This window comes from Scyliorhinus torazame, chromosome 2, assembly GCF_047496885.1.
Source record: "Scyliorhinus torazame isolate Kashiwa2021f chromosome 2, sScyTor2.1, whole genome shotgun sequence".
Taxonomy (NCBI): Eukaryota; Metazoa; Chordata; class Chondrichthyes; order Carcharhiniformes; family Scyliorhinidae; genus Scyliorhinus; species Scyliorhinus torazame.
The window spans coordinates 97,067,448-97,602,568 of record NC_092708.1 but is presented as its reverse complement, the minus strand read 5'-3'; the positions used below and the strand labels follow the sequence as shown (position 1 = coordinate 97,602,568).

At 47.8% G+C, this 535,121-nt stretch overlaps 1 protein-coding gene and 1 long non-coding RNA gene across 10 annotated transcripts; one reads left to right on the top strand and one right to left on the bottom strand.

The window, feature by feature from the left end:
- Positions 1–72,955: 72,955 nt before the first annotated feature.
- Positions 72,956–506,404, bottom strand: LOC140389850 (RNA-binding motif, single-stranded-interacting protein 1-like). Of its 9 annotated transcripts, none has more exons than XM_072474452.1 (15): positions 506,233–506,404; positions 354,588–354,745; positions 272,180–272,238; positions 243,662–243,753; positions 158,997–159,154; positions 135,257–135,336; positions 117,386–117,492; positions 103,939–103,982; positions 103,675–103,768; positions 100,745–100,795; positions 91,458–91,568; positions 86,728–86,808; positions 83,543–83,644; positions 78,321–78,408; positions 72,956–75,535 (listed from the first exon to the last, which is right to left on the bottom strand). In XM_072474452.1, exons 1-14 carry the CDS (start codon positions 506,302–506,304, stop codon positions 78,328–78,330), a joined length of 1,290 nt encoding a protein of 429 aa, XP_072330553.1. In that variant the 5' UTR covers positions 506,305–506,404; the 3' UTR covers positions 72,956–75,535; positions 78,321–78,327. The 9 variants fall into 9 exon arrangements, with proteins under 9 accessions (XP_072330553.1, XP_072330528.1, XP_072330536.1 ...); XM_072474427.1 differs by having other exon boundaries at positions 117,377–117,492; positions 506,233–506,403; XM_072474435.1 differs by lacking the exon at positions 506,233–506,404 and adding an exon at positions 444,800–445,011 and having other exon boundaries at positions 117,377–117,492.
- Positions 402,515–418,525, top strand: LOC140389889 (uncharacterized). The gene is made up of 3 exons (XR_011934504.1): positions 402,515–402,586; positions 414,631–414,899; positions 418,196–418,525. It is a non-coding gene; the product is annotated as an uncharacterized lncRNA (long non-coding RNA).
- Positions 506,405–535,121: the final 28,717 nt, after the last annotated feature.

The following is a 535,121-nucleotide window of genomic DNA, read 5'->3' as shown; positions in this document are numbered from 1 at the left end:
GGAAAACCTCGTCAAGGTGGTGGAACCGTTCAAATCTGGGATCGAGCGAGTTCAGCAGAGGCTGGAGTCCCAGGGCCAGGCTATCCAGAAAGTGGAGGAGGTGGTGGGGGAGCACAAGGAGCAAATGGCCTCGTTGGCTGAGGTGGGAGTGATGTGAGAGAGCCAGAAAAGTCTGAGGGAGAAGGTGGAGGGTTTGGAGAATCATTCCGGAAGGCAAAACCTAAGGATTGTCAGGATGCCTGAAGGCTAGAATGTGCGAAGTCCACGGTGTATGTGGCAAGGATGCTGGAGAAATTTATGGGGGGGGAGGGTCCTTCGATAGGCCTCAGGAGGTGGACCAACACGCAGCGCACTGAGCAAAAGGCCGCAGGCAGGCGGGCCGCCGAGGACGATGGTGGTGCAGTTGCACCATTTTCTGGGCAAGGAGAAGATCCTTCGATGGGCGAGGCAAACCAGGAAATGTACCTGAGATGGGAGCGAGCTGTGGGTGTACCAGGACCTGGGTGCGGAACTGACGAAGAGGAGAGCCGGGTTTAACAGGATTAAGGCGGCCCTCTTTGATAAGGGGATGATTGTTGTATTTGACCCGGCCCGTCTGTGGGTAACTTTCCAGAAGCGAGAGCTTTGTTTCAACACGCCAAAGGAGGCAATGGAATTTATGAGGGCAAATGGATTGGGAGGATGTGAGGGCATTGAACTTTGGAGGAGTTCTTTGTGTGTTTTTTTAAAGTGTTTGGTGGTGGGTTTTGTGGGGCATGTTCTCACGGGCGGAGCAACAATGCTGAGTGTGTTTTTTGTTATCCTTTAGGGATTAGTGGTTGGGTTGGGCGGGAGGGAGGGGAACTGGAGGGAGGAAGGATGGTTGGAGGCCTTGGGTGGGGACCATCATTCTAGCTGGGTGGGCTATTAACGGGAGTGAAGTGGGTTGCCAAGGGGAAGGCGTGGAGTGGGGGATGGAGTTGGTTTTTTGAACACAAGCGACCATTTAACCAGCCCATTCAACCCCTCATGTTTCACGTGAACGGCAAAGTCGGGGAGGGGGGGTACTCCTCGCCCCCTTCCGCTACCGATCAGCCATATTCCTTTCTGGGCCAGCCCCCGGTCCGCGTCACGCAATCCTCCAGACCCGCCCTCTGAGGTCCACTGTCATCAATCTCTTCCCAACTGCGCTACACCAATCACACCCATGTCAGCAACCCTTTCCCCGCGCGCATCTGAGGATTTTGAATGCGGACGGTGTTGGCAGGTGTTTCATTCGGGGCTGGATATGAAGATGAGGGGGTTGGTGTGGTTAATAAATGGGTTGAGTTCGAGGCAGGGAGTATTTCGGCCAATGCGGGGGGTGGTGGAGATATGTGATGGTTAGTGGGAAGTTGGAGGGAATACCGGTGGTTCTGGTAAACGTCTTTGCCCCGAATTGGGATAATGTGGATTTTCGGAGGCGGGTGTATCAAAATGGTTTGGGCCTTTTGAGGCTGACAACATGGGTGGGTGGTCCGATGACTCCGTGATGTTTGCTGTATGGAAATTGGTTCCTCTGTCGCAGAATCTCGGGCTAATTTAAAATGCATAGTTAATTTAACACATTGCTTTCAGAGAAAGAAAGTATGGAATATTTTTATCCTCACCAATTAATATAATTTCAAAAATGAAATAAATGTTTCTCACCTTGTTAGGTTTGGTTTGTATTATCCTGCATTATTCATTTTAAAATGTTGCAGACTTGGCGGCACAGTGGCGCAGTTGTTAGCACTGCTGCTTCACGGCGCCAAGGACCCGGGTTCGATCCCGGTCCCGGGTCACTGTCCGTGTGGACTTTTCACATTCACCCCATGTCTTTGTGGGTCTCGCCCGCACAATCCAAAAAGATGTGCAGGGTGGGTGAATTGGCCATACTAAATTGCCCCTTAATTGGGAAAAAAATATAATTTCTGTACTCTAAATTTAAAAAAACATATTGTAGACTCCATGCACAGTGAGTCAAAATATATTTATAATGTTAATGGCAAAAAGCAACAAGAGAGGGTGCACATGGTGCAACTCACAATATATGTTTTACTTATTGAAAAGAGATACATCCTATTATTTGCCACAATTGAGTTTAGTGTCCATCTGGTGCATTATTTTTGAAGATATATTATTTTAAGGGCTTTATGAATTTTGTACAGAAAAAAGTAATATTCCAAGTGGCACTTAACTGACAGCAAGAGCCTTCACAGAATCAGGTGTCGATGTTTAGTAATAGCACTTCATACACCCAGTAGGACGTTGAACTGATTCATTTGTGTTACGCAGAGTCAGCAGTTTGGTAGCAAATCTCTGTAATACTGCTGATTCAACACCAAGATACGTCAAATCATTGTCAAATACCTATCCTTGTTCAAGCCATGAGAGATTCAAGGTCAGGTCACAAGTAATTGAAATGATCTCACGCAGCTTGACTTATCCACATTGTCCACTCTCTTCTTAGACAGCTATGTGGGTAAGATATCTTATTTAGTTAACTATCAATTATAATAGCTGGACCACCAGCTTGCATCTGAGTGCCTGACTCTGTTGTGTGGGATCGTTTTAAGGTCCGATCACACCGTTGTTGTAGCCCCATTCCCCCTAGCAAGGCCGTGTGTCTGGAAAAAGGGACTGGATCAGAGGGGAACTGCAAGACTAACATCCAGCCTCAGGGCCTTCTGATTGCTATTGGAAAACAAGTTGGAAAATTGGAGGAAGTCAGGAAAGAATGGTTCCACTTATCTTTTTCGGCATCCACCCTGGTGACAGTTTCTTTGTGCACCCCTCAAAGTAGACTCCAGACACTTAAGTCCAGAGAGTTTGGACGGGATTTACAAGCTGTTCATGCTGGTGGGAAATTTCAGTCCCACACCGGTGCACGGATTTCCTGGAGACGAGGAGTGCAGTCAAAGGGAAATCCGGTTGACAACGATGGGGGACCGGCGGGCCACTTCCGTCTCCGAAAAACATGCGGCGGGGTGATCGGTAAATCCCACCACAATCTCTAGACTTGGCTATTACAGTGCACTCTTGGCCAGCCTCCCATCTTTCACCATCATTAAACTTAAGGTCATCCAAAACTCTGCTGTCCATATCCTAACTTGGTCTCAGTTCCAATAACCCTGGGCCGGATTCTCCATGGGGTTGGTGGGCCTGAAGAAGGGGCAGTCGCCGGGGCGGAGGTCGGCATCAGGCAAGGAAGTGAGACCCTGCCGGGTTGGGGTTCCCTCTGACACGTTTGTGAGCCTCCCCTCGACACCCCCACACCCCCACCCCCACCCCCCACACCCACCACCACCCTACCATCATCCCCACTCCCTCGCTCCAACACCACCATCCCCATACCCCCTCTCCACCACCAGCACTCCACCCACTCACACCCCCCCCCTTGCGCCCCGCAATCATGCATCTTGTGTTGTGTCTTGCAGGAGCTGCTGGTGATGAGGCAGGCCCTTCTTGTGTCCCCCGCCTCCGACCCCAACCACAACCCCAGGTGCCTGACAGCCACTACGATGACACGGACACAGATGGGAGCCCTCGACTCGCATCCCGTGATACCCCAGAGCTTGAGTCTGGGGACGTCACCGACCTCCCAGCATAGCTGTCTCCATCTCTCTCCGCCATCCCAGAGACATTCGCCTCAGTTGGGCACTTTAGTGAAAAGGCTCCTGGGGCACTACCTGCTGTGCACCACACACATGCTGTAGAACATCAGGTGGAGGTAGGAACCCCCCAGGGGGTGTACAGTCGTAGGGCAGGCCGACCCCAGGGACTCGCTGCCGTCCAGATGGATTTCGGTCTTCTGGAACGGACAGTCCCATCAATTGTGGAGTCGCAGTCACAGAACCAGGGACTTCATGAGGGGTTGTCGGCGAGCATCCAGCACCTATAGATGCAGTTGGAGGAGTCCATCTGTGTGCAGGAGCAGGAGGTGGAGCTGACCATGCATGCCACCCAGGCCAACGCCGCACGGGTGACATCCACAGTGGAGACCTTGGGGGTGAAGGTCTCAGCCATGGGTCAAGATATCCAAGGCCTGGGGCAATCTTTGCAGGCAGTGGCCGAGGTCCAGAAAAGGGCGGCTCTATCACAAGCAGGTATGTACCAGAGCCACCTGGACATTGCAGTGACGCTCCGGCGCAGGGCCCAGTCACAGCGGGCCATGGCTCAGAGCATTGGCGGCATTATCCCGGCGCAGGCCGTCTTACCACAGTCCCAGAGGGAGGTGACCCAGTCCCAGAAGGAGATGGCGCAGTCACTGGCTAATGTGTCCCAGACCCAGAGGTGGTGGCACAGTCACAGGGTGATGTGGCGCATTCCCAGGCAGAAGTGGTCCACTCCCTGTGTTCCATGGCTGCGAGCATGCAGACTTTGGTCGAGACGAGAGTGGGCCTCCAGGACAGCAACACCAGATGGCGGGGGAACTTCAGGGGATAGCTCCGCTTGCATCCCCGTCCCTTGGAGTAGCCTGGAGGCCATCGGGCACCCCAAGGGAAGAGGATGTGATGGGGTGACTCCCACAGGGAAGGTGCTGGAACACCGCAGTGCCTCAGTCTGCCCCTTCCTGCCCCTGGGGCATCACATGAGTACCGGGCAGAACAGGGTGGCGCCACGCCACCTGGGCACCCTAGCATCAGCTGGGCCTATCCAGGCCTGATCGCCCCAGAAGATGGCCATCAAAGTGGACCCAGGTCACAGGGTGGGAATGCAGCAGGCTGCCTCCACTCCTGATATACCACCTGGGATCCACCTAGGCGTAGTGTTAGGGCCCGTAAGGCCAGAAAGGTAGACACCAGTAGGTTGGCATGGGTGCAGGGCATAGTGTAGCATTAGGGCTAGGGCACAAACCTGTATATATTTGTTTACATTAAACACCTGTGCACAACGTTACAACCTGACTCGGCTAAGCTCTATCAAAAGGGATGGGCTGGCCACAGAGGGAGCCACAGGAGGAGGAGGAAGCGAGGACATTGTGAGTGGGCTTGGCCCAGGGACCACAGCTAAGCAGGCGCTCGCCACTCCAGTGCCCCAATCCCCCCACACAACCACCATTGTCCCCACCCCGTCACCCCAGGGATTCGGTGGGACCCTGTGATGGAATGGTCAGCTCGCGTGCAGGAATCACCCAGGTGACAGTGGAAAGTCAGACGTTGTTGAATGATGCGGAGCACCAGAGCTCATCCCAGAGCGGGTTATCAACCTCCATTAAATGGGCCAGACCTGCCGTTACTGCCAACCCAGGGCCCTCACTCCATAGCGAGGCAGGTAGGAATCATGGGAGGGGGTTGCAGGGAGGGGGGTGTTGGTGCAGGGAGGGTGTTCATGGGAGGGGGCGGCCGGGGGGTGGGATGGGATGTCCGTGCCCCTGGCCAGTCCCCCTAGTCGGTGAACCTGGAAGTGACCAGAGTGACCTATACGCGTCGGCCCTGGTGCATACGTTGTGCCTCCCGTGTCTGCCTGGGCCCCATGCCCTGCGCTCCTTGCCCTCCCCCGCATTCTCCTTGTCAGGCGAGGACTGGTATTCATCCTCCTCCTCCAGCACATCACCCCTCTTCTGCATGGTGTTGTGGAGGATGCAGCAGGCCACCACAATGTGAGACCCTCCTAGCGCCATACTGGAGGGCCCCTCCTGTGCGATCCAGGCACCTGAACGGTATCTTGAGTCTGCTGAAGCACCGCTCGATCACGCTCCGGTTGCTGTATGGCCGTCGTTGTAGCGGGTCTCCGCGTCGGTCAGTGGCCTCTGGATAGATGTCATCAGCCAAGACTGCAGCAGATAACCACCGTCACCCAGGAGCCAGCCCCCAGCCCGTGTGGGGGGCCACCTCAAAGAGGCCAGGAACCGCCGAGTGTGCCAGGATGAAGGCATCGTGCACACTGCTTGGGTATCGGGCACAGACAAGCATGAGGCGCATCTCATGGTCATGCACCAGCTGCACGTTCATCGAGTGGAACCCCTTTCAGTTTGTGAAGACTGGCCTGTCATCTGAGGTATTCATCGGGCAACATGCATCATGTCGATCACCCACTAGACCCAGGGCATCTCGGTGGGCTCGGTCTACATTGAAATGGATGTATTGTAGGGTGGCATGTGGCGCAGTGGTTAGCACTGGGACTACGGCGCTGAGGACCAGCGTTCCAATACCAGCCCTGGGTCACTGTCCGTATAGAGTTTGCACATTCTCCCCGTGTCTGCGTGGTTTTCACCCCCATAACCCAAAGATGCGCAGGTTCGGTAGATTGGCCACGCTAAATTGCCCCTTAATTGGAAAAAAAAAAATTGGGCACTCTAGGTTTATTAAAAAAAAGAAATGGATATATTGTGCCAACTGGGCATATAGGGCCACCGTGACAGCGCAGATGCACCTGTGCACCGCGCTCTGTGAGATTCCAGACAGGTTCCCACTCGGCGCCTGGAAGGACCCCATGCCATGGTTCAGGGCGACCATCACCTTGACGACCACCAGGAGCTCCATCATTTCCACACGGTTCCAGGTGCGTCATGATCTGGCAGATATTTTGGTGTTTATTGAACGTGATAATAATACCCTTGGAAGGGCAGAATGTGGAGGTGGCGGTCGCTATGGACGTGGAGAAGGCCTTTGATCCGGTAGAATGGGAATACCTGTGGGAAGTACTGGGACGTTTTGGGTTCGGGCAGGGGTTTGTGGATTGGGTCCAGTTGCTTTATAGGGCGGCGGTAGCGAGTGTAAGGACGAATTGGGTGATTTGGGGGTATTTCGGACTACATCGTGAGACAAGGCAGGGATGCCTACCCTCCCCGTTGCTTTTTGTCTTGCCGATAGAACCACTGGCAATGGCACTTAGAGTGTCAGGGACTTGGAAAGGGATAGTGGCGGGGGGTTGGGGGGGGGGGGGTGGTTAGACGCGGGGTTTTGGGAATGGCAGTGGGCAGAGGGGCACCTATTTGTGGGGGCCAGCTTTTCGAGTCTAGAGGAATTGGAAGAGGACTTATCTGGTGGAGCAAATGTTATCATCCATCATTCCATCACATAAATACCAGGCAATGACCACCTCACAAGTGAGAATCTATCCATTTCCTCCTAAATTCAATGGCATTACCATTGCTGAATCCTCAACTATCAACATCTTGGAGGGGGTTACCATTGACCGGAAACTGAGTTGGAAATACCATGGAAAAACTGTGGCGACAAGAGCAGGTCAGAGACTGGGAATTCTGTGCCGCATAACTTACCTTCTGATTCCCCAAAGCCTGTCCACCATCTCCAAGGCACAAGTCAAGGGTATGATGGAATACTTGTCTACTTTACTGGAATCCAATCCACCACCTTAAACATTCATTCCCTCCACCACTGATGAACAGCAGTGTGCACCATCTGCAAGATGCACTCCAGCAATCCACCAAGGCTGCGACGACAGCGACTTCCAAACCCACAACCCCCATTACTTAGAAGACTCCATCCTCCCCAGAGACCTCAAAAATGAAGTGACGCTCCCAGAGACCTCTTAAATAAAAGGACCCCCCCCCCAGAGCCCCTCTAAATAAAGAGACCCCCCACGACCCCTCCCAGAAAAGAGACCCCAGTCTGAATGCCCCTTAGACCAGAGACCCCTGACTGGAAGACCCTGGGAAAATATGTGGGAGGGCTGAAATGCGATGCGAGGGGGGGGGGGGCTGAATGTGGGAGGTGGGCGGGGGGGGGGGGGGGTTGGCCAGCCACAGGACCTCACTATTGGGCCGCCCGTTCAAAACGGCAGCCCGATAGGGGGAATCCCTCGTAATTCTCACCATGCATAAATTTGTATGCCGAGGAATTGGGAATGGCTTCCTGATTTGCACTCCCAGTGGGAGCACAAATCAGTTGCAATTCTGCACCGGTGGAGAATCCCTCTTGATGTCTAAATTGGGGACGGCGCCTGTTTTTGGATGCTCCGTCCCCTCCAAAACGGCATCATCGGTGAGTACGCTACACGCCGTTGGGATGGTCTCAGGACGTCACCTGAAGGCCCTCCCCCGATGGGCAGGGTTTCAGATGGTGTGGGACACGCATGCTCTGAGTTTTCATCAACCCGCGTGGCAGCTGCGGACAGTGCCCAGCGCCGCCAGTCGGGAAGGGCCATTCCTCTGGCCAGGGGGGCTTCGTCGGGGGCTGGAGTGACTGGTGGGGGATGGTCCGGGGTGGCGCGAGGGGTTACAGTGGGGTACTATCAGGCAGGCCTGGTCCGTGCGTGGCCAGCACCATATTGTATGGCACGACTGCTGCAAGTTGTCACCGGCGCATGCGGGGCCAAGGACCTGGCAATTCTCTAGCCGCTTGTGTCGGGAACGGCAGGAGTTTTACATGGCGGAGCATCCGTGTGAGGGCGGCGCCAACTTTTTCATCGTAAAACTAGACACATGCTCCGGTTTTAGCCTCAAAATCGGAGAATCCAGCCCATAGTCTCCCAAACGTAGAATCTCACCCATTGCTTGACCATGAGCCTATCTGGTCCCATATCAACTGATATTCTCAACAGTTCTCCCTATTCAGGTACTGTCACTCTCTCCTTTAAATCTTCATAGCCCCTTTCTAAAAAAATAAGCAACCCTTAATCCTACCATCTTTGCAAACTATTGTCCTATCTCCATGATTCCTTTTCCCACTCAAATATTTGAGTTTCTGATAATTTTTCAAATTTGTGCCATGCAATTCCATGGAAATCCGTATTCGAATCCATCCAATCAGGTGCCCTGCCACAGTACCGAAACGGCTAATATCAAAATCACAAATTATATCTGTTATGTATTTGCATTAATTCTTATTAGCTCTCGTGAAGCTCTGTCGTATTAATGTATTCACCGTAAGTGACGTTGTAAGTCCTCCCGGGGGAAACAGAGAAAGAAGAACAGCCAAGTTAGAGATGACACACTGTAAATAAAACTCTGTTGATTTAAAGCTCCGTGTTCCCTATTATTACACCTACACAACGCAACATAAAAGCTGGCAACGAGGGCTAGGCTGGCTAGCCTTTCCAGGAAGAAATAATTTACTGAGAAAAGTTGGAAAAGATAAAAGTTAGAGAGGAAAACGTTTCACCTGGCTTGGCACGTGCTATGGAGAAGGTGAGTAATGAGAATCTGCCTGCAGAACAGATTATACAGCTATCTGTGATAAATAAGAGGCTGAAGCTTAAGTTGCTGCCTTGTGGATTTGGATTGGATTTGTTTATTGTCACGTGTACCGAGGTACAGTGAAACGTATTTTTCTGCGAGCAGCTCAACAGATCATTAAGTACATGAAATGAAAAGGAAATAAAGGAAAATATATAATAGGGCAACACAAGGTACACAACGTAACTACATAAGCACCGACATCGGATGAAGCATACAGGGGTGTTGTGTTAATGAGGTCAGTTCATAAGAAGGTAGTTTAGGAGTCTGGTAACAGTGGGGAAGAAGCTGTTTTTGAATCTGTTCGTGCGTGTTCTCAGACTTTTGTATCTCCTGCCCGATGGAAGAAGTTGGAAGAGTGAGTCAGCCGGGTGGGAGGGGTCTTTGATTATGCTGCCCGCTTTCCCCAGGCAGGGGGAGGTGTAGATGGAGTCAATGGATGGGAGGCAGGTTTGTGTGATGGACTGGGCTGTGTTCACGACTCTCTGAAGTTTCTTGCGCTCCTGGGCCGAGCAGTTGCCATACCAGACTGTGATGCAGCCCGATAGGATGCTTTCTATGGTGCATCTGTAAATGTTGGTAAGAGTTAATGTGGTCATGCCGAATTTCCTTAGTTTCCTGAGAAAGTATAGGCGCTGTTGTGCTTTCTTGAGGAAGTATAGGCGCTGTTGTGCTTACTTGAGGAAGTATAGGTGCTGTTGTGCTTTCTTGAGGAAGTATAGGCGCTATTGTGCTTTCTTGGTGCTATTGTGCTTTCTGTAGGCACTGTTGTGCTTTCTTGAGGCGCTGTTGCGGTTTCTTGAGGCGCTGTTGTGCTTTCTTGAGGCGCTGTTTTGCTTTCTTGAGGCGCTGTTGTGCTTTCTTGAGGTGCTGTTGTGCTTTCTTGAGGCGCTGTTTTGCTTTCTTGAGGCGCTGTTGTGCTTTCTTGAGGTGCTGTTGTGCTTTCTTGAGGCGCTGTTGTGCTTTCTTGAGGCGCTGTTGTGCTTTCTTGAGGCGCTGTTGTGCTTTTTTGTGTGTGAGGGTCCCAGGGCTGCAATGTGAGCATACGGGAAACCTCGATCAGTAGAAGAATGGTGGGTGTTTTTGGTGTAGTGGGACCTTTTGATGAAAATGTGGAGTGATGATGTTCCTATACTGAGGGTTTTAACTATTTTGCACAAATAAAATAGATATTTTGCCGACCACTTTCCTGATCGTGATTTGGGGGGGGGGGGGGGGGGGGGGGGGGGGAACGTATAATCTCCACCGTAGTTTAGTGCAAGCAGATTGTGGCTATTTTGCAATCACGTTTTTCACCAAAATCCTTGCCGATTGCAGAGCGCTTTAGGTTCCAGAACAGAAACCAAGAAGGGGAGCCAAACACACAATTCATGGTTGTGCTTAAAAGACTTGCAGAATATTGTGGGTTCAGAGATGTGGTGAATGACACTATTCAGGACAGATTGGTTTACGCAGCGAAGCAATATAAAAACATTTTCGAACTGAGACTAATGTTACTCTGCAGGAGATTATGGAAATCTATTGCTTCACACGCCAGGGTCCCAGGTTCGATTCCCGCTTGGGCCACTGTCTGTGCGGAGTCTGCACGTTCTCCCTATGTCTGCATGGGTTTCCTCCGGGTGCTCCGGTTTCCTCCCACAAGTCCCGAAAGATGTGCTGTTAGGTGAATTGGACATTCTGAATTCTCCCTCTGTGTACCCGAACAGGCGCTGGAATCTGGCAACTCGGGGCTTTTTACAGTAACTTCATTGCAGTGTGAATGTAAGCCTACTTGAGACAATAATAAAGATTATTATTATGTAGAATGCGACCGATTCCAACGTTGGTGGGTAAAACATGACTGGAGAAGATTTGACAGAACTGGGCCAAAGTCAAAATGATGACGAATGGAGATTCTGGCCTCTCGAAGATTTAAAAGAGGAACACTCTTGTGAATTAGGGAGCATGAAAGATATTAAAGTTAGGTTGAAATTAAAAGGAAGCCAAGCAAATTGCTTGAAGGCAAAGTCTGTACCATATGCTACTGGGCCAAAGGTGGAGGCTGATTTAGAGAAAATTGTGAACTCTGTTGTCTTGGGACCTGATAGCATCAGTGAATGGGCCAGAGCGATAGTTCCAGTCATCAAGAAAGATGGATCCATGCAGCTCAGAAATAGGGAAAGTTATCGACGGGGATGGGAACTTAGTTGGGGACTCCGCAGGGGACCCTGCGGGGCCGGAGGGGATGCAGCACTTCCTGGAGGGGCTGACTTTCCCGAAGCTGGACAGGGAGCTGGTAGAAGGGCTGGGGGCCCCAATCGGGTTGGAAGAGATAGTGGAGGGCTTGAAGGCCATGCAGTCGGGTAAGGCCCCGGGACCGGACGGGTACCCAGCGGAGTTCTATAAAAAGTTCTCCGGGATATTGGAACCGGTGCTGATGAAGGTGTTTAACGAGGCAAGGGACCATTACTTAACCTCTTGTGCCAAAGCAAGAACTGGAAGTGGTTGGATCAGTATAACAATGCTCTTGTGCAAGCCAAAGAAGGGTAACTTAAATCAGAAGTTCTCACCCACATTGATCTTACGTTACCCTTACAGTTAGCTTGTGATGCAGCTCCTCATGGTGTAGGAGCGACGGTCTCTCACATCATGTCATTGGGTGAAGAAAGAGCCATTGCTTTTGCTTCTTGAACCTTGAGCAAAGCTGAAAGTAACCATGCCCAGATTGAAAGTGAAGCATTAGGGATCATTCTTGGAGTAAAGAAATTCCATCAATTCCTTTATGGGAGAAATTTCACATTGTTGACGGACCATCGTCCATTAACTACCATTTTGGGGGATTCCGTCACTTGTCGTAAGTAGAATGCAAAGATGGGCATTGCTTTTGTCTGCACATACTTATACCATTAAGTACCGACAGTCAAGTCTATATGGTAATGCGGGTGGACTTTCAGGAGTCCCACTGCCGGGTAGGTCATCAGGCTGCTCAAATGAGAATCTCTTCTACTTTGAACAAGTAGACAACACACCAGTCACATCTAAACAAGTGACGAAACACACTTGGAGTGATCAACACTCTCAGAAGTGATGGATGTGTTATCACGAGGGATGATTTCACAATAAACACCTAACCTGAAATCCTACAAGTCCAGGAGATTGGTGTTGTCAGTAAAGTCGGTATGTCTTCTATGGGTGCTCAGAGTGATTACTCTGCCACCATTGAAGAAATAGAGGTAGAGAAGCGACATGAGAACCATTGTGGAGTAGTACGCATGGAAAGAGCGGGAAGTTATTTCCGGTGGCCTGGATCGGATGCGAAAATTGAAGTCAAAGCTAGAACATGTTTTTTATTTTTTAAATCTAAATTTAAAGTACCCAATTCTTTTTTTTTCTCAATTAAGGGGCAATTCAGCATGGCCAATCCACCTACCCTGCACATCTTTGGGTTCTGGAGGGCGCGATCCATGCAGACACGGGAAGAATTGGTTCCTCACAGAACCAATTCAAGGGGCTAGCACCGGCGCCATGTGGAACACAATCGATTCCAATGAGAAATTATGTTGGATTCGTCAGGTCCAAGATTGACACTCAGGAGGCGAAACAGCTGCAGCTTCATATACTCACTTTGTTCCCCACACACACCCATTATCCCCACAATGCATCACATGCTGGCACCCATACCGGCTGCCATGACTGGGTGCCCTGGCCACTGAACAAAGAAAAGTACAGCACAAGAACAGGCCCTTCGACGCTCCAGGCCTGCGCTGACCATGCTACCCGTCTAAACTAAAATCTTCTACACTTCCGGGGTCCATATCCCTCTATTCCCATCCTATTCATGTATTTGTCAAGATGCCCCTTAAACGTCACTATCGTCCCTGCTTCCACCACCCCCTCCGGCAGCGAGTTCCAGGCACCCACTACCCTCTGTGTAAAAAACTTGCCTCGTACATCTCCTCACGGACAGTGACCCGGGTCCGGGATCGAACCAGAGTCCTCAGCGCAGTGAGGCAGCAGTGCTAACCATTGAGCCACCATGCCGTCCCAGAATATGTAAGAAACATGCCACTCTTGGCACCACTGTATCCATGGGAATGACCTGAAGAGGCTTGGCAACGCATGAATGTAGGTTTGGCAGGACCCTTTGAAGGATGGATGTTCTTGGTAATGGTCAATGCTCACATCAAGTGGCCAGAGGTCACTGTGGTGAAACCTACCTCATTTGAGAAGACTATTGGGAAGCTAGGCAAAGTATTTAGTTGTTTCGGATTCCCTGAAGGAGAGTTAAGTGACAATGAACCTCCATGTGTCTCACAAGAATTTGAAAGTTTCTTACAAGGGAATGGTATTCAACATATTAAGTCCACACCGTACAACCCTGCTATGAATGGACTCGCAAAACATTTCATCCAACCTATGAAACATTCCTTGAGAGCAACCAGGGAACAAGGTTCGATGATCAAACGTCTTAACAAGTTCCAACTAGTGTATAGGAATACCACACATTCCATGAACAGGATCTCTCCTGCATTACTAATGATGTAATGTGCCTGTGTGGGTCTCACCCCCACAATCCAAAGATGTGCAGGGTAGGTGGATTGGCCACGCTAAAATTGCCCCTTAATAGAAAAAAAAGTGAATTGGGTACTTTAATATTATTGTAAAAAGCTAATGATGAAAAGACAACTACGTTCTACATTTGATCTGTTAAAACCTGCGAAAACTCAAGAGAACATGCAACAGACAGTACAAATAGAATGGCGGGAAAGCAAGGCAAAGCATAATGTTTTTCATCAAAGACAAGCAGCCGGATTCTCTGTTTCTGAGACTAACGTTGATGCTCGGGCATAATTAGTGGAGTTCTACGAGGGAAAAACTGGCGCCGCACCTGGACCAATTCAATGACTGTTAAGGGGCTAGCACCGGCACCATGTGGAACACAATCGAGTCCAAAGAGAAATGATGTTGGATTCGTCCGGTCCAGGATTGATACTCAGGAGGCGAAACAGCTGCAGCTCCATATACTCACTTTGTTCCCCACACACAACTCAGCCAACAAGATGGCAGCAAGACGTGCAGCACAAGCTTTATCGACGTGAAACTGGAGATGCTGCTGATCGCTGAGGAGAGGCGGGTGACCCTGCACCCCAGGGTGGGGAGGAGGCCTCCAGCCGCTGCCCTTTGCCAGGCCTGGGTGCAGGTGGCAGAGGCAGCCAGCGCTGTGGGCAACACCATCCGGACCGGCCAGCAGTGCCAAAAAAAACTGTATGACCTCCTCAGGGCAGCTGGGGTGAGTAGCCAGCACTGTGCCCCAAGCACCAACCCCCGGCCCACATACCCATTACCCCCACAATGCACCACATGCTTGCACCCATACCGGCTGCCATGACTGGGTGCCCTGGCCACTGAACAAAGAACAAAGAAAAGTACAGCACAAGAACAGGCCCTTCGACCCTCCAGGCCTGCGCTGACCATGCTGCCCGTCTAAACTAAAATCTTCTACACTTCCGGGGTCGGTATCCCTCTATTCCCATCCTATTCATGTATTTGTCAAGATGCCCCTTAAACGTCACTATCGTCCTTGCTTCCACCACCTCCTCCGGTAGCGAGTTCCAGGCACCCACTACCCTCTGTGTAAAAATCTTGCCTCGTACATCTCCTCTAAACCTTGCCCCTCGCACCTTAAACCTATGCCCCCTAGTAATTGACCTCTCTACCCTGGGAAAAAGTCTCTGACTATCCACTCTGTCTATGCCCCTCATAATTTTGTAGACCTCTATCAGGTCGCCCCTCAACCTCCGTCATTCGAGTGAGAACAAACAGAGCTGGTGAACCACCAGCCTATCCACCCTCTTGGCTGCATGCATCGGAGTGACTAACACTGTGCGTTTTCTTTCCCCACCCCCCCCTCAACCCCCAGAGAAGACAACGCACAACCGCCGAGGGTGGGAGAAAACTGGAGTGGACCGCTGGACCTGCGCCTCCTCACCGCTGCAGAATAGAGGGTACTGGACGTGGTCAGAGGGCCGGAGAAAAGGGCAAGCTTGTGTGATGCGTTGGGCTGTGTTCACCACACTCTGCAGTTTCTTGATTTCTTGGACCGAGCAGTTGCCATACCAAGCTGTGATGCAGCCGGATAGGATGCTCTCTATGACACATCTGTAGAGGTTTGTGAGATTCGATGCAGACATGACGAATTTCTTTAGCATCCGTAGGAAGTAACAAAGCTTTGGGCTTTCTTGACTGTTCCATCAACGTGAGTCGACCAGGACAGACTATTGGTGATGGTGACCCCCAGGAACTTAAAGCTATCGACCATCTCCACTTCGGAGCCATTGATGTAGGCAGTGGTGTGTGTCGTGCTACACTTCCTGAAGTCGATGATCAGTTCCTTGATTTTACTGACATTTATAGAGAGGTTGTTTTCGGTACACCGTGCAACCAAGTGATCTATCTCCCTTCGGTAGTCTGATTCATCGTTGTTTGTGATACGACCCACCACAGTCGTATCATCTGCAAACTTATATATCGGATTGGAGTTAAATCTTGCCATAGGGAGTACAGTAGAAGGCCGAGCACACATCCTTTTGGGGCGCTGGTGTTGAGGACTATTGTGGAGGAGGGCTGTTACCTACCCTGACAGATTGTGATCTGTTGGTGAGGAAGTCAAGGATCCAGCTGCACAGGGAGGGGTTAAGTCCAAGGTTGCAGAGTTTGGTTATTAGTCTTATCGGGATAATGGTGTTGAAGGCGGAGCTGTAGTCTATGAACAGTAGTCTGACGTAGGTGTCCTTGTTGTCGAGATGTTCGAGTGTTGATTGTAGAGCCAGGGAGATAGCATCTGTTGTGGATCGGTTGCCACGGTAGGCACATGCAATGGATCGAGACCATCTGGGAGGCTGGCGTTGATTTGTCTCATGAACAAATAAAGAACAAAGAAATGTACAGCACAGGAACAGGCCATCGGCCCTCCAAGCCCGTGCCGACCATGCTGCCCGACTAAACTACAATCTTCTACACTTCCTGTGTCCGTATCCCTCTATTCCCATCCTATTCATGTATTTGTCAAGATGCCCCTTAAATGTCACTATCGTCTCTCCTTCCACCACCTCCTCCGGTAGCGAGTTCCAGGCACCCACTACCCTCTGCGTAAAAAACTTGCCTCGTACATCTACTCTAAACCTTGCCCCTCTCACCTTAAACCTATGCCCCCGAGTAATTGACCCCTCTACCCTGGGGAAAAGCCTCTGACTATCCACTATCAGCCTACTGAGGTAGTATGGGTTGAAGTCAGAAATAGGAAAGGAGCAGTCACCTTGTTAGGAGTTTTCTATAGGCCCCCCAATAGTAGCAGAGATGTGGAGGAACAGATTGGGAAACAGATTTTGGAAAGGTGCAGAAGTCATAGGGTAGTAGTCATGGGCGACGTTAACTTCCCAAATATTGAGTGGAAACTCTTTAGATCAAATAGTTTGGATGGGGTGGTGTTTGTGCAGTGTGTCCAGGAAGCTTTTCTAACGCAGTATGTAGATTGTCCGACCAGAGGAGGGGCAATATTGGATTTAGTACTGGGTAATGAGCCAGGGCAAGTGATAGATTTGTTAGTGGGGGAGCATTTTGGAGATAGTGACCACAATTCTGTGACTTTCACTTTAGTAATGGAGAGGGATAGGTACGTGCAACAGGGCAAGGTTTACAATTGGGGGAAGGGTAAATACGATGTTGTCAGACAAGAATTGAAGTGCATAAGTTGGGAATATAGGCTGGCAGGGAAGGACACAAGTGAAATGTGGAACTTGTTCAAGGAACAGGTGCTACGTGTCCTTGATATGTATGTCCCTGTCAGGCAGGGAAGAGATGGTCGAGTGAGGGAACCATGGTTGACAAGAGAGGTTGAATGTCTTGTTAAGAGGAAAAAGGTGACTTATGTAAGGCTGAGGAAACAAGGTTCAGACAGGGCATTGGAGGGATACAAGATAGCCAGGAGGGAACTGAAGAAAGGGATTAGGAGAGCTAAGAGAGGGCATGAATAATCTTTGGCGGGTAGGATCAAGGAAAACCCCAAGGCCTTTCACACATATGTGAGAAATATGAGAATGACTAGAGCGAGGGTAGGTCCGATCAAGGACAGTAGCGGGAGATTGTGTATTGAGTCTGAAGAGATAGGAGAGGTCTTGAACGAGTACTTTTCTTCTGTATTTACAAATGAGAGGGGCGATATTGGTGGAGAGGACAGTGTGAAACAGATTGGTAAGCTCGAGGAAATACTTGTTAGGAAGGAAGATGTGTTGGGCATTTTGAAAAACTTGAGGATAGACAAGTCCCCCGGGCCTGACGGGATATATCCAAGGATTCTATGGGAAGCAAGAGATGAAATTGCAGAGCCGTTGGCAATGATCTTTTCGTCCTCACTGTCAACAGAGGTGGTACCAGGGGATTGGAGAGTGGCGAATGTCGTGCCCCTGTTCAAAAAAGGGACTAGGGATAACCCTGGGAATTACAGGCCAGTTAGTCTTACTTCGGTGGTAGGCAAAGTAATGGAAAGGGTACTGAAGGATAGGATTTCTGAGCATCTGGAAAGACACTGCTTGATTAGGGATAGTCAGCACGGATTTGTGAGGGGTAGGTCTTGCCTTACAAATCTTATTGAATTCTTTGAGGAGGTGACCAAGCATGTGGATGAAGGTAAAGCAGTGGATGTAGTGTACATGGATTTTAGTAAGGCAGTTGATAAAGTTCCCCATGGTAGGCTTATGCAGAAAGTAAGGAGGCATGGGATAGTGGGAAATTTGGCCAGTTGGATAACGAACTGGCTAGCCGATAGAAGTCAGAGAGTGGTGGTGGATGGCAAATATTCAGCCTGGATCCCAGTTACCAGTGGCGTACCGCAGGGATCAGTTCTGGGTCCTCTGCTGTTTGTGATTTTCATTAATGACTTGGATGAGGGAGTTGAAGGGTGGGTCAGTAAATTTGCAGATGATACGAAGATTGTTGGAGTTGTGGATAGTAAGGAGGGCTGTTGTCAGCTCCAAAGAGACATAGATAGGATGCAGAGCTGGGCTGAGAAGTGGCAGATGGAGTTTAACCCTGAAAAGTGTGAGGTTGTCTATTTTGGAAGGACAAATATGAATGCGGAATACAGGGTTAACGGTAGGGTTCTTGGCAATGTGGAGGAGCAGAAAGATCTTGGGGTCTATGTTCATACATCTTTGAAAGTTGCCACTCAAGTGGATAGAGCTGTGAAGAAGGCCTATGGTGTGTTCGCGTTCATTAACAGAGGGATTGAATTTAAGAGCCGTGAGGTGATGATGCAGCTGTACAAAACTTTGGGAAGGCCACATTTGGAGTACTGGTACAGTTCTGGTCGCCTCATTTTAGGAAGGATGTGGAAGCTTTGGAAAAGGTGCAAAGAAGATTTACCAGGATGTTGCCTGGATTGGAGAGTAGGTCTTATGAGGAAAGGTTGAGGGTGCTAGGCCTTTTCTCATTAGAACGGAGAAGGATGAGGGGCGACTTGATAGAGGTTTATAAGATGATCAGGGGAATAGATAGAGTAGACAGTCAGAGACTTTTTCCCCGGGTGGAACAAACCATTACAAGGGGACATAAATTTAAGGTGAAAGGTGGAAGATATAGGAGGGATATCAGAGGTAGGTTCTTTACCCAGAGAGTAGTGGGGGCATGGAATGCACTGCCTGTGGAAGTAGTTGAGTCGGAAACATTAGGGACCTTCAAGCAGCTATTGGATAGGTACATGGATTACGGTTAAATGATATAGTGTAGATTTATTTGTTCTCAAGGGCAGCACGGTAGCATTGTGGATAGCACAATTGCTTCACAGCTCCAGGGTCCCAGGTTCCATTCCGGCTTGGGTCACTGTCTGTGCGGAGTCTGCACGTCCTCCCCGTGTCTGCGTGGGTTTCCTCCGGGTGCTCCGGTTTCCTCCCACAATCCAAAGATGTGCGGGTTAGGTGAATTGGCCAATGATAAATTGCCCTTAATGTCCAAATTGCCCTTGGTGTTGGGTGGAGGTGTTGAGTTTGGGTGGGGTGCTCTTTCCGGGGGCCGGTGCAGACTCGGGGGGCCGAATGGCCTCCTTCTGCACTGTAAATTCAATGATAATCTATGATTAATCTAGGACAAAGGTTCGGCACAACATCGTGGGCCGAAGGGCCTGTTCTGTGCTGTATTTTCTATGTTCTATGTATGTTCTATGAGTGTGAGGGCACCTTGTAGGACAGCCTACTCAGCGAGTGACCCATCACCATCCACCCTTTTTCCCCCCTCCACCACCCCCCAAGGATATACCGGCCCATGAAATGGGATGGTCAGCACACATGCAGAGACGATCTGTGCGGACAGTGGAATACAAGACCGAAGGCAGGAGTCAGACTCAGTCAAACGGTAAGCAGCACCAGAGCTCAACTCACAGCGAGTCGTCATCATCCTCTGCACCGTGGACAAGACCCACTGAGTTCGCCAACCCAGGGCCAGGCCCCTGTGGTGATGCTGGTAGGAACGTTGGAGGGGGATGGGGGAGCTGTGGTGTGGGGGATGGGGTATGGGGAGGTTGGACAGGGGAGGTTGTGGGTGGCTATGGAGGGATATGGAGAGGTGGGACAGAGAGGATGAGCTGCCGGTGGCCAGGCCTCCTAGCCAGTGAACCTGGAGTGATGAGATTATCCCACGTGCAGTGGCCCTGGCACACACGCTGGGTGGCCTCCTATGTCTGCATTGGTTCGCAGTCCCTTTTCTTCCTAGCCATCAGCCACCTCGTCCAATGAGGCTTGCGTTTCTCCTCCTCCTCCAGCATGTCTGTCCTCTGTTGTGTGCTATGTTGTGTAGAACGCAGTAGGCCACCACAATGTGAGAGACCTTCCTAGGGTTATTTTGGAGAGCCCCACCAGAGCATTCCAGGCATCTGAATCTCATCTTGAGGATGATGATGCACCGCTCAATGACACACCAGGTTGAAGCTATGGGTATAATGTATGCCTGTGATGTTGTCTGTATCCTGTTTAAGTGCAGATGGGTACTATATCCATGAAGGGAATACGTTGATGATTTTTTCCCTGATTCATCCGGTCTTATTTGTTCCCATTCTTGCGGTGACTACTGTTTTACGCTGTACCTGTTGTACATTGATACCTATGACTCGCTTTCCTCATCTTTTGTTTGTTTATGGCGATTTTTGTAAAAATTGAAAATTTCAATAAAAATACTTCTAAAAAAAAATTGAAATTCAATAAAAATAATAATTTGAGGTTACAACATAAAAATGATGATAAATGAGATTCTGTAATGAAAACCCAACTGGTTTATTAATGCTCTTTTAAGAAGGAACTGTCTTAGTTTGGCCCGTGTCTGACTCCAGTCCATACTTTCTGGTTGGCGCGCAATGCCCTTAGGGTAACCGGCGATGGACAATAAATAGTACCGCAACAGTAACACTTACATACCAAGAACAAGTTAAAAAGAAAACTTTCCACTTTGGAAAACTTCCTTTTGTCCCTCTCCCCCCCCTCCCCCCGCCCCCCCCCCCCACCCCCACCCCACACCTCCCTGTCACTTTACTATTAACATGATCATATTTCCATTAGTCCCATGTGCCAATAGGCTTTCAGTAAGCCTTTCATCTGGAACCTTGTCAAAAGCTTTTTGAACATACTCAGAAATATTATCTATGTATCAAGCCAACTTTATACTATTCAGTTAATTAACTACTTTGCAAACTCTCTGAATTACCTGCACTCTCAAACGTATTTGAGAAATACAGGCACAGGCTTCAATTTTTAGGGGGAGGCAGTGGTGTAGTGCTATTGTCGCTGGACTAGTAATCCAGAGGTCCAGAGTAATGCTCTGGGAACCAGGGTTCGAATCCTGCCACGGCAGATGGTGAAATTTGAATTCAGTAAAAATCTGGAATTAAAAGTCAAAGTGACCATGAAACCATTGCCGATTGTTGTAAAAACCCAACTGGTTTACTAATGTCCTTTAGGGAAGGAAATCTGTCATCCTTACCTGGTCTGGCCTACCTGTGACCCACAGCAATGTGGTTGACTCTTAAATGCCCTCAGGGATGGGCAATAAATGCTGGCCCACCCAGTGATGCCCACATCCCAGGAATAAAACAAACAATTATGAAAATGCATGCGAAGATACAAATCAGTAGGAGTAGGGTGCTCAGTCCTTCGAGCCTGCTCTGTCATTCAATAAGATCTAATTTGACCTCAACCAAACATTCCTGTCAACCCCCGATAAACTTTCACCCCCTTCCTTATCGAGAATCTATCGACTTCTGCCTTAAAGATATTCAAAGACTCTGCCTCAACCAGCTTGTGAGAAAGAGAATTCCAAATTCTCACAACCTCAGAGAAAAAAAATCCTCATCTCTGTCTTAAAAGGGCGAACCCCTATTTTTAAACAGTGGCCCTGAGCTTTAGATTCTCCCATGAGAGGAAACATCCTCACACATCCACCCTCTGGATCTTACATGTTTCAGTCAAGTTACTTTGGTTGCTGTTCAGTTGAAACTGAGAAAATCATCTCACGCGGGTTGAATAATATACATTATAATAGAAAATGGGTATTCTGGGGTTTTTTTGCTCGGTTACTTTGAGTTTTCACTTATTTATGATTTACTGTCCTTATTCATTCTCTCTAATGGAAGAAAATAGGTTGGAGTGAATCTGTCACTGTGTAAATTTTACACGGCTGATTTGAAAGACAAGGCTCAATGGTTGAAACATTTTTCTCATTCCACATTTTTACCTTTCAGGGAGGATAATGTGTGGTGCGTCAGTACCTAGCTAAATGCACGCTCCCCCACGGCTCAGCTTCCCTGATGTGTTTTATGTGCAGTGTTATTTAGCCCTTGAAAAGGCATGGCGATCAGACCACATAAAATATTACCATAGATACATCCTGAAAAATACTTTGTTTGTAGTCGAGGAATTTCCAACTTGGAAACTAGGTAGGTACTTCACCACCATACTTCAAGCTTCCTAAAGGAGCAAATCAAAAGTTACATTTACCTACCTTGCAAGTTCTTCATAGGGATCCTTCACACTGCTATGTGGGTGGAAACTATATACTGAGCATGCTCTTAAAGATGTTTGCTCTATGACATCATGCAAGTTGGCAAAACAGGTAGCCTTTTAACTCCTGCTTTGTAAAATCCTAGGTGTTACATTACTAGTTTAATTTTGAACTCAAACTAATCTGAACTAACTTCACATCAAAATTGCTGACAAAACCCAATCCTAATAAGACCCAAAGAAATGGCCAAGATAATGTGTGAAAACACCTAGGGCGGGATTCTCAGTTGGCTGATGCCGAAATCGCAAAACGCGAAAATCGCAGTGGGCGCTGATTTGTCGCCAAATCGCTATTCTCCGTCACCTCGACAGCGGCATCAATGCGGTCCGGAACAGACGCATAGTGGACACCATTTGCATATCGTTAGCGGGCCTGACCCGGTACTCTCCGCGGCCTCTGCAATGTTCTACCTCCGATGGGCCGAGTTCCCGGCAGTGCCGTTCACATGTGCTTTTAAAAATCGTGAAACCAGCGTCATGGCTGCTGAGGGAGAGGGGGTACGTAAAGTGTTGAACATCACCAATATTTGCTGACATTTGTGCTGCTGGCCGGGGGGCTTCTCAAGGGCCAGGGCGAGTAGCGGGGGTGGGGTTGGGGTGGATGGACACTGAACACCATTGCCGCAGCCGGAAAGGCAGCCATGCAGCTGCGCACACTGCTTGCAGTCCACTGTGAACTGAGGGCCACGGGTCGTATAGATGTCCCCCCAGGTCATTCCACCAGGTGCCCTCTGGCCGCAGCCGACCCATCAGCTGGATGGGCACTCTCCAGCACAATCAGTGCCATCTTATTAGTTGGATTGAGTGTTTATGGGGATTGTAATGTGTATATGTGGCTGCAGCTTGTCAGCCTCCCGAGTGTCCCGGCGAATCCCGCACCGTCTTTCATTGGAATCGATTGCGTTCCACGTGGCACCAGTGCTAGCCCCTCTACAGTTGCTGAATCGATCCAGGTTCGACAGCAGTTTTGCTGTTGGGAGGCAGGCGGTCCAGCGTCTGTGGGCCCGACATGCCATACCCATAATGGGGGCAGATCCAGCTGCTGCCTGTCTGTCCCACTGAACACCCCTATGACAGAGCTCTGTCCGTGGTAAGTGGCGAAGGCCACTTTAACTCCCACTGACCCGATTCTCGAAACGTGAGCACTTCACAGCTCCCAAGTGGATTCCCATGGGTAGGCGTGGCATGAGGCTGGCAGCTGTTACTGCCTAGCATTCCAATTAGGCTGTGAGGCTCGGACACTTTGTCTGGACTTCGGAGGCAGCAACAGCAAAGAGGCAGCAGCTAACATTCAAACAGCCAAGAACTGGGCCACGGCACGAGAGACATCCCTGTGACCAGAGGGTGTGTGTGTGTGTGGACCGGAGAGTGAACCACCGCCTGGTCCAGGTAAGGTATCCAGTGGGTGTCTGGGGTACAGGGTCTGGGGTCCGGTGCCCAGGGGTCGTAGCTGCAGCTGGGGTGCATGTGAAGGGCATGTGGATGGCACCATGAGGGACAGCAGGGGATGTGCACGTGGGGTAGGCCTGGAGGACCCGTGAGTCCAGGGTGAAAGCCATAGCTGATTGTCAGTCTCTCACACTGTCCAATTCCTTAAAGATATCACATTATGGATGATATTGTGGACTCCGTTGAAGCTGCCCTTGTGGTGCCGTTGGCAGGCTCGGCAGCCTGATGCCAGAGAAGACGACAGCAGCAGCATCACCAGAGGCCTGTGATGGCGGCCCATGTGCAGGATCCCGCTCCACACCCTGAGGACTTGGCCGCCCACCAGGCCACAGAGGGACCCAAAGGGGCAGGCAATTGGTTGAGGAATTAATGTTGTCCATGGGAGCAAGAGAATTTCCCACCCATTTAATAACATTAAAAAGATGTTTAACATTTATTTGAACGGACATAAACTCAACTAAAAGCCTTACCTGAAAAAAAATTCATCTCCAGTTACACAGCGTGCACTTTGAGTGCCAACCTGCATCATGCACCATTGTCTTGTAAGTGCAGAAATACAGTCCTGTCAGAATTAGAAATTGGGTATTCTGACAAATAAAAATAACGATCAAATTAATTGTTAGTTTCTAAGTAGCAATTACATTAAAATTAATATTTCCACTTCTATATCCATTTAGATTATTTAAATGTGCACCAGAAATGTCACAATAGCATACAAGGCCACAGACCGGTGCTGGAAAATGGGATTAGAACAGACCATGAAACCATTGTCGATTGTTGTAAAAACCCATCTGGTTCACTAATGTCCTTTAAGGAAGTATGGTGGAGGCAGGTTCATCCTTACCTGGTCTAGCCTACATGTGACTCCAGACCCACAACAATGTGATTGACCCTTAAAATGACCTCTGACATGCCCTTGTAAACTACTCAGTTCAAAGGCAATTAGGGATGGGCAATAAATGCTGCCCTTGCCAGTGACGTCCACATCCCCTGAACGAGAAAGTAACAGTAAGACTCTCATGTAGGAGAAAAGAAAATCAGCTGATTATGGTAAGCATTTAAAAAGGGGTGGCGTGGTTAGCACTGCTGCCTCACAGCACCGAGGACCCAGGTTCGATCCCGACCCTGGGTCACTGTCTGTGTGGAGTATGCACATTCTCCCTGTGTCTGCATGGGTCTCACCCCCACAACCCAAAGATGTGCAGGGTAGGTGGATTGGCGTTGCCAAATTGTCCCTTAATTGGAAAACATTTTTTTTAAATTAAAAAAGCTAGGAAAGCAAATGTGGGAGAAGGGAATAGAGAGATGTGTTGACAGAGTGAGTGAGTGAGACAAAATAAGCAGAGTGCAGCGAGGCTCATGTGGGGCATAATGGCCTATATAGGTTTGGCCAAGGTAATTCGAGGTAATTTTATGCAGGAGCTCCATCCTTAAATAGTGTTTCTACCACCTGTTGCAGATTGAGTTCCCTCATAAAAATTCAGAATGCACCCAGCTACAATTAATTCAGATTTACTGCATATCCAAATGATGGTGAGGTGAGGTCATCAATTTTCGCTACTTTAAGTATTCCTGCTGTCATGGATATCAATGCATATTACTAAGCTTTCTCTAGTATAGTGCAAACTCAAGATTTTTTTCTTAAACACAATGTCATTTTTTCCCTTTGTTCAAGTCACTGATTTGTGCCAGAGTATCATTCCATAGGCTAGTACACCCTCTGGTATCTTGATCAAATGATCATTTCTGATCGGTGAGTCAAGACTGTGACACTATACAGGACAAAACAGTTGCTTGTTTGCTCCCCCTTCCACAAACATTCAAACCCTCCACCACCGAGAACAGTGGCAGCAATCTACAAGGTGCTCCAGTAACTCACCAAGGTTCCTTAGACAACACCTTCCAGCCCACGACCACTACCATCTAGAAGGGCAAAAGGAGCAGATACCTGGGAACCCCACCACCTGGAGGTTCCCCTTCAAGTCACTCACCACCCTCACTTGGAAATATATTGCTGTTCCTTCACTGTCACTGGGGCAACATCCTGGAACTCCCTCCCTAACAGCACCTGACGATACCTATACCTCAAGGACTGCAATGGTTCAGGATGGCAACTCATCACCACCTTCTGAAGGGCAAATAGGGATGGGCAATAAAGGCTGGCCTAACTAGCGACGCCCACATCCCGTAAATTTAAAATATATATATGTTGTGAACCAACCAGGGATAAAGCTATTTTAGATCTAGTATTGTGAAATCAGGCATGATTAATTAGTAAGGTCAAAGCAAATGATCCACTGGATAATAGTGATCATAATACAATTGAATTACGTAATAAGTTTGAAAGTGACATCCTTCAGTCATAAACAAAATTTTTGCATTTAATCATAGCCAGTTACATAGCCATGAGGGAAAGTTGGCTAAAATTGACTGGGTAATAGACTAAAAGCTTTGGAGATAAATAAATAATGGCGAACATTTAAACAAACAATTCACAATGTTCAATAAAAGTACATTCCATTAAGAAAACAAAAAGTTGGCAAACAATATGCATCCATGGCTTACGAAGGAGTTTAAGGAAGGATTAGATCAAAACAGAATCACAGAATCAATGTGGTGCAGGAGGTGGCCACCTGGCCCACTGTGTATGCACTGGCTCTCCAAACAAGCATCATGACTCAGTGCCATTCTCCTGCTTTTTCCTTGTACATTGCTTCTATTCAAATAACCATTTAATCCCCTCTTGAATGCTTCGATTGAATCTGCCTCCACCATACTTCCAGGCAGAGCATTTTGGACACGAAAAACTCGCTAAGTGAAAAAGATTTTTCTCACATCACATTTGCTTCTATTGTAAATCACTTTACGTCTATGCGCTCCCGTTCTTGATCCTTTTGTGAGCGGGGCAGTTTCTTCCTACCTACTCTGTCCAGCTCCCTCATGATTTTGGAAATTTCTATGCAATTCTTTCTCTAAGGAGAACAATCCCAATCTCTCCAATCCATCCTCATAACTGAAGTTTTTCATCTCTGGATCCAGTCTTGTAAACCTCTTCTATGGCGGAAGCGGCGGAGGCATTTGTGAAGGCAGAAGAACTGGGGCAGAAGTGAGAAATGGGTCTGAGGATTGGTCTTGAACTGAGGGTAGGGAGGGGGGCGGTGGATGATTACATATAGTTTTATTTTTTAATTTCCTGTTTCATGTTTTTTATTCTATGTTGTTATATGTGTTAAATGGGGTGAAGTTACTTATTTGGGTCAAGTAGGAGTTGGAATTTTTTGTCATGGCGGTTTTCTGGGGTTTGTGTGTTTACTCTGGGTTCGTTTGTTTGAAGGGAATTATTTGTTTTCCTGGGACCTGGTAGGGTGGAGGAGATTGGAGGGCAGTGGGGTCTGGGTAGAGGCTTCCACACTAGCAAGCTCAAGCTAGATATTGAACGGGAGTTGGTGGGGGGGAGGGGCTGCGGTCATTGGAACCTGGTCGAACAGGTTTCGATGGGCCTAGGAGGTGTGAAATATGTAGGGAGGGGATCGATACTGGGAGAGATGTTTTCGCGAGGAAGTGGACGGGGGGTTATTCTGGGAGTGGGGCGGGGTTCGCTGGCAACAAAGGGACGGGGCACGCCAGGCCTGGTGGGCAGGGCCCGGAGTTATGATGATTTTGGATAGGAGGGGCAGGGGGGTTGAGAGACCCCTGGTCAGAATAGTTATGTGGAACATGAGGGGTTTGGGGAGGGGGGCAGTGAAGAGGTCAAGGCTGTCTGCGCACATAAAAAGCTTAAAGGCCAATGTTGTTCTGCTATAAGAGACTCACCTGAAGATGAAAGAACAGGTGAGGCTCAGGGAGGGTTGGATAAGCCAAGTATTTCACCCAGTGTTCGACAGTAGGGCTCGGGGGGGTAGGTAGCGGTTTTGGTGGGTGAGAGAGTAAGGTTCATAATCGAGAAGGTGGTGGTGGAGGCTTCAGGGATGTAGTTACTCCGCAGAATAAAGATAGATGGGTGACGGTGAGAGGGGCTGGGAGGAAGCAGCCAGTAGAGGGATCCCCTGTGGTCGCTCCCCTTAGTAACAAGTATACCGCTTTGGATACTGTTGGGGGTGATGACTTATCAGGGGTAAGTCATGGGGTACAGGTCTCTGGCACAGAGTCTGTCCCTGTTGCTCAGAAGGAGAGGGGGAAGAGGAGTAGAGCATTAGTCATTGGAGACTCCATAGTTAGGGGGATAGATAGGAGATTCTGTGGGAACGAGAGAGACTCGCGGTTGGTGTGTTGCCTCCCAGGTGCCAGGGTGCGTGATGTCTCGGATCATGTTTTCGGGATCCATAAGGCGGAGGGGGAGCAGCCCCAAGTCGTGGTCCACATAGGTACCAACGACATAGGTAGGAAAAGGGATAGGGATGTAAGGCAGGAATTCAGGGAGCTAGGGTGGAAACTTAGATCTAGGACAAACAGAGTTATTATCTCTGGGTTGTTACCCGTGCCACATGCTAGCGAGACGAGGAATAGGGAGAGAGAGGAGTTGAACACGTGGCTACAGGGATAGTGCAGGAGGGAGGTTTCAGATTTCTGGATAATTGGGGCTCATTCTAGGGTCGGTGGGACCTCTACAAACGGGATGGTCTACACCTGGACCAGAGGTGTACCAATATCCTGGGTGGGAAATTTGCTAAAGCTCTTCGGGAGGGTTTAAACTAGTTCAGCAGCGGCTTGGGAACCTGAATTGTAGCTCCAGTATACAGGAGGTTGAGAGTAGTGAGGTCATGAGTAAGGTTTCAAAGTTGCAGGAGTGTACCGGCAGGCAGGAAGGTGGTTTAAAGTGTGTCTTCTTCAATGCCAGGAGCATCTGGAATAAGGTGGGTGAACTTGCGGCATGTGTTGGTACCTGGGACTTCGATGTTGTGGCCATTTCGGAGACATGGATAGAGCAGGGACAGGAATGGTTGTTGCAGGTGCTGGGATTTAGATATTTCCGTAAGCTCAGGGAAGGTGGTAAAAGAGGGGGAGGGGTGGCATTGTTAGTCAAGGACAGTATTACGGTGGCAGAAAATACGTTTGATGAGGACTCGTCTACTGAGGTAGTATGGGCTGAGGTTAGAAACAGGAAAGGAGAGGTCACCCTGTTAGGAGTTTTCTGTAGGCCTCCGAAAAGTTCCAGAGATGTAGAGGAAAGGATCGCAAAGATGATTCTGGATAGGAGCGAAAGCAACAGGGTAGTTGTTATGGGGGACTTTAACTTTCCAAATATTGACTGGAAACGCTATAGTTTGAGTACTTTAGATGGGTCCATTTTTGTCCAATGTGTGCAGGAGGGTTTCCTGACACAGTATGTAGATAGGCCAACGAGAGGCGAGGCCATATTGGATTTGGTACTGGGTAATGAACCAGGACAGGTGTTAGATTTGGAGGTAGGTGAGCACTTTGGTGATAGTGACCACAATTCGATTACGTTTACTTTAGTGATGGAAAGGGATAGGTATATACCGCAGGGCACGAGTTATATCTGGGGGAAAGGCAATTATGATGCGATGAGGCAAGACTTAGGATGCATCGGATGGAGAGGAAAACTGCAGGGGATGGGCACAATGGAAATGTGGAGCTTGTTCAAGGAACAGCTACTGCGTGTCCTTGATAAGTATGTACCTGTCAGGCAGGGAAGAAGTGGTCGAGCAAGGGAACCGTGGTTTACTAAAGCAGTCGAAACACTTGTCAAGAGGAAGAAGGAGGCTTATGTAAAGATGAGACATGAAGGTTCAGTTAGGGCGCTCGAGAGTTACAAGTTAGCTAGGAAGGACCTAAAGAGAGAGCTAAGAAGAGCCAGGAGGGGACACGAGAAGGCTTTGGCAGGTGGGATCTAGGATAACCCTACAGCTTTCCACAGATATGTCAGGAATAAAAGAATGACTAGGGTAAGAGTAGGGCCAGTCAAGGACAGTAGTGGGAAGTTGCGCTTGGAGTCTGAGGAGATAGGAAAGGTGCTAAATGAATATTTTTCGTCGGTATTCACACAGGAAAAAGACAATGTTGTCAAGGAGAATACTGAGATTCAGGCTACTGGACTAGAAGGGCTTGAAGTTCATAAGGAGGAGGTGTTAGCAATTCTGGAAAGTGTGAAAATAGATAAATCCCCCGGGCCGGATGGGATTTATCCTAGGATTCTCTGGGAAGCTTGGGAGGAGATTGCTGAGCCTTTGGCTTTGATCTTTAAATCATCTTTGTCTACAGGAACAGTGCCAGAAGACTGGAGGATAGCAAATGTTGTCCGCTTGTTCAAGAAGGGGAGTAGAGACAACCATGGGTAACTATAGACCAGTGAGCCTTAATTCCGTTGTGGGCAAAATCTTGGAAAGGTTTATAAGAGATAGGATGTATAATCACCTGGAAAGGAATAATTTGATTAGAGATAGTCAACACGGTTTTGTGAAGGGTAGGTTGTGCCTCACAAACCTTATTGAGTTCTTTGAGAAGGTGACCAAACAGATGAATGACGGTAAAGCAGTTGGTGTGATGTATATGGATTTCAGTAAACTGATAAGGTTCCCCACGGTAGGCTACTGCAGAAAATACAGAGGCATGGGTTTCAGGGTGACTTAGCAGTTTGGATCAGAAATTGGCTAGCTGGAAGAAGACAAAGGGTGGTGGTTGATGGGAAATGTTCAGACTGGAGTCCAGTTACTAGTGGTGTACCACAAGGATCTGTTTTGGGGCCACTGCTGTTTGTCATTTTTAGAAATGACCTGGAGGAGGGCGTAGAAGGATGGGTGAGTAAATTTGAAGATGACACTAAGTCGGTGGAGTTGTGGATGGATGTTACAAGTTACAGTGGGACATAGATAAGCTGCAGCGCTGGGCTGAGAGGTGGCAAATGGAGTTTAATGCAGAAGAGTGTGAGGTGATTCATTTTGGAAGGAATAACAGGAAGACAGAGTACTGGGTTAATGGTATGATTCTTGGCAGTGTGGATGAGCAGAGAGATCTCGGTGTACATAGATCCCTGAAATTTGCCACCCAGGTTGAGAGGGCTGTTAAGAAGGCATACAGTGTGTTAGCTTTTATTGGTAGAGGGATTGAGTTTCGGAGCCATGTGGTCATGTTGCAGCTGTACAAAACTCTGGTGCGGCCGCATTTGGAGTATTGCGTGCAATTCTGGTCGCCCCATTATAGGAAGGATGTGGATGCATTGGAAAGGGTGCAGAGGAGATTTACCAGAATGTTGCCTGGTATGGAGGGAAGATCTTATGAGGAAAGGCTGAGGGACTTGAGGCTGTTTTCGTTCGAGAGAAGAAGGTTAGAGGTGACTTAATTGAGGCATTCAAGATGATCAGAGGATTGGATAGGGTGGACAGTGAGGGCCTTCTTCCTCGGATGGTGATGTCTAGCAGGAGGGGACATAGCTTTAAATTGAGGGGAGATAGATATAAGACAGATGTCAGAGGTAGGCTCTTTACTCAGAGAGTAGTAAGGGTGTGGAATGCCCTGCCTGCAACAGTAGTGAACTTGCCAACATTTAAAAAAAAAAATGTTTATTCAGAATTTTTTGACAAAATTTTCAACCATACAAACAATGCCCCCCCCCCCCCCCAACCCCCCATAGCACAAAAGGAAGAAAGCTTGCATAGCACGACATGAACATTGCAAGTCAATATGATACAGAACTTTGTACATTGGATTCCACCCGTACATATCAGTTTTCCGGATCGTTCATGTGATTTCTTGCTCAAATGCCCCCCAGAAACCCCCCCCTTCCCCCTCCCTCCCTCCTCCCCCCCAAGAAAGATATCCCCTCCTTCCCCCCCCCCCCCCGTCCTCCCCCCCCCCCTGGGTTGCTGCTGCTGCTGTCCGACCTTCATCTAACGCTCCGCGAGGTAGTCTAGGAACGGTTGCCACCGCCTGTAGAACCCCTGCGCAGGTCCGCTCAAGGCAAACTTTATCCTCTCCAACTTAATGAACCCTGCCATATCATTTATCCAGGCCTCCATGCTGGGGGGCTTCGCCTCCTTCCACATTAACAAGATCCTTCGGCGGGCTACTAGGGATGCAAAGGCCAGAATGCCGGCCTCTTTCGCCTCCTGCACTCCCGGCTCGCCCGCTACTCCAAATAGTGCTCGCCCCCAGCTTGGCTTGACCCGGACTTTCACCACCTTAGATATAGTTCTCGCAACTCCCCTCCAGTGCCGGGCATGACCAAAACATATGGACATGGTTCGCCGGGCTTCCTGAGCACCTCCCACACCTGTCCTCCACCCCAAAAAACCTACTCAGCCTCGCCTCCGTCATGCGCGCTCTGTGAACTACCTTAAACTGAGCCTGGCACACGAGGAAGAGGAATTAACCCTACTTAGGGCATCAGCCCACAGCCCCTCCTCAATCTCCTCCCCCAGCTCCTCTTCCCATTTACCCTTCAGCTCCTCTACCAAAGCTTCCCCCTCTTCTTTCATCTCCTGGTATATCGCCGACACCTTGGCCTCTCCGACCCATACGCCCGAAATCACCCTGTCTTGAATCCCCTGTGCCGGGAGCAGCGGGAATTCCCTCACCTGCCGCCTCACAAATGCCCTTACTTGCATGTACCTGAAAGCGTTTCCCGGGGGTAGCCCAAACTTCTCCTCCAGTGCCCCTAAGTTCGCAAACGTCCCATCAATGAACAGGTCCCCCATTGTTTTAATCCCTGCCCTATGCCAGCTCTGAAATCCCCCGTCCAATCTTCCAGGGACAAACCGATGGCTGTCTCTGATCGGGGACAAACCGAGGCTCCCATCGCACCCCTGTGCCGTCTCCACTGCCCCCAGATCTTTAGCATTGCTGCCACCATCGGGCTCGTGGTGTACCTTGTCGGCGAGAGCGGCAGCGGTGCCGTCACCAGCGCCCCCAGGCTCGTTCCTTTGCAGGACGCCATCTCCAACCTCTTCCATGCCGCCCCCTCTCCCTCCATCACCCACTTACGGATCATCGCCACATTGGATGCCCAGTAGTAGCCACCCAGGTTCGGCAAGCCAGCCCTCCTCTATCTCTACTACGCTCCAGAAACCCCCTCCTTACCCTCGGGGTCTTATTCGCCCACACAAAACCCATAATGCTCCTGCCTACCCTCTTGAAAAAGGCCTTGGTGATCACAATTGGAAGGCATTGAAATACAAAAAGAAACCTCGGAAGGACCACCATTTTAATCGACTGTACCTTGCCCGTTTGCGAGAGTGGCAACATGTCCCACCGTTTAAAGTCCTCCTCCATCTGCTCCACGAGCCTCGTCAAGTTAAGTTTGTGCAGGGCCCCCCAGCTCCTAGCTACCTGGATCCCCAAGAATCGAAAGCTCCTATCCGCCCTCCTCAGCGGTAGGTTGTCTATCCCTCTTCCCTTATCCCCCGGATGCACCACAAAGAGCTCGCTCTTCCCTGCATTGAGCTTATAGCCCGAGAAGTCCCCAAACTCCCTTAGGATCTGCATGGCCTCCACCACCCCCTCCACTGGGTCCGCCACATACAGCAACAGGTTGTCTGCATACAGCGACACTGGATGCTCCTCTCCCCCTCGGACCACCCCTCTCCATTTCCCAGACTCCCTTAATACCATGGCCAAAGGTTCAATTGCTAGTACAAACAACAAGGGGGAGAGGGGGCATCCCTGCGTCGTCCCTCGATACAGCCGAAAATAGTCCGACCTTCGCCGATTCGTAACCACACTCACCACCGGGGCTCTATATAGGAGTTTAACCCAACTGATAAACCCCTCCCCAAATCCAAATCTCCGCAACACTTCCCAGAGATACTCACACTCTACTCGGTCAAAGGCCTTCTCTGCGTCCATAGCTGCCACTATCTCCGCCTCTCCCTCCACCGATGGCATCATAATCACATTTAGGAGCCTTCGTACATTGGTATTTAGCTGCCTACCCTTTACGAATCCCGTCTGGTCCTCGTGAATCACCCCCAGGGCACAGTCCTCAATCCTCATAGCCAAGATTTTTGCCAGCAACCTAGCATCTACGTTGAGGAGCGAGATTGGTCTATACGACCCGCATTGCAGTGAGTCCTTATCTCGCTTCCGGATCAAAGAGATCGTCACCTCCGACATTGTCGGGGGCAGGGTCCCCCCCTCGCTTGCTTCATTGAAGGTCCTTAACAGTAACGGGGCTAACAGGTCTACATACTTCCTATAGAACTCCACCGGGAACCCAGCCGGCCACGGGGCCTTCCCTGCCTGCATGCTCCCCAGTCCTTTAACCAGCTCCTCCACCCCAATTGGCACCCCCAAACCAGCCACCTCCTGCTCCTCCACCCTCGGGAACCTCAGTTGGCATCGTCGCATCCCCTCTTTTCCCCCTGGGGGCTGGGACCTATACAGCTCCTCGTAAAAGGCCTTGAATGCCTCATTCACTTTCACCGCACCCAGCACCGTAGTTCCCCTGCCATCCTTGACTCCACCTATTTCCCTCGCTGCCATCCTCTTACGGAGCTGATGTGCCAGCATCCGACTCGCCTTCTCCTCATATTCATACATCGCCCCCTGTGCCTTCCTCCACTGTGCCTCTGCCTTCCCTGTGGTCAACAGGTGGACTCGCCAACACTAAGGGCATTCAAATGGTCATTGGATAGACATATGGACGATAAGGGAAAAGTGTAGATGGGCTTTAGAGTGGTTTCACAGGTCGACGCAACATCAAGGGCCGAAGGTCCTGTACTGCGCTGTAATGTTCTATGTTCTATGGACCAGGGGGGTAGATATGTAATAGTAACAGGGGACTGGAGGGGAAGTTGGTGGCCTTGGCAAGTGTGTATGGCCCTAACTGGGATGATGCAGGATTTGTGAGGAAGGTGCTTGGGGCCTTTCCGGACATGGATTCGCACGAGCTAACAGTGGGAGGGGACTGAAACCTGGGACAAAAGAACAAGGAACAAAGAACAATACAGTACAGGAACAGGCCCTTCGGCCCTCCAAGCCTGTACCGGTCATGATACCACCCTTGGCCAAAATCCTCAGCACTTCCGAGTGCCATATCCCTCTGTACCCATCCTAGCTGTGTATTTGTCAAGATGCCTTTTGAACGCCGTTAATGTATCAGCTGCCACAACCTGCCCTGGCGGCCAGACACTCACCACCCTCTGTGTAAAAAAGCTGCCTCGCACATCTCCTCTAAACTTTGCCCCATTTGCACATCTCCTCTAAACTTTGCCCCACGAACCTTAAACCTATGCCCCCTGGTGACTTACACCCCTCCTCCCGAACCCTGGGAAAGAGTGCCTGCCTATCCACTCTATCCATGCCCCTCATAATCTTGTAGTACTCTATCAGGACACGCCTCAACCTCCTTCGTTCTAATGAAAACATTCCGAGTCTATTCAGCTTCTCCGCATAGCTAACACCCTCCATACCAGGCAGCATCCTGGTGAACTTCCTCTCCACCCTCTCCAAAGCCTCCACATCATTCTGGTAGTGTGTAATTGTGCTCAATATTCCAAGTGCGGCCGTACCAAAGTTCTGTACAACTGCAGCATGACTTGCCAGTTTTTATACTCGATTCCCCATCCAATGAAGGCAAATATTCCGTATGCTTTCTTCCGGCCCTTTGGACAGAAGGAGGGAGCTTCAGCTACTTTCAACTGGTTGTCCATGGGGAAGGCGGTATGCCAACCGAGGTGGGCGAGGGGAGCGATTTATGAATATGGGGAGAAGGTAGGCCAATTTCGGAGAGAGGCAGCAGGGAGAGAAATTGTCCAGGTGCGGGACCAGGCGGGGAAATTGGTAGTGGCTCCGGACCAGATTAATAAGGTGTTTGAGGAGTTTTATAAAAAATTGTATAGGTCGCAGGGAGGATCAGTGGATAAGGGGTTCCTGGACGGATTGGAGTATCTGTGGCTGGAGGAAGAAGATAGCGCCAGACTGGAGTGGTTGTGGGGGAACAAGAAGTGAAGGAGGCAATTGGGAAGGTGGCAGGGCCAGAGAGTTACCAGTGGAATATTACAAGAAATTTAAAGACAAATTGACGCTGCTGATGTTGGGGATGTTTGAAGCGGGAATAGGGAAGGGAGTGCTACCACAAACATTAGCGCAGGCATTGAGCTCCCTGCTATTAAAGAAAGATAAGAACCCAATGGAGCATGGGTCTATTGGCCTATATCGCTACTGAATATAGACGCCAAGATACTTGCAAAAGTATTGGGGGGTTGCCTCCCAAAGGTGATAGGGGAGATCCAGACAGGGTTTGTGAAAGCAAGGCAGCTATTTTCGAATATCAGGAGCTTACTAAACGTAATCCTGATGCCGGCTGAGTGAAAGGAGACGAAGGTAGCGGTTGCGCTAGATGCGGAAAAGGGTAGAATGGGGGCACTTGATGGTGGTTCCAGAGAGGTTTGGGATCGGGCCGAGATTTATGGAATTCGTACGGCTATGACATCAGGAGCCGATGGCGAATGTCTGCACGAATAACATGAGTTTGGGGTACTTTGCTCTGCACAAGGGGACCAGGCAGGGGTGTTCTATTTCCCCTCTGCGATTTGCATGAGCAATGGAGCCACTGTCCATCGCTATAATGACTTCGGGACTGTGGAGGGTGTCTTGTGAGAGTGCCTTTAAGAAATGGGTGTTTACTACTGCAGTGATGTCAGAGAGTGGGTGGAGCTGGGCTGTCTGTCAGCTTTTTACTTTTGTTTTTGAGCAGGCTGCAGGGTGTGTTTTAGTTTTGTTTTCAGTGTTGGAGCTGAAGCCAGACCAAGCAGGTGTACTGCTGTTCTCTCTGCCATCAAAAGACTATCTCTTGATCATTTGGTGAATTCAGAATTATAAATGTTTTCAGTAGTGACTTTAACCTAATGTGCTTCTGATAAAGATTTTGTTTTTAAGTCGTATGGATGTTAAAAAGGAAAGCTGAAAGGTTTACTTACTGTTGTAGTCTTTAGGGGTTGTATTTGAATTGATGGTTGCTAAAATGTTCACTGTATGCCTTAAAAAGGTTAACTTGAGTTCATAGAATAAACATTGATTTGTTTTAAAAAATACTTTTCCATTTCTGCTGTACCACACCTGTAGAGTGGGCTGTGTGCTCCCCATACCACAATCTATTAAAAGTTGTGGGTCAGATGAACTCCATGATACACTTTGGGGTTCTCTAATCCCTGGCCATTAACAAATTGGGGGCTCGAGGGGGATAAAAGTCTGTCTATTGGATTGGCTTAGTGAACTGAAAGACAGTGAGGGGTGAGCACATTGTGGTTGCTTTTCAGGTGTGGTATTTTGATTTAAGTGGGGAGTGTGTTGTGGACAATGGCTCTTTCAGAGGCTCAGAAGTTTTTGGGGGTGGAGACGGTCACACACAGTACCTTACGGACAGAGGCTAAAAACAGACTTTTAGATTTGGCAAAAACATTGCAGTTAACATTACCTGACAAAATGCGAAAAGGTGAGGTAATTATGGCGGTGGCTAAGCATTTTAAGTTGCCTGAGATACCGTTTGACTCATTGGAAATGGCAAAAATTCAATTACAACTTAAACGAATGGAACATGAGAAAGAATTAAAGCAGCTTGAAGACGAAAGAGAGGAAAAAGAAAGAGAGAGAGAGCAGAAAGAGAAAGAGATTGAGCAGAAAGAGAAAGAGAAAGAGAGAGAGAGGAAAAAGAAAAGGAGAGAGAAGAAAAGAGAAAAGAAAGAATAGCCCTAGCAGAACAAAAAGAAAGGGAAAGGGAGATACAGATCAGGGAAAAAGATAAAGAGAGAGAGTTTGAACTTCAGAAAATGTCCACGAAACATGACAGTCAGTAAAAATTGGCAGACGTAAAAGGAACCGTACAGTTGGATGATAGTGATGAGGATAGTGATAAAAAGTGTCAGAGTCGAAGGCTTGGTGGGAATCTATTTAAATATGTCCAAGCATTGCCAAGGTTTGATGAGAAGGAGGTTGAAGCCTTTTTCATTTCATTTGAGAAGGTAGCTAAACAAATGGAATGGCCACAGGACATGTGGGTATTACTGATTCAAACAAAGCTGGTACATAGGGCTAGTGAAGTGTTTGCATCACTACCGGAGGATGTATCTGGGACGTATGAGGAGGTGAAAAAATCCATCTTCGGTGCATATGAACTAGTGCCAGAAGCCTCCAAAGGTTTAGAAATTTAAGGAAAGAATTTGGTCAAACATACATGGAGTTTGAAAGGATCAAACAGAGTAATTGTGATAGGTGGATAAGGGCTTTGAAAATAGACCAAACGTATGAAGCTCTTAGAGAAAGTATGCTTTTGGAGGAGTTTAAAAATTCAATTCCTGATGTAGTGAGAACTCATGTGGAAGAGCAGAGGGTTAAAACTGCGAGATTAGCAGCAGAAATGGCAGATGATTATGAATTAGTTCATAAATCAAAGCTTGGTTTCTGACATCAGTTTCAGCCTGTGAGGGACAGAAACTGGGGACGTGAGAAATACTCAAATGGTAAAGGCAAAGGTGATCTGATGGGAGATAATAAGGAGAGTGTACCTCAGATTAAAAAAGAAATCCAGGAGGGTGGAAAAGACATGAAAAGTTTCAAATGTTTTCACTGTAATAAATTAGGCCATGTAAAGTCACAGTGTTGGTGCTTGAAGAAAAGCACTGGGAAGGCTGATGTGGTAAAACAGGATAAGACAGTGGGGTTTGTTAAAGTGTAAAAGAAAAGCCCAAGTGAAGCGCAGGATGTGCAAAAGATTGTACAGCCTGATCAAGAGGTGATTGATAAGAAGGTGCCAGATCTCTTTAAAGAATTTACTTGTGTGGGTAAAGTTTACTCATGTGTATCAGGAGGAGCAGGTAAAGAAGTCACAATTTTAAGAGATACGGGAGCGAGTCAATCTTTAATGGTAAGAGATGAGGAGTTATCTAGTTTAGGAAGAATGTTGCCAGAAAAGGTGGTAATATGTGGAATTCACAGTGAGTGGAGTAGTGTTCCGTTATATGAGGTAAGGTTGGAAAGTCCAGTGAAGAGTGGTGAAGCGGTAGTAGGAGTAATAGAGAAACAATCTTGTCCAGGAATACAGTTTATCTTGGGTAATTATATAGCTGCATAGCAGGTGGGAGTGATGCCTACTGTGGTTGATGAGCCAACGGAAAATCAGACAAATGAAGTGTTGAAGGACGAATATGCCTGGGGCAGCACGGTAGCATTGTAGATAGCACAATTGCTTCACAGATCCAGGGTCCCAGGTTCGATTCCGGCTTGGGTCACTGTCTGTGCGGAGTCTGCACATGAAAAAAAAAATCCTCCCCGTGAATGCGTGGGTTTCCTCCGGGTGCTCCGGTTTCCTCCCACAGTCCAAAGGTGTGCAGGTTAGGTGGATTGGCCATGATAAATTGCCCTTAGCGTCCAAAATTTCCCTTAGTGTTGGGTGGGGTTTCTGGGTTATGGGGATAGGGTGGAGGTGTTGACCTTCGGTAGGGTGCTCTTTCCAAGAGCCGGTGCAGACTCGATGGGCTGAATGGCCTCCTTCTGCACTGTAAATTCTATGATAATCTATGATAATCCTGGGATTTTTCCGGATTGTGTAGTAACAAGGTCGCAAAGTCACAGGTTAAGACAAGAGGAGAAATCAAACAGTGAAGATGAAGTTGAAGTGCAATTATCAGAAACGATTTTTGATCAGATGGTTGAAAAAGAACAAGAGCAGGTGGAGGATGAGATGGATATTTTTAGTTCAGGAAAATTGGCGGAGTTACAACAGAAAGATGTAGAAATAAAACGGATGTATCAGAAAGCATACACGGAGGAGGAATCTGCGTGTATACCAGAGTGTTATTACCGTAAAAGTGATGTCTTGATGAGAAAATGGAGACCTTTACATATGCAGGTGGATGAAAAGTGGGCAGAAGTTGATCAAGTAGTATTGCCAGTAGGGTATAGAAAGGAGGAGTTGCGAGTTGCAAATGAGGTACCAGTGGGATGTCATTTGGGAATAAGGAAAACCCAAGCTAAAATACAAAAACATTTTTATTGGCCTGGAGTACATAAAGATGTAGCTAAATTTTGTCCATCATGTCACGCATGTCAAGTGATAGGGAAACCTCAAGCAGTGATACAACCAGCGCCCTTAATACCCATTCCAGCATTTGAGGAACCTTTAACAAGAATCCTAACTGATTGCGTAGGACCGCTTCCGAAAACAAAAAGTGGGAATCAATATCTTTTGACTATAATGGATGTGTCTACTAGGTTTCCAGAGGCCATTCCAATATGTAATATTACAGCTAAAAAAGATTGTGGAGGAGTTACTTAAATTATTTACTAGATATGGACTACCCACAGAAATACAGTCGGATCAAATTTTACCTCAAGGTTATTCAAAGAAGTTATGGATAGCTTAGGAATAAAACAATTTAAATCAACTGCGTACCATCCAGTATGCTTAAAAATGGCACGATTGAAGTGGGTTGCAGCCAATCGAGCTTACCCATAGTGAAGGTGCCTAAACCAGACAGTACCCAACGGTTGTGTGTGGACTATAAAAAGGTTAATGCAGTTACAAGAACTGACTGTTATCCTATCCCACGTTTGGAGGATTGCATTGAGAAAGTGGGACAATCAGCTTTTATTTCTAAATTGGATTTACTTAAAGGTTACTGGCAGGTACCTTTATCCGAAAGGGCGAAGGAGATTTCAGCTTTTGTGACTCCAGATGGTATATACTAATTCAAAGTTGACGATCTGGTAATTTTCAGCCAGACATGGACAGAACATTTGAAACATCTGATGGAATTATTCGATCGACTTCAGGAGGCGGGTTTGGTGATAAACCTTGCCAAAAGTGAATTTAGAAGGGCCCATGCCACTTTCCTTGAGGAGTTTCCGATACCCTCAAGACGAAGGGAAATAATGCGATTTCTTGGCATGTGTGGATTTGATCGAACATTTGTGCAAATGTTTTATAGCGTGATTGCTCCACAGATGGACTTGCTGAAGAAACGTTGAAGATTTCAATGGACAGCGGACTTTCAACAGGCATTTGACTGCCTGAAAGCTGTGATAACCAATGCTCCTGTGTTGGAGATTGAAGGAAAGTATCTGACTTTAAAGAGAAATGCCGAGGCATAGAGAAATGGACAGAATGTGCAAGGATCTTCTTGTTCAAAGAGGCTGTCAATCGAGAAGGATTCCAGTTGGAGAAAGAACAAGAAATGGACTATATTATTGTACCTGTTTGCGTGTGTTGTTTTTTTTTAAACAAAAAAGTATATTTACTGTGTACATTTCTTAAAGGATAGTGAAAAGGTGAAAAATGAAACCATCTTGAAGTTGATGGTTTATTTATTTTTTCTTGGGGGAGGTGTCATATGAGAGTACCTTTAAGAAATGGGTGTTTATAAATGGGTGTGTATATAAATATCTGTAGTGAGAGTACCTTTAAGAAATGGGTGTTTACTACTGCAGTGATGTCAGAGAGTGGGTGGAGCTGGGCTGTCTGTCAGCTTTTTACTTTTGTTTTTGAGCAGGCTACAGGGTGTATTTTAGTTTCATTTTCAGTGTTGGAGCTGAAGCCAGACCAAGCAGGTGTACTGCTGTTCTCTCTGCCATTAAAAGACTATCTCTTGATCATTTGGTGAATTCAGAATTATAAATGTTTTCAGTAGTGACTTTAATCTAATGTGCTTCTGATAAAGGTTTCGTTTTTTAAGTCGTATGGATGTTAAAAAGGAAAGATGAAAGGTTTACTTACTGTTGTAGTCTTTAGGGGTTGTATTTGAATTGATGGTTGCTAAAATGTTCACTGTATGCTTTAAAAAGGCTAACTTGAGTTCATAGAATAAACATTCTATGTTTTAAAAAATACTTTTCCATTTCTGCTATACCACACCTGTAGAGTGGGCCGTGTGCTGCCCATACCACAATCTATTGAAAGTTGTGGATCAGATGAACTCCATGATACATTTTGGGGTTCTCTAAATCCTGGCCCATAATAAAGGGAATAGTAGGGGGGAGGGGTGTGTGGCATACAGTATCTTTGTATGCGGACGACTTATTGTTATATATATCAGAGCCGATTACACCGGTGGGGCTGATGGGGAACATAATGGAACTTCTGCAAAGATTTGGGTCTTTTTCAGGATATAAATTGAACATGGAAAAGAGTGAATGTTTTGTGGTGTCCCGGATGGGAATGGGCGGTCTGCCATTGTGCAGGGCAGCAACCCACTTCAGGTATTTGGGGGTGCAGGTGGTGTGGAATTGGGAGGGCTCCATCGGTACAATTTTACTAGTTTGAACGGGGAGGGTGAAAGCGGATTTGGCAAGGTGGGACAGCCTCCCTCTGTCACTGGCAGGTTGGGTACAGGTGACTAAAATGAATGTGCTGCCGCAAATTTTGTTTTTATGTCAGTGCCTGCCCGTCTTTTTGCAGAAGGCATTCTTTAGGGAAGTGGACAAGTCACTCGCCTCGTTTATTTGGGGGGGGGGGGCGGGGAGGTAGCAAGGGTCAGGAAGGTGGTCCTGCAGAGAGGGTGGCAGGCAGGGAGTTGGACCTACGAATTTATTATATTACTATTGAGCAGCGAATGCAAAAATGGTGAGGAGTTGGGCTGGAAGGGGGGAGTCCCAGTGGGTTAGGACGGAGGAGGGTCTGTGTAGGGGGTCGGGGTTGAGGCACTTGCAATGGCACCACTCCCGATGGTCCCAGGCGTGTACTCTGGGAGTCCGCTGGCGGTGGCAACACTGAAGATTTGGAGGCAGTTGAGGCAGCACTTTAAGCTGGGGGCTGGGTCAGGGGAGGTGCAGATCAGGGGGAATCACAGGTTTGAGCTGGGGAGGCTGGATGGGAGGTTTCGGAGATGGGAGGAGAAGGGGATCAGGAGACCTGCTTCTGGGGGGACGTTTTGCGAGGTTGGAAGAGTTGGGGGAGAAATATGGCCTGGGGCAAGGGGAAGGGTTTAAGTACCTGCAGCTCGGAGACTTTGTGGGAACGAGGTTCAGAGCTTCCCGATAGTGCCGACCCCCTCGTTGTTGGAAGAGGTATTGACAGCAGGCGGAATGGAGAAGTGGGTGGCGTCGGCGATTTATGGGAAGATTCTGAATGAGGATGGTGTGTCTATGGAAGGGATTAAAGCCAAGTGGGAGGAAGAGTTGGGGGAGATTATGGAAGAAGGCCTGTGGTGTGAGGAACTCCAGAGGGTGAACGCCTCAACCTTATGCGCAAGGTGGGGGCTGATACAGCTGAGGGTTGTGTATAGGGCGCATCTCAAGAGGGCGAGGATGAGCCGATTCTTTGAGGGAGTGGAGGACATACGTGAGCATTATAGGAGCCCTGCAAACCATGTACATATGTTTTGGTCCTGTCTGACGCAGGAGTGGTATTAGAGGGAGGTTTTTAGTATCATCTCAGGGGTAGTACATGTGAACTTGGAACCAGGTCCCCTAGAGGCCATTTTTGGGGTGTTTACCGGCCCGAGCTGCAAGTGGGTGTGGGGTCAGATGTTTTAGCCTTCGTCTCACTGATTGCCACTTCTTTGTTCCTTCAGCACAGGGACACTGATGGTGTTTACAATGCAATGCCACTATCAACATCACCAACTCACCAACCAAACAAGAAAGCCACTCGACCATAATAATTAATGAACTTTGGACTCATGCATATGATTTGGACTTATTGTTTAATGATCACTGTTATCATAACTTGTACAGAGTATCACTCATCTACCTAGTTTGTTCAATTTTCTTTAACACTGTACAGAAAATATGTAACACGAAAAAAGGGGGATGTGGTGATATACATCACTGTAAGTACACAAAGGGTTAATGTACATACACTACACCTAGCTAGGCACTAGAGGGAGCACCAGAGACATGACACACAGACAGTCAACCAATAGGTCAGTAAGATAGGACACGACCAATGGGCAGTCACGATACACACAGAGGTGACACTACCACAGGAGGGCATTACACCAACCCATATAAAAGGACACATCACACATGCTCAGTCTCTTTCCAGTGGAGACACGGAGTGAGTACAGACACAGGGTTGATTGAGCATCACTCCCACCACGTGGATTGTAGCAAACTGGTTAGTCAGTCTGAGTAGCTATAGAAGGATTAACAGTAGCGTTGAATCCAAGTAGGAGAATTGTTAATAGTTTAATAAACGTGTTAAAGCTATCTCCAAGTCATAACCTTCCTTTGTCAGAGTGCACATCAAGGAAGCAGCTTATGCTATGACAAGAGCATAACAAAACATGTGGAGTTGCACATTCTCCCCCTGTTTGCGTGCATTTCGCCCCCCACAATCCAAAAGATGTGCAGGGTAGGTGGATTGGCCACGCTAAATTGCCCCTTAATTGGAAAAACATGAATTGGGTACTGCAAGTTTATTTTTAAAAAATAACGCAATGTTTGCCGAATACCTAACTCTAATTTAGGGCAGCATGGTAGCACAGTGGTTAGCACGGTTGTTTCACAGCCCCAGGGTCCCATGTTCGATTCCCGGCTTGGGTCACTGTCTGTGCGGAGTCTGCACGTTCTCCCTGTGTTTGCGTGGGTTTCCTTCGGGTGCTCCGGTTTCCTCCCACAGTCCAAAGATGTGCAGGTTAGGTGGATTGGCCGTGCTAGATTACCCTTAGTGTCCAAAAAAGGTTAGGTGGGATTACGGGGATAGGGTGGAGGTGTGGGGATAGGGTGGATGTGTGGGCTTAGGTAGGGTGCTCTTTCCAAGGCCGGTGCAGACTGGATGGGCTGACTGGCCTCCTTCTGCACTGTAAATTCAATGATTCTGTGATGAAAGCCTGGCTGCCCCCCCACTCCCCTCCTAACTCACTTGGGGAAAAACATTATATTCCACCCACTGTGTGCAGATTGGTCTCTGAGTAAATTGGGTCTATATTCTCTGGAGTTAAAAACTAGGTGCTCTCATTGGACCATACAAGATTGGGTGAATACATAGTTTGTATCCCATGTGTAGGGAATCTAGAGCACAGGGGCAGTGTCTCAGAAAAGGGACTGAGATGAGGAGGCATTTTTTCACTCAGAGGGCTTTGAATCTTGTGAATTCTCTACCCCACAGGGTTGAGCGGCTACATTGTTGAGTATATCTAAGCCTGTGATACAGATGTTAGGGCCGGGATTCTCCGAAATCCAGGCCAAGTGTTGATGCCGGCATAAACACCAGAGTGGTGCATGCCAGCGTCAACGGGCCTCCTGGCCCAGCGATTAAACGGCCCTCAGGGGGCCAGCACAGTGCCTGAGTGCTGCGCGCTGCTCCGCCGCCGATATGCAGCCCTGCACTGGTGCCGTGGGTCCGCGCATGCACGCGACGGCCGTCTCTGTGCTGGTGCATGCACGTGGTGGCCGTTTCCGCGCTGTCACCGTGCAACGTGGCGCCTTACAGCAGGCCCGCGCGGTAGGAGGTGGGCCCCCTCCAGATCGCGAGCATCCGCCGATCGGTTGCCCCTGATCGTGGGCCTGGACTCTGTGGAGGCCCCCCCTGGGGTCTGATCCCCCTCCCTTCCACCAGGACGGCCACCGCGGCCGCGGGTCCGAGCTCCCACCGGGTGGTACCAGGTTGTAACCATGCCGGCGAATCTCAGCAGAACTCAGCAGGAATTCGGCCGGTCGACCACAGAGAATCACTGCCGGGGCCTCTTTCAGCTTCCCCGACCGGCACCGCGTTGACCGTGCGGGCACGATTGGCGCCAATTCTCCAATCACCGGAGAATCGCGTCCTGGTGTCAGAGCAGCGTGGTGGGAATTTCCCGCGTCACCGCCGATTCTCCGACCCGGTGCGTGCTTGAAGAATCCCGGCCACGGTCTTTCAGCGAGTCAAGGGATCGGGGAAGCAGGTGGGAAATCAGAGTTGAAACCGAAGATCATCCATGATCATGTTGAATGGCAGATACAACAGGTCTATTACTATTCCTATTGCCTTTGTCATTAAGACCCGACTGTGCAAGGGGAAGTATCATAGCTTAGTTCCATCGCCGGGCAGCACGGTGGTTAGCACAATTGCTTCACAGCTCCAGGGTCCCAGGTTCGATTCCCAGCTTGGGTCACTGTCTGTGCGGAGTCTGCACATTCTCCCCGTGTGTGCGTGGGTTTCCTCCGGGTGCTCTGGTTTCCTCCCACAGTCCAAAGATGTGCAGGTTAGGTGGATTGGCCTAGATAAATTGCCCTTAGTGTCCAAAAAGGTTACTGGGTTACAGGGATAGGGAGGAGTTGTGGGCTTAAGTGGGGTGCTCTTTCCAAGGTCCGGTGCAGACTCGATGGGCCGAATGGCCTTCTTCTGCACTGTAAATTCTACGATTCTATTCTATGATTCAATCAACATGGACAGATATGCATACCTTTCACCAGAGCTCATACAATAGCGATTAGGATTGGAAAGTCTGGTTTCTCCCTCTGCTGGGCCAAATGTTATCATCTGAGCCATTGACTTGTCTGAGTTTAGATAATTCTGCACAAACAGGAGTTAGCATGGTTTGGTGCTGCTCTAAATGTTTACTTTAACAATAAGCTATCCAGGCGGATCTAAGGCTGGGATTCTCCGACCCAGCGCCAGGTCGGGGAATCCCTGGGGGGGAGGCGCGAATCCCGCTCCGTCGCCCCGATTCCGGCTGCCCTATTCTCCGGCACCGTTTTTCGGGGCTGGGGGGATTCCCGCTACGCCGGTCAGGGGCCGTTGACAGTGGCTCCCTCTGGCGATTCTCCGGGCCCTGATGGGCCGAGTGGCCGTAAAGTTTTGGCCAGTCCCGCCGGTGTGAATTATTCACCTCATGCACGGCGGGTAAGTATGCGGGGGGCATCCTGGGGGGAGCGGGGGGGGGGCAGCGGATCTGGCCCTGAGGGGGCCCCCACGGTGGCCTAGCCCGTGATCGGGGCCTACCAATCTGTGGGCGGGTTGGTTCCGTGGGGGGCCTTCTTTCCTCTGCGTCGGGCCACTGTAGGGCTCCGCCATATTACCCAGAGGCTGGCGCGGAGAAGGGAACCCCCGCGAATGCGCGGAAATACGGAGCCAGTCTGCGCATGCGCGGAAATACGCCGGTCGTTCCGCGCATGCGTGAACTCGCGCCGGCCCTTCGGCGCCGGCTGGAGCGGTGCCAACCATTCCGCCGTCAACCTAGCCCCCAAAAAATTGAAGAATGCCTCACTTTCGGGGGCTGTTGACGCCGGAGTGGTTGGTGCCAGTTTTCCCGCCGGCGTGGGGACATCGCCCCATTTTCGGAGACTCCCACTTTAAGTGTTCGCAAGAGATACAGACCCAATTATTTTCAATGTACCTTCTTCATAGTTTAAGAACTTTTATTGGTTGCAAAAGAGGGCAGAAAACATTTCTGCTGGAATTTCTGACCCTTCCTCATCCCTGTCACAATGAGGATTTTTCAGGAGCAGCTGTGGAATTCTCTGAGGACATACCATTGTAATGGAGGAGCTGGAGAGGATTGAGGAAGTCAGTGATACATTTAAGGAGGAGGCACCCTGACCACATATTGTCCCCGAATAGATATAGAGGCAATATGCATTCCATGAGACCTTTTGTGCGGAGATGTGCAAGTTGCATTTTGGAAAGTCAAATCAAGGTAGGACTTTCACGGTGAATGGTAGGACCTTAGAGAGTATCGTGGAACAGAAGGACCTTGGAATTCAGGTGCACAGTTCTCTACAGGTGGAGTCACAGGTACATAGGGCAGTGAAGAAAGTTTTTGGCATGCTGGCCTTCATCAATCAGGGCATTGAGTATAGAAGTTGGGAAGTTATGTTGCAGTTGTACAGGACATTGGAGAGGCCGCACCAGGAGTATTGTGTTCAGTTTTGCTCAGCTTACTATAAGAAAGATGTTATTCAACTGGAGAGAGTGCAGAAGAGATATAAAAAGATGTTGCCAGGACTCAAGGGACTGAGTTATAGGGAGAGATTGAACAGGCTAGGACTTATTTCTTTGGAGCTTAGGAGATTGAGGGGTGATCATATGGAGGTGTATAAGATCATGAGAGGCATGGATAGGGTGAATGTACTCACCAAGGTTGGGCAATCGAGAACTAGAGGGCATAGGTTTAAGTTAAGAGGGGAAAGAATGGGAACCGGAGGAGCAACTTTTTTTCTTACACAGAGGGTGGTACGTATGTGGAATGAGCTGCCAGAGGAAGTGGTTGGGACGGGGACATTGACAACATTTAAAAGGCATTTGGACAGAAACTTGGATAGAACAAAGAATACAGCACAGGACCAGGCTCTTCAGCCCTCCAAACCTCTTGATAGGAAAGGTTTAGGGGGATATGGGCCAAATACAGGCAAATGGAGTTAGCTTATTTAGGTTTTTTGGTTGGCATGGACCAGTTTGGGCTGAAGGGCCAGTCTCTATGCTGTAGATTCTATCATCTATGTGCATTGAAGAATGCATTTCATTAAAGAGGCAAGAAGGGAGTTCTGCATTTACCATTGGTGAATTTCAAGTCGTGCAAATTTGCCCATAGTGTTCTGTTTATGGCTATGAAGAGAGTGACTATTTGTGGCACAAGATTATTTCAGGTAACCATGAATATCAGTGAAGCTACTGTCAGGGCATTCATTGGTCAAGTGACTGACACACTTTATGGACGAGCTAAAAATCACAGCAAGGCAGCACTGAAGTAGGGCTAACAATATTAGTCAATCCACTCCCTGAAAATAGATCATGTGACAATATGATGAACATCTTATATGTTAATGCCAAACATGCTGCATGGCGTTAAAATGCAGTCTTCTTCATAATTTAATACTCTAATCTCTCAAGTGAAGGAAATCATGTTGGATGGCTTCTTGGTGACAAATTTCATCTGCTGCTCCCATGGGCAATTCCTGAACAGATACAGAGAACAGCCACAATGAGGCACTTGCCATGACACGAAAGGCTGGTTGATGACTACCCCTTTATTTGAATATGATATCCACTCAGGATCATGGGTTTCTGCCAGGGGTCTTCATGTGAATGAACAGGCCAATTCTCAACCCATAAACCTTTGGGGAAGGATGTCCCATGAAATGTTGGGATCTGGAGTGCAGGATTTTATTCCACTTATTTCACTGCACTCCTGCGCCTCATCATTGAGACGTTGTGCGGGATTAACCGACCCCCCTCCGGGTCGGAGAATTGTCGGGGGCTGGCGTGAATCCCGGCTCTGCCGGTTGCTGAATTCTCCGGCACCGGATATTCGGCGGGTGCGGGAATCGCGCCGCGCTGGTCGGCGAGCCCCCCTGGCGATTCTCTGGCCCGCGCTGGGCCGAAGTCCCGCTGCTGGAATGCCTGTCCCGCCGGCGAGGATCAAGCCACCTCTCTTCCCGGCGGGACTAGGCGGTGCGGGCGGGCTCCGGGGTCCTGGGGGGTGGCACGGGGCGATCTGGCCCCGGGGGGTGCCCCCACGGTGGCCGGGCCCGCGATCAGGGCCCACCGCTCCGCGGGCGGGCCTGTGCCGTGGGGGCACTCTTTTCCCTCCGTCTCGGCCACAGACTTCACCGACGCGGAAGAGACACCTCCCCCCTGCGCATGCACGGGGATGATGTCAGCAGCCGCTGACGCTCCCGTGCATGCGCAGACTTCCGCCGCCCGGCGAAGTCATTTTGGCCCCGGCTGGCGTGGCGCCAAAGGCCTTTCCCGCCAGCTGGCGGCGCGCCAACCACTCCGCCGCGGGGCTAGCCCCTCAAGGTGAGGGCTTGGCCCCTAAAAGTGCGGAGAAATCCGCACCTTTGGAGCCTCCCGATGCCGGAGTGGTTCCCGCCACTCCATCCCACCGGGACCCCCCGCCCCGCTGGGTAGGGGAGAATCCCGCCCATTGTGACTCAAAGAGTGATGCATCTTGATTGACAAGTTGTCATTTTGAATAATTGGTAGCAAGCACCTCCAGTCATTAATATCAATGCTGCTACACCTCAAGGAGAGTTTTGGAAGGCTTTCTTGTCCTTTCTGGACCATTGGCCATTTGGCAGATGAGAAATTATGACCTAGAAGGAGAAATGCTTTTTTGATACCCAGACTTTGGGCACGATTCTCCGGAAAGATTTCTAAGTGTGGTAGCGAGCAGGAATTGCCGCTAGCGTCCCGGCGCTCGGCCCAGCGAGGCCGGCAACACTATTTAATGTTAATTGGTCTACTTAATGAGGCCTCACGGGCTTCTCACCGCAATAGAAGGCTCGCCAGCTGATTGGCCGGGACCATGCTCGGCAGCCCCCTACTAACAAGGCTGAGTAGCACTTAAGCTGCACTTGCTCAGCCGACCCCAGCCAGCTCGCAACAATGGCACCGTGAAGACCAGCCCCAAGATTCGGGATGTCCTGTTCCCCCGAGGAGGGATGTCCTGTTCCCCCGAGGGTCAGCCATAGTGCAGCCAGTGCTGCCTGGGACGAGGTGGCGGCAGCTGTGAGTGCCGGGAGTGTGATCGGGACTGGCCTCCAGTGCAGGAAGAAGGTCAATTACCTAAACTGGGCAGCATGAGTGAGTAGACACCATAGCAACCCGCCCCCCCCCCCCCCCCCCCCCCCCTCCCACGGTAGTGTCTACCACCTCCCCTTCAACCCTCCCAACCCTTCCTCCACCCCCTCCCCCTTCAATCCCCCAAACCTTCATTCTCCCCAACCCCTCCATCACCCCCCATCATCACTGTGAACCACGCATGTGGCTAATGATGCCCTCTCTGTGTCTTCTCAGGAAAAGCTCTCCTACAACCGTCGGGAGAGGGCCCAGGCAGCCAGTGGTATGCCGGACATAGGAATCCTCACCACCTTTCGGGAGCATGCCCTGGAGGTGACTGGTGTGGCCGAGGACAGAGTGGTCACCAATGCGGAAGCTGGCGGACGCCGCAGAGGTGGGGAAGCACCGGCTCCACCTGGAGGACTGTCAGACGCGAGTTGTTATTGCCTTACTGACTGACCCACCCCTCCTACTGACCACATGTCCATTCTCCCACAGGTCCTCCAGCCGACGACGCCGGCTCATCCCGGGCGGCACCCTACCCAGCCTCCCAGGAGACCATCTTGGAGGAGAGCTCCGAGGATGCCATCTTAATAGTCCGGACACAGTTGCCATCCCCACCTCCCACCAGCGCAGATACACACACCTTGGTGGGAAATGTTAGTGATCAGGCTTCTGGGGCACAATCTGGTGAGCACCACACTGCTGATGATGCACATCAGGTGGTGCCAGGGACCCCCAGGCGCGACAGCAGTCGGAGGGCTGCTGGATCCAAGGATCCAGTTGGGTCCCAAATTGATGCTGAGCCTGTGAATAGGGTTACCCGGAGCTGATGGAGATGTTAGGGAGCACCCAGGACATTCAGAGGGAGATATCAGTGACACTCAGGAAGTCTATAGCCACTTGGAGGACTCCCAGAGGCTAAGGGCGTGGAGATGATGCCGGCAAAAATGTGGCACCGAAGGCAACACTGCCAGGGTGGCGGCCGCAGTGGAGAGCCTGTTGCACGACGCAGGACCGTTAGTGAAGGTGTCCAAGGCATCGCGCAGTTAGTGATGGAAATGGCTGAGAGTCTTGACAGAATGTCCGCCTCACTGGGGGATGTGACCCAGTACCAGGCCGACCTTGATGAGGTCCTGCGGGACATGTCCCGCTCTCAGATTGTCATGGCTCAGGCATTGCGGAGCTTGTCCCAGTCACAGGTGGGCATTGCCGAGGCGCTGCAGAGCATGTCCCAGTTTTTGAGGACCATTGCCGAGGGCGTCGACATGATGGTGCGGACCATGTCGCACTGACCAGGCTGGCAGAGCCAGATGATGCAGGGTCAGCCGGGACTCAAACCAGCTGTCCCTCCTTCCCAAGGTGAACCCCAGGGTCCTCTGGGCACCGAGCGGGAGGAGAATGTTCCAACCTGGACCCGTCCCATGGAGTGGCGATGGTGGTCACAAGCTCCCCCGAGTTTAACCTCTCTGATGAGGCCGTGTCTTGATGCCAGCACACGGGATAGGGCGGCACGGCTGTGTATGTGCCACTGACAAGTGAACTGGGGCCCTCCAGCCTTGGAGCCTCCAGAGGACACCCGCCAGGGACATCGAAGGCCACGGAATGTGGTAAGCAGCTGGCTGCCTCCATCTCTGATGTGCATCCTGGTGACACCTTGATGTAGCGGTAGAGCTAGGAAGGCAAAGCACATCGAGCATCACTGAGGGCACCGGGGGATGGGGGGGGGGGGGGGGGGGGAGGGGCCAGCACCATAGGGAGGGTGGGGAATTGTCAACACCATAAACATCTCTGTGCACAACCAGTATGATGCCTCTTGTCACTTTCTTCTGCAATGTGGGCTGACCTGCGAACGCTTTGCCCATCTCTCCAGGCACCTCCCCCTCCCTGTGGCACCCAGCTACCCTCCGGCTGTGGACATGTTGCGGGAGCTGTGTCCATTCCCTGGGTATTTGGATGTTGCATGTGTGGTGTTGCCTCCCGCAGTGTTCAAGCACAGTATCCAGACAGCAAGGTGTGATTGGGATGCTAGACAATGACTCCCACATGCTACATGGCCCACCCACCCACGGGAATCCACTTGTCTTGTGTGAAATGCTCACTTAACCACGATTGCCAATTCCATATTAGCGATAGCTTTCAGCCACGTGGCCAGAGACATCTGCAGTCGGTGGGGGTTATGGGTGGTTAGTGGGGCTTGCCACATTAGGGCGAGATCCCGATTTTGTGTACGGGAGTGGGCTGGATGTATCGTTTTTGGCCTCCCCCGCTGTTCACCGGCATTGTTTCGCTTGAGCGAGAACATAACGAGGCCGGAGAATCAAGTCCTCAGTGTTCAGTCTATCAAAATTGATTTTGCAGCAGTTTTGCCTGAATGTTTGTGGGTCTAGCTTCAGGACGGACATTAGCATTTACGCAATGGTCTTCCCATTGAATCCAAAGGTTGTGGCAGAGCACCAATACTGAAATTTCTCTTGTGCTTCAATCTGTTGCTGATACTTGGTCCAGGTCTCACTGTAGGATAGAGGTGTGGTGACGGCAACTGTTCTGTATACCAAGGACTTTTGCTGACTTGCGGAGCTCTTTGTTGTCAAATACTCGCTGCCGTAGTGTGTAGAAATATAGTGTTGGATCTCCTCATCAATGGTGTTCTTTTGAGAGAGGTGGTTGCTCAGTTATTGGAACTGCTCAACATAGTCCAGAGTCTTTCCTTCATATTTGGGAAATTGAATATTTGGCTGACAAAGAGTGTGTTGATATGAGTTTTGTTTTGGTAACATTCACGGACAGTCCGAGTTTCTGGTGTGCAGAATTAAAGAGATTGAGATTGGCTTGCAAATCTGGTGCAGAGTGGGCAATGATACTGCAATCCTCCACAACCTGTATGTCCATGGTAGTCAGTTTAATTTTGGCATGGAGGTGACTGAGGTTAAAGAGATTTCCATCTAGGTGATATTTAATACTAACAGCAGACAATTAATCTTTGATATGTACATAACCACTGTAAGGTAGATAATGCATTGTGTAGGGACTATGACACAGTCTTGCTTGACCCTAGTCTGGATTTTAAAGGCATTGGCTTCAGATATCCCACTCAAAACAACTGCAGTCAAATCTTGATGAAGAAATTGCAGGATTGTGATGAAATTTTTTGGACATCCAAATCTCCGCAGCACACTCCATAGAACCTCATGCTTTGCTGAATGGGATGTTTTGGTCAGGTTGATGAATGCAATGTAGGGGTCCTTGCATTGTTCTCAACATTTTTCTTAAATTTGTCTGGCAGCAAAGACCATGTCAGAGGTCCCTCTGGAAGGTCTAAAGGTACACTGAGCCTCTGGGAGGATTTCCTCACACACAGGATTAACCGATTTAGGAGAAAGCATGCCAGAAATTCCCCTTCTCCAGACTAGAGGGGGGAAAGTTTCCAAAGAATGATTCACTGACTCTCTCTTCTTAAAGATAGTTACAATTGTCGGGGTGGGGGGGGGGGGGGGGGGAGGTGGAAAGAGTGGTTCCCCTCAAATGAGTACATGGTGTCTTGATGTGCCCACCAGTTTTGAAGACGTCAGCTAACATACCATACATTGGAGTCACTTGTTCGCTTCTTACAGCTTTCTCATCAATGGGGGTTGACCCATGGATTCTACAATAGGGTACTGAATATCAATTGTCACCGTGGATTCACATTTGGGTTCTTCCAGTGTTAATGATGGCATTGTCATCATTAAGAAGAGAGACACCATCCTATAAGTGAAGGGGTTTTGTCTGTTTGACCTTCATTTATAAATGACCCTGGTGGCTTCAAAAGAGCGTTGATGTCATGATCAACATATTGTTGGGTCTCTTAGGCTTTCTCTTTCCACCATACATTCTTCAACTTCCAGATGTCTTCTTCAGCAGTACCTCTAGCCCAGCATCACCCTTGAGCTTTGGAATGCTGCCTTCATGATTTTTGACTTTGGGTTGTTCTGCCAGGCAATGAAGGCTGCTCATTTTTGTTGCAGGTCACATATTTCAGCAGCATTTTAATTAAATCTGTTCTGGTGATGATGACGCTTGAACCTGTAGCCACCTGAGTTGGCCAAGTACCGGTTTAAAATGGAGAACAGCAAAGGCTGCAGGGAAATTCAGCCAACACAGGCAGAAACCAGCAGGTGCAAGTTACTGTGTACCAAACTCTGCAAAAGCCCAGACAGCATCGATACAAGCAGCCATCTGCATAATAATGTAGCAGCCATCTACATACTGATGAGCGATCCCCGGGAACAATCGCAACATTTGGGACAAACAAAGCTAAGCCAGACTCCCCGGCGCCAGCAGGAGCCAACACAAAAGAGGTTAACGAACACCTCAAGACCACCCATCGATCAGGGAACCGCTCTAGTATTGGAGAAATCAAACCAAGCGTTTGGAACGAAGTCCAATCACCTGGAACCAGGTACAGGGTCCGCCCCGAAAGGCGGGAAGCCCCTGGGGACTATAAAGTTAAGCCCCCAAGTTCAAATCGTTCTTCTTGACAGGGTCACTCAGCAACACGAACCAACCCTTGAGAGTGAACTGTCCAAGCTGCCGCATCACTGAAGTAAGTCTCAAGTCGACGCTCGCTACGAGATAGGTGCTCCTAGCTACCAATCCGTACCAACATCAAATCCCGCAGTTTCAGAACCCGAACGAAAGGCCATTTGTTCCCGTGACCTGGTGGGCCAGTCCGAAGTTAAGTATAGGCCTGTTAGTTGTAGAAGTAGCTTAGACGTAGAATTTGTGCATGAGTAGCGATTACTGTGTATAATAAATGTGCTTTGATTTGAATCTTACTAACTGGTGTGTTGAGTTATTGATCATTACTTGAACTTGAACCTCGTGGCGGTATCATAAAGATACCTGGCGACTCGAGAGCAAAGGTTATAAAACAGAGCCAATTTAACCAATCAAAAGTTAGCAACAAACCCAATAGTCTGGACACAGGACTCTAGTACTGCTGACGTTATTGATCCCATTGTTGTGGAATTGATTCGGATGTATGAAGGTTTTCCAGATTGGTGGTGAGCTGCATTTGGAATTCCTCTCTGGTCAGGCTGCTTTAAGGCTGAAACATTGATCATCTTCCGCTTAGACATTTGGACGCTGCGATGTCTTGGTGCTAGATCAATTTTCATCACGAATCTTGTGGCAGAAGAGGGCATTTGCTATAATGAGCCCATTCTGAGCGCACATGATCAGCAGGACATCACTATTTGCATTTATTTTTCCCAACCCGAACATCTGGCTGTACTCCACACATCAGAATCATGACCATGCATTGAAGTCCCCCAGGAGGATGATCTTTTTTTCTTTTGGTTTGGCAGTGAGGACTTCATCAAGGTTATGATAGAACTTGTTCCTTCATAGCTTCATCAGAGTTAATGCTGATGACAGTGGCATATTGGTTATGGCTGAGATGCAGGTAAAGTATCATGAGTCCTTCATTTGTACAACTGGTAAGTCCTGGAAGCGCATCCCATACCTATTCCAGATGGCAAAGCCAATGCGTTAGACACAAAGGTCGCTGTCAGCCTTTCCTTTTCAGTAGATGGTGTATTCCCCTACTTGTTCCTTCAGCTGGGGAGGGGCAGTATTCATTAAATTATTTCACAAGGTGTGGGTTTCACTGGCTAGGCCAGCATTTGTTACCCCCTCCCTAATTGCCCTTGACAGGGTGGTGACGATCTGTCTTCTTGAACCGCGGAAGTTCATGTGTTGTAGGCACACTAAGTGTTGTCAGAGTCAAAATCCTGGAATTTCCTCCCTAACAGCACTATGGATGCACTGGCACAGCACTTTACCTGCCGAGACAGTTTGTAAGAATTCTGCAGTATGCACTATCCTCTATCATGCAGTTATAGCCTACTGTGCTCTGAGCATCTTCACCACACAGAGAAACCAGGATTTGTACATTCCAGAGAAGTGGCCGTATGTACATTGGAGGCAAATGTAGAGAGGAGGGCATCATAATGACCATCACGCACAAGACTTCTCAGTGAATGCTGCAAGAGCGTTAAAGTTTTCTCTTTGGTTTAACAAAAGTCTTAACTTCTGTATTAATGAAATTAAATGAAATGAAAATCGCTTATTGTCACAAGTAGGCTTGAATGAAGTTACTGTGAAAAGCCCCTAGTCGCCACATTCCGGCGCCTGTTCGGGGAGGCTGTAACGGGAATTGAACCGTGCTGCTGGCCTGCCTTGGTCTGCTTTCAAAGCCAGCGATTTAGCCCTGTGCTGTTACCTTCGAATAAAGGATCAATTCTTCAATGGCGTATCTATCCTAGAACATGACATCAGAAGGGCAGCACGGTGGTTAGCACTGCTGTCTCACAGCGCCGACGTCCCAGGTTCGATCCCGGCCCTGGGTCACTATCCGTGTAGAGTTTGCACATTCTCCCCGTGTTTGCGTGGGTTTCACCCCCACAGCCCAAAGATGTGCAGGGTAGGTGGATTTCCCTTTAATTGGAAAAAATTAATTGGGTACTCTGAATTTAAAAAAAGAACATGACATCAGATATATTTTTTCCGATCTTGACAATGCCAATCATCAGCATAGGGCAGTAGAGCGGAGCTGCTGATTGGTGCTGCAAGGGAAATTTGCATACCTCCGTCGTGGTCACCCTAAATTGCAGGTGAACCAGAGCTAAAGACCCTAGCTGTTCGAGTGAAGACAAGCATTCAGCAGAGGGCAGTAGAGCGGAGCTGCTGATTGGTGTTGCAAGGGAAATTTGCATACCTCCGTCGTGGTCACCCTAATTTGAAGGTAGTTTGTGGAGGAGCTGTTGTCAAGTGACACTTAAACCCGAAACACTTCTTCAGTGTTTCCCGCCCTACCCCCTCCTCTAACCAAAAAAAAAAACAACTGCTGTGAAGATCAAGAGGAAGGTCAGTGACTGGTAAGTAGTGTTTCTGTTTTCTTTTCATTGGTATATTGATATATTTTTTTCTTCATTGTTTATTTATTTATTTAATTTTTGGGGGTAAATTGTAATTGTTGAAGTTAACCGAAGGTTTAAGACATGGCAAGAGATCTCAGACCCGTGTCATGCTCCTCGTGTGCGATGTGGGAGCTCAGGGACACGTCTACTGTCCCTGGCTCCTTCACGTGCAAGAAGTGTGTCCAGTTGCAGCTCCTGTTAGACCGTTTGATGGCTCTGGAGCTGCGGATGGACTCACTTTGGAGCATCCGCGATGCTGAGGACGTCGTGGATAGCACGTTTAGCGAGTTGGTCACGCCGCAGGTGAAAGGTACTGAGGGAGATAGAAAATGGGTGACCAAAAGACAGAACAAGAGTAGGAAGGCAGTGCAGGTGTCCTCTGCGGTCATCTCCCTGCAAAACAGATATACCACTTTGGATACTGTTGAGGGAGATGGCTCACCAGGGGAAGGCAGCAGCAGCCAGGATCATGGCACCATGACTGGCTCTGCTGCACAGCTGGGCAGGAAGAAGAATGGTAGGGCTATAGTGATAGGGGACTCAATTGTATGGGGAATAGACAGGCGGTTCTGCGGACGCAATCGGGACTCCAACAATATAGGTAAAAAACGGGACGAGGTCCTACAAGCTGAATTTAGGGAGTTAGGAGTTAAACTAAAAAGTAGGACCTCAAAGGTAGTAATCTCAGGATTGCTACCAGTGCCACGAGCTAGTCAGAGTAGGAATGTCAGGATAGATAGGATGAATGCGTGGCTTGAGAGATGGTGCAAGAGGGAGGGATTCAAATTCCTGGGACATTGGAACCGATTCTGGGGGAGGTGGGACCAGTACAAACTGGACGGTCTGCACCTGGGCAGGACTGGAACCGATGTCCTAGGGGGGGTATTTGCTAGAGCTGTTGGGGAGAGTTTAAACTAATGTGGCAGGGGGATGGGAACCGATGCAGGAAGTTGGAATGTAGTAAAACAGGGACAGAAACAAAAGGCAGTAAGGGGGAAAGTGTAAGGCAGAGAAGCCATAGTCAAAAATCAAAAAGGGCGACAGTACAAGGTACAGTGACTGAGGGGAGCTCAGTGAATAGGACCAGGAATACTAAAAGGAATAAAACGGGAAGTGAAAACATTAATGGTAAGCGATGCGGCAGGTTGTTACATGAAGATATCGGTTCAACGACAAGGAAAATTAGGAGAAAGGTTAAGAGGAAATATAACTTAGGAGAGGTTACTGATCGAGGTGTTAAGATTCAGAACAGAGGTAAAAAAGCCAACATAAGTGTACTTTACCTGAATGCTCGTAGTATTCGGAATAAGGTAATTGAGTTGATGGCGCAAATCATCGTGGATGACTATGATTTAGTGGCCATTACTGAAACATGGTTAAAGGATAGTCACGACTGGGAGTTAAATATCCGAGGGTATCAAACTATTCGGAAGGACAGAGTGGATGGTAAGGGAGGTGGTGTAGCTCTGTTATTTAAGGATGACATCCGGGCAACAGTAAGGGATGACATCGGTGCTATGGAGGATAAGGTTGAATCCATTTGGGTGGAAATCAGGAATAGTAAGGCAAAAAAGTCACTGATAGGAGTAGTCTATAGGCCACCAAATAGTAACATTATGGTGGGGCAGGCAATAAACAAAGAAATAAGTGATGCATGTAGAAATGGTACAGCAGTTATCATGGGGGATTTTAATCTACATGTCGATTGGTTTAACCAGGTCGGTCAAGGCCTGGTTAAACCTTGAGGAGGAGTTTATAGAATGTATCCGCGATAGTTTCCTAGAACAGTATGTAATGGAACCTACGAGGGAACAAGCGGTCCTAGATCTGGTCCTGTGTAATGAGACAGGATTGATTCAGGATCTCATAGTTAGGGATCCTCTCGGAAGGAGCGATCACAATATGGTGGAATTTAAAATACAGATGGAGGGTGAGAAGGTAAAATCAAGCACTAGTGTTTTGTGCTTAAACAGAGATTACAATGGGATGAGAGAAGAACTAGCTAAGGTAGACTGGGAGCAAAGACTTTATGGTGAAACAGTTGAGGACCAGTGGAGAACCTTCCAAGTGATTTTTCACAGTGCTCAGCAAAGGTTTATACCAACAAAAAGGAAGGACGGTTAAAAAGAGGGAAAATCAACCGTGGATATCGAAGGAAATAAGGGAGAGTATCAAACTGGAGGAAAAAACATACAAAGTAGCAAAGATCAGTGGGAGACTAGAGGACTGGGAAATCTTTAGGGGGCAACAGAAAGCTACTAAAAAAGCTACAAAGAAGATTATGAGAGTAAACTTGCTCAGAATATAAAAACAGATAGTAAAAGTTTCTACAAATATATAAAACAAAAAAGAGTGGCTAAGGTAAATAATGGTTCTTTAGAGGATGAGAAGGGAGATTTAATAATGGGAGATGAGGAAATGGCTGAGGAACTGAACAGGTTTTTTGGGTCGGTCTTCACAGTGGAAGACACAAATAACATGCCAGTGACTGATGGAAATGAGGCTATGACAGGTGAGGACCTTGAGAGGATTGTTATCACCAAGGAGGTAGTGATGGGCAAGCTAATGGGGCTAAAGGTAGACAAGTCTCCTGGACCTGATGGAATGCATCCCAGAGTACTAAAAGAGATGGCTAGGGAAATTGCAAATGCACTCGTGATAATTTACCAAAATTCACTGGACTCTGGGGTGGTCCCGGCGGATTGGAAATTAGCAAACGTGACACCACTGTTTAAAAAAGGAGGTAGGCAGAAAGCGGGTAATTGTAGGCCAGTGAGCTTAACTTCGGTAGTAGGGAAGATGAAATGAAATGAAAATCGCTTATTGTCACAAGTAGGCTTCAAATGAAGTTACTGTGAAAAGCCCCTAGTCGCCACCTTCTGGCGCCTGTTCGGGGAGGCTGGTACGGGAATTGAACGGTGCTGCTGGCCTGCCTTGGTCTGCTTTAAAAGCTAGTGATTTAGCCCAGTGTGCTAAACCAGCCTCTTGCTGGAATCTATCATCAAGGAAGAAATAGCGAGGCATCTGGATGGAAATTGTCCCATTGGGCAGACGCAGCATGGGTTCAAAAAGGGCAGATCGTGCCTAACTAATTTAGTGGAATTTTTTGAGGACATTAACAGTGCGGTAGATAATGGGGAGCCAATGGATGTGGTATATCTGGATTTCCAGAAAGCCTTTGACAAGGTGCCACATAAAAGGTTACTGCATAAGATAAAGATGCATGGCGTTAAGGGGAAAGTAGTAGCATGGATAGAGGATTGGTTAATTAATAGAAAGCAAAGAGTAGGGATTAATGGGGATTAATGGGGATTAATCAGCAGCTAGTGGTGTCCCTCAGGGATCAGTGTTGGGCCCACAACTGTTCACAATTTACATAGATGATTTGGAGTTGGGGCCCAAGGGCAATGTATCCAAGTTTGCAGACGACACTAAGATAAGTGGTAAAGCAAAAAGTGCAGAGGATACTGGAAGTCTGCAGAGGGATTTGGATAGGCTAAGTGAATGGGCTAGGGTCTGGCAGATGGAATACAATGTTGACAAATGTGAGATTATCCATTTTGGTAGGAATAACAGCAAAAGGGATTATCATTTAAATGATAAAATATTAAAACATGCTGCTGTGCAGAGAGACCTGGGTGTGCTAGTGCATGAGTCGCAAAAAGTTGGTTTACAGGTGCAACAGGTGATTAAGAAGGCAAATGGAATTTTGTCCTTCATTGCTAGAGGGATGGAGTTTAAGACTAGGGAGGTTATGCTGCAATTGTATAAGGTGTTAGTGAGGCCACATCTGGAGTATTGTGTTCAGTTTTGGTCTCCTTACTTGAGAAAGGACGTACTGGCACTGGAGGGTGTGCAGAGGAGGTTCACTAGGTTAATCCCAGAGCTAAAGGGGTTGGATTACGAGGAGAGGCTGAGTAGACTGGGACTGTACTCGTTGGAATTTAGAAGGATGAGGGGGGATCTTATAGAAACATATAAGATTATGAAGGGAACAGATAGGATAGATGCGGGCAGGTTGTTTCCACTGGCGGGTGAAAGCAGAACTAGGGGGCATAGCGTCAAATTAAGGGGAAGTAGATTTAGGACTGAGTTTAGGAGGAACTTCTTCACCCAAAGGCTTGTGAATCTATGGAATTCCTTGCCCAGTGAAGCAGTAGAGGCTCCTTCATTAAATATTTTTAAGATAAAGATAGATCGTTTTTTGAAGAATAAAGGGATTAAGGGTTATGGTGTTCGGGCCGGACAGTGGAGCTGTGTCCACAAAAGATCAGCCATGATCTCATTGATTGGTGGAGCAGGCTTGAGGGGCCAGGTGGCCTACTCCTGCTCCTAGTTCTTATGTTATCACCACCTGAATAAGTCACTACAAATTAGGAGCATCCTTTCTTGTATGAGTTGACCGCTATAAATCACAAATCACGACGGAAATGCATACATTCCATTTTAATATAACCAAGTCCAAAATGAACGGATGCAAACTTGCTCTTTCCTGGCCCCACACTTTCCTTCTGTGATAGGGGTTGACATTTGGGGGGGGGGGGGGCAGTAGCACAAGACAGATAGCAGAGAATTTGCAGCCCATTTTACATGACACATGACTTACTGGTACCTGACTGCTTCTCAGCTGGGGGCTTGGTTTAGATTCCGGTGCAGTTATCTAATGTTCTATTAATCATTTGGTGCACAATTTTGTACACTGGCTTTAGAACCCACATGCAGGTTTTTCCCCGCGATTCACCCAAGTGGCAACAATGGCCCCGTCGAGTTCTGTGCGGCGCAGGCCGGAGAATCACCCGGGTCACCCAAAATGGCGATTCTCCGCTACACCCGCTATTCTCCGGCCCGGATGGGCCGAGCAACCTGCCCAAAACGACGGCTTCCCGCCGGCGCCATCCACATCTGGTCGCTGGCAGCGGGAACAGCGTGGGAATGATGGGGGTGGGGGGTGGGGCGGCCTGTGGGGGGGGGCGAGGGGGGTTCTTTCACCGGGGTAGGACTCAAAAGGGGTCTGGCCCGCGATCGGTGCCCACCGATCGGCGGGCCGGCCTCTCTGAAGGAGGACCTCCTTTCCTCCGCGCCCCGCAAGATCCATCTGACATCTTCTTGTGGGGCGGCCTCGGGGAGGACGGCAACCACGCATGGCGGATTGGCACCGGCCAACCTGCACATGCGCGGGTGACGCCAGTTACGCGGCGGATGACGCGGCGCTGCTTTTATGCGGTGCCAATGCCCGGCGCGCGCTGGCGACGCTGCTTTCGCGACACGCCCCCCGAGTTTCTCGTGGCCCCGAGTTTCTCGCGGCCCCAATCCTAGCCCATTTTCGGGCCCTGAATCGGTCGAGATCGGGGTCGTTTCGCGCCGTCGTGAACCTCGACGGCGTTCACGACGGCGTGGGTACTTAGTTGCGGGAGTAGAGAATCGCGCCCCGTGACTTTGTCATCATTATCCTCACTATCCAAAAGTAATTCCGTCTTTCATCGCCCTCCTCCTCTGCTCCTATTGTTATGGTGGATCTGGAGGACAAGCTAAAAATATGGGTTAATTAATACCCCACTCAGAATAGGAGACAAAAAAGGGGGTAAAATGTCGTGACATTGAGGCCAGTGTTGATATAACAGTTTAGTCACTGACCTGGTGTTGAGCCTATGCCCTCGACTTTTTCATCTCCCACAACCAGAGCCTAGTGACTTCCTGTGATTTGCAGTCTGTTCTCGGGTGTGAGCATTTCAGGCTGGGACTGCCTCCTCAGGTGGCCTGTCTCATGTGGGCTTTGTGCAGCAGTTTGTTCTGCAACAAAATTCAGAGAATATGATGAAGGTTAGCAATTGAGAAAACATATGCTGGGTGGCACAGGACACAAGTGCACGTAATGGTGGTATCAGTTTTGCCATCAGAGAGATTGTTGAACGGACATCGCGCAACAATCACCAGGCAGGAATGTTCCCTTCCAGTCGGAGAACACTTCAGCAGTCAAGGGCATTCAGCCTCTGATCTCCGGGTAAGCGTTCTCCAAGGCGGCCTTCAGGACCCGCGACAACGCAGAATCGCCGAGCAGAAACTTATAGCCAAGTTCCGCACACATGAGTGCGGCCTCAACCGTGACCTGGGATTCATGTCACATTACATTCATCCCCCACCATCTGGCCTGCGAAATCCTACCAACTGTCCTGGCTTGAGACAATTCACACCTCTTTAACCTGGGGTTACCCCATCTCTGGATCTGTAAAGATTTAATCACCTGCTAATGCTTGCATTCCAAGCATTGTTTGGCATCTTTGAATTTGTCTATATATGTGTTTCTGGAACAGACCTCTTCATTCTCCTGAGGAAGGAGCAGCGCTCCGAAAGCTAGTGACATCGAAACAAACCTGTTGGACTTTAACCTGGTGTTGTAAGACTTCGTATTGTAAAAGAGTGGAAGGGATCTCAGGATTGGCCACGGAGGTAATTGTTGTTCACAGGGCTGTGAAGCTATACTGCATATTCGGAAGTTCATGACCTCCATAACTTGAATGCATTGTGAAAGGTTACTTGTGAGTTCTTAGTGCTAAACAGTGAAGAGTGTGATGGACCCAGGGAGCCAAAGAAAGAAGGGAAAGTGGCCTGTGTGTTATCTGGTGTCCGGCTCAGAGGCAGTTGTTTTCTGGGGGAGTCCCGACATTTTACCCCCTTTTCTGTCTCCTATTCTGGCTTAGCACAGTGGGTTAAACAGCTGGCTTGTAATGCATAACAAGACCAGCAGCGCGGGTTCAATTCCCGTACCAGCCTCCCTGAACAGGCGCCGGAATTTGGCGACTAGGGGTTTTTCACAGTAACTTCACTGAAGCCTACTTGTGACAATAAGTGATTATTATGATTATCTGCTGCCCTTGCTTGAACTGGTGTAGGCTAAGGGTTTGAGAGGTGTTGTTGAAGAAACCATGGTGGGCTAATGAATACTTTCTGAGCGTAGCACACACTGTAGCTACAATAAACCATGGGCAGCATGGTGGCATAGTGGTTGGTACTGCTGCCTCTCAGTGCCAGGGACTCGGGTTCAATTCCAGTCTTGGGTGACTGTGTGTGGAGTTTGCACTTTCTCCCAGTGTCTGCGTGGGTTTGCTCCGGGTGTTCCAGTTTCCTCACAGTCCAAAGATGTGCCGGTTGGTGGGGTTACAGCGATGAGGAGGGGAAGTGGGCTGAGATAGGGTGCTCTTTCAGTGGGTCGGTGCAGACTTGGTGGGCTGAATGGCCTTTCTGCACTGTAGGAATTCTTGGTTCTAAAAGATGGATGTTTAAACCAACCGGCTTGTTACCAATCAAGCAGAGTTTGCCCTGGATGATGTCAAATTTCTTGAGTCAAGTTGCAGCTGTTAGCCATACACCTAAGTGGAGAGTATTCCCTCACACTTCACTTTTCCTTGAGTAGCATAGAGTCTTTGGGAAATGAGAAGGTGAGCCACTCACTGCCTTGGTGAATGTCAAGAGGAAGTGATCATGTGGGCTCTTATTGGAGATGGTCATTGCGGAGTGTAATGTTCCTTGCCGCTTATCAACGTGGGCAAGTGCGAGGTCTTGCACTTTGTAAAAAATAGAGGCATGGACTATTTTCTAAACGGTGACAAAATTCATAATGCTGAAGTGCAAAGGGACTTGGGAGTCCTAGTCCAGGATTCTCTAAAGGTAAACTTGCTGGTAGAGTCCGTAATTAAGAAAGCAAATGCAATGTTGTCATTTATCTCAAAAGGCTTGGAATATAAAAGCAGGGATGTACTTCTGAAGCTTTATAAAGCATTAGTTAGGCCCCATTTAGAATACTGTGAGCAATTTTGGCCCCACACCTCAGGAAGGACATACTGGCACTGGAGCGGGTCCAGCGGAGATTCACACGGATGATCTCAGGAATGGTAGGCCTAACATACGATGAACGTCTGAGGATCCTGGGATTATATTCATTGGAGTTTAGGACGGTGAGGGGAGATCTAATAGAAACTATTAAGATAATGAATGGCTTAGATAGGGTGGACGTAGGGAAGTTGTTTCCATTAGCGGGGGAGACTACGACCCGGGGGCACAGCCTTAGAATAAAAGGGAGTCTCTTTAGAACAGAGATGAGGAGAAATTTCTTCAGCCAGAGAGTGGTGGGTCTGTGGAATTCATTGCCACAGAGGGCGGTGGAGGCCGGGACGTTGAGTGTCTTTAAGACAGAAATTGATAAATTCTTGATTTCTCGAGGAATTAAGGGCTATGGAGAGAGAGCGGGTAAATGGAGTTGAAATCAGCCATGATTGAATGGTGGAGTGGACTCGATGGGCCGAATGGCCTTACTTCCGCTCCTATGTCTTATGGTCTTACCAACTCAAATTTGGATGTGTCCAAGTCTTGGTAAATGGGGAGGTATTGTGAAGTGCGGAATACTCTATAATCATCAGTGAATAACCTTACTTGGGGAGCGTGATTTAACATCCGTTTTGGGTGCGAATAGTGGGGTGTTTCTTAGTGCCTGTAGGACTGAGAATGACCCTGCTATCAAACGAGACTCTTTTTTTGGCCTTGGAGAGGAAAGCTCTGCCGCTCCGATCTTTCTTCACCCTCGGACTCTGGACTCTCCCCTCCCAATACCCCGACTTACACCTTAGGGGGGGTTGATGTATCACCCCTCACCCTACCTCTTAAAAGCAGGCACCCCCGGGCCCGATCCCTGGCATGTGCAACCTGGCACCAGCCATCACACCTGGTCCACGTTTGTATGAAGCAGTGCTAAATGGCGCCATAGCGAGGTCTCCCAGGCATTTTCTCCAGGCCTCAAAGGCGACATATTTACATTAGCCTAATGGCTCACTGAAATATGTAAACGTGGATCTTTCCCACTATATTTAACAACCTTGTCGCGTCACCGACGCGGCGAGGTCGTTCGATCACATCCCTGACCTTATGATAGAGGCAAATCATCAGTGGTTCAAGAAGGCACTCACCAGCACCTTTTTGAGGACAACTAGGGTTGGGTAATAATTGCTGGCCCAGCCAACGATGCCCAAATCCCATAATGCTTTAAAAAAATTGAAGATAGTTGAGCTTATGATGATACACCGAGGAGCATCTACAGTTATGTCCTGGGGCTGAAGTGATAGGCCAAATATGATGGCAGCCACTTTCAAAGCCCCCCCCCCTGTCGTGTTGGTTGCCCTGATACACAAATGAGCCAACATGGCTGTCGATGGTACAACTTGATTTTATTATGTTAACTAACAGATGCAACTAACTATAGACTTGGGTACTTTCGCTACCAGCTAACCTATGGACCTAGCCCTATCACTAATGTTGGTGAGGCACTCAGCACATGGTCTATGTCTGAGTGTCACGCTGCAAGCTCTGTGTCCCGAGCTGTCTCCTACCAGATTGAGCGGGAACTCTCGTGTTCCCCCTTTTATAGTGCGTGTGCTCTTACTAGTGATTGGCTGCGATGTGTGTGTGTGCTGGTTGGTCCAAATGCCTGTCCATCAGTGTGTGTGTGATTGCACCATGATATGCTGATCTGGATATCATGACATCCCCCCTTTTCACAAGAAATATGTGCCTGCATGATAATAAATAAGATTGTGTACTGGGTGCAACTAAATATGTGTGTGTGAGATTAACTAGAAAATGTACAGGAGGCTAACTATATACAGAGGAAGATGTCAGGTGCAACACAAGAACAAAAGTGTACCAAGAACGGAACAAATGCAAACTCTCGAACAGAGAACGATAATAGAAACATGTCAACAGTACAGTAAACCCGTTCAGTAAGTCCAATGGAACAAAAGAAATCAAAACCGGCTCATAAGTTCAGTCTCTCAGGTGCGCGGCGAATTCGGGCTGACCGCCTCAAGGAGCCACCGGCTGAGGAATGGGCCTATCGACGGGCGAGAGAGGAAAATGCATCGTGGCAGGAAGCTCAACAAAGTCGACATCAGGGACAACAGGAGGGCATGGCACCGGTGCAGAGTGTCGTAACGAGCGCGGAGTCAAACGAAGGGCCCGCCGATTGCAGCGGCGAATAGAGCCATCAGGCATGCGAACAACGAATGATCGGGGAGACTCCTGGCGGAGAACCTCAGCCGTTGCTGACCAGCCACCGTCCGGAAGGTGTATGCGGACATTGTCGCCAGGCGCCAGGGCAGGAAGATCAGTCGCCCAAGCATCATGTGCCACCTTCTGCTGATCGCGCTGTTGCTGCATCTTTCGCAAGGCCGGGGCATGATCGAGGTCAGGAACATGAATGGATGGAACAGTTGTCCTGATGGTGCGACCCATCAATAGCTCAGCCGGCGACAGGTCCGTGGACAGTGGGGCTGAGCGATAAGCCAGCAAATCTAGACAGAAGTCAGACCCAGCATCAGCAGCCTTGCAGAGAAACTTTTAACAATATGGATGCCCTTCTCCGCCTTGCCATTCGATTGAGGATACAACGGACTGGACGTCACATGCATGAAGTTGTAGGCAGCAGCAAAGGAAGACTATTCCTGACTCGCAAAGCAAGGTCCGTTGTCAGACATGATGGTGAGCGGAATGCCAAGGTCTCCTTGCATGCCCGGATGACAGCAGATGATGAGGTGTCGTGCAGGCGTATGACCTCCGGGTAACTAGAGAAATAGTCAATGAGAGTAACGTAGTCCCTGCCGAGCGCGTGAAAGAGGTCGACACCAACCTTCGACCGGGGGGAAGTGACCATCTTGTGGGGCTGAAGGGTCTCACGGGGTTGCGTCGGCTGAAACCTCTGGCAGGTGGGCAGATGAGCACCATGTTGGTGATGTCGTCGCTGATACCTGGCCAGTACACAGCCTCTCGGGCCCTCCGTCTGCACTTCTCGACGCCGAGGTGGCCTTCGTGCAGTTGTTCGAGGACAAGCTGGTGCATACTGTGTGGGATCACAATACGATCCAATTTTAAGAGGATGCCATCAACGACGGCCAGGTCGCCCCGGACATTGTAGAATTGTGGGCACTGCCCCTTTCGCCACCCTTCTGTCATGTGGCGCATCACACGTTGTAGCAGGGGGTCAGCCACAGTCACACGACGAGTGTGGGAAAGACGTGTATCAGTGGCCGGCAGATTGGCCGATGTGAAGGCTACCTGTGCCTCGACCTGGCGCACGAACCCCTCGGGGTTGGACGGTGTGTTGACCGCCCTAGACAGAGCATCTGCGATGATAAGCTCCTTCCCCGGGGTGTAGTCAAGCTGAAAGTCGTACCTCCGGAGCTTGAGCAGAATGCGCTGGAGGCGAGGGGTCATGTCGTTTAGATCCTTCTGAATAATGCCGACCAGGGGGTGATGGTTGGTCTCTACAGTGAACTGTGGGAGACCATAGACATAGTCATGAAAATTGTCAATGCCCGTCAACAATCCTAGGCATTCCTTCTCGATCTGCGCATAGCGCTGTTCTGTGGGGGTCATGGCCCGCGAGGCATAGGCGACTGGAGCCCATGATGAGGTGTCGTCCCATTGCAGGAGGACCGCACCAATACCCGATTGGCTGGCATCCGTGGAGATCTTTGTCTCCCGTGTGGTGTCGAAAAACGCCAATACCGGGGCGGTGGTGAGCTTGACCTTGAGCTCCTCCCATTCACTCTGGTGTGCAGGCAGCCACTGGAACTCTGTGGTCTTCTTGACCAGGTGGCGAAGAGCAGTCGTGTGTGAGGCAAGGTTGGGAATGAACTTCCCCAGGAAGTTGACCATCCCGAGAAAGCGTAGCACTACCTTCTTGTCTGACGGCCGCTGCATAGCCGTGATGGCTGCCGCCTTGTCGGCATCCGGCCGGACACCCGACCGAGAGATGTGGTCCCCCAAAAACCTCAGTTCAGTCTGGCCAAAAGAGCATTTAGCTCGGTTAAGACGCAGGCCCTGATCTCGGATATGTGCAAAGACGCGCTGGAGACGACTGATGTGCTCCTGTGGTGTTGTTGACCAGATGATAATATCGTCTACGTAGATGCGTACCCCTTCGATTCCCTCCATCATCTGTTCCATGATGCGATGGAACACTTTGGAAGCAGAAATGATGCCGAATGGCATTCTGTTATAGCAGAACCTGCCAAATGGAGTGTTGAAAGTGCAGAGCTTCCGGCTGGACGGATCCAGTTGAATCTGCCAAAAACCCTTTGAGGCATCAAGCTTGGTGAATATTTTTGCCCGAGCCATTTCGCTCGTGATCTCTTCCCACTTAGGTTTAGGGTAGTGCTCCCTCATGATGTTGGAATTCAAGTCTTTCGGGTCAATGCAGATCCGGAGCTCGCCAGATGGCTTTTTCACACACACCATGGAGCTGACCGATGGCGTTGGTTCCGTGACCCGGGAAAGCACTCCTTGGTCCTGCAGCTGTTGCTTGAGGCGGTCCTTGAGGGGTGCTGGGACCCTACGAGGGGCGTGAATGACTGGGGTGACATCCGGTTTGAGCCGTATTTTGTACGTGTAGGGCAGCGTGCCCATGCCCTCGAAAACCCCCTGGTTGTGCGCAAGGATCGAGTGGAGCTGCGCCCTAAAGTCTACATCTGGAAAGTCAGATGTGCCGTCAGGAGATCTGGGGCTGTTTAGCACAGGGCTAAATCGCTGGCTTTGTAAGCAGATCAAGGCAGGCCAGCAGCACGGTTCGATTCCCGTATCAGCCTCCCCGAACAGGCGCCAGAATGTGGCGACTAGGGGCTTTTCACAGTAACTTCATTTGAAGCCTACTTGTGACAAGAAGCGATTTTCATTTCATTTCATTTCATTCAAGTGTGGACTCGCCGAACGAGCTGGAGAATCTTGCACGCCTGTGCGCCTAACATAGAGTCCTTCGAGGATCCTACGATCTCAAATGACAGCTTGGCCGTGCGCGAGTTGTGGGTGACTTCCAGCTGGCAGGACCCCGTGGCCGGGATGACGTTCCCATTGTAATCCACCAATAGACAGTGGGAAGGTAGAATGGGTGGTTTGACCTTTAATGCCTGGAAAGCTGACCATGCGAGCAGATTGGCGGAAGCACCAGTGTCCAGGCGAAATGTGACTTGGGATCGGTTGACCGTCAGGGTGGCACACCACTCATCGTCCGGATCAATGGTGTGGATTGGCAGCTGTTGGTGGTGCCTACTTGGGGACAGCCTGTTCTTATGGATGACCGCAACGCGGAAGGGCTCGCTGTCATCGGTGTCGCCGGTCTGCAAGGTGTCTGGAGGTGAGCCAGTGAATGTAGGCTGAATGGCCCGCACAGTCCTGCGAGACTGGCGGAATTGTTGCGAGTTGGCAGGTTGAGGTGCTCGACAACAGGCAGCATAGTGGCCCAACCTGCCACAGCGTAGGTACTGTTGGGTTCTCGCAGGACATTGCCGCTTTAAATGTGCAGATCCACAGTTGCTGCACGTCGTGACATCATTACGTTCATAACGTTCGTTGTGCCACCGTGCATGCGCGGTGCGGTCCTGCGTAGTGCGCGCCTGCGCATGGCGTTCCTCTGCCTCAGCGTCCCCTCTTTTGGCGCGGACAAGCGCAGGAGGCCTTGGAAAGCGCGCGAAATGGCCGCCCTCGTCCGGGCCGCGGGCCGGGAGGTACTCGATCGACTGGACCTGCTCCGCCTCGGGGGCCCCGTGCCGTGTCGTTTCGGCCGCCTGGATATGGGAGCACCGGCTGGTCGCGTTTTCATGGAGGACACCGGTCTCTATTGCAGTCGCTAGCGTGAGTTGTTTCACTTTAAGGAGCTGCTGGCGTAGGGTGTCTGACACAACCCCAAAAACTATCTGACCCCTTATCATGGAGTCGGACGTGGCACCGTAGCCGCAGGATTGCACAAGGATGCGGAGGTGTGTTAGGTATGATTGAAAAAGTTTGTCCTTACCCTGCAGGCGCTGCTGAAATAGGTACCGTTCGAAGCTCTCATTTACTTCCACACTGAAGTGTTCATCGAACTTGAGCAGCACTGTTTTGTATTTTTTCTGTCCTCGCCTTCCGCGAATGCCAGGGAGTTAAAGATGTGGATGGCGTGTTGCCCTGCCATAGAGAGAAGGGCTATCTTCCTGGTGTCCGATGCATTCTGCCTGTCTGTGGCCTCGAGGAATATCTGGAAGCACTGTTTGAAAAACTTCCAGTTTACACCTAGATTGTCAGCAATTCGGAGCGGCTGCAGCGGGCTGATGCTTTCCATGGATCAGGATGGTGGATGGCTGAAATGGTGCAGGTAGGTCTCACAGTCGCTGGTCTGCGTCCACTCATGGTATCATGTCATGTTGGGTGTCCTGATACACAAATGAGCCAGCAAGGCTGTAGCTGGTACAACTTGATTTTATTATGTTAACTAACAGATCCAACTAACTATATACTTGGGTACGTTCGCTACCAACTAACCTATGGACCTAGCCCTATCACTAATGTTGGTGAGGCACTCAGCACATGGTCTATGTCTGAGTGTCACGCTGCAAGCTCTGTGTCCCGGGCTGTCTCCTACCAGAATGAGCGGGAACTCTCGTGTTCCCCCTTTTATAGTGCGTGTGCTCTTACTAGTGATTGGCTGCGATGTTGTGTGTGCTGATTGGTCCAAATGCCTGTCCATCAGTGTGTGTGTGATTGCACCATGATATGTTGATCTGGATTTCATGACACCCCCAACCTCCAATAACTGCAATTTTACTTGGGTTCTTTGGTGCCACATCCAGTCCAAATATTGCCTTGATAAGGGCAGTCACTCACCTCTCCCCTGAGTAAATCAGATTGTTTTACATTCAGACCAAGAGGTCTGGAGGAGTGGTCCCAGTGTTACGGTAATTCAATGGCCCACTGAATTTGTAGCCGTGCTTTCAAAGAACCAGTTAGTCTTACTAAATATTATTTTTCTCCTTCAAGTATTTATCCAACACTCTATGGAAGACTCCTATTGACTCTGTATGCACCACCCTGTCAGGCGGTACGTTCCAAACATTGTTGCATGAAAACGTTTTCCTCATGCTGCCTTTCGTTTTTTTTCCAATCACCTTAAACCTTCACCCTCTGGTTATCAACCCTTCAGTCATTGAAAATAATTTCACTTTATTCACTGCATCTAAACCTTTCATGATCTTGACATATTTATCAAATCTTACCTTCGCTTTCTCTGTTCCAAGGAGGGAAAAACCTCACCTCTCCAGTCTGTTCATATAACTGTAATTCCATGTTCCTGGAATTAGTCTAGTAAATCAGGCCAGGATGTCATGGATAGCAGTGGCCTAGTTCAAGGGATAGAAAGTGGGAGCAACTCCACATCAGCAATTTCTAGGAGGCCAAAGTGGACTTTACGTCCATTAAACAATTAACAGTCAGCCTAAGGGGCTCCCATTCCTTTAAGGGGCAAGATCACATCCCTAAGAGTTGTTGGCCAATTGGAGGGCAACCAGCTCTCCAGTCCCTTGGGGGTGGTGACCATTACTGGACTGTACGTGGCTGGACACCGTCTGCAGCCAAAATAGGAGAGACAGGTGAGGGCTGGAAGGGTGGGTGGTGCTGCTGTACAGGTGGCTCTTGGGCAGGGGACTCTCCATGTGCCTTAGAGTGCCTAATTAGGAGGGCTCCCCATCTTTCTGAACCTGCAAGAATCCTGCAGTATATATCCTGCAGTGATCACCCCACATGACTAGTAAAATGTCAGTGAAGGCAGAAAGAGGCTCTAAATGGCCCTCAATTAGCTTCTAAGTGGGAGGGCCATCTGCCAAAATGCCAGTGGCAGTGGGAATGCAACAGGCACATCACTACTTGCTCTCCCACTCAGTCTTTTTTCCCCATCCGAGCCTACTTGTAAAATCCTGGCCTCTTTTTTGCACGCTTTCTAAAGCCTTTGCATAGTTCCTGAAGCGTGCTGGCCAGAATTGGACACAATACTCCAGCAGATTTTTTGGATGGGATATAACACAGTCAGTAAAAGATTCTGTAGAGCACTACTTTGATCAAAAACCCATGAGAATAGTCATGAAAAGTAATTAGATCAATACAACTGTAAGAGGAAGTATTTTCATTTGGTTGTTTTTTATTTAAAAGTTTTCCAAAAAAAAATCAACAGAAATACTAAGGTACCAAATCTAAATTAATTTACATTTCAAAAATGTTTTCTTGGCTTAAACAACACATCTTCAGAAACAAAACTACAGAATGAGTTATTTGGAATCGGACAAATAAGTTACCACTGGCAAGTCTGTGGCACGAGTAAAACAAAAATAAAAAATTAATTCTCTTGATCATATAGACATCTCTATGAAAATCTTTTTCAAACAATCTGTACAAAAGGTCTTTTTTCATAAATTAAGTTTCTTTATAATTTAATGGCTGTCTACAATGTCATGTTTTAGGTAACTGATCTTTTTTTTTATGTACAGCAGATTTTTTTCCCAAATCTTATCCAGATATGGCACATATCAGATATTAACAGGAGCCAATTCCACATAGTTATATAGACCTCCAGATTTCAGTCTTGAACAATACGTAACAATCCAATATTTGTCTGTAGCTCTGATTCCAGCAATCATCCAAGGACATGATAATGCTGCAATTTGCCTGGACTTTTTGACACAGCAAGAATATTCTAGGGAGCACTGATCAAGTAATACCACAACTATTTTGCTTTTTACAAGATAATATGTGTTGAGAATCTAACAAACACTATTTCATAAAAAAAAAAATCTCTTCAGCAGCAAATATTTTGAAACTATGAAATTTACTGATGATAAGAACTGAATACATTGACATATTACAATAATTCTGAAAAATAGCTAAACACATGAAAAAAATAACTTGTTTAGCCCTAGCTCCTGAGCTAGAGTAATTTGGTCTAGCGAGGCAGGCAGGCCCAGCAACCTGACCCAGTAAAAACAGAAAACACAACCCTGAGGTAGATAATTGATCAAACAGCTGACCAGACAAATGCACAGTCTCTTGGAAGACAATCTATTTTATTTATTTTTAAATACAAAGTCATGAGTAAATGAGGTGAGCCCTACTGGCTTGATGTGAAATAAAACTGTTTCTATCAGGTAAGGCGCCAAATAGTTATCAGTGATTTCATAGCTTCAAAATCATTCTTATTACTCCAGAACATGTAGTGAAGATGATGGTAATTATATAAAGTGTGGCACTGCTTAGATCAAAACCTTCCTTCATGCTTCTTTGTGTCCCTACATTTAAAAAAAATTAAACGCAAATGCACATAAAAAGGCACATCTAATCGCAAACTGGTCCGGCACAAAGTAAAGTAAAAGTGTACAGAAGAATTTCTTGGCTGGAGAGAGAACATTTTTTTTCCATTTGACTAGTTGCTAGCTCATAATTCTTTGGTAATATTAACTTTCAAAAGTGCCAAGTCTTTTTTGATATACCTAATGAAGAGCTAGTACCCATTCAAAATTATGCCACTCTCTCAGTTTATTTTCAATGAACAAAACTGATTAGCTTTCATTTTTTTTTCTCTCTAAAAGCAACTCATTTATTTGCTACCTTGTGAGCATTCATAAATCTTCTAAGCTTTAGCAACTCTTATAACCTGCTAAAGCAGAAAAAAAACATTCTGTTATGACAGGCGCACCCACACTTACCCCTTTTATCTACTCTAAGACTACAACATCAAGTTATTTTGAAAAAAGCCAAAAGATTTTTTTCATTTTCACGATATAGCAGAATTCCTATCGGATGAAGTTACAACCCAACCACCATAAAAACACTTCATTCTGTTAAAATTTCATCAAACGCGGAAAATGTGTTTCGCCCAACACATGCTTTTTCCTCCTAAAATTTCTACCTCAATTATTAATTAGCTAAGAACAATGAAAAGTATAAAAAAAATCTACAATACATTAAAAAGGTGTGATCCACAACCAGTCAAATTAGGACTATCAACTCTATAAAAGTCTATTTATGCTGATTTACAAGGCATTACTGAGCCATTTTGCATGGCCAAAGCACTATATCTTATAGAGGTTTTTAAAATGCTTCAGCTACTGAAACAGGAGGTTTAAGGCAAATTGTAGCTTGAGGAAAAAAATCTATACCACAGCACTTTACCTGTAATAAAGTAGGCATCTAACAAAAGAACTCTAACAATTCAACACTTCACAACAACACTCACACAGCAAGCGTAGTATAGCAGTGGAAGATACCTGGTCTACTTTGAAATTTCACAAAAATTCCTGGTATATAATACAGAAGAAGCAATATAAGTCATAACAGAAGTCTTTAGTCTATGAAGACTAATCTGCCATGCAAATTGAATAATAAATTTCACTCTCTCAATCTAGGCATACAGAAAGTTTATGTTACTGTTTAGACAAATTCTTAAAAATAAGCTTTCTTTCCTTAATAAAATAAACTTATTTCCCCAAAGTTTATTTACCCTTTGATGAATGTAAGCATTTATATGTACTTCACAGAACTTATACCAAAATAGTCTGTTTCAGTTCATTTTATTACAAATATTTTTTCAGAACCTGTGCAAAAGGTTGACAATGTTAAAGCATATTAGATTAGAATCCATGATTGTTTCAGTCCTTGAATGTCCTCCGCTAAGTGGGGCAGGGCCATCATTGCACATCTGAAATACAAAACAAAGACAACAAACTTTTACAAAAGGAAATCTTTTTGAAGCAGATGAGAATCACAAAAGATATTTCTTATTTCCTAAATTATCCATTTGCCCGAGTGAACAAAAAAATACAGACTTATTCTGAGGGAAGAATGAAGCATTTGCATTTTATATCACGCCTTTTGCATCCGTGCATATCTCCGCTTTGTAGTCAATTATTTATTTCTGTAATGTAGGCAAACTCATTAATCAATTTGTACACAGCAAGACCGCCACAAATATTAATGAGATAAACAACCTCCAACAATGCAGCACTTCAGCAACAGTGCTTAGTGATAGTGTTGGTGTGTAGATCGTGTGAACATCACTTGTGTGGATTTTCACCTGGGAAGGAACATTTAAAAATGAAGGCATGTATCTTGTCCTGTAGGAACGTCACTTGTGAGAAAAAGGTAGATGGTGCACAAGAAACCTGAAGGAAAAGGAGAAATATCACATCCTGATAACAGAAATGTAACCATTTGTGAGGTACACCACTTAATAGCCAAATAGGCCATGTCTGAAAAATGTCTAGATTATAAAATGGTCTAACATTATCATAGAATCCCTACAGTGCAGAAGGAGGCCATTCAGCCCATTGAGTCTGCACTGAAAGAGCACCCTATCTATTCCCACATCCCCACCCTAACCCGTAACCCACCTAAACTTTTGGCCACTAAGGGACAATTTAGTGTGGCCAATCCACCTAACTTTGGACTGTGGGAGGAAACTGGAGCACCCGGAGGAAACCCACGCAGACACAAAATGAATGTGCAAGCTCCACACCAATCAAATCGGGTCCTTAGCACTATGAAACAGCAGTGCTAACTACTGTGCCGCGTCACCCACACAAACATAAACATCTCATTTTTAGCTGAATGTCAAATTGTAGGAATTCTAGTTTTTATACTCGATGCCCTGTCCAATGAAGGAAAGCATTCCGTATGCTTTCTTGACTACCTTGTCCACTTGTGTTGCCATCTTCAAAGATCTGTGGACCTGCATGCCCAGATCTCTCTGACTTTCTATATTCCTAAGAGTTTTGCCCTACCAAAATGCATTACCTCACATTTGTCTGGATTAAACTCCATTTCTCTGCCCAAGTCTCCAACCTATCTATGTCTTGCTATATCCTCTGACAATCCTCAACAGTATCTGCCACTCCACCAACCTTGGTGTCATCTGCGAACTTACTAATGAGTCCGCGAACTTACTAATAAGGAGAAGACTGGAAGGCTGGTGAGGCAGAGGTTGGTGGACACCAACCTGGAGATGGACCACCAGTACTCAATTGTGGTGACACCAGAGTTAGAGTCCACGTTAAGCCTGGAGGAAGTCATGAAATGTATTTGTTTAATGCAGTTGGGTTAAGTTCCAGGCTTGTGCGCATTCCCTGTTGAATTCTATCAGAAATTTGCTGGTCAGCTGAGTCCATTGTTGTTTGATATGTTTAATGAGGTTTAATGGTGAGACAGCACCTGGAATCTTGTGTTTTAGCCTCCTTACTTGAGGAAAGATACAGTGGCATCGTAGGCAGTTCAGAGGACGTTCGGCAGATTGATTCCAGGGATGAAAGCTTTTATGTATGAGGAGTGATTGAAGTTTGGGCTTCTCCTCACTAGAGTTTATAATGAGAGGCGGTCTGCTCAAGGTGTATGAAATGCTAAAAGGGATTGACAAAGTAAACGTAGAACAAATGTTTCCCTTTGTATGGCAATCTAGAATGGGATGTTACCGATATAGGTTGAGTGACAGTACTGATATGAGGAGGAACTATTTCTCGCGGAGAGAAGTGAATTTGTGGAACTCGCTGCCCCATAGTGCGACAGAGTCTGAATCAATACATGGTTTCAAAAAGGAGATAGATATATTTCTGATTTTTAAAAATGTGTTAAAGGGATATGGGGAACAGGAAGGGATGTGGATTTGAGACCAGGAAGAGATCGGCCATTGAATGTTGGGGCAGGCTCGAAGGGCTGAATTGCTTACTTCTGCTCCTAATTCCTATTCTATGTGCCGGTCACATGGGCAGGGACATTGATTTCCTTGATTCTGAAGAAGGATAACAGAGACCCATCTCATTGCTGAATTCCGATGCTAAGCTGTTGGCGAAGGTGCTCCTGGAGCCTTGCCTTTCGGGGGTGATTTCAGGGGAACAGACTGGTTTTGTCAAACATCAGCAACTGTCGGCCAACAAACGTCGACTACTGAATATCGTCCTGTCCCCTCTCGTCATGCCTGGGTGGAGGTCTCCTGTTCTGCCCAGTGCCTCAGCCTGGTTAAGTGGTCTAATGGAGTTTTTATACTTAGAGATGGTCAAGTACACTATGGGGGGATTGGTCGAAGGGTTCTACTTGAAATGGCAGCCATTCATTTCCTATTTCAAGGAGCCAGTCACCGTCAGTTGTTAGAAGGGGGACATTTTGGTTCAGGTTTGAGTTCTTTTTGGGGGGTTGAGGGGGTGGCCGGGAGATTGGTTAATTTTGGAGTTGTTTTTGTATGTGTTATGGTTTTACTTTGTTACAATGAAAATATTTTTGATAGTGTATTTGAATGATGATCTGGGCGTTCCTGGGCAGGAACCTCATTATGTCACAGGCGAGGAGAGTGGAAAACTGAGAAATGGGATCTCGCCGGCAAGAATCCCATTCCCCTACTCGTGAGATTTGGGCCCGTGTCACTATTTACACTGATGGTTAAGGAGGGCTTCAAAGGGATAAATAAATCATCAACATATACAACAATTATCAGCTACCTCAGAATTACTTGCTTTGCTGATAGGAGTAGGGAGAGTGTTCAGTTGATGTCTCCACGGAAACTTGCTGCTGCTGACCACTGGGCTCCTGTGATGATGAAATGCAGTCAATAAGGCACATGCTGAAATCATTAGATTCTTACTGTAATTAAATCATATAACACAAATTCACTTGTACCTTCTCACTATTATCCAATTTTTAAAAACAGATTACTCGCTAACATTATCAAGATTAACCGCATCAATCACAAAATGATAATTTTACTGCTGAGTATAGTTTTCCAATCATTGTATTCGATAAAACATGTTTAATTGTTTATGCCACTTCCATCAGCTAGTAAGTTGAGGTATCAATATAATAAACATATTAATAGTTTAGTAAGCATTATATAACATGCACTTTACATTAAAATAATTATCCATGCACATATTTAACCTAAATACAGATTTACTATTTCCGTATAAGAAGTCCGATGATTGCATATTCAATGCTAGACTGAGCTGTGCGTGCATGCATATTTCACTTATGCAATAGAAAGTGGTGATAACAGTTTATTTGGATTACAAACATATTATCCTCTGAGAATATCTTGACTGACTTCAAGTGCGTGTGGAAAAATTTTCTTTTGAAATTATTTTAATTCAGTTTTTAACATTTTATACATAAAACAAAACAATGCAAAACAACAAGAACAACCCCCCCAGCGACCTACTTATATGAGATGATCTCACCCCTTAACATCGCCTTCAGTGCCTCCCAAATCACAGACGGCGAGACCTCTCCATTATTATTAAATCCCACAGAATCGTCAATCACCGTAGTCATCCTCACATAAAAACTCGGATCTGCAAGCAGTCCCACATCCGACCTCCACGCTGGTCTCTATCCCGGCCACTTCTCCAGTACCACATCCACCAAATGCGGAACATGATCCAAAATGAAATGACAGTCGCCGAGTATTCAGCTTTCTTCACCCCCGATAACAATCACCTCCCCATAATAAAGAAGTTAATCCCGAGTATACAGTATGCACTGGCAAAAAAAAGAATACTCTCTGTCCCCTGGGTGTAAGAATCGCCATGGGTCCGGTTTAGCACACTGGGCTAAATCGCTGGCTTTTAAACCAGACCAAGGCAGGCCAGCAGCACGGTTCAATTCCCGTATCAGCCTCCCCGAACAGGCGCCGGAATGTGGCGACTAGGGGCTTTTTACAGTAACTTCATTGAAGCCTACTTGTGACAATAAGCAATTTTCATTTTCATTTCATTTCCCCATATCCTTCATAAACGCTGCCAACACCCTCACCCTCGCTAGCTCCCCCCCTCCCCGAAGTGGTCAATGAACGTGGCTGAGATCGATCCATCTTCAGATGCAACACTGCATTTAAATCCCCACCTAAAATTAACTGATGTGTGTCCAGACTTGGTATGGACGGCCACCATTATCTTCACAAACCTTACATAATCCCAATTTGGGCCATGCACGCTAACCAACACCGCCAAACTCCTCTCCAAAGCACCAGTTACTATGATGTATCTGCCCCCCTGCTCTCCCACCACCTTCTCCATCTGAAACCTAACTCTCCTACCCACTGGTACCGCTACCCCATGGGCCCAGCTATCAAAGCCCGAGTGGAACACCTGATTCGCCCAACCATTCTAAAGTCTACCGTGGTTCTTCACCCTCAAATGGGTCTCACGCAACAGCACCACATCAGCTCTCAAGCTCTTCAAATGCGAAAAGACTATCGCCCACTTCACCGGTCCAACCAATCCCCGCACGTTCCACGTTACCATTTGAACTGGGGGTCTCTTACCCCCCTCTTCCTATCAGCCATGAATGGGACAAAGCCCTTACCCCATGCCACTGTCAGCTATCCCTTCCCCCACTCCCCCCTTTCCTGGAAAACCCCCAACCACTTCCTCTCGAAGCCATTCCTCTCTGCATACTCTCCATCCCCTGACCTTTCCCATCTCCTAGGCCCATCGAAACCTGTCCACTCAGGCTCGGCCGGCCGTGGCCCCTCCCCCCACCTCGCTCCCATTCACCAGCCCACGTAAGTGAGCTGGCAAGGTGGCACCCGCCAGAGCCCCCTCCCCCCACATACCTAGTACAAAAACCACAAGAAACCCGCCCCCTCCACACCCAGCACTTTAAACCAAGCAAAGATGATAAACCCCAAATAACCCCTAATAATGGGGAAAAGAAACCTCAACACATTATCCCACTGTCCCAAAACCATCACCTCCCAAGCGCAACATAAGAAAATAAAGTCAAAAGTTAGTTCAGTCCATATCCTTCAGCCCTCATGAATACCTCTGCCTCCTCCGCCGTCTCAAAGTAATAGTCCTTGGAGTCATCTTCGCTGGGTGGACTACCCCGAACTGCACATTACTCTGATAAAGTGCTGCCTTTGCCCTGTCAAATGCCGCCCGCCGTCTTGGCAGCTCCAACATGACACCCTGGTATATTCGATTACCATTGCCTTCCCACCTGTCCTCCCGATTCTGCTTATCCCATCGCAAGACCTTCTCCTTCATCTGATAGCTGTGAAAACAGATTATCACAGGTCTAGGTGGATCATTCCCCTTGGCCTTGGCCGGAGTGACCAATGAGCCTTACCCAGCTCCAAGGGGGCGGTGTTCTCCTCCTCCCCCAACAACTTGGCGGACACCTCCGAAAAGAATTCCATCGGCCTCCGGCCCTCCAGCCCCTCAGACAGTCCCACAATCTGAAGATTCTGCCACCATGACCTGTTCTCCAGACCCTCCACTTTGACTCTCAGCCCTTTTGAACTCTCCTCCAACTTCCGCAGCTCCTCTCCCATCGAGACAAGCTGGTCGCTGTGCCATGACAATGCCTTCTACACTCCCCTCAGCACCTCACCTCTGCCGTCGACGTCGTTCCAAAAGCCTCCTTTAATCGGGGCTAATGTATCATCCAGCATCTGTTTGAGCGTTTCCATCATCTCCTTCTCAGCCGTTTAAAATGCTTGCCAAACTGCCACTTAAACTCCACTGCAATCACCTCAGCCAGCGTGTCCACCGTAATGGGTGCAGCCCCATCCAGCGAGCTTGCCCCCGCCATTTTTCATCCCACAGAACTCCGAACCTAACCCAAGCTCTCAGATGGACTAGCGCTCGTTCCTTTTAATCCTGTGATATTCTGTTGGGTCTTCAACGTCTTCCAATTACCCCCAAAAACTGGGTGAAGAGGGCCAAAAAAGGAAGGAGCCACTCAATGTGCAACCTCCACCTACATGTAACTACTGCAAGTCGTATGTGGAAAAGTTAACTGGTTATTTTGAGATATTGAAAGATCTGAACATTGAGGACCCAGATTTGAAAAAATAACAAGCATTTTGTTTCAAGTGGCGCGATTTAACGGAACAATTTCTAAGTGTCATTTTGGCGTGATTGGCGGGGTGGATTGTCTGTGCAGAGTCTGCATGGGTTTTCTCCGAGTGCTCCGGTTTCCTCCCACAAGTCCTGAAAAATGTGCTTGTTAGGTGATTTAAACATTCTGAATTCTCCCTCTGTGTACCCGAACAGGCTCCGGAATGTGGCAATCAGTGGCTTTTCACAGTCGCACACCAAGGTGTGCATCTCTGCGCTGGTGGAAGATGAGGGTGATAACTGTGATGCCTCGATTATAGCCTCCTCTGAGGTCTCCTCCAAGGTGGTTTCCTCGGAGCTCTCCTACAAGGTGGTCTCTTGGATGGCGGGGGGGGGGGGGGGGGGGGGGGGGGGATAACTCCGGGCGTTCCGGCCCAACAGATGGAGATCCTGGGAGAGAATGGACATGTGTTCAGTGAGAGGGAAGGATTATTTTGTCTGACATGAACAACTCACTTGAGATAGGTCATCTGGATGAAGGGACAGTGGATCCTCACCTTTGCGGTGCAGGCCAACATCTCTTGTCAGTGATTGCTCTCTCCTCGGACAATGTCTCGATTTCCAGGGCCCGTTCCGCATAGTGGGACTCGGATCTCAAGTATTCTGCCCCTCCACCCCCAAACACATCTTTGCCCTTTCCCGCTTATTATGGGCTACCTTCTCCTGCGGGTACAAATAGAGGGCTTTGTGAGCCGTGTGCTTGATGGATAGAGGGGTCTATAGCAGGTAGCGTGTGGGTACCACAACTGGACATGAAGGGGTGGTGCTGGTGGGTGCAAGGGGGTGCTGAGGACCAAGCACGAAAATTGAATCTGGGTAGAGTGCGAGGTGTCAGCCAGTGGATCGGATGTTTGAGGGGTAGCAGGTGGAACTGATGCCAGGAGACAGGTGGTATGTTACCTTTGCAGCTCGGTGGAGGTCATTGGTCTTCTTCCAACACTGGACAGTGGACCTCCTGATCATGTTGCCTGGACTGACAGCCGCTGCCGCTGCCCCCCAGGTGGTATTGGTGGCCCTGCTGCTCGCCCTCCGACCCCCTGGGGGAACAGGATGCCCTGTCTCCAATTCACAGCGTCGAGAAGCCTGGCCAGGTCGGCATCACCAAAGCAAGGAGCAAGTCTGCGCGCTGCCATGCTTGTGTTTTGACTGGGAGTGAGTGGTAAGAGAGCGTTTAAAAGCAGCTCCCCCTTGTTAGTGGCGAGACGCTGAGGTGCGAGTCTGGTAAATCAGACAACGGGACACCCAGTGAAGGTGAGATGCTTGTGGCAGCCGATTAGAGGAGTCCCAAAGTCTACTGGCGCAGGAGATGATGCTGACAATGCGTGCCCATCGCGGCCAACACTGCTATGTCGGCAACTGCAGTGGAAAGCCTGCAGCACGAGATCAGCTCGAGTGGTGTTGTCCACGGCATGGCTCAGTCTGTGATGACCATGGCTGAGGGCCTCGACATCATGTCCCAGTCGCTGAGGGACATGTCCCATACATAGGTACCCCCTATTCCCCAAGAGCCAACCAGTCATCCTGAGGTGGTCCTTGAAGACGCCAGGGATCTCCATGTGCCCCAGGATGTAGCTGTCACGCATGCTCCCTGGGAAGCATGCACACATGTCAATGATACAGAGGCGGTGGTCGCACACAATCTGAACATTCAGGGAGTGAATGTGTTAATGATGGCAGAAATACTACAGCCCGGGCATCTTGCCGTTCCAGCTCAAAGTTCATAAAGTCTGATGCCCAGGCATAAATGGCATCCGTGATCTCACGGACGCACTTGTGGGCTGTAGCTTGGGAAATCGGCCCCCTGCACATAGGGTGCCACCTCTAACCTGTGTCGTCACTGCTGCCTTCTCCGGCATCTGGCCGCCTGGCTGCCACCAGCACCGCGAGGGCACCCTCCGCGGGACCGACACCACCATCCATTTTGGTATCTGTAAGGAAGTGGAGATGGAGCGAGACCGACAATCAGTTAGGGCTTCCACCCCAGGACCCCCACCCCAGGACACTCAGTCCCCCAAGCCTCCCCACCCTTACGCATCCTGCCTTCTCTCAGAGTGTCATCCAGCGTGTCAGTTGTGCTGGAGAACCTTGATCTACACACTCACCCCCGGCCACATCAGGAGTACCTAGATCCCAGACCCCTGCCGGGAATATTAGGGAGATCACTGAGGTGCCCTTCTGTGATCCATGCACTCATCCTTTGGTCGTGAGGATATCTCCAGTGCTGAAGCCCAGCTCTTGAGTGTTTGATTGCTTGCTGCTGCCTCTATGGTGCTGATGCTTCTAGAATTCAGGCACACTTTTCAGGCTTCAAAGTTTGATTGAAAAGCGATGCAATAATCATCCTGAGGCATTGTACGTGTACCCATGATAATCCACTTGATATTTTGTTTATTAAACGGTCAACGGTAACAAAGATTTGAAAATCAACTACGTAACATTCCACATATCACACTAACCATTAAACAACAAGGATTCGTCACCGTTCCATATTGGTACCAATACAAAGCTATATCAGCTAATTTTCACAAAAAAAAAATCAAAACACACGGTATTACCCCTCTCAGTTTCCTCATGAGAAATGAAAGATAAGCCTGAGGGTGTTTTATCATGTCCAGAAATGATCTGTCCATCAATGTGTACTTGTTTCATTCTCCATCCAAGTACTGCAGCTGTGCAGGCCCTCCACAATGGTCCATTCTCACAGAACCAAATCCTGGCATCCACATATTCCACCGGTGCAAAGGTGCAGGATGTCACCATCCTTGAGTTCCAGTGTGCTTGACCCGTGGAGACGTGCCAGTTACATGCAGCACTCACCACACCAGGAACTACAGCATCAGCAATCTGCAAAAGTATTTCTTCAACGGTGTCATCAGGTAGCTTATTTGGACCAATGTCACGCACCAGGTCCCACAGCGTCTTCTTGCTTCAAACCAGATTGCCTTCTGGACTCGTATGTCACTCTGAGCCCAGTGTTTCAGGACCAGAAAAATTAGAAAAATGTATCTTTCTTTCTGGCTACAGAAAAGGAAGGGAACAGCAACAGCAGCCTCCAGGCATCTGCAACCACCAGCAGGAGCAAGCAGCAAACACAACCTGCAGCTGCAAAGTGCTCTCACAACTAACAAGGCCATTTCCTTATTAGCAATAGCCTTCAGCTGTGAAGCTAGAGACAGTTCACAGTCAAAGAGAGTTAAAGTGACCGTCAGCCTATAACCAAGAACAGGGCTCTGTCCTGGAAGTGTTTGGTAGGACAGGCAGGCATCAGCTATAGTTGCCCCTGTTATAGGTTTCCACAATATTTAAAGATGGCTTGAAGGCCTCACGGATAAAAAGCCCCTCGCCAACACCCCCCCCCCCCCCCAACCCTCCCCCAGGGGCGATCCTGACCTGGAATACATCAGCCCCCCGACCAAGCCAAACACCCCGCCCCCGCCCCCTCCCGCGCCCCCACACCACCCCAGAAGATCCAGTGCCCTTGAGCTGAATGCCTGAAAATGGAAGTAGCTACACACCTCTTCGGTTCCCCTGATCATCCACTGCGCCAGCTCACGTTTTTAAGGAGTACGAACAATGTGCACGTGATTTCTCGCTGGGAAGCCAGTTAATTCCTGGGAAGCCATTACACCTGACTTCAATCTCTAGTGAGATTGAAATTAATGAATGATCTGCTCGCCATATTTGGGCGAGATCCAGAATATGCCATCGGGCCGGTTAGATGACAAACTGGGATGGCAATTTTCGGAGATAGGAGGAGAAAGGAATTAGGACACTAGAAGAATTGTTTCTTGGGGGTCAGTTTGCAGGATTAAAGGAGGTGGGAGTGAAGTATGGGCTGGAACAGGGGGAGATATTTAAATACGTGCAGGATCGAGACTTTGCCAGAAATGAGATGCAGAGCTTCCCAGTAGAGCCGGCATCCACATTGCTGGAGGAGGTGCTGACGACAGGGGGACTGGAGAAGGGGGTAGTATCGGCGGTGTACGGAGCTATTTTGGAAGAGGAGAAGGCACCACTGGGAAGGAATCAAGGAAGAGTTGGGAGAGGGTATGGAGGAGGGGTTCTGGTGTGAGGTGCTCCGGAGGGTGAACGCCTCCACCTCATGTGAGGTTGGGGCTGATACAGCTGAAGGTGGTATGTAGAGCACACCTTACGAGGGTGAGCCGGCTCTTTGAGGGGATTGAAGGTGTGTGTGAATGTTGCAAGGGGGGGACCACCACACCACGTTCATATGTTTTAGTCCTGTCCAAAGCTGGAGGATTACTGGAAGGAGGTTTTTAGGCTAATCTCTAAAGTGCACATGAAACTGGACCCGAGCCCTCAGGAGGCCATATTCGGGGTGACGGACAAGCCGTGGTTGGAAACGTGTGCGGAGGCAGATGTTGTGGCTGCCTTCACCTCGTTGATCGCCCAAAGGCGGATCCTGTTAGGTTGGAGATCAACCTCTCCACCCTGTGCCTTGGCGTGGCGGGAGGACCTGCTGGAATTCTTGATTCTTGAAAAGGTCAAATTTGAACTGAGGGTAGGATGGAGGGGTTCTACAATTCATGGGTGTTATTCATTATGCACTTTCGAGAATTGGATTACATCGAACATTGAGGGGGATGGGTGCTGAGAGTGTTGGGGGGAGGGGGACTGTATGTGTTAATGGTGACTATGGATGATTCCTGATTCCTATTTGTCATTTGTTTCTGTTAACATGCGGACTAATGTTTGGGGGTTTGATGGGAGGATGGGATCTTTCTTATTGATATTGGGATTGACATTGCATTCGTTGCTGATTGTGGTTTATTGTTGAGTGTAAATATGGGAGAAAATGTGAAAAAGGAGAATAAAAATATTTAAAAAAAAATAGATGGCAAACTGATTTGCGCCTGGCGTGAATCTCGATTTTGGTCTTTCTCGCTATTTAACCGGTGTGCCCAGATCCGCGCAGGGCGCAATGTAATCGCTTAATTTTGCCAAATAAGTGCTTATTTGATGGACGTGTGATGTGCACACAAACACTCACCTCCACTGGAACAGCAGCTGTTGACACATGTGTGTACTGGGGGATATATGTTCCCTGCATAGCTGTAGCAGCAGGCATGTACTTTAAAAATAAAACAGAAAAAAACAATATGAACAGTCTTTGATGCCGATAACCTTGCTGTTATACGGATCATGAAGATGTGAATACACTAATAAATTAAGACTTGTGTGGTACACTCTAACTTTCATTCTAAGTTAAATTTAACAGTTTAGTGTATTGAAATAATTTAATTCTGTACCCATTCCAACAGTCACAATATTTTACAACTGACATATCATTTGTTTGCAAACCACTTCATAAAACTTCCAAAATGTCTTGCCTATTGAAAATATACACAAATATTTTTGTTCTGTAATATATTCGGCATACATTATTTAACTCCAATTGTTCAAAGTTAGCAATTACAACCAGGAAAGCTAATAAAAACAAATCTTGGATCTGCCACTTTCTCTGAATAACTGCATGATGTGCGAAAAAAAGAGAAGGTCCAGTAAGATTTTTAAAAAGCTGATAGGAAGGGAATGAATTAGGGTACAGCAGGTAGGGTGCTAAACAAATGCGAAACTAGATGGTACAGCGGCCAAGAGACAGAGAGCAGGAAATAACTTGCCAAAATAAGGTGTCTTATGGCAGCACTGGCACGATTACAAATAAAATCAAGTGACTGGAAGCACAAATAAATGAGAGAAACAACAGGAGAATAAATCGTTGTACTAAATGCATTTTAGTTATGTTTCCTGAGCAGCACGTCCTGAAGCCTAGAAAGGAACAGATGAGGCAGGATTCTCCTTTCACGCCCGCCTGGCGACCGCAATTCCTGCCCGAGGTCAATGGACCTTTACGTGGTTTGCGTCCCCCACATGGCGATCTTGCGGCTGGCAGGGTGGACAAATCCAACGCTCTATTTAATTATGACTGTGAACCAAAAACCGTCACCATCCCAGTAGTACGGGAAATAGTGAAAACAATGGTATGATCAAGTTTACCATCCAACTTAAAAGATCATAATTCAAGGATTAGATTTAAATCAGCTAATATTGGGGAAAGAATTGACTGGAATTGAATTAGAGAAATTGGTTAGGAAATCTACAGACCAACAGGGAATTCACAGATCACAAGTAGATTACAAAACAATATTTGCAGCTCAAGGGCAAGAGAGGTTTTTCTGAATTTGTTTGACTCATTCAAGGGATGTGGGCATTGCTGGCTAGGCGAGCATTTATTGTCCATCCCTAATTGCCCTTGTGATGATTGAACGATTGTGAGAGATGTTTGAACTATCCTTAAACCATAAGGAGCTACATATTTATTTTGGGTGATGTTGCAATGGCAGCTCATTCCTTTCACAAAGAAATCAATTGAAAGTGGAAATGGGTCAGTCAATGCGTTAGCACTGATTTTGCACTAATGTTGAGGACAAATGCACACCCTTAGAATGTAAAGATCAAAGTGTAGGAATAATATTGAGAGAATTACAGCAAGAAGGAAGGTAAGAGAATAAGAAAGACTGGATAAAATAGGCAGACAGTTTAAAGGGTAATAGCCAAGGTTTTTTTGAGCACATCAAGTAACAGAGGGGTAAATAAGAAGATGATGGTGGCATTAAAACAGATTTAATTATGGTATAAAGATAGTGAAGGTGAAAACTCAAGTGGAATAGATAAACTAAATACCTTGCTTTGCACTTTACAGTTAAAAGTACTCACTCACAAAATTAAAGGGAAAACTGAAGATTAATGTAAATGGCAAAATTGCAATGAGTAGGTGAGGAAGAATGAAGATAAATAACCAACCCAGTTCACAGAATTGCTACATTGAAGAAGGAAGCCATATGAGCCCATTGTGTATGCACCAGATCTCTGAATTAACAATTCACATGGTGTCATTTCCCTACCTTCTCCCCATAACCCTGCACATCCTTCTTAATCAGGTAGAAGTCTAATTCACTCCTTAAAGCCTTGATCGAAGCTGCACTCAGAACCAATACTCCAGCTGAGGCTAAACTAGTGGGCGGAATATTCCCAATTTTGCACAGAATGCTGGCTGAGGCGAGAACCCGGTGTGCAGCTCAGCTAGCGTTTCTCACCAGATAATGTTGCATCCTGTATAAATCCAACCTGCAGACATGGCCCATGCCGCCATTCTGGTGGGGCCAGAACAAAATGGCAGGAGTCACTCAGGGTAGGTGTCCTAGGCCCAAACATCTTCAGCTGCTTTGTCAATTACCTTCCCTCCTTCCTAATGTCAAAAGTGGGGATGTTTTCTGCTGACTGCACAATGTGCACAATTTGCAACTCCTCCAATCCGGAAGCTGTACTTGTCCATATGCCTCAAGGTCTGGACAACACTCAAGCTTGTGCTACCAATTAGCAAGTGATATTCACACCACACTGGTTGCAGGCAATGTTCAACTCCAACAAGATAGAACGTAATGATCCCAGACCTACCACAACAGTGGCTAGGATAATGGACAGAAACCCCAATATTTTACTTTAATTTTGTAAGACTGAGGGAAGGATACCTCACTCCAGGAGTGATTTCATGAATGGGCATATGCCATTTTAAAACAAATTATTACTAACACAATATTAAAATATCTTTAACATCACATGAAAAAATAGCTTACTTACCTCTTAAGCAATGCTACTCAATACAATCAATACAATACTATTCTATCTTTATTCCCACTCAAAAAACAAGAAAAAAAGAACCATCTCAGCTCTCAATCCACCGTTAAATACCACTGGTACTCAGAAATGCTTGCTCTACAGTATGTTCTTTGAGAAAAAATATAGATCTCTTGACACTGCTTTAAAGAAAAGCTCTGACCCCTGACAGACCCATGCAGAAACAACATTCCATTAGCCTAAGCATTTTACAATGCTTTAATTGCACCCCTGGCTTCCAAAGGTTTTGTCTTTCAAACTAGGAATCTTTTAAAACATGAATACAGCAGTCACACACACACTAACTCAAGCTTTTAATCTTTACTGCGCTAAATGCCTAAAATACAATACAGCTGAAATTCCTACATTCACCACACACCTTAACATTCAATGGCATTAAAATTGCTCAATCCCCCACTATCAACATCCTGCGAGTTATCGTCGACTTGAAACTGACGTGGATTAGCTGTATAAATACTGTAGCTACAAGAGTAGGTCAGAGGTTAGGAATCCTATAGTAAGTAACTCATCTCCTGACTCCCCATAGCCTGTTTCAGGAGTGTTATCCACTTACTTGGATGAGTTCAGCTTCAACAAAACGCAACACCATAGAGGACACAGCAGCTCACTTGATTGGCATCCCCATTCACCAACCTAGACATTCACTCCCTCCACCACTAAAATACAGTGGCAGCAGTTCGTCCCATCTACAAGATTCACTGCAGCAACTCACAAAGGCTTTTTCGACAACACCTTCCAAACCCACAACTCTAAAATCTAGACGATCAAGGTCAGCAAACACATGGGAAAACCACCACCTGGAAGTTCCTCTACAAGCCATTAACCATCATGACTTAGAAATATATCAATGTTTCTCCGCTGTCACTGGGTCAAAATTCTGGAACACCCTCTTTAACGGCACGGTGGGTGTACCTACACCACACGGACTGCCGTGCATCTAGTCCCAGCTCGCTACCACCTTCTCAAGAGTAATTAGGAATGAACAACAAATGCTGGCCGAGCCAGCGATGCCCACAGCCCAAGGAAGAAAATTTAACTATAAGTGGGTGGATAAATTGAATTGTATTTCTGAAATAGGAGAAGGTTAAGGAATAGTCCAATTGGGAAGTTTCAAATAAGAAAGGAATTGGTAAAATAACATAGGGAACAATTCTTCTTTCCAATAAGGGAATTTAAAATTCAGATTTAACAGCATTCAAAGGGAATTCAGGAAAAAAGCTTCAGTCATTGCGATTCCTGGCTGCAGGAGAATCGCAGTGCCCCTTAAGGGCAAAGAGAGGGAAACATTTTAAACGTCCCTGGGATGTTTACTTAGGGAGTTAGGACATTTAAGGAATTGGAGAAAGAACAAAGATCTTGGATTGAAAAGATAAAGAGCTGTTATGGTTAATAAAATGGTGGGACAGGGCAGCATGGTGGCGCAGTAGTTAGCACTGCTGTCTCACGGCGCTGAGGACCGAGGTTCGATCCCAGCTCTGTGTCTGTGTGGAGTTTGCACATTCTCCCCGTGTTTTAAGATAAAGATAGATAGTTTTTTGAAGAATAAAGGGATTAAAGGTTATGGTGTTTGGGCCGGAAAGTGGAGCTGAGTCCACAAAAGATCAGCCATGATCTCATTGAATGGCGGAGCAGGCTCGAGGGGCCAGATGGCCTACTCCTGCTCCTAGTTTTTATGTTCTTATGTTTGCGTGGGTTTTGCCCCACAACCCAAAAATGTGCAGTGCAGGTGAATTGGCCACGATAAATTACCCCTTAATTGGAAAAAAAGAATTGGGTACTCTAAATTTATTTAAAAATAAATTAATTCAATTAAATGGGGAAACAGGTTTGATGAAGTCAATATCCTACTGCTGTTTCTATGACTTGCATTTCTGGGTCAAATAAATATTGCAGGCCTGGAATGACTCCACTTTGCAGCTTTGAATTGCAAGTTACTTCGTCACAATGTTTCTTCCAAGATGAGCTTCCTTCAGGGAGGTAAAGGTTAATAACTTGAAATGACCCTGCTCTGGAACACCATACCGTTCCTGTGTTGCTTAATGAGAGGTGACTCATTTGCTGTGTCAGTGGGCTGATCATTGATGTAGGCTGCATTGGCATAGGATGATCCATAGATGGCGACATTACTGCTCCCTAAATAAAAAAAAGCAATGCATTTAGGAAAACAGGTTTTGGTTTGGTCGTCACAGCAATTATTTAAATAAATATTATAAGTATGACAGAGCGACTAAACCACTGGTCATGTATTCTGTGCTGACTAGTAGAGATAATTGGCTCCAAACTTCCGAGTAGAGGAGCTTAAGTTAGGCTCTCATCCTAAACTCGAACTCCTGTAAACAGAGTTCTAGGCCATCCTACATACAGTAACTTTACATGGTGTCACACTAGCATGACAATGAAGTATGTCCGCCAATCATTTCTCCCTACCCGAAATAAGCAGAGAAAGCATAATAAAAATTGTTCACAATTTTGGCAGCAATTTAACAAAAATTACATGGAGCAACACAATCAGGTTGTGCTGATGAAATTAGTTATCATAGAATTTACAGTACAGAAGGAGGCCATTTGGCCCATCGAGTCTGCACCGGCCTTACAAAGAGCACCATACTGAAGCCCACGTATCTACCCTATCCCCATAACCTAGTAACACAACTTAACATTCTTTTGGACACTAAGGGCAATTTAGCATGGCCAATCCACCTAACCCGCACATCTTTGAAGTGAGGGTGGAAACCGGAGCACCCAGAGGAAACCCACGCACACACGGGGAGGATGTGCAGACGCCGCACAGACAGTGACCCAGCCGAGAATCGAACCTGGGACCCTGGAGCTGTGAAGCAACTGTGCTCACCACTATGCTACCGTGCTGCCCATTTGATAAACTGCCAAGTTTATCATTTGATCCCCTTTTACCATTATTGCTTTTGCTGACTTTTTGTGCTCATAGCCTGGCCTGATTATCATAGAATCCCTACAGTGCAGAAGGAGGCCATTCGGTCCATCAAGTCTGCACCGGTCCTTGGACAGAGCACCCTACTTTAGCCCACGCCTCCACCCTATCCCCATAACCCAGTAACCCCACCTAACCATTTGGACACTAAGGAGCAATTTAGCACAGCTAATCCACCTAACCTGCATATCTTTGGACTGTGGGAGGAAACCGGAGCACCCGGAGGAACCCACACAGACAAGAAGGGAAATTGTAAACTCCACAACTACCCGAGGCCGGAATTGAACGCGAGTCCTTGGAGCTGAGGAAGCAGTGCTAACCACTACGCCACCCAATCTCAAACTTTAATCTCAAACCGCCACGTTATCTCTCAAACGCTGTCTTAAAACAGTGCATTTGTGACATCCCACGTTAGCCATTTGCACATCAGATGTGAAGACAATTTGTGACCTTCTGTGACATCTCAGGTTTGCAATTGTGGGGGAGCGGATGGACATGAGGTTTCAGGGGTGACGACAGGCAGCATTCGAGCAGTTTGGGGACCTGTATGTGGGGGGGGATGGGGGGAGGGGGCATCGTTGCAAGTTTAGAGGACTGGAGGAGAATATGAGCTGCCCATTGGAATGGGTTCAGATACTTACAGGTTCCAGACTTTGTGAGGAAGCAGGTGCCGTTCTTTCCCGGTTTGCCACCCTTGGGATTCAGGATAAGGTGCTATCGAGGGATGGAATGGGTGAGGGTAGTAAGGTGTCCTAGGTTTACCAGAAGCTAATGGACTGGGAGGGAGCCCCAATATGGGAAGTCAAATGGAAATTGGAGGAGGAATTGGGAGGGGAAATGAAGGCCAGGATGTGGGAGGAGGACCGGAGGAGGGTGAATGCGTACTCGTCATGTGTGAGGCTCAGCCTTATCCAGTTCAAGGCAGTTCATAGGGCGCACATGACAGTGGTTAGGACAAGCAGGTTTTTTTGAGGGGGTAGAGTTTAGGTGTGGGCGGTGCGCAGGGAAGCCCAGAAAATCTCCTTATTATATACAGATTACAAAATCTGTTTTGGTAGCTGTTTCAAGTTTCGTTTTGAGATTTGGCCAGCTCGGCATTTACGATCAGCAGTGCTTTAACAATGCGATTCTCGATTGACAGCACTTGCTGAACAATCACATTGCTGAACAATGTGCCAACAATTACACTAACAATCAATTTAATATAATCAGTTGGGCTTGCAATGTGGCGCACTTACACTTGCTAGAAGCTACATATATTCATATTCAGGGGCCTCCCCTCCACAGACCAAAGGAACATGCCCAGGCACTGTGCCTTTTTTTTGAATTAAACAAAAGTTTGGGGGACAATAGTTCTCTGGTGCATTTTTCATGGCAACTCCTCAACCAGAGTTGACTTGCCCACCCAATCAATACCCTGCTCTCATGCAGTATAAATTGCTGCTCCGTTTGAAATTTAGCATACTTGCATCTGTTGAGTGCAAGATGAAAAGCTTCAAGAGCATTTTCTTTTCTCAGCAATACTCAAGTTCTGTACAATAAAGGAAATTTATTTTTATAAAGCCAGTGTGCACCATAGGTTAAATTTATCTTCCCCAGTATAAATGCTGATATTAAATAATTTCTAGGCTACAGCTTTCTAAAATGCTGAATTCACAGAAATAAAAATTCATTAGGTCACTACCTGCCTGATTATACAATTCTCTCTACAGTATAAACTCATTTTACTACAGGTGCCGGAATGTGGCGACTAGGGGCATTTCACAGTAACTTCATTGAAGCCTATTTGTGACAATAAGTGATTATTATTATAGTAGAATTTATTTAAAAATTGTTCATCCTGAAAAGCAAACAACGCTGAACGGAAGCTGGTTTAGCGAGCAAGTTCATAACAATCAGAACAGTTTGCTGGCTGATTTCATTCCATAGGGAAAGAGAAAGTGTTGCTTCGCAAAGAACTACTTTTAACATGTTTGCATGCATCTGTTCAAGGCTTATGATAAACGTTTGGCTGATCCTCAATTCAGGTATCTCTCCATCAGACTCCATGCCAATTTTTGTTTTGCTTGTCCATCACTTACGTAGCCCCAGTGCAGTTAAGTGCTTTATGAATTAGTACACAACGTGTAGAGCAAACAGAATTCTGGGAGAATACTTAGACTGCTGAAAGCGCAGCCATCGATGGAAGGGCAAAAGAAATTGTGGATGCAAACAGGTCAATTGGAGGGACACAGAGTTCTTGTAGAGTTGCAGGGCCGGAAGAGATTAGATTGCAGAGTTGCGAGGCAATGGTAAGGATGAGAATATAGAATTTGAGGTGTTGTTGGGCCAGGAGCCAATGTTGGTCAGTGAGCACAGGGGTGACAAGAGAACCATCACTTGCTGTCAGTCAAGATATGAGCATGAGCCTCAGATGAGTTCAAGTTTACAGAGGGTGGGAGACAGGAGGTGAGCCAGGAATAGTCAAGACTAAAGATGACAATGGTACGGATGACTGTTTAAGCAGCTGATGGACTGAGGCAGTGCAGAGACAGACAATATTATGAAGCTTGAAGCAGACCAGCAGCGTAAAATATTTAAGAATAAAACGCAAATTGTACAACTAAAACATAGCTGTCAGACATGAAGGCTTTACAACAAATGTTTGATTAGGTTAGATTTGTTTGTCTAATTTTAGGTTAGACCAAAAATTAAATTCAAGAAATAGGGGCGGCACGGTGGCGCAGTAGTTAGCACTGCTGCCTCACGGCGCTGAGGACCCGGGGTCGGGCCTGAACTGTCTGTGTGGAGTTTGCGCATTCTCCCCGTGTCTGTGTGGGTCTCACTCCCACAACCCAAAGATGTGCAGAGTAGGTGGATTGGCCACGCTAAATTGCCCCTTAATTGGAAAAAAATAATTGGGTACTCTAAATTTTAAAAATAAATTCAAGAAAGAGACACAGGACAAAAATTAAATTATGCAATACTGAAGAATTACATAGAATTTACAGTGCAGAAGGAGGCCATTCGGCCCATCAAGTCTGCACCGGCTCTTGTAACACCACCCAGCACTAAGGGCAATTTTGGACACTAAGAGCAATTTAGCATGGCCAATCCACCTAACCTGCACATCTTTGGACTGTGGGAGGAAACCGGAGCACCCGGAGGAAACCTATGCAGACACAGGGAGAACGTGCAGACTCCGCACAGACAGTGACCCAGCGGGGAATCGAACCTGGGACCCTGGAGCTGTGAAGCAATTGTGCTAACCACCATGCTACCGTGCTGCCCTAGAAGTACCAAGTTGTTAGGAATAGAGATAATTTTAAATAGATTGTATTTGTATATATGGATAATCAGAATAAGTTATATTTTAAGTTTAGTTTGTAATTTTTAATGTGGCAAAGTCTCGGCCTAGTTTCATTTTAGATTGGAGGCAGCAAGTCTGGATCTATTTGCAAACCTGCATTTTTAATGAGCGTTTATGACCCTTGAAATAGTTCAGGGAATCATAGAATTTACAGTGCAGAAGGAAGCCATTTGGCCCATCGAGTCTGCACTGACCCTTGGAAAGAGCCCTTACTTAAGCTCACGCTTCCACCCTATCCCTGTAACCCAGTACCCCGACCTAACCTTTTGGACACTAAGGGGCAATTTAGCATGGTCAATCCACCTAACCTGTACGTACATCTTTGGACTGTGGGAGGAAACGGAGTATCCGAAGGAAACCCACGCAGACTCGGGGAGAAAGTGCAAACTCCACGCAGACAGTCACCTGAGGAAGTTGTAAGGAATTTGTTAAATCCTTGTCTGTCTCGTGTTTTTTTTTTGCCCTGCAACGTTGCAGATTTTGCTTTAAACTGGAGATTTTGGCCAAACTGAAAACACCCTTGGTCCAATGTACTGCCCCAGGCCTCTCCTTTGATGCTCTGTGGCATAGCCCGTAACGTGAATTCGATGGACTTCACTTGCAAAGAATCACCTCCATTGCAGTCGCGGGGCTAAGCAGATCCTTGATGCGGATTTGTGCATTTTATTCTGGGAATGCCCTGTTGGGTGACTGTTGTGTGTTTTGGTTTTAGTTTTGGTTTTGGGACAGAGTCAGAAGAAGGCTTTAAGTTCTCCCGCCCTGAAAGGATGGAATTCTTTCGGAAACCATACTTTGGGGGGGGCGGGGGGTGCTGTGTTTTATCCTCAGCTGAGCTGGTAGGCAATCTCTTTGAGACTGTTTCTCCAAGTTAGAGTTTTGGTTGGAACTGCAGAGCTCAGGAGGATCCTCTTGAATCTCTCGCCTGGAAGGGGTGAAATTCTCCCTCAAATCCTAGCTGGGACTCCCTTCAGGTAAACAGAGCAGTTAGTGAGCTTTCAAAGTCTGAAGGTAGAGCTGGGGAAGGATACTCTCCAGATTCCTTTCCCATTAGTTACCAGACCACTTGAAGGCCTTATGAAAACCGCTGCTCTGATAGTCTGTTTACCTGAGTCATGCTTTTTGTGAGTCTGCTAAGCTGACCACTCAGAAACTGAGTCGACCTGAAGTATATCTTCCGAAGGTAAGGCTCAGCTCAACACAGGTTGAAGAGTCTCCCTTTAGGGGATCCCACAGCCTGAGAATTCGGCCTGAGTGGCTCAGCTTGAAGATCCAAACCAATCGACGGTTCAACACCTCACATTCTGAAGAGGTCATTGCCTACAAAGACCTCAACCCCAGCAGCGAAGTTCCTCAAATATCTCACGCCCAGTTTAATCCCCATTCCCCCTGTGTGTCTGTCTTGTGGGTATGTGGATGGAGGGTGGGATGGGGTTTGGGGAATAGTTAGATTAGCAGACCATTGTCCCATTCTTACCATTATATATTCATCTTTTTTTTTCAAGCCACCTAACCTGCACATCTTTGGATTGTGGGGCCGAAACCCACGCAAACACGGGGAGAATGTTCAAACTCCACACGAACAGTGACCCAGAGCCGGGGTCGAATCTGGGACCTCGGCGCCGTGAGACTGCAGTGCTAACCTCTGCATCATCGTGCTGCTCATATATTCATCATTTCCCTTGTTGTAAATAAGGCTTTTTAATGTTTTACTTACAAATATGGTGCCTGTAACTCATTGGAGCAGTCATAGATCTCAGGAAAATACTCAAATTATTGGTAATTCACTTACGTTGGGACTCCAGGGTCTGTGGGGCTGAAATTGACTGCACACTTGCCCAGGGTGTCATAAGGTCAGAAAAATGTGGAGTAACAAAATTGTGCCGTTCCCTAGTAACAGTGGTTCAGAGATGGGAACCCAGAGACAGAACAGCAGTTTTTAGTTCAGTTAGTGATCATGCTCCAAGGTGAAAGGAGCAGTTTAAATCTCTCTAACTGGACACACAAGCAGATTGCTGAGGAAAGTAGGTCTAAGAATCTTAGACGAGTTGCTCTAAAGTTAAAATGACAGAAGATGTCGAGCAAGTTCTGGATCTCAAGGGAGGCACCAAGCTCTCAGTAGTCTATTAGGAGAGAGAACTGCAGGAAAGTTCCAGGAAGACCTTTAAGTCAAGTTAAAGGACAAGTAGTGGAATCTGGAAAAGGTCCTGTTCAGTGAAGTCAAGAGTGAGGGGCAGAAGAAGGCTCCAACTGTAAATACAGGAAGTTGCTGGAAGCAAACTTTGAACAAAGTGGGTTCATGATAAGCCAAAAGATCAGAGGAGGTAATCAGCAGTTGGCAACTCCTTACTATGGGCCTGTGAAGTAGTGGTGTTCCGTTGGTACGGCTGAACATCTGAGAGTATGTGTGGAAGGTGAAGCTTGAATCCATGTGGCGATTCAGCGGAGAGGAACATTGAAAGGAGAGATCAAACTCCTGCAGGTGGACCCTCAAGGAAGGCATCCGAGAGAAACCACTGTTTGGGAGAACATTCCAAAGCTAGTACTTTTGAGTGTTCAGATTGGAAACCCTTGTGTGAAAAGTAGATTCCAGTGAGACCAGTTGCCTCACAGTGTGACAAGGGCCTGTGGGGAGTTAATGAGAGATCCTTCACATCTGTTTGGCGTGGCATCTGTCACTTGGCTTCAGAATGTGGCGTGTCTGACTACAAGTCACCTATTTGTTTAGCAGACTGTGTACTTACTGTGGACATTAGAGTATAAGGTAGATTTTGTAACTTGTGATATTTTTATGAATCTGCATGTGACTGTAAAGATATAGTTGTGATGAAGGAGTAGCATAATATAGTTAAAGCAAGTACAGATCTACCAGGCCTAGTTCCACCCCAGGATCTGTCTTGCACAGTAGTAGAACCAGCTGGGATCATAATATAAGAAAGAAGTGAATAAAAAGTGAGATTGGAAGAATTGAGAGAGACTATTTCAGCCAAAGAATCAGTTTGAAACCAAAAGCTTTAATAAGCACGTCCGTCAAAAATAAAATAAAATAATTGTTGAGGAATGTATAGGATAAACAAATGGCAAAAAAGAATTAATACCAATGTTTTTCATGCATCGTAAAAGTAGGAATAAGATGAGGAATATGGGTAGATTTGAGATATATCAGATGAATAAGTGCTTTGAAATAGGTAGTAGTAAATTTTGGAAACAAGGCGAAAATGCAAACTATAAAACTCTAATGAAGTGGAAAAAAGAAGATTTAATTGCAAATAAATATAGATATGCAAAAGTAGGATTGCAGGTGGAAAAATCAATAAAAAATGTAAATTAAATTCTGGGTTTTATACCGAGAGGCAAGGAAGTGATGGTGGATGTGTTAAGACATTGATTAAATTAATATGTGTATTGTGTGCAATTTTGGGCACCTCAAAGTAAAACAAAAATGTGAATTCATGAGGAAGATACCACAGAGAGTTGCTGGTTAGGGTGAAAAATCTGAAAGTATAGGACTGTGTTTAATAATTATAATAATCGCTTATTGTCACAAGTAGGCTTCAATGAAGTTACTGTGAAAAGCTGCTAATCGCCACATTCCGGTGCCTGTTCGGGGAGGCCGGTACAGGAATTGAACCCACGCTTCTGCCTAGTTCAGCATCACAAGCCAGCTGTTTAGCCCACTGTGCTAAACCAGCCCCAATAAGAATACTGGTGAAAAGATCTAATTGAAATATTCTAAGTTTCAAAAAGGTTTGAGAGGATAATTACTGAAAAGGTAATGAGACAATGTAAATTCAGGATTAGTACTCAAGTGTGAGTAAACATTTTTGCGTAGTTTAAAAAGCTATTTTAGTAAGCAAGTGCCGATCATGGCATGAGAGAATTAAGAGGAACACCGGTTGCACCATTTCTGCTTAACCATCTGCGAGACATGCTACTGTCATGAGTCACAGATATGCCATGGACAAAAATAGTTTGCTATTGTTTACTGCAGCATCTTTGTGGTAAGGAATTAAATGAGAAAATTCCAGAAGATACAAGCTTCGCATGTCCAGCCTTTCCTCAGCCATTCCTGCCGACTACAGGAATCACTCAAGTGAACCTCCTTCCAACTGCTTCCAATGCATTTATATCCTTCCTTAAATAAGAACAATACTGCACACAGTACTCCAAATGTGGTCTCACAAATGCTTTGTATACCTGAAGCATAACCTCCCTACTCATGTATTCAATTCCCTTTGCAATAAGCGATAACATTCTATTAGCTCTGCTAATTATTTGCTGTACCTGTATATAATATAATAATCTTTATTGACACAAGTAGGCTTACATTAACACTGCATTGAAGTTACTGCGAAAAGCCCCTAGTCGCCACATTCCGGCGCCTGTTCGGGGACACAGAGGGAGAATTCAGAATGTCCAAATTACCTAACAGCATGTCTTTCAGGACTTGTGGGAGGAAACTGGAGCACCCGGAGGAAACCCACGCAACACATGGAGAACGTGCAGACTCCGCACAGGCAGTGACTCAAGCCGGGAATTGAACTTGGGACCCTGGAGCTGTGAAGCAACAGTGCTATCCACTGTGCCTCCCAATCCCCTGGCATGGGATTTTCACTCCTCGATTGATTGATTGATCCCCGGTTTCTTACCCAAACAACCAAAGGTAACAATTGGGAATTACATTTGTTTGTGTCCATTGTTGTGTCTGGCCTTGGGAAGGTCAGCTTTTCAACCAATTTGCATTGAACGGGTATTGCCTTTTGGCAAAGCTGACCTGAACAGATCTTTCTCCTGCCACCATGAAGGAATTGCAAAGTTGCAAATGTGGCATTTCAGTAACTGTTCATGAACAAGGTTCATTTGTGCGCAGTGGCATGGTTAAAGGCACACTTGGGGAAAAAAGGAGGAAAGTTTCCCGAATACGCTGAAACAAATGTGAATTAAATAGATGGTTTATCAATCTAATTTATTATTCCCTATCAGGCGAGATGAAACTATGTACAAAAGACTTACAGCATGCTGCATAAGATAAGGTTGATGTGGCATCCAGGAAGTACTCTGCACCTGCAACACAATTATAAGAGTTCATCAAATTACATCAAGCAAAAAGGCAAACACAGACTTCAGTTCTTGACAAGCAACACTGCTACGTTATATGGCGGTTAGGGCCCATCATTAAAAGGATGCGGTTACAACAGTGGCAAAACCTTAACTCTAACCCACATTTCAATACATGCACCCACCTAATCAATAATATTCTAGAATTACTTAGTAACGAATCGTGAATAGGTTAACAAATTAGAACAAGTGAACATATGAATTAGGAGCAGGAGTAGGCGATTTGGCCCCTTGAGCCTGCTCCATCATTCAAGAAGATCATAACTGATCTGATTGTGGCCCCTACTTCATGTTCTGCCTGCCTCCGATTACCTTTGACTCCCTTGATATTTGGCAAACTATCTACCTTGGCCTTAAAAATGTTCAATGACATTTCCTCCACCACTCTCTGGGAGGAGAGTTCCAAAGACTCACTGCCCTCAGAGAAATAATTTCTTCTCATCTCCATCTTAAATGGGAGACTCCTTATTTGTAAGATATGGCTCCTAGTTCTAGTCTTCCCCACAAGGGAAAACATATTTTCAGCAGCATCCTGTCAAGTCCCCTGACTATCTTATATGTTTTAATAAGATCACCTCGCATTTTTTTAAATTCCAATGGATACAGGCCCAACCTGTCTACCTTTCTTCACAAAGATAACCCAGTTAATTGGTATGTGATTCATGTACAAGGCACCCAGATCCCTCTGTACTTCAAGGAGTATGGCAATCTCATCATTTAAGTAATATACTGCTTTACGATTCTTCCAACCGAGTTGACAAGTTCGCGTTTTCTCTCACAGACTCCTTATGTCCTCTTCACAAATTACCTTCATACCTATCTTTGTGTCAGCAAACGTGGCAACCATACATCTGGTCTCATTATCAAAATGACAGATGAACTTCCTTACTTAGCTACGACTGGTGCATCTTTCACTTAGAATCCTTCTTTCTCACCGGAATATATCCAAATATTCTGAAATATCTCCTCAAATATCTGCCACTGCAACTCTACTGGCCTACCCCTTTAGTTTCCCAGTTCATTTTAGTTAGCCCTATCTTCATAATTGCGCAAAACATGAGTCTTCGATCCACTTCTCTCTCCCTCAAACTGAATGTCAAATTCAATCATATTATGAACACTAGTGCTACATAAGGGGTCATTAATTAATCCTGTCTCATTGCTCATTACCAGGTATAGTATTGCCTGGTCCCTGGTTGGTTCAAGAACGTGCTGCTCTGAGAAACTGGTTCGAAAACAGTTACTGAACTCATCTCTCATCATCCAGGCTACCTTTGCCAATCTGACTTGTTTAATTTATATTTATATTAAAATCACCCATGATTATCGCCAAATCTTTTCCACAAGCCCCCGTTATTTCTTCCTGTATATCCTATCCTACAGTATGGTTAATGTTAAGGGGCCTCGAAACCACACCCACAAGTGACTTCTTACCTTAACTACTTCTCATCTCTGCCCAAACTGATCCTACTTCTTGATCTCTAGAACTAAAGTAATCTCTCTCTTTGGATCAATATCATCCTTAATTAACAGAGCTACCCCTCCACCTTCTCCTCACATCTCCTCCTTCCGGAATGTCATGCACACTTCAATATTCAGGTCCCCGCCTTTGTCATTCTGCAGACATATCTCAGTAATGGTCATCAGATCATATTTATTTCAATTTGTGTTAACCATTAATCTGTTTTGTTACAAACCCCATGTGTATTCAGACACAGAGCCTTTAGTTCTGACTTTTTACTATTTTTGTAAGTTTTGCAGGGTAACTAAGGATTGGCAATAAATGTTGACCTAGGCAGCAATCCCGTAAAATAAATCCCTTACCTTCTGGTGCACTCTTAGGTTTGTACGCTATGTCCTTTCCTTCATGTTCTGATCATCATTTCCCTTATTCCTAACTTGTCCTCGAGTTGTCTTCTCTATTTATCACATTTCCCCCAACTATCTACACTATCCCTCATCCCCACTATTTAGTTTAAAGCCCTCTCGACCACCTTAGTTATACCACTCACCAGAACATTCGTCCCAGCTTGGTTCACATGAAATGTGAGCAACCTGAATGTTTCTTTCTCCAGAGATGCTGCTTCACTGGTGTATTTGTAGCACTTTCTAGTTTTAGACTGAACTTTCAGCACCTGCAAAATGTTGCTCTGTGGTCGGATTCATCAATCTGTTTATCTTTAACAGCAAATTCCTCAAACTCACAGGAACAATTTTGTGTGTTTTTTATATTTGTTAGGTTTTTCCCTTTGCCTCATTGTCTGAAAGTGTTGATTCATTGCTGCTGTATGGTTCCCTGGTGCTTGACGTCTTCTGGCCTTTCACCAAAGTAGGCATAATTCATGTGTGAACTTTGACAGCATATATGAACACACTATTCGATGACATTGAGTGTAATCTCATCCACATCCAAAGTCCGCACATGGCACTTCCAACAGTGGCCATTGGATTGTGTCATGAGCTGGGCGTTTAACTCAGGGGTTTGGGAGTCAACTGCATTGGCTATACTGCTGGTTAGATTAGGATCAGCTAATTCAGATGGGGGACTGGACCCAGGATCTTCCTAGTTTAGCTAGTGATTGGATAAACTCACTGAGCTATCAAGAGAGTCAACATTATTTTTACAAATAATGAAAAGTAGTTCTGAAGCAGCTATTCAAATAATGATTGTTACTCATTTAACAATGCTGCAAAACATGCCACACAAAAATGTTCTTTTAAAATAGATAATGTTTTACTCTTTGCAACTTACACTTCTGTCTTGCAGATTAATAATCAACGTTCTCTGAAAATAATTGAAATTAATATGAACTTTGAATACCAACCTGATACGTAGAAACAGGAGATGCAATGTATGGTGCAAGAGATGTCTGAGCAATCATTCTATTTGTTGCAATATTGTATGGCGTTGAATAAAATCTAAAAAGAAACAGCAAACGGCAGAGATCAGTCACTCTTGATATTTAATACAACAGGAATATACAATAGAACCTTCTGAAAATGAATTTTGCATTCAGAACAATAGAAAGTTAATAGTACGTTGTTTAAAATAGCATTTCTGCATAAACAAAATCAATTTTGTTTCTTACCCATTTTGCATAGCGCTGGGATCATATGTGAGGGTCATACCCGCCTGGAAAAATAATCAGCATCACCTTTAGTTCTATGCTTAATAGCATCTGATACTGAGTTTATATGACAAGATTCAGCTATTACAAATTGCGTGATAAATCATAGAATCCCTACAGGGCAGAAGGAGGCCATTTGGCCCATGGAGTCTGCCCGGACCCTCTGACAGAACACTTCACCTGAGTGCACTTCCCCGCCCTATCCCAAAAACCCCTTAATCTAATATGCACATCCCTGGACACCAAGGGGCAATTTACCATGGTCAATTCACCTAATCTGCACATCTTTGGACTGCAGGAGGAAACCGGAGCATCCGGATGAAACCCACGCAGACATGGGGAGAAAGTGCAAACTCCACAAACAGTCACCCAAGGCTGGAATTGAATCCAGGTCCCTGGAGCTGTGAAGCAGCAGTGCAAATCACTGTGCTACCATGAAAATAACTATTAAATCAGCATGACTTCAAACTATTATTTAAAAGTTTTTAACCTTTACGATGCTCTTGGCACCATACAGGGAACAAAGGGTTAATTTTGAACATTAGTCCAAATATTTAAAAATGACCATCCCTGTAAATCTGCTAAACAACCAATTTTTTAATGTCCATTCTTAAGAAAATGAAGGCAGATTTAAGGGATTTTTGTTTGTAATGTCGACATTAGAAATACGGTATAGTTTTAAGTGGGTTTAATTTAATGTTTCTGTGCCTTGATGGGTAAAATCTATAGTTAGATTCATGCTGGACAAAGGTGTTTTGTATGTGTGGTGGTTGGTTCAGTTCCAAATGGGGTTCATCAAATCCATAGGATCCCAACAGTGCAGGAGGAGGCTATTCAGCCCATTGAGTCTTCACCGACCCTCTGAAAGAGCACTCTACCTAGTCCTACCCCCATCCCTTACCTCGTAACCCCGCTCAATGATCGTGACCAACCACCGAAACAGCACACATTTAGGCACTAATGGGCAATTAAACATGAGCAATCCACATAACCTGCACATCTTACATTCTATTGCATTCCTCCTGCATTCTTTTGTGCTTAGAGAGGGTTACGGCATGAAGAATAAATAGAACTAGCAGGGGTTGCTTAGCAACTGGAGGCTCTTTTAAGGATAAAAAAAGCATTTAAGTTTTAGCTTCAGCTGAATTTGATTGTTGTTGGAGATAGGTAGTGAGAGGTAAGGCAGCTCGCACTGTTCTGCTAGAAACAGTTAGTTTTACAAGGCTAAAGACCTTTGTCCAGCAAGAATCTAACTACAGATTTTATCCTCTCTTAGCCTTGTTAGAAGAAAAGCCATACTATGGAGTAATGATTAAGAAAACAAATGCCAGATACGTAAAGGGCCGGATTATTCCACCCCGCCCATCGATAGATTGCCATAGGTGGGACGCGGATCATGTAAAGGCCCATTGACCTCGGTAGGGAAATTATGGTTGCCAGGCGGGCAAAGCCGGAAAATCCCGCCCAAAGTCCAGGTAGTTAAGGAAACTTGAGAAATGAAGAGAAGACTCCAAGGGGTCTGGAGTTGATGGAACAGAAGAAACTGGGAACAAGAACAGATTATGTTTCTGTAAAGTTAGAGTTGAAAAGGCATTGGATCGTGAGAGGCCAGAAATATATCCGCAATCGTGCAAAGGTCTGTGGAAACCACTACAGCTTGAAAGACATTATTAGAAATAATTGCAGAAATCGGTGTTTGGATCTCGGAGTTTGCGAGACAAAGGAAACGTGAAGTGAGAGGTGTAAAACCAGAAAGAAATTGGCGGCACGCGGCACAGTGTCAGCACTGCTGCCTACGGCGCTGCGGACTCGGGTTCGAATCCAGAGCAGGTTGAGAAAGCAGTTAGTCAGGTGTATAGCATCCTAAGCTTTACAAACCGAGTAACAGAGCACAAAAGCAAGGAATTTATGGCGGACCTTTACGAAACATTGCTTTGGCTTCAACTGGAATATTGGGCACGATCTACCAGTCACGTTACTCCTGAAAGGCAGAACAGCACAACGCGGCCGGTAGATGCCAGGAGATCCCTCTTCCGGGATCTACCCGGCTCGCTACTCCTCACGAGATCGAGCAAGCGCCGTTCAGTGCTGGTATCCACAAACAGGGACCAGGCGGAATGGCACTCGTGGGGGTCTCCCAGGGGATTGAAGGCCCCCAGTGATTGCCCTCTGGACAGGGTGGCACACTAGCACCAACTGGGCACCTTGGCACTGCCAACTTGGCAGTGCCAAGGTGCCAAACTGGCTTTTAACCAGCAACGGGGATTGGGCTCAGGGGTGCCCTGCCTGGGTGCATGTGCCGAGGACCCCTTTATAGGTGAGTTAGGCCTTTGGGGGATTCAGGGGTCATAGGCATAGAATTTAGAGTGCAGAAGGAAGCCATTCAGCCCAAGTCTGCACCGGCACTTGGAAAGAGCACCCGACTTAAGCCCATGCCTCTACCCTATCCCCGTAACCCAGTAACCCCACCAACCTTTTGCACACTAAGGCGCAAGTCCACCTAACCTGCACTTCTTTGGACAGTGGGAGGAAACCCACGCAGATACGGGGAGGAAGTGCAAACTCCACACACATAGTCACCCGAGGCCGAAATTGAACCGGGGTCCCTGGAGCTCTGAGGCAGCAGTGCTAACCACTGTGCCACCATGCCGCCCAACAAGTCACATCAGGTGGTTGAGAGATCGGGCCGTCAGTTTTAAATGACGTCCCGATTTCCTGCTACACTGAGGAGTTCCGGTGAGTGGAGATCCCCACTACAGAAACCGGGACTCAGTGCGGCCTCATCGGGCAGTTACCCACTGAGGCCTCATATCTACCCGAATGGGAATAGGATCTCGTTCAATAGCTTGGGGTTCCTCGGCTCTCCGAGCACCGGGAATCCCCCAGCTGAACGCGTTCATTATGGGACGCTGTTCCCATTCGGGAAGATAGCGCCCATTGTGTCCAATACTGAACACCACATTTTAGGAAATATGTAAATGCATTATAAAGGGTACAGAAAAATTTTATGGGAATGATTCCAGGGATGACAGACTTCAGTTTTATAGTAACGATTGGAGAAACTGGTATCTTTGGAAAGAAAATGTTGAGAGGTTTCCAAGCATGAAGAGTTGACAGAGCAGATGGGGAATACCAGAGGAAAGTGAACAAAGAACAAAGAAAAGTACAGCGCAGGAACAGGCCCTTCGGTCCTCCAAGCCCATGCCGACCATGCTGCCCGACTAAACTACAATCTTCTACACTTCCTGGGTCGGTATCCCTCTATTCCCATCCTATTCATGTATTTGTCAAGATGCCCCTTAAATGTCACTATCGTCCCTGCTTCCACCACCTCCTCCGGCAGCAAGTTCCAGGTACCTACTACTCTCTGTTTAAAAAACTTGCCTCGTAAAAAAGCATGCCGTATGCCTTCTTGACTACCTTCTCCATCTATGTTGCCCCTTTCAGTGACCTGTGGACCTGTACACCTAGATCTCTCTGACTTTCAATACTCTTGAGGGTTCTACCATTCCCTGTATATTTCCTACCTGCATTAGACCTTCCAAAATGCATTACCTCACATTTGTCCGGATTAAACTCCATCTGCCATCTCTCCGCCCAAGTCTCCAAACAATCTAAATCCTGCTGTATCCTCTGACAGTCCTCATCGGTATCTGCAATTCTACCAACCTTTGTGTTGTCTGCAAACTTCCTAATCAGACCAGTTACATTTTCCTCCACATCATTTATATACACAACAAACAGCAAAGGTCCCAGCACTGATCCCTGTGGAACACCACTAATCAGAGCCCTCCAATTAGAAAAGCATCCTTCCATTGCTACTCTCTGCCTTCTATGACCAAGCCAGTTCTGTATTCACCTTGCCAGCTCACCCCTGATCCCGTGTGACGTCACCTTTTGTACTAGTCTACCATGAGGGCCCTTGTCAAAGGCCTTACTGAAGTCCATATAGACTTCATCCACTGCCCTACCTGCATCAATCATGTTTGTGACCTCTTCGAGAAACTCTATCAAGTTAGTGAGACACAACCTCCCCTTCACAAAACCATGCTGCCTCTCACTAATACGTCCATTTGCTTCCAAATGGGAGTAGATCCTGTCTCGAAGAATTCTCTCCAGTAATTTCCCTACCACTGACATAAGGCTCACTGGCCTGTTGTTCCCTGGATTATCCTTGCTACCCTTCTTAAACAAAGGAACAACATTGGCTATTCTCCAGTCCTCCAGGATATCACCTGAAGACAGTGAGGATCCAAAGATTTCTGTCAATGCCTCAGCAATTTCCTCTCTAGCCTCCTTCAGTATTCTGGGGTAGATATTTTGCACTAGTTTTCTTTCATAATTTACCTTAGCTCTTTTTATTACTTTTTTAGTATCTCTGTGGTTTCTTCACTGGGATATATTTTAGATGTGAGGAATTGAGTCTCTCCTTAAACAACTGACACTGCTCATCAGCTGTCCTACCTTTTAGCCTTCCTTCCCACTCTACTTGGACCAAATCTGTCCTCATGCCTGTGCAATTTCATAGAAACATAGAAAATAGGAGGAGGCCATTCGGCCCTTCGAGCCTGCTCCACCATGTATTATGATCATGGCTGATCATTAAGTTCAATACCCTGATCTCGCCTTCCCCCCACATCCCTTGATCTCTTTAGCCCCAAGAGCTATATCTAATTCCTTCTTGAAATTAAACAGTATTTTAGCTTCAATTACTTGCAGTGGTAGCGAAGTCCACAGATTCACCACTCTCTGGGTAAAGAAATTTCTCCTCACCTCAGTCCTAAAAGTTTACTCTCTATCCTCTAACTAAGACCCCTAGTTCAGGACTCCCCCACCATCGAAGAACAAAGAAAAGTACAGCACAGGAACAGGCCCTTCGGCCCTCCAAACCTGCGCTGATCATGCTGCCCGTCTAAACTAAAAGCTTCTGCACTTCCGGTGACCGTATCCCTCTATTCCCATTCTATTCATGTATTTGTCAAGATGCCCTTAAAAGTCACTATCGTCCCTTCTTCCACCACCTCTTCCGGCAGCGAGTTCCAGGTACCTACTACCCTCTGTGTAAAACACTTGCCTCGTACATCTACTCTAAACCTTGCCCCTCGCACCTTAAACCTATGCCCCCTAGTAATTGACCCCTCTACCCTGGGAAAAGGTTTCTGACTATCCACCCTGTCTATGCCCCTCATAATTTTGTAGACCTCTATCAGGTCGCTCCTCAACCTCCGTCATTCCAGTGAGAACAAACTGAGTTTATTCAACCTCTCCTCATAGCTAATGCCCTCCATACCAGGCAATATCTGGGAAATCTCTTCTGCACCCTCTCTAAAGCCTCTACATCCTTCTGGTAGTGCGGCGACCAGAATTGAACACTAAATTCCAAGTGTGGCCTAATTAAGGTTCTATACAGCTGCAACATGACTTGCCAATTTTTATACTCAATGCCCCGACCAATGAAGGCAAGCATGCCGTATGCCTTCTTGACTACCTGCTCCACCTGTGTTGACCCTTTCAGTGACCTGCGGACCTGTACACCCAGATCTCTCTGACTTTCAATACTCTTGAGGGTTCTACCATTCACTGTATATTCCCTACCTGCATTAGACCTTCCATCGTGAACATTCTTTGTGAATCTTTCCTTTGTTTAATTCCAGAATGCAAGTATGGGACTCCACTTTATCAGCCCCAAACTGAAGTTTGAATTCTATTATATTATGGTCAGTACTCCCTAGAAGATCCTTAACTATGAGGTAATTAATTATTCCCCCTTCATTACACAATACCAGTCCAGAGTAGCCTGCTCCCTGGTTAGTTCCCAACATACTGTTCCAAGAAACAATCTCAATGATTGCCTCCAGGCTACCCATGCCAATTTAATTTTTACAGTCTATGTGCAGATTAAAATCACCCATGATCATTGCTGTACCTTTCTTACAAACGCCCAGTATTTCCTGGTTTAGACTGTGCCCCACTGCAGAACCACTGTTTGGGGACCTACAGATTACTCCTACCAAAGACTTTTTCCCTTTGCTATTTCTTATTTCTACCCAGACTGATTCTCCATCTTGATCACCAGTGCTTATATCATTCCTCATTACAGCACTGATCCCTTTCCTCAAGAGCAAAACTACTCCACCTCCTTTTCCTTTCAGTCTATCTTTCCAAAGTACTGCATACCCTTGGACATTCAACTCCCAGACCTGGTCTCCCTGTAACCATGTTCCAGTAATCGCCACCAAATCATACCCTTCTGTTTCTATTTGCATTGTTAACTCACTATGTCTGTTCTGAATGCTTCAAGTATTTAGATACAAAGCTTTTAAATTTGTTCCACAGTTAAATTTCCCTACTCTTCTATAATTCCTTGGTGCAAAAAGACATTCACCTGTTCTGTCCCTCCCCTTTATTTTCTGGTAACCATCTGCCACATCGCTAACCTGTGCTCTTACCTCCTCCTTTAATTTGGGTTTTCTAATTTTCCGGACAACTGAACCTTCCCCCCTCCATTCTGTTCCAAGCCCTATCTACAGCCCTAGTTACATGATTTGTTCGGTCTCTGGTCCCAGCAGGACTCAGATGAAGACCATCCCATCGGAACAGCTCCCTCCTTCCCCAGTACTGGTGCCAATGACCCATGAATTTGACAAGCAGAGCTTGTGTCCATGTGAAAAAAACAACAGCATTGCATTTCTTGGACAGGACAGTGTTGAATAAAATACGGAGCCAGTTATCTCAGTTGACTAGAATGTGGATCAGATTAATGCCAATACATGCAGTTCAGTCCTTGGGACTTTGCCATGGTTTGGCAAATAATCGCCAAGGACCTGCCTTTGAGTAGAGAACACAAGGAGAAGATTACTATCTAGGTGGTGTTGTTTATTAGTGGGTTATTCTCACTTGGACTTTACTGATGAGAAACTCCACTAAGAGGGGAAAAATTACAAATAAATCGTATTTGAATGATATACACACATCTTCAACTCTACAATTAAACTATCAATATTAATTCCAAAGGCAGGCTTTAAGCTGATGGAAAGGATAAAAACAATTTGCTTTTATATGATGCCTTTAACGTAATGAAATATCCCAAGGTGCTTCACACAGGTTCACAAAGCAATATCAGGGCAGCGGACATAAAGTTTGCTCAAACAGCCAGTTTTAAGAAGATCTCATAGAGGTAGGGAAGAAGAGAGGTTTAGGAAAGGAATTCCAGAGCTTCGGGCCTACGCAGCTGAAGGCAAGACTACCAATGGCAAAGTAATTAAAATTGGGATGCTCCAAAGAGCAGAATTAGAAGAATGCAAATATTTTGGAGGGTTGTCGGAGATTGCAGAGTTAGGGAGGGGCGAGGCCATGGAGGGATTTGAAAACAGAGAAAAATTTTAAGATCAAGGCATTGCTTAAGCAGGAACCAATCTAGATTAGTGAACATAGGAGTCATAGACAAACAGGAATTGGTGCAAATTAGGACATGGATAGCAGTGTTTTGGAACCCTCAAGTTTATCGAGGGTAATGCACATGTCCAAAGTTAGGAAAACTTGGTTAAGGGTTTCAGCATCAGATGAGCTGAGGCAGGAACAGAGCCGGGTGATTGATGGAGATGGAAATAAGATCATCTTATTGATAAATGGTCACAAGCTCATCTCGGGGTCAAATGGAACAGTAATGTTGTGAACAGCCAGGTTCAACCTCAGAAGGTTGCCAGGGAGAGTCCGACAATTCAAATTCTCTTCTTAACAGCACTGACAGTTAAACCCAAAACACTTCTGCAGTGTTTCCCTCCCTACCTCCTCCTCTAACCAAAAAAAAAGACAATCACTGTAAGGATCTCAGCCAAGTAAAGATCAAGAGGGAGACTCGAGGGCAGGTAGAAGTAGAGAGAAGTTGAACCGTGACGTCACAGCCTGCAGTGAAAGAGCGCGAGGAGAGCGGCGGGGACTCAGTGAAAGAGCATGAGGAGAGCAGCGGAGACTCAGTGAAAGAGCGTGAGGAGAGCGGCGGGGACTGAGTGAAAGAGCACGAGGAGAGCAGCGGAGACTCAGTGAAAGAGCGCGAGGAGAGCGGCGGGGACACAGGATAAAAGAGCGCGAGGAGAGCAGTGGGGACTCAGGATAAAAGAGCGCAAGGAGAGCTGCGGGGACACAGGATAAAAGAGCGCGAGGAGAGTGGCGGGGACACAGGATAAAAGAGCGCGAGGAGCTCTCCTGGGCAGCACGGTAGCAATGTGGATAGCACAATTGCTTTACAGCTCCAGGGTCCCAGGTTCGATTCCGGCTTGGGTCACTGTCTGTGCGGAGTCTGCACATCCTCCCCGTGTGTGCGTGGGTTTTCTCCGGGTGCTCCGGTTTCCTCCCACAGTCCAAAGATGTGCGGGTTAGGTGGATTGGCCATGCTAAATTTCCCTTAGTGTCCAAAATTGCCCTTAGTGTTGGGTGGGGTTGCTGGGTTATGGCGATAGGGTGGAGGTGTTGACCTTGGGTAGGGTGCTCTTTCCAGGAGCCGGTGCAGACTCGATGGGCTGAATGGCCTCCTTCTGCACTGTAAATTCTATGATTCTATGAGGAGAGCGGCGGGGACACAGGATAAAAGAGCGCGAGGAGAGCGGCAGGGACACAGCTGTCGGAGAAACGGCCTTCAGATTTTCAGCGGGAGCAGTGGCCAGGGGTCTGTCGGGAAGATAAGTTTTCCTCTTTAACTCTTCGTGTGTTGGTAAGTATTGTGATTGGTAAGTAAAATCTTTATTCCTTTCACTTATTCATTATTTGATATTACATTTGTAATCAGTTAAGGTAAAGTGTAAAAATGGCATGAGATCCCAGACCCGTGTTATGCTCCTCATGCTCAATGTGGGAGTTCAGGGACGCGGCCGATGCCCCGACTCCTTCATGTGCGGGAAGTGTGTCCAGCTGCAGCTCCTGTTAGACTGCATGATGGCTCTGGAGCTGCGGATGGACTCACTTTGGAGCATCCGCGATGTTGAGGAGGTCGTGGATAGCACGTTCAGTGAGTTGGTCACACCGCAGATTAGGATTGGTGAGGGAGACAGGGAATGGGTGACCAAAAGACAGAGAAAGAGCACGAAGGCAGTGCATGTGTCCACTGCGGTCATCTCTCTCCAAAACAGGTATACCGTTTTGGATACTGTTGGGGGAGATGACTCATCAGGGGAAGGCAATAGTAGCCCGTCTCATGGCACCGTGGCTGGCTCTGCTGCACAGAAGGGCGGGAAAAAGACTGGAAGGACTATAGTCATAGGGGATTCAATCGTAAGAGGAGTAGACAGGCGTTTCTGTGGTTGAAAACGAGACTCCCGAATGGTATGTTGCCTCCTGAGTGCACGGGTCAGGGATGTCTCAGATCGGCTGCAGGACATACTGAAGGGGGAGGGTGAACAGCCAGTTGTCGTGGTGCATATAGGCACCAACGATATAGGTAAAAAACAGGATGAGATCCTACAATCAGAATTCAGGGAGTTAGGAGATAAATTAAAAAATAGGACCTCAAAGGTAGTAATCTCAAGATTGCTACCAGTGCCACGAGACAGTCAGAGTAGAAAGTCAAGAATAGTCAGAATGAATACGTGGCTTGAGAGATGGTTCAGGAGGGAGGGGTTCAGATTTTTAAGACATTGGAACCGGTTCTGGGGGCGGTGGGACCATTACAAAACAGATGGTCTACACCAGGGCAGGACTGGAACCAATGTCCTCGGGGGTGCTTTTGCTAACACTATTGGGGAGGTTTTAAACTAATGTGGCAGGGGGATGGGAATCAGATTAGGAAGTTAGAGGTCAGTAAAGAGGCAGCAACTAAAGCCAGTAAGGTACTAGATAATAAACTCAATGTGACTAAGGGGAAGAATAGATAGGAAAGAGATGATGAACGCAAAAGGACAGGTGGTCTGAGATGCATTTGTTTCAATGCGTGAAGTGTAGCAGGTAAGGCAGATGAATCTAGGGCTTGGATTAATACCTGGGAATATGATGTTATTGGTATTACTGAGACTTGGTTGAGGGAAGGGCAAGACTGGCAACTAAATATCCCAGGGTACAGATGCTTCAGGAGGGATAGAGAGAGAGGCAAAAGGGGTGGTAGAGTTGGATTGCTGGTCAGAGATTATTTCACAGCTGTGATTAAGGAGGGCACGATGGAGGATTCGAGCACTGAGGCAATATGGGTAGAGCTAAGAAATAGGAAGGGTGCAGTAACATTGTTGGGACTTTACTACAGGCCTCCCAAAAGCGAGCGTGAAGTAGAGGTACAAATATGTACACAGATTATAGAAAAATGTAGGAGCAATAGGGTGGTCGTATTGGGAGATTTTAACTTCCCCAACATTGAATGGGACTCATGTAGTCTTGGGTGCGTAGATGGAGCAGAATTTGTAAGGAGCATCCAGGAGAGTTTTTTAGAGCAGTATGTAAATAGTCCAACTCGGGAAGGGGCCATACTGGACCTGGCATTGGGGAATGATCCCGGCCAGGTGATTGAAGTTTCAGTCGGTGATTACTTTGGGAATAGTGATCACAATTCCGTAAGTTTTAGAATACTCATGGACAAAGACGAGAGTGGTCCTAAAGGAAGAGTGCTAAATTGGGGGAAGGCCAAGTGTAACAAAATTCGGCAGGAGCTAGGGAATGTGGATTGGGAGCAGCTCTTTCAGGATAAATCCACATCTGAAATGTGGGAGTCTTTTAAGGAAAGGTTGATTAGACTGCAGGACAGACATGTCCCTGTGAAAATGAGGGATAGAAATGGCAAGATTAGGGAACCATGGATGACGGGTGGAATTGTGAGACGAGCAAAGATGAAAAAGGAAGCATACATAAGATCTAGGCGACTTAAAACTGATGAAGCTTTGGAGGAATATCGGGAAAGTAGGACAAATCTCAAACGCGCAATAAAGAGGCTAAAAGGGGTCATGAAATATCTTTGGCTAACAGGGTAAAGGAAAATCCCAAAGCCTTTTATTCGTATATAAGGAGCAAGAGGGTAACTAGAGAAAGGATTGGCCCACTCAAAGACAAACGAGGGAATTTATGCGCGGAGTCAGAGGAATTGGGTGAGATTCTTAATGAGCATTTTGCATCGGTATTCACCAAGGAGAGGGACATGACGGATGTTGAGGGTAGGGATGGATGTTTAAATACTCTAGGTCAAGTCGGCATAAGGAACGGGGAAGTTTTGGGTATTCTAAAAGGCATTAAGGTGGACAAGTCCCCAGGTCCGGAAGGGATCTATCCCAGGTTACTGAGGGAAGCGAGGGACGAAATAGCTGGGGCATTAACAGATATCTTTGCAGCATCCTTGAGCACGGGTGAGGTCCCGGAAGACTGGAGAATTGCTAATGTTGCCCCTTTGTTTAAGAAGGGTAGCAGGGATAATCCAGGGAATTATAGACCTGTGAGCTTGACGTCAGTGGTAGGCAAACTGTTGGAGAAGATACTGAGGGATAGGATCTATTCACATTTGGAAGAAAATAGACTTATCAGTGATAGGCAACATGGTTTTGTGCAGGGAAGGTCATGTCTTACAAACCTAATAGAATTTTTTTGGAGGAAGTGACAAAATTAATTGATGAGGGAAAGGCAGTAGATGTCATATACATGGACTTCAGTAAGGCGTTTGATAAAGTTTCCCATGGCAGGTTGATGGAAAAATGAAGTTGTTTGGGGTTCAGGGTGTACTAGCTAGATGGATAAAGAACTGGCTGGGCAACAGGAGACAGAGAGTACTGGTGGAAGGGAGTGTCTCAAAATGGAGAAAGGTGACTAGTGGTGTTCCACAGGGATCCGTGCTCAGACCACTGTTGTTTGTGATATACATAAATGATCTGGACGAAGGTATAGGTGGTCTGATTAGCAAGTTTGCAGATGATACTGAGATTGGTGGAGTTGCAGATAGCGAGGAGGACGGTCAGAGAATACAGCAAAATATAGATAGGTTGGAGAGTTGGGCAGAGAAATGGCAGATGGAGTTCAATCCAGGCAAATGTGAGGTGAAGCATTTTGGAAGATCTAATTCAAGAGCGGACTACACGGTCAATGGAAGAGTCCTGGGGAAAATTGATGTACAGAGAGTTCAGGTCCATTGTACCCTAAAGGTGGCAACGTGGGTCGATAGAGTGGTCAAGAAGGCATACAGCATGCTTGCCTTCATCGGACGGGGTATTGAGTACAAGAGTTGGCAGGTCATGTTACTGTTGTATAGGACTTTGGTTAGGCCACATTTGGAATACTGCGTGCAGTTCTGGTCGCCACATTACCAGAAGGATGTGGATGCTTTAGAGAGGGTGCAGAGGAGGTTCACCAGGATGTTGCCTGGTATGGAGGGTGCTAGCTATGAAGAAAGGTTGAGTAGATTAGGATTGTTTTCGTTGGAAAGACGGAGGTTGAGGGGGACCTGATTCAGGTCTACAAAATTATGAGCGGTATGGACAGGGTGGATAGCAACAAGCTTTTTCCAAGAGTGGGGGTGTCAATTACAAGGGGTCACGATTTCAAGATGAGAGGGGGAAAGTTTAAGGGAGATGTGTGTGGAAAGTTTTTTACGCAGAGGGTGGTGGGTGCCTGGAACGCTTTGCCAGCGGAGGTGGTAGAGGCGGGCACGATAGCATCATTTAAGATGCATCTAGACAGATATATGAATGGGCGGGGAACAGAGGGAAGTGGATCCTTGGAAAATAGAAGACAGGTTTAGATAAAGGATCTGGATCGGCGCAGGCAGGGAGGGCCAAATGGCCTGTTCCTGTGCTGTAATTTTCTTTGTTCTTTGTTCTGTAGGTACACTGCATGGATTTCAGCATGTCAAGGTAGTTCAAGGCTCACGACCATCTTCTCAAAGCCAATTCGGGATGAGTAATAAAAACGCTGGCCTAGCCATTGATGCTTATATCCCATGAAAGAATAGCAAAACAAATTAGAGAGTGTGGAGAAGTTAAGAGAGGTGGTGGAGCTGGGCATCATTAGCATACATTTAGAATCTGGCGTGTTTTTAGATGATGTCACTGAATGTCAGCATTTGGATGAGAAATAGGAAGGGTGAAGGATAGGTTCTTGTGGGATACCAGAGATAACTGTGTAAAAATGGGAAGATAAGCCACTGCAGGCGTTTCGTTGACTATGAATAGCTTAGAATATAATTTTTGAGTGTAGGCCCAACCATAATAATAATAATTGCTTCTTGTCACAAGAAGGCTTCAATGAAGTTACTGTGAAAAACCAGCTCATGATGGCGAAGAGGAGTGCAGGATGATAGTGTGATCAATCATTTTGGAGGCAAAAATACATTCAGGGACTTGTGAGGAAAGGAATGTTAGAGATGAGATGGTTGTTTACAAGGATGGAGGGGACAGTACACTAAGATGGAGGAGGAGTCAAATTTTGGTTGGTTGAGACTTACAAGTCTCACCTCGCCCTCTCGATGCCACGCTCGACCATTCTGCACATATTTGTTCTGATTTTGTCGCTTTTTCTGACCACCATCTGCAAACTTGCATAGCAAAGGTTCTAGGGGAGCTGTAGAGAGAGAAAATTTGTTTTAAAAATTAACATTAGAGAATGTACAAAACATGACACCGCATTTCAAATTAGCAGTGGAATAATGTAGTACATCACTACTAAATTTCCTGTGCCATGCATCATGTGAATGACAAAATCCTGGGGAATGGGTGGATTTATAAATCACTTGAATTTTCATTGCTTATCTCCTCACTACTTGTGCTTAGTCATGTTACATCCGTGTAATAGGCAAATTCAAAGTCAGATGGTTGTTATTTTCTGAGTTAAACACAGGGCTGAGCTTTTCTTTGGCTGCAGAGGTGGAACCGGAGGGAAGCCTTAATTTTGAGTCCCTGAACAGCATGTTGGCTTTCCAACGCAACCCTGCCTCCCAATGATTTTGGAAGAGGCAGTGGATCCTGTATACCGACAACCCACTCAAATGTGTGTGGTATTATCAGGTATTGCAGCACCCGAGAGGCTGAAGTTCCATTGGTCAAACCTGGGGGTTTACCATTGGCTGTATAGAATGTAGCTCCGCCCAGAAAGGCGGGGTATAAGAGTCGGTGCCGCCCCAGCAGCCCTCATTCTGTACCTGAGCTGCTGGGGAACAGTTCTAGTCTATTAAAGCCTTCAGTTATGCGTTAACCTCGTCTTTGAAGTAATTGATCGTGCATCAATTTAATAGACTACACTTAAGTTGAAAGGATAGATCTCCGAATCAAGCCGGAGTGTCTGCAACTCAGTCCCCACGCGGCGAACTCAGCGGCGATTTTCGAACACTGGCTGGCGTGTTTCAAAGGCTACCTTGAGACGGCTGGAGGCACGCCCACGGGGGAGCAGAATCTGCATTTCCTGCACTCAAGGGTAAGCCCTGGGATCTACACCTTCATCGAGGGGGCGGAAGACTTTGATGCAGCAAGCGAACTTTTAAAAGGACATTATATCCACCCAGTAAACCAGGTCTAGGCACGTCACCTGCTTGCAACGAGACGACAAAGCCCTGGGGGATCGTTGGAGGAGTTCTACCGCGCACTACTGGTGCTGGGCAGAAGCTGTGGCTGCCCGCAAGTTTCGGCGAGCGACCACACAGAACTCCTAATCCGGGATGCCTTCGTAACAGGTATGAGCTCCTCAGAGATCCGCCAGCGACTATTAGAGAAAGACACCCTGAGACTGAGGGAGGCACGGGCCCTGGCAGGGTCCATGGACGTTGCCCCCAGAAACGCACAATCCATTTTGTCCATCTCCGACCACCATGTGCGACCCATGGGAGACGCCATCTTGGATGGGGACCCAGGACCCCAGCCCGGCCGACTATACACTGCCCAATCAAAATTCACAGCTACTGCATCTGGCCTCGGTGACTCTGGACCAAACTCGACATCGAACACTCTCAACAGCAACGACGACGGTCTTCATCAACGGCCACGAGACGTCCTGCCTGATCGACTCTGGGAGCACGGAGAGCTTTATACACCCCGACACGGTAAGGCGCTGTTCACTTTTTACCCACCCTGTAAATCAAAGAATCTCCCTGGCCTCCGGTTCCCACTCAGTGGAGATAAAGGGGTTCTGCCCAGCAAACCTCACAGTCCAAGGAAGGAAATTCACCAATTTCCGCCTTTATGTCCTTCCGCACCTCTGCGTGGCTACACTCCTGGGGTTGGACTTCCAGTGTAACCTGCAAAGTCTGACCTTCAAATTCGGCGGCCCTATACCCCCCCTTACTGTCTGCGGCCTCGCGACCCTTAAGGTCGACCCGCCTTCCCTGTTTGCGAACCTCACCCCGGATTGCAAACCCATCGCCACCAGGAGCAGACGGTACAGTGCCCAGGACCGGACCTTCATTAGGTCGGAGGTCCAAAGGCTACTAAGGGAAGGGGTCATTGAAGCTAGCAACAGTCCCTGGAGAGCCTAAGTAGTGGTGGTAAAGACCGGGGAGAAACATAGCATGGTCATTGACTACAGTCAGACCATCAACAGGCTTATGCAGCTGGACGTGGACCCTCTCCCCCGCATATCCGACCTGGTAAACAGGATTGCGCATTATAAGGTCTTCTCCACGGTGGGTCTCAAGTCCGTCTACCACCAGCTACCCCTCCGCACTAGTGACCGCAAATACACTGCCTTCGAGGCAGATGGGTGGCTCTATCATTTTTTAAGGTCTCCCTTCGGTGTCACTAACGGGGTAACAGTCTTCCAACACGAGATGGACCGAATGGTTGACTGGTACGGCTTGCGCGCAACGTTTCCGTATCTCGATAACGCCACCATCTGCGGCCATGACCAGCAGGACCATGACACCAACCTCCGAAAATTCCTCCAGACCGCTAAAATCCTTAACTTAACGTACAATAAGGATAAATGTGTTTTTAGCACCGACCGTCTAGCCATTCTCGGCTGCGTAGTGCGAAATGGAGTTATAGGCCCCGACCCTGAACGCATGCCCCCCTCATGGAGTTCCCCCTCCCTCACTGCCCCAAGGCCCTGAAGCGCTGCCTCGGGTTTTTTAGTTACTACGCCCAGTGTAACTACACCATGTAACTACGCAGACAAAGCCCGTCCCTTAATCCAGTCCACAACATACCCCCTGTCGGTGGAGGCCCGCCAGGCCTTCAGCCGCATCAAAGCAGACATTGCAAAGGTCACGATGCACGCCATCGACGAGTCCCTCCCCTTCCAGGTCGAGAGCGATGCTTCCGACGTAGCTCTGGCGGCCACCCTCAACCAAGCGGGCAGACCTGTGGCCTTCTTCTCCCGTACCCTCCATGCTTCCGAAATCCACCACTCCTCAGTCGAAAAGGAGGCCCAAGCCATAGTAGAAGCTGTGCGACATTGGAGGCATTACCTGGCCGGCAGGAGATTCACTCTCCTCACTGACCAACGGTCGGTGGGGTTCATGTTCGATAATGCACAGCGGGGCAAGATAAAAAATGACAAGATCTTGCGATGGAGGATAGAACTCTCCATCTACAACTACGAGATTTTGTATCATCCCGGGAAGCTAAACGAGCCCCCTGACGCCCTGTGTCACGGCACATGTGCCACCGCACAAGTGGACCGCCTCCAAGCCTTCCACGAGGACCTCTGCCACCCGGGGGTCACTCGCTTTTTCCACTTTGTTAAGACCCGCAACCAGCCCTACCCCATCGAGGAGGTCAGGACAGCCACCAGGGACTGCCAAATCTGCGCAGAGTGCAAACGCACTTCTACCGGCCAGAGAGGGCGCACCTGATAAAGGCTTCCCGTCCCTTTGAACGCCTCAGCATGGACTTCAAAGGCCCCCTCCCCTCCACCGACCGTAACACTTATTTCCTGAACGGGATTGACGAATACTCCCGGTTCCCCTTCGCCATCTCCTGCCCCGACATGACCGCCACCACCGTCATCAAGGCCCTCCATAGCATCTTTGCACTGTTCGGTTTCCCCGCTTACATACATAGTGATAGGGGGTCCTCCTTTATGAGCGACGAACTGCATCAATTCCTGCTCAGCAAGGGCATCGCCTCAAGCAGGACGACCAGTTACAACCCCCGGGGAAACAGGCAGGTAGAGAGGGAGAACGGAACGGTCTGGAAGACCGTTCTACTGGCCCTACGGTCCAGGAACCTCCCAGTCTCCCGCTGGCAAGAAGTCCTCCAGTAGGCCCTCCGCTCCATCCGGTCATTGCTCTGTATGACCACCAATCAGACACCTCATGAACGTCTCCTTGTCTTCCCCAGGAAGTTCTCCTCCGGGACCGCGCTCCCGATCTGGCTAGCGACACCCGGATCCATCCTGGTCTGAAAAGACGTGCGGGCGCACAAGTCACATCCGTTGGTCGAGAGGGTCCATCTGCTGCACGCTAACCCCCAGTACGCCTACGTGGCGTTCCCTGACGGCCGACAAGATACGGTCTCCCTCTGGGACCTGGTGCCCGCCGGAACCCCACGTGCACCCCAATCCCCCCCACCCCCCCCGCAGCACCTCACAGGAGGGTCAGTCCTCCCACCGCTCCTGCCTGTGCCCTCCCACCCACCGACGCCCCCTACAGGCGCCTCCCTCCCAGGTCAACCGCTCTCCCCACCAGCGCCACCTACGGGTGACGAAGCTGCCATGGAGGCCGAAGCCACGCTCCCGGAGTCGCAGACGCCTGGACCCCCACCGGAATCACCACCGAGGCCCAGACAATCCCAGAGGGCGACCAGGGCACCCGACCGACTGATTGCTTCATCTTAATCGATCTGTAACTGTAAATAATAAACACTGACTGTATATATCTGCCATGACTATAAATATCCTCTAAACACTGTAAGGAGGTATCACGGTACCTCCATATCTGATCACACCATGTTGAATACAGTTGTAGCCGCTGGCCACCACCCTCGTCGGACTCTTTTTTAACAGGGGGTGAATGTGGTATTATCAGGTATTGCAGCACCCGAGAGGCTGAAGTTCCATTGGTCAAACCTGGGGGTTTACCATTGGCTGTATAGTATGTAGCTCCGCCCAGATAGGCGGGGTATAAGAGTCGGTGCCGTCCCAGCAGCCCTCATTCTGTACCTGAGCTGCTGGGGAACAGTTCTAGTCTATTAAAGCCTTCAGTTATGCTTTAACCTCGTCTTTGCAGTAATTGATCGTGCATCAATGTGGTACTTACCTGAAAAGGAGAGGTACTCTGATTCTGTGAAACTCTGATAACTCAGGAAGGGTGAATGTAAAAATTAAGAAGTGAGTAGAGTTTGCATCACACAAATTCTCACTCCTTGTTTCGATGGGTCCTTGATCGGCTTGCTGGAAGATGTTCAAAACAAAGCAAAAATGTTTTAGTTTTCACCTTTGTGGCTACAAGACAAGCAGCAGTGCTGTGCCATCCACTAAAGACATCAAAACCTCTCCTGGCACATTCGAGCACTTCGGCCAGCATTCTTCCCCAAGCTCAAGACCCAAATCTGCTGACGGACTCCGACTGTTTGAGTAGCAGGAAGTACAGCTGTTTGGTGCCCACAGGTCAATGGTGACATTTAATTGAGGCTAAATGACAAATTTGGGCTTTGGCGTGGCATAGATCAGCACATGGAGTAGGTACCCTGCTGACTCTGCACTCATTTCGGGCCTAACTTGAGTTTCTCCCACATTCATATTGTATGTCTTTCACGTTTTAAGGGACAATACAAATATTTACTGAACCAAATTTCTATTTTGAATTGGTTTAAGCCTGTGCCCTTAGTCGACTTGCAATAAGTTACCAATACCCAACATAATCTTTTAGATCCTTCCTAATTGTCTGACCCATTAATTTTTATCCAATTTCCTACACTAGGACACTGTGACGTTCAAATGTTGGAGGAATTCACCCTTTTATGATGAGGAACACATGAATGCTGACTAACCTGTGTGGAATAACATGCCACAAGATTAATCGGAACTGACTATTTTCCTTTATGGCCTCAGGAAAATGCTAATGCAGCCGGTCAACTTTCATGCCAAATTCCAAGCATTCAGTAGGTGAAGTCGTACTGTGGAAACCATTCAGGGTATAGGCAAAAAGAAGGCTGCAAACTGATCAGATTCCTGTGAGCTGTCCATGCTGCATGGTTATCATTGAGCACCCCACAACTCTCAGGCAGATAACTAGAATATTTGCTCACATCTTCTGCCACTTGTCAGAAGAAACCTATCATCGTTACCTTTCTTTGGCCAGTTATAATTCTCTATTCACTGATTTTAAAAGCAGAATAAATCATTTGGCTTCACTTTTTAAAATTTTAATAGTATTATGTAAACTCATACCATGTTGAAGCACAGAATCAAACAATTCGGCCCATCACCTGCGTTTCAAATCACTCCAATATGGACTGGGGGAAATGGTGTTAAAGGCAAGGAGGGCAAAGAATTTCTGAAATGCGTCGAGGGAACTTTCTTACACAGTATGTTTCTAACCCAATGAGGAAGGAAGCAATGAAGGATATAGTTCTGGGGACTGAAGGATATAGTTCTGGGCACTGAAGGATATAGTTCTGGGCACTGAAGGAGGACACGTGGAATGTGCATGGTTGTAAGGGTTTGCTCAGTAGGCTTCATAAAAAGGCTCACAGGCTTGTCAGGTTGTAAGGTGTTTATTGGTAAAAAGCAAGTATAAACAGATGTACAAAGTATAGCCCAAACTAGGAACTAATTCCATGCTGACTCCTACTCCGGTCTCTCCATACAACTCTATCTCCTGTCTACCGTTATGTGTCTCTTTACATCTGAGTTTTTCAAAGTCAAGGTCGTGGCCCACGGATGGATTTTGGGAGGGTTGCAGAGCGATTGGTCCCGCCATTCCCACGGAGGTCCCGATCGCAGGAGAAGTGCCCAACAGCCCCTACCGGCTTTTACATTGAGAATTGTAGCCGGTGCCGCCTTTTAAATGGAGATACTGCGTGGAGTCTTCTGGCCAGAAGCAGCAGCAGAGAGGATGTAGAATTGACATGAAGTGCTGTCCAGATATGTGCTTTTGGCGACAAAGCAGCTGCTGGCAATCAAGGCGTGAACTATGACGATTAAAGGCTGTCTTAACAGTAAGAGATGGCCAGAGACTCAAATAGGCAGTTTACCTATTGGACAGGATCTCACAACAGAATCTTCTGGAGAGAGCTGCACAGGAGAGTCAGGACAGAGCAGTGGCAGGGCTCCAGAGCCTCTGATTAATGGCCCTGAAAAAATAATTTAACTTGGAACAAAGAAGTATAAAGATTATTTCTTGAAGTATGGTTTTGCCAATTGTGATGATGCCAGCAAGGGGGCAAAGCCCATGTATGTTATATGCAAGTAAGTATTGGCAAGTGAGAGAAGTTTCAGAATCTGATAGAGAAGTGGTTTGTGAAAAATTATTTTACAGGTTGAGACAGCAGAGTAAGTTATTAACTTAGAGCGGACCAACAATGTGGATCATATAGACCAATTTCCCTGCTAAATGTAGATGTCAAACAATTGGCTAAGATCTTGGCCTCAAGGATTGAGGATTGTGTGCCAGGGGTAATAGGGGAAGACAGACGGGATTCATGAAGGGGAAGCATCTGGCAGCCAACATCAGGAGGTTACGTAATGTAATCATGATGCCTCCAGAGGGATGAGAGGTAGAGGTGATGGTTGCCATGGATGCAGAGAAGGCCTGTGATTGAATGGAGTGGGAATACCTATGGGAGGTCCTGGGGCAGCTTGGGTTTGGGCAGGGATTTGTGGACTGGGTCCAGTTGTTGTATCAGGCACCGGTGGCGAGTGTGCGGACAAACTGGGTGAGTTCAGATTATTTTAGGTTGCACCGGGGGACAAGGCAGGGGTGCCCACTTTCCCCATTGCTGTTTGCCCTGGCTATACAGCCGTTGGCAATGGCGCTGGGATCGTCGATGGGAAAGTGCGGGGCGGAGGGGGGGGGGGGGGGTGGAGCACTTTACGTGGATGATTTGCTTCTATACATTTCAGACCCGCTGAGGGGATTCGAGGGATTCTGGGGATATTAGAGGAATTCGGTCGGTTTTCAGGGTATAAATTGAATATGATTAAGAGTGAGGTCTTTGCGATTCAGGCGAGGGAGCAGGAGAAGTGATTGGGGGAGATGCCATTCAAGGTGGTAGGGGGGAGCTTTCGGTATTTGGGTATCCCAGTGGCACGGGAATGGGAGCAGCTGCACAAGCTGAATTTGGGTTGGCTGGGAGAACAAATGAGGGGGATTTTCAGAGGTGGGATCTGTTCCCGCTGTCATTGGCGGGGCAGGACAGTGAAAATGATGGTACTCCCGAGGTTTTTGTTCGTCTTTAAGAGCCTTCCAACTTTTATCCCCAAGGCGATTTTTAAAAAAGTAAACGTGGTGATCTCGAGATTTGTTTCGGCGGGTAAAACCCCGCCATGAAGAAGGTAGAGCTGGAGGCGGGGGGCTGGCTCTTCAGAATTTTATAAATTATTATTGGGCGGCGAATATAGCGATGGTTATGAAGCGGTAGTGGTGGAGGGGTCGGTTTAGTAGCGGGTTGAGGCGGCCTCATGTAAAGACACGAGTCTGGGGGCACTGTTAACGGCACCTCTGCCGTTCTCGTCGGCCTGATACTCCACAAGCCCGGTAGTAGTGGCAGCCCTGAGGGTGTGGGGACAGTGGTGACAGCACATGGGGCTGGAGGGGGTGTCGGTATGGGCACCGATATGTAGTAACCAGCGGTTCACTCCGGGTGGCAGCTGGCGGGGATCGAGAGATTTGGTGATCTCTTTATTGATGAGGGCTTCTCGACTTGGAGGAGGAGTTTGAGTTGCCAGGTGGGAATGTGTTTCGGTATCTCCAGGTGAGGGACATTGTGCGGAGGCAGGTTTCGACCTTCCCGCACCTGCCGCCCCAGGGGCTACAGGATAAGGTAGTGTCGAGAGTAGGAGTAGGGAAGGTAAGGTTTCAGAGATCTATAAGGAATTGACGGAGTGGGAGGGAGCCCCGATAAGGGAGGTGAATTGAAAGTGGGAAGAAAAGCTGGGTGGGGAGTTGAAGGCCGGGTTATGGGAGGAGGCCCTGAGGCGAGTCAATGCATCCTCGTCATGTGCCAGGCTCAGCCTGATTCAATTTAAGATGGTCCACAGGGTGCACATGACGGTGGCCCGGATGAGCAGGTTCTTCGAGGGGGTGGAGGATAGGTTTGGGCATTGTGGCTGTCAGCATTCTGGTGTAGCATCTCACAGGAGTATCCAGTGCTGAGTAAAACATGCATTTAGTTGTTATTGCCCTTCACGACGACCTACATGTATGACGTTTAATTTCCATTTACATAATGATGAAGACGGCACAAAGGAACTGGTTGATGTCAGCGCTTGATATGCCCTCTGCTCCTCTGAACTGGATTCAAGTGAGATCATGAGGACAAAGCAGGCTCCTCTTTCGCATTAAAAGGTAAATGGATTCGGTTGAGGGACAGAGAGGAGGTCGGTGGCGGAGGCTGCCGGGGGTGGGCCGGGGAGGCGTGGCGCATGGGCTGGAGGCGGCCCCAAGAAAGGGGATGGCTGATCGGCGGGGGGGGGGGGGGGGGGGGGGGGGGGGGGGGGCACTTTGCCCCCCAACTAGGCTGATCACCTGGAATGTTCAAAGGTTAAATGGGCCGGTTAAGAGGTAAGAGGGCGCCTGTCTTCGCGCATCGGAGGGGACTGAAGGCGGACGTGGTAATGCTGCAGGAGACGCACCTGAGAGTAGTGGACCAGGTTAGATTGAGGAAAGGCTGGGTCAGTCAGGTCTTCCACTCGGGGCTGGACACAAAGATTAGAGGGGTTGCGATCTTGATTAATAAGCGGGTGATATTTGAGGTGGGTAGAATGGTTTCGGATGTGGGGGATCGATATATTATGGTTAGTGGTAAGCTGGAGGGGATGAAGGTAGTGCTGGTTAATGTAAATGTGCCAAATTAGGATGACGTGGAATTTATAAAGAGGATGTTGGGGAAGATACCGGACCTGGACTCTCACAAGCTGGTCATGGGAGGGGACTTTAATACAGTGATTGATCCCGGCCTGGATCGGTCATGCTCTAAAACGGGCAAGGGTCCAGCAATGGCAAAGGAACTGAAAGGGTTCATAGAGCAGATTGGGGGGGGGGGGGGGGCGGGGGTGCATGAGGTAGATCCTCGGATCGATTTCTTTGTTTTGGGTAGGGCCTTGCTGGCAGGGGTGGTGGACACGGGGTACTCGGCGATCACAATCTCGGACCATGCTCCACACTGGGTTGACCTGCAGGTTAGGAAAGAAAGCAATCAGCACCCGCAATGGAGGTTAGATGTAGGGCTATTGGTGGACGAAGCGGTGTGTGAGAGGCTGAGGAAATGCATATAAAAATTACCTGCAGGTTAATGATACGGGGGAGGTCTCAGCAGCGGTGGTCTGGGAAGAGCTGAAGGCAGTGGTGAGAGGAGAGCTGATCTTGATCCGAGCTCACAGGGACAGGACGGACGGACAGGGCAGAGATGGACCGGCTTTAAAAGAGATTCTACAAGTCGACAGGAGGTACGCAGAGACTCCAGAGATAGGGCTTTTAAGTTAACCACAGGTAGGGTGTGGAACAGCTCAGAAAGGCGAGGGGGGCAATCTACGAGCATGGTGAGAAGGCCAGCAGGATGCTTGCATAGCAGCTCAGAAAGAGGGAGGCAGCTAGAGAAATAGGGAAAGTTATTGACGGGGATGGGAACTTAGTTGGGGACTCGGCAGGGGTGAGCAAGGCGTTCAGGGATTTCTACAGCAGGTTGTAAAGGTCGGAACCCCTTGCGGGGCCGGAGGGGATGAGGCACTTCCTGGAGGGGCTGACTTGCCCGAAGGTGGATGGGGAGCTGGTAGAGGACTGGGGGCCCCGATCGGGTTGGAAGAGATAGTGGAGGGCTTGAGGGCCATGCAGTCGGGAAAGGCCCCGGGATCGGATGGAGTTCTACAAAAAGTTCTCCGGGATATTGGGACTGGTGCTGATGAAGGTGTTAATGAGGCAAAGGAAAGAGGGGTTCTGCCCCAGACGATGTCACGGGCCACGATTTCACTTATTCTGAAACGGGACAAGAACCTGGAGCTATGTGGCTGATTTCCTTGTTGAACGTAGACACCAAACTGTTGGCCAAAATTTTGGCCTCCAGGATTGAGGATTGTGTACCGAACGTCATTGCGGAGGATCAGATGGTGTTCGTTAAGGGCAGGCAGCTGGTGGCCAATGTAAGAAGGCTGTTAAACGTGATCATAATGCCCCTGGAAAGTAGGGAGTGGAGGTAGTGGTCGCGATGGATGCGGAAAAAGCTTTTGATTGGGTTGAGTGGGATTATTTATGGGAGGTTCAGGGACGGTTCGGATTTGGGAGGGGCTTTATTGACTGGGTCAGGTTGCTGAACCAGGCTCCTGTGGCAAGTGTATGGACAAACAGGAGGACTTCGAACTATTTTAGACTGCACCGGGGGACGAGACAGGGATGCCCCTCTCCCCACTGCTGTTTGCGCTGGCTATAGAGCTGCTGGCAATTGCTCTGAGGGCCACAAGGGGCTGGTCCGGGGGTGGGGGGGGGGGGGGTGGGGGGCACAGAGTCTCGCTGTTTGCGGCCGACCTGCATCTGTATGTTTCAGATCCAATTGAGGGGATGGAAGAAATCATGGGAACTTTCGGGGAATTTGGCCGGTTTTCGGGGTATAAGCTTAATATGGGGAAGAGCGAGATGTTTGCGGTCCAGGCGGGGGGTCAGGAGAGGCGACTGGGGGAACTGCCGTTTAGATTGGTAGGGGACAGTTTCAGGTACCTAGGTATCCAAGCGGCACGGGATTGGGACCGGCTACATAAATTGAACTTGGCCCAGTTGGTGGATCAGATGAAGGAGGATTTCCGGAGATGGGATGCGCTCCCGTTGACTCGAGCTGGCAGAGTCCAAACGGTGAAAATGACGTTCCTCCCGAGGTTCCTGTTTGTATTTCAATGTCTCCCCATCTTCATTCTGCGGTCCTTTTTTAAGCGGGTCAATAAAGTTATAGCGGGCTTCGTATGGGGGGCCAAGTCCCCGCGAGTGAGGAAGGTAATGCTGGAGCGGAGTCCGTGAGAGGGAGGGCTGGCGCTGCCAAACTTTAGCAATTATTACTGGGCGGCTACCATAGCCATGATTAGGAAGTGGCTGGTGGGAGGGGGAATCGGCATGGGTGCGTATGGAGGCAGCTTCTTGCAAGGGCACAAGTTTGGGGGCGCTAACTGCGCCTCTACCGTTCACGCCGGCGCGGTACTCCACCAGCCCCGTGGTGGTGGCGGCCTTGAGAGTCTGGGGCCAGTGGAGGCGGCATGTGGGAGCAGTGGGAGGATCGGCCTGATCCCCAATCTGTGATAATCACCGGTTTGCCCCGGGTAGGATGGACGGGGGGTTCCGAATATGGCGGAGAGCGGGGATTGAGAGGATGAGAGACTATTTTTGTAGAGGGGAGCTTTCTGAATATGAGGGCGCTGGAGGAGAAGTTTGCATTGGCGGGGGGAAACGAATTTCGATATCTACCTCAATAAAATGTTTATTAAAAAAAAAGGTAAACGGACATTGCATGTGTCGCGACGGTCAACATCACACTATGTGTGGCACTGATCTCCAGTCCATAAGAAGCAGGACAAATCCAACGTGGCCAATTATCACCCCACCAATCTACCCTAACTCATGAACAAAATGATGGAAACTGTGGTTTACACTGTTCTCAAACAGCATTTACTTAACAATAACCTGCCCAAAGACTTGGGTTCTACCAGGACCATTCAGATCCAGATCTCATTGGAGCCTTGGTCCTAACATGGACAAAGGAATTGAACTCTTGAGGTGAGGCATGAGTGACAGCTTTAACATCAAAACAGCATGTGACCAAATGTGACATTAAGGAGCCCTAGCAAAACTGAAGTCGATGGGAATCAGGGAAGAATTTTCAACTGGTTGCAGTCATACCTAGCAAAAAGGAAGATGGTTGTGGTTGTTGACGGTCAATCATCTCAGTCCCGGGGCTTGGTTGTAGGACTTCCTCAGGCACAACTATCTTCAGCTGTTTTATCTCCCCTCCATCACAAGGTCAGAAAGTGGGATATTTGCAGATAATTACACATGTTCAGCACCATTTTCAATTCCTCAGACACTGAAGCAGTATGTGTCCATATGCAGCAAGACTTTTACAATATTCAGGCTTGGCTTGATAAGTATTAAGTAACATTTGTGCCACACAAGTACTGGGCAATGACCATTTCCAAGAAGAGAGAATCTAACCATCTCTCCCTGACATTCAGTTATTCTGTTCATGTTTGGAGCAAAGCTGTATTGACTACAACTCCGCCCTCAACAACATAATCCCAGCCAAGCTCATATCAAAACTCCAAAACCCAGGACTTAGCTCCTCCCTCTGCAACTAGATCCTCAACTTCCTGACCCATAAACCACAATCAGTAAGGATAAACAACACCTCCTCCACGATAGTCCTCAATAACGGTGCCCCGCAAGGCTGTGTACTTAGCTCCTACTATACTCCTATACACACACGACTGTGGTAAATTCTATCTCCAACTACATCTACAAGTTTGCTGATGACACGACCACAATGGGTCGGATCTCGAACAGCGATGAATCAGAGCACAGGAGGGAGATAGAGAACCTAGTGGAATGGTGTAACGACAACAATCTCTCCCTCAACATCAGCTAAACTAAGGAGCTGGTCATTGACTTCAGAAAGTGAAGTATCATACACACCCCTGCCTGCATCAATGGTGCTGAGGTGGAGATGGTTGTGGGCTTCAAATTCCCAGACGTGCATGTCACCAACAATCTATCCTTGTCCACCCACGTCGACGTTACAACCAAGAAAGCACAATAGCACCTATACTTCCTCAGGAAACTGAGGAAATCCGGCATGCTCACATCGACTCTTACCAATTCCCCTGTCCGTCAGGTGAACCAGTCTCTCATCTACTTATTAGTATGCACTTCCCGCTGCCTTGTGAAAGCGGACAGCATAATCAAAGACCCCTCTCACCGGGTTATTCTCTCTTCCGACCTCTTCCATCGGGCAAGTCTGAGAGCACGCAGACAGATTCAAAAACAGCTTCTTCCCCACTGTTACCAGACTCCTGAATGACCGTCTTATGGACGGAACTGATATCTCCACGCATCTTCTCTACTACACTCCGTATGCTTCACCCAATTTCTGTGTCTATGTATTTACATTGTGTATCTATCGTATGTCCTATGTTATTTTATGTATGGAACGATCTGTCTGGACGGTACACAGAACAATACTTTTCACTGTACCTCGGAACAGGTGACAATAAACCCAAATCCAAATCTAAATCCAAGCTGTAATGTGGTGGGGAGCAGAGAAGCCCTATGAGAGTCAGTGAGTAGGTTATGGCTGAGTAAGTGCCGCTTCATAGTACTGCCAACCACACTTTCCATCACCTTGTTGATGTTTAAGGCTAGACTGATGGTGTGGTAATTGGCTGAGTTGGACTTGTTCTGCTTTTTGTGGACAGAAAATACCTGCGCAAGCAACTCACCTCCTGACTCCCCAAAGTTCATCCACCATCTAGAGTCAGAAGTGTGATTGGATACTCCCCAATTGCCTGGATGAATGCAGCTCCAACAACACTCTCATTCAACTCCATCCAGGTCAAAGGTGGCCTCTTGTCTGTCACCCCATCCAACACCTTGAATATTCACTTCCTCCCTCATTGTCATACAGTGGCAACAGTCTGCACCAAGATGTACTCAGCAACTAGCCAAGGCTCCTTCAACAGCACCTTCCAAATTTGAAATTTCTGCCATCTAGAAGAATAAGAGCAGCAGGTGCATAGGGACACCACCATATACAGTGTTATGACACTCTGGAGAGGGGAGAGGACAGTAACCCTTCTTCAGGTCTGCCAGCAGTCAAACTGAAACCAAAACTCAACCCTTAAAGCTCAGAAACATTCCAGTGGGTTGAGATCCAATCACCACCTGTTACCAGATAGCCTATTGGGCCAATTCATTGGCCACCAGCCAAATCAATCAAATCGAGTCATCATTGATGCCAGCTAATCTCCATCATTGCCTTCCAGAAACTTCTGTTTGAATTAAAGACACAGGTTGCTTACAGGCTGCTTTGCCTTAAAGTCACAGGTCCGTTAAACATCCATGGATCAAAAATGTAACAGCAAAAATACAAGAGGATATAGGGAATAAACAGAATACAAAGGACCCTTACAACAGGAAACAATAATGTGTCTGGCCCAGCACGATCATTTGACTCAACCTGGTGCCCCTAGATGCAGAACTAGGGAGCAGAGGATAAGGCCATGAAAACATGGTAAAACGGTGCACATCTTTCCACATGGCATTTACTCACAGTAACCACGAGAATTTAGGATAACATCTTTGCACCAGGTTCAGCCTGCACCAGAACACATCTCTCTCACCTCCAGCAACACCAGAGGCATCAATAACACACTGTAACATCCTCCCCTCCAATATCCAAGGGGCTGGTTTAGCACAGGGCTAAATAGCTGGCTTTTAAAGCAGACCAAGGCAAGCCAACAGCGTGTGTTCAATTCCCGTACCAGCCTCCCCAAACAGGCGCCGGAATGTGGTGACTAGGGGCTTTTCACAGTAACTTCATTGAAGCCTTGAAGCCTACTTGTGACAATAAGTGAATATTATAATATCCTTTCTGCCAGGGTCCACATAGCGGCACATTCAGTCTACACGCAGTGTTTTCAGAATTATTTCAGAGCCTGGAGTGGAATTGGTTGAGCAGATTCTTTGTATAGCAACTGTTGGGACTTCACTCAATCATTTATGTTTTGTTATGGACCATTACCACAAGGAAATCTAAACAAGTCTGCCAATTCTGCAATAGCTGATTTCCCCCATATATTCATATTTTCACAATGCATGAGCCTGCCTACACAGGTGTTCTCTCCTCAGGCTTGTTCAGGCAACAGACTAAGCTATTATTCCAATAGACCAGCAGTAGCGAAGGCAGCAGATTAACTAACCTGTTTTTTGTGGTAGTTAAGGTGAATACAACATTACAGCCTCAAGCGGTAAGAGCTTCCTTCTTGAAAGTGAATCCGCGGAAAGCGACGGGCCCCGATGGAGTCATGGGCGAGCACTCAGAGTCTGCGCTTAGCAGCTGGCGAGTGTATTCGCAGATATCTTCAACACCTCACTTCTCCGCTCTGAGGTCCCCACCTCCTTAAAGAAGACCACCATAATACCAGTACCAAAAAAGAACAAGGTAGCGTGCCTCAGTGACTACTGACCTGTGGCCCTGACGTCTGTTATCATGAAATGCTTTGAGCGACTAGTCATGAGGCGGACCACTGCCAATCTCCCAAAAGGTCTCGATCCACTGCAGTTTGCCTATCACCGCAACCAATCCACAGCAGATGCCATCTCCCTGGCCCTACAATCAACACTTGAACACCTCGACTGCTGTTCATCGACTTCAACACCATTATCCTGACAAGACTAATAACCAAAACCAAACTCTGCAATCTTGGACTTGACCCCTCCCTGTGCAGCTGAATCCTTGATTTCCTCACCAACAGACCGCAATCTGTCAGGACAGGAAACAGCATTTCCTCCACAATAGGCCTCAACACCGGGGCCCCGCAAGGATGTGTCCTCAATCCTCTACTGTACTCCCTATACACACACAACTATGTGGCAAGATTTAATTCCAACTCAATCTATAAGTTTGCAGATGATACAACTGTGGTGGGGCATATCTCAAACAATGATGAATCAGACTACAGAAGGGAGATAAATCACTTGGTTGCACGGTGTACCGAAAACAACCTCTCTCTAATGTCAAAGACCAAGGAACTGATCATCGACTTCAGGAGGTGTCGCATGACACATACTCCCGTCTGCATCAATGGCTCCGAAGTAGAGATGGTCGATAGCTTTAAGTTCCTGGGGGTCACCATCACCAACAGTCTGTCCTGGTCCACTCACGTTGATGCAACAGTCAGGAAAGCCCAACAACGTCTCTATTTCCTACGGAAGCTAAAGAAATTTGGCATGCCTGCATCGACTCTCACAAACCTCTACAGATGTGCGATAGAGAGCATCCTATCTGGCTGCATCACAGCTTGGTATGCCAACTGCTCGGTCCAAGATCGCAAGAAACTGCAGAGTGTGGTGAACTCAGCCCAACGCATCACACAAGCTTGCCACCCCCCTCCCGCTGCCTCAGGAAGGCAGACAGCATTATCAGAGACCCCTACCACCCAGGGATTGCCTTCTTCCATACCCTTCCATCAGGCAGAAGGTACAGAAGTGTGAAGACCAGCACATCCAGACATAGGAACAGCTTCTTCCCCACAGCTACAAGACTCCTCAACGACTCCCCCTCGGACTGATCTGTTCCCTGTAAGAACACTATTCACGACGTCCTATGCTGCTCTTGCTCATGTATTTGCTTTGTTTGGCCCCTTGTTCCGCACTGTAGCCAATCACAGTTTGTCGATGTACCATTTGTCAATGTTCTCTGTTGATTATTCTTTTGTCTACTATGTACGTACTGTGTACGTTCCCTTGGCCGCAGAAAAATGCTTTTCACTGTACTTCGGTACATGTGACAATAAATCAAATCAAAGCAAATCAAACACCTAGGCTGGAACAGCAAAAGAATAAGCACAATTTTCTGCTTCTTTGAGAAGCAAAGAAATTTGAGAAATTTATGTGATACATTCTACATTCTCAGGACCTCCCAAATGCTTTAATACTAATGGATTACTTGCGAAGTGCAGTCGCTGTTGTAATATCGGCAAATGTGACACCAATTTTACACGGTAAAGTCTACAAATAAATCACTAGTTTTTGTACTTCTGTTTGAGGGGTGCATATTGAGCAAGATATTGAGAGATGTCCATGAAAATATCACCATTTTACATCCACTTCAACAAGCTGACCGAGCTTGATTTTACAGCTCATCATAAAAATATACAATTTCTTCAGCAATACATGAAAGTGTCAATCTAGATTATGCCATCAAGATGTGGAGCATGACTGAAACCTATGAAATTCTGATTTAATTGCATCCCACAGGAAGATTGGACCGCTTCTTCATAAAATTTACTTCCTCCAGGTTGTGCAATACAATCCTTCTCCATTTTGTACTTAAATCATTGAAACACGACAATCAACAATTCCAGTGTGCATCAGCTTTTCTCAGAAACAATCACATTTCATGCATTTTTCCATTGTTGCGATCAGCAAAGCAATCGGTTCCAACAAACCACATCCTCAGTCGGTAAAGGAAAGGTCATCAAAACTTACCAGGGACACCAGGCGGGGTCTTAATAAATTTGCCATTAAAATGTGTTATAACTGCTTCACACTTCTCTGTCGATTCCATCCTAGTAAAGGGGGAAAATAAATGATTATTGAAGAGGACAGGTCCGTGTGCTTGCAAAATGATCTGAAAACACATTAAGTATCATCTTTTAGTCTAAGGAAAACTAGTAAGTGGATTTAAATTTTAAAATTTTATTTTTCCAATTTCATCTGCACTTAATAATTTACCTACCAAATATTATTATTTTCCTGATGTGCAGATTGTGCCTGGTCAAAAGCTTTTCCTTGATGGTGTTACAGTGCAGCCTAGAATCCAGGTGGGCTCTTTCCTTACCCACAGGTGGTTTGTATTATTAAGTGTCCCCACAACACTAAGAAATGCTGGAGGTTATCTACTGAATGCCTGAATTTGAGTTGTTGCCGAGGTTTTGCTACAAAACTTCACAGTAGCACAGTGGTAGCATGGCAGTACAGTGGTTAGCACTGTTGCTTCACAGCACCAGGGTCCCAGGTTCAATTCCCGACTTGGGTCACTGTCTGTGCGGAGTCTGCACATTCTCTCCCGTGTCTGCATGGGTTTCCTCCGGGTGCTCCGGTTTCCTCCCACAAGTCCCGAAAGACGTGCTGTTAAGTAATTTAGACATTCTAAATTCTCCCTCAGTGGACTCGAAAAGGCTCCGGAATGTGGCGACTCGGGGCTTTTCACAGCAACTTCTTTGCAGTGTTAATGTAAGCCTACTTGTGACAATGATGATTGTTACAAAAAAATACTTCTCATAATCAAAACGATTTTCGAAAATTTACCATTCTACTCAAACACAAGGGAAAAAATGAAAATGTGTGTCATAGATTATCATAGAATTTACAGTGCAGAAGGAGGCCATTCGGCCCATCGGGTCTGCACCAGCTCTTGGAAAGAGCACCCTTCCCAAGGTCAACATCTCCACCCTATCCCCATAACCCAGTAGCCTCACCCAACACTAAGGGCAATTTTGGGCACTAAGGGCAATTTATCATGGCCAATCCACCTAACCTGCACATCTTTGGACTGTGGGAGGAAACCGGAGCACCCGGAGGAAACCCACGCACACACGGGGAGGATGTGCAGACTCCGCACAGACAGTGACCCAAGCCGGAATCGAACCTGGGACCCGGGAGCTGTGAAGCAATTGTGCTATCCACAATGCTACCGTGCTGCCCAATGGTCACTTCAATGATTAATGGCGTGAAGCAGGTCATTGAATTTCTTTGTTCCATCTTTTTATCAAGTTTTGCTCATCCTGTTGACTAAAACTGCGAGAAATATTTCTATGGTTTTCATTTAAGAAATTAACTTACAAAGAAATAATTGTTAAAAATGTTAAAAACACTTCAAAGATATTTCAATTAAAAAATCAGAAGAATAGAAATCATAGAGTCCCCCTACAGCTAATATAATTAGCTGTACATATAATAAAAAGCCAATATAATTTTTGCAAAGCAGAACTGAAACTTGCCAATGAATGTTTGTTATCCTTAGATAACATGCTTAGATATTCATTATCTCCACTTTTTATCCCGGGCTGCTGTCAATCAGAGTCCCCTGACACACCAACACCAAAAATGCACCAATTTCATAAATTCAAATTCTTAAGCACTGTTCAAAAAAATGGTCTATCAATTCAACTAAATTTAATTTCTCATTGAACAATTTATATACCAACAGATTTAAAATTTCTTAATTCCATGCTATGGTTGCGAGAAATTCCAAAACGTATGTTTCCCAAGTATAGAAAAATCTGAAACAATATATGACTGATATGTTTAAAATAGCAACAATGAAAGCTTGCAAAACACCAGAACATCAATCCGAATGTATCTATTTAACTATATCACATGAATGAATAGAATAGTCTTTCTGCTGCTAGCTGATTCCAGGTATGAGATGAACCACAGGATTGCAGTTTGTCTCTAAGATGTGAGCAATGTCGGAGGCACCACCAGTACATTGCTAACTTGCAGCATTTTGAAGATGCCTTATTTTAGATTTTTCAAACATCATCTGAGTGACCTTGCATCTCGCTCTCTCCGTAAACACGAATTTGTTGCAAACTAATTTCTCATCCAATCGTCCATGCTGACCTACAGTGCTTCTCTGATCCTCAACACACAGGTGTCAATTTTAACCCTATCTACCCTGTGAAAAGAGGGCATTAGCAATTGAAAACACAATTATGTGCCTGCCTTGAGATTGATCCATTGCTGCGGCCTCTGTTAATAACCTGAGGGTTCTGCAGATCGATGGGGCGGTGATTTTGTACCCACATTTAATGTGAGTGCAAATGGCAACATGGGTGCAAAATCTCGCAAGAATCGAAATATTAGATTCTTGCCGGTGACATCTCATTTTCCAATTCCGCCCACCCCCATCCCTTGCTGGCAGCATAATACATTTAAATACACTAGAAAGTGTTATCCCGCCATATTTCCCCCACATAAAAAAATCCCACCTCGCTGACCTGACATCAAGATTTACAACAGGTATTTGAAAACATGAAGCAGTTGATGAGAACCTGCTGGGGACACAAAGGTAAGTATGGCACCCCAGGTGGAAAGGGACATGCCCAGGCAGTGCCATTGCCACCCTGACAGTAGTTCGGGGGGGGGGGGGGGGGGGGGGGGGAGGGAGGAGAGAGAGAGAGAGAGAGAGAGAGAGAGAGAGAGAGAGAGAGAGAGAGAGAGAAAGAGTGCCACATCCATGCAGGAAGTTGGGGGGAAGGGGGCGTAATTTTTTTCAGCGCAAATAGGAGCACCCTTTAAAAAAATCCCCTTCCTGCCTAGAGAGCAGCATGTGGCCAAGGACAGCTTCCTAGCCCCTTGTTCCATAGAATCATAGCACCTACAGTGCAGAAGGAGGCCATTCAGCCCATCGAGTCTGCACCGGCCCTTACAAAGAGCACCCCACTAATGCCCACGTATTTATCCTATGCCCGTAACCCCCACTTAACCTTTTTGGACACTAAGAGCAATTTAGCATGGCCAATCCACCTAACCCGCACATCTTTGGACTTAGACAGTGACACAGCTGGGAATCGAACCTGGGATCCTGGAGCTGTGAGGAAAATGTGCTAACCACTATGTTACCGTGATGCCCACTGCTACCGTGTGCTGTTTGTATCTGTACTGTGGCCCTCTCCTCAATGTTCTGGCCAGGAGCGGGGCAGTGTCACATAAAGAAGGCTCAGGAGTTAACTTATTTTGAATTTAAAATTTATGAGGTCAGATGACTAAAAGATTGGCAAAGAGGTAGGTTTTAAGAAGCATCTTAGAGGAGGAAAACGAGGTAGAGAGAGACAGAGAGCTGTGCGGAGGGTATCTAGTGCTTGGGGCCCAGGCAACCAAAAGCACAGCTAGCAATGGTGGAGCAATTAAAATTGATGATCGCAAGAGGCCAGAATTAGAAGACTGCAGATATTTCAGAGGGTTGTAGGGTTGGTGGAGCATACAGACATAGGGAGGAGAGGGGTCATGGAGGGTATAATAGCCCACACGGGACCTATAGGGTGGGCATGATTATCTTTCCCGTGGTCCTTGCAGAATAAGGAGCAGAATTCTCTGAAAATGGAGCTATGTCCCCACGCCCGCGAGAAAACGGGCGCAAGTCACTCTGGACATTTTTCCAGAAAGTCCAGAGTGATTCTCCGTTTTGAAGGGGGCTTGCAGGGCCCCAGAGTAGTCAATTTAGCTCCGGCTGCTGATGTGGGGCCCTGCTCTTCTGGCCGCGGGTCCGTGTGGCGGTGGCCCTGCGCAACATGGCGGACCCACACAGCAAGCCGGCCCCAACAATATAGGCCACCCCCAGATCGCCCGTGCCCGCTGATTGGTGGTCCCCGATCGCGAGCCTGGCCATCCTGGAGGCCGCCCCCCGCCCCCCACCAGGGCGGCCTCTTTCAATGGCCCCAACCGGAGCTGTGTCACCCGCAACTGGCAACGATTCTCCGGTCCGCAGAGAATTGCGGGAAGGCGTCGGACCCGATTGCGAGTCTGACGCCTCATTCTCCGCCCCCGCGCCGAGCGCCATTTCGGTGTGGTGGCTCGGAGAATCCCGCCCATGGTCTCTCCCACCAGGGGCAGGGGATCTCTATTAACCTTTGTACAAAAGGTTGGTGTAAATGCTTAGGCAAACGACCACTTGGAAGTGATGACTTCAGATAAATTTTTATTTATTCTCCTTACTATTTTACACCTCCTACTCCCCGAAGGGTGTCCCACGCTGGCCAACACCCGGGCTGGGGTACTTATGTCCCAGCAGTCCTAGGAAAAGGGAGGGTAGCCCCGCCCCCCTCATCTGGGTAAATGGTACTCAGGTGAGGCCACAGGAACTCTGAGATTGCAGCTCCCTGGGCCTCCTGTAGGGTTATAACAGTGAGCCAGTATGTCACCAACCAGAACAGGAATCGGGTAGGATCTAATGGCAGTGTATATATTGTGTTGTAAATAAAACTACATTTCTATATTTTACTTGGTGTGGACTCATCATGTACTTATTAAAGAGGGATTTGAAAATAAGAAAGAGAATTTAAAAATCAAACATTTCTTAATTCGGAGCCAAAGCAGGTCAGTGAACTTGCTGCAAGTTAAAAGACGGGCAGCAGCGCTTTCAATAACCTCAAAGTGTACAGAGGTTAGAATGTGGGCAACTAGAGTCTAGTTGAGTCTAGAGGCAACAAAGACATTTGTGAGGGTTTCAGCAGCAGAAGAGCTGAGGCAAGGGCAAAGTTGGGAAATGTTACGAAGGTGGAAATAGCCAGTCTTATTGGTAACACCTAGATAGGGCCAGAAGCTCAACTTGGCATCAAACGTGATACCAAGAGGGCGATTTTCCGATACTGTTCACCACAGACGCAAATCCCATTATGGCCACTAACTCCCGTGAGAGACCCATAATGGAATTTGCACAGGGAGATCTCACTTTGAGATCTTCCCCACCCCCTGCCGAGGATGTACTCAGATTCACACCAGAGACAGCATGAACCTCAATATCAAGCATTTGCATGGATTTTAATATTCAGGGAAGCGGGGCCTCCAAGGGCCCGATGCCAGTGAAGATGGGGGCGGGTGGTCTTTAACTTGAATTTGCCCTTGAAAAATGGCACCCCGATCTCTGAATCCTGGCTCTGCAGACGGGTTTAGGCCACACACACCCTCCCCCAGCTGCCTGCGTGATCCTCGCCAGCACTATGAAAATGCACAGCGCCGTTTGATCTGGCTAGAAAAGGCAGCGATGAAACCAGCAAGTTTCACATTGCTTTCCTCGCCTGTTCCAGCACTCCGCAATGTTTAGAAAATTACGCCCCAAGGTTGTGAACAGACTGAGTTAATTTCAGACTGTTGCCAGAAAGAGGGATGGAGTGGGTAGCTAGGGAACAGGGTTTGGTGCAGGTGCCAAAAACAATGGATTCAGTCTTCCTAATATTTACTTGAAAGAAATTTCTACTCATCCAATATTGGTTGCAGCAAAATAGTCTGATAATTTAGCAACAGTGAAATAGTCAAAAGAGGTGGTGAAGTAAAGCAGGGTGTCATTGGCATTTATGTGAAAGCTAATTCTGCTTTTGGATAATATTGGTTGATATTTTCTGGTATTATGTCCTGATAAACCTCTGGAGCACTCACTTAAAATTGAAATACCTTTACTGCAGCTTCCCACACTGATCTAGATCATAAATAGATGATTTAATATGGTGTCACTGGAGGGGGTTAAGGCCAAGTGGGAGGAGGAGTTAGGGGTGGCATTGGAGGAGGGGTTGTGGTGTAAGGTGTTGTGGAGGGTAGACGCCTCAACCTCGTGTGAGAGGCTGGGCATACTACAGTTAAAGGTGGAGCACAAAGCACACCCGATGAGGTCGACGATGAGCCTGTTGTTTGAGGGGGTGGAGGACACTTGTGAGGGGTGTTGGAGAGGTCCGGCCAACCATGTACATATGTTCTGGCCCTGCTCGAAGTTTGAGGAATTTTGGGGTTCCTTTTTCAGCACCATGTTGGCGATTTTGCACGTGGATCTGGAGCCTAATTCCCTGGGGGCCATATTTGGGATGTCGGACTTGCCGGAACTGCAGACAGTAGCAGGGGCAGATGTTTTAGCCTTCGCCTCGCTGATAGGTGGGTCCTGTTGGGGTGGAGGTCAGCCTCTCCACCCTGTGCCTCTGTTTGGCTTGCGGACCTGATGGAGTTCCTGTATTTGGAAAAGGTTAAGTTTACCTTGAGGGGGACGATGGAGGGGTTCCACCCCTCTGTTTATTGTTCACTTTCGAGAGTTGGTTACCGTAAGCTACTGGGGGGGGGGGGGGGGAGAGATAGGCATGAGGGGGCTATTCTTTGAGTTATTGGGGTGTTGATTGGTAGAGTGGGCGTGGGTTTCAGTGTTCTTGTTGTTTTGTTTTATGGATAAAATGTTAAAATATTAAAAACCAAATACAAATATTTTCAAAACAAAAAGTAGATGATCTAGCTGAAGCTTGGAAATCATTCCTGAGTTTTATCACGAATATTCTTCATTTTACAAGTTGGTTTAGCAAATTCCCCTTTGGTTCAGCTAGTTAAAGCAGGAACACATTTGGGTCAAACTCATCAGGAAGATGTCAGAGTTTATCATCACTTCCTGTGTTGTTAGCATGACAACCAGGTAGGGTGCTCTTTCCCCGCTGCCTGGGGAAATGGGCAGTATAATCAAAGATCCCTCCCACCCGGCTTACTCACTCTTCCAACTTCTTCCATCGGGCAGGAGATACAGAAGTCTGAGAACACGCACGAACAGACTCAAAAACAGCTTCTTCCCCACTGTTACCAGACTCCTAAATGACCCTCTTATGGACTGATTTCATTAACACTACACCCTGTATGCTTCATCCGATGCCAGTGCTTATGTATATGTTGTGTTGCCCTATTATGTATTTTCTTTTATTCCCTTTTCTTCTCATGTACTTAATGATCTGTTGAGCTGCTCGCAGAAAAATACTTTTCACTGTACCTCGGTACACGTGACAATAAACAAATCCAATCCAATCCAATCCAATCCAATCCAATCCAATCCAATCCAAGGCACCATCTGGGGTGCTACTAACTGGAATTGGTGCAAACATCACTCAAGGTAACAATAGAATAATGTTTTATGTGATGCATTTGCTGGTTGACTAGCTTGCTAACACTCACTATCCATAGAACCCCGACAGTGCGGAAGGAGGCCATTCGGCCCATTGAATCTGCACCGACCTTCTGAAAGAGCACCCTACCTAGGCCCACTCCCCCCCGCTCTCTCACCTAACCTGCAGATCTTTGTACTATTGAGGTTCACACATGAAAAGTAGTCACTTAGGTGAGGTACAAGCCGGTAAGTATCAGTGGAACAGCACCCAAGCAAGGAGTTAACACCTTCTGAAAGAAGTGGAAAATGCTCTTGTTGAGTTTTTCAATTAAAGATCAACAGCAAATAATATATTTTGCTCCTAAATTTCCAATAACGAAGTAATTATGCCAAGTCTTTTGCTAAACATGATGAAATGTGATGATATTCTTTAACCTCTGCTTTGTAACACAATCTAAATACATACTTTGGTTCTGCTTGTATGGAAACATTTTGATAAACCTTAATTTTTTTCAAGAATACAGTATAATGATATAAAAGATACATAAATGTGTGATGTTATCCTTCACACATGGCGATTCAAGGCAAACAGGTTTGCTAAACATATTTTCAAGTCTATGGATGGGATTTTCTTTTTTTCTCTTCCGAGTGCTGGCTCATAGAACATAGAACATTACAGCGCAGTACAGGCCCTTCAGCCCTCGATGTTGCGCCGACCTGTGAAACCACTCTAAAGCCTATCTACACTATTCCCTTATCGTCCATATGCTAATCCAATGACCATTTGAATGCCCTTAGTGTTGGCAAGTCCACTACTGTTGCAGGCAGGGCATTCCACGCCCTTACTACTCTCTGAGTAAAGAATCTACCTCTGACATCTGTCCTATATCTATCTCCCCTCAATTTAAAGCTATGTCCCCTCGTGCCAGACATCACCATCCGAGGAAAAAGGCTCTCACTGTCCACCCAATCCTCTGATCATCTTGTATGCCTCAATTAAGTCACCTCTTAACCTTCTTCTCTCTAACGAAAACAGCCTCAAGTCCCTCAGCCTTTCCTCATAAGATCTTCCCTCCATACCAGGAAACATTCTGGTAAATCTCCTCTGCACCCTTTCCAATGCTTCCACATCCTTCCTATAATGGGGCGACCAGAATTGCACGCAATACTCCAAATGCGGCCGCACCAGAGTTTTGTACAGCTGCAACATGACCTCATGGCTCCGAAACTCAATCCCTCTACCAATAAAAGCTAACACACCGTACGCCTTCTTAACAACCCTCTCAACCTGGGTGGCAACTTTCAGGGATCTATGTACATGGACACCGAGATCTCTCTGCTCATCCACACTGTCAAGAATCTTACCATTAGCCCAGTACTCTGTCTTCCTGTTATTCCTTCCAAAATGAATCACCTCCACTTTTCTGCATTAAACTCCATTTGCCACCTCTCAGCCCAGTGCTGCAGCTTATCTAAGTCCCTCTGTAACTTGTAACATCCTTCCGCACTGTCCACAACTCCACCGACTTTAGTGTCATCTGCAAATTTATTCACCCATCCTTCTACGCCCTCTTCCAGGTCATTTATAAAAATGACAAACAGCAGTGGCCCCAAAACAGATCCTTGTGGTACACCACTAGTAACTGGACTCCAGTTTGAACATTTCCCATCAACCACCACCCTTTGTCTTCTTCCAGCTAGCCAATTTCTGATCCAAACTGCTAAATCACGCTGAATCCCATGCCTCCGTATTTTCTGCAGTAGCCTACCGTGGGATACCTTATCAAACGTTTTACTGAAATCCATATACACCACATCAACTGCTTTACCCTCATCCACCTGTTTGGCCACATTCTCAAAGAACTCAATAAGGTTTGTGAGGCACGACCTACTCTTCACAAAACCTCGTTGACTATCTCTAATCAAATTATTCCTTTCCAGATGATTATACATCCTATCTCTTATAAACCTTTCCAAGATTTTGCCCACAACAGAAGTAAGGCTCACTGGTCTATAGTTACCGGGGTTGTCTCTACTCCCCTTCTTGAACAAGGGGACAACATTTGCTATCCTCCAGTCTTCTGGCACTATTCCTGTAGACAAAGATGACTTAAAGATCAAAGCCAAAGGCTCAGCAATCTCCTCCCTAGCTTCCCAGCGAATCCTAGGATAAATCCCATCTGGCCCAGGGGACTTATCTATTTTCACACCTTCCAGAATTGCTAACACCTCCTCCTTATGAACCTCAAGCCCTTCTAGTCCAGTAGCCTGAATCTCAGTATTCTCCTCGACAACATTGTCTTTTTTCTGTGTGAAGACTGACGAAGAATATTCATTTAGCACCTCTCCTATCTCCTCGGGCGCCACGCACAACTTCCCACTGCTGTCCTTGACTGGCCCTACTCTTACCTAGTCATTCTTTTATTCCTGACGTATCTACAGAAAGCTTTAGGGTTATCCTTGATCCTACCTGCCAACGATTTCTCATGCCCCCTCTTGGCTCTTCTTAGCTCTCTCTTTCGGTCCTTCCTAGCTAACTTGTAACTCTCGAGCGCCCTAACTGAACCATCATGTCTCATCTTTACATAAGCCTCCTTCTTCCTCTTGACAAGTGTTTCGACTGCTTTAATAAACCACGGTTCCCTTGGCGACCACTTCCTCCCTGCCTGACAGGTACATACTTATCAAGGACATGCAGTAGCTGTTCCTTCAACAAGCTCCACATTTCCATTGTGCCCATCCCCTGCAGTTTTCCTCTCCATCCGATGCATCCCAAGTCTTGCCTCATCGCATCATAATTGCCTTTCCCCCAGATATAACTCTTGCCCTGCAGTATATACCTATCCCTTTCCATCACTAAAGTAAACGTAATCGAATTGTGGTCACTATCACCAAAGTGCTCACCTACCTCCAAATCTAACACCTGTCCTGGTTCATTACCCAGTACCAAATTCAATATGGCCTCGCCTCGCCTCTCAATGGCCTATCTATAGTGTCAGGAACCCCCCCCGCACACATTGGACAAAAACAGACCCATCTAATGTACTCGAACTATAGCGTTTCCAGTCAATATTTTGGAAAGTTAAAGTCCCCCATAACAACTACCCTGTTGCTTTCGCTCCCATCCAGAATCATCTTTGCAATCAGGTGAGAAAAGTGACATGACGCTTGCCGGCAACATAGCTGGCTTTCCTCGGCATATTGTGCAGCATTTGGATGAAAAATAATCTGGACACGTTGTCATGCCATCAGGCTGGTGGGGCAGGGCCAGATAAAGCCAGCAACATCGGGAATGCCCATGCATGTCCCTGTACTTACCCTCAGCAGATTCCTTTCACCAGGTTGTCATTTGCGGGGGGAGATTTCTGTGGGGGGGGGGGGGGGGGGGGATAATAGAGCGGGGAATCCCTTTAGTGATATTATAATTTATTTAAATGCATTTTCCGATGTCTCTGGGTGGGATCCTCGTTATGTCACTGGCGGGGCGGGTGGGTTCTGGAAGCAAGATCCCGGTTAGATTCTCGGTTTATTTACTTCTGTACCATTTTGCACCCACGTCAGTATTTGCACCTGTGGTAAACTTGGGTGCAAAGTCCCTGCCTATGAGTTTTGATGGGTGTAAAAATCAGGGTGACCAACATGGAGGCGGATGGGGGAGTGCTGACAAGACTGGAGAAAGGGAGGGGTCACAAGAATGGAGGAATGAAGGAGCGTAGGGAGGTGCTGACAAGACTAAAGCAGTGAGTGTGTGGTTTCTGACAAGACCAGAAGGGCAATGTGGGAGTGGGGTTCTTAATGACACCAGAGGAGCAGCCTGCATGGACGCCACTCCCCTTTGGTCCTGTTGCACTCCCTTCCTCAGAACTTCTTGGACCCCCTATCCCCTACAGGATGCCTGAGGTCCCTGCTCACCCTCCATGCCTGACCCTGTCCCCCCAAGGTCTATGCCAGACCTGACCCCTCCCCAGACCTAGGTATGCGAGTGCTGCCGCCGTTGGAATCAACTTCAGACCACCCACCCCGCCTGGGTCAGGCCCGAGTGCTGCTGCCACTGATGCGTGTGCCACTGCATATATCCCAAGCACCCACTTGGTGAAGCAGTCCAACTCTCAGAACAGTGTACTGGCCAGTGCTGCTGCCCCCTTGTGGCTGAGCATCTGCACATGCTGCCTGGAGGGATCCGGGACAAATAGCATCCCAGAAAGATGTGCTCAGGACGGGAAGCCAAATTCAGGGACACTCCCAGAAGTCCAGGGCAGTTGGTTACCCTGATTGTGCTGGAATACAGCTAATTCTTTAGGTAGATGTGTAAATTTGAACAGGGTTCTTACAATAAAATGAAAATACTTGCAATAAATTCGTCATTTGACATTTTCGTGACGTATTACCTAAGAAACTAAATCCCCACTCAGCCACTCTATTGATGTCAAAAATGGATCTTTGCTTTCAATGCAAAATATTGAACAAAGGCAACATTTCAACAGAAAGTTATTTTGGGGGAATCAATAGAGAACTGGCATGGTTCTGACACAACAGGGACGGGATTCTCTGACCCCTCGCCAGGTTGGAGAATCGCAGGGGGACGGTGTGAATTCTGCCCCCGCCAGCTGCCGAATTCTCCGGCACTGGAGATTTGGCGGGGGCCGGAATCGCTCCGCGCCGGTCGGCGGGCTCCCCCGGCGATTCTCCGGCCCGCGGTGGGCCGAAGTCCCGCCCGTTCTATGCAGGTCCGCCGGCGTATATTGGAGTTGTTCCCTTACCGGCGGGACCTGGTGGCGGGGGCGGGCTCCAGGGTCCTCGGGGGGGGCGGGGGGCGATCTGGCCCCGTGGGGTGCCTCCATGGTGGCCTGGCCTGCGATCGGGGTCCACCAATCCGCGGGCGGGCCTGTGCCGTGGGGGCACTCTATTCCTACGCGCCGGCCGTATAAGCCTCCGCGATGGCCGACGCGTAGGTGAACCCTCCTGTGCATGCGCGGGGATGACGGCAGCAGCCGCTGACGCTCCTGCATATGCACAGACCCGCGCCAGCCGGCGGAGTCCCTTCGGCCCCGGCTGGCGGGGCGCCAAAGGCCTTCCACTCCAGCCGTCGGGGCGCCAACCACTCTGGGGCGGGCCTAGCCCCTGAAGGTGCGGAGGATTCCGCACCTTTGGGGCGGCCAGACGCCGGAGTGGTTCACGCCACTCCGTCCCGCCAGGACCCCCCGCCCTGCCGGGTATGGGAGAATCCTGCCCCAGGTCTGAGGATTGGCAGCAGTTTAGAATTCAGCAAAGGAGGGCCAATTCAGAGAGTAAGCTTATGGGAAACATAAAACTGACTATAAAAACTTTCTGTCGGTATGTGAAGAGAGAAAGATTGGTGAAGACACATGCTGGTGCCTCAATCAGAAACAGGAAAATTTATCATGGGGAACAAAGAAATGGCTGTCCAACTAAATACCTACTTTGGTTCGTCTTCACAAAGGAGGACACAAATAAGACCAGAAATCTTGGGGAACACAAGTGTTTAGTGAGAGGGAAGTGTAGGATATCAGTATTAGTAGAGAAATGGCGTTGGGAAAATTGATGGAATTGAAGGCCGATAAATCCAGTGGGCCTGAGAATCTACATCCCAGAGTACTTAAAGAAGTGGCCTGAGAAATAAGGGATACATTGGTGGTCATCTTCCAGGATTCTGTAGACTCTGGAACAGTTCCCACAGACTGGAGAGTAGCTAATTTAACTTCACAATTTATAAAGGGAGCTAGAGAGAAAAGGGAATGATAGACCTGTAAGCTTGACAATCCATTTCAAGGATTTTATAGCACTTGGGAAACAGTCGCAGAATCAGACAGGCAGCATGGATTTAAAATAGGGATATTATACTTGACAAATGTACTGGAATTCTTCAAGGAGTTGAAACAATTTTATCCTGTCCACTCTATCTCTTCCCCTCAATCTCTTCCCCTCAATTAAGTCACCCCTTGGCCTTCTTTGTTCCAAGGAAAATAACCCCAACCTATCCTCGTCACTACACTTTTCTATAATAATAATTATTGCTTATTGTCACAAGTAGGCTTCAATGAAGTTACTGTGAAAAGCCCCTAGTCGCCACATTCCGGCACCTGTTTGGGGAGGCCGGTACGGGAATTGAACCCGCGCTGCTGGCCTTGTTCTGCATTACAAGCCAGCTGTTTAGCCCACTGTGCTAAACCAGCCCCTGGCAAAATTCTTGGAAACTTCCTCTGCACCTTGTCCAGAGCAATTACATCCTTCCTGTAATGTATTGACCAGAACTGCACACAATACTCCAGTTGTGGCTTCACCAGTGTCTTATACAGTTCCAACATTATATCCTTACTTTTGTATTCTATTCCTCTACCAAAGAAGGAGAGCATTCCATATACAAAGAACAAAGAACAAAGAAATGTACGGAACAGGCCCTTCGGCCCTCCAAGCCCGTGCCGACCATGCTGCCCGACTAAACTACAATCTTCTACACTTCCTGGGTCCGTATCCCTCTATTCCCATCCTATTCATGTATTTGTCAAGATGCCCCTTAAATACTTTCTTAACAAGCTTGTCTACTTGAACTGCTGTTTTAGGGGCCTGTGTGCTTGTACGCCAAGATCTCTCACCTCATCTACCTCTCTTAGTGTATTCCCATTAATTGTGTACTATGACTGTTTGGCCTCCCTAAATGCATGACCTCACGCGTCTCGGTATTAAATCCATCTGCCACTTTATCGCCCACTCCACCAATCCAACTTTATCATTCTAGGTTAGGTGGATTGGCCATGATAAATTGTCCTTCGTGTCCAAAATTGCCCTTAGTGTTGGGTGGGGTTACTGGGTTATGAGGATCGGGTGGAGGTGTTGACCTTGGGTAGGGTGCTCTTTCCAGGAGCCGGTGCAGTCTCGATGGGCCGAATGGCCTCCTTCTGCACTGTAAATTCTATGTTAATCTATGTATGTTCTGGAGATATATAGTGAATAGCTGGGGTTGCAGCACCGATCCCTGCAGTATCCCACTAGTTACTGCTTGCCATTTGGAAAAAGACCCGTTTATTCCTATTCTTTGTTTCCTGCCTGCCAACCAGTTTTCTATCCATTTCAATAAACTACCCCTAATCTCATGCGCTTTAATTTTATACGCTAATCTCTTATGTAGGACTTTGTCAAAAGCCTTCTGAAAGTACAAATAAACCATGTCCACTGGCTCCCCTTCATCAACCTGAATCAGACAGACACGTATTCAATAAGGCAATGAAAGCTTGCATTGCTGAACCACTCTTTGGAGATATACACCCAAAATTATATTCGGTTGAACACTGCATTCTTGACGAAGAGATTAGAGGGAAGGACATAAAACATTTACAATCACCAGGGAAATTGTACTGAGAAAACCTTTAGAACCAAATAGACTAAGGGTGGCACGGTGGCGCAGTGGTTAGCACTGCTGCCACACAGCGGCGAGGACCCGAGTTCGATCCCGGCCCCGGGTCACTGTTTGTGTGGAATTTGCACATTCTCCCCGTGTCTGCGTGGGTTTCACTCCCACAACCCAAAATATGTGCAGGTTAGGTGGATTGGCCACGCTAAGTTGCCCTTTAATTGGAAAAGAAAATAATTGGGTACTCTAAATTAATTTTAAAAAAGAACTAAATAAAAGTCATAGAGTCTTATAGCACAGAAAGAGGCCCTTCAGTCCATCACGTCCGAGCTGGCCATCAAGCACCTATTCTAATTGCATTTTCCTGCACAATGGTCCATAGCCTTGCATGCAATGGCATTTTGAAATGCTCACCTAAATACTTCTTAAAAGTTGTGATGATTCGAGCAGTGTGTCCTTATATGCAGACGATTTGTTACTATGTATCACGGACCCACTCTCCATGTGGGGGAGATAATGAGTTGCTCTGGAACTTTTGCTTCTTTTCAGGATACAAACTGAATCTGGGCAAGAATGAACCCCCCCGGGGAGGGGAGCTGGTCAGGGGAGGCTGCCGTTTCGTCCGGCCAGGACTAGCTTTCGGTATCTGGAAATCTGAATGGCCCGTGGCTGGGCCACGTTCCATAAACTTAACTTGTCTAGTCTGGTGAAGGCCGATTTGAAAAGGTGGGATGCCCTCCCTTTGACCTCAGCAGGAAGGGCACAGGTGGTGAGGATAAATATTCTCCTGAGGGTTTTGTTTTTTGTTCCAGTGTCTATCAGTCTTTCTCCCTGATGCACGATCAATTACTGCTAAGACGAGGTTAAAGCATAGCTGAAGGCTTTCATAGACTAGAACTGTTCCCCAGCAGCTCAGGTACAGAATGAGGGCTGCTGGGACGGCACCCACTATTATACCCCGCCTATCTGGGCGGAGCTACATACTATGAAACCAATGGTAAACCCCCAGGTTTGACCAATGGAACTTCAGCCTTTCGAGTGTTGCAAAACCTGATAGTACCACATTCACCCCCTGTTAAAAAAAGAGTCCGGCGGGAGTGGTGTCCAGCGGCTACAACTGTATTCAACATGGTGTGATCAGATATGGAGGTACCGTGATACCTCCTTACAGTGTTTAGAGGATATTTACAGTCATGGCAGATATATACAGTCAGTGTTTATTATTTACAGTTACAGATCGATTAAGATGAAGCAATCAGTCGGTCGGGTGCCCTGGTCGCCCTCTGGGATCGTCTGGGCCTCGGTGGAGATTCCGGTGGGGGTCCAGGCGTCTGCGACTCCGGGAGTGTGGCTTCGGCCTCCATGGCAGCTTCGTCACCCCTAGGCGGCGCTGGGGGGGGGGGGGGAGAGCGGTTGACCTGGGAGGGAGGCGCCTGTAGGGGGCGTCGGTGGGTGGGAGGGCCCAGGCAGGAGCGGTGGGAGGACTGACCCTCCTGTGAGGTGCTGCGGAGGGGGGGGGGGGGGTGATTGGGGTGCACGTGTGGTTCCGGCGGGCACCAGGTCCCGGAGGGAGACCGTATCTTGTCGGCCGTCAGGGAACGCCACGTAGGCGTATTGGGGGTTAGCGTGCAGCAGATATGTGTGATCAGATATGGAGGTACCGTGATACCTCCTTACAGTGTTTAGAGGATATCTACAGTCATGTCAGATATATACAATCAGTGTTTATTATTTACAGTTACAGATCGGTTAAGATGAAGCAATCAGTCGGTCGGGTGCCCTGGTCGTTCTCTGGGATTGTCTGAGCCTCGGTGGTGATTCTGGTGGGGGTCCAGGCATGTGCGACTCCGGGAGCATGACTTCGGCCTCCATGGCAGCTTCGTCAGGGCCTTGGGGCAGTGAGGGAGGGGGAACTCCATGAGGGGGCCCCTGCATTCAGGGTCGGGGCCTATAACTCCATTTCGCACTATGTAGGCGAGAATGGCTAGACGGTTGGTGCTAAATAGCATTTATCTTTATTGTACGTTAAAAAATAGATTTTAGCGGTCTGGAGGAATTTTCGGAGGTTGGTGTTGTGGTCCTGCTGGTCATGGCCGCAGATGGTGACGTTATCGAGATACGGAAACGTTGCGTGCAAGCCGTACCGGTCAACCATTCGGTCCATCTCGCGTTGGAAGACCGAGACCCCGTTAGTGACACCGAAGGGAACCCTTAAAAAATGATAGAGCCGCCCATCTGCCTCAAAGGCAGTGTATTTGCGGTCGCTCGTGCGAAGGGGTAGCTAGTGGTAGGCGGACTTGAAATCCACCGTGCAGAAGACCTTATAACGCACAATCATGTTTACCAGGTCGGATATGCTGGGGAGAGGGTACGTGTCCAGCTGCGTAAACCTGTTGATGGTCTGACTGTATTCAATGACCATGCTATGTTTCTCCCCGGTCTTTACCACCACTACTTAGGCTCTCCAGGGACTGTTGCTAGCTTCAATGACCCCTTCCCTTAGTAGCCTTTGGACCTCTGGCCTAATGAAGGTCCGGTCCTGGGCACTGTGCCATCTGCTCCTGGTGGCGACGAGTTTGCAGTCCGGGTGATGTTCGCAAGCAGGGAAGGCGGGTCGACCTTAAGGGTCCCGAGGCCGCAGACAGTAATGGGGGGGTATAGGGCCGCCGAATTTGAAGGTCAGACTTTGCAGGTTACACTGGAAGTCCAACCCCAGGAGTGTAGCCACACAGAGGTGCGGAAGGACATAAAGGCGGAAATTGGTGAATTTCCTTCCTTGGACTGTGAGGTTTGCTAGACAGAACCCCTTTATCTCCACTGAGTGGGAACCGGAGGCCAGGGAGATTCTTTGATTTACAGGCTGGGTAAAAAGTGAACAGCGCTTCACCGTGTCGGGGTGTATAAAGCTCTCCGTGCTCCCAGAGTCGATCAGGCAGGACGTCTCGTGGCCGTTGATGAGGCTGTTTAGCACAGGGCTAAATCGCTGGCTTTGAAAGCAGACCAAGGCAGGCCAGCAGCACGGTTCAATTCCCGTAACAGCCTCCCCGAACAGGCGCCGGAACGTAGCGACTAGGGGCTTTTCACAGTAACTTCATTTGAAGCCTACTTGTGACAATAAGTGATTTTCATTTCATTTCATTTCAAGACCATCGTCGTTGCTGTTGAGAGTGTTCGATGTCGAGTTTTGTCCAGAGTCACAGAGGCCAGACGCAGTAGCTGTGAATTTTGATCGGGCAGTATATAGTCGGCCGGGCTGGGGTTCTGGGGCCCTATCCAAGATGGCGTCTCCCATGGTTCGCACATGGTGGTCGGAGATGGACAAAATGACGGCGCCTATCCGTCCAGCGTGGTGTCCGCACGTGGCCCAAGGATACGGGGGTGGCGGTGACTGCTGGCCGCCTGGGGCCCGAGGGAAAGTTCACTGTGGCAGCACAGAGTCGCCGCTGGAGACCGCGGCCACCGCTCGTGCCTGGCAGACCCCCCAAAAATGGCCCTTCTTGCCGCACCCTTTGCAGGTCGATGTGCGGGCTGGGCAGCGCTTGCGGGGGTGCTTTTCTTGCCTGCAGAAGAAACAGCGGGGCCCATCGGAGTTGACGGGCCGTCTTACAGCGCAGGCCTGCGGGGACAGGGGGAAGGTCTGTGGGGCTGCCGCTGCGGGATTCCATGCTGCCCAGGGGGCCGCCGCGCGGTCGGGCACGTAGGATTGTGCGTTCCTGGAGGCAACGTCCATGGACCCTGCCAGGGCCCGTGCCTCCCTCAGTCCAGGGTGTCTTTCTCTAATAGTCGCTGGCAGATCTCTGAGGAGCTCATACCTGTTACGAAGGCATCCCGGATTAGGAGTTCTGTGTGGTCGCTCGCCGAAACTTGCGGGCAGCCACAGCTTCTGCCCAGCACCAGTAGCGCACGGTAGAACTCCTCCAACGATTCCCCGGGGCTTTGTTGTCTCGTTGCAAGCAGGTGACGTGCATAGACCTGGTTTACTGAGCGGAAATAATGTCCTTTTAAAAGTTTGATGGCTGCATCAAAGTCTTCTGCCTCCTCGCTGAGGGTGTAGATCCCAGGGCTTGCCCTTGAGTGCAGGAGATGCAGTTTCTGCTCCACCGTGGGTGTGCCGCCAGCCGTCTCAAGGTAGCCTTTGAAACACGCCAGCCAGTGTTTGAAAATCGCCGCTAAGTTCGCCGCCTGGGGACTGAGTTGCAGACACTCCGGCTTGATTTGGCGTTCCATCTTCTCTGCTCAAGTGTAGTCTATTAAATTGATGCACGATCAATTACTGCAAAGACGAGGTTAACGCATAACTGAAGGCTTTAATAGACTAGAACTGTTCCCCAGCAGCTCAGGTACAGAATGAGGGCTGCTGGGACAGCACCGACTCTTATACCCCGCCTATCAGTGCGGAGCTACATATTATACAGCCAATGGTAAACCCCCACGTTTGATCAATGGAACTTCAGCCTCTCGGTTGCTGCAATACCTGATAATACCACACTCCCCAAGTCTTTTTTTTGCAGGGTTAATAAATTGATATACTTTTGTTTGGGCTGTTAAGACCCCTCAGTTTGTAGGACATTTTTGCAAAGGAATAGGTAGCCGGGAGGGGGTTGGCACTACCCAATCTGTTGTTCGACATCTGGGTGGCAAATATCGATAAGGTGCATGGGTGGATCGAGAACATGGACTTTGTATGAGGATGGATGGAGGAGGTTTCTAGCATAGAGTCAAGTCTGACGGCCCGGGTTACTGCACCACTCCCGTTTCGGATTCTCTTTGAGCCCGGGGGTGATAGCCACTTTGCTGGGCTCTTTAACATTCCTGGCTCCAATTTGCAGGAAGCACGAGCGGGATTCTCTATTGATGATGGTGAAATCATAATTCACGATCGGACGGAGAATAGGTTCTGACGCTAAAATCGCAGTGGATGTCGATTTGACGCCAAATCGCTATTCTCCGTCACCTCGACAACAGCGACAATGCGCACCGGAATGCACGTCCAGTAAACACCGATTGCATATCATTAGCGTGCCTGACCCGGTATTTTCCGGGGCCTCCATGATGCTCCGCCTCTAGGGGCCGAGTTCCCAGGCACGGGCTCACTTGTGCTTTTAAAAATTATGAAACCGGCAGCATGGCTGCTGAGGGAGACAGAGAGGGTATGGAAAGTGTCCAACGTTGCCATAGTTTGCTGACAGTTGTGCTGCTGGCCAGGGGCTTCTGCCAGGGTCGGGGGGGGGGGGCAGCAGGACAGGGCTCTGGGATCGGGGTGGACGGACACTATTGCTGCAGCCGGAAAGGCAGCCATGCAGTTGCGCACACCGCTGATGGCCCACTGTGATCTTCGGGCCACGGGTTATATAAGTGTCCCTCCGGGCCAGCCCCCCTAGATGCCCTCTGGCCCCAGCTGACCCATCAGCTGTATGGACACGCTCCAGCACAACCAGTTCCATCTTGTTGGCTGGGATAAGTGTGTGTGGGGATTGTAATGTGTATATGCGGCTGCAGCTTGTCGGCCTCCCGAGTGTCAATCATGGGCCCGGCGAATCCCGTACCATTTTTCATTAGAATCGATTGTGTTCAATGTGACACCAGTGCTAGCCTCTCCACAATTGCTGAATTGATCCAGGTTCAGCACCAGTTTTGCTATCGTGAATGTCCACGAATTCTGTGTCGGCGTCAACACTTAAGTCTCAGAAATGATTCCCGCCTCATAGATTTGTGCCGTCTGGCTTAAATTCATTGTTTAGGATATGGGAGCAGGAGTTGGAGAGGTTTAGGAACATGATTCTGGAGGGTAGGTTCGCCGGGCTGGATGAGTTGTTAGAGAAGTTCCAGCTCCCGAGAGGGAATGTATTCAGGTACTTTTAGGTGCACAATTTTTTACGCAAGGAACTTCCTTCATTTCCCTTGGTACGTGTGTGGACAGGGTTCTGACTTTGGCTGAGTTAGGGGAGGGGAGGATTTCAGAGGTCTGTGGGCAGATGTTGGCAATGGAGCTGGCATCATAGATTTCATAGAATTTACAGTGCAGAAGGAGGCCAATCGGCCCATCGAGTCCACATCAGCCCATGAACGAGCACCCTCCCTAAGCGCACACATCCAACCCGTAACCTAGCAACCCCTAACTTTTGGACACTACGGGGGAATTTAGTGTGACCAATCCACCTAACCCGCACATCTTTGGATTGTGGGAGGAAACCGGAGCACCCAGAGGAAACCCACGCAGACATAGGGAGAACGTGCAGACATTGCACAGACAGTGACCCAAGTGGGAATCGAACCTGGATCCCTGGCAAGGAGAAGCAACAGTGCTAACCACTGTGCTACCATGCCGCCGCATCGTTGGAGGAGGTAAAGAGGAAGTGGGAGGGTGAGCGAGGTGTGGTCTTTTGAGGGGGGAGTATGGAGTGAGGCTCTTCACAGGGTCAACTTCATAATAATAATCTTATAATAATCTTTATTAGTGTCACAAGTAGACTTACATTAATACTGCAATGATCTTACGGTGAAAATCCCCTAGTTGTCACGTTATGGAACCTGTTCGGGTACACAGAGTGAGAATTCAGAATGTCCAATTCACCGAACAAGCATGTCTTTCGGGATTCTGTGGGACTCACCTGCTCATGTGCGAGGTTAAGCCTGATCCAGTTCAAGGTGGTGTACAGGGCGCACCTGACCAGGATCTATATGAGTGGGTTCTTCTCAGGAGGTGGAGGATAGGTGTGACCGGTGCTCCATGATGTCAGCGAATCACACGCACATGTTTTGGTCTTGCCCCAAGCTCATTGGTTTCTGGGTCTCCTGTTTTACATAATATCAGGGATTTTGGACGTTCAGCTGGAGCTGTGCCCATTGGTGGCCATTTTTAGAGTATTGGACTCGTCAGTGCTGCAGACAGGGACGAGGGCAGATGTCCTAGCCTTCGCCTCACTAATTGCCTTGAGGAAAATTCTGCTTAGGCGGAGGTTCCCGGTGGAGCCTAAGGCCTCGGCGTGGTTGGGGGACCTGATGGAATTTCTGCACCTGGAGAGGAATTTCTGCACTTGGAGAAGATCAAGTACACCATGAGGGGCTTAACCAGCTTTTTATACAGCTCCATGATAACCTCCCTGCTCTTGTATTCAATTCCTCCGTAATAAAGGCAAAAATCCCATAGGCCTTCTGAACCACCTATCAAGGACACGGTAGCACAGTGTTTAGCGCAGTTGCTTCACAGCTCCAGGGTCCCAGGTTTGATTCCTGGTTGGGTCACGGTCTGTGCAAAGTCTGCACATTCTCCCCGTGTGTGCGTGGGTTTCCTCCGGGTGCTCCAGTTTCCTCCCACAGTCCAAAGATGTGCAGGTTTTGTGGATTGGCCATGCTAAATTGCCCTTAGTGTCCAAAAAGGTTGGGTGGGGGTATGGGGATAGAGTGGGGTGTGTGGCTTAGGTAAGGTGCTCTTTCCAAGGGCCGGGGCAGACCCGATGGGCCAAATGGCCTCCTTGTGCACTGTAAATTCTATGATTTTATGATCTACCTGTCCTGCTGTCTTCAGTAATCTGTGAACCGAATACCCAAATTCTCTTTGATCCTCTGTGCTACCTAGGGTCTGACCATTCATTGTATATTTCCTTGCTTTTTTAGTTCTCCCAAAATGCATTACCTCACACTTTTTGTGGTTAAATTCCATTTGCCACTCTTCTGCCCATCTAACCAGCCCATCTATATTGTCCTGGAATCTAAGATCTTGCCCCTCACTATTTACCACGCCACCAATTTTTGTGTCATCTGTGAACTTACTATCATACCTCTGACATTCACATCCAGGTCATTCATGCACACTACAAACAACAAGGGACCCAGCACCGATCCCTGCAGGACACCACTGAACACAGGTTTCCAGTCACGAAAACAACCTTCACACTCTGCCTCCCACCCCAAGCCAGTTTTGGATCAAGTTTGCCACATTGCCCTGGATCCTATGGGCTCTTACCATCTTCATCAGCCTCCCATGTGGGACCTTACCAAAAGCCTTCTTAAAGTCCATGTAGACTATATCAACCGCACTACCCTCATTTACATCCCCCCTCCCCCCACAAGAAGCCCCAGCTCGATTGTGTGCAAAAATGCCACCCTGGCAGTGCCACCTGGGCACCTTGGCAGTGCCAGGCTGGCACCCGGGTTACATTGTCAGGGGGCCAGGCTGGCACTGCCAGGGTACGCAGTTTGCACTAGCAGTGCCAGGCTACCACCCTGCCCAAAGGGCATGCATATAGGGGCCTCTAATCCCTTGGAGAACCCCCACGACTGCTGTTCAGTCTGGTCACCGTTTGAGGGGACCAGTGCTTAACTGCGCTCGCCCGAGGTCTCCAGAGCGGCAGGTTGACACTGCCAAAGTGCCAAGCTATCATTTTCTGTATGCTGGCGATCGGGCTCGGGGTGCCCTGGGCGGGTGTTGGGTAGGGAAGGGGGTGTGGGGACCCTCCCATAGTGCATTTGGGGGGTTTGGGGTCATGTCGGGGGCCTCGGAGATTGGGACGCCATTTAAAAATGCGTTCTGATCTCTTGCTATACTGAGCAGTTCGGACGAGCAGAGGTCCTTGGTGTAGAAAATGGGGCTATGTGTGGCCTTGGCCGCGCGTTCCCCGCTGAGGCCCCTTATTTAACACGAGTGGTATTTTATAGCCGTGTATTTCTCGGCCTTGTGAGCGAAGTGAAACACGTGGCTAAACCTGCTCACAATGGGTCTTTTGTTCCCATTTAGTTGAATCGTACCCAAAGTGCTAACACAAAGTCTGATTCAGTTAGACCAGAAGAGGGGAATACAGGAAATGGTGAAATTGGGTATAAAGCAGGTTAGAATACTGAATTACAACACTGTCCTTCCAGTTTGGTGCTGCAAGTTCACATTCAGTCCAAACAGTTAGGTTGAAGAACATTTTCTGTCTGCCTACATTTCAATAATAACATTGCAAAAAATAACAGAATTGCTTTGTGATGTCTTTGACATTTTCATAAAGTTCATGTCCTTGCTTCCATTGTCTCTTATATAAGGTAAGTACTTACGTAGACAAAGCAGTGGTCTGAAGACTGGAGGTAGAATACTTCCTTAAGTATTCAGAAATCTTTTACATTGAGTAAAACAAGTTTTAGGTGTATTCTGGGGTTGTTAAATCTAGTATGGCTAACATCTGTATTGAGATGAAAATGTTAATAGTCAATGAAGCATTTAAAATTCAAGTAACTTCATACAATACCTTGCAAAGCCAACACCACGACTTGTGCCATTAGCATCTCTGAGTATTCGTGTGGAGATTACTTGGCCATATGGCTTCAACATATTCTCCAGTTCTTGTTCATCCACTGATGGTGGCAGATTGGAGATATACAAGTTTGTGGGGTCCTGTTCTTGTTGCTGAAATAACAGATAATACAATGAGTAGTCAGTTTTGAAACAGTGACACACATTCACAAATTATCAAAACTCAAGGTTTAGAGACTCTGTGATTGGTCCTTGCTTGGTCAATTAACTTTTCAGTGTGACCTGTACATGCTAATATTGCCTTAAAATGCATATGTTCAAATTTTGTTTAGAAAACACCTAGCTCAAATGATCTGGTTGTCCAATCACTTAAACACTTAACTCGGGTGGGAGGAAGGTTTATTTAATTGGGTATATTTAATTTTTAATTAAAGTATTTCCAGATATAGTGAATATTATGAATTCCCAATGGGCCTCTCAATATATTTTATGAAGTAAATCTAATTAATGCAATATGTAACAGGGAGATGGTGGGGTAGTGGTCAACTCACTGGATGAGTAATCCAGAGGCCCAGGCTAATGTTCTGGGGACAATGAATTAAATCCCACCATGTCAGCTAGCAGGATTAAAATTCAATTAATAAATCTGGATTGAAGAACTCATCTAATGGGAACCACAAAACCACTGTCAATTGTTGTCATAACTCACCTGATCACTAATGTCCTTCAGGGAAGGAAAAATGCTGTCTTTACCTGGTCTGACCTACATGTGACTCTAGATGTACAGCAATGTGATTGACTCTTAAATGCCCTATGAAATGGCTTATCAAAGTCACTCATTTGGATCAAACCACTACAAAGTCTAAAAGGAAAGAAACGAAACAGATCACCTAGGCAGCAGAAATGACAACGGAGCACCCTGCCCTGTCGATTCTACAAAATCTTCTTACGAACATCGGTGGCTTGTGTCAGAATTGGGAGAGCTGTCCCACAGACAGCCTAGCAACAGCCTGACAATCATATCAAATTATACCTTGCAAACAATGTCCCAGACACCACTGTGATCATCCTTGGGTATATCCCATCCCACTGGCGGAACAAACTCACCAGAGATGGTGACAGTGTTACATAGTTGGGAGTGAGCTACACTGGTAGTCCTCAACATCGACTTGAACCACATGCTTCATGACATCAGGTCAAACATGGGCAAGAAAACTTCCTGCTGGTTCCAACATACCGCCTCCCCTCAGCTGATCAATCAGTAATCCTCCTCCATGTGGAACACCATTTGGAGGAAGCACTGAGGATGGCACGGGCACTCTGGGTGAAGAATGTACTCTGGGTGAAGAATTCAATGTCCATCAGCAAGAGTGGCTCGGTGGCATCACTACTGACCGGATAGCTGGCAAAGTCCTGAAGGACGTAGTTGCTAGATTGGATCTATGACAGGTGATAAAGCAACCAACAAGAGGAAAAAAAAACAATTGACCTGTCCCTCACAATCTACCTGTCGCAGATGCCATGATAGTATCGGTAAGAGTGACCATAGCATGGTCTTCTGGAGATAAAGTTCCATCTTCACATTGAGGATACCCTGCATTGTTTCATTTGGTACTATCAATTTGCTAAATGGGATAGATGTAACAGACAATTAAATAACTAACAGGAGGAGAAGGTTCCACAAATATCCCCATCGTCAATGATGGGAGAGCCCAGCACATCAGTGGAAAAAACAAGGCTGAAGTATTTGCAGCCATCTTAATCCAGAAGTGCTGAGTGGATGATCCAACTAAGCCTCCTCATGAGGTCCCCAATATTACAAATGCCAGTTCTTCAGCCAATTCGATACATTCCATGTGATGATCAGTTTAGGTTCTGCCAAGGCCACTCAGCTCTTGATCTCATTCCAGCCTTGACCAAACATGAACAAGAGAGCTGAACTCCAGAGGTGATGTGAGAATGACTTCTCTTGACATCAAGGCAACACTTCACAGAGTGTGGCGTCAAAGAGCCCTGAAAGGCAAAACTGAGGTCAAGTCAAATAAGAGGAAAAGCTCTCCCCTGTTTGGAGTCATACTTAGCACAAAAGAAAATGGATGTGGTTATTGGAAATCAATCATCTCAGCCCCAGGACACTGATGCAGTGGGGATGTTCTGTTCAGCACTATTTGCGACTCCAAAAATGCTGAAACAGTCCATGTCCATATGCAGCAAGTCCTGGACAATATTCAACCTTGGGCTGGTAAGTAGCAATTAACATTCATTCCACAGAAGAGCTAAGCAATGACCATCTCCAACAAGAGAGAATCTAATCATCTCCCTCTGACATTCAATGGCATTACCATCATTGAATCTCCACCATCAACTTCCCGCAGTTACCATTGACCAGAAACAGAACTTGGCCAGCCATATATGTACTATGGCTACAAGAGCAGGTCAGAGATTGGGAATTTGGCAGCAAGTAACTCACATTTTGACCCCAAAGTCTGTCCATCATCTACAAGGCACAAGTCAGAATGGAATATTCTCTACTTGCCTGGAATAGTGTAGCTCCAATAATTCTCAAGGAGCTCAATACCATCCAGGACAAAGAAACTGCTTGATTGGCACTCAATGCACCACAATTAACATTCACACCTTCCAGCACCAATGCACAGTAATTACCAGCACCATTAGGACTGATCTAGCATGTAGTTCAGTGATGCAGAAGACAAACAGGTGGTGGCATTAGCGCAGACGGATGGTCGGAGAGGACCACAGCCAGTTCTGGGACTTTCAGTGCAATTCTATGCCCACCAGACAATTAGTTGCTTACTATCATGGTTCCCATCTCTTGAAAGATCAAGCTCTTGCCTCCAAGAGCTGTCAGCTAACTGGAAGGCCGCCAGCTGTTCAGCCTCACCGTAAGCAGAGTTGTTGCAGAGTGTGTCTGTTTCAGTGGAGGAACCCTTGCCGCAAGGGGCGGACCTTCCTGAACTGTAGGCTGACCAATCAGGAGCCCCTATGACATTGAAGTTTTACTATTGACACAGTTGTCGAATCATAGAATCTAACATCGCAGAAGGAAGCTATTTGGCTAGTTATGTTGGGTCTCTTGAGAGAGCTGTCTATATTTGTTCTATCTCCATCTTTTCCCCATAACCTTAAAAATGAGCCCTCATCAAATGCATAGGATTAAACAGGATGTAGCGCACAGAAACAAGCCTATTCATGCTAGTTCTAATGATTCACTCAAGCATCCTCCCAATTTTCTTAATCAAAATCTATCATTGCAGCCCTCTATATCCCGTTCTCCTTCAGATGCTGGTCCAGCTTCCCCTTAGATGCATCGAAAATATTTGCTTTAATCACTCTCTGTGGCAGTGAGTTCACATTCTCACCACTTGGGCCAAGAAGGTTTCTTCAGAATTCCCTTTTGGATTTCTTGGTGACTATTTTATATTGATGGCCCCTGTCCAGGTACATTTTTATGCAGAAAGGAAAAATAAATCAGCTCACAGCAGAAGTGTGGACAGCAAATTCACAATTGTATACATTTTGTGTCATTGTCCAATGTTGTGCTTCAGTGGGTGTCAAAACCGTGAAAGAACACATCAAAAATTGCTCAGGGATTTATTTTAAAAATTATGTTTGACCACTAATTTTCATGGTTAGATAATCATGCTCAGACTTCCGGTGGCGGCTATGAAGGAGGAGTAAGTCGCACATTTGGTGGCTCCCGCTCTGGTCGGACTTTTGGACCTTTTCCCCCGATCTTTTAACGGACTTGAATTGTAGAACCAATGTCAGTGGCAATTCTCTACTGAATTCCCACTTTGGTGCATGGAGAAAAGAACTAGAAGTGTTTGTAAAGGCAGAAATAAGAAGACAGAGAAGACTTGGGCTGTAGTTGCAACAGGGGACAGCATGGCGGAGGGGCGAACCTCTGGCTTGTCAACCCAGCAGTCTATGGAGCAGCTGATGCAAGTCATCCAGGAGGGCTTTGCTACACAGAAACGGGACTGCTTGGACCCGATAAAAGCGTTGATTGAGCGGCTGGAGCTCAGGTTGGACACGCAGGATCGGGCGATCCAGAAGGTGGAGAAGGCGCTGGCTGAACAGGAGGAGCATCAGACTGTGGTGGAGCTGGAGGTGGGGATGCTGAGGGACCAGCAAAAGAAGCTTCTGGAGAAGGTGGAGGACCTAGAGAATAGGTCCCCCTGGTAGAACCCAAGAATTGTCGGGCTCCCGGAGCGGTCCGAAGGAACGGACGCTGGGGCATACATCGCAGGCATGTTTGAGAAGCTGCTGGGGGATGGGGCATTCTCCCGGTCCTCGGAGGTGGATAGGGCTCACAGAAGAAGCAGCGAATGAGAGATCCCCCGAGGGCTATGGTGGTGAGATTCCACAGGTTCTCGGATAAGGAGCGTATTCTGCAGTGGGCCAAGCAGACACGGAGCTGTAAGTGGGACAATAGCATCCTGCGGGTTTACCAAGACCTGAGCGTGGAGATGGCCAGGGGGAGGGCAGGCTTCAATCAGATCAGGGCGATCCTTTTCAAGAAAAAGTTGAAGTTTGGACTGTTATACCCAGCCCGTCTCTGGGTCACGCATGAGGATCAGCACTTTTACTTTGAGTCACCTGAGGACACGTTGGACTTTGCAAGAAAGAAAGGGCTGACGAAGGACTGAGAACATTTGAACTTGGCTGCAACGTTCGGGTTTCTGTTTTCTCTGTTTTGTCTCTCTGTTTTTGTAAAATGTTTTTGGTTTTGCTTGGAACCAGCAGTAGAGCTGAGTGAGTTTAGGTTTTCATTTGCACTGTTGGGGGATGGAGGTGTGCTAGTTTTGTTCTTGGTGTTTTTCGGTTGGGCAATTGTGTGGGATTGTTTGATGTTGTAGATTGTTTGCATGAGCGGGGGGGGGGGGGGCAATAGGTGGGAGACTATCTGGCGCTGGTGATGGGGGCCACCAAGCTAGCTGGGTGAGCTAGCTCTTGGAAGCGCAGTGGGGGGTGTGCATATGTTTGGTTTAAGAAAGGGATTGGGTTACAGGGTGTTGTTGTTAAGGAGGGGAAGTGAATGTTCTGCTGGCGAGGGAGGGACTGGGGCTGAGGGACATAGAGGCGGTCGGGTGCTGTCTGGGGATGGACCGGTGAAGGCGCGGATCACGGGCTGGTGGCGGGACCAAAAAAGGGGGTGACTGATCGTCGGGGGGGGGGGGGGGGGGGCGGGGGGAGGGGGCAATGAACCCCCCAACTAGGCTGATCACCTGGAATGTTTGAGGGTTAAATGGGCCGGACAAAACGGCACGTGTGTTCGCGCACCTTAGGGGATTGAAGGCGGATGTGGTGATGTTGCAGGGGACGCACCTTAAGGTAATGGACCAAGTTAGACTGAGGAAAGGCTGGGTCAGCCAGGTGTTTCATTCGTGACTAGGTTCAAAGACTAGAGGGGTCGCGATCCTGATCAATAAGCGGGTGGTGTTTGAGGCGGGTAGAATAGTCTCGGACGTGGGAGGTCGGTACATTATGGTCAGTGGGAAGCTAGAGGGGGTGCAGTTAGTATTAGTGAATGTATATGCGCCAAATTGGGATGATGTGGAGTTTATAAAGAGGATGCTGGGGAGATACCGGACCTGGACTCGCACAGGTTGGTCATGGAAGGGGACTTCAACACAGTTATTGACCCTGGCTTAGACTGGTCAAGCTCGAAAACGGGCAGGGTGCCAGCAATGGCAAGGGAACTAAGAGGGTTCATGGAGCTGATGGGGGGAGGTGGGGGGGGGGGGGAGGGGGGGATCCATGGAGGTTTGGGCAGCCGAGAATGAAGGAGTTCTCCTTCTATTCACACGTGCATAAATTGTACTCCCGGATTGATTTCTTTATTTTGAGCAGGGTCTTTCTGGCAGGGGTGGTGGATATGGGGTACTCGGCGATTACAATCTCAGACCATGCTCCGCACTGGGTTGGCCTGTGGGTTAGTAAAGACAGTAATCAGCGCCTGCACTGGAGGTTGGATGTGGGACTTTTGGCGGATGAAGGGGCGTGCGAGCGGCTGAGGAAATGCATTCAGAACTACCTTCAGATCAATGACACGGGGGAAACTTCTGCAGCGGTGGTGTGGGAAGTACTGAGGGCAGTGGTCAGGGTGGAGGTGATCTCGATCCGGGCTCATAGGGAGAGGGTTGACAGGGCAGAGACGGACAGACTGGTAAAGGAGTTACTACAGATCGATAGGAGGTATGCGGAGACCCCAGAGGCAGGGCTCCTGAGAGAACGGTGGAGGTTACAGGCAGAGTTTAGCTTGCTGACCACAGGGCGGTGGAGCAGCTGAGAAAGGCAAGGGGGGCGATTTATGAACATGGGGAGAAGGCCAGCAGAATGCTTGCACAGCAGTTCAGGAAGAGGGAGGCAGCTAGGGAGATAGGGAAAGTAAAGGACGGTGAGGGGAACCTGGTTGGTGATTCGGTAGGGGTGAATAAGGCGTTTAGAGATTTTTACAGCAGGCTGTACAGGTAGGAACCCCCTATGGAGCCGGAGGGGATGAGGCGCTTCTTGGAGGGGCTGAATTTCCCAACGGTGGACAGAGAGCGGGTAGAAAGGCTGGGGGCCCCAATTGGGCTGGAAGAGATAGTGAAAGGCTTGAAGGCCATGCAGGCGGGTAAGGCCCCAGGTCCGGACGGGTACCCAGTGGAGTTCTATAAAAAGTTCTCGGGGATACTGGGGCCAGTGTTGTTGAGGATGTTCAATGTGACAAGGGATATAGGGGTGCTGCCCCCGACGATGTCACAGGCAATGATTTCACTGATTCTTAAGCGGGACAAGAACCCGGAGCTGTGCAGGTCCTACAGACCGATCTCCCTGCTGAATGTGGATGCCAAGTTGCTGGCCAAAATCTTGTTCTCCAGGATTGAGGACTGTGTTCCGGACATTATTGGGGAGGACCAGACGGGGTTTGTTTAGGGTAGGCAGTTGGTGGCCAATGTAAGAAGGCTGTTAAATGTGATCATGATGCCCCCGGAAGGTAGGGAGCTGGAGGTAGTGATCGCAATGGATGCAGAAAAGGCTTTTGATCGGGTAGAATGGGACTATCTGTGGAAGGACTGGGACGGTTCAGATTCGGTACTGGGTCAGGTTACTGTATCAGGCTCCTGTGGCAAGTGTGCGGACGAGCAGGACAACTTCGGACTACTTTAGACTGCACCGGGGGACGAGACAGGGATGTCCCCTCTCCCCACTATTGATTGCGCTGGCAATAGAGCAGTTCGCAATCGCTCTGAGAGCTTCAAGGGGCTGGAGGGGACTGGTCTGGGGGGGTGGTGGAGCACAGGGTTTCGCTCTATGCGGATGATCTGCTTCGGTACGTTTCGGACCCAGTAGAGGGGATGGAGGAAATCATGAAGATTTTAGGGGAATTCGGCCGGTTTTCGGGGTATAAGCTAAACATGGGCAAGGGTGAGATGTTTGTGGTTCAGGCGAGGGGACAGGAGGGACGACTGGGGGAGCTGCCATTGAGGTCAGTAGGGAGTAGGTTTAGGTACCTGGGCATCCAAGTGGCGCGGGAATGGGACCGGCTGCATAAATTGAATCTGGCCCGGCCAGTGGACCAAATGAAGGACGATTTCCGAAGATGGGACGCACTCTCATTGTCGATGGCCGGGAGGGTACAAACAGCTGGCGCTGCCAAATTTTAGCAATTGTTACTGGGCGGCTAACATAGCCATGATCAGGAAGTGGGTGGTGGGGGAGGGGTCGGCGTGGGTGCGTATGGAGGCGGCTTCTTGGAAGGGCACCAGTCTGGGGCGTTGGTAACTGCGCCTCTGCCGCTCCCGCCGGCACGGTACTCCACCAGCCCCGTGGTGGTGGCGGCCCTGAGAGTTTGGGGCCAGTGGAGGCGGCATGTGGGAGCATCGGTCTGGGTCCCAATTTGTGGTAACCGCCGGTTTGCCCCGGGGAGTATGGATGGGGGGGTTCCGTATGGCGGAGAGCGGGGATTGAGAGGATGGGGGATGTGTTCATAGAGGGGAGCTTTCCGAGTATGAGGGCGCTGGAGGAAAAGTTTTGGCTGGCGAGATGAAACAAATTCAGATACTTGCAGGTGCGGGACTTCCTTCGTAAACAGGTGGCAACCTTCCCGCTCCTACCGCTAAGGGGGATTCAGGACAGGGTAATTTCCAGAGGGTGGGGGGTGGGGTTGTCTCAGACATCTATAAGGAGCTTATGGGGTCGGTGGAGACACAGACCGAGGAGCTGAAGAGTAAGTGGGAGGAGGAGCTGGGAGGTGAGATAGAGAATGGTTTATGGGCAGACGCGTTGAGTAGAGTCAATGCGTCTGCAACATGTACCAGGCTCAGCCTGATACAATTTAAGGTTGTGCACCAGGCTCGCATGACAGTGGCCCGGATGAGCAGATTCTTTGGGGTGGAGGACAGGTGCGCAAAATGTGCGGGAGGACCGGCGAACCATGTCCACATGTTTTGGACATGTCCAAAGCTTCGGGGATTCTGGCAGGGGTTTGTGGACGTCATGTCCAAGGTTTTAAAAACAAGGGTGGCGCTGAGTCCAGGGGTGGCGATTTTCAGGGTGTCAGAAGACCCGGGAATCCAGGGGGAGAAAGATGCAGATGTTCTGGCCTTTGCTTCCCTGGCTGCCCGGAGACGGATACTATTGGCAAGGAGGGACCCAAAGCTCCCGAAGTCGGAGACCTGGCTATCGGACATGGCTAGCTTTCTCTGTATGGAGAAAATTAAGTTCGCCTTGAGAGGTTCACTGTTGGGGTTCGCCCGGAGGTGGCAACCGTTCGTCGACTGCCTTGCGGAAAATTAATCGTGGGGGGGGGGGGGGGAGTAGTTTAGGTTATAGTAGAAGGACAATAAGGGTGGGACCTGTACGAAAGGTAAACGGTTTTTGCACTATGTTTATGGTTTCATGTATCTTGTCTATTTTGTTGTTGTTTCTATACCAAAATTACCTCAATAAAATGTTTATTAAAAAAAAAAGATAATCATACTCAGCAGCAGTGGAATTAAGTAAGTACTCTTTGCCAGGTAAGGCTCTGTGCCAGAATTAAAAGGACAGGAAATCGCCCTTTTGGTCAATCCAAATTCCAGTAATGGAATCAGGCCTTCAAACTTACAAAGGATCGGTTACTTCTGTTAGTATTGGCAAGAACAGGACAAACTGAAGACAACAGAAATCAAATACAGTTTGCATAACCCTTTAATTATAAAAATGCGATAAAATTCGACACAAAACCTCCTGGTTAGTTTGAAGTGATGGCAATTCAGGATAAAACATCAGGATTTGAAGAAATTGCTAAAGAAGCAATCAGTAACTAATTGTTAATTGAGTTGTGTTAGATCAGTAACCGGTTCCAGGCTCCCACCTGCCTACTGTTACCTTCTGAGCAGAGCTTCAGCATATTGAATGCATTGTTAGTCTTTCAACTTTACTCTGCTTTGGGTCCTGGACCGAAATCTATCCTTTTCTGGGCAAATTCCATTTCTCCACTCTCTTCTATGCTATACCATGTCCTCAAACTTCATCTTTTAAAAAAAAATTATTTTATTAGGGTATTTGTAGTTTTTATAATAATAACGATAACAGCAACACAAACATGGTACATAAAACATTTCCATCCCTATCCCGTTCTTTGCACCCCCCAATCAATGAAACAATAACCTAACACCCCCCCCACCCCCCCCACCTCTAGATTTCTGCGTCTGCTGACATTTAATTTTCTCTGAGAAAGTCGTCGAATGGCTGTGACCTCTCAGGGCGAACTTTATTTTCTCGAGACTGAGAAACCCAGCCATGTCACTAACCCGGGTCTCTAATTTCAGGGCTTTGAATCCCTCCACATTAACAGTGTCCGTCTCCAGGCTACCAGGGAGGCAAAGGGCAGCACGGTAGCATTGTGGATAGCACAATTGCTTCACAGCTCCAGGGTCCCAGGTTCGATTCCCGGCTTGGGTCACTGTCTGTGCGGAGTCTGCACGTTCTCCCCGTGTCTGCGTGGGTTTCCTCCGGGTGCTCCGGTTTCCTCCCACAGTACAAAGATGTGCGGGTTAGGTGGATTGGCTATGATAAATTGCCCTTAGTGTCCAAAATTGCCCTTAGTGTTGGGTGGGGTTACTGGGTTATGGGGATAGGGTGGAGGTGTTGACCTTGGGTAGGGTGCTCTTTCCAAGAGCCGGTGCAGACTCGATGGGCCGAATGACCTCCTTCTGCACTGTAAATTTTATGATTCTATGAAAGGCCAAAACGCCGGCCTCTCTCGCCACCTGGATTTCGGGCTCTTCCGACACGCCAAAGATCGTCACCTCTGGACTCGGCACCACCCGTGTTTTAAGTATCGCGGGCACAGCCTTAGCAAAATCCCACCAAAACCCTCAAAGCTTCGGGAATGCCCAAAATATATGGATATGATTTGCTGGACCTCCCGCGTACCTTGCACACCTGTCCTCTACCCCAAGGAACTTGCTCATCCGGGCCACTGTAATGTGTGCCCGGTGGACTACCTTAAATTGTATCAGGCTAAGCCTGGCACATGATGAGGATATGTTAACCCTGCTTAAGGCTTCTGCCTACAGACCCGCCTCTATCTCTCCCCCGAGATCATCTTCCCACTTGCCCTTTAGTTCCTCTATCTGAGTTTCCTTCGACTCCATAAGCTCTTTGTAGATATCTGATACCTTCCCCTCTCCCACCCATGTTCTGGAAACTAGCCTGTCCTGTGTCCCCCGTTGTGGCAGGAGCGGGAAGGTCAGAACCTGCCTTTTCAGAAAATCCCATACCTGCAGATATCTAAACCCATTCCCTGCTGGCAGTTCAAATTTCTCCTCCAAAGCCATCAAGCTAGGGAAGCTCCCGTCTATAAATAGTTCTCCCATTCTCTCAATTCCTACTCTCTGCCATCTCCAGAACCCCCCATCCAGCCTTCCCGGAAAAAACGATGGTTGTTGTAAATCGGGGCCCCAACTGAAGTTCCCTTCACTCTCCTATATTTCCTCCACTGCCTCCAGACTCTCAGAGCTGCCACTACCACCGAGCTTGTGGAGTACCCGGCCGGCGAGAAGGGGAGAGGTGCCGTCAGTGCCCTCAGACTTGTGTTCTTACACGATGCCGCCTCTACTCGCTCCCACACCAACCCCACTCCCCCCACCCCCCCGCCCACCCCACTACCCACTTCCTAATCATGGCTATATTAGCCGCCCAGTAGTAGTTACAAAAGTTCGGCAGCGCCAACCCACCCTCCGCCCAACAACAGTCCAACAACACTTTCTTCACTCGCGCCCACACGAAGACCAAAATCACTTTATTCACCTGTTTAAAAAAGGCCCTCAAGATAAAGATGGGGAAACACTGAAAGACAAGTAGAAACCTGGGGAGGACCGTCATTTTCATTGTCTGTACCCTCCCCGCATGTCCCATCTCCTAAAGTCCTCCTTCATTTGTTCTACAAGCCGGGACAAGTTTAACTTGTGCAATGTCTCCCATTCCCGTGCCAGCTGGATTCCCAGAGAGCGAAAGCTCCTTCCTACCATTCTAAACAGCAGCTTTCCCAGTCTCCTCTCCTGCCCCCTCGCCTGGATCGCGAACATCTCGCTTTTCCCCATATTCAATTTATACGCCGAGAACCTGCCAACTTCCCCTAAGATCCGCATAATCTCCTCCATCCCCTCTAACGGGTCCGAAATGTATAGGAGCAGGTCATCCGCATAAAGCAAAACCCGATGCTCCACCCCCACCCCAGACCAGCCCTTTCCAGTTGCTGGAAGCTGTTAACGCCATAGCCAATGGCTCAATGGCCAGAGCAAACAACAGTGGGGAGAGGGGACACCCTTGCCTTGTCCCTTGGTACAGTTTAAAATAGCCCGATATCCGCTGATTCGTATGCACATTTGCAACTGGTGCCTGATACAGCAACCGCACCCAATCAATGAATCCCTGACCAAACCTGAACTTTCCTATCACCTCCCACAAACAATTCCACTCCACCCGATCAAAGGCCTTCTCCGCATCCTTTTCCCCATACTCATACACCACTCCGCTTGCCTTCCTCAGTTGTTCCACCGCCTTCCCTGTTGATATCAGCCCAAACTCCACCTGTAACCTCCGCTGCTCCTTCAGTAGCCCTGTGGCTGGGGCTTCTGAATATCTCCTATCCACCTGGAGTACCTCCCCAACCAACCTATCCCTCTCTGCTCGTTCCACCTTTTCTCTATGGGCCCGTATCAAAATAACTCCCCTCTGACCACTGCTTTCAGAGCTTCCCACACCATTGCTGCTGAGACTTCCCTCGTATCATTTATTTCCAAATAGTTCTGGATGGACTTGCTCACCCGCCCACAACCCCCCTCATCTGCTAATAGTCCCACATCCAGCTTCCATGACAAGCGCTGCCCTCTCTCCATACTAACCCGTAGATCCATCCAATGTGGGGCATGATCCGACACTGCGATTGCCGAGAACTCGGTATCCACCATCCCAGGCAGTAGAGCCCTGCTCAGAATAAAAAAGTCGATCCGAGAATATACTTTGTGGACATGGGAGAAAAAAGAAAACTCCTTCACTCTTGACCGTCCGAACCTCCATGGGTCTACTCCCCCCATCTGCTCCATAAACCCCTTTAGTTCCTTTGCTATGGCTGGCACCCTCCCCGTCCTGGATTTTAACCGGTCCAATCCTGGATCAATGATTGTATTGAAATCTCCCCCATGAACAGATTATGTGACTCTAGGTCCGGGATCTTACCTAACACCCAGCTCATAAATTCTGCATCATCCCAGTTTGGAGCATATACATTCACGGAGCATATACATTCACGAGTACCACCCGCATCCCCTCCAGCTTCCCACTCACCATAATGTACCTGCCCCCCCCTGCATCTGCCACGATTCTCCCTGCCTCAAATGCCACCCGTTTGTTAATCAGGATCGCGACCCTCCTGGTCTTAACAGTTCAGCCCTGAATGGAATACCTGGCTGACCCACCCCTTCCTCAATCTGGTCTGGTCTATAACCTTTAGGTGTGTCTCTTTTAACATTGCCACGTCCGCCTTCAAGCCCCTCAGATGAGCGAAAATGCGAGTCTTCTTAACCCTCATTTAACCCTCTGATGTTCCAAGTAATCAGCCTAGTCGGGGGGCTTCCCGCCCACCCCTGCCGCCAGCTCGCGTCTCTCGCCTCCTCGGGCCTCCGCCGTCCTCGACCTTCCTTTTGTCCCATAGCAACAGTTCCTCCCCTGTCAGCAGAGCAGCTCTCCTCCACCCCTCCCCGCCCCCTAGTAAGAGCACCAGAAACCCAACCCCCGATATCAAACTTATCACCTGCTCACACCCCACTGCGCTTCCATGAGCTAGCTAACCTAGCTAGCCTGGCAGCTCCCGCTGATGGCACCAGACATCCTATCTCCCCATTGTTCTCCCCCCCCCCCCCCCCCGGCGCTTGGACAAACATATTCAAAGCATCACAGTCCCCAGTAAACAAACAGTAGAAAAAAATCCCTCCATCCAACTTCCAATGGAACAGAGTTAACTTACATTTCTGAGCAGCTGCTCAAACATCTTATCACATTGAAAACCAAAGAAAAAAGGAAGTGGCTAACAACAATAATACCTTGTTACAGACAGCACTGCATATTCAAAACAACATAGAAGTGATTTTGACCAAATCGCCACCGCAATGCCCTCCCCCAGGGTTCAGTGACCTTAATCTCCTGCTAGCCTTTTGTCCTTAATAAAGTTCATAACTTCGTCCGGTGATTCAAAATAAAGTTCCTGGCCCTCAAATGTGACCCAAAGATGCGCTGGATACAACATTTCAAACTTCACCCCCTTCTTGAAGAGGGACGATTTTGCCCTATTAAATCCAGCTCGCCTTCCGGCCGGTTCCACACCCAGGTCCTGGTAGATGTGCAACTCACAGTTCTCCCACACGCAGCTCCATACCTGCTTGGCTCTCCGCAAAATCTGTTCCTTGTCCAGTAACCGGTGCATTCGCACCACCATTTCCCTCGGCGGTTCATTCGCTCGCGGCCTCCTCGCAAGAGCTCTATGCATTCTGTCCACTTCCAAGAGCCACGTAAACGCCCCATCTCCCATCAACTTTTCCAGCATACTTGCCACATATGCCCTTGGGTCCCAACCTCACTGCCCTCAGGGAGGCCAACGATCCTCAGGTTCTGTCTCCTGGACCTGTTCTCCAAATTCTCCTGCAACCTTTTCAGGTGGTCCTTCATCAGCCCCATCTCGACCTCCAAAGCGATTAAATGGTCCTCCTGCTCGGACAACTTTCCCCCCACCTTCTGAATCGCCCACCCATGGGTTTCTAGACCCTGTTCCACTCGATTGACCAATGCTTATCGGGTCCAGCGTATCTTTCTTTAGCTTGGCGAAGTTCTCCTAAAACAACTTCTCCAGCTGAATTGTCGACCACTGTGCCACCGCACCAGGATCCTGCGACTCTGCCATGCTTTCCTGTGCTGCCGACTTGCACGCGTCTTCCTTGCTTGACTATGTCTCCTTCCACGGCCACTTCTAGTCCACTGCTCCATCCACTGGTGGGGGATTTCTCCTCACTGTCTCACTCTCCACCGATTTATCCAGTAAAATTCCGAAAAAAACGGGAGAAAAGATCCAAAACTTTCATCACAAGCGGGAGCTACCAAATGTGCAACCTCCTACTCCATGGCCGCCACCGGAAGTCGTCCTCAACCTTCATCTTTCTACTGAAACTGTTTCCCCGCTGGACTGCCTCTATGCCTCTGCAGCCTTAGTTCTCTGCTCCACTACCGAGAGTTTTTCATTCCACATTAATTTAGCTTTGATCTGCTTCGGTTATGTTTGATCCTTTTTCCTTGCAGCCCATCAATCTCTGCTTTGTTTCTTTCAGCTTATCCATAGGCCATTGCTAAAGTTATCCTTTAGCATTCCTCAGGCAACCTTTCCTGGAATGTGTTGAATCAGCTCCTCAAGCTTTTACCGATGCTCCCAATCCTTTGTGTGCCTCATCTCCCGACAAATATTCCTCGGACCAGCTCCCTCATCTACACCAATCCCGTGGGTTTGCTTTTCATGCGCCCTGCCTCTTAGTGTACATCCAGGATACCAGCAGAGGAACAAAGAACATGTTCTTCCACCCACCTGTCCTGCTCCAAAACTCTTGAGCTGTGATTTCAACCATTTTTGCAATTCTTTCATGAGATGTGTACATTACTGGCATGGCTAGCATTTGTTGCCCACCCCTAGTTGCCTTTGGCGTACCAGACCATTTCAGAGTCAAACACATTGCTGTGGATCGAGAGTCACATGTAGGTTAAGGATGGCAAATTTTCTTCCCCAAAGGACAGCAGTGATCCGGATTTTTTTATTTGAGACCATCAACGATAGTTTCATGGCCACCATGAAACATTACCCTTTTGGCTGGCTTTTAATTCCAGAGTTACTATTAATTGAATTTAAATTTTACTAACTGCTGCCTATCCTGGGCCTCTGGATTACTAGTCCAGCGACTTTACCACTATGCCACTGTCTCCCGTTACAATTTGCAGCAATTAAAAAGCACAGGCCCCATTTCCTAATGTTCCAAGCTTTTAAATAATAAACAGATAATGAGAACCCTTAAGTTTATCTGCTTCTAGACTCTTGCGTATCTCTACCTTTGTTCTATATGGACCTGCAACTTCAGCCATTTGCTGAAACGTTAGCATCTACTTTTGTCATAGTATTTTTTTTGTGAAGCATCGTGCAAGATTGATCTATGTTAAAGGTGCTTGATAACTGGAACTTGCTTTTGCTGCTGAGAAAAATGCTGAGTTGGGCGCCTTGGGGATTGATGCTGGGAGTTCTCATGAGACTAAAGTTGGAATTAGTTATGCTTAATCTGCATTCTGGTTTGCAGAAAATGTGAACCACATTAGATTTGACTAGACGCCACCTTCAGTACTGCATCCAATTCATGCCACTGAGACACAAACAAGACATTCAAGTGCTGAAGGTAATGCAGAGAACCACGCGCCTGGTCCCGGGTGTCAGAAGGTTGTTACGAGACTCGAACAACTTCAGAGTTTCTGTCTGGAAAGTTGGTGACACAGAGGTGACCTTATATAGTAACAAGTATGGAAAAGATAGATCTAAAACATTAATTCAGATAGAAAGTAAGGCAAGGTGACACCAGTAAAGGGACATTTTTCACCGAGATCAGCCTATGAAATGAACTTCTGGATACAGTAGTGAATGCAAAAGACAGTGCAATCATTAAGAAACATTTGGATGCCATGATTTTGGGATTATAGGGTCTTTCTGAATAATGGAGCAAATTATCATGGAAAGGTCTTTTTCATCCTTATCCATTCAATTAAATAATTTAGTTCAATATTCTAACACAGGAGTGTCTAATTCACTGATCAATTTCATAGCATCCGAGTACACTGCAAAGATATTAAAGGATTAAAAAAAATAAATCAAAACCTGTCCAAAGTTTTACAGCATTTAACACTTATTCATTGTTATGAACACACTTTTTCCAATGACTGCTTTCTTGAAATACTAGGATAGACATCTGTCTTAAATGTATAGATCAGGGAGGCAACCAACCTGCTTTGCTTTTATCAAATTCATTAGCAAATTAGCTACTACAACTTGTGTGGTCCACTGTCTCTTTAACATATTTGCACATTTTAATACTGTAACAGACTTAGAATCTTCTAAAATACATCGCTAGAATTATTTTTCTCACAATATACGTTAAGTTAGTGAAGAATAAATACTGCTGGGTTCAATGGATTACTTTCCAATCTCACTGTAAATAGTGACATCTTTACAAGTATAACGTGCCACAGCCCACACACTCACATTACTTCTGTTCTTGCTCGCACTTTCAACAGTCAGCAGAATTTGAGAATATGGAAATATGCCCTGTGAGGCCCACAGATTTTCATGAAGCACATTATATTCCAGATTCAAAAGGGAAAGAAATTGCATTAGGGGTAAAATTGTACACAAAAAGCTACATAGCTGAATGTTTAATGTATCTTCCACCAGAAAGGTTTTGGGTGAAAAATCTCAGAGTCGAGCGATATCAATTAAGTTCCTTGTTTTAAAAATTTGATATTTGCTGGGGTTGAGAGTTAAATTGTAATGAATCTTTATGAAAAAGTATGTAACCCTTCAAGCTACAATGATTTGTGTGTTCCCCGCATATCCGATTCTTTTTAGGTTTTCACGGCATATGCTGCACTACTGATGTAAGCTCTGAAATACACTATCAAATTTATTTGAAAGTTTGGCTTTATTATCCACTAATCTGATAACATCTAAAATGTTATTCCTATTTTGATCTTTGTTCTTCCCGGTTCTTTTTCATTTTATTTTTTTCATTTATTCCATTTCTCACATATTTGGTAAATTAGAAAAGTAAATTTACTTGACTGTTCTCTTTTGTCTTTCAGGTTCAACCACTCATTTTGTGGGGATAAGAACATAAAATATACAGTGCAGAAGGAGGCCATTTGGTGCATCGAGTCTACACCGACCCACATAAGCCCTTACTTCCACCCTATCCCCGTAACCCAATAACCCCTCCTAACCTTTTTGGACACTAAGAGCAATTTAGCATGGCCAATCCACCTAACCTGCATGTCTTTGGACTGTGGGAGGAAACCGGAGCATCCGGAGGAAACCCACACAGACATGGGGAGAACGTGCAGACTCTGCACAGTGATCCAGCGCGGAATCGAACCTGGGACCCTGGCTCTGTGAAGCCACAGTGTTACTGTGTTACTGTGCTACCGTGCTGCCCTTTAATGTACTTGCTGCTTAGCCTTAACCTTGCTTGCAGGTTAAGTACTGGCTTGATGTGGAGATGCCGGCGTTGGACTGGGGTGAGCACAGTAAGAAGTCTTACAATACCAGGTTAAAGTCCAACAGGTTTGTTTCAAATCACTAACTTTCGGAGCATTGCTCCTTCCTCAGGTGAATTAAGAGGTATGTTCCAGAAACATATATATAGACAAAGTCAAAGATGCAAGACAATGCTTTGAATGTGAGCATTTTCAGGTAATTAAGTCTTTACAGATCCAGAGATAGGGGTGACCCCAGGTTAAAGGGGTGTGAATTGTCTCAAGCCAGGACAGTTGGTAGGATTTCGCAGGCCCAGGCCAGATGGTGAGGGATGAATGTAATGCAACATGAATCCAAGGTCCCGGTTGAGGCCGTACTCATGTGCCCGGAAGATTAAAAATATTCTCATTGCCTGAAAAGTACTCTAAAACTTAATGGATTTGATTTGCCTTGTCAAAGAGAAAAAAACAGGAATTTCTGATGTGTTTTGACGTGTCAAAACAAAAATTCAGTAATTTCCATCAAACCGCAGCCTTCCACTAACTTCGTACAATTCATTCAGTAATGGACTGATTTCCTCTGGAAAGGTATGCTGGCTCTCCAAATACTCATCAATTATGTAGAATATTACTCTGATAGCTAGACTATACATTCTAAACTGCTTGCAGACCTTGAGATTATACTTTCATGGTGTTAGTATGTCTGGGTTCATCATATTATGCACAGCATTTGATAATGTCAAACCATTTGTACACTTTTAACCTTCGATCACCCCACTTAGCAAATATTAGTCAAGCTCTTTTTAAAAAAAGATTGACCAGCATAATATTAATTGCTTTGCCCAAGTGATCCAACAACAATTTGCCTTTTTATTATTCTTTTAGCGTAGAACATGTCCCAAAGTACTTCATGAAAGAGACAAAAGGAATGAATTAATGCACATATCCAGTTTTTCCAGGGGAAGAGAGTCTCTTTCAATTTCAAATCTTGACCGACGTTGGTGAAATTTATCTTGATATGTACTAGTTCAATTCTCAAAGTGCAGGCTAAATAACTTATTTATATTTCTGAAATCCATGCATCGGATTTTAAAGATGTGGGAAACATATCCGTCTTATTTTCTCTGAAACAACCCCAGTTATGAATGTCTCTTCATAACTAAGTCCTGGAATCATTGTTCATCTTGAAAACTTTTGCAATTCTTTTGTGCTTTTGGATGTGCTGCATGAAACTTTCCAAATTCTACACAGTAATCCATAAATGTATAAACATTTTGGTGTAAAAGGCAGGGAAGGTAGCACAGTGGTTAGCACTGTTGCTTCACAACGACACGGTCCCAGGTTCAATTCCCAGTTTGGGTCACTGTCTGTGCGGGGTCTGCACATTCTCCCTCAGTGTACCCGAACAGGAGTGTGGCGACTAGAGGATTTTCACAGTAACTTCATTGCACTTTAATGTAAGCCTATTTGTGACCATAATAAAGATTATTAAAATAAAACTACAAACTACCTGTACGGTACTCTGGATTTGGGGAAACATAGAAAATAAGAACAGGAGGAGGCCATTCAAACCTTTGCGCCTTTTCCGCCATTATTATGATCATGGCTGATCAGCCAACTCAGTAACTTATTCCAACTTTCCATATCCTTTGATCCCTTTAGCCCCAAGAGCTATGTCTAACTCCTTCTTGAAAACATACAATGTTTTGGCCTGAACTATGGCAGAGAATTCCACAGACTTACCACTCTGGATGAAGAAATGTCTTCTCACCTCAGTCCTAAATGATTTACCCATATCCATAGACTGTGACCCCTGGTTCTGGACTCCCCCCACCATTAGGAATATCCTTCCTGGATCAGCCCTGTCTAGTCCTGTTAGAATTTTACAGGTTTCAGTGAGATCCCACCTCATTTTTCTGAACTCCAGTGGATATAATGCTAACCAACTCAATCTCTCATATGTCAGTCTCACCATCCCATGAATCAGTCTGGTAAACCTTTGCTGCACTCCCTCTGTAACTCGGATAAAGGGACCGAAACATAACTGCAGCAACACATCCGTGCTCCTGTACACAAATCCTCTTGCTATCAAGGTCAACATACTATTTGTCTTCTTCACTGCTTGCTGGACCTGCATGCTTACATTCCACGATTGGTGTACAAGGACACTCGGGTTTCGTTGCACATTCCCCTCTCTCAATCTATAGCCATTCAGGTAATAATCTAGTTTCTTGTTTTCACTACCAAAGTAGATAACCTCTCATTTATCCAAATTACACCGCAACTGCCATGCATTTACCAACTCACTCAACTTGTCCAAATCACACTGAATCCTCCTCAATGCATCAAAGTGTTTTTAAAATGTGTTCATTAGACGTGGGCACCGCAGGCTGTGCCAGCATTTATTGCCCATCCCTAATTGCCTGTGAGGGGGAAGTGAAGATTCGACCACATTGCTATAGGTCTGGAGTCACATGTAGACCAGACCAGGTAAGGACAGCAGATTACCTTCCCCAAAGGACATTAGTGAACCAGATGGGTTTTTAAGACAATCAACAATGGTTTCATGGTCATCATTAGACTAATTCCAGATTTTTATTGAATTCAAATTTCACCATCTGCAGTGGCAGGATTTGAACCTGGACCCCCAGAACACTACTCTGGGTCTTTGGTTTACTGAACAAGTGACAATACCACTATGCCACTGCCTCCCCTTGAAGTAAACAGAAGCACACCAGTACAGCTGGTGTTTTTACCACAGCAATATGCTTAGGAGAACTAACAATTTCTAATGTCTACAAACTACCACTTGTACAATGGCTTGATCCACCGTTCCCTCCTAGTCAATACCCACCCATCCATCTCAGAGACTTGAATAGTAACCACACAATATGGAGCTATGAAAATGTCAACTATAATGGAGAATCAATTGTTCTCCACTAGAGAATACATTCCTCTTTTCTAATGTCAAAGATCAAGATACTTGCAATTCATCAAGCTGCAGAGAGACTGTAATCCAGACCTCAAGATAACCAAGGATACCCAATTATTGCATCCAGAACAGTTCTTGAAGATGTCTCCGAATGGCCTTCTTCTGCACCAAAAAATTCTATCTTTCTATTCCCCCAGGAATCAACATTGCTCTCAATCATCAGTACTGGCATTGAACTTCCTGTCATCACATCAACACTAGAACCAGAATGGAATTTCAGAAAAGCAGATTGGAAAAGCTTCCACAAGTCAACTTGTACCATCGTCCAGGTGAATTCAACCAACCACTGATGCCTTCAACTGATGAAGAGAATCAATAAGGTGGCCACAAAATGCTGTATGCTTCTGGGGGCTAGAAAGGCATGTTTTTCCCATTGAATAGAAAAAAGATGAGCTTCTCTGCCAGAAGTTTTGCCTTAACAAAAATCCAGCCACTCCAATGCTGGCATCCTTGAACTGAGAGGTCATGTACATTAATGCACGGAGCCTGGTAAAGAAGATAGGTGCAAACAGCGAAATGGAAATATGATGTTGTGATGTTAATGGAGACCTGCCTCCAAAAATGACAGGGCTAAGCACTACGTATTAGGGAAGGAAATATAGGAGGACTGATGTCAGTATTAAGGAGAATATTACAGTCCTGGAGAGAGGGGATGTCTTGGAAGGGCTAAGAACAGAATCTATTTGATTAGAGTTAAGAAACAATAACGGTACCATTACATTACTGGATGTATTCCAAAGACCACCAACTTGTGGGAAATATACTGAGGAGAAAATCTGCTGGGAAATTACATAGTGGTACAAAAACTATAATTATCCTAACATAGACTGTGGTAATTAATAGTGAAGAGCGGCAGAGAGGGGAAAGAGTTTCTGACCAGTGTTCCAACAGAATGCTCCCGATCAGTATGTTTCTAACTCCATAAGGAGGCATTTCTGGATCTGGTTCTGGGAATTAGGTGGGTCAAGTGGATTGATTGCAAGTAGAAGAACAGCTATGAAGGTTTAGGTTAGCTATGGTTAAGGACAAGGAGCAACCTAGAGCAAAAACACTTGGTTGGAGTAGTTCAGTGGGATGAGACCCTATCTGTCCCAGGTAAATTGGACTGGAAATATTCAGTAGGTCAGGCATAGTTTTGGAGAGGGTACAGAGGCAATGTTTCAAGGTTGACGACCTTTCCTTAGAACTGGTCAAAATTAGAAAAGGAAGCAAATGGAAGAAGGGAGGGTGGAAAAGGAGCAAAGGGAAGGTCATGAAAAAATAATTGGTGGTTCAGATCCAAATGGAGTGGCAATTGGACAAGGAATGATACTAAAGATGTGTCCAGAGGAGGTGTGATTGGTAGAATAATAAACAGCTGCCATCCAAAAGCAGAAACAGGAAAAAAACCAAGACCGAAATGTGCAAAAGGGAACAAAATGGTCTGAAATTATTGGACTCCACTGCTAAGTCTGGAAGGCTTCAATGTGCCTAATCAAAAGGTGAGGTGCTGATCCTCGAGCTTGCATGATCTTCAGCATAATAGTGCATAGGGGCGGCACGGTGGCGCAGTTGTTAGCACTGCTTCCTCACGGCGTCGAGGACCCGGGTTCGATCCCGGCCCCGGGTCATTGTCCGTGTGGAGTTTGCACATTCTTCTAGTGTCTGCGTGGGTCTCATCCCCATAACCCTTAGATGTGCTGGTGAGGTGGATTGGTCACACTAAATTGCCCCTTAATTGGAAAAATTACAAAAAAGAATAGTGCAGTCGGCTGAGAACAGAAAGTCAGTTTGAGAGCAAGGTGGAGAATTAAAAGGACAGGCACTGCAAGATTAGTGTCATGCTTGTGGTCTCCCCAATGTAGAGTAGACTACATTGAGAACAGCAAATATAATATATTCATTAAAAAGAAGTATATGGAAATTACTATTTCACCTGGTAGGATTGTTTAGCATCTTGGATGGTGAAGATAGAGGAGGTACAAGGGCATGTGTTGCATTGTTGCACTTTCATGAGGAGGCGGCCTTGTGGTGTAGTAGTAGCGCCCCGAGCGCTGGACCAGGAACTCTGCGTTTGAGTTCAATGCCAGACCTTGCTGGCCACTGAAGGAGCATTCAATGTTGTTCAACGGACTGATAATCAGCTTGGAAATCTTTCCACCCCTTCCCCCACTATTCCCAAAAGGGAAAATAAAAAGTAGTGGGGTGCGAAGATACACGAACAACAAATTGCATGAGGAGGTGCTGTGGGAACAGAACAGGACCTTTGTGGCTGATTAAGGAATGGACCAGATGTTGCAGACAGAACAGTCCTTTTGGAATGCTGAAATGAAGGGGACTTGAAGATGTGCTTGGTGGGTGCATCACGTTGGTAGTGGTGGACATGACAGAAGATGATCTGTTGAATAAGGAGCTTGGTAGGTTGGAAGATGAAATGATGACAGACCCGATGGTGGTTCTGCGAGAGAGAAGAAGAGGCAAGAGAAGAACTGCATGAAATAGTTAGGATACAGTTGGTCATAAGCCCCATCAACCATGGTGGGGTAGGAAGGAATCCTTGGTTGAGGGAAAAGAAAGATTCAGAAGCGTTTGTGACAGTGTGGCGCTCATCACAAGTACACAACTTGGCCTGACCCCCAACCTCTCTGGCTTGTTCCCCTCCTTTGAGTATCCCATAGTGTTCCACCTCTCTTTCAAAATCTTTGTTCTATCCTAGCCTCCCAGTTACAAAAAAAATTATCATGGAGATTTCTTCACTGTTTCCTTCCCCAGCCTCTTCCCTGAAACCTCTCGGGTGGGATTCTCCGAAATGGAGGCAGAGTGTTCGCGCCGTCGTGAACGCCATTGAGGTTCACGACGGCCCCTATCCCGACCGATTCAGGGCCCGATAATGGGCTAGGAGCGGCGCTGTGTCACTTACGCCTGCGCGTAAAGGCGGCGCCGCATACATGACGCGGCCGGCGCCGCATAACTGGTGTCACGTGCATGCGCGGGTTGGCCGGCGCCAACCCACGCATGCGTAGTTGCCGTCCTCTCCGAGTCTGCCCCGCAAGAAGATGTCAGACGGATCTTGCGGGGCTGCGGAAGAAAGGAAGTCCTCCTTCAGAGAGGAAGGCCCGACGATCGGTGTGCACCAATCGCGGGCCAGACCCCATTTGAGGCTCCCCCTGGTGCAGGATCCCCCCTCCCTCCCCCCCCCAGCAGGCCGCCCCCCCAGCGTTCCCGCGCTGTTCCCGCCGGCAGTGACCAGGCGTGGACGGCGCCGGGGGGAACCCGCCGTTTTGGGCTAGCCGCTCGGCCCACCCGGGCCTGAGAATAGTAGGGGTGCCGGAGAATCGCCATTTTGGGTGTCTCGGGCAATTCTCCAGCCTGCGCAGCGCGGAACTCGACGGGGCCGTTCTCGCCGCTTGGGAGAATCGCGGGAGGGCGTCGGACCGGCGTCGCGGGAAAATTTGGCGACCCAGGCGATTCTCCCAACCGGCGTGGGAGCGGAGAATCGCGCCCCTCATCTTTGGAGAGTTCATCTCAACTCATCATGTTCTCTTCCCTTTGGAATTCACTGCCCTCTTCTACTCCCTAAATCTCTCCATCCATGTGAACTCCCCAACTCACATTCCTGGTACCCCCTTGATCTTGCCAAGTCACATGGCCTCCCTATTCTCATAATTTCAATCACAGAGAAGGCCATCTACGATCACTTCCCTGTATCACTCATCACCACATTCCCCTTCCATGCCCCAGTCTTACCTCCTTCTTTCTCCTGCCCTGAAAAAAGTTACCCCCCAATTCATGAGGAACTGCACTTTCAAAATCTCAACTATCTAAACACTAAGATGAGACAATCTAACCAGCTGCCTCTGCCTCATTCCTCCTGCCCACGCGCCTACCTGGCAAAACTTCCTTCAATGCCTCTTTCTTGCCTGACCCCTCATTCCTTCTCTGAGGGCATCTTGTCCATGAGTCCCAACTCCTGTTTCCTCAATCCTATTCCCATTAAAGTGATCATCCACTTTCCCCTCCTGGCTCCCATGTTAGCCGATATTTGTAAACAGTTCTGTCTTTCAATTTTTCAGCCATCAGTCCTTGCCTCAAGAAAACAACCCTTGACCTTGCTCTGTCTTTGCAAACTACAATCAAATCTCCAACCTCCTCTTTCTCCTCCAAGTCCTTGAACAGGTTGTCGCCTCACAAATCCATTACCATCTTTCTTCAAACTCCAAGTTTGAATCCCTCCTATCAGGTTTTCTCCCCACCACAGTAAAGTGCAGATGTTTTGTTGAAGTGATGGCTCCTTCAAATTGTTTTTCGCACTGCATACATGCTGTCATTTAAAGGAACAGACTTGTTTGTGGCCTGCACAGGTTAGAGGAAATGATTAGCACCATTCTTGGGAATTGGGGGCATGATGCTGGTCCTGTTCTTTCTGTTTCAGACGCGAGATGCAATAGATCATCTGTGATTCATAATTAAATACAGAAAGACCGCAGCAATGCAAGTTCAAAAGTCAGCATTGTGTGTGCTAAAACACCAGATTTTGAAACCTAATAACTTAATTACAGGACACTAGAATACATTCATATGTTATGAGCATGCATAGTGCACAACAATGTCATCAAACACATGAAATTGCCACCTTGGTTGCAACAGATTTTAGCACGAGATGGCAATCAAAATACAAAAACATTGGCAGTAGGGACTGTGTTGAATAAGGTCAGCTGGCTTCCGGAGACCTGTCTGCTCAAATGGTGGAGATTTCAACTGGATTGTGCTGAGCCCCAATGTTCCTCACAGTATGAAGCTACAATCAGTCGAAGGGCTGCTGCTGGGTCCTAGTGTCCAACGCATTCAAACACCAACTAGACTGGCTTTGGGGAGTTTGTTCTGACGAGGCCGAATGCTCTGTATCACTGTTATGACAGACACAGTGTACTGTGCCACTGTTGCATCTAAAACAGGACAACGTGGCTGCATCCATGGGATACATCAAAATGTTAGGAATAAATGAGCAAGCTCGAGAGCCATTCAATTCATACATTGAAAGAACGGACAGGTTTTTCCAGAGTTAATTGAACTCAAAGGTAAAAATGTGAAAGTCTGGACTCCGAATATGGCAATTCTTGAGCACAAGAAAACAGTTTTGTTAACAGAGATTGACCTAGAAGTATATGGCGTGTTAACAGACATTCTTACTCCCAGCAAGACATAGAAACATGGAAAATAGGTGCAGGAATAGGCCGTTCGGCCCTTCGAGCCTGCACCAATGTTCAATATGATCAATGCTGATCATGCAAATTCAGTATCCCACTCCTGCTTTCTCTCCATACCCCTTGATTCCTTTAGCCACAAGGGCCATGTCCAGCTTCCTCTTGAATATATCTAACGAGCTGACCCCAACAGCTTTCCATGGTAGAGAATTCCATAAGTTCACAGTTCTCTGAGAGAAGAAGTTCTTTGTCAGCTCAGTCCTGAATTGCTTACCTCTTATTCTTAGACTGTGACCCCTAGTTCTGTACATCCCCAACATCGGGAACATTCTTTCCCCATCTAGCCTGTCCAGTTCCATCAGGATTTTATATGTGTCTATGAGATCCCCTCTCATTCTTCTAAACCCCAGTGAGTACAAACCCAGTCAATCCAGTCTTTCTTCATATGTCAGTCTTGCCATCCTGGTAATTAGTCTGGTGAACCTTTGCTGGACATCCTCATAGCAAGATGTCCTTCCTCAAACTAGGAGACCAAAACTGCACACACTGTCAAGGTGTGACCTCACCTGTATAACTGCAGCAAGACATCCCTACTCCTGTACTCAAATCCTCTCGCTATGAAGGACAGCATGCCATTAGCTTTCCTCATTGCCTGTTGCACCTGCATGCCAACCAGGTCTCGTTACAGTTCCCCTTTTCCTCAGCTGCCACCATTCAGATAATAATTTGCCTTCCTGTTTTTGCCACCAAAGTGGATAACCTCACATTTACCCACATTATATTGCATTTGCCAAGACTTTTCCCACTCAGCCAGCCTGTCCAAGTCACACCTCAGACTCTTTGCATCGTCCTCACAGCACACACTGCCACCCAACTTAGTGCCGTCTGCAAAAAATATGTTACTCAAAATAATGATCACCAAATTGGAGGACCATTTCAATCCTCTGTCAATAGAGACAGCGGAAAGTGACAAATTTGGAACCAGAAAAATAGCAAAACAGTTTTTGGGTACATTGTGGCATTTAAGAATTCATTATTCATTACTTTGCAACTTTGATACATAAACAGTCAAAACTTTTCCGGCTGTTCCTCCCGGTGGGATCTTCCGCTCCCGCCCCCGACGATGATGACCCTCCCGTCATAGGTTCCCTAGCGGCAGAGGGTGTGAACAACGGAAGAACCCATCGACAGCGGTGAGACTGGGGGTTGGGGGCTGTGCGGAAAATCTCACCCCAAGAGGCAGATGTAGTGTTTGGATTGGTGGACGAATTAATCCCACTAAAATTACTAAGCATGCAAAATGTTACATTTGAGATGGGTGAAAAATTATTTTTACTCTGGAGATTGCATCAAAGGATGCTTGTGAATTTCTTCCCATTTAAGTGACTAATCTTGGGCGACATTCTCCCGAAACGGCGCGATATCCGCCGACTAGCGCCTAAAACGGTGCCAATCAGACGGGCATCGCGCGACCCCAAAGGTGCGGGATGATCCGCATCTTTGGGGGCTGATCCCCAACACTGAGGGGCTAGGCCGACGCCGGAGGAATTTCCACCCCGCCAGCTGGCGGAAACGGCCTTTGTTGCCCCGCCAGCTGGCGCGGAAATGACATCTCGGGGCGGCGCATGCGCGGGAGCGTCAGTGGCCGCTGACAGTTTCCCACGCATGCGCAGTGGAGGGAGTCTCATCCGCCTCCGCCATGTTGGAGACCGTGGCGGAGGCGGAAGGGAAAGAGTGCCCCCACGGCACTCTTTCCCTTCCGCCGGTGGGCGGATCGGTGGGCCCTGATCGTGGGCCAGGCCATCGTGGGGGCACCCCCCGGGGTCAGATCGCCCCGCGCCCCCACCCAGGACCTCGGAGCCCGCCCACGCCGCCTTGTCCCGCCGTTCAAAAGGTGGTTTAATCCACGCCGGCGGGACAGGCAATTTATCGGCGGGACTTCGGCCCATCCGGGCCGGAGAATCCAGCGGGGGGGGGGGCCCGCCAACCGGCGCAGCCTGATTCCCGCCCCCGCCGAATATCCGGTGCCGGAGACTTCGGCAACCGGCGGGGGCGGGATTCACGGCGGCCAACGGCCATTCTCTGACCCGGCGGGGGGTCAGAGAATGACGCACATTGTTTCTACCAACAAGGCTCCTATTTTGCCCAAAGTGGGGAAACCCGGTCAGAAGAGGCTGGTAATCACAACTTGTTACTGCTGAAATGGTAACTACACGGCACAGGCATGTTCGTGCAGAAACGACAAATGTTATAATTGCAAAAAGATAATCCATACTGCAACTGCTTACTGAGTAAAGGCTAGAGCAGGACAGAGAACTCATTCCAGGAAACTCATTCCAGTGGGAATGGAAAGCAGTGATGTCACAAGGAGAGAGGTCACAATCTTGTGAAGATTGTTCCATTATGTTTGAAGACCCAAAGTCACCATAAACTCTTCTACAACAATGGTTATGATCGATTTGCCTATTCCAAGAGTACATGGTGACTTTTGAGAAAAATTGCAACTAGATTTAATGAAGAGACGGTGCAAGACTTAACCAACATGAAAGCTATTGATGAAAAGATAATTAACCAGGTATGTACATTGAAAACACAGACTGTTAATAAACGTGCTCAGTTTTATGAACCATGAGGAGGTCAGGAAGGCTTTATAAACCAGTTGTAAATTTGTTTCGAGGTGCAGTATTTAGAGGTGCAAATTTAAAAACGGCAGTTGTAACTCAGCCCAAAAGGCACTTCCGGTTATGAAAATTATATTCACCTCACTGAGGGCATAGGTCTGGAACTTCAAATCCCGCTGGACCTTGGCATTTTCATGCATACAGGGAGAGGACAGCACATGTACAGTTGAGCAGTTTAAGTTCTTTAGGCTGAGAACTGGCCCAGTGCACCTACTCAAATATGAAAAATGGTGCGAAAGCCTATGTCAGGTAGCTGGGAGCAGAGCATCATGAAAGAGGGAGAAGTCCCAAAAGGAAGAGTCCCAAGTACAGGACAGAGACAGAGCATAATGACAGGTTTCAATTAAGCAGGGAAACGACTGCAGCTAGCAGACTTCGAAGTAAGGAGGACTTCAGAAAAGCACTGGCGATCGAAGAGGGCTCAGAACCAAGAAGGCAGCTGAAGATTGGTGATTCCATGCTGCAGGCCATTGGGGCAAAGGTACCCCATTACAGCAGCAGTGTTCTGCTTGGTGTGGCTGAAGAGCTTAAGTTGTGCTTGTGAGTTGGTATTGAGTGCATACCCATGAATCCAGAGGATGAATCTCCTCTTGGGAGAGGAGATTGAAACCCTGCAAGGTGGGTTGTTCTTGATGCCGTCTGAGTTGGAGTGACATCTGGAGAAAATTCTCAAGTTAGAGCTTTGAAGGCGAAGATGGGAATCCCACATGAGAGAGAGTTTTAGTGGGAATGACAGTTTTACTGACATCTGGGTGGCGTGAGAAATCCAAGGATTTTGTCTTGATCACATTTGTCCTTTATTGTGCAGTATGTTGTGTTCACCCACAGTTTGTCTGTTAATTCACATATACCTCATTTTAATCTTGAATGTTAGAATACAAGATGATATTGTAAATTATTATCTTTCTGAATTTGGAATGTTAATTTTTGTTATTTCAAAACCTGTGGAATCTTGTGTCTTTATTCTCTTAGTAAGTCCCTTGAATCTCAAACTTTGGGGGGGTGCAGCAGACTCAAGTTAAAGTCCGCTGAATCACGCGTTTAACAGGGTGATTCCCGGCACTCGCTATTCAACGGCACTTTCCTGTCCTCAGCGAGGAACACCCCGTCGAGGCCACTCTAAATAATTTCCTGCGCTGGCGAGCTCAGTGCAAGAAGACTACTCTCAGATCAGGGCGCCATTTTTAAAGGCAGTCTCAATCTTTCAAACCCACTATGGCTTCATGACCATCCCACGTCACCCAACTTACCTCTTCCGGGGTCCTCAAGCCCCCCCCTCTCCACCTCACCCCACCTGCAATGGGCAAGGGCCCCATGGGCCTAACCCCTGGTGTGGATAACCTGGCACATGGGCACCTTGGCACTGCCAGCATCCTGGTGCTGCCACCCTGCGCTATCCCCAACTACTCGCGGGTCTCCAATTGTCTGGGAGATCCACGCCTCCCCCAAGGTGCCATCATGACTTTGTGAACCAGTACCGACTAGCACCCGGTTGAGGGCTCGCTGGCGAGGCCGGTGAATCCCAGACCCTGGGTGAACTGGGCGAGCACATATTTAAATGAGCCATTAAATATGCATGCCTGGATCTCACCAGCGAGAGTGAGATCCGGATCACAACGCAAATTTCCATTGAATCTTGCATCAGGAATCTTGATGTAGGCCTCTCGTGAGATTCAATGGCCTTGCTCGATATCAAGTCAGGGACGACTAGGCCGCTGAATGTTTTTTTTACAAACCTATTGGTCCCTAACCGGATCTTACGAAAAACTTAGGGATCTGGCCTAGGGTTATAACATTATTTATAAGGATTTGTCTGTTTTTCCACTGTTCGGGCTATCAAAGAAAAAACTTTATATTGCTAAACAGGGGTGTCTTGCAGAGAGTATGATATATTCGTATGTTCTCGGCAAGCAGTAACATCATTAAGTACTTGGACTGGTCACATTGGCATCGGTCTTTCTTTGTTAATGCCTCTCAATGTGCTATCATGGCATCCGACTGATGCCTTTTACTGTTGAGACGCATGTTGCTGATTACATTTAGACTCCATATCAATTAATGTGCTCAACTAAAACCTGTTACACTTGAAGCATTTTCGAGTTCTGACAGAAGGCCACAGACCTGAAAAGTTGATTCTGTTTTTCTCTCCACAGATGCTGCATGACTGGGTGCGCATTTCCAGCATTTTTGGTTTATATTTTAGATTTACAGCATCCATAGTGTTTTGACTTATTAATGATTACCAAAACTGACATTGTAATAGAAATGATGTCATAAAGCACAGCTGTAAAAGCTATGGTTGGGATATTTCCTGGTGTCAGTGTTTTGCGGTACTCATTCAATTTACAGGCATACCATCTGCATTCTGCCAATAAATCTTTCATGTGAGCTCCATTCCCAAAATCTTTTTGTTCAGGATTTCCATCCCACTCCCTTCCTCCAATATACTTACCGTCATTTTAAAAGACTGCATCAGTTGTAACAATTTAAAGAAAAAACAAAGAGCATTTTTAAAGCAGATTTTACATCCTCAGGAAGTACGTTACAGCCAAGAAATTACTTTTGAAATATAATCACTCAAGATCCTATAAACAGCAATGATATACATCTGTTTATTGGTTGAGGATTAACTGCTGGTCAGAAGAGAATAATCAGGGCGGCCTTTAGGTACATACACTGACTGCAGATATGAATTAAATTCTGCCACTTTGCTTCAGCTGTGTAGCCAGCGGCCACTGTCATGGTGAGAGGTGGGCACTGCCAAGGGGCAGAGGGCTGAAAGGAGGTGGGGCCATGAAGGGAGCATTGGGCGACCCCATAGGGGGATGTCATTCATCCGGGTTGGGGGGGGGGGGGCGGGGGCTGCCTGATGCCGGCTAGAATATGGGGTGGTATCTTTGCCAGGAAGAAGGTGGCGGGGTTTGAAGGGAGACCCTATGGGAGGACCCGAAGACAGCAATCCTTGAGAGGGGGGGGGGTTTGTTGCCAGTGAGGATGGTGGGCTCCCACTTTGAGATTATGGCGCCTCTGATCTCTGTGAAGTGGGGCTTCCCAAGCTTGCCGGCGTTTTCAGGTCCCATGCTTTTGGCGGAGTTCACGCCTGGCTCCACAAAATGACTATGTGCGGGTGGATTGTGATGGGAATCGTGCCCGAACAGCTGACGTGATTCACACCGGTTATCCCGCCTGAGATGACACTTGGGGCGTAATCTAACTGAAGGGGAACAGAATCCCATAATGAGTGCATGTGGCCGGGTGTTTCCCTGCGCTCGCAGCACTGAGAAACACCCACATTATCTACCAGGACTCTAATTCCATTCGGGGCCTCAGCGCGGAACACCCCACCGAGGCCACATAGTCCCATTTTCTGCACTGAGGAGCTCCACTTGCCGGAGCTCCTCAGTGTAGGAGGATGTTGGGACGCCATTTTTCAATGACGTCCCCATCTCTCGACCTCCCGAACTCTTCCAAAGCCCCAACCCATCTATAATGGGGTCCTCGGGATCCCCGCACCCATGCAGGGCACCCCCCGGGACCAATCCTCGTCACAGGAAAAATGTCAACTTGGCTACTTGGCACTGCCAGCCTGACACCGCCACCTGGGCACCTTGGCAGTTCCAGGCTGGCACCAACATTGCCAGGTTGCTACCCTACACAGAAGGAAAACGGCTGGGGGCCTCGGATCCTTTGGGAGTTCCCCATGAGTGCCATTCCGACTGGTCCCTGTTTGTGGACGCTTGCATAGAACAGCATTCGTTCTAGGTCTCCGAGGCGAAGGAGTTAGATCCCAAAGCAGCAGATAGATCATGGGAGTTGAAGGGACATAGGGAACAGGTGGGGCGGTGAATCAGAGACCAGGAAGAGATCAGCCATGATCTGATTGAATGGCAGAGCAGGCTCGAAGGGCTGAATTGCCTACTTCTGCTCCTAATTCCTATGTTCCTATTAGAGTGAGACTAGCTGTCCCACTCTAATATGCAGATAAGCAGAAAAGAGGGATCTCCCGGCATCTCTCGGCCGTGTCGCCTTTCGGGCACAACTGTTTCTCATCACATAATTATGAACACAATCTTCTCAAAGATGTCGATTTGGTAAGTTTGTATGTGATAAAACAGATAAACTACTTTTGTAAAAGTAGGAAACCTGTCTGATTTAAAAAGATTTAAAATTCCCCATTGTGGCACTGATTTAAGGCAAATATTTCAAATTATGTAAGTATAAGAACATAAGAACTAGGAGCAGGAGTAGGCCATCTGGTCCTTCGAGCCTGCTCCGCCATTCAATGAGATCATGGCTGATCTTTTGTGGACTCAGCTCCACCTTCCTGCCCGAACACCATAACCCTTTCTCCTTTATTCTTCAAAAAACTATCTCTCTTTATCTTGACAACCTTTAATGAAGGAGCCTCAACGACTTCACTGGACAGGGAATTCCATAGATTCACAACCATTTGGGTGAAGAAGCTCCTCCTAAACGCAGTCCTAAATCTACTTCCCCTTATTTTGAGGCTATGCCCCTTGATTCTGCTTTCACCCGCCAGTGGAAACAACCTGCCTGCATCTATCCTATCTATTCCCTTCATAATTTTATATGTTTCTATAAGATCTCCCCCGCATCCTTCTAAATTCAAATGAGTACAGTCCCAGTCTACTCAACCTCTCCTTGTAATCCAACCCCTTCAGCTCTGGGATTAACCTAGTGAATCTCTTCTGCACACCCTCCAGCGCCAGTACGTCCTTTCTCAGGGAAGGAGACCAAAGCTGAACAGAATACTTCAGGCGTGGCCTCACTAACACCTTATACAGTTGCAGCATAACCTCCCTAGTCTTAAACTCCATCCCTCGAGCAATGAAGGACAAAACTCCATTCACCTTCTTAATCACCTGTTGTACCTGTAAACCAACTTTTTGCGACTCATGCACTAGCACACCCAGGTCCCTCTGCACAGCAGCATGTTTTAATATTTTATCATTTAAATAATAATCCCTTTTGCTGTTATTCCTACCAGAATGGACAATCTCACATTTGTCAACATTGTATTCCATCTGCCAGTCCCTAGCCCAGTCACTTAAACTATCCAAATCCCTCTGCAGACTTCCAGTATTCTCTGCACTTTTTACTTTACCACTCATCTTAGTATCGTCTACAAAGTTGGACACATTGCACTTGGTCCCCAATTCCAAATCACCTATGTCAGTTGTGAACAATTGTGGGCCCAACACTGATCCCTGAGGGACACCACTAGCTACTGATTGCCAACCAGAGAAACACCCATTAATCCCTACTCTTTGCTTTCTACTAATTAACCAATCTTCTATCCATGCTACTACTTTACCCTTAACGCCATGCATCTTTATCTTATGCAGCAACCTTTGGTGTGGCACCTTGTCAAAAGGTTTCTGGAAATCCAGATATACCACATCCATTGGCTCCCAGTTGTCTACCGCACCGGTAATGTCCTCAAAAAATTCCACTAAATTAGTTATGCATGGCCTGCCCTTTATGAATTCATGCTGCGTCTGTACAATGTGACAATTTCCATCCAGATGCCTCGCTATTTCTTCCTTAATGACAGATTCCAGCATCTTCCCCACTACCGGAGTTAAGCTAACTGGCCAAAAATTACCCGCTTTCTGCCTACCTCCTTTATTTCAGTGGTGTCACGTTTGCTAATTTCCAATCCGCCGGGACCACCCCAGAGTCTAGTGAATTTTGGTGAATTATCACTAGTGCATTTGCAATTTCCCTAGCCATCTCTTTTAGCACTCTGGGATGCATTCCATCAGGGCCAGGAGACTTGTCTACCTTTAGCCCCATTAGCTTGCCCATCACTACTTCCTGAGTGATAACAATCGTCTCACGGTCCTCACCTGCCATAGCCTCATTTCCATCAGTCACTGGCATGTTATTTGTGTCTTCCACTGTGAAGACCAACCCAAAAAACTTGTTCAGTTCCTCAGTCATTTCCTCATCTCCCTTTATTAAATCTCCCTTCTCATCCTCTAAAGAACCAATATTTACCTTAGCCATTTTTTGTGTTTTATATATTTGTGGAAACTTTTACAATCTGTTTTTATATTCTGAGCAAATTTACTCTCATAATCTATCTTACTCTTCTTTATAGCTTTTTAAGTAGCTTTCTGTTGCCCCCTAAAGATTTTCCAATCCTCTAGTCTCCCATATTACAGTTTTATTTTTTGGACAGTCAATTTCAGACAAGTCTGGAAGCCCAACTAAATGCTTAAAATTTTCTAAACTAAACAACTGAGAAATCAATAAAAATATATTTTCTCTGTAATATGGTTAACGCACATAAGAACATACGAAATAGGAGCAGGAGGAGGCAACTCGGCCTCAGGTATAGAAATCTCTTGATGGGAGAGTACATTTCGGGCAGCACGGTAGCACAAGTGGATAACACTGTGGCTTCACAGTGCCAGCGTCCCAGGTTCAATTCCCCGCTGGGTCACTGTCTGTGCAGAGTCTGCACATTCTCCCCATGTCTGCGTGGGTTTCCTCTGGGTGCTCTGGTTTCCTCCCACAGTCAAAAGATGTGCAGGTTAGGTGGATTGGCTCTGCTAAATTGCCCTTAGTGTCCAAAAAGGTTGGGAGGGGTTACGGGGATAGGGTGGAAGTGAGGGCTTAAGTGGGTTGGTGCAGACTCGATGGGCCGAATGGCCTCCGTCTGCACTGTATGTTCTATTTCCTTTTAAATTTTCTCCAGGAGGCTACTACAGTCCTAATAAAGTCAATTCCAAGTTGTCAGTAAAATAATTGTAAACACTCCCATCAGTATTTCTCGAAAATTATGCAAAGGTACAGCCGGGGTTTAGGTAGCTGTGCGTTAAGAGCAAAACAAAAAGTACAAATGACTGACTTATAATTTACTACCTTTGGTCAGAGGCTACTATTTATCATTCATATGGAAAGGTGATAGGAGCAATTTGGGGCAAAGTGTGACAAGGAATGTACATTTGAGAATGCAAGCAGGAAACAGGGAAACACTTACTTTAGAGTGATCATAATAAGATTTAATTCAATGTTAGTTTTGAAAAGGTGAAATTTGATAGTTGTAAAAATCTAGACATGGGTAAGGCTACCTTAAATGGTCTGAAGCAGAGGCTGCCGACAGCAAATTGGTGAAACCACAGGTGAAAGAAGAATTTAGCTCAAGCCAGGACCAGTATATGTACCTCCGAGGTGAAAGAACGCTACTCACCAAACAAAGCATCCATGGTTGACAAAAGTGGTGCGAGATAAGGCAAAACTAAACAAAAGAGCATATAAAGTTCAAAGAGTAATGTGAATGGAGGGGACTGGGAGTGATATTTTAAAAAATAAATTTAGAGTACCCAATTCATCTTTTCCAATTAAGGGGCGATTGAGCGTGACGAATCCACCTACCCTGCACATCTTTTGGGTTGTGGGGCGAAACCCACACAAACACGGGGAGAATGTGCAAACCCCACACGGACAGTGACCCAGAGCCGGGATTGAACCTGGGACCTCAATGCTGTGAGGCAGCAGGGCTAACCTACTGCGCCACCGTGCTCCCCCTGGACTGGGAGTGATATAACGAACAGCAAAGGAAGAAAGAAAGTACGTAAGATGAGCTGTAAAAAGTGAACACAAAAAGGAACTTTTGACAGATTTCAAGGTTAATATAATTTTCTTTATAACTATGTTAGAAGAAAAAATGTAAAATAGAAGAAAAAGGGTTATATAGATCCCTTAAAAACAGATAAGGCAATGTTACAAATTTAAATTTAAAAATTGCAGACTTGCTGAATAGTTACTTTCTCAGTCTCCACTGTATAGAGGGAGGGGGTAATAAACCTAAAATTATTCATGAATCTTGCCTCTCTAATCTTTCCTCTACAGTTGTAGGAATCAGGTAAGGTGGAATAGATATCCAAACAAATCGATATGGTGAAGATTTGTGCTAAAGTATGTCAAGGTGCCATAAAAGGAGATGTTACATCAGATGACCAAACCTGTTTAATGAGGTAAGTTTTGAAATGGCTTAAAGGATGAAAGCGAGGTAGAGAGGTAAAGATCTGCAAGGAGGGAATTTGAGAGTGAAGGCCTGGCAACTGAGGGTGGGGCAATTAGGAATACACAGGACCTGAATTAGAGGAACACAGATATTTCTGAGGATTATGGGGTTGGAGGAGATTTCAGAGATAGGGAGGGGCAAGCCATGGAGGGATTTGAAAACAATGATGAGAATTTGAAGATGAAGACATTGCTCGACCGAGAGCCAATGAAGTTCAGCAACAACAACAATGACAGGGGAATGGGACTTGTTGTTAGTTAAGACCTGGGCAACAGAGTTTTGGATGACCTCAAGTTTACGGTGGGTGGAATGTGGGAGGCCAGTCAGGTGTGCATCCGAATAGTCGAGCCTTGAAGTAATGAAGGCATGGATGAGGATTTCAGCAGTAGATGAGTTGAGACGGGGTCAAAGTTGAGCAATGTTACAGAGGTGGAAATAGGCAGTTTTAGAGATGGCATGAATATAAGGTCAGAAACTCATCTCAAAACCCAAAATAACACCAAGGTTGTTAACAGACTGGCTTAATCTCAGAATGGTGCCTGGGAAAGGGGTGAAGCCAATTGTTATTAAAATGAGTTTGTAGTGGGATGGACCAGAAACAATGGGCAGGTTTCTCCGGTCCGCCAGATGCTATTTCCAATGCTGTGTACCCCTGCCCGCAGCGGGATTCTCCATTCCCGCAGCCGGACAATGCGGTCTCCTATTGTGGCCACCTCGCGCTGTTGGGAAACCCGCGAGCATGGGTGTGCTGTCGGCGGACCGGAGGAATCCGCCGACGGAGAATTCTGCTGAATGGCTTCACTCTTGCAAATATTTAATTGGAGAAAATTTCTACTGGATGTCAGATAAGCAGTCTGACAATTTAGTAATAGTGGAGTTGTCAAGCGAGGTGGTATAGAGGTAGAGCTAGGTGTCATCAATGTACATGCGAAAACGAATGCTGTGCCTTTGGATGATATCATCAAGGGGCAGCACATAGATGAGAAATAGGAGGGGGCGAAGGGCAAATCATTGGGGTCACCAGAGGCAACGATGCGGGAACAGGAAGAAAGGCGATTACAAGTGATCTCTGGCTAGATTACACAGAATGGAACCACGCATTAGTAGTACTACTCAACAGGATGACTGGAGGTGAATGATATGGTCAAAGGTCAATACGTCCCATGTATTCCATGCAGTTGCCTATTAAATTTGCCAGAGACCCAAGCCCAGTAATTAGCAGCTAAGTACTAATTTAGCAGCATAATATTGTTAGTAACTTCTCTAGCCTGAAAATTGAACAGTTGAAAGAAGGAACTTCATTTATTCAGGTTGTGAATGGTTTGTGGAGATTTTAACATTATCAATGATTTAAAATTATTCATTTTACTTTTCCTTTCTCTTTTTCCCCTTTCTTAATCATACCATTCTTTCCCTTCTTATTTCTCCTGTACCTGATTTCACATTGATTTCTCCCACCCTAATCTGCATTTCATCTCAGTTCTTTTTTTCGTATAAGAATCCTGAAATCTCATTGGGTAAAAAGATGCACTGTTTGCATCATTGTTCACTGAAGTTCTTCCAATCTTAGATCATACCATACATGAAAAATATAGGACATATGATTGATACACAATGTAAATACAGCACGGTAGCATGGTGGATAGCACAATTGCTTCACAGCTCCAGAGTCCCAGGTTCGATTCCAGCTTGGGTCACTGTCTGTGCGGAGTCTGCACGTTCTCCCCGTGTGTGCGTGGGTTTCCTCCGGGTGCTCCGGTTTCCTCCCACAGTCCAAAGATGTGCAGGTTAGGTGGATTGGCCATGATAAATTGCCCATAGTGTCCTAAATTGCCCATAGTGTCCAAAATTGCCCTTAGTGTTGGGTGGGGTTACTGAGTTATGGGGATAGGGTGGAGGTGTTGACCTTGGGTAGGGTGCTCTTTCCAAGAGCCGGTGCAGACTTGATGGGCCGAATGGCCTCCTTCTGCACTGTAAATTCTATGATAGTCATAGACATAAACATCGGGTGAAGCATACAAAGTATAGTGCTACTCAATAGAGAAGATGTGTGGAGAGATCAGTTCAGTCCATAAGCGAGTCAATGAGGAGTCTGGTAGCAGTGGGGAAGAAGCTGTTTTTGAATCTGTTAGTGCGTGTTCTCAGACTTTTGTATCTTCTGCCTAATGGAAGAGGTTGGTAGAGAGAATACCCCAGATGGGAGGGGTCTTTGATTATGCTACCCACTTTCCTGAAGCAGCGGGAGGTATAGACAGAATCAATGGATGGGAGCCAGGTTTGTGTGATGGACTGGGCTATGTTTGCGACTCTCTGTAGTTTCTTACAGTTTTGGGCCGAGCAGTTTGCATACCAGGCTGTGATGCAGCAAGATAGGATGCTTTCTATGGTGCATCTGTGAAAGTTGGTTAGAGTTAATGTGGACATGCTGAATTTTCTAGTTTTCTGATGAAGTATAGGCATTATTGTGCTTTCTTGGTCGTAGCGTCGACGTGGGTAGACCAGAACAGATTGTTGGTGATGTGTACACCTAGGAAATTGTAGCTCTCAACCATCTCCAGCTTGACACCATTGATGCAGACAGGAGTGTGTACGATACTTTGTTTCCTGAAGTCGATGACCAGCTCCTTAGTTTTGTTGACATTGAGGGAGAGATTGTGGTCGTTACACCATGCCACAAAGTTCTCTATTTCCCTCCTGTACTCTGACTCATCGTTACTTGAGATCCAACCCACTACGGTAATATCATCAGCAAACCTGTAAATGGAGTTGGAGCCGAAATTTGTCACACAGTTGTGTGAGTATAGGGAGTATAGTAGGGAGCGGAGTACGCAGCCTTGTGGGACACTGGTACTGAGGACGATCGTGGAAGAGGTGTTATTGTTTGTCCTTACTGATTGTGGTCTATTGGTCAGGAAGTCTAGCATTCAGGTGCGGAGGGAGGAGCCAAGTCCTAGGTTTTGGAGTTTGGATATGAACGTTCTGGGATTATGGTGTTGGAGGCGGAACTGAAGTTAATGAATTGGAGTCTGACGTAGGAGTCATTGTTGTCGAGATGCTCCAGGGATGGGTGTAAGGCCAGGGAGATAGCATCTGCGGTGGACCAGTTGCGGCAGTATGAGAATTGCAGTGAATCAAAGCATTCTGGGAATATGGAGTTGATGTGTCTCATGACCAACCTCTCTAAGTACTTCATAATGATGGATGTCAAGGCCACCGAATGGTGGTCCTTGAGGCACGTTGCCCGGTTCTTCTTTGTTCTCTTGACTTTAAAGGGCCGTCTTGACAAATACATGAATAGGTCGGCAATAGAGGGATATGGTCCCCGGAAGGGTAGGGGGTTTAGTTCAGATGGGCAGCATGGTCAGTGCAGGCTTGGAGGGCTTAAGGGCCTGTTCCTATGCTGTAATTTTCTCTGTTCTTTGGCACCAGTATGATCATGGGGCTGGTTTAGCACAGTGGGCTAAATAGCTGGCTTGTAATGTAGAACAAGTCTAGCAGCACGGGTACCGGCCTTCCCGAACAGGCGCCGGAATGTGGCGACCAGGGGCTTTTCACAGTAACTTCATTGAAGCCTACTTGTGACAATAAGTGATTATTATTATGGTCTTATTGAAACAGGTGGGAAACTCAGAATAGAGTAGGGAGAGGTTGAAGATGTCTGCGAACACACCCGCCAGTTGGTCCACGCAGGATCTGAGTGCACGACCAGGGACTCTGTCAGGTCCCGTCGCTTTCCATGGGTTCAGTTTCAAGAAGGCCAATCTGACTTCTGATGCTGTGATGTAGGTATAGGTGGGTCTGAGGCTGTTGGGGCAGTTGACAACCGTTTGTTGGTTTCCTGCTCAAAAGGAGGATGCATCTGTTTCGATATTTATTGCCAGCTTCCTCTTATTTTCTCCCTTGTTATCATTCTTGACCATTCTTTTCTCATTTTAAAATCATCCCAATCGTCAGGCTTGCCACTCTTTTAGGAAACATTGTTAGCTTTTAATCTAATATTACTCTGTATTTATAAAATGACACTGTTACTTCGACAACAGCGGAATCCATTCCATTTATTTGTGCATTTAGTTTGTTCTTTGCAATGCTAACAAATGTAATCGCTTAACATTTGAGGTTTAATGATCTTTGGTCAAATTCTTGCATTGTCCATTCTCTTTCCATTTGTGTTTCTCGGATTTTCTGCTTTTACTTTTAAGTTCTAAGATTTTAATTTTTATGATTTTAAGTTCTGAAAATAGACATACAACAGTTATTGTGTTATTATATATAAGTTGTGCATCTGTGCTGAAGCCATGAATGATAATGCAAATATATGCCATAGTGCACTGTAGATATGGAGAAAATACTTTAGATCTTCTCCATTGTGATACATTATTTTCAATAAAGACAAAATGTAACACAAACCAGTTTAGAAATTGCATACTAAATGCATTTATTTTAAACCATAGACTGAGTTATCTTCCAACTCAAAACATTATCTGAGCTATGATATTCAAAGTAAACTGGTAAGCTAATGCCAGATGTTCGTCACACTGTACAGCCGTCTCTGACTTTGCATGCAGTCACCCATTGAAAACATGTCTTTTCACGATTGTACATGTACAGATTTGACACAGAACCTTTGTACAGGGCCTCAGCAAGGCAAACACCACCCGACATGTAAAGCCCTGCATTTCTTTTCGATGTAATCTGCAGAAAGGAAGTGAAGTAATTGTTAAGTCAGGCATAATCTTTAGAAGCCTGTGTAACTGCTCTGTTCTCTTTGGTTGAGATCTCCAAGTTGCAAAGTTCACATCTTGTGAAAGTTTTCTACTTCCTTTAAGCACTCTAGCTTGCAAAGCAGAAATCCTCTGGTATCTATGGTAACCTCCAATTATTTACTTTCAGTACTCGACACAGGAATGTAAACTGCCAATTTGTAAGACATGTCATATAAAATTAGATGAAGTAACAAATACCTTAATCCACAAAAAAAAAAGTTGCGACAGATAAACAGTTTCTGCTGCACTACTCAGTAAGAGTTATGATTCATTACAGTTTGAAACATGTCCTTAGCTAATATTAGCATTATGTTATCACTGCAAACTGATTATTTGTCCTTTGGCTCCAATACTGGAAGATTAGCAGCTAGAAGTCTGTCTTCCTCAAATTAACCATCACACAAGGCAATGACCTTCAAACCCATCTAAACTGAAAAATTGAATGCGGATCTGGAGAATTTGTTATGGCCAATCTGAGTTGGGTTTGGAAAATAAGTGCTGAAGACTGAACGTGTACCCATTCTGTGGTGTTCAATTCAACTCAACTGCAGAAAATTCAAACAAAACTGTGTTTTGACAATTTGTAAAAATATATTAAAAATGAATAAATAAACCAATACACAAATATTTACAATATGTTAAAAAAAATGTTACTTCCTTTCAACTTTTTCCGCATTTATAATGGAAACTACCTATGTAAACTGTACCATCTTCGGTCCGATTTATAATAGGATTGGCCTATGTAAATTTGTCAGTTGTAATTAAGCTCTTCTGCATGTAAAGGCACTGCAATGCCACCACTGGAGGGAGAGTATCAAGACAATAAAACGTGTTTATATTCTAAATGTGGACATAGGCTTTCATAATCAAAATATAAAAAGGACAGAATGCATAGCCACAAAATAATGCACAAAATGCCACTTCATGCTCTAATCCAATTATTCTCGAAGCCCAATTGGTCTGAAAATACACTTGAGTCGCGAATTTGAATTCTTCGTCGAGAACCCAGTCACTGGTTGATTTCTGGCTCCCAACACTGCATGGTTTGTTTTTAAAGGACCAAACCAATTAATGGAAGGGAGCAGGCTCGGCAGCCAATCAGAGATGGCGGGTTCAGAATCGGAATTGTGGCAGGAAATCAGACAGACGTCAGCTGCGCCAACCTGTGCCTAGCCACCTCCGATCTCGGCCCCAGCACATTACAAAACCTTAGACTTGGTCTTAATTCCCTATGCACACTGACAAGAGAGGTCGACCATAATATATTGAGAAACATGTTGGTGCCATGGCCATTTTATACGCATATGCAAATAGGGAGCAGTCACCTATTTCAGGTTCACTTATCAAAATTAATTAACTACTTATCACAACATACATGGTTTATACTACAGAGGGGCCAGAACACAATTGTCACATCCCCGTGATAAGCATTCCTTTTAAACCAACTCTGTCTATCTCGTAATAAATTAACAAATGACAATTTTTATTCAGCCAGAAAACTCCTTTTAAGTCACGGGGGTGATTCTCCGAAATGGCGGACAAGTGTTTGCGCCGTCGTGAACGCCGTCGCGTTTCACGGCAGTGTGAACAGGGCCCACAGGGGGCCAGCACGCCGATGGAATGGTTCACGCCATTCCAGCCTCCGTACGTGGCACCAAATGGGCGCCGCGCCAACCCGTGCATGCACAGTTGGGCCAGCTGAATCCTGCACATGCACAGTTGGGCCGCGCCCTCCTGCGCATGCGCGGGGAACGTCTTACGCACGCCGGCCCCGACCCAACATGCGGTCGGTGTTCAGGCGACGGCCGCGCCGGAAAGTAGGCCCTGGGGTGGAGAAGCTGGCCTGCCGATAGGTGGGCCCTGATCGCGGGCCAGACACCATCGGAGGCCCCCCCTGGTGAGGGAGCCCCCCCCCCACTGGCAGCCCCCCGAGCATTCCCGCAGAGTTCTCGCCGGCAGCGACCAGGGGTCAACGGCACTGGCGGGACTCTGTCGTGTCGGAGCGGCTGCTCGGCCCATCCGCCGATTCCAGTGACCCGTAGCCAACACCGCGTCAAACGCGCCAGCGCAAATGGCGCCGATTCTCCGCACCTCGGAGAATCGCGCACCGCCGTCGGGGCGCGGTTGCTCTGATTCTCCGGCCTGGCGCGGGGCTCGGAGAATCGCCCCCTTTGTTCCTGTTCATTTACAATAATATCAAAAGTGTTGCTGCCACTCCAGATACAGATAAAGAACTGACACCATTATTTATTACTGATGAAACATGAAATGTTAACATTTCCGAAATGTGCATAATATATAACTCAAAATACTTGTCAATGTTAATAAAGTGAAAGGGGCATGGAGCTCGATTCTCTGTCGGTGGGATCCTCTGTTTTGCCAGCAGCACAATCACACCCATGTATTTTTTTTTAAACAACATTTCATCCCTCAATTTTAAGCAGGAGCATCATGGGATTTGTGTGGGCGAATAAGACCCCGAGGGTGAAGTAAGTGTTTCTGGAATGCAGCAGGGACAGGAGGCTGGCGCTGCCGAATTTGTGTGGCTATTATTGTGCAGCCTATGTGGCGATGATATGTAAGTGGGTAATGGAGGGAGAGGGGGCGGCGTGGAAGAGGCTAGAGATGGCGTCCTGCGTGGGCACGAGCCTGAGGGCGCTGGTGACGGCACCGCTGCCGCTCTCGCCAACAAGGTACACCACGTGTCCGGTGGTGGTGGTGACGCTGAAGATCTGGGGGCAGTGGAGGCGACACAGGGGCGAGGTGGGAGCCTCGGTTTGCTCCCCGATTCGGGAGAGCCATCGGTTCGTCCCGGGAAGGATGGACGGGGGGTTTCGGAGCTGGCATCGGGCAGGGATTAGATGAATGGGGGACCTGTTCATCGATGGGACGTTTACGAGCCTAGGGGCGCTGGAGAAGTTTGGGCTACCCCCAGGAAATGCTTTCAGGTACATGCAAGTGAGGCGGCAGGTGAGGGAATTCCCACTGCTTCCGGCACGTGGGATTCGGGACAGGGTGATTTCGGGTGTATGGGTTGGAGAAGGCAAGGTTTCGGCGATTTACCAGGAGCTTAAGAGGAGGAGGCCTCCGTGGAGGAGTTAAAGGGCAAGTGGGAGGAGGAGCTTGGGGAGGAGATAGATGAGGGTCTGTGGGCTGATGCCCCGAGTAGGGTTCACTCTTCCTCCTCTTGCGCCAGGCTCAGCCTAATACAGTTCAAAGTTACTCACAGAGCGCATATGACAGGGGCGAGTTTGAGTAGGTTCTTTGGGGTGGAGGACAGATGTGGGAGGTGCTCGGCGAGCCCGGCAAATCACGTCCATATGTTCTGGTCGTGCCCGGCGCTCGATGGGTTTTGGAGGGGTTTTGAGAGGACTATGTCCAAGGTGGTGAACGCCTGGGTCAAGCCGAGCTGGGGGGTAGCATTATTTGGGGTATCGGACGAGCCGGGAGTGCAGGAGGCGAAAGAGGCCGGTATTCTGGCCTTTGCGTCCCTAGTAGCCCGGCGGAGGATTTTGCTACTGTGGAAAGATGCGAAGCCCCCTCGTGTGGAAGCTTGGATCAATGACATGGCAGGGATCATCAAGCTGGAGAAGATAAAGTTTGCCTTACGAGGGTCTGTACAGGGGTTCTTCAGGCGGTGGCAACCGTTCCTAGACTATCTCGCGGAGCGTTAGGAGGAGGTCAGCAGCAGCAGCTGCCCAGGAGCAGGGTGGGGGGGTTCTTTTGGGGTGGCGTTTGGTTGAAGGTGGGAGGTTTCCCCTGTTTGTGTTTTTAAATATTATATGGGGGGTTATTGTCTATGGGGGAAATCCAATGTATAATTTCTGATTGTTGTGTTCTTGTTTCTTTCTTCTTGTTGGGGGGGTGGGGGGGGGGGGGTTGTTGTTGAAAATTTGTTGAAAAATTTGAGTAAATATATTTTTAAAAAATAAAAATGTTTTCGTGTTCTTAAATTGTACTTCATTTTGGTTACTCTCCTGTTGATAATGGTACCAGAGAACAAAGAAATTTGACAGGCATGAAAACTGAGCCTAGAATAAACACGGTTTGATAAGAGACAACCAAGCTGCGGAAGACAGGGAAAATAAATCAAAAAGAGTCAGAGACAATCTCTTGCAAGAGCTAAGAGAAAATGGTTCAGAGTAAATGAGCAGTTAGAAAGACAACAAATAAGGTAGTTAAATGGTTCATTCATACAACAAGGTTGTTAGTGAAAAGCAGTTTCGGTTTCACCTCAACATTAAGCTTGCGGCTTTAACACTGGCTGTCAGCGCCCAAACTGACTCTTAAGTGAAGTGGAATGGGACTACAATTCAAGATTCAAGCTCTAATTGCAGTGTTGGTTCCAAGGAAATCCTATTATGGTATGAATATGCCTTGCAGAAGTGAAGAATGACAAGAATAGATGGAAGAAAAACAAGGAACAAAGGCTGGCATTCTCCGACCCCGCGCCGGGTCAGAGAATCCCCCGGGTGGGGGGGGGGGGGGGGGGGGGGGGGGGGGGGGGGGGGGGGGCGGCGCGAATCTCGCCCCGACGCCGGCTGCCCCATTCTTCGGCGCCGTTTTTCGGGAACGCCGGTCGGGGGCCGATTCTCCGGGCCCCGATGGGCCGAGTGGCTGTCCAGTTTTGGCCAGTCCAGCTGGCGTGAATTACTCACCTCACGCACAGTGGGACCTGGCAGGTAAGTGTGCGGGGGCGGTCCTGGGGGGGGGGCTGCGGGGGGGATCCGACCCCAGGGGGGCCCCCACGGTGGCCTGGCCCGCGATCGGGGCCTACAGATCCTGTGGGCGGGCTGTTTCCATGGGTGCCTTCTTTCCTCCGCGCCGGGCCCCTGTAGGGCTCCACCATATTGCCCGGGGGCCGGCGCGAAGAGAACCCTCGCGCATGCGCGGAAATACGCCGGCCGGACAGCGCATGCGCGAGATTACACAGGGCGTTCCACACATGCGTGAACTCGCGCCGGCCCTTCGGCGCCGTCTGGAGCAGCGGGGACGACTCCACCGGCAACCTAGCGCCCTAGAAAGGTGAATTCCTCATCTTGGGGGTCTTTGACGCTGGAGTCGTTGGTGCTTGTTTTCCCGCCGGCGTGGGGACATAGCTCCATTGTCAAAGAATCCCGCCCAAAATCTTTTCAACAACCGAAACACCATCTCCCTTGGATATCTCCTTTAAGACAGTGAAGTTCCCATAAGCATCTGGCAAGGAACAGGTCTGATAGTTAAAGAGGTAAAACCAGTGCCGCTCACTGACTTTCAATCAATGACTTGATTCTCAAAATGATGTTCTTCTCACACCTTGGGATTTTCCAAGTTTAAATGGCTAAGTATTATACTCTGGCCTGCATTCAGTAATGAAACTGCTAGAGAACAGGGGCGAGATTCTCCGACCCCCCGCCGGGTCGGAGAATCGCCGGGGGCTGGCGTGAATCCCGCCCCCGCCGGTTGCCGAATTCTCCACCACCGGATATTCAGCGGGGGCGGGAATCGCGCCGCGCCGGTTGGGTGCCCCCCCCCCCCGCGATTCTCCGGCCCGGATGGGCCGAAGTCCCGCCGCTCAAATGCCTGTCCCACCGACGTGGATTAAACCACCTCTCTTACCGGCGGGACAAGGCGGCGTGGGCGGGCTCCGGGGTCCTGGGGGGGGCGCGGGGCGATCTGGCCCCGGGGGGTGCCCCCACAGTGGCCTGGCCCGCGATCGGGTCCCACCGATCCGCGGGCGGGCCTGTGCTGTGGGGGCACTCTTTTCCTTCTGCCTTCGCCACGGTCTCCACCATGGCGGAGGTGGAAGAGACTCCCTCCACTGCGCATGCGCGGGAATGCCGTCAGTGGCCGCTGACGCTCCCACACATGCACCGCCCGGAGATGTCATTTCCGCGCCAGCTGGCGGGGCACCAAAGGCCTTTTCCGCCAGCTGGCGGGGCGGAAATTCGCCCGGCGCGGGCCTAGCCCCTTAAGGTTGGGGCTCGGCCCCCAAAGATGCAGAGCATTCCGCACCTTTGGGGCGGCGCGATGCCCGACTGATTTGCGCCATTTTGGGCGCCAGTCGGCGGACATCGCGCCGATACCGGAGAATTTCGCCCCAGATTTTAGGTTATTGATCTAGCACACCTTTTGACAATCTTGATGCATCATTATTCATTAGAATTGCTTTATGCTGAATCCTAGGTGTGGTATAAGGGTGATGAATGTAGGAATATCAGATTTTTATATAATGTGTATTTGGTGTAGTAAGAATTAAAAGCCTTGGTTAGTGTGTGTATTGCAGTTGCTGTAGTGTTTTAAAAAAGCAAGACAGTTAAGCCTTTCTAGAGCCAGAGGTGTAATTAAAGCTCATAAAAATTTGTGCTCATGGAGTTTATGTATATTAAGAGGGTTCTCTGCAGCGTAGTTAATTCGAGACATTGGGCGCGATTCCCCGGTCTGCCAGTCGCGTGATCTTTGGCGCCGAGATTCTACCTTCGTGCCAAATGTCAATGGGATTTCCCATTGTAACCCCACCACCGCAAAACCCACTGCCGGGCGTGCGCTGCCGACGGTAAAATTGAATCGCAATGACTGGAGGATTCTGGCCATTGTGTTCAGTTTGAGAAGATCGTGTAGTCCATGGGAGGAGCCAAGGGTTGAAACAGTCAGGTGTTAAGGTTTTTCAGTATTTTTAAGCTTCTGGCTGGAAGGTGAGCTGAGAAAGTTTCTGAAGATGGTAGCACAGTGGTTAGCACTGTTGCTTCACAGCGCCAGCGCCCCAGGTTCGATTCCCTGCTTGGGTCACTGTCTGTGCAGAGTTTGCATGTTCTCCGTGTCTGCGTGGGTTTCCTCCGGGTGCTCCGGTTTCCTCCCACAAGTCTTGTTCGGTGAATTGGACATTCTGAATTCTCCCTCAGTGTACCCGAACAGGTGCCGGAATGTGGCGACAAGGGAGTTTTCACAACTTAATTGCAGTGTTAATGTAAGCCTACTTGTGACAATATTAAAGATTATCATAGATTATTATTATAAGAAATACAGCCAGAGTTTCTACATTATTCTTACAGGGTGGCAGTTAAGGGTTGTTGTGTCACTGTATTGATTAGCATTGCTTAAGGGACAATTATCATCTATTTTCTTGTGTATTGTTAAGGATTTTGTGGCACTATGTTCGTGAAGTTTGTTTTAATATACCATATGCTTATTTTGTGTGAAATCACACTTGGAGCGAGGTATCCCTTCCTCACAGTCTTACAAAATTTAAATTTAAATTAAATTAAATCCTAGCCACTGTTGGGATCTGGGGCGACATTCTCCGACCTCCCGCCGGGTCGGAGAATCGCCGGGGGCTGGCGTGAATCCCGCCCCCGCCGGTTGCCGAAGTCTCCACCACCGGATATTCGGCGGGGGCGGGAATCGCGCCGCGCCGGTTGGCGGGCCCCCCCCGCTCGATTCTCCGGCCCAGATGGGCTGAAGTCCCGCCGATAAATTGCCTGTCCCGCCGGCGTAAATTAAATCACCTACCTTACCGGCGGGACAAGGCAGCGTGGGCGGGCTCCGGGGTCCTGGGGAGGGCGCGGGGCGATCTGACCCCGGGGGGTGCCCCCACGGTGGCCTGGCCCGCGATCGGGGCCCACCGGTCCATGGGCGGGCCTGTGCCGTGGGGGCACTCTTTCCCTTCCGCCTCCGCCACATTCTCCACCATAGCAAAGGTGGAAGAGACTCCCTCCACTGCGCATGCGTGGGAAACTGTCAGCGGCCGCTGACGCTCCCGCGCATGCGCCGCCCGGAGATGTCATTTCCGCTCCAGCTGGCGGGGCAACAAAGGCCATTTCCGCCAGCTGGTGGGGCGGAAATTCCTCCGGCGCCGACCTAGCCCCTCAATGTTGGGGCTCGGCCCCCAAAGATGCGGAGCATTCCGCACCTTTGGAGCGGCGCGATGCCCATCTGTTTGGCGCAGTTTTGGGCGCCAGTCAGCGGACATCGCGCCGTTTCCGGAGAATTTCGTCCCTGGTCCAGCATCATAATAGTAAGTAGACTGTTCTTCTGCATTTGCCTTTGTCTAAAAAATCATGAATCCCCAAACTGTTGCTGCCAGTTTAACCAGTACGCAAGAGAAAAGGACTGGTATCACAATGTCCGTGAAAAGTGGATGCGTTGAGTGCCCAATTGCAAATACATTACAATCTTATGATTAGTGAATGTACTGTTTCTGATTAGTATGTTTCCTGAACCCCACCAAAAGCATTTATTAAGTCTTAACCTCGTTCATAAGAAATCCACCGTATTTAGCTATAAGGTGCAACATACTTAAATACTTGGAATCAGTAAGCAACTTTAAATAGCATATTAAAGGAATGAATAACCAAGTAGCAAAAGTGCCCAGTATCCAGTAACCTGTACAATATATAAACTTAATTATTGATTAAAATGAACCACTGTTGTATTAAAATCTGTGAATACAGTCCACACCACTTTCACTGTCCCAATTTATCCCAGGCAGTCAGCTATCAGGCAATGTCACCACCATTTTGGCACCACCTCAGGCATCAAGTACAAAGATGCCACTTAAACTGCATCAAGCAGGTCGGCTATTTTGAGCAGTTCAAGCAGCTGGCCCGGATCATCTTCCATTCACTGCAATTTGCTCTGCAGCACTGTTTTTATACAGTGGTAAAAAGCAACCTGGCTGAGTATCTTCTTCAGTGAACTTGAGACTTCCAGATCAACTGTACACAACAGGTTTATTTCCTTCCTTGAATTACTCCTCAATTAAATGGCATCCACAAAGGTGGCAGCAGCAGTTTAGGCACGTTGCCAGTGGCTTTTGTGATGAATGTTTTCGTGGAAGTATTGTTGACTCACCTTTCCGGGAATATTGGGCGTGATTCTCCACTCCCACGCCGGTTGGGAGAATCGCCTGGGCCGCCAAAATTTCCGGGGATGCCGGTCCGACGCCCTCCCGCGATTCTCCCAAGCGGCGGGAATGGCCCTGTTGGGTTTCGCGGGCCGCAGGCCGGAGATACCGAAAATGGCGATGCTCCGGCACCCCCGCTATTCTGAGGCCCGGATGGGCCGAGCGGCCAGGCCAAAACGGCGGGTTCCCCCCGGCGCCGTCCACACCTGGTCAGTGCAGTCGTGGCCGGTGCGTGAACGCTGGGGGGGGGGGGCGGCCTGTGGGGGGGGGGGGGGGGGCGAGGGGGGGATCCTGCACTGGGCTTTCCCTGGAATGTGGGGTGGCCCGCGATCGGTGCCCACCGATCGTCGGGCCATCCTCTCTGAAGGAGGACCTCCTTCCTTCCGCGGCCCCGCAAGATCCGTCCCCCATCTTCATGCGGGGCAGACTTAGAGAGGACGGCAACCACGCATGCGCACCCGCGCAGGCGCGGATGACGCCCGTTATACGGCGCCGGCCGCGTCATCTATGCGGCGCCGCTTTTACGCGGGCGACAAGGCCTGGCGCGTGTAGATGACGCGGCCCCGATCCTGGCCCATTGTCAGGGCCTGAATCGGTTGGGACCGGGGCCGTTGCGCGCTGTCGCGAACTTCGACGGCGTTCACGACGGCGCGGCCACTTCGGCGTGGGAGTGGAGAATCCCGCCCTTAATCTTTGAATCTCTCCATATTTTCACCCCGGAACAGTACTGAATCGGTTCCTCTCAAAGGCACAAATTACATTCTATGTGACTATGACAATATCCCTCCTTGTGAACTATCCCTCCTTGTCTGTCTCAAGCTGTCTGCAGCTTTAGAGATGGCTAACCACACGCACCATCCTCCTCCCATGCTTCTCCACTGTCGTCCTGCTAATGTGGTACAGTACTTATCGGATTCTAGTCTCACCTATCTGATCGTGGCCAGATAGTGGCCTACAATGACTCCTCTACCCGCTCCTCAACCATGACCACTGCTGTCCACCGAGGAGCTATCCTTGGCCTCCTCCTATTTTTCATCGATCCTTCATTGACATCATCCAAAAACAAAGTGTCAAGTTCCAAATGTGCACTGACGACATCATTCCCACCTTGCTCAACCCCTGCACTGTCACTTAATTGTCAAACAGTTTCTCTGACATCCAGTACTGGTAAGAAATTTCTGCCCACTCAATACAAACTTTGTTCCCAAGTTACCAACTCCATTCCTCTCTTGGCTAGGAAGGCTGAAATAGACTTTATAATCTTGGTGTCATATTTGACTCTATGGTGAAGTTCTAACCATGCCATCACTAAAACTAGTTATTTCCAGCACAGTTACATCATCTTACATCACCCCAGTTCATCTCTGGGTTGGGGACCACAATATCCATCACCAACAGTGGCTCAGTAGCATTAATAGTGACCAAGCCCAGAAGGACACATACAAACATACGACATACGAATAGAAGTAGGCCATTCAGCCCATGAGCCTGTTCCACCATCCAATAAGATTACGGCTTATTTATTTTTGTTTCAAATTCTACATTCCCATCTACCTCCAATAATCTTTGATTCCCTTGTCTAACAATCTGCCAGACTGGACCTCAAGCACGTGGTGAAAACCAACATGAGGGGAAACCCTACTTGACTTCACCATCTGTCCATGACGGTATCTGTAGGAGCCCATGCAGTGTTAAAACCCTGTCTTCACACTGAGGATAACCTCCACCGCATCGAGTAGCACCACCATTGTGCTTAAATGGGATAGATTCAAAAAAGGTCTCACAGTCAAACAGGTTATCCATGAGACGCTGTGAGCTATCAGCAGCAGCAAAATTGTACTCAACCACAATCTCCAAAATCATGCCTAAACAGACTCCTCATTCGACCATTACCATGAAACAAAGAGGTGAACCTGGTACAATGAGGAGTGCAGGATAACATGTGAGCAGCAACACCAGAAACCTATCAGTGACATACCAACCTGGTGGCGCTACAATTCAGTACAACATGGGGTAGCATGGTAGCGCAGTGGTTAGCACTGCTGCCTCACGGCGTCGAGGTCCCAGGTTCAATCCCGGCTCTGGGTCACTGTCCATGTGGAGTTTGCACATTCTCCCTGTGTTTGCATGGGTTTCACCCCCAGAACCCAAAGATGTGCAGGGTAGGTGGATTGACCAGGCTAAATTGCCGCTTAATTGGAAAAAATGAATTGGGTACTTTAAATTAATTGAAAAAAAACGAGAGAAAAAAACACAGTACAACATGCATGTTAAATAGCAGAAGCAACATGCAATTAAGTCTTTACAGATCCAGACTTAATTACCTGCAAATGCTTGCATTCAAAGCATTGTCTTGCATCTTTGACTTTGCCCATATATATGTTTCTGGAACATACCTCTTCATTCACCTGAGGAAGGAGCAGCGCTCCAAAAGCTAGTGTTTGAAGCAAACCTGTTGGACTTTAACCTGGTGTTGTAAGACTTCCTACTGTGCTCACCCCCGTCCAACACCGGCATCTCCACATCATGACAATTAAATAAGTAAACAAAAGAGAAGGCTCCACAAACAAAAATTCTACGGAGATGGGGGAGCCAAGCAGATCAGTGCAAAAGACTAGGCTGAGCATTTATACCCATTTTCAGCCAGAAATGCTGAGTGGATGATCTGTATTGGCATCCTCCAAGGATCCCCAGCCTTCAGTCAATTCATCGACTGCACATGATATCAAGAAACAGCTGAATACACTGGATACAGAATTTACAGCCTCTGACCTGCTCTTGTAAACACAGTATTTACATAGCTGGTTTAGTCCAGTTTCTGGTCACTGGCAAGCCCTCCAGCATGTTGATCGTGGGGAACCCAGCGGTGGCAATACCATTGAATGTCAGGAACGATGGTTGGATTCTCTCTTGTTGGAGATCATCATTGCCTGCCACTTCTGTGAAGTTACTAGTCAGTTATCAGCTTAAGCCTGCATGTTGGTCAGATCTTGTTGCATATGGACACAGACTGTTTCAGTATCTGAGAAGTCATAAATGGTGCTGAACATTGCACAATCATTAGCAAACATCACCACTTATGATGGAGAGGTCATTGATGAAGCAGTTGAAAGTTATTGTGTTTAGGACACTACCCTTAGGAACTCCTGCAGTGATGTCCTGGGAATTAAATGATTGACCTCTGACAACCATAACCATCTTACCTTGTGCCAGGTATGATTCAAATCAGGGGAGAGTTTTCTACCTTATTCCCACAGAATCTAGTTTTGCTAGGGCTCTTTGATGCCATACTTGGTCAAATGTCACCTGAATGTCAATGGCAATTACTCTCACCTCACTACTTTTGTCCAAGTTTGGAACAAGGCTGCAATGAAGTCAGGAGCTGAGCAGCCCTGGCTGAGTAGTTTATTATTAAATAAGTGCCCATTGATAGTACCGTCCACAATCCCTTCCAACGCTTTCCTGATATGGAGAGATTATTTCTCCCTCAAATGCTCCTTAAAACTTACCTCTTTGACCAAATGTTTGGTCATCTGCCATGACCATAATATCTCTTTTTTGTGAACAATAAATGTGTAAAACACTTCAGGATGTTTTGTGACATTAAAGGTGCTGTATAGATATATGTCGTTGTTGAGTCATAGCTGCTTACGTGTACCATGGTACTCTCTGTTAGTCCATTGTACTAGACAATATTCTTTACACTTCCAATAATTAATTAATAGTAACGGCACTAACATTTTTTTTGGAGCTCACCTACCATAACATCAGTTAAACGTTTGGGTGGCACGGTGGCACAGTGGTTAGCACTGCTGCCTCACAACTCCAGGATCCCAGGTTCAATTTCCAGCCTCGGGTGACTGTCTGGAATTTGCACTTGCTCCCTGTGTCTGCGTGGATTTCATCCAGGTGCTCAGGTTTCCTCCCATTGTCCAAAGAAGTGCAGTTTAGGTGGATTTGCTACGCTAAATTGTCCTTAGTGTCCAAAAGGTTAGGTTGGATTACTGGGTTACGGGGATAGGGTGGGGGGGTGGGCTTAAGTAGGGTGCTCTTTCCGATCGATTGGCTGAATGGCCTCCTTCTGCACTGTAAATTCTAAGATTCTATGAAATGCAAGTCATTTTTAAAAAAAGAGAGACCAGGGGCGAGATTCTCCTACCCGCCGGGGGCTGGCGTGAATCCCGCCCCCGCCAGTTGCCGAAGTCTCCGGCACCAGATATTCGGCGGGGGCGGGAATCGCGTCGTGCCGGTTGGCGGGCCCCCCCGCGCGATTCTCCAGCCCGGATGGGCCGAAGTCCCGCCGCTAAAATGCCTGTCCCGCCGGCGTAAATTAAACCACCTACCTTACCGGCGGGACAAAGCGGCGCGGGCGGGCTCCGGGGTCCTGGGGGGGGTGCCCCCACGGTGGCCTGGCCCGCGATCGGGGCCCACCGATCCGCGGGCGGGCCTGTGCCGTGGGGGCACTCTTTCCCTTCCGCCTCCGCCACGGTCTCCACCATGGCGGAGGCAGAAGAGACTCCCTCCACTGCGCATGCGCGGGAATGCTGTCAGCGGCCGCTGACGCTCCCGCGCATGCGCCGCCCGGAGATGTCATTTCCGCGCCAGCTGGCGGGGCACCAAAGGCCTTTTCCGCCAGCTGGCGGGGCGGAAATTCGTCCGGCGCCGACCTAGCCCCTCAAGGTTGGGGCTCGGCCCCCAAAGCTGCGGAGCATTCCGCACCTTTGGGGCGGCGCGATGCCCGTCTGATTTGCGCCGTTTTGGGCGGCAGTCGGCGGACATCGCGTTGTTTCCGGAGAATTTCGCCTCTGGACATGCAAGTCCACAGATCTCTGAAAAGGGCACCACAAATGGACATGGCAGTCAAGAAAGCATATGGAATGCTTGCCTTCATTGGACTGGGCATCAAGTATGCATTAGCTATGTGGGGAAGCTGAATAGACTCGGACTCTTTTCATAAGAAAATGGATGTTGAGGGGTGGCCTGATAGAGGTCTACACGATTATGAGGGGCATGGATAGAGTGGATGGGCAGGCACTCTTTCCCAGGGTGGAGGGGTCAGTCACCAGGGGGCATAGGTTTAAGATCCATGGTACAAAGTTTAGAGGAGATGTGCGAGACAGCTTCTTTTACACAGAGGGGGGTGAGTGCCTGGAATGTGTTGCCAGGGGAGGTTGTGGAAGCAGATACATTAACGACGTTCAAAATACATGGACTAGGATGTGTATAGAGGGATACAGCAATAGGAAGTGCTGAGGGCTTTGGCCAAGGGTGGTATCATGACCAGTACAGGTTTGGAGGGCCGAAGGGCCTGTTCCCGTGCTGTATTATTGTACTGGTCATCACAGATAGCAGAGACATTAGCGCAAACAATGCTGTTATGCAGTTAAATTGAGAAATATTCTTACATATTTTAGATTATTCATTTTGAGTTGAACACCAACTGAAATAATCAGACCTGAAAGCAAAGAAACTACTTAACCTTGTTCACCTCTCAAAACGATCACTTTTATGTAATGAAGCAATGAGACAGGAGTATATTAACACAAATTGCTTTGGTGAGCTGCCACATTTAGGGGGTGATTCTCCGATATTGGGCCCAAGAGTTCGCGCCGTCATGAACGCCGTCGCATTTCACGACGGCTCGAACTGGGCCCAGTTACGAACGATTCTGGCCCCCATGGGGGGCCAGCACGGCGCTGGAGCGGTTCACGCCGCTCCAGCCTCCTCTCGCGGCCCCAAATGGGTGCCGTGCCAACCCGCACATGCGCAGTTGGGCCAGCTCAATCCTGCGCATGCGCAGTTGGACCGCGCCATCCTGCGCATGCGCGGGGGATTTCTTTAGTGTGCTGGCCCCGACTCAAGATGGAGTCGGTGTTCAGGGGCTGGCCGCGCCAGATCGGTGGGCCCCGATCGTGGGCCAGATCCCATCGGAGGTGTCCCCCCACAGGTGAAGGAGCCGCCTCCCCCCCCGCCACAGGCAGCCCCCCCCCCCCGACCGTTCCCGCAGAGTTCCTGCTGGCAGCGACCAGAGGTGAACGGCGCCGGCGGGACTCTATCGTATCGGCGCGGCCGCTCGGCCCATCCGGGCCGGAGAATCGGCAGCCCCGCCAATTCCAGCGGCCGGCGCCACGCCAAACGCACCGGCGCAAATGGCGCCGATTCTCCGCACCTCGGAGAATCGGCGCCGGCGCCGGCGTCGGGGCGTCATGGCGCGGTTGCGCCGATTCTCCGGCCCGGCGCGGTGCTTGGAGAATCACCCCCTCAAGAGATACTTGCATCAAATAATTGGAGCTATAGTAGTACTATGAAGCTCAACAATGTTTCAACAATAAGTTCGTCACTTACACAGAGACGAACCCTGCTACATCAGTGGATTTGGTATTTATCAGCTCAATACCTTCAAAAGGAAATGTTTTAAAAGTGAGAGAATCAGTCATATTGCAAGTGGAGATCTTCTAATCTAACTTCAGTGTTGGCTCCAGAAAATTTAGCAATGTACTAAAATTGCACTTTTGTGTCACTTGTTGGACTAATATATGCTATTGGCAAATTGCTTGTTGGTACTCCTTTATGATGCAAGTCACTTTAGCTTTTCAGGAGGAATTATGTGAGTTTTCTACATGAAATGAAATGAAAATGAAATGAAAATCGCTTGTCACAAGTAGGCTTCAAATGAAGTTACTGTGAAAAGCCCCTAGTCGCCACATTCCGCCGCCTGTTCGGGGAGGCTGTTACATGAGAAGGCACTGCATGAGAAATCCTCCATAGAGTCTAAAAACTCAAGTGACTTTGCAACCTTGAATAAAGCATCAACATGTGAATTATATCAAAGTCCTGACCATTTCAACTCTTGAAAACTTGAGGCAAAATAGCAGTGGGAAGGACAACTTTTTTTTGTCATGTAACAAGAAGTTATGAAAATGTGCAAAAGGAGATAACGTGAAAAACTTGATTCCAGCTTTGATGTTCCATACACTTTTCAACAGGGCTGGAGGTCAAAACTTATCAGCTTGATGTAATTAGCTCTGTAAGTACTTGACTAATGAAATTTATTTTGCGACTTTCTTTGCGAAAATTTATTTTGCGATCTTTTCAAGATCAGTTCACATTTACAAGAGTTACAAAATCTTTTAACATTTTAAAAACTGCTGCCAATAGCATTACAAAAAGTAAAAATATTACATCAAACGTACATGCTATTATGATCCTAGCATTCCTCTCCACCCACACTGAAAAGTCAGGACAAAACCAGCCTAAGATCCTGGTGGCTGTCCCACACAATTTAGCATTCAGAGTGATAATTGCTTTAAGGCGACACTTCTGTCCCTTTCTTGGGAAGAGATTCCAATTTACCGAGCAGCCCACCAATCTGACTGGCCAGTAGCTCTGTAATCCCAGCAGCATCAAATGGTTGCTATGACCACTGCTAGGACACCTGCTCTAGAGGGAGCGCAGCGAAGGTTTACCAGACTGACTCCTGGGATGGCGAGACTGACTTATGTGGAGAGATTGAATCGGTTAGGATTGTATTCGCTGGAGTTCAGAAGAATGAGGGGGGATCTCATAGAAACCTGTAAAATTCTGACGGGATTAGACAGGGTAGATGCAGGAAGGATGTTCCCGATGGTGGGTGTGTCCAGAACCAGGGGTCATAGTCCGAGGATACGGGGTAGACCATTTAAAACAGAGATGAGGCAAAATTTCTTTATCCAGAGAGTGGTCAGCCTGTGGAATTCGTTACCACTGGAAGTAGTTGAGGCCAAAATATTGCATGTCCTCAAGAAGCAGTTAGACATTGCACTTCGGTTGAAGGGGATCAAAGGATATTGCAGGAAAATGGAATTAAGCTATTGAGCTGGATGATCAGCCATGATCACAATGACTAGTGGAGCAGGCTCGATGGTCAAAATGGTCTTCTCCTGCTCCTATTGTCTACGTGTCTATGGTTACAGCCTGTCCACTCATGTTAGAGAGACAGAATAAGGGCAGGTCCTGGGGGGGGGGGGGGGGGGGTGTCTTAGTTCGGGGGAGGGGTTGGGGGTCCGAGTTCAAGTGGCCATGTGCGAAGTGCCTTCAATGGTCCTACGATGGCTCAAAGAAGGTTCACAACCTGGCCCGACAGCAGTCCACTCAGTTAAACCTGCCAAGTAGCCACCTAGCATGTGCCTCAGCCTGCTGCATGTGGAATACCAGTGATGGAGAGATGAGGACCAAGGATGGGCAAACCTCCCTGCCCCCTGTAAAATTTCAGACATGTGGGGATGGAAGTCAGGCTGCCTGCTGGGTTTTACTCACCCCCTGCCTACAAAGCCCGGTAGCACAAGTGGATAGCACTGTGGCTTCACAGCGCCTGGGTCCAGATTTGATTCGCCACTGGGTCACTATCTGTGCGGAGTCTGCACGTTCTCCCTGTGTCCGCGTGGGTTTCCTCCGGGTGCTCCGGTTTCCTCCCACAGTCCAAAGACGTGCAGGTTAGGTGGATTGGCCATGATAAATTGCCCTTAGTGACCAAAAAGGTTAGGAGGGGTTATTGGGTTACGGGGATAGGGTGGAAGTGAGAGCTTAACTGGGTCAGTGCAGACTCGATGGGCCGAACGGCCTCCTTCTGCTCTGTATGCTCTATCCTCAGGTGAGGTCAATATAAAATCCAGGCAATGGAAACAGACTGTTCAACCCAGGCAGTCAGTGTTGTTTTTTATCCTTCACAAGTACAGTAGTCTTACCCCTCTTCTCACAGAAATACTGTAAGAAATACTATGAGAGCAGGGCAGAGGCCAAAATTCTGTGCTGAGTAACTCCCCATACTCCGACTCCTCTAAGCCTGTGCACCATTTACAAGCCAAAAATCAGAATGTGTGACTGAATACTCTCCACTTGCCTGGATAGGTAGAGCTCCAACAGTCAAGAAGATCGACACCATCCAGAATTGAACAAGTGCACTTGATCAGCACACCATCCACCACCCTAAACATTCACTCCCTTCACCAGAGCCCAGTGACAGCATTCTGTCCCATAGCCAAGATAAGGATGTAGCCATTCATCAAGGTTCTTTTTACAGCACCGTCCAAATCCTCTTCCACCTAGAAGAACAATGGCAGCAAATGCTGGGAACACCACCATCTGCACGTTCCCCTCCAGGTCAGACACCATCCTGACTAGGTAATACACGGTCATCCCTTCATTGTCATTGAGTCAAAATCCTGCACTCAGTTCCTAACATGGAATGTAGCAGAATGTGGTTCATCACCACCTTCTCTGGGGCACTGAGGGATGAGCAACAAACGGTGGCCTAGATAGTGACGCCCTCATCCCGTAACAAACAAAAATCAATTTAATTTCTTCTAACCCATTTGTAAAAATATCTGTGGTAGTGCATTCCAGAGCCTTGGTGATTAAATGATCAATATTAGTCACTTATTACACCCTGTGATTAATTTGAAATGAATTAGTATGTTATTTCTTGACATATGACATATGATTATCTCGCAGCTTTTAACATGATAAATTGTTCCAAGGCTCGTCTCAGGAGCTTTACGAAGCAAAATGTGGCAATGGAATGCACAGCCACCAATCTGAAGCCAGAGTTAGTGGAAGGCAGGCATCTCAGGCTGTAATTCACAAATAAGCCTGTTTTATTCCACAGGATTTTGGTGTTAACCAGTTCAAAATCTTTCACCCACCATAAACCCACATTTCCTTCTCCATATGAAAGTTGAAATACAAGAAGCACTCTGCAATACTGCAGACCAACAAAAAGACTGGTGGCATAGCAAATAATGGGAGCATACATTTAAAAAGAGAAGTGAGTGGGAAAAACTGTGGTAAATGGATTTCAACACAACCAAGTGTCTGGATAGCTTTGAGAATAAGGCGGTAAAGACAGGAGAGAGCAAGGATCAGCAAGTAGAATCAGTTTGGGCCGAACTAAGAAACAGCAAGGGTCACAAAGCAATAGTGGAAGGTATTTATAGGCACCCTCAGCGTAGGGCAGAGCATAAATTAGGAAATTAGAGGAGTGTGTTGTTAGGAAAATCAAGGTAGTTTTAAGGGATTTATAATTGTATTGGTAAACATTAGAAACCATGGGCAGGATTCTCCGACCCCCCACCGGGTCGGAGATCGCCGGGGGCTGGCGTGAATCCCGCCCCCGCTGTGTCCCAAAGTCTCCTTCACCAGAGATTCGGTGGGGGCAGGAATCGCGCCACGCCGGTCGGCGGGCCCACCCCCACCGATTCTCCGGCCCGCGATGGGCCGAAGTCCTGCTGCTGGAATACCTGTCCCGCCAGTGTGGATTAAAGCACCTTTTGAACGGCGGGACAAGGCAGCGCGGGCGGGCTCCGGGGTCCTGGGGGGGGGGGGGGGCGCAGGACGATCTGGCCCCGGGGGCTGCCCCCACGGTGGCCTGGCCCGCGATCGGGGCCCACCGATCCGCAGCCCTGCCTGTGCCGTGGGGGCACTCTATTTCTTCCGCCTTCGCCATGGTCTTCACTATGGCAGAGGCGGAAGAGACCCCCTCCCTTGTGCATGTGCGGGGACGACATCAGCAGTCGCTGACGCTCCCGCGCATGCACGGACCCACGTCGCCCGGCGAAGACCTTTCGGCCCCCGGCTGGCGTGGCGCCAAAGGCCTTTCCCGCCAGCCGGTGGAGCGGAAACCGCTCTGGCGCGGGCCTAGCCCCTCAAGGTGAGGGCTTGGCCCCTAAAGGTGCGGAGACTTCCGCACCTTTGGGCGGCCTGACGCCGGAGTGGTTCCCGCCACTCCATCACGCCGGGACCCCCTGCCCCGCCAGGTAGGGGAGAATCCCGCCCAAGGTATAGTTTTAAGTCAGAAGGGTAAAACCTATAGTTAGATTCATGCTGGACAAAAGCATTTGTATTTATGGGGGTTGGTTTCAATTCCAACTGTGATTCTATTGTGCTTAAATGGGGCCACAGCATGGTTGCTTAGAACCTTGCAAGGTAGAGAAGGTTTTAAGTTTTAATTTAGTTCTTTTGATTGCAGCTGGAGATAGGTAGTGAGAGAGAAGGCAGCTCTGCTAGGAGCAGTTGGTTTTCAAAAGCTAGAGAGAGGACATCTCTCTTAGCCTTGCTAGAAGAAAATCCATACACAAATAATAGTTAAAAAAACAAATGGCGGAAAGCTAAAGTCCAGCTATTTAAGGCAACTAGCAAAATGAAGAGAAGTTTCCAAGAAGTCTGGAGTTAACGGAACAGAGGAAACTGGGAACCGAAACAGATTACTATTCTGTAAAGTCACAGAGAGTTGAAAAGGAAATTAGAGGAGTGTGTCACTCATGAGACAGAGAGTCTCATGAGAGGTCAGAGACAGATCTGCAATAGCACTAAGGCTTGTGAGAAAATACAACACTTTGGGAGACAATATTTGAAATAATTGTGGAAATCAGTGGCTGGATCTCAGAGTTTGTGTAAAGTATTTAAGACAAAGGAAACCTGAATGGAGAGGTGTAAAACCTGAAAGTGAACCTTGATGGAAGCAGCGGAGTAAAAGCATAGTTTAAAGTAAGATTTTAAAATTTGTCCTTTGAAAGAGGAATTTGCAATCACTTGTCAGGAAGTCAGAGTTCAGTGAGACAAGGTGGCTCATAGTATGAGAATCCTCTGGGAGGATTTTGAGGAGAAATCCATAGACATTCACTTGGGTTCAGAGAGGAATGTGTCTTACTAAAGTCATCTTGTGTGCTTAAAAAGGAATTGGAATGAGACCATTGTAGATTAAGATGTACTTTGTAATCTGTGTTAACCTTAAAATCTGTGTGAAATTGTTAAACCAAGAGGGGGCAGTAAAGGATTATTGTGTAATAATCCAACTTTCATGTTTAATAAATGTTATTCCCTTGTTGCTAAAACTAAAGTAGCAAATATAACCCACCCAACAAGAAAGAAGGAATGGAGAAAACAGTAATAGGCTCGTTGGCCCATCAGTCATAGGAAAAATGCTTGAATATATTACAAGGGAAGTGGTAATAGGGCACTTGAAAAATCATATAATGACTGAGAAAAGCTGACAAGAATTTAGAAAGGGCAATCATGTTGGACAATTTTGGTAGAGTTTTTTGAGGATGGATGTGGGCGAAATCGGTGGATGCAGTAATTTGGATTTTGGAAAGGCAATTGATAAGGTGTGAATGAATACATTGGACCATAACTTTCAGATGGAGTGATAATTGAGTTGGATAGCCACTCCACACAAAACAGCTTGTCTTGAAAACCAGGTGAACCTTTTGGGGGCAGTAGTTGGGTCAGGCCTTGGGAGGTGGGTCTAGGGGCTGGTCAGGGGTTGGAGAGTGGATATCAGGAGCAAGGGGGAGGGAATGGATTGAGCTGGGCTTTGGGGAGTGGATGGTTAGAGAGGTCAGGCCTAGGGGATTGAGTCGGGCCTGTGTGGAGGGGCGTCGGGCTGGGTCAGGTCTTGGGTCAAGTTGGGCCAGGCCTCTGGGATGCACTTGGGGTTTGGTCAAGTTGGGCTGGGCCGGATCTTGAGGCAATAGTCGGGGGTCTCGTGGGGCATAGAATGGTCCCAGTGTAGGTCTGTACAATAGTTACCCAGAAGCAAACGCGGGAGAGAATTAATCTGCGATTATTTTCTAACTCACTGACCTGTCTTACAGCATTTTCAACAATTGCTCCAGGGGGACCACAGAGGGGCTTTGTGGGCTGGGCAAGCCTGTTGTAACTGTTTCTGGGTAACTATTGATATAGCATAGTCGCAACCATTGAGGTTTTGCGATTTAAATCACAATGTTCAGATGGTTCCAGTGTTGGGCAATTATCCATGGGAAATTTGCACCCCTGCACCCCCCCCAACAAAGAATATGGCACTCTGGAGCTATAAATTGCAGTCCTTTGTATCAGTATTTACTGGAAACGAGACAAAATATTGTGAAAGGCAGAGGTGGTGGAGCTAATGGATGAGGTGAAAATTGATGAGCATGATTTAATGGAACGGCTGGCCTTGTTTAGGTTGTATAAGTCAGCTGATCTGGATGGCATGCATCCCAGCTTGCTAAAGGAAATGGGGGTGGAAATAACAGAAGAGTTTGCAATAATTTTCTAATTTTGTCTGGATACGGCAGAGGTGCCAAAGGATTGGAGTGTGGCAAATGTGACACCCTTGTTCACCCATTCCTTGTAACTTCAGGCTGGACAGTTTAACATCTGTGCTGCGTAAGGTTTTAGAAACAGTTACCGGAGAAAACAGTCACTTGGAGAGGTTTAAGGTAATTAATGAAAGCCAATATGGATTTCTTAAAAGCATATTGTGCTCGACTAAACTAATTCAATTTCTTGATGAAATAACAGAGAAGATGATAATGAGAATGCCAAACATGCTGCCTGTACTAAAGTACCACGTAAAAGGGTTGTTAATAAAATTGAGGCTCATGGAATAGGAGAGTCAACTTTAATAGAAATGAGTTAAGGACAAAATACAGCAAGTCAAGTGTATGCAGCAACAAAAGAACCTGAGGGTGCATGTGCATTGATCTTTGAATAGGACATACTGAAAGAGTAGTTAGAAAGCATATAGGATCTTGTGCTTCGGTAATAGAGGAATTGAGTACAAGAGCATGGAATTATGATGAGCATTTCTACAGCTCTGGTTAGGTTACAACTGGAGTAGAGTATTGCATTCAGCTCTAGTCATGACACTTCGGGAAGGATGTCAGGATCCTTGCGAGGTTGTATATGAGATTAATCTAAATAGTTCCAGGGGTGAGGGCACTGGGTTAGGATGGCAAAACTGGGATTGTTTTCCTTGGAGCAAAGGAGATTGAGGTGAGCTTGATATAGGCGTACAAGATCATTGCAGGTTTAGAGGTGGCAGACAAAGAAAAACTATTCCCATGAATCAATGATATAAGAACTAAGAATGCAGATTTAAGATTTTGGCAAGGGATACAGGGGGAATGTGAGGAGGAACTTTATTTTCATAGAGAGTGATAATGACCTGGAACTCATTGCCTACAAGTGGTGGAAGTGCAGGCAATCAATAATTTGAAAAGGAAACTGATGGCACTTGAGGGAGTTAAACTTGCAGGGCTGCATGGAAGGGGGTGGAGGGGGGGAGGGGTATGAATGACAGGACTGATCCAATCACCTCCTCCTCTGCTGTAATGGATTCAGGACTCAATTTTAAGAGATTATTTGCACAAAATTAGGACTCGAGATTGGAATAGTCGTTTGGTACAGAATTTGTCAAAGCTTTTCGGTTTACAATCACCAGGGCAATCACAAGAATACCAATGTCAAGGGAAACAACAACGTTCGACTGTATGAGAAGAGGGTGCTGATTGGTTGAAAAGTGGGCTCTGGAGAAGCCATGGAGAATGCAACAGTTGACAGTGATGATAGTTAACTGCCAAGCACTGTTTGAAATTTAAACCAGGCAGCTTGACTCTAATTGGTCAAGGCATTGCTCTGTCAAATGCACCAGCAAATGGCTATCATTTTGTGCAGCTGAAACAGGTTTTTAAAAAAAATATTCATTCAATATTCAGAATGACATGGTGGCACAGTGGTTAGCACCACTGCTTCACAGCACCAAGGACCTGGGTTCAATTCCAGCCATGGGTGATTGTCTATGTGGAGTTTGCACGTTTTCTCAGTGTCAATGTGAGTTTCCTCCTGGTGCTCTGGTTTCCTTCCACAGTTCAAAGATGTGCAGGTTAGGTGGATTGGTCATGCTAAAAAATTGCCCTTCGTGCCCAAAGGGTAAGGTGCGGTTGGGGGGGTGGTCCTAGGTAGGGTGTATTTAAGAGGGTTGGTGCAAACTTGATGGGCCGAATGGCCTTCTTCCACACTGTAGGGATTCTATGACCTCCTATGAACATTTATGGGTGGCACAATGGTTAGTACTGCTGCCTCACAGTGCCAAGGATCTGGGTTCAATTATGACCTTGGGTGACTGTGTGGAGTTTGCACGTTCTCCCCATGTCTGCGCCGTTTCTTTTGGCAACTAAGGTTTCCTCCAACAGTCCAAAAATGTGTGGGTTAGGTGGATCCAAAGGTGAGGTGGGGTTATGAGATTTGGGCAAGGGCATGGGCCTACGTAGGAAGCTCTTTTGGAAGATCGGTGCAGATGTGATGGGCCAAATGGCCTCCTTCTCCACTATAGGGATTCTATAATTTAAGGAATGCGGGTGTCACTGGCTAGGCCAGCATTTATTGCCCGTCCCTAATTTCTCTTGAGAAGGTAGTGGTGAGCTGCCTTCTTGAACTGCTGCTGTCAGTGTAGTGCTGATGCACCAACAATGCTGTTAGTGAGAGTTCTGGGGTTTTGACCCAGCGACAGTGGCAATATATTTCCTGGTCAGGATGCTGAGTGACTTGGAGGTAAACATCCAAGTGATGGTGTTCCAATATGTCCTTCTAACTGTTAGCAGTTGTGGGTTTGGAAGTTACTGCTGAAGGAACCTTGACAAGTACCTATTGTACATCTTGTAGATTGAAGTACACACTGCTGCAATTGTTCATTGGTGAAGGATGGTGTAAATGCTTGTGGATGGGGTTTCAATCAAGCGGGTTACTTTGCTCTGGATTGTGTTGAGATTCTTGAGTGTTGTTGGAGCTGTACTGACCTAGGCAAATGGAGAGAATTCCATCACACTCCTGACTTGTGCCTTGTAGATTGTGCACAGGCTTTGTGTAGTCAGAAGGTGAATGACTCACTGCAGGATTTTTAGCCTCTGACCTGCTCTTGTAGCCACAGTATTTATATGGCTGGTCAATGCTAATCCCCAGGATGTTGATTGTGGGGGATTCAGCGATGGTAATTCCATTGATTGTCAAGGACAATGGTCAGATTCTCTTTTGTTGTTGCTTATCATTGCACGGCACCGATGTGACGTGAATGTTACTTGCCTCTAGTTAGCCCAAGCCTGGATATTGTCCAGGTTTTGCTGCAATTGGACATGAACTGTTTCCTTATCTGAGGAGTCGTGAATGGTGCAGTCATTAGCCATCATCCTCACCTCTGACCTTATAATGGAATGACGGTCATTAATTAAGCATATGAACATGGTTATGTCTAGAACACGATGTTGAGGAACTCCTGCAGTGGTGTCCTGGAACTGTGATGATTGACCTCCAACCACTACAACCATATCCCTTTTGTGGCAGGTATGACGCCAATCGGCGGAGGGTTTCTATTGCCCGATTCTCATTGACTCCAGTTTTGCTAGGGCCCCTTGAGCCATACTCGGTCAAATGCTGCCTTGTTGTCAAGGGCAGTCACTCTAAGCTCACCTTTGGAATCCCGCTCTTTCTTCCATGCTTGAACCAGGGCTGTATTGAGGGCAGGGGCTGAGTAATCCTGATGGGACACAAACTGAACGCAGTGAACAAGTTTTTGCTGAGCAAGTGCCACTTGATAGCACTGTTGCTGACCCATTCCATCACTTTGCTGATGATTGAGGGTAGTATCCAGTGCCTTCAGCCATTTCTTGGTACCACGTGGAGTGAATCGAATTGGCCGAATACTGGCATCTGGTGACGTTTACGTTAATGATGGAAAGGGATAAGTATACACCGCAGGGCAAGAGTTATAGCTGGGGGAAGGGCAATTATGATGCCATTAGATGTGACTTGGGGGGGATAAGGTGGAGAAGTAGGCTGCAAGTGTTGGGCACACTGGATAAGTGGGGCTTGTTCAAGGATCAGCTACTGCGTGTTCTTGATAAGTATGTACCGGTCAGACAGGGAGGAAGGCGTCGAGCGAGGGAACCGTGGTTTACCAGGGAAGTGGAATCTCTTGTTAAGAGGAAGAAGAAGGCCTATGTGAAGATGAAGTGTGAAGTTTCGGTTGGGGCGATGGATAGTTACAAGGTAGCGAGGAAGGATCTAAAGAGAGAGCTAAGACGAGCAAGGAGGGGACATGAGAAGTATTTGGCAGGAAGGATCAAGGAAAACCCAAAAGCTTTCTATAGGTATGTCAGGAATAAGCGAATGACTAGGGAAAGAGTAGGACCAGTCAAGGACAGGGATGGGAAATTGTGTGTGGAGTCTGAAGAGATAGGCGAGATACTAAATGAATATTTTTCGTCAGTATTCACTCAGGAAAAAGATAATGTTGTGGAGGAGAATGCTGAGCCCCAGGCTAATAGAATAGATGGCATTGAGGTATGTAGGGAAGAGGTGTTGGCAATTCTGGACAGGCTGAAAATAGATAAGTCCCCGGGACCTGATGGGATTTATCCTAGGATTCTATGGGAGGCCAGGGAAGAGATTGCTGGACCTTTGGCTTTGATTTTTATGTCATCATTGGCTACAGGAATAGTGCCAGAGGACTGGAGGACAGCAAATGTGGTCCCTTTGTTCAAAAAGGGGAGCAGAGACAACCCCGGCAACTATAGACCGGTGAGCCTCACGTCTGTAGTGGGTAAAGTCTTGGAGGGGATTATAAGGGACAAGATTTATAATCATCTAGATAGGAATAATATGATCAGGGATAGTCAGCATGGCTTTGTGAAGGGTAGGTCATGCCTCACAAACCTTATTGAGTTCTTTGAGAAGGTGACTGAACAGGTTGATGTGGTGTATATGGATTTCAGCAAAGCGTTTGATAAGGTTCCCCACGGTAGGCTATTGCAAAAAATACGGAGGCTGGGGATTGAGAGTGATTTAGAGATGTGGATCAGAAATTGGCTAGCTGAAAGAAGACAGAGGGTGGTGGTTGATGGGAAATGTTCAGAATGGAGTACAGTCACAAGTGGAGTACCACAAGGATCTGTTCTGGGGCCGTTGCTGTTTGTCATTTTTATCAATGACCTAGAGGAAGGCGCAGAAGGGTGGGTGAGTAAATTTGCAGACGATACTAAAGTCGGTGGTGTTGTCGATAGTGTGGAAGGATGTAGCAGGTAACAGAGGGATATAGATAAGCTGCAGAGCTGGGCTGAGAGGTGGCAAATGGAGTTTAATGTAGAGAAGTGTGAGGTGATTCACTTTGGAAGGAATAACAGGAATGCGGAATATTTGGCTAATGGTAAAGTTCTTGAAAGTGTGGCTGAGCAGAGGGATCTAGGTGTCCATGTACATAGATCCCTGAAAGTTGCCACCCAGGTTGATAGGGTTGTGAAGAAGGCCTATGGAGTGTTGGCCTTTATTGGTAGAGGGATTGAGTTCCGGAGTCGGGAGGTCATGTTGCAGCTGTACAGAACTCTGGTCCGGCCGCATTTGGAGTATTGCGTACAGTTCTGCTCACCGCATTATAGGAAGGACGTGGAGGCTTTGGAGCGGGTGCAGAGGAGATTTACCAGGATGTTGCCTGGTATGGAGGGAAAATCTTATGAGGAAAGGCTGACGGACTTGAGGTTGTTTTCGTTGGAGAGAAGGAGGTTAAGAGGAGACTTAATAGAGGCATACAAAATGATCAGGGGGTTGGATAGGGTGGACAGTGAGAGCCTTCTCCCGCGGATGGATATGGCTGGCACGAGGGGACATAACTTTAAACTGAGGGGTAATAGTTATAGGACAGAGGTCAGAGGTAGGTTCTTTACGCAAAGAGTAGTGAGGCCGTGGAATGCCCTACCTGCTACAGTAGTGAACTCGCCAACATTGAAGGCATTTAAAAGTTTATTGGATAAACATATGGATGATAATGGCATAGTGTAGGTTAGATGGCTTTTGTTTCGGTGCAACATCGTGGGCCGAAGGGCCTGTACTGCGCTGTATTGTTCTATGTTCTATGTTCTATGGTGATACTCGGGACCTCCAGAGCATACCAAGAAGAATCATCCACGTGACACTTCAGGTTGGAGATTGTTGTGAATGCTTTAGCCTTATCTTTTGCACTGATGTGCTATGTGATGTTCTCTGTTTTCTTTGTCTGGATGTTTTGAATGCGTAGTGTTGAACAAAGAACATCAAGATAAGTACATTAACAAAGCTGACTTATTAACACTCCTTAAATAAGATATGAACGTATTCATAAGTATAAGGTTGCGAAAATAAACTATGCCATAACTCTGCAGGACTACACAACTACTCTATCTCACACCTATACACCTTCTCCTTGCATCAATGGTTGTCATTTGATATATATGTGACTGCTCTTGATCACCATCTGGCGGTAAGAAATATTTACATTAAATGTTAACCCTTTATCTCCCATACAATATACTTATGGGGCGGGATTCTCCGACCCCCCGCCGGGTCGGAGAATCGCCAGGAGGGGCAGCGTGAATCCCGCCCCCGTCGAATTCTCTGGCACCGAAAATTTGGCGGGGGCGGGAATCGCGCCGCGCCGGTCGGCGCCACCCCCCCCCCCCGACGATTCTCCAGCCCGCGATGGGCTGAAGTCCTGCTGCTGTCATGCCAGTCCTGCTGGCGTGAATCAAACCACCTACCATACTGGCGGGACTGGCGGGCTCCAGGGTCCTTGGGGAGGGGGGGCGGGGGGGGGGGCGGGGCGATCGGGGCCCACCGATCCACGGGCGGGCCTGTGCCATGGGCACTCTTTTCCTTCCGCTTGGCCATAGCCTCCACGATGGCCGATGCGGAAGTGACACCGCCTCCTGCACATGCGCGGGAATGACATCAGCAGCCGCTGACGCTCCCGCGCATGCGTGGGCTTCCGCCGGCTGGCGCAGTCCCTTCGGCCCCGGCTGGCGTGGTGCCAAAGGCCTTTCCCGCCAGCCAGAAGCGCGGCAACCACTCCGGCGCGGGCCTAGCCCCTCAAGGTGAGGGCTTGGCCCCTAAAGATGCGGAGAAATCCGCACCTTTGGGGCGGCCCGACACCGGAGTGGTTCCTGCCACTCCATCCCGCTGGGACCCCCCGCCCCGCCGGGCAAGGGAGAATCCTGGCCATGGTTACACTGGACTCCTCCATCATTGAGGATAGGGACATCTCTGGAGCCTTCTCCTCCAGTGAATTGTTTAATTGTCCACTACCATTCACGGCTGGATGTGGCAAGACTGCAGAGCTTAGATCGGATCCGTTGGTTATGGAATTATTTAGCTCTGTCTATTAGCTGCTGCTAATGCAGTCTGGCATGCAGGTAGTCCTGTGTTGTACCTTATATTTAGATATGCCTTGTGTTGCTCCTAGCATGCTCTCCTGCGCTTTTCATTAAACCAAGGTTGATCCCTTGGCTTGGTGGTAATGGTAGAGTGGGGAATATACAGGGCCAGGAGGTTACAGATTGTAGTTTCATTCAGCCGCTGCCGATGGCCCACGGCACCTCATGTTCTTGAATTGCTAGATCTGTTCAAATCTATCCCATTTAACAGGGTAACAGTACCACACAACACAATGGAGGGTATCCTCAATGTGAAGACGGGATTTTGTCTCCACAAGGACTGTGGTGGTCATCCTACCGATACTGTCATGTTCAGATGCACCTGCAGGCAAGTTGGTGAGGATGAGATCAAGTATGTTTTTCCCTATTTTTTGATTCCCTCATCACCTGCCCCAGATCGAGTCTAGCAGTTATGTTCTTTAGGATCAGGCAGCTCGGTCTATTGTGGTGAGACCGAATCACTCTTGGTAAATGTGGTAATTTAACCAAAAAGTTAAGCGAAACGCCTAAATACAAATATACACAAATAACAACAACTAATGACATCATAACACTTACTGATGATATCAGCAACGGGTTTAAATCTTTGTTAATATATAAAAAATAACAAAGTTTAAAATACAGTATGGACTCAAAAACTGGAACAGCAGGGCGGCACGGTGGTTAGCACTATCACCTCACGGCGCCAAGAACCCGGGTTCGATCCCGGCCCCGGGTCACTGTTCTCCCTGTATCTGCATGGGTGCTGCAATGCACATTCTCCCTGTATCTGCATGGGTATCACCCCCACAGATGTCCAGGGTAGGTGGATTGGCCACGCTAAATTGCCCCTCAATTGGAAAAGTTTTTAAAAACGGAAACAGCTGGCTAAACATCAAAATAACAGCAATTGAATAGAATTAGAACAAATCGCAGTTAAATACGAATATACACAAATAACAACAACTGATGACATCATAGCACTTACTAATGATATCAACAATAGATTTTTTTAAAGGTGCATAATAATAACACTCTATAATAGTAAGGGATATTGAAGATCCCGACTCAGTGTACATTTTGCGCCCTTGCCACCCTCAGTGCTTCCTCCAAGTAATAACCTTTATTATTGTCACAAGTTGGCTGTGAAAATGAAGTTACTGTGAAAAGATCCTAGTCGCCACAGACTGGCGCCTGTTCGGTACACTGAGGGAGAATTCTGAATGTCTAATTCACCTAACAAACACATTTTCCGGGACTTGTGGGGGGAAACTGGAGCGCCCGGAGGAAACCCACGCAGACACGGGGAGAACGTGCAGACTCCGCACAGACAGTGACTCAAGCTGGGTATCGAATCTGGGACCCTGGTGCTGTAAAGCAACAGTGTTAACCACTGTGCTACCATGCTGCAAAGTGGTGTTCAACATGGAGGAGTGCTGATTCATCAGTTATGGGGAGATGGTATATGGTGATCAGCAGGAAGCTTTGTGGCTCGGTGGCCCATGTTGAGGAACGGGCACCTCCCACCGTACTGAATATTGTTGTGCTGCCACTTCTGCTGGGTCTGTCCTGCTTGTGGACAGGACATACCCAGGGATGGTGATGTCTTGAGGTATGACCCCAATGAGTATAATTATGTCAGGCTGTTGGTTGGCTAAAGGGTATATATGTTGTTTCTGTGTGTAGCGAGGACCAGATGTGTGCAGTCCTACCCAGATAGACAACAGTGGAGAGACATTGGAGGAGGAAGGGGAAGTCAATAATGTTTAAAATTGCAGACCAGTCAGACGGACAAAGAAGAATAGTTTACCTTGTCACAGGATGTCATTATGACTTTGATAAGAGCAGTTTTGCTACTCTATTGCGGAAACCAGATTGAAGGGATTCAAAAATAGAGCTCCTGGAAAGATAGGCCTGGATTTGAGAGTTGACAACACGTTCAAGGACATTGGAGAGGAAAGGGTATTCAAGGATAGGATAGTAAAGTACAGTGAGGGAAAGGGTAAATTTTTCAGGAGAGGGGTGATGACATTTTTAAAAAGAGGAAGTGATTGATTACCTGAAGCGAGGGAACCGTTAACAATATTGGCTAACGCAGGGACCAAGAAGGGAAGTTGGGGGTGGCCAACCGTTTCATGGAAATTGGGTCAATGGAGCACGAGGTGGCTTCATGGTCAATATGAGCTTAGGGAGGACATATGGAAGGGATCATTTGACTGAGGTTTTAAGTTTTCCATTAGAGCAAAAAGTAAATGGGCATAAGCTTAAAATTATTGTCACACCATCCAGGAGAGAATTTAGGAAACAATTATTAATGCAACAGGTAGTAGAATTGCAACTCATTCCCACAAAGTAATCTATGCTATTTCAATTAATAATTTAAAATCAGAGATCAATAGGTTTATTTCCAAGCCAACAGTACTGTGGGATATGGAGTCAAGGCAGGTGGATAGTTAGAATATAGATCAGCCATAATTGCATTGAAAGGCAAAGCATGCTCGATGGGCTGAACAGCCTACTCATGTTCCTATGTACTATGAAAATGTTTCTAGTCTTTTTGAAACTATTCAGTTGGCTACAGGAAATACAGAATGCTGTAGGTGAAAACTCAATACCTTAAAAGAATATACGTGTAATATACTTTCAATATCAGATTGAAAAAGGCTCGATCCCTTTGCTTAACCCTTACAAATTCAGAAATGTGGGGCTGGATTCTCTGCACCCCGACGCCAAAATCACGGCTGGCATGGGAGCAGAGAATCCATTTTCCCGCACGGAATCGGGACCGGCACTGTTTCCCGATTCTGCGAGCCCCGAAAAGTGGCATACTCAGAGAGTACGCTGCGCCGCCCAAGACCTACATAGGGTCATTGCTGGAGGCCTGCTCCGGCCCTGACCTGCCAAAGTCCCGACAGCGTGGATCTAATGTGGTCCAGCCGGTTGGGGTATTCCCGTGACGGCTGGGGACTAGTCGGGGCAGGCCGGTCGGAGGGCAGGGGGTACATATACGCGGCAGGGGAATGTTTGTGCGGGCGGTCAGGGTCGGGCGCATGGCCAATCGGGGGGTTTATTTTCAGAGTCCAGCTCCGCGGTCCGAGTCCTCCATGGAACATGGCGTGGCCACTGGAGACCGCCACCTTGCAATCCGACCCAGAAGTGCGGGGGCCCATATCTGCAGCAAAAGCTGTTAGATTTACGCCGGGTCCCTGCTAGCCCCTGAAGGGCTGGGAAAATGTGGCCCTTTCATGCCAATTTTTGTGGCGTGAAAGTCCACAGTTTTGACGCCAGCATGGGGACATAGTCCCAGTAATGGAGAATCCAGCCCGTGGTCTTTACAAATTCCATTTTATCTGTTCATTCAGAAATCCATTAAATAAAAACTTTTCTGGACATTCTATTTAATTCAAGAAAACAATTAAGGAACAAAAGCAAGCTAATATTTTTTAATCCCAATTTTAGGAACTGGGATGTATAGTGCTAATTATTTTACAAAAGCTAAATACTCCTGAAAAATATATGTCAGCCAACCTTCTTTCAAACTTTTTAAAACTTTATTTTCTTCTATTATCTTTCTAGTGTGGCTGGATCAAATACTATTCTCCAGCTGAGGAATTAGAACAGTGACCTTCCCACATATTTGTCAATGTCGCCATTGAATACAGCTGCTACAATGTCTGTCGCAGCATACAGATGACTAGCTTTTTCCTTTTCCTTCTGTCAAAACACAACCCGTTTCCTTTCAGCATTCGCACCCAAGGGCTTGGCCAAGATCAGAAGTTCACAGAGCAGATGTTTATATAATACAGGGTCCAAATATATATATTAAAATAATCCAAGAACCAGAGCATGGAATGCAACACCCAATCATTCTGGGATCTTGTATGATAATAAGAGAGAGAAAAAACAATCTTTTGCAAAGTTAACATCCAAACTTTAATGTTCATTTCATTCCACAGAGAATACCAACAGTGAAGCTCATCATACCACTTCTCCTACCCTTGATACAATTTTCCAACTTGGAAATCTATGCTTTCAACATTAAAAATTAAACAGAATTAACGAGCACTTGTTGAAACAAACAGAACATAAATTACACTCAAAAGGATATGTGACTAATTGTTGGTAGTCAAGAACAGCTGGAAAGTATATCTGTAGCCCCAACAACTCCTAAAAATATTACCCATGCCTTGTAAATAATTGTCCCCAGTTACAGCTAGTTATCATTGTTAAATATTCTTTATAAGACCATAAGACATGGGAGCAGAATTAGGACATTCAGCCCATCACGTTTGCTCCGCCATTCAATCATGGCTGATATGTTTTTCATCCTCATTTTTCTGTCTTCTTCCCAACCCCTGATCTCCTCATCATAGAATCATAAAATCCCTACAATGCAGTAGGAGGCTATTCGGCCCATCGAGTCTGTACTGACCCTCTCAAAGACCACCCAACCTAGGCCCAATCGCCACTCTGTTCCTGTAATCCCACCCAACCTTTTGGGCACTAAGGGGTAATTTAGCATGGCCAATCCACCTAACCTGCACACCTTTGGACTGTGGGAGGAAACCGGAGCACCCGGAGGAAACCCACGCAGACACAGGGAGAACGTGCAAACTCAACACAAGCAGTCTTCCAAGGCCGGTATTGAACCCGGGTCCCTGGTGAGGCAACAGTGCTAACTGCTCTGCCGCCATGCTGTCCCGTAGCAATGAATTTAAAAGCCGAAAATGTTTTTGGCGCCTTAGAATGTTCATCTACATTAAAGAAGCTATTGTTGTGGCACTGTTGATTATCCATCTTTTCAAATTTCTGATCAAATTCTATTATCAAATGATTTGAGTGGAATAAATTCCACTCGTAATTCAAAGCTTTAATTTAATTCTGTTCGAATGACCTGTAGAATTGGAATAATCACGATGAGCATTTCAGTCAAGTAACTGGACAATTTATTTTACACGTTGGCCCCCTTGTAGAAGGACGCATTTATGCGCAACCAGCAGACCAACAAATATATATCAAAACAGTAAAGTACAAGCAATATGGTCCCTTCAATTGATTGCGCTGCTCTCCAACTCTGCTAGCTAAACATCCAACCATATTTTGAAGGACACGGAATGTCATGAATGTATTACAAATCATACCAAACACTTATCATACTTACATTAAAATTTGCTAATAGTTGTTTAAAATTACTTTTCACTGATTTAAACCTATATCATTTGGTCAACTCAAGTTGATCAAGGAGAACCAGCATAGATTTGTGTAGGGAAAGTCATGTTTAACAGCCTAGTTGAATTTTCTGAAGATGTTACCAAGGGGTTAGATAGCAAAGTGTCTATGGATGTTATTCAAATGGATTTCTATAGACACTCAATAAGATTCCACATTGGAGACTATTAGCAATAACAAAAGTGCGCAGATTAGGAGGCAACCTATAGACAAAAGTAGGAAATTGGTTAGGAGATAGGAGACAGAGAAAAGTGATAATAGGTCGGTACTCCAATTGTCAGCATCATTGATGGGTGTGCCCCAGGATTCTAGATTTATCAATGAGTTAGATAAAGGACAGTAAGAAGTCTTACAACACCAGGTTAAAGTGCAACAGGTTTGTTTCAAACACTAGCTTTCGGAGCACTGCTCCTTCCTCAGGTGAATAAAGAGGTATTTTCCAGAAACATATATATATAGACAAATTCAAAGATGCCAGACAATGCTTGGAATGCGAGCATTAGCAGGAATGATTAAATCTTTACAGATCCAGAGATGGGGTAACCTCAGGTTAATGAGGTATGAATTGTGTCAAGCCAGGACAGTTGGTAGGATTTCGCAGGCCAGATGGTGGGGGATGAATGTAATGCAACATGAATCCCAGGTCCCTCATGTGTGCGGAACTTGGCTATAAGTTTCTGTTCGGCGATTCTGCGTTGTCGCGCGTCCTGAAGGCCGCCTTGGAGAATGCTTACCCGGAGATCAGAGGCTGAATGCCCTTGACTGCTGAAGTGTTCCCCGACTGGAAGGGAACATTCCCGCCTGGTGATTGTCGCGCGATGTCCGTTCATTCATTGTCGCAGCGTCATGGTTACCCCATCTCTGGATCTATAAAGATTTAATCACCTTCTAATACTCGCATTCCAAGCATTGTCTGGCATCTTTGAATTTGTCTATATATATGTTTCTGAAACATACCTCTTCATTCACCTGAGAAAGGAGCAGCGCTCCGAAAGCTAGTGATTCGAAACAAACCTGTTGGACTTTAACCTGGTGTTGTAAGACTTCTTACTGTGCTCACCCCAGTCCAACATCTCCACATCTTAGATAAAGGAATAGCGGGTCACACCAATTTGGGGAGCATACGATGGAATGTAGATGGGGAATAGAAAGTTGCAAAGAGACAATGATAGATTAAGCACGGTAGCATTGTGGATAGCACAATTGCTTCACAGCTCCAGGGTCCCAGGTTTGATTCCGGCTTGGGTCACTGTCTGTGCGGAGTCTGCACATCCTCCCAGTGTGTGCGTGGGTTTCCTCCGGGTGTTCCGGTTTCCTCCCACAGTCCAAAGATGTGCAGGTTAGGTGGATTGGCCATGATAAATTGCCCTTAGTGTCCAAAATTGCCCTTAGTGTTGGGTGGGGTTACTGGGTTATGGGGATAGGGTGGAGGTGTTGACCTTGGGTGGGGTGCTCTTTCCAAGAGCCGTTGCAGACTCGATGGGCCGAATGGCCTCCTTCTGCACTGTAAATTCTATGAAGTCAGTGAGAAAAACTGGATTTCATAGAATAATATAATGATAACAGCACCGAAGGAGACATTTGCCTCGAACAACTCCCTGGCCTAGTTCCCTGTAGCCTGGCAAATTTTCTTCTCTTCAGGTAATTGCCCAATTCTCTTTTGGTGGCTTCAATTGAATTTGCCTCCACCACACTCTCAGACAATTCAGTTTAGAACCAAACTACTCAGTGCATAAAATGGTTTTTCCTTATGTCGCCGTTCCTTCTTTTGGCAGTCACCATAAAGTGGTGCCTTCTGGTTCCGGATCCTTGCCTCCAGGGAACAGTTCCTACCCATCCAGTCTGTCCAGGCCCATCATGATTTTGCATACATCTATCAAATATCCTCTTAATCAGGGGCAGCACGGGGGTGCAGTGGTTACCACTGCTGCCTCACAGAGTCGAGGTCCCAGGTTCCATCACGGCTCGGGGTCACTGTCCATGTGGAGTATGCACATTCTCCCCGTGTTTGCGTGGGTTTCGCCCCCACAGCCCAAAAGATATGCACAGTAGGTGGATTGGTCACAATAAATTGCCCCTTTAAAAAAATATATATTTTTATTCTCCTCCTTTTTCACATTTTCTCCCAAGTTTACACCCGCCAACCATAAACAATAATCAGTAACAAATATGTCAACTCCTATATCAATAACAACGATCCCATCCTCCCACCAAACCCCAAACATTAGCCCGCATGTTCACATAAACAAATGACAAAAAAGAATCGGGAATCACCCATAGTCACCATTAACACACACAGTCCCTCTCCCCCCCCCAACCCTTCCAATCCCCCCCCAACTAATGCTCGATGTTATCCAGTTCTTGAAATTGCATAATGAATAATGCCCATGAATTGTAGAACCCCTCCATCCTTCCCCTCAAACTTGACCTTGTCAAGAGTCATGAATTCCACCAGGTCCCCCCGCCACGCCAGGGCACAGGGTGGAGTGGTTGCTCTCCAACCCATCAGGATCCGCCTTCGGGCGATCAACGAGGCGGAGGCTACAACATCTGCCTCCGCACCCATTTCCAACCCCGGCTGGTTGAACACCCCGAATATGGCCTCCCGAGGGTCAGGTTCCAGTTTCACATGCACCACTTTAGAGATTACCGTAAAAACCTCCTTCCAGTAATCCTGCAGCTTTGGACAGGAGCAAAACATATGAATGTGATTTGCGAGGCTCCCCCCCAGCAATGTTCACACACGTCTTCTACTCCTTCAAAGAATCAGCTCATCCTCGCCCTCATGAGGTGTGCTCTCTGTAGCACCTTCAGCTATATCAGCCTCAACCTCGCGCACAAGGTGGAGGCGTTCACTTTCCGGAGCAGCTCACACCTGAACCCCTCCCCCATATCCACTCCCAACTCCTCTTCCCACTTTGCGTTGATCCCTTCCAATGGTGCCTTCTCCTCTTCCAAAATAGCTCCGTAAACCGCCGACACTACCACCTTCTCCAGTCCCCCTATCATCAGCATCTCCTCCAGCAATGTGGAGGCCGGCTCCACCGGGAAGCTCTGTATCTCCTTTCTGGCAAAATCTCAAACCTACATGTATCTAAACATTTCCCCCTGCTCCAGCCCATACTTCGCTTCTAGCTTCTTCAATCCTGCAAACCGACCCCCAAATCTTTTAGTGTCTTACTTCCCTTCTCCTCCCATTTCCAAAAATTTACATCCCACTTCCCTGGCTCAAATCTGTGGTTCCCCCGAATCGGCATTTCCCTTGATCCTGCCCAACCCGAAGTGTTGGCAAAGCTACCTCCAAGTTCTCAATGAAACTGCTATTACTGGACTCCATGAATATTTTCCCGGGGCCATCGGGAATGGCGCTGTTGCTCGCGCCTTCAATCCCGACCCCCTGCACAAACTCTCCTCCATTCTGACCCACTGGGAATCAATCCCTCTGACCCAGCTCCGCACCTTCTCCACATCCGCCACCCCGTAATAATAGATAAATTGCCCCTTAAGTGGAAAAAATTAATTGTGTACTTTAAATTATATTTAAAAAATTATACTCTTCATCTTCTCCAACGAGAACAGGCCCAGCTTTGCCAATCTATCCATGTAACTGAAGCTCCTTTTCCCTGGAACCATGCTCATTAATCTTTTCTGCACCCTTTCTAATGCCTTCACACCTCTTCTGAAGTGTGGTGCCCAGAACGGGACACAATACTCCAGTGAGGTTTATCATAACTTCTTTGCTTTTGTACTCTTATGCCCCAATTTCTAAAGTCCATAATCCCACATGCTTTCTAAGCCTGCCCTGCCACCTTCAATGATTTGTGCACCTAACCCCCCCCCCCCCCCCCCCCCCCCCCCACTCCCAGGCTGCTCTGCTCCTGAACCTGCTTTAGAATTGTAACCTTTGTTTTATATTGCCCATCCTCATTCTTCCTACCAAAATGTATTACTTCACACTCCTCTTTTTTAAATTTCATCTGCCTCCTGTCCATCCATTTTCCTGTGATTGTCCTGTTGATCAGTATCACGGTCCTCCTCACAATTCACAATACTTCCAAGTTTTGTATTCTGTGCAAATGTTAAAATCGGGCCGTGTAAACCCAAGTCAAGGCCATTATTTACATCATGAAAAGCCTCCAGACAAAAAATGCCTTCAGTCCATAAAACAACTGTTTACCATTACTCTCAGTTTCCTATTACTCAGCCAATGTTGTATCTATGTTACCCATGTTCTTTTTGTTCCAAGAGCTCTAATTACATTTGCTGACTATCAAATGCCTTTTAAAACTTTCTTCTCAAGAGATTCCCTCATCCAGATTATGGGGCAGGATTCTCCGACCCCCGCCGGGTCGGAGAATTGCCGGGAGGGGGGGAGCAGCGTGAATACCGCCCCCGCCGGCCGCCGAATTCTCCGGCGCCAGAGATTCGGCGGGAGGGGAATCCCGCGGCAGTCGGCGGGCCCCTCCCTGGCGATTCTCCGGCCCGGGATGGGCCGAAGTCCCGCTGCTGTCATGCCAGTCCCGCTAGTGGGAATTAAACCACCTCTCTTACCGGCGGGACTGACGGCGCGGGCGGGCTCCGGGGTCCTGGGGGGGGGGCGCGGGGTGATCAGGCCCCAGGGGGTGCCCCCACAGTGGCCTGGTCCACGATTGGGGCCCACCGTTCTGCGGGCGGGCCTGTGCCGTGGGGGCACTCTTTTCTTTCCGCGTCGGCCATAGACTCCGCGATAGCTGATGCGGAAGTGACCCCCCCTGCGCATGCACGGGGATGACGTCAGCAGCAGCTGACGCTCCCGCGGATGTCCGCCGGCCGGCAAAGTCCCTTCGGCCCTGGCTGGCGTGGCGCCAAAGGCCTTTCCCGCTGGCCAGCGGTGCACCATCCACTCCGGCGCGGGCCTAGCCCCTCAAGGTGAGGGCTTGGCCCCTAAAGGTGCGGAGAAATCCGCACCTTTGGGGCGGCCCGACGCCAGAGTGGTTCCTGTCACTCCATCCCGCCGGGACACCCCGCCCCGCCGGGTAGAGGAGAATCCCGGCCATGGTTCATGGCATCTCTTCAGGTGCTGGAAAGCATGATTTCTTTAAACATTGGCCTGACTCCATGAAAATTGTGGACAACCAGGACATGTCTTTCCCCGCAATGGAGCCGGCCAGGATAGAAGTACAAAGTGCAGGCTCGTGCCCTGCTCAATCCCGCACCCTCAACCTGTACTGGTGAAAACTGGGGATGCTGGGAATGCGGTCGGGAATCCTGGGATTAAGTCCCAGTCACCATTTTGAAACCTCCATGCATTCTTTCTGACTCCATGAAAATCCAGCCCTACACGTTGAGAGAAGACTTTTGAATTATCTTATGAAATTTGCTGGTCTCGTTTCAGCCACTCTCTTTGCTTCTCTTTTTTGTTTTTTATACACTTCCCCTCTGAACCTTCTACATTTAGCCTGGTTCTCGATTGTGTTATCCATGTGACATGTATCATACATACTTTTTTTTTTGCTTCACCTTAGTCTCTATTTTCATCATTCAGGGGGTTCTGGATTGTTTGCCATCTCCTTTCCCCAACATGGGAATGTACTGAGACTGTACCCGAAATATCTCTTTTAATGCAACCTGTTATTCTGTTCCAGTTTTGGCTCTCAATCTTGGATTCAAATTCAACTGGGCCAGATTGTCTGACCCCATTGAAGATTGACTTCTCATAAAGTCTCATGGCATCAGATCAAACATGAGCAAGACAACCTCCTGCTGATTACCATGCACCATTGACATGCATAACAGCTCCAACCCCTCATATACTGTATGTAATCCTTCACATTTCTCCCTCTCTTTAGCTCTGAAGAAAAGTAATACTTACTCAAAACATGCTGCCTGACCTGCAGAGCTTTTCCAGCATTTTTGCTTTTATTCCTTCTAGTCTTGTTAGTTTTAGATTGCAGATATCAAACTTCTATTTTTATTTCCAGGTCCTTAACATTTTGGAGTCATTCTTGTAGCTCTGCATTTCCCAATGCATACAATACAGAGTTCACACATATATTAAAAGGACAGGATTTTTATCTGAGATTTCAAATGTTGCCTTGCAAAAACATTTGTTTTATTCTATACTTGGCTTTAAAAATATATTTTCCCTTCACATTTAGGCTAATATATTAAATTCTTAAGGCTAGCCGATGGGGGACATTTTCAGCCCACGCTAGCCGTCAGCGAGAACAGCAACACGGGCAAAAAATCCCAAGAGAATCGGAAAACGCAAATTCTCGCCAACGGGATCATGATTTCCAATTTTCCATGCCCCCTGGCTGGTGGCGTAACGAGCCACATAAAATTCAAGTGCATGAAAAGATTTACTTTTTATTAAAAAAATAAGAAGCTATTTTTTTTCCAACTTGTTGGAATTTAAAATTACTTCAAATAGCAAACTGATATGGAAGGTTCAGAAACAGATGCATACACAAACACAAAATAGTTGCAATTTGAATAATGCAAAAATGTTGATAGAACAAAGAACAGTACAGCACAGGAACAGGCCCTTCGGCCCTCCAAGTCTGCGCCGATCTTGTGTCCTATCTAGACGAACCACCTGTATCCTTCTATACCCTGTCTGTCCATGTGTCCATCTAGATAAGTCTTAAAGGTCGCTATCGTATCTGCTTCAACCACCTCACTTGGCAGTGCATTCCCCACCACCATCCTCTGTGTAAAACACTTGCCCGGCACATCTCCACTTAACCTATCCCCCTTCACCTTAAACTTGTCGCCCCTTGTAATTGTCATTTCCGCCCTGAGAAAAAGCCTCCAACTGTTCACCCTATCTATACTCCTTATAATTTCATAAACTTTTATCAGGTTGCCCCTCAGCCTCCATCTTTCTAGGGAAAACAATTCCAGTTTATTCAATCTCTCCTCATAGCTGATACCCTCCATACCAGGCAACATCCTGGTAAAACTTTTCTGTACCCTCTCCAAAGCCTCCACGTCCTACTGGTAGTGTGGTGACCAGAATTGGACACAGTATTCCAAATGTGGCCTAACCAACGTTCTACATAACTGTAACATAATTTGCAAACTTTTATATTCGATGCCTTGTCCGATGAAGGCAAGCATGCCATATGTTTTCTTTACCACCATTTCCACCTCTGCTGCCACTTTTAAGAATCTGTGGACATGCATGCCCAGATCTCTCCGTGTGTCTATGCTCCTGATGGTTCTGCCATTTATTTTAAAGCTCCCACCTGAATTGGATCTACCAAAATGCATCACCTCGCATTTGTCCGGGTTAAATTCCATCTACCATTTCTTCGCCCAATTTTAAAGCCTATCTATATCCTGTTGTATTCTCTGACAATCTTCATCACTATCCGCAACTCCTGCAATCTTAGTATTGTCCGCAAACTTGCTAATCAGACCAGCTACGTTTTCTTCCAAGACATTTATACATATATTACAAACAGCAGAGGTCCGAGTACCATTCCTGCGGAACACCACTAGTTACAGACCTCCATTCAGAAAAACACCCTTCCACTGCTACCCTCTGTTCATCCCTGACCCTGTGTGGTTTAATCTTTTGCACCAGCCTGCCATAAGGGACCTTGTCAAATGCTTTACTAAAGTCCATGAGGACAACATCCATAGCCCTTCCCTTGTCATCTCCTCAAAAAACTCAATTAAATTAGTGAGACATGACCTCCCTTGTACTAAAACATGCTGTCTGTCGCTAATAAGACCATCCACTTCCAAATGTGCATAGGTCCTATCTTGGAGAATCTTTTCCAACAATTTCACTGTCACTGATGCCAAGTTCACTGGCCTATAATTACCCGGGTTATCCTTGCTACCCTTCTTAAATAATGGGACAATAGTGGCTATTCTCAAATCCTCTGGGATCTCACCTGTAGCCAATGAGGAAACAAAGATTTCTGTTAGTGATTTAATCTCTTGTCTCCCCCATAATCTGGGATAGATGCTATCTGGCTCTAGGGAGTTGTCTACCTTAATACTTTTTAACACACATAACACTTCCTCCCTCGTAATTATGACTTGTTCTAAAGTGTTTACATATCCCTCTAAGACACCATTAATCAACATATCCGTTTCCTTTGTGAATAACGATGCAAAATACTCATTAAGGATCTCACTACTTCCTTTGGTTCTCTGCATATTTTCCCTCCTTTTTCCTTGAGTGGACCAACTCTTTCTCTAGCTACCCTCTTGTTCCTAATATACATATAAAATGCCTTGGGATTCTCCTTAATTCTGTCTGCCAAGGACATTTCATGACCCCTTTTTTCCCTTCTAACTCCCTGCTTGAGCTCTTCTATTTTCCCTGTATTCTTCAAGTGCTTCATCTGTTTTTAGTTGCCTCGACCTCATGTATGCATCCTTTTTCTTTTTGATTATACTCGCAATTTCCCTGGTCATCCACGGTTCCTGAATCCTGTCTTTCCTTTACATCTGCACATGCCTGTCCTGCACTCCCATCAACTGCTCCTTAAAAGACTCCCACATGCCAAATGTGGATTTACCCTCAAACAGCCTCTCCCAAACAACAGCCTTCAAATCCTGCCTAATCTGGTTGTAGTTAGCCTTCCCCCAATATAGCACCTTAACCCGAGGACAACATTTGTCCTTTTCCATGAGTATCCGAAAGCTTACGGAATTGTGGTCACTGTTCACCGCATGTTCCCCCACTGCAACTTTGATGACCTGGCCGGGCTCGTTCACTAGTACTCGGTTCAATATAACCCCCTCTGTAGTCGGGCTACCAAATATTGTTCCAAAAAACCTTTCTGGACACACTTAACAAATTCCTCACCATCCGGACCCCTAGCCTTAAGGGATTTCCAGTCAATATGAGGAAAATTAAAGTCTCCCACTACAACATCCCTGTTAATTCTACATCTATGCAAAATATCTGTTCTTCGCCCTCCCGTAGGGTTATGAAAATAAAAGTATCAGCATTTTAATAATTGAAGTGCTTTGCATCTTGAAAAGAAACGTGTTCAAATAATTTTAATTACTATACTTATGTTAATTCCTAAGTCTTTACCTTTGCCATCTGTGCCTGGACACCATTGCCCTTTAAGGCAGCCACTGCCTTCTGAGCAGCAGCTGGACTGTCGAAATCCACAAAGCCATAACCTGAAATGCAACATCAGAGAGCATAATTACTGCAGGTACTTAACCAAAGCCTCATGAGTTCATTAAAAATAGATGAAACACCTGCATTATTGTCTCTTCAACATTTGTTTAATATATGTACCTATTACTGTGTACAGTGATCTCCAGGAGGCACATTAAAAAAATTACGTTTTAATAGGAAAGGAAATGGAAATGGTATCATAACATTGTTGAATAGATTTGTGATATGTTCAGTGTTGTGTTGCAATACTTGTAATCTCCTATTATTCCAGTATTGAAGATAACATGGGGAAAACAGCAAAAATGCTTGGGACGTGCAGACGAGCATACATTTATCCCTATTTTGAAAGATATCTCAAATATCAAGATTATGCTCTTTAAGATCCTTACTAGGTGCAGCTTGTCAAATAATCCAGATGCTAACAAATACACTCTGCTAAACTTACTGTACTATCTTAGAATTCATATATACTACCGCTTTTCCTGTTTTGAAGAAATCTCATGGAAATGCTGCACTGCATAATTAAATGAGCCCCAATGATTTGAAGCATATGATTGTCTATAATACAACTGATGTCACACTTTCATCATTAAGCTCAGCAAAATGCTAATTTAGTTTCTCTAAATAGGCAGTGAAGTCAGGCATTTAGAAGCTGCGTGTGTGTGTGTGTGTGGGGGGGGGGGGGGGAAGAGAGAGAGGGGGAGGGGGGGAGGGGCGGGTGGCAGTGGAACATCTCCTACGGGCAGGGAAACTGCATGACGGGGCAGAGAGCCAATTTCAACTATACTAATTTTTGGGACCAGGAAAAGCCTCTGATTAGAAGGACCATCAACATCAAAATTGTGCAAACAGGAGATCTTGAAATAAACTAGACTCAAATAAACTGGCAAGTTGCTGGTAATGCTGTCCGCCTCTGATCACTCCTGGATAAATGCATTTCAGAGTGGATGAATGCTGGGAATTTTCAATAACATTCGGATTTTCAAATATGGTGTTACCAGTTGGACGTGCCACCTGATGAGTTAGCAGGCTTCTTTTTCACTCTTAAAAGCTGAAAATTCCATGGCGATCCCAATAAGAAAGTCCCGCGAGGTTTTGAAGCAGTGAGTGGAATCATAGTGGTGTCAACACCCAGGCAAATGGGAGAAATGAATTTGAAAAGTAACATCATATATAATTTAGGGGCAGGGAGCAGCAGAGCCAGAGAAAAATAAATTCCCGAGTGCTCAATTATTTATTCACACTTTAATAATTAAGTATATGGTATGTTAAACAGCTACTTTAGAGGCAGAGAAAAAAACTGAACTATCAGCTATAATTAAGCAAGAATTAAACAAAACATGCAGATGTGATAAGCTAAATATGCAAAAATGAGTAAAAGGAGAATGGCACTAAGGGAGCTGCTTATTTGGAGAGCTGGAATAGATACGATGGGCCGAACAGTCTCCTTTTGCACTGTATCAGTTTTGTGCAACAGATAAATAAACAGATCAATAAATACACAAAAGTAAATAATGACAGCAGCTTATACTATTGTCATGTGAGAGTGTGTTGTGGACAATGGCTCTTTCAGAGACTCTGAAGTTTTTGGGGGTGGAGACGGTCACACGCAGTACCATACGGACAGAGACTAAAAGCAGACTGTTAGATTTGGCAAAAACATTGCAGTTAACTTTACCTGGCAAAATGCGAAAAGATGAGCTAATTATGGCGGTGGCTAAGCATTTAAAGTTGCCTGAGATACAGTTTGACTAATTGGAAATGGCAAAAATTCAGTTGCAAATTAAACAAATGGAACATGAGAAAGAATTAAAGCAGCTTGAATACGAAAGAGATAGAGAGGAAAAAGAAAGAGAAAGGGAGATACAGATCTGGGAAAAAGATAAAGAGAGAGAGTTTGAGCTTCAGAAAATGGCCATGAAACATGACAAGTCAGTTAAAATTGGCAGGCATAAAGGGAAACATACCGTTGGATGATAGTGATGAGGATAGTGAGAAAGAATGTCATAGTCGAAGGCTTGGTGGGGATCTATTTAAATATGTCCAAGCATTGCCAAGGTTTGATGAGAAGGAGGTAGAAGCCTTTTTCATTTCATTTGAGAAGGTGGCTAAACAAATGAAATGGCCACAGGACATGTGGGTATTACTGAGTAAAACAAAGCTGGTAGGTAGGGCTAGTGAAGTGTTTGCATCACTACCGGAGGAGGTATCTGGGATGTATGAGGTGAAAAAATCCATCTTAGGTGCATATGAACTAGTTCCTGAAGCTTACAGACAAAGGTTTAGCAATTTAAGGAAAGAATTTGGTCAAACATATATGGAGTTTGAAAGGCTCAAACAGAGTAATTTTGATAGGTGGATAAGTGCTTTGAAAATAGACCAAACCTATGAAGCTCTCAGAGAAATTATACTTTTGGAGGAGTTTAAAAATTCAATTCCTGATGTAGTGAGAACTCATGTGGAAGAGCAGAGGGTTAAAACTGCGTGATTAGCAGCAGAAATGGCAGATGATTATGAATTAGTTCATAAATCAAAGCTTGGTTTCCGACATCAGTTTCAGCCTGTGACGGATAGAAACTGGGGACATGAGAAATACTCAAGTGGTAAAGGTGATCTGATGGGAGATAATAAGGAGAGTGTACCTCAGATTAAAAAAGAAATCTGATGGTGGAAAAGAAATGAAAAACTTCAAATGTTTTCATTGTAATAAACTAGGCCATGTAAAGTCACAGTGTTGGTGGTTGAAGAAAAGCATGGGGAAGACTAATATGGTAAAACAGGATAAGACAGTGGGGTTTGTTAAAGTGGTGAAGGAAAGCTCAAGTGAAGCGAAGGAGGTGCAAAAGATTGTACAGCCTGATCAAGAGGTGCTTGACAAGAAGGTGCCAGATGTCTTTAAAGAATTTACTTGTGTGGGTAAAGTTTACTCATGTGTATCAGGAGGAGCAGGTAAAGAAGTCACAATTTTAAGAGATACGGGAGCTAGTCAATCTTTAATGGTAAGAGATGAGGAGTTATGTAGTTTGGGAAGAATATTGCCAGAAAAGGTGGTAATATGTGGAATTCAGGGTGAGAGGAGTAGTGTTCCATTATATAAGGTAAGGTTGGAAAGTCCAGTGAAGAATGGTGAAGTGGTAGTAGGAGTAATAGAGAAGCTATCTTGTCCAAGAATACAGTTTATCTTGGGTAATGATATAGCTGGATCACAAGTGGGAGTGATGCCTACTGTGGTTGATAAGCCAGTGGAAAATCAGACAACTGAAATGTTGAAGGATGAATATCCTGGGATTTTTCCGGATTGTGTAGCAACAAGATCGCAAGGTCACAGATTAAGACAAGAGGAGAAATCAAAGAGTGAAGATGAAGCTGAAGTGCAATTATCAGAAACGATTTTTGATCAGATGGTTGAAAAAGAACAAGAACAGGTGGAGGATGAGGCGGATATTTGTAGTTCCGGTAAATTGGCAGAGTTACAACAGTAAGATACAGAAGTAAAACGGATGTATCAGAAAGCATACACGGAAGAGGAATCTGAGTGTATACCAGAGTGTTATTACCGTAAAAGTGATGTCTTGATGAGAAAATGGAGACCTTTCCATATGCAGCCGGATGAAAAGTGGGCAGAAGTTCATCAAGTAGTATTGCCGGTATGGTACAGAAAGGAGGTGTGCGAGTTGCACATGAGGTACCAGTGAGAGGTCATTTGGGGATAAGGAAAACTCAAGCTAAAATCCAGAAACATTTTTATTGGCCTGGACTACATAAAGATGTAGTTAGATATTGTCAATCATGTCACACATGTCAAGTGATAGGGAAACCTCAAGCAGTGATAAAACCAGCGCCCTTAATATCTATTCCAGCATTTGAGGAACCTTTTACAAGGGTCCTAATTGATTGCATAGGACCGCTTCCTAAAACAAAAAGTGGGAATCAATATCTTTTGACGATAATGGATGTGTCTACTAGGTTTCCAGAGGCCATTCCAGTACGTAATATTACAGCTAAAAAGACTGTGGAGGAGTTACTTAAATTCTTTACTAGATATGGACTACCCACAGAAATACAATCGGATCAAGGATCAAATTTTACCTCAAGGTTATTCAAAGAAGTTATGGATAGCTTAGGAGTAAAATAATTTAAATCAACTGCGTACCATCCAGAATCGCAGGGAGCATTAGGAAGGTGGCATCAGACATTAAAGACAATGTTGAGTGCTTATTGTCAAGATTATCCAGAGGATTGGGATAAAGGAATTCCATTCGTACTGTTTGCAATTAGGGATGCATCTAATGAGTCAACCAAATTTAGTCCTTTTGAACTAATTTTTGGTCATGAGGTAAGAGGACCACTTAAATTGATTAAGGAAAAATTGGTGAGTGAGAAATCGGAAATTACATTATTGGATTACGTGTCAAATTTTAGGGAACAATTAAATAGAGCAGGTGAATTGGCTAGACAACATTGCAAAGTTGCACAAAATGTGATGAAACGGGTAGCGGACAAGAAATCCAAAGTTTGTAGTTTTGCCATTGGAGATAAAGTTTTTGTGTTGTTACCAGTGGTAGTTGAACCTTTAAAAGCTAGGTTTTGAGGACCTTATCAGATTGAAAGGAAATTAAGTGAGGTGAATTACGTGGTAAAAACACCAGATGGAAGGAAGACACACCGAGTGTGTCATGTGAATATGCTTAAAAGATACTCTGAAAGGGAAGGAGAGGAAAAGGAGGATGTTTTAATGATTCTAACTCAAAGTGACGAACCAAATCCAGATGACTGTGAATTTGACATACCTCAAATTAAATTGGAAAATGAGGTTGTTCTTAAAAATTGGGATAAATTGTTGAGTTACCTTCCAGAGGAAAAACGGACTGATCTGAAAGAGTTATTGATATCACATGGGCATATTTGTGGAGATAAATTGGGAAGTACTAAAATGGCTATACATGATGTAGATGTGGGAAATGCTATTCCAATCAAACAACATCCATACAGACTTAACCCTTTAAAACTGGCACAAGTTAACAAAGAGATTGAAAGTATGCTTAAAAATGGCATAATTGAAGTGGGTTGCAGCCAATGGAGCTCACCCATAGTGATGGTACCTAAACCAGACAGTACCCAATGGTTGTGTGTGGACTATAGAAAGGTTAATGCAGTTACAAGAACGGACTCTTATCCTATCCCACGTTTGGAGGATTGCATTGAGAAAGTGGGACAATCAGCTTTTATTTCCAACTGGATTTACTTAAAGGTTACTGGCAGGTACCTTTATCCGAAAGGGCAAAGGAGATTTCAGCTTTTGTGACTCCAGATGGTATATACCAATTCAAAGTTATGCCATTTGGCATGAAAAATGCCCCAGCCACATTTCAATGGTTAACGAACAAAGTCGTTTCAGGAGTACCCAATTGTGCGGGATACATCGACGACCTGGTAATTTTCAGCCAGACCTGGACAGAACATTCAAAATATCTATTTTTTTTTTAAATTTAGAGTGCCCAATTAATTTTTTCCAATTAAGGGGCAATTTAGCATGGCCAATCCACCTACTCTGCACATCTTTGGGTTGTGGGGGCGAAACCCACGCAAACATGGGGAGAATGTGCAAACTCCACACGGACAGTGACCCAGAGCCGGGATCGAACCTGGGACCTCGGCGCCGTGAGGCCGCAGGGCTAACCCACTGCGCCACCGTGCTGCCGTACATTTAAAATATCTGATGGAGTTATTCAATCGACTTCAGGAGGAGGGTTTGGTGATAAACCTAGCCAAAAGTGAATTTGGAAAAGCCCAAGTCACTTTCCATTGGCCATACAAATGGACAGGATCGAATGGTCACACGGGATGTGAAGACAACAGTTATTGAGGTGTTTCCGATACCCTCAAGATGAAGGGAAATGATGCGATTTCTTGGCATGAGTGGAGTTGATCGAACATTTGTGCAAACGTTTTGTAGCGTGGTTGTTCCACTGGCAGACTTGCTCAAGAAGCGTAACAAATTCCAGTGGACAGCGGAGTTTCAACAGGCATTTGACGGCCTGAAAGCTGTGACAACCAATGCTCCTGTGTTGGAGAATTACAAGGTGATCAGATTGAACTAAAGTATCTGACTTTAAAGAGAAATGCCGAAGCGTAGAGAAATGGACGGATCATGCAGAGACCTTCTTGTTCAAAGAGACTGTCAATCGAGAAGGATTTCAGTTGGAGGAAGAAGAACAAAAATGGACTATATTATTGTACCTGTTTGCGTGTGTTGTTTTGAAAAACAATTAAGTATATTTACTTAATTGCATTTCTTAAAGGATGGTTGTAAGGTGAAAAATGAAACCATCTTGAAGTTGATGGTTTGGTTTTTGTTCTTGGGGGGGAGGTGTCATGTGAGAGTACCTTTAAGAAATGGGTGTTTATAAATGGGTATGTATGTAAATATCTAAAGTGAGAGTACCTTTAAGAAATGGGTGTTTATTACTGCAGTGATGTCAGAGATGTAGGTGGAGCTGGGCTGTCTGTCAGCTTTTTACTTTCGTTTTAGGCTGTTTGCTACAGGATGTGTTTTAGTTTCGTTTTCAGAGCTGGATAGCTGCAGTCACAGCCAGAAGGTGTATGAATCGCTCTCTGTAATCTAAAGACTGTAAATCGATCCTAGTTATTTAAAACTAATAACAGTAGTGACTTTAACCTGATGTGCTTCTGGTAAAAGGTGTTTTAAGTCTTATGGATGTTAAAAGGAAAGCTTAAAGGTTTACTTAGTGTTGTATTCTTTGGGGGTTGTATTTGAATTAATGGTTGCTAAGATGTTCACTGTATGTTTTAAAAAGGTTAACTTGAGTTCATAGAATAAACATTGTTTTAATTTAAAAGTACTGTAAAGCTCTGTTTGTACCACACCTGTAGAGTGGGCCATGTGCTCCTCATACCACAATCTAGTAAAAGTTGTGGGTCAGATGAACTCCATTATACACTTTGGGGTTCTCTAAACCCTGGCCCATAACACTATACAATGGAATTTGTCACAGCAGGCTCCATCAGCTTCATTGTGGTGTTGATGGAGCGAACCACTTGGTCCATCTTGGACAGAGTCATCTGAATGCAGGAATTTCAGATATATTGTATTATATGTATTTGGTGCAGCAAGTGTTAAAAGTTAGTGTGAGTATGACTGCTGCTGTCATGTTTTAAAAGAACCATAGTTTGAAAGATTTGGGGACACAGAAATGCAATTAAAACATTGTAAAAGCTTGGGCTAATGGACTTTTGTTTTGGGTTAAGAGGATTCCCTGTGGAGTAATTCATTAGCGACCTTTGTGTTCAGTAGTCAGACGATGTAACTAATGGGAAAAGCTAGAGGACCAGAGAAGCAGAGATTATTTAGTAGGTTCCTGGAGATCAAACCATGTTGACAGTTTCTGAAAACATCAGCAAGAGATCCTGCATTGTTCAGACAGGATTGAGGTGTATCTCTTAAAACAGTCTCAAAAAACATTGGAATGTCACGGTCTGCTAACTGTATTTAAAAGTGGACAATGGCCTGAAATGGGATTTAATTGAGTGGGAGTAAAGATAGCAGTTAAGGGTTATTGTGTCACTGTATTGATTAGCATTGTATAAGGGGTAATTGTAAGCTATTTTCTTGTGTTGTGTTAAAGATATTTTAATACTGTGCTAGTGATAACGCTCATTTTAATATACCATATCCCTATTTTGCGTGAAGTCACTCCTGGAGGGAGATATCCTTTCCTCACAATCCTACAAGTCCCAAAAGACGTGCTTGTTAGGTGAATTGGACATTCTGAATTCTCCCTCAGTGTACCCGAACAGGTGCCGGAATGTGGCGACTAGGGAATTTTTGAATTTTTACAGTAACTTCATTGCAGTGTTAATGTAAACCTACTTGTGGCACTAATAAAGATTATATTAGTGTCAGTCCTACAAAATTAAAATAACATATTGGTGTTTCTGCCCAGTATCCGAGCCACTGTTGGAGTCTGGTCTGGGGTTGTAATGCACCTCGAAAGTCGTGGCATGTTAGAGCTGCTCTCTTTCATTGAGGAGATAGGTGCTGTTTGGTAGCATTGTCAACAACCCCTTCCATCACTTTGCTGATGATCGAGAGTACACTGATCGCATGGTAATTGGCCAGGTAGGATTTGTCCTTTTTGTGCACAGGGCAAACCGGACTATTTTTTTCAGTTTGCTGGTTGGATGCAGGTCTTGCAGCTGTGCTGGAACAGCTTGGCTAGGGATCCAGCTAGCTCTGGAGCATGTTTTCAGTACTATTGCTGACATGTTGTCAGGTTCCATAGCCTTCATCATCCAGTATTCAGCCGTTCCTAATTTCACAGGGATTGAATTGAATTGGCTGAAGACTGGCATCTAAGCTGCTGGGGACCTCAGGAGGAAGCCAAATTGATCACTTCGTACTTCTGGCTAAAAATGGCTGCAAATGCTTCAGCCTTGTTTTCGCACTGTTGTGCTGTGCTCCCCCATTGAGGATTGGGATATTTGTGGGGCCTCCTCTTCCATTAGATTGGAAGACAGCAAATGTAACTCCTTTATTCAAAAAGAGAGGGCGACAGAAAGCAGGAAATTATAGGCCAATTAGCCTCACATCTATCACAGGGAAAATGTTGGAAGCCATTATTAAGGATGTTATCGCAGGCCACTCAGAAAAATTCAAGGCAATCAGGCAGAGTCAACATGGTTTTATGAAAGGGCAATCATGTTAAACCAATTTATTGGAGTTCTTTGAAGGAGTCATGTATGACTGATGCAGCATGTGCTGTGGATAAAGGGAAACCGGTGGATGTACTGTACTTAGATTTCCAGAAGGCAGTTGATAAAGATTATTGTGCATAATAAAAGAGAATGGTCTAGGGGGTCACATTTTGGCATGGATTGATGACTGGCTAGCTAACAGGAAACAGAGTTGGCATAAATGGGTCTTTTTTTCAGTTGGCAGGATGTGATGACTTGGATGAAGTGACTGAAGGTATGGTTGCTGCATTTGCTGATGACACAAAGATAGGTAGGAAAGTAAATTGTGAAGAGGATGTAAGGAGGCTACAAAAGGAAATAGATAGTATAAGGAGAGGGCAAACATCCGGCAAATTAAGTATAATGTGAGCAAATGTGAAATTGTCCATTTTGGCAGTAGAATAAAAAAGCTTCTAAATTGTGAGAGATTGCAGAGCTCTGAGGTGCAGAGGGACCTGGGTGGAGGTCCTAGCGCATGAATCACAAAAATCTGGTATATAGGTGCAGCAAGTAATTAGGAAAGCCAATAGAATGTTACCATTTATTGTGAGGGAAACTGATTACAGAAGGAAGGAGGTTATGTTTGATTTATCGAGGGCATTGGTAAGACCACATCTGGAATTCTGTGTACAGTATTGGTCTCCTTATTTAAGGAAAAATGTAAATGCATTAGGAGCAGTTCAGAGAAGGTTCACTCCACTAATTCCCGGAATGGGCGGGTTGTCTTATGAGGAAAGGTTGGAGAGAAAGGTTTGTATCCAGTAGCGTTTAGAAGAGTAAGAGGCGACCTGACTGAAACCTTTAATATCCTGAGGAGTACTAACAGGGTGGATGTGGAAGGATGGTTTTTCTGGTCAGAGAATCTAGAACTAGGGGTCACTGTTTAAAATAACGGGTTGCTCATTTAAGACAGATGAGGAGAAATTCTCTCTCTCTCAGGGGGTCTGGAGTCTCTGAAATTCTCTTCCTCAAAATGCAGTGGAAGCAAAGTCTTCAAATATTTTTAAAGCAGAGCTAGATATATTCTTGATTAACAAGAGGGTGAAAAGCTATTGGTAGGCAGGAATGTGTGGTTGAAGTTAAAAGCAGATTAGTCATGATCTTATTCAACAGTGCAGCAGGTTCTCGAGACCGAGTGATCTATTCCTGCTGGTTGTTTAATTATTCATCACCATTCACAATTCGATGTGGCAGGAATGCAGAGATTAGATCGAATTCATTGATTAGCCTAATCTTTCGCTTGCCCCTTCCACTGCCTGACATCCAAGGAGTCCTGTGTTATAGCTTCACCAGGTTGTCAGCTCATTTTTAGGTATGCCTGGTGATACTGTTGGCTGTCCTCCTGCTCGTCATTGAACCAGAACTGATTCCCCGGCTTAATGGTAATGGTAGAGTTGGGGATATGCTAGGCCTAGACGTTACAGATTATAGTTGGAGTATAATTCAGCTGCTGCTGATGACACACAGCACCCACGGATGCCCAGTTTTGAGTTACTAAGTCATTTCACACGTTGATAGTGCCACACAGCATGGTGCGAGGAGTATCCTCAATGTTAAGACAGGAAGTCTCGACAAGGTGGTCATGCCTGCCGATGCTCTAATGGACAGATACATCTGAGGCAGGTGGACTGGTCAGGACAGAGTCAAGTAGGCTTTCCCTTCCTGTTGGTTCCCTCAACACCTGCCACAGAGTCTTCCACATTAATGTGACCGCAACCAAGCCACTCTTGGTAATTGGTACTGAAGACCACCCCCACTCCCTCACCACCTTCAGTGCTTTCTCCAATAATTCATCAGCAGGCAGTTGATGGTAATCAACAGGAGGTCTCCTTGCCCATGTTTTGGCTTATTGCATGAGACTTCATGGGAACGATGAGGACTCCTAGGGCAATTCCATGCCGACTGTACACCATAATGCCACCACCTCTGTTTGTTCTGTACTGGTGGTGGGACAGAACTACCTAGGGATTGTGTCGGTGGGTCTGGGCCATTGGCTGGAATTCTCCGGTCATTGCGATTCACTTTTCCCGCAGGAAGCACATCCCCATTCACAGGTTTCGCGGTGGGGTGGTTACAATGGGATATCCCATTGACAAGCGGCAGGAAAATAGAATCCCGCTGCCAGCAAATAGCATGGGGCCGAGAAATATGCAGCTGGGTGATTGGAGAATCCAGCCCGTTGTCTGTATTGTATGATTCAGTGAGTATGATGGTGTCAGGCTGTTGCTCGACGACTCTGTGGGACAGCTCTCCCATCTACCCCCAGATCAGATGCTATTCAGGAAGACTTTGCATTTCCAGTGCCTGGTTTGATGCTGGGTTGTTCTCTAGTTTTAATCATTATTGACTTTTCTGTAGCGGTTTGATACAACCGAGTGGCTTGATAGAACATTTCAGAGGGCAGTTAAAGTCAACCACATTGCTCTATGCCTGGAGTCACATGCAGGATGGCAGATTTCCTCCCCTAAAGCACATTAGTGAACCGGATTGGTTTTTATGACAATGGTTTCATGGTCACCAATACTGAGACTAGTTGTTCATCCAAATTTATTAACTGAATACAAATTCCATCAGCTGCATATGAACCTACGTTCCCAGAGCATAAACCTGGCCCCCTGGATTAGTAGTCTAATGATATTACCACCGCCTTCCTCCATCAAGCTGAGTTGATGCTTCCGAAGTTCAGATCAAGCGGTGATGCCTTTTTTGGAACACTGCACACCTCTTGCATAAAAGTAAGTTCTAGCTGGTGAAAGGAAAACAGGAAACAAGGGTAAACCTTCAGTTTAAGGGCAAGCAGAGAGAAATAAATAAGTATTAAAAGCATTTATGCCTGCATAATGTGTGGAATGAGGCAAAAATCAGAAGAGACACAGAGGATTAGGATAGCTTCCTGCTGTGCAACATTTTCTAGAGCTCTCGCTGATCTGTGCAATGACGATATGCAGTCTTTTTCCAAGGAGCAGGTGGGAAGAGGTAATCAGGGGCTGCTTCCTCTTCTGGTGACAGCCTGGTGTTGTGCAAAACCCTCTCTTGCAGCAAAGAGTGTGTCTGTGGGAGATTTGTGAGGTGTTTGGAAACTATGGCTACCTGGATGAACAACTGACATAGTAGAATTGTGAGTAATCTGCAAAATGAATTTTAATGGTGTGTTGCAGTGAGTGATAGAATGTGAAAGGTAGTGGAGGAGGGAGTTCTTGGGAGTGCTGTTGATGTCGGTAATTAACAATGTTCTAAATAGTGCAGCTGTGATAGACTGACAAGTGACCCGACTGAACTTTGAATAAGAAACTCATTTAATTATAATGCTAACTGTTTTATAGGTAGTTTGTCATTTATGAGGTGGGAAATCAAGAAGAACAGCTGAAGGGAATAGGGTGTAAGTGTTTGGAGTAAATTGGAGCAAGAGAGGAATGTTTGGAGCACCAACAGTACCAAGGTGCTGAAATAATGGAAGCATTTCACGCTCAAAACACATTAAAAGGCTGCATGGAAAATGAATGCCAGTGCCACTTCCAGGAACAAGATGAATAGCGGTGTCTAGATTTTCAATCCAGAGAAGAGATCTCAGTGAGGTGATTACGAAGGTATACAATATTGTTAAATGAATGAAAGAGGTGTAGCCACCTGGGTTGGCCACTTCCCGACTTAAAATGGAGAACCGCAAAGACTGATGGGAAATTCAGCCAACACAGGCAAAGACTAGCAAGTACAGAAATCATGGGCGGAGAATGGCCGTTGGCCGCCGTGAATCCCGCCCCCGCCGAAGTCTCCGCTCCCGGAGATTGGGCGGGGGCGGGAATCCAGCCGCGCCGGTTGGCGGGACCCCCCGCTGGATTCTCCGGCCCGGATGGGCCAAAGTCCCGCCCAGGAATTGCCTGTCCCGCCGACGTAAATCAAACCTGGTATTTACCGGCGGGACCAGGCGGCGTGGGCGGGCTCCGGGGTCCTGGGGGGGGGGCGCGGGGCGATCTGACCCCGGGGGGTGCCCCCACGGTGGCCTGGCCCGCGAACGGGGCCCACCGATCCGCGGGGGGGCCTGTGCCGTGGGGGCACTCTTTCCCTTCCGCCTCCGCCACGGTCTCCACCATGGCGGAGGCGGAAGAGACTCTCCCCACTGCGCATGCGCGGGAAACTTTCAGCGGCCGCTGACGCTCCCGCGCATGCGCGGGGAAACTGACAGCGGCCGCTGACGCTCCCGCGCATGCGCCGCATTTCCGCGCCAGCTGGCGGGGCAACAAACGCCATTTCCGCCAGCTGGCGGGGCGGAAATCCCTCCGCCGTCGGCCTAGCCCCTCAATGTTGGGGCTAGGCCGCCAAAGATGCGGAGACTTCCGCACCTTTTTGCCGGCGCGATGCTCGTCTGATTTGCGCCGGCTTTGGCGCCAGTCGGCGGGCATCCCGCCGTTGGGGGAGAATTTCGCCCCATGTGTATTGAAACTTGCAAAAACCAGACAGCACTGAAACCAGCAGCCATCTGCATAGTAATGAGCAATTCCAAGGCACAATTGCAACAGTTAAGGTGAATAAAGCCAAGCCAGACTCCTCGGCGCCAGCAGGAGCCAAGACAAAGGAAGGCCAACGGACATTTAGGGACTGCCCAGCGATAAGGGAACAACTCCAGTATTGGAGAAATCGATCGAAATGATCGGAACGCAGTCCAATCATTTGGAACCAGGTACGGGGTCCGCCCCGAAGGGCGGCAAGCCCCTGGGGACTATGAAGTAAAGCCCCCAAGTTCAAATCATTCTTCTTTGGCAGGGTCACTCAGCAACTTGAATCAACCCGTGAGAGTGACCTGTCTAAGCTGCCGCATCAACCAAGTACGTCTCCAGTCAACGCTCGCTACGAGATAGGTGCTCCTAGCTACAAGTCCATTCCAGCTTTTGAATCCTGCAGACTCAGGACCTGAACGAAAGGCCATTTGTTCCCCTGACCTGGTGGGCCAATTCCGAAGCTAAGTATAGGCCTTTTAGTGATAGGAATAGTCTAGAAAGTCGAGTTTATGCATGAGTAGTGATTTACTGTGTATAATAAATGTATTTTGATTTGAATCTTATTAATTGGTGTGTTGAGGTATTGATCATTACTTGAACTTGAACCTCGTGGCGGTATCATCAAGATACCTGGCGACTCTAGAGCAAAGGTTAAACAAACAGAGAAAATTAGGAATTAAGAGCCAACCAAAAGTTAGCAACAGAGGTGTGCAGTAGCTGGCCCCTTTAAGGAGTGTACATCGGGAGGGTCATGTGACCCCCCATCACCCAATGGGAATTGAAAGCTGGGATCTTGGTGCAGAGTACGGGCTTTTACAATCAGAATAAATCCTAGAGTTAGTAGTTGTGTAAATACCATTTGTAAATAAACCATTATAATGTGTTATACATACTGACTGGTGGTCACCAATCCTTCCTTTACTACAAGGTGAATCCAGAATACTATTTTAAATTAATTTGCAAAAGTAGAACAAGGGGATTTGGTTCATACTGGCAATAAAAAGTACATTTAGGACCAATGCCAAGAAATTATTCACACAAAAAATGATTAAAATGTGAGATGGAAATCCAGACAATGGAGGCAATAGGGACTGGGCACTCCAATGGGAGATTTTTGAAATGGGGTAAGTCACCTCTCTCATCACTAATTATTCTGTGATCAATTCAACCATCATCATGAGTAGATATCCTCATCTCACCGTGGTCAATTAACTAGTGGAAAGTAGAGTTCCCCAGGCGTCAGTGTTAGGATCTTTGCTCTTCCTGATTATATTTTAATAACTTTGATCTTGGTATACAGGTCATATTTTCAAAATTTGTGCATGTCACAAAATTTGGAAGCAGGAAGCATCATTAAAAATTAGGAGGATAGTGTAGAACTACAAAAGAACATAGAAATGTTGGTGGAATGGGCAGACAATGGTAGATGAAATTTAATGGAGAAGTGTGGAGTGATTCATTTTGGCAGTAAGAACACAGAAAGACAACGTATAACAAAGAGTGCAATTCTAAATAGGTACCGGAGCAGAGGGACCTGGTATATATATATATATATATGTATAAGTCACTGAAGGTCATACAATAGGTTGAGAAAGCCGTTAATAAAGTATACAGCATTCTTGGCTTCATTAATAAGGTTATAGAGTACAAAAGCAAGGAGGTTAAGTTAAACGTATAGAGAACATTGGTTTGGCCTTAACGGTAGTACTTTGTCCAGTTCTGGGAGCCACATTTCATAAAGATGTGAAGCCATTCGAGAGCATGCGAAAGGATTCACAGAAATGGTTTCCGAGATGAGGAACTTCAGTTACGTAGACAGATTATAGAGGCGGGAGCTATTCTCCTTGGAGAAGAGAAGGTTGAAAGAAGATTTGATAGATGTATTCAAACTCAAGAGGGGCCTGGACAGAGTAGATCAGGAAAAACATTCCCATTGGTGGAAAGTTGAGAAGAGGACACAGATTAAGGTCATTGGCAAAAGCAGCAATGGCTACAAGTGGGAAAACCTTTTCATGCAGTGCGTGGGTAGGATCTGGAATGTATTGCCCAAAAGTCTTGCAGTGGCAGGTTTCAATCAAGGTTTTTTAGAGCATTTGATTATTATATGAAAAGGGAGAATGTGCAGGGCATCAGCGAAGAAGCCAGGGCGTGCATTGGGTGAGTTGCTCCTTCGGAGAGCCAGGACAGTTACTGGCTGAATGGCCTCCTTCTGTGTTTAACCATTCTGTTATAGTGTGAATCTTCACTCACAAAAGTTTTATCAGTCAGGATATTAATCTACATAAACACAAAAACCTTAATTTTTAATGCTGAATTATTCACAATTGACATTCTATGTGGATATGAAGATGAATTTAAGAGTCCTGCTGGCTGCCATGTCCAGTTTTTCTTCAATGAATGATGGACAATGAGTGCAGATAGTTTCCTTCCATCACCACTTGGAATCACAAATATGAATGTCAGGTGACATTGGGACCATACCTGACTGCAATAGCCTCATGAATGATTGGTCTGCTTGTACTCACTATTCAGGTTCACATAAGAATAATCATCATCGGCAAGGTATCAGAAAAGGACGTTGCTGCCTGAAAAACTGTATTGCTCGGAGCCATTACTATTTGTGGTGATTGGTGTGGGGTCAAAGGGTATCGGCAGTTGTAGAGAAAACGTGAGAAGTCATCAATGGGTCAAGTAGTCGGCAATCCATAAAATGGAAATAAAATAGTGCTGCTGTTACAATTGGCTCCCTAACTTCAATGCTGACCACTTAAAATGAAATACAATGTAACATGCATTCATTGCATATCTGTTACCAAGGGGCTTGGCTTCAATGAGTAAACAACTATATTGGCAGAAATGACATGTACATATTTTACTATGTTGTGTTGCCTCTGAACTGATACAGCAGACTGCCACCTTCAGAAGATTTTGTTCCTTGACAGTATAGTCAAAAGCAGAACTACATTTCATTTTTAGTGGAATTATCAGCAATTTCTGAAGACTGCTGGCCAGATTAGAACTGGAACTTTATGGAAATAAATATGGAAATTAGAACTTTATAACCAAATAAAATTGCTAAAAATTCCCTATGATACCAATTTTCAACTTTTCATGCACAAGAACATCCATTGATATAGGTACATGAAAGTCAAATATTTAGACTAGATGTGTGTTTTAAGTACAAAGTTTTTAAACTGTATTAATATAGAAGTACTTGAAAGTGATAAACACTTGCACTTCATTTCCCTTGATGGAGATTTCTTCTACAAAAAATTATAAGAAAATCACAATTTAAATTAAAGCAATGAGCCCATCATCCGAAGGATACTTGGGAGATGTGTAAATTTCATGCACATAGAAACAGTTTGAGTTGTTATTGGGAGTGTAGTGAGAAAAAATGCAATAGAAATAATGCTGATGGACATTTTATTGACAGCTTCAAGTGGATAAAAATAAATCATGTCATATCTCTCCAGGTTAATGCAATCTATAATTGTTCCAGCTTTTAAAATATGTAAATTAAACTACAAACGAGTAGGTACAGTTTGTGACTTGTGTATCATTTTTGAATTCCATTTTCAGATTTGACTTGGATTATTTTTATTCATCCATCTTTTCCGTACATATTTTATTACAAAAGACCACAGCTCAACTCAATTATATCCTATATTAGATTTTGCTAGTTTGAAATGTTTAGGTCACCTCGAATAATCAGCGGAAATTTGAATGATTCAAAACATTTAATCAAACAGTACTTAAGGACTATTCTTATTACAACTGAGAACTAATTTGGAGAATTTGTAAACCATTCAGAATCAGACTGCAGGCAAATAGTGTTCTGACAGCACGTCTGTCTCCTAAAGCAAGGACAAAGAGCTGTATTATAATTACATTACCATTTCAACCGGTGTGCTCAAGTGCAAGCTAAAATTGTGTGTTAGCTTGAGAATAATCAATGTAGCAATCTTGGCATTGCGCTGAACATGGGTCATCTGTTAGTTCTGATGGATAGATATTAAGAGTATCTGTTCCTAAGATGGAACTGTCCACAGAGCAGTTTCCTATATTTATTACGATCTCAGACCAGAGCCCCAACAGTGGCTTGGATACTGGACAAGACCCCTAATATATTATGAGACTGAGGGAAGGATACCTCGCCCCATGATTTCACAAAGAAATTGGGATATGATATTTTAAAACAAACTTTATTATTAACACATTATTACAAATTCTTTAACATCACACCAGAAAATAGCTTAAAGAATGCTACTCAATACAATACCGTTAACTACTATCTTTATTTCCACTCAAACAAGACAAACCATCTCAGCTCTCAATTCACTGTTCAAATATCATTAGCACACAGGAATATCTGCTTTACAGATATGTTCTTTGAGAAAGAGGGATCTTGTACCACTGCTTTCCAGAAAAGCTCTGCATCCTGTCAGAACCATGCAGTAACTTTGGCTGTATTTCTTCAGAAGCTGTTTCAGCTAGTTTGTTCACCTTTCTAACCACACTGCTCTTCTGCCTGCAGACACATCTTTTAACTAACTACAGAGAACAAACTGCTTGTCTTCTGGTCACAGCTTCATCTCGAACTCCACTGACCTGCTTTCTGCAAAATGCTTGATGCCTTAGCTCCACCCACCAACGACATCATCTTACCAACTGAAATCTAATTAAATCCACAGGGAATCCCTTTAATCCAAACAAAACTGCATTAGCTCAAGCTTTTTATGATGGACCCCGGCTCCTAAAACATTTGTCTTTCAAACTTTTAAACCATGACTGCAGCAGTCACACACACTAACCCAGGCTTTACTGCACCAAATACCTATAATACAATAGATCTGTAATTTCTACATTCATCACATATTTCCAAGACAGAAATCTAAGAAATAATAAATACTGAATGGTAGCACAGTGGTTAGCACTGTTGTTTCACAGCACCAGGGTCCCAGGTTCGATTCCCGACGTGGGTCACAGTGTGTGCGGAGTCTGCACATCCTCCCAATGTCTGCTTGGGTTTCCTCCGGGCGCTCCAGTTTCCTCCCACAAGTCCCGAAACATGGGTTTGTTAGGTGAATTGGACATTCTGAATTCTCCCTCAGTGTACCCGAACAGGTGCCGTAGTGTGGCGACTAGGAAGTTTTCACAGTAACTTCATTGCAGTGTTAATGTCAGCCTACGTGTGACACTAATAAAGATTATTATTATTAAAGTGATAGCTTAACAATTACTCTGTTTAAGTATTTGCATTACAATATCTAGTTACTGTTTTTGTATATGTGATCAATAAAAATCACAATAATAATAATTATCTTTTATTGTCACAAGTATGAAGTTACTGTGACTTCATACAGTACCTGAAGTCGCCACATTCCGGCGCCTGTTCAGGTAAGCCGGTACGGGAATTGAACCCGCACTCCTGGCCTTGTTCTGCATTACAAACCAGATATCAAGCCCTATGAGCTAAACAGGTCCATCAATGAAATATATACACAATAACTTTATCAGATCTCATCATCCCACCTGAAAATGATATGTACCAATTAAATATTTAACTCTCCTTACCTCAGGCTATATTCTGAATTGCATACACAGCAACACAAAGAAAGATATATATTTTTTAATAATCTTTATTGGCACAAATAGGCTTACATTAACACTGCAATGAAGTTACTGTGAAAAGCCCCTAATCGCCACATTCCGGTGCCTGTTCGGGTACACAGAGGGAGTTCAGAATGGCAAAATTACCTAACAGCACGTCTTTCGGGACGAAACTGGAGCACCTGGAGGAAACCCACGCAGACATGGGGAGAACGTGCAGACTCTGCACAGTGACCCAAGCCGGGAATTGAACCTTGGACCCTGGCACTGTGAAGCCATTGTGCTAACCACTATGCCACCGTGCTGCCTTTTTGGATATTCGATGAGATGGCGGCTAATATTGAAAAATATAATATTAAATTAAAACAAAAAAAAAAATGGGATACACTTTATGAAGCAATGCTCCTGTTGCAGAGCTCCATGTACCAGGGAACGTTTAGTGGGAATTAAAGCACCCCACATAATTTTACAGATATTATATTTGGAGAATTAGGGCATGCTGTGCCTAAATTCCTGGTTGATTCCTTTCACATGTAATTTATCTAGGGCGTGCTAATTGTTGAAAGCTATCCCATATTATTTTAAAAAGTTTCAAATATCACACAATGAACGAACTGTGAGTTTACATTTCCTTCAAAAGCTTCTGTACACCATTGAAGAGCTGTACGTGGCAGCACATAAGAGAGACAAGGTGCATAGAAAATTAGGAGGGTCACATGGCAACACAACAAGGAACATTTTTTTTACATCTGCATTTCCATGAGTGTCAATAGTTAAGCCAACTCTGGGAAAATAAGATACTTTGCCCTCGCTGTGTCTCATGTGGTAACATTTTATTTTTGTGACATATTTGGCACACTGTATTTTAAATTATTTTCTGTAGAAGAGATTAGTTTCCAGCTGGATGACCTCAAGTGACCTCGTTTTGTTGACATCAGTGAAACTTTTCCCAGGCGAATTCATGTACTCTCCAGTAACTAAGTAACCTTCAGCAAATTCAAGAGTTTTAATATTTTTAAAAAACAAATGTGTAATGAACTTTGAATTTTTAACCAAGCAGAGCAAATTCACACAGGCCTTAGCTAAAGAAAAAGATTCCTGAATGGGTTGGAAGCTGACTTTAGTGCCGGTCAGCAGACATTTTCCTAAGAATACTGGCAGTGAGTTTAAAAGTTTTTTCAGAAAATGGCTGCATCTGAGTTCTACAAATGCTGTTTTGAATGTACCAAACAGAAATAAAACTCCTTCACACAGGTCTTCCTGAGGATTTTGTGAAGCACTTTGAAAATACTCAACAGTACCTTTGTTGACACCATAGAATAATAACAAAAGGTTCTTCAACCCATCGTGCCTGTGCCAGCTTTTTGAAAGGGCCAACCAATTAGTACTACTTTCCTGCTGCTTCCACATAACCCTGCATTTATTCATTTCCCCTGGAAAGTTATTATTGAAACTGCTTCCACCAGCCTTCCTGACTGTGCATTCCACATCATAGCAATTTGCTGTATGAATAAATTCTAATGTTGACTTTGGTGCTTTGGCCAATCAACTCAAATTTGTCCCCTCTGGTTACTGAGCATTCTGCAACTGGGAGTTGCAGAATGATCAGTAACCAGAGGGGACAAAAATCTTTCAATATTTTGAACACCTTTATCAATTCTCCCCTTACCCTTCTCTGCTAAGGGGGGCAACACCAGGTTTCTCCAGTCTCTTCAGGAGTCATTTACCCATCCGTTTCATCCATTCTAGTAAATCTCTACTGAGCCCTCCAAAAAGCCTCGACATATTCCTGAAGTGGTGTGCTCTGAAATGGTAACGATATTCCAGCTGGGGCCCAACTAATGTTTTAGAAAGGTTTAGAGTAATTTTTTGTACTCTGTGCACAGGCGGATTTACAATTTTGGGGGCCCCGTGCTCTCCCTCTTTGCAGGGCCCTTGCATCAAGGGATTAAGGGTTATGGTGTTCGGACCGGAAAGTGGAGCTGAGTCCACAAAAGATCAGTCATGATCTAATTGAATGGCGGAGCAGGCTCGAGGGGCCGGATGGCCTACTCCTGCTCCTAGTTCTTATGTTCTTATTGTTCTTATCACATCCCTGGGGGTTGAGTCACCCCTGTAACTGTCCCCTCGACAACCGAGGCTTGGTGAGCTAGTTGTGGCTGGTTGTCTGGTCTCTCACCCTCGCTGGTCTGGATGCTGTCCAGCTCACTCACTCTCAGCCCTGGCCTTTGGGTCTGGTGGAGTCACCCCACTGGCTGCTGCTCCCCGAAAATTTTTGCCGGGTCTTTACACCTTCCAACTGCTCATCTCCTGGCTCTCGCTGTGGTGGCCAAGCCTCAGCGACCTCGGGTATGCACCTGGCTGGCTGCTGGCTTTATCTGGTCTGCCCGCTGTTCTTTGTTTGGTTTGTCCACCCTCCTGAACCCTGGCCTGGAGGTCGAGAGTCTCCCCGCTGCTCCCCTCGATGTTGGCCAGCGCCTCCTCCTCATCTCGCTGAAGGCTTCACAGGCTTGCATCATGATATTAGGTTGGCGACCTCACTTTCGCCTCAGGCTGCACCCTGGGTTAGAAGTCAGAAACCTGGCTGCTGCTTCACTCAATGAAAGCTCAGAAACTTCACACCAATTCTGGAGATCCATGTGAACTGCTCAAAGTCTCCACCACCTCTCAACATCTGGTAAACGGTTTTGCTTCTCTAAAGGGGAGTCCACCAATCAGAGCCCAATGTTGTTCTATATTTCCTGCTGATAGGCTCAAAGGCAAATTCAGAGCTACCAAGCTGATTGTTGCTCCCAAGCCATAGTCACCTCTCAGTATGCACCCCTTAAAGGTAGTCATACAGATTAATAAGGTTGCAAAGAAAACAAAGTCCTGGGACTCACTTCCAAAGGGATAGAATTGAAAAGCACATAAAGTTTAGGAAAAAACAGCAATGAGGAGAGAGTGCAGAGCACAGAGTAGGAACAGCTCTGCAGGGAGATTGTTGCAGGAGTAGTCTAGCACAAACACCCCAGCGTTTTCAGAATTGTGATAAAGTTTCATACCGCTGGTGTTAGGTTGACTGGGCTGTAATTACCCGATTTTTCTCTCCTGCCTTTTATGAACAAGGGTGTACACCATATGCAATCCTCCAGTCCTCGAGCACCACTCTAACATCCAGTAACGTTTAGAAGATTGTGGCCAAAGCCTGCATAATTTACACCTTTACTTCACTCAGCAACCTGAGACGCATCTCCCATCTGGACCGGGTGACCTCTCCACTTTGGAGGCTCTGACATTGGCAGAATTCTCTTCCAGTCAGCCTGGATTTCTTTGATAAAGGAAATAATGTTGTCTAATCCAATGATTTCTGGGGGGGGGAGGGAATCACCTTGCTTATTAGGACTGTATGCACAGATTTCAGGAGGGGAATTTTGTGTACATTAGAAACAGCAGTTATGCTGAGTAAGGATATCATATAACTAATTTTCAAGATATGGACTTCAGGAAATGTAGATATTTTGAAAATTAATTTTAAAAAGCAGTCAAAATGCTGCCCGAGGTGGCTGTCAAGGGTCAGGTAACATTTTGTGATTTCCATTAGACAAAGCATTAACTCCTGTCTGAACTTGGTTCTGGAAAGTTCTTAAAATGAAAACAAATGTGGGTGGAATGCCCTCCCTTGAATAGATATTCAGAATGCAAAACCGTTTGTGGATTTACACCACCTATTGACTGGGTATTTATTTACTCAAAACCAGGTCCAACTTTCCAAGTTCGCAGTTAACAGAGTCTATAAATCATTAACACAAGAGGGACCATTCCTCACAGCCAGGAGAACTGAACTCTGCTAAACAATCAGTCAACTCGGGCAGTTGTTTTCATCTGTAAACATTTGCCTCTACTGAAACTCAGCCATCAACTCATCTGGAAATCTAGTAACTTCCAACTTCCATTCATCTCCAAAGATCCATGAGAGAGAACCCATCCAGGTCTGCACGTTGTGCACTTAAAAAAAAACTTAATTTTGTCCATGCTTTGTTTCCAGTATACTGTTAATATTCTATGATGTGGAGATGCCGGCGTTGGATTGGGGTGAGCACAGTACGAAGTCTTACAACACCAGGTTAAAGTCCAACAGGTTTGTTTCGATGTCACTAGCTTTCGGAGCGCTGCTCCTTCCTCAGGTGAATGAAGAGGTATGTTCCAGAAACATATTGTAGCGCACAAAGACTCCGTGAGATGAATAGAGTGAAGTCGATGAGGCTTTATTAAGCATGTCTGTTCCCCCGCAGCTCGATAGTAAACTGGCCTGCGGGGGAAGACTCCGGCTTCTTATACTCCGCCTTCAGGGCGGAGCTAGAGGTCAACGGCCAACCAGGACCCGGGATCTGACAGCCAATGACATTAGGGCTTCCAGTCCCACATGACCCCCAATACATACTACCACACATATATATATATATATATAGACAAATTCAAAGATGCCAAACAATGCTTGGAATGCGACCATTAGCAGGTGATTAAATCCTTACAGATCCAGAGATGGGGTAACCCCAGGTTAAAGAGATGTGAATTGTGTCAAGCCAGGACAGTTGGTAGGATTTTGCAGGCCAGATGGTGGGGGATGAATGTAATGCGACATGAATCCCAGGTCCCGGTTGAGGCCGCACTCATGTGTGCGGAACTTGGCTATAAGTTTCTGCTCGGCGATTCTGCGTTGTCGCGGGTCCTGAAGGCCGCCTTGGAGAACGCTTACCCGGAGATCAGAGGCTGAATGCCCTTGACTGCTGAAGTGTTCCCCGACTGGAAGGGAACATTCCTGCCTGGTGATTGTTGCGCGATGTCCGTTCATTCGTTGTCGCAGCGTCTGCATGGTCTCGCCAATGTACCACGCTTCGGGACATCCTTTCCTGCAACGTATGAGGTAGACAACGTTGGCCGAGTCGTACGAGTATGTACCGCGTACCTGGTGGGTGGTGTTCTCACGTGTAATAGTGGTATCCATGTCGATGATCTGGCACGTCTTGCAGAGATTGCCATGGCAGGGTTGTGTGGTGTCGTGGTCACTGTTCTGAAGACTGGGTAGTTTGCTGCAAACAATGGTTCGTTTGAGGTTGCGCGGTTGTTTGAAGGCAAGTAGTGGGGGTGTGGGGATGACCTTGGCAAGATGTTCATCGTCATCAATGACGTGTTGAAGGCTGTGAAGAAGATGACGTAGTTTCTCCGCTCCGGGGAAGTACTGGACGACGAAGGGTATTCTGTCGATTGTGTCCCATGTTTGTCTTCTGAGGAGGTCGGTCCGGTTTTTCGCTGTGGCGCGTTGGAACTGTCTATCGATGAGTCGAGTGCCATATCCCGTTCGTACAAGGGCATCTTTCAACGTCTGTAGATGTCTGTTACGCTCCTCCTCGTCTGAGCAGATCCTGTGTATACGGAGAGCTTGTCCATAGGGGATGGCTTCTTTAATGTGTTTAGGGTGGAAGCTGGAGAAGTCGAGCATCGTGAGGTTATCCGTGGGTTTGCGGTAAAGCGAAGTGCTGAGGTGACCGTCCTTGATGGAGACGAGTGTGTCCAAGAATGCAACAGATTTTGGAGAGTAGTCCATGGTGAGTCTGATGGTTGGATGGAACTTATTAATGTCATTGTGTAGTCGTTTCAGTGATTCTTCGCCGTGGGTCCAAAGGAAAAAAATGTCATCGATGTATCTGGTGTATCGGATTGTAAAGCATTTGCAATTCACCTCCAGCGGGAGAACAAAGCCTCTCAAACAGAGAATCCCGCCCCATATACTTGGTCCCTTCATTCAAGCTATTGATATTGACTGTAAATAGCCACGGATCCAGAACTGATCATCGTGACACTCCACTAGTTGAAGCTTGCCAACCTGAAAACAACCCAATCATCCCTACTCTCTGCTTCATGTCATTTAAACAATCCTCTATCCATGCAAATATATTACCTTCAACACTTAGTTTTAATAACCTTTGATGTGGCACCTTGTCAAATGACTTTTGGAAATCCAAGTACACCCTACAGGCTCTGTTTAGAAACATTATTTGTTACTTCCTCAAAGGACTCTAATAAATAAGTCAAAACACTATTTCCCTGGGGAAAGCACGGTGGCGCAGTGGTTAGCACGGCTGCCTCATGGTGCCGAGGTCCCAGTTTCAATCCCAGCCCTGGGTTACTGTCGTGTGTACTTTGCACCATTCTCCCCATATTTGCATGGGTTTCGCCCCCACAACCCAAACATGTGCAGTGTAGGTGGATTGGCCACACTAAATTGCCCTTTAATTGGAAAAATGAATTGGGTACACTAAATTTTTAAAAACCCACTATTTCCCTTTCACAAAACTATGTTGCCTATGCCTCATTGCATTAAGATTTTCCAAGTACCCTGCTTCACTTCCTTAACAACAGATTCCAGCATTTTCCCAATAACAGACATTCGGCTAAGTGACGTGTAGTTTATGTCTTTCTGTCCCCTCCTTTCTTGATTAAAGGTGTACTTTCCAATCTGACGGGACCCTTACAGAATCGAATGAACTTTCGAAAATTACAACCAATGCATCTAGTATCTCAGCAGCCAGACCCCACGATGTAGGCCATCAGGTCCTATGGACATCTGGGGCGAATTTCTCCGGAAACGGCGCGATGTCCACCGACTGGCGCCCAAAACAGCGCAAATCAGACGGGCATCGCGCCGCCCCAAAGGTGCGGAATGCTCCGCACCTTTGGGAGCCGAGCCCCAACATTGAGGAGCTAGGCCGGGGCCGGACGAATTTCCGCCCCGCCAGCTGGCGGAAAAGGCCTTTGGTGCCCCGCCAGCTGGCGCGGAAATGACATCTCTGGGCGGCGCATGCGCGGGAGCGTCAGCGGCCGCTGACAGCATTCCCGCGCATGCGCAGCGGAGGGAGTCTCTTCCGCCTCCGCCATGGTGGAGACCGTGGCGGAGGCGGAAAGGAAAGAGTGCCCCCACGGCACAGGCCCGCCTGCGGATCGGTGGGCCCCGATCGCGGGCCAGGCCACCATGGGGGCACCCCCCGGGGCCAGATCGCTCCGCGACCCCCCCAGGATCCCAGAGCCCGCCCACGCCACCTTGTCCCGCCGGTAAGGTAGGTGATTTAATTTTCGCCGGCGGGACAGGCATTTTAGCGGCGGGACTTCGGCCCATCCGGGCCGGAGAATCGAGCTGTGGGGCCCGCCAACCGGCGAGGCGCGATTCCCACCCCCGCCGAATATCCGGTGCCGGAGACTTCGGCAACCGGCGGGGGCGGGATTCACGCCAGCCTCCGGCGATTCTCCGACCCGGCGGGGGGTCGGAGAATTTCGCCCCAGGTCCTATGGACTAGTCAACCTTTAATTCGTATCGATTTTTGTATCTGAAGCCCATCATTCCTGGAACCATTCTCGTAAATATTTTCTGCACGCTCTCCAATGCCTTCTCATCCTTCCTAAGGCATGGTGCCGAGAATTGGACACAGTCCTCCAGTTAAGTAGAACCAGTATAAATTCACCATAATCTCCTTGCTTTTGTACTTTATGCCTCTCTTTATGCAGTCCAGGATGAAACCAGACCATAAGGCATAGGAGCAGAAGTAGGCTCTTCATCCCATCAATTCTGCTCTGCCATTCAAGATCATGACTGATCTGATATGATAATCCTCACAACCTTATCCCCACAACCCTTGATTCCCTTACAATTTAAAAATGTCTATATAATTCAGTTGAAGATCCTATATGCCTCATTACTTTCTAAACTTGGTCGACCATCTTCAATGATTTGTGTACACGTACCTGCACATCACCCAACTCTCACCACAGAGGTCCCTTATTGTCACCACCCCATTTAGGATTGTATCCTTTATTTTATCATGTCTTCCAGAATGCATCACCCCTCTGTCCATGCAATCAGAAAATGGCATAGCATAGAAGGTGGTCATTTGGCTCATTGTGTCCATGCTGCACTCTGCAGGAACATCTCATCCCACTACCCCGCCTTTTCCCAGTAGCCCTGCAATTATTTGCTTTTCCAAATCTCTTTTGAATGCTTCGATTGAATCTGTCTCCCCCAACTTCTCAGGCAGTGCATTCTAGATCCGAACCACTCGCTGCATAAAAAGAGCTTTTCATCACGTTGTCATGTGCTTTTTCCAAAAACCTTAGGTTGGCTTACTCTAGTTCTCAATCCTTACGTCAATGGGAAGTTTCTCCCTATCTTTTCTGTCCAGGTTGCTTATGATTTTGAACACTTCCATAAAATCTCTTCTCAACGTTCACTGACAGCATCCTGTGAAGTAAAGGTGCCTCATACATGGCTCCCTAGTAAAGTCAAGTGCTCCCTTATGGAGATATAACCACTTGCAGTGCCCACCTTCTCTTCTCTCTTAGATAGTCCTGCTTTCTTCTTTGCCGCTGTATAGTGCCCTCCAGACCCCAAGGCAGCACCATGACACCATCCATACCTGCAGTGAAATTGTCAGGCAGCCCACAGTGTAACACTATCAAAACAATCTTTTCAGAAACTGTGAAATGTCCTCGGTCATACACACACACCAAATGAATCCCAGAATCTAAACGACAAATTGACATAACAAACCAGCAACTAAGTTGTAGGTTCCGCATGATGCCTTTAAATAATATGGGGCGGGATTTCCCGATCACCCCGCCGCATGTTTTTCAGTGGCGCAGGCAGCCCGTCAGCGGGAACTACCGGTCCTGCCGTTACCAACTGCTCATTGTCTGCACCCCTCGTCGCCGGGAAACCCGTGCGCCGGTGTGGGACTGGAATTTCCCACCACCATGAACAGCCGGTAAATCCCGGCCAAGGGGTCTGCCAAGTTGGTTAGTTTTAGGTACTGCTGGGTAGGTGCAACAAATTAAGAGTCAAGTGCTGGGGAATATCAAAATCTAGAACATTCAGGTGCCCAATTTAAATCAATTATTCATTTTTATGCCTTGCACAGAAGGCCACCAAAGTAGACTAATCCAGGTGGTTTGCTTCTGACTGGAAAAGCATGCATGCGTCCTGCCTACCATATTGGATGCTTGTGAGACTGTTAACACTCATAAAGGAGGTGCTATGCAAATTAAATGTCTTTGCGAGTCTTTTGGTAAAATTACATATTTCCCTACGGGGTTGATACCATTGTTTCCAGCCCCTGGACAGTCTACAAGGAGCAAACGTTTCTGCAACTTTAAAGATACACCGTGTAAACAATTTCTAATGGGCATGTTCCACAGAATCCTTACTGCCAATATAATGTCCTCCAAGATGATTGATGGATAATTATTTTATAACCTACTTCTCCAGATAAAACATATTTTAGTTTGCAGCTGTTTAAAACTGTTATAACCACTGAAAGGGTGTAAACAAAATGAAAATAACCAATACATGAGAGGCAGAAATGTAATATTTGTAGCTGAACACTTCAAATTGAGTAATATAAAATCAAAAAACAAAGGCTACAATATCATAAATTAACGTATGTTGAGATACATTTTTTTGAACAGGTAGAAAGGGGTTAGCACAATTCGACACTGTCTCCAAGAGGTTAATGCAGCTATAACAAAAATATACCTTTGCATTTATTAGTTGTCTTGTCCAGAATGGCCTTTGTCGATACTATTTTGCCATACCTATAAGAAAAAAGAAAATTAAGCACCTTAAAAGGATTGACTGATGCATATCACATAAAATCCCTTGAAGAGGCTGTAAATCTGCCAAGAGGTCATGATTTATTTCTCACTGTTGTAGATAAACACCACTTTTAACTATTCTGCAGTATTTAGATCTGAAATACCACCAGTACTCGTAGTAAGAAGACTAATACAATTGAGTAGCTAAATGGGGCATAATTATTTGTGCCCATCCTTTCCCTACCACCACCCTTCACCAACACCATCATACAATATTTGAATGTACTCGTGGTGTACTACTTTGCTGCAACTGCAGAAAAAGATGCAAGTTGTGTCACAATAAGAAACATGTTGGTAATCAGCATCACCATTAATTTCACCAGCCTCTGCAGCAGAGACAATCTATGTTTATACAACAAACTACATTTATACAATGCCCTTAATATGATAAAACACATCAAGATACTACACCCAGCAATGTATTCAGACAAGAATAGACACCAAGCTCATGCAGGAGCAAAGAAAGGCAATTTGATAAAAGGTGGAAGTCAGTGATCTCTGTTATGAAGAGAATAAGGTGTTGAATACTCAACTCGGGGTCAACTAGGATGCTGAAGTTGAAAATAGCTTAGTTTAACCAAAGAGGTGGCTGGGGAGAGGCATAGAATCAGTGGTAAGGGAATGGAATTTGTGTTGGGGGCAAAAACTAATGATTTGTCTTCCCAATGTTTAATTGGAGGAAATAGATATCAGGATGAGATGGTGGCATACTGGTAATATCACTGGGATAATAATCCAGAGGTCCAGCTAATGCTCTGGGGACTTGGGCTCACATCACACCACAGCATTTGATGGAATTTAAATTCAATGAAGAAATCGGGAATATAAAGCTAGTCTCAGGAAAGGCGACAATGACAACCATAACTGATGGTTGTAAAAACCCATCTGGTTTACTAATGGAAGGAAATTTGCCATCCTTACATGGTCTGGCCTACATGTGACTCCAGACCCACAACAATGCAGTTGACTCTTAACTGCCAGGGATGGGCAACAAAACAACCCCTACATCCCATGGAAGAATAAAGAAAAAGGCAGAGCACAGAGTTAGTTGAAGCAGGATGTCGGCAGATGGACATCTTTTGATTATGTTGCAAACAGTAGTGTATTGATGAGGATTAACGGTAAAGTCACCATAGTCCCAGACCATAGACCATAGATGATCTTTGGGGGGGGGGGGGTAGAATGGTGTCAAATACTGTGTCAGAAGGAGAAGAGATAGTTTACCACAATCACACTGGAGTCATGTGAGCTGTTGCAGTGCTGTGGCAGGTATCGGATTGAAGAGAGTCAAACACAGAGCTCGATGGGCCGAATGGCCTCCTTCTGCACTGTATGTTCTATGTAATCTAAGCTGTGAGAAAAATGAGCATGGATTTGGAGGCAAAAATATTCTCAAGGACTTGAGAGGAAAATGACAGTTGGAAAAGTGGTGGTAATTTGAAAGGAGAATGTGGTCAAGGATGGGTTTTCTGAGGAGGGAGATGATGACAGCAGATCAGAAAAGTAGAGAAACAGTACCTATAGAGAATAATAATGTCAGACAGCATGGGCGCCATGAAGAGAAGTCAGCAGTTGAAAAACAACCATGCTGACAGAAAACATAACTCAAGAGGGAAACTCCCAGTTTGAACTTATTGCAAAGCAAAATTAATAGAGGCAAAATAAGCCACAAATAAAATAGTAATAACTGGATAAGCTCAGAGATCTTGGAGGATTGTAAGGCACAAGGAGTACAGAAACAGGAAGGGGTGAGGTCACGGAGGGACTTGAATACAAGGACGAAAATTTTAAAACTCAAAATGTGGTTGGACTGGGAGTCAATGAATGCAAGGCTGATGGCTGTTCAGAACTTGGGTGTTTGTTCAGATTTGAGTAGCAGAGGTTTGGATGAGCACAAGTTTAGGGTGGGTGCAAGGTGGCAGACTAACCAGTGTAAGAGCCCTTCCTGTTTATTTCCTTTGCTCCCGTTTCTTTTACGGTATTTTATTATTTTGGTCTGTGGACCCATAATCGGAATGTACCTTCAAGCAGAAGGTTCAAGGTTGAAGCATCCTGATTGTCGGGACACTTGTGTTCCCAGGTTTTTTATTTAGCCAGACTCCTTGGCACTGAGTGGATCTTGGGAACCAGGTTTGGAGGGAGTTGAATCGATTGCTTGGCCAGGGACAGTGTTCTGCCTGACAACAGTCCATGATTAGTTCCTGTGTGATGCTTTCTGAGAGAACTGGACAGAAGCATTTAGACCTTGGAAGTGAAAGGAATGCTCTCTCTCCAGCTTGCTGAAGCAAAAGAACTGCTTTATTATTCTAAAAGCAGTGAGTACGCAGTATATCGTTTGCTGTTTGATGATGCTGAGTCTGCAGAGAAGATAAGACACCTTGTCAGAGAAAACCTTCTCAAGCCTAGAAGGAAGAAGTATCAAAATGAAAGAGGCAGAGAGACAGACAGAGAGACAGACATACAGAGAGACAGACATACAGAGAGACAGACAGACAGAGAGACAGACAGACAGAGAGACAGAGAGACAGACAGACAGAGAGACAGACAGAGAGATAGGCAGACAGAGAGACAGACAGAAAGAGAGACAGACAGACAGAGATGCAGACAGAGAGACAGACAGAGAGACAGACAGATAGAAGGAAGTTAGGAAGGAGGACTTGTAGAGGGGTATTAGATAGTAAGTTACATTTTCTGTCCATTTAATCCCTATGTTGTTCTTAATACTGTACAAAGGTTACTTGTGTCAAAATTACAAACATGGGGCGAGATTCTCCGACCCCCCGCCGGGTCGGAGAATCGCCGGGGGCTGGCGTGAATCCCGCCCCCGCCGGTTGCCGAATTCTCCACCACCGGATATTCGGCGGGGGCGGGAATCGCACCGCGCCGGTTGGCGGGCCCCTCCCCGCGATTCTCCGGCCCGGATGGGCCGAAGTACCGCCGCTAAAATGCCTGTCCCGCCGGCGTAAATTAAACCACCTACCTTACTGGCGGGACAAGGCGGCACGGGTGGGCTCCGGGGTCCTGGGGGGGGCGCGGGGCGATCTGGCCCCGGGGAGTGCTCCCACGGTGGCCTGGCCCGTGATCGGGGCCCACCAATCCGCGGGTGGGCCTGTGCCATGGGGGCACTCTTTCCCTTCCGCCTTCGCCACGGTCTCCACCATGGCGGAGGCGGAAGAGACTCCCTCCACTGCGCATGCGCGGGAATGCCGTCAGCGGCCGCTGACGCTCCCGCACATGCGCCGCCCGGAGATGTCATTTCCGCGCCAGCTGGCGGGGCACCAAAGGCCTTTTCCGCCACCTGGCGGGGCGGAAATTCGTCCGGCGCAGGCCTAGCCCCTTATGGTTGGAGCTCGGCTCCCAAAGATGCGGAGCATTCCGCACCTTTGGGGCGGCGCAATGCCCGACTGATTTGCGCCATTTTGGGCGCCAGTCGGCGGACATCGCGCCGATACCGGAGAATTTCGCCCATGGTGACTGCAATTTATTGGGCTCAACCAAGGACCTTGGATATTTTAAATAAAATCTCATTTCACTACTGATCAAGTGAGGCTGGAATTGACTGTGTACTAGCCCAGGGTGTCATGACACCAGAAAAGTATTGGAATATGTCAAATCTAGTGGTAACAAAGGCATGGATGAGGGTTCCAGCAACAGATAAGCTAAGACGGGCATACTCAACTTTCCTTGTTACTTTGAACTGATTTACTGACCCTAAAATGAATTGTTTCAGATACAATGGGGGCGATGTTGAGCCTGCACAAGACATCTGTGGAATTGGCGGTACGAGCAGGAAATCCCACAAGAATCAGGTAGTGCGAGAGAGATTGGGTTTCCAGATTTACTCCGTCCCTTGCCAGCAAAGTAATGAAGGGAGTGAATCTCATTTTAATATTTTGCATCAATTTCCATGTTATTAGTGGGCCCCTCCCCACAAGATTCCCCCCTCACTAAATATTCACATCTCGCTGACATGATGGAATGCTAGGGGGTGAAATGCTGGCGAGGATTGTCGGAAGTGAGGGGAGAACCCCAGATACCTCTGTGATGGGGGCTGGGGGCTGTTAGGCTGCAGTGATGATTGGGGTGCCCTTTCAAGGTGGAGCCTTAATCTCTGCAGAGCAGTTGCTGGCTCTAGGAGGCTTCGCCCTGCTAGAGTGACAGTGTAAACCACGCCTACTCATTTCTTATCTCTGTAAGAGGCTCACTAACTGGCAGCAAGCTGGTCTGTGCAACTGGAGAGTTACATGCCAGTTTCCAATCTGAGTCTGACACATTGCCAAATCTTGAGATTCCGCCCATAGTCTTATTATCAAAGAACAAAGAACAGTATAGCACAGGTACAGTCCCTTCGGCCCTCCAAGCCTGTGCCAATCATATGATGCCCGTCTAAACTAAAACTTTCTGCACTTTTGGGGTCCATCACCCTCCATTCTCTTCTTATTCATGTATTTGTCAAGAAGGCTCTTAAATGTCACTCTCACACTTGCTTCCACCAAATCCCCCAGCAGCACGTTACAGGCACCCACCATCCTCTGTGTAAAAACGTCCTCGCACATCTCCTCTAAAACTTGCCCCTCACACCTTAAACCTATGTCCCGTAGTAATTCACTTTCCACCCCTGGAACAAGCTTCTGACTGTCCACTTTGTCCATGCCACTCATAATAGGGCAGCACAGTAGCAGAGTGGTTAGCACTATGGCTTCACAGCACCAGGGTCCCAGGTTCGATTCCCGGCTTGGGTCATTGTCTGTGCGGAGTCTGCATGTTCTCCCCGTGTCTCCGTGGGTTTCCTCTGAGTGCTCCGGTTTCCTCCCACAAGTCCCGAAAGACGTGCTATTAGGTAATTTGGACATTCTGATTTCTCCCTCTGTGTACCCAAACAGGCGCCGGACTGTGGCGACTAGGGGATTTTCACAGTAAATTTAGTGCAGTGTTAATGTAAGCCTACTTGTGCAATAAAGATTATTAATTTAAAATTTTTTTGTAAACTTCTATCAGGTCTCCCCTCAACCTCCATTGTTCCAGTGAAAACAAATGAGTTTCTCCTCATAACTAATACCCTCAGATCAGGCAACATCCAGATAAATCTCTTCTGTACCCATCCAAAGCCTCCACATCTTTCTGGTAGAAGTTCAGCCACTTTGAATTCTATGTAGTCTTTTATCAGCACAGTGACATGGAGCTCTGTTCAAAACAAGTGAGAACCTACAATGTTTGACAACTTATTTATAATGACTTAAAGGGTCCCTGGTTACAGATGATAATTGAAGGTATATCAAAGATGCAGTAAACCCCTCTGGTGCAAAGGGCCATGTGGTGAAAAAAGGAAAGCAATAGTCAAAGAGAGGCTTGCATTTATTTATACAGCATTTTTCACAACCTCAGAATATCTCAAAGCACCTTACAGTCAATTGAATATTTCTGAAACTAATTTACTGTAATCATGTAATAAATGTGGCAGCCAATTTATGCACTGCAAGCTCTCACAAACACAATGTGATAATGACCAGGTTAACCGCTTTAGTGATACTGACAGGGATAAATATTGGCTAGGCCACTAGGGAAAAGGTCTCTGAAATTGTGCCACATGATCTTTTACGTCCATGAGAGAGCACAGGACTCGGTTTAATGACTCATTGAAAAATGGCATATACGACAGTGTTGCACTCCCTCAAAAACTGCATGGAGCCTAGATTTTTGTGCTCAAGCCTTTTAAGAGTCAAATGAGCCCACAACCTTCTGACTTATGAGATGAGGTGACTAACTAAGTCATAACTGACACTCAAGTGGCTGCTTGGCAACATATTCAAAAAAGCCTTGCAATTAATTCTCTTCAAAATAACTGACTGTTGGTCAAAGAAGCTGGACTATGTTCTGCAGATCTTCCAGCTGTCGCATAATGTTTTGAGATGACAGCTACAAACTTTATATTATTTAATTGAAATTTCAAATCAGAACTAAGGAATAAAGGAAAACATACTTACAACTATTTTAGAATGTGCAGCATGATGGAACTGAGCATCCATCATAATCAAGATGCAGAATATTAGCAGTGTGGGATACTGCCCCATTTCATGCATGCAATGTCCTTTCGCTGGATATCTCAATTTGAATAAGACAGTGAAACTCTTCCCCAACAGCATTTCTTACTGTTATGTAACATTTTGTATTCCATCTGTTATGTAGCAATTTAGGGTCAATAACCCTCCATTTTTGATGGGAGTCTATGGAGATGGACGATGTATCCATGAATACAACAATTGGCAACCTGGGAGAAATGGTCGCTGTACGCAGAGCTGGTGCATTTGCAACACCCTGACCATCATGGCTTGCAACCAAACCCAATGGTTTGTGCCTTGCTGGCTTCCCAGCTATTTGAACCCAATACTCCACTGCCAGATGCGAAGATGATGGCGTCAGGGCTAATGAAAATCACCTGGAAACTCCACAAGACTTGACAGAGCAATTTGGCGAGATAGAAAAACACAGGGCAGGGAAGTAGTGAGGGAGAGGGAAGAGTTTAGAGTAAGAGAGTAACAAATTAAAGAAGCGAGTGGCAGACACAAACAGGAAGGGAGGGAAACAAACTGGGAAAGGAGTGATAGCAAAAGAAACACAAACAGGGCTTGTGAGAGGAAGACAAACTGCAGGAGGGAAAGATCACTTGGGTACTTCACAAGTTCTCAGCCCAACGAGGGCAGTGATAGCTTGCAACACCAACTGGGGGAGGGAGATGGAGCGCATACAATGCCAACTGGGGAGAGAGGATGGAGAGCGTTCGCAACACCAACTGGGGAATGGGAAAAGAGTGCACAACACTGACTGGGAGAGGTAGAGTGTGTGTGAAATACAAACGGGGGAAGGGCGAGTTCAAGATGGCCTATGCTTTATACTGTCGTCTGTCTTATTTACAGGAGTTATGCCAATTTGGTGCTTCTTCTGAAGAACCTCACCTCCCAAAGTGAAGCTTCCACTGTGGAATGTGGGAGTCAGTGAAATGGACTATGTTTTCTATTTTGCTACATCTTCAAAAAAAGTCATACAATTGCACAAAAACTTCAGTCAGAAGTTGTTCATATCAATTATGTTTTTGTTGCATCAATGGCATTTACTTTGGTGTTTTTCATTGCATTTCATACTGCAGAAATATCACACAATTCATTTGTAATTCAACTTAAATCATTCCATTCTTTCATAATTGGAGTATTGTTGAAAAAAAGAAACAGGACACTCATCATGACAGATGCATGATTGCCAAATTTCAAAGAGACAATTTCTACTGCGTGGAATAAGGGTTGCTGACTCGTTAGCAAGTTGGCACTGTAAAGGAGAACTGACGTATGGAATATAGGGATCATGTAATACTTGACTTGAAACTAAAGGCTGCTAAAACTTAAGAGCATGTCCTTGTATCACATGAAGCAGAGCCATATTAAAAGATGTAATGAAGATGAGACAAGACCAGGGGAAGAAACAGAAAGTCTTATGAAAAGATACAAGAGGAGACATGATCAGGGGTAGCGGCAGAGAGTCAAGTGAATACAAGGCAGCTGGTCAATTGAACTTCTTGCCACAGTATAAACTGAGTGCTTAAACATTGTACTGGCAGAGTTCCCACATTCACTTGAGAGGGTAATGCTTCTTTTTGCATATACTCGAATAAAGATCATTTGTTTGAACAAGAAATCTGACTGTTAAAGCGTTCTTGGGTTCTGAGACAAGCCTTTCATATGGCGATGAGGATGGGATATGCCACATTGGGACCACAGCAGTGAGGAGACTGATCAAGGGGGTAAGTACATTTTATTTTATCACCCATAGTTAGGAAAGGTCTACCTAGCAGTCACGGGACTAGTAATTTAAGTGGGTATCAAAGACATAGTGCCGAGTGATTACAGCACGTGTCAGATAGAAAATCACAGAGTCAGGACCGTGCTGGTCAGAGCCACACAGGATGGACTCTCATAGAAGGTCAGAACCACGCATGATTTAAAAGGTATCCCCAGGTGAGAAACGCTCAGGCAGACTATACATAGGCAATATGGTAAATAGTAAGGACGGGATGGTTCCTTTCGAGCAGATAAACAGAAGAACTTGATCAGTAAAATATAAAATGATGGGTAGGACCTGGACCCAAACCCAGAAGTCCAGAAGGCATGGTGGAAGAGACAAAAGGATAGGGAGGACAAAGCAATTATATTCAAAGTCAATTCTTATTTGGGACTCTGCTGGCGAGTCCAGAACCAAAACTAGACCAGGGGAAGAATCTGTGACAAAAACAAACTCCGGCAAGGAGTTTTAATTTGTGACTTTATGATTTGGATTAAAGGGGGAGCGTACTTCATTTTGAAATGTTTGCATTAAGGATTTGATGTTTTTGGCTCCTGCCACAATTCCAAAAGAACAGAGGGAATTTATTTTTAATTTCAAATGTTGCTAATCGGAACTTGGACACAAACATTTTGTCTGAAATAACAGGTGATCTAAACTTTAAAAAAAAGAAATTGACAAGCTTGGAAACACCCAATAATTAATAAAATATCCTGCAAGCCACGAGGCTAAGGGAAATTAACTAGATTTAAAGATTCATGTTACTGGGCAAGGGTGACTTATAGTGACTTTAACTTGGTGTTGTAAAACTTCTTACTGGACTTATAATGCGACAGTTAAGACACTTTGGCAGAACTTTGGACGGAGCTCTAGTCATATTTAAGTTCCATGCTTTCGTACCACAATCACAATGTACACACGGATAGTAGGTATGCATTTGGAGAAAAGGGTAGTTAAAAGGTAGTAGGGGGGAAAAACTGAAGTGACATCACAGTAAAGCTGTGACCTGATTGGCTGGTTGGAAATCTGTTAAATTTGAAAAAAAAAAATTGCAAAACAAATTTAATTGATTAACTAGATAGTGGAGTAACTAAACCTGAGGGCAGTGATCGGTATTTAGCATTTAATTTTACAGTAAAAATCATCTAGCGTCAGGGCCAGATAGTTAATTGTAACTCAATCTAACAATAATTCAAGTGTTTATTTTAAATTAATTAATTAGTACTTAAATGTCACTCAGCGGGGTGCAGTGCACCAACTGGGAGATGTGGCAGATCTGTGACGCTTCCAGTGTTCCGGTCGACTACATCTGCAGCAAGTGTAACCAATGGCAGCTCCTCACAGACTGCGTGGTTCGGTTGGAGCAGCAATTGGATGCACTTAGGAGCATGCAGGTGGCGGAAAGCGTCATAGATAGGAGTTATAGAGACATGGTCACACCCAAAGTGCAGGCAGAGAGATGGGTGACCACCAGAAGGGGCAGGCAATCAGTGCAGGAATCCCCTGTGGTTGTCCCCCTCTCGAACAGGTATACCACTTTGGATACTGTTGGGGGGAAGAGCCTATCAGGGGAAAACAGCAGCAGCCAGAGCAGTGGCACCACGGCTGGCTCTGATGTTCAGCAGGGAGGGTCAAAGCGCAGAAGAGCAATGGTTATTGGGGACTCTAGTCAGGGGCACAGATAGGCGCTTCTGTGGACGTGAAAGAGACTCCAGGGTGGTATGTTGCCTCCCTGGTGCCAGGGTCCAGGATCTCTCAGAATGGGTAGTGGGCATCCTGAAGGGGGAGGGAAAACAAGCAGAGGTCGTTGTACATATTGGTACTAATGACATAGGCAGGAAGGGGCATGATGTCCTGCAGCAGGAGTTCACGGAGCAAGGCAGAAAGTTAAAAGACAGGACCTCTAGGGTTGTAATCTCGGGATTACTCCCTGTGCAACGTGCCAGTGAGACTAGAAATAGGAAGATACAGCAGCTAAACATGTGGTGAAACAGCTGGTGTAGGAGGGAGGGTTTGCATTATCTGGACCACTGGGAGCTCTTCTGGGGCAGGTGTGACCTGTATAAGAAGGACGGGTTGCATCTAAACTGGAGAGGCATAAATATCCTGGCCGCGGGATTTGCTAGTGTCACACTGGAGGGTTTAAACTAGTATGGCAGGGGGGTGGGATAGGTCAGAAGGTGAAAACATTGAGGGAGAACTAGGGAATAGGGCCAGTATGACTCTGAGGAAGAGCAGACAGGGAGATGTTGCTGAAAACAGCGGGTCTGGTGGCCTGAAGTGCATATGTTTTAATGCAAGAAGTATAACGGGTAAGGCAGATGAACTTAGAGCTTGAATTATTACTTGGAACTATGATGTTGTTGCCATTGCAGAGGCCTGGTTGAGGGAAGGACAGGATTGGCAGCTAAACGTTCCAGGATTTAGATGTTTCAGGAGGGGGATGTAAAAGGGGTGGCGGAGTTGCGCTACTGGTTAGGGAGAATATCACAGCTGTACTACGGGAGGACGCCTCAGAGGGCAACGATGCTATATGGGTAGAGATCAGGAATAAGAAGGGTGCAGTCACAATGTTGGGGGTTCACTACAGGCCTCCCAACAGCCAACGGGAGATAGAGGAGCAGATAGGTACAGATTTTGGAAAGGATTAAAAGCAACAGGGTTGTTGTGATGGGAGACTTCAACTTCCCCAATATTGACTGGGACTCATTTAGTGCTAGGGGCTTGGACGGGGCAGAGTTTGTAAGGAGCATCCAGGAGGGCATCTTAAAACAATATGTAGATAGTCCAATTAGGGAAGGGGCTGTACTGGACCTGGTATTGGGGAATGAGCCCGGCCAGGTGGTAGAAGTTTCAGTAGGGGAGCATTTCGGGAACAGTGACCACAATTCAGTAAGTTTTAAAGTGCTGGTGGACAAGGATAAGAGTGGTCAGAGGGTGAATGTGCTAAATTGGGGGAAGGCTAATTATAACCATATTAGGTGGGAACTGAAGAACCTAGGTTGGGGGCGGATGTTTGAGGGTAAATCAACATCTGACATGTGGGAGGCTTTCAAATGTCAGTTGAAAGGAATTCAGGATCGGCATGTTCCTGTGCGCAAGAAGGATAAATACAACAAATTTCAGGAACCTTGGATAACGAGAGATATTGTAGCCCTCGTCAAAGAGAAAAAGGAGGCATTTATCAGGGCTAGAAGGTTGGGAACAGATGAAGCCTGAGTGGAATATAAGGAAAGTAGGAAGGAACTTAAGCAAGGAGTCAGGAGAGCTAAAAGGGGTCACAAAAAGTCATTGGCAAATAGGCTTAAGGAAAATCCCAAGGCTTTTTACACATACATAAAAAACAAGTGGGTAGCCAGGGAAAGGGTTGGCCCACAGAAGGATAGGCAAGGGAATCTATCTGTGGAGCCAGAGGAAATGGGCGAGGTACTAAATGAATACTTTGCATCAGTATTCACCAAAGAAAAGGAATTTACATAGAATTTACAGTGCAGTTGGATGTTGAGTCTGGAGAAGGGTGTGTAGATAGCCTGGGTCACATTGAGATCCAAAAAGACGAGGTGTTGGGCGTCTTGAAAAATATTAAGGTAGATAAGTCCCCAGGGCCTGATGGGATCTATCCCAGAATACTGAAGGAGGCTAGAGAGGAAGTTGGTGAGGCCTTGACAGAAATCTTTGGATCCTCACTGTCTTCAGGTGATGTCCCAGAGAACTGGAGACTAGCCAATGTTGTTCCTTTGTTTAAGAAAGGTAGCAAGGATAATCCCGGGAACTACAGGCCGGTGAGCCTTACGTCAGTGGTAGGGAAATTACTGGAGAGAATTCTTCGAGACAGGATCTACTCCCATTTGGAAGTAAATGGACGAATTAGCGAGAGGCAGTACGGTTTTGTGAAGGGGAGGTCGTGTCTCACTAACTTAATGGAGTTTTTCGAAGAGGTCACAAAGATGATTGATGCAGGTAGGGCAGTAGATGTTGTCTATATGGATTTCAGTTAGGCCTTTGACAAGGTCCCTCATGGCAGACTGGTGCAAAAGGTGACGTCACACGGGATCAGGGGTGAGCTGGCAAGATGGATACAGAACTGGGTAGGTCATAGAAGGCAGAGAGTAGCAATGGAAGGGTGCTTTTCTGATTGGAGGGCTGTGACTAGTGCTGTTCCACAGGGATCAGTGCTGGGACCTTTGCTGTGTGTAGTATATATAAATGATTTAGAGGAAAATGTAACTGGTCTGATTAGTAAGTTTGCAGGCAACACAAAGTTTGGTGGAATTGCGGATAGCGATGAGGACTGTCAGAGGATACAGCAGGATTTAGATCGTTTGGAGACTTGGGCGGAGAGATTGCAGACGGAGTTTAATCCGGACAAATGTGAGGTAATGCATTTTGGAAGGTCGAATGCAGGTAGGGAATATACAGTGAATGGTAGAACCCTCAAGAGTATTGACAGTCAGAGAGATCTAGGTGTACAGGTTCACAGGTCACTGAAAGGGGCAACACAGGTGGAGAAGGTAGTCAAGAAGGCATACGGCATGCTTGCCTTCATTGGCCGGGGCATTGAGTATAGGAATTGGCAAGTCATGTTGCAGCTGTATAGAACCTTAGTTAGGCCACACTTGGAGTATAGTGTTCAATTCTGGTCGCCACACTACCAGAAGGATGTGGAGGCTTTAGAGAGGGTGCAGAAGAGATTTACCAGGATGTTGCCTGGTATGGAGGGCATTAGCTATGAAGAGCGGTTGAATAAACTCGATTTGTTCTCACTGGAACGACGGCGGTTGAGGGGCGACCTGATAGAGGTCTACAAAATTATGAGGGGCATAGACAGAGTGGATCGTCAGAGGCTCTTTCCCAAGGTAGAGGGGTCAATTACTAGGGGGCATAGATTGAAGGTGCGAGGGACAAGGTTTAGAGTAGATGTATGAGGCAAGTTTTATTACACAGAGGGTAGTGGGAGCTTGGAACTCACTGCCGGAGGAGGTGGTGGAAGCAGGGACGATAGTGACGTTTAAGGGGCATCTTGACAAACACATGAATAGGATGGGAATGGAGGGATACGGACCCAGGAAGTGCAGAAGATTTTAGTTTAGATGGGCAGCATGGTCGGCACAGGCTTGGAGGGCCAAAGGGCCTGATCCTGTGCTGTACTTTTCTTTGTTCTTTGTTCTTTATTCACCAGTAGATCATTATCCCAGTTCAGCAAGGAAACAAATCGCAGACCCAGCTCAGGAGGCAACAAGACAAAGAGGGCCTGATTAGGACCACTGAGAACAAGGGAGACCTAGATATGCCAGAGGTGGACAGCCAGGTAATCACTAAAGTGCTAGTGGAGAAACCTGGGGCGGGATTCTCCGCAATCGGCGCGATGTCCGCCGACCGGCGCCAAAAACGGCGCAAATCAGTCCGGCATCGCGCCATCCCAAAGGTGCGGAATCCTCCGCATCTTGAGGGGCCGAGCCCTAACCTTGAGGGGCTAGGCCCGCGCCGGACTGATTTCCGCCCCGCCAGCTGGCGGGAAAGGCCTTTGGTGCCCCGCCAGCTGGCGCGAAACTGGCTTTGCCAGGCAGCGCATGCGCGGGAGCGTCAGCGGCCGCTCACAGCATCCCCGCGCATGTGCAGTGGAGGGGGTCTCTTCCGCCTCCGCCATGGTGGAGACCATGGCGAAGGCGGAAGGAAAAGAGTGCCCCCACGGCACAGGCCCGCCCGCGGATCGGTGGGCCCCGATCGCTGGCCAGGCCACCGTGGGGGCACCCCCCGGGGCCAGATCGCCCCGCACCCCCCCCCCGGACCCCGGAGCCCGCCCGCGCCGCCTTGTCCCGCTGGTAAGAGAGGTGGTTTAATCCACGCCGGAGGGACAGGCATTCCAGCAGCGGGACTTCGGCCCATCCGGGCCGGAGAATCGCCGGGGGGGGGGGGGGGGGGGGGGGGGGGCCGACCGGCACGGTGCGATTCCTGCCCCTGCCGAATATCCGGTGCCGGAGAATTCGGCAACCGGCAGGGGCGGGATTCACGCCAGCTCCCGGCGATTCTCTGACCCGGCGGGGGGTCGGAGAATCTCGCCCCAAATTAGCACGTGTAGCCAGGGTAGCAAGAAGCGTGCAATGCACCCTACAATAGTGCGAAGATAGAAACACTGGTCACAAGAAAACATTTAATGGTGGACTTGTTTACTCCACAGGGATCAAAGCAGATCCCAGAAACTAATTACAGAATGAAGCATGGGCCCCGACACATGGATCACAATATTATTAATTGAGCTATTGGTCATAATGGAACCTGCATACACCAGGTGGTTCTGAAAGGAATAATAATAATCTTTACTGGTGTCACAAGTAGGCTTACATCAACATCGCAATGAAGTTACTGTGAAAATCCCCAAGTCGCCACATTCTGGCACCTGTTCGGGTACACAGAGGGAGAATTCAGAATGTTCAATTCACCTAACAGCACGTCTTTCGGGACTTGTGGGAGGAAACCAGAGCACCCGGAGGAAACCCACGCAGACACAGGGAGAACATGCAGACTCCGCACAGACAGTGACCCAAGCCGGGAATCAGACCCGGAAGTCCCTGGCACTGTGAAGCAACAGTGCTAACCACCGTGCTACCGTGCCACCCACTGGAGGATAATCTACTATGGAACCTGATAGATGAACTGTGCTACCCTATCTGGAACAGGAACCAGGTCTAGAAAGCAAATTTGTCTGAGTAAGAGAAAACAAAAAGGTATTATACGACAATGTACACCATGAGCTGGTACCCACAGTATTGAACATATCAGAGTTCAGCTTACCCCCTTGGTGCCAGTCTAAAATTTGGGCATTGTGCACAGCACTGCTGAAGCAAGGGTTGGAACAAGCAACCCAGGTCAGTGTTGGAAGACGGCAAAGTCACCGTCCCCGAGGTTAGGGATGAAGGAAGCCCAGCCTGGTAAATGAAGCTGCTACAACATTTAATACTGGAACCATGGTCGTAAATCTAATTGATTTGGCTTCATGGATCATAATGTCTGTAAATTAAGTGCTCAACTTAAAGAAATGTTAGAGTAAGAACAAGACGTCCAGGCCAGACAACTCCATACACACCAGGAAATGTCCTGGACAGTACAGGCCTTGGCAACCGTATTGGAAAGTCATGCATGAGTTAGGAATAAATTAATTAATTAAGGCTATAATGCCTCACATAAGGCAGCCCAGGATACTTAATGGGCCTTGGATGCATGAACAAGGAAAATTTGAGGTAAATTCATGAGGGAGAAGCACAATGTGGATTACAAACTAACAGTTGACCAACCTGTCTAGAAAGGCAGGGTCAAACATCACCACTTGCCAGCTCAGGGGTTTAATACAAAAATTGAATATGTTATGAGGAACCGATTGCTTCTCAGCATCGTCCACACAATCCTTGAATTAACACCAGGAGGAACCTTGCATAAAGTAGAAAATATGCAGTAATTAAGAGTCATCAGCATACACAATAAAGAAAGGGCGAAGTATGAAAGTACCCCTTTAGATGGGTGCAGTGTGGGTAGTCCACAGTAGCATGACAACACCCAATATGCAGGATGGAAGAGGCCAGGTGTGGATTTAAGACAATGGCTAACTGTACAATGGAAGCTATCTCTGCCAAGATGGAACCAACATGTGTAGCAAAGGGAGATATTGTATTAACACATCACTACAGGAGTACTTCCACAGGAATCATCTATGTCCATTGACCATCCAAGCTGCATGTTTGCATCCCCCAGTTATCAGCCCGGGTGGGAAGGATTGAACTGATAGGCATCCACAAGTGGGAGATGGTTTATATGCAGGTTGAGGAAGACATAAAACATAGACTGACATAATATATTCACCAGTTCTTCGACCCAATACCCTTACTACCTGAACACTGTACTGTAATACAGGAGGTACATGAAAGGGTGCATGAAACATAATGTACTCTGCAGCAGAAGAGCAAAGACATAGATAAAAACATAGAGCAGATTGCAAAGTCACCTGGTGGGAGACATCTGGAACTGGGGCCTCAACGTGCAGATCCACCCATGAATCTGGATTATCTCCCAGATTTTGGTAGTTGCCCAGTTGGTAATAATGTTATATGTGGCTTGCCTCTATGTGCAAACCAAAGAGACATCGAAACATTACATTGACCAATGTCCTGAAAGGTACATAATGAGAATCTTTGGAATAAGGGAGCATCTACAGGTGAGGACAAGTTTGGATCTTAGTTTAACCTATGCAGAGATCATCAGAAGGTTATAATTTAGCTTGAGCAGATGTTTTACTCAAGTTATAGTTATTACAACGTTCACTTAGCATAATACATAGTCGCAATTGCAGACTGAGCCGAGTCACTAGGACATAGGTAAGAACGCAAAATTGAGACCAGTAGGATCCCCAGATTGTTCGACAGGCAGAGGAGGATTCTAGGGTAATGACTTGGGCCAGACACTGGCCAAGGGCCAAAAGGGGAGTCTTTAAGCGGGATTATAGGACGCTTGATTTAAACTAAATGCTGTTAAAACTTGAAAAGAGCATGTCCTTGTATGTCTGTGAGACAGAGAATCATATGAAAAGATTTAATCAAGAGGAGACGAGATCATGGGTAGAAGCGGAGAATCAAGTGAAAATATCTAATTAAAGACTAAATATCGAATTAAGGTCAAGTGAACTTTTTGCAACAGTATAAATTGACTGATTAAACATTGTACTGGCAGAACGCTGTGATCACATGTCAGAGTGAGGCTTCTCCTTTCATGTTCTCGAATAAAAATTGCTTGTTTGAACAGGACACCAGACAAAAGATGCATTATCGGTCCAGGCACAAGCGCGGATTGCCCATGGCAATGTCTTGACCAAACAGAGCTCACTTGCAAACCAATCAATACCCTTTTCTCATGCAGCAAAAGTTGTTGTTCCCTTTGACATTTAGCATTCTTGCGTCTGTCCTGAAGAATTCAAGACAAAAAGTGTCAACACTATGTCTCTTTTTTCAAATATCTTCCATTCTTTGATTCATAAATTGTGTTATGCATTTAATTGCGGAACAAAAAGCAAAATATTTTGTTCAGCCTTGGTGATATTCATATCTGCAGCATCACTAGAAAACTGGAAAAATATCATGTGATCAAATATCATGCGAGGTCACATGATTGAATGTCAGATGGTCAAATGTTACGTGATCGTATCTCCAGGAATTCTTCAAAGCAGAGTTAGCAACTATGCAGCCACTACACGCAAGAATGCTGCTAAATTACTGTCAGATTAGGGACAGATTTATGCTGTGGCAAACCCAGTTTCCAAGGCAGTTGAATTGTTTGCCATTTTTAACTTCGCAGTTGCAACTACCCCAAATATGCTACCACTATCTGAATTTTTCCATTTTCTTTTCGATTTTCTGAATCCTTTCTTGCAATATCCTGACATTACTGATTACAAAGATTGGAGGAATGAATTTTACAATTTTGCAGCCAATTACACAATCGATAAATGAGGAAAACTGATTTTCACCATGAGATCGACCAACAAAATACAGCAAGCCACTGTTGCAATCAAATTGCTGGATGATAGTGAATAAGTTAACAGTGAAAAGGAGTTTCTGTCCATTCTACCTTTCAGGACTGTGCTGCACCAATATTGCAAACTGTAATTCTTGTGGTTTTCAGTGGAACTGATTTATGGGAAACAAGTTGTCATGCCGGTGGAATTCTCTATTCCCGTTGCAGTGAATGGAAATTTAACTGAGGGCCAAATTCTCCGTCCTCACCTGGTCGCAGTAGGGAGGCGGACTCGCAGCGGAGAATCCCGCCCAAGATTTGTAACATTTGATAGGTTTTTGATTTTCAGGCTGCACATTTACTGTGTCCTAGAATGCGCTGAGAAATGGCACATTATAGATACTTAATGGCACATTATATATAGCTAGCTACAAAATACTCATCGTTGTAATGAAATACGCTGTATTGGTCAGTTTTGAGCACAGCCGAGTTAAGACACAGGATTTGCAGACGTAAGTAAGCTGTTTCCACACAGGCATTTTTAAATTATGAAATAACATGAAGAAATTAATCAATCACAGTGCAGGGCACACCCAGCCTATCCAGCAGCAAAATTCCCACCTCAGGAGAATGACAACTATCACAGGCATTCTTGTTAATCCTTTACTCCCCCTGGCCTTACAAGAGATATTTTTGAACTCTTTGCCCGTATTTAAATTTTGCTGACAAAAACTGGCATATTCTGATGAATGCCACAATCTGATGCATGCCAATGTCCAAAACATTAATCAAGCTTTATCTTTCAATGTTTAAACTTTATCTTTTCAATGTATTTACAGCAGGTCTGTTTCAACCCTCGATTATTTTGCCTTTCAGAAATAATGTCACAAGCAGAATTAACTCACTAAATTTCAAGTGAAATATCTATTATTCACATAATTATGTAGCTTCCTGATCATCCACCAATATTTTATCTGGACAAAACTTTGCGCAAGACATTGAAATTATGTAATATCTACATTGTTACTTGTAGACTAGACTTCTCAAATAACTTACTTCTTGTCCTCCTGAATTGCTATCTCCATAAATCTCAACGTGTGCATCATACAGCTGACCAAATCCTGTTCCAGCATTAACCTTGCCAACTTGCACTGGATCTTGGTTTCCATGGACTGAATTTACATCTTTGGCCCTCAATTTAAAAATTCTTGCAGAGCCTTGCACCTTTCCACCTCTGCAACCTTCTTCGGGCATATATGCCTGTCTGTGCTCATAATCGTTTAGCTGTGTCATTCTTTGCACTCCTTCACAGATTTTTCCTCCATCAGGCTCCACTTTCTATTCCCAAATGTTTTTGTACTGCACCTTTCTTTCCCGGCTTTCACCGTGGTTTTTATTAACTCTAATTCACGCAATATTGCTTACCCCTTCAAATGTTTTTTCACATTAAAGGCAAGTGGTTGGTGTTTTTACAATTTGTGTACAAACTCTTGCTACATGATATATGCTTGTCAACATTTGGGTACTTTTAATTAATTATTCACCAATTTTGATTATCTACTTAAAACCGGGGGTAGGGGGGCAGCAGCATCTGTAATAAGATCATAAGAAATAGGAGCAGAATTAGGCCACTCAGCTCATTGAGTCTGCTCCGCCATTCAATTATGGCTGATATTTTTCTTATCCCCATTCTCCTGCCTTCTCCCCATAACCCCTGATCCCCTTATTGATCAAAAACCTATCTATCTCTTTTTTAAAGACACTCAGTGATTTGGCCTCCACAGCCTTCTGCGGCAAAGAGTTCCAAAGACTCACCACCCTCTAGCTGAAGAAATTCCTCATCTGTTTTAAAGGATCGTCCCTTTAGTCTGAGATTGTGTCCTCTGCTTCTAGTTTTTCCTACAAGTGGAAACCCTCTTTCCACATCCACTCTATCCAGGCCACGCAGTATCCTGTACGTTTCAATAAGATCCCCCTCATCCTTCTAAACTCCAAAGAGTACAGACCCAGTGTCCTCAACCGATCCTCATACGACAAGCTCTTCATTCAGGGATCATTCTTGTGAATCTCCTTTGGACCCTTTCCAAAGACAGCACATCCTTCCTTAGATATGGGGCCCAAAACTGCTCACAATACTCCAAATGGGTTCTGACCAGAGCCTTATATAGCCTCAGAAGTACATCCCTGGTCTTGTATTCTAGCCCTCTCGACATGAATGCTAACATTGCATTTGCCTTCCTAACTGCCGACTGAACCTGCACGTTAACCTTAAAAGAAGCGTGAACAAGGACTCCCAAGTCCTTTTGTGCTTCTGATTTCCTAAGCATCTTCCCATTTAGAAAATAGTCTACACCTCCATTTCTCCTTCCAAAGTGCATAACCTCACACTTTTCCACATTGTATTACATCTGCCACTTCACTGTCCACTCTCCTAGCCTGTCCAAGTCCTTCTGCAGCCCACCTGCTTCTTCAATATTACCTGCCCCTCTACTGATCTTTGTATCATCTGCAAACTTAGCAACAGTGCCTTCAGTTCCTTCCTCCAGATCATTAATGTATATTGTGAAAAGTTGTGGGGCGCGATTCTCCCAGCCCCGCGCCGGGCCGGAGAATCGGCGCAACCGCGCCACGCCACCCCGACGCCGGCGCGCGATTCTCCGAGGTGCAGAGAATCGGTGCCATTTGCGCCGGTGCGTTTGGCATGGCGCCGGTCACGGGCCGCTGTCCACGGCCGGGCCACCGATTCTCCGGCCCGGATGGGCCGCGCGGAAACAGCAGAGTCCCGCCGGCGCCATTCACCCCTGGTCGCTACCGGCGGGAAATCTGCGTGAAGGGTCAGGGGGGCGGCCTGTGGAAGGGAGGGAAACTCCGTTCCCGGGGGGGGGGGGGGGGGGGGGGGGGGGGCTCTGATGGGGTCTGGCCCGCGATCGGGGCCCACCGATCGGAGGGCCGGCCTCTCTCCCCCCCCCCCCCCCCCCCCCCCAGGCCTACTTTGTTGCGCGGCCGGCCCCTGGACGCCCACGCCATGTTGCATTGGGGCCAGCGCGCTGAAGAAGTCCCCCGCGCATGCGCGGGTTGGCGCGGCACCCATTTGGCGCCGGGAAGGGAGGCTGAAGCGGCGGTGAACCGTTCCAACGGCAGAATCAGTTGTCCCCATGCCCATTTCGCGCCGTTGTGAAACGCGACGGCGTTCACGACGACGCGAACACTTAGTCTCCATTTCGGAGAATCGTGCCCGTGGTCCCAGCACTGACCCCTGAGGTACATCACTAGTCGCCGCCCGGCATCCTTAAAAAGACCCCTTTATCCCCACTCTCTGCTTCTGCCAGTCAGCCAGTCCTCCATCCATTCCAGGATCTTACCCTTAACACCATGGGCTCTTAACGTATTTAACAGTCTCCTATGCGGCACCTTGTCAAAGGCCTTCTGGAAATCGAAATAAATCATGTCCACTGGTTCTCCTTTGTCTAACTTCCTTGTTACCTCCTCAAAGAACTCCAACAGATTTGTCAGACATGATCTTCCCTTGACGTAGACGTGCTGACTCAATCCTATTTTACCATGCACTTCCAAGTACTCCGCGATCTCATCTTAATAACGGACTCTAAAATCTTACCAATGACCGAAGTCAGGCGAACCGGCCTATAATTTCCCGTCTTCTGCCTCCCTCCCTTCTTTTTTTTTAATAAATATATTTTATTGAAATTTTTCAAACAAAAATGTTTCCGTTTTTACAACTCAACAAGGGATTATACATTAACTGGTAAATAACATTATTTAAATAACATAGTGAATCTACAACAAAAACCAAAAAGAAAAACCAATAGCAAAAACACAGAATAGTGCTCCCCCCCCCCCTCCCCCCTGGGTTGCTGCTGCTGTCATTTCTATCTTTTCATTATCGTTCCGCGAGTTAGTCAAGGAACGGTTGCCACCGCCTGGAGAACCCCTGAGTCGATCCTCTCAACGCAAATTTTATTCGTTCCAATCTTATGAACCCTGCCATGTAATTTATCCAGGCCTCCACGCCCGGGGGCTTCGCTTCCTTCCACATGAGTAGAATCCTATGCCGGGCTACTAAGGACGCAAAGGCCAAAATATCGGCCTCTTTCGCCTCCCTCCCTTCTTAAACAATGGTGTTACATTAGCCACTTTCCAGTCCTCTGGGACCCTTCCTGCCTCCAGTGATTCCTGAAAGATCATCACTAATGCCTCCACAATCTCCTCAGCTATCTCTTTTAGAAATCTGGGATGTGGTCCATCCGCTCCAGATTACTTATCCACCTTCAGACCTTTCAGTTTCCCCAGAACCTTCTCCTTAGTGATGGCCACTGCACTCACCTCTGCGCCGTGGTTCCCCTGGAGCTCTGGCATCCCACTGGTGTCTTCCACCGTGAAAACTGATGCAAAGTAACTATTAAGTTTGTCTGCCATTTCTTTGTTTCCTATTATTACTTCTCCAGCCACATTTTCCAGTGGGCCAATGTCTAATAACATCAAATATCTTGAGGCAGTTTTAAAAATATATATCACTGAATACATCCCTCCTAAATAAGGAAGGATTGACTGCCTCAAATCAGGCCATACCACTGCTGATCATGACAATCATCAGAAAGTGCAAGATGAACCCGAAGGAGATGCCCCATTCTGCACTTCATTCCATAGCAGTTTATGTCACATTTTCCAGCATAACCTGTGGCTAGCCAAAGCACAGTTGACAGATAACGGTCTCAAGAGTTATGAAAATGCTACTCTTCAGCCTATCAGTAGAAGATAGATACGAGTGGCCAAGTGATAACTGTCTCACATCGACATTGCTTTTTTCAGAAAGTTTTCATCTTGTGCCTTTCCCCTGCAGTACAACTGAAAGTCACCAGGTTGGGTTATCAATCTTCCCCCTCACCACTGTGAAATTGCAGCACAATGTAAAGTAATTTGGGGCTGCTGGCTTCTTCCCTCCAGGAGTCAACATTCCCACAGAACACTGTCAATGAGCAGTTTATGTAACTCCTTATGAAAATATTAAGTATGGTGACTGCACAAATGCAAATTATTGTAAACCGTTACAAATCACCAGTTAGGCTTCAGCTGGAATCGGGGCGAGATTCTCCGACCCTCCGCACCGTAATCGCGCTCGGCGCGGAGGCGGAGAATTACCCCAAATAGTCCCCCAAGCCGACACGCGATTCACTGGCGAGCGGAGAACCGCCGCCATTCGGCACGCGCGATCAACGCGGCGCCGGTCGGGGCCGTTGGAAAAGCCCCCCCACCTGCGATTCTCCATGCCCGACGGGCCGAGTGCTTGCCGAGTCCCGCCGGCATGGTTCTAATGTGGTTCCACCCGGCGGGAACTTGGAGTCACGGCTGATGGGGGCGTTATGGGGGTGGGGGGGGGGAAATCGGACACCTGGGGGGGCCTCGATGACGGGCAGGCCCGCGATCGTGGGCCACCGATCGGCGGGCCATCGCGATCCGGGAGTGGCCTATCTTCCTCCACACGGGCCCGCAGTGTGGCTCCACAATGTTGGCGGCGCCCGCGCCAGGGTGGGCCGCCACGCACATGCGCAGACCCGCTTGCGGCCGCGCAGTCTGTCCAGCAGGATCCTGCCAGCAGCTAAAGCTGTGGGACGCATGCCGGAGACCTGCTAGCCCCCTGGAGAATGGAAAATCACGCCGGACTTTCAAGGAAAAAGTCCGGAGTGATTCTCGCCCGTTTTCCGGCGGGCGTGGGGACTCCCCAAAGGGAGAATCCTGCTCATGGGGTGGGATTCTCCAAAATGGAGGCAGAGTGTTCGCGCCGTCATGAACGCTGTCGAGGTTCACGACGGCGCGAAACGGCCCCTATCCCGACCGATTCAGGGCTCGATAATGGGCTAGGAGCGGCGCCGCGTCATTTACGCGCGCCAGGCATTGGCGCCGCGTAAAGGCGGTGCCGCATACATGACGTGGCCGGCGCCGCATAACTGGCATCCCCCACGCATGCGTGGGTTGGATGGCGTCAAACCACGCATGCGTGGTTGCCGTCTTCTTCGAGTCCGCCCCGCAAGATGTCTGGCGGATCTTGCGAGGCTGCGGAAGGAGGTCCTCCTTCAGAGACGACTGCCCGACGATCGGTGGGCACCGATCGCGGGCCAGACCCCATTTGAGGCCCCCCCCGGTGCAGGATCCCCCCTCGCCCCCCCCGCAGGCCCCCCCCCCCCAGCGTTCCCACGCTGTTCCCGCCGGCAGCGACCAGGTGTGGACGGCGCCGGGGGGAGCCCGCCATCTTGGGTAGGCCGCTCGGCCCATCCTGGCCTGAGAATAGCAGGGGTGCCGGAGAATCGCCATTTTGGATGTCTCGGGTGATTCTCCGGCCTGCGCTGCGCGGAATTCGACGGGGCCATTCTCGCCGCTTTGGTGAATCGCGGGAGGGCGTCGGACCGGCGTCGCGGGAAAATTTGGCAACCCAGGCGATTCTCCCAACCGGCGCGGGAGCGGAGAATCGCGCCCATTGTGTCCAATGCTGGGCACTACATTTTAGGAGGCATGTCAAGGCTTTGGAGAGGTTATAGAGGAGAATAAACAGAATGTTACATGGGTAGAGGGACTTCAGTTATATGAAGACAATGCGCTCTATAAAGCAAAGTAAGTTATGAGAAATTTCAACAGGGATGTTCAAAATTGAGTAATCAAGAAGAAATCATTGTAACTGCAAGGTTACACCTTACAGAGTACACTAATTTAAGATATTGGTGAAAGAATCAGAGGCGAGATGAGGAGATTTGCTTTAGATAGGGAGTTGTTACAATTTGGAAATCGGTGGCTCAAGGAGTGATGAAAGCCGATTCAGTGGTAACTTTCTTGCATCTACTTGAAAAAGAAAAAAAATGCAGGGCTGTGGGGAAAATTGTAGGGGAGCAGTCTAGGCAGGATTTAGTGCCGGGAACGACCCCGCTATCTAAAGGCACTCTGGAGGGGTTTTCAGGCCTCAATGGGAAACACCCTGCACTCACCCACATTTCCTGTACTGGGGAGCTCCAACAAGCGGAGCTCCTCAGTGCAGGGATCGGAGCACCATTTAACCTTAACCCCTGACGTGGCCCCAGATCGCAGCCCCCCCCCCCCCCGGCACACACAACACCCTAACTCACCTGTTGGGGGTCCTTGAGCCCCCTGCACCCAACTTCACACGGGCCCGATCCACGGTGCGGGCAAAATGCCACCTTGGCACCCAAGGGGGCACTGCTAGGGTGCCAGGCTGGCAGTGCCAAGTTACCCAGGTGGCATCCGCAGTGCCAGTGTGCCACCCTGCCCAGATACCAGCCACCAAGGGACCTCCGATTTTCTTCAATGGGCTCACATACACTGGGAAATTGTTTCAGACACCCAGACCTCTTCTCACTAAGTTCAAACAGCTAGTAAATTGAGATTTGTACCCCACAAGTCTTATCTCAGCTTGCATCTAGGTTAGAACGATAATGTCAGGGTCCAACTCAATTCCTTTACCATTAACTTCATAATGATCTTCAGCAAAAATAGAAACCTGTTTTTTTTTTTCAAACCCAGCAAGTCCTCATTTGAGCTTGCGGTTAAATTCCTGAAAGTTGTAAATTTAAGTAACACAACTTAAGTGAAACATTGGGCACAATCGTCCCAAAAGGTAACAAAGTCCCCAAACGAGCGCGTATAGCCCCCACGTGTTTCCCAGCATTCACAATGGTGATTTGCATTGAATACCCACCCTGGGAAACCCTGGCCCGATTGCATGCACACACAGAAATGCCAGTTTGCCACCTTGGCAGTACCAACCTGGCATCCTGGCAGTGCCCATGCCAGCTGCCAATGCCACCTCAGCACCTTGGAAGTTCCAGGCTGGCACCCAGGTGGCACTGCTAGGGTGCCAGGCTGGCACTGCCAGGATACCCACGTGGCACCAGCAGTGCCAGGACATCACCCTGCCCAAAGGGCATGCAGCTTGGGGTCTCCAATCCCCTTGGAGACTCCCATGGGTACCATTCCATCTGGCCCCAGTAGGCGGGATCCAGTAACAAATGGCGCTCGCCGCCTTAGGTACCTCGGGAATCTACACATTAGAGTAAGGCTAGTTGCCTCGCTCTAGTATGCAGATTTGCCAAAAAGTGATCCCACCAATTGTGGTCGGGATTCACCTTGCATTGAATCTTGCGAGGCGTTGCGAGCCAGGTAGATCCCGGGAGCAGGGTCTCCCAGCTTTCAATGGCCACGCTGCACCGGGATGAGCTGCTTTTCCAGCACAGTGTGGCTGTAGGATAGCACGCATTGTTTCCCTTTGGAATCAATGTTAAAACGGGAGATTGGTCCTGGGGGATATACCTCATCAGAAAAAAAGCATGAAAACATTATGCTCCAAGTTGAAATAATTGACTTTGCTAATTCCTAAATTTGAAAATGAAATTACTTTTAAAATAAATTTTAAAATATAACAGAAATATATAACTTTCCACCAATCCTGCTCCTGAACTTCCTGATGCTTATCCACCTGGTCACAGATCCTTTCTTTCCCAGACCCTCCGGCTTCCGCCAACCCGCCCCCCCCCCCCCCCCCCCCCCCGGCCCTCCAATTTGCGGCCACTCCTCACCCCAGACCTTCCGACTTGCGGCCCCTCCCACCCCCCTCCGCAACCTTGGGAGCTCTGACATTGGTTCAGAACTGGATTTTGAACAGGAATGCAAGTTAAGGAGAGCACCTGAGAGGGAAGTCAGAAATCAGACAAAGGGAGAAGTTGCAAATCAGAGAATTAGTGAGTCGCTTAGGATGCTCAAAAATGAAGTCAATCAGGTCACATGGGAAACAACGTTAAAATGAATGTCACAACGTTCAATGAGATTATTGGGCCCATTAACCGGTGTCAAGTGAAGCAAAATGTTAAATGGGGACTTGCAATTGATGGAACTTAGAATCATGGAATGGCACAGGAGCCTGCCATTTGGCCCACTGTGTCTATGCCTGCTCTCTGCAAGAGCGACTCAGCCTGGCCCAATAGACTGCCTTTTCCTCGTTGCTCTTTTTTCTCTTCCGATAACTAACCAATTTCCTTTTGAAAGCCATAATTGAGTCGGCCTCCACCACACGCCCAGATCCTAACCACTCAGGTTTACCTCATGTCACCTTTGGTTCTTTTGTAAATCACCTTTAACCAGTGTCAACCTGGTTCTCGATTTTCTGTCACTGAAAACAATTTCTCTCTATCTGCGGTGTCCAGACCCCTCATGATTTTGAACATCTCCATCAAATCCTCTCTCAACTATCTCTTCCAATGAGAACAGTCTCAGCTTTACCAATATATTGATGTAACTGAAGTCTCTCATCCCCAAAACCATTTTTGCTCTCTAAACCTTCACATCCTGCCTAAAATGTGGTGACCAGAACTGGACACAATACTCCAGGTGAAACCAAACTAGTGGAGGTTCACCAGAATGTCCTTGTTTTTTACTCTGTGCCTCTATTTATAAAGCCAGGATCCGATATGCCTTATTAAGCAGTTTCTCAACTTACTCTGCCATCAATCATTTGCACGCAGAAGCACCCAGGACACCTCAGCCCCTGCAAATCGTTTAGGATTGCATCAGTTATTTTAGATTGCCTTTCTGTTATCTTCCTACCATTTACCAAATTGTATTATTTACAGTTCTATGGATTAAGTTGGATATGCCTGTATACATCTATTCCACACTTTCACTAGCGGTCCTGTGACTTTGTTTCTCCACATTTTATTTTTTTATAAAAGTTAGAAGTTTGATCTTTGAGCCATGGTTCCATTCTGGGATCTTCCAGTCCAGTTATAACATCAACTAGGATTGTAACATTGGCACAGATTATTTCAAGGCAAAGTGTGTTCAACTTGATGTGAATTTTTCGATGAAGTAACAGAAGGTTGTTGTGGAGTACATGGACTTCCAAAAAGCATTTAATAAAGTGAGTTAGAACTCATGGAATAAAATGGACAGTGGCAGCATGGGTGTGAAGGCTGAGACAAGAAAAAGAATGGCGATGAATGGTTGTTTTTCAGACCAGAAGATTTATAATGGGGTTCCAAAGAGTCGATATTAGGCCCATTGCTTTACTTGATCAATATGAATGACCTTCATTGGGGTGTATCAGACACTATTCCAAAAGTTGTAGATGACACAAAACTTGGAAGGATTATGAACTGTGAGAAGGCTCACTGAGCTGTACAATGCATTAACTGTTTTCAACCAAGTGTGCAATCTTCACTGCCTGCAAACAAACATCAGGAAGATCTTTCTGTGTATGTGAGTTTTGCAGTACAAAACATAAACCAAAAGTAAACGCAGTAGATTCTCTCACACCAAAAGCCTGAAAGACAATTTTATTGGGTTCTCCCAATCGCTGACCTCAACAAATTTGGTTTATTCTTCAGTTGCAGATAACTACTGACACATGCCCCTTGTACAGCTATCAGAAACATTGCTCTTCACAAACATAAAAGCAGCAAAACACTGGATGTCACTGGTGATTTCAATGCTTCATCATTGTACTGCCGATAAATCATAGAATCATAGAATTTGCAGTGCAGAAAGAGACCATTCGGCCCATCGAGTCTGCACCGGCCCTTGGAAAGAGCACCCTATCTAACCCCATATCTCCACCCTATCCCCACACCTCCACCCTATCCCCATAACCCCTTCTCACCTTTTTTGGACACTAAGGGCAATTTAGCATAGCCAATCCACCTAACCTGCACATCTTTGGACAGTGGGAGGAACCCGGAGCACCCGGAGGAAACCCACGCAAACACGGGGAGAACGTGCAGACTCCGCACAGACAGTGACCCAAGCCGGGAGTCGAACCTGGGACCCCGGAGCTGCGAAGCAACTGTGCTAACCACTATACTACCGTGCTGCCCATATTTGACTTGTTAAATTTGAACGGGTTAGGCAAACCAAAAAGATATCTTTCACATCTTCGGGAAGATTAAAATTTTGGTAACAAGCCTTAATTGATACTGCGATCTTGCATGTTTGTTTTTATTTTTCTAAGAGCAAAAAGCTACTGCAAATTGACCGTGACTTAACTGTAAGGTAATCAAAAGGGGTTCCAAAAGAACCCCACTACAATGATCATAGATTGCTAAGCCTAACAAAGAGACTTGGAGGCTGGAATGAAAGGCAAGTAATGGGAGGATTTAATTTAAACATAAAACAGTATCTGAAAAAGTATTCACTTCATAAAAGTAGTTTTAATTCCTTTTTCAAATACCTTATAAAGTGCACATTAATTTCAGAAAATAGAAGTTATTCTGATTTAGTCAGGTCCCTCCTTAGCATTTTAGTCCAGATATGATTGGATATAACTCAATGTGAAAATTAGGCTTGCAATTATTACCTGAAGAGTTGCGTTACCACACACCACGGTTGCTGTCCATGAAATATTACTTAGTGGTGCACTTACTTATAAATTCAATTTATCCTTTTATCATGTTTTAATTCACCCATCTCTAATGAATCACTATTTTTTAATTGAATAGTTGAAAGAACAATTCTAAGGAGTCAACTGATTTGTTCCAAATATTTGTAACATTTTGTAGATTTTTTTCATGGGGCATTAGATAAAATGTGCAATTACCCCTTGGTGCTGAGGTGATTATTGAGCAAGAGTAACATACAAATGAGTGCAAATACATTAAATATTAAACAGCCTTAAAAAAATAGCAGGTGTATAATGCCAGAATTGCTGTTCAAAACATCCAGGAAACCGGAGACGCCCATTATGTTCAATTTCTTTTCGTATGTGTGTACTAAAAGCATTACAGAGTGACTGAACTTGCACTCTCGCCACTAATAGTCCATTACGCCACCTGTAACTGACATATGCTGCGATTAACAAACTAAGTTTGGATTGACTCAAGGTAAAAGCTACTGCATGGCTCTCTTGACCATTTTTGTCTTGCCACAATTTTTGAGTCCGTAATAATTTTTTCAACGGGAAGCATGTTAATACAGACAATTAGCAATAAAACGGAGTTAGCCACATCTATGGAGCTTGCAACAAGAGAAGCTTGCACAGATAAGGACTGGAGTGAACATCCAAAAATGGACACCTCAAGGAACAAGGTTGCAAAGGTACAACCATGTCACCGTCGTACACAGGTTGGACAGTCAGCGAGGGAATGCTGGAGTAAATCAAATACATGCGAGAATTGTGGGAAGAAGGGACACTTTGCCAGGGGGTGTTGCGCTCAGAAAACTTCTCCTACACCAAGAAAGTGCAATAAGAACAATACAATTAAACAATCTAGTCATGTCTATAAATTAGTAGATGAAACTCAAGATCACTCAAGAGACAGCACTAAGTGTTTTGTCAATGCAGGGCAATCCACAACATTTTGGGGCATATCCAAAACTTAAAGGTCATGAAATTAAAATACCAGAGACAATTTATCATCAAAAGTAGAAGCATCTGCCTTTAAAACCATTGAATGTGATCCTAAGGATGTACATTGAAGAGGTGGTACCATAAAAATGATGCGTTGTGTGAAAGTAAAAAGCAAATGGACAGATGGTGGAATTGCCTCTTCATGTTGTCCATGGAAACTTTCCTGCGCTATTTGGCAGAGCATGGTTAGCTAAGATTAGGCTTAACTGGGAACTGGTTGATCAATTAGTGGATTCTAAGAGCAACTTTTAACAACTTCTGAAATATGGGAAGGTGTTCAGTTTCTGAAAAAGTATGAGTCGGTGTTCAAAGATTCGCCTGGCCCAAAACTGGAGTAGAGGTACCCCTAAAAATCAAGCCAGACAGCACACCCAAATGTCTCAAAGCTGGAACCGTACCATACACCATCAAGCCCAAGGTTGAAGAAGAACGAGACAGATTATCAAGGATAGGAATCATTGAACCTATTGCTACAAGTGATTGGGCATAATCATTCCTGTATTAAAACGGGATGGCTCAATGAGATTTTGTGGAGAGTTGTGTGCAGAGATCATTATGCATTGCCACTGATTGAACACTTGTTTGCTGGACTTTCTGGAGGACAGAAATTCAGTAAAACTGATCTCTCACAGATATATCTGCAGTTGAATGTGGAAGCTGAATCACAGCCACTACTTACCATCATGATGCACAACAATCTAAATCATTACAGAAGACTTTCTAATAATAATAATAATAATAATAATAATCACTTATTATCACAAGTAGGCTTCAATGAAGTTACTGTGAAAAGCCCCTACTCGCCACATTCTGACGCATGTTTGGGAGGCCGGTACGGAAGGTACTCTGAAGCAATTACAGAGCCACAGCTTGAGGGGTAGGAAGGGAAAGTATGACTTTTTCGAGTCATCCATAAATTGCCTTGGTCATATTATCGACAAAGATGATTTACACAAAGAACTGAACAAAATATCAGCAATGTCAGAAGCACCATGTCCTCAAAAAACCTGATTTAGGTTTGATCAATTATTGTGGCAAATTCGTGTTGAATTTAGCAACACAATTGAAGCTTTTACACATGTTGCTATGTGTCAAACAGGCGTGATATTGCTCATGCATACAATGAAGTGAAAGAAGCTTTACTGAAGTCAGAACTGTTAATTCATTATAAACCCAAGATGAAGTTTCAACTTGCTGGTGGTGTCTCACCTATGGGGTCGATGCAGTCATCTCGCCCATTATGCCTTCAGGAGAGGACGGCCGATAGCATTTGCTTCACGCACTCTTACGAGCGCAGAAATTAATTATACTCAGCTAGGAAAAGAAGCTTTGAGCATCACTTTTGGTGTAAGAAAGTTCCACAATTTCCTTTATGGACGTCATTTTACCTTTTTGATAGACCATCGACCCTGACTACAATCTTTGGGCCTTTAAAAGGTACCCTTCTTTGGCAACTAGTAAATTGCAAATATGCTCATTAATATTGTCAGTACACACTTATGAGATGGTCAAAGCAGCATGAAAATGCTGATGTTTTATCACGATTGCTGTTACAAGCCAAGCATGACCCTGAAGAACATTGTCAATATTTTATATTTTTATATTTCTCGCTCGTGGATAGTGTACCTGTGACTTCATCAGTTGTGACATATCAAGTTCAAAGATATACAAGAACCGGTCCAGTGATGGGGAAGGTGACAGACTTAGTCACACAAGGAACACTGTCAGATGTTAAAACGAAAAATTCAGACCTCAAAAATTGCATCACATGAAAACTTCAGTTGACAGTACAGAATGGAGTTCTATTTTGGGGAATCCGTGTGATTTTTATCTCCATGATTGCATAATGGAGTCCTTGACCAACTGCACGAGAGACATCTTGGTGTGGTAAGGATGAAGGAATTGGCACGCAGTAATTTTTGGGGGTCAGGATTAGGGGCGAAATTCTCCCCCAACGGCGCGATGTCCGCCGACTGGCGCCAAAAACGGCGCCAATCAGACGGGCATCGCGCCGGCCCAAAGGTGCGGAATGCTCCGCATCTTTGGGGGCCGAGCCCCAACATTGAGGGGCTAGGCCGGCACCGGAGGGATTTCCGCCCCGCCAGCTGGCGGAAATGGCGTTTGTTGCCCCGCCAGCTGGCGGAAATGGCGTTTGTTGCCCCGCCAGCTGGCGCGGAAATGCAGCGCATGCGCGGGAGCGTCAGCGGCGGCCGACAGTTTCCCGTGCATGCGCAGTGGGGAGAGTCTCTTCCGCCTCCGCCACGGTGGAGGCCGTGGCGGAGGCGGAAGGGAAAGAGTGCCCCCACGGCACAGGCCCGCCCGCGGATCGGTGGGCCCCGATCGCGGGCCAGGCCACCGTGGGGGCACCCCCGGGGTCAGATCGCCCCGCACCCCCCCCCCAGGACCCCGGAGCCCACCCACGCCGCCTGGTCCCGCCGGTAAATACCAGCTTTGATTTACGCCGGCGGGACAGGCAATTTCTGGGGGGGGACTTCGGCCCATCCGGGCCGGAGAATTGAGCAGGGGAGTCCCGCCAACCGGCGCGGCCCGATTCCCGCACCCACCCAATCTCCGGTACCGGAGACTTCGGTGGGGTCGGGGGCGGCCCGATTCCCGCACCCGGCCAATCTCCGGTACCGGAGACTTCGGCGGGGTCGGGGGCGGGATTCACGGCGCCCCGGCGATTCTCCCACCCGGCGGGGGGTCGGAGAATGACGCCCATTATGCTCAAATTGAAGAGAAATTTGAGGGCGCTATTCTCCCCCCACACGCTGGGTGGGAGAATCGCCGGGGCGCCGCGCGAATCTCGCCACGCCGCCCCGGCCCCCACACGCGATTCTCGCACCCCCCAGAAACCAGCGGCACGCGTAAGACGTTCCCCGCGCATGCGCAGGATGGCGCGGCCCAACTGCGCATGCCCATTTGACGCCGCGTAAGGACGCTGGAGCAGCGTGAACCGCTCAGCGCCGTGCTGGCCTCCTATGGGGGCCAAAATAGGTTGTGCCCGGGCCCTGTTCGCGCCATCGTGAAACGCGATGGCGTTCACGACGGCGCGAACACTTGGCCTCCATATTGGAGAATCGCCCCCGAGAAGTGCCAATCTTGTGCAAAACTAAGGAACACTCCACCATTACAACCATTACATCTGTGAGAATGGCTGACTCAGCCATGGCAGAGAATACACATCGATTATACTGGTCTGAAGTATTGGGTGGGATTCTTCAATCGGCGACGCCAAAATCGCGTTCGGCCGCGGAATCCCCGTTTACACGTCGTCTTTGCGGTGCTGCGTCCCCTCAAAAACAGCATACTCGAAGAATAGGCCGCACGCCATCAGGACGGCCTCAGGACGTCACCCGAGGTCCTCCCCCGATGCTCCGACCACGGTGGGCCGAGTTCCCGCGGACCAGAACACGTATGCTATTTTCATTCGTCGACTCCACGTGGCAGCTGTAGACTGTGGCTGGCCAGGGGGGGGGTTCGGTGAGGGGATTACTGGGGGTCATTATTTGGCAGGCCTAGGCCGGCGCCATGTTGCATGGCGCAGCCGCCGCAGGACGCGGGCATGCGCATGTACGGCCACGGATTTGGCCATTCTCCAGCTGCTTTTAGCGTAGGAGCCGGGAGCTTTATCTGGCGCGGCTGCTAGCACCCCCCCCAACCCCCCCCCACCCCCCCCACCACCACCCCCCCCCCACCACCACCCCCCCCACCCCCCCCACCACCACCCCACCCCCACCCCCACCACCCCCACCCCCACCACCCCCACCCCCACCACCACCCCCCCCACCACCACCACCCCCACCACCACCCCCACCACCAAGAAGAATGTGCAAACTTCACGCGGACCATGTGAGGCAGCAATGCTAACCACTGTGCCACCGAGCTGCCTTTGCTGCTTTTTTTAGTGTAAAACGCCACTGTTCCCATGCTGGGGTCAACACTTAGTCTGGAAATCGGAGAATCCAGCCCATTAAGTTTTTAATGATGTGGATGCATACCCAAAACGGCTAGAAGTCATGTTAATAGAACATAGAACATTACAGCGCAGTACAGGCGCTTCGGCCCTCGTTGTTGCGCCGACCTGTGAAACCACTCTAAAGCCCATCTACACTATTCCCTTATCGTCCATATGTCTATACAATGACCATTTGAATGCCCTTAGTGTTGGCGAGTCCACTACTGTTGCAGGCAGGGCATTCCACGCCCTTACTACTCTCGGAGTAAAAAACCTACCTCTGACATCTGTCCTATATCTATCTCTCCTCAATTTAAAGCTATGTCCCCTCGTGCTAGACATCACCATCCGAGAAAAAAGGCTCTCACTGTCCACTCTATCCAATCCTCTGATTATCTTGTATGCCTCAATTAAGTCACCTCTTAACCTTCTTCTCTCTAACGAAAACAGCCTCAAGTCCCTCAGCCTTTCCTCATAAGATCTTCCCTCCATACCAGTGTTGCTAACTTTGCCTTAGTTTAATTGCTCTGTTTTATCACCTTTGCTCTTGAGTCGCCAGGTATCCTTATGATACCGCCACGTGGTTCAAGTCCGAGTAATGATCAATAATCCAATACACCGCTTAGTAAGAGTTAAATCAAAGCACATTTATTATACACAGTAATCACTACTCATGTACAAATTCTGCGTCTTAGCTACTTCTACAGCTAACAGGCCAATACTTAACTTGGAACTGGCCCACCCGGTCAGGGAAACGAATGGCCTTTCGTTCGGGTTCTGAGCCTGCGGGATTCGAAGTTGGTACAGATTGATAGCTAGGAGCGCCTATCTCGTAGCGAGCATTGAAGTAAGACTTACAGTTTTTGAGCGGCTGTTGAAGAGTTAAGAGAGCTGGAAGCGGTTGAAGAGAGCTGGAAGAGAGCACCTTGAACTTGGGGCTCAATTCTTATAGTCCCCAGGGGCTTCCCGAAATCATCCTCACCTGAGGACGGAGCAGTGCTCCGAAAGCTAGTGTTTGAAACAAACATATTGGACTTTAACCTGGTGTTGTAAGACTTCTTACAAGTAGCCAAGTTGAAGAGCCCCGAACCAAAAATGAATAGATGTCCACTGTTGGTATAAAAACAGCGTATCATGGAATCTGTTAAATAACTGTTAATTGTTGTCTTTGCACTAATGAAGTAAAGAGGGAAAGGGTGTTATGTATCTCTTTGTGGCACCAAAGAAATATAACAACTATATAAATCACATTTCAAATAAAACACCGCCCCTTCAGATCTCAACATTTTAAATTTCCCCTCTATGTAATTCCTAACTATTTAAAATTTTGAATAGTCTTGTTTTTTTTTAGAAAAACTAGCTGGACAAGAACCAGTGGCATAGTAAACAGACTACAAATTAAATTGTGTTAATGAATTTTCTGAGTAACTGTGTTCCGATAAGCAATATTCTAAACCTCACCTTTTAAGCGATGAAGTTATCAAAAGTGCTATGAGAGAAATGCACAAGGACAAGGCTAATCCCACATATAATAAATATCTCAAAGAAGATAGCAGCGAACATAAAATTTCAGTTCAGTGATGCAGACTCATGGGCCTGGATTTTTGCTCTGATGCCAGATAGTGGGAGATGAGGGGGGCGATTCTCCGATATCGAGGCCAAGTGTTCGCGCCGTCGTGAACGCCGTCGCGTTTCACGACGGCGCAAACAGGGCCCGGACACAACCTATTCTGGCCCCCACAGGGGGCCAGCATGGCACTGGAGCGGTACACGCCGCTCTAGCGTCCTGTTTGGTGCCGCGCCAACCCGCACATGCGCAGTTGGGGCAACACAACCCTGCGCATGCGCAGTTGGGCCACGCCATCTTGCGCATGCGCGGGGAACGTCTTACGCACGCCGGCCCCTCACCATCATGGAGCCGGTGTTCTGGTCCGCGCGCGGAAGGAGGTAGGCCCGGGGGGGGGGAAGAGAGGCCAGCCCGCCGATCGGTGGGCCCCAATCAGGGGCCAGACCCCATTGGAGGCCACACCGGTGAAGGAGCACCCCCCCCCCCCGCCCACAGGCTGCCCCCCAGCATTCCCGCAGAGTTCTCGCCGGCAGTGACCAGGGGTGGGCGGCGCCGGTGCGAACCTTTTGTGCCGTAGCAGCCGCTCGGCCCACCCGGCCGGAGAATCGGCGCTCGCCGGTTCTCCGAGCGGCCCGCTGCGAATCGCGCGCCGCTGGTTTCTGGGGGGTGGGAGAATCGCGTGCGGGGGTCAGGGCGGCGTGGCACAATTCGCGCGGCACCTCGGCGAATCTCCCACCCGGCGTTGGGGGGGGGGGGGGGGGGGGGTGGGGGGTGGGGGGTGGGAGAATAGCGCCCGAGAAATTTCTAGCTTGAGAAAAAGTGCAACCAAATAGCAGGATATCCATTCGGGTGGGGGTGAGATAGAGTCAGGCCGACCACCTCAGGAATGGACCGAAGATGGCAACAAGGACTGGAAAAATGCCAAAGTGGGCTGTTTGAAAGACCTCGTTTCTCTGGGACTACCCCTCATGCCCTCTTCATGCTCCCCATCCATCACCAATGCCATTTATAGCTTCATTCCAACAGTGCCAACTCATGCCTCAGGTTAGGTGGATTGGCCATGCTAAATTGCCCTTAGTGTCCAAAATTGCCCTTAGTGTTGGGTGGGGTTACTGGGTTATGGGGATAGGGTGGAGGTGTGGACTTAGGTAGGGTGCTCTTTCAAAGAGCCGGTGCAGACTCGATGGGCCGAATGGCCTCCTTCTGCACTGTAAATTCTATGATAATCTATGCCAAGTCATGAACCCCCACGCACCATTATTTGCTTTTCCACTCTCCATGCCAATTCACTAGTATCCATGATAGCAAACCTCGAGAGTTATGCAGAGATGAAATGAAGTTCCAAATAGCTATCACAGAGTTCACATTTTCAAAACATTTTAATCCTCTCAAATACATAATTCCTTATCAAAACAAAGAGACCTGCATTCATAACCCGACAAAGAAAGTTAACCCTTTAACAACTTCTTTGAGCTGACAATCAACTGAACTCACAACCATTCCTCCCCATCCCCCCGCCACCCCAAATGCGATGATAGCTCATGGAAAGTAGCCAAGCATTAATAATGCCAATATCATACCACTTAGGATTATGTCAACAAAAAGCTATAGAAATTGCTGGAACAAGTTTTTTCAACTCTCACAGACACAGACACTTTATTTTCAAAGGGCTGGGATTTAAATAACTTGTCAGCTCTACAGACCTTTTCCACCTTTCAAGAGCATTTACAACTTCTTTAAAGTATTTCTTTAAAGTAATCCCCACAAAGAGAAGGCCTTTGCCACAATGAAAATGGCCCGAGTGAGTTTGGGATTCTCACATGAGCGAGTCACTTTCTGTCCCTCCCTCCTCCTTTCGCCACCAGCCACCCTCACACAGATCTGCAGGACTCAACAGTAGGTTGTTTGGATTTGGGTACCGCTCAATATTTTGGAAGGCCACTGGAGTCTCCCGAACTCTGAAATCCAGGCATAGGGTCAATTATGGCACACGGGCCTTTTGACCCATTGAGTCCATGATGGTTCTCTTTGGAGCAAACTAATGAGTCCCATACCTCTGCTCTACCTCTGTAGCCCTGCAAATTTATTTCCCTCAAGCCTATCCAACTTCCTTTTGAATTCATTAATTGTCTCTGCTTCCAGCACCGACATGGGCCGAGAGTTCCAGTTCATTACCACTGCATACAAATGGTCTTCCTCACATCCCTCCTGCTTTTCTTGCCCAAAATCTTAAATCTACATTGTCTAGCCATTGTAAAATCAGCTAATGGGAAATGACTTTTCTTGTCTACGTTATCCAAAACTTTCATATTCAGGTATTTCCTATCTTTCCAAATACTATCACATTACACTTGCTAACTAAATCTTGTTATTCAATGGTGCAAAGTTATTGTTTTTTTGTAGATGCATCATTTTAAAAGACCTGCACTGTGAATAACATTGTCCTGCAATACTTTGATTTATAATCATTAAACTTTACCTTGAGATATTGTGTTCTGTTCTAAAGGTGCTTATTTTGAGTTTAAAAATCAAATTTGCAAATGCATCGTCGTTGGGGCATTCCCGACGCGGCCAGAAATAAAAAAGTCCCGTTTGATAGCAGGGTCGTTCTCAGTGCTGCAAGCGCCGAGAAAGACCACGTTATACATGCCCAAAATGGAACTTTGGGCATGACATCGCACCCTGCACTGTACCAATTTGACCTGTCAATTTTCAGATCTTGAAACGGTAGTTATGACGTGTCAGCTTGAACGTACAGCAGGTGGCTACGATCAATAAATCAGCATTAGTAAAGACCCTACCCCTCCCCGCTATTTCATGAGTCAGAAAATACGACCAATCCTGGCTACTGTATTTTTCACCCAGATTTTTCAAAATGATCCTCAGGAACAGAACTTGCACAAATGCCTTTGTTTGTCCAATTAAAGATTATGGGTAGGGTGGCATGATGGCACAGTGGTTAGTACGGCTGCCTCATGCTGCCGAGGACACAGGTTCGATCCCGGCCCACTGTCCATGTGGAGTTTGCACATTCTTCTCGTGTTTGCATGGGTATGAAGCCTTCGAACGTGAGAAACACTATACACTATCTGTTTATGAGGCCCATTGGAGTATTCTAACTGTTCTAAACGTGACTTTCATAATACGCGAGATCACGTTTTATATGGTGTGCACTTCAAATAATTACCACACAAGAAAATTTTAATTCTTTATTCAAAGTAAGAATATCTCGACAACGTCTTTCAAACATATTCTGGTAATAGCACAGTAAAGGCTATATTTTATCTTGACAGGTTGTATAACTGCCTTACAATTGTTCAACCAAAGGTGTTATAGCTTTATAGAACTTCCAGCTTAATGTTCTGACAAGTATTCTCCTGGCACGCACCTTGCTTATCTGCCAGTAAATGTGGCATTGTGTCAAAACATTTCCCTGAAATCTAGTAGTAAACATTCACTGCCACCTTATTCTTGCCTCCCAGTTCTGTATCCCTCTTTTAAACAATCTACTAAACTAATTTTAAAAAGCGACAAAACAATTTTCAGAAAATTGTTGGAACACAACTCATGCCTATGGTACATCATATAATTCAATACATTAGTGTTCCAAAATCATGAATTAATGTTAAAGCTCAAGAATGCCTGAAGAATCAACAAATCAGCACATGTACAAATACAATAGTAAGCTACTCGGGTGACTCAGTTGTAGCCAGGTTTGATCTTCATTGATAAACTGGTGGGATAAATTATGCAAATCTTATTCCCCTGACTTTCAATGCAGATTAAAGGTGGATTGAGTTTCCTGACAAAATATGTCAAGAATACCGTTGGCATTTAATAGCATTTCATGCATGCTACTTAAAACGCCACCTTGCCAGAACTTAGCTCATCCTCAAGATTCCTACCAGTGAGAATTTAGAACGTTCAGTATTCCGAGTGTATAAAAGTGGCATGTGGGGGAGATGGTGGTGTTGACGGTGGGATCCAGGCGGAGGGGGGGAACAGCGGGTGAACTCGGGATACAGGTGATAGGAGAGGACAGTCACAGTCAGAAGGGAGAGTGGGATACGATAGGGTGGTATGTCCAGGGTGACAGGTCTCATTGGGGAGCTAAACTGGTGGCTCAAATAATGAAATGAAAATCGCTTATTGTCACAAGTAGGCTTCAAATGAAGTTACTGTGAAAAGCCCCTAGTCGCCACATTCCGGCGCCTGTTCGGGGAGGCTGGTACGGGAATTGAACCATGCTGCTGGCCTGCCTTAGTCTGCTTTAAAAGCCAGCGATTTAGCCCAGTGTGTTAAACCAGCCCCTACAAGCTAAACCTAAGGGGGCAAGGCCAGAGTGGGCATGGGAAAGGTAACGGGTGTCGATAGTGATTTGTTATGTTGGTGTAACATAAGCGGCTTCCTTGTGGTGCACTTGACAAAGGAAGGTTCAGACGTGGAGATAACTTCAACACGTTTATTAAAGTTTTACACTTCTATTACTCGGGTTTGACACTACTGCTAATCCTACTATAGCTACCCAGATTGACTAACCAGTTGCTGCAATCCACGTGGTGGGTGTAATATTGAATCAACCCTGTGTCTCTACTCACTGACTGTCTCCACTGGAAAGAGGCAGATCATGTGTGTGGTGTCCTTTATATATGGGTTGGTGTAATGCCCTCCTGTGGTCGTGTCACCTCTGTGTGTATCGTGAATGTCCATTGGTCGTATCCTATCTAACTGATCTATTGGTTGAGTGTGTGTGTGTGATGTCTCTGGTGCTCCCTCTAGTGTCTAGCTAGCCTACATGTATTTACATTGATGCACATCACCACATCCCCCCTTTTTTATATGTTACATATTTTCTGCACACTTTGAGAAAATTGAACAAAAAACAGGTAGACAAGTTAAGGTATATGCAAGTCATGAGAACAGTGATTAAACAATAAGTCCAAATCATTCGTGTGAGTCCAAAAACCATCAATCATCATGGTCAAATGTCTCTCTTGGGTATGAACGCCATCAACGTCACTGTGCCACAGGAACCAAGAAGTGGTCAAATCACTTCGCTGTCTGATTTGGAGTCCCTTTCTTTTTCGATGTTTGTGATGGTGTTGTCGGATGGCACCTTGTAGCTGATAAGGAGTTGACGTTGAAGAGGCACCATCAACAGTATCATTCGAGGCCATGGATGTGCCATATGTTGAAGTTGGAAAAGACTGTACATACTGGTTCTGGCCACGTGCTGTGCAGGAAGGGTGATCCTGCTGAGAACCGTTGAAGCTTGTCTAATTGGAAACAGAATTGCTGCTCGCATAAATACCTGGTGATGATGTGAAACTAGAACCTTACATCTGATAGGAATATGCCGTCTGGCCAGGCTGGGGTGCAGCAAATCCTGGGCTGTAACTAAGGCATCCAGTCTGCAGTGCAGATTACGCTTGCGGTAGTCCTCCTTCGGTCTTGATTCCATTAGTGGGCAATCCGTAGTGCTGGCCTGTTTGAGAACATGCTGCATAGACTGCTGGCTGCTGCATGCCTGAATACTGGGTTTGTCCAGCATGAGCTGACATTGGCTGCACTGCTGGTGTGGAAAAAAATGTGTGGATATAGCTGTGGTGAATATTGGTGTGTTCCTCTTGGACTGTAGCCGCTGCTTGTTATTACTGACCCAGTGTAATTGTTAAGTGATCCATCTCCTGTCATTGTGGCATCTGCTGTCACCCTGAGCATGCCATCACTGAGGTTGCAGCACTCCCTGTCTGGAGTAAAGTCCGGCTCACGTGAATCAGAGTCGCCGTTTGTTTGCTCTCCATCGGGAGTCTGGTCTGTTTTAACTGAGTCAGTGTTGGTTTGTTGATGCTCCCCGTCCAGAATCTTAGCAGGTTCACTGGAGTCAGCTGAGATTTTTTGAAGCTGCACGTCTGGAGTCGGAACATGCAGGAATGCATTGACTTGTGGAGAGGTTCGAGCGAATGAGGGTGGAAGTATCGTGGTGTCACCGGAGTCACCAGTGGTCTCACAGTGATCGTCGAGTGCCTCTGTACACACTAGCTGAGGTCTGTCACTTTGCACATCTTGCATGGGAAGTGGGATGCTGTCGTCACTCGTCTCACATACCATGGGTAGAGCCTCAGTAGCTGCTTGTTGTTCGCTTGGTTGGGTAAATTGTCAGAGTCTTCATCTGATGGTGCAAACAATGTGGGTGGACTGTCATTGTCTTGCTGTTGTCCTTCATTTGGGCTTGGACTGTCATCGTCGCTTTGTTGTTCGCTGTAGCATGATAGACCGTCATGGTCGTCCTGCTGTTTACTTGAGCATGGCAGACTTGCATCGTCTGCCGCTAGTTGGTCAGAGGAGGTTGCTAGACCCTCATGGTCTTGTTCCTGCAAGGACTGCGCATCGGAGTCTTGCGTTGCTTCTATCGTGGAGGCTGTCCACGAGCTCGCTGCGGAGGATTGTGACACTGGAGTCACTTCTTGTTCATGCAAGGACTGCGGTGTGGAGTCTTGCGTGTCTTCTTTCGTAGAGTCGGGAACCCTGGGCGGTGCGTGGACCACGCTCTGTGTGGCAGCAGGCCGCTCTCTGTGGGCTTGTACCGCACTCTGTCTCTTAGTTTCAGGCCACAGCGTAATCCTGCACTCACGAGTCAGGATGTCCTATCTGCTGGGCTGAAGATCCTCAAATTCGAAGAACTCATCGTCAGGGTCGTCAATGTGCAACACGTCTAGTTGCGGATCGGATTTGGTGCTGGGGTAGCCTCCCAAGGTGAAAGGTTCATCTGAGTCATTGTCTTCTAGGACCATATCATCACTGTTTGCGTCGGAGCTGGCATTGGGCTCGCGAGGTCCAGAGAAAATGTAAAGGCGGTTTTGAAGTATAAAAGGTCTGAATCACCAGTTTGGGCGTAGGTAACTGCTTGTTGCAGGGTTCTTCGGAGGTTAATTTCATTTCCTGGTTCAATTTGAGCCATTGTGCTGTCATTCCAGGTGAAAGAAGGTTGTTTTACGGCTTTAAAAGATCTTTTCTTTGATTTGGGACCTTTCCCCTTTAAATGGGCGTGGTCCGGGACCTCTGACATCATGACGCATGTGACATCATACGTAGGAAGCGTTTGCGCAAACCGTTCCTGTCGCGGCGGCCGTTTTCGTGATTGCGCATGCGCGGCGTCTCGCGCATGCGCAAACGGACCTTCCCGTTCTGTGCGCTTCTCGCGCAACTGCGCAAGTGCAGCCCCTTTAGAAAGATGGCCGCCGATCAGAATTGTTCTCTGCTCCGGGATCTCGGCATCGTGGTGAGTACTGGCGCTTCTCTTACCTTTTCATGCTGGTTGGAGTGTGTTTTCCTCACAGTATTTGCCAAATTTGTCCAGGACTGCCTGGAAGTCGCTCCTGTTTTGCCCTTTGGAGAACTTGAATTTTTAAAAGATTTCTTCTGCTCTGGCACCGGCGATGGTGAGCAGAAGCTCTGTCTTTTCAGCATCGGCCACGTCTTGTAGGTCGGCTGCTACCAGGAAGATTTCAAAGATTTGCCGGAATACCCGCCAGTTTTCGCGGAGATCGCCGTGGCACTGGAGCTGATGCGGAACCCGGATCTCGAACATCTTGCCTGGGTATCGTTGCTGGTTGTCACTGTACACTGAGGTATGGCTATATGGATTGAAACAGTTCACTACTGGTACCATGATTTGTTATGTTCTAGGTGTAACATAAGCGGCTTCCTTTATATATGGGTTGGTGCAATCCCCTCCTGTGGTCGTGTCACCTCTGTGTGTATCGTGAATGTCCATTGGTCGTGTCACCACAGATAGGGTAACTGGGAGAGGTTCAAATGTGACGGTAGACAAATGGTGATACTGGATTGGTCAAGGGTGATGAGGGTAAGTTGTCAATGACAGGGGAGCGTAGAAGATGGTGGAGCGAGTTTGAAAAGTGACATGATGGACGAGGATTTTAAAAGATGGGATATGCTGCCACTCTCACTAGCGGGTAGGGTGCAGTCGGTCAAAATGACGGTCCTCCCGAGGTTTCTCTTTGTGTTCCAGTGCCTTCCCATTATGAAAGGCCTTTTTCAAACGGGTAAGCAGGAGCATCATGGGATTTGTGGAGGAGAATAAGACCCTGAGGGTGAAGAGAGTGTTTCTGGAGTGTAGCAGGGACAGGGAGGGGCTGGCGCTGCTGAATCTATGTGGCTATTATTGGGCAGCCAATGTGGCGATGATCCATAAGTGGGTAATGGAGGGAGAGGGGGCAGCGTGGAAGAGGCTAGAGATGGCGTCCTGTGTGGGCACGAGCCTGAGGGCGCTGGTGACGGCACCGCTGCTGCTCTCGCCGACAAGGTATACCACAAGTCCGGTGGTGGCGGCGACGCTGAAGATCTGGGGGCAGTGGAGGCGACACAGGGGCGAGGTGGGAGCCTCGGTTTGGTCCCTGATTCGGGAGAATCATCGGTTCGTCCCGGGAAGGATGGATGGGGGGTTTTGGAGCTGGCATCGGGTAGGGATTAGAAGAATGGGGGACCTGTTCATCGATAGGACGTTTGTGAGCCTAGGGGCGCCAGAGGAGAAGTTTGGGCTATCCCCGGGAAACGCTTTCAGGTACATGCAAGTGAGGGCGTTTGTGAGGCGGCAGGTGAGGGAATTCCCGCTGCTTCCTGCACGTGGGATTCAGGATAGGGTGATTTTGGGTGTATGGGTTGGGGAAGGCAAGGTTTCGGCGATTTACCAGGAGCTGAAGGAAGAGGAGGAGGCCTCGGTGGAGGAGTTAAAGGGCAAGTGGGAGGAGGAACTTGGGGAGGAGATAGATGAGGTTCTGTGGGCTGATGCCCTGAGTAGGGTTAATTCTTCCTCCTCTTGTGCCAGGCTCAGCCTAATACAGTTCAAAGTTACTCACAGAGCGCATATGACCGGGGCGAGATTGAGTAGGTTCTTTCGGGTGGAGGACAGATATGGGAGGTGCTCGGGGAGCCCGGCAAATCATGTCCATATGTTCTGGTCGTGCCCGCCACTGGATGGGTTTTGGAGGGGTTTTGAGAGGACTATGTCCAAGGCAGTGAACGCCCGGGTCAAGCCGAGCTGGGGATTGGCATTATTTGGGGGTAATCGGACGAGCCGGGAGTGCAGGAGGCGAAAGAGGCCGGTATTCTGGCCTTTGCGTCCCTGGTAGACCGGCGGAGGATTTTGCTACTATGGAAAGATGCGAAGCCCCCTAGTGTGGAAGCCTGGATAAATTACATGGCAGGGTTCATCAAGCTGGAGAGGATAAAGTTTGCCTTGCGAGGGTCTGTGGATGGGTTCCTCAGGCGGTGGCAACCGTTTCTAGACTATCTCGCGGAGCGTTAGGAGGTCAGCAGCAGCAGCAGCCCAGGGGCGGGGAGGGGGAGGGACTGGGGGATTCTTTTGGGGTGGTGTTTGGGTGAAGGTGGGGGGGTTTTCCCTATTTTTGTTTCAAATGTTATATGGGGGGTTATTGTATATGGGGGAAATCCAATGTATAATTTCTGATTGTTGTGTTCTTGTTTCTTTCTTTTTGTTGGGTGGGGTTTTGTTGAAAATTTGTTGAAAAATTTGAATAAATATATTTTTTTTAAAAAGGAGGCAGTTACTGCGGGAAGGAGAGATGATGGGCGGGATTCTCCGTTGCCCGATGCCAAAATCGTGTTCAGCGATCTAGCGGAGAATGGGCTCCGACGGTTTGACGCCGGACAGCCATGCTCTGTTTCCTCCAGACTAGCGTCATCGCATCACGTGCCGTTGCAACGGCGTTGGTGCGTCATCGGCCGGTCCTCCAGCAATGCCCCCCCCCCCCGATGGACCGTGTTCCCAACGGCATGAAATACGTGTGGTCTCAGCTGTGCGGGAACCCGGCGTGGTGGCTGTGGACTGTGTCCGGCGCCGCCATACCCGGCCAGGATTCATGCCACTGGCCAGGTGGGCTTCTGCCAGGGCTAGGGGGACTGGTAGGGGGAGCCAGGGGGTGGGCTGTGTGGTCGCAGTTTGCAGGTTGGGTCCACGCACGGCTGGCACCATGTTGCACGGCGCGAGCACTGCGGGTTGTCAGCCATGCGCATGCGCGGCCCGGGACCCAGCCATTCTCCGGCTGTTTTTGGCGCGGGAGGCGGGAGAATGTTAGGTGGGACTGCTGGGTTGCGGGGATAGGGTGGAGGTGTGGGATTAGGTAGGGTTCTCTTTCAGGTGTAGACTTGATGGGCCCAATGGCCTCCTTCTGCATTGTAAATTCAATGAAATTTATTAGGTGATTTCATCTTTCGCAAAATTAATTGGGATAGCCATCATATTAAGGGCTTAGATGGAGTAGAGTTCTTAAAATGTATACAGGAGGACCTTTTAGCTCAATATGTAGAGGATTCAACAAGGATGGTGCAGCGCTGGACCTAATTCTGGGGAATGAAGCCAGACAGGTGGTTGATTTGATGGTGGGAAAGCATTGTATGGTTCAATTTAAATTTGTAATGGACAAAGAAATAGACAAGTTGCAAAAAAAGGTTTTCGACTGAGTGAAGCGTAGATTTTAACAAAATAAGGCAGGATCTGGCCAAGGTAGACTGGAAATAGTTACTTGCAGGGAAACCTACAAAAGAGCAGTGGGGGGAGTTTAAATATAAAACGGGGAGGGTACAGGCCCAATATGTTCCTTCTAGGGTAATCGGAAGGTGTAACAAACCCAGTAACCTTCAGTGAAGCTTGAGGCTGCTCACAGTCAAAGGGAGTTAAACACGGACACCCAAAGTGCCTGCCTTCTTTGTGGCTTTGTGGAGTCCGTGGACCATGTCTATGTTCAATTTCCTAGGCTGCACCCTCTTTGGTTTTTGCCAAGCCATTTAATAAAGTTTTGTTTTCATTTTAGTCCCACGTCCCTGATCTATGGGCACCCGATGCGGAGAGGGGCAAGGAAGGAAGAGGACATCCTGGTGAACCTGCTCCTGGCGAAACTTGCCATTAGCAGGTCCAGGCAGCGGCTGACCGAGGGGTCGTCCAACCAGACTGTCTGCCCTTCTTCCACGGCTTAATTCGCAACCTGGAGAAGGAGCATGCAGTGTCCCGTCCCCCCACCCCCACCCGCAGCACTAGTGCAGCAGCTGCAATGCCCTTGAGCTGCATGCCCTCCTCAGCAGCCATTGCGCCAGCTTCACATTTAAAAAAAGGAGTACTAAATGACGCCCTCATGATTTCTCATGGGGGAGCCGGTTAATTCCCGGGGGGGCTAATGAGATGGAAATTAATGCAAATTGGGGTTAATAATATGCTCACCATATTTGGACATGATCCGGAACCCGCCATTGGGAGCGGGCTAGTTAGGTCGATTTTGGCCTTTCCTGCTATTGAACCAACACGTCCAGATCTGCGTCAGGTGCAATGCAGTGGTTAAATCATGCTCATAGTTAGGGGTTCAGATTGAGGATCATCCTTCATCCGAATAGAATCTTAATATGGAATTCAGTATTAAATTGAAAAATGAACATAGCAGAGGTATAATCCTTGCCAGCTGTCTGGCCGGTGGGAGATGGTCCCTAATCAGGGCCTTATTAGAATAGTGGTCAGACCACTTTCAAAGTCTGTATGCTGAATTTCATCAACTAAGGCATGGTTTGAAAGCAAAATACCAATGTTCTTTTATAAATCATTCCTCTTCTGTTACCCATTTTAAGAAGAGTCCTTCACACTCTTGAAAACTTTCATGTATAAAGCACCTATAATGTAATAAAATGCTCTAAGATGCCTTATAGGACCATTATGAAGCAAAATTTGACGCTGCGCGACACGAAGTGATATAAAGCAAATGTCTGGAAAGGAATAAAAAGAGGGAGAGAGTCAGAAACATTGAGAATAGGAATTCCAGAACTTGGGGCTCGGCAGTTGAAACCACAGCCACCTACGGTGGAGCAATTAAAAATGGGGATGTGCATTAATCCCATACTTAGATGAGCGCACGTTTCTCAGCTGTGAGGCAGCGGTGCTAACCACTGTGCCGCCATGCTGCTGTTACAGAGATAATACAGGGCAAGGCCGTGCAAAAATTTGAAAAGGGCAAGAGTTTTTAAACTAAGCCATTGCTTGATTGGGAACCATTGTAGGTCAGCCAAAAGAGATGAAGGTGACTTGATGTAAACTAGAACACAGGCAGCAGAGTTTTGTATGATCTCATGTTTAGAGTGTCGAGTGTGAGAGGCGAACCAATAGTGCATCGGAACAAATAAATGTGACAAGAGCGAAGTTACATAGGTGGAACTATGTGCTCTCAGTAACCTGTCAAACCACATGTTCTGTTCCGAAAAAAAAAATTGCGGCAGCTCAGTGGCACAGTAGTTAGCACTACTGCCTCACAGCTCCATGGACCTGGGTTCAATTCAGGCCTCGGGTGACTGTGTGGAGTTTGTACTTTCTCCCTGTGACTGCATGGGTTTCCTCCGAGCGCTCCTGTTTTCTCTAAAGATGTGCAGATTAGGTGAATTGACCAAGATAAATTGCCCCTTTTGTGTCCAAAAAAGGTTAGGTGGGGTTACTGGGATAGAGTGGAAGTGTTGGCTTAAGTGGGGTGCTCTTTCCAAAGGACGGTGCAGACTCGATGGGCCGAACAGCCTCCTTCTGCACTGTAAATTCTATGAACATACCATCACTAACAGTTTGGCTCAGCCTTGTACAGTTGCCAGAGAGAGATGCTAGGGAAGAGAGTTTGGGGCAGGACGCAAAGACAATGGGCGGGATTCTCCATCAGCAGGATCCTCTGCTTCGCCGGCAGCGTGCTCACGCCCGTGGATGTCCCAACGGCGCAGAGGTGGCCACAAGGGCAAACCCAATTGGAGGATCCCGCTGCCAAAAGGGGCATGCAGCATCAAAAAACGTGTCTGACGGGTCAGAGAATCCTGCCCAATGACTTCAGTCTTTCCAATATTCAATTGTTGGAAATTTATGCTTAACCAACACTTGAGTCGGAAACATAGTCTAATATCTTAGGCATGGTGGAAGAGTCCGGAAAGGTGATGCTGAACTAGGGCTAGGTGTGATCGTCATACCCATGAAAACTAAAATACTGTGCTTTCAGATGATGTCGCAAGGGCAACATATCAATGAAAAGTCGGAGGACTGATCCTCGGGGTACATCAAAGGCAATGGAGGTGTTTCTGGAACAGAAGCATTGCAAGTGATACTTTTAGATAGGTGATGGAACAATTATCTGCCCTTCAACAACTGCAGACACTAAATTGCGGCAGAGCAAGAGGAGTGCATCATTGAATGGAGTGCAAATTTTCATCCCTTGGAGGTAGAACAATCTAACAGAGCAAGAATGTTGTCCCAGAAGAAAGGAAATGTACATTTAGCTCCAAAAACAATGATCAGGTGTGGGGCCACAAAGCTAGCAGAAGCAGACTAACAATTTTATATGGGAGAGTGAGTAGGCTATTGGCAAAAAGAGCAACAAACAGCAGTAACAAGGGTGTGATACCATCAGCAGGAGAGTTGAAACAGAGAACTCATCTGATTGTCTCGGAGCAGCCAAACCAAAATCAATGCCAACGGTGTGATCATCAAACATCACCAGTTCAATAAAACAAACAGAACATCAGCACAAGAGGCAAATAAAGAAATACTGAAATCAATTGTAAGAATACCTCATGGGTTGTTAATGTGGTACCATCTCATCTTCAGTTAATTAAAAATAGGGAGACAGGTTTTAGTACTTAATAGCCAGAGGGAGACAACACATTAAATACAAAGTAATGTAGAGAGACGGCTTCAATAAGAGATAATATTTACAAGATTTTTTCTGGTCTCACATCACTAGAAAAAAAGCAGTGACAGATAAGACATTGTGCTTCTTATGGTATTTTGCCTCGGTCATTCTAAAAACAATGATACTCTTCACTATGGGTGTCCAATCCCTCCACACCTCCATCTCCTGCCAGGGTGGTCTGAAAACTGTCCGTTTCTTCCTTGAGCAGAGACTCTAACATTCCCCATCCACCAACACTCTCCTCCGCCTGGTTGTACTTGTTCTGTCACTAAATAATTTCTCCTGCACGTATAAGCATATGGCTATGGGCACCCGCATGGGCCTCAGTTATGCCCACCTTTTTGTGGGTTATGTGGAACATTCCTTGTTCCAGTCCTACTCAGACCCACTACTGCAACCCTTATCCACTACGTTGATGACTGTGCCATTGCCGCTTCATGTATCTGGACCTGGAAGAATTTATCAATTTTGCTTCCAATTTCCAGACCTATCTCACTTTCACATGGTCCATTTCCAGCACTTACCTTCCCTTGACCTCCACCTCCATTTTCAGTGATAGGCTGACCACCAGCATTGATTACAAACCCAACGATTCCCACAGCTACCTAAATTTCAGATCCTTCCACTCCACTTCCTTCAAGGATTCCATGCCATTCTCCCAGTTCTCCGTCTCCATCACATCTGTTCTGATGATGTTATCTTTGAGAATGGCGTTTCTCCCAGCCCACGATTGACAGGCCACTCAACCGGGTTCGACCCATTTCTCCCATCTCTGCCCTCGCCCCTTCCCTCCCAGAACCATGATAGTGTTCCCCTTGTCCTCACTTTTCACCCCATCAGCGTCCATATTCAAAGGATCACCCTCCGTCATTCCTGCCAACTCCAGTACAATGCACCATGAAACACATCTTCCCCTCACCCCCTCCCCATCAGCATTCCGCATGGACTACTCTCTCTGTGATATCCTGATGCACTCCTCCATCATGTCACATATAGAGAGGTGGTCACACCGCAGGCGCAAACTCCGCAGGCAGGAAGGGAATGGGTGACCACCAGACAGAGCGAGGCAGGTAGTGCAGGCCATTCTGTGGCCATTCCCCTGCAGAACAGACACACCGCTTTGGATACTGTTGAGGGGAATGGCCTCTCAGGGGAAAACAGCAACAGCCAAACTCGTGGCACCACGGTTGGTTCTGCTGCAGAGGGGAGGGGAGATAAGTGTGACAGTGCAATAGTTATCGGGGATTCAATTGTCAGGGGAATAGACAGGAGTTTCTGTGGCCGCAAATGAGACTCCAGGATGGTATGTTGCCTCCCTGGTGCTAGGATCAAGGATGTCTCAGAGCGGGTACAGGACATTCTGAAGGGGGAGGGTGAATAGCCAGTGGTCGTGGTACACATCGGTACAAATGACATAGGTAAAAAAAGGGATGAGGTCCTAAAAGCAGAATACAGGGAGCTAGGAAGGAAGTTAAGAAATCGGACCTCGAAGGTAGTGATCTCAGGCTTACTACCGGTGCCACGTGCTAGTCAGAATAGAAATGACAGGATATATAGGATGAATACGTGGCTGAAGGTCCGTTATTTCTTTGTTTATTATCTGCCACACCATAATGTTACTATTTGGTGGCCTATAGACTACTCCTATCAGTGACTTTTTCGCCTTACTATTCCTGATTTCCACCCAAATAGATCCAACCTGATCCATAGCACCGATGTCATCCCTTACTATTGCCCGGATGTCATCCTTAAATAACAGAGCTACACCACCTCCCTTACCATCCACTCTGTTCTTCAGTATAGTTTGATATCCTTGGATATTTAACTCCCAGTCGTGACCATCCTTTAACCATGTTTCAGTAATGGCCACTAAATCATAGTCATCCACGATGATTTGCGCCATCAACTCATTTACCTTATTCCGAATACTACGAGCATTCAGGTAAAGTACACTTATGTTGGCTTTTATACCTCTGTTTTGAATCTTAATACCTCGATCAGTAACCTCTCCTAAGTTATTTTTCCTCTCCACCTTTCTCCTAATTTTCCTTATCGTTGAACCCATATCTTCATGTAACAACCTGCCGCGTCGCTTTCCATTTATGTTTTAACTTCCCGTTTTATTCCTTTTAGTATTACTGGGCCTATTCACTGAGCTCCCCTCAGTCACTGTACCTTGTACTGTCGCCCTTTTTGATTTTTGACTATGGCTTCTCTGCCTTGCACTTTCCCCCTTACTGCCTTTTGTTTCTGTCCCTGTTTTACTGCCTTCCGACTTCTGGCATCGGTTCCCATCCCCCTGCCACATTAGTTTAAACACTCCCCAACCGCTCTAGCAAATAGCCCCCCTAGGACATCAGTTCAAGTCCTGCCCAGGTGTAACCCATCCAGTTTGCACAGGTCCCACCTCCCCCAGAACCGGTCCCAATGCCCCAGGAATCTGAAACCCTCCCCCTGACACCATCGCATGTAGAAATGGTACAGCAGTTATCATGGGGGATTTTAATCTACTTGTCGATTGGTTTAACCAGGTCGGTCAAGGCAGCCTTGAGGAGGAGTTTATAGAATGTATCTGCGATAGTTTCCTAGAACAGCATGTAATGGAACCTAAGACGGAACAAGTGGTCCTAGATCTGGTCCTGTGTAATGAGACAGGATTGATTAATGATCTCATAGTTAGGGATCCTCTCGGAAGGAGCGATCACAATATGGTGGAAGTTAAAATACAGATGGAGGGTGAGAAGGTAAAATCAAACACAAATGTTTTGTGCTGAAACAAAGGAGATTACAATGGGATGAGAGAACAGCTAGCTAAGGTAGACTGGGAGCAAAGACTTTATGGTGAAACAGCTGAGGAACAGTGGAGAACCTTCCAAGCGATTTTTCACAGTGCTCAGCAAAGGTTTATACCAACAAAAAGGAAGGACAGTAGAAAGAGGGAAAATCGACCGTGGATATCTAAGGAAATAAGGGAGAGTATTAAATTGAAGGAAAAAGCATACAAAGTGGCAAAGATTAGTGGGAGTCTAGAGGACTGGGAAATCTTTGGGGGGCAACAGAAAGCTACTAAAAAAGCTATAAAGAGGAGTAAGATAGATTATGAGAGCAAACGTGCTCAGAATATAAAAACAGATAGTAAAAGTTTTGACAAATATATAAAACAAAAATGAGTGGTTAAGGTAAATATTGGTCCTTTAGAGGATGAGAAGGGAGATTTAATAATGGGAGCTGAGGAAATGGCTGAGGAACTGAACAGGTTTTTTGGGTTGGTCTTCACAGTGGAAGACACAAATAACATGCCAGTGACTGATGGAAAGGAGGCTATGACAGACGATGACCTGGAGATGATTGTTATCACTAAGGAGGTAGTGATGGGCAAGCTAATGGGCTAAAGGTAGACAAGTCTCCTGGCCCTGATGGAATGCATCCCAGAGCGCTAAATGAGATGGCTAGGGAAATTGCAAATGCACTAGTGATAATTTACCAAAATTCACTAGACTCTGGGGTGGTCCCGGCAGATTGGAAATGAGCAAACGTGACACCACTGTTTAAAAAAGGAGGTAGGCAGACAGCGGGTAATTATAGGCCAGTTAGCTTAACTTCGGTAGTAGGGAAGATGCTTGAATCTATCATCAAGGAAGAAATAGCGAGGCATCTGGATGGAAATTGTCCCATTGGGCAGACGCAGCATGGGTTCATAAAGGGCAGGTTGTGCCTAACTGATTTAGTGGAATTTTTTGAGGACATTACCAGTGCGGTTGATAACGGGGAGTCAATGGATGTGGTATATCTGGATTTCCAGAAAGATTTTGACAAGGTGCCACACAAAAGGTTGCTGCATAAGATAAAGATGCATGGCATTAAGGGTGAAGTAGTAGCATGGATAGAGGATTGGTTAATTAATAGAAAGCCAAGAGTGAGGATTAATGGGTATTTCTCTGATTGTCAATCCGTAGCTAGTGATGTCCCTCGGGGATTAGTGTTGGCCCTACAATTGTTCACAATTTACATAGATGATTTGGAGTTGGGGACCAAGTGCAATCTGTCCAAGTTTGCAGACGACACTAAGATGAGTGGTAAAACAAAATGTGCAGAGGATACCGGAAGTCTGCAGAGGGATTTGGATAGGTTAAGTGAATGGGCTAGGGTCTGGCAGATGTAATACAATGTTTACAACTGTGAAGTTATCCATTTTGGTAGGAATAACAGCAAAAGGGATTATTATTTAAATGATAAAATATTAAAACATGCTGCTGTGCAGAGGGACCTGGGTGTGCTAGTGCATGAGTCGCAAAAAGTTGGTTTACAGGTGATTAAGAAGGCAAATGGAGTTTTATCTTTCATTGCTAGAGGGATTTAGTTTACGACTAGGGAGGTTATGCTGCAATTGTATGAGGTGTTAGTGAGGCCACACCTTGAGTATTGTGTTCAGATTTGGTCTCCTTACCGGAGAAAGGACGTACTGGCGCTGGAGGGTGTGCAGAGGAGATTCACTAGGTTAATCTCAGAGCTGAAGGGGTTGGATTATGAGGAGAGGTTGAGCAGACTGGGACTGTACTTATTGGAATTTAGAAGGATGCAGGGGGATCTTATAGAAACATATAAGATTATGAAGGGAATAGATAGGATAGATGCGGGCAGGTTGTTTCCACTGGCGGGTGAAAGCAGAACGAGGGGGCATAGCCTCAAAATAAGTGGAAGTAGATTTAGAACTGAGCTTAGGAGGAACTTCTTCACCCAAAGGGTTGTGGATCTATGGAATTCCTTGCCCAGTGAAGCTGTTGAGGCTCCTTCATTAAATGTTTTTAAGATAAAGATAGATAGTTTTTTGAAGACTAAAGGGATTAAGGGTTATGGTGTTCGGACCGGAAAGTGGAGCTGAGTCCACAAAAGATCAGCTATGAACACATTGAATGGCGGAGCAGGCTCGAGGGGCCAAATGGCCAAGTCCTGCTCCTAGTTCTTATGTTCTTATGTCCAACTCCCTATCCCCTTTCCACAGCACCTTCCCTTGCAAAGACAGAAGGTGCAACACCTGCCTCGCTACCTCCTCGTTCCTCATCATTCAAGGCACCAAACAATCCTATCAGGTAAAGCTTCATTTCACTTGCACCTTTTCAATTTGGTCTATTGTATTCACAAATCAATCTCCTCTACATTGGAGAGACTAAACACAGACTGGGTGACCACTTTGTGGAACAGCTTTGCTCAGTCTGCAGCAGGACCCCAACCTTCCTGTTGCTTGCCATTTTAACTCAGCATCTTGCTCTCAGGTCCACATGTCCATCCTAGACCTGCTGCAAAGCTCCAGTGAAGCCCGGCACACACTGGAGGAACAGCTGCAAGTTGCAGCCCTGAGGATTCAATGATGCGTTTGGCAGCTTCAGATTGTGACCTTTCTTCGCCAAATTCAATCCCTTTTTTTAAACATCCCATACATGCATTGCCCCCCCCCCCCCCCCCACCCCCACCCCCTACTGTCATGATATCCAGATCAGCATATCATTGTGCAATCACACACACACTGATGGACAGGCATTTGGACCAATCAGCACACACACAACATCGCAGCCAATCACTAGTAAGAGCACACGCACTATAAAAGGGGGAACACGAGAGTTCCCGCTCATTCTGGTAGGAGACAGCTCGGGACACAGAGCTTGCAGCTTGACACTCAGACACAGACCATGTGCTGAGTGCCTCACCAACATTAGTGATAGGGCTGGGTCCATAGGTTAGCTGGTAGCGAACGTATCCAAGTCTATAGTTAGTTGGATCTGTTAGTTAACATAATAAAATCAAGTTGTACCATCTACAGCCATGTTGGCTCATTTCATAGAATTTACAGTGCAGAAAGTATTGAAAGTCAGAGAGATCTAGGAGTACAGGTCCACAGGTCACTGAAAGGGGCAACACAGGTGGAGAAGGTAGTCAAGAAGGCATACGGCATGCTTGCCTTCATTGGCCGGGGCATTGAGTATAAGAATTGGCAAGTCATGCTGCAGCTGTATAGAACCTTAGTTAGGCCACACTTGGAGTATAGTGTTCAATTCTGGTTGCCACACTACCAGAAGGATGTGGAGGCTTTAGAGAGGGTGCAGAGGATATTTACCAGAATGTTGCCTGGTATAGAGGGCATTAGCTATGAGGAACGGTTTGAATAAACTCGGTTTGTTCTCACTGGAACGACGGAGGTTGAGGGGCGACCTGACAGAGGTCTACAAAATTATGAGAGGCATAGACAGAGTGTTAGTCTGATAGTCAGAGGCTTTTCCCCAGGTTAGAGGGCTCAATTACTAGGGGGCATAGGTTTAAGGTGAGAGGGGCAAGGTTTAGAGTAGATGTACGAGGCAAGTTTTTTTACACAGAGGGTCGTGGGTGCCTGGAACTCGCTACCAGAGGAGATGGTGGAAGCAGGGACGATAGTGACATTTAAGGGGCATCTTGACAAATACATGAATAGGATGGGAATAGAGGGATACGGACCCAGGAAGTGTAGAAGATTGTAGTTTAGTCGGGCAGCATGGTCGGCACGGGCTTGGAGTGCTGAAGGGCCTGTTCCTGTGCTGTACATTTCTTTGTTCTTGTTCTAGAAGGAGGCCATTTGGCCCATCAAGTCTGCACCGGCTCTTGGAAAGAGCACCCGACTCAAGGTCAACACCTCCACCCTATCCCCATAACCCAGTAACCCCACCCAACACGAATGGCAATTTTGGACACTAAGGGCAATTTATCATGGCCAATCACCTAACCTGCACATCTTTGGACTGTGGGAGGAAACTGGAGTACCCGGAGGAAACCCACGCACACACGGGGAGGATGTGCAGACTCCGCACAGACAGTGACCCAAGCCGGAATCGAACCTGGGACCCTGGAGCTGTGAAGCAATTGTGCTATCCACAATGCTACCGTGCTGCCCCAATTTTGTGTATCAGGACACCGAACACAACATGAAATAAAAATGAAATGAAAGTCGCTTATTGTCACGAGTAGGCTTCAATGAAGTTACTGTGAAAAGCCCCTAGTCGCCACATTCCAGCGCCTGTTCGGGGAGGCTGGTACGGGAATTGAACCGTGCTGCTGGCCTGCCTTGATCTGCTTACAAAGCCAGCGATTTAGCCCTGTGCTAAACAGCCCCAGATCTCCTGACGGCACATCTGACTTTCCAGGTGTAGACTTTAGGGCGCAGCTCCACTCGATCCTTGCGCACAACCAGGAGGTTTTCGAGGGCATGGGCACGCTGCCCTACACGTACAAAATACGGCTCAAACCGGATGTCACCCCAGTCATTCACGCCCCCCGTAGGGTCCCAGCACCCCTCAAGGACCGCCTCAAGCAACAGCTGCAGGACCAAGGAGTGCTTTCCCAGGTCACGGAACCAACGCCATGGGTCAGCTCCATGGTGTGTGTGAAAAAGCCATCTGGCGAGCTCCGGATCTGCATTGACCCGAAAGACTTGAATTCCAACATCAAGAGGGAGCACTACCCTATACCTAAGCTGGAAGAGATCACGAGCGAAATGGCTCGGGCAAAAATATTTACCAAACTTGATGCCTCAAAGGGCTTTTGGCAGATTCAACTGGATCCGTCCAGCCGGAAGCTCTGCACTTTCAACACTCCATTTGGCAGGTTCTGCTATAACAGAATGCCATTCGGCATCATTTCTGCTTCCGAAGTATTCCATCGCATCATGGAACAGATGATGGAGGGAATCGAAGGGGTACGCGTCTACGTAGACGATATTATCATCTGGTCAACAACACCACAGGAGCACATCAGTCGTCTCCAGCGCGTCTTTGCACATATCCGAGATCAGGGCCTGCGCCTTAACCAAGCTAAATGCTCTTTTGGCCAGACTGAACTGAAGTTTTTGGGGGACCACATCTCTCGGTCGGGTGTGCGGCCGGATGCCGACAAGGTGGCAGCCATCACGGCCATGCAGCGGCTGTCAGACAAGAAGGTAGTGCTGCGCTTTCTCGGGATGGTCAGCTTCCTGGGGAAGTTCATTCCCAACCTTGCCTCACACACGACTGCTCTTCGCCACCTGGTCAAGAAGGCCACAGAGTTCCAGTGGCTGCCTGCACACCAGAGTGAATGGGAGGAGCTCAAGGTCAAGCTCACCACCGCCCCGGTATTGGCGTTTTTCGACACCACACGGGAGACAAAGATCTCCACGGATGCCAGCCAATTGGGTATTGGTGCGGTCCTCCTGCAATGGGACGACACCTCATCATGGGCTCCGGTCGCCTATGCCTCGCGGGCCATGACCCCCACAGAACAGCGCTATGCGCAGATCGAGAAGGAATGCCTAGGATTGTTGACGGGCATTGACAATTTTCATGACTATGTCTATGGTCTTCCGCAGTTCACTGGAGAGACCGACCATCACCCCCTGGTCGGCATTATTCAGAATGATCTAAACGACATGACCCCTCACCGCCAGCGCATTCTGCTCAAGCTCCGGAGGTACGACTTTCAGCTTGTCTACACCCCGGGGAAGGAGCTTATCATCGCAGATGCTCTGTCTAGGGCGGTTAACACACCACCCGAATCGGAGGGGTTTGTGTGCAGGTCGAGGCACAGGTAGCCTTCACATCGACCAATCTGCCGGCCACTGATACACGTCTTTCCCACACTCGTCGTGTGACTGCGGCTGACCCCCTGCTACAACGTGTGGTGCGCCACATGACAGAAGGGTGGCGAAAGGGGCAGTGCCCACAATTCTACAATGTCTGGGGCGACCTGGCCGTCGTTGATGGCATCCTCTTAAAATTGGATCGTATTGTGATCCCACACAGTATGCACCAGCTTGTCCTTGAACAACTGCACGAAGGCCACCTCGGCGTCAAGAAGTGCAGACGGAGGGCCCGAGAGGCTGTGTACTGGCCGGGTATCAGCGACGACATCACCAACATGGTGCTCAACTGCCCCACCTGCCAGAGGTTTCAGCCGACGCAACCCCGTGAGACCCTTCAGCCCCACAAGATGGTCACTTCCCCCCGGTCGAAGGTTGGTGTCGACCTCTTTCACGCGCTCGGCAGGGACTACGTTACTCTCATTGACTATTTCTCTAGTTACCCGGAGGTCATACGCCTGCACGACACCTCATCATCTGCTGACATCCGGGCATGCAAGGAGACCTTCGCTCGCCATGGCATTCCGCTCACCATCATGTCTGACAACGGACCTTGCTTTGCGAGTCAGGAATAGTCTTCCTTTGCCGCTGCCTACAACTTCACACATGTGACGTCCAGTCCGTTGTATCCTCAATCGAATGGCAAGGCGGAGAAGGGCATCCATATTGTTAAGAGGCTTCTCTGCAAGGCTGCTGATGCTGGGTCTGACTTCTGTCTAGCTTTGCTGGCTTATCGCTCGACCCCACTGTCCACGGACCTGTCGCCGGCTCAGCTGTTGATGGGTCGCACCATCAGGACAACTGTTCCGTCCATTCATGTTCCTGACCTCGATCATGCCCCGGCCTTGCGAAAGATGCAGCAACAGCGCGATCAGCAGAAGGTGGCACATGATGCTCGGGCGACTGATCTTCCTGCCCTGGCGCCTGGCGACAATGTCCGCATACACCTTCCGGACAGTGGCTGGTCAGCAACGGCTGAGGTTCTCCGCCAGGAGTCTCCCCGATCAATCGTTGTTCGCCTGCCTGATGGCTCCATTCGCCGCTGCAATCGGCGGGCCCTTCGTTTGACTCCGCGCTCGCTACGACACTCTGCACCGGTGCCATGCCCTCCTGTTGTCCCTGATGTCGACTTTGTTGAGCTTCCTGCCACGATGCATTTTCCTCTCTCGCCCGTCGATAGGCCCATTCCTCAGCCGGTGGCTCCTTGAGGCGGTCAGCCCGAATTCACCGCCCACCTGAGAGACTGAACTTCTGAGCCGGTTTTGGTTTCTTTTGTTCCATTGGACTTACTGAACGGGTTTACTGTACTGTTGACATGTTTCTATTATCGTGCTGTGTTCGAGAGTTTGCATTTGTTCCGTTCTTGGTACACTTTTGTTCTTGTGTTGCACCTGACATCTTCCTCTGTATATAGTTAGCCTCCTGTACATTTTGTAGTTAATCTCACACACACATATTTAGTTGCACCCAGTACACAATCTTATTTATTATCATGCAGGCACATATTTCTTGTGAAAAGGGGGGATGTCATGATATCCAGATCAGCATATCATGGTGCAATCACACACACACTGATGGACAGGCATTTGGACCAACCAGCACACACACACATCGTAGCCAATCACTAGTAAGAGCACACGCACTATAAAAGGGGGAACACGAGAGTTCCCGCTCATTCTGGTCGGAGACAGCTCGGGACACAGAGCTTGCAGCGTGACACTCAGACACAGACCATGTGCTGAGGGCCTCACCAACATTAGTGATAGGGCTAGGTCCATAGGTTAGCTGGTAGCGAAAGTACCCAAGTCTATAGTTAGTTGCATCTGTTAGTTAACATAATAAAATCAAGTTGTACCATCTACAGCCGTGTTGGCTCATTTGTGTATCAGGGCACCCAACACGATACCCCCCACCCTCCCCATCCGTCCGCCACCCACACCAGGCCATCTGTCTTTTGTTCCTAAGGTTGCTACGTTTTGTTGCAGTCTCGCACAGTTACACTTTCTCCCTTTCTTTAGTTCTGACGAAGAGCCAAAAGGACCCAAAACATTAACTCTGTTTTCTCTCCTTTAAGATGCTGCCAGATCTGCTGAGATTTTCCAGTATCCTCTGTTCTTGCTTCAGATCCCAGCATCCATAGTATTTTGCTTATAAACAATGGTTATCTGATGATTCTGAGAAATGCCACAGGTGATCTGCTAGTATATATCTGTAATTTAGCAAATTCGAGATACTCAGCGGAATTCTCCCTCGGCAGGATCCACCGTTCCGCCGACAGCGCACCCACGCCTGTGGGTTTGCCAACGGGCTGAGGAGGCCACAATGGGAAGAAACCCCCTTAGCTGGCTGCAGGAACGGAGAATCCCGCTGCTGGCGGGGGGCGCCGTGCTGGAAAACGCGGCTGACAGACCGGAGAAACCCGCCCACATTCCTTTTATGTGTGGAAGAGTGGTTTGCTACTAAAAATTGCAAGTACTGTGAAGACTAATCAAGGCAAGCTAGTTTTGAGGTGTTTTTCTTGAGCACAGTATTTTCTTCCATTCCTCTCCTCACGATGAAGTATTATTCCAATGGTGCCAGCAGTCCTCAAGCCATGTTTCATGCATTATTCTAGTCAACTGAATGGACCAAACCTTTTGTATTGAATTCAATATCAATTACGTATCCCGTCCAATTTTCCTTTCCATTGACGTTAATGGTTGAACAGATGCCTCCCATTTTCCACCCATGCCAAGGTTGAAAGTTACTTGCAAGAACTGTTGGCATGTTACTTCATTATTCATGCCATCATATCTCTTATGATCTGGTCCCGATTTCTTGCAAGCCAGATCTATGCAGATATGAGGGGAACAGACTAAAAACTGATAGGAAAACAGAAAAAACTATTTCTGAAAAACAGATAAGAACGCCTCTGTTAGTTGTTTTGTGAGCAAGTCGAACTGGCGCAGGAGAAAAACCCATGTTGTTATTCATGCCATTAAGTCTTTTAGAGTTGAAGCTGCCTCTGCAAAATGTTATGGACATTATCAAAATCCTTTCACTTTAAATTTCTAATAAGATCATAATAAATGCTAGCTTTGCATAATGTGACCACAGTACAGATTACAAGAACTATTTGTGGGCTTACCTATCAAAGCAAGAGGAAATACCAAAGGAAATTATACATTTTACAGCAGAGCTTGGGAAAAGAACTGTGAAGAAAATTGGTTCTGACAGAAAGTAAAACAAAGAGGGAATAAAAATTTGAGCGAAAGGTTGTGCTTGACAGAACTATGATATACAGACAGGAGAAACGAGGAGCAGAGAGAAAAGGCAGGTAGAGCATAAAACATGACTCATTAATTCTTTATTTGTGCAGTCAATTAACATCAGTCACGATAACTGCTTGTGGACACAACGTGAATCTCTTATTACAATTGAATTTTGAAGTGAAATTACACATTTTGTTTAAAAAGATGACTTGATAAGATCTGTGTAGCACAAATAACGTTGCGATAAATATCCCAACGAGCTCCACAGAACTATAATCGAGCAAAAAAATATTCCAAGTCACAGAAGATCATAGGTGTCATTCTCCGACCCCCCAGCAGGTCGGAGAATGGCCGTTGGCCGCCGTGAATCCCGCCCCCGCCGGTAGCCGAAGTCTCCGGTACCGGAGATTGGGTGGGGGCGGGAATCGGGCCGCCGGCGTAAATTAAAGTAGGTATTTACCGGCGGGACAAGGCGGCGTGGGTGGGCTCCGGGGTCCTGGGGGGGGGGGGGGGGGGGCGTGGGGCGGTCTGACCCTGGGGGGTGCCCCACGGTGGCCTGGCCCGCGATCGGGGCCCACCGCGACGGCCTCCACCATGGCCCAAAACGGCGCCAATCAGACGGGCATCGTGCCACCCCAAAGGTGCGGAATGCTCCGCATCTTTGGGGTCCGAGCCCCAACCTTGAGGGGCTAGGCCCGCGCCGGACGAATTTCCGCCCCGCCAGCTGGCGGAAAAGGCCTTTGGTGCCCCGCCAGCTGGCGCGGAAATGACATATCCGGGCGGCGCATGCGCGGGAGCGTCAGCGGCCGCTGACGGCATTCCCGCGCATGCGCAGTGGAGGGAGTCTCTTCTGCCTCCGCCATGGTGGAGAGCGAAGGGAAAGAGTGCCCCCGGCCCGTGCCGCCTTGTCCCGCCGGTAAGGTAGGTGGTTTCATTTACGCCGGGGGGACAGGGAGAATCGAGCGGGGGGGGCCCGCCAACCGGCGCGGCGTGATTCCTGCCCCCGCCGGTTGCCGAAGTCTCCGGCACCGGATATTCGGCGGGCGCGGGAATCACGCCAGCCCCCGGCGATTCTCCGACCCGCATCTTTCATGGTCTCCCACTGTCTCTCTGCGACTGTTCCTTGCTTTTTTTTTAAATACCAAAGATCATCCCATTGAAATTACAGAATCTAGACATGACTCTGAAAGAGGGGCTTCAGCAGCGGACTGAGGTGGGGGATATTGCAAAGGTGGAAGCTGGCTGTATTTGTTATGCAGAATTTACAGGATCTGAAATTCATCAGGGTTGAAAAGATGTTGAAGCTGCCAACAATCTGGTTCAGTCGGAGGCAGTGACAAAGCAGACCAATGAAATTTGTGGGAAAGATCCACAGTTTGTGGTAAAATCATTCCAGCATTAACAATGGTACAAACTGCGGCTCATCAAAGATCAGGGGCGGGATTCTCCGCCCCCCCCACCGGGTCGGAGAATCGCCGGGGGCTGGCGTAAATCCCTCCCTCCCCCCGCCGTGTCCTGAATTCTTCGCCAACCAGAGATTCGGCGGGGGCGGGAATCACACCGCGCCGGTTGGCGGGCCCACCGATCCGCGGGCGGGCCTGTGCCGTGGGGGCACTCTTTTTCTTCTGCCTTCGACATGGTCTTCACTATGGCGGAGGAGGAAGAGACCACCTCCCCTGCGCATGCGCGGGGATGATGTCAGCAGCCGCTGACGCTCCCGCGCATGCGTCGCCCGGTGAAGACCTTTCGGCGCCGGCTGGCGTGGCGTCAAAGGCCTTTCCCGCCAGCCGGCGGAGCGGAAACCACTCCGGTGCGGGCCTAGCCCCTCAAGGTGAGGGCTTGGCCCCTAAAGGTGTGGAGACTTCTGCACCTTTGGGGCGGCCCAACGCCGGAGTGGTTCCCGCCACTCCATTACGTCGGAACCCCCCGCCCCGCCGGGTAGGAGAGAATCCTGCCTCAGGTGTCAAAACATTTGTCTTGACCATACAGTAGCCGGAGATTTGCAAGAGGTAGAGAAGAGGAGGAGCTAAGCCTGTGGTACATGTTGCGTTCAAGGATTAAGTTGTTTTCTGTGCTTAAATCCCTCATTATTTCAGTCACTTCCTTCACGGTTTATTCAACACCCTAAATAGAAATGCTTGGTGTTGACACTGGATGATATAAGCACAGTAATATTACTTTTCCCAACATCTTCATAAACAATATCCTCATTCATACCCAACAAAAACCATGTAGAAAACATCATATAGATTTAGCCTGAACATAAAACCCAAGGACATCTGGGTTTATGGCAGGTAATTGAATTATTTATTTTTCCCCTCCCCCACATGGACAAACATCAACTATCTTGCAGGACCCCGACAGAGATAGACAGACACACACACAGAAACAGACTTATCAAGTCAAGAAGACTGATGTTCTGAAAATGCTTGTTGTGCAAAGAGAATTAAGAAAGTATTGTGCAATCTGTAAACGATTGACTGATGTGATCCATGGCTCATGGCGCCGAGTCAGAAGGTTGTGGGTTAAGTCCCACTGTAGGGCAACACTCGAGGCTGACACTTCAGTTCAACACCAAGGGAATGCTACGTGTAAGAATGAAATATTAATCTGATTGTGTCTGCCCTCTCATCTGGGCCTAAAAAAATCCCATTGCACCATTTTGAAGAAGTGCAGGGTACCCCCTCTGTCTCGGTTGTATTCATCCCTCAGACATCAGCACTAAAATCTGATTCCTTGAGCAATATCACACTGTCGACTTTGGGAGCTTTGTGTGTGCATGTTTCCTGCATTCCCCGGCCCCACGATTCGAAGATGCCAACCTGGCCAGACTGCTGGATGCTGTAGAGTCCAGACAGGATACCCTGTTCCCCCGAGGGGGTCTGAGGGTCAGCCACACGACAGCCAGTGTCCCGGAGAGGCAGTGGCAGAATCTGTCAGCGGCGCGAGAAGCGTCTCCAGGAGGACCACCATCCTATTCCCCAAGAAGCTCAACGACCTCCACCAGGCCGCATGGGTGCATTGGCTTTGGTTCACTGGCACAGTCCCCCTTGCCTCCTCCCCCGCCCGACCAGCTCAATACCGTGCCCGTGTCCCAGCACACCTTGGAACTCTCCTGCGCACCCCACCCATGCCAAGTGGCAGTGCCCATGCCTGACCCCCCACCAGATCCCTAACCCCAGACCCCCGTGATGCATGAAGAGTACCCCCGGACCAATGCTGCATGAAGAGGTGCCCCACCCCACTGCCCCGCAATGTATGCCGCTAACAACGCCCTGTCTCTGTCTCCACAAGAGAGTTGTCCCGCAACAGACGGGAAAGGGCTCAGACGGCCAGCGGTGTGTCGGACATCAGAGTCGTCACCCCTACAAGGAAGGAGCCTGGGAGTTTGTGGGCGCGGGCGAGGACAGATCGGTCACCGACGTCAAAATTGGCCTGTGTCGCAGAGGTGAGTATCCACCAGCCTCCACACAAATGACCTGTCACACGTGAGCTGTTCATGTTAAATATGCTGAACATTCCCTCTCACTGACCACATGTCCATTCTCCAACCAGGATTCCCATCTGATGGTGCCAGCCTATCCACTGCTCACACACCCCCATTTCCACCGCCGCCTTGCCAAAAGGGTGCAACCCTCGCCTTCCAAACAGAGAGTAACCCTCGCCTTCCAACCAGGGTGTAACCCTCCCTTCCAACCAGGGAGTAACCCTCGCCTTCCAACCAGGGTGTAACCCTCCCTTCCAACCAGGGAGTAACCCTCGCCTTCCAACGAGGGTGTAACCCTCCCTTCCAACCAGGGAGTAACCCTCGCCTTCCAACCAGGGTGTAACCCTCCCTTCCAACCAGGGAGTAACCCTCGCCTTCCAACCAGGGTGTAACCATCGCCTTCCAACCAGGGTGTAACCATCGCCTTCCAACCAGGGTGTAACCATCGCCTTCCAACCAGGGTGTAACCCTCGCCTTCCAACCAGGGTGTAACCCTCGCCTTCTAACCAGAGAGTAACCCTCGCCTTCCAACCAGGGTGCAACCCTCGCCTTCCAACCAGGGTGCAACCCTCGCCTTCCAACCAGAGAGTAACCCTCGCCTTCCAACCAGGGTGTAACCCACGCCTTCCAACCAGAGAGTAACCCTCGCCTTACAACCAGGGAGTAACCCCCACATTCCAACCAGGGTGCGACCCTCACCTTCCAACCAGAGAATAACCCTCGCCTTCCAACCAGAGAGTAACCCTCGCCTTCCAACCAGGGAGTAACCCTCCCTTCCAACCAGGGAGTAACCCTCGCCTTCCAACCAGGGTGTAACCATCGCCTTCCAACCAGGGTGTAACCCTCGCCTTCCAACCAGGGTGTAACCCTCGCCTTCCAACCAGAGAGTAACCCTCGCCTTCCAACCAGGGTGCAACCCTCGCCTTCCAACCAGAGAGTAACCCTCGCCTTCCAACCAGGGTGTAACGCTCGCCTTCCAACCAGGGTGTAACCCACGCCTTCCAACCAGGGAGTAACCCTCGCCTTCCAACCAGGGTGCAACCCTCGCCTTCCAACCAGGGTGTAACCCTCACATTCCAACCAGGGAGTAACCCTCGCCTTCCAACCAGGGTGCAACCCTCGCCTTCCAACCAGGGTGCAACCCTCGCCTTCCAACCAGGGTGCAACCCTCGCCTTCCAACCAGGGTGCGACGCTCGCCTTCCAACCAGGGTGCGACGCTCGCCTTCCAACCAGGGAGTAACCCTCACCTTCCAACCAGGGTGTAACCCTCGCCTTCCAACCAGGGAGTAACCCTCGCCTTCCAACCAGGGTGTAACCCTTGCCTTCCAACCAGGGAGTAACCCTCGCCTTCCAATCAGGGAGTAACCCGCGCCTTCCAACCAGGGTGTAACCCTCACCTTCCAACCAGGGAGTAACCCTCGCCTTCCAACCAGGGAGTAACCCTCGCCTTCCAACCAGGGAGTAACCCGCGCCTTCCAACCAGGGTGTAACCCTCGCCTTCCAACCAGGGAGTAACCCTCGCCTTCCAACCAGGGAGTAACCCGCGCCTTCCAACCAGGGCGCAATCCTCGTCTTCCAACCAGGGAGTAACCATCGCCTTCCAAACAGGGAGTAACCCGCGCCTTCCAACCAGAGAGTAACCCTCGCCTTCCAACCAGGGTGTAACCCTCGCCTTCCAACCAGGGAGTAACCCTCGCCTTCCAACCAGGGTGTAACTCTCGCCATCCAACCAGGGAGTAACCCTCGCCTTCCAACCAGGGAGTGACCCTCGCCTTCCAACCAGGGCGCAACCCTCGTCTTCCAACCAGGGAGTAACCATCGCCTTCCAAACAGGGAGTAACCCGCGCCTTCCAACCAGAGAGTAACCCTCGCCTTCCAACCAGGGTGTAACCCTCGCCTTCCAACCAGGGTGTAACTCTCGCCATCCAACCAGGGAGTAACCCTCGCCTTCCAACCAGGGAGTGACCCTCGCCTTCCAACCAGGGTGTGACCCTCGCCTTCCAACCAGGGAGTAACCCCCACATTCCAACCAGGGTATAACCATCGTCTTCCAACCAGGGAGTAACCCTCGCCTTACAACCAGGGAGTAACCCCCACATTCCAACCAGGGTGCGACCCTCACCTTCCAACCAGAGAATAACCCTCGCCTTCCAACCAGAGAGTAACCCTCGCCTTCCAACCAGGGTGTGACCCTCACCTTCCAACCAGAGAGTAACCCTCGCCTTCCAACCAGGGTGTGACCCTCGCCTTCCAACCAGGGAGTAACCCTCGCCTTCCAACCAGGGTGTAACCCTCGCCTTCCAACCAGGGAGTAACCCTCGCCTTCCAACCAGGGAGTAACCCGCGCCTTCCAACCAGGGTGTAACCCTCACATTCCAACCAGGGAGTAACCCTCGCCTTCCAACTAGGGAGTAACCCTCGCCTTCCAACCAGGGTGTAACCCTCGCCTTCCAACCAGGGAGTAACCCTCGCCTTCCAACCAGGGAGTAACCCGCGCCTTCCAACCAGGGTGTAACCCTCACCTTCCAACCAGGGAGTAACCCTCGCCTTCCAACCAGGGAGTAACCCTCGCCTTCCAACCAGGGAGTAACCCGCGCCTTCCAACCAGGGTGTAACCCTCGCCTTCCAACCAGGGTGTAACTCTCGCCATCCAACCAGGGAGTAACCCTCGCCTTCCAACCAGGGAGTAACCCTCGCCTTCCAACCAGGGTGTGACCCTCGCCTTCCAACCAGGGAGTAACCCCCACATTCCAACCAGGGTATAACCATCGTCTTCCAACCAGGGAGTAACCCTCGCCTTACAACCAGGGAGTAACCCCCACATTCCAACCAGGGTACGACCCTCACCTTCCAACCAGAGAATAACCCTCGCCTTCCAACCAGAGAGTAACCCTCGCCTTCCAACCAGGGTGTGACCCTCACCTTCCAACCAGAGAGTAACCCTCGCCTTCCAACCAGGGTGTGACCCTCGCCTTCCAACCAGGGAGTAACCCTCGCCTTCCAACCAGGGTGTAACCCTCGCCTTCCAACCAGGGAGTAACCCTCGCCTTCCAACCAGGGAGTAACACGCGCCTTCCAACCAGGGTGTAACCCTCACATTCCAACCAGGGAGTAACCCTCGCCTTCCAACCAGGGAGTAACCCTCGCCTTCCAACCAGGGAGTTACCCTCGCCTTCCAACCAGGAAGTAACCCTCGCCTTCCAACCAGGGAGTAACCCTCGCCTTCCAACCAGGGAGTAACCCTCGCCTTCCAACCAGGGTGTAACCCTCGCCTTCCAACCAGGGAGTAACCCTCGCCTTCCAACCAGGGAGTAACCCGCGCCTTCCAACCAGGGTGTAACCCTCACCTTCCAACCAGGGAGTAACCCTCGCCTTCCAACCAGGGAGTAACCCTCGCCTTCCAACCAGGGAGTAACCATCGCCTTCCAAACAGGGAGTAACCCGCGCCTTCCAACCAGAGAGTAACCCTCGCCTTCCAACCAGGGTGTAACCCTCGCCTTCCAACCAGGGTGTAACTCTCGCCATCCAACCAGGGAGTAACCCTCGCCTTCCAACCAGGGAGTGACCCTCGCCTTCCAACCAGGGTGTGACCCTCGCCTTCCAACCAGGGAGTAACCCCCACATTCCAACCAGGGTATAACCATCGTCTTCCAACCAGGGAGTAACCCTCGCCTTACAACCAGGGAGTAACCCCCACATTCCAACCAGGGTGCGACCCTCACCTTCCAACCAGAGAATAACCCTCGCCTTCCAACCAGAGAGTAACCCTCGCCTTCCAACCAGGGTGTGACCCTCACCTTCCAACCAGAGAGTAACCCTCGCCTTCCAACCAGGGTGTGACCCTCGCCTTCCAACCAGGGAGTAACCCTCGCCTTCCAACCAGGGTGTAACCCTCGCCTTCCAACCAGGGAGTAACCCTCGCCTTCCAACCAGGGAGTAACCCGCGCCTTCCAACCAGGGTGTAACCCTCACATTCCAACCAGGGAGTAACCCTCGCCTTCCAACTAGGGAGTAACCCTCGCCTTCCAACCAGGGTGTAACCCTTGCCTTCCAACCAGGGAGTAACCCTCGCCTTCCAACCAGGGAGTAACCCGCGCCTTCCAACCAGGGTGTAACCCTCACCTTCCAACCAGGGAGTAACCCTCGCCTTCCAACCAGGGAGTAACCCTCGCCTTCCAACCAGGGAGTAACCCGCGCCTTCCAACCAGGGTGTAACCCTCGCCTTCCAACCAGGGTGTAACTCTCGCCATCCAACCAGGGAGTAACCCTCGCCTTCCAACCAGGGAGTAACCCTCGCCTTCCAACCAGGGTGTGACCCTCGCCTTCCAACCAGGGAGTAACCCCCACATTCCAACCAGGGTATAACCATCGTCTTCCAACCAGGGAGTAACCCTCGCCTTACAACCAGGGAGTAACCCCCACATTCCAACCAGGGTGCGACCCTCACCTTCCAACCAGAGAATAACCCTCGCCTTCCAACCAGAGAGTAACCCTCGCCTTCCAACCAGGGTGTGACCCTCACCTTCCAACCAGAGAGTAACCCTCGCCTTCCAACCAGGGTGTGACCCTCGCCTTCCAACCAGGGAGTAACCCTCGCCTTCCAACCAGGGTGTAACCCTCGCCTTCCAACCAGGGTGTAACCCTCGCCTTCCAACCAGGGAGTAACCCTCGCCTTCCAACCAGGGAGTAACACGCGCCTTCCAACCAGGGTGTAACCCTCACATTCCAACCAGGGAGTAACCCTCGCCTTCCAACCAGGGAGTAACCCTCGCCTTCCAACCAGGGAGTTACCCTCGCCTTCCAACCAGGAAGTAACTCTCGCCTTCCAACCAGGGAGTAACCCTCGCCTTCCAACCAGGGAGGAACCCTCGCCTTCCAACCAGGGTGTAACCCTCGCCTTCCAACCAGGGAGTAACCCTCGCCTTCCAACCAGGGAGTAACCCGCGCCTTCCAACCAGGGTGTAACCCTCACCTTCCAACCAGGGAGTAACCCTCGCCTTCCAACCAGGGAGTAACCCTCGCCTTCCAACCAGGGAGTAACCCGCGCCTTCCAACCAGGGTGTAACCCTCGCCTTCCAACCAGGGAGTAACCCTCGCCTTCCAACCAGGGAGTAACCCGCGCCTTCCAACCAGGGTGCAACCCTCGTCTTCCAACCAGGGAGTAACCATCGCCTTCCAAACAGGGAGTAACCCGCGCCTTCCAACCAGAGAGTAACCCTCGCCTTCCAACCAGGGTGTAACCCTCGCCTTCCAACCAGGGTGTAACTCTCGCCTTCCAACCAGGGTGCAACCCTCGCCTTCCAACCAGAGAGTAACCCTCGCCTTCCAACCAGGGTGTAACTCTCGCCATCCAACCAGGGAGTAACCCTCGCCTTCCAACCAGGGAGTGACCCTCGCCTTCCAACCAGGGTGTGACCCTCGCCTTCCAACCAGGGAGTAACCCCCACATTCCAACCAGGGTATAACCATCGTCTTCCAACCAGGGAGTAACCCTCGTCTTCCAACCAGAGAGTAACCCTTGCCTTCCAACCAGAGAGTAACCCTCGCCTTCCAACCAGGGTGTAACCCTCGCCTTCCAACCAGGGTGTAACCCTCGCCTTCCAACCAGAGAGTAACCCTCGCCTTCCAACCAGGGTGTAACCCTCGCCTTCCAACCAGGGTGCAACCCTCGCCTTCCAACCAGAGAGTAACCCTCGCCTTCCAACCAGAGAGTAACCCTCACAGTCCAAACAGGGTGCAACCCTCGCCTTCCAACCAGGGAGTAACCCTCGCCTTCCAACCAGGGAGTAACCCTCGCCTTCCAACCAGGGAGTAACCCTCGCCTTCTAACCAGGGTGTAACCCTCATCTTCCAACCAGGGTGTAACCCTCGCCTTCCGACCGGGGTGCCCTCACACCACCCCCCCCCTCCCCGCCTTCCAAGAGAACACCTGGGTTTAGATTTGTTTATTGTCACGTGTACCATGGTACAGTGAAAAGTATTGTTCCGCATGTAGCTCAAACAGGCCATTCGTACATGAAAAGGAAATTTACTGGGTAAACATAAAATACACAATGTAAATACATTGATACAGGAATCGGGTGTAGCTGACACAGGCATCGAGTGAAGCATACAGGAGCGTAGTACTACTGAATGGAGAAGATGTGTGAAGAGATCAGATCAGTCCATTAGACGATCGGTTAGGAGTCTGGTAACAGCGGGGAAGAGAGCTCCGAGGATGCCACCATCAATGTGTCCACCCGCGCAGTGGGCAACAGTAGTGGACAGTCTCAATATGATGAGCACCACACAGTTGCTGATGCACATCAGGTGGAGGCAGGAATGTCCAGAGGGACAGCAGTCAGAGGTCTGCTGGATCCTAGGACCCACCTGGGCCCCAGTCAGATGCTGTGCCTCTGGGCCTGGTTATAACAGAGCTGATGCAGATGCTAGGCTGCGGCCGTGATATTCAGAGAGGGACGTCAGTGACACTCCAACAGGTCCTTGGCTGATTGGAGGAATCCCAAAGGCTATGTGTTCAGGTGGCGCCAGTAAAGAGTGGCACCGAGGCCAACACTGCTAGGATGGCAACAGCAATGGAAAGCTTGGAGCACGGGTGGTGGTGGCCAAGGCTTTGTTCAGTCAGTGACTGACATGGCTGAGGGCCAACTGCATGTCCCAGTCGCTGACGGACATGTCCCTGATGCAGGTGGACCTTGCCAAGGCCCTGCAGTGCATGGCCCAGTCTCAGGTGGGCATTGCCAAGGCGCTGCAGAGCGTGTCCCAGTCTCTGGTGGGCATTGCTCCAGAGCATTTCCCATGGTGTGTGATATGGGGAGAGGGTGTGAGATGACAGATGAAGCCACATCCTATGTGACGTGGGAGGGGGCCTCTAGGCATGCTGGATGGAGATTAGTCTTAATTCATGATTCTTGGTTTCTCACCACGCTGCAGAGTGATCCTGATTGCGCCAACATGAGTGGGCCGGTGCAATTGTAAATCGATCAGCGGCTGGCACACTACTCTCCCGCGATCTAACCGGCTCGCCCGGATTCACGCCCAGAGTGGTGTGGCCGTTATATCGCACCCAGGGTTACTTTGTGAATTAGAAGGACGAAGGTAATTACTCACTGTCTGTGCTTAACCATTTACATGCTCATTGCAAAGAAACTAATTTGGCAAGCATGATTTTAAACAAAAAGGGATTTGTTTTTATTGTGTTAAAAACCTCCCCCAGGTGAAGATGTGAAACATTTAAAAAGCTAAACCCGTGGCCGACCTTCACAACACATTCGCACGCAGACAAGAATGGAAAATTACATGTTTTACAGAAGCAAGTTACTTTCTTAGCCAAACTAAAGTTCAATGGTGATACCTTTGCTGGGTATCAGAGGGTATCAGACAGCGAGAACAGCGCGGGAAGAGAGAGCCGGGACAGCGAAAACAGCGCGAGAGGAGAGAGAGCCGGGACAGCGAAAACAGCGCAGGAGGAGAGAGCCGGGAGATTTAAAAAGCGCGGGAGGAGAGAACCGGGACAGCAAAAACAGCGCGAGAGGAGAGAGAGCCGGGACAGCGAAAACAGCGCGGGAGGAGAGAGCCGGGAGATTTTAAAACCGCGGGAGGAGAGAACCGGGACAGCGAAAACAGCGCGAGAGGAGAGAGAGCCGGGACAGCGAAAACAGCGCGGGAGGAGAGAGCCGGGAGATTTAAAAAGCGCAGGAGGAGAGAGCCGGGAAAGTGCTGGGAGAGTTGAGTGCACAAAAGGTGTGGCAGGAGTGCCTTTAGTCGCGGAGTGCTGATTGGAACAGAGTGCATCTGAGTTTAGGTGAGTGACTGAGTTCGGGTGAGTGGCGAGAGAGGGCTGTGTTTTTGTTGGTGTTCGGGTTTAGCCTTGAGGTTATATTAAAACATTTTAAAAAATATTATTTAAATTAATTAACTAATTGAATATGGCTGGACAGGTGATGTGCTGTTGCTGTATGATGATGGAACTGGTGGAACCCATTGAGACCGTCAGTGACCACATCTGCAGCAAGTGTTGGCTGCTCGAGGAACCTCGGCTCAGAATTGATGAGCTGGAGACCGAGCTGCACACACTGCGGCACATCAGGGAGGGGGAAAATTACCTGGACGCCTTGTTTCAGGAGGCAGTCACACCCGGTAGAATAAGTACTGTTAATTCGGACAGTGGTCAGGGACAGAGTGGTGTGACTGCAAGGGAGGCAGGTAGGGTGATCCTGAGTTTAGGAGTTGAGGAGCCTCAGCCCTTGACCTTGTCCAACAGGTATGAGGTACTTGCTCCCTGTGTGGATGAGGAAGAGGGCTGTAGGGAGGATGCGTTGACTGACCACTGCACCGTGGTACAGGAAGCCATTCAAGAGGGGGGAGCAAAAAGACAAGTGGTAATTGTAGGGGATTCTATATTTAGGGGGATTGATGGCATCATTTGTATGCCAGATCGAGAGTCCCGCATGGTATGTTGCCTGCCCGGTGCCAGGGTAAGGGACATCTCTGATCGGCTTGAAAGGATTTTGGAGAGGGAGGGGGTGGATCCAGTTGTTGTGGTCCACGTTGGGACTAACAACATAGGTAAGACTAGGAAAGAGGACCTGTTTGGGGATTATCAAACACTCGGGACTAAATTAAAGAACAGGTCCTCCAGGGTTATAATCTCTGGATTACTACCCGAGCCACGTGCCATAGGGTTGAGAAAATTAGGGAAGTTAACACGTGGCTAAAGGAGTGGTGCGGGAAAGAGGGGTTCCATTTCATGGGGCACTGGCATCAGTACTGGGGCAGGAGGGACCTGTACCGTTGGGACGGTCTTCACCTGAACCATCTGGGACCAGTGTTCTAGCAAATAGGATAAATAGGTTGGTCACAAGGACTTTAAACTAGTAAGTTGGGGGGAAGGGAAGTGTAAAGCTATTGACAGTATAATGGTTAATGGAGATCAAGGCAGCAGGTTATGTGACAGGTTATTATGTAGAGATCATCATATAATCACAGAATCATAGAATTTACAGTGCAGAAGGAGGCCATGAAGATATGGGTTCAAAGACAAGGAAAATTAGGAGAAAGGGTAAGAGGAAAAATAATTTGCGAAAATTTACTGATCAAGGTGTTGGGATTCATAACAAAGACATAAAAAACAGCATAAGTGTACTTTACCTGAATGCTCGTAGTATACGAAATAAGGTAAATGAGTTGATGGCACAAATCATCGTGAATGACTCTGATTTAGTGGCCATTACTGAAACATGGTTAAGAGATGGTCACGACTGGGAGTTAAATATCCAAGGGCATCAGACTATACGAAAGGATAGAATGGACGGTAAGGGCGGTGGTGTAGCTTTGTTGTTTAAGGATGGCATCCGGGCAATAGTAAGGGATGATATTGGTGCTATGGAGGACAAGGTTGAATCAATTTGGATGGAAATCAGGAATAGTAAGGCGAAAAGGTCACTGATAGGAGTGGTCTATAGGCCAACAAACAGTAACAGGATGGTAGGACAGGCAATAAGCAAAGAAATAACGGATGAATGTAGAAATGGTACAGCGGTTATCATGGGAGATTTTAATCTGCATATCGATTGGTTTAACCAGGTTGGTAAAGGCAGCCTTGAGGAGGAGTTTATAGAATGTGCCCGGGATAATTTCCTGGAACAGTATGTAATGGTGCCTACAAGGGAACAAGCGGTCCTAGATCTGGTCCTGTGTAATGAGGCAGGATTGATTAATGATCTCATAGTTCGAGATCCTCTTGGAAGGAGCGACCACAATATGGTGGAATTTAAAATACAGTTGGAGGATGACAATGTAAAATCAAACACTAGTGTTTTGTGCTTAAACAAAGGCGATTACAATGGGATGAGAGAAGAACTAGCTAAGGTAGACTGGGAGCAAAGACTTCATGGTGAAGCAGTTGAGGAACAGTGGAGAACCTTCCGAGCGATCTTTCACAGTGTTCAGAAAAGGTTCATACCGACAAAAAAGAAAGACGGTAGAAAGGGGAAAAATCGACCGTGGATATCTAAGGAGGTGAGGGAGAGTATCAAATTGAAGGAAAAAACATACAAAGTGGCAAAAATTAGTGGAAGACTAGAGGACTGGGAAGTCTTTAGGGGACAATAGAAAGCTACTAAAAAAGCTATAAAGAAGAGTAAGGTAGACTATGAAAGTAAACTGGCTCAGAACATAAAAGCAGATAATAAAAGCTTCTACAAATATATAAGACAAAAAAGAGTGGCTAAGGTAAATATTGGTCCTTTGGAAGATGAGAAGGGAGATTTAATAATAGGAGACGGGGAAATGGCTGAGGAGCTGAACAGGTTTTTTGGGTCAGTCTTCACAGTGGAGGATACAAATAACATGCCAGTGACTGATGGAAATAAAGATATGATAGGTGAGGACCTTGAGATGATTGTAATCACTAAGGAGGCAGTATTGGGCAAGCTAATGGGGCTAAAGGTCTCCTGGCCCTGATGGGATGCATCCCAGAGTGTTAAAAGAGATGGCTAGGGAAATTGTAAACGCACTAGTGATAATTTATCAAAATTCACTAGACTCTGCAGTGGTCCCAGAGGATTGGAACGTAGCAAACGTGACACCACTGTTTAAAAAAGGAGGTTGGCAGAAAGCGGGTAATTATAGGCCGGTAAGCTTAACTTCGGTTGTAGGGAAAATGCTGGAATCTATCATTAAGGAGGAAATAGCGGGGCACCTGGAGGGAAATTGTCCCATTGGGCAGACGCAGCATGGGTTCACAAAGGGTAGGTCGTGTCTGACTAATTTGGTAGAATTTTTTGAGGATGTTACCAGTGCAGTAGATAACGGGGAGCCAATGGATGTGGTATATCTGGATTTCCAGAAAGCTTTTGACAAGGTGCCACACAAAAGGTTGCTGCATAAACTAAAGATGCATGGCATTGAGGGTAAAGTGGTAGCATGGGTAGAGGATTGGTTAACTAACAGAAAGCAGAGAGTGGGGATAAATGGGTGTTTCTCTGGTTGGCAACCTGTAACTAGTGGGGTCCCTCAAGGATCAGTGTTGGGCCCGCAGTTGTTCACAATTTACATAGATGATTTGGAGTTGGGGACCAAGTGCAATGTGTCAAAGTTTGCAGACGACACTAAGATGAGTGTAAAGCAAAAAGTGCAGAGGATACCGGAAGTCTGCAGAAGGATTTGGATAGGTTAGGTGAATGGGCTAGGGTCTGGCAGATGGAATTCAATGTTGCCAAGTGTGAGGCTATCCATTTTGGGAGGAATAACAGCAGAATGGATTATTATTTAAACGGTAAGATGTTAAAACATGCTGCTATGCAGAGGGACCTGGGTGTGCTGGTGCACGAGTCGCAAAAAGTTGGTGTGCAGGTGCAACAGGTGATTAAGAAGGCTAATCGAGTTTTGTCTTTCGTTGCTAGAGGGATGGAGTTCAAGACTAGGGAGGATATGCTGCAATTGTATAGGGTGTTGGTGAGGCCGCATCTGGAGTATTGTGTTCAGTTTTGGTCTCCTTACCTGAGAAAGGACATATTGGCACTGGAGGGAGTGCAGAGGAGATTCACTAGGTTGATCCCAGAGTTGAGGGGATTAGATTATGACGAGAGGCTGAGTAGACTGGGACTGTACTCATTGGAGTTTAGAAGGATGCGGGGGGATCTTATTGAAACATATAAAATTATGAAGGGAATAGATAGGATAGATGCGGGCAGGTTGTTTCCACTGGTCAGGGAAAGCAGAACTCGGGGGCATAGCCTCAAAATAAGGGGAAGTAGATTTAGGATGGAGTGTAGGAGGAACTTCTTCACCCAAAGGGTTGTGAATCTCTGGAATTCCTTGCCCAGTGAAGCAGTTGAGGCTCCTTCTTTAAACGTTTTTAAGAAAAAGATAGATACCTTTCTAAAGAATAAAGGGATTCGGGGATATGATGTACGGGCCGGAGAGTGGAGCTGAGTCCACAAAGATCAGCCATGATCTCATTAAATGGCAGAGCAGGCTCGAGGGGCCAGATAGCCTACTCCTGTTCCTAGTTCTTATGTTGTGGCAGAAGTTGTTTCACAGTGGAAAATGCAGTGGAGTTGAAGTCTGGAAACAGTCACTTTTTAAAAAGTGATCCATCTTTTCCAAAACCGTGGTGATTTTCGCACCTGAGACTCCTTTCAATATTCGCCATTGTGCTGAATTTTTTTTTTTAATTTGTATATAATTCAAAATTTTTCAATAATTTTTACAAACCACTACAAAAAGAAAACAACAAAAAGCATAGTAATAATTAAGAAAACAACTTAACAAATTAGCAAAACAAGGTGGGGTATCTACCCTTTACAAATAAAATCTATCCACCACCCATATCACCCCCCCTCCCCCCTGCTGCTGCTGCTGACCTCCACTTAACGTTCCACGAGAAAGTCAAGAAACGGTTGCCACCACCTGGAGAACCCCTGCAAGGACCCTCGCAAGGCAAACTTTATCCTCTTCAACATGAGAAATCCAGCCATGTCAGTGACCCAAGCCTGACCCCCACTTGGGGGTTTCGCGTCCCTCCACATTAACAAGAGCCTTCTCGGGGCTACCAAGGAGGCAAAGGCCAGAACTCTGGCCTCTTTCGACTCCTGCACTCCCGGCTCGTCTGACACCCCAAATATCGCTATCCCCCAGCTCGGTTTTACCCGAGTGTCCAAGACCTTGGTCATAGCCTTTGCAAAGCCGTTCCAAAATTCTGTGAGTACTGGGCATGCCCAAAACATATGGACATGGTTTGCTGGGCTCCCAGAACACCTCACACACCTGTCCTCTACTCCAAAGAACTGACTCATTCTCTGTCATATGCACCTGGTGCACCACCTTAAACTGAATCAGGCTAAGCCTGGCGCAAGATGAGGAGGAATTGTCCCTGCCCAGGGCGTCAGCCCACAGGCCCTCATCTGGCACCTCACCCAGCTCCTCCTCCCACTTGCCCTTCAGCTCTTCCACCGAGGCCTCCTGCAGCTCCTGGTATATGTCCGATACCTTGCCGTCCCCTACCCACACGCCCGAGACCACCCTGTCCTGTATCCTCGGGCAGGCAGCAACGGGAATTCCCCACCTGCTTTTTCATGAACGCCCGAACCTGCATGTACCTAAAGGTATTCCCCGGGGGCAATCCAAATTTCTCCTCCAGCACCCTCAGACTAGCAAAAGTCCCGTCAATAAACAAGTCCCCCATCCTTTTGATACCCGTTCTGTGCCAGCTTAGGAACCCACCACCTATTCTACCTGGAACAAACCTGTGATTGTTCCGTATCGGGGTCCAGATTGAAGCCCTTGCCTACCCCTGTGCCATCTCCACTGTGCTGAATTTTTAAACCAACAGAGATAGGGCTTTGACTTGAGAAGCAGAGACGCAGAGGTTTACTGCTTCTAGACTACTGTTTAAGCTACTGTATTAAAATAGATTTCTAGTCTTATTCTAGTCACATGCCCTCTCTCTCCATAGTTTCAGAAGGCATTTGCTCAGCTGATAATGTCCCATGGTCAAGTATTAAATTCTGTCTATGTCCCAGCCATTAGCTTCTGAATGATTCATTATCCATCTTGATTAGATCGGAAAAACATCTTTTCATGTAGCTATTGTGCCAGTGGGGGGCGCGGTAGCACAGTGGTTGGCACTGTTGCTTCACAGCGCCAGGGTCCCAGATTCGATCCCCGGCTTGGGTCACTGTCTGTGTCTGCATGTTCTTCCTGTGCCTGCGTGGGTTTCCTCCAGGTGCTCCGGTTTCCACCCAGAAGTCCTGAAGGATGTGCTGTTAGGTAATTTGGACATTCTGAATTCTCCCTCTGTGTACCCGAACAGACACCAGAATGTGGCGACGCGGGGCTTTTCACAGTAACTTCATTTCAGTGTTAATGTAAGCCTACTTGTGACAATAAAGATTATTATATTATATTAGTAGCACTTCTGTCTCCACTTGAGTGGTAAAGCCATACAGAAATCCAAATGCGAGGTCCAGTGTGGTTTCAGTAAATATTTTGATGTAGTTATTGACATCAGCAGGTGTGAAATTCCATGAGGGTGCCTGGGCATGTCTCAAGTAATTCACATTGGAGCCTACCAGAAACTCGTTAACTTCCAATACCAGACATCAGGTAACCTGTGGCAGCCATCTTAAGTCAGTGTCCTTTTAAACAGTTTAATATATATTTGCTCAGCTGATGAAACTGAAGATTGATATCACTCATGTACAAATCACATCATCGTGACACCTCCAGCTAATGAGTAATGAAATGCAAATTTCAATGAGTGTTTTATTGCAGACGTCCAAATGTTAAAAGAATTGAAAATAACACAGGCAACACCCATTCACACCATTAATCTAATGGCATCAGTTCTGCTCGACTGGAGTTTTGATATCCAGATGATCCTAAACGGTATTAGACTCTGGATATATTGATTCCCTTTCAGGGTGTTGACCACAAACAAAACCTGAAAAGATCTGGGGCGCAATTCTCCGTAATCGGCGCGATGTCCGCTGACCGGCGCCAAAAACGGCGCAAATCAGTCCGGCATCGCGCCGCCCCAAAGGTGCGGAATGCTCCGCATCTTGAGGGGCCGAGCCCTAACCTTGAGGGGCTAGGCCGTGCCGGACTGATTTCTGCCCCACCAGCTGGTGGCGGGAAAGGCCTTTGGTGCCCTGCCAGCTGGCGCGAAACTGACTTTGCTGGGCGGCGCATGCGCGGGAGCGTTAGCGGCCACTCACGGCATCCTCGCACATGCGCAGTGGAGGGGGTCTCTTCTGCCTCCGCCATAGTGGAGACCATGGTGAAGGCGGAAGGAAAAGAGTGCCCCAATGGCACAGGGCCGCCCGCGGATCGGTGGGCCCCGATCGCGGGCCAGGCCACCGTGGGGGCACCCCCCCGGGGCCAGATCGCCCCGCGCCCTCCCAGGACCCCGGAGCCCGCGCCGCCTTGTCCCGCTGGTAAGAGAGGTGGTTTAATCCACGCCGACGGGACAGGCATTCCAGCAGCGGGACTTCAGCCCATCCGTGCCGGAGAATGGCGGGGGGGGGCCCGCCAACCGGCACGGCGCGATTCCCGCCCCCGCCAAATATCCGGTGCCGGAGAATTCGGCAACCGGCGGGGGCGGGATTCACGGCAGCCCCCCGCGATTCTCCGACCCGGCGGGGGGTCGGATAATCTCGCCCCAGGTGTGCATCAGGTTTCTGAATTTGCTTTATTCTTTTGGTATGACAGATAACCTTAATGCTTTTTCCTTGTAACCCCAGATAAAGTCTAAAAGTTAGCTCTCAGTTTTCTGGCAACAGCCAAACTGCTCTTAGTTACCTGGAGAGTAAAGTTATTCTGTACCTCCCATTGGCTCTGCCTTCATGCTGCTTAGCACAGAGGCTTTCAGTATGCAAATTTTCCTGATTGCTAGCCTGGTCTGCTCTGCTCTGATCAGTTTTAACCCCTCATTGTCCACCTCTGTAGCCCGTGAATGTATTAGCTCAATCCCAGGCACTTTTGCCCCCTGCAGGAATTCTGGACTGGCATCTGGGCTTCATTTTGAATGAATTTTCCATCAACACTGCTGTCCTGGTTGAGGTTTAAAAAAAACTTGGTCTGTTTTGTCTTGCTTAACAATGGTTCAAATTGTATGGGTTTCGCTGATATTCTTATGGTCTCCACAGGATTAGCGGTAGGCTATTTTTCTTCCACGTTTGTTTCAGGATTGGGCTTTCCCCTAACTTCTTCTATGTCACCTAGAATGCTACTGCCCCTCAGTGGATGTTCAGCCTCCTGCTGTACTCCCCTGTGGCTCTTCAACTGAGTGGGGCACCGCCCTCGCTCTTTCTTAGTCGGGTTGAGAACTTCCCCGGTCCCCATTCAAATCGGCCATGAAGGTGTCTGCTAAACAGATCACTGGCTATTGAGTGCCATGACCAGTTATAACATTTCAAAGTTCTTGGTTTTGGACAAAACTAACTCCACCTCCTTAAGCTATTCTTTTTTACTCCTCGACAGACAGAATCTTTAAATCCTCATCTGTCCGAAAAAGGTACTGCCATCAAATGTGGACATTTTGATGGTACTGTAGCATTGAACACATGAAAGCCTAGGCTTGACTTTTACATTTATGTCTAGGGATAATATAGTCCAATTGCTCATTTTGGGCTGGATTCTTCCGCCCCACCCGCCGCAAGAATGCCACGGTCGAGTTGCGGACAGTAGAGAAGCCCATTGCCCTCGGGCAGGATTCTCCAGTCACCGGGCGGATGCGGGCGGAGAATCCCGCCCATTGTCTGTGAATTCAAATCTCAGATGTTAGTCCCGAAATTTCCTTTACACCCAAGTGAGGTGAGACACAAAAAGTTTCCCCAGTCCTACCACTCCAAGTCTGACCAGAACTGGATATTTTTGTGAATTTAGAATGATGAAGGTATTTACTCACTGTCTGTGCTTAACCAATTAGGAAATCAAACTTCTGCATACTTATTCAATGCTCAAACCCAAAATATCAGTCACCACTGGATTATTGAAGTTACTTTCATCTCAACTTTAAATTTGGGACCTAAAGTTGCCCATGGCCAATGGCCAGATTTTGCAGCAGTAATGCCAGTGAAACTGTCAGCAACATCTGGAGTGCATACAAGCGCATAATCATGCAGAAATCCAGAAACTGCTGTCAGTGATTCTCTGCTTCATTTGAGTTATCCCAAACAGTAAAGGGAAATCTATGAATTTGCAAGAACATGCACTTTATGCTGTTAGTCTTGCGACTTCATTACAAGTACTAAACACCCTGTTTGGTCCTCAGAAGCTAATTTTATTTTTGTGGAATGTCAGTTTTCTCCATTATGATTTTAAAAAGTTTGCTTGTCTTTATTTTAGCTTCCATCTTAATTCAATCAATCCATTTAGTTTATTATCCAATAATTTTGTTTTTAATTTCCTGTTATTACTGAGTGCAATTGGCTGCTTACCTATTTGTTAACATCACTGCAGCTGCACACCAAAAGATCTCCTGTGAACTGGTGTCAGATTTAACTGCCTTCTGGAACAGGGAAAACCACGCCACAAAGATCATTTGATCATTGGGGGCAGCTGTCTTCGAGGTCAATGGCAAGTGCTTTTGCTTGGCTGCTAACCACAAAATATGTTTAAACATCAAATTTATCCTACAGGATAGAAGAACTTTTAAAAATAGAAAGACTTTCTTATATTGAACAACTTTATTTTTTAAATTTAGAGTACCCAATTCATTTTTGCCAATTAAGGGGCAATTTAGCGTGGTCAATCCACCTAGCTTGCACATTTTTGGGTTGTGGGGGGCGAAACCCACGCAAACACGGGGAGAATGTGCAAACTCCACAGAGCCAGGATCGAACCTAGGACCTCGGCAGTGTGAGGCCGCAGTGCTAACTCACTGCGCCACCCATGCTGCCCTTACATTGAACAACTTAACCCTATAGTCATTATCTTTTCGGTAACAGGTGGTCATTGAAAAATCATTTTTACTTTCTTAATGTTTATAATGATTTGTTACAGATCAGTGTTACAGCCAATTAGTCAACAACCTGTGCGCAAGAGACGACAAATTCAGTTTTAATTCTTAAATATCAATTCCACATTGATTTTTTTCTCATAATAAAGACTCTTAAGTTATAATCCATTGAAATAAAATTATTGAGTGAAACTGCTTCGGAGCTTGATAAATTTGAGCTCTGCACACTAAAGACCATCTAAATGACAGACAGAGCTAAAGTGAAAGCATATCTCATGTATTTGCAAAATAAACCCAATTGCTGTAATTGGAGTAAATTCTAATACATACTTCGTAGTGTAATTATACAGATTATTTAAATACGGAAACAAACTATTCCTAGTTAATTGGACACGGAGAACAAATGCAAATGACTACTGAATATAGGATGTTTGGAGTACTTACGGCTGGCAGAGTTTCACCAGATCTTGATCAGTGGTGCCTGGTGGCAGTCCTCTGATATAAAGGTTTGTTTTACTGAGTTGCTCCCATCCTGTATTATTGCTGCTGTTGGTGAGGGGACTTGGTGGGGCCATTGGATGGGAGGTAGGTGCACAGGGCTGCTGTTAAAAAAAAAAAGAGCATAGACTGTATTCAACCTTATTCCAAGATTGTTTAGTAAACTTAAATAGGCAGACAAATATGTTCAACATAGAATCTCAATAGCTGATTATCAATAATTATTATGAAACAATGCTGCAGCATGAATGACAAAATATTAAAAACATAGTTCCTATGGTCTATAGTCATGGCTGCTAAAACTGGAAACACGTATTGGAAATAGTAGCATAAATAAATATTTCCAAATTTATATGATTACAAACACTTTGAACTGAATTCATACAAATTATGATATTTGTTTAATTACTCCTAGTATCCAATGGTGTCAATCTAATTACCAAAACAAAAATGGCAGTGTGCCATTCTTCTGGAAAATATGAACAGCTGCGTTTACTGCCAAAGCAATGCATACATAGTTCGACTGTTTTACTCAGTTACGTCATTGAGAGGGATCGTGTATGCTGTGGCCATGACCAAAGATGACGCTGTTTAAATCATCACAGCTGGGCAGCCGAGTGTCACAGTGAGTGGTTAATTAAAATGTCTTCCTCATTGGCTTGCTGTGCTCAAACTAGGCACACTTTCACAGTTTCAAATTCAAACCAACATTCAGGTCACCAGAAAGCTGCAAAGATGTTTTTCTTTCTCCGTATCAGTCGAAGTTTTTCAAAGTTCCACCCTTTAAAGAGCCAAAGCACCTAACACACGAGGGAAAAAATACTGTGGAAATATGGCTTTATTCCAATGAGTTGCAAGTGTAGTTTGCAGAAAAAATGGCAATAAGGGAAACTCAGGACAGAAGTCTGCCTATGTGTTGAGTGATACTGGCAGGCTGGGCACAGTGGGGTGATGTCACTGGACTTCCACACATGTACAGACCGCCATTTTGCTTTGGCAGGAAACCAGTGAATATGAATACGATGCTAATTTCTCTGAGCAGATCTGCTGTCATTACCTACTCCTGGCAAAATTCACAGCCCCGTTCAACTGATATGCTCAAATGTCTTGTCCTGCACTTCCTCCGAGTCTGTGCAGTGGGAATGAGGGAAGGCTACTGGAAGGACAACATTATCCCAGTTGGTCTCATCAATCTAAATAATTGGTCTGATCTAGTTTCACTATAAGCAAGACAACCAGCATCATTCCATAACTTGGCAAGAATACCAAAAGAATATATTGGAACATTTTGAAAAGGAAATGTGCAAGGGCATATTGGGGATGAACCTTGAAGGTGGAAATAAGGTCAACTAGTAGTGTGCATCGAGTGCACATTTCTCCCTGGCCCCTCAGGCTTCTTCTTGTATGGATTCTCTTGTCAATTCGATGGATGAGTGTTCAGTACAAAAAAGGTTTGCAGTCGAGTTTGATGCCATCTCATGTGTGAAGTCTCAATTTCCATAACCAATTGCAAATACTGCATTATGTTGGGAGGGATGGATGCGTGGAGGCATTGACTCTGCACTGTGTTTTATGGTGAAACAAATGAATCACACTGATCATCTTTTCAGGGCACCCATACCTGCATGGAATCTTCCACAGGCCTTCCGGCAAACTGAGTCAAAAGCTTTCGGTCAGGTCAGTAAGCAACTTAGAGAGGTCCTTATTCTGTTCACGGGACTTTTGACATGTTCCAATCATCATGTCTACCATTCCCCGTCCTGCACAGAAGCTATAAAACACGTAGGTCAATCAGATGAGTGCCAATCAATTAAGAATGGCTCGTGAGAACATTTTTGCTGTTGAAGTAAGTATTACTCCATGATTATTGTCACAAATGAACTTGCTCCCTCTCCATTTGTAGAGATAAGTTACGGAGGCACAGCGTGCTGGTTCCACATTATGCAGAAGAGACCTGTGAGTTTCCCAACTGTGTTAGCCCCTCCAATTTGAATACTTCAGCTGGGATGCCATCAGCTCCCAGTGACTTCAGGCCTTTGGGACTTACACTCAAGAAGAATTGAGAATAAACTCTTCCAGAGTGTGGAAGTGACTCAATGGCATCAGTACACACTGTGCGGATCGTTGATTTAGGATATTGCTTAGTGCTCTGTCAAATGAGAGAAAATCTCATGTTTATTTTTTAGGAGCATATTGCCATTTGCTGAGAGGTTGGTGTCACACCTTTGGTTTTGTGACAAAGGCTGATTGCAGAACTCATGCAGAGCCTATTTTTATCAGCTACTGCTTGAAGCTCATCAGCCCGGTTTCCTCAGCATCGGTTCTTCATCAGGATGTGTCTTGTGCAATCTTGCATTCCTTGCTGGTGATTTCTTGTCAGATATGCAGGATCAGTGAGCGTCAGGCAAACGTCTAGACAAAGTGCATATGTCTTGCTTGTTGAACCAGCCTTGGTGCTTTCACTTAATGAATCCTAGGACCTCAGATGCCATGCTGTAAGAAACTTCCTTCAACTTTTTCCAAGAATCTTCAATAGCAATATTGTCCTCTGGGATATCAGCAATTCCTGTGGCTAGTTTGTGTTCCTGTTCCCATTTCTTGTCATAGCTTTAAAAAGTTATATAAAGCTTCCTTTATGGCTTGGCTTTATTCTGAAGTGCCTTAGATTTTATCTTCAAAAGACACAATGCTCCTGACAAGCCAATGGTTAGATTAGCATTCTACAACTTGAAAGGTGTGGGTAGAGTGTTCAAACCAGTTATACAACAAAAGTCCAACATGAGCCAGTGTTGTTTGCTTACTGGAAGTCTGTTTCCGTGAGAGTTAGATCAAACTCTCTACGCTTAGAAAAGGAGCAGGCCATTGGAGTTTGCTCTAGCAAAACCATGGTATCTAAGAACAAAGAAAAGTACAGCACAGGAACAGGCCCTTCAGCCCTCCAAGCCTGCACCGACCATGCTGCCTTCTAAACTAAAATCTTCTCCACTTCCAGGGTCTGTATCCCTCTATTCCCATCCTATTCATCTATTTGTCAAGATGCCCCTTAAATGTCACTATCGTCCCTGCTTCCACCACCTCCTCCGGCAGCGAGTTCCAGGCACCCACTACCCTCCGTGTAAAAAAAACTTGCCTCGTACATCTCCTCTTAACCTTGCCCCTCGCACCTTAAACCTATGCGCCCTAGTAATTGACCCCTCTACCCTGGGAAAAAGTTTCTGACTATCCATTCTGTCAATGCTCCACATAATTTTGTAGACCTCTATCAGGTCGTCCCTCAACCTCCTTCGTTCCAGTGAGAACAAACCAAGTTTATTCAACCGCTCCTCATAGTTAATGCCCTCCATACCAGGCAACATCTTGGTAAATCGCTTCTGCACACACTCTAAAGCCTCCACATCCTTCTGGTAGTGTGGTGACCAGAATTGAACACTATACTCCAAGTGTGTCCAAACTAAGGTTCTATACAGCTGCAACATGACTTGCCAATTCTTATACTCAATGCCCCAGCCAATGAAGGCAAGCATGCCGTATGCCTTCTTGACAACCTTCTCCACCTGTGTTGCCCCTTTCAGTGACCTGTGGACCTGTACACCTAGATCTCTCGGACTGTCAATACTCTTGAGGGTTCTACCATTCACTGTATATTCCCTACCTGTATTAGATGTAATGCATTACATCACATTTGTCTGGATTAAACTCCATCTATTATCTTTCCGCCCAAGTCTCCAAACAATCTAAATCCTGCTGTATCCCCTGACAGTCTTCATCGCTATCCGCAATTCCACTAACCTTTTGTGTCATCCGCAAACTTACTAATCAGACCAGTTACATTTTCCTCCAAATCATTTATATATACTACGAAGAGCAAAGGTCCCAGCACTGATCCCTGTGGAACACCACTAGTTACAGCCCTTCAATCAGAAAAGCACCCTTCCATTGCTACTCTCAGCCTTCTATGACCTAGCCAGTTCTGTATCCACCTTGCCAGCTCACCTCTGATCCCATTTGACTTCACCTTTTGTACCAGTCTGCCATGAGGGACCTTGTCAAAGGTCTTACTGTAGTCCATATGGACAACATCTACTGCCCTACCTGCATCAATCATCTTTGTGACATCCTCGAAAAATTCTAACAAGTTAGTGAGACACGACCTCCCTTTCACAAAACCGTGCTGCCTCTCGCTAATATGTCCATGTGCTTCCAAATGCGAGCATCCTTATACTCCTCGCCATGACTTACACAGTGTGTGCCCACTCGGGGACTGGAATCACTAAGAATAATGAGTTTGCACTGGTGGGGAGGCATTCTAAATATCTTGTTGACGTCATCATAGAATGCTTCTTTGGCCTCATCTGTTACCTATCATTGTTGGAGCACAGGCACTAATATGTACTAGTGCTGGTTACTGGCAAAACTTCAACAACAAAACATTGCTGATCCCTGTAGGAACGGACTTAAGCTTACATGCCATAAGACATAGGAGCAGAATTGGGCCACTCGTCCCATCGAGTCTGCTCCACCATTCAATCATGGCTGATATTTTTCTCATCCCCATTCTCCTGTCTTCTCCCCATAACCCCTGATCCCCTTATTAATCAAGAACCTACCTATCTTTGTCTTAAAGACACACGGTGATTTGGCCTCCACAGCCTTTTGTGGCAAAGAGCTCCACAGATTCACCACCCTCTTGCTGAAGAAATTCCTCCTCATCTCTGTTTTAAAGGATTGTCCCTTTAGTCTGAGATGGTATCGTCTGGTTCTAGTTTTTCCTCCAAGTGGAAACATCTTCTCCACGTCCACTCTATCCAGGCCCCGCAGTATCCTGTAAGTTTCAATAAGATCCCACTCATCCTTCTGAACTCCAACGAGTACAGACCCAGAGTCCTCAACCGTTCCTCATACAACAAGCTCTTCATTCCATGGATCATTCTTGTGAACCCCCTCTGGACCGTTGCCAAGTCCACCACAAACTTCCTTCGATACGGGTCCTAAAACTGCTCACAATACTCCAAATGGAGTCTGACCAGACCCTTATATAGCCTCAGAAGTACACCCCTGGTCTTGTATTGTAGCCCCCTTGACATGAATGCTAACATTGCATTTGCCTTCTTAACTGCCGACTGAACCTGCACGTTTACCTGAAGAGAATCGTGAACAAGGGCTCCCAGGTGCCTTTGTGCTTCTGATTTCCTAAGCCTCTCCCCATTTAGAAAATAGTCTATGCATTAATTCCTCTTTCCAAAGTGCATAAACTTACACTTTTCAACATTGTATTTTATTTGCCACTTCATTGCCCACTCTCCTAGCTTGTCCAGGTCCTTCTGCAGCCCGCCTACTTCCTCAATACTACCTGTCCCTCTACAGATCTTTGCATCATCTGCAAACTTAGCAACAGTGCCTTCAGTACCTTCTTCCAGATCATTTATGTATATTGTGAAAATTTGTGGTCTCAGCACAGACCCCTGAGGCACACCACTAGTCACCGGCTGCTATCCTGAAAAAGACCCCTTTATCCCCACTCTCTGCCTTCTGCCACTCAGCCAATCCTCTATCCATGCCTGGATCTTACCCTTAACACCATGGGCTCTTAACCTATTTAACAGTCTCCTATGCGGCCCCTTGTCAAAGGCCTTCTGGAAATCTAAATAAATCACGTCCACTGGTTCTCCTTTGTCTAACTTCCTTGTTACCTCCTCAATGAACTCTCACCAGATTTGTCAGGCATGACCTCCCTTTGACAAAGCCGTGCTGACTCAGTCCTATTTTACCATGCACTTCCAAGTACTCCGCGATCTCGTCTTCAATAACGGACTCTAAAATCTTACCAATGATCGAAGTCAGGCTAACCGGCCTATAATTTCTCATCCTCTGCCTCCCTCCCTTCTTAAACAGTGGTGTTACATTAGCCCCTTTCCAGTCCTCTGGGACCCTTCCTGCCTCCAGTGATTCCTGAAAGATTACCACCAATACCTCCACAATCTCCTCAATATCTCTTTTAGGACCCTGGGATGTAGTCAATCCTGTCCAGGTGACATATCCACCTTCAGACCTTTCAGTTTCCCCAGAACCTTTTCCTTAGTGATGGCCACTGCAGTCACCTCTGCACCGATTCACCTGGAGCTCCGGCATCCCACTGGTGTCTTCCACCATGAAGACTGATGCAAAGTAACTATTCAGTTCATCTGCTATTTCTTTGTTTCCTATTATTACTTCCCCAGCCATGTTTCCCAGTGGTCCAATGTCTATTTTTGCATCTTACCTTTTATATATTGAAATAAATTCTTCTATCATCTTTTATATTACTAGCTAGCTTGCACTCATATTTCATCTTCTCATAGAATTTACAGTGCAGAAGGAGGCCATTCAGCCCATCGAGTCTGTACCGGCTCTTTGAAAGAGCACCCTACCCAAGCCCACACCTCCACCCTATCCTCATAACACAGTAACCCTACCCAACACAAAGGGAAATTTTGGACACTAAGGGCAATTTATCATGGCCAATCCACCTAACCTGCACATCTTTGGACTGTGGGAGGAAACCGGAGCACCCAGAGGAAACCCACGCACACGCGGGGAGAACGTGCAGACACTGCACAGTGACCAAAGCCGGGTATCGAACCTGGGACCCGGGAGCTGTGAAGCAATTGTGCTAACCACTATGCTACCGTGCTGCCCTTATTGCTTTTTCAGTTGTCCTCTGCTCCTTTTAAAGGATTCCCAATCATCTGGCTTCCCACTAATGCTCGCCACTTTGTATGCTTTTTCTTTTGCTTTTATGCTGTCCTTGACTTCCCTCGTCAACCATGGATGCCTTGTCCTGCCCTTAGCATGTTTCCTCCTCCTTGGGATGAACAACAAAGAACAAAGAAATGTACAGCACAGGAACAGGCCCTTTGGCCCTCCAAGCCCGTGCCGACCATGCTGCCCGACTAAACTACAATCTTCTACACTTCCTGGGTCCGTATCCTTCTATTCCCATCCTATTCATATATTTGTCAAGATGCCCCTTAAATGTCCCTATCGTCCCTGCTTCCACTGCCTCCTCCGGTAGCGAGTTCCAGGCACCCACTACCCTCTGCGTAAAAAACTTGCCTCGTACATCTACTCTAAACCTTGCCCCTCTCACCTTAAACCTATGCCCCCTAGTAATTGACCACTCTACCCTGGGGAAAAGCCTCTGACTATCCACTCTGTCTATGCCCCTCATAATTTTGTATACCTCTATCAGGTCTCCCCTCAACCTCCTTCGTTCCAGTGAGAACAAACCGAGTTTATTCAACCGCTCCTCATAGCTAATGCCCTCCATACCAGGCAACATTCTGGTAAATCTCTTCTGCACCCTCTCTAAAGCCTCCACATCCTTCTGGTAGTGTGGCAACCAGAATTGAACACTATACTCCAAGTGTGGCCTAACGAAGGTTCTATACAGCTGCAACATGACTTGCCAATTCTTATACTCAATGCCCCGGCCAATGAAGGCAAGCATGCCGTGTGCCTTCTTGACTACCTTCTCCACCTGTGTTGCCCCTTTCAATGACCTGTGGACCTGTACTCCTAGATCTCTTTGACTTTCAATACTCTTGAGGGTTCTACCATTCAGTGTATATTCCCTACCTGCATTAGACCTTCCAAAATGCATTACCTCACATTTGTCCGGATTAAACTACATCTGCCATCTCTCCGCCCAAGTCTCCAGACAATCTAAATCCTGCTATATCCTCCGACAGTCCTCATCGCTATCCGCAATTCCACCAACCTTTGTGTCGTCTGCAAACTTACTAATCAGACCAGTTACATTTTCCTCCAAATCATTTATATATACTACAAAGAGCAAAGGTCCCAGCACTGATCCCTGTGGAACACCACTGGTCACAGCCCTCCAATTAGAAAAGCATCCCTCCATTGCTACTCTCTGCCTTCTATGGCCTAGCCAGTTCTGTATCCACCTTACCAGCTCACCCCTGATCCCGTGTGACTTCACCTTTTGTACTAGTCTACCATGAGGGACCTTGTCAAAGGCCTTACTGAAGTCCATATAGACAACATCTACTGCCCTACCTGCATCAATCATCTTAGTGACCACCTCGAAAAACTCTATCAAGTTAGTGAGACACGACCTCCCCTTCACAAAACCGTGCTGCCTCTCACTAATACGTCCATTTCCTTCCAAATGGGAGTAGATCCTGTCTTGAAGAATTCTCTCCAGTAATTTCCCTACCACTGAAGTAAGGCTCACCGGCCTGTAGTTCCCGGGATTATCCTTGCTACCCTTCTTAAACAGAGGAACAACATTGGCTATTCTCCAGTCCTCCGGGACATCCCCTGAAGACAGCGAGGATCCAAAGATTTCGGTCAAGGCCTCAACAATTTCCTCTCCAGCCTCCTTCAGTATTCTGGGGTAGATCCCATCAGGCCCTGGGGACTTATCTACCTTAATATTTTTTAAGACACCCAACACCTCGTCTTTTTGGATCACAATGTGACCCAGGCTATCTACACCCCCTTCTCCAGACTCAACATCTACCAATTCCTTCTCTTTGGTGAATACTGATGCAAAGTATTCATTTAGTACCTCGCCCATTTCCTCTGGCTCCACACATAGATTCCCTTGCCTATCCTTCAGTGGGCCAACCCTTTCCCTGGCTACCCTCTTGCTTTTTATGTACGTGTAAAAAGCCTTGGGATTTTCCTTAACCCTATTTGCCAATGACTTTTCATGACCCCGTCTAGCCCTCCTGACTCCTTGCTTAAGTTCCTTCCTACTTTCCTTATATTCCACGCAGGCTTCGTCTGTTCCCAGCCTTTTAGCCCTGACAAATGCCTCCTTTTTCTTTTTGACGAGGCCTACAATATCACTCGTCATCCAAGGTTCCTGAAAATGGCCGTATTTATCTTTCTTCCTCACAGGAACATGCCGGTCCTGTATTCCTTTCAACTGCCACTTGAAAGCCTCCCACATGTCAGATGTTGATTTGCCCTCAAACATCCGCCCCCAATCTATGTTCTTCAGTTCCCGCCTAATATTGTTATAATTAGCCTTCCCCCAATTTAGCACATTCATCCTAGGACCACTCTTATCCTTGTCCACCAGTACTTTAAAACTTACTGAATTGTGGTCACTGTTACCGAAATGCTCCCCTACTGAAACAGCTACCACCTGGCCGAACTCATTCCCCAATACCAGGTCCAGTACCGCCCCTTCCCTAGTTGGACTGTCTACATATTGTTTTAAGAAGCCCTCCTGGATGCTCCTTACAAACTCCGCCCCGTCTAAGCCTCTGGCACTAAGTGAGTCCCAGTCAATATTGGGGAAGTTGAAGTCTCCCATTACCACAACCCTGTTGTTTTTACTCTTTTCCAAAATCTGTCTACCTATCTGCTCCTCTATCTCCCGCTGGCTGTTGGGAGGCCTGTAGTATACCCCCAACATTGTGACTGCACCCTTCTTATTCCTGATCTCTACCCATATAGCCTCACTGCCCTCTGAGGTGTCCTCTCGCAGTACAGCTGTGATATTCTCCCGAACAAGTAGCGCAACTCCACCTCCCCTTTTACATCCCCCTCTATCCCGCCTGAAACATCTAAATCCTGGAACGTTTAGCTGCCAATCCTGCCCTTCCCTCAACCAGGTCTCTGTAATGGCAACAACATCATAGTTCCAAGTACTAATTTCCCTGCCTTCCCCTGGTGAGTTCTCCCAGTGAGACAGAGAAGACAGCCAGGAGTGAGGCAGCAAAGAGTGAGTTTGGGAATTTGAATCGAGGTGGGAATTCAAAGCTGGGTGGGGAGGAAGTGCATTTTGTGACTGGTAAGTAGTTTTTCTGTTTTTCTGTTTCTTTTCATTGGTATATTTATTTATTTTTTTCTTCATTGTTTATTTATTTATTTAAATTTTTTCTGGGGAAATTGAAATTGTTGAAGTTAACCAAAGGTTTAAGACATGGCAGGAGATCTCAGACCCATGTCATGCTCCTCGTGTGCGATGTGGGAGCTCAGGGACACGTCCACTGTCCCTGGCTCCTTCACGTGCATGAAGTGTGTCCAGTTGCAGCTCCTGTTAGACCGCTTGACGGCTCTGGAGCTGCGGATGGATTCACTTTGGAGCGTCCGCGATGCTGAGGACGTCGTGGATAGCACGTTTAGCGAGTTGGTCACACCGCAAGGGAAAGGTACTGAGGGAGATAGTAAATGGGTGACCAAAAGACAGAGCAAGAGTAGGAAGGCAGTGCAGGTGTCCTCTGCGGTCATCTCCCTGCAAAACAGATATACCGCTTTGGATACTGTTGTGGGAGATGGCTCACCAGGGGAAGGCAGCAGCAGCCAGGTTCATGGCACCGTGGCTGGCTCTGCTGCGCAGCTGGGCAGGAAGAAGAATGGCAGGGCTATAGTGATAGGGGACTCAATTGTAAGGGGAATAGACAGGCGGTTCTGCGGACGCAATCGAGACTCCAGGATGGTATGTTGCCTCCCTGGTGCAAGGGTCAAGGATGTCTTGGAGCGGCTGCAGGACATTCTGGGGGGGGGGGGGGGGGTGAACAGCCAGCTGTCGTGGTGCACATAGGCACCAACGATATAGGTAAAAAACGGGACGAGGTCCTACAAGCTGAATTTAGGGAGCTAGGAGTTAAACTAAAAAGTAGGACCTCAAAGGTAGTAATCTCAGGATTGCTACCAGTGCCACGAGCTAGTCAGAGTAGGAATGTCAGGATCGAGAGGATGAATACGTGGCTCGAGAGATGGTGCAAGAGGGAGGGATTCAAATTCCTGGGACATTGGAACCGATTCTGGGGGAGGTGGGACCAGTACAAACCGGACGGTCTGCACCTGGGCAGGACTGGAACCAATGTCCTAGTGTTTGCTAGAGCTGTTGGGGAGAGTTTAAACTAATGTGGCAGGGGGATGGGAACCAATGCAGGAAGTTGGAAGGTAGTAAAACAGGGACAGAAATAAAAGGCAGTAAGGGGGAAAGTGTAAGGCAGAGAAGCCATAGTCAAAAATCAAAAAGGGCGACAGTACAAGGTACAGTGACTGAGGGGAGCTCAGTGAATAGGACCAGGAATACTAAAAGAAATAAAACGGGAAGTGAAAACATTAATGGTAAGCGACGCAGCAGGTTGTTACAGGAAGATATGGGTTCGACGACAAGGAAAATTAGGAGAAAGGTTAAGAGGAAATATAACTTAGGAGAGGTTACTGATCGAGGTGTTAAGATTAAGAACAGAGGTAAAAAAGCCAACATAAGTGTACTTTACCTGAATGCTCGTAGTATTCGGAATAAGGTAAATGAGTTGATGGCGCAAATCATCGTGAATGACTATGATTTAGTGGCCATTACTGAAACATGGTTAAAGGATGGTCACGACTGGGAGTTAAATATCCGAGGGTATCAAACTTTTCGGAAGGACAGAGTGGATGGTAAGGGAGGTGGTGTAGCTCTGTTATTTAAGGATGACATCCCGTCAACAGTAAGGGATGACATCGGTGCTATGGAGGATAAGGTTGAATCCATTTGGGTGGAAATCAGGAATAGTAAGGCGAAAAAGTCACTGATAGGAGTAGTCTATAGGCCACCAAATAGTAACATTATGGTGGGGCAGGCAATAAACAAAGAAATAACAGATGCATGTAGAAATGGTACAGCAGTTATCATGGGGGATTTTAATCTACATGTTGATTGGTTTAACCAGGTCGGTCAAGGCAGCCTTGAGGAGGAGTTTATAGAATGTATCCGCGATAGTTTCCTCGAACAGTATGTAATGGAACCTACGAGGGAACAAGCGGTCCTAGATCTGGTCCTGTGTAATGAAACAGGATTTATTCAGGATCTCATAGTTAGGGATCCTCTCGGAAGGAGCGATCACAATATGGTGGAATTTAAAATACAGATGGAAGGTGAGAAGGTAAAATCAAGCACGAGTGTTTTGTGCTGAAACAAAGGAGATTACAATGGGATGAGAGAAGAACTAGCTAAGGTAGACTGGGAGCAAAGACTTTATGGTGAAACAGTTGAGGAACAGTGGAGAACCTTCCAAGTGATTTTTCACAGTGCCCAGCAAAGGTTTATACCAACAAAAAGGAAGGACGGTAAAAAGAGGGAAAATCGACCGTGGATATCTAAGGAAATAAGGGAGAGTATCAAATTGAAGGAAAAAACATACAAAGTAGCAAAGATCAGTGGGAGACTAGAGGACTGGGAAATCTTTAGGGGGCAACAGAAAGCTACTAAAAAAGCTATAAAGAAGAGTAAGATAGATTATGAGAGTAAACTTGCTCAGAATATAAAAACAGATAGTAAAAATTTCTACAAATACATAAAACAAAAAAGAGTGGCTAAGGTAAATATTGGTCCTTTAGAGGATGAGAAGGGAGATTTAATAATGGGAGATGAGGAAATGGCTGAGGAACTGAACAGGTTTTTTGGGTCGGTCTTCACAGTGGAAGACACAAATAACATGCCAGTGACTGATGGAAATGAGGCTATGACAGGTGAGGACCTTGAGAGGATTGATATCACTAAGGAGGTAGTGATGGGCAAGCTAATGGGGCTAAAGGTAGACAAGTCTCCTGGCCCTGATGGAATGCATCCCAGAGTGCTAAAAGAGATGGCTAGGGAAATTGCAAATGCACTAGTGATAATTTACCAAAATTCACTAGACTCTGGGGTGGTCCCGGCGGATTGGAAATTAGCAAACGTGACACCACTGTTTAAAAAAGGAGGTAGGCAGAAAGTGGTTAATTATAGGCCAGTGAGCTTAACTTCGGTAGTAGGGAAGATGCTGGAATCTGTCATCAAGGATGAAAAAGCGAGGCAGCTGGGTGGAAATTGTCCCATTGGACAGATGCAGCATGGGTTCATAAAGGGCAGGTCGTGCCTAACTAATTTAGTGGAATTTTTTGAGGACATTAACAGTGCGGTAGATAACGGGGAGCCAATGGATGTGGTATATCTGGATTTCCAGAAAGCCTTTGACAAGGTGCCACACAAAAGGTTGTTGCATAAGATAAAGATGCATGGCATTAAGGGGAAAGTAGTAGCATGGATCGAGGATTGGTTAATTAATAGAAAGCAAAGAGTGGGGATTAATGGGCGTTTCTCTGGTTGGCAATCAGTAGCTAGTGGTGTCCCTCAGGGATCAGTGTTGGGCCCACAACTGTTCACAATTTACATAGATGATTTGGAGTTGGGGAACAAGGGCAATGTGTCCAAGTTTGCAGACGACACTAAGATAAGTGGTAAAGCAAAAAGTGCAGAGGATACTGGAAGTCTGCAGAGGGATTTGGATAGGCTAAGTGAATGGGCTAGGGTCTGGCAGATGGAATACAATGTTGACAAATGTGAGGTTATCCATTTTGGTAGGAATAACAGCAAAAGGGATTATTATTTAAATAAAATATTAAAACATGCTGCTGTGCAGAGAGACCTGGGTGTGCTAGTGCATGAGTCGCAGAAAGTTGGTTTTCAGGTGCAACAGGTGATTAAGAAGGCAAATGGAATTTTGTCCTTCATTGCTAGAGGGATGGAGTTTAAGACTAGGGAGGTTATGCTGCAATTGTATAAGGTGTTAGTGAGGCCATACCTGGAGTATTGTGTTCAGTTTTGGTCTCCTTACTTGAGAAAGGACGTACTGGCACTGGAGGGTGTGCAGAGGAGATTCACTAGGTTAATCCCAGAGCTGAAGGGGTTGGATTACGAGGAGAGGTTGAGTAGACTGGGACTGTACTCGTTGGAATTTAGAAGGATGAGGGGGGATCTTATAGAAACATATAAGATTATGAAGGGAATAGATAGGATAGATGCGGGCAGGTTGTTTCCACTGGCGGGTGAAAGCAGAACTAGGGGGCATAGCCTCAAAATAAGGGGAAGTAGATTTAGGACTGAGTTTAGGAGGAACTTCTTCACCCAAAGGGTTGTGAATCTATGGAATTCCTTACCCAGTGAAGCAGTAGAGGCTCCTTCATTAAATGTTTTTAAGATAAAGATAGATAGTTTTTGAAGAATAAAGGGATTAAGGGTTATGGTGTTCGGGCCGGAAAGTGGAGCTGAGTCCACAAAAGATCAGCCATGATCTCATTGAATGGTGGAGCAGGCTCGAGGGGCCAGATGGCCTACTCCTGCTCCTAGTTCTTATGTTCTTATGTATAGCGCTGCTCTCCCCAACCCAGAGAAGGGGTTGAAAAGGAACCCAAAACACAGCCTGCTCTGCCTGCACCTGCCAGTTTACTATCCTGGCTGGTCATCCATCATCACAGTCAAAATGTAAAGAACAAGTCTACTCTTCATCATGTGGCTCAGTTCACGGAATGTCAGAACACTTCCAGACAATAATACGAGACCAGAGTGCACAACAGCACACAGCCAGAGTGCTGGACAGGTACAGGGTTTACATAGCCACCTCAAGTGAAACAAAGCTTACTGATGAGTCTCAGCTTGGAAGTTGATGCAGGTTACACTATCTACTGGATTGGTAAGTCAAAGGACCAGCCACAATGGCAGTAACTGAACTGGCATATTACAATAATCATGGGGAACTTCAATATGCACGTGGACTGGGAAAATCATGTTGGTAGTGGATCCCAAGAAAAGGAATTTGTGGGATGTTTAAGAGATGGTTTTTTGGAGCAGCTTGTGGTAGAGCCCATGAGCGCAATTCTGGATTTGGTGATGTGTAATGAGGCAAACTTGATTAGGGATCTTGAGGTGAAGGAACCCTTAGGGAGTAGTGACCACAACATGGTCGAATTTACCCTGCAGTTTGAGAGGAAGAAGCTGGAGTCAGATGTAACGGTATTAGAATTAAATAAGGGTTACTACAAAGAAATGAGGGAGGAGCTAGCCAGAGTTGATTGGAAAAGGAGATTAGCAGGGAAGACAGTGGAACAGCAATGGCAGGAGTTATTGGCAGTTATTCGGGAGGCACAGCAGAAATTCATGAAATACATGAAAAGTTCTGCTCTATAACCAAAGGAAGATTCAAACTCCACACTGGCTTTGATCTGTACAAAGCGACCGTCATCCTGAGGCTACCTGTGTGCAGGGTTATGACTGAGGTCTGCCCCATCATCGCATCCTCATTGCCACAGGGCTTAAAACTATATTCGGTCAATCTGGAAATATGGGCTTCAGTAAATGCCATCAAAGGTGCTTGAATTACTCAACAGAAAGTAGAATTATTTTACAACATCCACATAAAACATTATTTCAGTATCATGTATCTCTGGAGTGTCCTTGTTCACACAAATAATTGGCTGCCACCAAACAACAACCATGATTATTCAATACATTATTTTTCTTAAAAAATGCACATGAATACTTCTAAAATGACATTTCTACAAAGATTCTAGATGATACATCAAAGACGATGGGGACCAAATTCGCACCCCAATACGCCAACATCTTCATGCACAAGATTGAACAAGACCTACTCACCGCACAGGACCTTCAACCGACGTTATACACCAGATATATCGATGACATTTTTTTCCTTTGGACCCACGGCGAAGAATCACTGAAACGACTACATGATGACATCAATAAGTTCCATCCAACCATCAGACTCACCATGGACTACTCTCCAAAATCAGTTGCATTCTTGGACACACTCGTCTCCATCAAGGACGGTCACCTCAGCACTTCGCTTTACCGCAAACCCACGGATAAACCTCACTATGCTCCACTTCCCCAGCTTCCACCCTAAACATATTAAAGAAGCCATCCCCTATGGACAAGCTCTCCGTACACACTGGATCTGCTCAGACGAGGAGCAGCGTTACAGACATCTACAGACGTTGAAAGATGCCCTCGTACGAACGGGATATGGCACTCGGCTCATCGATCGACAGTTCCAATGCGCCACAGCAAAAAACCGCACCGACCTCCTCAGAAGACAAACATGGGACACAACCGACAGAATACCCTTCGTCGTCCAGTACTTTCCCGGCGCGGAGAAACTACGACATCTTCTTCACAGCCTTCAACACGTCATCGATGAAGATGAACATCTTGCCAAGGTCATCCCCACACCACCACTACTTGCCTTCAAACAACCGCGCAACCTCAAACATTGTTTGCAGTAAACTACCCAGCCTTCAGAACAGTGACCACGACACCACACAACCCTGCCATGGTAATCTCTGCAAGACGTGCCAGATCATCGACATGGATACCACCATTACACGTGAGAACACCACCCACCAGGTACGCGGTACATACTCGTGCGACTCGGCCAACGTTATCTACCTCATAAGCTGCAGGAATGGATGTCCCGAAGCGTGGTACAGTAGCCACCTAAAATGGCTGATTCCCTATTAATTTGGCCAAAACCCGATTTAAAATGGCTAACCGAAAAGGCTGATGGGAAAAGCAGCCAACAGGACACAAACGGACAGCTGCAGACAGAATAGCGTATTCGGCTCTGGGGAAGTCGGCCCAGGTCGATACTCAAGACTATTAGCAGCACATCAACCCAGACATCTGCAGTTTAATCGGCTATCCCCGGGAACAATTGCAACATATTAGGAATTGAATGCCGGGCCAGACCTGTCGGGGCCTGCAGTGGCCGAAACAAAGACAGGTGAACGACCACCCCCCGATCGAGGAATCGCCCCGTTATTGGACATATCGAACCCAGTGATTGGGAACAAGTCCAATCACTTGGGACTCAGGGTCAAGGGCCGCCCCGAGAGGCGGGAAGCCCCTGGGCCCTATAAAGTGAGGGGCCAAGTTCAGATCTCTCTCTCTCTCCCTTCTTCTTCACCTGCTCGAGACCTTCGCAAGAACATCGACCAGAAACAGTAAGTCTGACTCCAGCGATCGCTACCCGATAAAGACTCCTAGCCATCGACCCGTATCAGCCTTTTTGAATCCTGCGGGCCAGATCCGATTCGATAAGCCATTCGTTTCCCTGACCTGGTGGGCCCTTCCTAAAGTTAAGTATTGGCCAGTACTGATAGGTTTCTATATAGATAGTAGGATTATTGTGTGAGCATTAATTGTTGTATACAATAAATGACCGTTGATTTCAATCTTACTAAGCGGTGTGCTGACTTATTAATCATAACTCGAGCTTGAACCACGTGGCGGTATCTGAACCTGGCAACTCGTGAGCAAAGGTGACATAATCAGAGGTAATAAAACTGAGGCTAAAAAGAGCAACAGTACATTGGCGAGACCATGCAGACGCTGCGACAACGAATGAACGGACATCGCGCGAAATCACCAGGCAGGAATGTTCCCTTCCAGTCGGGGAACACTTCAGCAGTCACGGGCATTCAGCCTCTGATCTCCGGGTAAACGTTCTCCAAGGCGGCCTTCAGGACGTGCGACAACGCAGAATCGCCGAGCAGAAGCTTATATCCAAGTTCCGCACACATGAGTGCGGCCTCAACCGGGACTTGGGATTCATGTCACATTACATTCATCCCCCACCATCTGGCCTGCGAAATCCTACCAACTGTCCTGGCTTGACACAATCCTCAATCCTCGTGGCTAAGACCTTCGCCAGCACCTTGGCATCTACATTTAGCAAGGAAATCGGTCTGTAAGACCCACACTGCAGGGGATCCTTGTCCCGCTTCAGGATCAAGGAGATCAGTGCCTGGGACATCGTCGGGGGCAAAGCCACCCCCTCCCTTGCCTCATTGAAGGTCCTGCTTAGCAATGGGCCCAACAGGTCCATATATTTTTGATTGAATTCGCCGGGAAACTGTCCGGCCCCCGTGCCTTCCCCGCCTGCATGCTTCCTATCCCTTTGATCAGCTCCCCCAGCCCAATCGGGGCCCCCAATCCCGCCACCAGTCCCTCTTCCACCTTTGGAAACCTCAATTGGTCCAGGAAGCGGCCCATCCCTCCCTCCTCCCGTGGGGGCTCGGATCGGTACAATTCCTCGTAAAAGTCCCTGAAGACCCCATTGATGCCAACCCCACACTCCCTCCCCTGTCCTTAACTCCCCCCCCCCCCCCCCCCCGTCCTTAACTCCCCCGATCTCCCTAGCTGCCGAAGCTGATGCGCCAGCATCCGGCTTGCCTTTTCTCCAGACTCGTAGACCGCCCCCTGGGCCTTCCTCCACTGCACCTCCACCTTCCTGGTGGTCACCAGGTCGAATTCGGCCTGGAGGCTACGCCTCTTCCTCAACAATCCTTCCTCGGGCTCCTCCGCATACCTCCTGTCTACCCTCACCATCTCCCCCACCAGCCTCTCCCTCTCCCCCCACTCCCTCCGCTCCTTGTGGGCCCTAATGGAGATCAGCTCTCCCCTCACCACCGCCTTCAGTACCTCCCATATCATCCACACTCGGACCTCCCCGTTGTCGTTGGTCTCCAAGTACCTCTCTATACTTCCTCGGACCCGCTCTCTCACCTCCTCGTCCGCCAACAGCCCCACCTCCAAGCGCCACAGCGGGCGCTGGTCCCTCTCCTCCCCATCTCCAAGTCCACCCAATGCGGGGCGTGGTCCGAAATGGCTATTGCCGAATACTCAGTATCCTCTACTCTCGCTATCAGCACCCTACTCAAAATGAAAAAGTCGATTCGGGAATAAGCCTGGACATGTGGGAAGAATGAAAATTCCCTAGCCCCTGGTCTTGCAAATCTCCAAGGGTCCACAACTCCCATCTGGTCCATAATCCCCCTCAGCACTCTAGCCGCCGCCGGCTTCCTACCCGTCCTAGAGCTGGAGCGATCCAGTACCGGATCCAGCACCGTGTTAAAGTCTCCCCCATTATCAGGCCCCCGACTTCCAAGTCTGGGATCCGACCCAACATAAAACCCGCATCGTCCCAGTTCGGGGCATACACATTGACCAGTACCACCCTCTCTCCCTGCAACTTACCACTTACCATTCCGTACCTACCGCCATTATCTACCACAATGCTCGACGCCTCGAATGTCACCTTCTTTCCCACTAAGATCGCCACCCCTCGATTTTTGGCATCCAGCCCCGAGTCAAAGACCTGACCTACCCACCCTTTCCTCAATCTTACCTGGTCTGCCACCTTCAGGTGTGTCTCCTGGAGCATAACCACATCCGCCTTGTGCCCCTTCAGGTGCGCGAACACGCGGGCCCGCTTAACCGGCCCATTCAGTCCCCTTACATTCCAGGTTATCAGCCGGATTAGGGGGCTACCCGCCCCCCCTCCCCCGCCGACTAGCCATGACCCCTCCTCGGCCAGACACACGCCTGCACCCCACACCCGGCCCGTTCCCCACAGGTGCATACCCCTGTCTCGACCCCCCCCCCACTCGCTCCAGCTCCCCCTTGACCATAGCAGCAGCAACTATATTCCCCCCCCACCCCCCACCCTCCCCCGGCTAGGACCCATCCTAGCTGATTTACTCCCCCCATTGCACTTCCGCAAGTCAGCTGACTCCTGCTGACCCCGGCCACTCCCGCCTCTCCTTCGACCCCTCCCATTGTGTGACACACCGTCCTCTCCTGTTCCCCATCCATAGGTTCTCCCCCTCCCCCTTCCATTCTAAGCACAGGAAACAACCCTCGCTTCCCCGCCCCGGCCCCGCCCCCTCCAGTCTTCAGCGTGGGAAAAAGCCCGCGCTTTCCACCTACCCAGCCCCTCCACCTCTGACGCAGCTCCTTTTATAGGCCCAGTCCCCTCACCCCCGACTCGGGCCTCCCCCTCCCCCGCGGGGCCCCATCTCACTGCCGGCCACCCCCCCTGTTCCGTTTACCTACCCCCCTCCAAGAGCCCCCCTGACCAACCCAACCAAAACAGTGCCCAATCCGCCCCCAACCACCCTCACCGACCCGAAAGAGAAAAACACAGAGAAAAAGAAACCAGGAGCAAAGCAAAGGCCCCCCACTCAAAAAAAAAACCATATCCACCGCAGTCCCCAATCGCCCATCCCAACCCTCAATCTGTGTCCAACTTCTCGGCCTGAACAAAGGCCCACGCCTCCTCCGGAGACTCAAAATAATGGTGCCGGTCCTTGTTGGTGACCCACAGTCGTGCCGGCTGCAACATGCCAAACTTTACCCCCTTCCTGTGCAGCACCGCCTTTGCTCGATTGTACCCGGCCCTCCTCTTCGCCACCTCCGCACTCCAGTCCTGGTATATTCGAACCTCCACGTTCTCCCACCTGCTGCTCCTCTCCTTCTTGGCCCACCTGAGCACACACTCCCGATCGACGAACCGATGGAACCTCACCAGCACCGCCCGCGGAGGCTCGTTAGCCTTGGGCCTCCTCGCCAGCACTCTATGGGCCCCTTCCAGCTCCAGGGGCCCCTGGAAAGACCCCGCTCCCATCAGCGAGTTCAACATGGTGACCACCTAGGCCCCCACTTCCGGCCTCTTGAGCCCCTCCGGGAGGCCCAGAATCCGCAGATTCTTCCGCCTCGACTGATTCTCCATCTCCTCGAACCGCTCCTGCCATATCTTGTGGAGAGCCTCGTGCGCCTCCACCTTTACCGCCAGGCCTAAGACCTCATCCTCGTTGTCGGAGATCTTTTGTCGAGCCTCGCGGATCGCCACCCCCTGGGTCGTCTGTGTCTCCAGCAGCTTATCAATAGAAGCCTTCATCGACTCTAGCAGGTCCGCTTTAATCACTCTGAAGCAGCGCTGGATACCCTCCTGCTGCTCCTCCGCCCACTGCATCCACGCTGCCTGGTCTCCGCCCGCCGCCATTTTGTTCTTCTTCCCTCACACCTTCTTCGGGTCCACCACCACATTTGTAGTCGCCCCGCTCCTAGTAGAAGCCATATACTATCGGGGAGCTGTTATAATCTCCTTCCCACACCGGGAAACGTCGAAAAAGTGCCATTGGGGGCCCTGAAAAGAGCCAAAAAGTCAGTTTTTGCGGGAGCTGCCGAATGTGCGACTTAGCTCCGCATAGCCGCAACCGGAAGTCCGTAGTCCAGTTTTTTATTGGTATAAGCATGTATTTTTCCACAAAACTGTCCAGAATATACTTAAGGAAAGCACTGCCTTTGAGAATCAAGTCGTCCTACTTCTTCCAGTGTAAGTGAAAAAGAAGTTTCTCATTTTCATTACTTTGTTTTTGTAACAAACCTCTGATTTCCGGTATTCTGTTATTTTACCATGACTGAAAGAACAAAGTTTAGCATCCTTTTCAATTCCACTCAATGCATTCTCCTAACTGATCATCCATACTGATATCCCCTCTATTATTGCAATATTATCCCTGTAAATATTACTATTCCATCTTTTCTTTACTTTGATAGTTGATGACCTGATCCTTCCTCGCATCCATTTTTAAAATCTTTATCTTATTTTCATTTCAGATTGAGCCCTCCTCTCCTTTAATTGGTTTAGTCCTATCGAGACAGCCTTTCATCCTTTCAGCTCGGAACGTGATCCCAGCCCGGTTCAGGTGAAGCCCATTCCAGCAGTACAGCTACTTCTTGTTCAGTACAGCTACTTTTTGTTCCAGTAAAAGGTTGGTGCCAGTGACCCATAAAATGGGAACCCTCTATCCACAACATGTTAACAAGTGTTAACGTTCCTAATCTGTCCAAACTGACAATTCCTGAATCGAGAATTTGGAAGGTAAACAGTAAATCAATTTAGGAGCTGGTTGATCCACTATTTTCACACCATTTTAGAGTCATAGAGGTTTACAGAATGAATACAGACCCTTCCGCCCACCCTGTCCATGCCGCCCAGTTTTTTACCACTAAGCTAGTCCCAATTCCCCGCATTTGGCCCAAATCCCTTTATACCCATCTTTTCCATATAACTGTCTAAATGCTTTCTAAAAGACAAAATTGTACCCGCCTCTACTACTGCCTCTGGCAGCTCGTTCCAGACACTCACCACCCTCTGTGAGAAAAAAATGCCTCCCTTTTGGACCCTTTTGTATCCCTCCCCTCTCACATTAAACCTTTGCCCTCTAGTTTTAGACTCCCCTACCTTTGGGAAAAGATGTTGAATATCTTATGCCCCTCATTATTTTATAGACCTCTATAAGATCATCCCTAAACCTCCTACGCTCCAGGGAAAAAGGTGCCAGTCTATTCAGCCTCTCCTTAGCACTCAAACCATCAAGTCCCATTAGCAACCCAGTAAATCTTCTCTGCACTCTTTCTAGTTTAATAATATCCATTCTATAATAGGGTGACCAGAAGTGTACACAGTATTCCAAGTGTGGCCTTACTAATGTCTTGTGCAACTTCAACAAGACGTCCCAACTCCTGTATTCAATGTTCTGATCAATGAAATCGAGCATGCCGAATCCTTCTTCACCACCCTGTCCACCTGTGATTCCACTTTCAAGGAGCTATGAACCTGTACCCCTAGATCTCTTTGTTCTGTAACTCTCCCCAACTCCCTGCCATTAACTCAGTCAGTCCTGCCCCGATTCAATCTACCAAACTGCATCACCTCACATTTATCTAAATTAAAGTCCATCTGCCATTCATCGACCCACTGACCCAATGGATCAAGATCCCGTTGCAATCCTAGATAACCTTCTTCACTGTCCACTATGCCACCAATCCTGGTGTCATCTGCAAACTTACTAAACCTGCTTCCTAAATTCTCATCCAAATCATTAATATAAATAACAAATAACAGTGGACACAGCATTGATCCCTGAGGCACACCGCTGGTCGCAGGCCTCCAGTTCGAAAAACAACCCTCTACAACCACCCTTTTTTTTCTGTTGTCAAGCCAATTTTGTAACCAATTGGCTACCTCACCCTAGATCCCATGAGATTTAACCTTATACAACAACCTACCATGAGGTACCTTGTCAATGACCTTGCCAAAGTCCATGTACACAACATTGACTGCACTGCCCTCATCTACCTTCTTGGCTACCCCTTCAAATTCGTGAGACATGATCGACTGTCCCTAATCAGTCTTTGCCTATCTAAATGCCTGTATTACCTGTCTCTCAGAATACCTTCTAATAACTTACCCACTCAGATGTTAGGCTCACAAGTCTGCACATTCTCCCCGTGTCTGCTTGGTTTTCTCCATGTGCTCCGGTTTCCTCCCACAAGTCCCAAAATATATGCTTGTTTGGTGAATTGGACATTCTGAATTCTCCCTCTGTGTACCCGAACAGGTGGCGGAGTGTGGCGACTAGGGATTGTCACCGTAACTTCATTGCAGTGTTAATGTAAGCCAACTTGTGGCACTAATTATTAGTTCCCAGGCTTTTCCCTGCAGCCCTTCTTAAACAAAGTCACAACATTTGCTACCCTCCAATCGTCGACACCTCACCCATGGCTGTCGACGATTCAAATATCTCTGCTAGGGGACCTGCAATTTCCTCTCTAGCCTCCCACAACGTCCTGGGATACATTTCATCAGGTCCTGGGGATTTATCTACCTTGATGCGCTTTAAGACTTCCAGCACTTCCTTCTCTGTGATATTTGCACTTCTCAATTTTATTTCAATTTACTCCTCACTATTTATTTCCCCAAGTTCCCTAACAGCCATGCTTTTCTCAACAGTAAATACCGATGAGAAATATTCATTTAGATCTCACCCATCTCTTCTGGATCCACACATAGATCACCTTGTAGATCCTTAAGAGGTCTGTTGGATTCAACAATTATAGAGGGGGGTCCTTTAAATTATTAACCAAAATGATTTTTGAAAATTATTACATTTGTAGAAATATTAGTAAGTTATTACCGTTTGAATACTGTCCATAACTGTCTCAAATGTTACGAATAATATACTACAAGTTCAAATATAATATGAAAGGTAGATTCGGCAAGCTTGAAACAATATCGTAACTGAGACCAGACGTGACGTAGGGAGTTTGAACGCGGGACGAAAGTCATGGGACAGTTAATTAATTTGGAGTAATTGATTAATGTTGAATTAACCATTCGCCTGTTAAGTGACTGACACTTTCCTGAACGAATCAAGGGGGTCTCAGCTGAGAATTAGAACCACTGAAACTATGTAAGGGGCTAAACCCAGATAAGGATTCCCTTAAGAATGTGATCCATCTAACTGATTAGCAGAAAAATTGTAGCCATCGGAGAATAAACATTACTTTTAAAGGCCTTTGTTGAAGTGACTTTTAATTTTGTAAATCTGTAGTCACTTTCATCTTGAAGTTTTTGCTTTCACTTGTTGATGCTTCAAGGACATTTCGAGAGACACGGGGAAAAGCATTTTCCAGTTAATTTTGTGTGAATGGACCAAAATGTGTTCTCAAGAAATAAACTTTGCTTTACATTCATTCAACCGGACTGACTTATCGATGAGCAAGAGATAAGATGAATTGTACAGGCCCTACTCTCTCCCTCTTTTGCCCTTTATGTATTTGTAGAAGCTCTTTGGATTCTCCTTTGCCTTATCTGCCAAAGCAATCTCATGTCTCCTTTTTGCCCTCCTGATTTCTCTCTTAGCTCTACTCCCATAACCTTTATACTCTTCAAGAGATCCACTTGATCCCAGCTACCTATGCATGTCATATGCCTCCTTTTTTTTGACCAGGGCCTCAATGTCCCGCGTCATCCAGGGTTCCATACTTCAACCAGCCTTGCCCTTCAGTCTAAAAGGAATGATGTGCTTACCCTGAATCCTGGTTAACACACTTTTGAAAGCCTCCCACATACCAGCCGTCCCTTTTGCCTGCCAACAGACTCCCCCAATCAGCTTTTGAAAGTTCCTGTCTAATACCATTAAAATTGGCCTTGCCCGAATTTAGAATTTTAACTTTTGGGCCAGACCTATCATTCTCCAAGCCAGCCCTATCATTCTCCATTTTAAAATTATAAGCAAGTTGAAGCTGAATGTAATTCATTATTCAGAATTTGTGTAGCTTAACATTACAAAGATAATTGCTGCCAGTATTAATTATGTAATAGGTCAATTATCAATCATGGGAATAATTGTTCATATACTTTATAAATGAAGATATGTTCCAAAGGAAAATATATATTCTGCCATTAAAGATCTAACCACGTCTAAATCCCACTCTCACCACCACTAACAATTATAAATGTCTTAACTCTCTTATTGCTGGGGAAGGTGAAGTTTGCCCAGGGCAGGGGGAATGATAGGTTCCACAAGAGCTGGGGTTTGTTCGGTTTGGAGAGCTGGTTACCATCGACTGTCGGGTCGGGTCGGGATGGGGGCGGGGTGGTTTAGTATGTTGGGTATGTCTTTTGTTATTGTAAAATGTCGAAAGTTGGAATAAAAATACTGAAAAAAAATGTCTTAACCCATGGTGGTGTACCATTTCCTTCCTGTTAATCATTCATAAAAGATATTAAACCGTTTTAAGTCGGAACATTTCCTTTCGCACAAAAGTCCCTTTCTGTTGGCTATCAACTGACTTTTCAGAAACTGTCTGAACAAAGCTAAACAACGATATTCAAGAAATTGTTTACAATTTTAAGAATATTTAGACTATTTCTAACATATATTGTACATGCATTGTAGAACAGATTTGATTTCAGCTGTCATCAGGATGAGATGTGGAAAGGAGGCTCCTCGACTGTAAAGAGAGATAGGGGGTAATGGGGGAAAGTGGTGCAGAGGTAGGTAGATGATGAGCCATGAATGATGGAACTTGCTCAACAGGCTGAATGGCCCACGTCTGCTCCAATTTCATATTAGCTACAGAGTTGGAGTCATGATGGGCGCGTTTCTAAGTTTCCCAACTCCGATTTCGCAGTCGGCGATCGGGCGGAAAATCCTTTTTTACAAGGGAATATTTTTGCATGATCCGCCCCTCCAAAACGGCATCATGGCGGCACATGCCACACGCCATTGGGACGGCCTCAGGACATCACCTGAAGGCCCTCTCCCGATGGGCCGAGTTCATGATGGTGCGTGGGACGTGTGATTCCAGCTGTGCGGGAACCTGGCGTGGCGCCTGAGGTCTGTGTCCAACGCTGCCACAGTCCGGCTGGAGCCGTGTTGCTGACCGGAGGGTATTCGGCGAGGGGGTGTCGGGGGACACTACCTGGCAGGTCAGATCCGCGTACGGCCGCTGCATGCGCGGCCATGGAGCCTGCAATTCTCCGACCTTTTATTTGGTGGAGGCCAGGAGTTTTACCTGAGGATCTGTGAGGGGCGGCACAGAGTTTTACCACATAAGACATCACAAATCCTCCAGACATAGCCTCAAAATCGGAGAATCTAGCCTGATATCTTCAATGCTTTCAAGAATAAGGGCATTCTCGATAGATGTTTTTGTTTTGGGTGTTGGAGTTAAATTTGTTTAAAAGCATTCAGTGAGCCTCTGAGCTGCTCTGATAAAAAATATATATGTAAATGCTGTGGTTATTTGTTCATGGCACGTAGGCGTCGCAGGCTGAGCAGCATTTATTGCCCATCCCTAATTGCCCTTGAGGGAGCAGTTAAGGGACAACCACGTTGCCAAAGGTGTGGAGTCACATGTAGGCCAGACCAGGTAAAGACGGCAGATTTCCTTCCCTAAAGGGCATTAGTGAACCAGATGGATTTTAATGACAATGGTTTCATGGTCATCATTAGACTTTTAATTCCAGATATTTTATTGAGTTTAAATTCCATCAACTGCCATGGTGGGATTCAAATCCAGGTCCCCGGAACATTATCCTGGGTTTCTGGCTCACTAGTCCAGCGACTAAGGGACAGCACGGTAGCCTAGCGGTTAGCACAATTGCTTCACAGCTCCAGGGTCCCAGGTTCGATTCCCGGCTTGGGTCACTGCCGAGTCTGCACGTTCTCCCCGTGTCTGCGTGGGTTTCCTCCGGGTGCTCCGGTTTCCTCCCACAGTCCAAAGATGTGCAGGTTAGGTGGATTGGCCATGCTAAATTGCCCTTAGTCCAAAATTGCCTTTAGTCTTGGGTGGGGTTACTGGGTTATGGGGATAGGGTGGGGGGGTGGGCTTGGGTAGGGTGCTCTTTCCAAGAGCCGGTGCAGACTCGATGGGCCAAATGGCCTCCTTCTGCACTGTAAATTCTATGAAAACCACTATGCCACCGCCTCCCCATCAGATTCTGGTCAATGATAACCCCCAGGATGATGACAGTCGGGGTTCAGCAATGGTAAGAATGTTTAGATTCTCTCCTGTTGGAGATAGTCATTGCCTGGCACTTGTGTGACACAAATGTTACTTGCCACTTGTCAGCCCAAGCCTGGATATTTTTCAGGCCTTGTTGCATTTGGACATGAACTGCTTCAATATCAGAGTCGTCGAATGGTGCAGTCATCTGCGAACATCCCCACTTTTGACTTTATGATGGAAAGAAGGTCAGAGGCTGCTGAAGACGGTTGGGTCCAGGAAGCTGTCCTGATGACCTCCAGCAGTGATGTCGTGGAGCCGAGAGGATTCACCTCCAACCACCACAACCATCTACTTTTTTGCCAGGTATGACTCCAACCATTCCCAGGAAAGCCCCTGGGTTTCCTCCTCAAACTGTAAAGGTAGGTGCTGAGGGTGGAACTGGTATTCAACGGCCAACTGTTATATTGTAACAAGATGGCACATGTTTTTGCAGTTTGCTGGAAGTTGCATGGTAAATTCCTGAGAGGTATTGGGTATATGTAATTCAGGAGAAGGAAGCCAGACTGAAAACACAACAGACTAATCTGGGCGAAACGGTGGTACACTCGTTAGCACTGCTGCTTCACAGCACCAGGGCTCCGACCTTGGGTGATGTCTGTGTGGAGTTTGCACATTCTCTCAGTATCTGCGCGGGTTTTTTCCGGGTGCTCCGTTTTCCTCTCACTGTCCAAAAATGTGCACATTAGGTGGATTAGTCACGCAAAATTGCCCCTTAGTGCTCAAAACGTTAGTTGGGTTTTTGGGGGATAGAATGAAAATGAAATGAATGAAAATCGCTTATTGTCACAAGTAGGCATCAAATGAAGTTACTGTGAAAAGCCCCTAGTCGCCACATTCGGGCGCCTGTTCGGGGAGTCTGGTAGGGGAATTGAACTGTGCTGCTGGCTTGCCTTGGTCTGCTTTCAAAGCCAGCGATTTAGCCCTGTGCTAAACAGCCCCAGATAGGGAAGGGTTGTGGGCCTAGTTTGGGTGTCCTTTCAGAGGGTCGGTGTAGACTCAACCTCCGTCTGCACTGTAGGGATTCTATTATTCAAATATCAAAGTGAGACTGCAGAGAGTCATCTGGTGAGCTGAAACTTCCTTTAAACACTTAGATCATCTGAAAAAGATGTTTAGAAAATCTCTCCAGAGTTAAGTAAAATAGCGCAATATAGAAACATAGAAAATAAGAGCAGGAGGAGGCCATTCAGCCCTTCAAGCCTGCTCCATCATTCGTTATGAGCATGGCTGATCATCCAACTCATAGCCCAAACACGCCTTCCCCCCATATCCTTTGATCCCCTTCACCCAAAAGCCTATATCTAACAGCCTCTTTAAAACATACAATGTTCTTGCCTCAACTACTTCCTGTGGTAACAAATTCCACAAACTCACCACTCTCGGGTGTAAGAAATTTCTCATCTCTGCCCGAAATGGTCAACCCCGTATCCTCATAATCAAAGCTCCCTCCCACCCGGCTTACTCACTCTTCCAGCTTCTTCCATCGGGCAGGAGATACAGAAGTCTGAGAACACGCACGAACAGACTCAAAAACAGCTTCTTCCCCACTGTTACCAGACTCCTAAATGACCCTCTTATGGACTGATTTCATTAACACTACACCCTGTATGCTTCATCCGATGCCAGTGCTTATGTAGTTACATTGTATACCTTGTGTTGCACTATTATGCATTTTCTTTTATTTCCCTTTTCTTCCCATGTACTTAATGATCTGTTGAGCAGCTCGCAGAAAAATACTTTTCACTGTACCTCGGTACACGTGACAATAAACAAATCCAATCCAATCCAATCACACTTATGACGCTGGTTCTGGACACTACCACCATCGGGAACAACCCACTTGCATCTACCCTGTCCAGTCCTGTTAGAATTTTATAGGTTTCTACGAGATCGCCCCTCATTCTTCGCAACTCCAGCAAATACAATCCTAACCGATTCAGACTCAGAGTGGGTGAGTGTGCGCATGTCCTCGGTAATTCAGAGCGGGGGAGAGCGCGCGTGTCCTCGGTAATTCAGAGTGGAGGAGCGTGCACATGTCCTCGGTAATTCAGAGTGGGGAAATGTGTGCGTGTCCTCGGTAATTCAGAGCGGGTGAGTGTGCGCGTGTCCTCGGTAATTCAGAGTGGAGGAGTGTGCGCGTGTCCTCGGTAATTCAGAGCGGAGGAGTGTGCGCGTGTCCTCGGTAATTCAGAGTGGGGGAGTGTGCGCATGTCCTCGGTAATTCAGAGCGAGTGAGTGTGCGCGTGTCCTCGGTAATTCAGAGCGGGTGAGTGCGCGCGTGTCCTCGGTAATTCAGAGCGGGGGAGTGTGCGCGTGTCCTCGTCAATTCAGAGTGGGGGAGTGTGCCCGTGTCCTCGGTAATTCAGAGTGGAGGAGTGTGCGCGTGTCCTCGGTAATTCAGAGTGGAGGAGTGTGCACGGGTCCTCGGTAATTCAGAGCGGGGGAGTGTGCGCGTGTCCACGGTAATTCAGAGCGGGGGAGTGTGCGCGTGTCCTCGGTAATTCAGAGTGGGTGAGTGTGCGCGTTTCCTCGGTAATTGAGAGCGGGTGAGTGTGCGCGTGTCCTCGGTAATTCAGAGTGGGGGCATGTGCACGTGTCCTCGGTAATTCAGAGTGGGGGAGTGTGCACATGTCCTCGGTAATTCAGAGTGGGGAAATGTGTGCGTGTCCTCGGTAATTCAGAGCGGAGCAGTGTGCGCGTGTCCTCGTCAATTCAGAGCGGGGGAGTGTGCGTGTGTCCTCGGTAATTCAGAGCAGGGGAATGTGCGCGTGTCCTCGGTAATTCAGAGTGGGGGCGTGTGCGCGTGTCCTCGGTAATTCAGAGCGGGGGAAATTGCACGTGTCCTCGGTAATTCAGAGCGGGGGAATGTGCGCGTGTCCTCGGTAATTCAGAGCGGGGGAGTGTGCGCGTGTCCTCAGTAATTCAGAGCGGAGGAGTGTGCACGTGTCTTCGGTAATTCAGAGTGCGGGAGTGTGCGCGTGTCCTCGGTAATTCAGAGTGGGTGAGTGTGCGCGTGTCCTCGGTAATTCAGAGTGGGTGAGTGTGCGCGTGTCCTCGGTAATTCAGGGTGGAGGAGTGTGCGCATGTCCTCGGTAATTCAGAGCGGGGGCGTGTGCGCGTGTCCTCGGTAATTCAGAGCGGGCGACTGTGCGCGTGTCCTCGGTAATTCAGAGTGCGGGAGTGTGCGCGTGTCCTCGGTAATTCAGAGCGGAGGAGTGTGCGCGTGTCCTCGGTAATTCAGAGTGGGGGACTGTGCACGTGTCCTCGGTTATTCAGAGCGGAGGAGTGTGCGCGTGTCCTCGGTAATTCCGAGCGGAGGAGTGTGCGTGTGTCCTCGGTAATTCAGAGCGGAGGAGTGTGCGCGTGTCCTCGGTAATTCAGAGTGCGGGAGTGTGCGCGTGTCCTCGGTAATTCAGAGCGGAGGAGTGTGCGCGTGTCCTCGGTAATTCAGAGCGGAGGAGTGTGCGCGTGTCCTCGGTAATTCAGAGTGGGGGACTGTGCACGTGTCCTCGGTTATTCAGAGCGGGGGAGTGTGAGCGTGTCCTCGGCAATTCAGAGCGGGGGAGTGTGCGCGTGTCCTCGGTTATTCAGAGCGGGTGAGTGTGCGCGTGTCCTCGGTTATTCAGAGCGGGGGAGTGTGCGCGTGTCCTCGGTTATTCAGAGTGGGGGAGTGTGCACGTGTCCTCGGTTATTCAGAGCGGGGGAGTGTGAGCGTGTCCTCGGCAATTCAGAGCGGGGGAGTGTGCGCGTGTCCTCGGCAATTCAGAGCGGGGGAGTGTGCGCGTGTCCTCGGTTATTCAGAGCGGGTGAGTGTGCGCGTGTCCTCGGTTATTCAGAGCGGGGGAGTGTGCGCGTGTCCTCGGTAATTCAGAGTGGGGGAGTGTGCACGTGTCCTCGGTAATTCAGAGTGGGGGAGTGTGCACGTGTCCTCGGTTATTCAGAGCGGGGGAGTGTGCGCGTGTCCCCGGTAATTCAGAGCGGGAGAGTGTGCGCGTGTCCTCGGTAATTCAGAGTGTGGGAGTGTGCGCGTGTCCTCGGTAATTCAGAGTGGAGGAGTGTGCACGTGTCCTCGGTAATTCAGAGCGGGGGAGTGTGCGCGTGTCCTCGGTAATTCAGAGCGGGGGAGTGTGCGCGTGTCCTCGGTAATTCAGGGTGGAGGAGTGTGCGCGTGTCCCCGGTAATTCAGAGTGGGGGAATGTGTGCGTGTCCTCGGTAATTCAGAGCGGAGGAGTGTGCACGTGTCCTCGGTATTTCAGAGTGGGGGAGTGTGCGCGTGTCCTTGGTTATTCAGAGCGGGGGAGTGTGCGCGTGTCCTCGGTAATTCAGAGCGGGGGAGTGTGCGCGTGTCCTCGGTAATTCAGAGTGGGGGAGTGTGCACGTGTCCTCGGTAATTCAGAGCGGAGGAGTGTGCGCGTGTCCTCGGTAATTCAGAGTGCGGGAGTGTGCGCGTGTCCTCGGTAATTCAGAGTGGGGGAGTGTGCGCGTGTCCTCGGTAATTCAGAGCGGAGGAGTGTGCACGTGTCCTCGGTAATTCAGAGTGCGGGCGTGTGCGCGTGTCCTCGGTAATTCAGAGCGGGGGAGTGTGCGCGTGTCCTCGGTAATTCAGAGTGGGGGAGTGTGCACGTGTCCTCGGTAATTCAGAGCGGGAGAGTGTGCACGTGTCCTCGGTAATTCAGGGTGGAGGAGTGTGCGCGTGTCCTCGGTAATTCAGAGTGGGTGAATGTGCGCGTGTCCTCGGTAATTCAGAGTGGGGGAGTGTGCACATGTCCTCGGTAATTCAGAGCGGGGGAGTGTGCGCGTGTCCTCGGTAATTCAGAGTGGGGGAGTGTGCGCGTGTCCTCGGTAATTCAGAGCGGAGGAGTGTGCGCGTGTCCTCGGTAATTCAGAGTGCGGGCGTGTGCGCGTGTCCTCGGTAATTCAGAGCGGGGGAGTGTGCGCGTGTCCTCGGTAATTCAGAGTGGGGGAGTGTGCACGTGTCCTCGGTAATTCAGAGCGGGAGAGTGTGCACGTGTCCTCGGTAATTCAGGGTGGAGGAGTGTGCGCGTGTCCTCGGTAATTCAGAGTGGGTGAATGTGCGCGTGTCCTCGGTAATTCAGAGCGGGGGAGTGTGCACGTGTCCTCGGTAATTCAGAGTGGGGGAGTGTGCGCGTGTCCTCGGTAATTCAGAGCGGGGGAGTGTGCGCGTGTCCTCGGTAATTCAGAGTGGGGGAGTGTGCACATGTCCTCGGTAATTCAGAGCGGGGGAGTGTGCGCGTGTCCTCGGTAATTCAGAGTGGGGGAGTGTGCGCGTGTCCTCGGTAATTCAGAGCGAGTGAGTGTGCACGTGTCCTCGGTAATTCAGAGCGGGGGAGTGTGCGCGTGTCCTCGGTAATTCAGAGTGGGGGAATGTGTGCGTGTCCTCGGTAATTCAGAGTGGGGGAGTGTGCGCGTGTCCTCGGTAATTCAGAGCGGGGGAGTGTGCACATGTCCTCGGTAATTCAGAGCGGGGGAGTGTGCGCGTGTCCTCGGTAATTCAGAGTGGGGGAATGTGCGCGTGTCCTCGGTAATTCAGAGCGGGGGAGTGTGCACATGTCCTCGGTAATTCAGAGCGGGGGAGTGTGCGCGTGTCCTCGGTAATTCAGAGTGGGGGAATGTGTGCGTGTCCTCGGTAATTCAGAGTGGGGGAGTGTGCGCGTGTCCTCGGTAATTCAGAGTGGGGGAATGTGTGCGTGTCCTCGGTAATTCAGAGCGGAGCAGTGTGCGCGTGTCCTCGTCAATTCAGAGCGGGGGAGTGTGCGTGTGTCCTTGGTAATTCAGAGCGGGGGAATGTGCGCGTGTCCTCGGTAATTCAGAGTGGGGGCGTGTGCGCGTGTCCTCGGTAATTCAGAGTGGGGGCATGTGCGCGTGTCCTCGGTAATTCAGAGCGGAGCAGTGTGCGCGTGTCCTCGTCAATTCAGAGCGGGGGAGTGTGCGTGTGTCCTTGGTAATTCAGAGCGGGGGAATGTGCGCGTGTCCTCGGTAATTCAGAGCGGGGGAGTGTGCACGTGTCCTCGGTAATTCAGAGTGGGGGCATGTGCGCGTGTCCTCGGTAATTCAGAGTGGAGGAAATTGCGCGTGTCCCCGGTAATTCAGAGCGGGGGAATGTGCGCGTGTCCTCAGTAATTCAGAGCGGAGGAAATTGCGCGTGTCCCCGGTAATTCAGAGCGGGGGAATGTGCGCGTGTCCTCGGTAATTCAGAGTGGAGGAGTGTGCGCGTGTCCTCGGTAATTCAGAGTGGAGGAGTGTGCGCGTGTCCTCGGTAATTCAGAGTGGAGGAGTGTGCGCGTGTCTTCGGTAATTCAGAGTGCGGGAGTGTGCGCGTGTCCTCGGTAATTCAGAGTGGAGGAGTGTGCGCGTGTCTTCGGTAATTCAGAGTGGGGGAGTGTGCGCGTGTCCTCAGTAATTCAGAGTGGAGGAGTGTGCGCGTGTCTTCGGTAATTCAGAGTACGGGAGTGTGCGCGTGTCCTCGGTAATTCAGAGTGGAGGAGTGTGCGCGTGTCCTCGGTAATTCAGAGCGGGGGAGTGTGCACGTGTCCTCGGTAATTCAGAGCGGAGGAGTGTGCGCGTGTCCTCGGTAATTCAGAGCGGGGGAGTGTGCGCGTGTCCTCGGTAATTCAGAGTGGAGGAGTGTGCGCGTGTCCTCGGTAATTCAGAGCGGGTGAGTGTGCGCGTGTCCTCGGTAATTCAGAGTGCGGGAGTGTGCGCGTGTCCTCGGTAATTCAGAGTGGGGGAGTGTGCGCGTGTCCTCGGTAATTCAGAGCGGGTGAGTGTGCGCGTGTCCTCGGTAATTCAGAGCGGGTGAGTGTGCGCGTGTCCTCGGTAATTCAGAGCGGGTGAGTGTGCGCGTGTCCTCGGTAATTCAGAGCGGGTGAGTGTGCGCGTGTCCTCGGTAATTCAGAGCGGGGGAGTGTGCGCGTATCCTCGGTAATTCAGAGTGGAGGAGTGTGCCCGTGTCCTCGGTAATTCAGTGCGGGGGAGTGTGCACGTGTCCTCGGTAATTCAGAGCGGAGGAGTGTGCGCGTGTCCTCGGTAATTCAGAGCGGGGGAGTGTGCGCGTGTCCTCGGTAATTCAGAGTGGAGGAGTGTGCGCGTGTCTTCGGTAATTCAGAGCGGGGGAGAGTGCGCGTGTCCTCAGTAATTCAGAGTGGAGGAGTGTGCGCGTGTCCTCGGTAATTCAGAGCGGGTGAGTGTGCGCGTGTCCTCGGTAATTCAGAGTGCGGGAGTGTGCGCGTGTCCTCGGTAATTCAGAGTGGGGGAGTGTGCGCGTGTCCTCGGTAATTCAGAGCGGGTGAGTGTGCGCGTGTCCTCGGTAATTCAGAGCGGGTGAGTGTGCGCGTGTCCTCGGTAATTCAGAGCGGGTGAGTGTGCGCGTGTCCTCGGTAATTCAGAGCGGGTGAGTGTGCGCGTGTCCTCGGTAATTCAGAGCGGGGGAGTGTGCGCGTATCCTCGGTAATTCAGAGTGGAGGAGTGTGCGCGTGTCTGGTATTTCAGAGTGGGGGAGTGTGCGCGTGTCCTCGGTAATTCAGAGTCAGGGAGTGTGCGCGTGTCTGGTATTTCAGAGTGGGGGAGTGTGCGCGTGTCCTCGGTAATTCAGAGTCAGGGAGTGTGCGCGTGTCTGGTATTTCAGAGTGGGAGAGTGTGCGCATGTCTGGTATTTCAGAGTGGGAGAGTGTGCGCGTGTCTGGTATTTCAGAGTCAGGGAGTGTGCGCATGTCTGGTATTTCAGAGTGGGGGAGTGTGCGCGTGTCCTCGGTAATTCAGTGTGGAGGAGTGTGCACATGTCTGGTAATTCAGAGCAGAGGAGAGTCTGGTAATTCAGAGTGGGGGAGTGTGCGCGGGTCTGGTAATTCAGAGTGGGGGAGTGTGCGTGTGTCTGGTATTTCAGAGTGGGGGAGTGTGCGCGTGTCTGGTAATTCAGAGTCGGGGTGTGTGTGCGTGTCTGGTAATTCAGAGTTGGGGAGTGTGTGTGTCTGCTAATTCAGAGCGGGGGAGTGTCCATGTGTCTGGTAATTCAGAGCAGTTCTGTGCGTAAAGCAATGTGGGGGTGGGTAAGGTCAAGACAGTGTGGTGTTAAGACAATGGGTGTTTGAGATGAAGGGCCTAACGCGAGGGAAAATCCCATTATGGACTAAATTGTCAGGAATGATTGAAAGAATATTGAGGGTTCCCAAACTAAAGAGAAACACAGATAGTTGGCATCTAAGTCTTCTTTAGTGATACATTTCCTGCAAACAAGTCATGACATGGCTGTCTGACCGCACAAATCTATTGACAGTAAGGCTTAAAACATGGGACAAATTCCAAGAGATTACGTGAAAGATGCAGTTGACCATAACTATGTAAGTTTTGCCATGTCCTTTGAATCATAGAAGACAAATTTGAAACCAGGGCCAGGGTTTTACCCAATTCATTTTTTTTCCAATTAAGGGGCAACTTAGCATGGCTAATCCACCTAGCCTGCAGATCTTTGGGTTGTGGGGGCGAAATCCATACAAACACGGGGAGAATGTGCAAACTCCACATGGACAGTAACCCAAAGCCGGGATCGAACCTGGGACCTCGGCGCTGTGAGGCAGCAGTGCCACTCACTGCGCCACCATGCTGCCCTGTGATTTTTTTTTTAATGCAGTAAATTGCCTTCCTCCTACCTGATGTGTTGGGTGTTCTGGATCACAAACAGGTCACCAACTTTGGAAGTGGTGCAACTCTATTTTATTATAAGGTTAACTATATTAACATACTTGAACTGTGGGTAAATGCAATACCAGCTTTAACTGTTGATCCTTGCCTAGTCCTAACCAGGTGATGCACTCAGCACATGGTGAATGTCTGTGTTGCAGGCTGTGAGCTCTGTGCTCCGAGCTGGCTGCTACTAGAATGAGCGGGAACTCTCCTGTCCCCTGTCTTTATAGTGCGTGTGCTCTCACTGGTGATTGGCTGCGGTGTTGTGTATGCTGATTGGTCCCACTGCATGTCCATCAGTGTGTGTGTGTGTTTCTGCACCATAATATACTGGTGTATATTATGACACTACCCAGTCAGGGAGTGCATTCCAGATCTTCAGAGCTCACGGAATCATCAATTCTCGGTCACAAAAAAGGATGAATGGCCTCCTTCTGCGCTGTAACAATTCTGTGATTCTGCGCATTATGACAATCTGAAATGCTTTGCCCAACAGGATCGTGAAAGTCAACTGGACATATACTAAAAAGAAGAAATACGTCTGTATTGACCCCATTATGTGGAACCACAGGTTTGCACTGGGAGTGAAACGGGGGGGGTGGCGGGAGGAAGGGATGGAGCGGAAAGAAACCTGTTTGTAGAGGGTAAGTTTGCAGGGCTGGAGGAAGTGCGAGGGAGGTTTGTGTTACTGAGGGGAAGTGAGTTCAGTTACTGGCAAGTGAGGGACTTTGCTCGGAAGGAACTGTTTCCTCGATTGCCAGAATATACGCTGCTAGAGAGAACTTGCTGGTCATGGATAATGAACTTTATACCGTTTAACGTGGTACACAGGGGCCATATGACTCGGACCCAAATGAGTGGGTTCTTCCTGGGAGTAGAGAATGTGGGCGCGATCTTCCAGCCTCATTACATTCATACTCAAGCGTAACGAGGCCAGTGAATAGCGAGAGAAGCCAAAAAGGGGAACCGCGCAAGGCACCAAACAGTTTGTGATGCAACTGGCCTGCTCCCGTAAGCGAATTCAGAATCCTGCAGTAGCGTGGTGAGAAACCAATTATCACCACTTAACCCGCATTTCCATACAATTAACAAAAGCCACCCAACGTCCAATAGCCTCCTACCATTCACCGGCCACCCCAGCAAGTGCTCACACTGGCACCGATTAGTACTCCTTTTTAAAAATGTGAACCTGACGGAAGAGCTTCTGTGGGGAGCTGAGGAGGTGAGTAGCAATCTTTGCTAACAGGCAAAGAGCCCGGGAGCACTGGGTTTGCTGTCCCTGTTCTCGGTGGGGGGATAGGGGACCTTCGGCTGGGGGTGGGAGGATCCTCCCGGGGTAACCGCTCACTGCATCTCCATGGCAATCCCTGGATCGTGTGTACCCGTTCCAGGGGCAACTCTTGCCTCTGCCCGCCTGCTCCTGGACCACCCATAACCACTGCCGGCTGCAAAGGCCTCTAGCTGTGCAGCTAAAGGCTATTGCTAATAGGGAATTGGCAATCGTGGTTAAGTGAGCACTTCACACAACCGATGTGTATTCCCATGGGTGGGCGGGCGATGTAGCATGCGGATGTCATTGTCTGGCATACCAAACAAACCGTGATGGCTGGACCGTATATCTGGACACTGTGGGAGGCAACACCACACACGCAACAGCCAACATCCGAACACCCAGGGGATGGAGCACAGCGACATGTCCACGGCCGCAGGATGGGTGAGTGCCTTGGGGAGGTGCCAGCACCCGGTCCGGGCGGTGTTGTGAACGGGTGTCTGAGGTACAGTGTCTGGGGTCCGGTGAGGAAGGGGTCAGTGGTGGAATGGAGGATCCCGGTGAAGCAGCCACCATGTCCGTCTAACACCCTCTCCCACAGCCTTACAGATATTGAACGCTATGGCAGGAATGTTGGATGCAGAAGTTGCCCCTGTGATGCTAGTGCTACGCGATGAGGCCAGACACCGTAGAAGGTGGCAACAGCAGTGTCTGCAGATTCTCCACGCAGCGGCACTTATGCCGGACTCCGCCCCACACCCTGAGGACCCGGCTGCCCATCAGGCCAGGGAGGGGCCCGGAGGGGGAGTCCCGCGACGGCCCACGGTGTACAGGCGCCGCTGGTGATTGGAATAAATCACGGACAGCGCGTGCCGCAGGAGGCACCGGCTTAACAAGGAGACAATGCGACACCTGTGCCATATCCTCGTGGACTTGGCACCACGTGGAGGAGGACACCTGCTCCCGGTGGCCATCAAGGTCACTGCAACCCTGAACTTTTATGCCACGGGATCATTGCAGAGCTCGAGTGGGTGCATCCAGCTGGTCACGAATGCCCTGCATGCCTGGGCGGAAGACTACATCATTTTTGACATGGAGCAAGTCCAAAACAGTGCACGTTTCTCCACCATCGCCGGGATGCCCCAGGTCCACAGAGTCATAGATGCCATGCCCGTTGTCCTGCGCTCACTAGGCCATCTGGGGGAGCCCTATGTTAACCGAAAGGGGTTCCACTCCCTCAACATACAGCCCGTGTGCAACCACCATTTGCAGGTAATGCACGTGTGTGCCTGCTTCCCGTGTGTGACAGCTAGATCCTGAGGCAGTCGACCATCCCTGCCCTCTTTGGAGAGCACCCCAGGATGGCCTGCTGGCTCTTGGGGGTAAGGGATATACACTGAGGAGCTGGCTAATGACGTCAGTACGGAGGCCGTAGACTGAAGCATAGACCCGCTTCAACGAGGCCCATGCAGTCACCCGGACTGTCATTGAGCGGTGCATCAGATTCCTCAAGATGCAGTTCCGATGCCTCGACGGCTCTGGAGGTGCCCCCCAGTACACCGCCCGGAGGGTCGACCGTTTTGTGGTGGTCTGCTGTGTCCCCCACAACCTCGCACAGCAGAGGGGCGATGAGCTGGCGGTTGGTGACGAGGAACATGTGGCCACCTGTGAGGAGGAGGAGGGGGACGCGACAAAGATGATGAGTAGGCACTTGACCAGCAGGGGCTGGAGGACGAGGCCAGGAGGAGCCTGAGGCCCATCTGGAGGCTGCAGGACAGGCGGCAACAGTGAGGGCCAGGGAGGCCCTCATACTGGCCCGATTCACCTCGGACATGGCCTGGTCCATCGGCGTATTCTTACTCACCCGTCACCCCCATTTCCCACCATCCCAGGGTATGTTTCACATCACTCCAGGGTGCTGGGACTGTCGGCACTGTCTGCGGGTCACTGTCGAGGGCAGGGTGGTGATGATAACCTGCAGAGAGCTGGGCGCTGGGGCTCCTCAACCTTTGCCATAATCTGACCCCTGCCTGCCTGCTGAGTGCTCACTCATGCCCATCGCCTACAGGCGGCAATGCATTGTGGGAGACAGTGACAGAGGCTTCCTACTGGTTGTGCACAAGGGTGTTTCTTGTTCAATATATGCTCCCACTCTCCCGATGGTGCACCCCCAAACCCATCCCTCACCCCCTGCCTACCCTGGCTCCCATCCCCCAGTGGCCTCAGTGATCCTCGAGGTGCTTTGCCCTCCTAGCTCTACCACTACTAGTTGTGTCCCCAGGATGCACATCAGAGGTGGAGGCAGCCGGCTGCCAATGGATATTATTAAGCTGGAGGTCGGCAGCGCTGCTGGAGGTTGGAGCTTAGTTGGGGGATTTGTATGAATGTCTCAGACTGAAGATAAAGCCCATAGGGAGTCGGAAGAGGGGTTGGTTTTATGTGGAGGCTGTTTCTGTCCATGTTTGAGGAATTGTTTGTGGCGGGATGGGGGGGGTGGAGGATGGGGGGGGGGGGGGGGGGAGAAAGAGGGCAAAATTGAATAAACTGTATGTACTGTGTTTATTTTGATCTATGTTGATGTGTTTGGAATAAAATATATTTGAAAAAGCCCAGAACTGCTGAGTCGCAGCGTTGAGGAGCCAAAGCCACAAATAGGGCAAATCAAAGTCTCTGACAGTGACTAGAGAACAGGTAATTGGACATAGAGTCGGCATACACCTGCTGGAGACCTGGGCAGACCCCGTGGACTGCACCAAAGTCCAAGAGGTCATGAGGATAGGAAAATTCCTTTTGTTCTGAGAGATAAGGCATTCCAGGTAACCTGGTCACAGGAAATTACCAATCGGATTTCCACCAATTGAACTCTACTACCCAACCAATGAAAAATAATGAGTTAAGCTCTCAACGGTACGCTGGTCGGTTTGGAGCTACAACCTCAAATGTCTATTGTAAATAGTTTGTTTCCCCGAGTTAAGTTTTTCCATTAATGTTTATAAAGATTTGATGCCGGGAGAATAAATGAATCCTTGTTTTAGAGGTTCCCTTGTGCAGTCCATCTAGTTAGCATCTCGTCATCGGAAGGGGGATTCCACAAAACAGGCACCAAATCATGGCAGACAAAATGGAATTGTGACTGGCCAAGATAGAGCAGATGGTGAAAGAACTGGAACTGACCAAGTCAGCAAGGGAAGCCAAAGTAGTTGTAGCTCTAGCGAAGGCACAGACTTCTCAGGATGAAACTGAGAGTCTAAGTTGTGATCAGGAAGTGACTTCCAGTGTACTCTCCTTTCACCCAAGAAAGGAAGGACACCAACTGGTAGGAAGCAGGACAGATCTGGGGGAAGACTGGAGATATCGGTGGCCAAGGACTGGATCAAGGACACAGCTGGTCATGGCATTCAGGGGCCTCATCAAGAGGGTGCAGATGGAGTTCATAAGACCATAAGGCATAGGAGCAGAATTAGGCCACTCAGCCCATTGAGTAACTCTTCAGTTCCTCTGCCATTTCTTTGTTTCCTATTACTACTTCTCCAGCCTCATTTTCAAGTGGTCCAATGACTCTTTTTGCCTCTTTCTTACCTTTTATGTATTGAAAAATCTCTTCCCATCTTCTTTTATATTACTAGCTAGCTCACACTCATATTTCATCTTCTCCCCCCCCCCCCCCCCCCCTTATTGCTTTTTTAGTTGTCCTCTGCTCGCTTTTAAAGGCTTCCCAATCCCCTGGCTTCCCATTAATCCTCGCCATTTTGTATTCTTTTTCTTTAGCTTTTATGCTGTCCTTGACTTCCCTTGTCGGACATTGTTGCCTCATCCTCCCCTTAGCAGGTTTCCTCCTCCTTGGCATGAATTTCTGTTGTGTCTCCCGAATAACTCCGAAAAACACCTGCCACTGCTGTTCCACTGTCTTCCCTGCTTGGCTCCCCTTCCAATCTCTCTGGCCAGCTCCTCCCTCATGTCTTTGTAATTACCCTTATTTAATTGTATTACCGTTACATCTGATTCCAGCTTCTCCCTCTCAAACTGCAGGGTAAATTCTATCATATTGTGGTCACTGCCCCCTATGTTCCCGAATCAAATCTGCAGAGGAGATATACGGAGTAGCTTGCTGCACAGCAAGCACTAATCCTATCCTTGCTGTCCTACCTCCAAAAAAAAAAAAAACACCCAAGCTGATCCCAACCAAGGGATGTTTCCAAGAAATGCTGGGCTTATAACAGGGTAGGGTACTCAAGTGAAACTGCCCCCAGTAACCTCAGACCCCACGACAAGCAGGAATGGTGGCCTCAGCCAGCACAACTACATTCCTCCTCTCTAACTAGAAAGGCCCGGCAAAGGTAATGAACACACTGAGGCCCTTAGCCAGACGATTACCCATGGAAGGTAAACCATTTTGCGAGTTTAAAGAGAACTGCAGCTGATGCCACGTATAATCTTTAAGCAAATGGAATAATTCATACACCAATCCACTGTGGAATCCAGGCAGGCAATCCAGGCAGACAGTTTTCAAGTGTCAGAACGAGTTTATGAGGGAGATCCAAATCTGATCTGGAGAGGTAGAACCACTTAAGGTTTCACTTTTGCCATTCGCCTCAAAAGAGGCAGCTTCAACTGACCGATGGAGACATCAGCATTTCTGCTGGGAGGCTAAATATCCACCGACCTGATGCTGCTTAATGAAGGAGTCCAAATGGGCATGTAAACTCCCGAGGTGCTGGAAGAGGATGAGGGAGGGAGATAATGTTTTCTATTGGCTGGTCGAGAGGTGAATCAACTCATCCTTCCTGGCAATCTCAAGCTTCAAGTGATGAAAGCTCTCCATAAACAGACGGAAGACACAAGCTGCGCTGACAGGAAAGTGGTGTTACCTGCCCAGAAATGGTTGCCAGTATTGCCAACAACTGCCAAGAACTGTGCGGGATGTACTTCAGTCAAAGCAGTGAAGCATCTTGATACCCATGGTGTCAAACCTGGAGCTGAAGGGCAACCTCAGGGGCGTTCCTTGATGTCAGAAGTCTGGTGGACAACGTGGGGGCATGAGGCCCATTTAATCACTGAATCTGAACCTGAGGTGCCTCTGACAACGCTCAGGAGAAGAGGAGTCAGATGGTGACTGGGAATCCTGGAATGGGTGTGTCATGGATTCAGGGAAGGGGCATCTAATGTGACAGGGCCTACTCTGGATGTGGGACTGAGATACAGAGACATCAAGCAGGGAAGCTGCAACTCAAGCAACAAATGCTGCTGACGATGTGGTTCTTGAATACACAACCAATCTAGAACTCTCTGTTGACCAGTCTTTGGGGATCATACTGAAAGTGCCATTTCAGGGGAGGAGCCGAGGTAGTCATCTCAAGCAAATTCTGGATATCAGCCCAGATTGATGATGAACGAAGGAAATGCTGCCACCAAAATGGATTGGAATGTGCTGACTATTGTAGCTCAATCGAACCTGATCACGCAATTGCTCAATAAACAAACAGTCAACTGTGATGTATGTAGTTGCTGAGGTGGCAACTCAAGCACAGAAGTGTGTAGTTGGGCCTCTGCCAGCATGTTGTGATAGTGGAAGAGGAGGGGAACTGGTCAGGCCTGTGGGTCTCTTCGTGTACGGAGCAGTGCCTTTGGCAGGTTAGTGTGTGTAGCAGCAAAAAGAGAAGGAGTCCAGTACCGATGAGTGGCAGACCTGGTAAGTCAAAACCATGTGTAGAGCCACTCAAAGTCTCTCGTGGAAGCCAGTGAACTGGGAGTGGAAATGGAACAGACATACAGCTGCTGGAGACCTAGGCAGATGGCCTGGATACCCAAGTCCAAAAAGTCCCAAGGAGAGGAAGGTACCTTTTGATCTGGGGGACAAGGTTTCGCGAGGTCAAACAAAATTAGCAATAGGAGCTCCACCAACTGAACTCTGCTACCTGGCTGATTAAAGATCAGAAGCTCACAACAGCATCCTGGTGGATCTGGAGCATCAAACGTAAATGTCCACTGTTGTTGGTTCATTCGGGGTCAAGCATTTCCAGTTTGGGCAGAGTGGTTAGCACTGTTGCTTCACAGCACCAAGGTCCCAGGTTTGATACCCGGCTTGGGTTACCATCTGTGCGGAGTCTGCCCGTTCTCCCCGTGTCTGCGTGGGTTTCCTCCGGGTGCTCCGGTTTCCTCCCACAAGTTCCGAAAGACGTGTTGTTAAGTCGTTTGGACATTTTAAATTCTCCCTCTGTGTACCTGAACAGGTGCGGAATGTGGCGACCCAACTTCATTGCAGTGTTAATGTAAGCCTACTTGTGACAATAAAGATTATTATAATAAAGACGGGTTGGTAAAATTCTTTGGATTAGAGGACAGGTGCGCCAGATGTTCGGGAGGACCAGCGAACCATGTCCACATGTTCTAGGCATGTCCAAAACTCAGGGGGTACTGGCAGGGATTCGCGGACGTTATGTCCCGGGTACTGAAAACAAGGGTGGTGATGAGTCCAGAGGTGGCAATTTTTGGGGTCTCGGAGGCCTTTGCTTCCCTGGTAGCCGGTGACAAATTCTGCTGGCATGGAGGGACTCAAAGCCCCCGAAGTCAGAGGCCTGGATATCGGATATGGCGAGCTTTCTCGGTCTGGAGAAAATTAAGTTCACTCTGAGAGGGTCACTGTCAGGATTCGCCCGGAGGTGGCAACCATTTATCGACTTCTTCGTGGAAAATTAATCGTCAGCAGGGGGAGGGTTAGGGCAACGTAGATTAGGGGAATAGTTAGGCGGGTCCTTGAAGGAGGGGAGCTGGTTTTTGCACTATGTTGATTTTTTTTGCACACAGTTTTGTACTGTTGTTGTTTACTATGCTAAAATGCCTCAATAAAATTGTTTATCAAAAAAAAAAGACGCGTTGGCAATGTGATAAAAGATGACTGTTTTATAACCATTGTGCTGTCCTTGTGCTCGAATTTCACAGTGCCTGGATTTGATTGGTTGGCAGGTGGCCAATGAATTGGTCAAAAGGCTGTATTTACATAGATTTACATAGAATTTACAGTGCAGAAGGAGGCCATTCGGCCCATCGAGTCTGCACCGGCTCTTGGGAAGAGCACCCTACCCAAGGTCAATACTTCCACCCTATCCCCATAACCCAGTAACCCCACCCAACACTAAGGGCAATTTTGGACACTAAGGGCAATTTAGCATGGCCAATCCACCTAACCTGCACATCTTTGGACTGTGGGAGGAAACCGGAGCATCCGGAGGAAGCCCACGCACACCCGGGGAGGATGTGCAGACTCCGCACAGACAGTGACCCAAGCCGGGAATCGAACCTGGGACCCTGGAGCTGTGAAGCAATTGTGCTATCCACAATGCTACCGTGCTCTCCATGGTATTCTGCATGGTAACAGGTGGTGTTTGGGTCCTATGCAAGTGGAATGATTTCCAGAGACCCCAGGATCTCAGTTTGAGTCCTGAATTCTGAGAGACAAAGACCTGCTCTCTCTCCCTCGTCAGAAAAGCTGTGAGATGCTGTATTTGTGAAATTGCAGAGACCTGAATGAATCTCAGTGAAACCCATTACAGACTTGAAAGCAGAAATCTCGACCTGAAAGCCTGTTTTGAAGGACAGTGTGCTATAAACAACCATCTGAAACAAAGACTCTTATATATTAATTGTCTTTCTTTTTACATCCATCTCCTCTCCTCTGTGTTTGTCTGTCTTTTGTGTGTGTGTGTGTGCGCGTGTGTGTATAAAGGGTGGGGACAGGTTAAAGTAGGGGATTAGGAATTAGATTATAGTTAACCAATTGTATTTGCTGTGTCTGTCATTATAGTTTTTGTTATAAATAAAAAGTAATTGTGTTTAAATTTACAAACCTGGTGACTGTAATTATTGAGCCACCAAGGACCAAAGACTTTGGATATTTTTCTAAGAATTATTTGTTAATTCAATTCTGTTGCGACTCCAGGTCAAGGGGGGCTGGAGTTGACCGCACCCTAGCTCAGGATGTTGTAACAGCATCAACAGATACTCGCCCACATATTTTATGTACCGCTGACCAACCAAAACAATACCACCTGTGTATATGTTAAAATTAAGATAAAATATAAGACATATCACTATACTGAAAAATTCATACATAAAATCTTTTAAATCAACTATCTTTGATAAGATTATTCGTCACGCCAGACTCATGAATATTAGAAAGAACTTTAACAGTTTCCTAAATTTTGTGTCCTGTCATTTCAAACAAAAACATAGATTTGTCACAAAAGGTATGTACACATTAGCTCCCTGTTAGACCAAACATCGAGTCATGCTGCTAAATTCCTCACTGGCACTTCTCCTCAGCTTGGTTGAAATGCAGATTTAGCTCAAGTAAAAACACACTGGCCAGTTAGCACCAAAGTACAAGTACTACTTTGCAGATTTATAACCAACATACACATTACCTTTTCTGATGGTACAAAACATTTTAGAATTTCCCAAAATCAAAGTCAAAGTCAAAAATTTCATAAATAACACTTGTTTTAACAGATTCCAATTTGTATTTTTTTAAATTGCCCAAGAGTCAAATAATCTTTCACATTTTCTTTTGCGCAGTTTGATCGATTGATAAGCAGAGCAACAAATGGGCAAAGTTTCAATAAATTACTTGAAAGCAAAAGATGCACAAGTACAGACAAGGCCAGAAATAGTTACTTGTTGGAGCAATAATCAAATTTGTTTAGTTTCTTGCTGGTAACTTACTTGTTACAACTAACCACACTTTTGATTAATTTATTTCTATGCCTGTCTACCACCGAATTGTCTACCACTTAACTAACATAAAGTAACAACAAAATATTGCATTGTTCTTAGCAGTGATACTCTTTTATGCTTTGAATAATTGGAAACAAAGCCAATTTAAAAAGTATACACAGATACAGAAGAGCCAAAGTGAAGCATCTGGTTGTCCAATGGTGTAACAAGTTCTGTGCATGAAGCAATTCACTCTGAGCTTTAAATGTGGACAAAAGGAACCTTTGAATGAAATGCCAATGCATGCCCTGGATTTCATGTCAGTGCAGTGCCCTCACATTGACTTCTTCCCTGGTCATTTGATTACTGAAAGCCTGTTTGTTTTCCTGGCTCTTTCAGGCCTTTCAATATATAGATTGCAGTATGAAAAAAGAAGCATCTTATCAGCAAGCTCCAGACCAGCAGAGTTAGTCACATCCGCAAACAAAATGCATGGCCATTCCAGTTATAGGCCTCACCCTCAAAAGATTTACTCGTTTCAATGCAACCACCCTAAACTGTTGTGACAGCAAATATACTTATATGTACGAAGCAGCAAAGGCATGTGTTGTTGCAAACTACACATGGACTTTAGGAAAGTGAAATTCTTCCTCTGGGGAAAAATGAGAAAAAGCATATTTCACAATTGGAATTACAGAATTGTAGTTTTGAAATAGACAATTTCCAAAAATGTTATTTTGTCAATGAGGCAGTGTCAGAGTAAACTTAGTCTTTACTAGTGATTTTAATCAAAAGAAGAATTCCATTTCTGAAGTGTTAAAACTGAAATACAAATAAACTGATTATTTAGTTTGAAGACTGATTTGCTGTGGTCCGAATGCCAAAAATATTTACATTTAGAGTAAAAGCTAAATTGAGCTAACAGTTTAATAATCAAGCTGCACTTAATTGGAATTGCAATTCCATTTGTGAAAATGAAACCTATTCAATTGGGCAAGGAAATGGCAACTCAGTGTCGCTGCGTAATCACTTCAATTTCGAGGAATAGGAATGGCTTTATGAAAATTGTACCCAACTGTAAATGCTCCATGACACTGAAAAGCTTGTAAGTTCTGAAAAAAGTTTGTACATTTTTCTTTCTAAATACAAACCATATTTGCTTCCTTAAAATATTACACTTTTACAGAAACTTAAAATGGATCAAAATTCACCATTATCATGGGCAGTGCCAAACACTAGATAAACACACCTATGGGAATTCCAGGTTTACAAACTTACAAACTATTAACGAATAGGTTAAATTATCAGTATTTAAAATTAGCTGATGTCCACTAAAATGCACAGTGGTATATGACATTTTTGTTAAGTTTCACATTGTAGAGTATAATTACTCCATGAAACGATAAGATCCGCGATCATCTTTCATCACAATAGAACGTCATAAAATGTGCACTTGATAAATTCAATTAATGTAATTTATATTATCTTTACAAAAAAATCATATTGCTCACCTATTTTATCTCTATTTAATTTATATTACTTTTTCATGGCTTTTATACTTGGGGAGGCATTTTTAATTTTTCTTTCCTTTATTGAAGGCCTTACTGAGGATCACGGTGGAGATTAAAGCAACAAGACCAATTAACAAAACTATTTTCAGAAACTGATAAAAGTACGGATCATTCAAAGAAAACCTCTACATTCAAATTATTTACAGTAAATAAAGGGAAAAGGAGAACTAATATACACATATTCAAAAGTCTGGCAAATACTGGATGTTTCATTTATGTAACCAACACATCTAATCAATAGAGTATTCTCAGTAGTGTTTAAAGAGATAGCTCTCCCAGTCTTTTGCAAGATCAATAATTCTTTTGTTTTAAGCTGAAAGTTTAAAGATGTAGCGAGTGCTTTCCGAGCTATGACTCACCACTATATTGGGATCACTGAAACTTGATTCCAGATGTACAGTGCTTTACGTTCAGACTGCCATTTTATGTCTGTGGAATTTAAATAACAAACCATACCGAGTGCACTGTTTTACATTTCCTTTTCTGTACTCATTTCCACAGTATAGAATCGTTGCGCGCGACTGACATTATATACTACTCGTTAATATGAACTCCTTTTCCTTACTGGGAAGCATTCTTCACCAAGAAGTGCCATTTGCTAGAATAGAATTTTGTTGTGTGATGAAAGGGTTAACAGAAAAGGGGCATTTCACAGCAATGTACATCTCGTGGTCTTCAAGTGATCAGCCTTATGTAAAAGGTATTAGCGCTGGAGTCATAAATTACATGATAAAATCTGCACAATTCAGGCTTTTCTCGCCTTATGCTTGTACTGTATTTGATATTAGGAACTATTCATTTTGCGCATTAACGTAGTAGTATTAAATGTTGCTGAGTCTTAAACCGGAAATAGCCAAAGCCATTACAACACTAATTGGCATGTATGATATATCACTCGTCTGCGCACAGTATCTGCAGACCTGTATGAAATAGCACAATCCAGACAAGTCTGCAACTTTAGTAAGCTGTGGTTTCGAAATAAGAAAAATTTAAATCCCACCTGTTTGTGAGATGAGTTTCTCACAGGATTGTTTGGAAAAATCATTCTTCGAAACGTAACAATTCTCCAAAGTTGTTAGGCAACAAACAGAAGTATTCTTTATGCAAAATGTATCTACAAGACGGAAAGTTAAACCATTTGGAGTACAATGCCAATGAACGGACGGAAAATTCCCTCCGATTCCTTTGACCAGCGTGCACCTTCCTGTAGTCACTCCTGTAGTCACTTATTGCCTATCAAATCAGGCTGCCAAGTTTTGTGACAATGTAACTTAGTTTCAATCGCAACTATACTTCATTGATCTGGCTTATGGTTCTCAGCAGCAATGGTCCCACCTACTGTGGCCTCGCCGACAATCAAAATAAAGATAGGGGTGTCAGAATACTAAGCAAATCTCCAATACCGTTACTCTATACAATTGTTAAATTCAGCTTACTTCTCTTTAGCTAACTACTAGAAAATAAAATTGCGTTTACAATCTCCATTTTTAAAAATTACTTCCAATTCTTAGCTCACTAACTAGAAATCAATCTATCCTCTAAGTAAAATGGTTGGCTCCAGCATAAATGCTTCGCATTCCACATGCTAACCATCAGATCTTCCTGTGCTCCAAAAGGCAGAGTTGGAGCAGCTTATCTGAGCACACGCAAAACCTTTTTAGAAGGAGGATTAAAAAGGAGTGCAATTAAAAGGAATGTAAATGGGTAAATTTGTAAAAAAAAACAGAAAACTCAAGTCTCTTAGTCATTATTGAACAAGCTAATAAACATATTTACTGGTGGACAACGGCAGCAACTCCAAACGGAATGATTGAAGTAGTGACTGTGTATAGTTTTGAAAAAAAGTACCCAACAACAAAAGATCAATTTATGACCATATTCGTGTAATTAAGATGATTTAAAATACTGTAAACCACTCGCCAGTTCAAAGCAAACAGCTCTGCCTCTTTCAAGGGTGCACATCACACAAATCTGTTCTGGAGTGAACATGTAAAAACAAGTATCCACGTCAGGCAATGGCAAAGGAACAAAAGTACTTAAGTTTGCAAATAATATGGCAAAGATTTAACTCTGAAATCATAATCCATAACTACCACCAGAGTGTAAGGTAAAAATAAGATTTTCAAAGAAAGATCAGTTATGAGAAATACAAAACATTCTGTGGCCATGTGCAGCTTCGGAACTGAAGCAAAATTTCCATTAGGAGTATGGAGTCCTCTGCAAATGATGTACTACCCAGCATTATGATTCATTGAAAACACTGGATCTTACTTCCTTTTCCTGTGATTCAGCTCATTCTGTGCAGTACAAAATGATGTAATACTTGCTGCTGAGCAACCAACCTTTTCTTTTTGTGGCCACATTGCAAAAATATGATATTGCACACCTCTCCATCACTGCCCCTAATAAACCTTGCCCTGCCCATCAATTGGTGTAGCCGAATCAGCCCAAAACCTGATATTTCTTTGAACAACAAAATCTCAGCTTTACTAGATTAATGTATTGTCCTTTGCCCTTAACTTATTAAAACTGAGATTCATAGAATCCCTACAGTGCAGAAGGAGGCCATTCAGCCCATCGAGTCTACACCAGCCCTTGGAATGAGCAGCCTACTTCAGCCCATGCCTCTACCCTATCCCCGTAACCTAGTAACCCCACTTTTTGGAAACTTATGGGGCAATTTAGCATGGCCAATCCACCTAACCACATCTTTAGACGGTGGGAGGAAACCGGAGCACTCAAACCCACGCAGACATGGGAAGGAAGATTGGAGCAGTACTTTCATTTCTACTTTAATTTCACCCGTAGCATGTAATGTGGGAGTCTGAAGAGGGGAGTGTCATGTGAGAGTACCTTTAAGAAATGGATGTTTAAGCAATTTACCTTTAAGGAAACAGTGATGTCAGAGAGTGGGTGGAGCTGAGCTCAGTTCAGCCATTATTTGAAGTTTCAGTTTTGAGGAAAAGAGCTTTGGTGTGTGTCTGTGTTTTGCAGTGAGCTGGATCTGCTGTGATCTCTGCCACGAAAGACTATCTCTGGATCATTTGGGTGATTTAAACTCATAATAGTAAAGCCTTTAACCTGATGTGTTTCTGTTTAAAGGTGTTAAGTCTCATGGATGTTGAAAGGGATAACTGAAGGATTACTTAGTGTTGTAATATTTTCAGGGTTATCTTTGAAGTAAGGGGTGTTAAGAGATCCAATGTTTATTTAAATGGTAAAGTTGAGTTTATGGAATAAACATTGTTTTGTGTTTCAAAATCCACGTGTCCATAATTGTAATATCACACCTGGAGAACAAGCTGCGGGCTTCAAAAGCAACAATCCATTAAAGGGAGAGGTTGGTTGAACTCCATGATACATTTTGGGGTTCTGAAAACGCCTCGCCCATAACAGGAGGAAACACAATAATCACCTAATGTTCAAGTTAGTTTTGCTATTTTGACTTTTTACAAAATACAATATACATGCCATCAGCAGTGGTTAACGTTGCTGCCTCACAGCGCCAGGGCCCCGGGTCTGATTCTGGCCTTGGGTGACTGTGTGGAGTTTGCATGTTCTCCCTACGTCTGCGTGAATTTCCTCCCACAGTTCAAAGATGTGCAGGTTAGGTGGATTGACCATGCTAAATTGTCCCTTAGTATCCAGCGGTCAGGTGGGGTTACAAGAGAGTGAAAGTAGGGCACTCTTTCAGTGGCTCGGTGCAGACATGAAGGGCTAAATGGCCTCCTTCTACACTGTCGGGATTCTATGACACTGACTATATTTCAGTGCTCTAGATCACAAGCATAAAATCAAATCGCTCAGAAGAATGCCTTTCAGCCCATTATGCCAGCACCAGATATTTGAACGAGCTAGCCAGTAACCAGTATTCCCTCACTTTTCCATACAGCCCTGTAAATGTATTTTCCTTTTCAAGTACATATCCTGTTTCTGCCCTTTCGAGCGGTGCATTACAGATCTTACCTTAAGCATAAATGATTCTCATCTTTCACTGGTTCATTTGTCAATTATGTTAAATCTGTGTCCTTTGGTTAATAACATTGCTCACAGTTTTTCCCTATCTACTCCATCAAAACGTTTCAGCATTTTGAATATCTTTATGAAATCTCCACTGATGCAGACATATATATGAGAAACAAACAAAGGATCAAATGGTTGAAGGGCCAGTCAATAACAAGAGGGCAGATTTCAGGTAATTGGCAAAAGAACCAGAGGGGACAGGGAAAAAAAATATTTATATGCAACAAATGGTTAGCATTTGGGATGCACTCCCCAATAAGGATGTGGGTATCGATTCAATTACAGCGTTTAAAAAGGAATGGGATAACTACTTGAAGGACATAAAAATGCAGAAATATGAGGAATAGCATGAAAGTGGAAGAGACATGCACACAAACTGGCTAGAACTGATAACTGGCTAGAACTGATTCTTTCTGCTATGATTCTAATGATATCATTTTATTAATTAATTAAAAATTTCACTTTTTTTAAATTTCAAGTGCATCTTCTTATCATTTACCTGGAACTTCAATACATGATAGTTCCTCCAGTAGAATGATAGCCAAAACGTCCACTGCACACTTTAAGATATCTGTACTAATATGTAGACAAATGATGAGGGGAAAGAATCCTAAAGTATGTCTGTTAACAGCATCAACTTACATTTACATAGAGAAAGGCATAATTTACAATCTAGTTGTGTGAAGCCCCTTGAGAATGAGCGACCATAATATGATAGAATTCTTCATCAAGATGGAGAGTGAAGTAGTTGATTCAGAGAATGGGGTCCTGAATCTAAATAAAGGAAACTATGATGGTATGATGGAATGGGGAATGTTACTTAAAGGGATGATGGTGGGTAGACAATGGCAAACATTCAAAGAGCACATGAGTGAACTGTAACTGCATTTTTGTCTTGTACAAAAATTAAATGGGAAAGGTGGCCAAACCATGGCTTACAAGGAAAATTAGAAATAGTATTAGATCCAAGGAAGAGACATATAAATTGGCCAGAAAAAATAGCAAAGCCGAGGATTAGGAGCAGTTTCGAATTCAGCAAAGCAGGACAAAGGGATTGAATAAGAAGGGGAAAATGGCTGGCAGCACAGTGGCACAGTGGTTAGCACTGCTGTCTCACGGCACCGAGGTCCCAGGTTCAATCCCGGCTCTGGGTCACTGTGTGTGGAGTTTTCACATTCTCCCCGTTTTTGCGTGGGTTTTGCCCCCACAACCCAAAGATGAGCAGTTTAGGTGGATTGTCCTTGCTGAATTGTCCCTTAATTGGAACAAAATGAATTGGGTACTCTTAAAAAAAAAAGAAGGGGAAAATGGAGTACGAGAGTAGGCTTGCGGGAAACATAAAAACTGACTGTAAATGCTTCTATAGGTATGGAAGGAAAAAAAGATTGGTGAAGGCAAATGTAAGTCCCTTAGTTAGAAACAGGGGAATTTATCATGGGGAACAAAGAAATCGCTGACCAATAAATACTTACATTGGTTCTGTCTTCACAAAGGAGAACACAATTAATCTTCCAGAAATGCTAGAGAACATGGGGTTTAGTGAGAGGAAGGAACTGAAGGCAATCAGTATATTTAGGGAAATGGGGTTAAAGAAATTGATGGGATTGAAGGCGATAAATCCCCAGGGCATGATAATCTACATCCCAGAGTACTTAAGGAAGTGGCTCTAGAAATAGTGGATGCATTGGTGGTCATCTTGCATCATTCTACAGACTCTGAAACAGTTGCTATGGATTGGAGAGTTTCTAATGTAACCCCTACTATTTAAAAAGACAGGTAGAGAGAAAAAAGGTAATTATAGATCGGCCAGCCTGACGGCAGTAGTAGGGGAAATGGTAGAGTCCATTATAAAAAATCTAATAGCAGAGCAGTTAGAAAACAATGGCAGGATTGGACAGAGTCAGTATTGTTTTACGAAAGGGGATTCATGATTGACAAATCTACTGGAATTCTTAGTGTTGATGAGGGGGAGCCAGTGGATGTGGTTTATTTGGACTTTCAGAAGGCTGCCAACAAGGTCCCACATAAGAGATTAGCGTGTAAAATTAAAGCGCATAGGATTGGGGGTAGTGTATTGAGATGGATAGAAAACTGGTTGGCAGATAGGAAACAAAGAGTAGGAATGAGCCGGCTGCTGAAAGTAAGCATGCAGGTGCAACAGACGGTGAAGAAGGCAAATAGTATGTTGCGTTCATAGTGAGAGGATTCAAGTACAGGAGCAGGAATGTCTTGCTGCAGTTATACAGGGAATTAGTGAGACCACATCTTGAATATTGTGTGCAGTTTTGGTTATCTTGGGTACGATTTAACAGGAATGAAACAGAGACCCATGTCAAGCGCGTTTAGGCGGGTGTTTCCCAGCGCTGGCAGCACCGAGAACGACTCCGCTATTAAAGGGGACTCTGCATCATTTCAAGGCCTCTCCGAGGAACGCCCCGCCAAGGCCGCACTTAGTCCCCTTTCCTGCATTAATGAATCACCGAGAGGTCATCGAGCCCCCACACCCCACCTCATAAGGGCAGAGCACCCCTGGACCCGATCCCCAGCACACAAAAAATGCCACCTGGGCACCACCAGGCTGGCACCCTGGCAGTGCAAGGGTGGCACCCTCAAGGTGCCCAAGTGGCACTGCCAGGGCACCAGGCAGGCAGTGCTACGGTGCCCGGGTGACATCAGGGCTTTCACAGTACTACCCTGCCCACAGCTCGACCACCTGGGGTCCCCAATTGCCTGGGAGACACCCACAAATGCTGCTACATAGCAGCACAGTGGTTAGCACTGTTGCTTCACAGCACCAGGGGCCCGGGTTCGATTCCCGGCTTGGTTCACTGTCTGTGCAGAGTCTACACGTTCTCCCCGTATCTGCGTGGGTTTCCTCCAGGTGCTCCAGTTTCCTCTCATAGGTCCCGAATAACGTGCTTGTTAGGTGAATTAGACATTCTGAATTCTCCCTCTGTGTACCCGAACAGGTGCCAGAATGTGGTGACTAGGAATTTTCACAGTTAACTTCATTGCAGTGTTAATGTAAGCCTACTTGTTATTGTGTTCTCTATTCTGCTTTACCTGGATGGCTCGGATGTGTAATGTTGAATAAAGAACACAAAGCTTTGTTAACGAACAAAACTATAAAACTAACTAAGATTTGTTCACATTCCTAAAGTAGAAGGTTATTGTATAAAACTATGCTACCTCTAACTTACAGAACTCTCAAGTATATAACTGCTCTCTATGCCTGACCGTCTTCCAGCTCTCTCCTAACTCGTAATTACTGATCATATTCCAATCCCAGAATCCCCTAGTCACATGATACATATGACTGTTCTGTGGTTCCCTCACGTGGTAAGAAGCATTATCATTAACTTGTTAACTCTTTACATCCCAGTCAATATACTTTACATCCCAGTCAATATACATATCATTACACTTGTGACACTAATAAATAATATTAGTACACCTGGTCCACGTTACTGGAGACCAGTACAAAATGGCGCTCGTTCAGGGTCTCCAAGGCAGACAGGTTAGATCCCATGCTTTCGGTTACTCTGGCGAGAGCACATTCAAGTGTCCTGACTGCACACTTGAATATGCAAATCTGGGACCCGCCTATTGTGAGCGGGATCCAGATGTGACGTCTCGCGAGATCCCGTAAGATCTTCCAAATCGTAACAATTCGGGTAAATCTCGCGAGAGGCCTCTCGTGTGATTTACCGGCCACCTTGCATCCCGCGTCTGGCACCGCATGGCTGTTAGATTGCGCCCCTTATCTGAGGAAGGATGTTCTTGCTATTGAGAGAGTGAAGCGAAGGTTTACGAGACTGATTCCTGGGATGGCGCAACTGATGTATGAGGAGAGATTGAGTTGGTTAGGATTATATCCGCTGGGGTTTAGGAGAATGAGGGGGAACATAGAAACCAATAAAATTCTAACAGGGTAGGTGCAGGAAGAATGTTCCCAATGGTTGATGGTGTCCAGAACCAGGGATCACAGTCTGAGGATATGGAGTAAACCATTTAAGACTGAGATGAGGGGAAATCTCTTCACCCAGAGAGTGGTGAGCCTGTGGAATTCTCTAGCACAGAAAACAGTTGAGGTCAAAACATTATGTGTTTTCAAGAAGGTGTTACATATAGCACTTTGGGCTAAAGGGATTAAAGGATATGGGGGGAAAGTGGGAACAGGTCACTGCATTGGATAATCAACCATGTACATAATGAATAGCAGAGCAGGCTTGAAGGGCCGAATAGCCTACTGCTGCTCCTATCTTCTGTTATTCTATGCATAGCACCTTTAATGTGATGAAAAATCCCAAGGCCCTTCAGATACAAAAACATTATAAAACATCACACCGAAGGAGATATTAGGTCAGAATACCAAAAGGTTGGTCAAAGACATAGGGCAGAATCATCCCAGAAACTGGCAACGTTCGTTATCGGGTGGGGAAAGCTGCCTATGACTCGCAAATGGCAATGATGCCTTTCTGTGCTGTATTGTGCTGCACTTGATTGAAAAAATGTTGAGGCACAGGTTTCACATCAGATCACTGGCGGGGCAGCCTCTGATTCGCCCGTTCCACTGTGACCTCAGGCCTTCAGTAATCTCAGTACTATATTTAAAGGCTGCCCCTGCTCAGAACTAGCACTCTCTAAGGGATTGAAAGGTGCTGGAAAGTCATGACTTCCAAATGGAAGAGACATGCTGCCCCAAATTCAATTATACCTCTCTGGAGCACCTGCTGGACACAGTGGAGGCCAGCGGCAAAGTCGTCCACCCCCACACTGGATGAAGAGCCTCATCCAAGGTGGCAAATCCAACAGGGCAGGTGGTGAGTGCCAGTGACCTGGAAAAGAGGACAGCTACCAATTGCAGGAAAAGGGACAAATTATTTCCTCTGTTCCACCAAGGTAAGTCACACTTCTCAACACTCTCAGCTCATACCCTCACAAACCATCACAAGTCCACAGAGATCTAGGTTAGGTAGTTTGCCCATGCTAAAATTGCCCCTTATTGTCCAAAGCTGTGCAGGTTACCTGGGATTGCGGGGATAGAGCGGGGAGTGGACATGGGTAAGGTGCTCTTTCAGAGGGCCAGTGCAGACTCGATGAGTCAAATGGCTTCCTTCTGCACTATAGGGATTCTATAGATCTCACCCACTGCCAGCTCAAGGGACATCCCCACTTCTTCTCTCACATGCACCTTCATCCCCTCTGCAGATCGTGTCTGCATTCCGTCCATAGCACCATTCACCCTTTCAACAGCACCTCACTGAAAACCAACTGGGAAGGAGCCACTTTGGACACTTGCCGCTGATTATTTTAAAATCAGGAACCAATTTTATCAACAAGCACAAGGGTGATACAAGAACTGGACTTGCTACGGATTAAGCCACGAGCAGCAGAATTTTGGATGACCTCGAGTTTACAGAGGGTAGAATGCGGGAGACTAGCCAGAAGAACTTGGAAATAGTCAAATCTAGAGGTAACAAGAACATGGATTAGGGTTTCAGCTGCAGATGAGCTGAGACAGGACAAAGTTCAGCAATGTTTAAAAAAGGGGTGGGAAGGCGGTCTTACTGATGGATAGGGCTCCAAAGAAAGTAATAATAATAATCTTTATTGTGACCAGTAGGCTTACATACTGCAATTAAGTTACTGTGAAAAGCTCCTAGTCGCCACACTCCGGCACCTGTTTGGGTACACAGAGGGAGGATTCAGAATGTCCAAATTACCGAACAGCACGTCTTTCGGGACTTGTGGGAGGAAACCGGAGCACCCGGAGGAAACCCACGCAGACACGGGGAGAACGTGCAGACTCCACACAACCAGTGACCCAAGCCGGGAATCGATCCAGGGACCCTGGAACTGTGAAGAAACAATGCCGCGTGTCGTCCAAGTATTCAGCCATCACAACTCTGTATTCTAAAACTCTATTTCCACACTGTTGCCTATGTCTTTCTTTACTTTCAAATGTCTCCTCAAAATGACTGTGTTGACCATAACCTTTCATACAGCTCTTAAGTCCTGCTCAGTTTACATCTACTCTCCCCAACCCCCATCGCCTCCCCTCACCCCACACAGCTCCAACATAAAAAAAGCTTCTTGTGAGGTTTCACATCAAAGGTACCATCAGCTTAAGTTTGTTGTCCCATCACAGTGGCAGTAAATCCGCTCAGAAATGCACACTGGTCATGCTGACATTACAAGAATTGGTCCTTCTCTCTATGGTGGGATCTCCCTACTGATATTTGTGCAATATTTCCTCAGTTGATTGGAAATATTTTTTCATCTATCGAGGGATATCTGGTGGCTGCTTTTATGCCTTAAAGTAAACCTTTAAACAGAAGATTTTAAACAAAAGAGCATTCAAGGTAAAAACATTTTAACAGTGAAATGTATGAAGGAACTATTATCTTCAACTTTCGTTCCTTGTGCACTGGAGTTGATGTTAATGGAAGCTCAGCAAAACATTGTTGCTATTCTCTATGTGAGTGGCACACGCTGTAAGAGCACATAGGGAATTGACAGAGTGGCTCTTAATGTGGTGTCTCTTGTGAGGGCAGCTGCACAGACTCTTATGAAGTTTATCAATTGTACTCTGCACTTAACTGTAATGATAAAAAAAATTGCCTGAAACAGCAGCATCTTGAACAGAGATGCATGATTATTACTTGTGAATCTTTCAGCATGTTGCCACCATGAGGAAAGCTATTTTAACAAAAGTTCATATTTATACAAGTTGCCTTTAATGTAGTAAAAATCTCAAGGTGTTTCACAGGAATATTATCAAACAAAATGAGACACCAAGCCACTTGAGGAGATATTAGGACCAAATGTTCCAAGCATTGCCTCAAAGAGGAAAGAGAGAGAGAGAAAAATAGGGAGGGAGTTTCAGAGCTTAGGGCCTTGGCAGTTGAAAGTATGGTCGACAATGGTTGGGGAATTAAAATTGTGAATATGCAAGAGGACAGAATTGGATCAGCACAGGAATCCCAGGAGTTGTAGTGCTGGAGGAATTTCAGAGATGGGGAGAGATAAAGCTGTGGAGGAATTTGAGCACAAGGATGGGAATTTAGATATTGAGGCATTGGTGGACTGGGAGCCAATGTTGATCAGTGAGCACATGGATGATGGGTTAATGGTACTTTGTGCAAGTTAGAATACGAGCAGTAGAGCTTTGGATCAGGACGAGAAGCACCAAAGGCCTGAATGAGGATTTCAGCTGCAAATGAGCTGAGGCAGGATGGAGTCAGGTCACGTTACACAGGTGGAAGTATGTAAGCAGTCATGGTGATAGAGCCAATATGTGCCTGAGAGCTCACCTCAGGGTTGTAAACAGCCTGGCTCAGACTCATGACAGTTGTCAGGAAGAGAGATGAAGTTGAAAGCTTACTTCACCTTTCAGCTGCCAAGAAAACCTTCAAACGATTGCCACACATATCTGAAAACCTTGACACACTTATGTAGCTTATGTTTGAAGAGCAGCTGGAACTGTATAGAACACTGGTTAGGGCGCAATCGGTGTACTGCTCGCAGTTCTGGAAGAATGTGATTGTACTGGAGAGGGTGCAGTGGAGATGTATCAGGATACTGCCAGACCCAAATGCTCTGAGCTATTAGGAAAGATTGGATAGGCTGGGGCTATTTTCTTTGAGCAGCAAAGTTTGAGAGGGGACCTAATAGATGTGTGTTAGATTCTGAGAAGCACAGAGGTAGATAGGAAGGAACTTTTTTCATTCACTTGAGGAGATATTAGGACCAAATGTTTAGTCAAAGAGGTAGGCTCCAAGCATTGCTTCAAAGAGGAGAGAGAGAGAGAAAGATAGGGAGGGAGATTCAGAGCTTAGGGCCTTGGCAGTTGAAAGTATGGTCGACAATGGTTGGGGAATTAAAATTGTGAATATGCAAGAGGACAGAATTGGAGCAGCACAGGAATCCCAGGAGTTGTAGTGCTGGAGGAATTTCAGAGATGGGGAGAGATAAAGCTGTGGAGGAATTTGAGCACAAGGATGGGAATTTAGATATTGAGGCATTGGTGGACTGGGAGCCAATGTTGATCATAAGTGTTAGTAACCAGGGGGCATAGATTTCAGGTAAAAGTTGAGGAGAAGGTTTTTCACCCACAGGGTAGTGGGAGCCTGGAATTCACTGCCTAAACTGGTGGCTGAGTCAGAAACTCTCGTAATATTTAAGAAGTATTTAGATATTCCACTTGTGCTGCAATAACCTCCAGGGCTATGGGTCAAGCGCTGGAAAATGGGATTAGTGTCAACATATTTTTGTTAATCAGCATGGGCATGATGGGCTGAATGGCCCCCTTTTGTGCTGCACAAGTCTATGAAACTGCAGCTGTTTGGATACAGTATGCATCTCGCCTGCACTTCTCAAATGTCAGCTTTTCAAAAATATGTTTCTACTTGTAGGAAAAAGGTATAATTGACGGAAGTAAAGACTAACTGGATGTGGGTTCTCATCCCTAGTCACTGTGAAGGAAATGATCTCAGAGTGGCCACATATTCTGTAAGGAAATAAGTTTGGGACAAACAGCAAATTCTCACCCTGCGACAGTCTAATACCAATTATTAATGCATATCTTATTCTCATTAATCAAAACCTCATGCACTTCCCTATCCGAACCTTGCATGCACCACAATATCTCAGCACATCATATATTTTGTTATTGCTGCTGACACCAATGTAAACATTGTCCCTTTTATGTTTCTAAAGATGGCCCAGAGGCGCCAGCAACATCAGCCACAGGAAAAGATCATCCCAGCATTTAACAGGAGGCTGCCTCATTCACTTTACCTTTTGCAGGTACCAACACAGGCACAATAATACAATAGCAAAATACTGCAGATTTTGGAAATCAGCAGGTCAAGCTGCATTTGTGGAGAAAGAGTTAATGTTTCATGGGAAACTGACAACATGATGTTCATAGTAACAGCCCTACTTACTTCCAGTCATCAGTTGGCACAGTAGCCATGCCTTTAAGAGTAAGTTACAATGTGTGATATTTCAAGTGCGCGGTATAGTCCAGGCACTCTTAGCAGAAACTGAACACACTGTTAAGTCACCTTGCCATCCTGAATACGGCAGCATTTATTAATTGATCTCATGAACAACAGTGGCCTATAGTGGCATCATATGCAGAACATAACACCCTTACTTTCCCTTCCATTATCTTCTCTGCAGGAAGAGTTGATATTTTATGCTGTCGCTTAATAGAAGCCAAGATGACATTGAGAATTCAGTTAAGATGGGGAAGAAATTATACTCATGTGCTCCACATTGTGATACCTTGCAATTCAAACATTTTGTCACATGACTAAACTTCTCAAGCAGTATTTGTTTTGGCATCATATATAACATCTTACTCGGTCTTTGCGTCATCAGATTGTTTGACGAGCATTTAATCTGGTGTGGATATTTGCAAGATCATGGAGAATCCAATAGGACTTCAAAATAACAGACGGACCCTGGATTCAGAAGTCTCGCCCCCATTTCTGACAGATCCTATTTTTGCTGAGGAAAGGGTGTGATTTACATGAGGAAGCTCAAATTCAGCATGACCATTTGAACTCAGTGCTGAGTTCAAACAGACCCTAATGTTGCTGTCAAAAGGGCTTTAACCCACAGTGTTGGAATTGTACATTTTCATTTTTTATTTTTATTTTTTATTTTATTTATAAATTTAGAGTACCAAATTCATTTTTCCCAATCAAGGGGCAATTTAGCATGGCCAATCCGCCTAGCCTGTACATTTTTGGGTTGTGGGGGCGAAACCCACGCAAACACGGGGAGAATGTGCAAACTCCACACGTACAGTGACCCAGAGCCGGGATCGAACCTGGGGCCTCAGCGCCTGGGGCCTCAGCGTCATGAGACAGCAGAGCTAACCACTGCACCACCATTGCACATTTTTAAAGTAGTCGTAAATGCTCTTGAAGTGTGGTACGGTCTGCAAAACTGTCAAGCTGTGAAGTTATTTAAATCCCCAACCCTTTAAAAATTTAAAAAATAAGCCGCTTGTGTCAGTGAGAGTTGAATAAAATCTGTTCTAGCAGTTACTTTAGCTGTTTGTTGACATGGCTACTTTCCGCAACTGATCATTATTTCTACGGAGGATTTGAAGTTCACAGTTTGATTGGCAGCCCAAAGAGGTTAGTAAAGGACAAACTACCTTTGATATGGGATTATGACCACAAGTCTGTATGCGTTCATAATGGATTAAATATTTGAGGAGATTTTAATATTTTGAATGAGCTTTCATGAACGGGAGCATGGACATGATGCCTATTGGGTGAGTTGGAATGAATGGTGTAAGGACAAAAGGTTGGCATGAATTGGACTGATTTAGATTTATTGCCACGTGTACCGAGTACAGTGAAAAGTATTGTTCTGCAGACAGTCCAGACAGATCATCCCATCCATGAGAAACATATGACATACGATAAATACATAAAGTAAATACATAGACATAGACATTGGGTGAAGCACACTGTAGTGCTACACAGTTGGGCGACACAGTAGCACAGTGGTTAGTACTGTTGCTTCACAGCGCCAGGGTCCCAGGTTCAATTCCTGTTTAGGTCACTGTCTGTGCGGAGTCTGCACATTCTCCCTGTGTCTGCATGGGTTTCCTCTGGGTGTTCCGGTTTCCTCCCACAGTCCTGAAAGACGTGCTGTTAGGTAACTTGGACATTCTAAATTCTCCCTCCATGTACCCAAACAGGCGCCAGAATATGGCGACTAAGGGCTTTTCACAGTAACTTCATTGCAGTGTTAATGACAACCTACTTGTAACATTAAAGATCATTATTATTATTAGAGAAGATGTGTGGAGAGATCAGTTCAGTCCATAAGAGGGTCATTCAGGAGTCTGGTAACAGCGGGGAAGAAGCTGTTTTTGAATCTGTTAGTGCATGATCTCAAACTATTGTATCTTCTGCCTGATGGAAAAGGTTACAAGAGAGACTAACCCAGGTGGGAGGATTCTTTGATTATGCTGCCGGCTTTCCCAAGGCAGCGGGAGGTGCAGACAGAGTCAATGGATTGGAACTGTATGGAGGTTATAACCATGCACAGGGATGGGTGCTGTGCATGGGTTAACATGGAGGATATGAGGGGCCATTGGGATAGGAAGAGAGTCATGGATTAGTATGAGTTGACATGGATGGGGCATGGGGAGTGGCGGTTTGTTGAGGGATTAGGGCAAGAGAGTCTAATACAGTAAGTCCTGATTTAACATTACGTTGTTTACTGTTATTTCACTTTAATGTCGTTAATAAAGTGGTGTCAATATATCCATTTAACCGTTGCCTGTCTGCTCACATGACTTTTCCTGCGGTGTTTCCACCCTCATCTTCAGTCCCTCTTCCTCCTGCTCCTGGCCTTACCTCTCTCCCCCCCCCCCCCCACTTGCTTGAACCAACCATGCTAACAGCCCCCTTGCCAACACCCCACCTTGCCTCTACCAGCCTCCCCTCTCTCCCCAACTTATCGACTCACGGCCTTGCCGACACTGTCCACCCCCATGCCAACCAGCCCCTCCCCCCCCATCCTTGCCAATCGCAGCACCTCACCAACGCCCCCACCTCCAACACCCCCACCCCCTTGCTTCCGGGTCTTGGTTTTTGTCTTAGTCCTCGTCAATGGCTCCCGACTCTGCTCCTGAACTTGCACTGGCCTCTATCTAGTGGCAGAGATCTGCCAGTGCAGGTAGCTGCTAACTGCACTCATCAATGTCATAATATGCACCCAAGCACATCATGAGGTAAAAGCAGGCAGTGACAGACACCCAGGTGAGCCAATCAACATACAGAACAGAACACGACCAATCACCAGACAGAACACCAGAGGGGGGCTTCCAACTATAAAACACACGAGGCATCAGCACTCTGCCTCTTTCCACTGGTGACAACTGTTTCAACACCTTCTACACGTGGGTCAGAGCTAGCCTGGTCTAGATAGTTAATGTTAGTTTACTTAGAGTAGTAGAGAGTCAACCCACAGGCAGCTGTGTGCTTCGTTACTGAAGTCCAATACATCTTATTGAACCAACGCCTACGTTTGGTGTACGCTCGATTATTTAACTGGATCATGTTGCAGTCCGTGTTATCCCAGGGTGAATAACATGACAATCAACTTCTACCACTAGATAGGGCCAAGTAAATCTAAAAATACCATATACTGAGGTGAGTACAGGTACTATAATTTTTAAAATAGTTTAATTTGTACATTGTATTTCTTTTATATTTCATGATGCATTTTATTTTTCAATATATTTCAGCAAGGATCATACAGTGTTGCAACATGTATGGTACAGTATTTCAACTTGTATGTCCAAGAACGGGTGCATTGCTACATTGGCCTTCAGACGATGATCAGGCAAAAGATAGAAAGTGATTTCCACAAAAGTCGGTGACACAGCCACTGTTGTTCACCAATTACATCAACAATTTCACTCGGAATACTATCTCCAGGAACAATTCGCCTCCTACTGTAGTGAGAATTTGCAGCTTCATTGCTCCTTTTCTACAGGCCTCCAAGTTAGGACCACAAATGGCATCATTGCCAGGGCTTCATGACTGTAATTAGAAGGCGCAACTGGCTGTGCAGGCAGGGATTCAGTAATTTGCAGAGAATTGAAATTCATGACATATCTCTTTTACTCCACTACGTGCTGGATATTTACTAAATGAATAATGGAGAGTGACGTTAATGCGCCATTCTAATGGTGCGCGTTTTCAGCAATTTGTGGTCCATTGGCTTTCATCTTCCAGCTAATTATTTGTAAATGTCTTTTAAAGTCCAACCCAATACCAGCCCATATTCCCAGTATTATTACGGATTATTTTTAATGATCAAATGAATGTCTGATTTGGATGTGTATTGTCCAATTGATCAGTATATTTTGCCTTATTTTGGCCTTTTAGTATTTTATAAGAATGTATCATGTTTTCCTAGTTTTCAAGAAACCCCAAAATGTTCATTAAATCAAGAAGTTCTGCTTCCACAAACTACTGAAAATGTAACCACAAGCTTTGTTCTTTATTTATTATTTGCTCATGGTATGCGAGTGCACTGGCAAGGCCGCCTTTCCAGGCACTGCCAAGGCACAACCCTAACTACACTTGAGAAGATCTGAGCCAGCAGAACAAGGGCAGTGGGGACATGGGAACACCACCACCTGCAAGCTCCCCTCCAAGTCACACACCATCCTGACTTGGAAATATATTGTCGTTTCTTCATTGTCACTGAGTCAAAATCCTGGAACTCCCTCTAATAACACTGAGGTTAACCTCCACCACATGGACTGCACTAGTTCAAGAAGGCATCTCACTAACACCTTCTCAAGGGCAATTAGAAATAGGTGATGATCACATATAATTAATGAGTCAAAAAACCAACAAAACAAAGAGTTTGCAATTACTTTTTGATACCAAAATACTGCAACTGCAAATTGTTCCATCATTTGCTGTAAAGAAGCCTTTAAAAACAGAACGAAACTGGACAGACCACCTGGGATCGATCTCGGCACCAGATACAATAGCAGCAAACTCAGCCCTGTCAACCCTACAAAGTCCTCCTTACTAACATCTTGGGGAGAGCTGTCTCACAGACTAATCAAGCAACAGCCTGACATTGTCATACTCAAGGAACCATACCTTACAGATAAAATCCCAGATGCCACCAACCACCCTTGGGTATGTCTTGTCCCATCAGCAGGACAGACCCACCAGAGGTGGTGGTACAGTGATATACAGTCACAGAATCTTTACGGTGCTGAAGGAGGCCATTTGGTCCATTGAGTCTGCACTGGCTCTCTGGAAGAGAATTCTACTTAGTCCCACTCCCCTGACCAATCCCCATAACTTCACACATTATTTATTTTCAGATAGCAATCCAATTCCCTATTCAATACCTCGATCGAACCTGCCTCCACCACCCTCTCAGGAAGTTCGCTCCAGACTCCCACCAACCTTTGGGTGAAAAAAATAAATTTGTCCCATCAATTCTACTCCTTTTGCCAATGATTTTAAATCTGTGCCCTCCAGTTGATACTCTCTTGAGTGGGAACACTATTTTCTTGTCCATACTCCTCTGGATCTTGAATACCTCTATCAAGTCTCCTCTCAGCCTTATTTTCCCCAAGGAAAACAGTCCAAACCTTTTCAATTTATCCTCATAGCTACTGTTCTTTATCCCTGCAATCATTCTTGTGAATCTCCTCTGTACTCTCTCCAATTCTTTCACCTCTTTCCACAACCCGTGTCTCCGTGGGTTTCCTCCGGGTGCTCCAGTTTCCTCCCACTGTCCAAAGATGTGCAGATTAGGTGGATTGGCCATGATAAATTGCCCTTCATGTCCAAAAAGGTTGGGTAGGGTTGCTGAGTTACGGGGATAGTTTGGAGGCGTGGGCTTAAGTGGCGTGCTCTTAGCTTTCCCCGCTTGAAAGCTTTGGAGGATAAATTTGAATTGCCACCAGGGAATGGTTTTAGGTATTTGCAGGTGCGAGACTTCCTGAGAAAGCAGGTGCCGGCCTTTCCGCTGCTGCCGCCATGGGGGATACAGAATAGAGTAGTTTCCAGTACCTGGGTGGGGGAGGGGAAGGTATCGGATATTTACCAGGAGCGTTCGGAGGCGGAGGAAACTCCGGTGGAGGAGCTTAAGGGCAAGTGGGTGGACGAACTAGGTGGAGAGATAGAGGCGGGTCTATGGGCGGATGCCCTAAGCAGGGTTAATACCTCCTCATTGTGCGCCAGGCTTAGCCTGATACAATTTAAGGCAGTTCACCGGGCACACATGACAGTGGCTAGGATGAGCAAGTTTTTCGGGATAGAGGATAGGTGTGCAAGGTGCGCGGGAAGCCCAGCAAATCATGTCCACATGTTTTGGGCATGCCTGAAGCTTAGAGGGTTTGGGCAGGGTTTTGCTAAGGCATTGTCCACGGTGCTAAAAATATGGGTGGTGCCGAGCCCGGAGGTAGCGATCTTTGGAGTGTCGGAAGATCCGGGAGTTCAGGGGGCGAAAGAGGCCGACATTCTGGCCTTTGCCTCTCTGGTAGCCCAGAGATGGATCTTGTTAATGTGGAGGGACTCGAAGCCCCCGAGTGTAGAGACCTGGGTTAGTGACATGGCTGTGTTTCTCAGTCTCGAGAAAATAAAGTTCGCCTTAAGAGGGTCAATGTTAGGGTTCTCCCGGAGGTGGCAGCCATTCGTCGACTTTCTTGGGGGAAATTAAAATGTCAGCAGATGCAGTATTCCAAGGAGGGGGAGGGGGGGGGGGGGGGGGGCGAGTGGATTGTTGTTATTTGGTTGAAGTGTGTGAAGATTGGTCTGGGGGGGGAAATGTTCATTTTGCCATGTGGATGTTATTGTTTTTGTTAATGTTATAAAAAATTTCAAATCCTCAATAAAAATATTATTTTAAAAAAAGTGGGGTGCTCTTTCCAAGGGCCGGTGCAGACTCGATGGGCTGAATGGCCTCGTTCTTTACTGTAAATTCTATGATTCTATGAACCAGAGCTGGATGTAGTACTCCAGATAAGGCCTAACTAGTGTCTTATACAAGTTCAACATGATCTCTTTATTCTTGTACTAAATGCCCCTATTAATAAAACTTAAGAACTGCTTTATTATCTGATCTTTCAAAATCCCCTGCCATCTTCAATGACTTATGTACCTATACACTGAGGTCCCTCTGTTCCTGCACCTCCTTTTAAGTTTCTCCCTTTATTTTATACTGTCTCTCCATATTCTTCCTGCCAAAATGAATCACCTCACACTTCTCTGCATTCAACTTCATCTGCCACTTGTCTGCCCAATCCACCAACATGTCAATGTCCTTTTGAAGTTCAAGGCTATCTTTATCACAGTTGACATTCTCAATCTTTGTATCTTCCACAAATTATGCCCTGAACATCACAGTCTAGGTTATTAATATATATCAGGAGGAGCAGGCGTCCCAAAGCTGGCCCCAGGAGAACTCCACTGCAAATTTTCCTTCAATCTGAAAAACAATCATTTATCACTAGTCTGTTTCCATTCACTCAGCCATTTTCTTATCCAAGTGCCTACTTTTCTTTGTATTCCATGAGCTAGAATTATTTTCACAAGTTTGTTGTGTGGCACTGTATCAAATGCCTTTTGAAAATCAAGATGCATCACATCACCAGAATTGCCCTTATCAAACTCCTCTGTTACTTCCTCAAAATATTTCAGCATGTTAAACTTGATTTTCCCTCAATGAATCCATGCTGGCTTTCCTAAATTATCATGACGTGGAGATGCCGGCATTGGACTGGGGTGGGCACAGTAAGAAGTCTTACAACACCAGGTTAACAAATCTGTTGGACTTTAACCTGGTGTTGCAAGACTTCTTACTTAATTATCAAGTACTTGTCGAAGTGACTATTGATTTCCCCCCGAACTATAGTTTCCAGACGTTTTCCAACCAATGAAGTCAAACTGAATGGTCTGTAGTTGGTGGCTTTATCCCTGCAACCCTTTTTGAAGAAGGGTGTAACATTCACGATTCTCTAATCCTCTGGTACCACCCGTGCCTAAGGAAGACTGGAAATGATCTCAAGTGCCTCTGCAATTTCCACTCTCACTTGTATCCTTGGATACATCTCATCTAAGGTCCTGGTAACTTATCAATTTTAAGCAAAGATAGCCTTTCTAAAACCCTCTCCTTCTCAACTGTAAATTCTTCTAAATTCTTCATCATAGTCATCATAGAATTTACAGTGCAGAAGGAGGCCATTCGGCCCATCGAGTCTGCACCAGCTCTTGGAAAGAGCACCCTACCCAAGGTCAACACCTCCACCCTATCCCCATAACCCAGTAACCCCACCCAACACTAAGGGCAATTTTGGGCACTAAGGGCAATTTATCATGGCCAATCCACCTAACCTGCACATCTTTGGACTGTGGGAGGAAACTGGAGCATCCGGAGGAAACCCACGCACACACGGGGAGGATGTGCAGACTCCGCACAGACAATGACCCAAGCCGGAATCGAACCTGGGACCCTGGAGCTGTGAAGCAATTGTGCTATCCACAATACTACCGTGCTGCCCAAAGTGTATCAGTCTTCTAGTGTATCAGTTACCTCCTCTCTCATCTTGACCTGGGTAAGTATCTTCTTCCTTTATAAAGATAGATGCAAAGTACTCATTTAATACCTCCGCTGTTTCTCCTGCCTCCACATTCCCTTTTTTAAATCTTTATTAGCTCTACTCTTTCTTTTCCCTTTTATTACTTATATGCTTATAGAACACCTTGGAATTTCCTTTTGTGTTAGCTGTCAGTCTGTTTCATGCTCTTGCCTTGCTTTTCTTATTAGTTTTTTTCACTTCCCCTCTGGTCCTTTTATATTCAGGGTGATTCTCTACTGTATTTTTGATCTGACATCTGTCATATGCACACTTCTTCATTTTCACCTTCACTTCGATCTCGCTCGTCATCCAGGGCGTACTGGATTTATTTGCCCCACCTTTGCCCTTTAAGGGAATATACCTTGACATTGCCTACAGTACTTTTTCTTTGAAAGCGGCCCATTGTTCAGCCACCATCTTTTCTGCCAACATTTGAGTCCAACTCACTCGACTCAGCTGCATTCTCATCCCATCGAAGTTGACTTTCTGCCAATTAATTATCCCCGCTCAGGATTATTACTTATCCTTTTCCATGGCCAACCTAAACCTTGATACAATGGTCACTGTCTCCTAAATGTTCTCCCACTGATATTTGATCCACTTGGGCCAACTCATTCCCCAGAACCAGGGGCAAAGGTGCCTGCCTCTTTTTGTACTGGAAACATGCTGGTGTAGAAAATTATCTTGAACACATTCGAGGAATTCTCACCCCTCTTGTCCCTTTGTGCTATTCCTAACCCAGTCTATATTTGGATAATTGAAGTCTTCCAATATAATTACTCTATAATTTTCGTACATCTCCGTAAGTTCTTTGTAAATTTGTTTCCCTACATCCTTTCCACTAGATGGTAGTCCATATACAACAATAATCACTGTTATTGCACCTTTGTTGTTCCTTACTTCTAGCCAGAGAGATTCCATCATTGACCCCAGAACACCTTCTCTCTCCAAGGCTGCAATGCCATCTTTAATCAATGCTGCCACCTGATCCCCTTTTTCCTTTTCTGTCTCTCCTGCATCTTTAACACTCAATGCTGCCCTTCTTTAATCCAGGTCTCCATGATAACAGTAATAACATAATTCAATTTGTCAACCTGTGCCTGCAGTTTACCAATTTTATTAACCATACTGGGACCAATGTGCAAGTTGAGAAGGCGGAGCTTTCCTTGGCCAGTATGGGAATTGAACCGGCGCTGCTGGCCTTGCTCTGCATTGCAAGCCAGCTATCTAGCCAACTGTGCTAAACCGGTCGCCATATGCACACACATTAACCCTGATCTAGGCTTTCTTACTTTCCCCCTTACTCCAACCCCATCGAACGACTCACTATTGCCTACATTAATTCTATTAAACGTTCCAAGCATTCTATTTACCCTGATACTACTCTCTGAAATATCCTCCTTATCAGTTAAAACTTCTGTACTTCCCACTGCCAATTATTCCCCTCTCCACTCTGAATTTCTCCTCAGGTTCCTATCCACCTGCCAACAGCACTTGCTAACTTTCAAACAAGGCTATTCATCCCAATCCTGTTACGGTGTAGCCCGTCCTTCTTGTATAAGTCCCATCTGCCCCAGAACCGGGTCCCAAAGCCTCAGAAATCTAAAATCCTGTTTCCTACTCAATTTCTCCAGCCATGTGTTGAATTGCTCAATCTTCCTATTCTTATGCTCACTAACATGTGGCACTGGGAGTAATCCTGAGATTACTGGTCTTGAGTTCCCACTTTGTAATTCTGTTCCTAACTCCCTAAAATATGTTTTCAGGACTTCATTCCTTTTCTTACCTATGTTATTGGTCCCAGTGTGGACCACTGCCGCTGGCTGTTCACCATCCCTCAAAAGAATAAACTGCAGCTACGCTGTGACACCCTTGACCCTGGCAACATACCTTCCTGGAGCCACGTCTAATGCCACAGGATCCCTTAACCATAGAATTCCCAACACTACAGCACTTCCACTCTTCCTCCTCCCCTCCAGTGCAGCTGAGCCAACCATGGTGCCACAGACCTGGCTCTTGCTACAGTCCTCTAAGGAACCAAATCGCTCACCAGTGTCCAAAATGGTAAAGTGGTTAGAGAGTGAGATAGCCTCAGGGGATACCTGCACTACTTGCCTGTTTCTCTTAGATAATATGGCAGTACCCATTTCCTCTCTGCCTACTTAGCTACGGTGTGACCACTATCCATGTAATCCTCAGCCTTGTGGATGCACCATAGTGTCACCAGCCACCACTCAGGTTCTGCTACCTGGAGGTCAATTTCTACAGCTGGTGACATTTCCTGAGATGTAGTCATAGCGGGCACTTTCTGCTTGCATGACTTCCCACATCCCACAGATGCACATTCTACATGCCCAAGCTGCACTGACATACCTTAAAATTTAAATGTTTACTGCATTATGGTATAATGTAATGACTCACCTGTCAAGCACCAGTTGTCTCATCTGTGCCTACACTTAACAACCAATCAAATTAAGGGACTTCTGTGATGGCCCTTTTAGACTTTATCTGTAAAACCCTGTCTCTCTCTCCACTGCTGTATGGGCTCACTCTCCAAACTCCCACTGTTTTATGGGCTTTCTCACTCTGACCCTTGCATTGCTTTATGGGCTCTCTCTCTTTTGCGCTCTGAACTTCTGTTGCTTTAGGGGCCCTCTCTCTCTTTCTCCAAACTCCCACTGCTTTATGGGTACTCTCTGCTGCTTTATGGTCCCTCACTCCAAACTCCCATTGCTTTATGGTTCTCTGTCTCTGAACTCCCGCTGTTTTATGGGCTCTCTCCACTGCTTTATGGATTATCTGTCTTTCTCTCTCTCTCTCCGAACTCCTGCTGCTTTATGGGTTCTCTCACTCTTTCTTAAAAATATTTTTATTCAAGATATTTTCATTATATACAGAAAAAAGAAAATAACACCAGTAAACATCCTTCACTAACCACACTCCAGACACCCAAACCCCTCTGTCCCATTTTCTAACTATAGTAACAAAAGAAAACCCCCAAATGAACCCCCGTCCCTACATCCCAATGCAGCCCTTCATTGAGCTGCATTGTGCTCCGAATTCACTGGTTTCTTTTTCTATGTCTTCCCCCTTCAGTGTGCTCTTCTTGGATGCGGTCAGTTTCCCAGTGCTGGACTGATTAATGAGATCATCATTTTTACTCTCATGCCTTCTCCATGATATGTGGCACTACCACTATGCTAAATAGGATAGATTTTGAACAGATGTCAGAACTCAAAACTGGGCATCCTTTGGGTGTTCTGGGCCATTAGCAGAAGCAGAATTGTATTCAATCACAATCTGTAACCTCATGGCCTGGTATAATCCCCACTCTACCATTAGCACTGAACTGAGGATCAACCCTGACTCAATGAAGAGAGTAGGAGGGCATGCCGACACTAGACCTATCGAAACATGAGCTGCTAACCTGATTCAATATAGTACTACTTGTATGTCAACACCATAAGCAACATGCAATAGACAAAGCTAAGAAATCCCACAACCAACAGATCAGACCTAAGCTCTGTAGTCCTTCCACATTCAGTCATTTTTTTTTTTTTTTTTTTTTTTTTTTTTTATAAATGTTTTATTGAAAATTTTTTCCCAAACAACAATTTTTCCCCTCTTACAAAGCAAACGCAACAATAACAATACAGAAATTTTAAACAATACACAAGTAACAAAACCCCTTTATCTTTGACCTAAACTAAACCCCCCCTCCCCCCCCCCCCCCCCCCTCCCCCTGGGTTGCTGCTACTGGTCATCTGTCTTCCCTCTAACGTTCCCTAGGTAGTCGAGAAATGGCTGCCACTGCCTGGTGAACCCTTGAGCCGATCCTCTCAGGGCAAACTTTATCTGCTCCAGTTTAATGAACCCCGCCATATCATTTACCCAGGCCTCCAGTCCGGGGGGTTTCGCCTCCTTCCACATGAGTAGGATCCTGCGCCGCGCTACTAGGGACGCAAAGGCCACAACGTCGGCCTCTTTCGCCTCCTGCACTCCCGGCTCTTCCGCAACTCCAAATAGAGCTAACCCCCAGCCTGGTTTGACCCGGGCCTTCACCACCCGCGAAATCACTCCCGTCACTCCCTTCCAATACCCTTCCAGTGCCGGGCATGCCCAAAACATATGTGCGTGGTTTGCCGGGCTCCCGCCACACCTCCCACATTTGTCCTCCACTCCAAAGAACCTGCTCAATCTTGCTCCCGTTATGTGTGCTCTATGTAGCACCTTAAATTGAATCAGGGCTAAGCCTGGCGCATGAGGAAGAGGAATTTACCCTGCTTAGGGCATCAGCCCACATACCCTCCTCTATCTCCTCCCCTGTTCTTCTTCCCACTTTCCTTTTAGTTCGCCCACCGACTCCTCCCCCTCTTCCCTCATCTCTCGGTAAATCTCTGACACCTTGCCCTCTCCGACCCACACCCCTGAAAGCACCCTGTCCTGTATCCCCTGTGTCGGGAGCAATGGAAATTCCGTCACCTGTTGTCTAGTAAATGCCCTCACCTGCATATATCTCAAGAAATTTCCCCGGGGCAACTTATACTTTTCCTCCAATGCTCCCAAGCTCGCAAAAGTCCCATCTATAAATAAATCTCCCACCCTCCTAATTCCCAACTGGAACCAGCTCTGAAATCCTCCATCCATTCTTCCTGGGGCGAACCTATGGTTGTTCCTGATTGGGGACCCCACCAGGGCTCCCCGCACCCCTCTCTGTCGCCTCCACTGTCCCCAGATATTCAATGTTGCCGCCACCACCGGGTTCGTGGTAAACTTTTTAGGTGAGATCGGTAGCGGCGCCGTCACCAGCGCCTCTAAACTCGTCCCTTTACAGGACTTTCTCTCCAGTCTTTCCCACGCCGCTCCCTCACCCTCCATCATCCATTTACGTATCATTGCCACATTGGCGGCCCAATAGTAATCGCCCAAGTTCGGTAGTGCCAATCCTCCTCTGTCCCTACTACGCTGAAGGAACCCCCTCCTTACTCTCGGAACTTTCCCTGCCCACACGAAGCTCGTGATGCTCCTGTCTATTTTATTAAAAAAGGTCTTAGTGATTAGTATAGGGAGACATTGAAATACAAATAAGAACCTCGGGAGGACCATCATCTTAATTGCTTGCACCCTGCCCGCCAGCGAGAGAGGCTGCATGTCCCACCTCTTGAAGTCCTCCTCCATTTGTTCTACCAACCGTGTCAGATTAAGTCTGTGCAAGGTTCCCCAGCTCCTAGCGATCTGAATCCCCAGGTATCGGAAGTTTCTTTCCACTTTCCTTAGAGGCAAGCCTTCTATCTCTCTACTCTGGTCCCCTGGATGTATCACAAATAATTCACTCTTTCCCATGTTTAGCCTATACCCCGAGAAATCCCCGAACCCCCTCAAAATTCGCATAACCTCTATCATTCCCCCCGCTGGGTCCGACACGTATAACAATAGGTCATCCGCATATAACGAGACTCGGTGTTCTTCTCCCCCTCTAATCACCCCTCTCCATTTCCTGGAGTCTCTCAACGCCATGGCCAGAGGTTCAATTGCCAACGCGAACAACAATGGAGACAGCGGGCATCCCTGTCTTGTTCCCCTATATAGTCGGAAATACTCCGATCTATGTCGACCTGTAACTACGCTTGCCGTTGGAGCCCCATAAAGAAGTCTAACCCAGCTAATAAACCCGTTCCCAAACCCAAACCTCCTTAACACTTCCCATAAATACTCCCACTCCACCCTATCAAATGCCTTCTCTGCGTCCATTGCCGCCACTATCTCTGCCTCCCCCTCCACTGGGGGCATCATTATCACCCCTAATAGTCGTCGCACGTTAACATTCAGTTGTCTCCCTTTTACGAACCCTGTCTGATCTTCGTGCACCACCCCCGGGACACAGTCCTCTATCCTCGATGCCAGCACCTTTGCCAACAATTTGGCGTCCACGTTCAACAATGAAATGGGTCTATAGGACCCGCACTGCAACGGATCTTTATCCCTCTTCAAAATTAACGATATCGTCGCCTCCGACATCGTCGGGGGTAGAGTCCCCCCTTTCCTGGCCTCATTGAACGTCCTCACCATCAACGGGGCCAACAAGTCCACATATTTTCTGTAATACTCCACCGGGAACCCGTCTGGTCCTGGGGCCTTCCCTGCTTGCATGCTTCCCAGTCCCTTAATAACCTCGTCCACCCCAATCGGTGCCCCCAGGCCTACCACCCCCCGCTCCTCCACTTTCGGGAACCTCAATTGGTCCAGGAACTGCCGCATCCCCTCCTCTCCCTCTGGGGGTTGAGACCTATACAGTTCCTCATAGAAGGTCTTGAACACCTCATTTATCTTTCCTGCCCTTCGCACCGTGTCTCCCCTTTCGTCTCTAATTCCTCCTATTTCCCTCGCTGCTGCCCTCTTTCGCAATTGATGAGCCAACAGGCGACTCGCCTTTTCCCCATATTCATACCTCCTCCCCTGTGCCTTCCTCCACAGTACCTCCGCCTTTCTGGTGGTCAGAAGGTCAAATTCCGTCTGGAGTCGTCTCCTCTCCCTGTACAATTCCTCCTCCGGGGTCTCTGCAAATTCCCTATCCACCCTTAAAATCTCCCCCAGTAATCTTTCCCTTTCCTTGGCCTCTGTTTTCCTTTTGTGGGCCCCAATGGAGATCAGCTCTCCTCTGACCACCGCTTTTAGTGCTTCCCATACCACTCCCACAGGGACCTCGCCGTCGTCATTGACCTCCAGGTATCTCTCAATACACCCCCGCACTCTTGCACACACTCCCTCATCCGCCATCAGTCCCACATCTAATCGCCAGAGTGTTCTCTGCTCCCTTTCCTCTCCTAATTCCAGGTCCACCCAATGTGGGGCATGATCCGAAACCGCTATGGCTGAGTACTCAGCTTCTTCCACCCTAGAGATCAACGACCTTCCCAAAACAAAAAAATCTATCCGGGAGTACACTTTATGGACATGGGAGAAGAAGGAATACTCCCTCGCCCTAGGTCTAAGAAATCGCCATGGATCCACTCCCCCCATTTGGTCCATAAACCCCTTAAGTACCTTGGCCGCTGCCGGCCTTCTTCCGGTCCTTGAGCTGGATCTATCTAGCCCCGGGTCCAGCACCGTATTAAAGTCCCCTCCTAAAATCAAGTTTCCTACCTCCAGGTCCGGTATACGCCCCAGCATCCGTCTCATAAATCCCGCATCGTCCCAGTTTGGGGCATACACGTTAACCAACACGACCTCCATTCCCTCCAGCCTGCCACTCACCATTACATATCTACCTCCGCTATCTGCTACGATGTTCTTTGCTTCAAATGCGACCTGTTTCCCCACCAAAATGGCCACCCCTCTATTCTTTGCGTCCAGTCCTGAGTGGAACACCTGTCCCACCCATCCTTTCCTTAGCCTAACTTGGTCCGCCACCTTTAGGTGCGTCTCTTGGAGCATAACCACGTCTGCCCTTAGTCCTTTCAAATGCGCGAGCACTCGGGCCCTTTTTATCGGTCCGTTCAGGCCTCTCACGTTCCACGTGATCAGCCTCACTAGGGGGCTACCTGCCCCCCTCCCGTGTCGACTAGCCATTACCTTCTCTAGGCCAGTCCCATATCCCGCCTCCGCGCTCCCGCTCGCTCCCCCAGCGTCGCACACCATCCCCGCCCACCCACTCTTTAGCCATTTCCTTTTGGATTTCCGCAGCAGCAACCCAGTTGTGCCCCCCCCCCTTCTCCCTCCCTCCTCCCCTCCCCGCTAGATCTCTTTCTAGCTTGATTGCTCCCCCCATATTACTTCCGTAAGTCAGCTGACTTCAACTGACCCCGGCTACTCCTGCTCACTCCTCGACCTCCCCATGTGGGGAACTCCCATCCGCCTTGCGCCTGTCTTTTCGCCTTATTCTTTCTGGTGCGGGAACATCCCTTTACCTGACCCGCCTCTTATGGCGCAGCTCCCTTTCCCCTCCCCCTCCCCTTCCCCATTCTCCAACTATGTCCCGTCTTTCCCCCCTCACCGGCGCCCACATTTCCCCAATGTCTCCCCCCTTCCCTGTTTACTTCTCAATTAACTTCCACCGTAACATTAACAATAACATTTCCTGCAGCATCAGTCCCTCAGTTCCGATCCAATTTCTCTTCTTTGATGAAGGTCCATGCTTCCTCCGCCGTCTCGAAATAATGGTGTCTCTCCTGATACGTGACCCATAGTCTTGCCGGCTGCAGCATCCCGAACTTCACCTTCCTTTTATGCAACACCTCTTTGGCTCGGTTGAAGCTCGCCCTCCTTCTCGCCACCTCCGCACTCCAATCCTGGTATACCCGTACCACTGCATTCTCCCATCTGCTACTCCGCACCTTTTTAGCCCATCTCAGGACCTCTTCTCTATCCTTAAGGCGGTAAAATCGCACGATTATCGCCCTGGGTGGTTCTCCCGCTTTTGGTCTTCTCGCCGGAATCCGATTTGCCCACTCCACCTCCAAGGGGCCCGTAGGGGCCTCAGCACCCATCAGTGAGCTCAGCATCGTACTTGCGTACGCTCCACAGTCCACTCCTTCCACACCCTCAGGGAGACCCAGTATCCGAAGGTTCTTCCTTCGCGCTCCATTTTCTAGGGCTTCGATCCTTTCAGTACACTTTTTATGAAGTGCCTCGTGCGTCTGTGTCTTAACCGCCAGGCCCAGGATCTCGTCCTCAATATCTGTCACCTTCTGCTCCACCACACGGAGCTCTGTCTCCTGGGTCTTTAATGTCTCCTTGAGCCCCTCAATTGCCTGTAGCAACGGGGTCAGCACCTCCCTCTTCAGCAGCTCCACGCACCGTCTCACAATTTCATGCTCAGGCCCCCATGTCGCCTGCGCTTTCTCCGCCGCCATCTTGTACTTCTCTCTTTCTGACCCTTTGGTCGACGATTCCTCGCGCTGCAGCCGCCGCCGCCGGTTTTTTCCTCCTTCGTTTGGGGGGGACTCCCTTCTCACACGCCCCACACCGGGTTGCGTCGTCGAAAAATTCCCCGTTGAGGCTCTTAAAAGAGCCCGAAGGTCCGTCGGAGCTGGAGCCGCCGAAGCGTGCGGCTAGCTAGGCATCACCGCAACCGGAAGTCCCTTCAGTGGCCTTGATGAGGTCTTTTCACAGTTGTTCCCTCTGCTGCTAGAATTCACCTTTGATACAGGCCCTCAGGTCAGCTTGCAGCTTTAAGCTTGCCCTTCCCCCGCCTGCATGCTGGAAGAGGCCCTGTTTATCCTGTAGTTGCAGCCAAATCTTTCACTGTTTCTGCGTGTGTCTGGCAACCAAGAGACATACCCTTCCTGGGGGACACTGTCGGGGGAATATTGCCGCCTTCTTCCCACACCGGGAAATGTCAAACAAATGCCGTGGGGGCCCTGTAAAAGAGCCCAAAAGTCCGTTCCAAGCAGGAGCTGCCGAATATGCGACCTAGCTCTGCATAGCCGCACCCGGAAGTCTTCCACATTCAGTCATGAATGATGGTGGGCAAATGAACAACCAATAGGAGGAGGTGGCACACAAATGTTACCATCCTCAATGATGGGGGAGCCGAACACAGCAGTGCAAAAAGACTGAAGTATTTCCAAACATCTTCAGCCAAAAGTGTTGAGTGGATGATACATCTCGGCCTCATCCTGAGGTCTCCAGTGTCATAGATGCCACTATTTATCCAATCTGATTCACTCCATGTGACATCAAGAAATGGCTGAAGGCACTGGATACTGAAAAGGATATGGGCCCTGACAACATTTCAGCAATAGTACTGAAGTCAGTACTAGAACTAGCCGGGCCCCTAGTCAAGCTGCTTCAAGACAGCTACAACTCAGGCATCTTAACTAGCAATGTGGAAAATTGCCCAGGTATGTCCTGCACTGAAAAAGAAGGATAAATCCAGCCTGGCCAATTACGCCCTCTCAGTATACCCTCAATCATCAATAAAGTGATGGAAGGGGTCATCGACAGTGCGACCAACTGAATAATATCCTGCTCACTGATGTTCAATTTGTATTCCAACAGGATTACTCAGCTCCTGACCTCATTACAATCTTGGTCCAGACATGAACGAATGAGCTGAACACAAATGTTGAGGTGAGAGTGACTGCCCTTGGCATCAAGTATTTGACTGAGTATGGCATTAAGGAGCCCTGGCAAAACTGAAGAAAATAGGAATCAGCAGGAAAACTCTTCACTGGTTGGATTCCTACCTAGAACAAATCAAGATGGTTGCGGTTGTTGGAGGGGCAATCATCTCAGTCCCATGACATCACTGCAAGAGTTCCTCAGGGTAGTGTCCTCGGCCAAAACATCTTCAGCTGCTTCAGCAATGACCTTCCCATCCATGCTGAGGCCAGAAGTGGGGTGTTCAATGAAGACTGCACAATGTTCAGCACCATTTATAACTCCTTGGACACTGAAGGAGTCCATGGCCACAGGCAGTAAGATCTGGACAGCATTCAGGCTTGGACTGATAAGTGGCAAGTAACATTCATGCTACACGTGTGTCAGGCAATGTCCACAACAGATGGTTCCCTAGATATTCAATGCGAGTATCATCTCCAAGTCCCCTTCTATCAACAAACTAAGGGATGGGGGATGGTCATCATTGACTATAACTGAATTGGACTAGCCATATTAATACTGTGGCTACCTGAGGTAGTCAGGGACTTGGAATTCTGCAACAGGTAATTCAAAGTCTTTCCACCATTACAAGTCTCAAGACAGGAGTATGATGGAATACTCTGTATTTGCTTGGATGAGTGCAGCTCCAATGATATAAAGAAGCTTGATACCATTGACGGAGTGGGTACGGCTATTATATCAGGAACCGATGGCGTGTGTCCGCATAAACAATATGAGTTTGAGGTACTTTGCTCTGCACTGGGGGAGCCAGGCATGGGTGCCCGATGTCCCCTCTGCTATTTGCATTAGCGATGGAGCCTTTGGCCATTGCTTTACGGAGCTTGGTAAGGGAATAGTATGGGGTTGGGGGGGGGGGGTGGGGGGGGGTGGGGGAGGTGCAACATAGGGTGTCTCTGTACACAGATGTTTTATTGTTATACATATCAGAGCTGAGTGCGTTGATGGGGAATATAATGAAACTTCACCGAAGCTTTGCGTCTTTCTCAGGGTGTGCATTAAACCTGGAAAAGAGTGAATATTTTGTGGTGTCCCGGATGGGAGTGAGGCGGGAGTGGGAGGGCTGCTGTTTCGCAGGGCGGCAGCCCACTTCAGGTATTTGGGAGTGCAGGTGGCGTGGGACTGGGCGGGGGGGTGGGGTGGGGGGATGGGGGAGGGGGGAGGCCGTAGATAAAATTTTACAAGCTTGATGGGGAGGGTGAAAGTGGGACAGCCTCCCTCTGTCACTGGCAGGTCGGGTGCAGGTGATTAAAATGAGTGGCTGTTACGATTTCTGTTTCCATTTCAGTGCCTGCCGGTCTTTTTGCCGACGGTATGTTTTAAGGAAGTGGACAAGTCAATCACTTTGTTTATTTGGTGGGGGGGGGAAGGTAGCCACTGTTGTGTTGGGTGTTCTGATGCACAAACGAACCAACACCAACATGGTTGCAGATGGCACAACTCTGTTTTATTATTCTGTGCAATAATAACTATTAACTTCTGGCTGTGGTTCGTACTTCACCAGCTAACCTGTGGACCCAGCCCTATCACTATCTTAGTGAGGCACTCAGCACATGGTGTATGTCTGAGTGGCACGCTGTGAGCTCTGTGCTCTGAGCTATCTCCTGGTAGAATGAGCGGGAACTGTGGTGTTCCCTGTTTTATAGTGCGTGTGCTCTCACTGGTGATTGGCTGTGATGTTGTGTGTGTGTTGGTTGGTCCAACTACCTGTCCATCAGTGTGTGTGTGTGATTGCACCATGATATGTTAATGTGGATATCATGACAGCCACGGTTAGGAAGGTGGTCCTGCACAAAGGGCGGCAGGCAGGGGGGGTGAGGCCTCCCGAATTTGTTATATTACATTTGGGCGGCGAATGCCGGAAAGGTGATGAGTTGGGTTGGAAGGGAGGAGTCCCAGTGGGTTAGAATGGAGGTGGGTCTGTGTTGGGTTTGGGGTTGAGGGCAAATACGCTGAGAGTCCAGTGGTGGTGGTAACACTGAAGATTTGGAGGCAGTTGGGGCAGCTTTTTAAGCTGGGGGCTGGGTCAGGGGAGATGCAGATCAGGGGCAATCACAGGTTTGAGCCGGGGAGGCTGGGTGAGAGGTTTCAGAGATGGGAGGAGAGGGGGATCAGGGTATTAAAAGACCTGTTCCTGGGGGGACGTTTTGCAAGATTGGAAGAGTTGGGGGGGAAATATGGACTGGTGCATGGGGACGGGTTTAGCTACCTGCACTGCCGAGACTTTGCCAGGAAGGAGGTTCAAAGCTTCCCTATAGCGTCAACCCCCTTGTTGTTGGAAGATGTATTGACGGCAGGGGGATGGAGAAGGAGGTGGTGTCAGCGATCTACAGGAAGATTTTGGGGGAGGACGTGGTGTCCATGGAGGGGATCAAAGCCAAGAGGGAGGAAGAGTTTGTGGAGGCTATGGAAGATGGTTTGTGGTGAGAGGTGCTCAGGAGGGTGAATGCCTCAACCTCATGCGCGAGGTTGGGGCTGATAGAGCTGAAGATCGTGTATAGGGCTCATATCACGTGGGCGAGGAGTAGAGGACGTATGTGAGTATTGTGGGAGGAGCCCCGCAAACCATGTACATATGTTTTGGTCCTGCCCGAAGCTGGAGAGGTATTGGAGGGAGATTTGCAGTGTCATCTCGGGGGTAGTGCACATGAACTTGGAACCAGGCCCCTAGAAGCCATTTTACCGGCCCGGCTGCAAGCGGGTGCGGGTGCGGATGTTTTAGCTTTTGCCTCGCTGATTACCTGGAGGCAGGTCCTGTTCGGGTGGAGGTCCACCCTGTGCCTCGGCTTGGCGGGGGAGGTCCTACTTTAATTTTTGACCCTTCAGAACTTGAAATTTGAGCTGAGGGGAATGAAGGAAGGGTTCTACAATTCATGGGGACTTTTTATTATGCACTTTCGGGCACTGGTTGCCATCGAACATTAGGGGGGGAGTTGGGGTTATTGTTGTCTTTGATTACACCGTTTACTAAATTGTTTTTACCTGGAATGTACGGGTAGATTCTGTATATTGACTGGGGTGGTGTTTTTGTTTGGGGCATTGTTATTGTTTTTTTTCTTTTTTTGTTTATTTGATGAAAATGTTGAAAATGAGGAGAATAAAAAGATTTTTTTAAAAAGAATCTTGACACCATCCAGGGCAAGGCAGCCCCCTGATTGGCACCCCATCCACCACCTTAAAGAATGATTCCCTCCACCCCAACGCACAGTGGCCGCATTGTGTACCATCCATAAGATGCACTGCAGCTGCAGCACCTTCCAAACCGACAACCTCTACCAACTCAAAGGACAAGAGCAGCAGATACATAGGAAAACCACCATTTGCATGTTCCCTCCAAGTCACGCATTATGCTGTCTTCGAACTCATAGAAACATAGAATTTACAGTGCAGGAGGCCATTCGGCCTATCGAGTCTGCACCAGCCCTTGGAAAGAGCACCCTACTTAAGCCCATGCCTCCACCCTATGCCCATGAACCCAGTAACCTGGCCTAACCTTTTGGACAGTGAGGGCCAATTTAGCATGGCCAATCCACCTAACCTGCACATCTTTGGACTGTGGGAGGAAACCGGAGCACCCGGAGGAAACCCACGCAGACACGGGGATAAAGTGCAAACTCCACACAGACAGAACTATATCACCCATCCTACACAGTCACCGGGTCAAAATCTTGGAACTTCCTTCCTAAGAGCTTTGTGGGTGTACCTACACCAGAGGGTCTGCAGCGGGTAAAGGGTGCGGCTCATCACCACCTTCTCAACATCAATTTGGGATAGGCAATAAATGCTGGTCTGACCAGCGATGGGCACACCCTGTGAAAGAATTTATAAAAATCAAATTATATTTAGAACACAGACACAGTTGCAAACCTATTCACCAAGACTTCAAACATTCAGATGGAACGTTTGAGACTTGTCAAACAAATAATGCTTTAAAAATACAGGAAGATTATAATGGCATATTATAATGGATTCCTGCTTTTCTCTGTATTTTATCATCACATTGTCGCCATGCAAGGAATCACTTTGATCAGAATATGTATTACTACCTTAAAAGTAAAATTTTAGCATTGGAAGGTACTGACTCAAACAAGAAGAAAGAAAAAAAGACTTGTATTCACAGAGTGTTTTTCATGACCAGTGCATGGTTCAAAAGTATTTTACAGCCAATTAAATACTTTCAAAGTCTGATCAATGTTGTAATGCAGGGAATGTAACAGCCCAATTGTCCACAACAAATTCCCACAAACAGCAATGTGACCAGATAATCTGTTGTCATGATGTTGTTTGAGGGATAACTATTAGCTTAGACACCGGGAATAACTCCCCGGCTCTTCTTCCAAAAAGAATCCACCCACCGATATCAGATAGCATCTCAGATAGTGCAGCACTGGAGGGTCAGCCTTCAATTTTGTGCTCAAGTCTTGGAGTGGGACTTAAACCCAGAGTCTTGGGACTCACAGGTGGAGACTGATGCCAACTGAGCCATGGCTGATACACAGGGAAAACAAAAGTTCCACAAAATCTTTCATGTCCATCTAAGACAACCTCAGTTTAACATTTCGTTCAGGGAGACACTGGCGGACGTCACTGAAGTGGTAATCCAGAGACTTTAATGCTCTGGGGCAAGTCTCACCATGTCCTTTAGTGAAGGAAATCCACCATCCTTACCTGATCGGGCCCACATGTGGCTCCAGACCCATAGCAAAATGGTTGACTCTGAACTGACCTCTGAAATGGCCTAGAAAGCCACTCAGTTCAAGGACAATTAGGGAGGGAGACAAATACTGGTCTTGTCAGTGACACCTACCAGGAAAGAATAAAGAAAGGATTCATGGCAGCTTTGACATCTCCTGGGGATGTACAATGGTTCATTGGCATGGGGAGAGTTGCTGGCCATGTTTGCGCAGGGGTCAATCTCTTTGATTCTAAAAAAGGTTAAGGACCCAGTGGAGTGTGGGTCATATGGGCCGTTTTCCCTTCTGAATACTGACTTGAAGGTGCTAGCTAAGGTGTTGGCGAGGTGACTGGAGGGGCACGAGACAGGGATGCCCACTGTCCCTTCTATTGTTTGTGTTGGATATTGAGCCTTTGGCTATCACCTTGTAGGCATCAAAAGAGTGGAAGGGTATTGAAAGGGAAGATAGGGAACAAAGGTGTCACTCTATGCGGATTACCTGTTGCTATATGTCTCAGACCCGCTGGCGTGCATGGAAAGGTTATTGCGCCTGTTAGGGAAGTTTCGCGCCTTTTCAGGGTACAAGCTCTTGGATGGCACTGTTGCACAGTGGTTAGCACTGCTGCCTCACAATTCTAGGGCCCAGGTTCAATACCAGCTTTGGGTGACTGTGTGGAGTTTGCACTTTCTCCCCGTGTCTGCAAGGGTTTCCTTCGGGTTTCCTCCCACAGTCCAATGAATTGCAGGTTAAGTGGATTGGCTGAGCTAGATTACCCCTTAGTTTCCAAAAAGGTTAGGTGGGGTTACTGGGTTACAGGGATAGGGTGGAGGTGTGGGCTTGTGTATGGAGCTCTTTCCAAGGGCTGGTGCAGACTTGATGGTCCTAATGGTCTCCTTCTGCACTGTAGGGACTCTATGAAACACAATCTGCTGAAGAGTGAGATATTCCCGGTGAATGCCCAGGGGTGAAGTGCTAACTTGGGAGCCCTGCCCTTCAAGCTGGCAAAAACAAGGTATTTGGGGATTCAGGTGGTTCATGATTGGGCGACAATGCACAAATGGAACTTGGCCAGTTTGGTAGAGGGGGTGAGAGGGCATCTAAGAAGGTGCGAAGCCCTCCTGTTGTCCTTGGCGAGGAGAGTGCAGTCCATAAAGCTGAACATTCTCCCGAGGTTTTTGTTTATGTTTCAGTCCCTCCCAAAATTCCTCCCTGAGGCATTTTTTCAGAGGGTAGAAAAGCTAATTTTGCCCTTCATGTGGGCAGGCAAGATACCCAGGATTCGGAGGGCTTTCCTGCAGAGGGGATGGCATGCGTGGGGGCTGGAGCATCCAAATTTGCTTTATTATCATTGGGCAGAAAATGTGTAAAAGGTGTGGCGGTGCTGGGAGTTGGGGGTGTCCATAAGACCATAAAACATAGGAGCAGAATTAGGCCATTCGGCCCATCGAGTCATTTCTTCCATTCAATCATGGTTGATACACTTCTCATACCCATTCTCAATGTCAGTACTGGCCCGATATGTGGGATACATGGCTTTGCACCAGGGAGGGTGGACGCCTCTTTTAGGAGTTGGAATAGGGAGGTGGTGAAGCAGATTAGGGACTTGTTTGTGGACGGGGGACTCATGGGGTTGGAAGAGTTGTAGGGGCGAAACAGTTGCTGAGGGAATGTGAATTCAGATACAGACAGGTCTGTGACTTTGCGCAAAAGGAGCTCCCTTCGTTCCCTCAGCTGCCAAGTCATACCCTACTGGATAGGTTTTTATCAGATAATGAGTTGGGAGAAGGGAGGATTGCAGATATTTATTGGTAGCTACTGGAAACTGGGAAGGGGCCATTAGAGGAAATAAATGGGAAGTGGGAGGAGGAACTGGGATGGAGTGGGGGACTGCCTGGAGTGAAATTCTGTATCGGGTGAACTTGGCTTCCTCGTGTGCCAGGGTGAGCCTGGTACAGTTCAAGGTGGTCCACAGAGCTCATGGGCGGGATTCTCCCCTACCCGGCGGGGCGGGGGGTCCAGGTGGGACGGAGTGGCATGAACCACTCCGGTGTCGGGCTTCCCCAAAGGTGCGGAAACCTCCGCACCTTCAGGGGCTAGGCCCGCCGCGGAGTGGTTTGCGCCCCGCCGGCCAGCAGGAAAGGGGCTTGGCGTCGTGCCAACTGGCACCGAAGGGCCTCCGCCGGCCAGTGCGAGTTGGTGCATGCGCGGGAGCACCAGCGCGTGCTGGCGTCATCCCCGCGCATGTGCAGAGGGAGCTGCTTCCACACCGGGAATGGCGGACCGGTACAGCCTCCGGTGCGGAAGGATAGAGTGCCCCCACGGCACAGGCCGCCCACGGATCGGTGGGCCCCAATCATAGGCCAGGCCACCATGGGGGCACCTCCCAGGGCAAGATCCCCCCGTGCCCCCCCAAGAACCCCGGAGCCCGCCCGCGCCACCAGGTCCCGCCAGTAAGGGACCTACTCCAATTTACGCCGGCGGGACTGGCAAAAGATGGGCGGGACTTCGGCCCATCGCGGGCCGGAGAATTCGGGCAGCCCCAGCGCCCATTGAGTCGCGCTGGACCCCGCCATTCTCCGAGGCAGGCGGCGCGCCTCACGCCACACCGATTTTTGGGGGGCTGGAGAATTAGGAGGACGGCGGGGGGTCGGAGAATCCCGCTCCATCTCCCTCAGGTGGAGAATAGGTGCGCACAGGGCTGGCGAATCATTATACATGTTCTGGTCCTGCCCGAAACTAATAGAGTTTTGGCCATCGATCTTTGAGACATTGTCGGAGAGAATGGGGGTGAGGGTGGGGCCACGCCCGCTGGTGGCGATCTTTGGCATGTCGGAGATGCCGGAATTATTGGAGGGGAAGGGGTCCGATGTTGTGGCCTTCGCATTTGATTGCTCCGTGGCGAATTCTGCTAGGGTGGAGTTTGGCAGCACCACCGAAGTCAGCGACATGGCTTGGGAACACGGGGGAATTCCTACAATTGGATTTGGATTTGTTTATTGTCACGTATACCAAGTTACTATGAAAAATATTGTTTTGCGTGCAGCTCAGACAGATCATTCCGTACATGAAAATAAAATACATAATAGGTTTCCAGTTGGGGAATATACGTACTACTTTCTTTGACATGCAGTCGTCTACACATTTGCTGATAAAATCTGTGACGGTGGGGGCATACACGTTTCGGGTTGGTCGCTGAGTTCTTAAATATGGGCCAGTCCACTGACTCCAAGCAGTCACGTAGGAGCTCTTCTGTTGCCTAGGACCAGCACTGCACAACCTTTTTAACCAGATTCTCCCGCTTGAGTTTCTGCTTGTACGCCGGGAGAAGGAGCACCGTCTTATGGTCTGATTTGCCGAAGTGCGGTCGGGAGATGGATCAGTAGGCACCTGTGATTTTTGTGTTGCAGTGGTCAAGAGTGTTCTCACCCCCACTGGGACAGGAGATGTTTTGGTGGAATTTTGCAGTACACTCTTGAGGTCGGCCTTGTTGAAATCCCTGGCCACGATGACCAAAGCCTCCAGGCTGTTTCATTGTTATTTATAACTGTGTACAATTCTTCACTTCTGCCTGGGGTTGGATGTAGGTGAGGTGGAGAAAATTAAGTTTGCTCTTAGAGGGTCAGAGGAGGGATTTTGCGTGAGATGGAAGCGGTTTGTATAGAACCATAGAACGATAGAATTCCCACAATGCAGAAGGAGGCCAATCAGCCCATCGAGTCTGCACCAACCCTCTGAAAAGTACCCTACCTAGGCTCACTCCCCATCCCTATCCCCATAACCTACCTAACCTGCACATCTTTGGAGTGCGGGAGGAAGCTGGCACACCCGAAGGAAACCCACGCAGACATGGAGAGAAAGTACAAACTCCACCCAGCTGGAATTGAACCCGGATCCCTGCTGCTGTGAGGCAGCAGTGCTAACCACTGTGCCACCCTCTGTGTTTAAGATTTGTTTATCACTGGCGAGTAAGAATGGGAGCTGGATGGGGTGGAGCGTCTTTTCGAGGGGATGGTTAAATTGGGCAAGGTTTAAAAATGGGGTAAGTGACAAACTATTTGTACTTTAGCAGTTTTTTAGATGGTTGTGTAATTTTGTGCATTATGTTTGGAATAAAAAATATTTTTAAAAAAGGAAGAGTTTACTTGGATCCTATTTGTGTAAATATTTTTTAACTTCAATCCCATCATATCATCACTCCAAACCCAGCTGAGCTCATGGGCCAGGCACTGACACTGGGCATTTCTTGTTTCTAGGGGCTGAATTTTACCATCCCTTTGAGGAAAAACTGGGATACAGGAGGACTCATAGAATGCACAGGAAGGCATTGAACATCAGGCCTAACATATTCCCACCACCACGCTATTTTACTGGGGTTGGGAATGGTGGCAGATGAATTGCCCGCTGCAAGCAAAACTGAGACAATTCCTGACTCTGACTGGGTGCAATGTTGCTGTATGAGAAGACTGTCCAGTGGAACCTTGTGGCTGCCTAGTGGGCTCTTGAAGGGAGGAGATTATTTCTTGTGCATCCATGGCTGACAGAGGGATCCCTGTGGCAATGGTTACCACCAGAGCAATAGCACTGTCTGTCCACGAAGAATAGGCCCTCGCCTTGCACTTCCCCACGCCTGACAATCACCAGGACCTGACTGCCAGGTCCCGGCTACCCACAATCCTTGTTACCCTTCTTCAAGGGCGGCGACCATCAATGCACTCTCATCCTATTGGCACAGCCCCAGAAATGACCACCACTTGTGGTGGTGATGTTGAGCTGCTGACCCTCCAATAAGGCCGGCAGCTCTTGGGGCCGGCTTCTGTCCTTAGTACGATGGAAGCACAGTCAGCAGCCAGCTACAGCTGAGGGTCCTACAGACTGCCGAAGCGGGGACAATCCCCCGCTTTCAACTCTGGTGGCAGGACATCTGCTAACTCTGCAAAATTCTGGCCTATAGCTTAGTAACACATCACACAGTTCAATAACCTGTTCCTTATCTGGGTGTGCTAATTTAATTCCTGCACGCAGAACCAGCAGTTCCAGGAATTAACATTTCAATAAAATCCAGTTTAGGGTCTGAATCTGGAGGATATGTATGTGTAGAAGCCCAAAGCTGGTCCATGAAGAATCCAGTGAATTAGACCCACTGGCCTGCTTCAAAGCTAGTCCTGAGGCAAGGAGTGGTTTCCTGGGACATGAAAGACTGCAATAAATTACATTCACCAACCTGCTAATGCCAACCAAAGGTACTGGACAGAGGTAAGAAACACAACTACTCGTGTAAGCCAGTACATAGAAATAGAATTTTTTAAAAAATCATTTGTCACCAGCATTTGGCGTAATGAACAAAACACTGTATGCAAATATAATTTTTTTGTGAATCAGTTCAATACGAATGCACATCTGGATATTGCAGAATTTCCACATCATCTAAGTTCTCCCTACCTGAGCACAGTTTTCCATGAAAGCAATTGGAATGGCTCGAAGCAGTGTGACTTTTTTGTAATACCCTATATATATATACTGGCAAATAGTTCCAGGTTTGTATCTAGATTTATGCCAATATTGATTTTGAACAGATTTTTAAAAAAAATTAAATTATAAATTGATCTGAATTGTTTCTGCCCCAAACGTTACAACAGGCATGTTTCCACTGTATCCAAACATCATAGATGCAGATTGATCATAGCAAAGTCAAAAGCATTTACAATATGGAATTCTGCGTCTGGTGACTAACAATAACGGTTAAATGATATACAAGGGTAAAATACCAGTTAAAAGATGGTAAAAAAAACGTAAAGGACAAACAGTACAAAGAAAATGTAGTTATGCAGTTCTTTTGCAATTGAAATGTTGGAAAGATTCACCATATATCACAGAAAAATGCATTCTGTATTTACATCACTCCATATTACATCCTTTCCACATCTCTGACGGACTGAACAGTCTAACACTACTACTCTGTTAAGTGGTTGAAGTCCTATTTTTAATGCACTTTTACAAGAGTATGCAGCTGAATTGGTGGGGAGATGATGGCATCATGGTACTGTCACTGGACTAGTAATCCAGAGGCCCAGGCTATTGCTCAGTGAACATGGGTTCAAATCCCACCATAACAGCAAACGGAATTTAAATTCAATTGGTATATCTGGAATATAAAGCTAGTCTCAGCAATCGACTTTTGTAAAAATCCATCTGATTTACGAACGTTCTTTACTACTATCCTTACCTGGTTTGGCCTAAATGTGACTCTAGACCCACAGCATTGCAGTTGACTCTTAACTGCCCTCTTAAATGGCCTAGCAAGCCACTTAGTTCAAGGGGTTTTAGGGATGTACAACAAACTGGCCTTGCCAGCAACGCCCATATCCCACGAAATAATTTTTTTAAATCCGAGAAGGTTCTTTTGAAAAACAGTACAGCCACTGCCTCAGCCAGGAAAAGCCAGACTTCATAGTGCAATACTGTAAATTATGTGTAACTTTTATAAATGTGCAATATGGGAGGATTAAAATAAACCATCTGCTCACTGAAAGCAGATCCACGATTATCGCATCCACAGCAAAACTCGAAACTACAAATCAAATACATTACAAAGGTGAAATATTTCAGTGTTTTCAACTACATTTTAAATAATGTGCCTTTCATAAAAAACTAATATCATCGTCACACACTTAATATACAAAAACGAACATAAATTTTTAAAGACCAGAAGATGTTGGCCTGGTTACTAGTCTAAGAATTCTGCTGCTGGGGACATTACAAGACTTCCTTTGATGAGAGTGCTTGAGCTCCTGCAACTTCCTTCTCAGTCATTTCCTTAATTTAAAAAAAAAACCCAGCTTACATAGCTGCCTCCTTCATCTATCGTAAATGGAGTATCAAAACATACAATCATCAATTCATCGAACAGCACAACAGATGCAAAAAGCTCTGGATTTACCTTTTTAGCTTGCTGTACAGGGCTAGAGCGAGGGCCAAACCCCATCTGTGGCATAGAAAGCAGCATCTTTACAGCCCTTGGTGCCACACAGTCAAATCACACGAGTAAGATTATGTTGCACAGGAAACAAGCCTCAAACAGCAAATCTGCAAATCAGCCTGTTTGTGGGGGAGCACCACATAACTCACTGGCAGATCAGTCAGTAGGCCTTAGTTTTGGGAGGAGTCTGAAAAACCACAGGGCAGAGGGAGGAGGCAAACTGAGATCACGCTGATGAATGAATGGCATTTTGCCTCAGGCTCTCATGTCTCTACGGGGTGCAGCAAGTAAGGCAGAAAGGAATTAAAACAGATTTCTTTGTAACGTGAAAGATGTCAATACAGACATTTTCTTCTATTGATTTTCTTTTTTTTTAATTGAAAAGAAAATGGCAAATATAACAACAATCTATAGGCAGCTCTGTGTGACAATCAGGAACACAAAAAGCGCCTGTTTGTACACTGAAGTTATATCAGTGTAAATTAATTGAAAAGGTAAGTTACCAACTTTTTATACATACACTGGTGAAGTAAATATTTCAGTATTATAAAGTGGGCAAAATTCTCAGTTTGGGAGATTGAGAGCATAATTTAACACCCAAAAAACAGAGTCCCATTTAGGCGCATAAAGCGGGGTCTGACTAGGCTCCTGCGAGAACGACCCGGCTATCAAATGGGACTCTGTTTTTTGGCCTCAACAAAGAACACCCCACCGAGGCCACACTTCCCTCATTTTAAATGCTGCCTGGATCTCTTGACCCCCCCTCGGACTCCCCACTGTGGCCTGCGCACCCCCCCCCCCCCCCCCAGCACCCCAACATACCTCTTACGGGGTCCTCTAGCCCCCATCACCCTACCTCTGAAGGGCAAGGCACCCCCCCGGGCGCAATCCCTGCACGGACAACCTGGCACCTGAACATCTTGACACTGTCAGCCTGGCACCCTCGCAGTGCCCTTGCCATCCTGGTAGTGCCCCTGCTGGATGGCAGGGCTACCCAGACATCTTGGCAGTGCCATGCAGCCAGGGAGCCCATTGGGCACTACCAGGGTGCCCATGTGGCACTGCCAGGGTGCCCATGTGGCACTGCCAGGGTGCCCATGCGGCACTGCCAGGGTGCCCATGCGGCACTGCCAGGGTGCCCATGTGGCACTGCCAGGGTGCCCATGCGGCACTGCCAGTGTGCCTAGATGTCAGTGTAAAGGAACCAGGGTGGCAGTGCCAAGGTGCCTAGGTGGCAGTGGGAGTACCAGGAAACCACCCAGCCCAGAGCCCAACCAGCCGGGGGCCTTAGATGACCTGGGAGACCCCCCCAGATGCCATTATGCCTGGTGCATGTTTGTGCAGACCAGTGCTAAACGGCGGCATGGCGAGATCCCCCAGGGCGAAGGCATTCGTTCCCAGTCCTCGAAGCATCAGGCGGCAACTTATTTAAATGAGCCTAATGGCTCACTTAAATATGTAAATCTGGATCTCGCCCAACGAGAGAGGCCTCTCGCGAGTGCCAGTCACCGAGTTGGGTGCGATGAGGCCGTTCGATTACACCCTAGGTTTTGACGCCAGGACTGAGTTGCATGCAATTCACATTTTCATTGGGGGCGCTATTGAGTAAGCAAGCCAGGATATGCAAATGTACTGGTGGAAATTTCGAGCAATTCCATTCCCTTTTCTAAAAATAAATAAGTTTAATTAAAGGTTTTCATAAAATATCAATAACAAAATGAAAAAAAGAACGCAACAGGGTTAAGTACAAAACACAATCTAGAAAAACAACCCCCCCCCCCCGCCCACATAAATAATAAATTAACATTAACACCACGACTGAACACAACAGGTATATACATCCCCTCAGACCCTTCAGTGTAAATAACAAAAACAAAAATAAAGTAACCCCCCACCCCCAGAGCTGCTGCTGCCATTGACCAATGTCTATCATTCTGCCAGGAAGTCTAACAACGGTTGCCACCGCCTAAAGAACCCTTGTACTGACCCTCTCAAGGCGAATTTCACCCTCTCCAATTTAATAAACCCCGCCATATCACTGATCCAGGATTCCACGCTTGGGGGCCTCGCATCTTTCCACTGAAGAAGAATCCTTCGCTGGGCTACCAGGGACGCAAAGGCCAGAATTCCGGCCTCTTTCGCCTCCTGCACTCCTGGCTCCTCTGCCACCCCAAATATTGCGAGCCCCCAGCCCGGTCTGTCCCTGGATCCTACCACCCTCGACACCGTCCTCGCTACGCCCTTCCAAAATTCCTCCAGCGCTGGGCATGCCCAGAACATATGGGTGTGGTTTGCTGGGCTCCCTGAGCACCTAACACACCTGTCCTCACCCCCAGAAAAACGGCTCATCCTTGTCCTGGTCATGTGTGCCCTATGCAGCACCTTAAACTGTATGAGGCTGAGCCTCGCGCATGATGAGGAAGAGTTCACCCTCCCCAGGGCATCTGCCCACGTCCCTTCCTCAATTTCCTCTCCCAACTCCTCCTCCCACTTACCTTTTACCTCCACCACCGAGGCCTCCTCCTCCTCCTGCATCACCTGGTAAGTTTCCGAGATCTTCCCCACTCCCACCCACCCCCCCGAGAGCACCCTGTCCTGTACTGTGTGTGGCAGTAGCCGCGGGAATTCCTCCACATGCCGTCTGGCAAACGCCCTTACCTGTAAGTACCTGAAGGTGTTCCCCGGGGGGGAGCCCATACTTCTCCTCCAGCTCACCCAGGCTCACAAACTTCACATCCACAAACAGGTCCCCCAACCTTCGTATCCCTGCCCTGTGCCACCCAGCAAATCCTCCACCTGTTCTTCCTGGGGCGAACCAGTGGTTCCCCCGTAATGGGGTCCACGCCGAGGCCCCAACTTCCCCCTGTGCCACCTCTACTGCCCCCAAATTTTGAGGGCAGCCACCACCACCGGGCTGGTGGTATACCTCCTTGGAGGGAGCGGCAGCGGCGCCGTTGCCAGCGCCCCCAGACTCATACCCACACAAGACGCCATCTCCAGCCTCTTCCATGCAGCCCCCTCCCCCTCCATCACCCACTTGCGCACCATCGTCGCATTGGCGGCCCAGTACTACCCACAGAGGTTGGGCAGTGCCAGTTCCCCCCTATCTCTACTCCGCTCCAGGAACACCCTTCTCACCCTCGGAGTCCCTCGCGCCCACACAAACCCCATTATACTCCTGTTAACCCGCCTGAAAAAAGCCTTCAGGATAAACATGGGGCGGCACTGGTACAGGAACAAAAACCTTGGGAGCACTGTCATTTTGATTGACTGCACCCTACCCGCCAAGGACAGCGGCAACACGTCCCACCTCTTGAACTCCTCCTCCATTTGCTCCACCAGCCTTGTAAAATTAAGCCTATGCAGGGCCCCCCAGCTCCTGGCCACCTGGACCCCCAAATACCTGAAGCTCCTCTCCGCCCTTTTTAGTGGGAGCTCGCCAACCCCCCTCTCCTGGTCCCCTGGATGAACTACGAACAGCTCACTCTTCGCCATGTTGAGCTTGTACCCCGAAAAGTCGCCGAATTCACTAAGAATCCTCATTACTTCCGGCATTCCTCCCACCGGGTCCGCCACATACAGCAGCAGGTTGTCCGCATAAAGTGACACCCTATGCTCCTCCCCACCCCACACCAACCCCCTCCAGTTCCTTGACTCCCTCAGTGCCATAGCCAGGGGTTCAATCGCCAGTGCGAAGAGCAGGGGGGACACCCATTCCGCGACCCTCGGTGCAACCGAAAGTACTCAGACCTCTTCCTGTTTGTGGCCACACTCGCCATCGGGGCCTCATACAACAGCCTAACCCACCTGACAAACCCCTGCCCAAACCCAAACCTCTTCAGCACCTCCCACAGGTACCCCCACTCTAGCCTATCGAAGGCTTTCTCAGCGTCCATCGCCACCACTATCTCCGCCTCCCCCTCCCTCGCCGGCATCATGATAACGTTCAAAAGCCTCCGTACATTCGCGTTCAACTGTCTCCCCTTCACAAACCCCGTCTGGTCTTCATGGATGATCTGCGGCACACAATCCTCAATCCTCGTGGCTAAGACCTTCGCCAGCACCTTGGCATCTACATTTAGCAAGGAAATCGGTCTGTAAGACCCACATTGCAGGGGGTGGACCGCTTCAGGATCAAGGAGATCAGTGCCCGGGACATCGTCGGGGGTAAAGCCCCCCACCCCCGTTGCCTCATTAAAGGTCCTAACTAACAGCGGGCCCAACAGGTCCATATATTTTTTATAGAATTCGACCGGGAAACCGTCCGGCCTCGGTGCCTTCCCCGCCTGCATGCTTCCTATCCCTTTGATCAGCTCCTCCAGCCCAATCGGGGCCCCCAAACCCGCCACCAGTTCCTCTTCCACCTTTGGAAACCTCAATTGGTCCAGGAAGCGGCCCATCCCTCCCTCCTCCCGTGGGGGCTCGGATCGGTACAATTCCTCGTAAAAGTCCCTGGCGACCCCATTGATGCCAACCCCACTCCACACCACGCTCCCTCCCTGTCCTTAACTCCCCCGATCTCCCTCGCTGCGTCCCGCTTCCGAAGCTGATGTGCCAGCATCCGGCTTGCCTTTTCCTCATATTCATAAACCGCCCCCTGGGCCTTCCTCCACTGCATGTCCGCCTGCCTGGTGGTCACCAGCTCGAATTCGGCCTGGAGGCTGCGCTTCTTCCTCAACAATCCTTCCTCGGGCTCCTCCGCATACCTCCTGTCTACCCTCACCATCTCCCCCACCAGCCTCTCCCTCTCCCCCCACTCCCTCCGCTCCTTGTCGGCCCTAATGGGGATCAGCTCTCCCCTCACCACCGCCTTCAGTATCTCCCATACTATCCCCACTCGGACCTCCCCGTTGTCGTTGGTCTCGAGGTACCTCTCTATACTTCCTCGGACCCGCTCTCTCACCTCCTCGTCCGCCAACAGCCCCACCTCCAAGCGCCACAGCGGGCGCTGGTCCCTCTCCTCCCCATCTCCAAGTCCACCCAATGCGGGGCGTGGTCCGAAATGGCTATTGCCGAATACTCAGTATCCTCTACTCTCGCTATCAGCACCCTACTCAAAATGAAAAAGTCAATTCGGGAATAAGCCTTATGGACATGTGAGAAGAATGAAAATTCCCTAGCCCCCGGCCTTGCAAATCTCCAAGGGTCCACCCCTCCCATCTGGTCCATTAACCCCCTCAGCACTCTAGCCGCCGCCGGCTTCCTACCCGTCCTAGACCTGGAGCGATCCAGTGCCGGATCCAGCACCGTGATAAATTCTCCCCCCATTATCAGGCCCCCCACTTCCAAGTCTGGGATCCAACCCAACATACGCCGCATAAAACCCTCATCGTCCCAGTTCGGGGCATAAACATTGACCAGTACAACCCTCTCTCCCTGGAACTTACCACTTAACATTATGTACCTACCGCCATTATCTGCCACAATGCTCGACGCCTCGAATGACACCTTCTTTCCCATCAAGATCACCACCCCTCGATTTTTGGCACCTAGCCCAGAGTGAAACACCTGACCTACCCACCCTTTCCTCAGTCTTACCTGGTCTGCCACCTTCAGGTGTGTCTCCTGGAGCATAACCACATCCACCTTCAGCCCCTTCAGGTGCACGAACACGCGGGCCCGCTTAACCGGCCCGTTCAGTCCCCTTACATTCCAGGTTATCAGCCAGATCAGGGGGCTACCCGCCCCCTCCCCCGCCGACTAGCCATGACCCTTCCTCGGCCAGCCACACGCCCGCACCCCACACCCGGCCCGTTCCCCACAGCGGCATACCCCCGTCTCGATCCCCCCCCCACTCGCTCCAGCTTCTCCTTAACCATAGCAGCAGCAACTCGATTCCCCCCCCCGGCTACGACCCATCCTAGCTGATTTACTCCCCCCATTGCACTTCCGCACCTGCTGACCCCGGCCACTCCCGCCTCTCCTTCGACTCCTCCAATTGTGTGGCACATCCTCCTCTCCCGTTTCCCATCCATAGGCTCTCCCCCCTCCCCCTTCCGTTCTAAGCGCGGGAAACAACCCTCGCTTCCCCGCCCATGCCCCGCCCCCTCCAGTCTTCAATGCGGGAAAAAGCCCGCGCTTTCCACCTACCCGGCCCCGCCACCTCTGACGCAGCTCCTTTTGCAGGCCCGGTCCCCTCACCCCCGACTCGGGCCTCCCCCTCCCCCGCATGGCCCCATCTCACCACCGTCCACCCCCCTGTTCCGTTTACCTACCCCCTCCAAGAGCCCCCCCGACCAACCCAACCAAAACAGTGCCCAACCCGCCCCAGCCACCCTTCCCAACCCGCCCCAGCCATCCTTACCAACCCGAAAGAGAAAAACACAGAGAAAAAGAAACCCGGAGCAATACAAAGGCCCCCGCCCACTCGTGAAAAAAAAATAAACATATCAACCGCAGTCCCCAATCGCCCATCCCGACCCTCAATCTGTGTCCAACTTCTCGGCCTGAACAAAGGCCCACGCCTCCTCCGGAGACTCAAAATAATGGTGCCAGTCCTTGTAGGTGACCCACAGTCGCGCCGGCTGCAACATGCCAAACGTCACCCCCTTCCTGTGCAGCACCGCCTTCGCTCGATTGTACCCGGCCCTCCTCTTCGCCACCTCTGCACTCCAGTCCTGGTATATTCGAACCTCTGCATTCTCCCACCTGCTGCTCCTCTCCTTCTTGGCCCACCTGAGCACACACTCCCGATCGATGAACCGATGGGACCTCACCAGCACCGCCCGTGGAGGTCGTTAGCCTTGGGCCTCCTCGCCAGCACTCTATGGGCCCTTCCAGCTCCAGGGGCCCCTGGAAGGACCCCGCTCCCATCAGCGAGTTCAACATGGTGACCACATAGGCCTCCACGTCTGGCCCCTCCAGCCCCTCCGGGAGGCCCAGAATCCGCAGATTCTTCCGCCTCGACCGATTCTCCATCTCCTCGAACCGCTCCTGCCATTTCTTGTGGAGCGCCTCGTGCGCCTTCATCTTTACCGCCAGGCCCAAGATCTCGTCCTCATTGTCAGAGATCTTTTGTCGAGCCTCGCGGATCGCCACCCCCTGGGCCGTCTGTGTCTCCAGCAGCTTATCAATAGAAGCCTTCATCGGCTCTAGCAGGTCCGTTTTAATCTCTCTGAAGCAGCGCTGGATACCCTCCTGCTGCTCCTCCGCCCACTGCATCCACGCTGCCTGGTCCCTGCCCGCCGCCATTTTGTCCTTCTTCGCTCGCACCTTCTTCGGGTCCAGCACCACCTTTTTTGTCGCCCCGCTCCTAGTTGAAGCCATATACTGACGGGGAGCTGTTATAGACTCCTTCCCACACCGGGAAACATCGAAAAAGTGCCGTTGGGGGCCCTGAAAAGAGACCAAAAGTCCGTTTTCGCGGGAGCCGCCGAATGTGCGATTTAGCTCCGCAGAGCCGCAACCGGAAGTCGAAGCAATTCCATTCCCAGCGGGTGTTCTAACAGCTGGAGTCAGAGTTAACGCCTAGGGGTCTGGCAGCTGGAGTTCTTTTTAAACACTCCACTTACCACACACTCATTGCAGCCACAGGATGACTCACAAAAGACTTCCCCCCCCCCTCCCCCCGCCCCCCCCCCCCCCCCCCCCCCCCCCCCCATCCACACCAAGGTCGGGTGTCCGAGGCTGTCACGCAGCTCCATTCATGTAAGAGCGGAGGGCCACTCTCTTCCCCAGCCTGGGCTGCAGACTCAAGCCTGCCCTCCTAAACACTGCCTGGAAAGTGGTGGCAGAAGCAGTCAGCGCTGCCAGTCTCACCAGGAGGAGACAGGTGGTGATCTGGAGGGGTAGGGGTCATTGGTAAGGTCTCTGCCATGAGAGCATGAGAGGGGCACAGAACAAGGAGGGTTCCAAAGGCCATGGTGCAGGTCTCCTCTGGTTGAGGTGAGCTCCGCTGATCCCCTGCTTCCTCTGCGGTGGGACAGTGCTTCAGAGGAGTGCCAACACCTGGTGGGCCCTTGATTGTGTCTGGTCACGCCCCTCACCTTGATGAAACAGCTGGGGTATGAGGGTGTCTAGGGCGGTGGCCTGGGTGGGCTCCCAAACGATCAGAGGCCTTCTGAACATTAAAAGGACACAGGGAGCACTCAGCAGTGTGAGCAGCCAGGAGCCAATAGGTAATACTAAAGAGGTGCGTTTAAAAGACAGACTGCAGCAATGGCATTCTGAGCCAGGCCACCCTGATCCCAAGCGGGACATGCCAAGTCCACAGACCTGGCACCAAGTCACTACTCGCCATGGCTGCCGAGGGAGAGCGGGAGGCTAAAGTAACACTGAAAAATCGTTGAACATTGTTGGGGGTGACGGGCAGTCACCCCCCAGCAAGCTCGACAGTGTTCAACGATTTTTCAGTGTTATTTTAGCCTCCCGCTCTCTTTCTGCAGCCATGGCACCCGGTCCATGTTTGTAAACTTGTAGTAATTCACGCCCATGTGACTCCTGCCTGAGAGGAGTGGTGCATCACGGAAGAACGGGTCAGACTGTGTCCAACCCGCCAGTCACATTTAAATGCATGCATATGCCAGTTTTGCATGCTACTGCCGGTGCGGCATGCAATCCTCATTATCACCGCCAGTGAGGGAACAGAGCATGGCGCTTGAATTGGTGCTGGCGTGGACCTCGATTTCATCCGGCGCCCGATTCTCTGCCCGATCGTAGTTTGCGGCATCGCGAGGTGAAGGATTTCGTCCAGTATATGAGTACTTGGTGTACTCATGTGTTTTCAATAAATTATTTGCAAAGATGCAGACTTAAAGGTGAGATGTATAAAGCATGATGTAATTTGAAATTTAATTAGCAGCCGGTTTAAAATGCTAATATAACCACTTAAGAATTTAATTGCGCAAGATTTTAACTGGCTGGACTGGCAGCGCTGAATATAAGGGATTACGTTCAAACTGAACTGTTTGGATGAGTAATCAATGACATTCTCAATGTTGAAAATTTCAATTGACTCATCATACATTTTGGGTGAAAAGGTTCTAGGTTTCGTTCCGAATGAAACAGTGCTTCCTGATTTCAACCTTAAATTACCCGAGTCTATAATTAAGGACAGAGTGATTGAACACCGTGAAACTGTTCAGTCAATCAGAGAGAACCAGCATGGATTTGAAAAGGCTAAGTCATTTCTGATGAACCTGACTGAATTTTGGGAGACTTGACTGAAGTTGTGGATAGAGAAATGTCTACAGGTGTTATTTATATGGAGTTCCAGAAGACATTTGACAAAGTCCTCAATTAGAGACTGTTGGACAAAGTCAAAGTTTGTGGAAATGTAGGCAAATTATTTATGTGGCTAGGAAATTGCCTGAGTGCAGGTAAGAGGATGGATAATGGACAGGTTGTGTCTAGTACTGTCCTGCATGGATCTGAGATGGAGCCTCAACTATTCACCACATTTATTAACACCTTAGGCGATGGGATAAAAAGTAACATATCCAAGTTTACTGAAAAAGTGGTATTTGTCGGTCGTGAAGATAGAACCATAAAATTACAAAGAGATACAAATGGTCTATGTGAATCCACATAACTGTGTCAAATAGATTTCAATGCAGGTAGTTGTGAGGTCACCCATTGAGGACCAAAAGAAAATAGAGGAGAATACTTTTTAAATGGAGAAAAGCTAGAAACTTACAAAGAAACTTCAAGGTTCATGAACACATTCTTAAAATGTCAAAGACTAATTTAGAAAATAATCAAAATGGTGATTCAGTCGTAGGGGTTAGAATTTATGCTGCAGCTGTACAATACGCTGGTTAGAATCCACCTGGAGTACTGTGAGCGTTTCTGGGCATCACATCTCAGAAAGAGATATTTTGCTTGGAGAGGTAGTACAGCATAGATTTATCAGAGTGTTATTTGGGCTACATGAAAAGATTACTGAAACTTGGATTGTATTTCCTGAAATTTATAAAATTAAGCAGTCATTTAATTGAAGTTTTCAAGATATTAAAGGGAGCAAAATGTAAACTTTATATTAATTATCCATTAGGTTGCAGTGTATAAAGAGAGCTGGCATAGAAGGTGACCCAATGGATAGGTTACTCCGGCCACGTTCGCTAGGCGATCGGAGAATCGCGCCCGAGGTCAATGCATTTTTCCATTGCCGGCGTCTCGCCCGTGGCATTCTTACGGCGGGCGGGGTGGAAGAATTCAGCCCAATGTTTTCAGCCCCATCTAAGTCAACTCCCTTTTTAGGCCACAACATGCTTTACTTGCATTAGAGGTCAGCCTCAACTGTTCACCCCAAAATGGATATTTTACTTACTGGTACCTTATAACTCGTGGAAGTCTTGTGGTGCAGTGGGTAACATCCCTGTCTCTGAGCCAGAAGCCCTGGGTTGTGTCCTACCCCAGGACTTGTTGGCCTTCATTCATAGTGTAGTATCCGCGCAGAGTGAACACACATGGAAGGCCAGCTGGATGCAGTAATACTCTTTTATTCTCTGTACACAATGACTCTCCATTTCCCGAAAAGTCTCCCTCCTCGACCTGTACTTCGACCTGGCTTTTTATACTATGAAGGCTCCCCTCGTTATCGGGGAAGTTCATATTCCGTGGAGGTCATGGGGAACCGGATGTTCCACACCCCTTGAACGCCGTAGGGGTTGTAATACATAACCTGCAAATCCTTCCAACACACACTAATGGCTGGTGGTAAAAGCGGGTGAGATCACTGGTCAGCCATACTTGATGTGGAGTGGCGCTCCTCAGCTACAAAGGGCAGCATGGTAGCATAGTGGTTAGCACAGTTGCTTCACAGCTCCAGGGTCCCCGGTTCGATACCTGGCTTGGGTTACTGTCTGTGCGGAGACTGCACGTTCTCCCCCGTGTCTGCGTGGATTTCCTCCGGGTGCTCCGGTTTTCTCCCACAGTCCAAAGTTGTGCAGGTTAGGTGGATTGGCCATGACAAATTGCCCTTAGTGTCCAAAAAGGTTAGGTGGGGTTACTGGGTTATGGGGTAGAGGTCTGGGCTTAAGTATGGTGCTCTTTCCAAGGGCTGGTGCAGACCCGAAGGGCTGAATGGCCTCCTTCGGCACTGTAAATTCTATGATTCTACGATTCTCTGGCAACAGACACGCAACCTGTCCCAGGAAAAACTAGCTATGGAAACAGACAAAAGCCTGCCTTAGTACACCACTCGGTGTAGGAAGAGAATTGGAATTGGAATCTTCTAACAGGATGCAAAACAGGTATACCATTTTGGATACTGTTTGTTTGTTTTTTTAAAATAATTTTTATTAAGGTTTTCATAAAATATCAATAACAAAATGAAAAAGGAACTCAACAGGGTTAAGTACAAAACACAGTCTAGAAAAGCAACCCTCCATACCCCCCTCCCCCTGTACATAAATAATAAATTAACATTAACACCCCGACTTAACACAACAGGTATATACACCCCCTCAGACCCTCCAGTGTAAATAACAAAAACAAAAATAAAGTAACCCCCCCCCCGAGTTGCTGCTGCCATTGACCAATGTCTACAGTTCTGCCTGGAAGTCTAAGAATGGTTGCCACCGCCTAAAGAACCCTTGTATCGACCCTCTAAAGGTGAATTGCACCCTCTCCAACTTAATAAACCCCGCCATATCGCTGATCCAGGATTCCACGCTTGGGGGCCTCGCATCCTTCCACTGAAGAAGAATCCTTCACCGGGCTACCAGGGACGCAAAGGCCAGAATTCCGGCCTCTTTCGCCTCCTGCACTTCTGGCTACTCTGCCATCCCAAATATTGTGAGCCCCCAGCCCGGTTTGACCCTGGATCCTACCACCTTCGACACTGTCCTCGCTACGCCATTCCAAAATTCCTCCAGCGCTGGGCATGCCTAGCACATATGGGTGTGATTTGCTTCGCTCCCTGAGGACCTAACACACCTGTCCTCATCCCCAAAAAACCAGCTCATCCTTGTCCCGGTCATGTGTGCCCTGTACAGCACCTTAAACTGTATGAGGCTGAGCCTCGTACACGATGAGGAAGAGTTCACCCTCCCTAGGGCATCTGCCCACGTCCCCTCTTCGATCTCCTCTCCCAACTCCTCCTCCCACTTACCTTTCACCTCCACCACCGAGGCATCCTCCTCCTCCTGCGTCACCTGGTAAGTTTCCGAGATCTTCCCCACTCCCACCCACCCCCACGAGAGCACCCTGTCCTGTACTGTGTGTGGCAGCAGCCACGGGAATTCCATCACCCTCCACCTGGCAAACGCCCTTACCTGTAAGTACCTGAAGGTACGGGGGAGCCCGTACTTCACCTCCAGCTCACCCAGGCTCGCGAACTTCCCGTCCACAAACAGGTCCGCCAACCTTCGTATCCCTGCCCAGTGCCACCCCGAAAACCCTCCATCTGTTCGCCCTGTGACGAACCGGTGGTTCCCCCGTATTGAGGTCCACACCGAGGCCCCAACTTCCCCCTGTGCCGCCTCCACTGCCCCCAGATTTTGAGGGCAGCCGCCACCACCGGGCTCGTGGTATATCTCTTTGGAGGGAGCGGCAGCGGCGCCGTTGCCAGCACCCCCAGACTCGTACCCACACAAGATGCCGCCTCCAGCCTCTTCCATGCAGCCCTCTCCCCCTCCATCACCCACTTGCGCACCATCGTCGCATTGGCGGCCCAATAGTACCCACAGCGGTTGGGCAGCGCCAGCCCCCCTCTATCTCTACTCCGCTCCAGGAACACCCTTCTCACACTCGGAGTCCCTCACGCCCACACAAACCCCATTATACGCCTGTTAACCCGCCTAAAGAAGGCCTTCGGGATAAACACGGGGAGGCACTGGAACAGGAACAAAAAACTTGGCAGCACCGTCATTTTGACTGACTGCACCCTACCCGCCAAGGACAGCGGCAACGCATCCCACTTCCAGTTCCTTGACTCCCTCAGTGCCATAGCCAGGGGTTCAATCGCCAGTGCAAAGAGCAGGGGGGACAGGGGACACCCCTGCCTCGTCCCTCGGTGCAACCAAAAGTACTCGAACCTCCTCCTGTTTGTGGCCACACTTGCCATCGGGACCTCATACAACAGCCTAACCCACCTGACAAATCCCTCCCCAAACCCAAATCTCTTCAGCGCCTCCCACAGGTAACCCCACACTATCGAAGGCTTTCTCAGCGTCCATCGCATCCACTATCTCCGCCTCCCCCTCCCTCGCCGGCGTCATGATAACGTTCAAAAGCCTCCGCACATTCGCGTTCAACTGTCTCCCCTTTACGCACCCCGTCTGGTCTTTGTGGATGATCTGCGGCACACAATCCTCAATTCTCGTGGCTAAGACCTTCGCCAGCACCTTGGCATCTACATTTAGCAAGGACATCGGTCTGTAAGACCCACACTGCAGGGGATCCTTGTCCCGCTTCAGGATCAAGGAGATCAGTGCCCGGGACATCGTCGGGGGCAAACCCCCCCTCCCTTGCCTCATTGAAGGTCCTAACTAGCAACGGGCCCAACATGTCCATATATCTTTTATAGAATTCGACCGGGAAACCGTCCGGCCCCGGTGCCTTCCCCGCCTGCATGCTTCCTATCCCTTTGGTCAGCTCCTCCAGCCCATTCGGGGCCCCCAATCCCGCCACCAGTTCCTCCTCCACCTTCGGAAACCTCAATTGGTCCAGGAAGCGGCCCATCCCTCCCTCCTCCCATGGGGGCTCGGACCGGTACAATTCCTCATAAAAGTCCCTGAAGACCCCATTGATGCCAACCCCACTCCGCACCACACTCCCTCCCCTATCCTTAACTCCCCCGATCTCCCTAGCTGTGTCCCGCTTCCGAAGCTGATGCGCCAGCATCCGGCTTGCCTTTTCCCCATACCCGTACTTGGACCGGATGGGCTACACGCCAAGGTCCTAAAAGAGATAGCTGAGGAAATTGTGGAGGCATTGGTATTGATCTTTCAGGAATCATTGGATGCGTGGGAAGTTAAGACACGCTCACATAGAGCCCACAAATGGCCAAGATGGAAACCACCCCCCACAATTCACTTTTATTCTCGGTGTATAAGCCAACCCCCATTTCTCGAGGGATTTCTTGAGGTTTTGGATATCAACTTAGCTATCAACCCTCTACAGGACTCCTCCTCCATCCTAACCCACTCTAACCCAACTCCTTCCCACCACTGCCTCATCGTCCCTGCATTTGCCGCCCAATAGTAATGCAACAGGCTTGGTAGCACCAACCCCCCTTTCTGCCTCTGTAGCAGGGCCTTCTTCATCCTAGGTACCTTCCCAGCCCATATAAACTCCAAAATCGCTGCATCCAGTTTCTGAAAAAAGATCTTCGGGATGAAGATCGGAAGGACCTGGAATGCAAACAGGAACCTTGGCAGAACGTTCATTTTTACCATTTGGACCTTCCCCGCCAATGTTAGGTGCAGTGTATCCCACCTCCTAAAGTCCTCCCTAACTCCGCCACCAACTTTGTCAGGTTCCATTTGTGCTTTGTTGCCCACTCCTCCGCCAGCTGGATCCCCAAATACCTCAACCTGACCCTGGCAACCCTAAATGGCAATGCCCCAAGATTGGCTCGCTCTTTCCAACATTCAACGTATGGCCAGAGAAGGCCCGAAACCTCTCTAGTATGTCCATAATTCTCCCTATACTCTCTAATGGGTCCGACATGAACAGCAGCAGGTTTTCTGTGCACAGTGACACTCGGTGTTGTTCCCTACTCCCCCTCACAATCTCCTGCCACTCTACTGACCGTCAACGGCTCTCTCGCCAGCGCGAACAGCAGCGGCGACAGCGGACACCCCTGCCTTATTTCCTTGTGCAACCGAAGCTCTGTGAACTCATCTTGTTTGTCCGTACACTCGCCACCGGGCCGCAAACTTTGGCCCAAACCCAACCTTCCCAAAATCTCAAACAGGTACCACCACTCCACCTGGTCGAAAACTTCTCCTTGACCATAGAGACCCGTCCGTTCGAAGGGGTCATGATCATGTTTACTAACTGCCTAATATTAATGGAAAGCTGCCTGCCCTTTATGAAACCAGTTTGGGTCCTCTGCGATCACCCCTGGATCGTACCCTTCCATTCTCCCAACCGCTAACGTTTTTTTTAAATTTAGAGTACCCAATTCATTTTTCCAATTAAGGGGCAATTTAGCGTGTTCAATCCACCTACCCTGTACATCTTTGGGTTGTGGGGGCGAAACCCACACAGACACGGGGAGAATGTGCAAACTCCACAAAGACAGTGACCCAGGGCCGGGATCGAACCTGGGACCTCGGCGCCGTGAGACTGCAGTGCTACCACTGTGCCACCGTGCTGCCCCCCCAACCACTAACTTGGCCAACACTTTCACATCCGTGTTGAACAGTGATATGGGCCTATATGACCCACACTCCAACAGATCCGTCCCCTTCTTCGGTATTAGCGTGATTGATGCCTGGTCAGTGTGTTCAATAGCTCCTTCATCTCCAGCACCTCACTGAACATCCCCAGTAAAAGTGATGCCATCTCCATCGCAAACTCCTTATAGAACTCTGCTGGGTAACCGTCCAGTCCCGGGGCCTTCCCTGACTTCATTCCTTTTATACCGTCTATCACATCTCTCAGCCCTACCACTTCCTCCAGCGCCTGCCTCCTCTCCTCAACCAGCCTTGGGAATTCCAGCTCATCCAAAAACCGCTGACCACCAGGATTGGCCCAATGTAACTTCTCGCAATACTCCTTGAACGCCTCGTTAATCTTCCCCGGTTCCAACACTACCTCCCACTTCCCTGACCGCACCCTCAGAATTTCCCTGGACACAGCTTGTTTGCATTGCTGATGGGCCAGCATATGCCTTCTCTCCATATTTATAGTGCAGCCCCCCCTCACCCTCCACAGCTGCCCCACTGCCTTCGCCGCCGTCAACCTATCGAACTGCCCCATTACCTTTTTCTCTCCTCCTACCTCTCTTTGGTGGGGGCATTTGAATATTTCCTGTCCACCTCGACTATCTCGTCCAGCAGCCGTCCATACTCCTCCTTCCTCCTGCTGTCTCTTTGCGCCTTGAACGAGTAACCTCCCCGTGAGCCACCGCCTTCAGTGCTTCCCAAAATACCTCCCTATTCTGATTCAACTCCACATAGTATCTGATCACCGTCTGCACTTGCTCACAGAACTCCTTGTCCGCCAAAAGCCCCGAATCTAGGGCGTCATTCTCCGCCGGCGGGAGTCTCCGTTTTGCCGGCGCCCGGGGGTTTCCCGACGGCGTGGGGCTGCCCCACAATGGGAAACCCCATTGACCGGTCGGTGTAACGGAGCATCCCGCCGGCGGGTCGGGGCAGAAATGTGGCGGGGCGGGATGGAGAATTTTGCTCCTTATGTCCATCCCGGCCTCTGCTTCTGCTTTGAACTAAGCCTGACGTCCAGCCTGTGCAGCGCATTGTCTGGATCACGATTCCCGCATACTCCGCCTTCACCACCCCCATCAACACCGATTGGCCCACTACGAAAAAGCCAATTCTGGCGTTTACCTTGTACACAAGCAAGAAGAATGAGTACTCCCTGTGCCCCTGGGTTCCTAAACCACCACAAAACCACCATTCCCATCCTTTCTATAAACCCTCTCAGTCCCTTTGTCATCCTCAGCCTTCCTATTGACTTAGGACTTGACCTATTCCCCCTCGGTTTCCGGATGCAATTAAAATCTTCCCCCATAATCAACTGATGCATGTCAAGGTCTGGAATCGTTAACAGCAACCCCTTCACATACCCCACATCTGCCCAATTTGGCACGTAAATGTTCACATGCACCACCGGCGCCCCCTCCACTATCTCATACCTCCCGCCTGGGTCCCGCGCTCCCTTGGCACCTACAAACCAGAGAACACAATCTCAGACTAAAGGACGATCCCTTAAAATAGAGATGAGGAGGAATTTCTTCAGCCAGAGGGTGGTGAATCTGTGGAACTCTTTGCCGCAGAAGGCTGTGGAGGCCAAATCACTGAGTGTCTTTAAAACAGAGATAGATAGGTTCTTGATTAATAAGGGGTTTTGGGGAGAAGGCAGGAGAATGGGGCTGAGAAAAATATCAGCCATGATTGAATGGTGGAGCAGACTCGATGGGCCGAGTCTCCTATGTCTTATGGTCTTATGGTCTTTTGCTCAGCAGAATGGCCACCCCCCATGACTTTGAATCAAATCCTGAATGAAATACCTGACCCATCCATCCCTATCTCAATCTGACCTGATCCTTCACCAGGAGGTGCGTCTCTTGCAAAAAGACCACCCTTGCCTTCAAGCTCCTCAACTGCGCGAAGACCCGAGACCTCTTCACTGGCCATTCAGTCCCAGTACATTCCACGTTACGAACCTTACTGGAGGCTTGCACCTCCATTCCCCTCTACCGTTCGCCATCAACCCCTTCTGATTCCAGCTCCTTTGATTTCGCCCTGAACCGGGCCCATCAAAGGTGGCTCCCTTCTCCGCCCATGACCTCGCTCAATCTCCAACACTGCCACATCACTTCCACCCTCCCCGCCACCTCTCCCTGGCTTTCACTCAGTCAACCCCCAAGGCCACCTCCCCCACCTCACTTCCTTTCACCAGCATTACCTGCCAGTGTGATAGCTTCTGCCTGAGAGCTCCTCCTATCTACCTTCCCCCCCACCGCCTTTCCGGCCCTGGTCTGTGCAAACGGCTCCCCGTGGACCCCACCCTCTCCCACATAAACAATGACAGATCGCAAACCCCAGGTCACCCTTTCCAAAAAGAAGAACACCACAAAGGGCAGGGGGAGGGGAGGGGCAGTTACCCCCTTAAAAACTTGTTGCCCCTTAACAAATGATCACAATGGCAAAATCACCCCACCCGAGAAAAAGCCCACCGGCCCCCACAATGCCCACATCTTCCGATCTCTGATGTTCCAACTCCTCCGTCTCCCCTCGACATTCAGTTCTCCGCCAGTTTATGGCCTCTGATGAAGTCATTGGCCTCCTCTGGGATTTCAAAATAATACTCTCGGCCTTCATAAATCACCCATAGTTTCGCCGGGTACAGTACCCCAAACCGGATCTGCCTTCGGTATAATACCGCTTCGGCGTTGTTGAACCCGCCGAGCCTTTTCGCCAGCTTTGCTCCAATGTCCTGATAGATTCGGTCCCTGTTCCCCTCCCATTCGAAATTACCCCATTTTTGGGTAAAAAGAGCTCAAACCAACACCTTCGAGCCAGAACAGCCCTGTGTGCGACCACTCACTCCATGGCCGCCACTGGAATTCCTTGAGGAGTGACTTTGCAAACAAATGTTGTTCGAAGTTCAAAACTCTATTCTGCCAAAGGCAACTGACGCTCAAATTTTAAATTCAAAATTGATAGATTTTAGCTAACCAAAGGTATTAAGGGATCTGGGGCAAAGGTGGGTATATGGAGTTAAGTCAGAGATCAGCTATTACCTCAATGAATGGTAACAGCCTCAAAGCATTAAATGGCCTTCCCTTGTGACTTAAGAATATAGTAAGAAGTCTTACAACACCAGGTTAAAGTCCAACAGATTTGTTTCGAATCACTACCTTTCGGAGCGCTGCTCCTTCATCTGATTCACCTGAAGAAGGAGCTGCGCTCCGAAAACTAGTGATTCGAAACAAACCTGTTGGACTTTAATCTGGTGTTGTCAGACTTCTTACTGTGCTCACCCCAGTCCAACGCCGGCATCTCCATATCATTAAGAATATAGGACAGGGGTCTGGGAGTCAGTCAGGCAGAGGGCTGAGACTAGACAGAGATATTGATAAATGATTGGGGGATGCAGGAACAAAGACTGGAAAATGGGTCAAGAGCAGAAGCTGGGGGATGAGTGTGAGAATAAGGAATAGGCACCATAAGTTTTGGAGAATTAATATTAGTCACTGGCACAATTTCTTTTTTTTAAACTTAGAGTGCCCAGAATTTTCTTTTCCAATTAAAGGGCAATTTAACGTGGCCAATCCACCTAGCCTGCACATCTTTGGGTTGTGGAGGGTGAGACCCACAGGAGAATCTGCAAACGCCACACGAACAGTGACCACTGGCGCAAATTCAATGAGTTACTATTCGTTGTGGTGTTACCAGGTTTCGCTCACTTCTGCATTCCCCTTTGAGAATCGCTCCCTGGCTATCTCTTGATTAGGGAATAGGGATCATAAGTTTTGAGGTTGAGTGGGAGACAGAGGGGGAAATGGGGTGGGGTAGGCCAGGCGTCCAGCATTTCCTGAAAAGTTTGGAGTAGCAGTAACATGGTGAGAGAGGAGCAGCCAGAAAAGAGCAGGTGTTAAAAGCAAAACTGGGATAGTTCACACAAACAGCTAGCACAGGCCTGGTAGACCGATTGTCTTGCTGTGTTGTATGTCCTATGCAAGTCCTCGTGCAAACTACCCGGTCTGTAGCTGATTCACTCGCCTAGATTTTCCTGTTTCATTGCTCAATTTTGGATGACAAAAATTGGTCTGTGACCGGTTAAACTGATGCCTGGTTGTTTTATTTTAGGTGTGACATATTTCGCAAGCATGTTTAAATGAGGCTATAGTGATGTTACACCTTATTTTACAATTATGGTGATGGATGTTACACCTAATTTTCCGTCATTACTACCTCATTCACATCTGCCATAACTGAAGTTTAGATTTACAATTGCCTACATTTCCCAGATACCAGGAACAGTGAAAGTCATGTTAAAGGACCACAATGAACAATTTAGTTCAAAACTTCCTTTATTGCACCATTTCCAAAACTTCTTTTCTTGTTTCTTTTCGCTACTGACTACTGGGTCTTTCTGCATTGAGGTTTTTATCTATTTACTAGTGGCCAATATTTCCAGGAAACATTGTCCTTTATGGAGGAACAGAGGCAGTCAACCTGAACTGACATCAAATGAGACATAAGGCTTCCACCTAAAGCTACCCCAATATACAGATGAAATATATGTAATAACTGCCTTTTGATATCCAGGAGCAGTGCTTGTGGTAGCTGCATTTCACAAGAAAAGCCACAATAGCTTGAGTCACATGCTTCAACCTCATCTACAATGCGGCTCTAATGTGGGCACTGCATTTTTAAAACTTCATTTATGGGGGACCATGTGGTAGTCACCACTGTTGTATTGTATATACCGCATACGAGGGGTATTACGGTAAGGCCCCTGTACTACAGGTATGGGGGTAGATCCCTGCCTGCTGGCTCCGCCCAGTTGGCGGAGTATAAATGTGTGGGCTCTCCGAGCTGCAGCCATTTCGGCAGCAGCTGCGGGAGGCTACACATCTCTGCGTAATAAAGCCTCGATTACACTCTACTCTCGTCTTGTCGTAATTGATAGTGCATCAATTTATTACGCAGAGATTTTACAACGGTGGATCTCCGTATCAAGCCTGATTGTCTGCAGCCGCACCCTCAAGCAGACAATGCCAAGTCGGCCTTCGCACATTGGCTAGCTTGCTTTGAAGCGTACATCGGATCTGCGACAGAACCCCCCTCAGAGGCACAGAAGCTCCAGATCCTTTACACACGGCTGAGCTCCGATATCTTTCCCCTCATCCGGGACGCGCCGACCTATGCTGAGGCCATGGCGCTACGGAAAGAGAACTACACTCAGCAGACCAACAAAATCTACGCCAGGCACCTCCTGTCCACGCGGCATCAACTCCCCGGTGAGTCTGTGGAAGATTTCTGGCGTGCCCTGCTGCCCTGGTGAGAGACTGCGATTGCCAGGCCGTTTCCCCCGTTGAACATTCTGACCTGCTAGTTAGAGACGCGTTCGTTACGGGCATAGGGTCGGCCTACATCTGCCAGCACCTCTTAGAAGGGGCTACCCTCGACCTCACAGCGACCAAGAAACTAGCGATCCTGCTCACAGTCGCCTCACGCAATGTACAGGCGTATACCCCCGGCCCACCCCTCCTGGGCATCGTGGATCCCGCTAGCGAACACCCCATCGTGGACCCCATCAGCGACCGCCCCCATCCAACCCCAGGCCTGCGCCGCGCGGCAGCCAACCAACCCCGGGGGACCCAAGTGCTACTTCTGCGGACAGACAAAACACCCCGGCAGCGCTGCCTGGCGTGGAGCGCACTCTGCAAGGCCTGCGGGAAGAAAGGACATTTCGCTGCTGTGTGCCAGGCTCGATCGCCGCTATTGTCCCTACACCCTCCACGTGCGACCCGTGGGTGCCGCCATCTTCCTCGCCTCAGACCACATGCGGCCTGTGGGCGCCACCATCTTCCTCGCCTCAGACCACATGCGGCCTGTGGGCGCCACCATCTTGCTCGCCTCACAACACGTGTGGCCCAAGGACGCCGCCATCTTGCTTGCCTCAGACCACGTGCGGCCTGTGGGCGTGCCATCTTGCTCGCTTCACAGCACGTGCGGCCCGTGGGCACTGCCATCTTGCTCGCCATCCTGCTCGCCTCACAACACGTGTGGCCCATGGGCGCCGCCATCTTGCTTGCCTCAGGCCACGTGCGGCCCGTGGACGCTGCCATCTTCCCCGCCTCAGGACCCCTGCTCGTCGGCCACCTCATCGGGCCGCTCATCGCCTGCAACCACCGCCGACCAGCCGCGTCTCGCCTCCATCACGATCGACCAGTCCCGACCGCACAACCTCAAGACCGCGTCAAAGACAGTGAAGTTCGACGGGCACAAGATATCCTGCCTTCTGGCCTCCGGGAGCACTGAGAGCTTCATCCACCCCGATACGGTAAGGCGCTGCTCCCTCACGGTACACCCCACTAACCAGAAAATCTCCCTGGCCTCCGGATCTCACTCCGTGGCGATCCGGGGGTACTGCACCGCCGTCCTCACCATCCAGGGCGTAGAGTTCAGCGGCTTCCGGCTCTATGTCCTCCCCGACCTCTGCGCTGCCTTGCTACTCGGCCTGGACTACCAGTGCAACCTCCAGAGCCTAACCCTGAAATTTGGCGGGCCCCTACCACCCCTTACTGTCTGCAGTCTCACGACCCTTAAGGTCGACCCGCCTTCTCTGTTTGCAAACCTCACCCCGGATTGCAAACCCATCGCCACCAGGAACAGACGGTACAGTGCCCAGGACAGGACCTTCATCAGGTCAGAGGTCCAGCGGCTACTACGGGAAGGTATTATTGAGGCCAGCAACAGCCCCTGGAGAGCCCAAGTGGTAGTTGTGAAAACTGGGGAGAAAAACAGGATGGTCGTTGACTACAGTCAGACCATCAATCGGCACACACAGCTCGACGCGTACCCTCTCCCACGCATATCTGATATGGTCAATCAGATTGCACAGTACCGGATCTTCTCGACAGTGGACCTGAAATCTGCCTACCACCAGCTCCCCATTCGCAAGGCGGACAGCCCGTACACCGTGTTTGAAGCGGACGGCCGCCTTTACCACTTCCTTAGGGTTCCCTTTGGCGTCACTAATTGGGTCTCGGTCTTCCAACGGGAGATGGACCGAATGGTTGACCGGTACAGACTGCGGGCCACCTTCCCATACCTGGATAACGTCATCATCTGTGGCCACGACCAGCAGGACCACGACGCTAACCTTTCCAAATTCCTCCACACCGCTAAACTCCTCAACCTAACCTACAACAAGGAGAAGTGTGTGTTCAGCACAAACCGATTAGCCATCCTCGGCTATGTGGTCCAGAACGGAGTTCTAGTGCCCGACCCCGTTCGCATGCGCCCCCTCATGGAACTCCCCCTTCCCCACTGCCCCAAGGCCCTCAAACGATGCCTGGGCTTCTTCTCGTACTATGCCCAGTGGGTCCCTAACTGTGTGGACGAGGCCCGCCCACTCATTCACTCCACCGTTTTCCCCCTGTCGGCCGAGGCTCACCAAGCCTTCAACCGTATCAACGCCGACATCACCAAGGCCGTGATGCATGCGGTCGACGGGACACTCCCCTTCCAAGTCGAAAGTGATGCATCAGACGTCGCACTAGCCACCACCCTCAACCAGGCAGACAGGCCCGTGGCATTCTTTTCCCGCCAGACCGAGCGCACCTGGTGAAGGCCTCCCGCCCCTTTGAACGCCTCAGCATGGATTTCAAAGGGCCCCTCCCCTCCACCGACCGAAACACGTAATTTCTTAATGTGGTCGACGAATATTCTACATTCCCCTTCGCCGTCCCATGCCCTGATATGACGTCTGCCACCGTCATCAAAGCCCTGAACACCATCTTCGCTCTGTTCGGTTTCCCTGCCTACATCCACAGCAACCGGGGATCCTCATTTATGAGCGAGGAGCTGTGCCAGTACCTGCTCAACAGGGGCATTGCCTCGAGCAGGACGATCAGCTACAACACCGGGGAAATGGGCAGCTGGAGCAGGAGAATGGGACGGTCTGGAAGGCCGTCCAGCTGGCCCTACGGTGCAGAAATCTCCTGGCCTCCCGCTGGCAGGAGGTCCTCCCCGACACCCTCACGCCTATCGGTCGCTCCTTTGCACTGCGACTAACGAAACTCCCCACGAACGTCTCTTTGCCTTCCCCAGGAAGTCCACCTCCGGGGTTTCGCTCCCAATGTGGCTGGCAGCTCCAGGGCCCATCCTCCTCCGCAAGCACGTGTGGCTACATAAGGTGGACCCGTTGGTTAAGAGGGTACAGCTACTTCACGCAAACCCACAGTACGCCTACATAGCGTACCCCGACGGCCGCCAAGACACAGTCTCCCTCAGGGACCTGGCACCAGCTGGGGTGCCCCCCCCTCCCCTCTGCCCCGGAGCCACCCTCCCTCCCCCAGCAAACCCCACCACAGCCCCCGCTCCAGGACGATCCATCCTCCCCTTGGTCCCACCCAGGGATGAAGATGAGGTTGACACGCTCCCGGAGTCACCGACGACCGAACCGACGCCGAAATCACCACCAGAACTGCGGCGCTCACAACGACGGATCAAGGCGCCCGATCGGCTGAATTTGTAAACTTTTCCTTAAAATGTTAAACTCCTGAATGTAAATAGTTTTTCACCCCCCCCCCCCCGCTGGACTCTTTTTTAACAGGGGTTGAATGTGGTAGTCACCACTGTTGTATTGTATATACCGCATACGAGGAGTATTACGGTAAGGCCCCTGTACTACAGGTACGGTGGTAGATCCCTGCCTGCTGGCTCCGCCCAGTAGGCGGAGTATAAATGTGTGGGCTCTCCAAGCTGCAGCAATTTTGACAGCAGCTGCGTGAGGCTACACATCTCTGCGTAATAAAGCCTCGATTACACTCTACTCTCGTCTTGTCGTAATTGATAGTGCATCAATTTATTACGCAGAGATCATCTCGTCGTAATTGATAGTGCATCAGACCACATGATGCGGGCAGGGAGAGAGTAACTTTTTCTGCAGGCTCAGGCACCACTCACTTTATAACCCATCTTTTATCCTGTTTGCTTGGCACATACCTGCGTAATACGAGAGTTAATTCTTGGTACTATATCTCTGGAAGACTTTTGGATAAGTGTTGGAGAGGAAATGCTGAGGAACGCAAAAAAAATCTGGCATTAAAAGGGCGCAGTCAGATTCAGCGGGGGTGGAGCCGCCTTTTCAATATGGTGACTTGATCCTCGAGCGGTCTCTCAACCCCACGCTCTCTGAGGCGCTGAAGGTTTTGACTATAAACATTATCCGAGTAATAGATCAGAGTCTCGGCTTGCTGATCCAAAATTTGTGTGCTTATGAGGCCGAGCTACAAAATACTAATAAGAAGCTTGATAAAAGGATGGAAAGAATCCTGAACGTCGAAAATGTTGCTTCCTCAGCTGAAGCTCATATTCAATCAACAGAAAAAGGGATAGGTAGTATTGAGGAAGTAGGGAGGCTGCAGGAGGACTTGAACAGGCGAGGAGAGTGGGCAAAGAAGTGGCAGATGGAATACAATGCAGAAAAGTGTGAGGTTATGCATTTTAGTAGGAAGAATAGAGGCATAGACTATTTTCCAAATGGGAAGAGGCTTCGGAAATCAGAAGCACAAAGGGAGTCTTAATTCAGGATTCTCTTAAGATTAACGTGCAGATCAGCTGGCAGTTAGAAAGGCAAATTCAATGTTTGCATTCATGTCGAGAGGGCTAGAATATAAGAGCAGGGATGTACTTCTGAGGCTGTATAAGGCTCTGGTCAGACCCCATTTGGAATATTGTGAGCAGTTTTGTGTCCCGTATCTAAGGAAGGATGTGCTGACCTTGGAGAAGGTCCAGAGGAGGTTCACAAGAATCATCCCCAGAATGAAGGACTAGTCATATGAGGAGCGCTTGAAGACTATGGGCCTGTACTTGATGGAGTTTTGAAGGATGAGGGGGGATCTTATGATACTTACAGAATACTAAGAGGCCTAGATCGAGCGGATGTGGAGAGGATGCTTCCACTAGTAGGAGAAGCTATAACCCGAGGGCACAGCCTGAGACTGAAGGGACGATCCTTTAATACGGGGATGAGGAGGAATGTCTTCAGCCAGAGGGTGGTGAATCTGTGGAACTCTTTGCTGCAGAGGGTTGTGGAGGCCAAATCACTCAGTATCTTTAAGACCGAGGTAGATAGGTTCTTAATTAATAAGGGAATCAGGGATTACGGGAAGAAGGCAGGAGATTAGGGATGAGAAACATATCAGCCATCATCGTACACCCACAATACTGTCATGAAGGGAATTTCAAGATTTTGACCCAGCGGCTGTAAATGAACGGCAATATATTTTGAAGACAGAGTGATGAGTGACTTGGAGGGAAACCTCCATGTGGTGGGGTTCCCTGCTATCTGTTGCTCTTGCCCTTCTAGATGGTAGCGGTCGTGGGTTTGGAAGGCTCTCCCGGACAGAAAGAGACCCTTCGGCCCATTGTGTCTGTGCCAGCCATCAAGTACCTATTTACTCTAATCCCATTTTCCAGCACTTGGCTCGTAGCCTTGTGTGCATGGCATTTCAAGTGCTCATCTAAATATTTCTTAAATGTTGAGGGTTCCCACCTCTGCCACCCTTTCAGGCAGTGTGTTTCAGATTCCCACCACCCAAAGGTATATCCTCACATCTCCTATAAACCTTCTGCCCATTACCTTAAATCTATGCCCCTGGTTATTGACCCCTAAGCTAAGGGGAAAAGTTCCTTCCTATCCAGCCTGTTTATGTCCCTCATAATTTTATACACCTCAATCAGGTTGCCCATCAGCCCTCTCTGCTTCAAGGAACACAACCACAGCTTATCCTGTCTCTCTTGATAGCTGAAACGCTCCAGCCAGGCAACTTCTTGGTCAACCTCCTTTGCACTCTCTCTGGTGCAATCACTTCCTTCCTATCGTGTGGTGACCAGAACTGCACACAATACTCCAGCTGTGGCCTTAGCAGCATTTTATACAGCTCCATCAAACCTCCCTGCCTCAGTTAATAAAGGCAAGTATTCCATATGGCTTCTGAACCACATTATCTGCTGTATTCAGGGATCTATGGACATGCACACCAAGGGACCCCTGATCCTTCTATAGATGGTGCACACTGCTGCTATTGTTTGTTGCTGATAGAAGGATTAAATTATTTAAATTGTTGTTTCGGCTGGTCAGGTCGAGGTTTAGATATTTTGGAATACAGGTGGACATTGTTACATAAACTAAACCTGGCCGGTCTGGGAGAAGGAGTGAAGGGAGATTTGAAAAAGTGGGGTGCCCTCCCATTATCGCTGACAGGAATGGTCCAAACAGTGAAAATGACTGTCCTTCCAAAATTCTTATTGTATTTCAGAATCTTCCAAACTTTTGACCTAAGTCTTTTCTTGGAAAGATTAATAAACTTTTGTGTAGGCGGGCAAGACCCCTTGGGTTTGGAGAGCATTTTTTCTGAGAGATAAGCAGTCAGGGTGATTGGCATTGCCTAATTTGATGAATTACTACTGAACAGCAAATGTCGAGAATGTTAGGCGATGGGTCGTGGAGGAAAGATCGGTTTGGGGCGGATGGGGATGGAGTAGGCTACCTGTACAAGGTTGTGTTTGAGGGCATTGGTGATGTCTCTTCTTCTATTCTCACCGGCCAGGTACTCCACGGGCCTGGTGGTAATAACCTCCTTCAGGATATGTAACTGGTTTAGGTAACATTTTAAACTGGAGTCGATGTGGTTGATGGTGCCGATATGTGGGAACCACAGATTTATCCCAGTGGGAATGGACTCGTCATACAAGGTCTAGGAACAGTGATGGGTAGAGAGGTTTAGGGATCTATTCGTGAAGGGGAGGTTTGCGGGACTGGAGTGGGGGAAATGGGTTCAGGTATTTAAAGGTGAGGAACTTTGTTTGGAAGGCACTTTCTACATTTCCTTGGTTGCCGCCCCCATCTCCGATGGATAAGGTAGTGTTTTTGATGAGGTTGGGGAAGGGAAGATCTCTGATATTTATGGGCAGTTGATGGAGAGAGAGAGGGCTTCGCTGGAGAAGATAAACAGAAAGTGGGAGGAAGAATTGGGTTGTGCATTTGAAGAGGCGGTGTGGATTGAGGCCTTATATAGGGTAAACTCTACCTCCTGGTGTGCGAAACTGAGAATGATCCAGTTTAAAGGAGTGTACAGAATACACATGACTAAAACACGCATGAGTGGTGTATTGAAATAGGCCAGGTGTTTGAGATTGGCCAATTAGAATACGAGTTCCCTGATTTTTATTACTATTATTATTAGTGGCCCAATCAGGGAACCCCTTTCTGTGTTTATAACAGGGAGTGTCATATCCTCTGCACTCCCGGTGTAGACAGCAGACTGAATGGTCATGGTTGTTCAGCTGTTGGGTTTGTAAATAAAAGGAATTCTGGTGACGGGACTTCGTGGACTTATTACAGCGGCGACGAGGTAAACGGAACAACCCGAAGAAACCTGGTCGTCAGCAGCTGCCGCATATTGAGGGTAAGCCACTGACAGGCAAAATGCCTTTATTCGGAAAGTTGGACTCTTTTGACCCTGCAGTGGAAGACTGGGCCCAATATGTAGAGCAGATGAAGTACTTCTTTAGAGCAAACAATATAATTCCAGATGAAAAGCAACAGGTCATTCTGCTGACCGCGTGTGGGCCAGCAGCCTTTGCCATTATGTGCAGTCTCATTTTTCCGGAGGCACCGGATACGAAACCTTTCCAGGAATTGACGGACTTAGTAAAAGAGTACTATAACCCTAAGCCACCTCTGATCCTGCGAAGGTACCGGTTTTACTCAGCATTTGGAGACACTGGGGAGTCAGTTACAAACTTTTTAACAAGATTAAGGCGATTAACAGAGGCCTGCGAATTTGGACTGACGCTAAATGAGATGCGCCGAGACCGTTTAGTATGTGGAATAAATAATTTAGCAATACAGAAACGTCTGTTAGCAGAGGCTGAGCTGGACTGCAAGCAAGCATTGCAGCTGGCTTTGTCCTTAGAAAAAGCGGCAAGCGGAGCGCATGAGTTGCAGGGCACTCCGATGGAGGTCGACGCCCTTACCAGTGAAACTGAGTTAAGGGACTACCGCTGGGGGTAGGCAACTGCATAGCCACCCTCAGGAACGACGCGGACACTAAGTTAACCAGGCCCACTTGCAGAATCCCTCCCAAGCAAAGGAAAATTAGGTCCAGACAGATGGCAACCCCTGCAGCTTTTCGCTTGGCAAAATATTGTAGTTGTTGCCAGAGATCGGAGCCAGAAAGAAGACATAGAAGCCCAAAATCATCAGCTTGGAGAACGTCACGTAGGCCGGGGTACAGGAGAATGCATACCCTGGAAGCTCCACCTACCTCCGATGAGGAACAACTAAATTGTGTAACGATGGTGAAATCAAAACCCATTAAATTATCCATAGGGTTGAATAGACGTCCCACACTGATGGAAATCGACACTGTAGCAGCCGTATCAGTGATAGGGAATACAGTATTCAATACAATTCGCACTGGACTCCAACTCTTATTCCTAATCAGGACCTCGGCAAAACTGAGGACATACACAGGGGAACCACTGAGAGTGTTGGGCACAACTTATGTAACTGTGGCTTATGGAGAGAAACTGGTTAGGCTGCCTTTAATGGGAGTGAAAGGGGTTGGGCCAAGCTTATTGGTACAAAACTGGCTAAAAGAGATCCAGCTGGATTGGGTAAACATTTTCCAGCTGGAAAATGGCCGCCTGAGCGAACTCCTGTGCAAATACCCAGAGGTTTTCCGAGAAGGGTTCGGAACAATAAAGGGAGCAAAGGCGACATTGCATATAGATCCAGAGGCAGTCCCAAAATCCTACAAGGCCCGATCAGAACCCTTCGGATTAAGGCAGAAAGTCGATATGGAAATAAAACGTTCAGAGCGTGAGGGAATAATAAAACTGGTCCAGTTTGCAGAGTGGGCGGCACCCATGGTGCCTATCCTTAAGCCGGACGGCTCGTTCCACCTTTGTGGAGATTTCAAACAAACGATTAATCGTTACTCACAACTGGACAAATACCCAATTCCCCGGATTGAGGATTTGGATGCAAAGCTGGCTGGAGGACTCCTATTCTCAAAGCTGGATATGAGCCACGCATATCTACAGCTGAAGCTGGACGAAGAGTCCCAAAAATTCTCAACGATAAACACCCTGAAGGGCCTTTTTCAGTATACAAGATTACCCTTTGGGGTATCGTCAGCTTGTGCGATATTCCAGAGGACAGTGGAGAATATATTGCAAGGGCTACCACAAGTTGCCATTTACCTGGACGACGCCCTCATTACAGGAAAAACAAAAGCAGAACACCTGCAAAACCTGGAGGAAGTCCTGAGGAGGTTTTCAGCAGCAGGCGTGCACCTAAAGAGAGAGAAACGTGTTTTCCTAGCACCTCAAGTAACCTATCTGGGGTACAAGGTTGACAATTAGGGCTACACCCTTTGGAGGATTGGGTGAGTGCGATTAAAGACGCCCGGCCCCCAGCACAATCCAGGAGTTAAGGTCTTTTTTAGGACTGGTGACGTATGATGGAAAGTTCATACAGAACAGAGCTTCCATCTAGGACCCCCTACACCAATTACTAAAAAAGGGGCAAGCCTGGGAATGGTCCACCCGCCAAGACAGGGCTTTCAAGAAGATAAAAGAACAGCTTTCCTCAGAGAACGCCTTGGCACACTACGACCCCAGGAAAGAGTTGGTGCTCACGTGCAACGCGTCTCCATATGGCGTTGGCCAGGAACCCGGGTGGTAAATACCGATGCACTAAGCAGGCTGCCATTACCGGACGCCCCGCCATTAGTACCCAAAATAGAGGAAACGGTAATGACGTTACATTTCCTGAACACCCTTCCAGTGGCCACACAAAACATTTGTTTATGGACCCAAAGGGACCCGGTTTTATCAAAAATAAAACACATGGTGCTAACTGGGGAGATGGAAAGACCGGTCTAGGTGGAATTCCACCCTTACTGGAGCAGATGACCGTGGAAGACGGGGTTCTGCTATGGGGGGCTCGAGTAATAGTTCCAAGTCAAGGCCGTCGAGCCATACTGGCTGAACTACATCATGGAGTCTCAAAAATGAGGATGCTGGCCAGAATCTATGTCTGGTGGCCGGGCCTGGACACAGACATAGTGGCATTGGTAGGTCGGTGCCAAGAATGCCAACAAGGGCAGAAGGTGCCACTGGCAGCCCCGCTGCACCCATGGGAATGGCCAGGTAGACCATGGTCGTGACTTCACATCGATTTTGCAGGCCTGTTCATGGGTTCAATGTTTTTTATAATAGTAGACGCCCATTCCAAATGGCTGGACGTCTACAAAATGAACTCTGCAAATTCAACAACTACCATTGAAAAACCTCGTTCGCAACTCATGGTATCCCGAAGGTGGTAGTTTCGGATAATGGATCGGTTTTCACCAGCCAGGACTTCACAAAAATTATGAAGTCGAATGGCATTCGGCACATAAGCATGTAAGGATGGCACCGTACCACCCGGCATTGAATGGTTTGGTGGAGAGAGCCGTCCAGACCTTCAACTTCTTCGGGTTGAAGAAAGTCAGCAGCATCGTTGGAAACCAAACTGTCGCGCTGGCTATTTGACTACAGAACAACCCCACACGCCACAATGGGAATAACACCGGCGGAGCTACTCATGAGCAGACGAGTCCGGACCTGGTTGAGTCTACTATTCCTGAATTTAGGTGGCTGAATAGAGACACCAAGAGGCCCAATGCAGGGGCCACGACAACACTCGCCGAGAAAGGCAGTTCAACACGGGTGAAAATGTATGGGTCAGAAATTATGCGAATGGCCAGTACAGGACCTGTGTCGTAAGAGATACGTGTGGGAAAACATGTAATAAAGAAACACCTGGACCAGGTGCGGGCCTCAGATTTATTTCCTCCTCCGGAGCTGACTCAGACCAGCATGCCAAGGACCGTGGAGAGTCCTCCCCGACAAACTATTCACTCCCCTCCGACACCACTGCTGAGGACATCGGACTCGGATATGGACACTGTGGATGATGCCGCAGCTGTACCCCTGCGGCCGGAGGAAAGGGGCAAACTGCCCCTCAGGTGCTCAAATCAGAAAAGACAGGTGCCGAGCCGTTATACCCCCACTACGTCGGAGGCCGAAGTGGAGGAACCGGACCCCGCGCAGAAACAAAGCAGGAGATTTATGAGTCACGAGGACCATGGGGGCTCCTCGGACTTTGGGGAGGAGGGGTGTAATGACTTAGGCCAGGCCTTTGAAATTGGCCAATTAGAATACGAGTTCCCTGATTAGTGGCCCAATCAGGGAGCCCCTTTCTGTGTATATAACAGGGAGTGTCTGCACTCCCGGTGTAGACAGCAGACTGAATGGTCATAGTTGTTCAGCTGTTGGGTTTGTAAATAAAAGGAATTCTGGTGACAGGACTTCTGCTTCTGTGGACTTATTACAAGTGGGTTCTTTCCAGAAGTGGAGGACAGATGTGAGTTTTGTTCAAAGGGGCTGGCGAACCACTCACACATGTTTTGGTCCTGCCCTAAATTGAGGATGCTCTGGGCTTCCTTTTTAGAGATTATGTTCGAAATCTTGGGGGTAACGGTGGCACTGTGCTGTGGGTGGTGATCTTTGAGGTATCGGATGAGCGGGAGCTTGGATTGGATTTGTTAACTGTCACGTGTGCCGAGGTACAGTGAAAGTATTGTTCTGCGTGCAGCTCAGACAGATCATTCCATACACGAAAAGAAAAAAACATAATAGGGGCAAACATAACATACAGAATGTAAATACATACATACAGGCATCGGGTGAAGCATAAAGAGTGTAGTACTACTCGGTAGAGAAGATGTGTGAAGAGATCAGATCAATCCATAAGAGGGTCTTTCAGGAGTCTGGTAACAGCAGGGAAGAAGCTGTTTTTGAATCTGTTAGTGCGTGTTCTCAGACTATTCTATCTCCTGCTCGATGGAAGAAGTTTGAAGAGTGAATAAGCAGGAGGGGAAAAAGACTGATGTATTTGCCTTTGCCTCCCTGTTAGCCAGAGGAGGATTCTGCTGCAATGGCGGGCACTGGACCATCTAGGGTGGTGACTTGGTTGGGAGACCTATTGGACTTTTTGCACCTGGAGAAAATTAAGTACGCCATTAAGGATCAGAGGAAGGGTTCTATTCAAGGTGGAGGCTGTGTATCTCCTTCTTTAAGAATTGGTAGTTGTCAGCAAGCGGGGGGGCTGGTTAGGGGGTGGGGGTGGGGGGGGGGGGGCTGGTTAGGGGGTGGGGGGTTGCACAACAGAGGGACATATGGGATGGTTGGTCAACATTTTTAAATTATAAAAGTTGATCAAAGTTGAGTGTTTGTTGTGTATGTTATAAAATGGAAAATGTCTTGAATGCAAAATATTTTCAAAAATGTTTATATTTAAATACATTCAAATACCAGTCTGGTCAGTGTGTAAAGCAGCTCATTTGGTGTGCAGACCATCCTGATTATCAGGCTTCAATGTTGACAGCTATTCTTCTGAATAACAGCAATAATTGGTCGAGGAAGCCGTGCCAAGATTCCCTTTCCTTTTTACCTCATGAACTGTTCTGTTTGGGTGTTACCAGGTGATGCTTTTTTCACTCTTTTTCAGGCCAGGCTGGAAGCCATTGGAGTGCAAATTAAGATAAACCACCTCGTGCATCTATTTTTAGTTTACCCCCCCCCCCCCCAGAAGGCTTTGGCTTCCCATCCATCAACTCTCCTTTATCAATTTTTATTTGTAACATCTTCAAAAACTCCAACAAATTCATCAAACATGACTTCTAATTCGCTAATCCATGCTGATTATGCCCAATCAGATCATTATTGTCCAAGTGTCTGTTTATCACATCCTTTGTAATAGATTCCAGCATTCTTCCTAACACTGATACAAAGCTAACAGGTCTGTAGTTCCCTGTTTTCTCTGTCCCTCCCTTCTTAAATAATGGGGTGACATTTGCTACCTTTCAATCTTCAGGAACCATTGTAGAATCTCTCACTATCAGTGTTTTTCAAACTTTTTTTTCCCGGACCACTTTTACCAACTGACTGACCTTCGTGACCCATGCCGGATGACCTTCGTAAGCCACATCGGCTGACCTTCACGACACCATTTTCACTTAGCTTTAATGCGACAGGTGAGCCTGCTTGGTCCTCACAATCTCACTTGCTTTGTCATTCAATGTTACATTTCTGCTAAGGACTTAAGCTGATGATTTAAGTTCTCACTGCATCCTTTGAAAAAATCAAGATGTTTGTCCTCAAACTCGCTATACTTAGTCTTCAAATGCCTTTGAGGTTTTGAGGGTTTAAAACTTTCATTTGTTAGTACTTTCCTGCATATGACACACATGGGCTTTGCATACTGATTTGCATTGGCACAATAACAAAGCCATACCTCAAGAAATCATCTTTATATTGCTTTGTTCCCGGTTTCAGTTTCTTCTTAGTAAGCTGTTCACCAGAGGCCCTGGACCTCTGTTTACAGCTCACACTAGCACTGCTTAGCCCTGCTGTGGCCTCCCCTGAGTAGTTCTCTCAAGAAGATTCAGTTGTGATGCCCTGTTTGTGTCTCTGGCCCTCTCTTCCTTATAACAACACAATCCATCTTCAGTTCTTCACAATCCTGTTGCCTTGCTTGTTGGCAGCTAAAAAATGGAGGATTCTCTCCTCCATGATTTTGTGCTTACAAGGCGTGTGACATCACTGTACATGCCGAGCACGTGACCTGATTTCTACCACTGCCTCTTGCGGGAAGACTGCATCGTTTGCATTTAAAACCCGGTCGCAGCTGGTATTCTCAACTTAAAAGCTGATCGCGGCAGGGATTCGTAAAAGCCGTTCGCAGCTGTTGGACACTTCTGCCGTGATCAGGAATTCTGTGACCGATCGCTTTGCGATTCTCCCAACACCCGCCGTGACCCACCTGTGGGTTGAAAACCCGCAGTTTGACAAACCCTGCATTACATTGCACACCCCCAACCCTGCTCAACTGGAAATATTCCAAAGTGGTCCAGTCGGCTCCCTGTTGTACCACGAGGTGGAGCTGTAGATTTCACTGTCTTTCTTTGCAACCTCTTTTCAATAGCTGCAGTTGTGAGCAAATTACTGAGCAAGTTCTGCTACATATGTTAATATTTCTAGGTGAAACTTTTGCAAGCCCCGGCTGTGAAACGACCCTTGTGCTTGCCACATTCATTGCCATGGAGTAGACAGGTTGTACTGCTTCTGTTCCTAATTTGTTTTCTGCCTCTCCTTGCCTGGCTTGCCACTCTGACTGAGGATAGTGACGTTATAGTTCTGCAATTTGTGTGTGCGGGAAGTGCCCATCGCTATCCAGCATTCCTGACCTGCCTGTGGGGTGCACCATTCTACACTGCCACTACTCTGTTGACTGGACCCAACGATTCACCACCATTTCTGCTCTCATCCCTTTGTGTCGATACACTGCTCTGAGCTCGTCAGGATCTTGTCAAGATAGATCAATTATTTGATATCTCAGATTCAAAATATTGGAAAACCGTTTGCCCTTGGGATTTTTTTAAATTCTCAAAGTGGTAACAAAATTAGAAGTTAGAAAGCAAATGAATTAACTGTTTTCATCCTGGGACGGACAGCTTAAAAGAAGAAGCAAAATAACATGAGACCTCCAAAGTTGTGGGCAAGTTTGGAAAACCTTGTAGTTTAAACATCTATTACTTGCTGAATTCAGGAACAGGCTTTTGAAATGTAATGCTGGTATTCCCTAAAGAACCTACTCAAAACTCTGAAGAAAATAATAGGAACTGCTTCTGAGGCTAAAGGTCACTTTCCTTTGAGTTTAGTGCACATTGCAAGGGATGGCAACATATTGATCGAGCATACATTTTACATGCAGTAATTTTGGTTCATTTTTGTAATGGGAGTGGCAATGCTGAACCATATTTGTATGTATTTCTGAGTTTCTAACTTCATAAATTTTATGCCATGGTTCATTGGGAGATTCTAGACAACATTCAGCACATTACAGATAGGTATATGGGATTTTGCAGGATATGTGGGGATCGACTGGGTTTTGGCAGTGTTAGTGAGTATTTCCGGGGTATGATAGCACCGTGGAAGCAAAACCTGGGGTTGGAGCAATAACATGTCAGTTTTAGTTTCCTGGTTGATTCCTTATGATCTGACAATAGTGAGGTGGTCTCCAAGGGCTGGCACCAAGGAAGTATTATTTTTAGCGTTACATTTTCTCATAGTATTTTTGCTCAAGTTGACATTGGATTACATAGGAGATACACCATAGAAACCAGATATACACCATAGAAACCAATCCACACTAGTGTTATGCTCCACTTATGCATTTCTCAGACTGGAGACAAGTTGAAAGTGTTGGGACCCTAACTTTTTCTGATTTATATAAACAATTTAGAGATGGGTGTTACAGGTTAGTGAACAGCTGATAATAAACAAATAGCAAAATACCGAGGAAGTCTTGTAGGAAATCCTTTATTTCGCAATCTTTGTCAGGAACCAAAGGACATGGTACCCAAAGTAAGGCTTGTGACAAAAACACACAGAAATCACTCACGTAACAATAAAACAGTTATCAACAATTTTAATAATTATTTCAATCAGTTGGTGAACTACATGGACATCACTCTGCACAGGGATGGTGGCGTAGTGATGTCACTGGACTAATAATCCAGAGGCCCAGGCTCATGCTCTGGAATTAAAAGCTAGTCTCAGTAATGGTGACAGTGAAACCATCAGTGTGTCATTAAAAGTCCACCTGGTTCACGAATGTGCTTTAGGAAAGAAAATCTGCCATTCTTACCCAGTCTGGCCTACATTCAGGCTTGAGGTGATAAACAACAAGTAGCATTTGCTGAATCTCCCACCATCGAGGTCCTAAGGTTACCATCCTGGTGGTTAACTCTGTATTAAAAATCACCTGGCCTGGCTCGTGAGCCTTACTCTGGCATGGCAATCTCTACCGCCACACTTGCTGCAAATGAAGGCAATAAGCTGGGAAAGTACAGGATTCAGTGGCTTCTGTTCTCTCTGGGCCCTCTTATCAGCCACTTAAGCTTTCTATTTTTTCTTGCATCTTCCGATGCTTCTCTAAAGTCAGACTCCACTGTTGGTGGTCATCAGTTCTGTCTCTCCATTGCCTATGTTCATGCCTGCCATCTTTATATCTCACTTGTAGGTGTCCTTATAGCACAGATCGAGGCCCAGTGACCAGTTCATCATATAGAAATGGGTACGTAGCCATCATCCATCTGATTAATGTGGCCGAGCCATTGGAGTATTTTGCTAATTTGTTCATGGCAGGCTGTGCCAGCATTTATTGCCCATCCTTAATCCCCTTGAGGGGGCAGTTAAGAGTCAACCACATTTAGTGGATCTGGAGTCACATGTAGGCCAGACCAGGTAAGGACGACAGATTTCCTTCCCTAAAGGACATTAATGAACCAGATGGATTTTTATGACAATCGGCAATGGTTTCGGCCATCATTAGACTTTTAATTCAGGACTTTTTTATTGAATTCAAATATCACCATCTGCAGTGGCCGGATTTGAACCTAGGTCCCAAGAGCATTATTCTGGGTCTCTGGTTTACTAGTCCAGTGACGTTACCACTAATGAACGGATGTATGCGGAAAGGGTGAGCATGCTCCAGCACCTGTGAGTTGATGACCCTTCCTTCACAAGAGATGCCGATGATACATCTTGGAGATAGCCAAGATGGAAGTTGGCCTTTTTGTCCTGCCCAGCATATGCTGTCCAGGTCTCACTGGAGGAGTGCACTGGGAGGGGCTGCACATGGCACAGTGGTCAGCACTGCTGCCTATGGCGCTGAGGACCCGGGTTCAAATCCCGGCCACTGTCCGTGTGGAGATTGCACATTCTCCCCATGTTTGCATGGGCTTCACACCCACAACCCAAAGATGTAAGTGGTACTTGGATTGGATTGGATTACAGGGTAAGTGGATTGGCCACAATAAATTGCCTTCTAATTGGAAAAATAATAATTGGGTACTCTAATTTTATTTTTAAAAAAAGAGGAGTGCACTGGGGACACAAGCTGGGTGACTTGTAGTTTGTTGTTCTCCATCAAGTTGCAGTTGTTCTACACTCTCTTATTCAGTTTGGGCAAAACAGGTGCAACTCTTGCAATGCACTTCATTTCAGCATCATGGGCGGGATTCTCTGACCAATCCCCGGGGGGGGGCGGTGCAAATCCTGCCCCGGGGGGGGCGGTGCGAATCCTGCCCCGACACCCCGCCTTTTTTCGGGCAGGGGCGGGATTCCCCCCACACCAGTCGTGGGCCGTCGGCAGCGGCCCCCCGGCGATTCTCAGGGCCCCGATGGGCCGAACGGCCGTCCATTTTTGGCCAGTCCCGCCGGCGTGAATTACTCAACTCACGCATCAGCGGGACCAGTCAGGTGAGTATGCGTGGGCGGTCCTCAGGGGGCGTGGGGGGATCCGACCCTGGGGGGTGCCCCCCACAGTGGCCTGACCCGCGATCGGGGCCCACCGATCTGTGGGTGGGCTTGTTCCGTGAGGGCACTTCTTTAATCCGTGCCGGCCCCTGCAGGGCTCTGCAAAATACGCCGGCCAGTCTGCGCATGTGGCAAAGTATGCCGGCCGTTCTGCGCATGCGCGGAATCACGCCGGCCGTTCTGTGCATGCGCAGGATCACGCCGGCTCTTCGCCGCATGCGCAAACTCCCCGGTTGGAGCGGCGCCAACCCCACCTAGCCCCCGAAAATTCGGAGTATTCCGTACTTTTGTGGGGCTGTTGGCACCGGAGTGGTTGGCGCCGGTTCTCCCGCCGGCGTGGGGACTTAGTCCCCAGAAAGGAGAATCCCGGCCCATGTGTCAGATTTCTGGTGATTGTGAAGTTCCAACCTCCAGCGTCACATTATTCATGCTAAACCTCCTGGACCATGTCATCTGATTTCCTGGTGCTGATGCTCTTTGTAGACATGAGAGAATATGCCCATTTGACACCGAAAGTCTTCCTCAGTATGAAAAGCTAGTGTGGCAGCTTTGGCTCAGAAAACTGTCTGATGAGGACTAGGCTAATTTTTGTCTTAGATCATAGAATCATAGAATTTACAGTGCAGAAGGAGGCCATTCAGCCAACCGAGTCTGCAAAGAGGACTTGGAAAGAGCACCCTACCTAAACCCACACTTTCACCCTATCCCCGTAACCCAGTAACTCCACCCAACCTTTTTGGACACTAAGGGCAATTTAGCATGGCCAATCCACCTAACCCGTACATCTTTGGACTGTGGGAGGAAACCAGAGCACCCGAAGGAAATCCGCGCAGACACGGGGAGACGTGCAGACTCCGCACAGACAGTGACCCAAGCCGGGAATCGAACCTGGGACCCTGGAGCAGTGAAGCAACGATGCTAACCATTATGCTACAGTGCTGCCCTATCTACATCTCCGGTCTCAGGAAGGCAAGGTTGAATATTTTCTATTGGTTCTGGGGGCTCCATTGACCAAAAATGCAACTAGACCAGTCACATACGTATTGTGGCTACGAGAGAAGGTCAGAGACTTGGTATTTTGTTACTCAACTACAAACTCACACAGCCACTTTACGCCAACCACAAAGCACAAGTGAGGAGTGTGATGGGACATTTGCTTCTTACACGGATGAGTGCAGCTGCAATAACACTTAAGAAGCCTGACACCATCTTGGGGACACAGCAGCCCTTTTGATTAGCACCCGATCCACCACTTGAAGCATTCACTCCCTCCATCTCAGGCGCATCATGGCTGCTGTGTATACAATCTAAAAAATGCATTATAGCAATTCACCAAGACTTCTTCAATGGCACCTTACAAACCTGTGACCTTTGCCACCCAGAAGGACATGGACAGCAGACACATGGGAAGATTACCACCTGCAAGTTCCCCTTCAAGTCTCACACCATCCAGACTTGAAAATATATCACTATTCCATCATTGTCACTGGGTCAAAATCCTGGAACCCGTTACCTAATAGCACTGTGTGTGTACCAACACTGCACAAACTGCAGTGGTTCAATAATGCAGCCCATCACTCTCTCAAGGTAATTATGGATGGGCAATAAATTCTGGACTTTTCAATCCTCTGAAATAGTTGAGAGATGTATAAATTAAGACAACAAAGATTTGCGTAACCCTCCGCACCTTCAGGGGCTAGGCCAGCATTGGCGGGGTTGGTGATGCGCCAGCCGACGCCGAAGAGCTTGGTGCCGCGCCAACCGGTGCCAAAGGGTGAGTTGGCACATTCGCGGGAGCGCCAGCGTGTGCTGGTGTCATCCTAGCGCATGCGCATGGGGGGTTCTTCTCCGCGCCGGCCATGGTGGACCGTTACACCAGCCGGCGCGGAGGGAAAGAGTGCCCCCACGCCACAGGCCCGCCCACGGATCGGTGGGCCCCGATCGCAGGCCAGGCCACCGTGGGGGCCCCCCCCTGGGGCCAGATTCCCCCCCGCCCCCCCCCCCCCCCCCAGTACTCCGCAGGCCGCCCGCAGAGCCAGGTCCCGCCGGTACGAACCTGGTGTATTTCACGCCGGCGGGATCCGCTGGAAACGGGTGGCTACTCGGCCCATCGCGGGCCGGAGAATCGCAGGGGGGGCCATTGCGAACGCCCCCTGACCGGTGCAGCACGATTCCCGCCCCCGCCGAAAAACCAGCGCCGGAGAATTCGGCAGCCGGCATCGGGGCGGGATTCACGCTGCCCCCTCCCCACCCCGGTGATTCTCCGGCCCGGCGGGGGGTCGGATAATCCCGCCCGTTGATTCTCTACATTCGACTCTCACCGAATGCTGGAAGGCTCCATCAAATGTTTTTTATAAACACTAAATAGTTTATTGTGCCCATTATGCAAATCAAATTACACATTTTTCCACGATCAGCCCAGCTCCTCTGCCCACTTTGCCTTCACACCCTCAACCCAGCACATCTCCTCCCCATTATGCGCTGGTATATGCCCGACGTACTGGCCACCTCCAACCCTGAGCAGGAAAAATCCGCTTGAGCAAGGTAGAAGGCTGCTTCACCGTGGAAGGCTGGAGTGCGCCTCTTGACCCAGCTACGCACCTGGAGATACCTGAACCCATCACTATCTGTAAACCCATATTTCTCTTTCAGTTCCCCCAGGCTAGCGAACCCTCAAAAAACAAATCTCCCACCTGCTCCAACCCCTTTTCCTTCAACTCCCTAAACTTCACATCCGACCCAACCAGGTCAAATAACTGATTTGCAGGATGGGAGCTTGCCTCGAGGCAGACTTCAAATCGAAATGTTGATAGAATTTCCTCCAAATTTTTAACGTGGCTACTACAACTGGGGTTTAGTCAAATGTTTCTTCGGCACCACCGAGAACAGAGCTGTTACCAACACCCCTGCACTAGCCACCCCTCACGGACACCGCTTCCACCCATAGCCCCTCCGAATCCCCACACCACTCTAGCACTTTTTCAGCATTGGCTGGCCAGTAGCAATACTGAAAGTTTGGCAAGGCCAAGGCATCTGGTTGTCTCTCCCTCTGGAGCACCGTCCTCCTGATCCTCGGGCCCTTACCTGCCCAAATAAACCCAGTCACAAGCCGGTCGATTTCCCTGAAACATGTCTTGGGCAGGAACACTGGGAGGCACTGAAATAAGAATAAAAATCTCGGCAAGATATTCACCTTAACCGATTGCATTCAGCCCAGGGACAGTGGGAGACCATCCCATCTTTGCAGGTCTGTCTTAACCTTCCCTACCAGACTCATGTCGTTCAATCTCCGGAGTTTCCCGTAGTCCCTTGCTATCTGGACCCCCAAATACCAAAAATGACTTTCAGCCCGCCAGAACGGCAACTACCAAGCCTCCCTCTCCGCCCTGGTGCCCCAATCACCGAGTATTCACTCTTTCCTGCATTTAATCCCAAAGCACTGCAAGATCCACTTAATGTTTCCCACTGACGTCTCCAGATTCCTGATGGATAACAGCAAATTGTCGGCATATAGCGAGGCCCTATGCTTCACCCCTCCTCTAACTAATCCTTCCCAAGCTTTCAGCGCCATGGTTAGTGGCTCTATTGCTAACACAAACAGCAAAGGGGACATTGGATATCCCTGCCTGGTGCCCCGGTATAGATGAAAGGGCTCAGAAGTCACTTTGTTAGTGCAAACACTGGCAAATGGGGCCGCATACAACATCCACACCCATGCTACGCAGCCCGGTCCAAATCTGAATTTCTCTAATATCGCAAACAGATATTCCCACTCTACCCGGTTGAACGCTTTCTCCGCATCAAGTAAAATTATTATCTCCGGTACCCAGGCCTCCCCCAGGGTAAGCACCACGTTCAACAGCCACCTCATGTTTGCTGTCAACCTCTGCTCCTTTACTGAACCCTGTTTGGTCTTTCTCCACCACCTCCGGGAGACGAGGCTCCAGTTTTACTGCCAACACCTTAGCTAGAAGCTTTGCATCCAGCATCCACATATTTTTCTCTCTTTTTAAAATAAATTTAGAGTACCCAATTCTTTTTTTTCCAATTTAGGGGCAATTTAGCATGGCCAATCACCTACTCTGCACATCTTTTGGATTGCGGGGGTGAGACCCACGCAGACAGAGAGAGAATGTGGAAACTCCACACGGACAGTGACCCGAGGCCGGGATCGAACACGGGCCCTCGGCACCGTGAGGCAGCAGTGCTAACCACTGCGCCACCATGCCACCCACGTATCCACATTTAACAGGGAGATCGGACGATATGACTTGCAGTCTGCGGGGTCTTTGTCTGCAGACCGCAGGGAGCTGCTGGAGGGAATGAATCAGATATGAGGGATTTTTGGGGGGGCAGTGGAGGGGGGGTTGGAGGATCCTAGGGTAGGAGAGGAAGAGAGGGCAATGCTGGAAGAGCAAACGCCGTGAGGAACCCACCTTGCCTGTTTTCTAAAATGTTTTCGGATAGGCTGGCGTCGTAGTTGGTGGAGATGTTTGAGGACCCGGTGGCTAAAGGGTGGAGATGATTGGACAGGCATTCATATCACTGTTATTAAAAAAGGATAAGAACCCGGTGGGGTATGGGCCGTATAGGCCAATACCTTTGCTAAATGTGGATGCCAAGATTCTTGCTAAGCTGTTGCCGCTTAGGTTGGAAGTGTGCCTCCCGCAGGTGGTTGGGGAAGATCAGACGGGGTTTGTAAAGGATAGGCAGTTATCCTCGAACGTGCAACGTTTGTTAAATGTGATGTTCTCTCTAGCAGAAAGGAGGGAGCTAGAGGGATGTTGGAGGGGTTTGGGATCGAGCCTAAGTTTGTGGTATGGGTCAAATAGCTATATAGGGAACCGAAGACGAATTTGCGCACGAATGAAGCAAATTCGGCGTACTTTCGGTTACATAGGGGAACAAAGCAAGTGTGGTGCTTGGATAAGTGGAAGGGGATATTGAGCATCGGGTGTTTTTGTATGCCAATAATTTGTTGTTGTACATCTCCAACCCGGGTTCTACGGTGTGGGATATAATGGGGCTGCTCAGGAGATTCTGGGCTTTTTCAGGTTATAAGCTGAATCTGGAAAAGAGTGAATGTTTTTTTATGCCTTCTTCGGGGGCGGGAGCTGGTTTGGGGGTTTGCCATTTCGGATGGCAACTACCCACTTTAGGTATTTGGGTATCAGGTGGTTCAAGACTGGGCCCAGCTCTGTAAATTGAATCTCATGAGCCTGGTGGGTAGGCTCAAGGTGGGTTTGCTAAGATAGGACAGCCTTCCCCCACCATTGGCAGGCCGGGTGCAAGGCAGTAAAGATGAACATCTTGCCACGGGTTTCATCTTTGTTTCAGTGCCTGCTGGTCTTTTTCCAAAACATTTTTTATGGGGGTGGATCGGTTGATTTTGCCATTTGTCTGAGCAGGTAAGGTAGCAAGGATCAGGAAGATAGTGCTTCAGAGAGGGCAGCAGTCAAGGGGCCTTGTCCTTCCAAACCTGATGTACTATTATTGGACGGCGAACGATGAAAAGGAGGGGGTTGGAGGTGGGAGCCGGAGGCTTTGTGGGTGAGGATGGAGGCAGGCCGTTGGAGGAAATGGGAGGGTTTTGCAGGAGGATATGGCGGCGTTGGAGGAGATCAAGGCCAAATGGGAAGAGGAGCTGGGGATGGTGCTGGAGGAGGGGTTGTGGTGGGAGGTGCTGCAGAGGGTAAATGCCTCCACCTAAGGTTGGGGTTGATGCAGCTAAAAGTTGTTCATGGAGCGCACCTGACGAAATCGAGGATGAGCCGGTTGTTTGAGGAGATGGAGGGCATTTGTGAGCGGTGTGGGAGGGGCCCGGCCAATCATGTACATATATTCTGGTCCTGCCCGAAGTTGGAGAAATTCTGGAGGTCGTATTTCAGCACCATGTCACCAATCCTGCACGTGGATTTGGAGCTCAGTCCCCTGGGAGTCATGTTTGGGGTGTTGGACTTGCCGGAGCTGCAGACGGAAGCAGGGCAGATGATTTAGCCTTCACCTCGCTGATTGCTTGCAGGCGAGTCCTGTTGGGATGTAGGTCAGCCTCTCCGCCCTGTGCCTCTGTGTGGCTGGGGGAGTGATGGAGTTCCTATACTTGGAGAAGGTTAAGTTCATTTTGAGGGGACGAGTGAGGGGTTCCACAAGAGATGGGGTCTGTTTATATTACACTTTAAAGAGCTGGCTACCTTCAGCTGCTGAGAGGGGAGGGTGGAGTGGGGTGGAGGTGGGGATGGGGGAGTGTTTGCTCTGGGTCACTGGGGTGTTGAAGGATTGGGGGGGAGGGGGGGATTTGTTGTTTTACTTTGTGTTCATTTAAAATGTTAAAAATCGAATAAAAATATTTTCAAAAACAAAATATCGTCTACTAGTTTTTCATGCTCCCTCCTTGCCTCCGCATCTATATGTGCATTGCAAGATATAATTTCTCTCCTAATTACTACTTTCAGCGCCTCCCATTGTATCGAGGGTGAGACCTCCCCATTATCATTGTTCAAAATGTAATCCTGGATATCCCCTGAGATCCTTGCACAGAACCCCAGGTGCGCCAACAGACCTACATCTAACCACCACCCCTTGCGACACCCCCGGCCTACCTCCAACTCCAGGTCCAGGCCCCCAGACTCTTTTAATGAGCAAAAACATGTGCTCTTTTGACTGGCCCCCCCCCTCCAGGCCCTGCACATTCAAGGGCCTGGATTCACCTCTCCTCAACCTCGCATCAGCCATTGCCACTGCAATAGGACATAGCTTCACCGATGATTCCTAAATTTACTGCAGTAAGGAACAGATTAAAGTGTTGTTTAAATACACGCCAGTTGCTGTCCACATTATAATGAAATTTGAGACTCATTGGTGGCCTCAACGACTCCATGTAGTTCATCCTTGCAGTCTTCAAAATCTTCAAATCTCTGTGGTTCTCAGGTTTCACCGATGATGTGATAGTTTTTTCTCAGTGTTTAATACCATCCAATCCTGGTACCATGTAATGTTCTTGTCGGATGGTCTGATTTATATTTCAGGAACACTTGTAACTAAAGCTACAAACAATTTATTAACATCAACTGTGGGTCAAATATATACAAAACAACAGATGAATAACAGTATGAACATGCACAAGCAATCTCTCTCCCAGAGCGTCGCCAGCCGTCCCCCCCACCCCCCAAAACCGGGTGCCACCATACTGGCGGGGCATCATGTGGCTCACTCGAGGAGGTCACATGACAGGGGCCGCAGAGCGTACCACTACGCCTGCTACCAGTACCTCTGCCAGCAAGATCGATGGGGGCCAGGGGGCCGGTACAGAGGGAAATGCAGCAGGGGGAACCGGTGGGGGTGGGAATGGGAGGCGGTACATGCCGGGCAGGGGCAGCAATGCAGGCCGGTGCCACTGTGGCTCTGCTGGACCTGGTTGGGCATGGGAGTACCCACCACGCCAACATGTCTGCCATTCATCTACTAGGAATAGTTACATCTGCCTGGCCGCTACAGCCCTGGCGGACACACTGTGGCTGTATAAGCAAGAGCTGCTCAGGGAGGACCCTGCAGCAGCAGAGCCTGCCCCAGATGAGCAGAACCAGCCGGTGAAGATGGAGAGACTGCTGCCCAACAGGCTGAGGAGGAGGTAGGATGGTGCTGCTGCTTCAGGTACCGTGTGTACTGGAAGCGTCTGTCACTCAAGGACCTGCCAGACTGGATGTGTCATTGAAGACTCCAGCTGACCATTCGGCATATCTGCTGCATCATGGTGCACCTGGAACCGCGAGGTATGGGGGAGGGCACCCGCTCCCGGTGGCCGTCATGGTGATAGCCGCCATGAATGTTAATGCAACGAGGTCCTTCCAAGCACCAAGTGGGAACCTATTGGGGAACTCCCAGACCAAGGTGTACAGGTGCATCCGCGCCATTACGGATGCCCTGTGTGTCCGGTCCGGTCGGTGCAATACATCAACCTTGATCAAGCCCACCAGGTTGCCTGGGGAGCAGGGTTCGCTGCTATCGCTGGAATGCCCCAGGTCCAGGGGTGATCAATGGGATGCATGTCCTTGTACGAGCACCACCGCATGAGGATTGCACTTCACAAACCGGAAGGGGTACCACTCAATGAACGTGCTGTTGGTGTGTGACCACAAGCTGCACATCATTCACGTCTGCATCGGTACCCAGGCAGCGTGAACGATGCCTTCATCCTAGCACACATGACAGTACCCGACACCTTCAAGGTGCACCCCCGGGTTGGCTCCTGGGCGACAGGGGTTAGTCGTTGTGGTTGTGGCCAATGCCGCCTATCCGGAAGTCTCAGTCCAATGCGGAGAACTGCTACAACGACGCCCATGCAGCGACCAGGGACATGATCAAGCGGTGCTTCAGCATCCTGAGGATGCAATTCAGGTGCCTGGACCACCCTGGAGGGGCCCGCCAGTATAGTGATGGGAGGGTCGCCCGCATCGTGGTGGCCTGGTGCTTCCTCCACAATATCTCAGGGCAGAGGGGCGATATGCTGGAGGATGGGAGGAGGACCAGGATGGGCAGGACATAGGGCCCGGGTAGGCCCAGGAGGCCGCACAACATGTTTTCCAGGGCTGCCATGCACGGGACGCACTAATCGCCATCAGATTTGCCGACTAGGGGGCCTGGCTGGTGATAGCTCCAACCCCCTGACCTACCCCCACGCACCGCCCCCCCCGCCAGTCACCCCCGCCCCCATCCACCCTCCCTGCACCTCCCTCCATTCTTCCTGCCTGCTTTACTACGGAGTGGTGGCCTTGGATTGGCAGTGTCAGCAGTTCTGGTCCATGGAATGGAGGACGATGACAATCCGCTCCACGATGAATTCTGCTGCTCCGCATCTTTTGACAATTTCTGCCTCCTGCGCCTGTTAGCACTTTCCACCATCTGCCTGGGTTATCCCTACATGCCTGCTGACCATTCCATTGCATGGTCCCATCGAACACCTGGGGTGGGGGAGGTGTGCTCGAGGTCCGGGATTGGCTTGGGGAGGGGGTGTGAGGCTGGGTACTAGGGCAAAATGCGGTGGTGGGTTATGCACTGTGTAGGCCCTACCACATGGCACCCCCACATATCTAGCCCTGTCCCCTGCCGCCTCTGGGGGCGACACAGGGGGTGGTGGCCTCCAACTGCCCTGGGCGGTCCTGGCTCATGTCCACCTCCAATGCTTGCATCCTGTTGGTGAACAGGTGTTTAGTGTGATACATTCAAATATTATGCCCTAGCCCCTATCGCTAGCCTATGTGTTTCAGCCGTGCCAACCTAACTGGTGTCTAACTTCCTGGCATTATGTGCCCTAACACTCTGTCTAGGTGGGTCTCGAGGTGGTTCACCAGGAGTGGAGGTGGCCTGCTATGACCTGGGTCCCCTTTACAGCCACCCTCTGGTGGGCTTGGCAGTCGTCCAGGCATCCTAAATGGCATGGTGCCACTCTGGTCTGTCCACTGCCCATCAAATGCGCTTAGGACAGGTGGGGGAGGCTCAGATGTGCTGCGATGCTCCAGCACCTCTCCTGCAGAATCACCTGCGCAGACCCCATCACCTTCTCTTCCTTCGGGCTACTCCCTGGATGGGGGTGCGGTTGGATCAAGCTCTGGGGGCTCCGCTGCCACCAGGCACTGCCAGTCATGGAGGCCTGCTCTCGTCTTGACCATGGTCTCTATGTTCGTGGCCATGGAGCACAGGGACTGTGCCACATCACTCAGTGACTGTGCCGGATCCCTCTGTGTCTGCTTCAGGTCAGCCAGCGCCAGGCCAATGCTCTCGACACCTGCAGCCATGGCCCGTTGTGATTGGGCTACACTCTGGAGCTCCGCAGCGATGTCCATGGGGTCCTGGTACATGGCTGTCTGTGGCAGGACAGCCCTGTCCCGTGCTTCAGCCACCACCAGCACAGACTGCTCCTGGCATCTTGACCCATGGCCGGTATGTTGCACCCAAAGCCTCCACCGCAGACACCACCCGTGCGGTGTTGGCCTGGGTGGCACGCGCTGTCGGCTCCTCCTCCTGCTCCTGCAGGCGGTTGGACTCATCCAACTGCACCTGCAGGCACTGGATGGTTGCTGACACCCCCTCATGTAGTCCCCGGCTCTGCGTCTGCATCTCCATTGATGGGACCGCTCTTTCCAGAAGCCCTAAACACATCTGTTGGCAGCTCGTCCCGGGGTTGGGCGTCTGCCGACCACCTGCCCCCTGTGGGGCTCCTACCTCCATCCGATGTGTGATGCGCACCGGATAGAGCTGCAGGAGCCTCTTCACCAACATGCCCAACAGAGGTGACTGTCTTTGGAGTGGTGGAGGGTGCTGGTGACAGCAGTGTTGAGAGATTGGTGTCGGCCCCGGCACTGTGCTCAGGGGTGTCACGGGGTTATGGCTGGGGGCATGGTGAACAGCAGGTCTTGCTTTGTTGCCGGATGAGTCTCAGGGTTGAGGCCGTGGGCGAGGGACCCCAGAGGGACCCGGCTCATCACCGGGTGACCCTGTAAGACAAAAGGCAAGACTCATGGGTGGGTGAGGGATGTGGGGGTTGCCACACATGCCATAGGGTCATTGCTATTCATTGCGGACTCACTTGGTTCCTGATGCCAACCTCTGCCTCGGTGACTGCCCGTTCTCCAAACCCTCCGACCAGATCCAACACCCTCAGCTCTGCGACAGTGAGGGGTCTTCTCCTGCTCTCTGCGGTTGTGGGTCCGCGGCTGGTGCCCTGTGTGTGCAGGGCATCCGACCAAGACGGGTGGTATCAGTATTTGGCATGTGGTGCAGGGTGGGGTGCACGTGGACTGCCAGCGGGTGGTGATCGATCACTCTTTAGAAGGGGGAGGGGGGCTATGGGTTATTAGTGTCACAAGTAGGCTTACATTAACACTACAATGAAGTTACTGTGAAAATCCCCCAGTTGCCACATTCCAGCGCCTGTTCAGGTACTCGGAGGGAGAATTCAGAATGTCCAATTCACCTAAAAAGCATGTCTTTCTGGACTTGTGGGAGGAAACCGGAGCACCTGGAGGAAACGCACACAGACACGGGGAGAACATATAGACTCCGCACAGTCAGTGACCCAAGCCGGGAATCAAACCTGGGACTCTGGTGCTGTGAAGCCATAGTGCTAACCACTGTGCTACCATACTGCCCACCCTGGCTGGCCTGGGAGGTTGCCCATCCTTGCCCATTGCTGCGTGGCTGGGGCCGCATGTTGGGGGGGGGGTGATGGGTATTTGGGGAGGGGGGGTGGGGGGAGGTTGTCAGGGGAATGGAACTGGTGACTTATCCTGGCTGCCCTGAGGAGTTTGTGCAGCTTCTTCCGGCACTGCTGCCCGGTCCTGACACTGGGGCCTATGGAGCTCACAGCCTCTGCAACCTGCGCCCAGGCCCAGCTGACATCCACCAGTGGCAGCCTCCTTCTCACCACGAGTACGGGGTGTTCCGCCTCCCCTCCACTGCACCCAGCAAGGTCTCCAGCTCGGCATCTGCGAATCTTGGGGCCGCTCTTCGGGGTGTGTGGGGAGTGGAGGGCTGATGTACGGCGCAGCTTGTCAAGCTCTCCAGTACCAATTCCGACCCTGGTAAACTAGTTCGACATGGTGCCGGTGCTCGACCACTAGGACGTCCTGAATCACTCCAGGACCGGCGCCGCTTTCGGGACCCTGGAAGTCACGCAGTTCAGTCCCGGCGGCAGCATTTAGTCTCTGAAACAGAGATTTCTGGCCATTATATTTAACGTTATTTAAAACACCAACATTCATTCTTGTATTACGTTGGAAAGTCTTCCTCATTTTTCAACAAAAATGCCCATTTTGATGTTTGCCATTTATTTTATTTGTGACAACATATACAATTATCTTCTAACTCAGTGTTCTTCAAACTTTTTTTCCGAGGACCCATTTTTACCAACCGACCAACCTTCGGGACCCAACCCGGCCGACCTTCACGACCCAACCCGGCCGACCTTCACAACCCACGCCGGCCGACCTGCGCGACCCACCATTTTCTCTCACTTTGTTTGCTGCTGACAAAAATGGAGGAAATGGGGCGAAATTCTCCGGTATTGGCGCGATGTCCGCCGACTGGCGCCCAAAACGGCGCAAATAAGTCGGGCATCGCGCCGCCCCAAAGGTTCGGAATGCTCCGCATCTTGGGGGGCCGAGCCCCAAACTTAAGGGGCTAGGCCCGCGCCGGACGAATTTCCGCCCCGCCAGCTGGCGGAAAAGGCCTTTGGTGCCCCCCCAGCTGGCGCGGAAATGACATCTCCGGGTGGCGCATGCGCGGGAGTGTTAGCGGCCGCTGACGACATTCCCGCGCATGCGCAGTGGAGGGAATCTCTTCCGCCTCCGCCATGGTGGAGACCGTGGTGAAGGCGGAAGGAAAAGAGTGCCCCCACAGTGGGGGCACCCCCCGGGGGCCAGATCGCCCCGCACCCCCCCCCCACCCACCCCCCCCCCCCCCCCCCCCCCAGGAGCCCACCCGCGCCGCCTTGTCCCGCCGGTAAGGTAGGTGGTTTAATCTATGCTGGCGGGACAGGCAATTTAGCAGCGGGACTTCGGCCCATCCGGGCCGGAGAATCGCGGGGGGGGGACCCGGCGGGGGGGTCGGAGAATCTCGCCCATGGTTATGGGTCCCTTTGGCCTTCGTACACGCTCCTCCAATGGAACCTGTTGGATGAAGGTGAAGCCTTCCGGTGTCGGAATGTATGGAGTCTGCATCTGTCCAAAGTTCTGCATTTTTTTCCTGGAAAATTTTATCAAATAAAAGTGTTAAACAAAATAAAAGTAAAATGAATAAAATAAATGAAAAATATAAAAATTGAATAAAATAAATGAGTAAAACCCCCCCGAACTTGTAAAACAAAAGCTGTGACCGTTTAAAAAAAAAAGCGGCCGCACTGCGCATGCGTGCCCGATCATCGGCGCGCATAGTTTTGCGCATGTGCGCCGATGATCTGGTATGCATGCGCAGTGTGGCTGCATTTTTTTCCATGTTCAGGGCCATTTTGAAGGCCGCTTGCAGCCGGCGTTATTAATAGCTGGCTGCTGCGGCTGTTGCACACAGATTTGCGCGATCGGGAGCGCCGTGACGGACGGCTCCGCGACCCTCACGACACCCGCCCGCGACCCACCCGCGCGTCACGCCCCCGAGTTTGACAATGCCTGTTCTAACCTATATGGTCGGCATGGTAGCACATGTGTGGCACGCTAGCACAGTGGTTAGCACAGTTGCTTCACAGCCCCAGGGACCCAGGTTCGATTCCCGCTTGGGTCACTGTCTGTGCGGAGTCTGCACATTCTCCCCGTGTCTTCGTGGGTTTCCTCCGGGTGCTCCGGTTTCCTCCCACAGTCCAAAGATGTGCAGGTAAGGTGGATTGGCCATGCTAAATTGCCCTTAGTGTCTAAAAGGTTAGATGGGGTTACTTGGTTACGGGGATAGTGTGGAGGTGTGGGGGCTTAGGTAGGGTGATCTTTCCAAGGGCCGGTACAGACTCAATAGGCCGAATGGCCTCCTTCTGCACTGTAAATTCTCCGATCTATATGCAATAGACAATTAATTGATCTGCATTATATTTATAATTGGTAATATTTTTCAATGTAATTTATATTATTTATAGAATGAAAAAGAATGGTATTTAACTGGAACTTGGTGATTTGCAGTTGGGTGGAGTCTCTGAATAAAGCAGCCACAGAATGCATAGATCTTTCTCAACACCATTCTTAAAGATGCTCTGTATCATCTTGCATCAGGGTTTATTATCATTACTGTACACTGTAATCTTATTTACTCAGGTAAGTCATAACAGATGTCAGCCAAGATCTCAATTTCTGTGCGTTTTTCACACAGGCCTCATTCTCCTTTGCTTCCCACTTAATATTTTCTTGCCTCTACTTTTGTTTCTCTGATAGCTACTTACCCCATTACATAGAAGGTAGGAGCAGGAGAAGGCCTTTTGGCCCTTCTCTTTGTTTAATATGTGCTCGATCACACTTTTACCCAGCTCACCAACAGTCATTTCCCATCAAAATCCTCTATCCCTCTAGCACTACATCATCAGTCTCCCAATAGTATAATCTGGCAGTTTTTCTTTTAGTGAGCATCCAGTGCAATTTTGATTTTGAGACTGGCTCACCTCAAACTCTCCACCACCTTTGACACTGTTGCAAACATCATTCAATTTCTCTACCGCACAAGTACAACTCTGTGACATATCTCTAACTTGATTACATTCATAACAATCACAGTGCAGGCACTGGTTTCTCCTCTGTCACTGAAGTTGAGTTTCATCCTCGGTTGCCTGTTCCTCTGCACCTAGCTGCTTCCAACAGCAATAATAGCAATATTATCTGGGACCATCAGGTCAGCTTCTGCATCAATGCTGTCAACACCATTGATTGAAAGACAGTTAGTATTCAACGGGATTTCTCGAGATGTCACGATTTGGATCTCGCCCTCACTGGACGTGACCTAGATCAGCATATCTGAATGAGCTGTATCGTTCATTTGAATATATGTTCGCTGGATTCACCCAGGATTCAATGGCCGCGCCTGGGAGACCTCGCAAGGGTGTCATTTTCCAGGCATATCAGCACCTGGGAGGGCCTCCCAGGCCATTAGAGACCCCCTTCCAGGATGTCCGGGTGACCCTGCCAGCCTGGCACCCTGGCAGTGCCAGTGTGCCCAGATGCAAGGTGGGCAATGCTAGAAATCGGGGCCGGAGAACCTTACCAGGTATAGGGGGACTAATGGGGGGTTTCCGGAAGCCGCCCCAAGGTTGGGGGGTGAGGGTGGGGAGTTGAAAACTGGAGGGGGTCCTGAAACTGGGGGGGGCGGGGGGGGGTGTAAAGATCGAGGCAGCCTTCCAAAATGGTGCCCCGATCTGCAAGGAACTTTTCCTGCTGACAAGCTTCATCACTCAAGTGCGGCCTCGGCGGAGAGAATCCCCCGGGGCCAAAAAAAGGCAAAATGCCGTTGAATAATGAGATGTTCTCAAATATGCAGCTGCCAGGGTGCATCCCGCCTAACATGCCCGAAACCTGACATAGACATTTTTCAGGTGAACCTCGCCTGTAGAGATGATGGGTGCGACCTAACATACAATCGCCTGGGTGAACCCCAAGTGCTGTTCCACCTGGTCCCCGTTTGTGGGGACCAGTGCTGGACATTGTCCGGCTGGGGTCTCTTCAGCGAGGCCGGTGGATGCTTGGTGTATGTTCGATCTGGTGCAAATATGGTTAAAAGAGCCTTTAAGCTCTTTAAACTATGCGAGTCTGGATTCTGCCCATTGTGGGAATGATCCAGGTCAAGAGGTCTCGCAAAAGTAAGGACCATCCGGAATCCCGATCTACTAGCTGCGACCTGCTCCGATTCCAGCGTGGCGCACCCGCTAAATCGTGCCCGCTGCTTCCACTTCTCAGGGAAGCCAAAACTATGGGTGATAAATACAAGATCAGGCATACAGGCTGTTCCTGAACCCAATTCCTGTGCTGTAAACTTTATGTTCTTCTCTGCTGTCTTTCAGCATAATGTCATGAAACTCAAAGCCATTCTTTTTAGCCCCTGTCAGTCCTCACCTCACATTCATCAACCTAATCAGTCACTTGTAGCTATGGAAGTTATAAAGTGCTAATATATTACTTGTGCCCACTCCCCCGCATCCACCCTTATCATACATATTGTTGGACTGCAATACAAATCACCTAAAATCCTCTGGTGTTTGAATTCCAGCCCACACCTTTGTTACCTTGAGATGCTATTTCGCTGGTTTTCTTCCAGCTCTACTAACTCCCAGCAAATTTACTTCAGAATTGTTGGACACGATTCTCCGTAGCCCGACGTCGAATTTGTGTTTGGTGATCGGGCGGACTATGGGCTCTGACGCCGAAATCAGGGCCGGCGGCGGTTTGACGCCGGTCAGCCATGCTCCGCCCCATCCGAAATGGCGTCACTGTGATGCGCGCCGCGCACAGTCGCAATGCCGTTGGCGCCACATCGGCCAGCCCACTTCCGATGCTCCGCCCCCAATGGGTTGAGTTCCCAACAGCACAGGACACGTGTGGTCCCACAAATCACAAACCCGGAATGCCGTCTGCGGACTGTGTCCAGCGCCACCACACTCAGCCGGGATCCGTGCAGCTGGCCGGGGAGGCTTCTGCGAGGGCTGGGGGAACTGGTGGTGGGTGGCCAGGGGGTGGGCTGTGAGGTCGCAGATGGTGGGTTGGGCCCACGCACGGCTGGCACCATGTTGTATGGCATGACCACTGCAGGTTGTCAGCCGTGCGCATGTGCGGCCAGGGACCCGGCCATTCTCCGGCCAGTGTCGGCGGGGAAGGTGGAGTGTCAGAGTCGTCGCCGGTGCTAGCCCCTCACTCGTACCAGAATCGGTGAGGGGTTTGTGCCGATTTCTTTGACGTGAACCTCTCCCGGATTCTCTGTTCGAATCCGGCACTTAGCCGCGTGAAATGGAGAATCCAGCCCCTTATGTTTAAAAGTCCCTCCACAGCTTCATCCCACTCCATCTTAGTGATTTCCTATATTAACATTCCCTCATGCACCTTTTGCACTTCTTCCATTATTTACTTCTTGTCTCTGTTCTAACATTGCAGCTACTTGCTCAGCACGGTGCTTCCAACCTCTCCAGCTTCCTGCCAAATTCCATTGACCTTCGCACCTCTCTTGCTGTTTTCAAAAACAAAATCCTCTTTGAGCATGAGGCAGTTTTGTGCACCTGGAAAGAGCTATTGAAATTGAAGCTATTGCTGATTTTCTAAAGTTCTGCAATTTTCCTTATTTTTCAACACGGTGGCATAGTGGTTAGCACTGCTACCTCACAGCGCCAGGGACCAGGGTACAATTGCTGCCTTGGGTGACTGTGTGGAGTTTGTACGTTCTCCCGGTGTTTGCGAGGATTTCCTCCAGGATATGCAGTTTAGGTGGATTAACCTGGCTAAATTACCCCTTAGTGTCCAAAGGCTAGGTGGGGTTCCGGGGATAGGGCGAGGGAGTGGTCCCGGGTGGGTGCACTCTTGGAGGATCGGTGCAGACTCAATGGGACGAATGCCCTCCTTCTGCACTGTAGGGATTCTATGAATTATTTTTTTTGTAACAGTAAATGTTTCACTTCAATAACTCAATTCTTACAGGTCATTGTAAACAGTTACGTTTCTTTCACTTATTAAATATGACAGTTCATTTATACTAACTGTACCATGTATACCATCACTGTGGTAGTCACCACTGTTGTATTACATTGTATATACGGCTATTACGGTAAGGCCCCTGTACTACAGGTACAGGGGTAGATCCCTACCTGCTGGCTCCGCCCAGGAGGTGGAGTATAAATGTGTGTGCTGTCCGAACAGCAGCCATTTCGTAAGCTGCTGTAGGAGGCCACACATCTCTGTGTAATAAAGCCTCGATTACATTCTACTCTCGTCTCGTCGTAATTGATAGTGCATCAATTTATTACACAGAGATTTTTCAGAGATGGACCTCTGCATCAAGCCAGATCGCCTGCAGCTGCATCCTCAAGCAGACAACGCCAAAAAGGGCTTCCAACATTGGCAGCTTGCTTTGAAGCATACATGTGACTGCCATACCGTTTCGGCCACTGAACATTCAAACCTGCTAATGAGAGACGCGTTCGTTACGGGCATAGGGTCTGACTACATCCGCCAGCGCCTCTTAGAAGGGGCCACGCTTGACCTCGCGGCGACCAAGAAACTAGCACTCTCGCTCATAGTCGCCTCACACAACATACAGGCTTATGCCCCCGACCGCACGGCCCACCCCACCTGTGCATGGTGGACCCCGCCAGCGGCCACTCCATCGTGGACCCCATCAGCGACCGCCCTCAGCCAACCCCACGCCTGCGCCGTGTGGCAGCCAACCAACCCCGGGGGACCCAAGTGCTACTTCTGCGGACAGACAAAACAGCCCCGGCAGCGCTGCCTGGTGCTGAGTACGCTCTGCAAGGCCTGTGGCAAGAAGGGACATTTCGCTGCAGTGTGCCAGGCCCGCTCAATCGCCGCTATTGTCCTGGCACCCCCCACATGCGACCAGTGGGCGCCGCCATCTTCCTCTCCTCAGACCACGTGATGCCCGTGGGCGCCACCATCTTACCCGCCTCAGGACCCCTGCCCGTCGGGCACCTCATCGAGTCGCTCATTGCCTGCAACCGCCGCCGACCAACCGCGTATTGCCTCGGTCACGATCGACCAGTCTCGACCGCACAACCTTGCGACCGCTTCGACAAAAGTGAAGATCAACAGGCACGAAATATCCTGCCTTCTGGACTCCGGGAGCACAGAGAGCTTCATCCATGCTGATAGGGTAAGGCGCTGCTCCCTCGCGGTACACCCCGCTAACCACAGAATCTCCCTGGCCTCCGGATCCCACTCCGTGGCGATCCGGGGGTACTGCACCGCCGCCCTCACCATCCATGGCGTAGAGTTCAGCGGCTTCCGGCTCTATGTCCTCCCCGACCTCTGCGCTGCCCTGTTACTCGGCCTGGACTTCCAGTGCCACCTCCAAAGTCTAACTCTGAAATTTGGCGGGCCCCTACCACCCCTTACTGTTTACGGCCTCGCGACCCTTAAGGTCGACCCGCCTTCCCTGTTTGCAAACCTCACCCCGGATTGCAAACCCGTCGCCACCAGGAGCAGATGGTACAGTGCCCAGGACAGGACCTTCATCAGGTCTGAGTTCCAGCAGCTGCTGCGGGAAGGTATTATTGAGGCGAGCAACAGCCCCTGGAGAGCGCAAGTGGTAGTGGTGAAAACCGGGGAGAAAAACAGGATGGTCGTTCACTACAGTCAGACCATCAATCGGTACACACAGCTCGACGCGTACCCCCTCGCACGCATATCTAATATGGTCAATCAGATTGCACAGTACCGGGTCTTCTCGACAGTGGGCCTGAAATCTGCCTACCACCAGCTCCCCATCCGCAAGGCGGATGGCCCATACACTGCGTTCGAGGCAGACGGCCGCCTTTACCATTTCCTTAGGGTTCCCTTCGGCGTCACCAACGGAGTCTCGGTCTTCCAACGGGAGATGGACCGAATGGTTGACTGGTACGGGCTGCCGGCCACTTTCCCGTACCTGGACAACGTCACCATCTGCGGCCACGACCAGCAGGACCACGACCCTAACCTTTCCAAATTTCTCCACACCGCCACACTCCTCAATCTAACTTACAACAAGGAGAAGTGTGTGTTCAGCACAAACCAATTAGCCATCCTCAGGTATGTGGTTCAGAACGGAGTTCTAGGGCCCGACCCCGATCGCATGCGCCCCCTCATGGAACTCCCCCTCCCCCACTGCCTCTAGGCCCTCAAACGATGCCTGGGGTTCTTTTTGTATTACGCCCAGTGGGTCCCAAACTATGCGGACAAGGCCCGTCCACTCATTCAATCCACCGCTTTCCCACTGACGGCCGAGGTTCACCAGGCCTTCAACCATATCTAGGCCGACATCGCCAAGACCGCGATGCACGCGGTCGACGAGACGCTCCCCTTCCAAGTTGAGAGTGATGCATCAGACGTCGCTCTGGCCGCCACCCTCAACCAGGCAGGCAGGCCCGTGGCATTCTTTTCACGCCCCTTCCATGCCTCCGAGATTCGGCACTCCTCCGTCGAAAAGGAGGCCCAAGCGATCATTGAAGCTGTGAGACATTGGAGGCATTACCTGGCCGGCAGGAGATTCACTCTCCTCACTGACCAACGGTCGGTTGCCTCATGTTTAACAACACACGGCGGGGTAAGATCAATAATGATAAAATCTTGAGGTGGAGGATCGAGCTCTCCACCTACAATTACGAGAATTTGTATCGCCCCAGAAAGCTCAACGAGCCCCCCGATGCCCTGCCCCGAGGTACATGTCCCAGCACACAAGTGGACCTACCCCGGACACTGCATGACGATCTCTGTCACCCGGGAGTCACCCGCTTTTACCACTTCATTAAGGCCCGCAATCTGCCCTACTCCATCGAGGAAGTCAGGGCTATCACTAGAGACTGCCAGGCATCCACGGAGTGGAAACCGCACTTCTACCGGCCAGACCGTGCATGCCTGGTGAAGGCCTCTTGCCCCTTTGAACGCCTCAGCGAGGGCTTCAAAGGGCCCCTCCCCTCCACCGACCGCAACACGTACTTTCTTAATGTGGTTGACGAGTATTCCTGATTTCCCTTCGCCATCCCATGCCCCGATATGACGTCTGCCACCGTCATCAAAGCCCTCAACACCATCTTTGCTCTGTTCGGTTTCCCCGCCTACGTCCACAGCGACCGGGGATCCTCATTTATGAGTGAGGAGCTGCGCCAGTACCTGCTCAACAGGGGCATTGCCTCGAGCAGGACGACCAGCTACAACCCCAGGGGAAACGGGCAGGTGGAGAGGGAGAATGGGACGGCCTGGAGGGCCGTCCAACTGGTCCTACGTTCCAGAAATCTCCCGGCCTCCCACTGGCAGGAGGTCCTCCCCGATGCACTTCACTCCATTTGGTCGCTCCTGTGCACCGCGACCAATGAAACTCCCCATGAACGTCTCTTTGCCTTCCCCAGGAAGTCCACTTCCGGGGTTTCACGGCCAACGTGGCTGGCAGCTCCAGGACCCATTCTCCTCCGCAAGCACGTGTGGCTCCACAAGGCGGACCCGTTGGTTCAGAGTACAGCTACTCCATGCGAACCCGCAGTATGCCTACGTAGCGTACCCCGATGGCCACCAAGACACAGTCTCCCTCAGGATCTGGCACCAGCTGGGGTGTCCCCCCCTCCCCCCCCCACTTCCCCTCCCCCGCCGCACCCCACCGCAGCCCCTGCTCCAGGACAATCCGTCCTCCCCTTGCTCCCACCCGGGGATGAAGAGGATTTCGACACGTTCCCGGAGTCACCGAAGACCAAGCCGATGCCTGAGTCGCCACCAGCACTGCGGCGCTCTCAACGACAGATCAAGGCGCCCGATCGTCCAAATTTGTAACCTTCTCTGTAATTTTAAAACCAATCTGTATGCATATAGTTTTCCACCCCCCCCGCTGGGCTCATTTCTAACAGGGAGTGAATGTGGTAGTCACCACTGTTGTAATATATTGTATATATGGGTATTACGGTAAGGCCCCTGTACTACAGGTACGGGGTAGTTCCCTGCCTGCTGGCTCCACCCAGTAGGCGGAGTATAAATATGTGTGCTCACCATACAGCAGCTATTTCGTCAGCTGCTGTAGGAGGCCACACATCTCTGTGTAATAAAGCCTCGCTTACATTCTACTCTCATCTTGTCGTAATTGATAGTGCATCAATCACTATACCATGTAACATTTTCACTGTAATGTTTTTTTAAGGTATAATAAAGTGATAAGTGATTCTTATAAACAAGCGGCCAGATTCTTTGTTCTTCAGACTGAGTGTTGACGCCGGGGCAGGATTCATGGAATTCCAATACAGCTACACCTGGACCGATTCAGCGACTGTTGAGGGGCTAGCACCGGTGCCATGTGGAACATAATCGATTCCAATGTGAAACGGTGTCAGATTCACCGGTACTGCAATTGACACTCAGGAGGCTTTTGTGCCGCTAGGGGCCAAAGTGGGTGGTCAGTGGGGTGCACAGCAAGATGGCTGCCTTGCAAGCCGCGGCAATGGCAGTCCTTGCCTGGCCATCGTTCCAGTCCGGTGGTGGATCACCCTGGTCATATGGCCCGTTCCTCCGTCACCCACCGAACCCTGGCAAAGCCCCTCTCACCCCAGCCTGCCCGGCCAGTGTCCGGTATGGCAGCCCGCAGTCGCACCTCTCCGTATCTTACCTCCTCTCTCTCCCTCATTGGCCACAATGCCGGTTTCACGATTTTTAAAAGCACAAGTGAACCTCGGCGTTGGGAATTCGACCCATTGGAGGCGGAGAATCATGAAGGCCCTGGAGAATACCAGGTCGGGCCTGCTAATGATGTGCAAACGGTGTTTACTGTATGCGTGTTCCGGACTGCAGTGACGCCGCTGCCGAGACAACGGAGAATTGCAATTTGGCGTGAAATCAGTGCTCGCCGCGATTTCAGCATCGGAACCGATTCTCCGCCCAATCTGTTTCCCGATTTCAGTGTCGGCAGGCGGAGAATCCTGCCCAAGGTGGCTCTTCAGAATTATAGGCTCTCACACTTACAATAGAAGTAAATTTCATTAAAAAGACAAAAATGGAATATGGTAGTATCAACAAAACATAAAGAATACTCTCCTTTCTTCCCTTTTAATACAAGGAAAGATACTTTAAAAATAAGCAATATTGACTTTTTTGTTTTTAAACTGCACATCCTTAGGTTAGATAATATACACAAATAGTTACAGCTGAACATGGCCAAAAAGCAATGAACAAAATCAATAACCACAACATATTTCAAGTCCAAAAATAGTTCCAATTGTTCGAAAATTCTAATCTTGTTACATTTCTTATTTCATACAAGCATTTTGTTGCATTCCTCAGAGGAATGTGAATTAGTGAATCACAGATTTAATAAACCAATGCCCAGAATATGATCTTACTTCAAAGCCAAAGATGTGCAGGGTAGGTGTAATTGGCCATGCTAAATTGCCCCTTAATTGGGAAAAATGGATTGAGTATTCTAAATTTTTTAAAAAAGAAAACGCCTTAAAGCTTCAGATTAATTGAGATTGTCTCTTGAACAAAATTTTTTTTTTTAATGAGATGGTCTGTTTGATATAAAGTTTGAAACAATAGCTGTATTAGAGGCATTAAATCATCCAGCAGGCTGTCTTAGTTCACTCTGTAAAATCTTTAATATTAAGCTTTCGACAGCTAATTTCTATGTTGTTTTGACCTGCAAGCAGTTTCCACAACACTTTCAAACAAAGGTCTGCACCATATCATACCTGACAATTTCAAACTTCTATTATTTTGTCTAAGCATTACTTTGGTCTTTCGACATGACTATTCATATTGATATTCAGAAGTAAAAACATTTGCCTCTATTATTAAAAGAGAAATGTTTGACACTAAATGCATCAATGGTAATAAAGTTTTACCTGCCACATCCATTGTATTTTACAGGCATTAACATTGGTGCTTTCCCTTTATGAGCCTTGACCAAAGCCTGCATTCTATGTCATTTACCCTTTGGCAAACACATTTTACTAAAGTATACAAAGCTTATAGATAATGCTGAGCAAAGGTAGAGATAGGAGTTTAAACCATTTTTTAAAAATCAGTTCTTTAAAGACTATTTGTTCACAGATGAATTGTGCAAGTGGCTTTAAAAACAGAATTTGTGAGCAGCAAAACTAAGAACATGGTTCACTTATGCAGGAAACAAAGACCTTGGGAAAAGGACAAAACACAGTCTGCTGGAAAACAATGTGATTCAAATGCAGGACATTGAAAATCCAATATAAGCACCTCCGCTCACATAATTAACACAAGGTTATTGAGAACAAATATGTTCTAAATAAGAGTACATGATAATGCTAATTGTTATGTTTAACATAAAATCTAATAATTGTTCTCATTGTTTAATCTCAATGTGAACAGTAACATACATGTATTACATAAAGTAGTTAACATAACCCTGTATTTACCATACCTCAGCTGGGAGATACTGTGGATAGTAATAAGTGTACTGGGGGTACATCTGTTGTTTCCACACTTTACCCATGAAGATAGAAATGTCTGCCTGCAGTGCAGGAGCTGAGTTCCTTTGCTGTGTCTTCTTAGGCTGCTTTTACCAACAAACCTCACACAAGCCTAAAAGCAGACTTGGAAGGCATACTGGAGTCGATGACTTGAAGGAGATTCACGAGTCAGCCTCTTTGTGAGTGAGTTTCTCTCCTGTTTCAATAGAGATAAACTGAAGCACCCAGAAGTAATCAATAGGCTTTCAACATGCTAAATGGGGGAAGGGTGCTTTATAATAGCAAGTTTAACCAACATGTAATGAATTTGCACTTTGAAGCTTATATATGCTTATATATGCAATATTGATTTCAATAATTTATCAAATATAATTTCATTTTACATTTTCCCAACCATTAAAGAAAACACTTTGGCAGCACGGTGGCGCAGTGCTGCCTCATGGCACCGAGGTCCCAGGTTCGATCCCAGCTATGGGTCACTGTCCTTGTGGAGTTTGCACATTCTCCCCGTGTTTGCATGGGTTTCACCCCTGTAGCGCACAATGACTTACATAAGTCGAGAAGTGATGAAGTCTATCGAGGCTTTATTAAGCAAGACTTGTTCCCCAGCAGCACAGTTACAGAATGTGGCTGCTGGGAGAACTCAAGCTCTTATACTCCGCGTTCAGGGTGGAGCCAGAAGTCGGCAGATCCAACCAGGACCCGGGACCTGTCAGCCAATAGCCTCTCGGCTTCACAGGTACCATATCACCCCTAATACATACCACCACATTCTCCCCTTGTTAAAAAAGAACCCGGTGGGGTGGTGGTTCGCATGGTGGTAGGGGTTTACAAGGCTGGTCCTGGAACAAATTTCGAACAGTGGCTATGCATTTTTAGCCCAACATTTAGCTATGTACAAGTTTGTGTCAGAATTATTTACAACAGAATTCTTGTTTTCTTGGTGTCACGCGGTTTCCACAAGTCGAGCGGGTGCCCTGGTCATCCTCGTCGATCGCCTCAGCACCGGTGGTGGTGCAGGTGCTGGCTCGGGCACTGTCGTCTCCGGGAGCGTTGCGCTGTTCGTTCCTGTTTCTTTACTCCTGGGCGGGCACGGGAGGAGGACCGATCCACCCGGGAAGGGGGCGGTCGTGGGGTGCGCCGGTGGCAGGGAGGGGGTGATTGGTGTTGGGGGGGGTGTGTGTTTCCGGCGGGCGGCAGGTCCCGCAGGGAGACCGTGTCCTGTCGGCTGTCGGGGTACGCCCGTAGGCGTACTGAGGGTTTGCATGGAGAAGGTGAACCCTCTCGATTAACGGGTCCAATTTGTGCGCCCGCACATGCTTTCGGAGAAAGATGGGTCCTGGGGCTGCCAGCCAGGTCGGCAGCGACGTTCCGGAGGAGGACTTCCTAGGGAAGACAAGGAGGCACTCGTGAGGCATTTGGTTAGTGGTGGTACACAGCAGCGACCGGATGGAGTGGAGGGCATCAGGGAGGACTTCCTGCCACCGGGACACTGGGAGATCTCTGGACCGTAGGTCCAGTAGGACAGTCTTCCAGACCTTACCGTTCTCCCTCTCTACCTGACCGTTCCGCCGGGGGTTGTAGCTGGTCGTCCTGCTCGAGGCAATGCCCTTGCTGAGCAGGAACTGACGCAGCTCGTCGCTCATGAAGGAGGACCCTCTGTCGCTGTGGATGTACGCGGGGAAACCGAACAGTGTAAAGATGGTGCCAAGGGCTTTAATGACTGTGGCCGCTGTCATGTCGGGGCAGGGGATGGCGAAAGGGAAACGGGAGTACTCGTCCACCACGTTCAGGAAGTATGCGTTGCGGTCGGTGGAGGGGAGGGGGCCTTTGAAATCCAAACTAAGGCGTTCAAAGGGATGGTTAGCCTTTATCAGGTGCGCTCTATCTGGCCTGAAAAAGTGCGGTTTGCACTCTGCGCAGATCTGGCAGTTCCTGGTGACTGTACGGACCTCCTCCACAGAGTAGGGGAGGTTGCGGGACTTTACAAAATGGTAGAATCGAGTGACCCCCGGGTGGCAGAGGTCCTCGTGGAGGGCTTGGAGGTGGTCTATTTGTGCGTTGGCACATGTGCCGTGGGATAGGGCATCGGACGGCTCGTTCAGCTTTCCGGGACGATACAAGATCTCATAGTTATAGGTGGAGAGCTCAATCCTCCACCTCAAGATCTTGTCATTCTTAATTTTGCCCCGCTGTGCATTATCAAACATAAAGGCTACCGACCGTTGGTCAGTGAGGAGAGTGAATCTCCTGCCGGCCAGGTAATGCCTCCAATGTCGCACAGCTTCCACTATGGCTTGGGCTTCCTTTTCCACTGAGGAGTGGCGGATTTCTGAGGCGTGGAGGGTTCGGGAGAAAAAGGCGACGGGTCTGCCCGTTTGGTTGAGAGTGGCCTCCAGAGCTACATCGGATGCATCGCTCTCGACCTGGAAGGGGAGGGACTCGTCGATCGCGCGCATCGTGGCCTTTGCGATATCCGTTTTGATGCGGCTGAAGGCCTGGCGGGCCTCTGTCGACAGGGGAAAGGTAGTGGACTGGATTAACAGGCGGGCCTTGTCGGCGTACTGGGGAACCCATTGGGCGTAATATGAAAAGAAGACCAGGCAGTGTTTCAGGGCTTTGGAGCAGTGGGGGAGGGGGAATTAAATAAGGGGGCGCATGCATTCGGGGTCGGGGCCTATCACTCCATTGCGCAATACGTATCCCAGGATGGCCAGACAGTTGGTGCTAAAAACGCATTTTTCCTCGTTATAGGTGATGTTCAGTGCGTTAGCGGTCTGGGGGAATTTTTGGAGGTTGACATCGTGGTCCTGCTGGTCATGGCCGCAGATGGTTACGTTGTCGAGGTATGGGAGCGTGGCCTACAGCCCATGCTGGTCAACCATTCGGTCCATCTCCGGTTGGAAGACCGAGACTCCGTTCGTGACGCCAAATGGGACCCTTAGAAAATGGTAGAGCCGCACGTCTGCCTCGAAGGCTGTGTACTTGCAGTCACCTGGGCGGATGGGGAGCTGGTGGTATGCGGACATGAGGTCCACGGTGGAAAAGACCTTGTACTGTGCAATCCGATTGACCATGTCGGATATGCGGGGGAGAGGGTACGCATCTAGCTGCGTGTACCTATTGATGGTCTGACTATAGTCTACGACCATCCTCTGCTTCTCCCCGGTCTTCACGACTACCACCTGGGCTCTCCAGGGACTATTGCTGGCCTGGATTATGCCTTCCTTCAGCAGCCGCTGGACTTCAGACCGGATAAACGTCCGATCCTGGGCGCTGTACCATCTGCTCCTAGTGGCGACGGGTTTGCAATCCGGGGTGAGGTTCGCAAACAAGGAAGGCGGTTCAACCTTGAGGGTTGCCAGGCCGCAGATAGTGAGTGGGGGTATTGGGCCGCCGAATTGGAATGTTAGGCTCTGGAGGTTACACTGGAAATCTAACCCCAGTAATGTGGGCGCGCAGAGTTGGGGAAGGACGTAGAGCCTATAGTTCTTAAACTCCCTCCCTTGCACCGTTAGCTTCGCGATGCAGAACCCTTTGATCTCTACCGAATGGGATCCCGCAGCTAGGGAAATCTTTTGAGCGCTTGGATGAATGGAAAGCAAACAGCGTCTTACCGTATCTGGGTGAATAAAACTTTCCGTGCTCCCGGAGTCGATCAAGCATGGCGTCTCGTACCCGTTTACCAGCACCGTTGTTGTCGTCGTTTGGAGCGTCCGGGGCCGCGATTGGTCCAGAGTCACCGAAGCCAGTCGTGGTAGTAGCATCGCAGCGTTTTCTTCGGACCCCGTGGAGCCGTCTATGCTGGGGTCCTTGGCTGTCAGCCAAGATGGCGGCGTCCATGGATCGCACGCGGTCGGGGGTGGACAAAATGGCCGACCCCATGAATCGCACGTGGCCGGGGGGGTCACAAGATGGTGGCGCCCATCCTCCCCTCGTGGTGTCCGGGACCCAAAATGGCGGCGCCCGCGGGTCGCGCATGGATCGGTGGGGGGGGGAGGCGGGGGTGGGGGATTTTGAATCTGCTGTCCTCGCTCTTCCCCAGGGATTGCAGCGACCCCCCGGGACCTGCACACCGCCGCGTAATGGCCCTTTTTGCCGCAGCTTTTACAAATAGCTGTGCGGGCCGGGCAGCGCTGCCGGGGGTGTTTCGCCTGCCCGCAAAAATAGCAGCGGGCCCCACCGGGATGGTCTGACGTTCTAGCCGCGCAGGCTTGCGGGGGGGGGGGGGGGGGGGGTGCCGGGGAGTCGGTCGCAACGGGGGTCCACGGAGCCCAAGGGGCGGGGCCGAATGTAGACGCCATTCAGCATAGCGAGCGCCGTTGGGAAATCCTCCGCGTCTTCGATGAGCGTGTAGATCTCCGGGCTCACCCTGGAATGCAGGACCTGCATTTTCTGATCCTCCGTGGTCCGGCCGGGGGCCGATCGAAGGTAGCCTTCGAAGCATGCTAGCCAGTGTTTAAACACGGCCGCCGAGTTTGCTGCATGGGGGCTGATCAGCAGACATCCGGGGCGATCCGGCGCTCCATAGTCTTTTAAGCTTGCTTAATAAATTGTAACGCACAATGACTTACACAAGTCGAGAAGTGATAAAGTCTATCGAGGCTTTATTAAGCAAGACTTGTTCCCCAGCAGCTCAGTTACAGAATGCGGCTGCTGGGAGAACTCGAGACGGAAAGTGGAGCTGAGTCCACAAAAGATCAGCCATGATCTCATTGAATGGTGGCGCAGGCTCGAGGGGCCAGATGGCCTACTCCTGCTCCTAGTTCTTATGTTCTCATGTTCTTATACTCCGCCTTCAGGGCGGAGCCGGAAGTCGGCAGATTCAACCAGGACCCGGGACCTGTCAGCCAATAGCCTCTCGGCTTCACAGGTACCATATTACCCCTAATACATACCATCACAACCCAAAGATGTGCAGTGTAGGTGTAATTGGCCACGCTAAATTGCCCCTTAATTGGAAAGAATTGAGTATTCTAAATTTTTTAAAAAAGAAAATGGCTTAAAGCTTCAGATTAACTGAGGTTGTCTCTTGAACAACATTTTTTTTAAAACAAGATGGTCTGTTTGATATAAAGTTTGAAACAATAGCTGTATTAGAGGCATTAAATCATCCAGCAGGCTGTCTTAATTCACTAATTACCAATTGTTTAATCTGTGAGTGCATTCACTTACAAACTTGCTATCCTGCCTGCATATCTTGTATAATGATTGATATTTCAACCACAACAACTTGCATTTGTAAAGAGCCTTCCAAATAAGAAAATGTGCCAAGGCATTTAACAGAACCTTATTCAGACTACAGTGGATAGCAAACCAAAGGAAAGCTTGATTCAGGAAGTAGGTTTGAAGTAAGGTCATAAAGAGGGTCCCGTCTACCCCCCCCCCCCCCCCCCCCACCCCCCACCCCCCACCCCTGCTCCCCGTCCCTCTGTTTTCAATATTTTCATATCTGGCAAAGAGAAATGTTCAAAGAAAAGACAAGACCAGCGATTTTCCTCCAAGGTTGCACAGGGCAGGTTTCTGAAAATTGATCTTCAATTCCTGGAGACTCCAGGTCAATCCTGGAGGGTTGGTAATGCTAAGCAGGAAAGAGAGGTGAGAGGGTTGAGAGGTTTAGAGAAGGAATTCCACAACATAGGGCCTAAACAGCTGACCACCAACTGAAGGGTAAAGAGGGCAGAATGTGTAAAAGACCACAATTGATGGAACACAGTTTGCAGAGGAGGAGGAACATAGGAGATTTCAGGGACAGGAGGGATGTGGAAGATGAAAGTATTAAAATTGAGGTATTGGGAACCTGAAGCCATTGCCAATCAGTGGTCACAGGAGTGGGGGCGAGGGGGAATTTGGTGGGGCTTAGGATACAGGCAGCAGAGCTTTGAATGAGCAGCGCATTTAAGCTCATATAAGAAAAGACATGCATTTATATGGTGCCTTTCACAACCACAGGACATCCTAAAATGCTTTACAGTTAATTAAGTAATTCTGAAGCGTAGTCACTGTTGTAATGTAGCAAATGCTGCATCTAATTTGCATACAGCAAGCTTCCACAAACAACAGAATATTCCCTGTTCTTCTTCACAATATAGTCATGGGATCTTCTTAAGTACCGCACTGAAATGTCAGCCTTGATTTTTGTGCTAATTTCTCTGGAGTCGGAAATCTCTCAAGTGACAGGCGAGAATGCTGCCACCTGAGCCATCGCTGACATTTAATGCAACATAATGTTAAGGTTACACTTTCCCTGCCATAGTTTGACTGATAATGAAGTGAAATGTCTTTCTGCTATTTGTGCAATATATTAAAAATCTAATTAATATATGGACACACTTCCTGCTGACTTTTTCCATTACTTAAGTCAAGACTCAGAATGGAAGCTGCTTGTATAAATGTATTCACTCTAATTACCATCGCCATACAGTTGCTGGCTGTGGACATAAATGCAACATAACAAAGGTTACATAAATAGTTTCCATTATAAATGTGAATATAGGAATTTGTCAAGGAATTAAGGGTAGAATTTATGACTTTGAAATGAAGACTTAATTATATCTGCACACTCTGGTGAATTTCCTCACCTTCTAATCCCCTTCATCTGAATACTCCATGATTATTCCCATGATGGGCTTTAGAGTGGTTTCACAGGTCGGCGCAACATCGAGGGCCGAAGGGCCTGTACTGCTCTGTAATATTCTATGTTCTATGTTCCACATTTGGAGTGGAATTTAATTGAGGACATGAAGTGGACAGAGCTCCATTCACGTCAGGAATTTCCAGAAGGTTGGTTCTCAGGTGAACCTGAAGTTGACACAGGTTGGAGGTTGGAGGGAATCCATCTCCAAAATGTAAGATATTGCTGTTTATTATCTCGGCTGCTTAGGTGACTGCATTGGTTTGATGGCTTCCTGATGATTTGCCTGTCTCTGCAGAGCTGATTCTTGTTGTTTTAAAAACAGGCAATACGTGGCTGTCTCACTCATGTGATGTGCTACAAGTCCAAAGTTATTTTCCAAATAAGGTGGGTGGTCAGGGGATAAATAACCTTTTATTTCAAATCTCCATCACCTGCAGTATTTTGATTTTGCAATAAACATTATGGGCAGGATTCACTGTTCCCTGAAGCCAATATCGTAATCACCGATCAGGCAGAGAATCACTTCCGCGCCCAAATTGGGGCGGCGCCAGTTTGACGCGGGTTTTCTATCCTACGCCCCCTCCGAAATGGCTTCATCACACCGCATGTCGTTGGAATGGCGTTGGGGTGTCACCTGAAGGCTTCCCCGGAATGGGCCGAGTTCCCGACCGCGTGGGGGACGTGTGCTCTCAACGGTTGTGAACCCGGTGGGATGGCTGCGGACTGTGTCCAGCGCCGCCACAGTCGGCCGGAAGCCGTGCTGCTGGCTGGGGGGCTTTCGTAAGGGCTGGGGGCACTGGTGGGAGTTGGCCAGGGAGTGGCTAGGGGGTGGCCAGGGGGGCACTATTTGGCAGGTTATGTCAGCGGACGTCCAGCACCATGTTTCACGGCGCGACCACTGCAGGTCGCCACCGTGCGCATGCAAAGCTACGGACCCTGCCATCTCCAGCCGTTTATATCGTGGGTGCTGGGAGTTTTACTGGCGTGGCTGGTAGCCCCTCACCGGCGAAGGATCGGTGAGGGTTCGGCACGTATTTTGGCATCGGTAAACACCACAGTTCCCTCACTAGCGTTGGCACTTAGCCTGAAAAACGGTGAGTCCAGCTCAATGTGTTGCTAGTTGACACTTTCAAATTTACACAGTCTGGGTTTGGATCAGGCGCCATCCTAAAATAATGGAAGGTTGATAGTGACCCCTTTACATTCTTCTAACCCACATTATGCTTCAATGTGTCTTTTGTCCATGGTGAACCAGAAATACAAGTCGACATTTCATCCTTAAACAAAGGGATGTGGGGATTTCCCAGATGGCTGTGAATGGCCACATTTCATTAGGGTTTTTGCTCGAATGTCAGGACTGCCTGGCATCATACTGCCAAAGATCATAAGATTGTACTGGCCATTTTAATAGCTTGCTTTGGTTCAAAATGTTAAAGTATTGTCTGAAATGTTAATGGGTGGGATTCTTCATCCTGCCGCACCCGTTTTGTGATGTGGCGCACCACAGTTGGCAGCCGGCCAATGGGGTTTCCGATTGTGGGCACCCCCACGCCATCGGAGTGCGCTGCCGCTGAAGCAGAAGATCCCGCTGACAGGGAATCTGCCCCATTTATTTGAATACGACGAAACAAGCAAAACAATTGGTTGAATATAATTAGGAAAAGGCTGAAAGATTGGACAGGGTGCATCTTAAGACTTATAAGAGACGTTATGGCAGGACGATTTGAAGCAAAAAGAGGAAATTTGAAGCAAAAAGAAGAAATCTTTGTTCTTTGTTCTTTGAAATGTGGTGCATTCAAGATTGAGTCCGCAGGCCTTGGAGGATCAACGAAAACAAAGAGCTTTATTTAGAAGATGTTAACACTACAGGTTGCAATGTTAGACAACCCCTTTGTCCATGCAAATGGCTGATGATGCCTTTGCAGTCGTTCTCTTAAAGTGCCCCTGTGCAGCTACCAGACTGCTTGTGAAGAAAACACTAAAGGCACTATGAATACATAACTGTTCCTCCCTAGTCCCTGACACAATAAACAGAATAACATTAACAATCAATTAGCAACATGAAAAATCAATCAACAACAAGTCAATATGGCAGGCGTTCCGGAGGTCGTCATTCTCTGTGTCGTTGTTGCTGAACCTCAGGTATCTGCTTTTGAGCACTTGCTGCATCCTCTGGTGTTTTTGGCTTGGTGTGAGCGTTGTCAGTGGTTATCTTAGCCTGAGTCAACGTAGTGATCTGAGGTTGACTCAGTGTTTGATTTGCAATTGAGGTACTGTTCTCCCCATTTGGTTCGGTTAGTGTCAAGTCCTCTGGAAGGTCCAGGTTGTCTCTTGGAACAGCGGGATTTGGACACTCTGTCAGCTCTGCCTCTGGAAGATTGGCTCTTTTGTCAAAAGTTAATCCGCATGTATTTTCCACAATCCATCGTTTCAGGTTATACGGTGTAGGAGACTGGCCCTGTCTGTGCTAAAATGGTGACAGTAATCCAGTTTTCACTTGTGACCTAATTTCCTGATAGAACCTCTTGACCCTGGTGAAAAACACAACACTTTACCTTGTTCTCTTGCCGTATGACCTGATCCTAGAACATAAGAACATAAGAACTAGGAGCAGGAGTAGGCCATCTGGCCCCTCGAGCCTGCTCCGCCATTCAATGAGATCATGGCTGATCTTTTGTGGACTCAGCTCCACTTTCCGGCCCAAACACCATAACCCTTAATCCCTTTATTCTTCAAAAAACTATCTATCTTTATCTTAAAAACATTTAATGAAGGAGCCTCAACTGCTTCACTGCGCAAGGAATTCCATAGATTCACAACCCTTTGGGTGAAGAAGTTCCTCCTAAACTCAGTCCTAAATCTACTTCCCCTTATTTTGAGGCTATGCCCCTAGTTCTGCTTTCACCCGCCAGTGGAAACAATCTGCCCGCATCTATCCTATCTATTCCCTTCATAATCTTATATGTTTCTATAAGATCCCCCCTCATCCTTCTAAATTCCAACGAGTACAGTCCCAGTCTACTCAACCTCTCCTCGTAATCCAACCCCTTCAGCTCTGGGATTAACCTAGTGAATCTCCTCTGCACACCCTCCAGTGCCAGTACGTCCTTTCTCAAGTAAGGAGACCAAAACTGAACACAATACTCCAGGTGTGGCCTCACTAACACCTTATACAATTGCAGCATAACCTCCCTAGTCTTAAACTCCATCCCTCTAGCAATGAAGGACAAAATTCCATTTGCCTTCTTAATCACCTGTTGCACCTGAAAACCAACTTTCTGCGACTCATGCACTAGCACACCCAGATCTCTCTGCACAGCAGCATGTTTTAATTTTTTATCATTTAAATAATAATCCCTTTTGCCGTTATTCTTACCAAAATGGATAACCTCACATTTGTCAACATTGTATTCCATCTGCCAGACCCTAGCCCATTCACTTAGCCTGTCCAAATCCCTCTGCAGACTTCCAGTATCCTCTGCACTTTTTGCTTTACCACTTATCTTGGTGTCGTCTGCAAACTTGGACACATTGCCCTTGGTCCCCAACTCCAAATCATCTATGTAAATTGTGAACAGTTGTGGGCCCAACACTGATCCCTGAGGGACACCACTAGCTACTGATTGCCAACCAGAGAAACACCCATTAATCCCCACTCTTTGCTTTCTATTAATTAACCAATCCTCTATCCATGCTCCTACTTTCCCCTTAATGCCATGCATCTTTATCTTATGCAACAACCTTTTGTGTGGCACCTTGTCAAAGGCTTTCTGGAAATCCAGATATACCACATCCATTGGCTCCCCGTTATCTACCGCACTGTTAATGTCCTCAAAAAATTCCACTAAATTAGTTAGGCACGACCTGCCCTTTATGAACCCATGCTGTGTCTGTCCAATGGGACAATTTCCATCCAGATGCCTCGCTATTTCTTCCTTGATGATAGATTCCAGCATCTTCCCTACTACCGAAGTTAAGCTCACTGGCCTATAATTACCCACTTTCTGCCTACCTCCTTTTTTAAACAGTGGTGTCACGTTTGCTAATTTCCAATCCGCCGGGACCACCCCAGAGTCTAGTGAATTTTGGTAAATTATCACTAGTGCAAACCTGTTGGTTTTTCTCGACAATTTCTTTTGTCTTGGGTGGTTTTAGCAAATCGAATGCTGTGCCTAGTTGACGTTTATCCATTAGCAATGCCAGAGAAGCATGGGTTGCTGAGTGCACAGTATTCCTGTTCATGAGCAGGAATTGACTCCAACATTTAGACAAGGAACCTTGTTCTCTGGTTACCTTCAATGAATGTTTCATCATCTGTGGCAGTGTGATAAGGAGCAGGTCGGATGTGTTGAATTCCATTTTCCTTCAAGTAGTTTATGAACTCTTGAGATTTGGAATGCCGTCCATTATTGCTCACCAGCTGTTCAGGGTAACCAAATCCGCTGAAGATTTCACCCAAACTCTCAATTGTTCTCCAATGACGTTGACTTCATGATGGCAACCTCAGGCCATTTTGAGTGAGCATCGACTGGAATGAGAAACATGCGCCCTTCAAAAGGTCCAGCATAATCAACATGGCCTTTTCTGGCCATTCCCATGGGTGCAACAGGGCTAATGATGGCAGGTTCTGCACTTTTGCACAAGACAAACACATTCTTGTCTTCTCTTCAATTTCGACATCTAGCCCTGACCACCAAAAATAGTTTCTGGCTATCTCTCACATCCTTACAATGCCACAGTGGCCTTTGTGTAATACGCTTTTTCTTATTAATGGTAGAATGGTGACTCTCATTCTGCAGAAGAGACATCCTGCCCCTATGGATAACTCAAGTCTTCAGGTGGAATATGACTTTAACTCAGCGTTTGTGTCTGAATTCTTGCCTCGAAGCACCATGTCCATAACCTCTGACAGTGCTGGGTCACTTCTGGTATGCTCCTTCATCTATCCTGCGGTTACAGGAATGTTATCTACTTGCTCGAAGTGGAAAATGTTTCCACATAAACTACTTATGGACAAGAATTCTGGTAAGGGCAGTCGGGAGAGTCCATCTGTGTACCCTTGAAAGTTTGAAGGATGATACTTGATCGTGTATGTGTGTTCTGAAGAGACCGATACCCACCTATGCTCGCAATCCCATTATGAGGTCCAAAAATCATTGTTAGTGGACGATGGTCCATCAATGAAGTGAATTTCCTCCCATGTAGGAATTGGTAGAACCATTTTATTCCAAAAATGATTCCTCAGACTTTTTTCTCTATCTGCGCATAATTGTTTTCGGCTTTATTCAAGGTTCTCGATGCAAAGGCTAATCTTTGCCTGTGGGCATTATGTGGGAACCCAATTGTCTCTTCAGAATCTTAATCCATAATCTTCTAATCTCTGGACTGAGGCATCTGGGTTGCAGAGATGTTCTTCTTCATTCTTCCCAGTAACCATAATGTCATCCAGGTAACACTGAGCTCTGTCTAATTGCTTATGATTTAGTCCATAGCTGGTTGGAACAATGCTGCCAGTGAAGTGATGCCAAATGTTAATCTTTTGTTTTGAAATAACCCTTTGTATATCACAATCATCAATAACTGTTGTGAATCCTGATCCACGCTCATTTAAAGATATGCTTGACTGAGGTCGATTTTACTCAAGTGTTGGCCTCCAGCCATCCCTGAGAATAGGTCATCAATTAGGAGTTGAGGCTACTGCTCTGCACACTGTACAGGATTAAAAAAAATATATATATTTTTATTCTCCATTTTCACATTTTTTTCAGAATTTACACCCCACCAACAAACAGTAAATGGTAACGAATACAATGTCAATCCCCTTATCAACAACAACGAGCTGGCAAGGTGGATACAGAACTGGCTAGGTCATAGAAGGCAGAGAGTAGCAATGGAAGGGTGCTTTTCTAATTGGAGGGCTGTGACTAGTGGTGTTCCGCAGGGATCAGTGCTGAGACCTTTGCTTTTCGTAGTATATATAAATGATTTGGAGGAAAATGTAACTGGTCTGATTAGTAAGTTTGCAGATGACACAATGGTTGGTGGAATTGCGGATAGCGATGAGGACTGTCAGAGGATACAGCAGGATTTAGATCATTTGGAGACTTGGGCGGAGAGATGGCAGATGGAGTTTAATCCGGACAAATGTGAGGTAATGCATTTTGGAAGGTCTAATGCAGGTAGGGAATATACAGTGAATGGTAGAATCCTCAAGTGTATTGAAAGTCAGAGAGATCTAGGTGTACAGGTCCACAGGTCACTGAAAGGGGCAATACAGGTGGAGAAGGTAGTCAAGAAGGCATACGGCATGCTTGCCTTCATTGGCCGGGGCATTGAGTATAAGAATTGGCAAGTCATGTTGCAGCTGTATAGAACCTTAGTTAGGCCACACTTGGAGTATAGTGTTCAATTCTGGTCGCCACACTACCAGGGGGATGTGGAGGCTTTAGAGAGGGTGCAGAAGAGATTTACCAGGATGTTGCCTGGTATGGAGGGCATTAGCTATGAGGAGCGGTTGAATAAACTCGGTTTGTTCTCACTGGAATGACAGAGGTTGAGGGGTGACCTGATAGAGGTCTACAAAATTATGAGGGGCATAGACAGAATGGATAGTCAGAGGCTTTTCCCCAGGGTAGAGGGGTCAATTACTAGGGGGCATAGGTTTAAGGTGAGAGGGGCAAGGTTTAGAGTAGATGTACGAGGCAAGTTTTTTACACAGACAGCAGTGGGTGCCTGGAACTCACTGCCGGAGGAGGTGGTGGAAGCAGGGACGATAGTGACATTTAAGGAGCATCTTGACAAATACATGAATAGGATGGGGATAGAGGGATATGGACCCCGGAAGTGTAGAAGATTTTTGTTTAGTCGGGCAGCATGGTCGGCACGGGCTTGGAAGCCGAAGGGCCTGTTCCTGTGCTGTACATTTCTTTGTTCTTTGTTCTTTGATCCCATCCTCCCACCACCCCCCAAACAACCGCCCGCATGACAATATAAGCATCAAATAAAACAAACCTTCCGAAGGTAGAAACAAAAAGGAATCAGGAATCGCCTTTGGCCACCATTGACATATATAGTCCACCCCCCAACCTCCCCCCCTAATATTCAATGCCATCCAATCCCCGAAAGAGTACCGGTAATTACACCAATGAATTGTAGACACCCCAACCCCCCTCCCAGATTCCTCCCCTCCACTTCCTCTTGTGCACTCCTCCCCCCAACCTCGGTTCCTTCCCCCACCTTTTTACCCCGGCTAGACTCACCGAAACATATTCTACCAGGTTCCGATGGCCGCAGCCCCTCCCCCCGCCTCACTCCCGTTCACTGGCCGGCTTAAACTGGCCAGCGTGGAGGCCCCCGCCCGGGTCTCCTTCCCCTTGCTCGGTCCCAGGAAAACCAAGAAATCTCCTTTAGCACACAACATCCGCATACACACCCAAGCCCCAAAGAACCACCATTGCAAATGAAAGTCCCATCTCTTCCCTTGTCCAGATATATACAGCGTCGACTCATTTAGTACATACACCAACACGCAGTGAAAAAATAAAGCCACATGAGGCTACATCGGTACATAACCATTTCTCAATTCTGCCACAGTCCTTCTGCCTTTGCAAACTCCTCCGCTGCTTCCGCCATCTCAAAATAAAAGTCCTTGGATTTATAGGTCATCGTCAATTTAGCTGGATATACTATGCCACACTGCACCTTGCTGATGTACAGTGCCTTCTTCACCCAGCTGATGGCAGCCCGCCTCCTCGCCAGCTCCACCGTAAAGTCCTGGTAGATGCGTATATCAGCTCCAGCCTACTGCACCACCCACTTCTGCTTTGCCCAGCACAGGACTTTCTCCTTCACGCTATGCCCACGGAAACACAGAGTTACTACTCTTGGCGGCTCACCCGCCTTTGGTATAGGCCTCCACGACCGATGAGCCCGATCCAGTTCATATCGGGAGGGATCGCCCTCCTCCCCCAATAGCTTCGCCAACATCGTGGCAAAATACTCCGTCGGCCTTGGGTCTTCCACCCCTTCGGGCAGACTCACAATACTCAGATTCTGTCGTCTGGATCTGTTTTCCAGGTCTTCCATTTCGGCTCGCAGACCCTTGTTGGTCTCTATCACCCTCCGCAACTCCTTCCCCATCGAGGTGAGTTGATCGCTGTGCTGCGATAATGCCTCTTCCACTTCCTTCAGTGTCTCACCTTGCTCCTGCACCTCTGCAGCTGCACTTGATACCACCGCCCTCACCGGGGCAATCGCCTCCTCCACCAGCACTTTCAATACCGCCCCCATCTCCTTCTTCATCACTTCCATGTGTTTTGTGGACTGTTTTTCAAGTTCCACAGCCATCATCTTCTCTTGTGAGCGATGCGGCCTTCCCTGGTGCTCCAGCCTCCGCTTTCCTCACAGTTCCTGCGCTGACTTTTTCACTCCCCGGCGGACTTCCGTTAACCCCCTTTTTCACAGCCGTTTTTCTCCCAAACTTGGACATTTCTCCTCCCTGTGCCTTCTTACAGTCTTTTCAGCCTCCGTTGCCCCCGGGACCGGGCATTAAAACTCCGAAATTCCTATGCCCGTGCGGGAGCCCTCCAGTGTGCGGCTGCCTCCCACCCGCCATCACCGGAAGTCCCACATAGTACAGGATTAATAGTGACTTTAAATTCACCACAAAGTGGACAGATCCATCTTTTGTCATCACGGGTATGATTGGCATGGCCTAATCATTCATGTTAACAGGTTTAAGGACTCCTGTTATGACCAGCTGACTAATTCTGCCTCTAAAGTAAAATTGCGTACCGCACTGACCTAGCCTTTAAGCATCTCATCTGACTTTTTTCCTTGATTTTCAGCTTTATTGAGATATCCTTCACGCTTCCCAGCTCACCATTGAAGACAATGGCATGTTTCTTCAAGAATTTGGGTGGGGCTGATTCGGAATCTTTTATGAGATTTACCTTGGCCCAATTTAATCTGATCTTTTCCAGCCAAGTTCTTCCCATTAATGCCGGATAATTTAAATTGACCACGTGCAAGGACAAATCTGCTCTCTGTCCATTTAGTTGCACTGATACATCAATATGGCCCCTCAAAGGAAACACTTCTCCAGTGCAGGTTTTTAACACTATCTTTGAGGGTTGCAGAGCAATATAGCAAAGCTTTTCTTGATAAACAGTCTAAGGCACCAGTGAGACGGCTGCCCTAGTGTCCACCTCCGTCTTCACCAGCTGACCGTCCACGAATGGAGTGATCCAATATTGGTTTGTTGCAGCAGCAACAGCAAATACATTTAATGACAGTTCATCTCCGGACTGTGAATTGAGTTCCTTCTCACGTTCGTTTTGCACCACGCGGACATTTTTTCCTCGAGTCAACTTGCCATTTGTTTTATTCGTCTCTTGCTTCCTGCAACTTCTGTCTGAAACTCATTTCTTTTTCCAAAAGGTGTGTGCAATATGGCGCTTTCAGAATTTCTGTACATGATGTCTTTGCACCAACAATCTGCTGCTGAGTGCCAGCTTTTGCACACCTATGGCATGTGCAAGCCTGTGTATGCATTCGTGTTTCAGCTGACATCTTGTGAATTCTTGTGCTTGAACTCAACTGTTAAGCTTCTTTGGCTGCTAATTCCATGGATACAGCAAATTCCAAAGCTTTCTTTAAGGTCAGGTTGTTTTCAGTTAACAACTGCTTTTGAATAACTTTGCTCCTTGAACCACAGCATAATCTATCTCTGATGGTATCGATTAACACATCCCCAAATTCATAATATTCAGCCAGTCTGAGAACATAAGAACATAAGAACTAGAAGCAGGAGTAGGCTGTCTGGCCCCTCGAGCCTGCTCCACCATTCAATTAGATCATGGCTGATCTTTTTGCGGACTCAGCTCCCCTTACCCGCCCACTCACCATAACCTTTTATTCCTTTACTGTTCAAAAATCTATCTACCTTTGCCTTAAAAACATTTAATGAGGTAGTCTCAACTGCTTCACTAGGCAGGGAATGCCACAGATTCATGAACCTTTGGGTGAAGAAGTTCAAAGAACAAAGAACAATACAGTGCAGGAACAGGCCCTTCGGCCCTCCAGGCCTGTACCGGTCACGATATCACCCTTGGCCAAAACCTTCAGCACTTCTTGTGCCGCATTCCACTGTACCCATCCTATCCATGAATTTGTTACGATGCCTTTTGGACGCTGTTAATGTATCTGCTTCCACAACCTCCTCTGGCAACGCGTTCCAGGCACTCACCACCCTCTTGTGTAAAGTACCTGCCTCGCACATCTCCGCTACACTTTGTCCCACGGACATTAAACCTATGCCCCGTAGTGATTGACCCCTCCACCCTGGGAAAGTGCGCCTGCCCATCCACTCTATCCATGCCTCTCATAATCTTGTAGACCTCAATCAGGTTGCCTCTCAACATCCGTCATTCTAATGAAAACAGTCCGAATCTATTCAGCCTCTCTGCATAGCCAACACCCTCCAGACCTGGCAACATCCTGGTAAACGTCTCCTGTGCCCTCTCCAAAGCCTCCACATCCTTCTTGTAGTGTGGTGAGCAGAATAGTGCGCAATATTTGAAGTGCGGCCTTACCAAGGTTCTATACAACTGCAGCATGACTTGCCAGTTTTTATACTCGATGCCCCATCCAATGAAGGCAAGCATTCCGTATGCTTTCTTGACTACCTTCTCCACTTCTCTTGCCACTTTCAAAGATCTGAGGGCCTGTACGCCCAGATCTCTCTGACTTTCTATATTCCTAAGAGTTTTTTCCATTTACTCTATATTTCCCTTCTATGTGAGACCTACCAAAATGCATTACCTCACATTTGTCTGGATTAAATTCAATTTGCCATTTCTCTGCCCAAGACTCCTACATATCAATGTCCTGCTGTATCCTCTGACAATCCTCAACACTATCTGCCATTCCACCAACCTTGGTGTCATCCGCAAACTTACGAATCAGATCAGCTACATTTTCCTCCAAATCATTTATGTATACTACAAACAATAGAGGCTCAGCACCGGTCCTTGTGGAACACCACTAGTCACAACTTTCCATTCAGAAAAACGCCCTTCTACTGCTACCCTTTGCCTTCTGTGACCGAGCCAGTTCTGTATCCATCTTACCATCTCACCTCTAATCCCGTGTGACTTCACCTTTTGTACCGGTCTGCCATGAGGCACCTTGTCAAAGGCTTTACTGAAGTCCATGTAAACAACATCCACCGCCCTCCCCTCATCAATCATCTTTGTCACCTCCTCAAAAAACTCAATCAAGTTAGTGAGGTATGACCTCCCTTTCACAAAACCATGCTGTTTATTGTTGATGAGTCCATTTGTTTCCAAATGGGTATAAATCCTGTCCCTGAGAATTCTCTCCAATAATTTACTTACTACTGAGGTGGGGCTCACTGGCCTATTGTTTCCTGGATTATCCCTGCTATCTTTCTTAAACAGCGGTACCACAATAGCTATTCTCCAGTCCTCTGGGATCTCACCTGTAGCCAATGAGGATCCAAAGATGTCAGTCAAGGCCCCAGCAATTTCCTCCCTTGCTTCCCTCAGTATTCTGGGGTAAATCCCATCCGGCCCAGGAGACTTATCTACCTTAATGTCTTTTAAAACACCCAATACCTCCTCCTTTTTGATGTCAACATGACCCAGACTGTCCACACACTCTACCCAAGAATCATCTTCACAAAGTCCTTTTATTTGGTGAACACTGATGCAAAGTACTCAATCCTTTTCCTGGCCACGCTCTTGCTTTTTACATATGAATAAAAAGCTTTGGGATTCACCTTAATCCTACTTGCCGAGGACGTTTCATGACCCCTCCTAGCCCTCCTAATTTCCCGCTTAAATACTTTCCTACTTTCTTTATACGCCTCAAGAGTTTTGACTCTCCCCACCCTTCTGAACCGTACAAAAGCCACCTTTTTCTTTTTGATGAGGTTCACAATATCCCTCGTTATCGAAGGCTCCCTAAACTTCCCATATTTATCCTTTGTTCTCTCAGGAACGCGACTTTCCTGAATCCTAATCAACTGTCGCTTGAAAGACTCCCACATGTCCGATGTTAATTTACTATCCAACAGCCGCCCCCAATCCAAATTCTTCAATTCCTGTCTGATGTTATCGTAATTTGTCTTTCCCCAGTTCAGCACCTTAACCCGAGGGTTACCCTCATCCCTATCCAAAAGTACCCTAAAGCTTATGGAATTGTGGTCACTACTTCCAAAATGTTCCCCTACTGAAACCTTAACCGACTGTCCATGCTCATTCCCCAATTTCAGGTACTGCCCCTTCCCTGGTTGGACTTTCTTCATATTGCATAAAAAGAAGGCTTCCTGGATACATCTTACAAACTCTGCCCCATCAAAACCCCGAGCACTAAGTGGACCACAGTCAATATAGGGGAAGTTAAAATCCCCTACCACAACAACCCTGTTATTTTTCTCTCTACCTATCTGCTCCTCGATCGCTTGCTGGCAGTTGGGGAGCCTGTAATAAACTCCCAACATTGTGATTGCCCCCTTCCTGTTACTGAGCTCTAGCCAGATTGCCTCATTGTATGTTTGAGCAGACAGGGTGATGTTGGTGTTCTCTTATTTTTGTTCTCTATTTCCCCTTAGTTATTACACCTTCTTAGTTATTTCTCCTTCTTCAGGGCCTCATCGCTCTTCCTGCCTATGTCGTTTGTACCTATGTGTACTAAAATCTCTGGCTGTTCACCTTCAGGATGTCCCGTGTTCGTTCAGAGACAGCCTTGGCCCAGGCACCAGGGGGGCAACAGATCATCCTGGAGTCTCTTTGATGTCCAAAGAAGCGCCTATCCATGCTCTTACTATAGAGTCCCCTATAACTATTGATCTCCTGCACTCTGCCCTCCCCTGCTGAGCAACAGAGCCAGTTGTGGTGCCACTGTTCTGGCTGCTATTATTTTCCCCTGATAGGCTATTCCCCCCAACAGTATCCAAGACAGTATACCTGTTAGAAAGGGGGACAGCCACAGGGGATTCCTGCACTACTGCCTGTCCCTTCTCGTGATCACCCATCTGTCTGCCTGCACCTTGGGTGTGACCATGTCTCAAAAACTCCTATCTATGACACTCTCCACCACCTGCATGCTTCTAAGTGCATTCAACTACTGCTCCAATCGATCCATGGGGTCTGTGAGGAGCTGCATTAAGGTGCACTTGTTGCAGATGTAGTTGTCCAGAACGCCTGCAGTATCACGGATCTCCCACATTTGGCAATTGAAGCACTGCACCCCACTAAACCCCACTTCTAGTGTTAATTAATTAATTATTGACTTACCAGTAATTTAACTCAGATTCAAATTTAACACAGGCACAGATTCAAGTTTAGCAGATTCCCTCTTAGCCAATCAGATAATATCCTTCCTGTGACGTCACCTTTCAATCCCGCCCCCATCCTCCTGCCCTCCCCCAATTCGCTCTGAGGGTCCCTGAACAGAATCCCAAGGATTGGAAGCTAACCCTCCTGGTTTTGACTTGAGTTCGTAGTATAACAGATTAGCAGTAGGCATATGCTAGGATATGACGTAGATGATGATGTATCTGACATCAGTCAGCCATGTTTTAGGCATTCTGGAGAGAATGTGAGAGAGAGAGAGAGAGAAAGGTTGGAACACCATGCCCTGAAGCAACATGCCTAGTCTGTAGCCTGCTTAGATATAGTAAGAATAAACAAGGGCTAAGTAAACTGTCTTTCTTGGAACAAAATCCCACGCCTTAAGTCTATGGATAAGAAGCACCATCTCCGAACATATCTGTAGAAATGGAGACATCGATGTAAAATGACACACCAGTGTTGTGAAAGGTCGAACTTCGAGCGTTCCATTGACTGATTAAACCCAAGGGCAGCAGATCCACCCAGACGAAAGCCAGCCAAATGGGCAGAGCCCTCATCCACAGGAAAGCTTGCCAAACTGGGCAAAATGGCAGCAAACTAGTGACACAGGGACAGATGGGGACTGGGAAATAGGGACTCAGGGGGAGATGAGAACTTGGGAATGTCAAATTCGGGAAAGATGGGGACTGGAGAATGGGACTCGGAGCGAGATGGGGGGCAGGAGAATAAAATGAAAGTGAAATGAAATGAATGCCGACTAAGGAAGAGATGGGGACTGGGAAAGTGCCTTATTGCTATTTTCATGTATATTGTCGATGTCCCTGCCCTTGCTGTTGCCCAGTTATGGCACCGTTAATTTATCCTAACAGCACTGTCTGCGTATCTATACCACACACCCGTTAGATTAACTACCTTGAGTTTGGCCAGTGATCAGGGTTAGGTGGTTGTGACTATGAGTGAAGTAGGTAGAAGGATCAAGAAGGTAGGTGTAATGATCTCTGTATGTGTTAATACATGTTCAGTTAATGTAAAGTCGGTAAAGACAGATGATCACGCGATGGCAACACTAACAGGACCTATAAAAGAAGTTTCCCACTCTTTCTTAGTTAGTGTGTGTGTGGAGAACAGCTAGAGTGAAAACCTGATCAAATCAGTGTGCAGTGTATTATTGTAATTGTTAATTTAATCTAAACATACTTATTTGTTTTACTAGTTTAGTATTGAAGTGAAGGAACTCACTAGTTTATTATATATTACTCAATAAACATTTTGTCATCACCTGAAAGACTTTGACTATTTCTCATCAGAATTCAACACAACTCGGCAAGACAAAAAGAGTAATATTTATATTACAAAATAGTAATATAACATGGTACGAGGTGAGAACAAGCTTTAAGAAAGACTAGTAAGACAATTAGAAAAGAAAAGATAACATTCCGATACTGATTGTTCGACTGTGGAAGTCATCACAGCAAACGGATCCTCGACAGCAAATCGATTCGATGGACCAAATGCAGGCTCTCGGACATCTGAAGACAACCGGTAACTTAAGTTTTAATTGGAAGTTATTTCAACAACAATTCCAGCTCTATTTAGAAGCTCACGATTTAAATACAGCCCCTGAAGCTAGACACATAACTTTGCTTCTGTCCCTGGCAATGTTGCCAATTTAATGGAATACTGTAATAATGTTGCTCTTTAGAGTCACCAATATGATACTGAGGCTCTTTTTATGATATGATGTTATGTCCCAACAGCGTCGCCAATACTGTGGGTGTTTCTATTTCTCTTACTGAACCACAAGGCTTTCCCGTATATCGGTCAAATGACCACACAACCAGTTAGTCAGTTCAAGTTCAAAGACGGTTTATTTACACACCAGGGTTACTTCGACATGCAAGCACAATATACTACAAGTTAAACTACACCTATCAACTACAATAATCTATCCTGAACTTCGGGCGACCGGCACTGTGCAAGTGGATAAGGCCTTTATCTTGATCACATGGCTGGTTTGAAGAAGTGGCTCTGTCTCTGCTGGGCTCATCCGTCAGGTAGCGATTGTTGGTCTTGAACTTGGCTGTCTGGTCGTTATGCTGCAGTTGGGCTGGCACAGGCCGGATTCAAAGGAGGCTGGCACAGGCCGGGTCCAAAAGAGACTGAACACATGGTTGTGTCCCTTTTTATCCTTCTGAGTTTCGTGCTCTTTGGGGCGGTCCTTAATCTTGGACCCAATAGTTCGACAGGGCTTCGATCACTGCTTTTGATTTCGGTCAATAAAGGAGCGGGTACCTTGGCAGTTGGGCTCTGAGTAAAGGGAGTGGCGCCGATCAGTCTGTGCCTGTATCGGTTTCTTGAGTGCAGTTCTATTGTTCTGGGGAAATGGGCCATTAAAATGCAAACGATCGGGGGTTTCGATCAGGTCCAGCTATCTGGGTTGCAAATACACACAAGCTCTGTATCTGTCTGAGTCCTGGGTTGGCCATAATTCCCATGGTCCTTTGCAGGTGGCCATCTCAGATGGCTACAGCAGGTCAGCAAGCTATTAAAATTTATAATTCGTTCATTTTTGCTGAAGGCGAAGGAAGATAAAAGTAAATTCGGGGTGATTGTCACAAAATTTGATGATCATTGCAAAATGCAAACCAATGAAATTTTGGAGCGATTCAGATTTCACAAGCGTTTACAAAAGAATGGGGAATCCATCACTAGCTTTATCACTGATCTTAAACATCTAGCCCTGACTTGTAATTTTGCTGATTTGCACGGCTCTCTAATCAGAGATCAGATTGTTTATGGAATAACGAACAAAAGTCTAAGAGAAGCTCTATCATGGCAAAATGATCTAACTTAAAAAATTGCAATCAAAAAGTGCGTTTCAAATGAGCAGATTAAAAACCAATACCTAGAATTTTATCCACGAGAAAAAGGAGCAAAGGTCCACCTCGCGGTTGAGAAAGCTAAAGTGGTGTTGCACGCAGCAAAGAAGCACATTCGAGACGGCAGCTATCTTGCGTGCAAACATTCCAACTCGGGACATGCGCAGTTCGTATCGAAATGCGAGACTCCGCAAAAGAAGTCTGCGCATGTGCGAACGTCACTCATGAGTCAGGGAGACAACGTCATTACGTGCTACAGATGTGGTAATACCCACTTAAAGAGGAATTGTCCTGCTCAAGGAAAACGCTGTTAAAGTGTTCAAGATTAAACCATTTTGATTCTCAGTGCAAATCATGAGCAAATTTTCTCCCAACCGCACAGAAAAATATTATAATGTAAGATCAATTGAAACACATGAAAGAATAGATTCACAACAGAATTTTTCGGACGAAGATTTGGACGAAGGGCTGGTTTAGCTCAATGGGCTGGACAGCTGGTTTGTGATGCAAAACAAGGTCAGCAGCGTGGGTTCAATTCCCATACCAGCTGAGAATTCTGAATTCTCCCTCTGTGTACTCGAACAGGCGCTGGAATGTGGCGACTCGGGCTTCTCACAGTAACTTCATTGCAGTGTTAATGTAAGCCTACTTGTGACAATAAAGATTATTTATTTATTATTTTATTTATTTATTTAAGATGAAAGTTTTTCTTTGGAGAAAACATTTTTTGTTGGAGTCATTGAAGCATCAACAAAGCAATAAAGATCGTCAAGCAATAAAGACAGATCGTCAAGCAACATCAAAAGATCTCCATGCACCAAAGAAGGTTCCTCAGAAAGTAAACATCATTAGTAATGACAATGACTGGACAACGACTGTGCATATTAACAACAGCCCTATAGTTTTTAAGCTGGACACTGGCGCCTCCGCCAATTTGCTCAACTGTCAGGATTTATCATCCATCCAAGGCGCTTTCAAGATTTTACCAGTGGCATGCACACTTAAAGATTATAATGTCAATCAGATTGTGTCACATGGTTCCTGTCATTTAACAGCTCTCAACAGAGACATTCAGCGAACACTGCATTTTGAGATTGTGGATGACCACAGATCTTCGTTATTAGGTGCTCAGGCATGCAAGGAGTTGCAGTTGAGTCAAAGGATCTTCATGAACACATCTGAGACATCGAGATTAGAAAGTGACATTCAACAGTTACTCAGTGAATACCCTGATGTTTTTCATGGTATGGGCATATTGCCATATCAGTATAAAATTATGCTAAAAAAGGACGTGGAGCCTATCATCCATCCACCCAGAAGAGTACAGCGCCTTTAAGAGAAAGATTGAAAGAAGAACTAATGAGATTACAATCTCAAGCAATCACATATCCAAGGTAACACAGCCGCCCGATTGGGTTAGTTCCCTGATCTGTGTGAAAAAACCATCAGGAGATATCAGAATTTGCATGGATCTTCAGGATCTTAACAAGAATATACGTCGAGAACATTATCCTATTCCCAAAAGAGAAGAAATTACTTTGGGAATATCAAAAGCAAAAATCTTCACGAAGTTGGATGCCTCACAAGGTTTCTGGCAGATGCAGTTGACGACTCAAGCAAGCTCCTCTTTACATTCAACACGCCTTTTGGAAGGTACTGCTTCAATAGGATGCACTTCAGAATCATCTCTGCATCAGAGATTTTTCATAGAATTATGGAGCAGATGACCAAGAACATTGATGGTGTTCGAGTCTATGTAGACAACATCATCATCTGGTCTACCACTGAAGAAGAACACGTTGCAAGGCTCAGGAAGGTATTTAAAAGCACACATCAGTATGGTTTAAAGTTAAACCATTCAAAGTGCACATTTGCAACTTCATCATTAAACTTTCTTGGTGATAACATTACAGCCAATGGTATCAAACCAGACGAAGAGAAGATTGAAGCCATTAAGAAAATACAGTGGCAATTGTTAACTGAATTTCCACTTTGGTGCATGGAGAGAAGGACTAGAAGTGTTCGTAAGGGCAGAAACAAAAAGATAGAGAAGGCTTGGGCTGTAGCTGCAACAGAAGACAGCATGGCGGAGGTTCGGACTTCTGGCTTGTCGACCCAGCAGTCTATGGAGCAGCTGATGCAAGTCATTCAGGAAGCCTTTGCTATGCAGAAACGGGACTGCTTGGACCCGATAAAAGAGTCGATTGAGCGGTTGGAGCACAGATTGGACGCCCAGAATCGGGCGATCCAGTAGGTGGAGAAGCGCTGGCTGAGCAGGAGGAACATCTGCTGTGGAGCTGGGGATGGGGATGCTGAGGGACCAGCAGAAGAAGCTCCTGGAGAAGATGGAGGACCTAGAAAATAGGTCCCGCCGGCAGAACCTAAGAATCGTCGGGCTCCCGGAGGAGTCCGAAGGAACGGACACTGGGGCATACATCGCAGACATGTTTGTGAACCTGCTGGGGGATGGGACATTCTCCCGGCTCTTGGAAATGGATAGGGCTCACAGAGCACTCGCGAGGAAGCTGCGAATGGGAGACCCTCCAGGGCAATGGTGGTGAGATTCCACAGGTTCTCGGATAATGAGCGCATTCTACAGTGGGCCAAGCAGACACGGAGCTGTAAATGGGAGAATAGCATCCTGCGGGTTTACCAGGACCTGAGTGTAGAGGTGGCCAGGAGGAGAGCAGGCTTCAACCAGATCAGGTCAATCCTTTTTAAGAAAAAGGTGAAGTTTGGACTGTTATACCCAGCATATCTCTGGGTCACGGATCAGGATCAGCACTTCTACTTCGAGTCGCCTGAGGACGCGTTGGACTTTGCAAAAAATAAAGGGCTGGTGATGGATTGAGAACTTTTGGAACTTGGCTGCAACGTTCATGTTTTTGTTTTTTCTTTTTGGTTCACTGTTTTTGTAAAAAGTTTCCCGTTTTGCATTTCATGGAAGTTGTTTGTGATGCCGTTTGCATTGATTTGGAACCAGCGGTCGAGCTGAGTGAATTAAGGTTTTCATTTGCACTGTTGGGGGATGGAGGGCTGCTTGTTTTGATCTTGGTGTTTTTCTGTTGGGCAATTGTGTGGGGATTGTTTGATGTTGGAGTTTGTTTGTATGAGCGGGGGGGGAGGGTGGTGGGGGAACAATAGGTGGGAGACTATCTGGCACCGGGGATGCGGGCCACCAAGCTAGCTGAGTGAGCTAGCTCTCAGAAGCGCAGTGGGGGGGGGTGCATATGTTTGGTTTAATAAAGGGGTTGGGCTACAGGGTGTTGTTACTAGGGGTGGGGGGGAGGGGGGTGAATGTTCTGCTGAAGAGTGAAGGGACTTGAGCTTAGGGACAGTGAGGAGGTTGGGGGCGGGGGCTGCCTGTGGATGGACCGGTGGAAGTGCGGAGCACGGGCTGGAGGCGGGACTAAAAAAGGGGATGGCTGATTGGTGGAGGGGGGGGGCAATGAGCCCCCCAACTAGGCTGATCACCTGGAATGTTCGAGGGTTAAATAGGCCGGTCAAAAGGGCAAGTGTGTTCGCGCATCTTAGGGGATTGAAGGCGGACGTGGTAATGTTGCAGGAGACGCACCTTAGAGTTACGGACCAGGTTAGACTGAGGAAAGGCTGGGTCAGTCAGGTCTTTCACTCGGGACTAGATTCAAAGACTAGAGGGGTCGCGATCCTGATCAATAAGCAGGTGGTGTTTGAGGTGGGTAGAATAGTCTCGGACGTGGGAGGTTGGTACATTATGGTCAGTGGGAAACTGGAGGGGGTGCAGGTGGTATTAGTAAATGTATATGCACCAAATTGGGATGATGTGGAGTTTATAAAGAGGATGCTGGGGAAGATACCGGACCTGGACTCACACAGGTTGGTCATGGGAGGGGACTTCAACACAGTTATGGACCCTGGCTTGGACCGGTCAGGCTCGAAAATGGGCAGGGTGCCAGCAATGGCAAAGGAACTAAGAGGGTTCATGGGGCTTATGGGGGGGGGGGGGGGGGGGGGGGGGGTGGATCCATGGAGATTTGGGCAGCCGAGGGTGAAGGAGTTCTCCTTCTACTGACACATGCATAAAGTGTATTCCCGGATTGATTTCTTTATTTTGAGCAGGGCCTTGCTGGCTGGGGTGGTGGACACAGGGTACTCGGCGATTACAATCTCAATCTCAGACCATGCTCCACACAGGGTTGACCTGCAGGTCAGTAAAGACAGTAACCAGCGCCTGCACTGGAGGTTGGATGTGGGACTTTTGGCGGATGAAGGGGTGTGTGAGCGGCTGAGGAAATGTATTCAGAGCGACCTGCAGGTCAATGACACGGGGGAAATTTCAGCAGCGGTGGTGTGGGAAGCACTGAAGGCAGTGGTCAGGGGGGAGCTGATCTCGATCCGGGCCCATAGGGAGAAGGTGGACAGGGCGGAGACGGACCGACTGGTAAAGGAGTTACTACAGATTGATAGGAGGTCAGCGGAGACCCCAGAGGCAGGGCTTTTAAGAGAACGGTGGAGGTTACAGGCAGAGTTTAGCTTGCTGACCACAGGGAGTAGGTGGAGCAGCTGAGAAAGGCGAGGGGGGTGATCTATGAACATGGAGAGAAGGCCGGCAGAATGCTTGCACAGCAGCTTAGGAAGAGGGAGGCAGCTAGGGAGACGGGGAAAGTAAAGGATGGAGATGGGAACCTGGTTGGTGATTCAGTAGGGGTGAATAAGGCATTTAGGGATTTCTACAGCAGGCTGTACAGGTCAGAACCCCCTACAGGGCCGGAGGGGATGAGGCACTTCTTGGAGGGGCTGAATTTCCCAAAGATGGACGGGGAGCGGGTAGAAGGGCTGGGGGCCTCAATCGGGCTGGAGAAGATAGTGGAGGGCTTGAAGACCATGCAGGCGGGTAAGGCCCCGGGTCCGGATGGGTACCCAGTAGAGTTTTATAAAAGGTTCTCGGGGATATTGGGGCCGGTGTTGTTGAGGATGTTCAATGAGGCAAGGGAAAGAGGGGTGTTGCCCCCGACGATGTCACAGGTAACGATTTCACTGATTCTTAAGCGGGACAAGAACCCGGAGCTGTGTGGGTCCTACAGGCCAATTTCCATGTTGAATGTAGATGCCAAGTTGCTGGCCAAAATCTTGACCTCCAGGATTGAGGATTGTGTTCCGGACATTATTGCGGAGGACCAGATGGGGTTTGTTAAGGCAGGCAGTTGGTGGCCAATGTAAGAAGACTGTTAAATGTGATCATGATGCTCCCGGAAGGTAGGGAGGTGGAGCTAGTGATCGCAATGGATGCAGAAAAGGCTTTTGATCGGGTAGAATGGGACTATCCGTGGGAGATACTGGGACGGTTCGGATTCGGGTGGGGCTTTATTGACTGGGTCAGGTTACTGTATCAGGCTCCTGTGGCAAGTGTACGGACGAATAGGACAACATCGGACTATTTTAGACTGCACCGGGGGGGCGAGACAGGGATGCCCCCTCTCCCCACTGTTGTTTGCGCTGGCTATAGAGCCGTTGGCAATTGCTCTGCGAGCCTCGAGGGGCTGGAGAGGACTGGTCCGGGGCGGAGGGGAGTGGGATGGGATGGAGCACAGTGCTTTGCTCTGTGCGGATGATCTGCTTCTGTACGTTTCGGATCCAATAGAGGGGATGGAAGAAATCATGAGGACTCTAGGGGAATTTGGCCGGTTTTCGGGGTATAAGCTTAATATGGGAAAGAGTGAGATGTTTGTGGTCCAGGCGAGGGGACAGGAGAGGCGACTGGGAGAGCTGCCGTTTAGGTTAGTAGAGGGAAGCTTTAGGTACCCAGGCATCCAAGTGGCGCGGGAATGGGACCGGCTGCATAAATTGAATCTGGCCCAGCTGGTGGACCAAATGAAGGACGATTTTCGGAGATGGGATGCGCTTCCGTTGTCTCTGGCTGGGAGGGTGCAAACGGTGAAGATGACCGTCTTCCCGAGATTCCTATTTGT

Coding starts and splice junctions, on each gene's coding strand:
- LOC140389850 (XM_072474427.1), bottom strand. CDS start 506,304: ATGGGTAAAGTGTGGAAACAACAGATGTACCCCCAGTACACTTATTAC. Junction 243,754..272,179: donor GACAACTAATAAATGCAAAG/GTATATTTTTGT, acceptor GTTGCATTTCAG/GTTATGGCTTTGTGGATTTC. Junction 100,796..103,674: donor CTCCTGTTTCTACGTATCAG/GTTGGTATTCAA, acceptor ATTGTGTTGCAG/GTGCAGAGTACTTCCTGGAT.